Consider the following 519,699-nt stretch of genomic DNA (forward strand, 5'->3'; position numbering starts at 1 on the left):
AACATTCGCATATCTACAAATAACTTGTACAGTATCCGTCCGTTCTCAAAGGAACGTTCAACGGATAGCGTTTGTATCAAACTTCACAACTTTATTTCAATTGTACTCGCTTTCTATTGTCGTTGATATATTGTGTACGTTAGAATGAGGGTAGATCTCTCTTGCTTATCCTCTCTGAATACTCGGTCTACTGTGGGCTTTAGTGGTCATTGTTGGCACAAGTAAACACAATTTATGATGTCACCAATTTTTTATAACACAGGAATCACTTAGCAGAAAGGTAGTTATTTTAGTTAAAAAGTACGCAGCACGGAACACGGGATAGTTATTAACGGGCGGAGACTAACTTCTTAGCATTCGATGGATTCACCGTGTGGGTGCCGAGTCCATCGTGCGGCAGAGGGAGTAACTCAGAGCAGTGCCTAGGACTTGCGACCTAGGTGTAGGTTTAAGGAGCAGCTTTGAGATGCACATCAACGCTCACCTTCACTGCTCTAGTTGTCCGCCCTGCCTAGCCAAATTATAGGTCGTTATGTAGCAATTAATTTGTTTGCGCAAATTAATTATCGAAGAGTAGATTAAGTTTAGCAGGATACAACAAGTGCACCGTGCCAAGCCAGAACCAAGGTTCTGCGACATATATATTTAAAACAAATTTAAATAAAAATCATACGTTCAACAAATTTGAAATGTAAAAGGACAATAAGGACCCAGTTGACAGAAACAACTGTGAAAACACGATGGTCTAATAGATAGTAATACAAATGTTTGCCGTGGTCTGAGTGTTTGTGCGGTCCTTGTGGGTCTCCCCACCGTTTATCGGAGGAACGTTAAGGCGTCGGTCCCGGTTGTTATCATGTACACCTGATAGCGATCGTTACTCATAGTAGGGAATATGTCCGACAACCGCATTGGAGCAGCGTGGTGGATTAAGCTCTGATCCTTCTCCTACATGGGGAAAGAGGCCTATGCCCAGTAGTGGGATATAACAGGCTAAAACGGTCAGCGGTTGAACCTAAACTGACACTTTACGAGTTAAATGTGCACTTAAATTCAGATTAAGTTATCTTTCTCCGTGTAGGATAAAGATTGAAGTTTAATCGACCACGCTGCTTCACTGTGAGTTGGCTTATGCGTCAACTTAAGCTGGTGTTAGGGATGTTTAATTGAACTTGAACTTAATCGGAAGGAATTTAGAGATCTTTCTCGTCTCTTTAGCGATCACATTGATCTATATATAAAATACAATAAATCACACAATTCGCACTATCGTCCGTCTTCCGTAGCGTAACTTCATTGGCGTGTTCTCCTACCATTGTTTATATATTATTGTGTAATTTCAAAATGACTTATAACCTTTATAGAAATAGAAGATGACTTTACGAAACTCAAATCCCGAACAAATCTTTAATCAGAAACATGCACACATACAAACACACACACACACACACACATACACATACAGAGAGAGACAGGGGGAGAGAGATTACCTTCAAATTTTTCAGTATCACAGCGATTAATTAGAATTACCTCGCTTTATTATATAGCGTGACATATCTTAATCAATATAAATTAAAACAAGCCATTAAACTGTTAACGCTATTATTAAATTAACATAAAACACAAACAGCACACAGCTTGTGCGACACAGCTGTTGTTAACACTGAACGGCTTGTTTTATTTGTTAATGCTGTCTATAATTAGCTAATATGAAATAATTCTCTATGTACAGAGAAGTTTTTATTAGCGTAAATACTATTACTAAAACTACTATTTCTCTCCTAAGCTATACTAATATTATTAAGCTCAAAAGTTTGTTTGATTAATTGTTTAAACCAAGTCTAGGAATTATTGGTTCGAAGTATTTGCGTTGGATAGCCCATTTATCAAGGAAGGATATAGGGTCATCATTACAGCCTATACAGTCCACTGCTGGACATAGGCCTCCACAAGTTCACGCCAAAAATAACGTGAACTCATGTATTTTGCCCATAGTCACCACGCTAGGCAGGCGGGTTGGTGACCGCAGTACTGGCTTTGTCGCACCGAAGACGCTGTTGCCCGTCTTCAGCCTGTGTATTTCAAAGCCAGTAGTTGGACGGTTATCCCGCCACCGGTCGGCTTTTTAAGTTCCAAGGTGGTAGCGGAACTGTGTTATTCCTTAGTCGCCTCTTACGACACCCACGGGAAGAGAGGGGGTGGCTATATTCTTTAGAACCGTAGCCACACAGTACAGGATATAGGGTACTTTTTTCTTTTATTAACGCGTGTGAAACCGCTTTGCACAGCTAGTAATGTATATGTAAAAGTTTGTGACAATGTATGAATAGATCGATGGATGGATATTTGTTACTCTTTCATGCGAAAACTATGGAATTGATTGTAATAAAACTTGGTACGTGCATAGCTTACGAGGTCGAAAAATACGCGAATGAATCCGCGTGGTGTGGCTAGTTTAATAATTTAACAACGAGATGACATAACTGTAACAGTAATAAATTAATGTTGTTTTTTTTTTAAAAATAACTGCGGAGTTTCTTGCTGCTGCTTTCCTACAGAATCATTAATAATATTAATAATATACATTACGAAACTGTGGTAGCTTCACTTTTGACCATAGTTGTATTGTATTGGGCTCGGTTTTCCGCATTAAGACGCAAAGGTTGTCCATTATGCGTGATAAGAGGGCTGACTAGTTCAGCCAGCCCAGCTCCTTCCAGAAGCTCAGAAGCCTCCTGGAGCGTTCACAGACTTCTCGGAGCGTCCTTATTTCCTTAAGGAGACCATAGTTAATAATTTAATTTGTAAAATAACGAAGGTGCTTTTGAAATCTATTTTTTAACCGACTGTAAAAAAGGAGGAGGTTACTCAATTCGACCGTATATTTTTTTTATGTATGTTCATGAATAACTTCGTCGTTTATGAACCGATTTTGATAATTATTTTTTTGTTGGAAAGGAGATATCCTAAGTGTGAATCCCAGATAAATCGAGGGACAACGATTTTGATGATTTTTAATTTAATCGAAAGTCGATATTAACGTGTGGTTACATTTAAGTAGTTGAAGTCTTTTTTTTTTTCGTTTGCCAGCAAACACAATTATTCATTTTGTATCCAGGCCTGAGTTGAATATCTTATTATATGAATGTTCTATATTTAGATATAGTCGCTGTCTTGATGTTTACATGTGCATATAGGCCACTCAACAGAACATTTTTTTTAATACTAAAAGCATTGATTGTTTATTGTAGGGATTGAAATACTAAAATTTTGTAGATTCTTAGACATTCAAATATTACTGTTGACAATACAGTACCTAATACCTAGTCTTGTTTATTTGTTACAGATACGTACGCAAATTTTCATAATAGTAAAAGTATTTTAAAGTTAAAAGCGTTAAATAAAATTAATAAATCCATATTTCAGGTAAGGAATAACCCATAGAAACAATAACTTCTTCTTACAATTCATAAAAAAATACAAGTGTTGTATTAAAAACGTGTGTAATTAATCACCGTAAAATCGTTAGGCGTTAATATCAACCAAAATATATTTCGTACAATAACAAGATTTGAATGTATAAGTAATGATTGCCTGTATTTCGTTCCAAAAATGAGACGTTAACCCAACGATGACATGAATACAGCTTTAGGTTATCGTACTACCTACAAAGTATGTTTTAACAACACAGTTCGAATTTATATTTATTTTTAAAATGACTTATTTGTACGATTCTCATACAATTCAATATTTATAAAAATGAATGTATGTACGCACACAATCTAAGTTTAACTGAGGTAGGAACAGCAGGAATTTCCTGCTCAAAATATGGAGCAGCCCGACTGGGGTAGTACCTCGACCTTACAGAAGATCACAGCTAAATAATACTGTTTTCAAGCAATATTGTGTTCCTGTTGGTGAGTAAGGTGACCAGAGCTCCTGGGGGGACTGGGGAGTGTGGGTCGGTAACGGGCTTACGATTCATCTGGTGTTGCAGGTGTCTATAAGGTACGGTAATCGCTTACCATCAGGTGAGCCGTACGCTTGTTTGCCGACCTAGTGACATAAAAAAAAGTCAGTCTGCATCAATTTTGTTTTGTACCCGTTGCTGTTAGAAAAAAGTTTTGCATAAATGAAAATTTCGTTCGCCGGGGAAGGTAGTTATCTATATTCCAACGAAAACCAAGAAAGAAGATTGCCCATTATCTATTCATCATTTCTACGCCAGTAACAGAATGAGGGAGAATCTACTGGTACATACGAGTATGTTTCATGCAGTAGGAGACGGTGAGAGATATCCAGTTTAAAATCTGGAGCACACGACTGGACAAGTGCCTCAATTTTACAGAAGATCATAGCTGAATAATCTTGCTCGTGAGTAGTATTGTGTTCCCTGTAGTAAGTTGGTAGATCTCCTGGGGGGGGGGGGCATAGACGAATGGTACATTTATTGGCCACACTAATATTTCCTTACTATAGCATTTTCTTTTATTTTAATATTCATTAATGTACTGGCCTACACTAGGGACATTAGTTTATCTTACTTATTGTAATATTTAACAAAGCCGAGGACATAATAGGAAGGTAATGTCTACCGAGACATTAGAAATTTTAAGTAACTTAATATGTTAATTATTTTGACTAAGTTAAGGTTGCACATAACACTGGGTATATTACCTAAGTTTGTAGTGTACCCAATGTTAAGGTAAATTTTTTTATTTTATTGTTTGATTTTTTTTGCTACCTTAACTTTCTTTTATTATTGTCGAGTTTGTTTTTAATTTATTTCTATTGTTATTTCTGTAAATGACATTATTTTGACTTTCATTAAGTGTTTATATCACCTTATGACGAAATAAATGTTTTCATTTCATTTCAATGTACGATTTGGCATTGTGTCTCTACTAATCACATATTCAATGTTCATTGTATAATAGTTTTTTTATTTTGCTCAAATTATGTAGTTTACACTATCAAGAAGCCCTGCGACCCGTGCTAGCTTAAAAAGCTGTGTTACAGGCCACAGTGTCTTCCCCAAAAATTAGTTTATTGTTACATAATCTGACTTTGCGTTCAGATAGCGAAATGTTAATTAAAAAAAAAAAAAATTTACGAGCATAAAAGTTATTAATATTTTATTCAATATTTAATAGCAATTTTGGAAGTTGTTCTGATTGTCTAAAAAAAGTGTGTGTATACTTATGCACGCACGTAAGAAGTTATACTTCATTGGCTAGCTAACTTCACGTTGCCAACTTCTTTGTTGACTAGCTAACTTCAGAGTGTCGGTTTGTGACGGTGTGCGCGCGCAACGTAACAATTTACTCTCACCATTTTTCCCTAACGCAAAAAAGAAGTATAACTCCAATAAAAATTACTGTTTTAAAGTTTTCTAACACTCGCGACGCCTGGTCAATATACCAGTAATTTGCTTAAAATCTATATATTAGTCATAAACATTATTTTAAAACATAAACTAAACGGTAAGCTCGTCTGTTTTACTGCTCTCGCAAGCAATCATTACTGAATATTTTACTTTTTCATAATTAATATTTGTTTACACCAATAAATCATTCTTATGACTTCTTTGGATGAAACTTATATTACTTTTAGCAAATACTCATTGGAAATATGGACACGAGATGGACGAGTTTACAACATGACTAAAACGATCCTGTTGTATATTGTTGAACTGATTTATTCATCATGGTGTCTGATTAAGTGGTAGCTGATAAATTTACCGATGTGAGTAATGCTCTGGTTTAATGGTGCGTGTGTCGTGTCGCCTACACACCGTTTACGGTTTCGATTCCCGATCGGAATGGACATTTGTATTTACAAATATTTCTTTCCGTTTTGGATGTATGTCCTTGTGGGTCTCCCTCGTACCTCGGAGAGCACGTTAAGCTCCCGGTTGTTATCATGTACACCTAATAGCGATCGTTACGCATGGTAGGGAGTACATCCGCCAACCCGGAGTGAAGCAACGCGATCGAATAAGCTTCGATCCTTCTCCTACGTGGGAAAACAGGTCTATGCCCAGCAGTGAGACCCACAAGAACAGACATCCAAACCGGAAAGAAATATTCGTACAAATACAAACATCCATCCTGAGCGGGAATCGAACCAGCACACATATGATCCAATGTTTATTGAAAATTTTAAAGAATGTTTCGAATCGTCAAATTATTCCCGTCACGACTGCGCCACGTCTCATCCGCGTGCTGTTGAAATTGCTTACATATCGGTACGGAAATAAAAAGAGTTGTACATTTGTTTGAAATCTTAACCTTTAATCTACGAAAATAGTTTTTGGAAAATTTATTGCGTTTGATAGAGATTTATCGAGGGACGTCATAAGCTATAAATGTCATGACTAACTCGTTGGCGCAGTTTGTAGTGTCCCTGCTATCTGCTCCGCAGGTTACGGGTTCGATTCCCACCTGAGTCTGGGTGTAATATTTTATTTATATATGTATATAATATTTCTATGTATATTTATGAAAAAAAAATTTAGCTACAACAGTCGGCTGTTACCTATAACACAAGCATTAAGTCGCAGTCGACCGTGTGTGTTATAAGATATTTATTTATTTATATTTTTTCTATGAATCCTGAATGTATTGAGCCATGAGTATATTTTTCTAAAGACGTTAGGCTGTAAAACCGCTCGATGTGACCTATATGAGTATAGTTCCCTTTACAGAGAGATATTAAACTCTATAAATCGATTTATCGATGAATGTTACAGACTTAAAAACATTAATTATTTTATTAAAATTTAATTTTAATTTTATAGAAAAGAAAAAAAAATGCCTAACGTATATGAAATGAAATGAATATTAATAAACTGATAATAAAGGTAAAGAGAGAAATATGATGTTAAATAAACGTGATGAAATCGCGACGGGAATGTTGAAATTCAATGAAAGTTCAATGACCTACTCAAATATTCGAATTATAACTGAGGTAGGGTATAGCACGAAATATCTGCCCTCTATCCCGCTCAAAATCTGGATAAGCCTGACTGAGAAAGTACCTCGTCCTTACAAAAGAACACAGACGTACGCTTCTTGCCTATCTAGATGTATAAAAAAAATAGAACCTTACTACGAAGCCATTTGTATGGTCAATCTTACAATACAACTTAAATATAATAAGCACGTTTAAAATTAGCACAAAAGTTAAGAAGAAGTTCATTGACACGTGATTTATTTATACGTATAAAAAATAAACTTTTATTTAAGATTTATATATATTTAATTTAATAATATACAATCACACATACTAGTGGTCAGCTACAATATCGTTCGTATACGAAGGAAAAATTCGCAACTGTCAATAAAGTTGTAAATAGCCCAGGTGGGAATTCGGCCGGTCGGAATCGACTGAGAAGACCACGGTTCAAATCTCCATGTCTAGGTTTTTTTTTTCTAATTGCACTCGTGATTTATATTTAAATAACCAGTTCATTTTTTTTTTATTATTATATCGTTAAAATTGGAAATTATTATTCATATTTTACGCTTCAGCCTGTAATATCCGTGCTGTGTGGCTACGGCACAAAAAAAGAATATAGCCACCCCCTTTCTTCCCGTGGGTGTCGTAAGAGGCGACTAAGGGATAACAAAGTTCCACTACCACCTTGGAACTTAAGAAGCCGACCGATGGCGGGATAACCATCTAACCGCTGGCTTTGAAACAACAGGCCGAAGACGGGCAGCAGCGTCTTAGGTGCGACAAAGCCAGCCCTGCGCTCACCAACCCGCCTTCCCAGCGTGGTGACTATGGGCAACACACATGAGTTCACGCATTTTTGGCGCGAACTTGTGGAGGCCTATGTCCAGCAGTGGACTGCAATAGGCTGGAATGATGGAATGATGTAATATCCCACTACTGGGCATAGGCCTCTTTCCCCATGTAGGAGAAGGATCAGAACTTAATCCACCACGCTGCTCCAATGCGGGTTGGCGGATATATTCCCTACTATAAGTAACGATCGCTATCAGGTGTACATGATAACAACCGGGACCGACGGCTTAACGTGCTCTCCGGGGGACGGTGGAAAGACCCACAAGGACTGCACAAACACCCAGACCACGGCAAACATTTGTATGGCCAATACAAATGTTTGTCATGTGCGGGGATCGAACCCGCAACCGCCAGCGCAACAGGTACAATCCATGGCTGTAACCGTTGCGCCAACGCTTGCGTCATTATTATTCATATTTTATCAATATGTAATTCGTATTTAAATATGATTTCCAAAAAATACGATTTACCCAGGTACTTGTAACAAAAAAGTATATATACGTGTGTGTCAAATACATGGTAGTGTGTGTAATGTTTATTGATTTTAGTGATTTAATATATTTTTGTGCATAAATTTAAAAAAATAATAATAAGTATTCTGCACTCCTTGTCTATATTTTAAACTATGTTTGCGAAATTTCATACTCCTTCGTCCACACAACTATCGTAAAGAGGTTTAAGGTTTTTGCTTCACGTACATAGATATTTAACGTTCATTTAAAGGTAAAATTTACGGCTCATTTATAAATTAAGCTAACTTTTATTACCTCCTCTAATTAACTTAAAGTGAAATATTTAAAACTAATAAAGAAAATCACATTCGTCAAGTTATTTTAAATAAGTTATTCAAAATCCAATTAAAATAGCAATATCTTTGTCTCAAGCAGGTTTCAAAAGCACTTCTAAATATTCATTTTACGAATTATAATCATATTTAGAATAATAAAATAAATAATAGTTAATATAATTCTAAGTCCGTTTCCGTTAATGTAAAGATATCAGAAAGAATATAACTTGAAATATAATGTTGATAAAAATGAACCACTTAGATATATATGTACGCACATAACTTGCGAAAGTATGCACAAAATGAAATGTCCGTCTTTGTGTTCATCTAACAAGGATTTTATAAAAAAATCGGTATATTTAAGAAAAGAAATGTAACCGTACGAAATTAGCTTGTAATATAATAACATCCTCTACATTTTTTTCTATTGTAATCCTATTTATTATAGACTACAATAAATAAAATAAATAAATAAGCCTTTTATTTCTCATTTCCTTAAGCATACATTATCGTTGACAAAGTATATTATCATACAATTTATTTTATTATATTTCATTTAAGCAAATTCACTAAAAATAATCTCTAGAAATTAAATTAAAATCATATTTACAATAAAATTTTTAAAATTTTTAAAATTTATTTTAAAAAGTTACATTCACAATGACGTTCTTATAAAAAATAAATAGATAGACAACAATAATGATTTTTTATTAATAATAACTTACCAGATATAAAATTTGAATTTAAATGCGTCCACCAACACAACATATCACGGTACCCAAACAAGAACTGAACTGGACCACATCTTACACATCACAACTGAATCATCGAGGGAAACGTGGAAGTACAATCACAGAATTAAAATGTTCGTAGCATTCTTTTGAAATTATTCACAATTACCGATAACACTTAAAACTCGCATATATTTTTGTGATATTTATAGAAATTTAATGCACGGCTATTTATAATTTTATAGAAATGTGAATCGCTGGTTGGTGCGGCCGGTAAAAATAAAACGGGCGCGTGGCAGCGCACGAGCAACGAAATGGATCGCCATCCGGATGGAAATACCTAGTGATGGGCAAAGGTTTGCAATATCTAAGAAATTTTGACTAGCTCGTTGGCGCAGTTGGCAGTGAACGTGTATTCTTCTCCGGTGGTTGTGGGTTCGATGTTCGCCTCTAGTCTAGATGTGGTGTATGTATTTGTTTATATAAGTATTATTTTTATGTATTTGTCGAATAAAATACGTAGCTTTATCAGTCGGCTGTTACATATAACACAAGCATTAAGTTGATTAACGTAGGAACAGGCGACCATGTATTGGCGATATTTTATATTGGCGATATTTATATACTTAATTTTTTTTTTATTTAAGAATGTCTTTGTTTGAACATAATGCACTTTTAAAACCTTGTATATTGGGAAACGTTGTAAGTTATAAAATATCACTTTATGACGCGAATCAGTAAAGATTAAAAGGTTAGTACTTATATGTGACATCATTATATAAGCCATCGTCAGTTCACGTGTTCACGACATATAATATATATTTTTTGATTAATTTATAGTGAATAGCTAAGTTCATATTATTTTTTGTATATAACACATTTTTTATTCTATTATTAAAAATCTTATTTCGTAATTTTTTAATTTTACTGATTTATATATATTTTTTTTCAATATGGCCATTTTAGTACGAAATATCGATATGAAGATTTTATCGACAATATCCGATCTCTACTTCTCGAAAGCTTTTAATTTCGCGGCGTGCAATGTGTAGTCTGACAGGATAGTGATGTTACAGATATATTTATATTTATGGAAAACGAAAGTTTTATGTTTTCGTAATTAATTTATATTAACATTAATGATTTGTATTAATTTGTATTACGATGGAAAATAACGGCTTCGATTAAATAATCCGATGTGTTTATACGAAGAAGCTGCATCTGTTGAGTGTGTTTATTGACTCAGTTCCGTGTGTGAATAGGTGTTAACAGAGACGGTTCGTTTAGTTTTTGAAGATTCCTGTTTTATATATAAGTGTGTGATGGATTCACACACGGCAGAAATGAAACTTCTGAAACAGGTTCCAAAAGATTGTTTTTTTTTTTTACCGGGAATATAAAAGTGCCGCATTTTCGTTTCATCTAGTTTCGAATGGCAACGTTTCTAAAAAAGGTTCAATTCAAAAAGAAAGAGAGATCAACTGGCAAAAAAATATATATAAAAAAATAAAATAAAAAAGTATGGAGAACGTTAAACATTTTTGAATATCATATCAAAAATTGACGGCTCCAGCGGGGTCGGAGACGCGGGTTCAAACCCCGCTGAGCCGTCAATTTTTGATATGATATTCAAAAATGTTTAGAATTCCTAATGTGTGGGTAGCACAAAAATAAAATCGTACATATTATGGAGAATGTTTTTACAATAAAACTAACCTTTTGTGGTGCATTGCACACAACAAAGTTAAAACAAATAAATAAATATAATTATGATAACTAAATTTATTTCAGCAACAATTTGATTTAAAAATCATAAAATGAATAATTGTGTTTGCTCGCAAGCGGGAAATAAATCGACTTCAATTACATCGACAAGTAATACAACGTAAGTAGACGAAACAATAGTCAAAGAAAAACATTTTATCAAAGATCTCTCGAAAATTCATCGTCAGATCGCGATCAATCGAATCGAGCGATCGATCGAATTTAAATAGAACCACAAGGCAAGTATCAGCTTTCGATTAAAATGAGAGCCATCAAAATCGGTCCAGCTAGTGAAAAGTTATGCGGTATAATACAATGTAGGTCGAAAAATTGTCAATTAAATACGCATTGTTACATATAACATGACCAGTACTTGTCAAATTTCAATTACATTTTTATGGGACCATGACAAAAACCATTTTTCGATTAAAAAAAAACATCAAAATCGGTTCACCCAATCAAAAGTTCTGAAGAAAGAGAACCGTTTTTGGAACTCGGTTAAAAATAAAGACCTTAAAACAATGTTTAAGATAAATGTACTAAAAACCAAAAAATAATAAAATAGATACAGTCGTGGGAATTATAAACATATGCATAGACTAGACTAAAATAAAACTGTGGGGCACGTCAATTGTCTACAATCGTTGATTAAAATGTTTGTTTTGTAATGTTACACTATAATTAGGCAGTTGTTCAACCGACAACGATGGACGTGTGATAAGTAGGGCTAGAATGTGGAAACAAGCTAGCAAGCTCGATTATAAGCGAGTTTTAGGGTTTCATAGTGGTGAGCGAGTAGTACTTTTATCATATGTTTTGTCGATTAAAGACAAACTACGAGCAGTGAAACGATTCCTCGCCAGCCAGCAGTGTGAATGTCCAACGATAAACTAGTTGAAACATCTCTTTTATTTACATGGAGTGTATAACTATTGGAATTTCCATGAGCAAGAAAATAGTAAGTAATTTCCTCACCGTCTGCGGGCCAACTGCCAATTTTAACGACGAATTAAACGATTCTTCTATCGCACATTAAGTCGATAATTTGTAGACAATTGACGTGCCCCACGGTTTTATTTTAGTCTAGTCTATACATATGTTTATAATTCCCACGACTGTATCTATTTTATTATTTTTTGGTTTTTAGTACATTTATCTTAAACATTGCAATGTATGTTTAACATAAAACCGTTTAACTTAAAAAGTTTTTTTACCTATTTTTATTTTCTAGTTTTTAGTTTTTATTTCGCATTCTGTTTAATTCATTTAGTGCTTCATTATTGCAAGGCCCATCTTAAATATTGAGGTTGTATAGTGCACTGTATTCTTCTTGTCAAGCCCTTTTATTTGATACCCATATTGGTGGGATTGATAAAAAATTGTTATCAGACATTTGGTAGCGGCGGCCAGCTTAGATTTCAATTTTGCATAGTAAATTGTATTCTACTTGTTGAGACCTTTCATTTGATACCCATGTTGATGGGATTGATAAAACCTAAGTTATCCGCCATTTTGTAGAGGCCGCCATCTTGGATTTTAATTTTTTATAGTACATTGATTATACTGGTTGAGCACTTTCATTTGATACCCATATTGATGGGATCGATAAAACCTACGTTATCCGCCATTTTGTAGCGGCCGCCATCTTGTATTTCAATTTTTTTATAGTATATTGTATTCTGCTTGTTGAGCCCTTTTATTTGATACCCATATTGATGGGATTGATAAAACCTACGTTATCCGCCATTTTGTAGCGGCCGCCATCTTGGATTTCAATTTTTTATAGTATATTGTATTCGGCTTGTTGAGCCCTTTCATTTGATACCCATATTGATGGGATTAATAAAACATAAATTATCCGCCATTTTGTAGCGGCGGCCATCTTGAATTTATAATGATAATGAATAAACATAATTGTATTGTCACCAAAATCGAAAGTGTATACAAAATTTCAGATTAATCGGTTGACAGGAAGAGGGTGAAATTTGAATTACTAAATTTGACCCAAGAATAAATAATAAAGAAAAAATAAAACAAACAGGGTGAGCTAAATAAAACCGTTTAAAAATGGAAAGATCCATTCTTTTTATATCTATTTATTTCAGTATTTTTAACCAATTTCTAAAAAGTTGGAATCACTTGATTCGTTTGTAACATTTTTATATGTGTAGCTTTTAGTAACGCTCATTAGGGTTTTGATAATTCTTTCTTTATTCGAAAGCTAATGCTTGTGATGAGGTTTATATAAATTTGGGATCTGATGAGCTGGAGTTATCCCTAATAATCCATATTTAATGGACTTCGATGGAGTTGATAATGTTCACATTTTAGTACTAAACATGCCGATGTAAATTAATATCGGTTTTTCTTACCGTGGCTAAACATAATAATGTTAGCGCAAATATTCAAAATATCATTGAGAAATGTTCAAACTATTTTAACGTTACTTTTCCATTTGTCAAATATTTTATAGAGATTTCGACATCATTGGCAGGTCTGATGTTTATCTGCAGTACTTTTCATTGCTTTGCTCAGAAGCGTGTAAAATATAGCAGTAAAATTTACATTTATTTTCATGTAGAAGATTTGGTTATAGTACACTTCAGTTCTAATATAAATCTAAAAATAAATTATAGTTTATAAAACTAAAAAACCACGCTTTTATAGCTAATCGAACTAAAATGTAGAAAATAATTTTTAATTACAAAGAGTTTATATTACGGTAGTAGAAGATCGAACAATCAATCGTAATTAATTACTTCAAAATAAAATTATAATAAAATTTAAGTTATTAAGAGAATAATTCAATTCAGAGTAAAAAACGTGGGGTGCTTGGTATATCTCTCGTCTCTTTTCCCATATAGGAGAAGGATCCACCACGCTGCTACAATGCGGGTTGGTGGATATATATAGATAATATATAGATATTTTTCATACCCCTAAGTTGTAAGGTTTGGGGGGGATTAAAGGAGGTTAATAATATATATGGCCAAAACAACGTTTGCGGGGTCAGCTAGTATTTATATACTTTTCTTGGAATAGAACTCATTACCCTGGAACAGAAACCACCGAATACTGCAACGATTATACAAAAGTTTGTAATTGAATTACGAACGTGTTAATAATACTCGCGGTCACCAACCCGCCTGCCCAGCGTGGTGACTATGGGCAACACACTTAAGTTCGCGCCATTTTTGGTGCGAACTTGTGGATGCCTATGTCCAGCAGTGGACTGCAATAGGCTGAAATGATGCCGCTGATGATGAATAGTACTCGTGCCATTTATCTGTTGTATATCTATCTGTTTATTTTTATAATGAAGTGCTCTTAAATTATAAATATGAATCTTGTGATCTAATGCTTTACTCCAGGAAATATTTATAACGATTCTGTTACGTCTTGTTTGACGTGGGCTTTTATTTTTTATTATATAATAAATGGATGAATACGAAATTGTAAATATTTATTGCAGACGCCATAAAAATACGTCTGAGATCGATATAAACATATCTTGCGTATGAAAAATCTGTAATTAAAAGATCGATGACCTTCTGGAAAATTTGCAGAAGCATAATTTTTGGAGTTTACTTTTTAATTATCGATTTTTATATAAGGTCCACGATATAAAAAAAATATGAGGCGTAAAATATATTGAATGAATGACCTCGTTACGTGTTTGTATAACTTTGATGGCGTTACGTTTTCTTATAACGCCATCTATCGGAACGCAATAGCGTTAGAGGGTAGATGGCGTTATTTGATTCGTTTATTTAACTTTTGATATGGTATTAATCTTTCTCTTAGACTATTAAGCCTTTTTTCTAGTAAACATTTTTTTTTTCAATATAATTTTTGTACAAGGTTCTAGGTATAAAACGGCGAAAAAAATATCAAAGCAAAAGTTGTTAACTAGTGTTTACTTGTCGGAAGTTGAAAGCTTTTTTTCCCGATGTTATTGTAGATGTCAATTGTAGGCTTCTCTTGTGGAGGCCCCCAAGGACTGTGTCCCTGGACGGCTTTCTCTAAATCCGCCCCTGACAGGAACACAACAACTTGAGATGAATATTACTTAGCTATGTTCTTCTGCAAGGTGAAAGTATCAATCCAAGTCTATCTACTCTATTTTGACCTCAATAAAATTTATAATTTCTCTCTCGCGGAAAACCGAGCTGATTGGCGCAAACTTGGAGAGGCGTATGTCTAGCAGTGGACTGCAATAGACTGAACTGACTGACTCACTGATCGTAATTATCAATTGCACCGAAATTAAAGTTACGAGTAAAAGAAAAAGAGATATTAATATCATAGACAACAATTTTTAAAAATTAAAAAAAAGACTTAAGTTTTATATATTACTAGCTGACCCCGCAAACATTGTTTTGCCATATATTATATTAACCTTCTCAATCCCCCCCCCCCCCCTATAACTTAGGTGAATGAAAAATAGATGTTTGCCGATTCTCAGACCTACCCGATATGCACACAAAATTTCATAATATTTAATTAACCCTCTTAATCCCCCCCCCCCTTATAACTTAGTGGTACGAAAAATAGATGTTGTTCGATTCTCAGAGTTACCCGATATGCGCACAAAATTTTATGAGAATCGGTCAAGCCGTTTCGGAGGAGTTTAACTACAAACACCGCGACACGAGAATTTTATATATTATGATGATATACCTACTTTGATATTATTGGTTGCTTCTAAACTAGTACACATTAAATATATTTCATAAAAGAATGTAACAAATTCTTTTTAGTCACCATACATATAATTAGGAATTCTTTAGCACTCATTCGAATCAAGTCAAATGCTCATTAAAATTTCAACACATCTTTGAGATTCTTACCTTTAGAATTCAACAAAAAAAAATACATTTTGTATGATTAATTATGACTAGATTTTGTATTCATTTACTGTATGAAGTGTGAAATCTTACTTTGTATGAAAATTTGAGCTTTTTTATATATATAAAAAAGAAGTTCTTAATTCGACTGTATTTTACATGCATTATATATACTAGCTGACCCCGCAAACGTTGTTTTGCATTACATATTATTAACCTTCTTAACCCCCCCTCCCTCCTTATAGCTTAGGGGTATGAAAAATAAATGTTAGCCGATTCTCAGACCTACCCGATATGCACACAAAATTTGATAAAAATCAGCCCAACCGTTTCGGAGGTGTATGGTAACTAACATTGTGACATGAGAATTTTATATATAAGATTTTCATTTATCGAAAAGAACATAACTATCATTGCCTACTTTAGAAATACGACCTTGACTATTTGATATATGTGAAAATAATTCAGATTTTTTTTTAAATAACACTAAAAACCCAGACTATCCGTTACATATAACTCCTCGTAACTTTCATCATATTATGAAATGTTTATGAGCGACAAACGCGTCAAATATAAGCAGACTCGACATATCCGACAGAGATATGAAAAATTCAAACTCATTTCTTACCACTATTTAAGATATTGAACACATTTTTATAACGATATAAGTTTCCTGTTTCTTATACTTCATAAACATTTATCAATTAAATTAATTAAACATCAAAGACATCTTTTTTTTTAATTAAATATATAGACTAGCGCTTGACTGCGATCTCACCTGATGGCAAGTGAAGATGCAGCCTAAGGTGGTGCGCGCTTACCTAGAAGATGCCTATTCACTCTAGATTTAAAGATAATAATAATAATAATAATAATAATAATAATAAATTCGTAGCTAGTGTCGAAATATCGAGCTTCGCATAATGAAAATAAAGAACATATTAAATATCCCGTTTTTGAATAATTTTTGCAATAAAAATAACCATGTTAATTTAAAATCTTCAAATAAATCTATTTATAAAAGAAATGTTTTTGATTATGAAATTGCGTTCTGAAAATGACGCGCTCACGTACATATATTTTGACGAACTGTAAGAATATAATTGTTTGAAATGTTTCAAACGTTACTTCAAGGCTTAGCCTCAAACGAGCACTAAACACCTATACTCGTACACGTTTATGACCCTCTTACAGTACTAAAGTATTATGGGTTAACTACAGACAAAAGAAGTAGTTTTGTGTCACAGTACAGTTTATTTGTGTATAGTTTGTATGAGAAGTTTCAAGAGTAATTGTAGTCTTTTGCCGATTATGTCATGGCTCATTCGACGTACATATACGTTTCATAGTACATTGCAGTTTATTCGTCCATACATATATACATACATACCAATAAATAAAATCGGAGCGTCTATTTGTAATATTAAAATAACCGCTTTTTACTAAATGCATATACACGGTACAATATAACATTTTTACAATTTTTATCTATCTGTCTGTGTGTCTGCCGACTTATTCCGGCTAATCTCTGAAACGGCTGGACCGATTTTGATGGAACTTTCGCTAGCAGATAGCTGATGTAATAAGGAGTAACTTAGGCTACTTTTATTGTACAAATTTATTTATTTTATAACTCTACGAACTGAAAAATAACTTATTTTGTCAAATTCCACGCAGATGAAGTCGCGAGCACAGATAGTACCGTCGTCAAGAAAGTGGTGTACCACACTAAGGTCGAATGCCGCATGCAGATTCACAGGTGATAAAGATTGCTTTCGCTTGCAGATCGATCTGACAACTTCTATTGCCGTCTTTATCTGATTATTGATAACGATAATATTTATACCTAATAGTTTAAAATTTCTTGTAAAATAATGACGTATGAATACTTATCAATTAGGTTTACGTCATTATTATATGTCTCTTTCAGTAATATCTTTTAATAACGAACCTTGTTGTAATTTTCGATGACTAGGAAACTAAATTCAAGAAGGTTTTTTTTATGAATTTCTGTTAAATAAATTATATTATAATGTTAATGATTACTTAAATGACCATATGTGACATGGATTTTGTTATTAACTAATTCATATTCATATTTTTTTTATTGACATGATTTATGACAAGTTATAAATTAAAATGAACTATTTATGTTACATTTAACTAATATTTGCACACCGAAAATCGGTAGAATATGTTGGTTAACTATTAAATTTGACAACCTGTATACCATATTCTGGCAAAATAAATAAATTATTATTATTATTATTATTTCTTTTATTCAACATATTTTCTTATGATTACATTTTTAAATATATTTATAAAAAAGACAAATAAAAATATTTAAAAATATAAAAATAGTAGTCCTCCGGTGGCAGGTTGAGGCCCAGGCCACCGGTAGTTAAGGTTCCAGGCTGAGGAACCTCCTCACAATGCGGGCCGTTTCAAGCGACACTGCCTTTTGAATCCGACCCTTGATCCAACAGTCAAGTGAGAGTTTCTTAGGGTGTTGGTCGAAACTCTTCGCTAATAGACCATTAACCGATACAACAATAGGATCAATTATTGTTGAGTCTACATTCCACATGCCGGTAATCTCGTGGGCAAGGTCTAAATATTTACTTAATTTTTCTTTTTCGGCCTTTACGAGATTATCGTCATGTGGAACTGTAATGTCAACAATAATTGCTCGGCGCGCTGATCGGTCTACTAGCACTATATCAGGTTTATTGGCTGCAATAAACCTGTCAGTGACAATAGATCGATCCCAGTAGAGCAATGCACGACCATTCTCAAGAAATGGCGTTGGGTTATACCTATAATAAGGCAACTCATTTTCAACGAGGCCGTATCGAATAGCAAGTTGTTGGTGTATAATCCTGGCTACTTGGTTATGTCTGTGCAAGTACTCACCGTTAGCAAGATGACTACAACCAGAAACAATATATCTAATGGATTCTCCAGGCTTATGGCAAGCTCGGCATATGTCTGGAGTTCCATCTTTCATGATATGTTTCCGGTAGTTATTCGTCTTAATAACTTCGTCCATAATTGCACAGACAAAACCTTCGGTTTCTCCGAAGAGGTTCCCCTGTTGTAACCAGGATATAGAGCTGGGCTGGTCTACATCTGGGTCTGTCAGAACTTTATAGAACCGGCCATGTAATTCCTTGCTCTTCTATACGGCCACGCGGTCAACGGTACGCATTATTATAGGCTTACGCCATTTCTCTTTGCCTAAGGACAGCGGAGTAAAGCCCCTATCAACTGCAACAACGTCCATGTGCATATCGCTCTTCATATTTAAAAAGTACTCTCTGAGATTATACACCTCACGATTGTTGAGATTTTTAGCGTTTAAAAAGCCACGACCCCCACATGTTCGTGGGATGTTTAATCTCATCACAGACGATCGAGGATGGTGTATTCGGTACGCTGTTAACAGTTTACGGACTTGGCGATCAAGGGTATCTAATTCCGTTTGAGTCCATCTCAAAATGCCAAAGGTATAGACGATTAAGGGCATAACCCAACTGTTAAAGGCACGCACCTTGTTACCGCCCGAAAGAAAGCTATTGAGAACTTTCTTCAGCTGGCCAAAGAATCGTTCCTTTACCAGTTGTTTCATGGCTCCGTCATCAATGCCCAATGCCTCTGACATTCCGAGATATTTATAGGTTTCACCTTCGTTGAGAGATCTAAAAGACAAAGAGTTGTTAAGTTTTAAATTTTCATTTTTCAATTTCATTTCATTTTTTTTTTATTATTATTATTATTATTATTATAAATCAAAACTGGCATACCTCTTTCTTGGCCGAACTTACCTACATAAATAGGTATACAAACTTTACGAGTGTCAGTGAACAAGTTGAAACACGTTTGCTGATAAAGTTCTTCTTCTTTTACTTTGGCTCCCTGTACTTACTGATAAAGTGACAAATTAATTAAAATAACCACTCATAAAAACTGTAAAACGACAATCATCATTGAAAATACGATAACATTTCCGCAAGTGTATAGCTCAAGTGTGTGTGTGTATTCACACGGCAGAAGTGAAACTTCTGAAAAGTAGTTACGAAAGATTTTTTTCATTGAGAATGTAACATACTGGGTAATATCTTCTATCTAACTCTTTCGCTGACTTAGGTAATCCTATCATTGTGTTTGTTTCTTTATTTTCACGTATATTCGATTCATCGAGTTTCAAATCACAACAGTTCTAAGGCATAAAGCTTATTTCCTATTTATATACCATATTTAAATCAGAATTTATTAAATTTACTACCAAGAGCTATTATTGTCAAACCTCTGTCGAATAAACACTGAAACATCACATACTGGCAGAAATACTTTAAAAATCTCAAAATATTCTTTTTGGCAGATTAGTCAATATCAAAATTTCCGTCCGTCAAGATACGAAAAACCAAAAAAATCTGGTTAGTAACTCTTTTACAAAAATAAATACATAAATTGAACTAACTATACTCGTATGTAATTGTTTAAACCCGTGCCCATTTTATGATTTTCTTGAAGAATTTTATAGTACGCTTGTACACCTTGTGCTTACATTTTCTCTTAAGATCCTCGAATTTATTCTGTGGCCAATATGTATTGTTGTATATACACGTATTAGTAATAAAAATCTATAAATAAGCCTATAGTAGCACTGTTGGTTTAAATATATATAATGAAATATTCTCTAGAGGAAGTTTATATGGAATTTGACCCAAAAAAAATTGTAAACAATTTTTATGTTTATTTTTAATTTAATAATCATTTTTAACTGAAAATACCGAATGTTCTTGCGCAACGGCATTAGACCAAATCTAATCTCATATCGAAGGTCATATAGATTTTGTCCACAGATTACAGCCATGGTCTGACCATGGGCTTTGTCCAAAAGGTCTTCTACCTGCTTTTTACCATTTTGACGTCACTGTCCCGCGCTCTTGGTTGTACAAGAAAGGTTTATATTGCCTGCAGGAAACCTGCGCCTTGCGGAAAATAGAAATTGGTAAGAATTTACTTAGAAACTATATCTTCATTGTTCTTTAAAATGGGAAACATTATACAAATTTTAACGTAGTTTACCTAACGGAGTAACCGTAATACATTTTTAGTACTCCGTATTTAAATTTAACATTTAATATTTACAGAATAAGAATATTAGTTTGTTTAGAAAGGTTTATAATATTGACTAGAAATTGTTGTCATTAGTTGTTCTTTGTTTTGTATGCATCTACATATCTTACTTATTTTCTTGAAATGTTTTTGCTAGTTTTACATTTGTTTTGTACTTTATTGAAAAGTTAATTGTCATAACATACATAATTTGCCATAGATGATTTTATTGCTAGTATAAGCTTGAAGCAGTTGTTAAATTTGTATCAATAAGTAAATTAATTGATTTGTTAAGTAAAGTTGTTGTTTACCTGGATTATTGAAAATAAAATGTTTGTTAATGCTTAAAAGTTGCTGATCGGTTTTGTTATATTGAATTTAATTGAGATCATAATTTTGAGTTAATATTAGTCTAAAACTTTGTTTTTATTTCTTCTTATATTATTACTTAAGTTGTTTAAGATTTGATATTTAATTTAAATTGGTAATAGTTGTTGTCTTAACACCGTAGTGCGAGTACCGTACCCAGTTTAGTGTTAATTTGTCTTTACCTTCCTTCTACGTCTTCAAATCAAATTTGTGTCACATCTTTTAAAAAATGGAAAATAAAGACAAAAAAGTTGGCCGGTCTTCTTAATGCTGGATCGTTGTGTAGGTACATCTCACGACTGGTTTTGTTATTCGATGTTCATGTTATTGAATTGTGTGATATCCTAAGCTCGCCTTTTAACACATTTCTATCTATATTTCATTTATTTATTCATTATTATCTAGTATTTTACTTTGTGTCATGTATTTATATAATGATCTAACTTAAATGGTTAAATAAACTTTGTTAGCGCCGTAATAGTTTAAAATTTAAAAGAATGGCTTCACGGAAGAACAGCGCTGTATTCAATCAGATGTAGCACAAGCCGAGTGAAACCCTTTTTGGCGAAAAGTATTTTTGATCTAAGTCAATAATTGTTCTTTGCTTTCTTTTCGTAATACTTTTCCCCAAATAAACGCTTTTTCTTTCTTTCTTTTTTGCATTTACTTTTAACTGAGTGTAGTTTTATAGATTGTTATATTTTGAATATCATTTCAGAAACAATATGGCGAAAATGGACTGGTCTTTCCTCTACACATTGGTGTTAGCTCTCTTCTCAATGTTTGGGATGAGCTTCGCCTGCTGTTGCTGCAAGAAAAAAATACCATGTTCTGGACGAGCGCCGTGTCGACGAGGACCCTTCAGAAATTAACTACAATCGAGGAATTTTACCATATACCAATATTAGAAGAAATATCTTTCAATAAACGAATCTAACGTTGCCTATATTTTTATATTTAATACAATATATTGTAGATTTTTAAACAATAAATGAAACCGTTGACGATCTAATATTTTATTTATTTAAAAGCCTTATTTAGCATTTAGAAATATTGCTTTGGGTCAAATTCCACCTTAGCTACGCACGATTTGTAGATCTCGTATTTTTTATTGAATAATAATAAATTACTTTTTAATTGCAGATTTTATTGGTGGAAAGACTCATACAATCTTTCTATTTTGCAGATGAAGGCAGACACAAGGAACGTGATGTAACTTTTGGAGCATTAGCCTTTAAAGTAATGTTAAGCATGATTAGAACGACAATTTTACAGATAGTAAATGTGAGTAAGAATTTGTCATCAAATAGCATTAATTAAACATCAAAACTTCTGCTGTAATTATAAGTTGATGGTTTTGCTATTACTTCGACTGCGGATATTCGATTAAGATGGACGAAACTTGATTTACTAATTATCAGTGATAATAATATATTATCAGTACTTGGCGGTACTTCTTCGTCCTTTTTTTAATATTTTTTATTGAATCGTATTGTTATAATGTATTTGTTCAGTTTCAGCATTTGTAAACTGTGAATGGTCAATAAAAAAGTTTTTTTTTTCTTTCTAGTTAATGGTAGGACATTCAAATTTGATTTAGTTTGAAATTGATTATGACTGGAACTTGAAAATAACTCAAAAAAATTATTTTTATTACTACACTAACTGCCCGGAGAGACTTCGTTCTGTCAAAAGTAAATAATAATTTTTTTAAATAATAAAACCTTCCTTGGGCCTTAAGAAACAAACTAAAAAATTAGCCGAATTGATCGAGTCACTCTCGAGTTATGCGCTTAGCAACATTCATTTTTATCTATATAGGATACTTAGTAAGAAAAATTGGTTTGATAAATCTTTGCTAAGCTTGTTTTTCGTTTTCGAACTTAAACAGAATCAGGCGTATGATGATTTTGCAGCATCTTACTGGGATACTGGTGTTATTAATAGCAATTCTAAACTTCGTGTGTGCTTGTGGAAGAAAGCGAATAACTTGCGGTCCCGATAATCCCCCTTGCAGAAGATAGTACTGGTAATAAACTTCATAAACTTTTCTAAATCTATATAGATATGTACTATAACACCCTATACCTAACAGAACTTAGAAAATATTATAAAGAAGTCAGAAAGATAGATGCCACCGGATGAATTATTAATCATCTGGATACAATTAGTGACAATGGGGTCTTAAGTTAATCAACTAAGGTAAAGCACAACATTAAATATTCTGCTCAAAATGTAGAACAGCCCGACTGGCGAAGTACTAGTAACTTGATCTTACAGAAGATCAAAGCTAAATAGTACTGCTTTCAAGCAGTGTTGTGTTCCTGTGGTGAGTATGGTGACTAGAGCTCTTAGGGAGGGTCGGATGGTATGGTCAGCAACGTGCTTGCGATGCTTCTAGTGTTGCAGATGTCTATAAGCTACGGTAATCGCTTACGCAGCTTTATGCAACTAGTACAATAACGTTTACCGAACTAGTTGCATAAAAAATAATATCTTGGTACGTGAATACGTTCTTTTTGAGTTTAAAGCGATTTTAATTGAAGTCGATTTTTTTCGTTTACTAGCAGGGCTAGAGTAGGGTGGACAAGAGAAACCGGGGCGAGGTGGCGAATGCTAGCGCGATCCCATCTCGTCCCACCCAGGTGGATGACTGCTCACACGTGGTGATTTTTTAGTCACTAGGAATCTGACATAGGGCGCCGGAGGGTATCCATGATGGATTTTCTCCCCAAGAAAAAAAAATGGGTGGACAAAAGGAACATGATCTATTAAACCTATAGACCTCCCCTCCCTCTCGTTGAAAGAACGTAATTATGAGTCGGACACCTTATAAACATATATCGTATTCAATTATATATAAAACTTAGAGTATTTACTTTTTAAAATTAAATGTCCTTTCTACAAAAGAAATTTTTATCAATTCTTAATATAATAATTATAATTACAACGGTATATCATTTATGTAGATGTTTTTCATACATTTTTAATTTAATATATTGTTATCAGCATAATAGTTCTCAATCGTGCTATGGATGAAGCCTTCGTCAAAGAGGTGATAGTGTTGATAGTGACACTGCTGCTCTCGTACCTGGAGACCTGCTACGGTTGTTCGAGACACCAGTACGTTGATTGCAACGAGAACAGTCCCAAGTGCGATAAGAAATCAACATAGGAAGCTAATTTATTGAAAATTTAACGCAATTTATACATTCCGTAAGTTGATAATATGACTATATTAAAAAAGTAGACTTACTTAATATACAGTAGACTTACTTTAACGCCATTTTTTCCGTGACTATTTATTTTCTTTTAAACAAATCTTTTTCTAACAGTAGCTTCAGCCCGTAATATCCAACTTCTAGTCATAGGCCTCTTTCCGCATGTAGAAGGATCAGAGATCAGATCAGATCAGCTCAGAGAAGGATCAGAAATAAAAAAAATAGTCAATACAAATGTTTGTCATGTGCGGGGATCAAACCCGCAACCGCTAGCGCAACAGGTAGATTCAATCCATGGCTGTAACCGTTGCGCCAACGCGGCGTCTAGAGCTAGCGCGTTGTATAGATTCGCGTTAAGAAAATTGTGTTTGCTTTAAAAACGAAAAAAAACCGTCTTCGATTACATCGAACGTAGGTAGGTAAACGAAAAAATTGTCAGTAAAAGTTAGTTTTAATAAAGTTTTATAGTTATAGATAACTCCAAAAGTAGTCTTCTCACCCTCTTTTAACCATCTTGACACCAAATTTTATTTAAAAAAAAAAATTGTGCTAAAGACCACACGCCAAGAAGACACTTCTCTCCACTAAATTTTATATCCCCCTTTCAACTTCCGTTCGCCTCGCCTAATCACACTTTTCATAACGTCGTTTGCATTAACCAGCTTACTGACCAAGTCAAATGTGCGTAAGGAAGTTTTACTTAGAAATGTCTTAGTATTTTTTTTAAAGAATCCCTATATTTACATAATTATATCGATAATGGTTAATGAGACAACACAAATTACGAGACAGCTCAACTTGCGTCATTCGATGCAGTTATTTGTAACAAGATCTTGCACTCGGAGCGTGCATAAGGCGTACATCCGGCGTTCCTTGCCAGTTGAGATGCGACTTCCCAGAACTCGCTGTAAACTTAAGATATCAATTAGTAAATAACTCTGAACGTCTATAATTAACTCCAAATGCGTCATCATTTACATAAATGAGAATATTATTGTTAGGTTAAGTATATTCTGTTGTGTGTACTCCGTCATAATAATTATGTTTTTATTAAATGTATAGGTAACTAAGATAGGGCACAGCAAATATGCTGCTCAAATCTGGGGCCGCATCTAGGGTGCCTTACAGAAGATCATAGCTAAATAATACTTTCAAGTAGTTTCGTGTTCTTGTGGTAAGTAAGGTGACCAAAGCTTGGGGCTAGAATCAGCAACGCGCTTGCGATGCTTTTGGTGTTGCAGACGCCTGTAAGCTACGGTAATCGCTTACCATCAGGTGAGCCAAACGAAGAAAAACCGACTTCAATTATATCGACAATTATCTAATACAACGTAGGTAGACGAAAAAATATTCAAGTAAATACGCATTATCAAAGATTACTCCAAAAGTTGTAATCAGATCTCGATGAAATTTAAATGTGGCCACATGATAAACATCGGCTTTCGATTAAATTAAAAATCATCAAAATCGGTACACACAGTAAAAAGTTATGCGGATTTTCGAGAGTTTACCTCGATTTCTCTGGGATCCTATCATCAGATCCTGGTTTCCTTATAATGGTACCAAACTAGGGATATCCAATTTCTAACAAAAAAATAATTGTCAAAATCCGTTCGTAAACGACGGAGTTATCCCCGAACATACATAAAAAAACAAAATATATACGGTCGAATTGAGTAACCTCCTCCTTTTTTTGAAATCGGTTAAAAATATAAACCAAATTAAAATTAAAACAGAAATACCTAAAGTCAAATAAAACAAATTAATCAAATACTACATTATTTATATCAGATAGATAAATATGAATATTGGGAGAAATTCTAAGACAGATATTTTTATTGATTTATTCAGCTTGTGACGTCCCATTGCTGGACATAGGCCTCCATCTCCATGTAGGAGAAAGATCGTAGCTTAATCTACCAATCCGCTCCACTGCAGTTTGGTACGTTGGAGATAATAATTAATAGGGTAGGAACAGAATAAAGACAGACTTAAAGCTTTTTTTCTTTTCGGAATAAGATAAATGTCTAATTTGTGACGTGAAAATCCAAGCTCGAATATGGCATTGTAAATACGTACATATATGATATAATTTATTACTAATTAATGCTGTGTGGCTACGGCACTAAAGAATTTAGCCACCCCCTCTCTCCCGTGGGTGTCGAAAGAGGCGACTAAGGGATAATAAGGTTCCACAACCATCTTGGAACTTAAGAAGCCGACCGATGGCGGGATAACCATCCAACTGCTGGCTTTGAAATATACAGGCCGAAGACGGGCAGCAGCGTCTTCGGTGCGACAAAGCCAGTACTGCGGTCACCAACCCGCCTGCCCAGCGTGGTCACTATGGCCAAAACACATGAGTTCACGTTATTTTTACGTAAACTTGTGGAGGCTTATGTCCAGCAGTGGACTGTACAGGCTGTAATGTTAATGATATTACTAATTAATAAAAATCATATTAAAATTAGAGTATGATATCATGCTGATATGTGCACATTCCACACACCAATTTAAGAATCAACTTTTTCTGATTTTATCGCAGTTATGAAGTTGTTTTTAAATGCCCGACCTTGCAGATACTTTAAAGCAACCATGGTCAAGGTCCTCCCTGTTCCTTCTCTGTTTCACATATTGTTTTTCGAAAAAACATTAGAAAACAGTTTAAGAATATTATACTGGATGCATATACACGTATGCAACAAAATTACATCGATTGTTTGCAGTGGGATACGTAATTTTAAGCATCATCTCAACTGCCTGTTGCAAATAACACTAATACAAGATTTTAATTCTCGTTCTCTTAGAAAATCTTCTAAAAAGATGCAGTATCTTAACGAGTTCGTGCTGGTTTTCATTCACATCGCCGTGTGTGTGTTCGAGGTAACTCGCGGCTGCAGACGAGACAGGAGGCACTGTAAAGATGGCGGCTGTTACCCTTGTAACCAATTCGGTGGACCGAAAGTGCGCGCTAAGATCGGAATGAAGGTACGTATTAAAGGGTACTAGTGCCTTTGCTGAAAATTAAACCTTACCTAAACCTTAAATAGAATGTCGTGTTAAAAATTGTTTTATAGTAAAAATTATTCGTCTGTTTGCAACATACAAAACCAACGAACAAGTCCTTCGTTGCAGGGTAAAATAGGGGATGTAATATCATCCAAAACTGTTAACTATGTGACATAAGTCAAGTGCTAAACGACCGCAACGAATCCAACCGATAAGTCAGGTCATTTGGCCAAAACCAAAGTTATGTTAAAAGACAAGTCATACCGAAAACGGTATCGGTCGATCAGTCGATAATACCTTTCTCGAATTTGTAAAGAATAATGTCTAACAAAGTCATACAATCGAACTAGTTGATTGTATATTACGAAGTATTTGAAGCATTTATAATTGCTGGCCACATTTTGACAAAGTTGGCCAAACATGAAGGTCAAAAACAAGAGTAGATACTCTTGTTTTTCATTCAAATCGGTTTAGATAGCTAATATATTTAAATCATTCGTTGAGCTGTGAAACGCACGAAAACAGGCGGCAGGTACCTCATTTGACGACCAAGATTCTAAGAGAACGGTCAGAGCTTAATCCACCAAGCTGCTCCGCTGCGGTTTGGTAGATATGTACGTACATAGGAATTACGATCTCTATCAGCTGTATATGATCGCAACCGATACCTACTGCTTTCCGTGCTCTATGTGGCACAGTAGGGTGTCCCACAAGGATAGACACCCAGACCGAAAACAAATATTAGACAAATACCTATGCCGAGCGACCCACAGCCGACGGTGCTTAGATACACACCACATAAACAACGGTGAATTGTTAAAGTCCGTATTTCATTCTAGAAACAATTAAAAAATATGACTCTCCTTTTTTAGCCGTACTATTAATTATGTACCTACTTGAGACCATTATTTTCTTTTTACCTAAAGAATTAAATATTTAGTATGTACCTATCTATTAATAACAATTATTGATTCATTTCAATTATTTCAGTGAAATACTTCAATAAATACATAAGATGCGCGTTAAAAGCATCATATTACTTCTCCTGCTGTTGCTGTCTCTCGTGCTCGGCTGTCGGCGGAAGCGTCGTCAAAAATATTGCATTCCTTGCAAATATAAGGGTCCTATCATTGAAGTCATATATCCAAAGCAAAAAGTAAGATTTTACGAATAATTTTTCATTGAAGTAAGCTTTGAAAAGTTTAGTTAAAGCATTTGTCTATAGGCACGTTAATAAAATATAAAGCGATGTTTCGAAATCTTAAATTTACTTTTTTTGTTGTTACTAAATTACGTAGTTTAGCTTGTTCTTTATTTTTTTACAAGATGCGTATGAAAAGAAAATAAATATCTATGACGAATAGTACTTATTTGTAATTGTCTATTCCCTTAAAACCCGATACATTTTGTAGGCATCTTTTCTAGCAACAGCTGATGTTAATAAAAATTGTTGATATAAAGATCTGCGTAGAAATATACAAATTCTACTCGGAGATTTTAAATTATTGCGGTATTGTACAACACTTTTAACTGATCCCTCATTTAAGAGTTCTTACTTCTACCTTCCATAGAAATAGCATAGACAATTATAGACCACTAACTGACCTAGCAAACTTCGTACCGTCTTATTTTTGTTCTTAAATGTAATAATTACATATATCAAAATAAAATATAGCCTATCTTTCAAGTTGGATCAAACTGCACACGGTGTGCAAATTTGATTATAATCGATTAAGTAGTTTAGGAGTCCATCGCGAACAAACAACGTGACACGTAATTTATATATATTAAGATATAGTTTTATGGACCTATATGTGTACGTTTTTTGCTATTCGTGTATCTTTTTTGCTATTTTCTAGTAGTTTCTTCTAGCGAATTAAATTTATATAATCAACACTTTGTTTCAGAAAAGAATGATAATACAGCAGTGATTTAATATAATGAAAAAAAAAACACGTGAAAGTAACACACTGTTTGAAAATAAATAACTTTGAAATTATTCTTAAAAATTGTATCAAATGTTACGCATAATCTTTTAATAAACTTTTGAAGTATTTTAATTTTTATTTCATTCAATTGACAAGTAATGCCAACATGTTGGCACGACGCAGCGGTCAACACTGGCTCTTAGTCTGTGGTTTCGTTTTCGATCCCCGCTAATGGTCCCGGAGCTAGGTACAAATTTGGTCAATTATTTTCTCCCAATCAAAACTTCGCAAAATTCATTAGGGATTTATATTATATGAATATTCGCGACCGTCAGCTGCGACTCGGTGGGTGGGGCGGGCAGCCTCCCAGGCATGGAAAAAGTTTTTTTTTGTCATTTCCTCCCACTTTAAAATTTGTCGAGTTGAGGCCTATGCCTAGCAGTGGGATATTAGAAGCTGAAGCGTAAAGGAGAAAAACCATAATTAAACCAAGATATTTTATTTACATTCCGTTACAATCGAATCATTTGACTGCACTATATTGAACATAATAACTAACTAACCACTATATACTTATTGCGTAAAATAAACAAACATACAGTGATACAAAAACTTTTAAAACAATATTAATAATAAACATTTTACGTCTACAATGGAAATTTAGTCAAAATAATAGAAAAATATAAGTTTTTTTTTTCATTATCACCTAAATTGGTCTTTACACAGTGTGAAAAAAAAAAATCTAACATTCATAAATTGTTCTTATATAATTTGACACTTGAAATCATATCACTTTATCTAAACTCCGGTGCCTATATTAAAAAACGGTCCGTTTTGCTAACGAACGGTTAAATCTTGTTGTGTAGAAATTTGCAAGGATTGCAAATTTTACATGTCAATATTCTTACAATGTCTTACCACGACCAGTTAGTTGTCTTAAGCATGTGTCTGAAACTATTAGTTAGCAAAACGGATAGTTCTCTGTATATAGAAACCGATTTAAAATATACAATATATTTCAAAACTATTTAATCAAACTATAATTATATCTGTATAATTGATCATTATCTTCAAATCTATACAGGCTGTTAATAAAACTATATTAAAATTTTATGCTGTTTTAGATATGGTATCCTATATAAAAATACTATGTATATCTAAATTTATAAGTTTATAACTAATAATGGCGAACCATTACTTTCGGAAAATATCAAACACGCACAATTTTTTAATCAAATTAAAATAAAAAAAACAACCTTATACTCACATTATGCCAACAGTTTTAAAAATTAAAAAATAAAGTTTCAAAATAATTAATTTATTTTTTGTTACTTATTGTGAACATACAACGCACACACACAGAAATGTATACTAGTTGACCAACGAACTTCATACCACCATCATACCGTTCATTTCTTGAATATTTCAATTTTTTTTTTTATTTCCACTAATTCATACATATTTTATACATCCTATCAACAGCCTGCATAACGCAGTATTACATAATTTTTACATAATCATAATGAATATGAACTCTCACGAGACGGAAGTATTCCTTATTTTAATACTCCGTTTCGATTTGAAGCGGTTTTAGAATGAATGTACATTTCGACCCCCCTTTCTCCAAACAATGCTACACGAATTTATTGTAGGTATACAGAGAATCTTAAAGAGAAATAATGATTACTGCTACATTACTAAAGCAAATTTAATCTTTACAGGTTTTATTAGCTCATAGTAGTAGAAACTATATGTAGACGATTTTGAAGGGTTTTCCCCTAAAATAGACAATACCATAAATTAGTTGGCGTGACCTTTTTTTATATTAGGTTTAAGTAATTTTTTTTTCAAGTACATTGCTGTTTTATTGCTTTGAAATTCATCGACTTTTATATACAAAGATGGACATTAAAATGAGTTCTAATTGAAACTTTATAATTTATTAAACAGAATTTTTGTTAATTTATTATTTACATTCTTAAATTTGCCATTCATGTCACGATGGACGCAACGATCATGATAGTACGCGACGAATTCATTTATTTATGAAGGCATAACTTTAAACCCCTTTTCCTAATAATAAATTCACTCCACAATCTTGTCGTATATAATTTCGTTTCCTATCCTACTTTAACTTCATAAGTTAGATAAGGACAGATATATCGAAGTTCTATTACAAGCTAAATGCTTTGTTAAGTATAAATATTCATTACAATTTTCATTGAACAAATGTATATCATCGTGGATAACGTAAAAAGTGTATATATACAAGAACATCATGTCCGAAATCAACCATATTTTATTGACTATAATTAGAAAAAATAAAACATACTAAATTGGTATGTTTTTTTTTTCTAAATGTCTGAATGATTGAACAACAGTTTTAAGTCGTAAGCTATTAAAGGCAAATAAGTTGAACGAAATTTGGCCAGCAGAACTCTATTTATGGATTTAGTAAGTAACGATTTCAGAAAATTTACTCATAAGAGAGAAAAGAGTGAGAGTCAAATTTTATTTTTTTCGGTTTTTAATTAGATATAAGAGAATTAGTGCTAAGCTTTTGGCTTTGCCAACTAGCTGGCCATTTTGTAACCAGTTCGTCAACCAAACTTACGATCGGTTCATTTCTAGTAAATACTCATTTTTTCATTACCCCCGATGATATATCGCCATGTCTACTACCTTTCCGAGCAAAAGGAGAGTATGGCAGTATCAGGCTCAAAGCCTTATCAATTTTAGGATATTCATTACTCAATATAAACGAGAGCCAAATTTTTTATGTACATTTATTTATATTATAATTACATATATCATTACATCCAACTAAACGTATTTCATTAAATATTCCTTTCATACACAATTGCAGATTATAAAACCGTAGACAGGACAAGACGTATTAAAAATGAGAGGAGAATAATAAACTACTGGAGGTCGTTTCTATTATCTGTGTTCTGTTACGTTGATTTTCTGTAGCTCTGAAGACTGGATTGGCTTCCACTTATAATTGGGATACGTTGAGTATTTTCTGCTTAGCAAGTATTTACTGCCAAACTGTATTTGGATGATTTTGACAGAACGATACCGACAACGGTTCGTTTTAAGGAATAAAACATTTATAATACCGCTAATATAATATAAATAAACCGATCGATGAGTTCCTAATATCCATCGACCTTAGAATAATTTCCGACAGAAGAGACAAAAACCCAGTTTTCTCGACAAATCAACAAAAAACACTTCCAACATTTTTTATAGTCTTAAATCTTCTAAAAGACAATTCCGTTTCGTATCAGCCAATCACAAAGCCGCAGCGTTCTGTAGCAGACGCGTATATAAATCGTTTAATTTCCCGTGTCATTCGTGCTATAGTAGAGAACGTATCTCCTTGTGGATGTGGCAGAGGAAGTCCACGTAAGATGAGCTTCCGTCCACACCCCGGTCCTCTACTAGGAAGTGGCGCAGGACGGTCTCGAGCTTGTCGTGTTGACGCATTACGGTTAACTGGAACAAAATCAGAACATTAGTAGCGTAAGATATGGTCAAATATTACTTTTAACAGTACGTAATAAAGTTCAAATTCGTTTACGCCTTTTTGTTAATATATAGGATTAGGAAATTGTGAATTATGAGACTGGTTTTATAAGTCAAGAAATTTAAAAAGAAACTGTCTTTAAATGTCTTACAAACAAGAAGCATCAAATACACAACGGTAAACGAATATAAAGTTCTATGTGAGTTTTTACAAAGTTATTTATTGATAAGTTATCACAAAATAAAAATATAAAACAATATTAACGACATATATAATGCAATGAAAAGTGTAATTAACACATATTCATAATACATAATTTAAAAAAATCGTAAAAAGCAGTATGCAAGAAAATGCCAAGTTTTCATTATAAAATCCACCACCATGAAATTTATTTGAAGCAACCAAGATAATAAAAAAACTTTGAATCCATAAATATTGTCATTCACATAACGAATAAATATTCCATAAAAAGCTATTTAAACATAATACTTAAATTATAATAAAAAAATCTGCAAGCCAAAGTTATAAAACACTCGACAATTTTACCATACGTTTTGTATCATAACACTATAAAAGGTTATACTGCCTACCTCTGACCACATTGTCCATTTCTCAATAAAAAGAGAAATCAAGTAATAATGATATTTTGAGTATGTAATGTTGCAGTACTAATAAAATTCAGTTTTAAGAAGAAACAATGTCAAAATTGATTCAACTTTTTGTATGAAAATTGTTTAATGTATTTTGCTGATTTATCTTTCTTAATATTTGGGTCGAATTTGGACAAATTTATTATGTAGTCAAGTTAGCAGATTATTATAACGTAAGTTGAAGAATTTGCTTAAAATGTTCACAATAAAATGTTGCCTTATCATTTATATGTATCTAAAGTTCATTCAATTTGAAGTGTTTGTCGATTGATTTTAATTTTTGTTTTATGGAGTGTCATTATTAGTCAAAATAATAACATCGTCAATGACACGAAACGGAGTTAACAAAATGATACCAAAAGTATTCATTTCTCCTACTCGTAAATATTTTCAATTCTTTCCCAATATAATTCGATACAACTCAATCAAAAAATGTGCATCCCAATATAAAGCACACCCATCAAACAGATAACCAAACCCGCTACCCAAACCTACAGCAACTTCTGGACGGTCTTATGCGTGGTCATCAGAAAGTCGACGTATGAGTCAGAGCCATTGACCCCGCGATCCTCCACAAGCAGCCGCTTGAATTCCGCTTCGGTTTGATGTCGCGCCGGAACAACCGTTAACTGGCCGAGACAATCGAGAGTGAGGGAGTTGCATGCACAGCGCAATACATTTGGGTGGGAAGGTAGTTTTCATTGTTTAACGGGTCATTTCTTACACTTTCAAAATACCAATACCTTACTGCATATTTACTTAGGTTAGCTAAGGTAAAAAAAAAAGATTTTCATACTGAAACATACCGCTAAATATATAAAATCGAATTAAGCTAAGAAAACTTGCAAAAAAATTTCATGCCAGGGCAAATACCATGCTTGGATAAACACAAGTACAAGTACGTACACGCAGTCGTGTACGCAGTTTTGCGTGCTGATCGGTAATACACTTTTTTTGTTTATGGGTCGCACACACACCCACCAGCGCCGGCAGCTCGCACACGGCGACGTGTCTGTGTGCGTGTGTGTGCGTGCGTGCAAGTGCGTGTGTGTGTTCTTGTGTGTGTGCGCGTGTGCGTGCGTATTCGTGTGCGTGCGTGTTTGCGTGCGTGTTCGAGTGCGTGAGCGTGTGCGTGTGCGTGAGTGTGTGTGTGTGTGTGTGTGTGTGTGTGTGTGTGTGTGTGTGTGTGTGTGCGTGTGCGTATGTGCGACTCACCCTCATGGCGCAGCGCCGCAGCCGGCGCGTGTCGGCGAGCAGCTCGCGCACCGCCGCGCCGGCGCGCGTGTCCAGCGCCGGCAGCTCGCACACGCGCGCCTCCACGTGCTGCGGCGACGCGGCGCCGAACACGTCGCGCACGAACTGCGCCGGCGCCTGCGCGCCCACCCACACCAGCATGTGCACGCCGTTCTCTGCGGACGGCCGGAGAGTGAGTGCGGTCGTAGGCGGAGAGTTAGCGGCAGAGGTCATTGGCCTCTTGGCTGTGTATACTACGGACGCGGAGCTCGAAGAATTTCGTACAATGACCTTTTTGCTTACTGCCAGTGGTTCTCAACATTTTTATATAAAGTTCGAAGCTTTAAAAACAACAAAAAAAAAAACAAACACCACTCACAACAATCTTAACCCCAAAATTGGAACTAAACACGAGCGCTTCCCGAAACGGAATATTGTTTCATTTCATTACCATTTCAAAACAAACCAAAATACGCGTGCAAAACCACGACCTTATATCTATGAACAAAAAAATTTACAATATGTGAATACGGCGGTATTGTGTGAGCGCAAAGTGGTAGAAGATCCGAACCTAAGTCAGTCTTCACCGAGCTGATAATAGAATGAAACCGAATTTATAATAGATATATTAGATAATACATTAAAAATCGGTTGCCTAAAAAATCCTGGACTATTTTATTTTATTTTACTTTATTTTGGAAACACATGAATTTTTTTGACTATTTTTTTTTTTTTTTAATTGAAAATTGCAACATCAAGATAATAAGAAATTTTTAATCTGTCTTGATAGTATGACACGTATAGATTGGGTACATTCCACTGAGCGACCGCAACGACTTTTCCATCGTTCCACCTAAGGCCCGTGGTCGTCGCAAGCGATCACTTGACATCATAGATGACGTCACTGTTCGCGACCACATCGCGCCCACTTTGCCCACAAAATATAGGTGGGTCAGAGTTGGCGTTCATCAAACCGTGGCGGGAATATTAAAAAAAACATCTGTCATTGTCAAATTATGAATGTTATCTCTCATTCGATTCGGCAAAAGCGCAACAATAAATTCCCGGGAATCCATGTTGAATTTAGTTTTAATCCATGCGAAATATTTACTCACCTGCATGTTTTCACTATGTTACCATATTGCGAGCACACAGCTGACACCTGACAGCGCTTTAATCTGCGTTCCACTTATAAAATCCGTTTACAACGCCCGCGACGTTTTTTACGTTAGTGGAACGGCAATTTTAACGTTCGTGGTCGATGACATTGCGGGCCTTAAGTGGAACGCACACAATGATTTTTTTTTAATTTATTGAGAGCTGGATTCGAGTCTTTCGCTCTAAACTGTACACATTTTTTTCTTTATTATATCTTCTCTATTGACGAACATATAAACTTGAATAATGGTTTAAAAATCTTGGATTGGAGAGGGAATTAGATAATTTCCAAATGTCATTCTATTAATTATGGAGACAAATTTTTTTGATTCACAGCTGATGATGTTATACCCGGGCTTAGTATTGAAGTCTTTTTGAATTTTAGCGTACCATTGTCCTTTATTCTGCTTTGTTATAGTTCAATAATCACTCCAAAGTCTATTAATCCCGTCTTTGATGATTGGAAAGTAATCAGAGAAAGGTGTTTTAACGCACACAATGAGCAGCCGTAAGGTTGCCAATAGTTATAAACAGGTATGTCAATGCCAGTTACCTTCTACATACCTGGAAACCCAGTAGTTCGTCAAGTAAATAATAGGCAACCCAACGGCTGCACATATACATTTCGTACTATCAAGTCATAATTTTTTTCAAAAATAATTAAAAGTAGTTCAGGATTTTTTAGGCAACCCATTTTTAATATATTATCTGATATACTCAATTTGATTGATTACAGCAATGTTTCATTCCATTATCAGCTCGGTGAAGATCGACTTAGGTTCGGTTCTTAGACCAAAGGGGTCGGTGTACGAAATTCTCGTGCTTCTCGTCCGTACAGTTTCTATTCCGGACGGTTGGTTAGTGTACTACGATAGAGGTGTGTAATAATTAAGTCATTGAATGCATGAACGACTGTAGTTTCCATTTTAGAATATTATATGGAAAAGTATTGGGTCAAGGTGGGTCAATCGTCTTGTTGATGGAGGGGTTGGTGGTACAGGTCGTTAACGTTGTGAATATTTGTAGTTTCTATTGTGAATAGTATGTAGTGCGTGTATAGTGCATGCATTATATAATGAGTAAAGTGGTGAATCAGTATAAGGGTGCATGAGGATGGGGATGTCCCAGTCAGTTGTCTGTCAATGAAGGTGTCTGAGGTCATTATTATCGTGAATGTATTTAATTTTTATTATAAAATGTATTCTATTATGAATAATGTGCACGTGGTGCAGCACGCTGTGCGCAGTGAGCAACAAACAGTGTTTAGTATTTGAGTGAACTGCGTAGAAGTGTGTGGTGTGGGAGGTGTCGCGTGGTGGATGGTGCGCTCACCGAGGAGGTAGACGCCCTGGTCGGACATCTTGTCGACGGAGGCGCGCAGCGGTCGCGGCGGCTCGTCGGGCAGGCCGTGCAGCGGCAGCAGGCGCGGGTAGGTGTAGGCCAGCGACAGCGCCACGTCGGCCGTGAGCGCGCGGAACATGGCGCAGGCGCGGTCGTCGCACGACAGGTCCGGGCCGCCGCCCACGGCGTCCGAGCGCAGCACGCAGGCCGTGTACAGCGGCAGCAGCTTCATGGACTCGGGCAGCACCAGCTGGCCGGCGGACGAGGGCGAGGCGCAGTGGCGGCGGTAGGCGGCCAGGCTGCGCGCGCAGCGGCCCGTCAGACCCTCGCGCACGGCGCGCGGGCCCGCCTCGCGCAGCGCCCACACCGCTGCGGACATCGGAACGGTCAGCACGGGCCATACGTCGGCAAACAAGCGTACGGCTCGCCTGATGGTAAGCGATTACCGTAGCGCCATAGACGCCTGCGACACCAGAAGCATCGCAAGCGCGTTGCCGACCCAATCCCCAATCCCCCCAGGAGCTCTGGTCACCTTAATCACCAACATGAACACAATAGTGCTTGAAACAGTATTATTTAGCTGTGATCTTCTGTAAGGTCGAAGTACTTCCCCAGTCGAGCTGCTCCATGTTTTGCTGCTCCATATTTTGAGCAGGGAATTCCTGCTGTGCTCTACCTCAGAAACACATTTACATAGAAAAGAATAAAAAATATATATTACAAACGCTACCACGTATTTGGCATTATATTATAAAAGTATAGTCTTTGACAACAGAACCTTCATAGTGTTCAAACTTATAATTTAAATTAATTATGGTCGAATTTCGACCACTAAGCGACTAGTAAATAACTCTCTATTGGACCAAATACTTTACAGTTTCTTGACCCACCAAACTGCACGACAGTTTATCGGCGCAATTGACATGATTCCGGTTATTTAATTAAGAGCCGATACTCATTATGTGAGCCTATATAAATTTCATGAAAATCTGACGAGTACTGTTTGAGTTATCTCTCGTAATACGTAAATAAGAATTAAGCATCTTATCGACTAATTACGTCCTTGTCGATGTAACTGAAATCGGCTTTATATTCATTTTGCGAGCAAATACAATTTTTTTACAGAAACTTTCGTATAAAAAATAAATCAAGGCAGAATAGATTCTTTTGGTTCGTCAAGTGATGTGTGTGTGAGACAGAAAAAGAAAGAAAAAGAGAAAAAGAGACGATACCCTGCTTGGTGAGGAAGTTGATGATGGTGTCGAGGTCGGCGGAACGGTACATGTCTGTCAGCTGCGGGGCCAGCGCTAGTGCCAGGTTGAGAACCCGCAACCTCCGCTGTCCACTGCGGTGCGTGTAAAGCAACGCCGCCTGTATGTACACGCCGTCCTCGCCTGTCAGCTTATCGTCGTGTTTGATCTCCACGCCTACAGCCTTGTCTGAATCTGAGGACATGAATAGAAAAAAAATGTCTTAAAATTGTTTAGTGAGGTAAGGTACAGCAGGAAATATTCTGCTCAAAATCTGAGCAGTTCTTCTGAAGAAGAACATCAACCTTACATAAGATAAGATAATAGTGCTTTCAAGGTCTGCTGTGTTTTTGATGTGAGTAAGGTGGCCATAACTCCAGGAGATGTTCAGAGGTTCGAAGCTGTTGGTGTTGCAATCTTCTATAGGTGACCGCTCACTATTATAATTAACGAGGTAATCTTCAAAATTAATTAAATCCACTAAATATTCACAATTCAATATCTGACAATTTTTAAATAATCTCTTTAAATAACAAATTCTCTTTAAATTACTAAACATTTTTTTTGAGAATAAAATTTTCAGAAGAAACATCTAGAAATTTTTCGTTTAAAAGATTTAAGAAGACTTGAAAATGATCTCCCAAATCATGAAATAATATACATGAATAGCCATATTTCCCTCACCGATAGCCGCCAGCTCGACGTCCGTGGTGTTGGACATGAAGAAGTGCCCCAGGAAGTCGGTGGCGCGCACGCCGGTGGACGTGCGCACGCGCATGACGGCGTCGTAGGCGGTGGGGCGCGACACCACGCGCCGCACGTCCCACACCAGGCGCGCGCCGTCCGTGTCCGCCTGGCCACATTAGTTCACGGGTTACGTCAGAGGGAAACGTACTGAAGGTGCAGTGTGTAGCACCCAGGTATTGACAGGTCGAAACGAGGTATGTAACAAGGGTTGTACATAAAATAAACAACAATGTACAAATTTTATATTCCACCAAATTGATACATACAGAATGGGGATGACAATACAACGAAAATTGATAACACCGGTAATACTAGTTTATAGGGGTATTTCAAAACCATCAAATAAGTCCTAACGTCAAAATCTAAAAAAGAAGATTTTTTCAAACCAACTAAATAAGAAAATTTTGATATTTGTATTATATATATATATAATTTTGATTCAATTTTTGATATGATATTCATAAATGTTTAGAATTCCTAATGTGTGGGTTACACAAAAATAAAATCGTACATATTAAATAAGAAAAATATAATAAAATTTTATTACAACATGTGTGACATAGGTTCACTGACCTGTTATGAGGCTAGCCAGGTTACTCAATTTTTAAATTCTCGATAATTATGTTCGCCTTGAACACTGATGCACATATTATAATTATCTTCTTATAATGTTATTTATTAATTTTGACATGATGTCGCCATTGGCGGCCATATTTTTTAATTTATTAAAATCTCTAATAATTCTATTTTTTAACTCATCAACTGTATTTACATCTGTTGAGTACAAGTCGATTGTTATAAAACTTCACAGAAAATGCGGAATTAAGCATTGATCTTCCCGTATCCTCTGGCAAGCATTTGTGTGAATAGTGCGGCCATCGGTTGAACAAATACGGGTGTTCGCACATCTCTCCCGGTACTTTTGTATTGCTAAATTAGCATTGCCATGGCATTCTCCGTAAACAAAAATCATGTCAGCGTACTCCGAAGCTGTGTAATTATAACGTGGCATTGTAAATAAAATAAAAACTATTATTACTATTAACACTTAAGCGCCTAACTTCGCACAATTCACTTAATAACTATTAAACTAGGCATTTATTCTACGTTTATGTCCTTGTCACTATAAATAAAGCTTTAAATATCGCACAATTAACTCCAAGAGCCTTTCGAGGTAATCCAATAATTAATTAAAACGAAAAAAACTCGTGCGCATATGAATAAAATTGACAAATCAACGCGTATGAGATCAAGAAACATGAGTACCTAAGTAAACGGAACAGACACCACTGGCCACTTGTCGCGTACGCGGCGAGACTGGGGAAAAACCTATAACCTGTTTTATTTACGCTAGCCTACACGCCAGGGCTGCCAGATGTACGATTTTAATCGTACTCATACGATTTTTTTTTGCATTTTTACTTATGTAGATCGCAAGATTAAGATCGTACGCAAAATGTACGATTTTTATATTCCTATTACCTGGAAGCATTTCATAATTAAAGAAACTTCATCCGGCAAGCATGAATTTCGTTGAATTTCCCAACTACGTAACGCGTGCTTAGATCTTTTAATTGAATGAAGACTCTTTGAAAAATCATATAAAGGCTTTTATTTGTTTACTTTCTAATGAAACTTATAATTTATCTTGTGGTAATAATTGCGACTTGAAAAAAAAAATACATTTTGAAATAAAAAACAATTTAAAAATTATAAAACACTGGCTCAATTTGCTTTAAATTTGTTATGTTTTCCCCATTACAGTGCAATATGTCATGTGAACGAGCATTCAGCGAAGTTAATTTAATCAAAACAAAACATAGAAACAGTTTATCCAATGATACACTTATGAGGCACATTATTAGCCAAACAATTAATAAAAAGTAACGAAAATCATACAAATTTTAAGCCAACAAATTATTTTGTAAAAAAATTTCTGGTAGCCCTGGCACAGCCAGTTGTCCTTCACAATCTCAGGGTCATTGCAACACACGTGCCAATTTGTTTTTTTCAGCTGTTGCAAGATTTAATATTTTAATATAATAACGTGGTATTTTATTATTAACAATTGTTGTTATTGTTATTTGTTGTCTTTATCGCATTTGTTGAATTGCTTGAGCAAAAGTTTCGCGAATATTTCGATCTTGAAATAAATATAGTCAATCTTTGCAATGGCAACGAAATACTTAAACTTAAGATTGTAAATTTGATATGCCATGTGTGCTCCCCGTGATATTACCTACTTGAAAAAACTATGTTAGAGTCAGATTTTACATTTTCAGAATTTAAAATTTAAGCATTAAAGGAAACAATAATTTTTTATAAAACAAAAATTATAAAAAGATGATTATTAAAATCACACTGAATATTAAAACTATTTAACAAATGTTTTTAATATGTCTTAACCTATCACTGACCTACCAAAATAGGTAACAATTTTGCACGTTTTTAATTACGCGTAATATTATGAAGTGATGAATCGATTGTTTGTATCGATTGCGTTCAAAGGGTCGTTAACCTGCGGGTGACAGTTTATTAATATCATACAACACGTAGAAATTTAAAAAAATTAAAAATCATACTTTATGATTAAACTACTGGATGTATTTTATTGATTTTGTGTAGATAGGATGTCAAATTTATCGTTGTATTGTCATCCCCATCCTGCATAAGCTCGGCGTAAAATACTGATAACGCCATCTATTAAGAAAACTCGGAACTAAATTTAAGTTTGAGTTTGTAAATATTTTTATTATGATAAAATTTCTACACGCATAATAATCGCATGTGTCCGTTTTCGAACACTTTTTGGTACATTTTTTTTTTTTTGTATTAGACACACTGAAAGATGATTTAACATGATAGTTAAACATAATGATTGATATTTGAAAACAGTCATGTTATCAACGCCCTTAAGACATTAATATTTATAGAATGAGTAGGAGAGTAGTTTTAACTGAAGTAGGGCACAGCAGGAATTTCCTGCTCAAAATATGGAGCAGCCCGACTGGGGTAGTACCTCGACCTTCCAGAAGATCACAGCAAAATAATACTGTTTTCAAGCAGTATCGTGTTCCTGTTGGTGAGTAAGGTGACCAGAGCTCCTGGGGGGATTGGGGATTGGGTCGGCAACGCGCTTGCTTCTGGTGTTGCAGACGTCTATGGCGCTACGGTAATCGCTTACCATCAGGTGAGCCGTACGCTTGTTTGCCGACCTAGTGAGATAAAACGAGTGTAAGAGACACTCACGGTGAAGTAGGTGTACTTGTGCAGCTGGCCGCCGGTGAGGCGCGGCAGCTGGCCCAGCGTGGCGGCGTCCACGTACGAGTTGTTGCAGGCGAACAGCTGCACGCACACGCCGGCCGCCGAGCACGCCTGGCCCAGCTCGTTGTAGGCCGTGGTCTGCGGTGCTGCGGCCGGCCACAAAAATTAATCCTCTTATTACTTCCCCCTGATTCAATTTTTTTAACCGACTTCCAAAAAAGGAGGAGGTTCTCAATTCGACTGTATTTTTTTTTATGTATGTTACATCAGAACTTTTGACCGTGTGGACCGATTTCGACAATTTTTTTTTTAATCGAAAGGTGGTGTTTGTCAACTGGTCCTATTTAAATTTATTTGAGATCTAACAACTACTTTTCGAATTATATCTAATAATGCGTTTTTACTTGACGCTTTTTTCGTCGACCTACGTTGTATTATACCGAATAACTTTCTACTGGATGTATTTTTTCCGATTTTGATAATTCTTTTTTTGTTGGAAAGAAGATATCCCTAGTTTAGTACCATGATAAGGAAACCAGGATCTGATGATGGGATCCCGGAGAAATCGAGGGAACTTCTTGAAAATCCACAATAACTTTTTACTGGGTGTACCGATTTTAATAATTTTTAATTTAATCGAAAGCTGATGTTTGTCATGTGGTCACATATACATTTTATTGAGATCCGATAACTACTTTTTGAGTAATCTTTGATAACGCGTAGTTACTTGACTATTTTTTCGTCGATCTACGTTGTATTACTCGTCGATGTAATTGAAGTCAGTTTTTTTTTTTCGTTTGCGAGCAAACACAATTATTTAATTTTAACTTTTTTTTTAACGTTCGCGACAGTGGCTCCCAACGTTTTTTTATTTCTGGCACGTGGTGGTCTCTTGGTATGGGAAATGGTCATGTCCATGTTTTTATGTGTTGTGTTTTTTTTTGTGAAGTGTTTTTATTTTTAACCAAAATTGATAGCTGTTTTATTAGATACTTTATTACTTTACAAAATAATATTTAAAGTTCTTTTTATTTAAAATTTGAATATCTTACGAGCATAGTCGCGGTTTTCAAATTGTTTATTAAATTTTTTCAGTCTACCCACTTTTGTTGTGATAAATATTTCTTGTACTTTAATCTCGCAGTAACTTAGTTTCTTGTGTACCCTCATCTAAAATATTTTTGAGTATTTGTATTCTTTGTTATATTTTAAAATTAATTTTAATCGTAATTTTTTTTTCTCTTTTTGCTTCGTTTATTATACAATGACTCACATCATGGAATTCGTATCTTTGCCTAAAGCTGAGCTTGCCTTTAACTGAGGTAGGTTAGGTTAGTTAGGTGCTCAGAGAGCACGTTAACCCGTCAGTCCCGGTTGCTATCACGTACACCTGATAGCGATCGCTACTCATAGTAGGGAATATATCTGCCAAACCGCATTGGAGCAGCGTGGTGGATTAAGCTCTGATCCTTCTCCTACATGGGGAAAGAGGCCTATGCCCAGTAGTGGGATATTATAGGCTGAAGCGATAACATTTGTTTTTCCTTATAAGTGCCTAAACGTTTACTATCTGCTCAATTAATGAGATAAAACCAATAACAAAACCAACCTCAAAGTTTATCGTACTTACTTGATCATAATTCAGCCTGTATTTGTCCACATAGAAGGATCGGAGCTTAATTGGACTTGTCCATCTCTATTTAATCAACTTTTAACATTATTTATGTACTAAACATAAGAACGCAAGATAGTATTCGCTTACCCAATATCTGTTTTTCCTTATCAGTTCCCAAAAGTTTCCTATCTTCTCGATGAATGAGTTTTCCAGGAGCGTTAAACGTTGGTAGAGTTGTATGGAACACGAGTAGTTGCCCCGATGTATCTGCTGCCTTTAACGCTTCTAAGCCAGCCTGAAATTATTAGAAAACATCTTTAAACTATGGCAATAAGACATATCTATTGGGTTGCTAATGAAAACTGTGATAAAGGCTATTGTGACCGATAATGGGATAAGGCTAATTTGCTCTAGGCTATCTTTTGGTTTGTTTTTGTAGCCTTACGAAAGTGTGTATTTGTCTGTTTGTGACAAATAATTTCACTCATAAAAATGTAACTTACTATTCAATTACTTATATATCTATAACTTTTATAAAAATCATCATTAAACACATATTCCAGTATTTATTATGACTATTTTACTTGTTGCTATATAATTTTGTAAAGAGGTAAAAGGAGGGTCCTTCAAATAGAGGGTCGTGATCAAGTTCCACATGAAAAAAAAGTTGCTAGCCCTTTTTGAATTTTATTTTGTCTTAATATATGAGCTAGCCTAGTAAGGTAATGCGTAAACCTCTCTTTCATTGTAAATTATAGCCTAGCTTTACCATTGGACGATTAAAATAAAAGTTTTACATGTTTACGTAATAAGTGTCATTCCTTCAAACTGAGGGTCCCTCGGGGGTCCTTGGGGGGGGGTTCAATGGTGGTTAGTAATTGTCAAAATATATCTATACAAATAAATAAACTTGGAGTGTCTGTTTTTAATATTAAAATAATCGCTTTTTACTAAAGGCATATATATACACGGTACATATACCAAAATAACGTTTTTTTTACAATATTTGTCTTTCTGCCTGTTTGTTCCGCCTAATCTCTGAAACGGCTGGGCCGATTTTGACGGGACGTTCACTGACAGGTAGCTGAGGTAGTAAGGAGTAACTTAGGCTACTTTTATTTTAGAAATTTATTTATTTTTTTAACTTTTTCGTTAATGCCACGCGCCAAATAAAACTTAAAAGACACCAAAAATCCAATCACCTGTACAGCTGGCAGTAGTATCGTCTCTGTTTCTTTATTATTTTCAAACATAGCTGGAATTTGTTGAAGAAGTGTTTGCAACACCGGGCCACTGTCTTCTGGCCTTTCTAGGAAACCTTCTAGAAGGGGCACGAACATGTCTCCTACGTCTCCCACCGACAGCATTTGAGGTTGAGCGAGGGTACCCTGAAATATAAAGTATATTATTTACTTCTAGATAAGAATACCTAATATATAGACATATTAAATAATTATAAACTACCAGATGTTCCAAATTGTATTTTTTTTACTTAGGTCGGCTCAGGCATCAGGTGATACCATACGCCGCATATACCATACGCTTATACCATATGCTATACCAACGCTGCATATACCATACGCTTGTTTGCCAGCCTAGTTATATTAAAAAAAGCAATAGTTATTTAGCCTAACTATTTTGAACTTAATTACTGAAATTTATCTGATTTTCAGTGAATTTTAAATGAATTTTAAGTAAAATTTAAAAATTACCTTGATATTGTAAAAGTGTACAGTAGTGCTGTATGTTATGAATCCGACACGAGTCCAACTCTTTCCAGTCTGCTCGTCCTTGGGCATTGCCTGAAAAACAAATATATTTGTTATATAAGACGTACATAAATATAGGATTTTTACTGAGGGTAGGGCACAGCAGAAAAATCCTTGCCCAAAATCTAGAGCAGCCCGACTGGGGTAGTACCTTCTTTACAGAAGATCACAGCTAAATAATACTGCTTTCAAGCAGTGCTGTGTTCCTTTAGTAATTTATATTAAAATAAGAATTAGGATTCAAAAAAATTGGATTATCATTTTTTTTTAGTCCGTGCTGCTGTACTATTTGTAACTTTTCTTGTACAGACCAATTTTTATCAAGGAAACAAATATAAGATAACTCAAGACGTAACTTAGACAGAGAAATTAATTTATATACTTTTTCATCAAGCGTGAGTTGTGTTGAACGCGTGACGAGAGCGTTACGAAAAGTGTGATCAGGCGTGGAGGACGGCTAAAGAAGCTAAAGAAGTTTTGTGGTCTAACACACTCGTTTTTTATTAATCACCAAAGTTCATTACATTTTACAGTTTAAAAAAAATTTTGATACTTGTTAAATAATAATAATAACAATAAACAATATTTTATAAAGGAAGAAATACCTCAATAATATCCATAATATTATCACAGATAGTCTGCACCAGGCCGTTCTTGATGGCGTTGTATGACACATCAATAATGAATACGATTGCCGGGGGATTGGGGAGGGTGTTATTCTGAAAAACAAAATTATTATTAATAATTGTATTATTATATCAATAATATTAATTATATATTTTCTGTTTGAATGGGTTGAAAATGAAAATAATAGAGGTGGCATTCGTGTAAAGATCTTGTTTTTTTTTAAAACATGTCATTGTTGCTTATGTTTATATGAATGAAACTAGCTGCAAACTAGTGCAAATTTGTTTTTGGTCGTTCCAACTCAGAAACCTTTATTGACATGATCAAAGGCATAGTTTACGATTCTATAAAGGACATACAGACAAACATTCATTTTTATATATAAGAAGAAGAAAATATTTAAGTAAATAATTTTGTATCGTTTGTTTCCAAAACAAATAAATAGTGGTATATATATATATATTTTGTATATTCCTAATTTAGAACGAAACGTATTTAAGAATTCAATTCTTAACTTTCTCAAATATTCAAATTAAGAAACTAACAAAAGACAAGTAAAATAAAATGTTTACATACCCTGCAATACTCCTTCGTAGCGACGATCTCGTACGCGCCGAGCGCCATTTCCGCCGGAACACGACCGTACTGTTGCATGCTGTTGATGTATTGCGTGTACTCCATTGGAACTGAGGGTAGAACGAAAAAAAAAATATAAATTTTATTTATGCTCCCAGCTAAATGGTATTAAAAAAATCATCAAAAACATGTATAAACGGCTAACACTACAAGGCCCCAGGTAGGATTTAGACTGGGATAGGAGTGGGGAGGGGGGGCGAAACACATAAATCCTTTTAAACAAATCATAAGCACCACATTGTATAACATTCTTATATAATGAAAATCAAAGAGAATCGAACATTAAAATATGGAAAATTACAATAAAAATTAATATCTATTAAAGAGCTCCGAGAAGCCTGTGAACGCCCCAGGAGGCTTCCGAGCTTCTGGAAGGAGCTGGGTTGGCTGGATTAGTCAGCTCTCTTTTCACGCATAACGGACGACCTCTGTGTCTAAATGCGGAAAACCGAGCCCACTACAATACAATACAATACAATATGTATTAAATCTGGACAGATGCCAACTGAAACAAATAACTGCGGCACTGACTGGACACGTTCCGTATAACAAACACCTATTTAATATGGGCATTACCGACAGTCCCCTGTGCAGAGCTTGCATGGGAACAGAGGAAACGGCTACGCATGTACTTCTCTACTGTCCAGGTGTAGCGGCTTACCGGGCACAACATCTTGGCACCCTGAAGACACTTCTGGAGATCTTCAAGAAGCCGAAAAGAGTTCTAAAGTTTCTGGAGGAGCTTGGGTGGCAAGAGTGAATCGGGTCACTCCCACACACGCAAAATAGGCGCAAAGTCGTCGAGTTGCGGAAACCAGCCCGTGTTAACCATACCATACCATACCATATCTATTTAAACTTCGTGTTTATAATGACAGTTCTAGCGTTTGACTGGACCAAATCTGTAGGGTAAGCTTTTATAGATATAATAATCTTACCTTCTGTAGTAGCTTTACAGAAAGCACACTTGAAGTGTCTTCCGGCGTCTATAAATTTCATGTTAGGACATATATACGCCTTGCATCGACTACATCTGACCGGGCCCATGGTCGGCGACCCCGTTAGGGCTGCAAAATCTATCAATGGGGGCTCTTGTTCCGTACCCACTGTTTCTGCCATTGGAGATATCTGAAAGCATTTATATTTATTAAAAAAGACGGAAAAAAACGCGGTCTAAATATTGTTTATCTGTGGCAGCATAATAGCAAAATCTATTTTGGCTATGACGTGTACTAGAAATAATAGAATGCACATAAATTATACCAAAAAGATGTATATAAGTTGCTAAAGTTTTCTCCCAAATAAATTTCTGATAGGACTTCAATGATTTATCAGACAGGTTACTCCTATATAATAAAATAAATAGAGACCTTACGGTCCGCTGCGCCACAAACTGATAGCTACAACTTTTGGCTTTGTGAAGTTTGTAAATAGAAATATCCATTAGATTGTGGCGACATCTATCGCGCCACATACGAACTGACGTGCCCTACATCGTGCTATTGAACTTGAGTCGGAGCTAAGCATGTGTATATTTTGGGGCAGAAGCCCACCAGACACAACAGTCGTCTGGTCGGAGATTATATGGTAACTATCTTAAACTTTATTAACGATCAGAGAAATTAATCCTTATACATATAATTAAAAATAGTTTAGTGTAAGCAATCTTGTAAATCATCATCATTACAGCCTAAACAGTCCACTGCTGAACATAGGCCTCCACAAGTTTACGCCAAAAATAACGTGAACTCATGTGTTTTGCCCATAGTCACCACGCTGGGCAGGCGGGTTGGTGACCGCAGTACTGGCTTTGTCGCACCGAAGACGCTGCTGCCCGTCTTCGGTCTGTGTATTTCAAAGCCAGCAGTTGGATGGTTATCCCGCCATCGGTCGGCTTCTTAAGTTCCAAGGTGGTTGTAGAACCTTGTTAGCCCTTAGTCGCCTCTTACGACACCCACGGGAAGAGAGGGGGTGGCTAAATTCTTTAGTGCCGTAGCCACGCAATCTTGTAAATACTTACAACTAAACAGAAGGGCATGGCGGTCTGTTTCAAAAGGTCAGCAGTGACGGGTACACTGTACATTGAGCTTCTGATGTATCTCGGACCTGAAATATTAATATTTTATTCCTATAATAGTAGGCTCTGTCCATATTAATTGTTGATACATTTACAAGAACCCGTCTGGTGTAGTGGCGCACCACTAGAGTGTAGAGAGAGAGTAGTCGCCTAAAACACCGACGGAGTGCGGGTTCGATTCCCGCTCGGGATGGATATTTGTATGAATATTGTATTTGTACACATATTTCTTTCCGGTTTGGATATCTGTTCTTGTGACTCCCCCCACAGTGTCTCGGAGAGCATGCTAAGCCGTCGGTTTCGGTTTTATTATTATTATTAACATTATTATGTCCCAGTTGTTATCATAAATACCTGATAGCGATCATTACTCATAGTTAGAAGCATATCCGCCAACCCGTAGTGGAGCAGCGTGGTGGATTAAGCTGTAATCCTTATCCTACACGGAGAAACAGGCCTATGTCCAGCAGTGCGATGTTACAGGCTGAATGCATTACATACTTAAGAGATAAAGTTTGACGAGCGTTGACATATTTAAACATTGGACATATTTCAACTTGGATTATAACAATGATAAAGACGCGTAACCTTGGTGACGCTTAATTCACAGTGGATTAATTTATTGATTAATTAAAACAGCAAGTTAAGTTTCTCGACGATATGTTAAAGAGTACTCTATATTCGATTTGGTGGTAACTATATGAACTAAATTTAAATATTTAAACAAGCCTTTAAAGCAAAGACAATAAGGTAGTTTTTGATTGTCATCGCATAAGATAAGAATGTTTATAGGATATTAGTACCGTGTTAAGATTTATACAAGATTTAAATAAATTAAGAACTAGCTGACCTGCCGAACTTCGTACCAACATAATTTTCTAGTAAAAAGAATATATAGAGAAAAAGTGTATGTATATACTTTCACTCACGCTTACGTTCCGTTTCCCACATACATAAAAGAAAATAAAATATTGCCTATATTTTAAATTGGAGAGAGTTACATATGTGTACAAATTTTATTAAAATCGGTCCAGTAATTTCGGAGAAAGCCCGGAAAAACATCGTGATGTTTTTTACTATACCTATTTACCTATTATATAAAAATATACGAGATTTTTTATATACATATAGATATATACAAAAAATATTGAATATTTCTTGTTTGATAGTGAACAGTGAATAACCATACTCACTGGCATTGCCCTTATCGTCAACAGTGAAATCCGTTGTAACCAAAGGCGGAACGAGCCCTTTCTCATTTGTAACGAAGATTCCTCCGCGGTTCTGCTGATCGTCTGCCATTACTTGGATCTAAAAATAAAAACACAAATGGGATCATTTATAAATTTCGTCACACGAATTTAACGATTTTTGAACCCCTACCCCTGCCACAGATGGTCAAATTTATGAGTTAAGTCACACATTCTAACAATAAATCCTTATTTATTAAATTAAAACATCACTTTCGACATTATTTTTATTTCCTTTTAAGTAACAATTAGATATTTTATGTTTTCAAATGTGATGTCACAAAATTTTGGACCCATCGTCGTACTAGTCGACTACCCCCTACCTCCCCTCTCCCCCTTAACGTGTGACGTAATTTATGGATGGCCTCTAATACACGTTATAAAATCCGCAACCATAAAAACCAAAAATACTTACAAAGACAACAGGTAACAATTATTCTTACAACTGTTTTTTAGACTTTTGGCAGAAAAATGTAAATGTGAAATTAAAACATGTAGCTGGTCATGTAGAATTTAACTAACTTTGACCTTGAGATACCTTTAAGTAAAAAAATTAAACTCGTCACTTTTGACCTGGCCTGTTTACAATCAGCTATAACAGGAAACTTTTCATACAGAAATGGGCTAAAAAAACTTCTATTTTACTTACTGGGCTAGGCATCTGGTCAGGATCTAGCCGTTTTTGAGGAGGTTGCTGATACTGCTGGTTGTAGCTTGGTTGCTGACCAGGGAAAGGTGGAAAACCTGGCCCCTGTTGGTAGCCTTGGCCTGGTTGAGCCCCGGGTTGTTGTGGTACTGGCGGCATACCTGATAACAAGTTTAAGTATACAATTCTGTGTATAAAATATATCATCCTGTATAAATAGATAAATTCTTTATTTTGGAACAAATCAACACCAGCAATTTATACTAACTCATAAAAGAGAACTTTACAACAGAGGCTTATAAAAGGGAAAAACGTGATACCTTTTATATTAATTAAGAAACTTATTTGAAATTTGGTATCTTTAATAGTTAATTTATTCATTGCAATTTCACAATTTTTATCATTACAAAGAAAAAACACATTTATTCAAGTTGCATGAAGAAAGTCAACTTATCGAAAATTCGAGTTGGCGTAGTATAAATTGTTGGTGTCGATTAATACTTTTATAATTTCTTAACTTTCTTTCTTATGTTATTATTTACTACGACTAACTATTTCTCGCGTCTTTTATTTTTTTATAAATACCAATATAAATAATATACATATTGCACCTAGATTCGGGGCGGGAATGGAACCCATAACCCCCGAAGCATAAAGCAGGATCACTAAAAACTGAGCCAACCTGCTCGTCTACAACATAACACTTACCAGGATATTGGGCGTTAAACCCTGGCTGCGCTCCAGGAGTAGGTTGAAATTGTCTCTGTTGACTCAGTGGAGGTGGCATGTGAGGTAAATTGGGCATGGTCTGATACTGGTTTTGTTGTGATGGTTGGGGTGGCATGCCTGGTTGCGGTGGCATTCCTGGTTGCGGTGGCATTCCTGGTTGCGGTGGCATTCCTGGTTGTGGTGGCATTCCTGATTGCGGTGGCATTCCTGGTTGCGTTAGCATTCCTGGTTGCGGTGGCATTCCTGGTTGTGGTTGCATTCCTGAGTGTGGTGACATTCCTGGTTGCGGTGGCATCCCAGGTTGCGGGGGCATGCCTGATTGGGGTGGCATTCCTGGTTGCTGTGTCATTCCTGGTTGCTGTGTCATTCCTTGTTGAGACGGCATGCCTGATTGGGGTGGCATGCCAGGTCGAGATTGCATACCAGGTTGTGGTGGCATTCCAGGTCGAGATAGCATTCCAGGTTGTGGAGGCAATCCAGAATGTGGTGGTTGACCGGGTTGGCTTATATTTGGTTGTTGCGGAGGCTGTCCAAGTTGACTAGGTATTTGATTCGATTGTAAATGTGTTTGCAGCTGAACACCAGGTTGTGGAGGATGACCAGGCATTACCCCAGCTTGTGAAAAGTTAGGTTGACTCGTAGGAGGACCCTGGCCAGGCATTGGTTGGGGCATTGACATTTGACCTAATTGTGCTTGTCCACCTTGTGGTACACGATTTGGGGGAAAACCAGGACCAGACGAAGATACACCAGGTTGTTGCAATCCAGGTTGAGGAGGACCTCGCATTTGCTGCGGTTGCGGTTGCATTCCTGGCTGACTTGATGGCGGACCTTGAAATCCAGTAGGTGCTCCACCCATTTGTGGAGGTCCACTCCTTGGAACGGAAGATTGAGGTTGAGAATTCTGTGACACTTGGAGTTGAGAATTAGGTGGCATTTGCGAATTTGGTGGCTGACCGAAGTTTTGCGGTTGGGATGTTGGTCCAGGCGTGGAGGAGGGAGGCACATTTTGGTTCATCGAAGGTGGAAGCTGCTGAGGCGCCCCACTCACAGGTGGCCTGCTTTGCGGTGCGGGTTTCATACCAGGAGGCAATTGGCCACTAAAATTAGAGCTTGGTTGGAAGTTTGATGTAGGGGGAAATTGTCCAGGAGGTAACTGAGATGTAGGGATATTGGGCATTCCTTGTGGCCCATTGAGATTTAGACCTTGCATTTTCTGAGACATATCCATTTGGGGCCCGTTAGGTGGCATCTGGCTGTAAATATTGGCATTTTGGACACCATTGAAGTCTTGTGATGTAGGAGGGAAGCCCAGTGGATTACTTGGTGCATTATTGTTCTGCCCTGGCGGCAGGTACTGTGGATTCATCATATTGGATGAAGCCTACCAATCTGAAATTTAAAAAAACGTTTCAATCAGATAATAAAATTTTATTTTATAAGTATTTGTCAAGTTAGGTATTTTATCATTCATTGAAAATAACTTTATTTTGCAACCTACAACATCTACAAAAAATGTGTCTCAAAAATAAAAAATTTAAGACATTTTTTCAAATAATTCACTCATCATTAGTCACTAGAGGCACGAAAGGTTAAAGGTTCACAAGGAAGTTGGAGAGGGTCTATAATGAGATATCACAAATCAAGTTAATTATTGAAAAAATCAATATATTTTGGACAAAAAATACTTTTTTTGATACTAGTTTATGGGGGGAACCCACATACCCAAAAATCACGTTTAATGTTTAAAACCGTATCACATACCACCAAGGTAGGGGTAAATTTTTTAAAAACAACACGTGATTAAGGGACAACCCCTAAATTTACGCTTAAGCCTTAATAGATATTATACTAGATAGGGTGCTTGAATAATTAAACTTGGAAGTTATACATTGTTTCGTCTTTTAACCGATTTACACATTTTAAACATATTAGATAACAGGATTAACCTCGCATAGTCATCATAGAGTAATAAGTCTTCAATTTGTATTATATAAACAATGTTATCATCTTATAGTGTCTTGTATACATTGTGATGAGGAGTCAAAAATATTGTAGTTATCGGGAAAAAGTCTATCGTATACTAGCTGACCTGGCGTACTTCGTTAACGCCTTATTATTTTTTTTCTTAAATATAATAATCACATCAAAATAAAATCGACTGTCCCTACGTACAGTACCGAAACTGAAAATTTTCAATTATTGCATGAAAAAACTACTTTCTATGTATATTTTCAAAGAAAAAAGAGAACATGCTATAAAATACACATAAAATCACATTTTTCACGAGCTTATACTCAATATCAATACTTAACAAATCATTCAGCGTAAAAAATGTAAAGTGCCTTTTTTCAATTTCGATATTATACGTAGGGACAGTCGAAATATACTATCTTTCAAGTTGGATCAAACTGCACACGATGAACAAATTTGATAAAAATCGGTTAAGTAGTTTAGGAGTCCATTGTGGACAAACAACGATGCATTATTTATATATATTAACAAGATGTATAGTAAGAATCATGTAATGACTTACATGTAGAACAGGACATTATTATTAATTATTTAGTGTTTATAGTAATAACAGTGAAAGGGACCTAATTACGCTTTTATACACGTATGCCAAACAGTCCCTTGATCAAATCGAACCGGCGACCGCTAGCATAATATACAGTGCAGTGACGGCTGTGCCAACGCGTCATCAAATCTATTAAATTCTGACATCGTCAGTCAATTAAAACCACAAGGGCAAGGAAGTAGGTCAATAGCCAATCTCAATATAATTTAGAAGACAGTAGAATAATTAGGTATTTCATAGTCGAGCTAGAAAACCAATATATTTTAATTGACAGAATATTTTTCTAATCTACTTCATAAATAGCAGGTTCTAATTTGATTGTATTTTTTTCTTGTGTGTCCATTTCATAGTATTTTACTAGGTTTTTTGTCATTTGTCATGTCCTGATAAAAATGTAGTGAGATTGTAAAAAACATTTTAGTTACCTCTAATAAAGCATATTTGAAGTCGGCATTTTTGATTTCAGAACAAATTCAATTGCTTGCTTACTTGTTTGTATTATATTGTTATGGTAGAATCACATCTTTATAAAGTGTATGTAACAGTGATTTAAATGTTTGACTTTTGTACATACATTTATTGTACTATTGTTTCATAAAATAAAAATAAAAAAATATCTTTTAAAAGCATTTTAGGTGAATCATATACCATAATATGTGATGAGAGTGAGAGGTGATATCATAATGTCATATTTTGAATAACAAAGTTTTTTACATCATTCATATTAAGAGTGTCTTAATGATTATTGTTATATTACTAGGTAGGCAAACACATGATGGTACGCGATTACCGTAGCTTATAGACACCTACAACACCAGTTGCATCGCAAGCGCGTTGCCGACCCTACCCCCCAAATCCCCCAGGAGCTCTGGTCACCTTACTAACCACAGGGACACAAGACTGCTTGAAAGTAGTATTATTTAGCTGTGCTCTTCCTTAAGGTCGAGGTACTTCCCCACTCGGGCTGCTCCAGATTTTAAACAGGATATATCCAACCATGCACTGCCTCAGTTCAATTACAGTAGTTAATATATAATCCATTTCAATATTGTATGTTTTTATTATAGTGTAAAATAAGAATCCCTAATGTGTCTGTAATGAGTCTGTAAATTTTAAAGACAAACAATAATGTAAAGTTCTATGACAGCCTATTAATATATTATAACAATGAGATTGATTGGTTTAATAGCTTCCAGTTGTGCTGTTGAAGCATGTTTAATTTCACCAATGTTTTAAATGTATATAAATATCTTTAGCACAGTTCTGTTTTGCTAAGGTAAGAAACTAAATGCTTGTGTTTAAGTTAACAATTCTTTGAAGTAGATATACAATTTATTTGTAATAAATGTAGATATAAGTAGAATATATATTGATTTGGGGTAGGAATTAAGCCAGAGCACTGAACAGCATCATTGTAAACTGTGTCTGTGTGGAGCAGTTATTACAAATTTGTTATAGAATAACATGGAATTTAAAGGTTTGTGTGATGTAATGGTCGAATTACCTACATCACTTTTCTTTATATGTTTCTAGAGGGGATCAAGATTAAAAAATGATAATCATAAATCGGTATGTAAGGGAAAATAGCATTAGAATCACTAGTTAAGGGTTCATACATCATGATGTTATGAGTTGCTTTGGAGACAATTGGTAAAATAAAATTTCATATGACAGAAGATCTTACACAACACAACAACAACCTTCTTTGTCTCTAATTGGAATTATTTACATAGAATAGATATTCTATGCAAATAATTCCAATTAATACATTATTTGATCTGCATAAGATTATGCAAATTTAATTTCATTTATATAATAGATTTATAAAATTATATGACATATATGCACTGGGTAGTTTAAAACGTATAACTCAGTATGGTTTAGGTTTTCTAAGATAATTTTTAAAACAATATGTAATTAATAATAAAATTACACAATCTACTTATCATCACTAGTCAAAACAAGTTAATTTACCGTTTGTATAACATCCATATTGTCGTATGTGTTAATTATAACATGATAAAGACAAAATAGGTCAAAAACCTCATAACCAACTATTTTATCTAAAAATTAGATTCACGGTTTGACCTCGTCCAACGAGGAAATCTTTCCAATTATAATTAAAACGTAAGAATTACTAAATCGTTAGGATATAATACGTTCATCACTTACAAAATTTAACACAAATCACGAAGTTTAATGATTGAAATACACTTAACTGGAAAGCACTTGGATACACAGATCTCTAAATTCTATAATACACTTATAAGAAATGTCTTTAAAGTGGAAAAAATTAAGCAATTAACACTAAAATTGTGAGATGTTACGAAGAAATCATGTCTTTACTATTTGACAGCTGGTGTGTCATTTCTGATGATTGATTTTGAGGAGATAAACAATGTAGCGACATGTTATTTTAATTTTATATGAAAGAGAATAAGTTAAAGAATATTTACTTACGGCTTCTTTTAAATGTTTTGGCGAAATTCGACAATAAAAAAATATAAACAACACACATCAATCGTTTAGAATCCACGGGCCACGTATTCTGACGGTGTTGTCAGCGTCATATCGCATATGTGGAAGTTTTCAAAATTCATTAGTACTGCATGAATCGGAGTACTTATTTTCTATAAATAAATATTTTTTTAAATATAATAAAATAAAATAACTACAAATTTAAATAAATTAATAATAACAATATTTAATCAAGTATAAATAAATTTCTAAATATTATAAAAACAATTATTAAAATCGTAGTTAATTGAATGTGTTATGATCTTATCTAAGAGGAACGGAGCAGATTTGTGAATCTGGCAATGTATATATCGATGTGTCATATTGGCTCGTGTTTGCTCAACAAATATAGATCTTAAACCAGTTCGAAATGGTTTAATTTAGTTTGATTTTGTAAATAGAATATTTAAAAAAATCTAAGTACCTACCTACGTACTTACATTATAATGTCAAAATAAGAAAAAAATAATTTTTAACTTCGAACTCAAAGTTCATTAGGTTCTTACACTAATCAATGCTCTTCAATTTATTTTAAACTATTTACAATATTTAATACATTATTTTAAATTTGTTAGAACATTATATAATATGTAATAAAGGATATATATAAAAGTAATTATATGCTAATATAAAGATTTTATATTTTTTGACACCGAATATAATTACTAATTCTCAATACTGTTACTATAAAGAGAGAAAAATTGTAAGTTAAAATGTACCAAGCTACGGTGTAACTATACCCTTCGTTGTACGCAAGCGCGGCAAAACTTTTCTATGAGATGGGAACTATATCGATATTAGACTTTATAGAATATAATTATTTCTTTAGGGACTATTGTTGTGTCGAAATGAAAGTCTTCTCAGAAGGTGTCGATCGAATATATTTGCATAAAAAATGGTAATATTTATATAAAATAATTTACAATAAAAAGTAAGTATCACAATAGTTGATTAGTTTTTATGACCAATCACGGATAAGCCTTGCGTCTCTTTCTCGCGCGTGGCTCTCTTTTTCCGCGCGTGCCGCTGTCGATTACTCATGCGCTTCGTCGCGAGTCGGAGGCACGGTAGCGCGGAGCGATATCTATAAATAGATCATACGTTCCCGCGTCTCGCCCTTTTCGGCGGCGATCGGCGCGGCGAACGGATCTCTGACGTGTACTTCACTCGGCGGCGGCGTGATTGTACTTCGTGAAGATCATCATGAAGAATACGTGCGAGTTAGCTTGAAGACTTCTGTGAAGATCTGTGCATGTGATTGCTGGTGCATCCGCTTGCATGGTGTGCTGTGCTATTTTCCAACAGTTCTTTTCAGAGCTAACAATCTTGTTTCACGAACATTAAAACAGTTCTTTTCAGAGCTAACAATCTTGTTTCACGAACATTAAAACAGCTCTTTTCAGAGCTATGTGCTTTCTGTTTCACGTACACGTCAATGTATCTTGGTAAGGTAATGGTTGAGGTTATGAACGGTAAAGGCATCGGTAAGGTTAAATGGTAAAGGTATCGGTATGGTTAAATGGTAAAGGTATCAGGTAAGTTATCTTGAAGCCTCATTGAATTACTATTACTACTTATGTAATAATAGTTCGATGTGGTAGGTAGCCACATTTCTAATTATTTTTTTCCACTTATGTCTCGATGAAACATACCAATGACATTATCACTAAAATATATTACTGTAAAATACAATATTAATAACTGTTAGTACCCAATTTCTTTCACATTATTTTACCGCGTGTAGTTTTAATATAATAAAAGTAATATTGAGTTACCTAAATACAAGTGTAGTATCTCTACATTCGTTTTTGATTGTTTAATAATTTAACCACACCATAAAATAAGTATTTCAAAATGAAACTAACTCTCGCTATGTAAGTAAATTGTTTAAAAGATAACTCGTAATGAAGCGGCATGATGGATTAAGCTTCGACTCTTTTCCTATATGGAAAAAAAGGCCTATACCTAGCAGTGGGTTATTACAGGCTGAATCACTCAAAATCAAAATTCAATACATAAATTTTAAATTCCAAAATGATTCACAATCTACTTATTTATGATTTACAAAAAAAAAAAAAAAAACTATACGATAGATCAGATTTACAGGGTGAACTTAATTATTATATAGCGTTACCATAGTAGTAAAAAGAAAAAGAAAATTTATAAGCGATAGAAATACCAAAAATACTATCGATAAAACTCCTAGTCAAATGAACATCACTATACTGAAAGTCCACCCTCTATCGATTCGCCCCGGCAAAGCCTAATTTTGTATGTTTGCTCGGTAACACTAACGCAACCACATCTTACGTTGTAACACCTTCACTCATAACCGAACCGTAATTTAACAGAAATAAGGTTTACTTTAAGCTGTTCAATTATTTGTCTTGAGCTATTTTATCACAAGAGAGAATTTAATTTCAATACAGCATGTTAAAGAATAATGAGCTTTAATACTAATGATTAGAGCCAATTTTAGTTTGACAAAAGTGTTTCAGCAGTTTAAACTTGTACAAATCTGAAAAGGTGGTCTCAGTGAGGCGTCATGAGTTCAATAAATTGTGTTCTAGTTTCGTTTAAAAACAATACTAAGTGTTTTATTGTTTTGTGACGAAAATACAGTTCTTAAAACAAATCGTAGACTAACAATTAAAATGTTTTTTAGTGGTATGGCGAAGGTGATAGGTAAGATACTTCAATTATAAGACGGAATTGATTTTTCTGAATGATATTAGTAAGTTTTATGGGGTAAGGTCAATTTTAACTAGAGCTGTTTTTAGTTCATTTGTTAATTTGGAAATATGTGCCTACGTTTGTTTGTGTTTTTCAAATAATTTCTTTAATTTTTTTTTACAAGAATTGTCGAATAAATGTCGGTAAAAGAAAAAAAATTAAACAATATTTTTATGAATTAAAACTTAGTGCGCCTAATTTATTATATTCACATTAATGTTCCATTGACCAAAATTTTTGGTTTACAAGAAGACCAACCACACCAACTCAGAATCTTGTGTTTTTTCTTAAACAAAATAATAGGGAAAAAAGCTTGTAAACACTGTTCCACACAAGATTTGCGATTATAAATTTTATATTGGATTTAGGTACATTCCAGTTTCATTTGCGCTGATTTTAGTTCTATCCTACTATTTGCCAAATTTGAAAAAAAAATTGAATTACTATATACTTAAATATTCCTTTTATTGGTTTGATAGATGTTAAATTTAATCAAATTGTAAAAGTAGTTCTAAGAGTCAGCACTTTCGAACATAAAGCGAATTTAAACAACTTCGGTGACTTATTTAAATGAAACAACCCACCTCTTCCCGTGACCATGGTTGCTGTAAAGTATCCGAAACGTCGGGAATCAAAAAAATTAATAAACCGCGATAAAATCCGAAAGAGGTTGTTTCATTTAAATTAGTAAAATTCGCGTAGGCATTAGAAAACAATAACTTCAGTGACCTTAGAATAGTATGGTTGTAAAAATACGAACTTCAAAGCGAGTTTCTGTTGGTATGGACATTAGAGGTTAAGAAAACTGTTATAATTACAGCTGCAAAAATGAAGATCCTTATTATTATGGTGATTTTTGACATGGTCAACGGAGTCCCTCAGAAGCCCAACCTGGACGCTATCCTGAACCGTCGCACTGACGTCTACATCGCCGGTTTCTTCCCCTTCGGGAAGGGGGTGGAAAACTCAAACACTGGTATCTTTAGATAATGCTTTTAACAAGTGTTTTTGTATTCACTTGAAGTAGTAAACAAATTGCAATGAAGTATGCTCGGGTTTTTTTTGACGATTGCTTTTGCGCCTTAGATTGTAGATTCCTTTTTTGAATACTCGTAATGTCCATAATCCTAACAATTATAATCATCATACCATTATTATCGAATTTTAGAAATAGCAGATTTAATAAAAATACAAGAAAAAAAGAAAAGTGTAAACACCACCTACATTGTGCCAAAAATCGTAATGTGAAAATGACAAGGGAATAGAATAATTGAGAACCAATAAAACTTTCGTGAATCATCCTGATTGAGATAAAAGTTAATAAGGAAACCATTACTATTGCCAAACTTTTAGCCTTATTCATAATTCACGCAATAACTCATATTCTCGTTAATATTTTGCTGATGATATAGTTAAATGACAAAACCTTAATACAAAATAAGTAAAATGCTTGAAATTGCAAATTATCGTTGCTACTTTGCACCGTTTTTTGTCTTACCCAACTTGCTAACCTAACTCACTAATGATGAATGATGTTAAAGCTGCTTTAAGTATTTGTTGATTTCAACATCAGTAGAAATGCTATTGTACCCTGTAGGTACCAATTACACTGGCTAAAATATTGATCAGCTAAATCTTAGAGCTAAGTACCAAAGCTATGCTAAAACCGCTGTAGGTCGAGGCGTAATGCCGAGCGTCAAGCTGGCGCTGGACCACGTCAACGAACACGATTCTGTGCTGCGAAACTACCGTCTACACATGTGGTGGAATGATACTGAGGTGAGAATTTATCTGACCAATATCCCAATTAAGGAAATGGTCAATAAATCAACTGTTGATTCAAGAACAAATGCTTGAATCAACAGTTGGTGCTAGAATTTTTTGGTTACATCTTTTTTAGTTTTTCGTATTATTGTAGAACTGCACAACATCATAAATGAAATCAGTAGAAAAAAGTATTAAATTATTCTTTGTAAAAGTTTATCAATGTAAAATAAAAAATTCTTAAACGACTTATTTTATACATAGTTTTGTGGCTACCTACTACATCGAACTATTACTACTTAAGTAATAGTAGTTCGATGTGGTAGGTAACCTACCACAGTTTTCACTTTGTATTTTAAATCTATACTTATTTCGAATGAAATTAGGTCAGATGAATCTTCGTCAGTTTTCAGGATTGATCCACGATTTAGTTCTGTAAAAGTAGATAATTTATGATTACATACAAATGATTCTTAACCCATTATGTATCACTAGTAGCCACTAAATCATAATGTTGAAACAGTGTAATGCGGCAGTGGGAGTTAAGTCATTCTTCGACATGATGCACAGCGGTCCGCACAAGTTGATGCTGTTTGGAGCTGCCTGCACCCATGTTACTGACCCTATAGCTAAAGCTTCTAAACATTGGCATCTTACTCAGGTACTTAAGAAAACCCAAACTTGTACATAATTACATACTTATGTAAATGTATACACTTTGCGTCAGGACAGTAATGGAAGAAAGAGAAGATAACGTGATCATTAAAATGAACTTCTGCACGACTGTACCAAATAAAAAAAAAATCTTTTATTTTTTTGGGTTTGTGGTTTTCAAGGTTGTATAAAAAATCGGTATATTTACGAAAAAAAAAAGTTAGTTTGTACGAAGTTCGTCGGGTCACTACTTTGTTATAAACTTGGCATCATAATGTATCATATTTCATACAGCTTCTGGTACTTTGTTTTTAATATGCCGTAATTAGAGATATATTTCTTTGTAAATACAAATAGTAAAATAAACACTTTGTAAAATTTACAACTTGAAAACAAATGAATGTTTACATGCACTCGTTTTACAGATTAACGTAAAACATTAGATAACTCCAGAGATAAGTCCAACATTTTTTGTATTTAACAGTTGTCGTATGCAGACACACATCCAATGTTCACGAAGGAGGCTTTCCCGAACTTTTTCCGAATAGTCCCTTCAGAGAATGCTTTCAACATGCCTCGAATAAGATTATTGGAACACTTCAACTGGACTAGAGTTGGTACCATTTACCAGAATGAACCGAGATATGCGCTAGTAAGTGATATAATTTTTATCTATTAAAGAACATTTAAAGAATCCTCTTTAGGTGTATTTTAATGTCTGGAGGATTTCAATAGAGTCTTTGTAAAATAATAGCTGTTATTTTAATAAGTATATCTTTTTTTTGAAGTTATACTTCTGTAGGCACGTTAGGAAAAAAATTATGAAACTAAATTTATACGATGCGTGCACGTACCGTCACAAAAAACTGACACCCTGAAAAAAGCTAGTCAACGAAGAAGTCAGCGACTTGAAGTTAACTAACCAATGAAGTATAACTTGTTACGTGCGTACATAAGTATACAAACACTTTTTTTAACGGTGACCCAAACTGAACTAAATCAGCCTGTAAATAATTGGAACATCGATATAGGTAATTTGGACATCGAATCTTCTGTATAGGCGAAGGGTACAAGAAATACAGCATATTGCTCTTTTGTAATCTTCATAACTAAACTACTCTTATTATGTAACTGGTAACAGCCAAGACAAACTTTATAGACTCTTCGAGATACAATCCGCAGAGATGGACGCGTAGTTACCGAAACCGAAAAATATTGCAAAGTCGAAGTCCACTTAAGATAGATCTATATGTATTACGAATCGATATTTTAAGTTGTGTTCAACTTTGTGGATATAATTGTTAATGGAACTTTTGTCAGCAATTCATCAACACAGTCATCAATTTTTTAATACACTTACTAAATATATATAATTACAGGCGCACAACAGGCTCTTAGCAGATCTCGATTCAGCAAACTTCTTAGTGGATGAGTCTCAGAGTTTTGCGACGGAAGTGAAGACGGCGCTTTCTAAACTAAAAGAAAAGGATATAAGAATCATCCTTGGAAACTTCAACGAGACTTGGGCTTTGAACATATTTTGTGAAGCATACAAGTAAGTTTTTTGCGAAAAGTATTTAATTATTGATTTATTTTTCTTTTTTTTTTTTAATTATTATAACTTACCTGAAAAATTTTTTTGTCATATGCCTAGGTAATGCTAAATAATATTGTGTAGGGACACTTAGCAGAATGAATACACTAAATAAAGCATTCATCCCATCCAGACTGGAGATGTACGGTCGAGCATACACGTGGCTACTCCTGGGCACGTACAGTAGTAAATGGTGGACGAGACGTGCACCATGCTCCCGCCGTGAGCTCAGCGCTGCGCTTGATACCGCCATCTTCACAGACCTGCTGCCGCTATCTACTACAGGGGAGACTACTGTGTCTGGGATCGTGAGTTATCCTTGTTTGTGTATGTACTTTACTAGTGTTAAGTCAAAGATATTATCTTAATAGGTAAAGAATAACATTTATGAAAAGTCCGCAAGTTTTAAAATAAAATTGGTCAAGATGATCAAAGTTAAGATATGAAAGTTAATTATTCATTTTTGTTAATATTTGTTATTATTCTTACTCTGCAAAAAAAAAACACGTCAATTTCATATTAATTAAAAACATATAGGGCAGACTAGACTTTAAATTATTATCAAAAAGACATGTTTTTGATAAACAAGTGAATATAAAATTTTGCCGAATTCCTTTAATTTAATTTCATATAATTTTTTTTTTAATTTATTTTATGTATTTAAAAGATCCCCATTAAAATAATAAATCAAAGCAATAACGTTAAAATAACTAGGAAATAGGGTTCAAAATCTCAATAATATATAAAGTAATTAATAGATAAAAACCTTAATTATATAATTTTAAAATTACATACATAAATATTGATTCTTATTTAGAATTTCATCTTGCCGCATTAAACTAGTTAAACGTTTGAAGATCCGTATTTGTGTTTCGTCGTTTATCGTTTTACTTTTTTTTCTGCATAGTGACCGGTCTTACCATCGATGTATTGCGTTTCTACCCTCACTTTTTTGCTTTTTTGATGACATCGTATAATGAACTACTGTATATTACCGACACTCTCGGCTAGAATTATTGTAAGCTTATAGCTATTTAAAAATGTATTATTTTTAATGTATAATTTTCATGTGAATTCTTAATTCTTATGAGAATAAATATCTTTGACCTGAATTATTGACTGTATTAAATATATCTAATGTCAGATGTCAGATGATTATTCGTATTTATTTTTAAATCTCGAAACTCACATAATAAATGATACGCTTACGGAAGGATCAAAGCTTACTCCACCACGCTGCTCCAATGCGGGTTGGCGGATATATTTCCTACTATGAGTAACGATCGCTATCAGGTGTACATGATAACAACCGGAACCGACGGCTTAACGTGCTCTCCGAGGCACGGTGGTTAGACCCACAAGGACTGCACAAACATCCAGACCACGGCAAACACCTATATGGCCAATACAAATGTTTGTCATGTGCGAGGATCAAACCCGCAAACGCCATTGCAACAGGTACGATCCATGCTATCATAAATGATAAAGAACATAAACAATAACAACATCAAAGGTTTGTGGGTTAATTCATCTCTATCTCATTTGTCATCATCATCACATCATCACTTCAGCCTATCTCAGTCACTACTGGACATAGGCCTCCACAAGTTCGCGCTAAAAATGGCGTGAGCTCATGTGCGTTGCCCATATAGTCACCACGCTGGGCAGGCGGGTTGGTGACCGCAGGGCAGGTATTGTCGCGATCTCATTTGTGTAGACATTTAATGTAAAATGAAAAAATTCCGATCAAGATTCAAAGATTATACACGAAATTTTTTGGGAGAGTGAATTATGAATTGCTTATTAACAATTAAATTATGCCTGTCCTTTACAGACGGCTAAAGATTACCAAGTAGAATACGACCGCAGAAGGGGAATAGAATATTCCAGATTTCACGGCTACACATATGATGGTAAGTAAATTTTTCTCTATTGCAAATTATTGTAATAAAAAAAATATCTAAAATTTTAATTTTCCTTTCAGGTATTTGGGCGATGGCGTTGGCAATTCAAACTGTAGCCCATCGAGTAAAATTAAAATATAAAGAGAAAACTGTACAAGATTTTAGGTACAGGGATAAAGAATGGGAACAGTTGTTTTTGGATGCACTGAGTAACGTCACATTTGAAGGAGTGACTGTAAGTTAAAAAGACTTGAAATCTAAATCTAATTTACTGCCAGAGTAGTTGCATAAAAGTTACCTTTATAATTTATTATATTCCATATTGTGTCCACGGTAAACTGAACAAATGTTTAAGTACCGTATTCTTAAATGTATATGCGAATTAACTTAGGACACATTTCAACTATTTTGACAAATTTTGTTCAGGAAAACGACTTACCGATATATCATAAAACCAAATTCGTGTATATTTTAAATTGGGATTATCATTGTTTTGCCTCTGGCCATATTCTTTCTCAAACATTTAATTCACCCAACTGAAGTAGTCTGTAACCGTCCCACTTATGGGACGGCCTCCTCTCCATATAAAGGGTTTAAAGATTAATTCGTCTAGTAAATATTAACATAGCGCATTTATAACTAATTTCCCTACCAGTAGATACGATCACTATCAGGTGTATATGATAAAACACAATTAACCTTAGCTGAATTATAGTACAATTGCCAATTTCAGGGACCAGTTCGTTTCTATGACAACGAGCGCAAAGCGTCGATCCTTTTAAAGCAATTCCAGGGTGAAATAGGTGAAGTTAAAGTTGGAGAATACTGCGCTGAACGAGATCGCCTCGACCTTGGTAGTGGAGAACCTTTCAGGTGGATTGGAAAGTAAGTTTGAAGATTTTAAATACGAACAATAGGAACTTTAAAAGTTGTTTTTTTTTATTAAAAGTAGCATCTTTTTTTTTTAAATAAAACTAAGTTGACAAACAAGCATAGAGCTCATCTAATGGTAAGTGATTCCCATAGCTTATTGACGCCTGCAACACTAAAATCATAGCAAGAGCGTTGCCAACCCTACCCTATTGGGGAATCCCCTTCAGAAACACTGGTCAGGTTACTCACCACAGGAACGCAACACTGCTTGAAAGTAATATTATATGATTTAGCGGTGATTTTCGGTAACGTCGAGGGCCAAGGCGCTACCCCAGTCGGGTGGTTTCAAATTTTGACCAGGATATTTCCTACTGTGCACTTCCTTAGTTCTAATTCTCTTCTGCACTGTAACATGGCAATTTGCACTTATGTCGAAAATCGTAACACCATTTTTTTCAGACACAATATAACATGTCATTATGTTCTTATTTCCAAATTCTTTTTATCTTCATTTTCAATCATAAACACACATGATGATACGCTGTCAAAATTATATTTGTTACATTTTTACAACTTTTATAAATAAATATGAGATGGTACTAAGCCTCAAGTGTTTCTTTTAGGAACCCGCCAAAAGACCGCACTCTACGGCTGGTGGAGCACACGCAGGTGAACATCACGCTGTACGCGGTGCTGGTGTCGTGCTCAGTACTTGGCATCCTACTGGCCACCGCCTTCCTCGCCATGAACATACACTATCGCAACCAGAGGTTTGCAGAAATATTGCCTTATTATCTATCTACCTTAAAAGTCTAGTGAAAACATATACTGAATTCCCAAAACTTCTTTCATTGTTTATATTTTTTTTTTTTTTTTTTTTTTTAGTTATGTGATATATCCACAGGCTTATTATGCCCGTGCTTTTGTTATTCCATATATTGTTATTATTATTTTTTTTTTTAACATGCATCGGTACTTCACCGCAACTTAGAATCCAGAAGCCTTAATAACTAGTCTTAAAATTTCAAATTTCTAAAAGTCGACGCGAGTCCACTGACCAAGACTATTCTACATATTGCTTATTTTATATTCTTATATACTAATTATTTTTATTATATTTACACTTATTTGCTAACTAAAATATATGTACACTTATTTTCTAACTACAATATATGTACACTTATTTGCTACTTACAATGTACACTTAACCTATGTTATTGTTAGTAGTTAGGTACTTTTTTTTTTTTGTGGTTAGGAATCGTTTTGTCCATTTAAATTTAATTTTTTTTTTTTTTTTAATTTTTTTTTTTTTTTTTTTTTATTAATATATTATATGACTAATCCTATCTTATTAAGTAAATATATAAAGCCTTATCATTACAATTACATTATCCTATTCCTATACTATTACATTCAATTTTATTATTTATATTACTTACTTTACACTTTTATCTACGCATAATTTATACTTACAATACAATAATGTCTTCACACCTCTACATTTTTCAACATTTTGAGCACATTCTCAATGACGGCAGCATCTCTATGGTGAATGGCCATCTTGAGACTATGCTCAAGGATTTTCTTGTCCGTCATCTCCGCTGCCCTCGCCACAAAGCGACCAATTGCGTCGTCACGGTCGTCGGTGTAATAGACACAGGTGTTGGTGTGTCTAGTCACCGCGACTACAGCGTGCGAAACGCTGTCGTGGATCTTGAGCCTCCTTGTATTTGTCTGGAGGACGATGACGTCCTCATAGGTCTGGCCCTGCGCCTCATGAATGGTTAAGACGCGCGATCCCTCACCGGACCCGTATCCCTGGTCAGTCAGCAATCTCTTCTCCTCTTGCGTAAATACCAGGTACAGGGTTCGGTCCCTTCCTACAGGAATGCGCGCGCCTGTGAGACTCTCCACTCGCAAAGATCGGATCTTTGTGCTTGAGCTGTACACGGACTTGTAAACCTCACTGATGGCAAAGGCGACATCTTTGGGGTTACGATGCGTGCACGACAACTCGCACGAAATAGTCGTTATAAGGGTTGGTCTACAATACCGCATTTCGAACAGGTTATCCCTGTCGATGTACGGCAGTTGGTTTATGTCTCCGATGAGGACTACCTTCTCAGCTCCCGATAGTCGGGCGGCCATTACTATGGCTCCGAAATGGTTCATGAGGGCTTCGTCCACCGTTAGGCGGTTGATTTTTAAACCCTCACGGAAGCCATTTACCAGAACGGAGGCCATAGTACGTACCCTTTGCTTGACCTTGTTGCCATAGCGGTGCACCAGTTTTTCTTTTAGATCTTTAGCCGCCTCGACTGTGGTCGTAATCACGACTTCCGTGTCCCCATCGAAGTCCCTGACTATTCGGGTTGTCTTGCCGCATCCTGGTACCCCGTTTATCCACTCCAGTGATGGTAGTTCCCAGGTCACGTACGGTAAGCCGGCTTCGGCCCGGTCGCCCGTGATGGTTTTTGCCATCCGTAGCATCCGGTCGCCCAGCATTACTTTCGTGCATCTCGCCACTACCACCACCGGGTCCCCTTCGGGTGTTTCAAAGGTTTGTGACTCCTCGTCATTACCCTCAGACTCGACCGCGCTCACGAAGCCTGCTGTGATGTTATATGCGGCCATATACCTACCCGACATCTTGCCCTTGAGTATTTGTCGGGTATCACTGTTGTATATGGCTGCTTCGGCTTCTTCGAGTTCCACCTCCAGTAATCTTTGGTGATCGTACTGGTAGGCCTGCATGATCTTTTTGCAGGTGGCCAAGCTTACCTCGCGGTTTGCCTTAATAATGGCCAGGAACTCGATTAGGGCATTTTCCGCGTGTTGAAGCGGTGTGGACGCCGGTCGAAGTCTCGGTGGTGATACTTGTCCCATATCGGCCCTAGTTCGAGCGGCCGGTGACGCCGCTGGTTGCCTCGGACTATTGTCTTTGGTGAACCTGCTCAGCGCCTCCGATAGTCGCTCTCCCTGTCCAGCCTTTTTGGGAGAGGGGTGATGGGGAAGCTTACTTTGCTTCGGGGAGATGGTTGCCTGGATAAATGTCGCCAATGACATCGAGCTCGGCTTAGATTTGGGTGCGGCCGTTGCCCTACGTAGTTCCACCTTCTGGGCCTCGACCTTTAGTTGTAGGCGCTCCGAGTCGCTCGGTGCGGCTTCCCCGAGAGCCGGCGATGCAGAGGGTGAAGGTGATTTTGATTTTGATCTTAAGTAACCAAGGTCCTCCCCCCTGTCTTCGTAGACAATGACCTCACTGTTCTTGGAGGCCATTAGGCAACCGTACCTATCTGATACGTCGCCTCTATCATAGCCGACTCTCATCGAATCAACACTGATTCTTCCGGGGATTCCCCCGGGGATCTCGCTCATCCGCTGTAGCCACAAGCTGGACTGCGCGAAGGCGGACGTCTCTCCCCATTCGAAGAGTGCGATCTCTTTGTTTTTTAACCGCAACAAACGATAGGTCGAGTCGCCCTCCTGCTCTTGCGCTAGCGCTGTGATTTTTCATTGTTTATATTGTGCGCCTTTAAAATTTGGTTAAAATCCCTAATCTTTTTTATAAGAAATCAATATAGCTTCAATGATACTACATACATTATGATCAAAGGCTTCTTTTATACTAGGTATATAAAAATGTCATCACCACACCTTAACAATTTGATCATCGTGGGATGCATGTTAACTTATCTCAGCGTGATCTTCCTCGGGCTCGACTCCAGCCTCAGCAGCATCGGTATGTCCACTCACCGTTTCTGTTTGAAGCTTTTATCAATGTTAACTTTCTCGTCATTCATGATTATCTTTGTGTTCTCTCTAACTTTTATCGGATCGAAGGTAACTTTAACAATAATTGCTCTACAAATTTTCATTCAATCAAATTTTTTCGATTGTTTATTAAATAGTAAAGGGGTAAAATTTTCTAATAAATAGTAAAGTAAATAGCACTTTCGATTCGCATGTCGCTGGCACTCCGTCACGCTCACGATCTCATCAGGTTCATTCATTCTTAGGTCTTTCTCAGGAAATACCACGTGGAGGTAATAGCTTGCTACAATCCCAGCTTGAGCTTCGACCCCGGGCAGAACGGAACCCGCTAACCAAATTTTGGGAACTATACCCCTTTCTTATTGACTGATTCTGAGAAAGACCTAGGTGATTTTCTAGGTCGTCGGAGTCGACAGCATGTTTCCAAGTTTTGGTTTATTTTCCTTGTATCCATCGCTTTTGGTGGTATGTGATAATTTCGTGTTTTTCATAGCTTTGCCATCCAGTGTTTGTAAGTACTTTGACGTTATCGCTATTTTAAAATTTATATTGATTTCAAATTGCATCGGCATATTCATCTCTTAATTCACTGCGAAATTGCTTGACGCTAAGAATGTTCAATTCATTTATGCATGTCCAAATGATATAAACCTTTATAAAAATCTGATAAATAAACAAATGCTTTGTTTTATCTAAAATTTGAAATAAAAATTTGATGCAATTTAAGAACTTCACTTCAAGTCTCCTTGTGTGTTTACAGCTGCGTTTCCATACATCTGCACGGCGCGTGCTTGGCTACTGATGGCTGGATTCAGTCTAGCGTTCGGTGCCATGTTCTCCAAAACATGGCGGGTACACTCCATCTTCACGGATGTTAAACTCAACAAGAAGGTTATTTACTTATCTATTAAAATTCTATTTCTTACAATCGTTAAACGTACTGTTAAGTAATGCAACTAAAATTTTATAGTTAGTGATATTATAAATGTGAAAATTTCTGAGAATAGGTCAACTATACTATTAGGTAACTATAATACTATTTTCAGGTAATTAAAGACTACCAGCTTTTCATGGTGGTAGGTGTGTTACTATGCATCGACCTGGCTATCATGACCACTTGGCAGATATCAGACCCTTTCTACAGAGCAACGAAGCAGATGGAAGCTTATGTAAGTGTGTAGAATAAGTACGGTATATAGAATGCTTAGAAAGTAATTACGCAGCGCCATGTGTGCTAAATAATGAGTGATACGGTTTATAATACGGTTACAATATTTGTATTTATTAATATATTAATGTATGTATTATTTCTATGCAAATTTATCAAAAAAAAAAAAAATAGAAAAAATAGAGAAACAGTCGGCTGTTATCAGTAACACAAGCATTAAGTTGCTTACCATAGGAACAGGCGACCGTGTGTGTATGGTATAAGATATTTATTTTATTTTTTATAAAAAAATTATAAAGTCGAAGTATTTTGGTAATTTTTAGTAATTTTTGTAATTGTATTTCAGCCACATCCAACAAGCGAAGATATAGTCATCGTGCAGGAGAATGAGTACTGCCAATCTGAAAGGATGCCCATTTTCATTGGAGCTATTTATGCCTACAAGGGACTTCTATTGGTAGGTCTACATTTGACAAACATTTGAAAAAATTTAATTCAACTTTCATTTGGAATCAATCTTCGACCAACGCGAAATACTGCATAAGTAGAAATTGGATAGCTGAAGAATAGAGTTCAAGATTGCAAAACTGTAGCATATTTAGATTATAGTCAGTTTATATATATATACGTGTGTGTGTGTTTGTGTATTTTAGCATTTATGAAATTAAGTGAAAATCGCGTAGGTATATTAAAACCATTGATATTTTGTTTGAAAGTGCGTCATATTTTTGCATAAGCCTTTATTTATGGCCTGCTTTTGAAATTATAAATATTATTTTAGCCTTCATCCAAAGACTCGGTTAGGTATTGATAAAAAATAAGTAAATATTGTAATTTTACGCCTCAATATTTCTATAAATCCAAATTTTAAATCGAAATCGAAGTCAAATTTTAAATCCAAATTTAATCCAATCCAAATTCAAAACTTTATTTGGAAAATAGGAAACGCTTGGACAATGGAAAATATCTATATATTAGAGTCAACAAGCGTTATGGCCGCTGCTTCGGCCACATGGGTTACACGATTTCAGCTATTCCATTTTCCCTCGTTATTATATTGGCTATTTGCACTGCTTTAATTTTGTTTCATTTATAATTGTTACCCCTACGTATACGTCGTCTTTATTATGTTTTTTATTAAGATTTGCAACAGTTTTTCATCCAACCCTGATTTTTTAAGGTGTTTGGAGCTTTCTTAGCGTGGGAGACAAGACACGTGTCTATACCAGCTCTTAATGACTCGAAACACATCGGTCTTTCTGTGTACAACGTGCTCATCATGTGCATCATGGGAGCTCCTATTGCATTGGTAAGGAGTCCAAAAAATTTTTTCAATTTTTTTTTGGGCTTATCACTGAAATATACTAAAACAGTCTGTAAATGGTGGGTAAGGTTTTCTCGATGTGTTAAGTGTTGGAGCTTAATATACAATACTGCTCCAATGCGGTTTGTCGAATTTATGAACAATTTTCACTATTATGAGTCTACGATAACGACTCGGAACAATGGTTTTACGTATTCTCTGAATGGCGAAGAGTGCAATTTTTTTTATTTGGTAGCTATAAGTGACGCCTCGCTTATTAAATGAAATAAATAAACGTTTCAGGTACTAGCTGATCATAAAGACGCCTTGTTCGTGTTGATAGCGATCTTTATCATCTTTTGCACAACGGCAACATTGTGCTTAGTCTTCGTACCCAAGGTACGTAGAGAATAACAATTTTTTCATATATCAATGTTGGTTATTAGAATCAATAGCTTACCTGTTTTTGTCTGTTTTATTAGGTAAGTTATGGCCACAAAAACTTATTTATACCATCAGTGTTTACTTCTTGGGATGTAGTGTTCGATTAAGCGAGCAATAAAAGTTCTGAATAGTTAAACTTCCGACTGAATTACTGAATATATCTATAGGTTGGCAACGTACCTCAATGCCTCGTGCGTTGCAGATGTCCATCGGCGATGGTAGCCATTTAACATTAGATGGCACCTTCCGCTTGTTTGACCCCTTGTTTTATAAATAAAATTTATAGTAATATTATAAAATTTAAAAGTTTGTTTGTTTTAACGCGCTAATCTTAGGAATAGCTGATGCGAATTTAAAACTTCTTTTGTTTTATTTTTATGCAATTAGATCGGTAAACAAGCACGGCTCACCTGATGGTAAGCGATTACCGCAGCTTTTAGATGCCTACTACACTAGAACGTAACGTCGGCATGTGACTCTAGCCCCAATTCCCCTAGGACCTCTGGTCATCTTACTCACGAAAGGAACACAACCCTTTTTTTTATATATACATTGATAGGTTTGCGTTTGACCACTATTTTACCTGATGATAAGTGAAAATGCGGTCAAAGATGGAGCACGCTTACCTAGAAGTAACCTATTCACTCGCGACTTAAAGATCCCCAGGTTATAATTTCCTGGAAACACAGACGCTGGTAGAGAGTTCCATTCTTTAGCCGTACGGATCAAGAATGTACTAGCGAATCGCTTAGTGCGTATAAGGGGAATGTCAACCATATAAGGGTGGCGTAACGCAGAGCGTCTGGTTGTATGATGATGGAAAGGGGAGAGGGGAATCAGGTTATGGAGTTCCTGCGCACACTCTCCGAAGTGTATCCGATAAAAAACCGACAGGCCGGCCACTGGGAATGGAAATGGGTCTATAATTGACAGGGTCAGCTCGACTGCCTTTTTTGGGCACAGGCTGCACGTTAGCTTGCTTCCAGGCTTTCGGCACCAATCCTGTCGCTAGAGAAAGACGAAACAAGCGTGTCAGGATTGGAGACAACTCAGGTGCACAAGTTTTGAGTACTATGGCAGGTATTCCGTCAGGACCACTAGCTTTATTCACGTTTAGATTACGCAAGGTTTTAAGGACCTCTTTTTGACGAATTTGGACTTCAGACATAGACGAATCAAGACACGAGTATTCCGCAAAGATATTTGCAAACAGGTTTGCCTTCACCTCAGCGGTGTGGGTTAGTGATCCATCGGGTTTTAGCAGTGGAGGTAGTGAGGGGGCGGCAGAAGTTCGATTCGACCGATTTAGCCAGGGACCAAAAGGCTTTACTACCAGGTGGGTATGACGCAAGTCTAGTCCCAATTCTGCCAATGTGGTCAAATCGAGCCTTCTGCAGAGCCTTCTTTCAGGACTTGGCGGCTCTGTTATAGGCTTTCTTCCTCTGACCCACGTCTGTTGTCTTGTGGTTACGAGCGTCGACCCAGGCCAAGTAAGCAGTGTTCTTTTCTTCTTCAGCACGAGAACAGTCAAAATTAAACTAACACTAACACTGTTTAACACTGCGGCAGTATTACTTAGCTGTGATCTTCTAAGGTCGAGCCACTTCCCCAGTCGGGCTGCTCCAGATTTTGAGCAGGATATTTCCTGCTATGCCCTGCCTCAGTCGGATAACCCAATAACCGAGAAAGGATCCAACTTGCATAGCTTATAAGTCAATATAATAAGTCAAGAGAAGTGTATATGAAAGTGTCGCTACGCATTACACCCGTGTGACGTACAGCTAGTGGAGCTGCGACGCAACGGGTCGGGCGGGCCGGGCGGCGCACGCATCCGCGCCACGCTGCGGCCCGCCGCGCCGCACGAGTGCCGCTCGCCCGGGCCCGAGCTCGAGCGCCGCCTCAAGGAGCTGCGCCAGTACAACACGCGCTACCGCCGCACGCTGCAGGCCAAGGAGAACGAGCTGCAGGCGAGTGTACACACTGTATATAGTATATACACTGACACGAGTGCCGCTCGCCCGGGCCCGAGCTCGAGCGCCGCCTCAAGGAGCTGCGCCAGTACAACACGCGCTACCGCCGCACGCTGCAGGCCAAGGAGAACGAGCTGCAGGCGAGTGTACACACTGTATATAGTATATACACTGACACGAGTGCCGCTCGCCCGGGCCCGAGCTCGAGCGCCGCCTCAAGGAGCTGCGCCAGTTCCGCTCGCTCGGGCCCTTATTATTTTTTAATTAAAGACTATGTTCGCTAGGTTACTTTAAACTAAAATGATGGTACGTTCATCATTACAGCCTATACAGTCCACTGCTGGACATAGGCCTCCACAAGTTTACGCCAAAAATAACGTAAACTCATGTGCTTTGCCCATAGTCACCACGCTGGGCAGGCGGGTTGGTGACCGCAGTACTGGCTTTGTTGCACCGAAGACGCTGCTGCCCGTCTTCGACATGTGTATTTCAAAGCCAGCAGTTGGATGGTTATCCCGCCATCGGTCGGCTTCTTAAGTTCCAAGGTGGTTATGGAACCTTGTTATCCCTTAGTCGCCTCTTACGACACCCACGGGAAGAGAGGGGTGGCTAAATCCTTTAGTGTCGTAGCCACACAGCAGCAGATGGTACGTTAAAATGTTTGAAAGAGATTCCGTATACAAAAGGTTTTTCTTTTTTTTTGTATGAATGTATTAGTTTTCCAAAATTAAAAGTAGGTACACTTCATCGCCAAAAATTTTAGCTAACAATTATCTCTACATCGTCATTCTATTTATGACTCTTTTCTGCCCTTTTCCATAACTTAATAATTTCATAAATATTACAAAATTTTCATCTCTTAAATGATTTCCCAGTGATATATGCTTTCAGATGTTACTCAGCAAACTAGGAAGTGATGCCAGTTCAGAATCCTCGATACGAGATTCTAAGTCTCCGGCTACTCTGAGATCAAGATTACCAGTTCCAAGAGAGAATCTCAGTCACCCAGGTAAAATAATAAATAACATATTTGCTATTGGTGTTGCTTTTTTCACATGTTGACAAACTGAAGTAGTCCTTGCTCATGTCAAAGCTGGAAGTAGAAAGAGAAGCAACGGGCAAATGGAAGACATTATTGGTACAGTTTTTAAAAATGACTGAAAAATAATAAGTAGTATATTAATATAAATGTTAAAACAATGTGTTTTTAATGCAAAGTGACAATATTGAATGAATTCATGATAAAATAACCATAGATAAAACTAATTATTCATTTATATCCTCGATTTGTTACAGAAACCAGTGATATAACATCTGTCTGCAGTCTGAGCGCATCAGCTGGAGCAGAAACTGAATACATCAGCATGCAGACACAACCGTCTAATGACAAGCGAGTATTTCCAGAGTGGTTTTTTACTTAAAACCTGTGAATTACTGATGGAACACTGATTTTTTATTATTATTAAAGCTATTTAAGTGAATTTCTACAAAAATACAGTAGTGCCAAACGATATTGAAAAGTAAATGGACACAAAAAATTAAGTACACTACAAATCCTCTAGTTTCCTCTATTATTATTTTTTTGTGTTTTCAGACCAAAACCCTCAGCCCCACCGGAACCGATTAAAGAAGTTCTCAAGGAGCCCAAGAAGGAGCAAACAAAAAATGTATCATTCAAGAACCACTTGGACTACACAAGTCCTCCATCATCTAAAGCTGTACCTGAAAAAGATCAGCTAGCAAAGCTGCCATATGGCTGGTCGACTGAGGTAAGTTATATTCGTAAGCTAAACGCTCCACACTCAAGCACCCCCACGAGGATGCAAATCCATAATTTACCAATACCTAGACCACGACAAATATTTATGTGGACTATACAATCACTTATAATGTATGATAATTAAGTCGATAACGCATCAGACAGTTGCTATGACTCCTGCGCGAACGCATCGTCTTAGATCTTAACTATGTCATTTTATTTCAATAATAATTTTATGTTGCGGAATTTAAATCTAGTCCTAGTTAAATTACATTTATACATACATTCAGCTTTAAAAAATCATGCGATATTGGCTGTCGTCCTAAAGGTTAACTCTCGCCACTTTCCATAGTTTTTGACATCTCTTACGCTTTCGCTTCAGCCTGTAATATCTCACTACTGGGCATAGGCCTCTTTCCCCATGTAGGAGAAGGATCAGAGCTTAATCCACCACGCTGCTCCGATGCGGGTTGGCGGATATATTACCTACTATGAGTAACGATCGCTATCAGGTGTACATGATAACAAACGGAACTAACGGCTTAACGTGCTCTGCGAGGCACGGTGGGGAGACCCACAAAGAATTCACAAACACACAGACCACGGCAAAAACCTGTATAGCCAATACAAATGTTTATCATGTGTGGGGATCGAACCCGCAATCGCCAGCGCAACAGGAACAATCCATGGCTGTGACCGTTTCTTAATTTAATTTAAATCGGTTTTTGCTACAAGACAACAAATCTTTATAAATTATTGTGCGTAAGTTTTAATAGATTACTTTCTTACGAAATTTTAAGGAACCAGAACAAACAAAGGCTAAGACATCTGAACCTATCAAGGCTGAAGCTAAAACGATTCCAGCGTTGAAACCAAGTGATACTCCCACCGCCAAGTCTGTGCCGGCTAAAGTACAAGAGCCTATGTATACTAAAGCTGCCACACCTAAGGTTAATAAGGTTCGAACCTAATATTATATTAAAACTAGCTGACCCGGCAAACGTTGTCTTGCCGCTAAACGCTATTAAGAAATAGGGGTTGGTGGTAGAAGGGTGAAAATTTAGGGTTGTATGTATTTTTAAATGTTGTATCATAAAAATAGAAATTAAAAATTTTGTCTAAAAAATAAAAAAATAAAATTTAGGGGTGGACTACCCCTAACATTTAGGTAGATGAAAAATAGATGTTGGCCGATTCTCATAGATACCGGATAAGCACAAAAAATTTCATCAAAATCAGTTCAGCCGTTTCGGAGGAGTATGGCAACGAAAACTGTGACACGAGAATTTTATATATTAGATATATATTACCACAAACTGTTAGCTTACAATGTATCTATTTGCAACGGTTAAATTGTAAACTGGCAGCAAACTTGCAATTTCAAATTTAAAGTATGAAATATCTTAAACCTAATGCACGATTTTTTTTCAATAACTCGGAACGACTCAATTTTAACTTTTTGTATAAGACAAAACTATGAAACCTTTACTATTAATTTGAACGCATTGATAAGAGTTATTTGCAAATTACAAAGAGCAGCTGTCTTCTCGTCATCACCGATTTCGCTGAATTTTATCACATTATACAGAGTAAAAATGAAAGTCTCCGAAATTATCGGTGAAGACGAGTACCTAAGCGGTTTCTCCTTAAAGATAGATAGATTAGCCCGTAACATAACACTGTTAGTGTTAGGTCTCTTTCTCCATGTAGAATATATTCCCTACTATGAGTAACAATCGCTATCAGGTGTATACGATAACAACTGGAGTTCACAAGGACAGTCAACCAGACCAAAAGATTTTTTTTACAATTACAAACATCCATCACAAACGAGAATTGAACTTAGGGCAATGTTATAAGGTGATTGGAAAATAAATTATTATCTATATACATATAATAAAATTGTAGGAAAGTCAAAACTGTTCATTAAATATTTTTTTAAAAGAATACTTGGGGTGTGATCTACAATTGATACCGAAGCCAAAAATATGGTTTTTAGAATTTTTGTCTGTTTGTCTGTTTATCTGTATGTATGTCCGGGATAAACTCAAAAAGTACTGCATGTATTTACTTCAAATTTGGCACGAATATTATTAAGAAGTCGGGTCAACATATAGGCTACATATTATCACGCTACCTACGGTGAACGACCAGTGAACCTTTATGTCTTCAACGCATTCTGTAACAACGCGTCATCTAACGACGCATATTTGAATGTTGTTGTTATTATGTTAATAACCATGCTATAAGCTAGCTTCACACTATAAATAAAGACATTCTGTAGTATATTTAGTAAAAGCATTGCACCCGTGCGAAGCCGGGGCGGGTCGCTAGTTAGATTAATACGTATGACAGACACCAGAAATGCAAAAGAAAGCAACGCAGGCGCACGAGACGAAGGTGAAGACGGCGCCGCGCACGCACCGCCGCATGTCGAGCGCCGGCGCCGGCGCGCTGCTGGCCGACCTCGCGCTCGCCGCCCCCGCGGAGCCGGCCGGTGAGTGACAGACATGACAGAAACGCATTTATACGTCAAGATTATTTTGCAGGGGAATTTAAACACTGCAGCCTAGACGATAAAGAGTAGTTTACGATACAATCGATACAGAGTCATCTAGCGGCAAACGCGAGAACTAGGTTGAAATGCCGAATTTCCCCTACAAAATGATGTTAAAATTTACGCCCGTTATTGCGAGACGGATTGAACAAAACTCGCCCCAGGCACTCTGGTCACGTATCCTACAAGCGCAGCTCGCAGTTGTGATGCGAAAGCAATACATAAAATCCTGTTGTTGTAAGTTTTGTGACGAGAATAGAAGTATAATTTTTGAAGTAAAACTTCTTTATCTTTTTCAGAGATAAGTCCACCTGTGGTATAAACCTTACTATTATTTTATGTTTCTATATGTATTTTTGAGTGCAATAAAGTATATATAATAATAATAAAATCAGTAAAAGCTGGTAAATGTGTGACGAGAGCGTTACGAAAAGTGCGATCGGGCCAGGCGAACGGAGCAAGAGAAAGGGGTGTACGTTTTCTTTCTCTCATAGCCAGTTACGTTTCGTATATCTAAGATACAGTGCAGGTCTATTGCTAAAGAATTTTTACTGCACTCGTGTGAACTAAAGCACACTGGTTTTTTTTTTAAATAAGGATATTTTGAATAAAACTGTGACTTATTTAATAGTTGGCATAATTACATACATTATATGTATATTTATTTTTTTCAAGGTCAAGAAAAGGAACCAGCAACTCCTCCGAAACCCAAACAAGAACTAGAAGATATATTAGATATTGACCATGATTATTCTTCAACAGAGAGAAAAAAGACGTGTAAGTGTATGATTAAGGATGTACGCGTATTCCATAAGCTTTCGAATATTAATTAGATAGTATTTATTTTATTAACAGTTAGTAACAAATACCCGATACAATCTAGGGACCTTCAAAAAAGAGCATATTTGAAAGGCCGGCCCGTCTGTGGATATTGTTTTCACTTACCACCAAGTGAGTCAACTGTCCGTTTGTCCCCTCTTCTATATATTAAAAAAAAAAAAAAAACAAATTAATCGCAAAGTAAAAAAGAACAGAGTTTCTATTTTCAGGTCAGCGTAAAGATTCGGAGAAGAGAAAAAAAGAGAACTTTATCGTGGTACAAAGCGATTTGTGGGACACGAATACGTTCCAGTATACATGTCAGAAATCACCCCCAAGTAAGATAGTTGATAATAACAACAATACAACATAAGACGAAATTGTATAATTGGTCGTTTTCGCAATAACTTCACTCTCTGTTTTTATATGTCACTGTGTTAACTTGAATAACTTTATTTTCTTTCAACTTTTTCAAGGCTCAGAAATCTAATTTTCCCGATTAATATTACTTATATCCTTATTTTCGAAAAATTTAGGTCATGCTCATTCTCCGATGCAACGAAGTGTTTCAGAGAAGAGCCGGCAGCAATCGTCACCACATCACCACAGGTAAATCTTACTTCCACGTCTAAAATATAAAGGGAAAAGATAAATTACATTAAATTAAATTTACTCGACTATTTTATAAAGTAACGCTTTTATGACTTACAGAGAAACAGACAGTAGAAGTGCCGATAGAAGATCGTCTAATGCTTCAATTAATCACGGTAAGACAAAACAACATTGAGGGAATTTCTCAAAGCGTTACAAAATTTAATATATATATATATACTAGCTGTGCCCGCAGCTTCGCCCGCGTTGAAATCAGTGTGTCACAAAGTTTTCCCGGCACACTTCCAGTTAAACTCTCATTATAATCGGCTTAGCCGTTCCGTAAACCTTCCTCTTGAACCGCATGAAAATCCGTTCAGTAGATTTTGAGGAAATCGATCACATACACTTTTGGGGACTGTTTTATAATACACTAACTGTTGCCCGCGACTACATCCGCGTTGTTATGAAGATATGCATTACTATTAAGATGTTTAACGCATTTTTTTTATTTCAGTCACTTGAAATGCTTATCACACTGAGTAACTTTTTAAAAGGCACAATTTAGTATAATTTAATACTTGTTTTTATAAAACCTCTCTATACACCACATTTTTAGTTTTATTTTCAGGCTGTATATGTTTCATACAAACTATCAACCCCAATTAAACCCCCTTAACGGTGGAATATCGCTAGATCTCTCTACTCTACTACTATTGTCTACTAACTATAATCTACCTCCCTGCCAAATTTCATCGTTATCCATCCTAGATGGATGGACCTTCCAGCTGTTTTTGGGTTCTCGTGATGATTGAGTCAGTGACCTTTCTCTTTTATATATATAGATTACACCTCCTCACCATCTATAGAGCATACACTTTAAATTTTAAGTCTCTTACTTCAAAAACATAGGACTTTCGTACAAACTTCCAACCCCCGTTTTATCCCCTTAGGGGTCGAGTTTCGTAAAATTTGTTCTTAGCGGATGTTTACGCTCTATAAGGAGCCTATCTGCCAAATTTTAAGTTTTTAGGTGTTATAGTTTCGGAGGTTTCGTGGTGAGTGAGTTAACCTACCATCCCCCGTTTTAACCCCAAAAGGGAGTTGATTTCTAAAGATAGATTATTTGGACTCCTTCTCATTATCTATAAGGCATACATTTTAAATTTCAAGTCTCTTACTTCAAAATCATGGGACTTTCATACAAACTTCCAACCCCCGTTTTATCCCCTTAGGGGTTGAATTTCGTAAAATCCGTTCTTAGCGGATGTTTACACTCTATAAGGAGCCTTCCTGCCAAATTTCAAGTTTGTAGATGTTATAGTTTCGGAGATTTCGTGATGAGTGAGTCAACCTACCATCCCCCGATTCAACCCCAAAAGGGAGTTGATTTCTAAAGATATATTATTTGAACACCTTCTCATCATCTATAGAGCATACATTTTAAATTTCAAGTCTCTTACTTCAAAATCATAGGACGTTCATACAAACTTGCAACCCCCATTTCACCCCCTTAGGGGTCGAGTTTCGTAAAATCCGTTCTTAGCGGATGCCTACGTCTTATAAGGAGCCTACCTGCCAAATTTCAAGTTTGTAGGTGTTATAGTTTCGGAGATTTCGTGATGAATGACCTTTCGCGTTTATATATATTATAGATATATATATATATATATATATATATATATATATATATATAAACATTATGTATCCACAGCCTTATAATGCCAGCTGGTGCTTATGTTATTCCAATTTTTATGTTTGTAATAATCGTTACTCGGTACTTACATCAAGATAGCCAATTATTCCAAACTTAGTGTCGATAATGCAGACATGAGTCTACCGGCCAAAATTACGCTAACTTAATTAATTTAATATATTGTTACTGTTTTAGTCGGTACAACAACAAGAGTTGGTACACCAGAAGGATATCGAGATGCAGACACTCTAAGAATGACTGATCGGTTGTCAAAAGTGAGTATATTACAACAACTTTTTGGACTGATTTTAGGCTAAAGTTTAACCATAAAAGACTGTTACGTCTATAATCTAAACCCCATCGAAAAAATTTCCTTCGTATCTTCTACATTTTACGTGATATTGGCGTAAACAACTTGTAGCATATATTTTTAATAGCGCCTGGTTTCGTTCCTGCTGATGTATAATAGCACAGTTATGCATTAGCGTTGCTATTTACTTTCTCTAGGCGACTGATTTAATTTTTTGGAATACCCTCGTATCGTATTACGTCGCGGTTCACCTTAGGGGGTAGTTGTGTCGCGACGCGCGGGGTTTGCTAGGGTATATAAGCCTCGGGGCGAGTGTTTGCGGCCTTTTTTTGCTCTTTTCTTTTTTGGGTTGGATTCTCTCACCGTCTTGGGATCTAGCTGCGATTGGTTGTGGGTGAGTCATTGTAGTTCTTATAGGTTTAAGCTTTGCTTTAGTGTAAGGTGATTTTGTGTGTTTTGAAAAAAAAAAAATTAAGATTCTGTAGGATTTTTTTTACTCTCTCTCTTGTGTCTCGTGTTAGGAGTTGTGGGTGACTCTCTAACCCAACGAACAATTTTTTAACACGTAGCAAACTATACTCCCCACAGGCACAACTGCAACCCATTAAAACTATCATTATTATTACATCCTATACAGTCCACTGCTGGACATAGGCCTCCACAAGTTTACGCCAAAAATAACGTGAACTCATGTGTGTTGCCCATAGTCACCACGCTGGGCAGGCGGGTTGGTGACCGCAGGGATGAATTGTCGCACCGAAGACGCTGCTGCCCGTCTTCGGCCTGTGTATTTCAAAGCCAGCAGTTAGATGGTTATCCCGCCACCTGTCGGCTTTTAAGTTCCAAGGTGGTAGCTACTGTACTGTGTGGCTACGGTACTAAAGAATATAACCACCCCCTCTCCTCCCGTGGGTGTCGTAAGAGGCGACTAAGGAATAACATAGTTCTGCTACCACCTTGGAAAACTATCATTAAATTTTTCTCAACTACAAAAATACTTTTTATATCTTGGGGTTAAGAAAATAATATTTTAATCATTGTTATGGGAGCAGCAATTGATATGTCGTTACATTTTCAGCGTCGAGGTTCTGAATTTCCACAACCTGTGAGTACGCCACCTCATCAAATTCAAACAAAAAGAAGACAATCAGCTGCATTGGTAACTATTACTAAGAAATATGTTTTACATTTAAAAAAAAATCTAACTTTACTTATTACTTTCTTACCATCAGATGAGGACATATCAAGAAGAGAAGCAGGATAGAGCGGAAGCAACACATAAAGTTGAAGAATTACCTAAAAAGGTACAGGAGAAGACTTTTACAGAACAAAAAGACGTTAAAGATCGGAAACCAGATCCAGATATAATTCGAATATCGAAAAAACGGGAATCACCTGTAAAGCGAGTGATACAGGACCCCGATACAATAAGAGTTACGAAGGGTCATGAGTCTCCTTCTAAGAGATTAAGGCAGGAAGCAGAGCCACTAAAAAGGGCAAAAGGTGCGGGAGATTCGCCAAGATTGAGCCAAGCTTCACAATCGAGACCAGATCACTATAAGAGTAGTCCTAACGTCGCTTCAAGACATAAAACTGGTATGTGGCTGTAATTTTCTTAAAATTCATATCAGACTGATGCCACATCTCTTTTTGATTCAAGGATCTCAAAAATTACTTAAATTTTTTATTGAATTTCTCAAGAATCAAAGATGTCGGCTATATTTAAATTTTAGGATAATTGAATATTGGTACACCACCACGCCACGGTTCACTTAAACCGAAAATAAAATCATCATATCAAAATTTCGATCTAGCGGGTACATCGTTCCATAGCTTAATTGGCTAAAGCGCCAAAACGGTCAGTCGGAGACGCGGGTTCGATGCCCGCTTGAGCGGTCAATTTTTGATATGATATTCAAAAATGTTTAGAATTCCTAATGTGTGGGTAACACAAAAATAAAATCGTACATATTGAATATTAGTACTTAATAAAGTACCTGTTGCGCTGGCGGTTGCGGGTTCGATCCCCGCACATGACAAACATTTGTATTGGCCATACAGGTGTTTGCGGTGTTTGTGTTGTTGTGGTGTCTGGGTGTTAAGCCGTCGGTTCCAGTTGTTACACCTGATAGCGATCGTTACTCATAGTAGGTAATATATCCGCCAACCCGCATTGGAGCAGCGTGGTGGATTAAGCTCTGATCCTTCTCCTACATGGGGAAAGAGGCCTATGCCCAGTAGTGAGATATTACAGGTTGAAGCGACCTAATAAAGTTAACATTTGTATTTTCCAGAATCACCAAACAAAAGAGAAGAACGCAAATCGGCAACCTACTCCCGCAGCGACTCTAAACGCCAGGAGTCTGTGGACAGGAAGATGTACACTGCCAGTTCTGAGTCTGAGTTATTTGAATGTGCGATCCTCCCCATATTCCACAAACTCCTCACTGAGAGACACAAGAGCCAACCCCATGGCCTGAACTTAAGTTATGGTGTCAGCTGTCCGAATATATCAATTAAGTGTGATATTGTGGAATACTTATAAATATCAATATAGTGTTCAGTTTTATGATAATTGGGGACTTGGACTACGAAGTTACTACTTGGTAATAACCAAAATACATGATAATCTTTGTGTGAGTGTAAGTATGAAAACTAAGTCCCGAAAACAAGGGTTCAGGTGTTTACGTGTTTGTGGGTGGTTGGTGATTTGTTAAGTGTTTTGATATTTAATGTCTACGACTATCTTTAGTCTAATAACTCAAATTCTGGTTTACGAATTACTAAAAACTATCTTAGTATACATGTTACTATTTACTTAAACGCTAATAGGAACAATTTAACATATGACAAATTACTTTTGCACATTAAGTAAATGCAAGACCTACCTTCGTTGTATAACTCAGTCTACATGATGTACCTCATAGTATTTTTAATTAACAGTTTAAATGTATTAATAATAAGCAGAAGTTAACTTGACAAAGTTATAAAACTACAATTATGTAATGTTAGTATCACAAAGTATCAGTTTTATTTTTAGCTTAAATATCAATTACATTTTTCTTAAAGTTATGATCATCATCCACATTTCAGCCTATTACAGTCTACTGCTGGACATAGGCCTCCACAAGTTCGCGCCAAAAATGGCGTGAACTCATGTGTGTTGCCCATAGTCACCACGATGGGCAGGCGGGTTGGTGACCGCAGGGCTGGATTTGTCGCACCGAAGACGCTGCTGCCCGTCTTCGGGCTGTGTATTTCAAAGCCAGCAGTGAAAGTGTAACACATAAAATACTACTTTTCTATATAAGATCTGACAGCTTTAAACCTTATCTTTATATCTATAACTTAATAAACACAGGCATGACTTCTTTTAAATATATTATTACAAAAGAAAAGTTATTTATGATATTATATGTATATATACACACTGTTTTTTTTATACGCTTCTAATAGATAATAGATAATTTAATTAAACCAAAAACTAGAAAATTACTAACGGGAAAAGGTATCAAATATTTTTCAAATTTTGTTATTTATTTAGCTAATGTCACAGTAGCTTATTAACATTGTTAAGTTTTAAAACAAGATTTTTGTCTAAAATTCTGTTTTAAAATATAAATTCTAAATTAGAAAATCGTAAATATTATTAATTGATATAGGCACTCAAATAATTTTTAAATATAGTATATAATTAGCGATAATATGATTTTTAGTGTTACAAAATTGACTCGATTTCAAATACAATTGCACAAATGTTTTATTATTTATACAGTTATTGTTTTAAATAAAATTCAATATAGTACTTAATATTTATTTAGCAAATTGATGTAAATGATTTAAGTGAACAATGTTGTTATGTAGTAATAGGTACCTACTAACTCATGAATCCCTTTACGAAATCTGTTCGTCTAATCGCACGTATTAAAGACTTAATAGGAAATAATTATTAATTTAAAATAAATTTTAAGGACGGTAATAAATAATAAATGATTTATTTACACATTGTATTTTTTTTAATGCTTATACCATTTAACAAATTTTATTAAATAAAAATATAACTCGTTTCAAAAGTTGTTACGAGTTCAAATCACCTGTCTTATTTATGATTGAATATTTCAACTGCCTAGGAATGTATATAAATGAGTTAAGTGTTGTATATCGAACAGATAAAAAAAATACATAAAAGTTCTAGTATCATAATCATAAAATCATAATCTTACGAATTTCGTTATTGCTTATTGTTTGCTACACTTACACTGCTTTATCGCTGTTTGAATCTGTCATTTAGTATTTTAATTTAGTGTGCAGTTGAGTATGTTCATATTATCAACAAAACGAAAATTATTAAAATGAATTTCGTTACCAAGCGATACGCTTGAATGCTACAAATGACACTGACATTTGACATCACTACGCAAAATTTGACGTTAGAGCTTTGACGTAATTTTCTTTGACATTGTTTGACACAGTATTTTTCGGCCTCGGTTGAGCTTAGGTTGTGTTTCGAGTACTTTGTGTTTATTATTATTTTGTTTAATGCCGTGTTGTGTTTAATTTCTCGTGGTATACATGTGTTGAGGACATACATCATGCCGGTGTTTCATACAAAGATTATCGAGAGTATTTTGGAGCCAGTAGCTCAACAGGTGAGTCATACTAAATTTAGAAGTTTCTCAGCCGATATAACTTAAATTGAACTGAGACGAGATCAACTTTCATTTTCTATGTGTTAAGAATTAATGATCACGTGAGAAAAGGTAGCTTTTGTAGGCAATTCCTTTATAAATACACGTTTAACTCAACGTGTATTTATAAAAGATAAATAAAGGAGAATTCGCAGATAAAACGTGTAGGTGTGATATAAAGTTTAGTGTTTACGTTTGCTTATATTATCGGTTCTGTGAATTATGTCATCGTTATGAGCGAGAAACTCGTAAAAGAACGAAATCACTATATTTGGCATTGACACACTCATAAAGGTGTTCAGTAGGTTCAAATAACACTTGGAAACCCAATAAAACGCTAAATATATCTCTAATGTATTCAAACTCATTATTGGTTGCTACTATTACATACTGTTATCAGTTTTGTTGCATTAATTGGTACAATTAAGTTAACAAAAAAAAAAAAAAAAAAAAAAACTTTTCGTAAATAAAATAAAAAACTCGGAAAAAAATTCTTAACTATTATTTTTGTGATTATAAAAGAGTTCTTTGTTGCAATTGGTCTCCAAACTTTTTATTTGTTTAAAAAATATAAAACATTAATTTATTATATCCAAAGTTAAATCTTATAGGAATTGGATCACTTAAATATTGTTATTATTTTATTAATTGCACACATTAACATTGGTTCTTTTGTAAAAATTTTCCTTTTTTTAATAATATAAATCCACATCTTATAATTGTCAAAAAATAATTCTTAAGATACAAGTACTATGTACATATCTTTATATCGTAGCCAACCTTAGTAATAACATATGAATCATTAACATTGAAAAGTTTTCCTTGTATAAAAGTATATATAAGCAATTTATGATACTTCCAATTTGGCGTACATGTTACAAATTGAATTGTAATCTTGTAATTTTTCATTTAATATGTACACTATACACAATTAGTCGCCTGTCGTATGTCTTTCCTAAGGTCGGCAACTTAATGGCTGTGTTTTAGATATGAGCTGGCTATTATAGTCAAAAGTTTTTCTTTGTAATAAAAAGTTCTTAACTTTTCACACTCAACAGCCCTCATTAGGATTTTCTCCTGTGTCCGGGGTCAAGCAACACATACAATACTCAAACAAATGCCCCGATCACTACAAACATCTATATGGCTAATTCAAATGTAAAAAATCAGGGATCAACCCGCAACCGCAATAGCCGGTGCTGTGACTACTGTGAAACGCAACAGGGCTGTGACTGCTGTAAAAAGTGTTAGTGATGTTTGTAATAAATGAATATATAAGTAAATAAATATATGAGTATGGGAAAAAAATTTTTTTTTTCTACATTCCTTGTGGGAATAGAGCTTTTAATCCCATAAAGCAGAAATCAGGGTAACTGAAAACTATACCCATAATCTAGTCAAATGCAAAGTTTTTTGTGTCTTTCACAAATTAAGTCATCATATAATAGATTAGGTAATAACTTGCAATGTTTTATTACCTATTGTTTATTTTGTGGAACCGTAACATAGCAATATTGTGGAGTTAAGTAATAGACTATTATGAATGAAAGAAAAGCTATTATGATGATAACTTTATGATTATTCAACCTATAACCCGGCCTTCTGCTCTAGCTTTTGTACATTTGACCACCGTCTTGAATCTGGGTGTAATATTTGTTTATATATTGTTGGCTACCTTGGAAACAGATGACGGTGTGTATATGTTCATCATCATCATCATCATTACTTCAGCCTATCGCAGGCCAATATGTTCATCATCATCATCATTACTTCAGCCTATCGCAGGCCACTGCTGGACATAGACCTCCACAATTTCGCGCCAAAAACGGCGTGAACTCATATGTTTTGCTCATAGTCACCACGCTGGGCAGGCGGGTTCGTATGTATATGTTAAAATTAATTTATTATTCCCAATTTTCAATTCTAAACGAAATAAATCATAAGACTTTGAAAGTAGGTAGTTCGCTTTCAGCCTATATCATCCCACTGCTGGGCATAGGCCTCTTTCTCTATATAGGAGATGGTGTGTAGTTATTTCATATCAAATCTAAGATTTCATTAGAATGATCCTTATTATAGTATCTTATCGCATTCTGTAAGACTAAGCAATAATCCTGCCGAACTTTTTATTGGATTGCATTACAAATTATTGATAAATGAGTTGACAAATTAATAGTCATGAGGGTACAATTTACTATTTTTAAGTGACTCGTTAACCAATGTTTTGGTCTATAATTGTTCATAATGTATATAATGATAAAGTGGGATTTTTTAAAATTAAATATAGGCTATAATAATTACAATCACACCGATCCTTTGTGTTTTCTCTCTATGTAACATTGGTGGAGTCAACTGTGCATTACTGGTACAACTGCAAGCCAGTGAAAAAAACAATCAAGCAAATTAAAAATAAGATATATACAAACAAAGTCTGCTAAATCTTTTTAAAAAATTTGCCGAGTATAGGTAGATGTCAAAGACGGATATTACCATAACCAACGCAGACGAAATCGTTGGTTCGTGCTAGGTTTCAAGCTTAAAAAATTCCGTGATGGCAAACCAACCTCAACATTGCGCCTCAACAGAAAAAGTTATCGACTTTAGTATTCTTGATAAGTTTTCAAGACCGGGTCGTTTGAAAATGATAATAATAATAATAATAAACACTTCACACTCAACGGCCCTCAGTAGGATTTTCTCCTGTGTTTGGGGTCCGGAAACACACACAAGCACAACGCCCAGACCACGACAAACATCTATAATTGTAGTAAAGCTAAATCAAAGTGTCTGGTATTCTTTATAATTTTTTAAGTTCCGTGACTATTGGGTTTTGCAACGCTACCGATATATCGGCAATCTCTAAATGATAGTCGCGGTAAGCTTAACAATAGGTGTTCTTTTAATTATTGTGTTTTTGCCAACAATTTGTTACAACGACTCAATTACGGTAATTAGAATCGCAGCCATTGAAAAAACTCCACATCCGCTTGTGAAACTGTCCACGTTATTTATAATGTGCCCTTCATCTGTTGAAAACAGGGTCTGACTTTGAATACAGGTGAAGGCACTTTGTTTTTACAGTAAATAATAAAAATAATATTATTAAATTCTGCTGTATTTATTTCTGCTACTGAGACATTTTAGGCTACCTACGGAAAGGCATCTTACCTTTCAAAGCGAGTTACAAATGCGTAGTTGTTTAAAGAGATATGGATAGTGTTCTGGAAGGGAACTGAGGATCTGGAATATTAGAGATATCAGTTTCCGATGCATTCAATGTACACAATGTCAAAATTTTCCTAATTAGTCAATTTTGTCACTCTTTTACCCAATAAACTGTTTAATACAAAATCTGCTCTTTAAAATAGACCTTTAATAATCTGGTGACATTCTGAAAAAGTTCACCATTTAAGAGATTATTTTATCGTATTAGAAACGGTAAAGAATCAAAGGGAAACAGTTTAATTAAAGTCATGTCTATTATTTTTTTATCTAAATTATTTCTGGACCGATGATCTACTTAAGATTGCCGGTTGTAGCTGGATGAGATTGCGGACGTTTGGCGCGAACTTGGGGAGGCCGTTGTCCAGACTGCAATAGGCTGAAGTGAGCGAGTGAGTCACTGATTTCTAGCATGAAAAAGTTCGTAATATATCATCAATCATATTTATCAAGTAGACAGTAAATATGACTAACTCAAAACTCGTACGAGTTATATCATTAACAATTGGTTAAGTGTTTTTTGGACAAGGAACGAGTATTAACTAACTAGTCATAAACTAGATCCTGTTTAATTGGGAAATTTCCATCCCAATTAGTAAATTAGACGGTCAGTTCCAATATGACTGACGTAATTGGTCTGCTCTTAATAATCTTACGATTGTAACCTCATTTGAATCCTCATGTTTGGAAGAATAGCAATAATAAAAACGTATTTTTTTTCTATTTTAACGTTTCATATTCGGAATAAAATCGATTAATGGTGTTCGATACTTTTTCCATGTGGATCGTATTTAAAAAATCCTATGAAATTTTTGGGTATAATCATATTCTATAATAATCGACATAGGGCACAGAAGAAAATTTCCTGCTCAAAATATGGAGCACCTCGACCTTACAGAAGTTCACAAGATCAAAGCTAAATGATACTGTTTTCAAGCAGTGTTGTGTTCCTCTTAGTGAGTTAGGTGACTAGAGCTACTGGGGGGAATAGGGGATAGGGTCGGCAACGCGCTTGCGATGCTTCTGGTGTTGCAGATGTCCATAAAGTACGGTAATCGCTTACCATCAGGCAAATCGTACACTCGTTTGCCGAGCTAGTTGTATATATATGAAAAAAAAAATCTTCGATCTTTCGTTTTAAACATGACATTGACTACAAATAAAAACTTGTCATCTAAAATTCTTATCATAACAGCGGCACTGGTTCAGGCAAAACAATGCCGTCAGCAACATAATCAAAACAATCCAGACAAAAGCGAATACAAATAATCACCCTGACCTTGCGAATACGCGAAAAATAGTTTAAACAGAGAATTGAATAAATAAATCCAAATCAGCCGATCTATGCAAACATTTGAATCATCTTAAATTTATCTCTTATTCAGCAAAACCAAAAAGAAAATTGGTTGTCTGTAAAGTTGGTTTACGGACGATAGTTTAACGTGACAACGTCGATCGTAACGGGACAATGAGTCATCCTTTTTCTTGCATGCAGCCGGCGCTCATCAATTTATTAGACGTTGTCACGTCAAAAAATAATAATTGTGTTTGCTGGCAAATGAAAAAAACCGACTTCAATTACATCGACTAGTAATACAATGTCGGGAGACGAAAAAATAGTCAAATAAATACGCATTATCAAAGATAAAAATTGTAATCAGATCTCGATGAAATTTATGTTTTGGTATTTATATAATGATTTTATGTAAAGAATAAAGGATATATGTAAAAGTACAAATCTGTATATGGAATAAATAAATATATAAATAAAATTAAAAACAAATCTATGCTAAATTAAATTGAATAGTGGAGGATAATTAAGTTAATAATAAATAAAAATTTAGGAACTGTAAAATTTTATTTTATTAATTATATATTTTTTAATTTTAGAAAAAAAGGTAAATATATATTAAACTAGCTGACCCGGCGAACTTCGTATCGCCTAACACAAACTTTATCGTATGGTATTAAAGTTCAAATTGACTTTTAAGTATTATCACAAATATTTTGTATGGGAGTATAGAAAAGTGTTGTTTTTAGACTTTTTCAGTAAATTTATTTTTTTTTAGAATTTTTCTCTCCGTAAGAACCATCCTCGTATTTCAAGGAATATTTTAAAAAAAGAATTAGCGAAATCGGTCCAACCGTTCTCGAGTTTTGCGCTTAGCAACACATTCAGCGACTCATTTTTATATTATAGATAATCATTTTCAATCATGGTAATAGTTTGTTTTGTGATGACCAAAATATGACACCAGTTTAGCATCAATTTTATACCATAGCAGTGTTGAGAAAAAGTCTTGTTACGCTTTTTTCGATATCGCTCCCATCTCGGTGCGTGTACCGCGCGATAAGGGACTTCGTTCCAAAAGCAGGTGCCACAATTCATAACATTGCTAATTTTAACCGTTGACTCACAACTGGCCGTTTGCTACAAACGTTGGCGCCTAAATTTAAAACTAGAAGCTGTGAACTTCTTTCGTAATATCTTGCGTTATTTTTTGAACGATGGATCGCCCACGGACAGTCAATATTGTTTCATTGTCGTTTCTTTTATTGAACAAATGTTTTAGTCAGAATAATCTTTGGAAACTTTTCCGTAATATTATTTTGTCTGACTTAAAAAGTTATAGTGTAAAATTTATGTAGGTCTTAATGTCTGGTCCAGATTGGTAATGTGTTGTATAGTGTAACAATAGTAAGGTTAATAATGTGATTGTTATTTACAGTTTTAAAAACGATTGTGCTGTAGACCACACGACTGAAGTAAAACTTTTTTATCTCCATCTAACTTATATCTCTTCTCAACTTCTGTTCGCCTCGCCCTGTCACACTTTTCGTAACGCTCTCGTCACGTATTCACCAGCTTACTCCCCAAGACAAGCATGCGTAAAGAAGTTTTACTTCAACAATAATAATATTTTTTTATTGTGCACCAGAAAACATTAAAATAACTTACAAAGGCAAGAAAAAGTACTTAAGGCGACCTTATCCCAGTTTACTATTAGTACAGATTTGGTATTCTACTAACTGACCATCGTATATCTCATTGAAATGGCAGATCAGTGTTTTTTTTAATTTTTAATTCTTTTTTTGTTAGCAAGGGGATCCCGGGGTCGCTGCCATGATAAGGAAACCAGGATCTGAGGATGGCATCTTCGAAAATCTTAGTGGCGACTAGTGCGTTTGTTAAATTTTTGTCGTCCAATTACGTTGTATTATTTGTCGATGTAATTAAAGTCGGTATTTTTCGTTTACTAGCAAACACAGTTATTCATGTAATTTTTCTACTATCACATACGTGTATTAAAAGGAAGCTTTACTATGATTTAGTTTGACAGTTTTAGTATTCCACTAACTCAACCACTTGCCATCGTATGTCTTATCGAAATGTTAAGTGTGTCCTTCATATAAATGTGTAATAGATCATTACTCACATATGCCAGGGAAGTTTATTATATCTCTTTAGTGATGTACAAAAATATACAAACCGTAAATGATTAGTTGGACCGATGATCTACGTAAGATTGCCGGTGTAGGCTGGATGAGGATTGCGGAAAACCGGTATGTCTGGCGCGAACTTAGTGAGTCCTATGTCCAGCAGTGGACTGCAATAGGCTGAACTGATTGATCGACTGACTGAAATGATTATGAATAAGTCAAATAATAATGTCTTCAGTAACGTGGTACCTATAAGCTAAGCAACAGCCTCCGAAATTGCTTACTAGAGATTGAATTTTCACGCAAGCTCCATACAAATCGTGTGTTTGATTTGAAAACGGCCGTATGAGACTTAAGACTCCTCGAGTCCTGAATAATGTCTTTGTACGTACATATGTATGTATGTATGTATGTAAGTATGGCTGTCTGTGTTAAGAGTCTCTCGAATAGGAACAGGGTCAATTATCTGAAATTACCGCAGTAACCGGTCGGATCCACCGGGAACAGACGAGAATAGAACTGCATAACTGTATACAAAATAATTTAAAATAGTCCAGCGCTGACCGTAGATTAAAAAGTCCTACCCGTATTTTTAACTGACTTCTAAAAAAAGAGGTTCTCAATTCGATTTCTTTAAAATGTATTTTATTTTGTTACCTTAGAACTTTTGGCTGGGTGGACCGATTTCGATGATTATCTTTTAATCAAAAGGTGGTGCGTGTTATATGGTCCCATTAAAATTTAATCGAGACCTAACTAGTACTTTCCGAGTTATATCGAATAATGCGTATTTACTTGACTATTAAACCGCGTAACTTTGCATTGGGATAAATAAAACTACTTACAAAGATTTATAAAAATATATTATAATTATCGAACGATATAATAATAATAGCATACTGCAATAATAAAAACAGTCAACATAAATAATATAATTAATAATATATTGTTAATATAAATCATAAAGAAGAATTCAAAATACAAATTCTTGACACCTATCAAAAAATATTATTATAAAAAATTAAAAAACATTAAATGAGGTTTGATATATTATTCTAATATAAAAACTTCTTATTAAAAAGATTTGTATATGTGTGGATACGCCACAGTAAGTTACATCAACATAAACCTGTGTAAAACATGACTTAAAACTCTCACAAGGAACATATGAACTCCAGGGAGACGTGATGAATCATAATTTAACTGAATCATAGTTTACACATAATTCTTTACATCTATCTAAGCATTCTATCTAGTCTGTTAATCCCGTTGCAATGGTGCCAAGAGAAGTTTGCGGCTGTCTGGATCTTTAGATATATTACATGATAGATGTATGTAAATTATTGATAAGTGGTTCAGTAGTGGTATGAAGGTGAATTGTGCGTTCTCAAACAAAAAAAAAGTGTGTGTGTACTTATGTACGCACGTAAGAAGTTATACTTCATTGGCTAGCTAACTTGACGTTGCCAACTTCTTTGCTGACTAGCTAACTTCAGGGTGTCGTTTATTTGTAACATTGTGTGCGCGCATCGTAAAAATTTAACTGAGGTAGGGCACAGCAGGAATTTCCTGCTCAAAATATGGAGCAGCCCGACTGGGGTAGTACCTCGACCTTACAGAAGATCACAGCTAAATAATACTGTTTTCAAGCAGTATTGTGTTCCTGTTGGTGAATAAGGCGACCAGAGCTCCTGGGGGATTGGGGATTGGGTCGGCAACGCGCTTGCGATGCTTCTGGTGTTGCAGACGTCTATAAGCTACGGTAATCGCTTACCATCAGGAGAGCCGTACGCTTGTTTGCCGAACTAGTGACATAAAAAAAAAATTACTCAGATCATTTCCTCCTAACGCGTAAAAAGAAGTATAACTTCAAAAAAACTTCAATTTACATCAACAAATATAAAACAGTCCACATTATTGGGAATCACTGAAAAACTACTCATCAGATTTAGTTCAAATTTATACGGGATCATACGACTATGAAAAAATCATTAAAAATCGATTCACCGAATATTAAAAAGAATAATTAAAAATCGATATATATTATATTTAATAAGTGAAGCAAAAACTTTGTACCCCTTTTTACGAAAATTGTCGGACGGAGGAGTATGAAATTTCGCACATTCATAGTTTATATAGAGAAGGTGGATATGCTATGTGGTTACGGAATAAAAGAATATAATAAAATAGCCTCTTATAGCCTCTCTTTCCGTGGGTGTCGTAAGAGGCGACTAAGGGATAACACAGTTCCACGACTACCTTGTATCTAACTCAAAAAGCCGACCGATGGCGGGATAACCATCCAACTGCTGGCTTTGATATTCACAGGCCGAAGGAAGAAGGAACTAAGAACAGCGTCTTCGGTGCGACAAAGCCAGCCCTGCGGTCACCACCCGTCTGCCCAGCGTGGTGACTATGGACAACACATGAGTTCACGCCATTTTTGGCGCAAACTTGTGGAGGCCTATGTCCAGCAGTGGGCTGAACTGATAGAGAACGAGTGCAGAATTCTAATATATTTTTTAAAATTATGAATAGAAAATACATTAAATCATTTAAATAAAAAAAAAAAAAAAAAAAAAAAAAAAAAAAAACATTACATACACTAATGTATTTGACACACGCGTCAATGAAATTGAGAATAGATTATATACTATAGATTAATATTTTTTTTTGTGTTTACTGAATGTCAAACATAATAACTAATCTATGTATGTTGAAACTTATAATTTTAAATTAATTATGGTCGAATCTCGTCGACTGGGCGACCACTATTAGCTATCAAAGCGTTCTCTTCCAGACAACCTAACCATAAATAGTATTTGAAATTTAACAAAGACATCGTAGGTTTAATTGAAACGTAACCCGCACAATTATGTAATTTCTATTGTTTTCATATCCCATGACGTCTATTGTTTGGTAGTGCACCGGTCCTCAACAGCGTGAAACAATTACAACTCCAAAGAACGTTAAATGTTCCAACATTTAACAAATGAAACGTAAAAATAATGATTTATTTCTTAATACGCTTCCGACTGTAATATTCCACAGCTGGGCATAGGCCTCTTTAACCATGTAGGAGGAGGATCAGAGCTAATCCACCACGCCGCTCCAATGCGGGTTGGCGGATATATTCCCTACTATGAGTAACGATCGCTATCAGGTGTACATGATAACAACCGGCACCGACACCTTAACGTGTTCTCCGAGGCACGGTGGGGAGACCTACAAAAACTGCACAAACACCCAGACCACGGCAACCATCTGTATGGCTAATACAAACTTTGGACCAACGCGGTACTATAATAATTTTATGTATTTTTACAATATCGGGTATAAATTAAGGCACGTGTCAAAGTCAACAGCGAGTCTCGTGCAACACTGTTGGAAGCCATTAATCTGAATGAATGAATGACATTCGGTAAAATTTTCTTTAATTTTAAACATAATATTACTTAATCCTCAAATTTTTGCTTCCAATCTTTCCTATCGAGAGTTAGTTGAGGCGTCTGTGTTTGTGCTGTGTTCGTTTACGGGTTAAATTAAAAAAAAAAAAAAAAATAATAAACAGGCGTGGTTTCGCAGGATACCAGATAGAAACGAAGCTCCTATTAAAAAATGTTAATTTCAAGATCTATTTATTCTAATAATTATTCGGGTATATATTATGATTTTTTATTGAAAAAATTAAACAAAAAAAACCACTTTACTAAATTATTTTAAGACCTTTATTTTATTTACGATGATTTATAAAAATATATAATAATCGACGTGGACACTGACGAAGGGACTGGTCCACAAGTTTAAAGTCGCTCAACGTGCAATGGAACGGGCTATGCTTGGGGTCTCTCTCAAAGACAGGATTAGAAATAAGACTATCCGCGAGAGAACGAAAGTAACCGACATAGCCCACAGAATTAGCAAGTTGAAGTGGCAGTGGGCTGGTCATCTGTGTCGCAGGACCGATGGCCGTTGGAGTAGACGGGTCCTAGAGTGGAGACCACGTCTTGGCAAACGCAGTGTGGGACGTCCTCCGGCCCGTTGGACCGACGATCTGCGTAAAGATTGCCGGTGTAGGCTGGATGAGGATTGCGGAAGACCGGGATGTGTGGCGCGAACTTGGGGAGGCCTATGTCCAGCAGTGGACTGCGATAGGCTGAAGTAAGTGATAATAATCATCGAATGATATAATAATAATAGCAAACTGCAATAATAGTATGCCTTTTTTAACGTTATGGACGTTTTGTGCCGGCTAGGATACCCCTACGCAACGCCCCATAAGGAACTTCGTTCCAAAAAAAGATAATTTTTGAAGAGACTATAACGGTATAGAGGTTACAATCATAGGTTTTTGTTGTATTCTCGCTAATGACAAATGTATGTTTCTATAAACGGTCAGTTTTAGTATTCTAACTCTGAATTTTCTTACTAGTGAAAGAATTTTGACGTAAGCTACATACAAATTGTGCCAAAAGTCTATCGCTAGTGGACAAAACCACAGATAGATCTATAAATTATTGAAAGCAGTCGTTTTTTTATTATCAATATATAACTAAGTCGGCAAATAAGCGTACGGCTCACCTGATGGTAAGCGATTACCGTAGCCTATAGATACCTGCAACACCATAAGCATCGCAAGCGCGTTGCCGACCCAATCCCCAATCCCCCCAGGAGCTCTGGTCTTACTCACCCCAGGAACACAACACTGCTTGAAAGCGGTATTATTTAGCTGTGATCTTCTGTAAGGTCGAGATACTACCCCAGTCGGGCTGCTCCATTATTTGAGCAGGAAATTTCTTGCTGTGCCCTACCATAGTAAAAATTCGTAATTCATTTATTGCATCTTTGTCTAGTCTGAGCGTTTGTGTTTATTTTGTTTAGACTTCAATATATATTACTAGGGGACGATGAAAGTGAGGAATTAATTTTTTAAAGTTCGAGAAACACAGTATTGAAGCAATATTATCTTTCGCAGTAATTAACAAAGTTTCCACTTAATAGTGAGTCTCGACGCTCGACTTTGATCTTTTCTTGAAATATAATTAATAACATGTTACTAATTTTGTACTAAAATACAGTTTAAATATTATTTTTCAAAAGAGTAACTGCGGAGTTTCTTGCCGATTCCTCTCTGCAGAATCTACATTCCGAATCGGTGGTAGCTTTACTTCTACAAATATAATAATTGATATTTAAAGTTTTAATTTGTAAAATGACGATTCGAAAGTGCTCTTGGAGCCTATTTGAATTAAACTGTTTTTGATTTTGATTTAACTTTTAAAACACTTCTAAAATTAAAGAAAGAAATAATGTAGAACTTATAGTTTTTGTTATATTTTTATGTAGAGAGACGCTTTTGTCAATTTTTAAACGAAACTTTTTTAATTAAATTTTATACCCGTAATTTTAACCTTTCCGGACGTTCGAAAACAAATTCAAAACATTTAAAAGTGTTTGAATATGAAACACACGAATTGTGAATGTGCTTATTTACGTTTGAATGTGTTAGATTCAAAAACTCTGCTATCTTTAATCTTCTAATATATAAAATTCTCGTGTCATGGTGTTAAACATTGAACTCCTCCGAAACGGCTCAACTGATTTTAATAAAATTTTGTGGGCATATAGGGTAGGTCTGAGAATCGGCCAAATTCTATTTTTCATCCCGCTAAGTTATAACGGGGGGGGGGGAGGGTGAGGAAGTTACTAACTTATATGGCAAAACAACGCTTGCGGGGTCAGCTAGTAAAAATACAAAAACATGCCAGTTAACTAGTTTACGTACATTCTAGATCATACATTCAGATGATGTATCATCGGATACATGTTCGAAATCGTTTCATCAGTTTGAAGCAGAGATCTGGATTACATTGTCTTACGGTTTTGTGTCTAAATTCGCTTAATCGATGTTAGAAAAACCAAAACAAATTAGCTACCATCAAACCTGATTGAGAGTATTACACCAATTAATTTAAAAAATAAACTTAAAAATTACTTTCTTGATACTATTGTGACTTGATATATTTGGTTGAATTTTCAGTCCCAGCTTGCTTCTAATAGGAGGGTGGGCAAAACTGTGATTATTTTATATATATTTTTTTGGTTCATGATCACATCACAGCACCGTTTCGCAGTCCACTACTGGACATAGGCCTCCACAAGTTCACAACAAAAATGGCGTGAACTCACGTATTTTGCCCATAATTACCACGCTGGGCGGGTTGGTGACCGCAGGGCTGGCTTTGTCGCACCGAAGACGCTGCTGCCCGTCTTCGTCCTGTGTATTTCAAAGCCAGCAGTTGAATTGCATTTTGGTTCATTAGTTATTAGTAAATAGTAATGTCATAAACCTGCGTGGTTTTTTAATGCTATTTATAATAAATAAGTACAGTATTGTTTATTTGATAAATAAATTAAAACAAAAACTGGTTGTTGATATACAAAAACATTTCAAGTAAGTAATATATATATATTGTATTGGAGAACGTAGCGCAGGACACGAAAAAAGAAAAGAAGAGAAATAGAATAGAGTAAGGAAATTGAGTAATATAACTATAGGAGGCGATAGATGAAATGTTGTGATTACCACCGGTTATTTCTTATACATTACTAGTTAGGTTAGCTTATAAGGTGTACAGAGCAGCGACAAAGAATAAGAAAATCGAGAGAGATGTGTTTGCGTTTTTATGTGATTTTAACCTACTTCCAAAAAAGGAGGAGATTCTCAATTCGACTGTATTTTGTAAACGACTGGGTGGAATGATTCGTTTTTTTTTTTTAAATCGAAAAGTGATGCGTGATTTTTTGAATAATCTTTGATAACGCGTATTTACTTACTATTTTTTCGTCAACTCTGTCGATGTAATTGAAGTTGGTTTTTTTTTCGTTTGCGAGCAAACACAATTATATTTAGTCTGAATCGTTTGCCGTTAAAAAAAAATCGGATTATCCTTGTTCTCGCCATTTATTTTTGATTGTATGCTAGTAAGCATCGGAGCTAGATGTGTTTGAGCTGTATTCGATATCCCGTAACTACACATTATCGATCAAAATAAATGAAACAATAACTTCGCTCATTTAGAAAATTAATCGCAGCAGACATCCCATAAATGATATTTATAAATGATCCCATACTAATTTATTTTCTCTCAACGCCATAAAAAGATAGTCTTAAAGTATTAGATATTAAAAACGTGTACGAGATTTATTTTAAATAATTTTCCTCAGCAAAGTTACACATAGCTAAAATTGGTTGCTTAAATCCTTTTCCTTTGCCCTAACACCCTATTGTGTTCGGCTTATGATGCCTTGTATCCTTTGTCGCGGCTTCCGTCATTTCCCTGACGTGACCTGTTTGCTTAAGGCTTTGCTTTAAATAATAGTAGTCTTGATATTCATTTGTAGTACTACTTCTTGATATTTTTTGTTAAGTCCCTATAACTTTGGAAACCTCTGTTGAACACTATTATTTATATGTAAAACGGGATATTCACGATAGAATATCGATAGTTTTAAAATAACAATCGCTGTATGTCCCTTAGAATCAAAAATTTCCTATTGATGGTCGTTAGGAGTTTCTAATATTGTAACACAGCTGGAAATGCTTTAACTGAGGGCCCAGTAGGGAGTATCCTGCTTAAAATCTGGAGCAGCCCGACTGGGGAAGAATCTCGATCTTACAGAAGATCACAGCTAAATAACATTGCTTTCAAATGGTGTTGTGTTTCTGTGATGAGTTAGGTGACCACAGCTCTTGAGGTGAATTAGGGGTGCGGTCGGCAATGCGCCTGCGATGCTTTCGGTGTTGCTGGCGACTACGGTAATCGCTTATCATCAGGTGAGCCGTACGCTTGTTTGTCGACCTAGTTGTATAAAAAAAAATACTCGCCTGTACATTTACATGATATGCCTGATTATCAAGAACTAAAAGTGACCAGCGAAAAATATGGTAAATTGCTCGTTTTACATATAAAAAACTAGCTGACCCGTTAATCCCCCCCCCCTGTAATATAAGGGTATGAAAAATAGATGTCAGATTCTCAGACCTACCCGATATGCACACAAAATTTCATAAATATCGGTCTAGACGTTTCGGAGTCATATGGTAACTAACATTGTGACACGAGAATCTTCTATTAGATGTAGTTAAAATCGGCTTAATAGCTTGTTTCCTTAGAGACGACAATAAAACAAGTCATTCCTCTTTACGATATTACTGTAAATGTCGCAAACGATTGTCGAACGCAAGTCGCCCTTGTCCTTATTTTTTCTCGCCATCTGTTCGTCGGCTCCCACGCGTCGGACCTGTGGAAATAACGCCTGTATCATCGTTGTACTTAGGGCTGGCGACTGTTGTGTAATGTGCTTGGGTAAAATGACACAGTGCAATATTTTCGCTGTAGTTTAAAAAGGTGCTGTTAAATACGTCACACGTTAAAGGGCTAGATGGTCGAGGAAGTGTGACATTGTCTCATATGGGGTGGGGAATTGTCCAAATTTTGTGATATCATATGTAATTATTAAAACATGATATTTTTAATATATTGTTATTAACAATTGACTTAAAAATTTAATATTTAATTGTTTCTAACTGAAATTTTGCTGTCGAATCTGAAGTGCAAAATATGTGACGTCACACTAGGTAGGGAGTCCCATAAATTTGACGTAGCGAGAGGTCTAAAAATTGGGAAATTGTGTAGCGTGATTTATGGATGGCCCCAAAGTAATCATTGCATCCTCTCCTAGCAATGCTTGTGACTTGCTCAGCGTGGAAATTTATGTTTTTGTTAACCTTAATTTTGCTAACCTTAATTAGGTTTAAATTTTATGCGTATATACACTATCTGAGAAATCCCAACCAAACCGCTTCAAGGAGTTAAACGCCTATGTCATGTAAATCACCCGTAAAATCTCATCATCTTCATCATTTCAGCCTATTGCAGTCCACTGCTGGAAATAGGTCTCCACAAGTTCGTGCCAAAAAGACGTGAACTTATGTGTTTTGCCCATAGTCACCACACTAGGCAGGCGGGTTGGTGACCGCAGGGCTGCCTTTGTCGCACCGAAGACGCTGCTGGCCGTTTTCGGTCTGTGTATTTCAAAGCCAGCAGTGGATGGCTATCCCGCCATTGGTCGGCTTTCCAAATTCCAAGGTGGTAGTGAAACTGTGTTGTCCATTAGTCGCCTCTTACGACACCCACGGGAAGAAAGGGGGTGGCTATATTCTTACTGTCGTAACCACACAATCATCTACATCATAATACAATCTATACAAACATTATCGCAAGCTGGCATCGAATCTGCGACTACTATTGCAATAACTAGTTGCCATAGTAACTACGCCAACGCGTCATTATTCCCTTCATTTATTCTCTGGGTTATATGGCGATTGTAATAATTATATTACAATCATAGTATAATGTAATAATATACTTGACATTACCTTGACATTCACTTAATATACGAGTTGCTGTAGTCCTATAACAAAATAAAGAACAATCACGAAAATACTTAGAATAATTAATAATACTAGCAATACCCGTGCGAATAATTCACACTAAATAAGTATAATAATTATCACTATACATAATAACAAAAAAGTATTTATACGTGAGTTGATTTGAAATTGAACAAAAAATTTACTGTTCGTCAATCATGTTGACGTTGTGTCTCAATGTATATCGACATAATTATATAATTTTAATAATTAATTAATTTACAATAAAAAACAATAACAGATTTTTAGTTGTGGGCGTTGGTAGAGCAAGCAATTATCTCTAAAATGATATACAAATATGTGGAGTAATTTTGAGGCTTTTTCTAAAAATGGAGACAAACATCTTAAACCCTAGCATATTAATATAAATGATTCGACAAATTTAATAATTTAAATGAAACAATTGATGAAATGAAACTTATCTGTACACAGCGATGTTCCAATTTATTAATTAATTATTCTTTACTAGCTGTGTCCGTGACTTCGTCCGCATGGAATTTAACAAAACAGTTGTTGTTCAGTTCGTAATGTTATAAAATAAATAAATTTCTAAAATAAAAGTAGACAAAGTTTCTCCTTATTACATCGGCTATCTGCCAGTGTAAGTTCCGTCAAAATCGGTCCAGCCGTTTCAGAGATTAGCCGGAACAAACAGACAGACAAAAATTGTATACATCCATATGCAATTAGTAAAAAGCGGTTATTTTAATATTACAAACAGACACCCCAATTTTATTTATTTTGTATAGATGTAACAGTCAGGCGCTGCATTGCGACTGTCACGCTGGTGGTTGCGGGTTTGCATTTATATTGGCCGTATAAAGTTTGTCGTGGTCTGGGCGTTTGTGCTTGTGTATTGTGTGTGTGTCCTGTCCTGTGTCTAGGGTCCGTAACCCTAGACACAGGAGTGAATACTAGTCCGCTTAGTGTGAGAAAAAATACTTTAATAATATATTATAAGTTTGTATAGACTAACGCTAGAATCGTTGTAGGCCAAGGGCGGTCGTACTGCGACATTTCAGCGAGGTCGGGAAAGCTCTCGGTCCCCAAATCTATAGGGAATTATGAAATTTTTCATTAACTTTATTAAACATTTCTATTGTAGCCTTTTTTACTTTTTTGTTCTAAATGAATATTGAGGAAGATAATATGAGAAACTGTCCAAAGTTAAATTGATTAGGTCATACACAAAACGATCTAATTTATGATTCAAATCAAATCAATAGATTTGAATTGGTTTATAATTATTTAAACAATAAAACCACATTACCATTATTGATTTTGTTTTCGAGTGATTGCTTCAACCCACTGATTCCATTGATTCAACATACAAAATTTTTTAAAACAACATTCTAAGCTATATTTTGTAGGTATATAGCTTTTATTATGAATTTATTAGGTAGGGCACAGCAAGACATATCCTGTTCAAAATCTGGAGCAGCTCGACTGGGGTAGTACCTCGACCTTACAGAAGATCACAGCTAAATAATGCTGCTCTAAAGCAGTGTTGTGTTCCTGTGGTGAGTGAGGTGACCAGATGCTCCTGGGAAGGGCCGGGACTGGTGTCGGCTACACGCTTGAAATGCTCCTGGTGTTGCAGGCGTGTGGTATCTGCTTACAATCAAGCTTACCGTGTGATTATTTGTTTAAGAATAAAAATAAAAAGTCCAGGAATACCAACCCACCACGCTCGTGATACGTAAGTCGTGTGAGCGTGACACAGGCTAGCGTCGTGACCGCAACTTGAATGGCTAATGGGATATAATTGGAAACATTTTATACGTCTACTTTATCTAATATATAAAATTCTCGTGTCGCGGTGTTTGTAGTTAAACTCCTCCGAAACGGCTTGACCGATTCTCATGAAATTTTGTGTGAATATTGGGTATGTCTTAGAATCGAACAACATCTGTCTTTCATACCCCTAAGTTATAAGTGGGGGGGGGGGGTATTAAAAGGTTTATAACGTACGTATATGGTAAAAACGTTTGCGGGGTCAGCTAGTACATATATATTATACGTATTTTATATGCGCCTAACGTAGATGTGTCATCTGAAGATGCCTAGACATCGGAGGTGTGAAATACACATTTTGTGTGTGTATTTCAAGTGTTTCTTTTATATTTAAGATTTAAATTATGTGTACAAATCGAAATTATATAATTTTTATAGTAAAGAAATCTTAAATATTATAAATAAGTATGTAAGTTTGTAAGAATGCGTTAATGAATGGTTTTTTTCACTCATAGAAATAAACTATTGAATTGATCGTAATGAAATATGTTACATAAACGGCTGAAGATACACGCAGATTTTCGCACATATTTTATATATCTAAGACTAGCCTTGTTCCGCTCTTTTGCTTGCGTTAATGTAAGAAAAAAAAGATACTAAAATGTTACCTATATAGCCTGTTGCCTTCCTGGGGAAATGGATCAAAACAAAAATAATTCTTCATTTTGAACCGGTAATTTTTGAGATTAGCGAGTGCAAACAAAAAAACAAACTCATGAGCTTTATATAATACTAGCTGACCCGGCGAACTTCGTATCGCCTAACAGTGACTTTTAAGTATTATCACAAATCTTTTGTATGGGAGTATAGAAAAGTGTTGTTTTTAGACTTTTTCAGGAAATTTAATTTTTTTTTTTAAATTTTTCTCTCCGTAAGAACCATCCTCGTACTTCAAGTAATATTTAAAAAAAAGAATTAGCGAAATCGGTCCAACCGTCCTCGAGTTTTGCGCTTAGCAACACATTCAGCGATTCATTTTTATATTATAGATTACTAGCTGTGTCCCGCAGTTTCACATGCGTAAATGTAAATAAAAATAGCCTATAGCCTTCCTTGTTAAATGGGCTATCCAACACTATAATAATTTTTCATTTCGGACCACTAAAAAATTAAAAAAAAAAAATTAAGTAATGTACTCGTGACTTGAGATAGTGACTTTACATGTTCAACGTGATTCTTTATATTGGCAAAACTTTTTTATTTATTAACCAAAGCTACGCTTGAAATGAAACAAACACTAAATGTTAAGTGAAGGTTACCACGATATATTAGTGAAAACAACATCTAAATCGGATAAGCCGTTTCTGAGATTAGCGTGCACAAACGCACAGACAAACAGACAAAAATTCTAACAAAATTTGTTTTAGGTACGCAAATGCGTTCATAAAGGTACCAATAATATTTATTCTCATGATATCTTCCATATACAGACAGTAATCCGTGACATTTTTATTATATATGTATTGATTCATTCATTCCTTGTTATATTTTGCTACGCGTACATTGCTTTTGATTTTATTTTGTATATAAATAAAAACGAATTTTGCTAAGCGACTCGAGAATCGGCCAATTCGGCTATTTTTTTTTTTTTGTATGTTCCTTAAAACCCACGAAAGGTTTTAATACTTATAAAATTAAAAAAAAAAATACTGTCAACTTTTGACAGAACGAAGTCTGTCCGGACAGCTAGTCATTTAAAAAAAAGTTACTGGGGACTACAAAGATGTCGCTAACCTCGGGAACTACTGGTTGGGATTAAAAACATTAAGTTTGTGTAGGACAGTCCATTTCTCGAGGTAGGCTAGGCTATATAATATTTTAGTACATATTTTCCTTAAATTAACGCAAGTGAAACCGCGGTGCATAACAAGTTCTCAATATTTGTAAATTTCTTACCGCTGCTACCATACCGTGTCCTATGCCCAAATGTTTGAAAGAAATCACTCTTATAAGCGATAAGGTCGGCTTTGTACACTTTTTGGTGTACAGAATGAGGAATAATGACGATATCTGGCTTTCCTTAATAATCACGGTATTAACAGCCACCCTCGTCTTAATCCCCTCTTCCAAGAAATTTCACGTCACCCCATTTGTATGACTTTTGCGCCCTCCGATATTGCAGGAGCTACTCAAACAATGAGTCAGATATGTGTCCAAATTTCGCAGTTTTGCTTAACTTCTTGACTAAAAACTGCAAAATGTAAGTAAAATTTGCAAAAATAGGAATTTATGCCAAATTAAATTATTTGAAATTAAATGAAATAAAAGTAATTTTGTTGTATGTCACAGGTTTGATTCCCGCCTGAGTCCTAGTGTAACATTTATATTTATATACATATTTACTAGCTGAGCATGCGACTTCGTCCGCGTCGAATTTAAAATTAAATATTGTTCAGTTTACTGAGATATAAAATAAATAAATTTCTAAAATAAAAGCCTAAGTTACTCCTTATTACATCAGCTATCTGTTAGTGAAAGTCCCGTCAAAATCGGTCCAATTGTTTCAGAGATTAGCAGGAACAGAAATACCTATAAATATTAGACTACCATTTTTTGACAAAACACATCAGATGTTTCACAGCTAGGAACATTTTGTATTGGAAAATTGAATATTCGTTTTTGATATTTTCCATTTGTTATTATTTATCTCTCACCGTTTAAACCTTGCCTGAACTTCCCCAAACTTTCAAGATCAAAATCAGCCAAATCGGTCCAACCATTCTCGAGTTTTAGCGTGACAAACGAACATCATTGATTTTTTATACTAGACTAGACTAGATGACCCGGTGAACTTCGTATCAGACAGATATTTGTGAAAAATATGGACAAAACAATTCCTGAACGCACCTATAAATATTTGACAACCAAGTGACAATTTTTTTTGACAACTGACATCAGATGTGTCACAGCTAGGAACATTTTGTATTGGAAAATTAAATTGTCGTTTTTAGTATTATCCCTTACCTTTTATTTATGTTTCTCACCGTTTAAACCTTCCCTGAACTTCCACAAATATTTCAAGATTAAAATATGCCAAATCGGCCGAACCATTAAAGACGTTTAGAGAGACAAACGAACAGCAATTGACTTATATATATAGATTTAGTTAGGAAGTATTTCTGCGTAGACATTACACCAGCTTTCCTTTTTTAGTTTTTTCATGATTCTATTCTATTCACTATTTTTTTTTCTACTTTCCTACTTGGTTCCCAATTACATTAATATTATAATTATTATTACTAGTCGTCTATTGGTCGAATTCGACCATAATTAAAACCAATCAACCAATACCAAGACCAATATTCCATAATTTAAAAAAAACCGATATTCCATAATAAAAAAAAAAAAAACAGTATTCTGCACTCCTCTATACATACTATAAGTGTACGATATTTCATACTCATCCGTTCGCGCAATTTTCGTAAAAAGGGGTAAAAAGTTTTTGCTTCACGTGTTTATATAGATATCTTATATATTCGGGGAACAAAAATTTAGCGATACAAAGTTCGCCTAGGACAGAACTAACTAAAGTATATGTGGCATATTGTATAATGACCTGACATTGAGTTATCAAGGGTAGACAACCACGCCTTTTCACTGCGTCTGCCGCACCTCTGCGCTTTCTTTTAGGGTCGGACTTTAGACTACTGCATTGACGTTAACTTCCTAATGGAAGGTGATAGGGAAACGTGCAACTAAATAAACCTATTTCCACTTTTGTTTTGACTTTTATTTTCCTTATAATGGGACAAGCGGAAGACGTACCGTTTTTTGATATTATTGTCGAGAGTGAAGAAAGGAAATTATACTTCTGATATTGAAGTTATATTTCTTTTGACGGTCTAGGGAAAAATGATAAGAGTTAATTTATACAACGCGCGCGCATACCGTCACAAAAAACCGAAACCCTTAAGTTACTCGTAGCTAGTCAACGAAGAAGTTAGCAACGTGAAGTTAGCTAGCCAATGAAGTATAACTTCTTACGAGCGTACATAAGTACACACACACATATACACTTTTTTTTATAATAAACAACAGAGGTAGAATGGGGGCAGACTAGTAGACAGCTCTAGGTGATGTAAAGTGATTACTGGCGCCTACAAGTTTGTGACATCAGAATACAAGTGTTTTCTATATTTGATGATATTAAGTAGTTAAAATAGTTATTCAAACATATAATTTAAATATTTAGAATAAATTTATTTAAACCATATTAGTATCGAGTCCTATGATTGATAATCCAGTTTATTCTCAGAACCAAATTTTTTTTATTCAAAAAACACGCATTTTTCTTGTAAATAATCACCCAAATAAAATGGGTGTCTAACTTCCTCAAAAATGGGTATCTTTTCTGCCTGATCTACCTGAGGTAGGGCACAGCAGGAAATTTCCTGCTCAAAATATGGAGCAGCCCGACTGGGGTAGTACCTCGACCTTACAGAAGACCACAGCTAAATAATACTGCTTTCAAGCAGTGTTGTGTTCCTGTTGGTGAGTAAGGTGACCAGAGCTCCTGGGGGGATTGGGGATAGGGTCGGCAACGCGCTTGCGATGCTTCTGGTGTTGTAGGCGTCTATAGGCTACGGTAGTCACTTACCATCAGGTGAGCCGTACGCTTGTTTGCCGATCTAGTGGTATAAAAAAAAAAATCTTATCTTTTCTACGTACTCATCTGCGAAAAATCAAGAGCTTCTGTACATATTATGCTTCTAGACAAACCGGTTTAGATTAAGCGCTGTTAGTCTATTGTTTGTTTCACAAAGTAGCCTCGAGAGATTGTCACCGCAGATGTCGAGATGGAGAAAGCGTGCTTCAAGTATAATGCCTGGATTAAGCCACTCGAAGTGCGTATTTAGCACATATGATTTATAGGTATAATGTCATCTGGTCTTTTGTAATTGAGTTGTGTGTGTTTCCAGATCTCCGATACAGGGTTGATATTTGTTTGCATGTGCGGTTTATTATTGGTGTTAATTTATATAAGTAAAAATTAATCACCGAAAGTGTAACATGCATATCTTTCGAACGACTGCAACGAATTGGATTTCTTTTCTTTTTTTCGTATGAAAAATCGATATATAAAGGATATCAACGAGATTGATTAAGCTGTGATCCTTCTACATGGAGGTAGAGGCCCATGCCCAGCAGCGGGATGTTATAGACGGAATCAAAAAATACTATTAACGACAAAAATGTCAATACAAAGTTCGTTGGACTATCGAATACGTTATCTTCTATATGTTATCGGTAATATTGTTTAGTCTCTTTTTCTGAAGCTTCTAAAATTAATAACTCAAAGTCAAGAGGTGAAGGTATACTTGTCGATATGTTAACATATCCGCTAGGTAGCGTATCACTCAATAAGTATATATTAATACGTGAAGTAAATACTTTGTACCTCTTTTTTACGAAAATTGCACGGACCGAGGAGTATGAAATTCTGCACACTTATATTTTATATAGAGAAGGAGTGCAGAATGCTATTTTTTTTAAATTATGCATAAAAATACATTAAATCAATAAAAAAAACATTACACACACTGTATTATTTGACACACACACGCATATAAAATCTTATGTTCAATGTTCAAACTTATAGTTTAAATTAATTATGGGTGAATTTCGGCCAGTGGCCGACCACTATTAAGAGTTATTCTTCTTGTAATGTATGTTGTAAAGAACCCAGTTATATCGAAGCATAAAAAATACCTTGACAATGGTCTGACATTTAATTGACATTTGATTATAAACTCCACGCGCTGTTTAGCTTTGGAATTGTCCCTAGATACATACGTTCTGTCCTATAGCTGTACGTACCTTTTCTAAGCAAAGTTATGGGTTCACATTTTTGTGCAGCAACATATTAGCAGAAACTTCTTGAATTCTTGCCAAATCTGTGAAGAATCGATTTAAATTCTAAAAGAATTTGAAATTCGAAGTATTCGAGTAAACAAATTTCTAATTTAAACAGGATGTTGTATTTTATAATGGACTGTTAATTTTTCTACGATCTATTTTGTTATTAGCGGATAATGAGTCTACATTCTTATTTTGTTATTAGCGGACAAAGAATCTGTATTTTTTTAAATTAAATCCTCAGTTACATTAACCTCCTTACTCAATGATATAAAATCTACTAACAATATATTTCTAATTCGTCTCTGATCTGTATTCTTGTGGGTCGTTGATAATGGATACCAGACAGCAATCATTACTAATGGTAGGGAAATTATCCTCCGCAAATGGAGCAGCATTCACACATTTTCTCTATCTTTATTTTTTTATCCAACTAGGTCGGCAAATAAGCGTACGGCTCACCTGGTGGTAAGCGATTACCGTAGCTTATAGACGTCTGCAACACGAGGAGCGTCGCAAGCGCGTTGTAACCCATTCCTAATTCCCCCCCAGGTGCTCTGGTCACCGTACTCACAACATGACCACAACACTGCTTGAAAGCAGTATTATTTAGCTGTGATCTATAAGGTCGTGGTACTAAACCAGTCGGGCTGCTCCATATTTTGAGGAGGAAATTTCCTGCTGTGCCCCACCCCAACGTACTTTAATCTTTTCGAGATTCCTTGTATTATACCTTATGTTCCAACAAATGTTTTATCAGAATAAATAATTTTAATCATCATCATACCATTATAGCCCAATAATGTCCTAAAAAACTTAAAATAAATTCAAACATAATTGAAAAAGATACCAATATCATAAAATAGTCTTAAAAAATGTTTATAACTTCTCCATATGAGATATCGCCTTAAAATTGTTAACATATAAAACGTATGTATGTGTACATATGTGCAAAAACAAGAGGCACATAGCAAACAATACATATACCTAACATACAGAGATACATCGTACGAGCCATCATCACATCACATTACACCGAGCTCTACAGAAGATTATTATCTTGTTACGCTTTGAAAGCGAAAGCTCGCCGTTCGAACACGTACGCCTTTTTACAGACAACACTTACATGCTTGAATTGTATTCCACATTCTACACTGTATTACGTAGAATGATGTAATGTAATAAGTGTTGACTGACTGACTTGGGGAGTAAGCTGGTTAATGCGTGACGAGAGCGTTATGAAATGTGTTATCGGACGAGGCGAACGGAGCAAGAGAGAGAAAAGTGCGAGCACGAGTTTTCCTTCTCTCTCTCATAGTCAGTTACGTTTTTTATATTTAAGACACTTACACTTTACTTCAGTCGTGTGGTCTAAAGCACACTCGTTATTTTTTTTTGTTTTTGTACTTGTAGGAGTGAGGAATTAGAATTAGTTATATGCACCGTCTTTTAGTATTGTTTGAGAAAAGGTAAGGTTTTGGTTCAAAATGATTTATTTATTTTTTACTATTCTGCTGAATCAGTATCTGAAAACTAATGCAGCTAACACATGTTTATTTTCTGATAATTCTTCGATAACGACTATAGTAGACGATAAGACCCCCATTATACTAATCTGCCTAGGGTCCCCTAATAGTTCAATATAAATTCAGTATAAATACGTCCCTAATAATACTATTATATAAATAAGAATATACGCTTCGTAGCATATGACAAACATTTGTATTGGCCATACAGGTGTTTGCCGTGGTCTGGGTGTTGGTGCAGTCCTTGTGGGTCTCCCCACCGTGCCTCGGAGAGCACGTTAAGCCGTCGGTCCCGGTTGTTATCATGTACACCTGATAGCGATCGTTACTCATAGTAGGGAATATATCCGCTAACCCGCATTGGAGCAGCGTGGTGGATTAAGCTCTGATCCTTCTCCTACATGGGGAAAGAGGCCTATGCCCAGTAGTGGGATATTACAGGCTGAAGCGTATTATATAAATAAGAATATGATAAACAGAAAATAATGGATTAAAGAAGTAAAAAATAAACGTCTCACACTCGACGGCCCCCAAAGACAGGACTTACTCTTGTGTCCGGAAACATACAGTACACAAGCATAAACGTCCAGATTACGACAAACATTTCTATGACCTATACAAATATACTAATGCGGTGAGGGTAACCATGAACGCTACCGCATAAGCCAGTTGCTCTGATCACTTGGCTGGAAAATTATCTACTTACTTCTAAAATGTAAGCCAGTACCAAAATAATTTAAATTAAAAATCTCATTTACGTTTAACGAAATTTAGGGCTCAACTAACTTTTTCTTAATTCGGCTCGGCTAAACCGCTTCGGAATAAATTCTTGCTACGCCTCAAGGTCCTCTGTAATCGATTTAATTTTGTACTAGATTACGCCTGTGATTTCATCTGTTTTACCGTTCTTCTAGTACACTTTAATGTGATTGTTTAAAGTAACTTTTAACCTGTAACTGAGGTAGGGCACAGCAGGAAATTTACTGCTTGAAATATGGAGCAGTCCGACTGGGGTAGTACCTCGACCTTACAGAAGACCACAGCTAAATAATACTGCTTTCAAGCAGTTTTGTGTTCCTGCTGGTGATTAAGAGCTCCTGGGGGCAATCGGGGATAGGGTCGGCAACGCGCTTGCAATGCTTCTGGTGTTGCAGATGTCTATAAGCTACGGTAATCACTTATCATTAGGTATGCCGTACGATGGTTTTCCGATTTAGTTATATAAAAAAGATTGAGTTTCCCAGCGGGGATGCTCTTGATTTAAGTATGGTATTTTCTGCCATTTTTACCTCATGTTTTTTGCTAGAGAGAGATGGGGGTATCTCTTTTATACTATTCTCTACTCCAAGTAGTTCAATTTAGTACTCATTACAATTAATCAGGCTGTTAAGAATATTAAATTTTGAAATAATAATAAATTTGAAATACACAAGCGGAAAACGGGCAGCAGCGTCTTCGGTGCGACAAAGCCAGCCCTGCGGTCACCAACCCGTCCGTCCATGACTGGTGACTATGGGCAAAATATACGAGTTCACGCCGTTTTTGGCGTGAACTTGAGGAGGTCTATGTCCAGCAGTGGACTGCGATAGGCTGAAGTGATGATGATGATGATGAAGGATGTTCAGTTCACACAGTAACGAACTTATTATACCCATACATTTTTTTTAAATATAACCAGACCGTTTTATTCCGCTTAGCAACAGACATACACTTGATAAAACAACTAGATCTAATGAATGGTAAATAAACTGACAAACATGGCGCGCTGACGTGAGAGTATGCAAGGCAAAAAACTCGTGAATGAATTAGTTGATCGCCTTTACGGCGTGTTGCGTACGCGCACCTTATATGGTCATCGTTGGCGTTGATATGACACGTGGGATGTGTGTTGAATGTTTATTTTTATTTTTACACTAGATTTGTCTCGATTATAATGCTTTCATTTTTTTTTTGTTTTAATGAAACATGGTATGGTATGGTTGAGTAATGTTTAATTATTTATGATTTTTTGTGTTTTTAATCAATGTATTCCAAAGTGTTATGTACACTTATAAGTGATATGCATATTAGATACATTAGTATTATATATTGTTTAATTTTAATTTTTGAAGTTAAACTTCTTTAGGCGTAATGAGGGTAATTTTTTACGGATGAAACGGCAACGTTTTTGTCGATGGCTCTGGAACGGAAATCTTAAGTATAAATTATAAACGATACTTAAAAATTAGTTTGCCAGAGAAGTTTCACTTCTGACATGTGTACTTTGTACGGACGCACTTTTTTATATGTGTGTTGTAAGTGTGCTTTTTAAATAAATAAATAAAAAAAAGTTCTATTGTTTTAAGCAATCGATCCCAAGTGTATATTTATTATCATATACACCTGAAGGTGATCGTTACTCATAGTAGAGAATATATTCGCCAACCTGCCTTGGAACCCCAATTATCATATACACCTGAAGGTGATCGTTACTCATAGTAGAGAATATATTCGCCAACCTGCCTTGGAACAGCGTGGTGGATTAAGCTCTGATCCTTCTCCCACATGGGCCTATGCCCAGCAGTAGGATATTACAGGCTGAAGCGCGTACAGTGTGTGTATGTTATCCATAGATATTTTTGACCGACTTTAAAATAAAGAGAAGATTCTCAATAATACTTTTTTATGTGTGACTGTAACGTTTAGTAGATTGTAGATTTTTATATTCATTTGATATCTGGTGCTTGTCACGTGGTTCCATTTAAATTTAAACGAGATCAGACGAGTGGTTAATGAGCTATCTCTAATAATACGTATTTAATTGACTTCCACTACGTTAATGACTTTTTTAATGATATGGAATTTTTTTTTCTTGTTTCTTTTTTGTTTTTTTTTTCTTGTCTGCGATTTGTGTGATGTCCCAAATAAACGTCTTTCTTTCTTTCTTTATTTCTTTCTTTCTTTCTTTCTTTCTTTCTTTCTTTCTTTCTTTCTTTCTTTCTTTCTTTCTTTCTTTCTTTAATAACGTTCTCATTTTACGAGTATAACTGTTCGATGTGAATTTAAGTCGACTTTTTTTTTTAAATTGAAAACAAACACGATTATTTTGTAATTTAAAATTAAATTCTCTAGTTGTTAAGTGAACAAAGTCACAGCTCCAAGCTTTAATGGTATGAAATAATTCTTAGCGGTTTCAAAAGCGCTTATCTCGACGTCAACCTGGCGGTCAGCCAACGCCGGTGTTTGTTGTGAAATTGATGGTCGTTTGACAAATACTACAAAAATATAATACCTATAACAATAATTCGAAAGAATAAATAATAATTTTATTTACTAGCAAACGAAAAAAAAACCGACTTCAATTACGATTTTCCAAGATTCCCCTCGATTTGTCTGGGATGCCATCATCAGATTCTGGTTACCTTATCATGGTACCATCCTTGGGATATCCCCCTTGTAAGAAAAAAAAAAAAGAATCACAAAAATCGGTCTATAAACGACGAAGTTATCCACGAACACATACAATAAAATATATGTATATACGATCGAATTGAGAAACCTCCTCCTTTTTTGATGTCGGTTAAAAATAATTATTATATTTGCGGACCCAAAATTATATGAAGGTTGTAATCTCAAACACAGATTAATCAAATACTTATTGTAGAAATAAAAGGTCAACTACGAATATGTCTAGTCTTAAAAGTTATATTGAGGTTGTAATCTCAATTTATTAATTTACACCGTGTCTTCTCCATCATCTATGGTATATAGGCGAAATACCTATCATTAAATTTTATAAGTATCTTTTAAAATAAAACAGCAAAATTATATAAATTATGAAAAAAAAAAATGCTTTTTTAGTAATCTATATAAAGAGTGTTTTTGTTTTCTTTCATTTAAAACAATCGTTTAATACCTACTAATATTATAAATGTGAATGTAAGTTTGTTTGTTACGCTTTCACGCTGAAACTACTTAACCGATCATTAAAACTTTGTACCTACACATATTCTTGGAGGTATTACAAATAATATAAAACACATCTTTGACTCGAGGTTATATCAGAAAACGTAATAACGTTTAGTAGCAGTAAGTAAACATTTATGATGCAATGACTTTGGAATTTGCTCTTGTGGACTAACTGCCTGTCAACTGCCACGATAACTTGAATGCACAATAAATGAACATAAATTATAAGTTTGAATAATTAAGGATCTGTTCTCAGACTATACGTGTATAATTATAAACAAATGAGTATACATATATGTGTGTATGTGTCAAATACGAGTACATAATAGTGTGTATGGTGTTTTTTTTATTGATTTAACGTAATATTTATGCAAAATTTTAAATTATTTACAAAAAAAAATCTCTATATAAGCTATAAGTGTGCGAAATTTCATACTCCACCGTCCGCGCAATTTTCGTAAAAAGGTGTACAATTTTTTTGCTTCACGTATTAATGTATAGATTATTGAAAAAGTGTAACTGAGATGAGAGAAAATATGAATTATTGTTATAGATAAATAAAGCGAAGCCACAGAGTGGTTTTATGTCATCCATAAAAATTAATTTAATTCTTTTTTTACCAAATTAATTTACTACTTTGTACTGTGTGGCTACGGTACTAAAGAATATAGCCACCCCCTCTCTGCCCGTGGGTGACGTAAGAGGCGACTAAGGGATAACAAAGTTCCGCTACCACCTTTGAACTTAAAAAGCCGACCGGTGGCGGTATAACCATCCAACTGCTGGCTTTGAAATACACAGGCGGAAGACCGGCAGCAGCGTCTTCGGTGCGACAAAGCCAGCCCTGCGGTCACCAACTCGCCTGCCCAGCGTGGTGACTATGGGCAAAACACATGAGTTCACGTTATTTTTGGCGTAAACTTGTGGAGGCCTATGTCCAGCAGTGGACTGTATAGGCTGTAATGATGAAATTAATTTAACGCAATCATTGTAAGCACACTTCATTATATTCATTAACGGAAGTCTCAATTGTAATGTATTTTTTATGTGTATTCCATTTCGGACGCGATTTGGATTTTTTTTTTGTCACTTCAGAAAAAAAAATATTTTGCCGCCCTTTCGTGTGCAGCCCGGGGCCATGGCCTCCCCGGCACACCCCACGCTACGCCGCTGAGCGAAGTCAATTTTACAAACGATTTTGAATTTTTAGAAGTTAATTTAAAAAAAAAAACGTCAATTCTCGCTTATATTTAAACGGGACCACGCAACGAGTTGTCAGAATCGGTACACCCAGTAAAAAAATATGAGGTAACACACATGCAAATACATAAAATATAGTCGAATTGAAATCTTCCCGTTTTTAAAGTAAGTAATATTAAAGTAAGTAGTTTAAGTCTGACGACGCTTTGGCGCAGCGGTCACAGTACTGACTGTTGCGCTGGCGGTCGCGGGTTCGATCCCCGCTCACGACAGATATTTGTATTGGCCATATATATCTGGTCTGGGCGTTTGTTCTTGGGTTATTGTGTGTGTTTCCGGACCCCCGACACAGGAGAAAATCCTACTGGGGGCCGTCGAGTGTGAAGAGTTAATTTATAAAAAAGTTGGTTAAAAAAGTTAAAAGCCTCACAAATAAATAATGTTAAAAAGAAAATATAAACAAATAAAATAACAATACTAAAACGTTGAAAGCTCAAGGGAAGGCCTGGTTAATTTTAACGTCAATTTAAAGTAGTCTGCAGCTTGCGGCGTCAAACACGAGGGGTGAGCGCTAAGAGTGTGTCTAGTCTGGATATGGTACGTGTCATCTTAGTCACACGTTTTTTTGTGACTGCTTGATTGCTATTTATCTTATAATCTTATAACATACACACACGGTCGTCTGTTCCTATGTTAAGCAACTTAATGCTTGTGTTACAAGTAACGACTGTTATAACTTTTTTTGTTTGATAAATATACATAGAAATAATACATATATAAATACACATATTACACCCAGACTCAGGCGGGAATCGAACCCACAACCCGTGGCGCAGAAAGCGGGGTCATTACAAACTGCGCCAACGGGCCAGTCAGTCATTTACACGAAAGTTCAGATTTTACCGTTAGTATATTTGTACCAGTTAACTGAGGTAGGGCACAGCAGGAATTTCCTGCTCAAAATATGGAGCAGCCCGACTGGGGTAGTAGTACCTCGACCTTACAGAAGATCACAGCAAAATAATAATGTTTCAAGCAGTATTGTGTTCCTGTTGGTGAGTAAGGTGAGCCGTACGCTTGTTTGCCGACCTAGTGACATAAAAAAAACCATATTCTGCTGATTAACCTTAGTGACATTTTTATATATGAAATAACCAAACGTTTTATAATGTCTTATATCATAAAATCCTATATCCAAAATCCTGTCCACCCAGTCTAAACTTCTGAGGTACAGTATACATTAATAAAATACAGTCGAATTGAGAACCTCCTCCATTTTTTCGAAGTCGGTTAAAAAGCGGATCAAAGTTTCTATGGAATTTCGAGCGAGGGCTTACAAAGACGCGCCGTTTGAAATCCTTCGGCATTTTCGCAGAATTGACTTAGTCCAGTAGGGTTCTAAGGTAGAATAAACTAAACTCTGTGGAAATCATAAAATAATAAAGATAAAATGTGGTGTAGTTTGTGTGTAAATAAAGTAATATTGATATCGTTTTTAATTAATATTAGAGTATCGTAAGCCACCTGCCCAGCGTGGTGACTGTGGACAACACACATGAGTTCACGCCATTTTTGGCGTGAACTTATGGAAGCCTGTGTCCAGTAGTGGACTGCAAAAGGCTGATGTGGTGGTGGAGAGTATCGTAAAATGATAAATTAAATTTTCAAAATAATTCAATGAAGTATTAGTGTTCTAGATACCTATTCGTAAAGAATACCAATGACATTTAATTTAAAATTCATTTCTCCCTATTTTCCTGTATTCATCAAAAAAAAAAGAAGAAAAAAAAAGAAAACAAATTCTGCATATAGAAAAAAAAATTCACGTATTTAAGCCTGTTATATCCCACTGCTGGGCATAATCCTCTTTCCCCGTGTAGGAGAATAATCGGATCTTAATCCACCACGCTGCCCCAGTGCGGGTTAGCGGATAATTTAATGTTTATCACAAAACAATAGACAAAAGACTTTATTGCTCAAATGTAACTTCTGTGAATTGAACTAAAACTTAAAAAATTGAATGTTTGAAGTTAGTTACAGATATTTTGAAAAGTTGAAAACGGAAATGCCAAAATATTTTTGACTCAGTACCTAAGCATTTGAAGCTTGTAATTAAAATGTCAGCTACCGTCTATGGTATTCGCTTGTGACACGCTAACGCCGTAGTCAATCTAATATACTGACACTCAAGGCCTATCAGCTTCAATTTGGCTGTTTATTAAATTTAAAAGAAAAATATTGTTTATGTTGTGATTAAAACAGATTATTTAGTTTGTAAGTTTTATTAATTATAAGAAGTAAGGAACACTGTGACAACTTGACAAGTATAGATAATTTTTCTTAAAGCGAAACAAAGAGTATAAAGAGCACAGACTAAAAATATATATTTAAATAACATGTTAATCAACAATTTTTACACTATGGGTGAAGGCTGCAATTTTAAATTTATTTACATTTCTATTCAAGCTTTTTTGGGTTAATTTCTGTCATGATACGCATCGTTTTAGTAACGTTATCTTGGAATAAGTTTTATTTTTTTTAATACAACTAGATCGGCAAACAAGCGTACGGCTCACCTGATAGTAAGCGATTACCGTAGCTTATAAACGCTTGCAACACCAGAAGCATCACAAGCGTATTACCGATTCAACTCCCGATCCCACCTCAGGAGCTCTGGTCACCTTACTCACCACAGGAACACAACACTGCTTGAAAGCAGTATTATTTAGCTGTGATCTTCTGTAAGGTCGGGGTTCTTCCCCAGTTGGGCTGCTCCATATTTCAAGCAGGAAATATCCTGCTGTGCCCTACGAACAATATTGTGAGTTTTTACTGGAGCTTCTTACATTCTTAGTTTAAGAGGAAAGGGTACCGGGTCTTTCTCCATACAAACGTAGTCGACTGTTTTCTCCCTGGATAATGACACTAGATCAAATATTTTTGTGACATAGAACTCTTTGCTGCCATGACCATGCCCCTATGTTTTGATTTTTTTCATATTCTTATTATCATAGGAATTAGGAGACTTCAAAAACTCGAAATATTGCATAATTTTTTGTACATTTTCAGACACTCATTAAAAAAAATATATGCATATTTTCAAAAAAATGAAAACATAGGGGCATAGCCGAAGTCTTCTTTTATTTTCTAAAAAAAATTTTTTTAAAAATTGCCATGTTTTGAGGAGAAAACAGTCGACTACGAAACACTGTTTTGGTCAAAAATTATATACCTAAAACGGTCTGAGCTGCAGTTGTCCCTTTCTTGCTTTTTGGGGGATAGGTCTGGGGGAGGGAAGGGTCAAAGCAATACGTATATACGCCAGCGAAGTGATGCCTCATAGTCGACAATTATATCGATACACTAGTGATGTTATTTTTAGTCGATATTTTCTAAAATTCGTATTAACAAAATTAAGTAATTTCTCTTTTCATAACTACAATAAAACCGTATTTGTATATGCGGTTTTTATTGTAACACTGTGCAAACCTGGGCTAACGAAGGGTTTCGCTAACAAATAACAATGATAATTATGGTAAATAACTGTGTTGTTTGTTTTTGGTATCAAAAGGGCTCAATACAAGGATTTCAAAAAAGTATATTATGATTATTATTACCGTAATACTAATAAAAAATACAATAAGAAAGTTTAAAAAATTAGGACTGCTCTTTCCCATGCCTATGCCAAGCAAGCTGCGAGCCGCGCTTCTTCCTCGCCTCCTAGGCGAAAAACAACTTCGGGGTTTACTCTTTCCAATATATTTTTTTATCAATTTCGGAATACTTTGTAAAAAGCTATGCATGGTCAAACATAAATAAATATAGGTACGTAGCGACTTTAGAACCTCCTCTGTTTTTTTTCATCGGTAAAAAATTGCTTAGTTGTTTTCTTGACATTACTGAGGAGCAGATTATTAAATTTGGTCGAATCTATGTACCTATGCGATTCGTATTTGGACTTCGCAAATAGAATCATATTTCTGAATTGCGTAAAAAACTCAAGTGGCCCCACTAGCGTAGCATTCCTTGGAACTCCGGGAACCTTGGGACCCTGTATCAAAATTAGTGGGGGGGCAGGCAAATGATGGGTAAAGATTTCTCACAAAAAATGCTTGCATTGAATTAAAATAAATGTTTATTGATTATAAGTTATAACTTCCTCCTAGAATAGACAATAGTGAGTGTAGTCTGCTGTAGCTGTTCCTGTTCCATCGAAATCCTTAGGTAATTTTTTATCAGTTTTAGTTTTGAAAAACATCAAGTTAATACCTCCGGAAAATTGGATGCAAGGCTATTGAATTTTATCACTAATAATTCTATGAGTTCTTTAATGGAATGAATGTTTTGAATTTCGGATTTTAAGCTAATTTAAAGAGCTTGTAGTTCCAAGCTGGAGAGTTATTAGCCTTGACCTGCAGCAATAGATGCGGGGGATCGTTCGCTTCAGCCTGTGAGGCCAATACTATTAGTGAATTCCTATGAATCTTCCGCATCTATATGGGGGATTCACAGGCGCATAACCTGAAGAAGAGATTCAACGCTGCCTCCAGGTCTTACAGGTAGTAAATCGCTAGGGCAAAGTTCAAACACAGCAGAATTGGCGAGAGACTATTGGGCTAAAATTTGGGGGTTTTAAAGCGTCTAGTGTCTACATCTTTTCTCTAAAGGCCATGGGCGACGGTAGCCGTTATAAATCAGATGGCTTCGTCTGCTTGTGTGCCCCATTCTTATATAAAAAAGATTAATTCATTGTTCATAATGATTAACTGAATCCCGAAATAAACGATACAGAATGTTATCAACAATTGGGCGCACGCTTGACTCGGATAAAAGGGGACTGCTTTTCAGACTTCAGTATTTCTGAAGTTAAAACTCTATAGGTATGTATGACAGTTTTTTTATTCTTTTTTCCAGGAAGCACAAGATTAAGTGACATTGTGGATAGCATTTTACTAATTTTTGCTTACACACCTTAGGGGCCCTGTAAATAGGGGGCCCCGTATCATTGATATGGCTGATACGGCAGTAGTTACGCCCTGAGTGGCACCCAATTCCCTACTTCGGGAATACGTATATTCTCAACTTACTTTACTCTATTCTTTTTAATCCTGTTGTACCTGCTTATCTAAAACGACGATTTTTTTTTTATTACGATATGGGCTTACTCTTGACCTCAGTCTAGCTCTAGAGCACAGACGAGGTCGAAGATGGAGCGAGTTCGCCCAGAAGAAGCCTGTTCACTCGCGCTTTAAACATGTTCGGGTTATATGAACTCGGAAATACAGACGCCGGCAGGGAATTCCATTCCTTGGCTGTGCGCATTAAAAAAGATGATTCGAAGCGCTTTGTACGTATGAAAGTTATATCAATCAGGTAGGGATGAAAGCCTGCGGTACGTCTGAAAGTCCGATGGAAGAAAGGAGGTGGGGGTATGAGCTCGTGCAGCTCCAGGGCACACTCTCCAAAGTACAACCTGTAAAAGACCGTTAGACTGGCAACCTTTCTTCGGTGAGCCAGAGTATGAAGAGATTTCACCAAACTGGCATTACCGATAAGCCGCTTGGCTCTGCGTTCCACTGAGTCCAGTGTGGCGAGTTGATATTTAGCTGAGCCATCCCACAAGTGACTACAATATTCCATGCACGATCGGATTTGAGCTTTGTATAGCGTAAGAAGCTGTTTAGGCGTGAAATATCGCTTAACCTTATTTAAGATGCCAAGCTTTCTGGCCGCAGTTTGCGCTTTGGACTCAATGTAATTGCCAAAGTTGAAGTTAGAATTCAACTCTATGCCAAGGAGGTCGAGGGTATCGGACATAGGGACAGGTGTACCACGGAAAGTAGGAGTCAAGTTGAAAGGACTCCGTTTGGTGGAGAATAAACAGGACTGCGTTTTGGCGGCGTTGAACGTGACCAGGTTGCAATCACCCCATTAGGATACTTGCCCCAGTATTGAATTTGTTCGTTCCACCATGGCCTCTCTCTGAGAACGTATTACGTCCCTGCTGTCTTTTGCGCTGGACAAATATCTCTCAACAATCGTACTGTCATCTGCGTATCCAACAATGCCTGGTCGTAGCATGTCGTTAATATGGAGCAGGAAAAGAGTTGCAGAGAGAACAGAACCTTGAGGGACGCCGGCGTTTATATCCATCAGGTCAGAGGAGCAGCCGTCCACGACCACTCTGATCGACCGTTCACTCAGAAAGTCTGAAATCCAGCTACAAAAGTCAGCAGGGATGCCGTAAGCAGGAAGTTTGCTAAGGAGACTTGCGTGCCAAACCCTGTCGAAGGCCTTCGAGATATCTAGTGATACAGCGAGCGCCTCACCATGTTTCTCAATGGCTTCGCCCCAGCAGTGTGTGACATACACCAGAAGATCTCCAGTAGACCGCCCCTGACGAAAGCCGTATTGGTGGTCACTGAGGAGTTCATTGTCCTCTAGGTAGTTCAGCAACTTGCTGTTAAGTACCTTTTCCATGACTTTGCAGAGCATGGAGGTGATGGCGATTGGTCGGTAGTTGCAGGGATTCACTCGGCTACCCTTTTTGGGCACTGGCTGCACATTAGCCAGCTTCCAAGATTTTGGCACCGTTCTAGTTTGAAGAGAGAGGCGGTACAGGCGCGTGAGAACAGGAGACAGCTCAGGTGCACAGGCCTTTAAGACGCGCGCAGGTATACCGTCAGGTCCACTAGTCTTATTCACGTCAAGACGATTTAAGTTTCTTAGTGATTCCAATGAACGCAGTTTTCGTTCTGAAGAAAGCTTACTTCTTGAATTTCCCTCTCACTCCTCTTTCTTTTATACTAAATCTTTCACTGTTCAAGCTTGTCGACTTAGGAATTCTATAGACGTGTAAAATCGGTTTCTATTTTTAACCCACTTCCAAAAAAGGAGGAAACTCTCAATTTAACTGTATTTTTTATGTATGTTACTTCAGAACTTTTGACTGAGTGGACCGATTTCTACAAATTTTTTTTTAATCGAAAGGTGGTGTGTGTCATTTGGTCTCACTTGAGTTTATTTGAGATCTAACAACAACTTTTCGAGTAATATAAATAATACGTTTTTACTTGACTATTTTCGTCGACCTACGTTGTATTATACCGCATAACTTTTTACTAGGTGTACCGATTTTGATGATTTTTAATTTAATCGAAAGCTGATGTTTATCGTGTAGTCATATTTAAATTTCATCGAGATCTGATAACAAATTTTTGAGTAATCTTTAATAACGCGTATTTACTTGACTATATTTTCGTCTACCTTTGTTGTATTACATGTCGATGTAATTGAAGTCGGCTTTTTTTCCTTTGCGTACAAGTCGAACTCGGTCCACCCAGTCAAAAGTTCTGAAGTAACATATATACAAAAAAAAAAAGAAAAATACAGTCGAATTAAGAACCTCCTCCTTTTTTGGAAGTCGGTTAAAAATCAATCTGATACGTATTATTATTTTCTGTTGGTGTTCAATAAAGTGTATTGTTATGTTATGTCATGTTAATCAACCACTCTTTAAAAAAATTCAATCGATTACGTAATTTGCCTAACTAAAAAAACATAAATAAAATAATAATTGAAAAAGTCGCCTTCATGATTTTTGTAAGTGTACAGTACATAATGTTTGAAATTGGTGTAATTTATTTAGCTATCTTTGTGTAATTATTGAATTTTTATCTTGTTCCAGCTTTTTCAATTGACTTTCTAATAGTTGTTCTTCACGCAGGCGGCGTTTCTTGTTTTTTTTTTATTTATAATATTATTTTTAACCATTGTTATATCGCCGCAATTATATGGTAATTAATATATATAACCTATACCCATGTATTAATAACTGCGACAAACATGAGACATTACAAATTATATAGGTACTAAGGCAAACATTTTATACTGTGTATGTACTACATTACATATATATACTATACTTACACTTATACTATGTACTACATGTATACACTATAATTATGTATGTATTTCATTACCCATTCTTACACACACCTCAACCATGTAATTACATACCTAATTCATAAATAAAGTACCTACCTAAGTATTTCGATAATTACCCACAAAAATATAGACATGTATCAAGTCACAAAGAGTATCCAATTCAAAATAATAAAACATAAATAATAAGTAGTTTACGAAATTCAATAATAGTAAGCCGAGTCACAGCAATACGATGCAGAACAAATTCAATAAAACAAGCCAAATTCAGAAAAATAGCACTATGCGCTATATGTACTCGTAGTCAATCACAAACGAAAGATGCGAATACTAAAATATCGTCAACAACAGCTGAATAGCCGGCGCACGCACACTAACAACACGACAGTCACACAGAAAAAACGGGGCGGAGATGGCGCGGGGCGCGGTAGCGGCATGCAGCGCGACAGAAACATTTTATTCAAATACCTATTTTTGAAAAGTCTCTTCGGTACCCTTTCCTCTTAAAATAAATCTTTATTTGAAGATTCTGAACATACATGGTTTCAGAATATGGTTTTACATATTAAACTTTCATCATTTGAAAAATATTAAAAATTCAACATTAAAAGAAAATGAAGATAACAGCTCAACTGAAGGAACCTTGAAATATTATCTGAAAACATGTCTAAAATATTATCAGCTAGTCCATTATATTCCTGAGTGCATAGTTCGAAAGGCTATCAAGTACCCTTGTTGGATATTAAATTAAATATACTTTGAATTGGTGACGGTAGACGGTAGTGGTGCGCGTACCGTGTACGCATTACATTGCTGCGATTGCGGATTCGATTCTCGCGCGGGACGGATATTTCTATTTGTAAAAATATTTCTTTCCGGTCTGAATATCTGTCCATGCGGGTCTCCCCACCGTGCCTCGGAAAGCTGTCGGTCCCAGTTGATATTATATACACTTGATAGCGATCGTAGTAGGGAATATATCCGCCAATCCACAGTGGAGTAACGTGGTGGATCGAGCTCCGACCCTTCTCTCAAATGGAGAAAGGTGCCTATACCCAGCATCGGGATATTACAGGTTTAATTGTAACTGAAAATATAAACCCAAAAGAAAATGTAGAAATACTTAAAAAAAACTAAAGCTCTCATTTTGGAACAATTGTTTCACAAATATGTTTGTAATCAAAACATTGATTTTAATTCAAGTAGGAGTCATTTATTATCTTAGTCAATGACTATATTCGTCTCTTGAGGCGTTCGCCCTTCGCTAGCAAGGTCGACGACCATGATGACTCACTGCATTAACAAGATGCTATTCAGATGATTATGTGGGAACTATCACGTACTTGTGTTCAATTGCAGTAAAAGCTCGTATACACGTCATCAAAGCGGCTTCGTTATATGCACTTTCTTTTATTATTATTACAAGAACAATTATAATGAAACAACTTTTTCGGATTTAATCGCGGTTTTATTGTGTTTTTTTTAGACGCCCGACGTTTTGGATACTTTACGGCAACCATAGTCACGGGAGGACTGTAAGTATCCGAAACTTCGTAAGGTTTATCAAAATCGGTACACCTGTATGAAGTTATGAGGTATAATACACGTAGGTCGACGAAAAAATAGTCAAGGATTATAAATACGCATTATTATATACAAGAAAAGAAAAGTACTAGTCAAATCTCGACTAAATTTTAATGGGACGACATGAGAAGCACCATTTTTTGATTTAAAAAAAAAAGAATAATTAAAATCGGTCCACCCAGTAAATAGTTTCCGATACTTTACAGCAACCATGGTCACGGGAGGACTGAGGAGGGAAACGTCGGGTATTTAATAATTGTGTTTGCTCGTAAACGAAAAAAAAAACCGACTTCAATTACATCGACAAGTAATACAACGTAGGTAGACGAAAAAGTCACTACGATTTTCGAGGTTTTCCCTCGATTTCTCTGGAAATCCATCATCAGGTCCTGGTTTCCTTATCATGGTACCACACTTGGGATATCTCCTTTCCAACAAAAAAAGAATTATCAAAATCGGTTCATAAACGACGAAGTTATCCCCGAACATACATTAAAAAAAAAAAAAAATATATATATATATATATATATATATATATATATATATATATATATATATATATATATATATATATACACGTTTAATGAAACAACTTTTTTCGGATTTTATCGCGGTTTATTATTATCTTTTGATTCCCGACGTTTCGGATACTTTACAGCAACCATGGTCACGGGGGGACTGAGGTGTCAGACGTCCCAACGTTACAAAGTTATTCGAAACTACCCGACATACATCAATATCTTATATAGTCCTATCTACGCAGAATGTGCTAATTGAGTCTTTAATCTGTGGTGGATTATGCTTGGTTTTTGATTTAATTATATTAATAATGGGGTCCCAAGCAGGTGGTAATTGCCAGCCATCTTCTCTATTGAAATTTGGATGTTTTTTAATTTCAATAGCCTCACGGATCATCCTTGATAATTAAAATTGACTTATCGTTTTTGGCGGCTTGAAAAAAGTTTTTATAGAAGTTCGCTTTAAGATGAAGCCAATCTTGTCAGTGACCCCTTTCATAAAAGGTAGCACAGCAGGTACTCGTTCGACGGTGGCTGGTTTCACACGTTCACTGCGATGAGGACGCGGTACCCGAAGCTTGTTGTCTCGCAGTACTTGCTTGACATGTTGAAGTTCGGTCTCCAGGTGTCGCTCATCGCAGATCCCTCGTGCTCTCTGAAACAAAGATTTACCCACGGTAGCTAAAGATAATAATAAACCGCGATAAAATCCGAAAAAAGTTGTTTCATTAAATGAGTAAAATTCGCGTAAACATTAGAAAACAATATATATATACACGGTCGAATTGAGTAACCTCCTCCTTTTTTAAGTCGGTTAAAAACTTAATAAACTGCGATAAAATCCGAAAAATTAGTTTCATTATAATGAGCGAAATTCGCGTAAACATAGAAAACAATAGGTATGTTTCAGGTTTTTAAATTTGCTGCTCATCCACATCAAAGCTCTATAGATACTCGGATTAGGCTCGGTTCCAAAGCTTCTCTTTATATTGTTTTCCTTTGTAAATATTTACATGACATAATAAACAAGATAGTCTTACTTTGTTCTAAAAACAATGCCTTTGTGCTCATAATTGAGATATTTACGATAATTTTATATTCGTAGCTTTAGTATGAATTTATTTTAATATTTGTATGATCCACAACAATACAGTATAGGTCATAGTGCGTTTTGAAAAATTTGTAATAAAACGAGACAAATTAAGGCTTTGATTCTTTTTAAACAAAAATAGTGGTGCTTAGTTTAATTATAAGAAATCGCCCATTTTTTTATATGACAGCTCAATTTACAAAAGGTTCGTTTTTTTATTTAAGAACGCTTCAGCCTATAATATCCCAATGCACCTTTTTCCCCATCTAGGAGAAGGCTCGGAGCTTAATCCACCACGCTGCTTCAATGCGGGTTGGCGGATATATTCCCTACTATGAGTAATGCTCGCTATCAGGTGTATATAATAAGAACCGGGACCGACGGCTTAACGTGCTCTCCGAGGCACGGTGGGGAGACCCACAAGGACTGCACAAACACACAGACCACGGTAAACATCAGCACGACCAATACAAATGTTTGTCATGTGCGAGGATCGAAACCGCAACCGTCAGCGCAACAGCCACGAAGCAGTGCTGTGACCGTTGCGCCAACGCTTCGTCTTCTTTAAGAAATAAATCCTTTTTAAGAAAATAAAGAAAATTATAGACTGGAGTCTTTAGTTAATCTATATTGTCGGCTAGTTACATTATACATTACATGCTATTATATTCTTGCTAATTATGTCAATGCCGCTTTGATTATTTTCGTTATAATACAGTTATGATAAATAATTATTCATCACGATTTGCAATTCAATTAATGTGGTGAAAACCTTATTTTAATATACACCAGATATATGATTAATTCAATCCTAGAACGACTGCGCTAAATTTGGCTGATTCTTTTTTTTTGTCTGCTAATTATTGTTATCATTCATCATCATTTCAGCCTATTGCAGTCCACTGCTAGACATTGGTGCTCCACAAGTTCACGCAAAAAATGGCGTGAACCCGTGTGTTGCCCATAGTCACCACTCTGGGCAGGCGGGTTGGTGACCGCAGGGCTGGCTTTGTCGTATCGAAACGCTGCTACCCGGCTTCGGCCTTTGTATTTCAAAGCCGGCAGTTGGATGGTTATCCCGCCATCGGTCGGCTTTATAAGTTCCAAGGTGGTAGTGGTACTTTGTTATCCCTTAGTCGCCTCTTACGACACCCACGGGAAGAGAGGGGATGGCTATATTCTTTTGATGCCGTAACCACACAGCATTTTATTGTTAGTGCTTGTATAAAAGAAAATAAAAAGTCGGTATAGTCACGAAAAAATGGCGGTTGAAAGCAGTTTAATAAGCGGTATGAATTCGCCCGATCAATTAGTAAAAAATAATTAAAAACTAAAAACTCTCTCAACAGGACGTGTTTTTTGGAGGTTATAACTCGATTATTAAAAAAATGTGATTAGCACAAAAGTCTTCGTGTTGAAACCCGAGTCGAACTTGTTTGGTCCTTTTTTTTTTCTTATAATTTTCAAGGGACGGCTTCCTTTTCGCGGTTTTTTTGTCAGTTTGAGTTTGCTGTTCCTAAAATTTTAAAGAATTCCTATAAATTTTGTTATTTCAAGAGAATTCGACAAGCAGCGACAAAAGCCAAGCTAATTTTACCAAAATTGTGCCAAAATATATACTTATCACAACGATATGACTAGGTTCTAATGAAGAAGATATTTTGTTTTCAAACGTAAAAAATTATATAAATAGCTACTATCTCTCTACCCACTATTTCGTGTCCCTTTGGGGTCTTAAATTTCTTTGTATATATATAGAAGAAAAGAAAGGTATATATAGAAGTGCATTGACAATTATGGTTTTGAAATATATAAATAAATAAAAAATAGTATGTGACCATGCTCTATATAGGTTGGTCTAAAAGTATTATTTAGAATGTGCCTGCACGAATATTCGTCACTAATTCCAAATTACATCTTTGTGCCGTTTGCAGTCGAAACACTTGGACATTGGAGTAGCATTATATTCCTATTCTATTCATTATTGCCTCCACTGGTGACAAGAGGGCTGGTGCATTTTTTGCCCAGAGAATCGGCATAGCGATTCAACGGGGAAATGCTGCCAGCATTCTTGGGACAGTTCCACGCGGACATGATTTATATCAAAACTATCTGTAAATATTTAGTTCTTAAGTTGTGAATTGTAAATATGTATAATGTTTAATAAACTATCGTTACTTTCATAGAATGTGCCTTAAATTAACAATAAGAATAAAAGTTGATTTGGTATTATAACTACTTCTCTGTTTCAGGTTTCTCGACTGGTGATTCTCCATGAAGAAGCAGAAGATGGAAACGCTATGCCAGATTTGGCGCGGCCGGTGCAGGCCGTGTCGCTGGCTGTCAATAACTTAGTTAAGGTATTTCGAAATACATATTTCTACATTGTTGCATTGACTAGCTGACGATACATGCTCTATCTAAAGTTGAGACGGAACAATATTGTTAGGAACTTAATATTTTTATTTTGCTATATTTAAAAGTTTTATTAAATACTATTCCTCCCTCTTAAATGAGACTTTCGTTTTTTCAATGATTACATCGATTATCTTCCCATATTTCCAAACTTTGGCTTAGAAATAAATAACAGATGAGTAATTTAATTTTTGAGTTAGTAAATAATTTTACGTTGTAAGCTGTTTATAGAAACTTTTGGTCATAACGCTCGATCTTCGCGGCTGGACTATAGTACCCGGCCCCTTCCACCGGTGACGCTGTAAAGACCAACAACCGACAACAACAATACTTTCGAAATAAAAAAAAAATGTTCGATCAAAAATTTCACTAAAGTGATATTGTAATTTATCATCATCTAAAATATTAAAATGTAAAATAACCTCTCATACAAGTTTCTGCCAGTGTTTAAGTTAAATCCGTTTTCTAACACTAAACGTGACGTAAATAAAGTAAATAGGATTGATTCAGTCACAGTTGTCTTCAAGATTTACGATACAAAACTCGTTGAAAACACATTTGCGTTAAGAAAAATAAAAATAATAGAAATGTTAGCTATCCTAATAGGACCTAATGTTAAGGAGGTCATCAAGGCTAAAATTTAATGACGCGGCATTACACCCAAACAGGAAAACGATCCGTCTTAAAAACAAAATGTGTCAAAATCCTAAACAGGTGGGACATGAAACGATAGAATCGTCTGATGACGCGGTACTTCGAGCTGATATGCCTGGTGCGTTACGAAGAGTGGAAGGTGCTGCGACTCTGCTTCAGCAGGCTTCGGATATGCTCAGGGTTGATCCTTATTCTGGACCTGCTAGGTAAGTTGGTGTAGTAGTAAGTAGAAATGGTTTGTGATGATACTACCAACTGTGATGATAGTGATACTACCAAACTGCTTAGGAAGGCATGGTAAACATTTATACGTTGGTGTAAATGAAGTCTATAAAATTTAATTTAATATAATCGAAGTCTTGGGCGATGTTATACCTTTTAGTCTTCATAAAAAATGTGTCTTAGTACAAGGAGACACAAAAAAAAGTCTAATTCTGTAGCCCGATTCTATCATATTTTTTTAATTTAGTATAGTATAAAACTTCAAGTAAATAAATTAAAGTTTTTATAGTAACTGATAACTTATTTTGTGGCATTTATCGCGACTTTTACAGGAAAAAACTCATCGAAGGTTCCCGTGGAATTCTTCAAGGAACTTCTGCTCTGTTGCTTTGTTTCGACGAATCTGAAGTTAGAAAAATTGTTAAAGAATGCAAGAAGGTACAAAAAAACTTGGGACTTGTTTTATTATTGTATTTAAATTATAATTCCCATAAAAAGGTCGTCTTTGCTTACCTTAAGTATTTACCTTAAAGTATTTTATTCAACTTAATCTTTTAGCATTGCCACTTTGCCGAACTTATTGCCAATTTTTTTTTTCGCTTAGAAAGAATAAATAAAGGAAATCTTATGTTGTAATTTGAACCCTTTTTGTACAACGATTGTAAAATAACTAAGTAAAATTTAATATTTTCTTTTACAGGTTTTAGATTATCTAGGTGTTGCAGAAGTTATAGATACGATGGAGGATCTGGTCCAGTTCTTAAGAGATATCTCACCCGCTTTATCTAAAGCTGCAAGAGAGGTTAGTAACGATTCTTAGATTCAACTGTTTTAATTTGAAGGAACACTTTAGATAAAAATAAAGGCAATTAATGATGAATAAAAGGTAACAAACGAAAGCTTTACGTGCCGTTCATATATTGAACTAATTGGAACAATATTTAAAGCCACTCTTGCGCTAATGATCGCGAGTTTGCTCCCCGCTAATGACAAATATTGACTATGCATATTTTAATATCTACGATTTTATTTTTGTGTTACCCACACATTAGGAATTCTAAACATTTTTGAATATCATATCGAAAATTGACCGCTCCAGCGGGGTACGAACCCGCGTCTCCGACTGACCGTGTCGGCGCTCTAGCCAATTAAGCTATGGAACGATGTACCCGCTAGATCGAAATTTTTGATATGATGATTTTTATTTTCGGTTTAAGCGAAACGCATATGCATATTTTTTTTATGGTTAGGGAGCTTGTTTTTGGCTTTGGAAACCTAACTTAGGGTTTCATTCTACTGAGGACAGCTTAAAACTTTTAACAATAATAGTATGTTTAAAATAAAGATTAAAAGTCATATCAAATTAAAGAGTTACTTAAAATCGAAATTAAAATCTCCCAGTGTAATAAAGTAGTACTTTAAAATCGTATGTAGGTCGCGTCCAGAGCAGCGGAACTAACACACCCTCCTCACGCGGAAACTTTGACTCGGTGCTTGGAGAGCGTCAAAAAACTAGCTCCAGTGCTCATCTGTTCGATGAAAATATACATACATATATTGTCTGAAGGTGAGTGATTTTGTTTTCAAGTACATTATACATTGAAATACCGTAAAGCAGGAAATATCTTGCTCAGTCTAGCAGCCCGACTGGTGAAGTACCTCAACCTTACAGAAGAATTGCCAACCCGCGGTGGAACAGAATTTTGGATTAAGCAATGCCCAGAAGTGAAAAAAACGACTCTGCTTTAGACCACACGACTGAAGTAAAACTTCTTTGGTAAACGTCTTAGATATACGGATATATGTATATGGTATATAGATGGTAGGGCACAGCAGGAATTTTCTGCTCAAAATATGGAGCAGCCCGACTGGGGTAGTACCTCGATCTTACAGAAGATCACCGCTAAATAATACTCTTTTCAAGCAGTATTGTGTTCCTGTTAGTGAGTAAGGTGACCAGAGCTCCTGGGCGGGGATCGGGGATTTGGTCGGCAACGCGCTTGCGATGCTTCTGGTGTTGCAGGCGTCTATAAGCTACGGTAATCGCTTACCATCAGGTGAGCCGTACGCTTGTTTTCCGACCTAGTGATATATAAAAAAAAAAAAAAAATACGAAACGTAACTGGCTATAAAAGAAAGAGTGAAAGAAAATATGTGCTCGCACCTTTCTCTCTTGCTCCGTTCGCCTCGCCCGATCACATTTTACCTAACGCTCTTGTCACGCATTCACCAGCTTACTCCCCAAGTCAAGCGTGCATATAGAAGTTTTACTTCAAAAACAGAAGATTCGAGCCAATTAATACTGCTGTCGAGTACTGTTGTATTTCTGTGGTTAGTAAGGTAGGTACAGCTCCTGAAGATATGCCGTGTTGACAGTGAGAGTAGGTCCTAGTATTAGTAAGCATCTGGCTGTGGTAACCGATTACGATGAGGTGATAAAATACCGGTTTCAGTAAGTGAACGTTGCATGTGAAGTAATACTGATTTGAAGATAACCAAATGCTTAAATTTGTCTATTCTAATTATTCCTCTGCATAAATTTGAATTTGATTTGGTCCCTGTCTATAGAATAAATTTAAATTTTTCAGGCGGTAAAGGCATTGAAGACGCCGCTGAAAATAGAAATTATTTAGCGCAGCGAATGGCTGATGATATTCACGAAATCATCCGGTAAGACTCGATCATCTACTTTATGTGTCTTTCGTATTAATTGTTAGTAGTTTTGAGTAGAAGTTGGTCTTTTCGTATCAAAAGCTGTAGAAATGTTGGGACAGTACGTGAAGATTTGCCATTATGTTGCCAGGATGTTTTTGACTTTTTGTTTTAATATTGCTCTCTGACATTAATGTTGATTTTATTTTGTATATTTATATTGAATTTAATCTCGAATATTTATTACTGTATACTAAATGGACAATTTTTAATTTGACTTATTTCGATTTTGACGATATTCTTAGTAATTTAGGAACACCTGTAAAAAAGTAGGCAATTATCTAGATACCGATGTTTACTTTATTAATTTTGTATTTGTTGTTGCACTACTTGTTGGTGTTGGCTTATGAATAAATAAATAAATAAATAAATAAATAATAGCTGCTTATCAAAGCGCATTTAAAGTTTTTCTTGAAACATTTAATTTGAAATTGCAAAAAAATGGAAATATAGCTGATTTAAGTTCAGTCAGGGTCAATTTTTGAAAGATTTAGTTCATTTCAGACGTAAAAAGTATTGTTGATGATGTACGTTGGTTTTGTTCGTATTTAGGGTTCTACAGTTAACGTCCTACGTGGAGGATGGAGGCGAGAAGGATAACATCGCGGTACTGAAGGCTCTACAGACAATGATCCACACGAAGGCCGGAGCTGCCCACGAGTTCCTTAATGTGAGCTTCCTAATGATATGCACAATTAAAAATACCTAAGGCACAATCTAACTTTTTTTTTTTTGGTACCTGTAAATTATGCCCGTAAACGTAACAAAATTAGTTAAAAGTAGTTGTGGTTCAAGACTTTAGTCTAGTAAAGGATTATTTAAATGTAAATATTTTGAATCAATTCTGTAAAATGGCACACTCACCATAAGAACCGACTCTGCATGGGAGCAGAATTATTTAGCTGTGATCTTCTATACGCTCGAAATACATCCCCAGTGTGGCTGCTTCAGATTTTGAGCACAATGTTTCCTGCTGTGCCGTCCTTAAACAAAGCTCCCACCGATGTCCAGGACCCCGCCGCTCAACGCAACGGCCCCGGCGAGCGCGCCCTGCGCTCCGTGCTGACGTCAGCGCAGCGCGCCGCCGAGCACCTCGTGCCTGCACTCGCCGACACGCTGCGCCGCACCGCGCGGTCAGTGGCCGCACACACACGCGCACATGCACACGCGCACACACAAAACACGCGCACACACAAACACACGTGCACACACACACACACACGCGCGCACGCACACACACACATACACACACACACACAAGCGCACACACACACGCACGCGCACACATACGCACACACACACATACGCACACACACACATACGCACAAACGCACACACGCGCACACACAACACGCGCACGCACACACACACACACACACACACGCATACGCTCACACACACATACACACACACTCATACGCAATAAGCACTAACACGCACATACACATACGTACAATGACACACTCCGACACACTGCACGGCACTGTGCACACACATACACTTCAGTTTATCGCACTACTAGATATCGGCCTCCCCAAGCCGCTCCAACATCCTGGTTTTATGCTATTATCACCCAGTCTCCGTTACTCATCTCACGTAGTTCGTCGGTCATTCAGCGGCGGTGGCGACGGCGGTCAGCGGGATTGAGGACGTCACACTACGTTTGCTAGCACACAAACCCACAAACTCATAAACACGCGAGCACACATTAAGTTTTACCAAATTATAATATTGGAGCGAAGTTCCTTACGGCAGGCTTGACATTTGGCTGGGGGACCGAACTGAAAAAAATGTGATACTAAAACCGTAAGAAAAATATATAACGGAAGTGACATTTATCAGTCACACGACTGTATAAATGTCATGATGTCATGTCATGATATGACGTTTGTTAAATTAAAATATTACTAGTAAACTTTTTTTAAAATTATTTATATAATTTTATACTGCCGACAAAAATAAATAAAGCCATATGTTTTTTTATTTCACTTAATAGTTTGAATTATTATTATTATTATTTTGTTTGATTTATTTTATTTTACGGTATTTGTTATTTTCTAAAATACTAAAATTCCTAAATATTTTTACGTACTTAATTAAAAACCAATCAACAAAATTAAACAAAAATCAAGAACTAGAAAATATATATAAAATTTAACATTTTTTTGTCAAATTGTGTTGCTTCTATACTATCCGAAAGAACTTCGTTCCTACCTGGTGTCCCATGACACCACATAATTTTTTTGATACCTTATTTTTTGGGTACAGTTCTGGCGGTATCAACGCTGACCAGCTGTGTGATGAACGTCAGTACGGACGCGGTATGGAGCCTAAGGTGATTGAAAATTGTTAATTTAAATATTGTCCTTGAAGGTTTAGAACTGGTGTTAGCACAATTTATGTAAAAATTGCTAACATTTCAGGAGAGCGACATGACTATTCTTTTATATATATGCTGTTATATTGATTTACGTAAATATTTTAACATTCCTACAGGACCGTCTGTTTCTACGGTAAGCGACTAAATAAATGCTTGTGTTATAGGTAACAACCGACTGATGTAGATGTACAATTTTTTCGATAAATACATAAAATGTAATACATATATATAAATAAATACATATGTATATGGAGCAGAAAGCAGGGTCACTGCACATGGCTCCAATGGGCTAGTCTTTCGTTTCATTATAAATATCATCATGATGATGATGATGATGATGAAAAGAATTAACGCTTGAATCGTTGCAGATGAAGGGCGGTCATACTACGCTCTAAACTACAGCGCTTGGTCCCAAAATCTATAGAAACTTATGGATTTTATTCTTTATTTTACATGTATTTATTGGACAATAATGGTCCATAACTAGCTTTTTCGAATTTTCTAACGCCAAAATGGCATATCAGGTGTAACAATTCAACGATGATAATATCTTTAAATATATCCGTACTTTGATAACATTGTTTAATATTTTTAGGCCCAGAACCTTGCTTCTGAACTGCGCAGTCAAATAAACGAAGTCGAGAATGTTGTGAATGAAGGCGTTCGAGCGGCGGAGAAACAGGGCGGCAGGACTATCGCTGCCAAGTAAGAGTTATATGGTTTTTAAGGTAGAGCTCAGCGGGAAATATCCCGCCCAAAATCTGGAGCAGCCCGACTGGGGTTGTACCTCGACCTTACAGAAGATCACAGCTAAATATACCGCTTTCAAACAGTGTTGTGTTCCTGTTGGTGAGTGAGGTGACTAGAGCTCCTGGGAGCTATTGGGGATTGGGTCGGCAACGCGCTTGCAATGCTTCTGATGTTGCTGGCGTCTATAAGCTACGGTGAACTATTACCATCAGGTGTCCCGAACGCTTGTTTATCACCATAGTCGTTTCAAAAAAGGATTAGTTGATATATTCATATACTTTTTGTGCAGGTTGGAAACAGCTCACAAATGGCTGCTTCATCCAGCTGCAGATCCCTCAACTAGGATCGAAGGACAGAAGGCTATCAATAGCATCGTTTCTCAAGGACAAAGAGTGAGTATTTTGGCGTCACTTACCATCAGATATAAAGAATCTTGTAGAAGGCTCCATAGATAAATAGTACTGTTCCAGAATTGTGTTGTGCTTCTGTGGTGAAAAAAGTAGCCTGAGCCCCCGAGGATAGCTTGGTTAGGATACTCGTGTAGCGGGCGTCCATAGACCACGTTAACCACACTCTTGTTTGCCACCATAATGTTATATAAATGCACTTCCAAAACCCAATTTTTTTTTCCTGGGCTTAAAGTAAATAAATCGTTTCAACATTATCATGACCAGATAGCGGACAACCTCCACGGTCGTGAAAAGGCCGAAGTGATGCAGCTGTGCTCCGACGTCCAGAGGCTCGCCGAGGACCTCGCGGATCTGTGTATGAGGGGGCAGGGGGGTACTGAGGAGGCGGCGGCTATCACCAGGTAGGCCTATATACCACATGAGTTTGGTGTGTCAAACTATGATGTGGCCGGGGACTGAGGGCCACCTTTATATTTTGGCCACATCATGAGAAACTCTAAGTACCAGCTGCTTCGACTTATTATCCAGGGCAAGATCCAGGGCAAGCGCAGTGTGGGTCGTAGAAGAACATCTTGGCTAAAAAATCTACGCCAATGGTTTGGGAAAAGCACCCGTTCGTTATTCAGGGCTGCGGTATCAAGGATACAAGTTGCCAAAATGATCGCCGAACTTCGTGAGAAGATGGCACTTTAAGAAGAAGAAGTCAAACTATCTTGTTGTAGTAAACTGTTTTGAAACAGGAATTAAATGTTTCAATATTGTGCAAAAGTGCTTTAGAAATATTTAATTGTGTGAAAATCTGCTATGCTCGGTCGGAGATCCGAAGTTGACACGTCCTCCGTCCAACTGCTTAAGTGTTAGTTGAAAAATATTTCATATTTAATTTAGTCCTCTGTTTCATTTCAAAAACGATGACGTGGTCTGCTAAAATCTGGTGATTGAATGGCGGTTGACGAACATAATATAACCTGGCCAGGAATCGTTCAGCCAACCTGTTCGCAATTTATTTTTTAATAATCTGATGTAGATATAAAATAATTTTTATCCATTGAACAGATGAGTGGAGGTCGTCTTCAGGTCAGATCTCTTACTCGCTACTCTATTATAGGTTGACGCAAAATTATTTTGCTAAAGAAATAATTTTGACGAAGGGTTGCTAATATCTGGATCTGAACATAAGGACAAACAGACAAAAAATTTATTCAAATAGTAGCTGACCCTGCAAACCTTGTTTTGCCATAGATGTTATTAACCCCTTAACCTCGCTCTTTGTAACTTAGGGGTATGAAAAATAGATGTTGGCCGATTTTCAGATCTACCCGATATGCTCACAAAATTACATCAAAATCGGCCCAGCATTCGGAGGAGTATGTTAACTAACATTGTGATACGAGAATTTTATATATAAGATAATATAATGATTCGCTCTGAACAGAAGTCAAACTCAAAGATCTTTTTGTGTTACTGAAAATTTTGTCACAATAACACCATTACGGTATAAAAAAATAACCTTAGACGAAATTCTAATTAGTTACAAGATTAAAATGAAGGTCTGCAAGTTAACCTTTAAGAATTGAGGCCAGCAGATAGTACACTACAAAAATTAATTACCATTTTTAACGACTTCATAAAAGGTGGAAGTCCTCGATTTTGCTGTATTTTTTATGCGTTACTAAATAACCGTTTCCTAAGTATACCGATTTTGATTATCTTTTTTCTATTCGAAATCTGGTGGTTGTCGCGTGGTCCCATTTAAATTTTACTGAAATCTGCCGAGTACTTTTTGAATTATCTTTGATAATGTGTATTGTGAGAGAGGGAGAGGAGAGATTGAGAATAAATACAATTGTATAAAATATTTGTTTTCAGAGAGTTAACCGACAAACTTCACGAATTGAAGCGAAGCATGGAGCGAGCGGTAGTCAATAGAGTTGTTGAAGATTTCATCGATGTAGCGGCGCCTCTGAGGCATTTTACCGATGCTGTTAATGCGCCTGAAGGTAGGCCGATAAAATATATGACAGGCTATATTTGTTTAACTCGAAATTTATGTATTATCTGTGGTAGCTATTGAGCGTAATTAATTTATTAATAGTAATTATTGTTTTGTATACTTAACGATTTGAAAGTGCTTTTAAAGGTTAATATTTTTTCTTTATTTGATTGTTTCGATTGAGGGAAATTTTATTCTGATTTGAAGAAGAATAAAAATTAAAATTTGCAATAATTAGGCCATAAACGTTCAAGGGATTCTGCGAAGACGAGCACGTTTTTTTTTTTAAATGATTTTTATCGATAATTGAGTTTTTGTTGTGAGTAAGGTAACCAGAACTCCTGGGAAGGGTCAGCGATAAGGCCGGCAACGCCCTTGCGATTGCTTTTGATTTTGCAAGCGTCTATAGGCTACGGTGATCGCTTACCATCAGGTGAGCCGCTTGTTTGCCATTCTAGTAGTAAATTAAAAAATATTTATCCAGGTACTCCAGGTCGTGAAGCCAATTTCCAGGAGAAAGCCAATGCTCTATCAGCCTTTAGCCAGAAGGCAGCGGCCGCTGCAAGTATGGTAGCCGCTGGAGTGAGACACAACAAACGTCTGGCAGATCAGCTCATACACAATGCTCAGGAGGTTAGTTTACTTCTAGAAGCTTCTACTGATACTTGATATAACTGAGGGGCACAGCAGGCAATAAATATCCTGCAATAGTATATGGAGCAGTCCGACTGGGGTAGTACCTCGACCTTACTGAAAATCTGAATAATATTTTCAAGCAGTATTGTGTTCCTGTTGGTAAGGTGACCAGAGTTTTTGGGAGGATCGAGGGTAGGCTTGGCAACGCGCTTGCGATTTACTGTAACTGGTTACGAGAGAAGGGAAAAGGATTTGTCACAATTTTAAGTTCGCTAATGAGGCTCAAGAAGGCTTTAAGACGGATTACTGATTTGAAAACACCTACCCTCTATAAGAGGGAGATAATTCGACACGAGCAAGAGATTTAAAGGGTGGTGAATTACTGGTGGGGCGAATCTACCCCCTGTAGGATTCAATATAAGTGGCGAATGTCCCCCTGTAGGATTCAATACAAGCTTGACCCTGTTAATGACGTTTAAAAGGTGTTGCCTTAGGGGGGATTTCTAGAACCTAGAGGTCTTTTTTAGTTATTTGGTATTTTATTTAATATATATGTAGTGTTTTAGTGTTTGCCAAAACTAATTTGTGGAAAATTTTGGAGTTTTAATTTCTATTGTTTTAATTGGAACTGTTTATACTATCTGTATTTTATTTTTATTATCTGTGATTATATGACAAAGTATTGTGACACAAGTATTTATATTTAATTGTTATTTCAGGTTGAAAAGTTGTCGCCGCAACTGATCTGCGCGGGAAAAATTCGTCTTCACTATCCAGAGAGCAAAGTATTGTTATAACTTTATTTGCTTTAAATTATTTTTACATTATTCAAATCCTAAATTATAGCATCGAAAGTGACTCAATCTGTTTCACGCCTAAACCACTGAACGGATTTTGATGAAGTTTGCTACAAACAAATAGTAATTACAAATATTATACCTTAATAGGTACATACAAGAAATGAGACATGTCGTAACAACGTGGAAAATTCATTCCTTATTATAGCATAACATATTGGGATAATATGAAAATTTGTATTTGAATAAAGACGCGGGTAGTACGCATTTAGCCTGTAACATCTCAGTGCTGGGCATAGGCCTTTTCCATGTCTATCCACCGTGCTAGTCCACTACGAGTTGGCGGATATACTCCCTACTATGGTAATTATCGCTATCAGGTGTACATGATAACAACCGGGACCGACGGCTTAACGTGCTCTCCGAGGCACGGTGGGGAGACCCACGGGAACAGACATCCAAACCGGAAAGAAATATTTGTACAAATCGAACCAACGGATAAAGTATAATAATATGATAAGTATCAAGGATACAAGTTGCCAAAATGATCGCCGAACTTCGTGAGAAGATGGCACTTTAAGAAGAAGAAACCTCAAACCATAGATGCTTTAGGCGACTACACGCGCCACTACACCAGAGTGGTTGTTAACGTTTGACGTGGGTAGCCGGGTAGTAATTCGTTCTGAAACGTTGACTCCAGGTAGCAGAGGAACACTTCAATAATGTTCGCGAGCAATACTCGGACGCTGTGCTACGTTGCAGAGATTTGTGCGACCAGGCCGTGGATCCCTTGGACTTCGTGAGGACCGCTGGTGAGATGATGATGGCAATTTGTTGTTGACAGTTCCTTATGACCACATTTAAACCTTGGGGTCACGGGTTAGTTACCCGCTCATGACACACACTTGAATTTTCCATACATATATTTGCCGTGGTGTGTTTCCGTAACTCTCATACAGGAGAAAATCCTACTGAGATTGAGTGTTAAGCGTTGATTTTTGAAGTAAAACTAATTTACGCACGCTTGACTTGGGGTGTAAGCTGGTGAAAGCGCGACGAGAGCGTTACGAAAACTGTGATCGGGCGAGGCGAACGGAAGTTGAGAGGGAGATATAAGTTAGATAGCGCTGAAGAAGTTTTACTTCAGTCGTGTGCTCTAAAAAAGCATACTCGTTTTTATATTTCGCTAATGGAAAATCTTTACACTTTAGGTGAACTGATGCAAAAGCACACGTACCTCTGCGAAGAGGCGATCAGGAACAACGATTCTCAGAAGATGGTCGACAATACATCTGCTATTGCCAGGTAAGGTATTCAATATATAGCTTGTAATAATTTTATGATTTAATTCGTATTATGTCCATTAATTTTAAGTGATAAAAAATATTTATAACTAGTTGCTGTCCGCGACGTCGTCTGCGTGAACGCTATACAGCACCAAAAATACCTACGATTATACCTTTTAAAATAACATTCATTTACCCGTTTCTTCTTGACATTTCATATCTACAGAAAAATCTCATAGATGGCGCTGCTTTAAAATTGTCTTGTCTACTTATATTCATTTGTCAGCAATAGCACTGTCGTACGCAATTAGAAAGGAATTTATAAACAACAGATGCAACGATCGCGCCACCTAGCACATCGTTCGATAGTCATCTACCCTCATTTATTATATTACTCAAGTTATTCTGACGTGTATAAAACGAATAGTGCAACCGCCGCTAAGGCAGTCTTGGCTCTGGCTTGGCACGATACATTTGTTGTATCCTGCTAGTAGCTTAACCTAGACTCATTCGATAATTAATTTGTGCAGACGAATTAATTGTTACATATTATGGCGGATAACTCGAGCAGTGAAGGTGAGCGTTGATACGTATCTCAAAGGAGATCTCCTTAAACCTACACCTGGGTCGCAAGTCCTAGGCACTGCTCTGAGTTACTCCCTATGCCACACGATAGATTGGATCGGATCGCATTACAATTTTGTTATAATCATTTTAAGTACTACCTACATAATATTGTAAAGAGTGCGAGTATAACCTACGCCCTTGCCTTGCAAATATAGAAAAGGAGCCTTCCAATTTAGTCGAAAGACTACACATTTAATTATGTTCATCGGCTTAGTTACTTATATTGCGTGATTTTTATTGTGTGAATCTAGCTAATATAGCATGGTTATTAACATAATAACAACAACATTCAAATATGCGTCGTTAGATTACACGTTGTTACAGAATGCGTTGAGGAAATAAAGGTTCACTGCTCGTTCCCGGTAGGTGATAGCATGATAATATGTAGCCTATATGTTGACCCGACTTCTAAATAATATTCGTGCCAAATTTTAAGTAAATCCATGTGGTACTTTTTAAGTTTATCCCGGCCATACATACAGACAAACAGACAAAAATTCTAAAAACTATATTTTTGGCTTCGGTATCGATTGTAGATCGCATCCCAAGTATTCTTTTTAAAAAATATTCAATGTACAGTATTGACTTTCCTACCATTTTATTATATGTATAGATTATTAATTTATCTGTAGGAGTTAATATAAGCAGACTGAAGAATTAAAGAGCGCTTGATTTTTAAACGAGTTTTTGCATTTACCCGAAATAAAAATAGTGTACTTTGAATTATTTAAATGATTACGCAACCTTCGTGCGATAATGGATGTTAGAAAAATAAAGTGTGCAGAATGGATGTGCGAGGCATAAATACGTGAAGTGGTATGAATGAGTCGATCTAATAAAGTCACCTGGGCTGAATTTCCCTTATTGGTAATACTGTAGGTCGATCGTCGGTTCACCTATAGTACTATCAATCGGACTTGTACATTTCATGTAAGGACGGTAAAAACTAAATCAACATTTCAGCCTATGGTAGTCCACTGCTGGACATAGGCTTCCACAAGCTCTCGTCAAAATAGCGTGAACTCATGTGTGTTGCCCATAGTCACCACGCTGGGCAGGCGGGTGGTTTGTCGCACCGAAGACGCTGCTGCCCGTCCTCGGCCTATGTATTTGAAAGCCGGCAGTTGGATGGTTATCCCGCCATTGGTCGGCTTTTTAAGTTCCAAGGTGGTAGTGGAACTTTGTTATCCCTTAGTCGCCTCTTACGATACCCACGGGAAGAGAGGGTGTGGCTATATTCTTACTGCCGTAACCACACAGCAACCAAAACTAAATAGGTCTTGTAAAAAAATAAAACTAATCAGTATTGTTTTGTTTTGTTTCAAGACGTTGTAGGTTGTAATTGGGTTTTTAGTATTCTGTATTAAATATAATTATTTTAGGCTATTAAATGAAATAAAAAATATTTTAGGCAGCGAAATTTTGATGGAATAAATCTGGAACGATTACGGGAGGATGCAACTAAAATTGACTCGTCTGGTGTTTATAATGCGAGTACAGATAATGAGAAAGCAATATTTTTTAACACATTGGTAGTTTTCCATTTACCGAGCATAATGCGGCTCAGTGACGCACAATGATGAACTGAACTAATGCTTAATTGGAACGTGAATTAGTTTTCAAGTGCACCAGCAGAGTGCGCCAAGTTAGTGTTGAAAATTGAGCATTTGCCGCATAATGCGCTTTAGTGCGATAATTGGAAAACTAGGATTATTAACCCGGTTATATGGTATTCGTGCGCCTATTCGTCCTGTGAAACTAAAACATCTTCCGGCGCCATGGATTACACCTGAGATCAAAAATTACAGAACAAAAAGAATCGTGCTAAGGCAAAGTACACGATAGATTCCAGTGAAGTTAATAAGAAAAAATATAAGGTTCGAAATTGCTGCAATAGACTGTTTAGAGATGGAAAGCGCTATATCTTCAAATCTGTGTCAGTGGAAGATTCTGGTAAAGTCTGGAATTTTTTGTGATCACTTGGAGTTGTTAAATACCGTCAAATTAGTTCCTCGTACAAAAAAAAATCAGCTTTCTACGACGATAACTCATGATTTTCCTACTTTCTTGTTTAGCGAGTTTTCCGAATGTTATGTTAAGAGTAACATTCGTGCAAATAAATCTAATTCGGGTGGATCGGACAGCATTAGTCCATAACATGATTATCCCTCTGATTGATATTCTATGTCCAGTTATCACATTTATTATTAAGTTTTCCATCTTCAGTAATTCTATTTCATCACTGTGGAAAGATGCTGACATTCTTCTACTTAAAAAAGTAATTTGGGCTCTGTTTGATGCATTATGGTTCAATTTTGTACGATGAAGCGGGTGAATATTGATAACACGTGTTGTCTTCACAATAGTTTATTCGAGACTAAATACAAGTTTTTATACACCTTATTCTATGCATTATAAAAGTATCGAACATTCCGCCCACCAAAGCGTATACAACGGTTTACATTAAGAGTCAACATTTTAACTAGTGGACTGTATATAGAATTATAGATGTTCCTAATGAATAACATTACAAATACAAAACTTACATAAATTACATTATTAAATTGTAGTAGCAAAAATACATTAATATAATATAAGTTTTATTGTAGTGACATTTGCATGAACTTAAACTCTAAGATAAATGCTTTTAGATATTTTAAATTTCAAATTATTAAATTAAGTTAGAATTTACCTTTAGTTAAGTTTTAGTCTTTAATTTCTTTAGGAAGAATTATAAGTTTAGATAGAGGTCTCTTTAAAATATTGTTGCCTTTACACTGGACAGATACAACGCGAACTAAATTGTCTGATCCTGGATGCACATCTTTTACACGTCCTAATAACCATTTGGTTGGTGGCAAATCATCTTCCTTGATAATAACAATGTCTCCGATATTTGGTGATTGTATGTCAGTTTGCCATTTATAGCGTTGTTGCATAGTGTTCAAGTATTCTAACCTCCATCGTCGCCAAAAATCTTGGGTCATCTTTTGTATCATCTGCCATCTGCTAAGTAGGTTAATATTTCTTAGTTCATAATTTATATCAGGCACAGCGATTAAGGGTTCTCCAATGAGAAAGTGTCCTGGTGTAAGTGGGTTTAGCGTTTCAACGGTTTCATCAAGTTGACATAATGGACGCGAATTTAGGCATGCTTCTATCTGCGCCAATAGTGTAGCCATCTCTTCATAGGTTAATTTTGTAGATTTGTTTACTCGTACTAAGTGTCTCTTAACTGATTGTATACCTGCTTCCCACAAACCGCCGTAATTTGGCATTCTCGGAGGAATAAAGTGCCACGTCGTCCCATCATTAGCCAACAATTCTGCAATTTCCTCCGTGATGTTGTCTTTGCCCTTTTTGAAAAGTGTTTTAAGATCCTTGGCGGCACCGATAAAGTTAGTACCATTGTCACTCCATAAATGTAGACAAGGTCCTCTCCTAGCAACAAATCTGCGAAATGATGCAATAAAAGCTTGTGCTGTGAGATCAGTTACAGCTTCTAAATGAATAGCACGAGTCGCCATGCAAACAAACAAACAGATATATGCCTTTGTTGCACGGTGACCACGCCCCTTGGATGTTCTTATGTATATAGGGCCAGCATAGTCAACGCCCGTGTTTAGAAAGGCTCGATGCTCATTAACTCTCACGTAAGGAAGTTGACCCATTTTTTGTGTTGAGATTTTTGCTTTGTCGACTATACAAACTTTACACATTCTTATACATTTTTTAACTTCATTTTTTAAATTAATAATCCAGTATTTACTTCGAATATATGCCATCATTAATTGAATACCACCGTGGAGAGTCCTAATGTGTGCCTCCTTGACTAATAATTTAGCAACATGAACCTTTGGCGGTATTATAATTGGATGTCTTGAAGACTCAGCAATGTTTGCATTTTGCAAACGTCCCCCAACTCTTATCATCTCGTTCTTATCCAAGAAAGGAGAAAGTGTTGCAAGGGAACTTCTTTTCTTTACTTTTCCATCTTTATTGATGTCTTCTATCTCTTTTTTGTATGCTTTCTTTTGATAATATTTAATACAACTCTCTAAAATCATTTCCATTTCATTTATCGTTAAGTGTTTCTCAATATTTCTTTTATTCTTTACCTTTAAAAATCTTCTGCAATATGACAATACTCTCTTCATTTTAGATATACTAGAAAATCTCTCCCATATCGGTGTTTCTTCTTCAAGTAAATGTATGTTAAAAATTTTCTTTTCTAGATCAGTTCCAGGAATTTTAACCTTTAACCGTTCGATATATCTGTGATTTAGCCACTGCGGCCCATTCCACCACAGCTTGGTATCTTTTAGTTCACTAGCCTTAACACCTCTTGTAGCAATGTCTGCAGGATTTTCCTCTGACTTAATGTGGTTCCATCTACTATTATCTAAAACTCTTAATATATCAGCCACTCTATTTCCAACAAATGTGCGCCAACGATGAGGTTGCGACTGAAGCCATGACAAAACCACCATCGAATCTGTGTAAGCATAAATTTGTTCAATGGGAATGTTAAGCAAACCAGATATTTCCTCTACGAGCTCAGATAACAATGCCGCTGCACACAGCTCAAGTTTTGGTATAGTGAGTTGTTTTAAAGGAGCTACTCTTGTACGAGATGCAATCAATGTGATTTGGACATTATCTTCTTCGTCAACGACTCTCAGGTAAGTGACTGCAGCGTAAGACGTCACTGAAGCATCTGCAAAGCCATGGATTTGAATTTCCTTAGTGCCAGTGCTTGTGTGGAACCATCGTGGTATTTCTATAGTCTTCAATTCAGGTAAGTCATCTCTGTAATTCTTCCATTCTTCCACTAATTCAACAGGTAGTTCATCATCCCACCCAAGGTTGCTAAGCCAGAGTTTTTGAATTAGAATTTTTGCTACGATTACTAAAGGAGATAGCCAACCAAAGGGGTCGAAGAGACGAGCAACGTCAGAAAGAATGGATCTTTTTGTTATAGGATACGTTAAATCAGGTAAGTTTACTGTTACTTTAAATTTATCATCCTTTCTATCCCATGTCAGACCTAGAATCTTAATAATTTTATCTAGTTTAATTTCAAATGTATCTTTTATATTTTTATCCCCTTGTATAAACTGTAACAGCTCTTCAGAATTACTAGACCATTTTTGCATTTTAAAACCTCCCCTTTTTAGTACTGTTTTAATATCCTTACATAGCTTCTTAGCCTTTTCTATATTATCACTTCCTGACATGTAATCATCAACATAAAATGACCCTTTTATTTCAGGTACAGTATCTGGATATTCTTCTGCTTCGTCATCAGCTACTTGGTTTAAGGTTCTCACTGCGAGGTAAGGAGCTGCTGCCGTGCCGAAGGTAACAGTTGTTAAATCATAACTTTCCAGACTTTCATCCGGATTATCCCGCCATAGTATTCGTTGTAATTTAGTGTGTTTATCCGTCAGTTTAATCATTCGATACATTTTCTCGATATCACTTATCACGCAAACTTTGTGTGTTCGCCACTTTGTAATTAAACTTCTCAGGTCCGGTTGCAGTACAGGTCCCACCATCATGTTATCATTCAAAGAAAAACCTCCAGCCCCTTTCGCCGAAGCATCAAATACCACACGAACCTTTGTTGTGTCTTTCTCTTCCCGTATTACAGCATGATGAGCGAGATAAATGGCGTTTATATCATCTGTTGTTTCAGATTTTTTCATGTGTCCTAATTCCTTGTATTCGTGTATTACTTTCTTATATTCTTCTTTCAACTTAGGGTGTCTCTGAAACTTCCTTTCTAATTGTTTAAATCTATGTACCGCTTGATCTTTAGTGTTACCACACAGCTTTACCGTGTCCTCGATGCTTTGCTTCAGAGGTAAGTATACAATGTAATTTCCAGTATCATCTCTCTTTGTCGTATTCTTGTAATTCTCTTCACATCGTTCCTCTTCCTTTGTTAAAATCTTTCTTTTTTTATATAAATCTGTTTCTACTTCCCAAAATCTCTTTAAAAGATTATTATCTTCCTCAACTTGTCTTAATATATGCAAACTCTTTACATGTTGTGTATTTGAATCACCCAATCGGCCTGATAAAATCCAACCCAACCGTGTACATTGTGCAACTACTTCACCTGGTCCCTTTATCAAACCTACATCTATTATTTTACCAAATACATCAGCACCCAGTAAAATGTCTATCCTACCAGATGAGGCAAAAGTTGGATCGGCTAGTTTAATATTACTAAGTTGAGACCAATTATGATAACTAAGATTTACATTTTTAGGAGGAAGCATACTAGTTAATGATTTTAAAATAAAAGCATTTACCTTTAATGAAAATTGTTCACATCTAGAAATTATTTGTAACTGTGTTGTATGATTAATACTTATTGAGTTGTCACCTACTCCAGAAACAACGCCGCTGATTCTGAATTTTTTCAAACCCAGTAACTCCACCACTCTCGCAGTGACGAACGATGCCTCTGAGCCCTGATCAATGAGCGCCCGGAAGACGTGTGTTTGACCTTCACTTGTGCTGACATCCACCAGTGCCGTTGCCAATAATACCATTTGATCAGGTTGTTTCTCTCCTAAAATGTGTGTCACAGTTACCCTCGTATCTTTAGGTTGTGCTTGATCCTTTTGTTTTGTTCTCTCTGAGTCTCGACCTTCTTCAGATGTTTGTTTTTTGTCTCTGTGCAATAAGGAGTGATGCTTTTTCCCACATACTCTGCATGAAGTCTTGCGTCTACAGTTGAACACAAGATGATTAGGAGCTAAGCAATTGAAGCATAAATTTTTATTTTGAATAAAATTATATCTTTCTTCTACTGATTGACTTGTAAAATCCTTACAGTTAAAAATATAATGTTCTCCTTTACAATAACTACAGGAAGGCTGTTCATTTATTTTACTATGCGAAAATTGTAATGTGTTATGATTATTTTGATTAGATATTGAGTTAATATGAAAATTTTTGTGCTCTTGAGTCTTTTCTCGAGTATTATAAATTATTGTTGGATTAAGTAATTCTAATGTTCGAAATTTTGATTCAAGAAAGCGCTTCAAATCATTCCAAGTAGGTAGGTCATCCTTATTCTCCTTATAAACACTCTCCTCCCAATCTTTAAGTGACTCGACATCTAATTTTTGTCCAATGAGATATATTAGTATAGGATCCCAGTTATCAGTGCAAACTTTCATATTATTAAGGCTATTTATACACTCTGTTGTAGTGTCGAGCAATGATTTTATTTGCTGAGCCGATTGATTAGTTAACTTCTTTTGACTGAATAATCTTTTCATTATTGAATTTAAAATAGCTCTTGCATTACCAAAACGCTTTGATAATAATTCCCAGGCTGGTGTATAATTGTCATCCGTAATAGATATATGCCTTAATAATCTCTCTGCTTCTCCCGATACACTCGTTTTTAAATAATGTAGCTTTTGGACATTGCTTATGTTAGTATTGTGAACAAGTGCCATGAATAAATCTTGAAACGTAGGCCAATCTTCATATCTTCCGGAAAATGTAGGTAATTGTATTCTCGGTAGCTTAGCGAACGACGCTTGGCCGTTTAGTAACGACGTTGACATATTATTTACTTCGGTCGTTCTTTTCGATTCTAAACATAAAAGCTGATCCGTCAAATCACCTTGTAAACAGAGAAACATTTCCTCACATGTATAATATTGTTCATTAAGGAAATATGGCAAAACTCCGCGATGCTCTTGTGGTGTACACTTCAAAAGTTCATTGTGTGTTTGTCTAAACATACTCCAATAATCCTCAATTGTTTTCAATCTTCCTTTAATATAACCTTCTGTTAACCGTTGTTTAGGGCATTTTTTAATATTAATTTGCGCCTTTTGTATCATGTTGGCTATGTCTTCTAATGTAGCCAAATATTGAGATTGTTGTGAAGTAGGTGGAGCCATTTTGAAATTTATTAACTTTAAAGTTATTTACAAACCGCAAACGTAACAAAGATTCACTATTGATTTACGTATAATTTAATAAAAGTTAATTGTTTAGTTTTCTTGCAACAACGTATGAGATGTATATTTTTAAAACAAAAATAATGTTCAACTGTTCTTTTAAATCACACACTTACAACTTCCATTTTAAGTTTTAAGCACTAAACACTAATTATAGTTCAATCATAATAATTAAATCGTCTATAATCAACTTAAAAGGTTGTATTTTTTCCGTAAATTGAACTAATAATCTTGATTATCGTCCACCACAATTTTTTTAGCACTTATTCACCAATATATTGTTATTGAGTTAAACGTATGCAATAACTTCACTAATTTACCGGAAACAAGTTTTTATACGTAGCCTATTGTATTCAACGCTCGAGTCACTTCACCGCTTCACCGGTCCATCCGGCTCGATTATCGACCATATGTTTGATGCATTATGGTTCAATTTTGTACGATGAAGCGGGTGAATATTGATAACACGTGTTGTCTTCACAATAGTTTATTCGAGACTAAATACAAGTTTTTATACACCTTATTCTATGCATTATAAAAGTATCGAACAGGCTCTTTAATTCTTCCGTTCGTCCCATTTCCGAAAGCTCTTAAAAATAAATAAAAGAATAATTTCTTTTTGAAAAATTCTTAACTTTTTTGGGTTGAATAAAAAATTTGAAAAAAGTCTCAAAAATGTTTTTAAAGGGTAGAAAAGAAAGTAAAATTTTGGGTTGGGTTCAAAAGTGGTCGATTTGACATGTAATACCCCATGTATACCATTTCCTCTGCCCAAAACCCAGCCCTGCGGGCAACAACCTGCCTGCCCAGCGTGGTGACTATGGGCAAAACACATGAGTTTGCGCAATTTTTGGCGCGAACTTGTGAAGGCCTATGTCCAGCAGTGGACAGCGATAGGCTAATGTGTGCTTGTGTGTCCTTATCAGACTGGCGAACCGAGTGCTGCTGGTGGGCGGGGCCGAGCGCGACAACACCGAGGACAAGGAGTTCGCGGCGGCGCTGAGCGCGGCGCAGCAGCGCCTGCAGGCGGCCATCGCGCCCGCCGTGCGCGCCGCCAAGCGCGTGGCGCTGGCGGACCGCGCCGCGCCGCCCGCCTGGAGGGCGGCCAACGGGGAGGTGAGGGGGGCTGGCCACAGGGGGGGGCGGCCATCGCGCCCGCCGTGCGCGCCGCCAAGCGCGTGGCGCTGGCGGACCGCGCCGCGCCGCCCGCCTGGAGGGCGGCCAACGGGGAGGTGAGGGGGGCTGGCCACAGGGGGGGGCGGCCATCGCGCCCGCCGTGCGCGCCGCCAAGCGCGTGGCGCTGGCGGACCGCGCCGCGCCGCCCGCCTGGAGGGCGGCCAACGGGGAGGTGAGGGGGGGTGACAGGGGGGGCGGCCATCGCGCCCGCCGTGCGCGCCGCCAAGCGCGTGGCGCTGGCGGACCGCGCCGCGCCGCCCGCCTGGAGGGCGGCCAACGGGGAGGTGAGGGGGGGGTGACAGGGGGGGCGGCCATCGCGCCCGCCGTGCGCGCCGCCAAGCGCGTGGCGCTGGCGGACCGCGCCGCGCCGCCCGCCTGGAGGGCGGCCAACGGGGAGGTGAGGGGGGCTGGCCACAGGGGGGGGCGGCCATCGCGCCCGCCGTGCGCGCCGCCAAGCGCGTGGCGCTGGCGGACCGCGCCGCGCCGCCCGCCTGGAGGGCGGCCAACGGGGAGGTGAGGGGGGCTGGCCACAGGGGGGGGCGGCCATCGCGCCCGCCGTGCGCGCCGCCAAGCGCGTGGCGCTGGCGGACCGCGCCGCGCCGCCCGCCTGGAGGGCGGCCAACGGGGAGGTGAGGGGGGCTGGCCACAGGGGGGGGCGGCCATCGCGCCCGCCGTGCGCGCCGCCAAGCGCGTGGCGCTGGCGGACCGCGCCGCGCCGCCCGCCTGGAGGGCGGCCAACGGGGAGGTGAGGGGGGGTGACAGGGGGGGCGGCCATCGCGCCCGCCGTGCGCGCCGCCAAGCGCGTGGCGCTGGCGGACCGCGCCGCGCCGCCCGCCTGGAGGGCGGCCAACGGGGAGGTGAGGGGGGGTGACAGGGGGGGCGGCCATCGCGCCCGCCGTGCGCGCCGCCAAGCGCGTGGCGCTGGCGGACCGCGCCGCGCCGCCCGCCTGGAGGGCGGCCAACGGGGAGGTGAGGGGGGCTGGCCACAGGGGGGGGCGGCCATCGCGCCCGCCGTGCGCGCCGCCAAGCGCGTGGCGCTGGCGGACCGCGCCGCGCCGCCCGCCTGGAGGGCGGCCAACGGGGAGGTGAGGGGGGGTGACAGGGGGGGCGGCCATCGCGCCCGCCGTGCGCGCCGCCAAGCGCGTGGCGCTGGCGGACCGCGCCGCGCCGCCCGCCTGGAGGGCGGCCAACGGGGAGGTGAGGGGGGGTGACAGGGGGGGCGGCCATCGCGCCCGCCGTGCGCGCCGCCAAGCGCGTGGCGCTGGCGGACCGCGCCGCGCCGCCCGCCTGGAGGGCGGCCAACGGGGAGGTGAGGGGGGCTGGCCACAGGGGGGGGCGGCCATCGCGCCCGCCGTGCGCGCCGCCAAGCGCGTGGCGCTGGCGGACCGCGCCGCGCCGCCCGCCTGGAGGGCGGCCAACGGGGAGGTGAGGGGGGCTGGCCACAGGGGGGGGCGGCCATCGCGCCCGCCGTGCGCGCCGCCAAGCGCGTGGCGCTGGCGGACCGCGCCGCGCCGCCCGCCTGGAGGGCGGCCAACGGGGAGGTGAGGGGGGGTGACAGGGGGGGCGGCCATCGCGCCCGCCGTGCGCGCCGCCAAGCGCGTGGCGCTGGCGGACCGCGCCGCGCCGCCCGCCTGGAGGGCGGCCAACGGGGAGGTGAGGGGGGCTGGCCACAGGGGGGGGCGGCCATCGCGCCCGCCGTGCGCGCCGCCAAGCGCGTGGCGCTGGCGGACCGCGCCGCGCCGCCCGCCTGGAGGGCGGCCAACGGGGAGGTGAGGGGGGGTGACAGGGGGGGCGGCCATCGCGCCCGCCGTGCGCGCCGCCAAGCGCGTGGCGCTGGCGGACCGCGCCGCGCCGCCCGCCTGGAGGGCGGCCAACGGGGAGGTGAGGGGGGGTGACAGGGGGGGCGGCCATCGCGCCCGCCGTGCGCGCCGCCAAGCGCGTGGCGCTGGCGGACCGCGCCGCGCCGCCCGCCTGGAGGGCGGCCAACGGGGAGGTGAGGGGGGCTGGCCACAGGGGGGGGCGGCCATCGCGCCCGCCGTGCGCGCCGCCAAGCGCGTGGCGCTGGCGGACCGCGCCGCGCCGCCCGCCTGGAGGGCGGCCAACGGGGAGGTGAGGGGGGCTGGCCACAGGGGGGGGCGGCCATCGCGCCCGCCGTGCGCGCCGCCAAGCGCGTGGCGCTGGTGGACCGCGCCGCGCCGCCCGCCTGGAGGGCGGCCAACGGGGAGGTGAGGGGGGGGTGACAGGGGGGGCGGCCATCGCGCCCGCCGTGCGCGCCGCCAAGCGCGTGGCGCTGGCGGACCGCGCCGCGCCGCCCGCCTGGAGGGCGGCCAACGGGGAGGTGAGGGGGGCGGGCCACAGGGGGGGGCGGCCATCGCGCCCGCCGGGCGCGCCGCCAGGCGCGTGGCGCTGGCGGACCGCGCCGCGCCGCCCGCCTGGAGGGCGGCCAACGGGGAGGTGAGGGGGGCTGGCCACAGGGGGGGGCGGCCATCGCGCCCGCCGTGCGCGCCGCCAAGCGCGTGGCGCTGGTGGACCGCGCCGCGCCGCCCGCCTGGAGGGCGGCCAACGGGGAGGTGAGGGGGGGGTGACAGGGGGGGCGGCCATCGCGCCCGCCGTGCGCGCCGCCAAGCGCGTGGCGCTGGCGGACCGCGCCGCGCCGCCCGCCTGGAGGGCGGCCAACGGGGAGGTGAGGGGGGGTGACAGGGGGGGCGGCCATCGCGCCCGCCGTGCGCGCCGCCAAGCGCGTGGCGCTGGCGGACCGCGCCGCGCCGCCCGCCTGGAGGGCGGCCAACGGGGAGGTGAGGGGGGGTGACAGGGGGGGCGGCCATCGCGCCCGCCGTGCGCGCCGCCAAGCGCGTGGCGCTGGCGGACCGCGCCGCGCCGCCCGCCTGGAGGGCGGCCAACGGGGAGGTGAGGGGGGCTGGCCACAGGGGGGGGCGGCCATCGCGCCCGCCGTGCGCGCCGCCAAGCGCGTGGCGCTGGCGGACCGCGCCGCGCCGCCCGCCTGGAGGGCGGCCAACGGGGAGGTGAGGGGCTGGTGGCAGGGGGGCGGCCCACGCCGAGGGGAGTGCGGCCCACTGCGAGGGGAGTGCGGCCCACAGGGAGATGAAGTGAAAACCTATAATTAAAGTCACACTATGACTTTACTGTTATTGTTTAAATATGGTGTATACTATGTTGGTGGTCTATAAATAAATACATTAGACACGTGTCACACATATATTAATCATAAATCTATCATTATTTACAAGTGTACTTACAACCCTATCCACAGATAATAAAAGCAGCAAGTGGAGTGGAAGAGGCCCTGTCCCGTCAAAGCGCTCCACCACCGCCCGCCCTACCGGAATCCTTCTCATCACTGCGCGTGTCTTCAACGGGAGCTCCCCCTCGCCCCCCTCCACCAACAATGGGAGCGCCCCCGCGCCCCCCACCACCTGATACGGATGATGAGGGAGAGGATATCTTCAAACGCCAGCCTCACCCCAGTCAACCCATTTTGGTAAGTGACGTAAATTTATCATAAATCTATCAAACAGATTCAGCTGTAACATCCCACTGCTGGCCATAGGCATCTTTCTCCATGTTGGGAAAGGATTGAAGCTTAATCCACCACGCGGCTCCACTACGGATTGGCGGATATCCCTACTATGAGTAAAGATCACTATGAGGTGTATAATATGATAACAACCAGGACCGACAGCTTAACGTGCTCTAATAGGCAATCTTAATCGGTTAAAGTAAATTCTTATACTGATTCTCAGTGTCTTTCTTGAAATATCAAGATTATTTCTACAAGATTTAACTAGTGCTATCATATAATTTCTTATAATCGTTCAAATATTTATAAAAGATACATTGTTGTATTTTAACAGGAATAACAACCTTGAGATAAAATATAATTGGTAAATTAGTTTGGATTTTAAGTAGAAATTTCCACATACAAAAATCGAAGAGTTTTTCGAGTTAACTCTTTAAAAATCGACTATCATATAAGGCCGCCGGTTTGAAAAAAAAAACCAGGAGTAAAATCTATTGAACGAATGACCTCGTTACGCTTCTCGTTACGCCATCTATCGCGTCAGTTTTGAAGCCGTAACGACGTTTTATAATAATGCCATCTCGTCGTAACGTAACATCGATAGATGGCGTTATTTGATTCGTTTATTTACTATTTGATATGGTATTAATCTTTTTCTTAAACTAGTAAGTCTTTTTTGTGCCTAAAAGTCGCAAAGCTGTTAAACTTTCAAACGTATAATAAAATGTCATAAACCGTCCACCAACAGGTGGCAGCCCACAACCTCCACAAGGCGGTGCGCGAGTGGTCCTCGAAGGACAACGAGATCATCGCCGCCGCTAAACGTATGGCGATCCTCATGGCGAGGCTGTCAGACCTCGTACGGTCTGACTCTAAAGGTAAATTCCACTTTAATTATATCGACGCGTTGGCGCTGCGGTCACAGCCCTGTATGTTGCGATATCTTTAACGGGTTCGATCTCTGCACATGACAAACATTTCTACTAGGCGTTTGTGCTCGTACGTTGTGTGTGTGTTTCCGGACCCCCGACACAGGAGCAAAACTTTTATTTTTTTTTCTTCTTAATTACTTCTTGCACTGCTTGTCTCGCTATATGAAACACTCATGACTATGTATGTGTTGACTGGAAGAAATCTCTTTCAGAGATAAGTCCACCTTTGCCATTAACCTTATTATTATGTAATGTTTCTAAACATATTTTTGATGTCAGTAAAAGGTATATAAGTAAATCTTTTAGTTTTTGTAATAGATTATGTAAATTATTAAAAGAAATGATTATAATATTAATACATTCTATAAAAGTCCATAATATTATATCATTTGTATAATTACATATATCGTGTGTTATTTTTTTTTTAAATATAAGTTTTAACATTCGTAGGCTCTGAAGTGCCCTTGCCTTTTTTATTTACATTTTGATTTTCAAAGCGTTGAGGCGTATTAATTTCACCATTGCATGCTTCAAATTACAAACTAAAGCTTATTTTCTCCAATTCGACTGACCGTGAGAGATATATATACCTATATATACATATATATTTATGTAGGTTAATAATTAAGAATTATTTTAAGATTAAGAATTTTTTTTTTTTTCTACATGCTCTATGCATTACTATTTTATAATACATACGTGTGTTATTCAAGTGGCTATACTCATTGTCGTTGTCTGGGGGATTGACGCTGCATGCCGTAATACAAGTTTTCCTATAACGCCCGCAGAGGCCTCCTAAATATAATTACTGTGAAATATGCTTTGTAACTACATTTAAGTACAAATGTCAATCTTTACATTTGGAAAAAATAAATTATTATTATTATTATTATCTAGCTTACTGCGATAGGTACTTTGATCTACTTACGGTCATTTTTTAACCGACTTCAAAAAAGGAGGAGGTCACTTAATTTAACCGCTTGTATATATATGTATGTTTGATGCTAACTTCGTCGTTTATGAACGGATTTTGATAATTCTTTTTTTGTTGGAAAGGAGATATCCCAAGTATGTTACCATGATAAGGAAACCAGGATCTGATGATGGGATCCCAGAGAAATCGAGGGAAACCCTCGAAGATCATAGTGACGACTAGTGCGTTTGTTAATTTTTTTTTCGTCTACTTACGTTGTATTACTTATCGATGTAATTGAAGTAGTTTTGTTTCGTTTGGAAGCAAATTTATTAACAATTATCAATACTCTATCTCTGAATTTGCTTACTAAAGCTAGACTTTAGACGTTAGCTCCATTACAAACTGCGTCAAAACTTATGTACATACTATACACCCCATAGAGCTAAAATATATACAAAACTATATTTTTGTTACATGCTTTTGCTATATATTTGCCTTTGTGTCTATGAATGAATGAAAAACATCTGTCTGTTGAGACAAATTGACGGTAACAGATTTACAAAGATTGTTGAATCACTCTTACCTAAAAATCGGTAAAGTGGAGAAACTAGTGAACGGATAATAATATCCATGTCATCTATGAAGGCGGTTGTGTCTGTGTGTAATTTTAAATATCCAGATTTAAAATTAAAACAAAAAACAAATTGTATATATTTTGTGTTATTTTAAATATTTGACGACCGCTCTGGTATAATGGATACAAATATTTATTTCCGGTCTGGTTGCTAGTCCTTGTGGGTCTCCCCACCGTGCCTCGGAGAGCACGTCAAGCCGACAGTCCCAGTTGTTATCATGTGTACCTGATAGCGATCTTACTCATAGTAGGGAATAAATATATCCGCCAACCTGTATTGGAGCAGCGTGGTGTATTAAGCTACATGGGGAAAGAGGCCTATGCCCAGCAGTGGGATATTGGACTATATTTCTCGTCACAAGTACACACACATACAAACGCTTGTCACGGCTTGAAATATGTATATTAAAGGCTATATATAAATAGGCTTTGTAAATTATGCTATCACTGTTGTCTGTTTATCGCTTCTCGGATAGAGGTCGCTATGAATCTCAGCGGTGAGTTTGTATATAATGTAAATTTAGTGTACATAGTGGATTGTTCATGAAATACGTTCGCTAATAGTGGGGGGGAGGTCACAGCTAAGTAGTACTTTCAAGCAGTGTTGTGGTCCTGTTGGTGAATAAGGTGACCGGAGCTCCTGGGCGGGAATCGAGGGTAGGTCGGCAACACAGCCATGCTTCTGGTGTTGCAGCCGTCTTTAAGCTACGGTAATCGCTTACCATCAGGTGAGCCGTGCGCTTCTTTGCCGACCTAGTGACATAATAAAGGAAAGGCTGCTTGGTGTGCCTTATCATATACAAGATTTATTTTATGTACCTTAAGAGTAAAATTTAAAAAAAAATCAAATCACTAATCTTTATGCTGTTTTAATCACGAAATCATTAATGGGGCCAAGCTTTTGTGATGAAATATTGTTCAGGAACTGTGTCTTAGCGTGACAAAACGGTAAAATTAAACGTGACGTATTTTATGGACGGTCCCTAAGCGTAAATGTATATTTTTTGTTTATTTACAGTATGTAAAAATATTGTATTTAGATGTGTGAGCTTATTAAGTTTGATATTTGTAATTTAGTTGAAGCAATAAGCTTATTTTAAGTTCTGATGTATTATTAGTTTAAATTCTTGATTTTGGCACCGGACTTAATGTACTTTTTTCATTGATTTAATGTATTTTTACGCATAATTTAAAAAAAAAAATTTGCATTCTGCACTCCTTCTCTATATAAACTGTATGTGTGCGATATTTCATAATTCTCCATCCGCGCAATTTTCGTAAAAAGGGGTACAAAGTTTTTGCTTCACGTATTAATATATAGATTATGTATTATTTATAAATCTTTCGTTATGTTGGAGTTGACTTAAGAAATGATATCAGCGCATGATTTGAAAAAAATAAGAGTGAAATAGTGTATTTAACACTGACATGTGACGCTGCGTCTACTAGCGTCTTCGGTGCGACAAAGCCAGCCCTGCGGTCACCAACCCGCCTGCCCAGCGTGGTGACTATGGGCAAAACACATGAGTTCACGCCGTTTTTGACGCGAACTTTATTAGCTGTTTATTACTGCATCGATACAACTAACAAGCGTCGGTATATGATTCGATTCGATTTTAGACTTTGATTTTATTTATAATCTAATTAATTTAATAGGAAATTTTAATTCTTAAGTATTATTCTACCGGATTGTAAGGACTAAGTCCAGTTGCGTGTAGCTTGACACACAAGTTTTTTCTTATACAAAACACATTTGGCATATGTTTGCATGTACACATTCAATACAATGCATGCATGTATATTGATTGCAGGTATCAATAAGAGTACATTTTTTTTGCATAATTATATATATATGTTATATATACTATGTTCAGGTAGTAAACGTGAGCTGATAGCAACAGCTAAGGCGATCGCTGAAGCCTCAGAGGAAGTCACTCGTCTGGCCAAGAAATTGGCTCTCGAATGCACGGATAAGAGGATTCGTACCGTGAGTTACCTTTATAAGAAAATAAACATCAATATTTTCACTTTTGGGGCTCACCTGATGGTAAGCGATTACCGTAGCCTATAGCCGTCTGCAACACCAGAAGCATCGCAAGCGCGTTGCCGACCCAATCCCCAATCCCCCAGGAGCTCTGGTCACCTTACTCACCAACAGGAACACGACACTGCTTGAAAGCAGTATTATTTAGCTGTGGTCTTCTGTAAGGTGGTACCACCCCAGTCGGGATGCTCCAGATTTCGAGCAAGATTTCCTGCTGTACCTTCAGTTGAACACTTGTTTACGCCATAATTAGTGATAAGACTTTACTGATTTCGTTCATCGTTTTTTCAAGTTTTCTAATGCCTCGTAGAAGGTTCTCGCGAATTGAAAATTTGACAAAATTGCGCATGCACTAACATATCCAAACTGAATTACGAAATGTATACACAAGCATAACTTCCGTACCGCTGCTCCGGTTGGGACAATTCTTTTTTTGTGTTTTTTATTATCAGGACAAATCTTGTATAAAAAAATCGATTTGCACAATAGGTATGGCGTTAACTAATTCACCTGATCAGATAGATTTAAATATTTCTATTAGAAGATTTGTATGAAAACTAATCCACATATTTATGAAAAAAAAAAATTACAATACAAAGCAATCGTTCAGAAATATTGCACATACGATCATTTCAATAAGTTTATTATAAAATACCAATATATATAAAGATAGCTAGATATAAGTATAGTATTATAAGGAAATAATAAAAAAAAAAAACAGAAATTGTACCATACATTAGAATAAGAACCGGTCGGTGGACTCACGTCTCTTTTGGAGACATTAAAAACATAGTCTAACTTGAACAGCGATGTTGCTGGGTAACGCCTACCTTGAAATAAAAAAATAAATAAAAAAGAAATTGCATGTTTATATATGTATATAAAGAAAAAAATTCCCAGTACTCATATAATCTTGTATAAATTTTATATAGCCAATATTCAATGTCACAAATTATACTTTTAACAGAATCTGCTCCAAGTGTGCGAGAGGATCCCGACGATCGGAACTCAGCTCAAGATACTGTCAACCGTCAAAGCCACTATGTTAGGAGCTCAGGGTAAGCACATACATTTATATGTTTAACATTTGTTTTTCTATGGGATATACCATAAAACACCATATATTGTTTAATGTTCTCTTTTATATAGGACAGTATTCATTTCTTACTGATATGCTGCAGACAGTTATCTAACAAAAACAGTATTCGGAAGATAAAATTTTATAGTATTATTATTACTAAGTTAATTTTATTGTATGTCTTTCTGTTTCACTATGAACCCCCACTTCTCCCTCTTTCTTTCACTCTTTCTTTTATGTCCCCTCTCGTTCTTAATTTCTATTTCTAAAGTATCGTTTTCTGTCATAATAAATTATGTTTAACGACAATTTAAAGTTAACGAAACTTATATCTTACCCACTAGATGATCTGGCGAACTTTTCAAATATCAAAATAAAATATAGCCTATCTTTCAAGTTGGATCAAACTGCACACGGAGTGCAGATTTGATTAAAATCGATTAACTAATTTAGGAGTCCATCGCGAACAAACCACGTGACGCGTAATTTATATATATTAAGATTATCACATTGAATTATATTTATATCTCTCAGATATTTCTTCTGACCTGTAATAATTTTGAACTGTATTAGTTGATTTAAAACAGCCTTAAAATGCCTTTTTCTTCTATAGATTTGTATCATATATTGTATTTCTTTATTTAATCGTAGTTTTTAATTTTGATTACTTTAAAATATTAAATAAATTTTATTCTCCTAACGCCTTCATATCGCTTTACGCTTAACCAGTCGGCATGCCGGACTACAAAGGTAAGGCTTTGCATATAAAAAATATAAATAAAACTCCCACAAGTTGCTAATTTGAAACAAAAAGTGCCGTTAACAGAATATGTAATGGACTGTGTATGTATTTAAATTGTGCAATAAATTAATTTACAAATTTTATTATTGAAAGAATTATATCGTAAAATCGTTATTATGTACATTTTTTATTTTAAATAGCTACTAAGTTATTATGCATATTATATACAATGTACAAATATATCATAGTAAGTAATTATAATAAATAAATATCATATAACATACACACACGGTCGCCTGTTCCTACGGTAAGCAACTTAATGCTTGTGTTACAGGTAACAGCCGACTGTTATATGTATATGTATTCTGCTTATATGTATTCTGTCAATATAAAATAAACAATAATGTAAGAAGTAAACTATAAAATAATTTGAATTTATATCGGAAGTTTCTGCTTATAAATAAATAATTTGTTTAATTCGTTTGTTTAATAAATATATTTGTTTGAAATTAACAGAACTCAAATTAATTTTTGCCATTCACCTACATAACCTTAGCTTTACCTGGTGTCCTGAAACACAGGCTTCGAGCCTAGCTTAGGCACCAGTCTCCCACAATATTAGTGCTCATGTTATTATGTACCTATCTAATGTCCTGTTAGCAATATTGTGGTGAGAAAATAAATAAATCTTATTATTATTATTATAACCACCACTCATAACGATTTTTTTCTATAATTATAATTTTCTCTTTCATTCCTATCAAAATTTATATATATAGTTAGAAGATATACATATACTATGCTAGAATAAAATATCATTAACCAATTTATTTATTAACAATACCGTTGTGTAAATGTTCTTATAACTTGCAGGTAGCGAAGAGGATCAAGAAGCAACCGAGATGTTGGTTGGAAACGCGCAAAACTTGATGCAAAGTGTAAGCACATTGATTAAATCAGCAGTTGATTGCTATCATTGAATTTAATTAATTATAGTAATTTTTAACTGTCGATGTATATTGTTTCCATGCTCTATCTTTGAATTTACTTACTAAAGATATAATTTTGACGTAAACTCTATACAAATTGTGTCAAAATCAATCGGGAAGGAGGGTTCGGGGGGGGGGGGGGGGTCATCATGCCCAGTCACTACTCAAAAGGGGCATCCAATGGTCCGCAAAACAAAACATTGCTGGACATATTAAATTTTTTTTCGAATGGAGGGTGGCTTAAAAGGTATTGTGCCCCGGGCACGAGTTAAGCTCGCTACGTCATTGTATAGGGTACGCATAATGCTTAACAAAAAAAAAAAAAAATAGGCGATTTAGTATCTGTGGGTGTTCATAAAAAATAAAGTGATTAATAGGCTATAATTATAATTGAAACAGGTAAAGGAGACGGTGAAGGCCGCAGAGGGCGCCTCTATCAAGATTCGTACAGAGCAGGGCGCTTACAGACTTCGTTGGGTGAGGCGCTCGCCCTGGTACCAGATATAAACGGACAGACAGATTATATTTTCATCGTCACTATGAACTTTGGATTCTACGGGGAATTACCGCGATTGATAACATGGAGCTTGTTGAAAAAAATTAACTAATATAATTGATGGTGGTAAGTTCCGTAGGATCCAAAGTATAGACAGGCGTATGTCGTAAACATGACCCCTTATATAAATATATAAGAGCAATCTTTTATTGATATTAATTCTTTATCTTTCAATATCGAAATAGTAAGCAAAAACACTCTTAATATATGTATGTTTTTTCATATACTTTAAAGTAATACGTTTGAAGTAAAAATTCCTTAACTCACGCTTTACTTTGGGAGTAAGCTGGAGAATGTGTGACGAGAGCGTTACGAAAAATGTGGAGATCTAATTCAGATGGAACTAAAGAAGTCAAAATCAAAATTAAAATCAAAATCAAAAATAGCTTTATTCAAATAGGCTCCAAGAGCACTTTCGAATCCTCATTTTACAAATTAAAACTTTAAAAATCAATTATTATAAGTATTTGTAGAAGTAAAGCTACCACCGATTCGGAATGTAGATTCTGCAGAGAAGAATCGGCGAGAAACTCCGCAGTTACTCTTTTGAAAATAATATATAAACTGTGTTTTAGTACAAAATTAGAGACATGTTGTATGAAATACAGCGTCACTAAGTCCACACATCTTTATCAACTAACTAGTTTTACTTCAGTCGTGTGGTCTAATGCACACTCATTTGTCGGAGATTAGTCCTTAAAATAGATTTTCATATAAGGACCCCAGTATGAAAAAAACATGAGAAGTAAAATCTAGTGAACGAATGACCTCGTTACGTTTGTTATAACGCCATCTATCGCGTAAAGTCTAAACGCGTAACGATGTTTTCTAATAACGCCATCTCATTGTAACGTATCATCAATAGATGGCTTTATTTGATTTGTTTATTTACTATTTGATATAGTATTAATCTTTTTCTTAGACTAGTAAGCCTTTTTTGTGCCTATTTAGACAGTCGCTCTGAAGAAGTAAATTCCAGTCGTGCGTCGGTGTTGACAAACGCACTTCTTTTTTAAAATACCGTCCACCATATTTGATTTGAGATTATTGTACTTCTAATCATCATAATTTAGCTTATTACATTTCAAAAGTTATGAAATCTTCGAAATTTTATTTGGATACATATTGTCGACATGTTTATTTTGAGTACAATCATACAACATAATTTCATAATTCACAGCTTAAATACATCTGAAAAATTTATATATGGTGTCTAAATTATTATTTTTAAATTACAAAATAAATTTGCATTTAAAGCAGATAATAGGGTGAAGATGATGACCTTTTTAGTGCACAATATCACCTGTGGGATAAACTTATCATCATCCAAGTGATCAAGGTCAATGGTTCTTAACACATTGGACAAATTAGCGTTTGTCAAAATTAACTCTTAAAAACTAAAAAGAGAAAATAATGTTATTTCGATTGTGTATTTCTGAGCTTATTTTCTAAGACAGATGATACAATTATTAAAAGTAAGAAGTATTCAATGAATTTTTAATTAAAATTCAGAAGATAACTTCCAAATTAATCTGGAATTTAAAACGTTTTTCAACAAAATTTACCAGACGCTTCCACTTAAAATCGGAACGGAAGTCTTTCCAAACTACGTGAAATATTTTTTTATTATCTGTATTTAAAAAAAAAATGTGTATAAGAAATTAGTATACTTTCAAATATAATTGTGGGTGGAATTCTGGAAGAGTAGACTTGACTTATTCTGAAAATTATATCTTATTATTATATCCAGAATTATAAAACATTTTTAAAAGAAACATCACATAGTAATATAAATATAATATACATAATTACGAGAATTTAATTAATTTTAATATGCTAAATATATACTAATATTTTCATAATAATGCTTTAGTCTGAAAACGTGTGCCTGTTCTGAATTCTAGAACTTTACCCGATAATGATTATTTTGTAAATGATTAACACGGTTCAACATTTTAACACTTATAGTGGATGAATCCGTTTTGATATGAGGGTGTGATCATAGAAATAAAGTGCCATTAGTTAGTGCTTTATAGATTAGACTAAGACCTAAATATATATGTATTAAATAATATATATTTATATATGACACTAGTACACAGGCTTGTAATATGTCAAGTCCTTATACAAGGTGTTATTAAAGTGACGTACTTCCATTTAACTGCGATATCGAATTATGATTGATATTATAATCTAAATATGTAACTTACTTGCCTTAAAGCTTTAATTATAATAATAAAGTTAATTGATATATCGTCGTATCAATAACAGAGTCACCTCCGTTTTACTGTGAACTCGGTTTTTATAGCCAATTATCCCGTGTCTTCCCAACATTTTTTTTATTCAAATTTATCGATCTGAAAGTTACGTAGTAATGAGCTGTACTTACTGCAGCTTTAATTTTTTAACCGACTTAAGAAAAAGGAGGAGTTTACTCAATTTGACCGTATATATATTTATGTATGTTAGGGGATAACTTCCGTCGTTTATGAACCGATTTTGATCATTCTTTTTTTTTTGTTGGAATAGAGATACGCAAAGTGTGGTACCATGATAAGGAAACCAGGATCTGATAATGGAATTCCAAAGAAATCGAGGGAAACCGTCGAAAATCGTAGAGACGACTAGTTTGCCTTGGCCCTAAACGGAAGGACGTTAGTTTAATAATACGTGGTATATGTAATACTTTTTTTATATTTTTTTTTTGTTTGTAAATTTGTTTCAAGCTTTCTCTCTCTATTCGAAACCAATTCGTTTTGCTGCGAATAGTTTTCGAATTTACGAACAAAACTTACTGTTATGAATGTAGGAATCGAGTTTGAATCTGTATCCATAAAATGTCAAAAATTACCGCCATTATTTGTAATATTAAAATGTATTATTTACCTATATTAATGTGAGATTTATAATCTGTTCAAGAAAAGTGTGTCGACGCTGTCACTAGCTAGCCCTTTGACGAAATTAAATTATAATAAAATAAAACGCCTGTTTTAATGACAATATGTGCAACTATAATTAGCAAAAGAAAATCGCTCAAATATGTACAGTGCTAAAAGACTCAGTTCACATTTTGTAAAGATATAGAAAACTCAAGTACTATTTCAATATGTGGTACATCACTAATTATACAACTGATTATTATTTCAACAGGTCAATTTGAACGCGTCGTTCTAAATTATTATGATTTTATTTGTCAAGACCTCGTTAAGTGACAGCAACAGACTAAAAATACAATTTATCAAAAATTAATTAAGATCTGAAATTATTTGAGATCTATTGAGTTTTAGCTTTTTTCTATATATATAAAATATTGTCATATATATTTTTTTTTTATACATGCATAATATATAGTATAAAAGTGTATTTTTGTACGGATGAATGGTAAATGAATAAAATTAAGGTAATTTGAATGTTGTGATGTAGTTGAAATATATAGATTTTTAAAATTTAAAATTGTCGTCTCTTTTTTTTTTTTTTGTTAATTTACCGATGTTTATATCGAATAAAGCTTATTATTGACATTATTAAAATATCCTTTTTTATTTATTTTTTGCCTTTATAATTTTAGTGTATGGAATTTGATTTATTTGTAATAAAATTGTTTTTTTTCTTTATTGGTTTTTTTTCTTTAATTAGTAAAATAAGTGGTATAAAATAACTGTAGATCTAATCTTTCTTTATCAAAATCGGTGCGATCATTTTCGTACAAACAATCTGATCCTTCTCTATATGATATTAACTACACTTCTAGAAAGTGTCATCATTAGCCTATACAGTCCACTGCTGGACATAGGCCTCCACAAGTTTACGCCAAAAATAAGGTGAACTCATGTGTGTTGCCCATAGTCACCACGCTGGGCAGGCGGGTTGGTGACCGCAGTACTGGCTTTGTCGCAAGTGTATCAAGATCTAGAAAGTGTATCAAGATAAAATCTACAGTAAGTTTTGCGTTAGACCTAGATTAAAATTATGAAAGAGATTCCGATTTCTAAAATAAACATACCGACAAAAGTCCCAAAAATAATCATCTTGCCTTCTATTGCTTTCAGAGGCTTTTTTTTGTAAATGTTTCTTACGTACAGCCATCAGCTGAGTTACAATTGTAATCATTGTAATCGTTTCCTGTATAGATATTCTTGCTTATTATTATCTATACAAATAACTAAAATTGGAGTGTCTGTTTGTAATATTAAAATAACCGCTTTTACTAAATGTATATGGATGTATACACGGTACATATATCAAAATAATTTTTTTTATCATTTTTGTCTGTTTGTTTGTTCCGGCTAATCTCTGAAACGACTAGACCGATTTTGACGGTACTTTCACTGGCAGATAGCTGAGGTAATAAGGAGTAACTCAGCCTACTTTTATTTAAGAACTTTATTTATTTTTTAACTATGCGAACTGAAAAAAAAAATGTGAAATTCCGCGCGGACGAAGTCGTGGGCACAGCTAGTACACACTCTATATGTATTATATAAACGGACATCTTCAATGATAATTTCTAATACTAGTACTAGTTACATAATATCGATATTTTCCCTACACGGAAAAGAAGGCCTATGCCCAGCTGTGGGATATTTCAGGCTGACTCGTGATACCCAATATATCTACATACTAGCTGACCCGGCGAACTTCGTATCGCCTAACACAAACTTTATCGTATAGTATTAAAGTTCAAATTGACTTTTAAGTATTTTCACAAATCTTTTGTATGGGAGTATAGAAAAGTGTTGTTTTTAGACTTTTTCAGGACATTTAAATTTTTTTTTTTTAGAATTTTTCTCTCCGTAAGAACCATCCTCGTACTTCAAGGAATATTTTAAAAAAAGAATTAGCGAAATCGGTCCAATCGTTCTCGAGTTTTGCGCTTAGCAACACATTCAGCGACTCATTTTTATATTATAGATTTTACTAAAACATATTATATTTAGAAATAATCTTTTATTGCTTTTTATTGTTAGTTTGAGAAATAATTCTATATTTTTTCTTCGTTATGTGTAAAAGCATTGTGTAGGTGAGTGAGAATGTGTGATATAGCGTTACATATGATTGAATAGAATAACATGCAATAGAAGTATGCTTAGGTACAATTTACTATGTAATTATTATAATAAATATATATTCTTATAGAAATATTGTCTTATTTCTGCGACCCTTTCCTTGATGCCAGTAATTTTAATATGATTTATTTTACTAACTTATTATACGTGATTAAAAGGGCTTATTATTAAACGGTTTTATTTAGCTCACCCCGTTTGTTTTATTTTTTATTTATTATTTATTCTTGGGTCAAATTTAGTAATTCAAATTTCACCCTCTTCCTGTCAACCGATTAATCTGAAATTTTGTATACACTTTGGATTTTGGTGACAATACAATTATGTTTATTCATTATCATTATAAATTCAAGATGGCCGCCGCTACAAAATGGCGGATAATTTATGTTTTATTAATCCCATCAATATGGGTATCAAATGAAAGGGCTCAACAAGCAGAATACAATATACTATAAAAAATTGAAATCCAAGATGGCGGCCGCTACAAAATGGCGGATAACGTAGGTTTTATCAATCCCATCAATATGGGTATCAAATGAAAGGGCTCAACAAGCAGAATACAATATACTATAAAAAATTGAAATACAAGATGGCGGCCGCTACAAAATGGCGGATAACGTAGGTTTTATCGATCCCATCAATATGGGTATCAAATGAAAGTGCTCAACCAGTATAATCAATGTACTATATAAAATTAAAATCCAAGATGGCGGCCTCTACAAAATGGCGGAAAACTTAGGTTTTATCAATCCCATCAACATGGGTATCAAATGAAAGGTCTCAACAAGTAGAATACAATTTACTATGCAAAATTGAAATCTAAGCTGGCCGCCGCTACCAAATGTCTGATAACAATTTTTTATCAATCCCACCAATATGGGTATCAAATAAAAGGGCTTGACAAGAAGAATACAGTGCACTATACAACCTCAATATTTAAGATGGGCCTTGCAATAATGAAGCACTAAATGAATTAAACAGAATGCGAAATAAAAACTAAAAACTAGAAAATAAAAATAGGTAAAAAAACTTTTTAAGTTAAACGGTTTTATGTTAAACATACATTGCAATGTTTAAGATAAATGTACTAAAAACCAAAAAATAATAAAATAGATACAGTCGTGGGAATTATAAACATATGCATAGACTAGACTAAAATAAAACCGTGGGGCACGTCAATTGTCTACAAATTATCGACTTAATGTGCGATAGAAGAATCGTTTAATTCGTCGTTAAAATAGGCAGTTGGCCCGCAGACGGTGAGGAAATTACTTACTATTTTCTTGCTCATGGAAATTCCAATAGTTATACACTCCATGTAAATAAAAGAGATGTTTCAACTAGTTTATCGTTGGACATTCACACTGCTGGCTGGCGAGGAATCGTTTCACTGCTCGTAGTTTGTCTTTAATCGACAAAATATATGATAAAAGTACTACTCGCTCACCACTATGAAACCCTAAAACTCGTTTATAATCGAGCTTGCTAGCTTGTTTCCACATTCTAGCCCTACTTATCACACGTCCATCTTTGTCGGTTGAACAACTGCCTAATTATAGTGTAACATTACAAAACAAACATTTTAATCAACGATTGTAGACAATTGACGTGCCCCACGGTTTTATTTTAGTCTAGTCTATGCATATGTTTATAATTCCCACGACTGTATCTATTTTATTATTTTTTGGTTTTTAGTACATTTATCTTAAACATTGCAATGTATGTTTAACATAAAACCGTTTAACTTAAAAAGTTTTTTTACCTATTTTTATTTTATTACATAGCATTGGAGTCACTGATGAACACTAAGTAAATAAGGACCGCCTTGTTGTTTTTAAGAGCAATAACTTATTTAAGCTGTTATCAGCTTTTTTTCCCTTATTTGAATTTAAACTTTGTTTTATTATGATGTTGCTGTCATCTTTGAGTAGAAATTATTTGCATTTATGTTTCTGTTAACTAGTTTTGGGGAAGACGCTGTGGCCTGTAAGACAGCTTTTTTTAAGCTAGCACGGGCCACAGGGCTTCTCAACAATGTCAACTATAAATACCTACTTTGAACAAAATTAAAACTATTTTTATTAAAATTGTCTATATAACAATCTCAATGACTGTAACCTTTCTTCAATCAGCAGTGTTGCAAAATATTTTTAATATAAAGTTTCGCTGATCCAGCGTTGTGTAATAAAATTGTATCACTAGGTAATTAACAAAATGCTAGCCTCAGCTGACAACCGCTCTGGTGTACTTAGTGGACCGTATGTCGTCAGCGCCTACACACCAGCGGTTTGTGAGTTCGATTTCTGATCGAGATGGATATTTGTATTTACTAATATTTCTCTCCGGTTTCGATGCCTGTCCATGTGGCTCTCCCAGTCTCGGAAAGCATATCAAGCTGTCGGTCCCATTTGTTATCATAAGTACCAGATAGCGATCGTTACTCTTAGTAGGATTATATCCGCCAGCCCGCAATCGAGCAGCGTGGTGGTTTAAGCTCTAATTCTTCCGTACATGGAGAGAAGCCTATGCCCAGCAGTGGAATGTTACAGGCTGAATCAACGCACAACTTAGATTACAGCGTACGAAAATAACAAAACACTACACCTAGCTAAGCATAGAACCTTGTTCTTCTTTAAAGTCATCAAAAAAGCAAAACACAAGCAAACTAATTCATTTATTTATTTATTATTCATTTATTTATTTAAATAAATAAATAAATAAATTCATATACCAACTATAACATATAATAACAAATATAACATAACATATACTTACGCCCTTTAACATTTTAACCATTGCAAATAAATATTTTTATAGTTATTAATTTATGTTAGAATCAAATCAAAAGTCAAAACAAAACGTACAATACTTTGCAAATAAATAATTTTATTACATATATAACATCTCGAATACTAAATATACAAATTAATGCATATACTTATAATTCATTAAATTATTTTCAACACAAATCTTGTCCCCTTTTACACAAATCCACTTACGACATTTGAATACATTAACTCGTTAGTAATAAGTTATTTTATTAAGTAAGGATAAACTTAATATAAAATATATTTTATAAAAGAGTAACTGTAGAGTTTCTTGCCGATTCTTCTCCGTAGAATCTACATTCTGAATGAGTGGTAGCTTCTTTTAACTATAATTCATTAACTTAAAGTAAAACCTATAATTTTAATTGTAAAATGACAATTCTATTTCTTCATTCCAATTTTGAAGCATACTTGAATACATAATTTTTTTTTTAACTTTGGAACGAATATGCTGGAACTTATATTATAAAAGACTTCATTTAAATAAAAACAAATGCATATGTACGTATTAAGATAATAAATATTGAAATAATATGCACGAAATTAAAAATACATTTTGAAAGCTGGCAACACCGCATACGAGCGTCGACATCGATTCTTCGACCGGCAGACGACCGGGGAACGACGAATCTGAAGCTCGTAGGCGACGTTGCCACATTGCTCCGATGCTATTCCACGACAAACTCGACATCAAATTAATAAGACTTGTCAGAGATAACCCTGTCTTATACGACCATAACAATGCTAAATATATGGATTTTAACATGAGGGAAGTAACATGGCAGAAGATAGGAGACGAACTCAAAAGATCCGGTGAGTGACTTTCGCCTGTATTTATAATTTACGACGGGAGGTCGACACGTGTTTACTACTAGTACTCGAACGATTTTCGCTTACGATTTTTATGATGGTGATGAGTTTTGCGTGTGAACGTTTGTTTAATAATAAGGAAAGTAATATATAAAACGTTTAAAATACTAAATGTTTATTAATGAATGAACTGTAAAATTGTATTTATGATTTGATTATTGTTCGTGTATTAAATCCATTACAAATATTTTAGATGATTTACAAGGAGCAACGGTTAACTCCCTAAAATGACAGTTATAGGTAATAAATTGATTTTTATGTATTTTGAAACTCTGATTCCATCTTTGTTTTAAAACTAAATAATATTAAAAAAAAAAAAAAAAAAAAAAAACAGACGCTTACACCCAAGAAATGTATAAAAGTAATGTTTTGTTACTAATTTATTTCACACTAGCTGTGTTCGCGACTACGTCCGCGGGGAATTTACACGTTCGACGTGATTCTTTAAATTAGCATAACTTTTATATTTATGAACCGATTGACATGAAAGAAACACAAAATGTTAAGCTAAGCTTACCACAATATCCTCATAATATATATTAGTGAAAACAGAGAGACAATCATTGTTTTGGGTGCTATTTGCGTTGATGAAGGTCCTAATAATATTTTTTCTAGTATATCTTAAATGTACAGACAGCGACCCGTTACAGTTTTATTATATGTATTGATAATAAACTGTTATAATTTTAGCGGCTGACTGTAAGGTGAGATGGATTAACATACGCGATGTATACAGGCGTATTTTGAGAAAAAACTTGGTACCTGGACAGCGACCGAAAATGTATAAATATGAAAATGAAATATCGTTCTTACGACCATTCTATAAAGACGTGATATTACAAAACGAAGAATTTGAATCAGATGAACGGAGCAACGACCACGGGAATGAAGATTGTGGCGATGAAGTCGCCATCAATAGTGATAATTCAGATGAACCTATTAAAAAATCTAAACTGAAGAGTTATTACAAATCCAGTGTGAAGAAAAAGAAGAAGAGGCGAACGTATGAGGAGGTTATCGATCCGATGAGCACACCAACGCCAAACGACCCCCCGATACCATCAGAATTCGATTCCACGGATCCAGTAGACGCGTTTTTATTAAGCATTGGTGCAACATTAAAGACGTTCTCCCCTTATCATTTGAATCTTGCTAAAAGTAAAATATTTTCTGTCGTGCAAGAGCACGATCTACAACAAATAGTTCAAAAACAACAACACAATGAAACAACGCCTCATGATATCAAAATATCGACATCAGAATCGATTTATATGCAATAATTGTTGCAATTAGTTTTGTTTATTGACCATGTCTTGTTATAATTCCGCAGATTTGGTCGATCTTTTGTAGAATCATCAGTTCGCTTAAAGATGTAGGCAATGTGAATATACACAATATTATGATTGAATATGATTCTTTGTACTAATTCGAAAGTTTATCGATCTATGTAAGGCTATATTATGTAGTTTTTAGAGAGACTTGGTTATCTAAAAGATATTAAAACGTATATTTGAAATTATTGTTTAAAAAAAGTTAAGATTAAGTAAAAACTATTTGTGCAATATATGTAAATGAACATTAAATTTAGTTTAGTTTTACAATAAATGTCGAGAAATACATTTATTTATTCTATGTATTAGGTTTAAGTACCTATTGTACAGTAAATAATAGTTTAAATAAGTGACACTTCACAAAGAAAATGTGTTTTGATGTAGATGTTTTTTTTTTTTTTTTTAATATAAATCTATTTATAATTACAAAATCATTTTTAAGACACATAGTTGGAATCTGGTATAAAACACCATTCTTGATGAATAAAAATAATAAGTTAAATTACGTAAAGAAACCAGCATATAACCTGGAAATTAATGAACAATGAAAAAATGAAGCTATATATATAATTCTGCTTCATAAATTTAATGTGTCTTGCAATTAAAACTTATAAATCTGCGTTGTAATAAATAAAAATCCCTAGTTGTAGTAATCCGATCACAAATTTTCTTTAACCTCCTTCTTTTTCAAAAGGATTGTTTATTTATTTTATTTCATTCATAAAAATGTTGTTGGCTGTTGTTAAATCAACACCTTACAAGAATTTTATTCATTGAAATGAAAATGTTAGAATAGCACATTTAGTAAGCTGTCTCAATCAGAAAAATAAACATGCATATTACTGTCTATGACTGTATGTTATATGATCTTTATCTGCTCCAATTTGTCACAAATTATTTTGCTAACAATGTAGGATATTTTTATTTTTATTAATTCATTCGTTTTATGAGCTTTCTGTGTTGACAAACGATGACATACAAGTTATTCAATGCCAGATATAAAGGATAATAATTTTCTAAGAATTATTCATGCATTCACTTTGATTAGTGACTGCCAGTAGAGTCAAATGACTAATTGATTGATTCTACCTGTAACATTCTACTGCTTGGCGTAGACCTCTTCCTCCTTTTCTCTCTCTACTACTACTTGTTTAACTAACTCTTGTTTTGATGCTAATTCACTAATTCTTATTTTGACAGTGTCATGCGAAATGTTAAATCTCAATGTAAGAATCGAGATTAGTTCCAGTGGTAGGGGCAAGTAACTCGATCGTGACGTGTCGACACGACACAATCGATACGAGAAGGCAAAGATAAAACGTATAACGAACGCACGTTTACTTCTATGTAATACGAAGCATTTGTATATTTTCTGCGGAGTGTCTGCGGTTCGTGATTTTTCGTGTAAACTGTCTTAATTTTGTTTTGAGATAGTTTTTAAATATATTATTGTATTTATTTTTACTTGACGAGCACTTTTTGAGTTATATCTATTAATGCGTATTTACTATATTATCTTTTCGTCGACCTACGTTGTATTACTAGTCGTTGAAGTCGTTTTTTATTTGTTTGGAAGCAAACACAATTATTTTCGTCCATACATCTTTTTTTTATATTCTTTCCTTTATGTCCTTTCCCTGCCTCGTCAAAAGTTATGCACGCACGCATATGAAGAAAGAAGAAATATATAAAAAAAGTTCGTTTTTATTTTTTGTCTGAATCGTTTTATATAATTTTTTGTTTTAACTATTCTTAAATTAATTTAAAATAGTTAATAATTTAGCTCTACCGGACTGCCAAAGGAGAGTTTTTGAGAATAATTTTTACTATCAGTGACATCTAGCGTTAGTATTGGCACTTACTGACTCCAGCGTGTTGTACGTTAATATATTTATTCTTGTAATATAATTTGATAGGTTTTCAAAAATAAATATTAGTAGAATTTAATAATTATTAAATAGGATAGTTATGGATACTAAAATAAATAAAAATATATAAAATATTAGATTAAAAGTATAAGGTTTTAATAAGTATAGAAAATTAAATGTATTTCGAATTTTTTTGCGTAGGTTTAGCAAAAGTCGAACAATATACATGCATGATTTTTCGCGTTTGTGTTTTTTTTTTTTCGTATTTCAACTTTGATTTTATTGGCGCAGTTTGCAGTGACCTACTTTCTGCTCTAGATGTTGTATGTTTGGTCCTAAAAATATGAGTAACACAGGATAAATGTCAGTCCGATTTTAGGTCATTTTTGCGGTATGTTCTTTTAAAAAGAATGCCAAAAACAATGACGTAATGGGAAAAGGGATAGAAAACAATATAAACACTTATATTTACAACAAAGTCACAACAGTAAAAACCGACAGTTATGGTAAAAATATTAATATAGAAATATCACAAAAAAAAAATACTCAAAATTTTCTATTAAATGATAATATAAATTGAATATTACTAATTAATGCTTAAGTAGTAGTCATTTTAATTTTGTTAATTTTCACTATCAAGTATCATCCATCATCAATATAACGCTTTACGGAGCTTTATTTAACAAATTTTCCTTAAGAGCCATTTCACAAAAATCGGTAACAATCCGCGAAATTGTAATATTTTGACGTCGTTAATCTCAGTGTTGGATGCAATAATGTAATTTATATTCTTGAAATATAATAGAGCAGCCTTTGTTGTAGTCCATAGTCAGATCAGAATTTTGATTTATATTATGTGTATAAAATTATCAACCTTTTCATCAGCCTCCTCCCTGGGTAAACGGTCGCAATGTATACTTTGAAGTCCTACTTTTCAATAACCTCTACGTTGAAATCATTTTAAAAAAATATCATAATATGTGCAATATAATTTTGTTGTCCACTATCATAGATTTTTATTCCATTTGTGTCTCTATTAAACGATAAAAAAAATTTAAAGTTACGAATATTTTCCAAATAAGTACAATTTTAAAAGCGATATTTCTCTTAGAAAACTAAGAAATTTTAACGAACTATCTTCATCAAAGTAAACTTACATCATTAAGGAATACAAAAAAAAAAATAATTAAAAGATGTAATTATTTTTAATACATTTTATATTAAATAATAAAAAGATAGTATATATTGCCACGCATCAAGCCCGGTAAATCAGTCGAGCGCTAGCGCTCTTAGAGGTAAGGTCCACGCCAAATTCTGCGCAGCCGTCTCTTTCGCTCACACGCGCCAAGCGCCTGTTGTTATAGCGGATAAAACGCATTTGATACTTTCATAATAAAATATAAATAAAATAAACATATTACGAAAATGACTGTAAAATAATATAATGATAATTTCTGTAAACAAATGTATAATTTAATTTTCTTTTCTCACACTATCAATACAAATAGGCATTTCAATCTGTTTGTCTTGTTATTTGTTAATTAATACGTTTGTCGGTGTCGATGTCATTAAATGCTTTTTTATTCATATCGTAAATATTAGATTCATTCGTAAACTGAAAAAACTAAATCAACTTAAAAAAATTGTTTCATAAAATTGATTTTTTTTATTTTATTTTAAATTTATTGACTGTTGTTATATAACATACTTGAAATTTTTAACAAATTAATTATGTAAAAAACATTTTATACCATAGTTATAATTTTTATTATACATCAGAAAATGATCACGATGGTCTTTTGGTTGTCACACTATACGTACTAGCACAAAGATCGCGCGGCTCGTACGACTCGCGCGATGCGACCAAATTTACCTAAACATGCAGAGCGTAAAATTGTGAAATGGCTCTTAAATCACATTTGTTTAAATGAACAAAATTAATGGTGCGCAAGAATATCATAAGTCGTGAGTTCAAAAATACAAAGTAAGTTATATTACGTCGCTGTAATAGCAAATATCGTCAGTATAACACTGACAAACCAAATAAAACATTAAACTATGTAACTATATCCAGTTTTAATACAAAAACTCGGTAGCTTTAAGCTATTGAACCATTTAAAAATTTATGAAAGTGTTAATCTAAATTTCGCGAAAACAGCGACGCTAATACATACAATATTAACCTAAGTGGGTTACTTCAGTCTCATTGAAGCATTTTTGCAAAATCGCTTTTATTTATATCCTTAAGAAAATGATCCACGATTAGAATCTCGTATTGTTTCCTTTAGCTCCAGACTATAATGAAAAAATTAATAATCCAATCTGTCCCAGTGACTTTACATATAACTTAATTTTAATAACTGAAGTTGATTCAAGATTCTTCAGTTACAAGAGAAGTTTTTAATATTTGAAAAGTAGGACATAAGTGACGTAAGTTAGGGCATGTCATGATGTCAGCTACATTGTTACAACTAACTCACGGTTTAAGATATGATAATGATTCAGTAAGTACATATGTAAGATAATACATAGTATATCAATTCATATCTGACAGGTAGCTTAATAAAATCGCGCCCAAATGATTTTATTTAATAAAATAATTATCCATAAAAATAAAAATGAATGTTGCTAAGCGCATAACTCGAGAATGGCTCGACCAATTCGGCATTTTTTTTTGTGTGTTCCTTAAGCCCCAAGGAAGGTTTCAATACAAAAAACATTCTACTATTAACTTTTGGAAGAACGAAGTCTGTCCGGGTAGCTAGTAATGAAATATTTTTTTGTGGACCTACGTTCTATTTTACCTCATAACTTTTTATTTAGTATATCAATTTTACAAATTTAACACACACAGTAGGGCACAGCAGGAATTTCCTGCTCAAAATACGGAGCAGCCTGACTGGGGTAGTACCTCGACCTTACAGAAGATCACAGCAAAATAATACTGTTTTCAAGCAGTATTGTGTTCCTGTTGGTGAGTAAGGTGACCCGAGCTCCTGGGGGGATTGGGGATTGGGTCGGCAACGCGCTTGCGATGCTTCTGGTGTTGCAGGTGTCTATAAGCTACGGCAATCGCTTACCATCAGGTGAGCCGTACGCTTGTTTTCCGACCTAGTGACAAAAAAAAATTCAATAATTCTTTTTTTAATCGAAAACTAGTGCTTGTCATGTTTTGTTTCAATAATTATGATCGATATCTGACGAGTAAATAGAATTATCTTTAATAATGCGTATCTACTTGACAAAGTTTTTCATCCATCTACGTTGTACTACTGGTAGATGTAATTGAAGTAGATTTTTTTCGTTTGTAAGCAAAAAAAAAATACAGTGTTTCATAGTCATTTCTAAAAAATCTAAAATAAATTTAAAAAAGTGTGTCAGCTCCGACACATGACTGGATTACTCCTTTAAATCGACTGTCTACATAGGCACAAAAAAGGCTTACTAGTCTAAGAAAAAGATTAATACCATATCAAATGGTAAATAAACGAAGCAAATAACGCCATCTAGCGCGTTGGCGCTATTAGAAAACGTAATTAACAAAAACGCAACCAGGTCATTCGTTCAGTAGATTTAACTCCTCATTTTTTTCATACCTGGGGGCCTTATATGAAAATCGATTATTAAGGAGTAAACTCAAGTAAACTCCAAATCTCTTTATTCAAGACTTTCGAACCACTTTTGTCGACATTCGGTTTTCTATTAATTCTAATTCTTAATACGTGATGGGCTACGTGTCCAAATTTTTAACTGTGTTAACACTTACTGCAGCCTATATCAGTACAATCAAATGGATAAATAGGTTTTATCAAATTATCATATATCTGTATTAATATTATAAAGCTAAAAAGTTTGTTTATATCGCGCTAATCTCAGGAGGAATTGCTTTGAAATGCAAAATCGTTTTTGTGTTCTTTAGCACATTTATATGCTTAGGCTATAGGCTATTTTTTCTCAAATTAACGCGTATGAAACCGCGGGCCAGAGCTAGTTAAATATATAATTTTTTTTTTAATTTATCTGAACTGTACATAACATTACTAATATATTCTTTTTTTTAATTCAAAAAAAAAAAAAAAATTGGAGGTTTTATAGAATATATTCTTAAAATATATTCTTATATTCTTATCATTATCTTATTCTTATATAGAGAATATATTCGTAAAGGCTTGTAATAATACGTACTAAAACTTAATTAAAATTTTAAATGTCAACATCAAAGCCAACAGCTTTGGATAACGCTATTTGACAGATGACGGTATCCGACAGATAAAAGTTCTTTTTCACCGTCGAATTCAACTTTATTTATAAGATTTTTCTATTCGCACAAATGAAACAAAAACTATCTATTAATGGAGGTGAAATACCTTTGCCCAAATGACGCATTCTACCCCGTACTGTTAAATTCTAATCGTAACTTATTTGCAGGATAAACTTTATCCATAACTGGTGCAACAGGCCATAATTAAAACAAACATAAATATTAATTATTAGATATTATATCCTTTTCCAAGTACACTTTAACATATTGCGGAGTTTCTTGCGGATTCTTCTCCGCATAATCTACATTCCGAATCAGTGGTAGCCATGTGGAAGCTACGAATACAATTAAATAAATAAAAATAGCTGTACCCTACTCGCGCCGCTACACTTTTTATCAATCATTAGAATCGGTACACCCAGTAAAAAGTTATGCGGATTTTCGAGAGTTTCCCTCGATTTCTCTTGGATCCCATCATCAGATCCTGGTTTCCTTATCATGGTATCAAATTAGGGATATCTCCTTTCCAAAAAAAAAAAGAATTATCAAAGTCGGTTTATAATCGACGGAGTTATCCCCGAACATACATAAAAAAATCTATATATACGGTCGAATTGAGCAACCTCCTCCTTTTTTGAAGGCGGTTAAAAACTAGCTGTGTATTGCGGTACGGTCAGCGTAATTTTAGAATTCAGTAGGAATATCGGTGTAAAAAGTAGTCCACGTGTTATTCTAGATCGTCAACTATTTACGTAACTACTAAGTGTTATAACAAAGCGAAGGTATTTTTTTTTTTGAAAAATATTAACAAACATACTTTTATGCATACTTACAAAATTTCGCGTTCATAAGAAAATAACCAATATCCAAAGATGAAAAATAAGTAGAATTAATATTTAAAATTGACATAAAAATTGATAATTGATGAGATAGAATTAAAAATTTAAAAATCGATCCTTAAAAATTGTGACATTTATAAAGTAGGACTAATATAACTTTAATTTGTAAAATGACAATCTACTAATCAAAATCGAAGCAATTTTTATATTAAGATTAAGTAGAGGCTTGTATATTTAATATTATTCAGGTACTTATTTATACAATATGCGGGGCGTGTTTAGTTGGCGAGTGGAGCGGACTGGAGCGCTCAGCGCGGCCGCTTCGTGACCGCGACGTTGCCGTCCCTTGCCGTCGCCTGCTCGTGTTGGGCTGCCAAGTAAATAGTTATTTGTGATTATGGGGAAAATTTTTAATTTATAAAAGTTAAATTAAGTTTAACAGAACGATTTAGTTTTGAAGTGAATCTTTTTTACGCACGCTCCACTTGGGTAGTAAGCTGGTGAATGCTTGACAAGAACGTTACGAAAAGTAGTAGTGTTTTACAGAATATGAACGACGTGTGTCGCATAAACCATTAAATAATATAATTAAAATACATATGCCAAGACGTCAGCTGCTTAATTTTTTTTTTGCTTGATAATATTATTTTCACTTGTAATATATAAGTTTGCACGCATTCTGGACATCATACGACAAACGCCATAGTAATGAAGACAAACTCGAGCCAATATATGTATAATATTTAAATTTCTGTTTGTAAAAAATGGGTGGTATGGATAATTTTCCTTATGTTATTTGTAATTATTCGTATGCTGATGATTTTTAATTATAATAAAGCAAGAGATAATATGAAGATAAAGGCCACAGTGCTACGAAAAGAAAAATCTAAAAATAATATTTACGTTTTGTTACTCGCTAATGACATGAAACTTACAATAATTTTTAATATCGAAAAGTATTTATTTATGAATTAATTATTAATTTATAATTTTTTTATTAATTATTAATTTTAGGAATGTATTTAATAAAATGTATAAATCTACTATTAATCACATCAAATAAGTAAAAACAACAAATTTCAACAGTAACTAATTATAAAAAAAATGTGTAACCAAACAAATTTTAGGGTAAACACAATAACGCGAGCTGGCAATACTTTTCCGAGTCGGAGTCGTCTCAGACCCGTCACGCGAGCACTGCAAAATGTCTTTACCATTCAACAGGGCATTAGATTTAAAATTACTTTCGTTAGTCAAAGAAAATCCAATAATTTATGACTCGAAAAATGCTAAGTATTTAGACTTTGATACAAGAGAGGTTGTGTGGCAGAAAATTGGTGATTCTCTAAATCGACCTGGTAAGTTATAATGAATATTAGAATATTGTTCTTTTATAGTGACTAATATTTTGATTTATGTATTCTGTATACCGGTATTACTTATGTTATAGCGGTTTCGCCGACGTTTATTTGAAAAAATTTACAAATTAATGTAGCTTATAGCCTTCTTCGATAAATGGACTAACCAATACAAAAATAATTTTTAAATTTGAACATTTCGTTCCTGAAATTAACGCATCGAAACAATCAATAATAGGATAAATAAATAAAAAGTAAATTAGGTTGATGTTTTCAATATTGAAATAATTATTGTCCTTGTTTAGTTATTGTTATTTTTAATACATTATTATGTACGTAAAATATTCGAAATAATAATATAACACTAGCTTTGCTCGCGACTTCATCCGCGTGGTATTTAACAAAAAAGTTATTTTTCAGTTCGCAGAGTTATAAAATAAATAAATTTCTAAAATAAAAGTAGCCTAAGTTATTCCTTACCACATCAGCTATCTGCCAGTGAAACTCGCGTCAAAATCGATTCAGCCGTTTCAGAGATTAGCCGGAATAAACAGACAGACAAAAATTTAAAAACATTTCATTTTGGTATATGCATCGTGTATACATCCGTATGCATTTAGTAAAAGCTGTTATTTTAATATTACAAACACGCAATTTATTTGTATAGTTGTATCGATGAGATAGTATTAAAAATGTTGTCTCCACAGCAGTAATGAAGCTATGACATTTTATTGTTGGCGCCACAACGCATAGATTCTTTTTTTTTAAATGTAACTATTATTCGAAACGCATATACTCGTACATATTTCCCACATCTTCCTCTCTTTTCCTCTTCTCTCCTGTACCTTCACCTGAGGGAAGAAAAGAACAACGCATAACGATGCGTCGACAGCGCTCGTGTTGACGTCGTGAACTATCGAGTATCAATGTGTGTTGAAAAAGACGTAAATATTAAAATATTTGTTTGCTCGTAAACGAAAAAAAAAAAACCGACTTCAATTACATCGAAAATTAATACAACCTAAGTAGACGAAATAATAAATAAATAATAGTCAAGCAAATGCGCGTTATCAAAGATTACTCAAAAAGTAGTCATCAGATCTCGATTAAATTTAAATGGAACTACAAGTATAGGCTTTTGATTAAAACAAGAATTGTCAAAATCGGTTTACCCAGTGAGAAGTTATGCGGTACAATACAAGGTAGGTCGACGATAAATAGTCAAGTAAATACGTATCTATACATATAATAAATTGGTAAAAAAGTCAAAACTGTACATTGAATATTTTTTTAAAAGAATACTTGGGTTTGATCTACAATCGACACCGAAGCCAAAAATATAGTTTTTAGAATTTGTGTCTGTTTGTCTGTATGTATGTCCGGGATAAACTCAAAAGGTACTGCATGGATTAACTTCAAATTTGGCACGAATATTATTAAGAAGTCGGGTCAACATATAGGCTACATATTATCACGCTATCACCTACGCGGAACGAGCAGTGAACCTTTATTTCTTCAACGCATTCTGTAACAACGTGTAATCTAACGACGCATATTTGAATGTTGTTGTTATTATGCTAGCTAGCTTCACACTATAAAAATCACGCAATATAAGTAACTAAGCCGATAAACATAATTAAATGAATATAAGTAGACAAGACAATTTTAAAGTAGTCTATGAGATTTTTCTGTAGATATGAAATGTAAAGAAGAAACGGGTAAATGAATGTTATTTTAAAAGGTATAATCGTAGGTATTTTTGGTGCTGTATAGCGTTCACGCAGACGACGTCGCGGGCAGCAGCTAGTTACTAGATATAACTCAAAAAGGATCACATGACACGGACCACCTTTCGTTTAAAACAAAAATCCTCAAAATCGGTCAACCCAGTCAAAAGTTCTGAGGTTAAAATACATTTAAAAAAAAATACAATCGAAGTGAGAACCTTCTCCTTTTTTGTAAGTCGGTTAAAAAGACTCCGCGCGCAAATGACATGCCTCCCGCTTAATTGTGTAATAAACCGATCTAAAAATGAAAAATCAGTCGGTCCCGGTTCTTTCTCCATGTAGGAGGAAGATCCAAGCTTAGTCCACCACGCTGTTCCAATACATGCTGGCGGATATGTTCCCCACTATGCCATGATCACTATCAGATGTATATGATAACAACCGAGACCGACAGCTTAACGTGCTCTCCGAGGCACGGTGGAAAGACCCACAAGAACAGACATCCAGTCTATTCTTATGGGTCTCCCGACCGTGAAACCGGAAAGGAAATTTGTAATTGTATTAATAATAATGTATTATATGTAAATATGTAATAATAATGTATTGTGTAAATACTAATATCCACCCCGAGCATGATTCGAGACCACAAAGCGCCGGTGTTTAGGTGCGTACATGACACACGCATCACTACACCCGAGCGATTGTTACTTAATATACATACGAGTATATCGTCATATAATTATATTAATACGCTAAGGTTAAGATGTTTGCCTCCCTTTTTAGAAAAAAACCCCACAATCACTCCACATAAATTATATATCATTTTATAGATTTATGCTTTGTCTACCGGCATCCATAACTAAAAAAATTATATATGACGCCTTTAATTTTGAAACAACGTCAAAATGATTGGCGGTCGGTAAATTTTTTACTTCGCTCGCTTCAGCCTGTAATATCCCACTGGTGAGCATGGGCCTCTTTTCTCATGTAGGAGAAGGATCCTGCTGCTCCAGTGCGGGTTGGCGGATTAATTTTTTTACTTTTTTAGTGTGAATTACTCGCACGGGTATGCTAGTCTATATATTACGTGAAGCAAAAACTTTGTACCCGTCTTTACGAAAATTGCGCGTACGGATGAGTATAAAATTTCGCACACTTATAGTTTATATAGAGGAGTACAGAATGCTAATACTTTTTTTAAATATACTTAAAAACACATTAAATCAACAAAAAAAAAAAAACATTACAAACATATTTGGCACACACACACACGCACATATATTTTTTTTGTTTATTGTTAAAGTCTGTATTGTATTGTTAACTATTATTATATATAAAAAAGCCTCGATATTCTTATAAACCAACTAGAGAATTCTTGATGACAGTCCAACGTAATTATGTTGGAAGTTTGAAAATGTCTTCAAAATAATTACATACTGTTTTGGAAAAAAGAAAATAAAATATCAATTCTTATAATTAAATAAAACTCTGCCGTCTTTGTGACTATTATATAATTTCAAAATAGTAATGAAAATAAATGTAGTGTAATTTTTTACAGCCCGCTTTAAACTTTTCTTTAAAATGTATACTTTAAAGGTTATTTTGCATATATTAATTTAAATAATTGATGTATAAATTTCAGCGCAAATCTGCAAAACGCGATGGGTGAACATACGTGACATAATGAGACGCAAGATCAAGGACAGACTGAGGAATCCGAACCAAAGGAGTTACAACTACAAGTACGAAGATGAACTGGCATGGCTGCTTCCATATTTCAAAATATCCAACTTGAACAGTACCAATGAAGAATACGCTGCGTTCTTTGATGAAACCAATGACTGTTCGGTCGAAATAGCGGATGCGTTTGAAAACGAAACAGGTGAATATTGCCACGAGGAGAGAGAAATTAAACCGAATATAAGTTTCCGGAAACGTTCGGAAGATTCCGGAACATATGGTAAAGAGTTTCAAGAACTAAATCCAGCGGATCCATTGGACGTCTTCCTGATAACGATAGGTTCGACGCTGAGAAAATTCAGTCCTTATTACTTGAATCAGGCGAAAAGTAAAATTTTCCAGGCTGTTCAGGATTATGAGTTGCAGCAGATGGTTAATAAAGATGACCAGCCAAGTAGTAGTGATTCGAAGAGGTAGGGTATAAAGAGGCTGATTATTTGTCGGTTTGAAAACATTTCAGAAATGTGCCGATTTTGTGAATATTAGGAACAATGCCTTCACCGAGTTAAGAATACGCTAAGCTTTGTGCTAGAATATAAAATCTTAAAATACCTTTTAAAAAGATCACACGGTGTTTTCAGCCAAGCTTCAGCGTGTTTTGACATTCGCATGAATATGGCCAACTAAAAAAAGGATTTATTTTTGTTCCTATAAAAGTTGAAGGTCTGCAATAAATATCGCGGGTATATATGAATATGTGAATTTTTAAAATAATATTTTAAACAGCATTTCACCATACACGTGTATAAATATTATGCAACGCGCAAACAAAATAAGATTTTACATTTTGTCAAACCTAAATCATGGTATCACGTGTATTGTTTTGTATCGACAAGAATTGTTTTATATATTTTAAGTAACAGTTAAGTGAATGTTTTTAATAAATATTTTTGTATAAAGTTATTTTTATTGGTGTTCAATAACCAAAGTATATTCAGTACAATATTAAGAGGTAAGTATTGAAGGTACTAAATTGGTTGTGCGACTTAGCTGCGCAATAAAACAAGATTCTAAACATTTTTGAATATCATATCAAAAATTGACCGCTCCAGCGGGATTCGAACCCGCGTCTCCGACTGACCGCGTAGGCGCTCTAGCCAATTAAGCTATGGAACGATGTACCCACTAGAGCGAAATTTTTGATATGATGAATTTTTGATATGACCCGTTACGCTTAAACCGAAAGTAAAAGCTCTAGCGGGTACATCGTTCCATAGCTTAATTGGCTAGAGCGCCGACACGGTCAGTCGGAGACGCGGGTTCGAATCCCGCTGGAGCGGTCAATTTTTGATATGATATTCAAAAATGTTTAGAATTCCTAATGTGTGGGTAACACAAAAATAAAATCGTACATATTAAAAAAAGATTCATTATACTAATTGGTCAGCAACCAACCGTATGGCCCACCTGATGGTAAACGTTTACCGCAGCCTATAGTCGCCTGCGACACCAGAAGCATTGTAAGCGAATAAACACGAAATGCCTATACCTAGTTTATTGTGAATAAAAATGCCAAATTTAAGATCTATTTATTTTATTGCTTAATAATATAAATCAGATTCATGGTACAAAATATATAGTCTCTTCAAATTTGTGACGTCAGTAATAGGTTCTCTGGACCCATTTGAGTCTGCATCCTCTCTGTGACATGATCTTCACCGAGGCACCCGCGGCAGCTTTCACTACTTCTTGGATCTGTGACATGAAAAATACAGTTAAAAATCTGAAAATACGTCTTAGACTGATTTTAAAGTCGCATTGGTCACACACTGTGGGCGCTGATGGTCGAAATGTGTAAGTTCTAGTAAGCGTTTTCGAATAACGCGGTGCATGTCGCACGCGGATCTCAGCCTTCAGTGATTATTCTAGTGTCGCTTCGATTGATTTTCTGCGTGTGTATTCCGTTTCACCTGTGTAATTTTCGATCCCGTGGAAATATTGGGATAAAAAGTAGCCTATGTGTTGTTCTAGATATCCAGCTATCTACGTACCGAGTTTCATAAAAATTAGTTTAGTTTTTTTTTTGTGTGAAAGAGTAACAAACATACACACATGTACATCTATCCTCCAAAATTTTTCAACGATAATATTAGTAGGATTTCTTAATGGTACCTTTTTGTGTTATTATGCTTATCTAAGAGCTAAAACCGAAGGTACTTGCGCGTATATTTATATATATTATGCCGCCGCGTTGGCGCAACGGTTACAGCCATGGACTGTACCTGTTGCGCTTGGCGGTTGCGGGTTCGATCCCCGCACATGACAAACATTTGTATTGGCCATACAGGTGTTTGCCGTGGTTTGGGTGTTTGTGCATTTCTTGTGGGGTCTCCCCACCGTGCCTCGCAGAGCACGTTAAGCCGTCGGTCCCGGTTGTTATCATGTACACCTGATAGCGATCGTTACTCATAGTAGGGAATATATCCGCCAACCCGCATTGGAACAGCGTGGTGGATTAAGCTCTGATCCTTCTCCTGCATGGGGAAAGAGGCCTAGAGGGATATTAAAGGCTGAAGCGTACCTTACACTAGCAAAAATATATTGAGTAAACCACTTACGCTTTTCATGAGATTTTGCGCATTGCCCACCAGCATGTTCATTGCCTCTTGGTCCTCTGCACTTCCTGTTAAAAATTTGAAGTACCAGTCAGAATTAAATTAAACAGTGCCTTGTCTATAGGATGTACATAACTTAAATGGTTTTAGATGTTTGGTCATTTATGAATCGCATTTGAGATCACAAGACTTGAGCCTACGCGCTACTGGATTTACGTAATTACACAGAAAAAAATAATCGCCCAAGTACAATACCTTGGTGTCCTAAAGAAGAGCTTTTCACAGTTGTCAGCATCTTCAACTGGCCGCTGATTGTCGGGATGCGATCACAGACTTGCAAAAGATTCTGCAAAATTTTGGTTTTGATACACAAATGTCAATAATAAAAAAAAATTACCACCTAGGTAATAAATAAGTACTATAGTCAATACATATTTTATTTTAACCCATTTTTTAACCAAGAAGTCATATCTTCAGTTTTAATAAATTATATCTTTGGGTTCTTATCTTAGAATTGAATGTAATTGCTAGATTTCCTCCGCTATCAATTCCCTTAGTTACTTACGGTTCTGATCCGGATATCAGAGCACTCTAACGCAAGCTTCTTAGCCAGTTCTGCGACCTCCCTCGACGCCGTGACGATCAGGTTTGATGTAAATATGAGTTCACTCTTATTACCTGAAGATTAATTTTTCAACTGGTTTTAAGGCATTCGTGTATTGACAAACGATTTATAATAAATAACTATGTTTGATTAGGATACGTATCAATCCTGTTTGTATAGGGTATCTATACATTACCAAGTGGAACAGATGAATATTTCAAAGCCAATATTAAAGAATAGTTAGTTAGTGGATTTTTCCGTTGTTCTTACAAGTATTCCTACAAGAATCAGGGCTTAATGGGCTATGTACATAATAATAGTAGTTTTAGTAAAGAATACAGATTTATAGAAGGATTAGGTAAGTGATATTTATCTATCTTTCGTCTTTGAAACTGCTCTAGCAAATAAAAGAATATAACCACACTAGCTTTTACCCACGGCTTCGCTTGAATTGATTATTTTAAAATAAAAAGTACCTCTAAGAATATGTGTACAAAGTTTACACATATTATTGGAGAAACAAACTTACATTCTCATTTATAATATTAATTGTTGACGTTTTAAGATAAATATTATTTGACAAGTCTCCACAATTGATTGTATTACATAAATAACAATAGCATTTCTAAATTATTTGAATTGTGTCGTATAATATAATTTACGTATACCACTAATTTAATTTTTCCTAGACACAAATCTACGTAATATTGCCGGTGTAGGTTGAATGAGGATAAAAACCGGTATGTCTGGTACGAATTTGTGGATGCTGAACTGACTGATTGATACAAAATCCATTATTTTCCAATATATTTTTTTGTTCTCCATTGATGTAGGTACTTAAATTACGATTGCGGTAGATTTTAAACGGAGTAAATGTTTACAAGAACTTCAGTCAAACTTATGTTACCTGTAAAGTAGGCTACCTGTGTTCATATAGTCGGACAGCCTGGCCATGAGCACGGCCGTCCGCTTGGCGACGGCGACGATCTCGTTGTCGCGCGCCGCCCAGCCGCGCACCGCGCTGTGCAGGTCGTGCGCCGCGGCCTGCGCGGACAGGGGTTATCGGGCGAGGCGTTCGAGTTGAGAGGGAGATATCAGTTACGAGCAGATAGAAAGAGACAGAGTTACGTTTCGTAAGTTTTACTTCAGTCATGTTGTCTAAACACACTAGTTTTTTTTTATGTCACTAGGTCGGCAAACAAGCGTACGGCTCACCTGATGGTAAGAGATTACCATAGCTTATAGACACCTGAAACACCAGAAGCATCGCAAGCGCGTTGCCGACCCAATCCCAAATCCCCCCAGGAGCTCTGGTCACCTTACTCACCAACAGGTCGAGGTACTACCCCAGTCGGGCTGCTCCATATTTTGAGCAGGAAATTCCTGCTGTGCCCTACCTCAGTTAAAACACTTATGGTACTGTGTTTTACACACAGTACCATATTTCAATATAATAATATTTCAGATTAAGACAATTTAGATCAAATCCTTGACTTGGAGCCCTTTGTTACGTATGGAGAATAATGCAGATAGTTTACAATTTTTCCGCTGTGTGTTATTTCTTGTTCATTCGAAATTTTTTTGTAATATTTTTCGTTGTTAAGAAAAATGTACGATATATTCCTACTTCCCTAACTCTAGTCAAACAGACAGTGATAGAGAAAAAGAGATACTCCCCGATCCAGTTCAATAGGTATTTGAACAATTTAGTCAATGAATGAGCTATGATAGTAGCGCTCTTTGTAAAAACAACATGCTTAGAACGCTTAGAGCATGCAAAAAAAGGTCATCTTAAATATGATGTTTTTTGTTTTACTAGTGCGATATATACTTACAAAGATCGGCTGATCAGGTTCGGGTTGTTTTAAGAAGATATTTTCTCCTCCCAAAGCAGATTCCACTTGCCCTGTTCTTCTCAAAATCTGTAAATACATCACATCTACACTTGAAAATCTGCTTGAAATTCTAAAAAATATTGCCGATAAAACTCTTTGGAAAGATTTTCAGTTTGTCAAAATACAGCGATAACAAAAAATTTAGGTAATCGGAATTGCAATGGCAATTAAAAACTTAAGGGGAAATCTATAAAACGATCATAAGACCTGTCGTAATGTATGGATCAAAATGTTCGGCAACGAAAGTGATGGATGAAAGAATGCACGCAACTGAGATGGGAATGCTGATATAGGTGTGTGGAGTGACGAGGAAAGATCGGATTAGAAATGAGTACATAAGGGGAAGTTTGAAAGTAGCACCCGTGACGGAGAAAATGAGGAGCGATAGGTTAGCGTGTTATAGGCATGTAATGAGGAGGGATGAACGTTATAGTGGTAAAAGAATATAAGGGATGAATGTCGAAGGACAAAGAGCGATGGGCATATCAAAAAAGCGATGGAAGGATTGTGTGAGTGAGTATATGAGAAAGAAAGGAGTAAGCGCTGAAGTGACGAATAATAGAGAGGAACGGAAGAGGAAAACGTGTTGTGCCGACCCTACACAAGTGGGATAAGGGCCGAAAGATGATGAGATGATGAATGGCATCTAAAAACTGTAGCTCAAAAGCTATATAGCCCAATGAACTAAAATTTTAGTATCAGTTGTAAAATTGTATTGAGCGTTTATATTCAATAAAAAAATGTATTTTTGGAAAGTTGATTCATGGTCGTACCAAGGTAAGATTAATACGGCTGTGTCGAGCGTGCGCGAATGGACTGCGCGATAATTGTGCGATTATTGGAGGTTGCTTTAAAAAATTGAAACACGTTTGTTTTCGAGATGAAACTGCATAGAAAACCAATTTGAAATTAATAATTGAAATATTTTTTGAACATAAAATCATAATTATAACTCTCGGTATTATTCAGGCTTATTTCACCAGTGGCATGTAATATTTTATGAGTGAACTAGCTGTACCATGCGCGCATTTTTACGCTTTTTTTTGTCGTACCAACTCAAAACCTTGTTGGGCTCATGCACAACACTTTGCTGAAGATGATGAAATAATAAAATGCATAGTTTACGATTCTATAAAGGGCATACAGACAAACATTCACTTGTATAGATATATATATATAGATTAGTTTAATTGACAGTTTATTTATGTAAAGGTTGTGATTCTCACTTCAGAAGTAATATCTTTCCAGGAGTCAGCTCGTTTTGCTTCCCACTCTTTCTCCTCTACGGTTGATTTGATTTCGGTGAGGGTCTTCTTCAGTTCAGGGTCTTTCTGAACTAGGTCTGAATTTATACCAACATCTACTACTCGTTTGTAGAGCCTGTAAAAAAAAATATTACATTATGAAAACATGTAAATTAGTAATTCAGACAGATACAACACAGATATCCTCTTTTTTCACGGTCCACGCAAAGGCCTTCCCCTAGGTGCGCAGATCGTTATTAATGGCACGGAGGAGCAAGTTCAGACCCAGATGAAACATCTGGGCCTTGCCCTGGAGGGACGATGGAACTTTGGTCCGCACTTGAAAAAGCTCACTTCGAGGCTCGAGAGCGCCAGACTTTGCAGAACCTCTCACCGCCCAGAATAGAATTCTCTTAAAGAGACTGCAGAGGATCACAGCAGTGAGAGCCACACGTGGGTACCGTATGGTGTAATGGACGCCGCCGATACTTCTCGCGACTGATCCGCCCTGGGATCCCTCCTTCGCAGATATTTGCGGAAGTGTACCGGTACCGGTCGAGTCTCTGAGCTTGAGGACAAATTCTGAGTATGGACCAGATACGTAGGATCAGTGCTCAAGCTCAGAGAGCCTTGTACGCTTGATGGACGAAGGATCTGGGGTCTCAATCAAGGATCAGTCGCGTGCTTAGCGACACTGGACGCTATACGTTCTCATCTTCATCGCTGGGTCAAAAGGGGCACAGGTTGTTATCCTTTAGGTTTAGACTGACACAGGTACTTACCAGGCACGGCTGCTTCGGTAAGTACCTGCATCAGGTTACGGGTCAGGAGGCCACCCCTGCCTATCACAAGTGTAGAGAGCGGATGGCACGTCACACTCTCGAGGATTATGCCACTTGGGGTGGTAATGAATTTTTGTATATGTTATTGCCTTCTTTTATAGTGGCAATTAAGAGGCTCAAAGCTTATATTTAATATTTAAAAAACAAACTTACTTTATAATAACTCTAGGAGAACGAGTACTGTACGTAGGATTGTTAGTGGATTCTTCCTTTATACGCTGCATTGTCTCACCTAAAAATGATTTTGAATTAACATAATAATAGTCAGACAGACAATAAAAAAGGTAGATAGGGGTCGTCCATTAGCCACGTGCTGTTTTTATCAAATTGTTTACCCCCTACCGCCCTTGGTGATGTGGTGAGGTTTTAGACTACCCTAACCACCATACCCAAAAATCACGTGTACTTTTTTTCGTAACGTATTCTGAAATTTTCTATTATGATAGACGTGATATCTCATTAGACCCTCCCCCCTCCTAGCGATGTTTCGTGATTATCCTCCAGACCCTCCTCCTTTCGACCTTGATTAATGGACGGCCCCATAGACGAAAACTGTACCTGCAGCTTGTGAGAATTCAATTGGATCGACAGCTTTATCGCAAAGCTCTCGAATCCTCGATAAAGATTCAGCATATTCAGCTAAAAGCTTCTGGTAATGTTCTATGGCGGCCTAAAACAAATTGCATTTATTTAAATCTCGAGCCGTGCACAAACTCAGAAGACACAATAGCACACGTGTACCATACTATAATTTATATTAGTATTTTAAATGGTATATTTTTGAGAATTTAATAAATACCTGGTCTTCTGGATCTTTAATTCTTTGTTGCACAGCTTTAACTAACGATGGCGCTAGTAGTTCGACCTGCAAATTTATTTTAAATTAAGCAAACGTTACTAATTTAACAAATAAGACATCCTTTTTTTATTGTAACAACGTTCTTAAGATAATGACTGACCTGGTCACTGGTTTTCATGAGTTCCTGTCTCGACGCTTTACCAGTGTCTGCTACAAATCTTGCGGTTTTCTTGATACGGCCGAGCTGTGCCTGTAACTCTGCTAGCTTCTTCTCCAGCAGGAACTTGCGTTTCTTCTCATCTAGAAGGAATATTTTAGTTGTTTCTATTGATGTTGCATTTTCGACAAACGTTTTAGTCTTTAATATCCCACTGCTGGGCATAGGCCTCTTTCCCTATGTAAGAGAAAGATCAGAGCTAAATCCATCACGCTGCTCCAATGTGGGTTGTTGGGTATACTCTCTATTATGCGTAACGATCGCTATCAGGTGCGCATGATAACAACCGGAAACGACGGCTTAACGTGCTCTCTGAGGCACGGTGGGAAGACCCACAAGGACTGCACAAACACCCAGACCACGGCAAACACCTGTATGATCAATACAAATGTTTGGCATGTGCGGCGATCGAACCCACAACCGTCAGCGCAACAGTCACAAACCAGTGCTGTATAATAATGTTTTCTATTGTATTTACGTGATCTAATAGAGCATTGTGATAATAGAGTATGTTTTCTATAAATTTAGGACATAAACTTTTAGCAGAGCTGTTTTGATTTCAACAAGTGAACATTCGATATATGATACAATTTGACGCTTTGCACTTAACGGCCCCTGGGAAGATGAAACTCCTGTTTGGGGTACAGAAACACAACGCTATAAAAACGTCTCGAATATGATAACCTGCATAAAATAAATATTGGTAATGTGTAGGGATTAATCGCCTCTAAAACACCTATCATATCCTTTAATTGGGTTGTTAGGAAGAAAAGGCTAAATAGCCATAAGTCTGCCCATTTTACTTTACAGTCTGTAAATGTCTTTAAATGTTTAAAATGTAGTTGTGGCGTACGATAAAGTATAAATAAATAAAACAGAAGCTAGTTGCTGTGATCACTGCGCCAACGTGTTCTTTTTTGTATACTCGAGCTATGCATTGGGACAACTCGATTTTTGTGATATGAAGTATTTTAATTTATTTGTTATGACAAGGATAAAGTTGAATTAATTAGACATATTAATAAAAAAGTAATGTAAAATCAAAATACATAAAATATTGCAATCATTACCCCTGGTGGGACTCGAACCCACAATCCCCGGCTTAGGAGGCCGATGCCTTATCTTGAATATTTTTTTTTAAAGAATACTGGGGTGTGATCTACAATCGATACCGAAGCCAAAAATATAGTTTTTAGAATTTTTGTCTGTTTGTCTGTATGTATGTCCGGGATAAACTCAAAAAGTACTGGATGGATTTACTTCAAATTTGGCACGAATATTATTAAGAAGTCGGGTCAACATATAGGCTACATATTATCACGCTATCATCTACGGGGAACGAGCAGTGAACCTTTATTTCTTCAATGCACTCTGTAACAACGTGTAATCTAACGACGCGTATTTGAATGTTGTTGTTATGTTAATAAACATGCTATAAGCTAGCTTCACACTATAAACAAAGACATTCTGTAATATATTTAGTATCGGCGGGTCGCTAGTTTCAAATAACAACTTGTATATAATGTAAAGCAACTTTATATCCGTTTTATGTTTTTTTTTCTTACAGAACTCTCTTACAGAGAAGTGCGTAAGATTTGGTGTCGGTCTAGAAAACATTCTCAACTAAAAAACAGTGTTGTCATATTGCCGCTAAATCCTACTATACGTTAAATCTGTTTGAGAAATCGACACGTTGCTAATATGGGAATATCACTACAGACAGAATTTTTATTTCGTATACCTTCATTTTAACATACTTGCATTTTCTACTTTTAAATTATTTTTATTACGAATGAGACTAGTATTTGAAGGTTACAACGCTTACAACCTATCAATAGAGACATTTGCTTTTTTCGCAAATAATATTACATCTACAAATAAGTAAAACTAGTCCATTGGCACAGTTTGTAGGGACCTTGCCCTCTGCTCCGGGGGTTGTGGGTTAGATTCCTTCCCCGAGTCTGGGTATAATCTATAATATAAAAATGAGTCGCTGAATGTGTTGCTAAGCGCAAAACTCGAGAACGGTTGGACCGATTTCGCTAATTCTTTTTTTAAAATATTCCTTGAAGTACGAGGATGGTTCTTACGGAGAGAAAAGTTCTAAAAAAAAAAAAAATTTAAATTTCTTGAAAAAGTCTAAAAACAACACTTTTCTATACTCCCATACAAAAGATTTGTGATAATACTTAAATGTCAATTTGAACTTTAATACCATACGATAAAGTTTGTGTTAGGCGATATGAAGTTCGCCGGGTGAGCTAGTATATAATATTTATTTATATATGAATTATTTATATGTATGTTAATCGAAAAAAAATGTAGCTATACCAGTCGGCTGTTACCTATCACACAAGCATTAAGTTGCTTTGTTTACGAACAGAAGACCATATGTGTATGTTGTAGATTTTAAATTTATTTAAAAAACCAAGTCTAAAGTCGAATCTGTGATCGTACCGATATGATTATCACTTGATTGTAAATAATATGACCTAAATTCAACTACAGAGAAGCAATAGTGTTGTAACGTACCATTCTCTTTATGGATGATGTTCTCCAAATCGGCGAGGGGCTCTTCGTCGAGGAAGTCTTCCACCACCCTCGTCACAACTCCTCGCTCCAACATCTTACGGAGCTCCTTCAGCCGTTCCGTTAAAAGACTATTTAAGAAATTTAAGTAAATTAAAAAAAATCATAATATCGTTGGATTGTCTATTAATTTCATAGTGTCAATTGTTTACTAGGCAAAAATTGATATTTATAACCGTCCTCAGAAAAAGTAGGTTCTCATGTCACATAGTATTTAGACTTTGATAATTCTTTTTTATTCGAAAGCTCGTCCTGTTCGTGTTCATCAAATCAGCCTAATACAGTCCACTGCTGGAAATAGGCCTCCACAAGTTCGCATCAAAAATGGCGCGAGCTCATGTGTGTTACCCATAGTCACCACGCTGGGCAGGCGGGTTGGTGACCGCTTTGTCGCACCGAAGACGCTGCTGCCCGTCTTCGGCCTGTGTGATTCAAAGCCAGCAGTTGGATCGTTATCCCGCCATCGGTCAGCTTTTTAAGTTCCGAGGTGGTAGTGGAACTGCGTTATCCCTTAGTCGCCTCTTACGACACTCATGGAAAGAGAGTCTGGTCGTGATCTGACGAGTATTTTTGAGTTATTTCTAATAATGCGTGTTGAATTGAATTCAACACACAATTATACCTTGAGCGTGGCAGTATGGAACTTTAAAGTTTAATATTATTTTTGTGTTTTAAATATATTCAATCTTACCCAGCCTTATCACTGTTGTACTTAACAGAACAATCCTTCAGCAGCTTCTTCGTTTCATCAATGACTTGTTTCATTTCCTCTTTCTCGCTTCCCTGAAGATCTTCACACATCTGTTCAATATTGTATTTTTATTAAAGTTAGTTTATTAAGTTAGTCTACTTCAGCCGCATTATGAGAAATACAAAATACCAGCTACTTCGATTTATTATCCAGGCCAAGATCCAAGGCAAGCGCAGTGTGGGTCGTAGAAGAATATCTTGGCAAAAAAATTTAAGCCAATGGCTTGGGAAAAGCAGCCGTTCGTTAATCAGGGCCGCGGTATCAAGTTTATAAGTTGCCAAAATGATCGCCGGACTTTGTGAGAAGATGGCACTTTAATAGGAAGATTAAAAGTAGATTTAAGATGTACTTAAACTCTAGTCCTGAGACTTTACATCTTCCCTGTTCTAAAATCAAAGTTGTATCAATTCAAAAGTTGTATCTACATTTTTACAATATAAGACTTAAAGATTTTTTTATACATAAAAATGCTATAGTCGATACAAGCGAGAGGTAGTAAATTAACCTATTGTATATACCATTTTCTAAGCTTTATAATCTAGGCACAAGACTGTTTTGTAATTTTCGATATGTGCTGGCAGAACTTCCCCTTTGAATCGATTTTCTGAGATGTTCGATTATTAAGTTACCTGTTCAGCCATGTTCACAACATTTTCTGCACCTTTCACGCCCTCTGCTTTGACGTTGTCTTTGGACGCTGGTCTTCGGAGCCAGGATAAAGCTGATTCCAATCTGGAAATTTTATTATAATTTATTTCCAAAACATAATGTTTTACCTTTTATTAAACACTTTATAAAAAATGTTACTAAAATGAAACATTTGTTTTTTTTTTTATACTGTACTAATTTTGTAAATTAGTTCATCAGGAAAATTTAACGCTATCACTAAGTGACTTAGGAGAACGCTATATTTTAATGGGAGAAAATGGGATAACCCGAAATTGTGTAATCCTGGCAGATGATCATGATCTATTATATCTACAGAACCCTCTATTTGATTTAACGCAATTAGGATTCGAACACCTTATATACTAATCTCATCTGTATTTTTTATATTTATATTATTTTACTTTTGTTTAGGACAGTTCAGTCTGAATATAGCTTAAAAAACTGTCTACATTATTTGTGTACTTATATCGGTTCCTAAACTACTTAAATTCACAGTTCTAAGATCTGGTTAAATAGGCTTCAAGATCAACTACTAACTACTAATAATATATTTAAATGTAAATGAATGTATATTATGAAATTTTATTTGTACTTACTGTGTCTGCATGTAGCTTTTTGCTGGAGCATCTGGTTCCTAAAGAAAAACGTTACGCATGTTAAGATAATTATAAAATGACCTCTGCTTTTAATTGAACATCAATTGAATAAATTTTCTTAATTGAGAAGCGAAAAGAATTATGATCCTTGCCGTTAGAGGGACTTTCAAACCATTACAGCAGAGTATATATAAACCTAAAAATACGGTTTCAAGGTTACAAACTAAATTCCTAGGTTTTACGTAACTTATTTCTTCTCGTTTTTTTTTTTTTTGTAATAAATGTAGTATATAAAAACCAAACTTATACAGATCCAGACTCGGGGTAGGATTTGAACCCACAACCCTCTCCAGAAAGCAGAGTCACTGCCAACTGGTTGCTTCAGGCCAGAAGCGTGGCTGTTTAAGATCATAGGGTTTATAGGAGACTCTTACCTCACTCGTTTGTATCGCTTCAATTAGACCAGCTTCAGCGCCTTTTTCTCTGCAATATAAATATTATACGTGTTAAAGACTAAGGTGTTACTGATGTTGGATATTGGTTTAACAATTTTGGCAAATTGCCCAAAATTTTCATTTCGATATGATTAAGAGTTTTTAATAAGATAACATCATAATCGTTCTGGTGTAGTCGTCTAAACACCGGCAGGCGTAAGTTCAAATCCTGCTCAGAGCAAATACTTTGTCTTCGTTAACTTCCTTATGGGTCTTCCTACCGTGAATCTTAAGGTACGGTAAGATGCTGACATCATCTCTCCTAGTTGTTATCATAGACGCCTGATCGTTACTTATAGCAGTAGAGCAGCGTGGTGAATTAAGCTCAACTCTTCTACGTGATGATAATAAATAATTACCTGATACAATACCAAAGATTCGCAATAATTTACCTGATACAAGTGACCAATGATTCGAACGCCTTGATGACGTCACTGCTACCGAACGTAACCCAAGTCATCACTTCCTCTCGCCACAGGCTCGCCTTCCTTATCATCATCGATGTCTTGTTTAATAGATTCCTGCAAATAAACAATTATTTTTAATCACTTCGCCTATAATTTCATGTAAATTTGATTCTGATCCTCCTAATCAATGTCAGAAAAGAAATTATCCGAAATGTCAACAACAAAACTTCAGACAGTTTGTTCGACTTAATTTCCTGTAAGTAAATTATTAATTTACCTGGTGTTATCGAGAACTTCCTTGGAGCCAGCTAAAGTTTTTGGATCCTTGTCAGTCTTAGGTTCAGGAGTGTTGTCGATTGTGTCATTAATATTATTGACAGCATCTATTACTTTCATTGTTCTTGCTGTAGATTTCTCCTCCTGAAAAATTTGACACAATATTATGTTTCCTGGAAGTCATTTTACTTAAAATTGGTTAATATTTCGTTACATATGTCGCGCTATGTATATGTTGTTAATCATTTTATACATTTAAATCTTGACTTTTTTTATTTAAGGTCCGCTCTCTAACGCCATCTCTTGGAATTCCAAAAGGAAAATTCCAAGTCTTTGTACAACGCCCTCTCTGTTTCCCGTCTCCGTTCAAGGCACAAGTTCTCGAAAAGTTATTTCAAATATATAAATGTAAATAAAATAAATATAGGCTTGAGTTTAAGCAATGATTACCTAATATCAATTTTGAAAGAAAGTTTTAAATACGACATATATCTACAGCTTTGTATGCATAAATGCGATTTTATTGTGATGTGCATATTACAAAGCTAATTACCTCGATTAAAGACTGGCTTAATATATCATTCAGACTCTTCAAAGCTTCGTGCAGTTCTCTCGAATGTTCCATTAGTTTATTTTGGTCTTCTACCCTCATATTCGTACTCGCAATGTTAATAGCTTCTTGCAGTTGCTGCACTTGTTTATTTAGAGTTACTTGGTCTTTTGCCTGAAATTAATGATATCTTTAATTACTATTGTAGTGACTAAGTAGAGATGATTCATCGGATAAAATGAGCAAAACTCAATGAAAAGGTCGTGTGTTTTCTATTCTGATCGTGAATAAATTGCTAATTGAAACACTATTAGCGTGATTGTAACTTTCCTACCATAAATCAACGAGTAAATTTTTGTTTAAAATGATAATGAATGCAATCCGTGTGGCTACGGCAATGAAGAATATAGCCACCCCCTCTCTCCCCGTGGGTGTCGTAAGAGGCGACTACGGGATAACACAGTTGCACTACCACCTTGGAACTGTTAAAGCCGATTGATGGCGGGATAACCGTCCAATTGCTGGCTTCCAAATACACAGGCCGAAGACGGGCAGCAGCGTCTTCGGTGCGACAAAGCCAGCCCTGTGGTCACCAACCCACCTGCCCAGCATGATGATTATGGGCAACACACATGCCTATGTCCAGCAGAAGACAATAATAGACCAACCTCTTTATCACTCCCATTGCAAATAATTTGAATACAAGTATCGTTTATCAAATCCGTCAATTTCTTCACAAAAGGTACGTCCACTAAACCTGATTTTGCTGCGTTTTGATCTTCTTTGGACAACGTTAACTGGAATGATGAAAAATAGGTAAAGATAAAAATTTGTAGACAGAGATTATTAGTGTAAAAATAGCTTATACAGTAAAACCAATATGTTGACGTAATCTAAGTAACAAATGTAGATAGCCAATTGTATAGTTCTCGATTTACATTTACATTTGCATGTTAGACCTTCTAAAGAAAAATGTGGATAACTGTTATATTACTGAAGCAATAAAATTTTTGGTTTTAGTTGCTCACAGAAGTAATAGAAACATGGTATTAAGACAGAGATGGTATAAGATTTATGAGTTGTATTCCATTAAAAAAATGAGGGTATCCTAAATTCAATTCCGAAAATATTTCTTACAGGGTTAAAAGGTAGTTCAGTTTGAGGAGGGCAAAATTGTTTGTGTCAAAAGGTTTTCTTTTTGGTACTTTTGGTAAACACCTTTGTGACGGTAAATGAAAAAAAAAACAAGAACACAAGTAAATGGCAGAAACATGAATCAAGTAATGGTCAAGGCACTAAGTAGAAGTAAAGATAGAAAGAAAGAAAAGAAATGAAAGAAAAGTTACCAAGTAGGCGCTTTGTGTAGCGTATTCTGCAGTGTTCGATATTGCTGACGATACGTAGCGCAGCGCGGTGCCGCATTCCGTTCTCGACATGTTCTGTTCTGATTTAAGTTTGCCTAAAAATATGAACATATATTAAATTTATTTTGTATGTGACAACATGATCATATTTATAAAAATACTTTATGAATTCTCTTCTAAATGCTAAAAACATTTAATTAATTTTAAAATTAATTTCGAAATATTAAATCAATTCAATTACGAATGTCTCCATATAACAAAAAGTAGTTTTAGTATTATAAATAATTTAGAATAAAAAATGGAAAACGATATGAAGAGCGCGGCAATTGAGTGCAATAAACTTTTGTTTTTTTTTGTTTGTTTGGTTTGTTAAAACTTGGCCAAAAACTATTCAAAAGTCAGATATGGAAGTTTCTGAACCTTTGTTATCTATATGTATATATTTATATCACGGCAGAAAATTCCTGATATAATAATCTTTTCATAGTTGTTGAACACAAATAAACTATACTTATGACATCCTGTTGAGTCTGCAGTGCAGCCAGACAGTCAGGATAGCTCAGAGCGCAAGATGGATGATCAGAGGTCAGGAAGCTCTGATGCAACTGCAAGCTACTCATTAGTTCATTGCAGTCACGTTGCATCTTATCAGCTGGTATTGCTACTCGAGCCTACGGAATAAATGGAATCATAAAGTAGACAGAACAAATTTTATAAAGAATTATTTGCACACTAGTGAAGTTCCTTTATTTACCATACTGGATCATACTCATAGGGTAAAGAGGAAAGTTCATGTTTTTGTTGTATTCCATAATTCTATTCTGTTATTTGGAAAATTCTTTCTATTTTTACATGTAACAACATGTTTGCAGTGGTAATAGGAACTGACTGATGCATTAGACGTCTATAGTTCTATTTTTGCTCAGTCTAAGTAAATGGCTGATGCACTAAGATAAATATGGGCCATATGTTGGGCAATACCTGAATGTTTGTGATTGTGCAGAAAACTCAAATTTTATACTACAACTAAACATAAAAATAAACTTACAATATTGTTCAATGAATCATTCAACAAATTGCACGCTTCTAGCAGTCTCCTTCTTGATTCAGGATGAGTTGGTGTCTAAAAGAAGAAATATTTCAGTGTTAAGACATATTCATAAAGAGCTTCTGTCAAGTACACGTGCTTTTATTACAGACATTATATTGCTTGCAATAAAGAACAATAAAACCTTTTTGCTAGAAAAAGTCAAGTATGAATTTTGTTGACAGTCCACGCATAACAATTGTCTCTCTCTATACAAAATAAAAATATTCAGTCAAAGTGCTGTTGTTAACAAGACCAGATATATAAGTTGCTAGCTGATCCCGCAAACTTTGTTTTGTCATATATGTTAATAACCTATTCTCAGACCTACCCGATATGCACACAAAATTTCTTAAAAATCGATCCAGGAGTATTGTTACTAACAGTTACTCTAACCTTAAAGGTGGTAGGTTAATTTCAACCTCAAAACTTCAACCACGATACCTCTGTAACAGCGGGGCTTACACGAAAATAGTTGTCCGGGGGGATGAAAAACCCGCACTCCCTGCCACCCCCTACCCCCCTTTCCCCCCAACCCCATAAATTTCTCGCCGGGATTGTATATCCTTACCGAATTTTATATATAAGATAAGCTTTTTCGATCCCTATGAACTGTTTAATTCTACGGTATCATAGCGTCTGCACTGTCGCCGAAATATCCGAAGATTCAAATGACGATGGCGCTAAGTCCCGTATGTCCTACCTTAGATATAGATTTTGTCGTTTTCATAAGTTGATATGTAGCGACATTAATTTCTTGTGCTGCCTCCTCGATTCTCTTGTTTTGAACTGGATCCTTTAAAACCAAATACATGAACATTATCATTATTATTCAATACAATAGTCGTATTAATGCTTATGAGTTCCGAGAGAGAGTGCGATTTTAAATACGGTTATAATTGCTGTTGTTCGTGACTAATCTCCAAAGTGCGTCACAGAAAATCAGCGTTGCATTTCGGGGGACGTTGCATTAGTCTCCTGAGTTTCTACATAGGCTTAGAGAACTTACAATTTATGTGATGCTCAGCTCCTTTTTAATTGTTTTACAAATCTTTATTTCCATTGAGGCAGGGCACAGCAGGAAATATTGTGCTCAAAATCTGGAGTAGCCTGACTAATTGCTACCTAGCCCGAATACCTCAACCTTACATAAGATCACAGCTAAATAATACTGTTTTCAAGCAGTGTTGTGTTCCTGTGGCGAGTAAGATGACCAGAGCTCCTAGGGAAGGTTAGAGGTTGAGTCGGCAACGCGCTTGCGATGCTTCTGGTGTTGTAGGCGTCCATAGGCTATATATGTAAACGCTTACTATCAGATTGATCATACGTTTGTTTGCCGACCCAGTTGTATAAAATAACAGTATAAAACAATATCGCTTTTCCATGTTTTTAATGGCAGACTAAATTTCTTGTGGTTAATTCGTACGATTTTATTTTTGTGTTACCCACACATTAGGAAATTCTAAACAATTTTTTTTAAATATCATATCAAAAATCAACCGTTTCAGCGGGGATCGAACCTGCATCTCCGACTTACCGTGTCGGTGCTTTAGCCAATTAAGCTATGGAACGATGTACTCGCTAGATCGAAATTTTTGATATGATGATATTATATTCGGTCTAAGCGACCGTCGCGCCTGCCGTGGGATCCCCGCTGGAACAGTTGATTTTTGATATGATATTTAAAAAAAATTGTTTATTGTGGTTGACAGTTTATTTATAAAGTGTAACTTCATACCGGTTGTTTTTTGTAAAATCTGCATATTAATATTTGTTAGATTTATTTTGTTATTTAAGATTTCATTTTAATGGTATAATAATAATAAATATCTACACAATAGACACACGGTCGTCTGTTCTTAAGTAAGCAACTTAATGCTTGTGTTTATAGGTAACAGTCGACTGGTATAGCTACATGTTTTTTTTCGATAAACATACTTATAAATAATACATATATAAATATATAAATAAATATATATATAACACCCTGACTTGGGGTGGGAATCGAACCTACAACCCCAGAGCAGAAAGCAAACACACAACAAACTGCGCCAACGGGCTTCGGCGGGCGGGCAACGGCGGGCGTTTATCAGAAATAATAGTCTTTCTGTTCTATTTTATTCTATTCAATCTTCGTTTTTTTACGTTCTTCATGACAATGTGCGAAATCAAAAAGACAAAAAAAAAATCTTCAAAAAATTATTTATATTCTACCTCATTTTTAAGACCTCTAGCGATGGCAGATAATTGTGCAGCGGTTTCAGAGGTCGTGTGGAGGCTTCTGGCGAGCGACTCCGGTTTGTTCAAACTAAGCACTATTGTTCCGGTCATAGAGTTCAGTTTCTGTATTTGCTGATTCAGTTTGATTTTGAGTTCCCTGAAAAATTTAATATTTTTAAATTATGTTTATATGGAAACGTTTAGAATGATTATTATTAGACAACGGTTCGTTTTGCTGATAACGTTAAATTTCAAATGTTTTTCAAATGTAAAATAATTCTCTACAACGATAAAGAACATTGAATATCATTTAAAACGCCTTTGAAATAGAATCTTTAAGGGAATATGAATAACTTTATAATTATAGATTATATTATATTTAGTAACGCTGAAATTTTATGAAAAAACAGCGTTACTTCAAGTGTTAGGTAAATTCGCTTATGATTAAAACTTTTATAGTACACCTATTAGCATGCGTGCGTTGCTACGCTTTTATATTTTGGTCGTACCAACTCAGAAACCTTTGTGGGCTCATGCACAACGCTTTGCTGAAGATCGTGACACGATCAAATGCATAGCTTACGATTCTATAAAGGACATGGAGACAAACATTCATCTACATAATTATATATACATATAGATTCTACTTACTTCTGTTCTCCTAGTACTTTCGATGTATTTGGTGCAAGCAAAGATTTGATATCAACTTCTTTCAGTATTTCAACTTCCTCACTACTTGCTATTTCTTTGGCACTATGATTGACATCCATATCATTGGCAAAGCTGTCCAGCTCCTAAATTAATAAAAAAAAATATTTTTCTTAACATTGAAAATAATAACAATAAGAAAACTACAAAAATTCTATTGTGTACCCCTGATGGGACTCGAACCCACAATCCCCGGCTTAGGAGGCCGATGCCTTATCCATTAGGCCACAGGGGCTTCTTGTTAAATCTCATATTTTATATTTATGTTCATACATTGTGGAAAATAATCGCTGTTAGCCTCTTTAAATTCAATATCTATTTGACTAATTTCATCGTTCAATTTTTTTTTTATAACTTTAACAGGAATTTTTTAACTTTTTTTTCATTGGAAATGAAGTTGATAAGTTTATATGTAATTAGTGTTAAAAATATTCAAATTTGTCAAGCCGTTTTTTACTTTTATCGGTAATAGTAAACAGTAATTGTTAGTATTATGTAATTCAACGAGTAAACTATTTAATTTATATAATAATTAATGGCGTTCTTCAAATGGCTTCCTGAATATCCTGCCCTGTGAAATTTGGAGCAGCCCGCTTGGGGAAGTACCTCGACCTTACAGAAGATTACAGTTAATCTCTCACTGTCGAGCATGGCTTTCGCGACGCTCGGCAGTGAGAGATCCTGACAGTAAATTATTTAACCTAGTATTTGCCGAGAGACACACCATTGCACAAACAATACTATAAACAACCAAAATACAAACAATACCATATTTATAATTATACCTTTTATAAATACGAATAAAATAAACAGATAAAAGTTACCAGATTTCCAGATCATTGGAATATAATCAAATAAAAATAGGATATTATATTAAAAATAAAAAACTCAAACTTGATGAAAAAATTTAGACCAAAATAAAACTAAGAATAACGTTGATACCGTTCCCATACCTCAAGAACTTTCTCCGTAGTTGTGTAAACTTCTTCATGATTCATGTCCTGCCAGGTCACTACTCGACGGTTCTTCACGGCTATTTGCAGTTTCAGTATGTCTAACAATCTGTCTAGATGTTCTTTCAACCTTAACACGAAAAATAAAGTAACGAATCCAGTCAAATATTATAACAGTTGAACTTTATTTATGAACAGACTTAAAATATAACTCAATAAGCTCAAGGATAATCTTAAAAACATTTGAAATAATAACCCATTGACGGTGAAGTCACAACCAATAAGGGTTCCATTTGTCAAGGGTTCGATACCCGTTTACCACATTACTTTATATCAAAACACGAGAAAATTACAATTAAAAATTAAGAATATACCAAAAATTTAATGACTGAAATTAAAAAGCAAATCAATGATAACACAATACTAGTTAACATTCATTGATTCGATAATTTATTGAAATTCCTTTTAAATATTAAAATAAACATGAAAATAATATATCTATAGTATTAAACTAATATATTATATTTAACTAGCTGCCCGGACAGACTTCGTTCTGTCAAAAGTTAATAGTAAAAATTAAATTAAATAAATTAAATTATTTTTATTTTTTTTATTATTTAAACCTTCCGTCGGAAGGAACCATTCCGAGTCGAGCCATTTTCGAGTTATGCGCATAGCAACATTCATTTTTATTTATAAATATCGAAAAAACTTACTTGTTCTTCCTATCATTGGCACGGTTAAGACTTGTCATTTCAACAGCGTAACGCGCTAAAGCTTTTGGAAGTTTGTTTTCATTTCCAGCTGCGATCACAGTACCTAATGTTGCCTGTGATGCTTCTATGGACCGCTTATTAACTCCTTTTACCTATAAATTATTTGATAAATCAACACTTATTTCTATATTACTATCATTATAACCACTGATACAGAGATTATGCGTATGCCTAAACACAGGAGGTCGAGGATTCGATTACGGTTCGGAGAGTGCTTGTAGGTCTACCGTACACATTCATATCATTGGTAATCACGTCAAGATGTTGGTCTCGGTTGTTCCCTACTATGAGTAACGATCTATCAGGCGATATAATATATCCTCTAACCAATTGTGGAGCAGTGTGGTGGATTAAATTCCAACCCTTCTCCTACCCACCTATATAGGCCTATGGGCCTTTTTCCCATATAGAGCATACCCTGCAATAGGACGCTAAATAAATTTATCATACAATAACTTGATTTAAAATAAATAAATTAGCTTACGTTTTGGAGTTCTGTGCTTTCTTCAGCAGGCTTTATAATCATTTGAATCTTTCTCTCAGTATCCTCAAGATTTCTCAGACTCTCTTCGAGTGTGGCACTTTCGGCGTTCGAAATGCTGCTCTTAGCAGCAAATCTATAAACAGGAATAAAGTAAATTCGAATATCTGGTATAGAATTATTTACTAACCCATAGTGATGGTTGATTACCTTCAACCAACCAACCACGTAGAGGAAGTCCTAGTTGAAGAGAAGGCTTGTGACCATCAGTGGGTCCTTAACGTTTATATTTCATTTAGATTTTGAAAAAAAAAAATACCGCGAAATGTCCTTGAAAAACTTAATCTTTTTTTACTATTTAGACACTAATTATTATCTATTACACATTAATAAAATTGGAGTGTCTGTTTGTAATATTAAAATTGCTTTTTACTAAATGCATATGGATACATGGTACATATACAGCACATATACCAAAATAACATTTTTTACATTTTTGTCTGTCTGTCAGTTTGTTCCGGCTAATCTCTAAAAGAGCTGGACCGATTTTGACGGAAATTTTACAGGCAGACAGCTGATGTAATAAGGAGTAACTTAGGCTACTTTTATTTTAGAAATTTATTTAGTTTAGAACTCTGCGAACTGCATAATAACTTTTTTGTTAAATTCCGTGCGGACGAAGTCGCGGGCACAACTAATATGTATATAAATTGACATACGACGTATTTACGAAAACCGCAACCGATTGGACGATAGTAAACACTCAGCATAGCTCTTTGGAGCAGACGGGTCCTGGAGGGAAGATCGCGTCTTATTAAACGCGGCGTGGGACGTCCTCCAGCCCGTTGAACCGACGATCTACGTAAGATTGGTGGTGTAGGCTGGATGAGGATTGCGGAAAACCGAGATGTTTGGCGGAAACTTGGGCAGGCCTATGTCTAGCAGTGGATTACTACGACTACGACTATAGGCTGAACTGATGATAATGATGATGATGATAGCTCTTTTTAAGTAAAACGCCGCATCGACTACAATTTCATTCTATATGGAGTTACTTTTGAATTTTAAGAAACTTCACATAGCTATGAGAGAATATTCCACTAACCTCAATAAATTACATTTTTCTTCCAACGAAAGAAGTTTATTTAAAAGCTTCTTTCTCGCTGTTTCGTCACCGATGTTGCGCACCATATTATTAATTGCTTGCACATTGTCATCGCAGTCCTGAAAAATGTAACACAGATAAAATAAAAATATTTATTCCATTAAAACGTTTATAATAATAAACAGCTGAAAATTTAGTGACTCCTGCCTTAAGTGACCTACTAAACTAGAAATGATAAAGTTTGTGACGATGGATGCATGCTCTTTACGTAACTAGGTACTATTACTAAACGATCGTAACAAAACTTGGTACGAAAAAAGCTGAAAATCCAGAATAACACATAGGCTATTGTCTGATATTCCCACAGGAACGCAGAAATGTGGGTAAAACCATGAGGAGCAGCTACTTAGAGATTCTAAAAAAAATTTGAAATTTATCTAATATTGGTGACTACCAGTAGCATTCAATTTAATGCCTACGTATCATTTATTTATAAATATATACAGTTTTTGACAAACCTTAGCGAATTGATCGATTCTAAGGACGTCATCAAACATGTTTCCATCTGCTTGAGTATTCTGTGCATCGAGAAGTTCGTTAGCTTTTTCTTTCATCTTCTGACATTTGTCGGTGATGTCCTAAAATTCAAAAATTTTACCATTAACAATCTATTGAATATTGTGTTTATTTTAAGTTATATAAAATTATTTATTACCAATACAGCTTCTTTTTTGGATTTATCTTTGATTTCTTTTGTACTTTTTTGTAAGTCATCCACAGCTGAAGTGACGTCATCGACGAATTCCTTGGTACATGTAAAAGTTAAAACACCTTTAATATTACAACTTATTTGTATATGCGTTAATACTAATACACTAATGTTTAAGATGTTATCTCCCTTTTTATAAAATACCCCACAATTGCTCCACATAAATTACATATCATTTTATAGATATTTGCTTGCTCTACCGGCATCCACAACTAGAAAAATTAAACCATTAAAAATTAAGGTTAGGTATGCTTTAAGAAGAAGGAAGGCTATTTTTTTCCTCAAATCAACGCGGGCCAAACCGCGGGGCCAGTTAGTGTGTTAATAAAATACATAAAGATGATAGAGTTGAAATTCAAGTTCGAAAGATTTTAAATCAGAGTATGAAACTAAATAAAGTTCAAAAAGTAAAGAAGTAGTCTCTTAATGGAAAAAAGTTGTTTCAGTAGATATTTATATAATTTATAATGGGTCTTTTGCGACTATCACTAAATTAGTTAACTCGTCAATGCTAATTCTTAATTTTACGATTATCTGCCAAAACTGAGTAATTTTCATTAAAATATTTTTCACCATTTCTGACTCACCGTCAAATCGACGATATTGCTCGCTTCACCATCCTTCTGTCGAGATTGAATACATAACAATTGAAGATTTAGTATGGCGTTTTCAAGCTGCAATGCTCTTTCTGTTTTCTCTTTAGAACCCTGAAAACGAAATATTTTTTAAGAATCACTTTCATACATTGTTTTCATCATGTTCTGTGTAGTTAACTTTTTCATCACCGCGGACTGGCGAATATATTGCCTACTATGAGTAACGATCGCTATCATGTGTATATGATAACAACCGGGACAGATGGCTAAACGTGCTCTCTGAGGCACGGTTTGGAGACCCACAAAAACAAACAACGAACTGGAAATAAATATTTGAATAAACACAAATATCCACTTTACTGTATTATTTCTTTAATGTGTACGATTTTATTTTTGTGTTACCCACACATTAGGAATTCTAAACATTATTGAATATCATATCAAAAATTGACCGCTCCAGCGGGATTCGAACCCGCGTCTCCGACTGACCGTGTCGGCGCTCTAGCCAATTAAGCTATGGAACAATGTACCCGCCAGAGCGAAATTCTTGATATGATGATTTTTATTTTCGGTTTAAGCGAACCGTGGCGCTGTCTATAGTGAGTTCTTTACAGAGACCCGTAACTATTCAAAGTTTCATATTACAATGAAAATCTTTGACAGGAGACGACACCATGCTATTTTTTTAATATGTACGATTTTATTTTTGTGTTACCCACACATTCAATGAATATCATATCAAAAATTGACCGCTCCAGCGGGATTCGAACCCGTGTCTCCGACTGACCGTGTCGGCGCTCTAGCCAATTAAGCTATGGAACGATGTACCCGCTAGAGCGAAATTCTATTACTACTGTATTATTTCTGTTTTGGTGTACAATAAAGTGTATTGTTATGTTATGTTATGTTTAGGCGCTGGTGATACGGCACACTAACCATTACACCAGAGCGGTCGTCAAATCTTAATAACAATTATATTTGTTTATCTCAGTTTCTTGTGGTTTATCTGGATAACGTTTGATTTGTACTTACAAATGGCGTATCCCGACACCTCGAATTAGTGACGTCTAACATGTTGATGGCATCAGCTAATTTATTAGCGAGTTCTGCAAATCTTTTGCGTTCTGTTTCTGAATAGTGATCACATTCAGCTTTGATCTAGAAAAAACATTTTTTCTATATTACTATTAGTTGATATATAAGATTCAGTAATATTTTACATTTGTTACATATTTTTGTACATTTAACTTTTTTCATGTGTTCGAGAACGCATATTATTTTAAGAAAGTTTAAGTTGTTTGTTAAATAATCTGAGATGATTAGGACACCATGTTTGCCTATACGAGTATGCTGTAAATATCGTTAAATTATTTTAAGGCTAAGTTTGATCAAATATCAATTAAGTATAAAGTGACAATTTTTACTTTTATCGAGGGTCAAATATTAAATATAATAAAAATCACCTTAGCTGACTCCATAATTTTGCTGGCCAGTTGTCGAAGAGGCGTGTCTTCGATGACAATCGGCTTCTCGGGTTTTTCTACATTCTTAGATGTTTTGTAAATATCTTCTAACAGAAGATCAATGTTCTGCATCTTACCGTCCTATAGTGATCAGATAAATATATTTATTAATGTCTTACATTTTGCAGATGACAGTCGTCAGTTTCAGAAATAAAGAATTGGTCTTGCAGAAATGAATAATTAAAGGCCTAATATTAATAATAGTTAAAATTCCTTAATATAATAATTGATAATAATAATTGATAAAATACAATATATAAAATATAAAATATAGACGACGCATTAGCACAACGGTCACCAACCCGCCTGCCCAGCGTGGTGACTATGGGTAACACACATGAGTTCACGCCATTTTCGACGCGAGCTTGTGGAGGCCTATGTCCAGCAGTGGACTGAAATAGGCTGAAGTGATGATGATGATGATGGTGATTAGCACGGCCACAGCACTGATTTGTACACGTAGTACTGGCGTTTGCGGATTCGATTCCCACAAATGGCGTACATTTGTATTCGTCATTCAGATGTTTGTCGTTATCTGATACACTAGTAAATCCTACTGGTGGCCGTTGAGTGGGGGGCGTTTAAAAAAAATATGCAAAGACAGTAGGTAATACAATAAAAAAATGTTTTTATCACAGTTTACAGATTACTACTTACTGTTTTAGGACCCGCTTCCTCTTTAGGCTTAGAAATTGTTCGATGTTGTTGTGTCATATCCACTGTGTCATTTAAATCTAAGAAAAGAAAAAAAAGTGAATATTTTAGATGATGAGATAAATAATTATTGTTATCCGATACCCACTTTTAAAAAGTTCAATATGTACTCGTACATTTCGGCATAATTAAAATTATGGGGTTAAACTGGGTACATTTAATTTCTTAAGTTCTACACTTTTTCTTTGTTGCTTAATAAAATTCTGTTTTTTTTTTTTCAAGAGGCGTGATTTTTTACCCAATCACTGAGTGATATAAAAACTATTTCCTAAGAGTAACAAATAATACGGTATTAAATCAAATCAAAAAATACTTTATGGAAGTAGGCTTAAAAGCGCCTTGGACTCTTTATGTTACAAATTATATAATCCCAAAGAAACAATACAGTAACTTAAAAAAAAAGAACATACCAGAATTATCTTGACAAGTCTTTTTCAGAACTTCAAGCTCATTGTTCAATAGATCCAGATCTCTCGTAAGTTGATCTCCAATTTGCTTATTCTTCGTATCCTGTACCAACGGTCTCCAGACCTTTCCTAAATCTTGAGCCACGTCTGATAAGGTGTCAGCGGAAGATGTCAACGCTAATTGGCAGTTACGGTCACTGATTGATGGTGCTGTTATCTGAAAAAGTTTTGGAGTTATGGAAATTATGCTAAAGATAGAAAAACTTAAGGTTTTTTTTATTAGGATTTCTTTAGACTGGAGTTTTAGCGTTGAAAATCTTATAGTAAGTGTATGAAATTTTTCTTTGTCTTTTTAATACATACACTCATACATACACAGTTTATATATTATTTTTCAAAAGAGTTTCTTACCGATTTTTCTCTGCAGAATCTACATTCCGAATCGGTGGTATCTTTACTTTTACAAAAATAATAATTTATTTTTAAAGTTTTAATTTGTAAAATGATGATTCGAAAGTGCTCTTGGAGCCTATTTGAATAGAGCTGAATAATTTGTAAATAAATATTTTGTTTAGAAATATAAGCGAATTAAGATCAAAATGCAACTGTAACTGCAGAAAAATATGTACATACTAGCTGTGCCCGCGACTTCGTCCGCGTAGAATTTATCAAAAAAATTTATTTTATATTTCGCAGAGTTAAAACATAAATACATTTCAAAAATAAAAGTAGCATAAGTTACTCCTTACTACATCAGCTATCTGCCAGTGAAAGCTCCGTCAAAAGCAATCCAGCTCTTTTAGAGATTAGCCGGAACAAACAGACAGACAAACAGACAAACAAAAATTGTAAAAAAAATGTCATTTTGGTATATGTACCGTGTATACATCCATATGCATTTAGTAAAAAGCGATTATTTTAATATTACAAACATACATTCCAATTTTATTTATTTGTATAGATATAAATTAGCTGGACAAACTCTAAATATGCTTATAGATAGATTACAACATATAACCCTCTTGTTTTCTTTACAACCTATTAACCTGGCAGAAAAAACTCTAAAGTCGTTTTTAAGAATTATCTATTTTTCCTTTTGAAGATTACCTGAGCGGTACACAGCAGCACTTGTGCGGTATCAGCCACTTTAGCACCAGATTCATTGAGATCGTTACCTTCATCCCCGTCAATGTTACACGCAAGGCGAGAAACTCGTGATAGCATCAGTGATGTTCTTTCACAGATCGAACGTGTTAGGTCAAGTATCTAAAAATAAGTGGTTCTTTATTTATTTATTAATATTTTATTGTACAATACATTAAAGAAATGTACAAAAGGCTTAATGCTAAAAGGGTTCTTTCCCAGCCAACCTTAAGACATACAAGAGCAGACGTTTGTAGGTGTGCAAAGTTGAGTAGTAGTAAAATTCACATTAAGAAAAAAAGGAGAAAAAATAAGGTAACGTTAGTGGCAATCGTTATATTATATACAAGAGCAAATACTTTATTTAATATATAATTTATTGTACCCTTTTTTATATTGCTAATCAAACGAGCCTGTAGTCTGCTTGATGATAACCGATTTACTCTGGACCCTTCCCACAGGAACACAATACTACTTGGGAGTAGTGTTTTTGGGTTGTGATCTGTGTGCCTGGGGCAGATTGGCGCTAGAGTCAACATCGGTAACAACCGGTCAACAATGGTCGTGGTATTGCAGGGGTCTGCTACGCTATGTACTTGGATATAAGCTACGGAATCGGTCACCCTACCATTCGGTGTACTCTTGTTTGCCTTTGTACAAAACATTGCCACGAAATGATTTTCTTTGTTTTGAACAAATATCATACCAAAAACCGATCGTTCCAGCGGGGATCGAACCTGCATCTCCGACTTACCGTGTCGGTGCTCTAGCCAATTAATAATTTGAATAGTTACGGGTTCTGTATAGTAACTCACTATAGATGGCGCCGCGGTCGCTTAGAAACGAATGTAAAATCATCATATCAAAAATTTCAACCTGACGGGTACATCGTTCCATAGCTTAATTTAATAATTACCTGATGTGTGGGTAGTAGAAAAAGAAATTAGTACGAAATGGCATTTTAATGGTTTAAAGAAATCATTAAAAAAAAAAAAACACTAAATAATACTTAACCGAAAACAGTTTCTGTTACAATAGTAAAACGAATAACAAAGGCTTACTTTTTTCTCTTTATTTGGATAAGAACGAGGGCTGACAATGAAGCGAAGTTTTCCGGATGATTGCGCGTAATTGGTAGCGGCTTTATTAAGTTCCTGCAGACAAAACACTTAGATATTAAAATTAAGACATCTCAAAAATGTTGACTAAACCTGCATAAGATTAAAATAATTGTGCGAAACGAAAAAAACCGACTACAATGACATCGACTAATAATACAATGTCAGCGAAAAAATGGTAAAGTAAATACGTGTTATTAGAGATAGCTCAAAAATATTACCAGCACCACCTTGCTATAAAAAAAAAAAATCGAAATCGGACGTTACAGTACAAAGTTATGATAGCTTTTTTGAAGGCAGTTAAAAATACTTTTGGCGAGGATTTTATTGTAATTTATAAAAGATTTTATCATTATAGCTTTACTGATTTTTTTTTTTCATTTTCAAGTTTTCTTATTTATAGCATAGCCAGCTAAAGCCAGCTCTGCGGTCACCAACCCGCCTGCCCATCGTGGTGACTATGGGTAATATAATAAAATACATGAGCTACACGCAATTTTTGGCGAGAACTTGGGGAGGCCTTATATTAGGATGCCTATATTAGGATGTCTAGCGGTGGACTGCGATAGGCTGAAGTGAAGTGAAGTGATTTATAGTATACAAGTAATAATACCTCTAAATCATTGTTTTCCACACTAGTACAAATCTCCTGGCTTGCGTTGCATAATCCTTTTGCCTCTTTGAATAGTACTTCGCGTGCATTATCATCCATATTATCATGAATTTCTATCGTTTCTGCAAATAAAATATATAAAAATTAAGGTATACCCCTGATGGGACTCGAACCCACAATCCCCGGCTTAGGAGGCCGATGCCTTATCCATTAGGCCACAGGGGCTGATGGTAAAGTTTTATATTTTGTTGATATATTTGTTCCTAAATTAATGAGATGAATGCTCTATAAGAGCTAACCTTGTTTACTTTTTGACCCCCCCGTTGCGCAAGTTGTAGTGATCACACTTGCCTTCTATGACCTCCGAGGACCTCCTTTCTCCTCCGAGATTTGTGGGTTCGATCTCCGCTTGAATTTAAGTGTAATATATATACATATATTGCACTAGTAATACAACGTCATATATATATATATCTGGGAGGTCCGCAACGCCCTTGCGATGCTTCTGCTGTTGCAGTCTATAAGCTACGGTAGTAGCTTACCATCAGGTGAGCCGTATGCTTGTTTCTTGACTTAGTTGTAAAAAAAAAAACTTGAAAAAAATGGAAATGATTTTTTTAACCCTAGTTGGGTCTGGTCAAGGGTACTTTTTTGAGGCCTGTGTAATGAAGGCCGGCTGTGAGTAAAACTGACAGTAATATGGTTTCCTCTACTCACCTTGAACGATTTCCGGCGTTAAATTCGAAATAATACTTATAGTTTTTTCTGCTGTTTTGTAGTCTGGGTTCATACGATCTGTGGAAAGAGATGAGATTAAAAAAAAAAATTAATAATTCACGCAAAATGTTTTGTCAATGTGACCTTGTAATCCACGGTCTAAAAGGTCCTACGCGGAACCTGAAATATGGTTGTTTGAGTATATTAAGGACCCCTCTTCAAGTGTTGTGTCACTTATATAATTTGACATTACCTTTTATCGTACAGTTTCATTTATTTACGATTATGTATTTATTTATTTGTTCATTTGACGTGGGACATACTAGTATCTAAAATAACTGTTTTTTATTGGACATCACTCCTTGAAAATGATATAAGGCACGCAATATTTAAAAAAAAAAATATGTGGAGTGCAGAGTGACGTAGCCAACTTAAGGGGCTACACGACCTCAGCTCGAATTCAGATTTCACCCGTACTAAATACACATGAGAATTGAGGGCGCTTGGTTGTTCATCGCGCGAATTATATGTATTTTCTCCCCATCAAACATTATCAATAGTTATTTTTTCAAAAACGCAACATATAAAATATTCTTCATACTTATTTCAATTACCATGCTCAATCTCAAGTCCATAACTTCTATATTTACTGAGATATTAAGGTTTTAATACAAAAATAGAGGTAACTTTGCGATTTTTTTGTATCGAGAAAATTTTATGGAATCGTGTTTTCGAAACATATGAAAGATAGTTTATGTCCTGAACTTTACCATACATAAATTTCAAACTTAAATATTCAGTAGTTTGGAAGATATGGACATCCTGCCGAGTGGAAAATAAGCAATTTGAGGTAGCTTACACTCTAACTCGTGCCCGGGGCACAATTACTTCTTAGCCCCATTCGAAAATCTTATAATATGTCCAGCAATTTTTTGTTTTGCGGACCATTTGGCGCCCATTTGTGAGTATCGTCTGGGGCATGATGCCCTCTCTTACCCCCCCTCTACGCCACTGGTAGTAAAATCGTGTTGTTGTGCTATGTGTTACGATTTATAGCGTTTTTAGCAGCAAAATACAAGTAGGTAAGTTAATAAGCTATCATTACTGATGATACGACAACCAAGCGTCTATTTATGTTTCAATTTTATTGTTATTTGATAAAACATTTTAAAAATTTCAATATCACCATTCTTAAAGAGTAAACTACAGCAGTGTGTCGAAGCTGACCCAAACATTTTTCGAAGTAAAACTTTTTTACGCACGCTTGACATGGGGAGTAAGCTGGTGAATGCGTGACGAGAGCGTTACGAAAAGTGTGATCGGGTGAGGCGAACGGAATTTGAGAGGGAGATATAAGTTAGTGAAGATAGAAAGAGAGTGTGAGGGCAACTAAAGAAGTTTTACTTCAGTCTAATAAGGCACACTCGTTTTTTTTCTCACTATCCTGTATGGAATTAATAATGTGCTAACCTGACATGGCTTGCAAGAGTAAAGCGACTGCCTCGTTAAGTTGAGCCAATTTGTCTGAGAGCTGTAGTCGTTTCTGCAGCACTGTTTTATCGCCTTTATCGGTATTCTGGAGATAGTAAATATTACATTTTAAATATGTGTAAAAGTGATCGACCAAGTTAATTTCTTATTTTACCATTTTAGTAATTTTATTAAATTTGTCTCAATAATAGCATTATATTCTATCTATTACTGTAACAAACGCACACACGCACACACTCACACCCGTACACACAAGCAAGCACGCACGCACGCACTCACGCACACACACATAGAGATGTGAGAGAAGTAAGTATGGCCAACCTTATTTTTTGTTGGTAAAGCACGTTGATCGTACATCTTGTCTTCGGAGAATAATTTTTCAGCATCTTTGATTTTCTTCTTTGCGTCTGACAAATCATTGAGGAGATGGGGTTTAGGTTCTTCATCTAGAAAACAAAGTCATGGAAGTAGAGAGAAGAGATATCCCACTGGACACGGTTGTGATTACTTTTTCAAACCCATGTTGTAAATTTATCTTTTTTCTTCATTTACATTATACTCGAGAGGATTGTAAGAAAAATCTTAATAGTTACTACTTTTAAAAGGTTTTTAAGATGCATTAGCATGCAACACAGTATATCAAGAGATTTATTTTAATCTGCCTTGTAAAAAACAGTTTCATTGTAAATTAGTTTTCTATGAGGTAGGTTACAGGAGGAAACATCTTCCTCAAAATCAGAGCAATCGGAGTAGCTTGCCTGGGGAAGTACCTCCACCTTAAAGTCACAGTTAAATACTGCTTTCAAGTAGTATTGTGTTTCTGTGGTGAGTAAGGTAACCAGAGTTCCCGGGGAGGGTTAGGGTCTGCAACGTGTTTGTAATGATCATAGTATTGTAGGCATCCATGGGTTACGCTACCCGTTTACTATAAGACTGACCGTACACTTATTTGCCACCTTAGAGTAAAAATAACTGTGTTTTCAGGCAAATGAAAAAAAACCGACTTCAATTATATTGACAAGTAATACAACGTGGTAGATGAAAAAATACTCAAATAAATACGTATCATCAAAGATTATTCCAAAAGTTGTAATCAGATCTCGATGAAATTTAAATTTGACCACATGATAAACATTGGCTTTCTATTAAATTAAAAATCATTAAAATCGGTACACCCAGTAAAAAGTTATGCAGATTTTTGAGAGTTTCCCTCGATTTCTCTAGGATCCCATCAACAGATCCTGGTTTCCTTATCATGGTACCACACCAGAGATATCTTCTTTCCACCAAAAAAAGAATTATCAAAATCGGTTCATAAACAACGAAGTTATCCCCGAACATACATAAAAAAAAAATACATATATATATACGGTCGAATTGAGTAACGTACTCCTTTTTTGAATTCTGTTAAATAATACGCACTATAGTATATTCACTCTCACCTGGTTCCTGGACGGCTGACTTTAATTTGTCTAGCATTGTTTCTACAATCTTATGGTTCTCTTCAAGTTGGTGTCCAATTTGTCGATATTTCGGAGTTTGTACATGTTGATTCCAAATTGTCTTCAGATCGTCAGTTAGGCCAGAAACCCGGTCTACTGATGATAATAACGCTCGTTGACATTCAACATTGTTGATCGTTGGTGATGTAATCTAGTAACGAGAACAATTTTTAATGAATCGAGCGTTTCATTTCTTGAAAATTTGGGGTCTGTAACCGGGAAAAGAAATTGCCAGGTGTCCGCAAAAAATAAGATCTACTTCAATAGAATAAGGTCTGCAGAAAAATAAACACTGTGAAATGCAGTTACTTAGATAGATAGAATATGCTTTATTGCACACCACTCAGAAAAGATTTACATAAAAACACTTATTTACACATAGAGATAGTAATAGTACTTATATTGTTAATACCAAATACTGATATTATCTTTTATATTATTTTACATATTTTCATCATTATCTTGTTTAAAAATATTTAACAGAAAGTCATATAACATAGTAACAATATAGTTCTAACCACTTAATAACTGTATATCAGATATATTTAGTGTAATAGACCAAGAGCCTGCAAGGTAATTATCTTCCAAAGTCACTATGAGTTAATCTTCTTAGCTTTTATAAAATGATGAATGTTTGATGCTTGCGGGATCTTGACCTATAACGCAATGTTATATTACCTCAGCAGTTTTAAGCATTGTCTGCACAGAATCAACAACTTTAACCCCAACATTGTCGAGATTCTCTCCGACATCTCCATCGATTTCTTCCGCCAGTTGATAAACACTTGACAACAATAAGGAGACTTGTTCAGCAGCTTCTCTGGATAAGCCTAGTATCTGTAAACGATATTATCATTTTATCATACATTTTATTATTACAAAAATCAAGTTTAAAAAGCTGTCTATAAAGGCAAACCCAATACCGAATCGAATCGAAACATGTGAACTTAAAGTACATTATCAGACCATTATGATCGTCAATTTATGTATACTTTAATATCTAAAATAATATAAATAATAATAAAACACCACAATAATAAATATATTCTGACCCTTCTTCTTCTTCTTTTAAAATATATTCTGACCCTTCTACATTCAGAAAAGGCTCATGCTCAGCACTGGGATGTTACAGGATAAATCGTGATCAAATGTAATTTAATGTTACACAATACTTATACTTGATAAAGATTTTAAATATTCACTTTATTAAATGGATTGGGCTAAACTGATTAAAATCTAATAAAGACCCCGAAACCTTATGTACCTTATTTTCCTTCTTCACATTATTGCGTGGATTAATAACGTTGGTCATTTTGTTGACTGAGTTTGCAAGTTCTAATGCTGACTTTTCCACTTCCTGAAAAATCATAAAATATTTAAGTAGACCAATATTTACTATAAGCTGCGTGGCTACGGCAGTAAAGAATATAGCCACCACCTCTCTTCCGTCGTAAGAGGCGACTAAGGGATAACACAGTTCCACTACCACCTTGGAACTTAAAAAGGTGACCGATCGCGGGATAACCATCTAATTGCTGGCTTTGAAATACACAGACCGAAGACGGGCAGCAGCGTCTTCGTTGCGACAAAGCCAGCCCTGCGGTCACCAACCCGCCTGCCCAGCGTTGTGACTATGGGTAAAACACATGAGTTCACGCCGTTTTTTGCGCCAACTTGTGAAGGCCTATGTCGAGCAGTGAACTGCGATAGACTGAAGTGAATATTTACTCATCTCGTAGGCTACTTTTTAGAAGTCTCACTTCTGCCGTTTGTAAATTGGACTCATACACTTTTTTGTATTTACTTATATTTTTATTTTCTTTATTTGAAAAATTAGGCGCTTTCAAAATATATCGGCTGTGTATGCATACGTATAAAATATCAAAAATAGCTTGATTTTTTTTAAATAAAAGCAACGGACCCTTTTTCGTGTTCATTACCTCTTGGTTATCAGCCTTCTCACAAATATCGCTCGTTTTGTCAACAATATTCTTCAGATCATCCATTATCAGCTTCCAAGACTTGTCGTCTACATTACCTTGCAGAGTCTTAGCGTCTGTAAATGAAGGAAACCTGTTAAAATTGCCAAAACTTACATGTATCCTTCTCCTAAATGGAGAAAGAGATCTATGCTTATCAGGGGGATGTTAGAGGCTTAATGCGATGCGACATGTTTACCGTTAATACCTACTTGTTCGACACGGATTAATACCATGTTGACGAAATAAAAGAGTTAGCCGTAAAATATTTACATAACGATATTTTGAGCCCTCGCAGGCTTTTGGTGCCTCTAAAGCCCAACGTTCGGCTTCTCACTCTCTGCTCTATAGGCAAAGTAACTCCTGACGCTTTGTCAAGTCGTGACTTGACTTGTTACGAAAGTCGGTAACAATATGACCTTCCCTTTGCTATCCTTACTTTATTTCTTGTAATCAACAAATCTTATGTGACTACACTGTAGTTGTATTGTTGCAAATTTCACGGGAAGCGTATATTTTTTTAAGAATCAGTGTCTACAATTCTAGACTACAAGCTACATCTTTTAATTATATTATTATTCAGCCTTTAAAACTTGATTTTGAATATAATTAACGCCTATCACTTAGTGGTCCCCAGTAGGAATTTCTCCTACACTGCAGGTCCGAAAAAACACAAAATACACAAGCACAAACGCCCAACCTTGGCCTCCTACGACCAAATAACCGCCACGCTAACGAGTCATCATAGTATATGTATAAAAAAACGTATTTAAAACAGTCAGGAAGGTGATAAGACCATCGAGAGATTCGCTTGCTCATAAAAATATAGATCATTAATAATTATCAATAATTGAAAAAAAAAACACCAGTAAAAAATGAAGTTTTGTAAGAAATACTTGATGAGGTTTCTTGAACTTGTGCTAATTTATCTTCGGTCAATTGAAGAGAGTAATGTAGGTCGGCTTATAAAAGCTTATGTATTATGATTAATTTAAACTTTACATGAAAATTAAAATAATTACCTTTAATTATATCAGTTGTGAGAGCTGATATTGTGTTGATCGCTTCCTCAGCCTTTTCGTAGTTTTTATTTTCACGATCTAGGAATATAATGACTGTTGTTAAGCTATTTCAATAGAATAGTGACTATAAATATTTTAATATATTAATGTAAGTGCTTCATCACTTCAGCCTATGGCAGTCCACTGCTGGACATAGGCCTGCCCAAGTTCGCGCCAGACATCCCGGTTTTCCGCAATCCTCATCCAGCCTACACCGGCAATCTTACGTAGATCGTCGGTCCAACGGGCCGGAGGACGTCCCACACTGCGTTTGCCAAAACGCGGTCTCCACTACAGGACCCGTCTACTCCAACGTGTAAGTGCTTGTGTTATTTTTTACACAAAAACGAAAATAAAATGTGTTAAGCTAGTGTTTGTGTGCTTATTTGTAAAGTTTATTTATCCAATAGATAGATACTGATACTAAGGATAAATTCATTACATTTTGTTGGGGTTTTATAGTTTTATAAAATATATATTTTTATATCAAATAATCGACCAGCCCGTAGTTTGTATTGGCCCTGATATCTGTTACGCGGGTTGCGGGTTCGATTCCCGCCTGAGTCTAGGTTTAATATGTGTATTATTTCTATGTATTATTTCTATGTATATTTATCAAAAAAAAAAAATAGTTATAACAGTCGGCTGTTACCTGTACACAAGCATTAAGTTGCTTAACATGGGAAGTGACGACCGTGTGTGTATGTTACAGGATATTATTTTATTATTTATTATTATTATTTATCAAAACATACCTGAAATAGCTTGAAGCATATTTGCTATAGCAGCATTCAAGTTCGCAAGCTTTTGGGCTAGTAAGCTCTTTGATACCGGATTTTTGTTCTTTTGCTGAAAATATTAAACACTTTTAGTAAAATTTATATCGATAACAAGTAATAATCGATACCACATGGAGTTGTGAGTTAAAATAAAAATTTTAACTCATAATTATACACATTTTATTTTTTGTATGTATATACTTCTTTCTCTTTTTATACTTTAAAATTATTAAAATTAAAAATTTTTTCTTTCCTACCAATTTATTTGAATCTTGACTTGTAACTTTTATTTCTTTGGCAGCATCAGCCATGGCATCTTTGACTCCTTTCAAATTATTGACAAATTGAATCCTGCGCCTCTCCAGGTCTTCTCCTGTTTCTGTTCCAGGAATTCCCACGTCAATTTTATCTAAAAAACACAAAAACTTTGTCTAGATATGTCTATTCTTAATGTTTTTGTGTTTCATTTATATGCAGTAAAAAATTGGTAGTTAGCTCTAGTAAAGCAAATCTTACCGTCCTCAGGTTGACATAATTCTTTCAATTTGTCGAGAGTAGAATTCCATTGCTTAAAACTATGTTTTAATTCTTCTCCGGTCTGACGATGTTCAGGCTTTTCTACTATGGGCCTCCAAATTTGTTCCACTGTTTTCGCAGTATCGCCAAGTTTATATACTGCGTATAATAAAGCTGATTGGCAATGTTTATCTTCAATACTTGGTGCTGTTATCTAAAAGAATTGAGGAAGTCACAGGTAAATATTTAAAATATCCTCCTTTTATACCACACGGGTAATTTGTAACAGACAAAGAAAATTTCTATTATAATATGGTTCAATTATTACCTCAGCAGTCTTCAGCAGTTGCTGTGCAGCATCTACAGCTTTCACTCCAGCATCGTCTAGCTTGCTACCGTCTTCTCCTCCAATCTTCTTTGCGAGCTCATCCACGTGAGCCAAATGCTGAGCAGTTTGATCAGTAGCTGATTTGGATAACTGTTCAACCTGTAAGATATAAAACTGTGTTTAAATGTAAATTGACAAATTTACTTAACGTTCAATTACATAAGAAAGATCAATTTAATTATAATATCACAAATAAAAGTTTTTTTTTTTTAACTTTACGTATTAATTTATTTTGTAAATTTTTGTTTAAACTTTACTATGTAATTTTTTTAAAATTAATTAAAAAAAAATAGAATTAAAAAGTATGAATTTTGCTTTCACAACTATTTTAAATTATCGCATTCAGACTGTAACATCTCACTGATCCACCATGCTGTTCCACTGCAAGTTGACGAATATATTCCTCACTATGAGCTATCGGGTCTGTATGATAAAAACCAGGACTGACAGCTTAACGTGCTCTCCGTGGCACGGTGGGGAGAAAACAATATTTGTACAACTAAAAATGTACATCCCGAGCGGGAATCGAAACCTCAAACTGTCGAAGATTTAGGTGACTACTCGAACCACTACACCAAAGCGTTTCAGCCTGTAACATCTCACTGCTGGGCATAGGCCTCTTTCTCCATGTGAGAGAAGGATAGCTTAATCTAATTCGAAATCACTATAAGTACCTCCGCTTGTTTCTTCATATTGCGACGTGGATTAATTATAAATGTTAGCTTGCCAGATGAAGTAGCTATTTTAGATGCGGCCTCATTTAGCTCCTAAAAATTGAGAAAAATATTTTAAACATTTTTGATATCATATCGAAAATCGACCGTTCCAGCGGAGATCGAACCTGCATCTCCGACTGATCGTGTCGGTGCTCTAGCCAATTAAGCTATAGAACGATGTAGCCGTTAGATCGAAATTCTTGATATGATGATTTTATATTCGGTTTAAGCGAACCGTGGCGCCGACTATAGTGAGTTCTTTACAGAAACCCGTAACCATTCAAAGTTTCATATTACAATGAAATTCTTTGACAGGAGACGACACCATGCTATTTTTAATATGTACGATTTAATTTTTGTGTTACTCACACACATAAAAATATTTTATTCATAATAGTGTTCCATAGCTTACTTAGAATCATATCAGTATCTATAATCGCTTAACTGACCTCAATGTTGCTGTCTTCAGCACTTCCGCAAATTTCTCGTGTCGCTTCAAGTATCTCTTTAAGACTATTAGTTATTTCTTTCCAAGAATTTCCATCAACGTTTCCTTGTAGCGCTTTAGTATCTACAATATAATTCAATTAAATGATTGATGTATTATTGTACTAAGTAGAGTTAAGTCCAAATTGAACAGACATTGTTGAAATAGATTATTTAATATAGTTTATGAGAGAATTACCATTAATGATCCTTGGCGTTAATTGACATATATTCTTGACAGCTGCTCCTGCAGTGTTATAATCAGGAGTATCCGCGTCTGTGAAAAATGTTTCTGTTATTGTACGCTGAACTTTATTTATATAGTACTTATAAATTTAGCTCAAGTATTTTAATTTAGATTTTCACAAATTTTGATAGCTTTTGTGTGTTAGTGCTCTACTATTATGATCATCAAATCTAAAATGTTTAGTAATCTATACTGATTTTATAAAGCTGAAGAGTTTGTTTTAACGCGCTAATCTCAGGAACTACTGGTCCGATTTGAAAAATTCTTTCAGTGTTAGATAGCCCATTTATTGAGGAAGGCTATAGGCTATATATCATCACCGCCAAGACTAATAGGAGCGGAGTCCAATCGGGAGAAGTCGCGGTCAGTAGCTAGTTTAAAAATATGTTTTCTTACCAAAAGTAGCTTGTGCTAGAGATGCAATAGCAGCATTCAATTGTGCCAGCTTTTGGTATAGAAGTCGCCTTGCATCAGAATTTCTACCAGCAGGTTTAGCACTCGGTCCCTGTTTGGTACAAAACATAGTCACATAAGTTTTAGCATTTAAAATAAGAAACAATATTTTAATAATTAATAATTATTTTAAAACGTGTGTTAGTTTACCGTTTTCATCAGCTCTTGTAAATCTTTATCTGCATTCTGCAAATCAGTCTTAGCCGCTGTTGACGCGACGATGAAATTGTGTCGTGCTATCTTTTGTTGTTCTGATTCCTCAGCTGTAAAAACAGTATTTATTTATTAATAAACTAGCTTTAAGGTGGCTTTTGCCAATTTCGTGACAAAAAAGTTATTTAGATATTATGTTCATAAATTGATTAATTGTAGCCTTTAATATCCTACTGCTGGCCTCTTTCTTCATATAGGAGAAGTGAACAATATGGTTAATTAAGATCCGACCTCTTCCTATATTCCAACCGTAATGTAGTAAAGTCTTAGTTTTCAAATATTAAAAACCTTAAATTCAATATAACTAGGATGTTATAATATATTTAAGATAATTATTTCCATCACCGAGCTGGTGACAAATCATCTCACCTCCTTTAGATTGACAAGTTTGTTTCAATTTGTCTAATGTTGAATTCAACTGCTGTAGACAATTATTTAGTTGCACTCCATGTGGTCTATATTCTGGTTTTTCAATTATAGGTTTCCATGTTTGTTCCACTTGTTTTGCTCTATCAGAAAGACGGTCTATCGCAGATAGCAATGTTGACTGACAACGCTCATCTTCAATACTTGGTGCTGTTATCTACAAATGTAATTAAAAAACCATAAAAAGTGCTTAAGAAAAAGAAAAGTTTAATTTGAAATAGTTTGTTAATTTGTTTTATTTTATTGTACAAAGTTTGGTTTGTTATAGTAACTTTTAATTAAACGCTAACCATTCGTCAGTTAATTGTTACCTCAGCAGTTTTCAGCAGTTGTTGAGCGGCGTCTACAGCTTTAACTCCAACATCGTCTAGCTTGCTACCTTCTTCTCCTCCAATCTTCTTTGCGAGCTCATCCACGTGAGCCAAAAGTTGAGCCATTTGACCAACAGCTGATTCGGATAACTGTTTGACCTGTAGAAAAAAAAATGGAAGCGTATATAAGTTATTGATAACAAATCATTATAATTTGTTAAAAGTTTTTATTGTAATAGCTTAAGAAAAGTTTAGCATCATGTTTTTGTGTCAATTTTTCAAAAAGGTAACGGATAGTAATACAATTATTGCTATTATTTTAAAGTAGGTGATTACGGTTCACTTCGTTCATACCTCGTTTTGTTTCTTCACGTTGCGACGAGGGCTAATAATGAAAGTTAATTTGCCAGATGATTTTCCTATTTTAGACGCAGCCTCATTTAGCTCCTGATAAATGAGAAGAAATATTCAAGTTCAAATTGTGTCTTAATATAAAATTTTACCAATTTTCATTTGAACGAATTTACTCACCTCAATGCTACAGTCTTCGTTGCCGCAAATTCCTCGTGTTGCTTCGAGTATCTCTTTGAGGCTTTCAGTTATTTCTTTCCATGCATTTTCATCAACATTTCCTTGTATCTCTTTGGTATCTAAATTATACCAAACAAAATTAAATATACAATCGAGAGAATTGATTAAAAGTAAAATAACAATTATATACATTGCTGCATCGTATCAAATCAAAATTTAATAAATTGAGTTTTGTAATGGATGAATAAGTTACCGTTGATGATCGTTGGTGTCAGTTGACAAATGTTTTTAACAGCGGCTCCTGCAGTCTTGTAATCAGGACTATCTGTGTCTGTAAAAAAAATGTTGATTATTTATTTATATAAAATAAAATTATTGATAGAATTGATATAAGTAATATAAGTTTTAAGTCGGTTTATTGATAATTTTAGAGGTTCACAAGTAAACCAAGATTAACAGAAAATTTTACAAAAAATTTGCAAGTTATTGATTTTGTTTTATGTTTGGCAGCTTAAATATAACAGGTGAAGCTTGTAAGTTTATTGCTTTGGAAATACTCGTATATTTAATGGCAAAAATTAAATTTGTATCAACTGTAAATAGTTTCAGTGCGTTGAGACTTGAGCGCAGGGTTGTGACCGAGTCATTTAATTGTATGTACTAATTATATTTTGTTTCATTACTGGTTTTTTACTTCTCCAATGCTGAATTATAAAAATAGAAAAATGCTGTCTTACCAGAGGTAGCTTGTGCTAATGATGCGATAGCAGCATTCAGCTGCGCCAGCCTTTGGGACAGAAGTCGCTGTGCATCCGGATTTTTACTTGCAATTTTTGTTTTATGTGCCTGTTGAATTTATTCATATTATAATTTTTATTTATCTTGTTTCGTAATATTGAAAGAGTTACTTATTTTTTATTATTATTTTTTTTAATTTGGTTTACCGTATTTATCAGCTCTTGCAAATGTTTATCTGCTTTATTCAAGTCATCCTTTGCCGCTGCTGTTGTGACGACGAAATTATGTCGATGTTTCTGTTGCTCTTCTGGTTCTCCATCTGTAGTATCAAAATTAACATGTTGACTGTTTTGTATAAATTCTTACCGAGATGAAAACCAAACGAAGAACCTGCTTCAGATTTATAGTGAATTTAAGAAGCTGAGATAAAAAGATATTGTTTGACTATATTTATGATGACTGTATTGATGTGTTATATAAGCCAACATTTATCGTATTGAACCAGCTTATTAGCTGACAAGACTCAAGAAATTTTCAAAATATAAAAAAAGAGTAATTTTATGAGGTACAGTATTCGATTGCTAAAACTACTGAATTAACATACGCCAAAATACGTTTTATTACTAATGTCTGCGGTTGTTTAAGTGTCCAGTCACCTTACCTTCTTTAGCTACACAACTTTGTTTTAGTTTGTCCAATGTTGAATTGAGTTGTTTGTGACTATGATTTAATTGTTCTTTGTGTGGGCGATGCTCAGAAATTTCGACTATAGGTTCCCATATTTGTTGCACATTTCTTGCTCTATCAGAAAGACGGTCTATTGCAGATAGTAACGCTGATTGACAACGCGTGTCTTCAATGCTTGGTGCTGTTATCTATAAAATATGAAATGCAATATAATTTCGTTGACTCTGACTGACTGACTTGAAATTGTAATGTTATAAGATTTATTTAAAATGAGGCTACTTATTAGATAAATGAATGCATTAGCCTGTGAGTATTTTTTTACACGACAAGGTCGACAAACAAGCATACGGTTCACTAGATGATATGGTAATCGACCGTAGCTTATAGACGTCTGTAGTATCAAAAGCATCGCAAACAAAAGTAGCTGACCCTACCCCCGACAGTTTCCAACTGCTCTGGTTACCTTAGTCACTACACGAACACAACTCTAGTTGAGAGCAGTAGTATGTAGCTGTGATCTTCTATGAGATTTAGGTGTTTCCCCAGACGGACTGATTCAGACTTTGAGCGTGATATTTAATGCTGTGTCCTACTTCAATAAACTTTGATAATGATAGACGAAGTAATTCCATGCATTGGAGAAGATCGTGAGCTTAAAGTTTTTACCTCAGAAGTTTTCAGCAGTTGCTGTGCAGCATCTACAGCTTTCACTCCAGCGTTATCTAGTTTGCTACCTTCTTCTCCTCCAATCTTCTTCGCGAGCTCATTCACGTGAGTAAGATGTTGAGCGGTTTGATCAACAGCTGATTTAGATAACTCTAGTATCTGAACAAATTAAAAATTAAATTGATATAGTTAAATGTCAACTAAATAACTTTCGTATGGAAATGGGTTAGCTAATTTAACGCGCTTGCTCAGCTAGTATAATATGTACTCACCTCGTTCTTTGTTTTAGCGTTTCGACGAGGACTAATTTTGAAGGTCAATTTGCGAGACGGACTTGCGATTTTCGACGCCACTTTGTTCAGCTCCTAAACATTGAATATTTTTAAATTATAAATATTAAAATGATAAATTATTGCTACGTGACTTTTATAACTTACACCAATATTGCCGTTTTCGGCACTTTCACATATTCCTTTTGTTGCTTCAAGTATCTCCTTCAGGCTTTGAGCTATTTCTTGCCAGGCGTTCTCATCAACATTTCCCCGTAGCCCTTTGGCGTCTTAAAACGAAATTAAATCAATATCAGTAACTGAGTTAAGATTTTGAATTGGTTTTGTTCTTAAAGTTATCTTCTAGAACTACTGCTACTAAGCGATAAGACCGCCTAATTGTGCATCCAAGTTTTAAAGTTTTTTTTGTATGTAATAGGTAATTTTTTTTTCTGTAACGTGCAATAAATAATGTTGTTGTTATTAATATTCAGTGATTACTGGCCCAAATAGGTATTTGATGTTTTAATGTAGAAATAGCAGTACGAGCGGATTTGTAGATGTCATGAAAGCAAAAACTAAATTTTGTTTAGAAAAAAGAAGAAAAAACAAAAGAACAAAGAAATAATAGTTACCGTTGATTATTGTTGGTGTAAGTTGACTGATAGTGTTAACAGCTGTTCCAGCTGTATCGTAATCAGGGTTCTTTGTGTCTGTAAAATAAATAAAATTAGTTACAGTGAAATATAATATATTTGTCAAATCTTTTATTGGCTTCTTAGATGATATACTTTCATTTCTAAACTTTTTGATACATGACAGAGTAACATTTTTTCCATCATAATAAAAATCATGCTTGAATTATTGTGTAACTTTAAATATTCAAGTACAGAAATGACTTTCAAAGTGATCAATCAGTTTTTTAAGTCTCACCAGATGTAGCTTGAATAAGGGAAGCGATAGCAGCATTCAACTGCGCCAATCTTTGAGACAGAAGACGCCGTGCTTCTGGATTTCTACTTGCAGTAGTGCTTGGTTCCTGTTTAGATAATAGAATTGTTATATGTTTTCAGTTTAATAATTAACCCCAGTGCAATGAATTAAGCTTTAATGTTAGAATGCTAATTTCCAAGATTTGGTTACCGTAAATGTTTGTAAAACATCTTGTAATTCTTTCTCTGCATCTCTCAGACCATTTTTAGCTGCTCTCGATGACATAACGAATTTTAATCGTTCTTTGCGTTGTAAATCTGATTCTTCTTCTGCAGGAACATCATTAGATTCCACTGAAACTTTTTTTTGTGAAAAATATCAAATTACAATATACATAACACGAACAACTTTTTTATGTTAATTTATTATTGTCAGTGTCTTTAGTATTGTATTTGCGTTTCGTTTAATTAGTTTGTGAGCTGATTTTTTTAAAGGTATAAAAAATTACCGTTTAAGTGCGAATAGGAATCCTTAAGCTTATCCAATGCCTTTGCAAGATCAAACATGCGATCAGCGAGTTGCTTCGAAAAGCCGTGCCTGCCTGGTTTGTCCACCAACGGCTTGTATGCTAGGGCTAGATTCTTAATTGATGATGAGAGGTTCTCAGCAGCAGCTGTCAAAGCACTCTGACAATGTGGCTCGTGGATCGATTGAGCTGCGAGCTAGATTCATTAAAAAGTTTAAATTAAAAATATTTATATTATTTTGTTTTCACGAATTATCAACTATCGTTATTATCAAATTTATTTAGTTTGCCTGGAAGAAATGGTCATAAGTCTACTCATTGTACTTACACAATCTGTTACCATCTTTAAGTAATTAATACAGAATCTGTGATGTTCGATAAATTATAATGAAATAAAATGTTTAAATTTAGATGTTTCATATTTTCAAGGTTTCTTATTCAATTTTGATATAAGTATTAATACAAAAGAGTAATGATATTACAACAAACCTTAGCGCAAGCTAGGAGTCCTTGTGTAGTATCAGCACATTTCGCTCCCGCAGCATCCACATTCTCTGAACGAGGATCGTTGCATTCTAGATCATTCAATTCATTTGCTTCTTTTAGAAGTAGAGAAACTTTCTCCCCAACAACTTTAGCTAGTGCCATAATCTAAAAGTTAATTATTTTTATTATTTTTATTTTTTTTTATTTTATTTAATTATAATTTAAAATAGAAGGTTTTCAAAAATCTATGTAGAATATACTCGTTATATAATTTGTGAAAGTATAAAAACGGTATTATTACGTTATTATTCGGGTTTGAATCGTCATTGCTCGGCTTTTCGCGATCCGATCGTTGGAAGGTGAAAATGAGTTTATTAGCAACATCGCCGTACGAGTTGCCTTCATCGTACATTTTCTGTGGAAATAATTGTATTATTTTAAATAGCGTTAGTGAATAAATTACATACATGACTTCGTAAAGGTTTAAGGTTTTTAACCAGTGATTCCAGTTCCAGCAGTTAGTTTATGTTTAGAAGAATTGTCTGATAGTAAATAATGAAAAATAATCTAATAAGGAATGAAGAATTGGCCATATTAGTGTCAGTTTATGGTCTGGGTGTTTTTGATAGTTTATTTCTCAACCTCCGACATAGGATTATCATCCTACTAAGGCCAAGAATAACAAGTAACTGAGATTATTAGCATTGATGCATTAGTTACTTACATTAACATCATTGGATCCAGTAAGCATGCACATATTTCTGGCACCATCTAGAAGCTGTATTACTTGATGTCTAAGTTTTTTATTGACGTTTTCATCTCCGGTACATATGAGAGGTTTTGCATCTGTAATTAAATTAAAAGCTGGAAACTTCTGCGCATAAAACATTAAATGTTTCAAGATTGTAGTTGGATTTATTTGGCTAAAGAAACTAGATACATCCTTTTTTGTGTTGAAATATGGAAATATTTTCTGTTTTCAAGCAGTATCGTATTCCTGTTGGTGAGTAAGGTGACCAGAGCTCCTGGGGGGATTGGGTCGGCAACGCGCTTGCGATGCGTCTGGTATTGCACGCGTCTAAAAGCTACGGTAATCGCTTAACATCAAGTGAACCGTACGCTTGTTTGCCGACCTAGTTATATTAAAAAATAATCTTACACATACATAACATTACATAACATTAACAATTTTGAAAAAAAATACCTATAATAATAAAATTATATACCTTTTATGAAATCCGGCATTAGTTCATTGATTGTCTTCATTGAATTCACGGCCATCTCGTAATCAATATTATTCGGATCTGAAATAATAATTTTATTTACAATAAATTCTAGTATTTTACTTTTATTTTAGGCGATATAATAGTTTTATCCTTACCAGCATGAGCATTAAGCAGCAGTGCTATCGCTGCATTCAGTTTTCCTATTCTATCAATTGTTTTACATTCGAGCTTTCTCAGTTCTTCATCACTTAGAGGTGGCTTGTTGTAATCCTAAAACAGCAATTTTTTGTTAATGTTCATTTATTTAATTAACATCCACAGGCTCTAAAATGACCATGCCTTTTATTAAACATCATGAATTATAATTACGCCTATCCTACAGACGGTTTATTTTTTAAGACGATTGACAATCCTGTGACTGCCTGAAACCTGGACGTGGTCCAACGCTGATGGAAATTTTCTGTTACAATATCTTTAACTGTACATTTTATTAATTTTTTTCTACTGTACATTTTCACTTTTTTTCGTATAGCCTAAACAGAATGAGGGTATATTGTTACTTTACGCTTTTTAACATATTTTAAAGTAAACTTATTCAAATATTAAATGTTATTCGTTACATATTAAGTTATAATTTCGCATTGGTAGGTTTATGTTATCAATTGACTAAAGTCGTTCTTACATGCTCAAGAAATGTATCATGCATAATGAGTCTATTAAGTAGTATGTTTATTTAAACAAAATCAAATTTAATAATTGTGTTTGCAGGCAAACGAAAAAAACCGACTTCAATTATATCGACAAGTAAAATACAACGTAGGTAGGCGAAAAAATAGTCAAATAAATACGCATTATCAAAGATTACTCCAAAAGTCCATCAGCTTTCGATTAAATTAAAAATCATCAAAATCGGTACATAAAAAAATATTCGGTCGAAGTGAGTAACCTCCTCCTTTTTGTGAAGTCGGTTAAAAATAAAGGAAGAGCAGGATCATGATATATTACATATATAGAATACACCATTTGAAGGAAAGCAGTTAGGAGTCGAACAATCGGTATCTAATGTATGTAAACATATTGGAAGTACACAGATGCCAAGCTCCTTAGGGACTGTTTGAATATTAATTAGCTTTTGTCAAATATTAGTTGTTTAATTATCATAAATAATATATCTAGCTTTATCGTTATATCTGTTACTAAATTATTTAACTCACCTCATCCACTTCAGCTTTAGCATTTTCAACAGCCTGACAAGCGTTCTCTGTAGCTGTTATGAAGGAAGCGCGACGGAGGGAGGCTTCGGTCTTCTCGTCCAAGATGAAACTGTTTCGGGAACGCTTAAAAAAGTAACTTATAATTTAACTAGGTTGTTTAATATTACTAATAAATAATAAGTGATTTATATATTTTTAAATTAATAAATGCAGATTCTTGTGCGTTTGCCGCGTCTTGGCAAACGCAGTGTGAGACGTCCTCCGGCCCGTTGGACCGACGATCTACGTAAGATTGCCGGTGTAGGCTGGATGAGGATTGTGGAAAACCGGGATGTCTGGCGCGAACTTGGGGAGGCCTCTGTCCAGCAGTGGATTGCCATAGGCTGAAGTGATTCTTTGTATATTAAGTAATGTAGTGAAGATAAGTAAGAGTTAATTCCTCATGATATCAGCAAAATCATCCGGAAATTTTTTGCAATACTGAAAGCTGATTACAAATAAATTGGTTTATTATACGTGAAGATTTGTTAATTTATTACTTAAAACGAGTGAATTTTATGATATGATGTAAATACTAGTATATTTAATGAAATATTATTTTGTATTGTAAAGATTTACTAAGGCTGGGCAGAGCAGGAAAGGTATAGTACCTCGACCTTACAGAAGATCACATCTAAACAATACTGCTTTCAAGCAGTGTTGTGTTGCTATTGGTGAGTAAGGTGACCAGAGCTTCTAGGGGGAGTGGGGGATAGGGTCGGCCACGCGTTTGCGATGTTTCTGGTGTTGCAGGCGTCTATAAGCTACGGTAATCGCTTACCATCAAGGCTACCATCACCACCAGAAAAAAAGTGTGTGTTTATAGATACTATAGCTCACGAGTGCCGTTCTTTTCCTCTGTCTGTAATTCGTTATAGTTTTATTGTGTGTCTTTTGAATGTTTATTATGGTAGTATCCTAATTTATTATAAGTAATAATTTTTACTTACCCTGAGTAAATGGCTGCGTCTTTTAGTCTTCGGATCCAAGGAGAAGAACATCTGAGTGGAGAGATCTGCAATTTTTTTCGCAGAATCTTGGGCCGTCATCAAATTGTCCTGATTACCCTTTGAATAGTACGAAAATTTTCATTTTAAATCATAGGATTCAAATGCATTATTTTCGATTTTTAATAAGAATAATGATTGAAGACAGGAATAAAACTGCATTTGTATATCTTTCTATGCCTAGCATATTGTTTTTGTTTCTTAGAGTTTGATGAAAAATCCTTCAATTAGCATAAAATATTTTTTTTTGAATATATCTCATCTTGACGACGAGCGATTACTAGTTCTTGTGCTATCTTTAGCAATTCAATCCTCGCACATGACAAACATTTGTATCGGCCATATTTATATCTGTCGTGGTCTAGGCGTTTGTGCTCGTATATTGTGTGTGTTTCCGGACCACCGATACAGGAGTAAAGCCTAGTGGGAGCCGTTGAGTGTGAAGACTATTGTAACGTTGTGCTGGAACGTTACTCTAATAAATAAGATCTTGTAGTAAAGGTTAAGTTTTTTTCACTTTATTTTTATCATGCTTCTACTTGTAGCGCCATCTATCGGCATTCTTCAACAATTCGTGACTATTGGTGTTTCATATCGACACCTCCAGCGCATAAGGTCGTATACAGAATATGGCAAGTTTACAGTATGGGCATTTAAAGTTTACTTTTCTCACTACTCGAAAACGAAAAAGAAATTTAAATTTTAATCAAGCTTATAATTAATAGTGCCATAAGTCATCTTTAAACAAACACTATTTATAGGAAATGAATTGTAATTTAATGAAAAAATACGGAAATTACATACTTATGACTTTATGCGTAGGTATGCAAGTGTTATATTATTATGTTACGACGAGTTACAGCGATATGCGTGGAGTAAAGTTTCCTTGCCTTCAAGTTACGCCGGGTTGCTACTTTATGCGTGGTAAGAAATTTACATACCGTCAAGTTGCAAATTGTTACGACGTAATTTTTTGTAGACAAACAATCAAAACTTTGATCACCATAAACGGCAGATGAAAAAATTTGACATACTTATAAAAAAATAAGATTAGTAGCAATAAAAACACATTTTTTTCAAATCAACTTTATTATAATTTAGTTTGTTATTAATAGTTTTTTCCATCCAATAACTTTTTGAAATTATAAAAATCTGTAATACTCATCTTAATCACATTACGAGTATATAAGGCATGTTAATTTTGACCATCTTTCTAAAGCATACCATTACTCTGGCGTATATATGAGTTTATTTTTTGAATTTCGCTCTAGCATGAACAGAATCTGCTTCATTTTGAGTATGTCCTCGCTCTATGAACCTATGATTTATTGTTACACCATATTTTTTTTGCAGCATAAGTATAAAATGAAAACACAATACGATTTCGGAGCACAATTATCTGACCAAAAAATGAATTCCTTAGCGCCATCTTTTACTTTAGACACAACTTGCAACTTCACATGCATGGTGCTTCCCATTAATCTTTCGCCACATGTAACAATGCTTCTTTACTGGCTAGATCGAAAACTGTAAAAATTATGGACCGATAGGTTCCTTCTATAATATAAAAATGAGTCGCTGAATGTGTTGCTAAGCGCAAAACTCGAGAACGGTTGGACCGATTTCGCTAATTCTTTTTTAAAAATCTTCCTAGAAGTACGAGGATGGTCCTTACGGAGAGAAAAATTCTAAAAAAAAAAATAATAAAATTAAAGAATTGACTGTTAGGCGATACGAAGTTCGCCGGGTCAGCTAGTTTATAATAAAATAAACCTACATTTCCATGAGAATAATTCAGAATTTTTTGAAAATCGAAGCATGCTGTAATTATTTTTCCTTTACTTTCTACAGCTAATTTTTGTCTTTTTCCTTAAAATTTCTTGCTAATTTTTTGATATTATATGTTGTTTTTATTTATTTATTTCTTCTTCTGTCATATTATTTTTATTTGTGTTGTAATCATGACTTCGTTACAAATATCCTTCTTCCGTTTGTAAAATGAATAATTTAAATTGTTATTTATACTATCCATATATTGCCGAGGTGTTTTAACTTTTCTTTTTATATTTTCATTAGTACACCACTCATTATATAAAGAAAACATCTTTGTAAACGTGAGTCCGCTATCTAAGTAATGTTTCGTAAACTTTTTGCGCACATAGTATGATTCATCTGGTAGAAATATTTGTACATGCTTTATTACTTCTTGTTTAATCTTTTCGTCTATGATTACAACTCTCGAACCGCCACGATGGTCTGGGGAAATAGATCCAACACCTGAACACCACTTCGACACGGGCGTACTAACTGTTCGCTCTCCTATAGAAAGAGTATTGAGGAACATAGTTTTACACACCAAAACATATTATGATTATCTGAACTAGGTTCTGTTAGTGGGAAGGAATATTTCAAAGTTTTCTTACGTCTAGATTCAGCCTTCGTAGTGGTATGAGTATTACAATTCAAACTTCAATATACTTAGTTATGTCAATAGCTATTTCAATAATCTTGCTATCTAGTATGGTCACCAAACTTCCAAAACGCATAAAGTTGCTGAGAACTGAACTTCCGATGACATTTAAGGCGACATGTTGAGGTACACGGAAGTTTAATCACCTTAACATCTCTACTGACTGTCTTTATGCTGTCTTTTTTGCTTATGTAGGCTTTACCTAAATTCTTAAGACATTTTCGTTTTACATCTTTCCAATCATCTCGTCTCTTGAGTCGTTTTCGACTAGAAGATGGTGTTCCCTCAACAGACGAACAAGGTGAATAAATAAAACTATAGGCGTCACTATGCAGAGGTGTGTCAGCTCTGCTATTGGTGTTTGATAAACAGATATTCGAATCTGGCACCAGGCTGTGATCAGATGGACAAGCATGAGTGACCTCTTCGACTCCAAATGGTTAGCTTAGAAGTGAAGAAATAATGTTTTATCAATTTGAGATTGATTGCTATCTACTACGTACAGTACCTCGGATTCCAAAGCCACATTAATTGTTTCACCATATCCTTCGATAGGCATAAAACTCTTCATGTCTTGATTTGAGCTAGTATTATATAAATTATTTAATGCTAGTCGTACTTCTTGGGAACTTTTTCTAATGTCATCGACCTCAACCATTGACTTGTACAAATTCCAGTTATGCTCGGTTTCCAGTTGAACAGGTGATTCTAAAAAACACCCACTTACATTTCATTAACCACCACAACATATTAGTGGTACAAAATTTTAAATTTATTTATGATTTTAGCAAATAAAAAATGGCATAAAGTCTTATTTAATATTGAGTTCGAAGCATAACGTTGTATAATCTACATACGACTATAAGAACACAGATTTTGTTTTTTAATAACGACGCATATTGTCGTAAGTACTAGTTACGACCGTTAACTTTGGAATAAAAATAACGCATAACGTCGTAACTATAATATTACGACGTTATGCGTGGAACTAGATTAAAATCATAAATTTCAAAAAAAAAAACACATAAATATAATAATAAATCTAATCTAATAAGTTTGTATAGCGATATGATTTCTAACTATTTAATAAAAAACAATCAATTAAAAACAAAACTTACCAGTTTGACTGGATTCATTAGAAGTAATTTTTTTCATTTTCATTAAGTACTAATTTTAAAATTCTTGATGATCATAAGTGGTGGTAATATAATACAATCAACATATCACAACACACTCGTGATAATATCATAACGTAAAACACTTCAAATTTCTTATTACTTGCACATCTTATTATATGCACTGTCAGTGACATACGACGGCGGTAACTGACCTTGATTGGTCTTGCACGAACCAATAGCACAACGCTTATCGTCGTAACGTGAAATGCGACTATATGTGCGGTAACTATCAAAATATACGACCATAAGCGTTTCTAAAACTCGTTAATTAAAAGTAATTTTAAGATTCTGGTTTCAGGAATTTATAAAACTCATATACGTTATTACGATAATGTAAAATATGATTTTTCAATAAAAAAGGCGTTAAGACCTTATGCGTCGGAGGTATCGATATCGGCGCTTGCTCGCGTGTCTTTGCTTCTCTTTTTCTTGGCACTTCGTTGCCGCCGAACCTCGAGACCTAACCTCGACCCTAACTCGGCTTAAATCCCGCTGGGGTAAGTTCTCATGATATCTATTATAATTACATATTGCTGGTGTTCTTAACTTAACGAGAAAATTGTAATTATTTATTATTTTGCTAATTGTGACACTGGTTTCTGAATTGTTCTTTTCCTGACTCGGAACTTTCTTCGTTCCAGGATTTTTATTTTAAGATTTATATCTTTAATTATACTTTGCTACAAATCGAGTCACTGCCCTCGATTAATAACGGGCTGACTGATTACCGGCATTTACACCGGTGGAGATCTCCGCCGGTCATCGGACGAAGACGGAACTGAAGACCATCATCGCCTGGAATTAGTCAGGCCAGTGTCCTTCCATTTTACTTTCTAAGGTACGTTGTCGCGGCGTGGGCCAGCTAAGGAAATAAAGGCTGAAAATCAGGTGCCTAACGCGCCTGATTCCGAACCTACCCCTGTTTTCTGACCGCGTGCTATTAAAATTTATAACTTTAAAATTAGTTTACTATTCTATTTCCACAACCCCTAAATCTACAAAGCGCGGCACTATATTAATCTTTTCATAAATATTTTCATTAAATTTTATTTTTTATATTAAATTGTAACTTAAAATGCAAAATTAATTTAAAAATGCATGGATTTTGGAAATAAATTTCATTTCTATCTCATTACCATATTTTACAATAAATAATTCGAGAAAATACTAGAAAACTTACAAGATCGCTCTTTTTGGTCGACGCCAATATATTTATATAGTTGGATAATTCGTCTAATTCTTCTAGAAGCTTCTTTGATTCATCTTCTTTTAAATTGGCTGCTGTTTCATTAACACCTAGAACATAAAAACATTAGTTTTCTACTAATTAACTGTCTGTATTATTGCTGTTAAAATTCAATTTTTAATGGACTTTAAAAGAGGAGAATTTGCTCAATTTGGTTGTATTTTTTTAATGTGCATAACTTTTTACTGGTTGTACTGATTTTGATGACGCTTTTTGCTGGTGCTTATCATGTTGTCTTATTAAAATACGAGTGAATAAAACTTTGGAATTGAGACGAAATAGATTTTTTTAAATTTAATGTTAAAATACATATTCAGGGAAAACAGGGATATTAAGCACGAATGGGGGAGGAGGGAGCTGTGTCAAGTGGACTGTGATGGGCTGATGTGATGATGAAAATGATGGTGATGGTGATAATGATGATGATGTAAATAGAAATAAAATACCTTTTAATATACTCGGCAAACCATCCTCGAAGCCGTCTATAATCTTACATACTTCTTGAAGGTTTTCCTGAGTGGGATCTGTAAAAAGAGGGATCTTTTAAGTAAAATTGGGTAAAATAGTTATCCGTCAGCCCGCAGTGGATCAGCGTGACGGATTAAGCTCCGATACACATATACTCATACAATTACGTGACGAAAACAAAACAAAATAATTAAATAATAATATAATAAATAATTAAATAATAATTATTTTTAAATTATTATTTTTAATTTATTCATAACAAATACTGGATACTACAATATAGCACATGGCTACATTATGGCACGTGGCACACAAGCGGCAGAAAGCCGCTGGATTCAAAGGACATAGGACTAAATTGAGTGTCGAACATTAGAGAAGGCCTACGTCCAGCAGTGGACTTATAAGAGATGATGGATAGATGGATAGATGGATTTACTATATGTATATCATATTTTATCACCTGAGAGTAGTACAACCGTCCTGACAGCCTCAGAGTTTAGTCGATTGAGTTTCTTGCCGAGATCCTGCGGTGCGTTACCAGACTGGTTCCATTCTTTGCGCTGGAAATAAAAATTAATTTTTTAACTGAACAAATTGGACGTACAATTGGAAAGATTTGGTTAAATTTTTGTGAGTGAACTTATTTTGTATAAACTATCTGAAGACTTTTTGCAAACGTGCGTGATTAAACAGGCGTAAAGGCACAGCATGAAACATCCTGCTCAAAATCTGGAGCAGCCCGACTGGGGAAGTACCTCGACCTTACAGTTTTGTGTTCCTGGAGTAAGTAAGGTGACCAGAGCTCTTGGGGGAGATTGGAGGTAGGGTCAGCAACGCGCTTGCAATACTTGTAGTACTACAGGCAACAGTAAACAGCTAAGGTAATCGCTTACCATCTGGTGAGCTGTATGGTTTTTTGCCGATCTAGTTGTATAAAAAAAACCAAAACTCTTCGAGCTAAGTTAAGTCACCTAAATCAGCTATTTTCGTAACATCTTAGAATCAAATGTTATGATTTGATCTTGTTGTATATAATAAAAACTTAAAACACGAGAAGCTTTTATTTTTATGATAACAGCAATAAAAGGAAATTAATTGACTAATATTACATTTTTGTAGGTTGCTGTAACTTTTGCGTTTAGCTTTCCAAGTTCATTCTACTTGTTAATAATGGATGCTTATGTTTATGCACCTATGTTAGGTAGGCTCATGATAGACGTACCATGGGCCGCTGGGTCCACTCCCCTCTAGTAGTCGTTATCACCTTATGTGCTGTGACTATTGTGGTCCCCTCGCCATACTTGTGGCCTTGAATCAATAAATAAACATCTAAACCTATCGTAATATTCTATTAGCTATTATAAAAACAAATTGGTCATGGCATAACATGTTAATTTGGCAAAGGATGCCAATAGTTGAGATTTTCTTTTTAATAAACGTATAGAAATTATGCACATAATAAATAAACAAAAGGGCGTGTGTGTATAATTAACACAAGAAGAAGTGAAAATTCTGGAAATTCGCAGGAAGATAGGCCATTGCAATTTGTTCTATCAACATTTATAAATGTCTCGTGAAAGATGTCGTAAGCGCCATCTAAAACGCGTCACTTACGAGTTTTCAACACTAATGTATCAGAAGACATTATACAAATGAGTTTAACTTCAAAAATTTTCAAAGAAACTTGTACGGTACCTTGCTCGGCGGATATTATTTGACTCGGTCCCACAAACGTCGTTATTACTGGTTTGGTCGCAACGACGTTTTGCGTGTATGTGCCTCTGAAAAAAAAATAGGCTTAATAAACACACAGCCATAGCCATCTCTGCATAAGATAAGCAAGGTAATGATTGTGTTATTGGTCCAACCAGTCTAAATGAGTTTCTTAACTTCACTGTGTTGTGTTCCTGTGTTGAGGAAGGTGGTCAAAGTTCCTGGGGAGGGTCGAAGATAGGGTCGGCAACATGCTTCCGATGCTTCTGGTATTGTAGTCACTTATAGGCTACGGTATCGGTTTACCATCACCTGATAAATAAATATAACATACACACACACACATACTCGTCTGTTCCTATGGTAAACAACTTAATGTTTGTGTACAGGTAACAGCCGACTGTTACACCTATTTATTTTTAAACAAATATAGAAAGAAATAATACGTATATAAATACAAATATTACAACCCAGACGCAAGCGAGCCCGAACCTGCGGAATACAAAGCATGGCCACTACAAACTGCACTAACGAGGTAGTCAAATCACCACCTGAACCACCTGATAGTACAATCTGAGACTTATACATTCAATTCTCAAGGTATTGCATAGATAATAAGTACATTTTGTCTAATCAGTAGATATGGTTTGGGTCAAAAAGTGGGACAGACTTTTATTTTATAATAGGTTCCTTAAAACGGGATGTTTACCAGGTTTTTTATCTTTATTTTGGGGAGCTGAATCTCCAATTGGGGAGTTGTCTCGTGAACAAGACATTCGTAGATAATGTCAAAATATCGAGCGCTGCAAAATAAAAATAAAAAACATAGTAAATATCCCATTTTTACCAATCACATCAGTATATCCAGCTGCCAGCTGCTGCCATAACATCAAGCATTAGGTTCCGTCAACAAGTTTGATCGCTATCACCGTTAAATTATCAGAAACTTACCTTGAACTCTCAACCATCTCCTCACAGATTACCTCCCCTTCATTATAGTGAACGTTATACGGTGCAGCCTGTCGCTTCCTGATAATGTCGATGTATCCTTGAAGGATGTCACGTATACGGAACGCTTCATTTGTCTTCACTGAATATTCCTTATCGCTGTTGGTTGTATGGAAAATTATAGAAATTAAGAAGAAATAGAATGAAGAATTAGATCATGAAAACTGCAATGTTACAGGGAACTGTTGGTTTAAGATGTTATCGAATAAAACGCGTTTCATAAATCATGTGAAAATCGAAATAAATGTTAATGCAGTAAATTATGTTTGATACAGTATTAATCTAAATAACTTTGCAATAAACGCATTGTGCGTGACCAGTTTTTAAATTATATTTGGTGTAGTAATATTCTCAAAGAATCGTTCTGGTGCCGCGTAAAGACAGAAATTTGTATTTGGTGCAGATTCTTTTTTTCCTTGCTTATGATTATGTTGCGAGTTTCTCCATCGTACCTTGGATAGCACGTAAAGTTGTTGGTTTAAGTTTTATTATTTAAACCGATGTTGGCACCGTAAACATCTAATAGCTATCGTTACTTGCAGGAAAATTATTCAATAAATAGCTGTGAAATACTGTTGTGAATTAAACTTGAACCCCCCTAATGTATGGAAAAAGAGGTCTTTGTCCAGTAGAAGAATGTTATAATTTAAATTAATATATCAAGTTATCCTCAAGAGACCGCACCTGTAGTCTCCAAAGTTCAGGGTGAAGAATTCACTTCCAGCTCGGTATGACTTCACTTGTGTGAGGTGCCACACTTGCAGTATTTCTTTCGTCTCTTCATCTAATCTCAGGATTGATTCCGAGTTGATCCCCAGGAGACGCGGTATCAATTTCTTTTTACCTTTTTGTTTCTCCTAAATATAATATAAATAAAAATAAATGAAATATTGTTGCAGTACAACGTACATAACGTTGTACTTTTTGTGTATTTTGGTACGATTTTCTGATAAGTATATATATTTGTATATTTTATTGTGAAGTGAAATATTGTATTGCTTAAATTGATATTCTTGTTGTAAGTGTTATTATTGTACAATTGTGTTTGCTCGCAAACGAAAATAAAACTGACTTCAATTACATCTACTAGTAACAACGTAAGTAGAAGAAAAAATTGTCAAGTAAATACTACGCGTTATCAAAGATTACTCCAAAAGCTGTAGTCAGATCTCGATGAAATTTAAATTTGGCCACATGATAAACATCAGCTTTCGATTAATTTAAAAATCATCAAAATTGGTACACCCAGTAAAAAGTTATGCGGATTTTCGAGAGTTTGCCTCGATTTCTCTGAGATTCCATCATTAGATCCTGGTTTCCTTAACGTGGTACCACACCGGCGATATCTTCTTTCCAACAAAAAATTATTATCAAAATCGGTTCATAAACGACGAAGTTATCCCCGAACATACATAAATAAATATATATATATATATATATATATACATACATTGTATATAATGTCGAATTGAGTAACCTCCTCCTTTTTTTTGAAGTCGGTTAAAAATTTCTAAATAATAGTTGAAAAAATCAACAAACCTTAACGAGGAAAAATGTAACACCATAAGTTGGCAACTCCCTGGCAGTCTTCGTGTAAAGATGTTTCGCGTCTAAGTGGCTGACGCCATGGTGTTTCCTATGTTCTTTTATGATCTTCTTCTCTATTCCCCATGAGCCTGCGTACTGATCTGGGAGGAATTCTCTTAAGCTGTAAAACGATTAATGTTGGTTAATCATCAACAAACTACAAACTAACCAAAGGTTGTACAAAATAGGGTTTGTTCGTTTGCAAAATAAGTAACAATGACGCCGCGTTGGCGCAATAGTTACAACCATGGATTGTACCTGTTGCGTTGGCAGTTGCGGGTTCGATCCCCGCACATGACAAACATTTTTATTGGCCATACAGGTGTTTGCCGTGGTCTGGGTGTTTGTACAGTCCTTGTGGGCCTCCCCACCGTGCCTCGGAGAGCACGTTAAGCCGTCGGTCCCGGTTGTCATCAAGTACACCTGATAGCGATCGTAACTCATAGTAGGGAATATATCCGCCAACCCGCATTGGAGCAGCTTGGTGGATTAAGCTCTGATCCTTCTCCTAGATGGGGAAAGAAGCCTATGTCCAGTAGTGGGATATTACAGGCTGAAGCGATAGAAGTAACAATGCTTATAGTTATAAAAAGTCTTTCTGTGTGTGTGTGTGTGTGTGTGTGTGTGTGTAATTCACACTCAGAAGTAAAACTTCTGAATAGTCGTAGGAAGGTAGGGTGTTGCTAATTGTTCAATCGACAATGATCACGGTCTCGTAAAAAGGTCGTAAGCGCCATTTAAAACGCGTTCTGAGCAAGTAATGTATTCTATCTCATTCTCTCCTATACATTTATGTGTTTTTCTTCTTTATCGTGACTCATTTTTCGTTTCATCGATTTTCAAATCACAACGATTTTAATGAAGTTTCACTTAAATAATTTTACAAGTAAAAATACACAGGCCTACATACATACATACATATGTAAGGAGTGATTCGTCGGTTATCTGTTCTTAAGGTACAACTTGATACGTGTGTTGACTATATCACGTCCCATACCCAAAGGTTGTTGAGACGAAATCGCTCTTTTATTTTAGCGACTAGCAGCCCGCCCCGACTTTACACGGGTATTTGACATCAAATAAAAGAAAAAATCATAATTAACGATTATAATACCTCCACACAAATAAACCCTTCTATTTGCGTCAGGTTATTAAAAAAAGGGAATTATAAAAAAACTTTGAATATTATTATTTAAATGAACTTTTTTATTTATTTTGGGTTACATTATTGAAATTTTGGCGAAGATCCTTAATTTTTCGAAAATATAATATAGCCTATGTTACCCGGGGATAGCGTAGCTTTCTAACAGTGAAAGAAATTTTCAAATCGGTTTAGTAGTTTCGGAGCCTGCTCAATACAAACAAATATACAATCAAATCTTTCTTCTTTATAACATTAATATAGATAAGTCCGTCTTTGTATATATTTTATCGCATAAATATTTATTTTCATATACTCTGGTGTACAATACAGAATATTAATACTGTTAACCCTGAGGAACGCTGCCAACTTTATCGAGGCGTCAATCAACACACAGTCATGCACATATATATAAGTTAAGATACTTACTTTTCAATAAAACCTGGCTTATGTTTGTCTTCTTGGAAATCACCATATTGTACCTGGCATTGTATCCCAGCGAATTCGACAGCTGAAAACATAATATATCAACATAACAATAGCCGAAGAATTGCTTTTAAATGTCAGAATGTATAGTAGCTTGTGACTGCACAAAGTAAACGTCTTCTATTCTTATGGTATTCGCATTTATAATAAAATTCCACAAAGAAATTAATAGCTGTTGGAGCCAGCACCCTGTGCCGCGGTGGTTAGGGAAAACTGCCGAATGCTGGTTAATAAAATGGACTTTTAATCGTATCCGTATATCGTTGTAAATTACAAAAAAATATTTATAAAACTATGGACGGCTTGGCGATGGCGTCGCGGTTAATAAAATAGTATTGATGACGGCTCGGCGTCGTGGGTAATAATCGAAAATGTGTCGCCGCTGCCCTCGCACCGTCGCGTCGCCAGTGTTCCCCGCCGCGTCCCGTCGCCCGCGCCCCTCGATCTAGGAGCCGGCGGTTTACGCGCGAACATCAGGCTCGCACATAGCTAAAGCGGTATTCGGTGTAGGATTGCATATGCATAAGTGATAAAGTTGTGTGGACTGTAATGCTGTATTTCATGCAAGATATTACTAATTTTGTACTAAAATACAGTTTATATAATTATTTTTAAAGAGTAACTGCGGAGTTTCTTGTCGATTCTTCTCTGCAGAATCTAAATGTCGAATCGATGGTAGCTTCACTTAAAAAAAAACAAAGGGTTAAAGAAGTGAAAACTTGAATATTAACGTTTTGCTTTTTGTTTGCATTTTGTTGATTTTGATTTTATGGTGAGGAAAGAAATCAGAGCATATGGAGTTTTGCTGGTTGGTTTTGATATTTAATGTCTATAACTATAATAATGACGATATCCAATGTCTGAATATTTATTATAAAAACTAGCTGTGCCCGCGACTTCGTCCGCGTGGAATTTAACAAAAAACTTATTTTTCAATTCGCAGAGTTATAAAATAATAAAATTTTTAAAATAAAAGAAGCCTAAGCTACTCTTTATTATATCAGCTATATACCAGCGAAAGTCCCGCGAACATCGGTCTAACCGTTTCAGAGATTCGGAAATAGAGCCGGAACAAACAAACAGACAGACAGACGAACAACAATTGTAAAAAATGTTATTTTGGTATATGTACCGTGTATACATCCATATGCATTTAGCGAAAAGCGGTTATTTCATTATTACAAACAGACACTCCGATTTTATTTAATTGTGTAGATTACAAATCCTGTAAAGACACTCTAATATACCTAAATAATACTAAATGTCTCATGATTTTTCATAAGATCATAAGTTTCCTGTTTAATTAAATATGAAGGAATATTGATTGATGTTATTTGTTACAAATTAAAAATTAAAATATCCTGTCTTTTTTAACCGACTTCAAAAAAAGGAGGAGGTTACTGAATTCGACCGTATATATATATTTTTTAATGTATCCTAAAATCTGGAGCCACCCAACTGGGGCAGAACAAGAAGAAGAAGAAATATACTTTATTGTGCATAAAAATGAAAGTATACAGGTTTCTTAAAAAATAAAAAAGGGAAGTAGTAGTAAGGAAGTCTCCTAAATTATTAAGATTTTTACGACGCTTAAAATTTAAGTATTTATAGTAAATAGTTATTTTTAAAATTGGTTTTAAAGTTTTAGAACATAAATATACAATTATGTGTGATATGAGTGGTAGTGACCACATTCAGATGAGGAAACATTTTGCGTACTATTTACATTAGAATAAAATTTTCCTCATTTTGTTTATAAATATTAATATAATATTATGTTCATTGTATTTATCAAATTATAAGATGATTTGATTTATAATAATAATAATAATTAAAATGTTTGTCAATGTTTTTAGACTTTATTCTGTTTCCTCAGATATCCTCGTAGGCCTAAAGACCTAATTTAAGGATGAAAACATTTACATTTTGCGTTCCAATATAGTTCCTAAAATCGTGAACTAATGTCCACATGACCTAAAATTATTATACAGGATGTAAACCTTTTTTTTAATTTAAAGTGACCTAACAATTTATGACTTCAATTAAATATTATCAACCTCGAACACATCGATACATCTATACTCTATACAAATAAATAAAATTGGAGTGTCTGTTTGTAATATTAAAATAACCGTTTTTTACTAAATGCATATATATGGATGTATACACGGTATATACCAAAAAAACATTTTTTAAAATGTTTGTCTATCTGTCTGTCTGTCTGTCTGTCTGTCAGTTTGTTCCGTCTAATCTCTGAAAAGATTGGACCGATTTTGACGGGACTTTCGCTGGCAGTTAGCTGATGTAGTAAAGAGTAACTAGGCTACTTTTATTTCAAAAATTAAGTTTTTTATGACTCTGCGAATTGAACAATACCTTGTTTGTTAAATTCGACGCGGACGAAATAGTGGGCACAGCTAGTCTTTAATAAATGTTGTTGTTGTGCCCACTTAACTTTTCAACTTTATATTGAGAAATTGCAACATTATTCATTATATCAAAGTTGATATCATCCAAATTATATCCCAAAATCAAAATCAAAATCAAATACAGATTAATTCAAATAGGCTCCAAGAGCACTTTCGAATCGTCATTTTACAAATTAAAACTTTAAAAATCAATTATTATAAGTATTTGTAGAAGTAAAGCTACCACCGATTCGGAATGTAGATTCTGCAGAGAAGAATTGGCAAGAAACTCCGCAGTTACTCTTTTGAAAAATAATATATAAACTGCAAAATTCAGTGAGTGTAATTTCTTCATTCGTTTTAATTGATGGATTTCAATAGTCCCGAAATACGGATAATATTAACGTTACGTTACTGGAAAATACAGTAAAGAGCTAACTAACGATGCTATAGAGTAGTGTTGAAACAGAGCTCGTGAGAAGTTTAATGTGTAAGATTGGCAGCGTGCCTGCGATACTTCTAGTTTTTCAGGCATCCATAAGCCTTTATGAGGTGGGTCTTACGCTTGTTTATATTATACAAAGAAAAAAAAAGTGAGTGTACTTTAGGTCACACGACTGAAGTAAAACTTTTTTAGCTCCATCTAACTTATATCTCCCTTTCGACTTCCGTTCGCCTCACCCGATCACACTTTTCGTAACGCTCGCATCAGCTTACTCCCCAAGTCAAGCGTGCGTAAAAAAGTGCGTATTACTTCAAAAATTGGCACTAAAATCTGCGTCTCACCCTTATCCTCAGTCACAACTTGTCGTCCATCCAAAATGGCGTCTCTTGTTTGAACGTAGAGAAGATTCAGCTGTACAGGGTCCCTGGCGTCCACGTTACGGTCGGAATAGAACAACCGTCTCTTGAAGAGTAAGGTCTCATTGGGATCCACTCGACATTCACGCAAGGTTTTGTGCTGGTCAAGCCACTCCACTGAAATATTTTGATGGATGAACTTGTCAATTTTTTTAGTTTTAATTTTGAACATAAAACATATGATATAACCAAAAACGAACTGGTATTTACTAGGCAATCTAGCAGTACATAGTTTAATATTTCATAAATAATAAGTATGTTGATTGAAATGAAGGCATTGTGAGGTTTTTTTATTTTTTTTTTATTTGTTACATGGTTCTTGGTTAATGTCCGATATTCTTGTTTTTGCAAAGACATTAAAAACCTGAGGGAGATAAAAATAAAAGAATATATCTCGGTTAAAAGATGAATTAATTTTCTGAAAATTACGTACCATTATCATCAGTTTTTAACTTTTTACTGAGTTGTTCAAGGAGTGCGTCTTTTTCCCGCTGAATGGTCTTCTTCTTCAAAGTCAAAGTTCCAGTCATTGGTTTTGATTCATCTGGCGAATCGCATTCTTCGCGACACTAGTGTTGGACAAAATTGAATTTCAATAAAGAATTTGCGACTACAGTTTAAATGTCAAAATACTATAGCTAATCATCATCATTACAGCCTATACAGTCCACTACTGGAAATAGGCCTCCACAACTTTACGCCAAAAAATAACGTGAACTCATGTGTTTCGCGCACAGTCACCACGCTGGGCAGGCGGGTTGGTGACCGCAGGGCTGGACTATAGCTAAGCTTTAATAATATTATTGGCGATATCAAGAGTATGCAGAGCTGTGGTAGGGCAAGGCAGGAAATTTCCCGCTCAAAATATGGAGCAGCCAGACTAAGGTAGTATCTCGACCTTACTGAAGACCACTGCTAAACAATACCAGACCAGAGCTCCTGAGGGCGGGGATTGGGGTTAGGGTCAGTAACGCATTTGCGATGCTTCCGATGTTGCAGACGTCTATAAGCTACGTTAATTGCTTACAATCAGGTGAGTCGTACTGTTATCATTGGAAAAATTAAAATCTTTTTAAAAAAGAATTTATTTATTAACACTAATTAATTTATAATATAATTAATGCAGGACAACTTAGACGTGAGAAATTCGGCAAGTGTTAATGGTTCCGCGATCAGATCCGAACTGAGCTTGAACTTTACTATGGGATAAATCTATGGAGTTAAAGATGCTGATAAAGCACTTACTCATTATTAATCCCTACAGTACAGGGATGTAACAGCCCCCCCGATAAGAGGAAACTTACATTTTTAATGCTAAGTTTCAGGCAATTATCCTGAGTCTTGGAACTGGTATTTCCTCTGTTTCCTGACTAGGTCCGATTGTTGTATCGAGATTTGTAATATCTTTTGATTTAAAGTTAAAACAATTGCCAAATTTCTGGTAAATTTTAAAACATATAAAAATTAGAATTAAAACAATTATACAGTATGTAAGTATAGGATAATGTGAATCGTATTTAACAAGTGGATTAGGCTTATTTAATATTTTATCGATATCTGTCATAAATTGGTCATTTGCGACATTTGTAAGTTTTTCTAAATTCGCTTCAATTAATTTTATTGGTTTCAATTTTGGTTCTTGAGATTTAAATTTCATTTCATCACAGCAAGGGTCATTAATTAAGTTAAAATCTGACGTTACAGGTTTTACAGTTATATTAAAGTTATTTCTACTTGAAAATTCTTTATTTCTGCAGAAGGCTTTACAGCTTGGCGGTAAATTCATTATACCAGTACCTAATAATTTAAAATCTGATATTTGCCCTTGACATTCAACAGTGAGTTTAATAGGATCGGTCTCAACAAATAACCATCTATTACCAGTTAGTTCTTGCCAGATATCGATTTTTCCGTGAATTATTTTAGTTTTACATTGCTGAGGTAATTTATCTAACACATTACATAAAATTTCTGTTTCACAAGTAGGAATATTTTGAACTGAATACGCATTCAATTTGTTACAGATATGAATATCATTAATAATATTAACACAATCTCTTAAATCATTGAGATATATATATGTTGTCTTATCTCTACTTATAGCTATGTAATTACAATTTGGAATCACCATCGCATAGGAATAAGGATGGTTTTTGTCATGTGGAATCGGTACAGGTATAGTTTTATACAAACTGTATTCTATTCTAGTAACTAAGGGTATCTTAATTACAAATACAATTTCCTTATTTACGTATTAGCACGACAGTTGCGCTAAGTTAATCAAAGAATGTATACTATTTAGACTTAAACTTAAAGGTAATTCTAAATTATTATCTAAATTTTTTACATTATGAGATAATTCTTCGTAGAGTTGTGTTGGTGTAATAACAGATGGGTGAATCGAGTGGCTTTTAGTAAACATAATAGAGTCGATGACATTCTCGATTCTAAATGATAGAGTAAATAAACTAGAAGATAACTCATTATAAATTTCATTCATCTTCGATTCTACATATAGTATTGATGTTGTATTGGATAGGCCGTTAACACCAATATTTAAGGATTCAATAGCGCTATTCAAACGGGCTTCATTGATTTTAATAGCTTTTAAGGTTTCGTTATGATTATTTATGGCTGCATTTGTCATCAAAATTTTATCTTTAACAAGAGAAGCAAGTTTTTTATTATTATCATCTAAAGTTTGAATGGCATTATTGTATCTGATTGCGTCATTCTCATCCATTGTTCCTATTATCTGTTTAAATGCGGACCCAATACCAGCAAACCACGCAGATCTTTTATCTCTATCCGAAATCAAATGTGATATAGCACTATAATCTCTTAGAATACTGTCAGGACGCGGCACCAAAGGTAACAAATAATTATGACATTTAGAATTATTGTTATATTCACTCTGTTGACAGAAGAATCTAGCGGTTCCTAAGATGGTTCTTATATTATCGATGTGAGGTTTTATGTAACTAATGTCAATGGGAATTAATACATGAAGGTAATCATCCGTGATTTTAATAGAACCCGCTGAGTCGAAATAGATTCCGGGACTTTCGTTTATCTGTTCTATAATATTTGATGCGACAACGAAGTTAATCACCGTGGTAATTCTGGAATGTGATAGAATCTAGATTTATTATCTATACTACGTCTAAATAACTATATCTACGCTTAAGTAACAATTAGTTTGAAATGAATCAATATAATTCAATAAAAATAAAATGTAAAATATAAAATGTAAAATATAAAATCTTATGATAAAATATGTTTATTCGGAATTAGTTTCCGCTAGTTTGAGCTCATCGTAATGATACTTTACGTGTCGGCGATTTATTAGTAATGTTAATGTGTTGTTTCCGTTTATTCGGACAACTTTAAAGGGACCTTTCCATATGGGTGATAAGGCCTTACGGAGCCGTAAGTGATTTTTCACATACACCATATCGCCTACTTTATACTTAATGGGCTTAGTTCGTTTATCGTAGTATGATTTGGAAATCGATTTTGATTTTAATATATTCCCTAGAGCCTTTTCTCTAGAAAGCTGTAAACGTTGTTGTAGAACACGTACATAACTATTATATGTCGGTTCTAAGGAAGTATCGTAAATAGAAGACGGGATAAAGGGCTTATGGCCAAAAACTAATTCATATGGGGTAAAATTTGTTGTTGAGTGAACTGTTGTGTTATATGTCAGCATTGCAGTGAAAACATACCTTGGCCAATTATCTTGGTGTTCATTTATAAAGGACTTAAGATACTCCTTTAGAGTGGAGTGACTACGTTCAAGAGCACCCTGAGTTTGTGGGTGATAAGGACTAGACCAAAGTTGTTTAATTTTGAGAAAAGTGCACGTTTGTTTAAATAATTCAGCCGTGAAGTTTGTACCCTGGTCTGTTAAGATAGATTTCGGTATGCCGAATTGGCAGATGAAATGGATAAGGCACTCGGCAGATTCCTCAGCCGTGGCGTTTGGTAAGGGATATGCAGCTGAATATTTTGTAAGGTCATCCTGTAGTGTAAGTATAAATTTATATTTAGAAGGTCCGGCCTCCGGGAGAGGGCCAACGAGATCTAGCGCGACACGTTCAAAGGGTTGTGTAGATGTACTTGTAATCTGCATAGGAGCTCGGTTAACTTTACGCAGGGCTTTATTAGTTTGGCATAATTCACATTTGCGGACATAATTTTCGACATCACTGCGCATGTTTCGCCAGTAGTATCGTTCCTGGATTCTATTTAACATTCTATTAGAACCCAGATGACCCGAGATAGGGATATCATGGTTCTCTTTTAATATTTTATTTATCTCAGTCATCGCTGGATATATAATGGAATTTTTGTAAATGTGGATAATTATATTTGTATTGTGGAACAGGTACGTAATTATGTTATATATTTTTGTAAATGTATGTACATCAAAAGGATTGCGAAAATCAGTTATACTAAATTCTGTAATGTTGTTTGCAATAAATTCGGTTTTTAGATTAATTAAGCTTTTAAAGATATCTTCATAAGTGTTCTTTTCATAATGGTATACTTTAACGAATAATAAATAATAATTTGTATTATCTTTCTGAAACGTTACAAATGAGTGTAAGGTTCTTTCTTTAGATAGAAATTCTGTGGATTCCGATAAGTTACCAATAATATCTGCAACGTAATGATTTGATTCGTCGAGGTCAATAGAAGTAGGTATGACTACATGTTTAATTTTTGTTTTTAATAGACTTTCGTTATGTTCTTCAATTTTAGTATCAAATTTTATTAATCTATTATTTAAAGTTTTCATGCATTTAGAGTATGTGTCATCGTTGCCAACGTTACTATCGACAGATGGCGGAGTAGGAATATTAAAATCCTCCGGCAGTTCTAAATCTTCAGGGAGTACAAAGTCATCTGGTAAGTCAAGGTTGTCAGGTAAATCAAGGCTGTCAGGTAAATCAATAGTTTCAGGTAAGTTTTCAAGTCTATTAGAATCAGCTGTAGGATTTTGATCATTTTGTTCTTGTACAGGGTTAACTGGATATCTCGAGAGTGCATCTGCGTTTGAATTCATTTTACCCTTTTTATATTGAATTTCATAGTCGTATTCTTCTAATTTTAGACGCCAACGTACTAACCTCGATCCGGGGTCTTTGCAGTTGAAAAGCCAATTCAGAGGCTTATGGTCTGTGATTACCGTAAACCGACGACCAAACAGATAGGGACGGAAGGTCTTTGTGCCGTAGACGATTGCTAAACATTCTTTTTCGGTAACACTGTAATTACATTCTGCCTTATTTAATGTTCGGGATGCGTAAGCGATGGGTCTATCTTTACCTATATCGCCTTGTGAGAGAACGGCTGAGATGGCATAATTAGATGCATCACAAGTTAAAAGGAACGGTTTTGTAAAATCTGGATATATAAGAATCGGAGCTGTGACTAGTTTTTCTTTGAGTTGTTCAAAAACTAATTGTTGACTATTTGTCCAATTAAAAGGAACATCTTTCTTGAGGAGATTTGTTAATGATTTAGCATATTTTGAAAACTCTGGAATAAAACGACGATAATAAGAAGCTAAGCCAAGAAAAGACTTGATATCTTTAGGACATTGCGGTACAGGGAACTGCATGACAGCTTTAATTTTATCGGGGTTAGGTTTAACTCCCTTGTCACTAATTATGTGACCTAAGTATGCGACTTCTTTGCGAAGGAACTCGCATTTATCGGGTTGTAGTTTGAGGTTAAAGTTTCTTAATCTTTCGAAAATTAGATATAGTTTCTCGATATGGGAAGACAGGTCGTGAGAGTAGACAACGATATCATCTAGGTACACAAAACAATGTATACCCTGTAACCCAGATAGGACAGTGTTCATTGTTCTCTGGAATGTTGCAGGAGCATTTTTAAGACCAAAGGGCATTCGATTAAATTCGAAATGACCTTGTGGTACACTAAATGCTGTTTTGGGTGCATCTTTAGGATTCATATTTATTTGATGAAACCCGGACGCTAAGTCTAGCGTCGAAAAATATTTACTTTGGCCTAATTGATCTAATATTTCACTAATTTGAGGGATAGGATAACTTTCTCCAATCGTTATGTCATTTAGTTTTCTATAATCTATTACAATCCTCCATTTTCTTTGTCCAGATGAATCTAATTTCTTTGGTACAATCCAAATAGGTGATGACCATGGAGATTTTGAAGGTCGGATAATGTTTTGGTTTAACATTTTTGTTATTTGAGACTTTACTTCTTCTTTATGTACTTCCGGGAATCTATATGATTTGACACTAATCGGTTGCGAAGTTGTCGTTTGAATTTCGTGTTGGACGACATCTGTTGAGGTCAGTTCATCGTCTGGTAAATGGAATATATCGGCATATTGATTACAAATTTCTTTTAGATTGTCGATTTCCTCAGTATTTAAGTGTGATGTTTGAAGGAGTTGGAATAATTGTAAACTTCTTTTAATACTATTAGTTCCTATTTGACCTTGTCTTCTGTGTCTCAATTCGGTATAATCAATTGGGGATAATGTGAATAATAGATTCGAATTTATATGTATAGGTTCATCTGATACATTGAGTACTGTTAGGTTAATTCTATTATTGTTTTTTAATTTTACTATACAATTAGATACAAGCAATGAGTCCGAAATGTGTTGGTCAAATATTATCCCTTCTTTCATTTCAGGATTTTTAACAGAACATTCAATTACTGTTTCTGTTCGAGGCATAATATTATAGGAAGGTTCATTAAATGATAATTTAATATTATTATCTTTTATTTCTAGGGACTTTGAGTCATAATTAATACTACAGACATGTTGTATGAAAAAGTCATTGCCTATTATACCGTCATAAGGTAAGTTAATGCTATCAAAGACATGGAATTTATGTATTATTTGAAGATCTTGAGAGAATTGTAGTTCTAAATTAAGGTAACCTAAACTTTTTATAGGACTATCATCTTTTGAGTCTATACCTTTGACCTTGATATCGGTATCGCATAGCTGTATTGGATTGGTTATGCAATCATTTTTTAAGATGCAAAGGGATGCTCCAGAGTCTACGAGAAAGGTAAGTGGATTTTTATTAGTAGATGTTTGGACTACGACGTAAGGTAAATACTTTCTTTTGGTATTAATTTCGTAAATTTGTTCAATTTCAGAATTTTTTTCACAAGGAAGGCCACGAGTTTGGGGCTGACTACCCTGTCCATGGGCCTGTGTAGAAGAAAGACCACGAGTTTGGGGCTGACTACCCTGTCCATGGGCCTGTGTAAAAGAAAGACCACGAGTTTGGGGCTGACTACCCTGTCCATGGGCCTGTGTAGAAGAAAGACCACGAGTTTGGGGCTGACTACCCTGTCCATGGGCCTGTGCAGAAGAAAGACCACGAGTTTGGGGCTGAGTACCCTGTCCATGGGTCTTTTTGAAGGAATGACCGTGAGTTTGGGGCTGGTTACCCTGTCCATTGGTCTTTTGGAAGGAATGACCGTGAGTTTGGGGCTGGTTACCCTGTCCATTGGTCTTTTTGAAGGAATGACCGTGAGTTTGGGGCTGGTTACCCTGTCCATTGGTCTTTTTGAATGAATGACCGTGAGTTTGGGGCTGGTTACCCTGTCCATTGGTCTTTGATTTAGAGTGAGTATCGACTTTAATAGGAAGAGACTGACCCGTGCGATACTTATACGGGGCAGTAATTAGTTTAAATTTTTATCCGTTTCATACTCACCTTGAATTTCGTCATTTTCTGCGTAATTTATGCGGGGACCTGGTTTATAGTCATTCGGTTTTGAAGTTGATTGATAAGGTGTAAATGTTCTAGTAGGTCCATTCGAATATTTTTTATTATTATATTCGCGGAGCCTACAATTATCTAAGGTATGACCGATTTTCCTACAATACCTGCAAAACGGCGCTTCTTTAGAAGGGGAAGGGGCATATTGATTTTTGGCATTATTAATATTATTATTTGATCGGGGTCTGTCATTAAAATAATTTCTTTTGGGGATTGTTTCATCGGATTTTTGTTTGAAATTATTGCGGGAAGAGAATTGTTGGATTTTCTCCTCCGATATGGCACAGTTTATAGCATCATTTAAATTCTTAGGGTCTCTACACCTTACTAGGTTGGAAATGCGGGGATGTAAACCTAGTGTGAAAGTATGAAGGGCAAGGTCCTCCATAGCTGCTAACCTACCCGCTAGCTCCATTTTCTTAGAATTAGAAACCGTGACCTCAGTTAATAATTTCTGCAAACAAGTTTCTACCCTAAGGGAGAACTGGCTAACAGTTTCTAGATTGCCTTGTCTACAGTCTTGTAATTCTGTGAGAAGGTGGGCGTAATGTTTACGCTCACCGAATTGGGTTTTAAGAAATTCTTTTAAAGATGCCCAGGAATCGAAGTCTTTTATAGAACAAGCTGTCTCAGCTTTACCCTCTAATTGACTGAGGATGTATTTTAGAATTAAATCTTCTTGTCGTGGAGATGCCAAGGAGATTGCGCTGTCGCAATTCCTTAAAAAGGCAGTAAGTTTATCTCGGTCACCGGTAAAAGGTTTTATAAATTTTAATATAGTATTTAATGGGATTTCTTCTTCTTCAACTCGAGTCTCTCTCAATTCCTTTTTGGAATCTGATTTCGACATTTTTAACAAAACAAAACAACAAAACAAAAAAAAAAGAATGTAAAAAAAATATCTATATGAAAAATAAAATTAAGAGTAGACGAAACCTGTAAACAGGAGTAGTATAGTATTCTAAGGTATTATAATACAAATGAAATCGATACGCTACGGATGCGATAATAGTTATAAGAAATAATTGATAAGCATGACTGCGTTGAATTATATTGAATTACAATTAGGTTTCAATTTAATAAATATTAACAAATTAAATTATGAAATGCCTTAATACTTCTATAAACATTTAAATTATGACTACACATATAACAGGTTTTTCACTGGAAGTTGTTCACGATAATTTCTGGATAAATAAAATGAAATAGTTCGACTCACAGGAATAGTTTCACACACTTCATCTTTGATTTGACTGGAACCTGGGTTTAACAGCTGGACTCGGTGTCAGGATGCCGTCGGGATGTCACGTTGATTAGGTCGGTGCTGGATACAGAGCTGCGTCAGGCGTGTATGCCTCAACAGCTAGATACCGCTTGCTGCACAATGGACTCTCTTCGTGATTCAGGATACCGGGATTTTTCCGGTTTAGAATGGTCAATGCTATGACCTTGGGTTGAGTTCGGATCGGGAACTTCTGGATTACTGGATTCTGGACTTCTGGATTCTGGACACTCACTTACTCACTTGCACGTTTTTATTTTATTGGGATCCTTATTTATTAGGCACTATGGAATGTTTTCGGGATCCCACCGCTGCCACCAAATGTTATCATTGGAAAAATTAAAATCTTTTTAAAAAAGAATTTATTTATTAACACTAATTAATTTATAATATAATTAATGCAGGACAACTTAGACGTGAGAAATTCGGCAAGTGTTAATGGTTCCGCGATCAGATCCGAACTGAGCTTGAACTTTACTATGGGATAAATCTATGGAGTTAAAGATGCTGATAAAGCACTTACTCATTATTAATCCCTACAGTACAGGGATGTAACAGTACGCTTGTTTGTCGATGTAGTTACATAAAAAAAAATCGCTTTATAGCTTCTGAGTTCATCATTACACCATCATTACAGCCTATACAGTCCACTGCTGGACACAGGCCTCCACAAGTTTACGCCAAAAATAACGTGAACTCATGTGTTTTGCCCATAGTCACCACGCTGGGCAGGCGGGTTGGTGACCGCAGTACTGGCTTTGTCGCACCGAAGACGCTGCTGCCCGTCTTCGGCCTGTGTATTTCAAAGCTAGCAGTTGGATGGTTATCCCGCCATCGATCGGCTTCTTAAGTTCCAAGGTGGTTGTGGAACCTTGTTATCCCTTAGTCGCCTCTTACGACACCCACGGGAAGAGAGGGGTTGGCTAAATTCTTTAGTGCCGTAGCCACACAGCACTTCTGAGTTCATATCTTACTTATAGAATACAGATGGTAAAACTAGATGGTACTGTGTCGTCTGGGTCACTTAACAGCTGAAGCTTATTATTCTATGCAAGATTAGATAAATGATAAAGATGTGTGGTCTTAGTGATGGTCATTTCATGCAAGACATTACGAATTTTGTATTCAATCACAGTTAATTTTTTTTAAAGAAAAACTGCTGTGTTCCTTGCAAATTTTTTCTGCAGAATCTACATTCTGAAACGGTGGAAGTGAAATGAAGTGAAGCCACTCTTAACAATAGTTGAAATTTTAATTTAGAGGATTACGATTCGAAGCCGATCTTAATGAAGCTATTTTTATTTTGATGGGGATCCCACATAGCTGGAATCTGGCCACGTTCTTATTCTAAATGTACATGAGGGATTTAGCGTATTATAATGCAGAATAATCATGAGTTTGTATTGTTTGATGATTCCTCATTAATATTTAAATATTTAAATTGAATTAAACACACAGAAGTTTATTAACTCACAAAGCCGTATTCCTCGTTGTTCGGGATGCCTATTCTGTCGCAAACATGGGTCATCAAGTCTCCAATGCATTTCGATTCATCCACTTGAATCGTCTTAACAGAACCTGTTTAGAAACATTGAATCTTAAAACGGACTATTATAATGTTTAAGGTATTCATCATCATCATCATCATTTCAGCCTATCACAGTCCACTGCTGGACATAGGCCTCCACAAGTTTGCGCCAAAAATGGCGTGGACTCATGTGTATTACCCATAGTCACCACGCTGGGCAGGCGGGTTCTTCGGCCTGTGTATTTCAAAACCAGCAGTTGGATGGCTATCCCGCCGTCAGTCGGCTTTGTAAGTTCCAAGGTGGTAGCGGAACTGCGTTATCCCTTAGTCGCCTCTTATGACACCCACGGGAAAAGATGGGGTGGCTATATTCTTTAGTACCGTAGCCACTCAACAGAAGGTTAAGGTATTATATTTTATAAACATTTTAAATATCATATCAAAAATCGATCCAGCGGATCGAACCCGCATCTCCGACTGACCGTCTCGGTACTCTAGCCAATTAAGCTATGGAACGATGTATGTCATATTCGGTTCTAAGCGACCGCGGGGCAAAAGAGAAGAAGAGAACTGAATTAAAAATGTTTAGATTTCCCTAATGTTTGAGTAACACAAAAATAAATAATCATATTTTAATATGTTTATATAATTTACTATATATTCTTACTTTTTTAGCTAATTGATTTCATTGACAAAATTTCCAGACGAGTCGAGAAAATTAAAGAATTCGAAAAGTCGAATTTCATTAAAATATCTAAAATTTATGAAGTTTTCCGACTTACCATCCAACATACGCAGCCTAAGGTTTCGCATTTTGGGCAAATAGTACAGCGAATCTCCATCCCTGAGCATGTAATACTCCAGTTTTTTGTCACTTTCCAGCCACACGCCAGAGAGCTCATCGTCAGCAGAGGTCAGGAAGAAACCGTAAGCTGTTAGAAAATTAATATTGTTATTTAAAATTAATAAGTAGACACATTATAGAAGTGATATTAATAATTTGATATTAATCTAGTAATACCCGTGTAAATAATTCGCACTAAATAAGTAAATAATTCACCGATCGTCAATCATGTTGACGTTGTTTCAAAATTAAAGCCGTCATAATATGATATATATAATATGATTTACAAAAACAGAAGCAATAACATTTTTTTTAGTTGTGGATGCCAGTAGAACAATCAATTATCTATAAAATGATATATAATTTATGTATAGTAATTGTGAGATTTTTTCTAAAAAGTGAGGCAAACATCTTAACCTTAGCGTATTTAATATATTATGATGATAAAATTTATTATCATTATTTTTTCGCTGAGTACACCTTCATGCTCTTTCTGCTAACTATAATCTTTAGCACAGGGGTCTCACAGGAAGAAAGTATTATAATACATTTGTAAGTGTTACTTAGTTGTAAGCTTAGTTCTAAGTTTTATGTACCTAACAAGTAGATTATTATTATTATTTTTATTATAAAATGTAATTAGTTTATACTTTGTAATTGTACTAACACTAAATTATAAGAAAAATTGTTACTAACACTATATGGGCTAGTTCCGAAATAAATATATTATTATTATTAGTATTATTATTATTAAAAATCCAAGAAAAAATCTATTTCAAAATCTTAATTAAGTAAAAAAAAAAATGCAAATATCTCTCTTTTAATTTAATATAATTATATTTTTTCCATTTAAAGTAAAGGTTATTGACTTAAGAGATCAAGATCTATTTAGTTACATTTTTTGCCTGTAATGGTGCTTAGCCTTTTTTGCTCGTGATGTGATTTTTGCATTATGCTCTACAAATTAGGATAAGACAAATTTATACAGACAAACTTAGATCAGAAAAAAAATTCGTCGAACTGAAATTTAATAATAAGCAAAAAGTTGTTTTCTGACGTTTACGTCCTCCCGTGACCACGGTTGCTGCAAAGTATCCGAAACGTCGGGCATTTAAAAAAAAAACGCATGTCGTGGGACACCAGATAGGAACGAAGTAGTTCCTTCTTATGTAAAAAAATAATTTCAAGTTATATTGAACTTATAAAGAAAATAATTATTCGGGTATACATTTTTTTATGATGATTTTTTTTCATCATTACAGCCTATACAGTCCACTGCTGGACATAGGCCTCCACAAGTTTACGCCAAAAATAACGTGAACTCATGTGTTTTGCCCATAGTCACCACGCTTGGCAGGCGGGTTGGTGACCGCAGTACTGGCTTTGTCGCACCGAAGACTCTGCTGCCCGTCTTCGGCCTGTGTATTTCAAAGCCAGCAGTTGGATGGTTATCCCGCCATCGGTCGGCTTCTTAAGTTCCAAGGTGGTTGTGGAACCTTGTTATCCCTTAGTCGCCTCTTACGACACCCACGGGAAGAGAGGGGGTGGCTAAATTTTTTAGTGCCGTAGCCACACAGCACAGATGATTTTTTTTACAATGATTATATTATTATTTTATTTACAATGATTTATAAAATATATAATAATTATCGAACGATATAATAATAATATCAAACTGCAATAATAATAACAGTCATAACGTAGACTATACATTAGACACTGCCATCATACATAGACTATATATAAAAATTTTACGCTTTATTTACTAGGCTAGGGTACAACGCCCCATAAGTGACTTCGTTCCAAAACTTAATAAACCACGATAAAATCCGAAAAAGTTAAAAATTGATTTACAAACGGTAAAATTGTAATGTAGTCACATAAATGTGTCACTGCGAGTCGATGTCTTAATTGGGAAGTGTTTTGTCAACTATGGTTTCGTGCTTGATATGGGTCATTGTTACGTTCTAAATATGGGTTGTAGTATTTCTTTGAATTTGACACATGCATTGTGCATAACGAACTGTCTGCAATAGAAATTTAAATTTAATTTTTATAACTGACTAACTAAGCATAACATTTTTATTAGCATAATTATGTTTCTTAAAGAAAGTAAAATTCAAGTAAGACTACATGGACAACTACTGTGTATGTGTTAGAAACTATTCTAATACTAGCTGACTCGGCAAACGTTGTCTTGCCACTAAACGCTCTTTAAATATGGGGGTTGGTGGTAGAAGGGTGAAAATTTAGGGTTGTATGTATTTTTAAATGCCAAATCATAATAAAATAAAGAATAAATAATATATCTAAAAATAAAATAAAAAATTTGGGGTCCTTTAATATTTAGACGGATGAAAAATAGATGTTGTTCGATTCTCAGACCTACCCAATATGCACACAAAATTTCATGAGAATCGGTCAAGCCGTTTCGGAGGAGTTTAACTACAAACACCGCGGCACGAGAATTTTATATATTAGATTATAGAGCTGAAGAATCTGTTTGTTTGTTTACTTGAACGCGCTAATCTCACGAACTACTGGTCCGATTTGAATAATTCTTTCAGTGTTTGATAGCCCATTTACCGTGGAAGGCTAAAGGCTATATAATATTTTAGTACCTCTTTTTTTCTTCAATTAATGTGGGTGAAACTTCGGGACATATCTAGTTAAATACAAATCCTGGGTCTGTTTCTCATTAAGAAAGATTAATGCTTGGTATCATCACAGATCAGTAACGATATACATGTAATTTTTTTTGAGAAAAGTTTAAATATATGTAGGTATTTAAGGTAAAAAACTTGAAGAACGTACAAATTATGTAAGACCCTACTCACTATACTATGAAAGAAGAAGAAAGCAAGAAAGAAACACGATAATTATCATTATTCGGGACATCACACAAATTACAGAGAGTTTTTACACTTAAAGATATCATTATTACATTTAAATATAACTAATAATAAAAAATAAGCAAATACAATTAATTAGAAAAAAGTGTGTGTCAGCTCCGACGCAAATAACGCCATCTATCGATCGATCGACGGCGTTATTAGAAAACTTACTCTTAGTAGTTTATCTTTCCGATAGATGGCGTTATGAGAAACGTAACGAGGTCATTCGTTCAGCAGATTTTACTCCTCATTTTTTTTACATACCGGGGGCTTTATATGAAAATCGATTCTTTAGGAGTAGACTTCAAAAATTACAATAACAGTAATATAGTAAAAAAAAAACAACGAATAAACAGTTCCAGGTTATGTTCATCTTGTAAACATGTTCCAAATATTTACAACAGACAAGTTACAACAAGGTAAATACCTCTATTATGATCGATGGTTGAAATTTTGTCTCGAACTATTTGGTGCGCAAACTCCACCTTCATGGAGGTGTCAAACATCAGCGTCTTGGTGACGGCGCCCTCGTCCAACACAATCTTCAGCGAGAGTGGTGCCATACTGGAAGTAAGCATATAATTAGCATATTTATTATGATTTCCAAATTAGTCTATCAATCGAAATCGAAATCGATAAAATCGTGTATCATGCATGCGTGCGTGCGTGCGTGCGTGCGGGTACGTACGTGCGTGCGTGTGTGTGTGTGTGTGTGTGTCTGTGGTTGTGTGTGTGCGCGCGAATATAAAATCAATGTAAAAGAGAATACATTTGTAAATATTAAGTTTTTTACTTGATAATCATATCAAAATAAAAATGTCTTTCTTCAAGTGACCTTCAAAAGCACTTTAGAATTGTCACACATTGACACACACATTGACACGAAGGTATATATTATCCCAGACACATACACAATAACGAGTTTTGTTCGTTTAAAAATGATTTTAAGTACGAGGAGTTAGTGTAATATATTGATAGATATATAAAGAAACTTGTCACCCAAAACCTGAACTATTAAATCCTGTTATAATACAATACCACAAATCTCTAATTTGACTAAATATTTAACGTGAACAAAATCGAACCCGCACGAGCCCAAGGGTTTCTGTGCTTGAATATAAATGAAGGTTAATAGGCTGTATAAAATCAAGATATGACTGAAAAGGTAACTATACATTCTACGAATCCAAAATAGATGTTTATTTAAATTATTTAAGACCAGCATCCCGCCCCGGCTTCGCACGGGTATTTAACAAAAATTTCAAAATATTTTTTTCCCTATTTTTTTTTTTGAAAATGTAATATAGCCTATGTTATCCGTGGACAGTGTAGCTTCAATAGTGAAAGAATTTTTCAAATCGGTTCAGTAGTTTCGGAGCCTATTTAATGCAAAACAAACAAACAATCATATCTTTCCTCTTTATAATATTAATATTGATATCCTTTTTTTGTTTTGAATATTAGATTTTTTTTTATATCATACATACATGGTTCGTACCTGTGTTTTTTGTAAGAGCCAGCTAACATTAAAATAAATACAAATAAATAAATAGCACCTCACACTCAACGGCCATCACTAGAATTTATTTCTGCACATACGCTCAGACCACGGCAAACTTCAGTATGGTACAAATTATGTCATGGGGTATCGAACCCAGCCAGCGTAACACACGCCGGCGCTGTGACCGTTGCACTCATGGTTCGTCAGTATGTTTTAAATCAGCAATCATGGATATATTATACATAAAAGATATAATAAATAAATAAATAAATATCTTATAACATACACAGACGGTCGTCTGTTCCTATGGTAAGCAACTCAATGCTTGTGTTACAGGTAATATAACCGACTGTTATAACTATAATTTTTTTTTTATAACTATACATAGAAATAATACATATAAATATATAAATACAAATATTACACCCAAACTCAGGCGGGAATCGAAACCGCAACCCGCGGCACAGAAAGCAGGGCCACTACAAACTGCGCCAACTGGCTTGTATATATATATTTATAAAAAAAAAATAAAAACTATATAGATATCGGCTGTTACCGACACACAAGCGTTAAGTTGCTTACCTTAGGAACAGACGACCATGTTATGTTATAATAAAATAATTATACACACAGAACCCACTTAAACAATACTAAAGATGAAGCCGAAAGCCGCTTCCTGCGCTAACGGGACGTGCAAAATATATAAAATATAAATATTTTACAAGCAACTAACTTAGTTTTAAAAATAATATTAAATATAAATTTACCTCGTCCGGTGTTATTCACTCAACGGTTGATATATGACTGAAATTGTCCTGTTTGTTCGAAGATCTGTGAATCATCGCGTCGATACAAATATTATCATCCTGAGTTTATTAACATTGATCAAGAATCAACGCACCCGTTTTCATTAATTATCCTTGTTTTATCACTTAACTAGTATTGCACTCTGGTTTTTCCCTTTTTTAGATATTTTAGGAAACATAGGAAACATATTTACAAAACTTTTAATTTATTATTATTTTTTTATTTTATACCACAAATACCTACATTATTAAATAGTTTTACAGTTGTAAAAAATTAGTATAACGGGTGGAGTTAAGGCTAATTAGCCATTTCTTTCAAACGATTTAACAAAAAAATATATTATTTACAAAGAAAATTGACATAAACACACGATCGTCTGTTCCTAAGGTAAGCAACGTAATGCGTGTTATTGGTGTTATAGGTAACAGCCGACTTATATCTGTATGATAAAAGTGAATGGCTAAAGTGTATGTACGTGCATGACTCCCGAACGAAGCAAATTGGATAATTCTTGTTTTGTGCTCGTTATCGGAAAGACAAGGTTGTAGAGAAAAATTGGTAAAACTGTAGATATATCAAGGGCGGATCCAGCGGGAGGGGTCAGGGGGTCATTTTCTCCCCCTGGGCTGAGTCCAGGAATTGTTAATATTTTTATATATTTTTGTCATAATATAGATATTTTTAAGTACAGTACTTACATACATTAATAAAATACCTACTTTTTACCTATATCTATTATTATCAAAATTAAATTATAACTTCTTGTCACTTGACAACAAGAGATTTATGCCCAGCAGTGGGATATTACAGGTTGATACGTATCGATACAACTGCGTCAACGTTCTAGTAAAAAACGTATTTTTTATAGTATTTTTAAATACAAATTAGTTATAACAAGAATGACAAGTTCGTGCATACATGAATCAGTATTAGTCAGCTGATGATGTGTGTTCGCAGATTACGAACAGAAGCTTCATTGTTAGGTTTGAGTCAAATATTTGTTGTTGGATTTAAAGCTGTTAGATTTTGAATCATAATGTAAACAAGTGATACGAAAATGCATTTGAAAATGTGATTTTGTGAAATTTTAATATTAATGAAAATGTCGGTGATACAGAAAAAAATAAAGTATCGAAACAGACTATTTATAATCAACGACGCAAAAAGCGGGGTGTTGTAAAACGCTGTCTGTCGTATCGTGGCTCTCGAGCGAATTAACTAGTTTTGAACGGATTCTCAGCTTGATAAATATCGATTCAACAGTTCGAAAAGTATCAGCTCTTTACCAAAGTGATGAAAGACATTTATGTAAAAAAAGAATTAAAAAAATTAATTATAAGGTAGGTTTTTTATGTTTAAAATAATAGTTATTTGATAAATTAAAACGTCGTATTCAGCCGGTAACATCCCGTTGTTGTTTATAGGCCGCTTTCTCCACGTAGAAGGATTGGAGCCTAATCCACCACGCTGCTCCACTGCGGGTTGGCGGATATGTTCTCTACTATGAGTAACGATAGCCATCAGGTATGATAACAACCAGGACCGACGGCTTAACGTGCTCTCCGCGGTACGGTGGAGAGACCCATAACATCCAAACCGGAAAGAAATATTTGTACAAATACAATATCCATACAAACATCCACCCGCAGCGGGAATCGAACCCGCAAACCGTCGGTGTTTCAGGCGGCCACTCGCACCAATACACCAGAGCGGTTGTTCAAAATATTATTATAATTATCGATGGAAAAAAGCAATACCTTAAAGGTAATACTTAGCACCTTTTGTGTAATCAACATTCCAAGACGATGACGTCATAGCCTTGGTGTTTTAAAACTGTGTTAGTCATGATTTGTATGCAATAATATAATATACCAGATAATATAACTAATATTCCACGATGCGTTGGCGCATTGATCACTCGCTGGTTGCACTGGCGGTCGCGAGTACGATCCCCGTTAAATGACATTGTCAAAATTAAATCCAAATCAATAATTATTTATTTAAAGTAAGCTTCAAATTACTTTTGAATCGTCATTTTGCAATTTAAAGTTAAATTAATTTTATTTACTTAATTATAGCTAAAGTGCAGCTAGATTTGGAATGTACTATTTAAATGAAACTATTGGAAATAGGAAGTAATATGCGATTTTTTAACAATGTTTGAGGAAAAAACAGCGCCATCTATGATTTGATAATGTAAAAAGGAATTCCGTTCCAGTTGACAATTTTATTTGTGGTATGTGGCGCCATCTATATCTCAGCGAAGAAAAAGGGATCCATTATAGTAATTAATCAAACTACCTATTATAGTAAATTAGTACTACGCAAATAAAATTAAACAATTTTAAAGTTAGTATTTCATTCATTTTAATAAAAAAAAAAAATATTTTTGTGTTAGATAGTCAATTTACCGAAGAAGGCTATACTAGTTAATATAGGCTATACTAGTGATTAGCCAATTTGATTATTTTAATTAAATCTTGCCACCGTCCTTTGGAAAGACTACAGGCTAGAACTATGTTTAGCTATGAATGTATATACATAGAATTAAAAAGATTATTTTAAAAAAGGTTTTTAATGTATCATTAATTTACATTTATATGTAACGTTAATTAATATGAATATCCAAAGCGCCTAGTATTTAATTGAAGGCAATGTATTGAGTTTGCATTAACCACTTCTTTAAGGCGTATCCGAAATTTTAAATTGATTAATGAAGGAATGTGGATGTAGGATGTTTAAATTAAAGACACACATAAATAATATAACTTTATTATGTTTTAATACAGTAATCAATTAAAACCTTATTCATTATGACACTTTATAAATAAACTATTAAATAAAACGGAAAATCTAATATAATGTTCGGATTCAAGTCTTTAGGCTGGCAACAAACTTGAGAACTTCTATCCTGGTTTGTTATCAGCCTAATATTACTAATTTTATCTTGCTGAATCCGTTAGAGTAAGACTAAGAGTATTTGGTAGATGCGGAAGAAGGATCACAGATTGATGGAGAGCTTATTTTCGTCGGTGAGCCTGAAAATAAAACGTATAGTCAGTTGTGGTTTACCTTCAAAGTATAATTTAGTGCTTTTGTTAATATTGTATCGCTTAAGCCTGTAATATCCTACTGCTTGCCCTATGGAGGTCTATGCCTCTTTCCCCATGTAGGAGAAGGATCAGAGCTTAATCCACCACGCTGCTCCAATGTAGGTTGGCGGATATATTCCCTGCTATGATTAACGATCGTTATCAGGTGTACATGATGACAAACGGGACCGGCGGCTTAACATGCTCTCCGAGGCACGGTGGCGGAGATCCACAAGAACTGCACAAACACCCAGACCACGGAAAACATCTGCATGGCCAACACAAATGTTTGTCATGTGCAGGATTAAGCCCGCAATCACCAGCGCAACAGTCACAAACCAGTGCTGCAACGCGTCTCTCAAGATCAAAATTAATTTCTAAATTATTATTCAATTGATTTGTTCGTTGGTTTGTCAGTTAGTTGGTATCGGGCAATCTGTAGTGGTAGATTTCCTCCTGATCCTTTTCCTACATGGGGAAAGAGACTTTTTTTTATGTCACTAGGTCGACAAACAAGCGTACAGGTCACCTGATGGTAAGCGATTACCGTACCTTATAGACGCCTGCAACACCAGAAGCATTGCAAGCGCGTTACCGACCCAATCCCCAATCCCCCCAGGAGCTCTGGTCACCTTACTCACCAACAGGAACACAACACTGCTTGAAAACAGTATTATTTAGCTGTGATCTTTTGTAACGTCGAAGTACTACCCCAGTCGGGCTGCCATATTTTGAGCAGGAAATTCCTGCTGTGCCCTACCTGAGTTACCTATGCCTTGCTCTTGGATATTACAGCCTGAACCGTGTTAAAAGTCCATCTAGACCGACTGAAGTCAGTACATCGGAAGCAACCCTCTGGTTTAAGAGCTTAAGTCCAAATTCATCTCTAATAGTCCATCCAGACCAATTGAAGTCAGGGTACATCGGAAGCAACCGTCTAGTTTAAGTCCAAATTCATAAAGCATTGTCCGGTACTCACAGTCTCCCTGCGGTCCCTGTTGACGCAGACGGAGCGCGCGAGGAAGGGGTCGACGTAGGTGCACGTGCACGCCTGCGCGGCGGCGTCCTGCAGCGCGCGGCTCACGATGCCGTCCGCCGCCGTCTTCACGAACTGCTTCTGCTGGGCGGCGCTCAGCGCCTGGAAGTTGCTCGCGGAGAACGTGTAGCCGTCCATCTGGGGAGAGAGAACTTGCTTGGAGACGGTTCAGGAAATAAAACGATATCACACACACACTCACACACACACACACACACACAGAAACATGCATAAATAAACTCTTTTTACCCGACTGCCAAGGAAGGGTTATGTTTTTCGCGCGTATCTTGTATGTATGTATGTATGTTTGTATGTAATACTCTTTACTACCTCATATTTCCAGAACCACTGGACAGATTTACATAATTGAGGTATCGTTAGGTTCGTCTTAGCTGCCCAAGTGTTCTTAGATAGGTGACATTAAAAAAAAATCAAACATGGCAGTTGCGCGAAGCCCTTGTAGTTAATGAAAAAAAAAATATTTTTATCGAATACTACAATATGGGTATCAAATTGAAGTGCACAATACAAGGATTTTACAAAGGTATATCATGATTATTTTTATTCTGTTGTGATTGAATTATGATCGTTGGAGCGCCTATCAGTTTTTAGAAGCAAACTCAATCTTGTAATTTTGTATGCGCTTGACAATTTTTAATTTACCGTCATTTTTTCATTTTATATTTTATATTACTTTGTTCAAGACGGTTCGTTATTAAAAAAGACTTCATCCATACCGGCAGCAATTATTTTAACCCTGTCTTCTACTAATCCTTCAATGATAATGTTAAGTTTTTATTTTATGAGTATGAGAAAAGCGGGACATCCTGACACAGGTACTTACTTAAAAGGATGTCCCAACAACGGTATCATGTATGTAAACGTTTTGTCTAAATAAATATTTTTTTTTATTTTATTTATCATGTACCTGGAGAAAAAGTGGCATGATGTAGGAGCTACATCGTCTGATAAAAGAAGAGTTTAGAGAGTTTGAAATATTAGAAAACATTCTGGGTACCCTTAAGTCAACTGAAGAAAGAGTAATCATTAAGAGAGAGCTCGGAAACAAAAGAAGACTGTAAATGGAATCTTCAAGCAAAAAATTTTGCGTTGTTAATCTCTAGACCACTTCTTTACCTCTATATGGTCATGTTGAATCGGATCTCAAGAAGTTTTGTGTTGTTATTCTCTAGACCACTTCTATTGGTCATATTGAATCGGATCTCAAGAAAGCGTATAGAAATTAGTAATATTACTAGGGCCTAGGTATACCTTACGTAAGTAAAAAGTATTGGTCATCAGTAATCAGCTTTATTTGCTCTTTTTTATTTTGGATCTGGTCTAAAGTTGGCACATAAAATTTTGGTCAGTTGGGTAGTAATAAATACCTCTTGTGAGAAATCAATGCAGCCGTCATCTCCAAATTCTAAGGTTTGTCTGAGTGCTTCGTTGTCCTTCTGCTTCTTGTCGCCGAGCATCAACACACCGGTGCTTGAGAAGCCTGGGAAATTTTATTTAGTTTCATAAAAAAGATTCTAAGTAGAAGTGTTTCGTTTGAATTTTATGACACTTTCATGAAATAGCAATAATAGATATGATCTATTGTTACTAATTGATATTTTTTTTGTAATAAAGGATTGTACTCTAGTGATAGAAGTAAAGCTGAAGTAGAGTTTTTTCTGTGTCAAATAATGGACAAGAAATAGAGAAAGAGCAAAGAGAAGTAGACAGCAATAGATAAAGTTGTAGAACTGTTGTTGTTACAATTTAAATTCTATTTTGAATAGTATTTTTATGCTTATTGAATTTTTTTTTCAATAAGCATAAAAATACTATTCAAAATATAATTGAATTTTTAAACAAAGTTCTTTGGTTATATAGATACATACCAACAATCTGGTTGATTGGTTTTCCTCCACCCAACTTGAGGTCAGGTGTATTGGCTATGAGTGAATGCGTGATACCAAGGTTCTTAAACACTTGACTGAAGACGGCTGAACGGACCGTGCTTATCTGAAATCATGTACACCTGTTAGATCTTTTGTACTCAAAATGACACAAATTTCAAATAAAGTTGAAAAAAATAGGTCAAAAATGTGACTTGAAGCCATGTTAATGCTCTTCTTGTTGGTAACAACTCATTCTGTATATTTTGACAATTTATAAGTAACCACTAGAGCGATAGCTGAATGTAAAGCGCTATGCTTTAGTTTAGTTAATTTAATACATAAACGTGTTTGCAGGCAAACGAAGAAAAACCGACTTCAATTATATTGACAAGTAATACAACGTAGGGAGACGAAAAATAGTCAAGTCAATATGCATTATCAAAGATTACTCCAAAATTTGTAATCAGATCTCGATGAAATTTTACATGTGACCACATGATAAACATCGGACTTCGATTAAATTAAAAATAATCAAAATCGGTACACCCATTAAAAGGTATGCAGAATTTCGAGAGTTGCTTATCATGGTACCAAACTAGGGATATCTCCTTTCTAACAAAAAAAAAAAAAGAATTATCAAAATTGATTCATAAACGACGGAGTTATCCCCGAACATACATTAAAAAAAATACATAAACGGTCGAATTGAGTAACCTCCTCCTTTTTTCGAAGTCGGTTAAAAATATGACTTGAAGTAATGTTAATATTCTTCTTGTTGGTAACGATTCAGTCGGAAGATTTTGACAATTTATAAGTAACCAATACAGCGACAGCTGAATGTAAAGCATAGCAGTTTAGTTAATTTAATACAAAAATTGGAAACCGCATATCCATATTTATTATTTTAAGTCATAAATGTTTCAAATTTGCTCTGTTACTGCAATATGTTATTGTTTTATAGAATTTTTTATATAAATTTATACAATTCACTCACCAAGAAGTTCTGTGGCAGGCAATGGCTTCCAACTGAGCTAATGTAGTGCTTGACAGCACCAGGTCTCAATGGCAGGTCGAGGATCGATTGGTAAGTGAACATCACGTTGTGCAGACCTGAATGAGTAATGGTAAAATGAAGAATATGGAAAATTTTAATGATTTGAGAAATAAATGATTTATTCTTAAAACTAATTAAAAACAGTAACTTGTATGCCTTTAGGATTTTGTTTTCCTGGACTGTCAGTTAAGCTTAAATTATTCTCAAATATTTTACTTCTTTGTTAAAAAAAGTTAGTTTAAATGCTAGATACAATCAATTAGTTTTTTTTTTTAATTTGAAATGAATATGCATCCTAGAACAAATCTCCTAGAGTAAACCTAGAACGTGATCTGACTCTGAGGGTAGTTCTCTATTACATTCAACCTGTAATATCCCACTGCTGGGCAGAGGCCTCTTTCACTATGTAGAAGAAGGATCAGAGCTTAATCCACCATACTAAGCCAATGCGGGCTGGCGGATATATTCTCTACTATGAGCAACGATCGCTCTTAGGTGAACGACGGCTTAACGTGCTCTTTTAGGCATGGTAGAGAGACCCACAAGGACTGCACAAACACCCAGATCACGGCAAACATCTGTATAGCCAATACAAATGTTTGTCGTTTGCGGGGATCGAACTCCCAACAGCCACAAAGCAGTGCTGTGATGTTTCGCCAACGCGTCGTCGTATAAGTTCAACTTACCAAGTTGGATCTTGAGAGTGTTTAATAATTCGACGACGTGTCTTTCATAGGAGTTGACGACGTCACATCCGAAGTCGACGGCTTCAATCGTATTATAGCGGCTGTTATCATTGAACTCCACTTTAGCACTCTTGAGTTTCACTGTTGGATAAAATTTGGTTGAGTATTTGATTATTAAGTATTAGAAAAAGTATAAGGCCCAAGTGAAAACATTTTTAAACGGTTTTATTTAGCTCACCCCGTTTGTTTTATTTTTTATTTATTATTTATTCTTGGGTCAAATTTTGTAATTCAAATTTCACCCTCTTCCTGTCAACCGATTAATCTGAAATTTTGTATACACTTTGGATTTTGGTGACATTACAATTATGTTTATTCATTATCATTATAAATTCAAGATGGCCGCCGCTACAAAATGGCGGATAATTCATGTTTTATTAATCCCATCAATATGGGTATCAAATGAAAGGGCTCAACAAGCAGAATACAATATACTATAAAAAATTGAAATCCAAGATGGCGGCCGCTACAAAATGGCGGATAACGTAGGTTTTATCAATCCCATCAATATGGGTATCAAATGAAAGGGCTCAACAAGCAGAATACAATATACTATAAAAAATTGAAATACAAGATGGCGGCCGCTACAAAATGGCGGATAACGTAGGTTTTATCGATCCCATCAATATGGGTATCAAATGAAAGTGCTCAACCAGTATAATCAATGTACTATATAAAATTAAAATCCAAGATGGCGGCCTCTACAAAATGGCGGATAACTTAGGTTTTATCAATCCCATCAACATGGGTATCAAATGAAAGGTCTCAACAAGTAGAATACAATTTACTATGCAAAATTGAAATCTAAGCTGGCCACCGCTACCAAATGTCTGATAACAATTTTTTTATCAATCCTACCAATATGGGTATCAAATAAAAGGGCTTGACAAGAAGAATACAGTGCACTATACAACCTCAATATTTAAGATGGGCCTTGCAATAATGAAGCACTAAATGAATTAAACAGAATGCGAAATAAAAACTAAAAACTAGAAAATAAAAATTGGTAAAAAAACTTTTTAAGTTAAACGGTTTTATGTTAAACATACATTGCAATGTTTAAGATAAATGTACTAAAAACCAAAAAATAATAAAATAGATACAGTCGTGGGAATTATAAACATATGCATAGACTAGACTAAAATAAAACCGTGGGGCACGTCAATTGTCTACAAATTATCGACTTAATGTGCGATAGAAGAATCGTTTAATTCGTCGTTAAAATAGGCAGTTGGCCCGCAGACGGTGAGGAAATTACTTACTATTTTCTTGCTCATGGAAATTCCAATAGTTATACACTCCACGTAAATAAAAGAGATGTTTCAACTAGTTTATCGTTGGACATTCACACTGCTGACTGGCGAGGAATCGTTTCACTGCTCGTAGTTTGTCTTTAATCGACAAAACATATGATAAAAGTACTACTCGCTCACCACTATGAAACCCTAAAACTCGCTTATAATCGAGCTTGCTAGCTTGTTTCCACATTCTAGCCCTACTTATCACACGTCCATCGTTGTCGGTTGAACAACTGCCTAATTATAATGTAACATTACAAAACAAACATTTTAATCAACGATTGTAGACAATTGACGTGCCCCACGGTTTTATTTTAGTCTAGTCTATGCATATGTTTATAATTCCCACGACTGTATCTATTTTATTATTTTTTGGTTTTTAGTACATTTATCTTAAACATTGCAATGTATGTTTAACATAAAACCGTTTAACTTAAAAAGTTTTTTTACCAATTTTTATTGAAATTATACTTATTTGGCACATTTATGGAAAAAAGTGACAAAAAACTGACACCCCGAAGTTAGCTAGTCAACGAAGAAGTTAGCAACGTGAAGTTAACTAACCAATGAAGTATAACTTCTTACGTGCGTACATAAGTCTACACATACTTTTTAGTTTTATAGGTTCTGAAATCGCAGCGTCCAAAGCTTAAATAACGGTTTAAATATACTTTTGAAGTACGTAACGACTTCAATTATAAGTAACTTTTGATTTTCACTAATTTTTTGATTTTAAAAATTTTGAATAGAAAGAAATACGCATATCAGTACTAAAAAAAGCATGGGTATGTGAAGTTTTATGCAGATGATTAGATACCTAAATTATATTTTAAATGGAAAAAGTTTTATTTTATATATTTGTAAGTTAGTACTTACGGTCTGTGTCGTAAAGGATGGGGTAGGGGAACTTGGAGGTGACTCCGACCAGGTACACCTTCACGTCAGTGATGCGCTTGGCTTTGAAAGCATCGATCAGTTGCGAGACCAGCGGCACTACGATGTCTTTGTAGTTCTTTTCGTTGTCCTGCACAAATATTTTTGGATCAGTTTTGTATTCAGCAACAATTCTCAACAAAACGGTTAGAAATCTTAAATTGATATAGTTGTAAAATGCCGCGTAGTACTTATAAAAAGCAAAAGGAAGGTTATCACACATTAAAAAATTTGTACACTTTCGCTTCGCTTCAGCCTGTAATATCCCACTACTGGGCATAGCCCTCTTTCCCCACGCAGGAGAAGGATCAGAGCTTAATCCACCACGCTGCTCCAATGCGGGCACTTTAATACAATCAAATTACCTCAATTTCTATTTTTAAATAATTAAAAATATTTTAATAAATCATATATAGACGTTCTCAATCTCTTCCTATTTTTAAGAAATCCGTTAAACTACACTTTCTTAAAATGAATGGGATTTAATCCTTTGCTTTAGATTTCCAGTCTTATGATTATCTTCTTCTGTCATTATTAATCTTGTTTAAAAACTTCTTAGTTATCTAGTATGAACTTTTGTGTGTATGTGTGTGTATGTATGTGTGTCTGGGTATGTGTGTGTTTGTATGTATGTAAACAAACTATCTATGTAAGTATGTATGTCTATTTATTGAGTTGCTTCCTATTATTTTTTATAAAATTATACTCTACACCTACACCGTCAATATATCATCTCCTTTGCCCTAAGGTTGCATGGAAGAGATTGCTCTTAAGCAATAAGGCCGCCTTTTGTACATTTTTTTCTACAAATTATTGCTAATGTTGCTTGCTTATTTTATTTGTTTGGTGTACAATAAAGTGTTAAATAAATAATAAATAATAAATAAATATAATGAATCGGTGATGATGGTGTGATGACCACAATTTCATATTTTAAAACGCGCCCATCAAGAAACTCCGGATAGCTTGTATACTCACGGTGGTAAGTTCAACGGAGACGATGATGTCTGCCTGTTTCGCGGGTAGTTTGACTTCGTAGACGTCTCCCAAGTGTTTAGGCGAGTCGCTGTCGGTGCACGTCACGCACTGCGGCGGCAGCACGGCGGGTAAGGCTCCGGTGAGCGCGAGGCCGCCGTACGCGCGCGCGAGGTCGCACGCCACTTCTAGGGCTTCCGCGGAGTCGCCCGAGCAGGCGTGGATGCAGGCTTGTCTGTTGAAGGTTATTCGATTTCAGGGGATTGTAGTTTTAGTTCTAGTTCTTTGAGTTGAATGTTACGTATAAAGGAAAGGCTTTTGTTTTACAAGGCTTTTGGGATACTGTAAGGCAATTTATTTTACGACTCTGGGCAAAAAAATATGAGTTCACGCCATTTTTGGTGCGAACTTGTGGAGGCCTATGTCCAGCAGTGGACTGTGAAAAGGCTATGATGATGATGATGATGATGATGATGATGAAGAATTTATTTTAGGATATTTGGTCGCTATAGATACAATTAATTTATAAATGCTTCACACCGTGTGTGTTTTTTGAAGCATGTGTGTGAAGGAACAACGATAATATAAGAAGTTCATATAAATTTATAGCGATTACTCATAATAGGCAAAATTTTGACGTGAGAACGTCTTATAAATCGATGAGCACCGGCTGCGCGCACGAAAAACTGTCACGTTCCGCAAGAGCCTGAATAAGTGATAGAGGCACGATCAGCCCAAGCGTTCTACTAACACATTTATATCTCTTCTCGCGTGACGTCAGAACTAGCAGTTCGAAATAGTTCAGTGATAATAATTCAATTTAATTCATAAAAGTATGCAATTTTTCATCAATATTTATTTATGGCGTTATCACGTAAAACTATCGTCCTTAAACCGAATTTACAGATAACCAATTTTTTTAGGTTAACCTTCAAAATACAAGCTTAGACAAGTTTTCAGACTTACCTAAATGGTGCCATATCCAAGAACAGTGACAAGGGCCTTAAAGGTGAGCTTCCTCCGAAGACGGTTTCACACGCTGGTGGCAGAGCTTGGTGCATTTGGTGGTTGGAGTGTTCGGGGGCCTGCGCTTGGGCACAGCTGCTGGTCAGGCGGTATGAATTGCCAAACTCACTCTCCGAGGTTGTTATCTGTTGGAAGATGGTAGGTTAAGTTTTTTTTATATAGCTTGGTTTGCAAATAAGCGTATGGCTTACCTGATGGCAAGCGATTACTTAGCTTATAGACGCCAGCAACACTAGAAACATCGTAAGCGCGTTGCCGACGTTATCCCCAATTCCCCCCGGGAGCTCTGGACACCTTACTCACCAACGAAAGGCAGTATTATTTACCTGTGATCTACTGTAAGGTCGAGGTCTATGGGTGGATGGATGTTAAAGGCTGAATTAAATCAGATAAAAAAAAACAACTAAAAAAAATTTATACTTTAACATTAACTAACTTAAGTTCTTCATCGATTCGCTTCACTCCTCGCTTCAGCCTGTAATATCCCACTGTTGGGCATAGGTTTTGTTCAATGTAGGAAAAGGATCAGAGTTTAATCCACCACGCTGCTCCAATGTGGATTGGCGGATATATTCTCTACTATGACAACAATGTTACGATCGCTATCAAGTGTACATGATAACAACCGGGACTGACGGCTTAACGTGCTTTTCGAGGCTCGATGGGGAGATCCACAAGGACTGCTCGAACACCCAGACCACGACAAACATCGGTATGGCCAATACAAATGTTTGTCATGTGCGGGGATTGAACCCGCAACCACCAGCGCAACAGCCACAAACCAGTGCTGTGACCATTGCGCCAACGCGGGGTCGGCTCTTTATCTATTACTATGAATGAATTCATCAATTATTACTACTCCTTTTTTTTCTAAGCCCTTACTCTAAACATAACATACCTTTCCGTTGGGTAGCCTGAAGTCGTCGAACGGTTCGTTGTTTCCATCTCCCAGCAGACCGCGAAGCTTGCCGAGGTAGAAGCCAGATGCTTCTATGTAGCATACCTGATATAAAATAATTTTTGATATAATTCAAGTAACAACATGTTTACTAATATTATAAATTTCCACCTATCACTGCGACCAAAAAGAAGTCAAATTTTTGGTCTTCTTGATATTGTAATAAAACGAGTCTTTCGTAATAAGTGTGATAGATATCTTTAAAATGTGCATAATAGGCTTAAAAGTTCTCCGATGGTAAAATAAGTGATGTATTAATACTAAGTTTAGAACCAAAATGATTGTGTTTGCTCGCAATAAAAAAACCGACTTCGATTACATTGACAATTAAAGTCGATAGATGAAACAATAGTCAAGCAGCTATGGATTATTAGATATAACTCGAAAAGTATGTGTCAAATCTCGATTTAATTGAAATTTTAATTTAAACAGAATTCGTTAAAAAAGATAGTCGAATCGAGAACCTCCTCCGTTTTTAAGTCGTTGATAAACATTAATGTGTTCGGATATGTATTTTTGCTTAAAAAAAATGACGATTATTCTTCAATAGTCCAAATGACATGACGGTAAGCCCTATAGCTTAAAATGTGTAGCTGTAAACGTGAAAATTTAAATATTGATAATATATTTTTTTTTGTAAAACTTTCTGTATTATCTCCATATAAATTTCTTCTGAGCATGTCCAACTTACCTCAAGTTTGGGTGAACAGAAGACCATAAGTCCATATTTGGAACCAAGACCAATACGTCCATTTGCCTGACGGAAAGCGAACACGTCCTCTTCGATGACTGGGAAACCGTGATTAGCGCCATTGAGGGTGACCTGGTTAAGAAGAAGTCAGATAAGTATTACCTTGTTTCTGCTTAGTATTATTTTTTTTATACTTTATTGTACACTACAAATATATTACAAACAAAGCATGAAGATTTACAGACAGTGAAGTACAATGGGCGGACTTATGGCTAATTAGCCATTTCTTCCAGACAACCCGAAAATATGAATGAAAATTAATATGACAAAATGAAATAATTTTAAGATGAACGTAAAATTAAAAGAGCTTTATTCGTTTGAACTAATTTATAAGTCTAAGACATAAACTCAAATATGTGCAGCTAGCTTAAATTTTCTGAAAAGTTTATATAGAATTAGATGACATTTACATTTCGATAATCACAAATTAAAACAAGGTACTAGAAGATTAATTAGTAGAAAGTACCTGTCCGTTGTCCTTGAGCTCGATGGTGATGCCACTCTTGTCCTCCAGAATCAGAGCCTTGGGGCTTCCGGCGGCGAGTTGGATCACGAGAGTGAAGTTCCTGTCGACGTGGTCGTGAGCCAGGACGTAGCGGCACGAGCCCGGGAAGGTCAAGTGGCGACCGTCGAAGGTGAAGATGTGCTGACCGTTTACAACCACCGCGCGCACTGGTATGACGAAATCAGTTAAAGGGTTTTGTATTTTGTGGAAAAAAACTTGGAATAGTTTTTGCAATTGGTAAAAACAGAACCAATAAATAAAAATACTTTTGCGTTTTTTGTTTTTATGGAAGTGGGTTTATTAATCTGTAAATAAAACACCAGAAAAGAAACTTGCGGTGTTGGTTAAGTTAAGAATAGGGCATATAGGGCATATTGCTTTTCCTATCCTCATCCTATTAAGTCATCGAATTGTCTGTATGTGTTCTCATTGTTTATAAGATATTATGTAGTCAACTGAACTTTGCCCTATAGGTTCGTTTTTATTCATCAAATTATTACTGTATACTTAGAAAGACTTACAGAAATTTGAATGAAAAATTTATTAATAATATAAATATTTATGTTATCACAACAGAAAGATCTACTCACATCTAGGGGGGATATCGTTCAGTGGGTTCAAACTGCGTGGTCTGTAGGTCCTAATGAAGGTTAGAGAGTCAGGGAAGTCTCCATTGATAAGCTGCGTGATGAAGCTGAAGGCGACTGATCCCCTGAACGATGGCAAAGAGATAGGAGAGAATCCGGGGAGAGAAGCCTGTTGAATAGAACAATGTTTTTGAAAAACAAATCATACAATAAACTTAAGATTTGTTTCACTTAACTCAATATAATATTTGAATCTTTTACTATAAAATAACTCCCGATGTTATGAGAATTTTGTAACGCTATAGATAAAGATTTAAAGATAATGCTGTTCTACCATTCTATGTCAACCATTCTGTTTTTAAGGAAAAAACTGCTTTTTGGTACAAAAAAAGTCGAATATGTTAGTATAAGGAACAGCATATTGATAAAAATACTAATAAACCAAAAAGCATTATAATATCAGACTGTAGTCGTATGTAAACTTCGCCAGATAACTCAATAAAACTTTGAAGATCGTAGAAATTTTAGGTATTTTTTTGGATTTCCATAGTCTGTACGTATGTTTGTAGCACAGTGTACTAATAAATACAGTCGTCCAGCGTCTTTGATGTTTGACGACAAGCAGAATCGTATCGTATAGATGCACAAAATGGCTAATGCATTGTCTGATATTGCGATATTTCAATGTTTTGTGTAATGTTAGCCTTTTATGTCCTCCACAGCCCACGATTGCCCTCTCTAGACGGCTTCGTTAGACGACTGTGTGGAATGTGGTATACAGTATGAAACTTACGCCTGTGAAGACAGGTGAGGGTAGATCGAAGTCTATGCGTTCACGAACGAACTTAACAAGTGACGTGACGGCTGAAATCAGCTTCTCGAACACCAACTTCAGTTCCGCTTGCTCGTCGAACTTTTGTTGATGGGCTTTCTGTTATAAGCATTTAGTTATTGTTCATTAGTTACTTATTACTATTATACTTATTGCATATTTGTGATACAGTACACTAAAGGAAGACTTTCTACTAGCATTTTTAGCAGACTGTTTAAGAATTTGATATTGTTAAATCAAATACGTCATCATCATCATCATTACAACCTATACAGTCCACTGCTGGACATAGGCCTCCACAAGTTTACGTCAAAAATAACGTGAACTCATGTGTTTTGCCCATAGTCACCACGCTGGGCAGGCGGGTTGGTGACCGCAGGGCTGGCTTTGTCGCACCGAAGACGCTGCTGCCCGTCTTCGGTCTGTGTATTTCAAAGCCAGCAGTTGGATGGTTATCCCGCCATCGGTCGGCTTCTTAAGTTCCAAGATGGTTGTGGACCCTTGTTATCCCTTAGTCGCCTCTTACGACACCCACGGGAAGAGAGGGGGTGGCTAAATTCTTTAGTGCCGTAACCACACAGCACAATCAACAGATCAGATCAAATACGTGTAATTTAATTTTTAAGCCAGATAGTTCTTATTAAGTGTGCTGGAAATATACTTTGATTTTCTTCACATCTGTTTTTTTTTAATTTAAAACAGATGGAATTTTCAAATTCTAATTCGTACATCCAGGTTTAAATGTGTATACCTTTTGCACGTATCTGTTGAGGGCGTCCAAGAAGGCCTTCGATTCTTCAGTAGGAAGGACGTTACGTAGGGAGACAATCGCTTCTTGTACCAATCCATAGAACTGTTCTGGAATTGCCAGCTCTGACCACTATAGAAAAAAAAATATTGAATCAGCTTTTTGATACAGGAGATATATTTTTTCCATATTGAATTTTTTTGTCGTTGCGTATTATGTTATAATTGACAATTTGTTTGTGATTTACATTTTTTACATATTTAGTGGAATGTTTACTTTTTTAAGTCTCGCCCCTAAATATAATTGAATATTGAGATATGAAAAATTAGTAATATTTTTTAAAAGCAGGAATTTCTTTGAATTCACTTGGAGCATTTATCAACAATGTAAAAACATTGTCAATTTTCAGTTCAAGGTTATTAAGAAATACAATTTCATTATTAGGTACCTTCTCCTTAATTAATCCGATGATAGGCAATTCTTTGATCTGTGCCATTACTTCCGAGAAGAACTGTGAGGACTTTACGCGCCATTCCTTGAGCTGAGCCACCACGATACGAGTCAGATCTGTAACAATTTTTTTTTATACAATGATAGGCTTGCGTTTGACCACTATTTCACCTGATGATAAGTGAAAATGCGATCTAAGATGGACCACGATTACCTAGAAGTAACCTATTCACTCGCGAATCAAAGATTGCCAGGTTGTAGTTTTCCGGAAACACAGACGCTGGTAAAGGGTTCCATTCTTTGGCCGTTCGGATCAAGAATGTACTAGTGAATATTCTTAAGTTAAGGTAATGATGTAGAGTTTGTGTTTAACTAGTTTATACTTAACAATGAGTTTGTGATTTACAGTCAAATTCTCAGCAAAGTTTAGACTTCATTACTTAGCCAATTTATCTATTACATAAAGATAAATTCAATAATTAGTGAAGTTGATTGTAACTGATTTTTAATGTTAACATTTAGCTGGTACACTGTGTGTATGTCGTTATTAGTTAATCGTGCTTACAATTTTATTAACATTTAAATAGTTATAAATGATAATAATGTTTCGCTAAATCTTTTTGAATATTCATCAAGTAAATTTGATTATCAAATATTTTTATATTTATTGTTACGTAAAGCTATCAGATATTCAGAATAAAATATATTGACCAGATGCTAACATCCTGAGTTCTATTTTAAGCATATGATAGTTTTATCTTACCTTTGAAGATCTCAGTGAATATATTGGTCAGTTCCTGTAGTTCAGGCTTGTGTTTCTCGAAGAAGTCCATGACGAGGGCTGAGAAATGTGCTGCGATGTCGATAATAACGTCTGTGTATTCCCTCACGACAGCTGCTATGTTATCATAGAGTTGCTTAAGGCTTGGTTCGATCTGTGAATTATATTTGAGTTATTTAAAGGTAATTTCGTAATGTACAGGTAAGTCGAAATAGTTTAGTAGATAGATTAAGAGAATACTCTACAAAAGTTCTAATCTATAGTTTCAAATACTAAATTTACTTGAGAACATCGTCAACAGCTTAGACGTGACGAAAAATCTATTGAAAAATATTATCAGGTCACTAAATTTATGCTTTTTAGAAATAAAAGCTTTTACCCAGCAGAACAATATTAATAAGCTGTTTCAAATGCAATTTAAGACAATGTGGTTAGTACAAAAATTGGAAGACTTTTAAACTACACTGGTTAAGATATATCCAAAATTACTTTTGGATATATCTTAACCAGTGTAGACATAACTATTCAATAACAATATATACCTTCTGTTCGTACATGTCGTGAACTTTGTTTGCCAAGTCTGTGATTGTCTCAGTAATCCTTTCTGCTAAAGGTTTCAACACGTGGATGACATCGTCGATCATCTTAGCAACTGCTTGGGCGACAGTGTGCCTTAAAGACAAAATAAATTCGGTAAGAGTGGTAGATTTACATCACTTTAAATATTTTTCAAACCATCACTAGGGCTTTAGCTACAGCGTTTTCACAATAACAAATATTTTAATCTCTTTGACTCTCAGTAATCGTTGATCCGGATCTCTTGCGTCGGAGGTCCGGAAACATTTTCAAGACAAATGTCTCTGGTCTGGACAAGAACAAAATTCTTTTTTCGATATACAAATATTTGCCATGAGAGGGAATCGAACTTAAAACCGCTACCGCAACAAGCAATGTAAACGTTGCGATATGCCATAGTTTAACAACTCTAGCTTAAATAAAACGAAAAAAAATGATTTATTCATATTTTTACTTGGATAAAAATTGTATTTCTTAACTTTAATGTTCTTTTGGAATTTGATACAATTTTCAGTAATTGACTATTTTATAACTTATAACAATTGACTTACAGAGCTTCAGAGACCTCCTTCAAAGACTTGTCATTAGAAATTTCTTCCAAGAGTTTTTCAATATCATCCTTGTAAGCCTCTGCGAGTTTCTTGTAAGTTGGTTCGACTCGCCTCAGAACTTGTTTGAATTCGTTGCTGCTCTTTGTACCAAGTTCCTTGATACGTGATTGGAGAGTGTCCAGGTCTTTCCTTAAAGCGTTCTGGAAATAAATGAATATTATAATAAGTTTCGCAAAATATATAAGACTCAATTGTAGATTTCTTTGATAATTTGGTATGGCTTTATTCTTAACAATACGTTCATTTTTCTCTGTATAATTCTTCCACATGTCTTATACGACGATTAAGACTCACCAACTAAACTGATTTACTTCTAGAAGTATTAGTAAGCTTTTTAATTTAGTTTGATTTTGTCTACTAGTAAAAACAAATCAGATCCACTGAGTGTTTTATAAGGGTTTTTTAAAAACGATAGATCAACTGTAAATCCACAAAAACTTAAAATATCTTAATTATTCTTACCACGAAATAATGGAAATTGTCCTTGGAAACACCATAGTCGGTCTTAACAAGGTTGTTCTCAACGAAAATTGCCGCTCGACCGATGTTCTTCTTCTGTCCTCCGAGTGAGATGTCTACGGAGACGTCGACGCGTTTCTCGGGGTTCAAGTGACCGATAACTGATAACTTGCGTTCTGACTCATCTGAAACGATTATTGTTTAAAATATTTAGTTTGAAGTTATACCTTTTTATAATGGCAATAAGGAGAAGTCGACGCTTAAAGAAAAAATCAGTAGTTTCATGTCGAAATAAGTCAGTTAAAGAAAACATACACATTTGTTCCCGAATTGTTTTAAATAATGTGGAAATACAAATTAACTCCATTGTAAATATTTTTTTTTTTTGTATTGGCAATTCTTCTATAAAATGTCTCAAGTATTACATGTTAGTTAACACCGATTGTTTTTGTTCGTAGGTTCATAGTATATACTTAAGTAATTATGTTAAATATTTTGATAAAGATCTCCAATTTTCAAAGTTAAGGAGATTACTTTAATGATTTTAATTTCTTAATAATATCAAGCTTACTATTTATGCGATCATAATTACTTAATTCGAATTTAAAAACAGGTTTATTACACAATAGTAGCTGATCCCGCAAACGTTGTTTTGCCATATATTATAAAATATAAACCTTCTCAATCCACTCCCCCCCTTTATAACTTAGGGGTATGAAAAATAGATGTTGTTCGATTCTCAGACCTACCCGAAATGCACACAAAATTTCATGACAATCGGTCAAGCTGTTTCGGAGGAGTTTAACTACAAACACCGCGACACGAGAATTTTATGTATTAGATAAATCAAAATTCACAGAATGTTAACAACAAACACGGCTAACTTTATGTCCATAAAGTCACTTACCACTGTATCCAGTAGTAAACTCGTAGTATTGGTAGTCCTTGATAACAGCGTACACCACGACCGGCTTGCCCTGGAGCAGACTGAACTTGAGGTCTCCTTGCTGTAAGTTGTCCTTCAGTGTTGCTGATCCTTCCAAGTCAATGATCTTCACTAACGGTGTGTCGATCTGTTGGAATAAAAATATTGATTATTGTTATTTGGAATGAAGATGAATATTTCCTTCTTGGTACAAACTGTTGTCTTATTTCTTATGTTTTCATTTGTTAGCCATTTTTGCTATTTTTCTCAAATCTTTCACCTCGTTACTATGTAAAAAATCGGACACCCCATCATCAGTAAAATAAAATAAAATAAAAAACTAATTAATTAGTCTGATAAGCTTTACGCGCGAAAAATATTTTGCAATTAAAAAGTGATTTTTTTTTATAAAATTTTAAAATTTACTTACCACTAAGTTGATGTGAACGGGGTTGACTTCCAAGAAGAATTTAGTTTCACGGTCCTAAAACAAGTATTAGTTATTATAATAAATAGAAGTTATTTGCTCTTGATTTCTTAGTCTAGAATTAATATTTTCAGGCATTTTAAAGTAATATAATGTAACTTACCTGTCCGAGACTAGAGTGTGAGATGACTCCAGATGATTCGATCTTGAGGGTGTTTTCATTGGGCCTCTTCAGAGATCCGTGGAATTTGACAGTCGCTTCCTATTAGAAAAAAAGAATATTAGTACTAAGCCAATTTAGTGTAAAGTTTCTACAAGAAATTTTTCGTCTGAAATAAAACTTTTGTGATCCAAGGACCTTGGATGACGAAAGGATTGGATAGTGTTTGACGAAAAGTTAGACATTAGGAAAAATATTTTCTCTAATGGTGTCAGTCTTTAAATACAACCATCAATAAACTGTTCCTACTGAATTTATAATATTCCCTTCGTACGATTCGAAGAAGTAAATATTGAAGCATCTTATATCTCAATTACCAGCCATTATGGGATTTCTTATCTACATTTTTATGGTATATATTCTTATTCATAACTAACCTTGCCAATTTTCGGGTGACTGAATGCAAACAAAGCTTCGGCCTCTCCTTGCCTCTCGTTTCCAGAAACGTCAAAGTTGAATCTGAATCCGGTCTTCGTCTGAGGACGTTTCTTGTCGGGGTAAAGGTTCAGTTCTCCACGGATGGGGAAGGGCAGAGCTTTACCAGTTGGGTACTGGATGAGAGATTCAGCAGCGAGGACCCTTTGAGGCAGTGTTAGGACGATACCCGCTGGGAGTTCTGGAAAGTTAGACGAATTTGGAAATAAATTTCAGATTTGAAAACGTAACGATATTTGAAAGCACGAAAGTTCGAACAACGTCTGTTTAGTAAACAATTATACAATAATTTTCTAAATCTGCTAGTTATACTTACTTCCGTCTTCCGGTTGGTTGTAAACGTGTAGGTGGACCTTTTCGCTGTCTTTGTTAATGTGCAGGTTGAGTTCGTACTGCGGTAGTTTCTTCTCCGAGAACTCGTTAGCAACCTGTAGACCGAACTCGGTTGCCAGACCCAACTTGCGCAAGTCTACTCCCACGTTGAATTGGTGCTGAAGTATTCCTGGTTCTGGGTTAGGGAATGGGGAAATTGTTTTATTTCGAGTTATTTTATATCAAATTAAATAAAGTAAAGTAATCTAACAACTAAAGTACATGACTACATTATCGAAAAAGAATAAAGCTAGCTAGTAAGTAGCCAAAGGTTAAACTAAATCAAATTTAATATTTAGTCGACACTAAACCTTAAGGAAATGAAAAAAAGCGTCTGTTACATTACCACTTATTGACTAACGGAATATCATTAATTTGTAAGTGAGAACTTTGTAGAATTATTTATCTTCGACTTACTTATAAGAATTCAAATACTTACTGTTGGTGACGAATTTGGAGTAGATTTCCGCGTGAGCGCATTGTTTCTTCTCCTCGCAGTAAACGTACGAGGCTTTGTATTCGAGGTTGGTGATACGCGACTCGGCTACATGGTTGCGTTCTCCGAAAGCGACGTTCATAAATGTCTGAACAATATTAAAAGAATGAATATGGATATAATTCAGGAAGAATACTCAAATTTTTCGAAAGAAATTTGCAGTTAGCGAACCAAAAAAAACCTTTTGACACAATAACAAATTATAAACTTGAAATTTCAAACTAATATGAATTATAATATATTTTGAATACTTTTCTACCCAAAGTAACTAAAATACGTAAACTATTAATTTAATATATTTTAACACAGTCACATTCGTTTATGATTGTATCTATCCCAAGCAAGATGTTTTAAAAATTTTGTACGAAGATCTGTTCTTACCTCAACACCTTGTTCATTACCCTCAGTGAGGATGGTGCGAATGTACTTGAAGTTAGCGGGCTTCTGCTCATCTTTGATTTTCAGCGTTCCAGAACCTTCAATGATCGTTTTTGGTCCCTCTTGTTTGCTGATGAACGATGTGCTGAAAAGACACAAACGTTAGGTAAAGCTAAAACAAATCTACCCGCATGGCTGAATAAATTTTAATCTTTATTCTAAATAGAAAAGGAGTTTTCCAAGCAATAATAATGCTTATTACTAAAAAGATTATCTAATATGGTTTATAAGTATCATAAGGAATATATAAGTCGTTTCTTAAAGATAAATGAAAGCAAATGATAAAAAGAGACTTGGTAATTTTTAAATTTACTCTAATTTTTTAAATTGTAGAACTATAAAGAAGGTCAACCATATTTAATAATAATAGACTTAGGAAATAATTACCTTCCACTTAGCACGTTCTTTCCATCGTTGACAGCGTTGAATTCGAGTCGTTTGCCGCTTCCAGCGTCTTTGCTTGAGATGTCAATTTGGTAATTCTTAAGTCCCATGCTTTCAGCGTTGGTCTGACTCTTAATGTAGAAGTCCTTTTCGAAGTTCACTTCAACATTTGAGTCAAGGTCGAAATTCCTAAAGTTCTCTACTTTCACTTCCATACGACCTTGGGTTGAGCGGAGGGAGAGGCCTTTGAAGAACAGTCTGAAAATATGGTCATAGTTAGTGATGATCTTATTTTAAATTCAAAGGTTCTCTTTTTCAGGAAAAATGGCTTTTGGTCGGCAGAGGGATGCTTACAAGATTGTGACAGGAAATGCCAAAACTTGTTCATTTGTTATAATAGCGTTATTGTATAATTATGAAATGTTTGGTACGTGAAAAGTAATGTATTTCTTGTGGTTCCATTGTAATTTGAATAAACTTAAACTAATTGTCTCATGGATAGGTTAAAGTAGAATAGAGGATGAGGTACCATCATTTCCTTTTCATTTATCACGCTGATAGTTGCCATCGTTAATATAATCAAATTTATTTAAGTCAATAAGCAGCATAATGCAGCTTATAGCTTATGTAAGGTACATTCTAAATATGAAAGTCTTGTGTGATATACCTGGTAGTCTTGGGTGATAAAGGGCTGGTGTACTTAAAGTCGAATACAGGTTGTGAAGCAGACTGTACTATGAGTAGGTCTGAGCGGTACACGCGAGAGTCAGCCGATGCAGAGAGCACCCCGTTGTATGTGTCAGGGGATGGGTTCTAGAGAAATAAAAGAATATGTGGTTTATTTTAAGTGTATATAATTTATGAAGTTTTTTGACCTATTACATCATCATCATCATCATCATCATCATCATCATCATTACAGCCTATACAGTCCACTGCTGGACATAGACCTCCATAAGTTTACGTCAAAAATAGCGTGAACTCATGTGTTTTGCCCATAGTCACCACGCTGGGCAGGCGGGTTGGTAACTGCAGTACTGGTTTTGTCGCACCGAAGACGCCGCTGCCCATCTTCGGCCTGTGTATTTCAAAGCCAGCAGTATACAGACCTATTACATATTTTAAATCCAAAGGTCCACTTTTCGAATTTTTTTCAGACTAAGCTACACTACTGTTATATAAGTTATACTTCTTTTTATGCCATTTTGACAAACAATGTTGTATTACTTAATATGCAGCTTTATTAGATTTTGACAAAATTGAATTTTCAGGACAGACTAAATTTTATATTACCATAATAAACCACATTAGGAATAAATGCAAAAGGCAATGAAAAAATTACACTTTTATATACCTTAGCATTGAATTCAAGTTCGAATTTCTTGATGCGCTCACTGTGAGGACTGTTTGTCACAATCTTGAAGTTCACGTCCTTGTCTGACGAAACTCCTTCCAAAGACATGGTCGTCACTTTGCCTTTACCATATTGAGCCTTCACGTCGAATTGACCCGATGATTTTTCCTCTATTAAATTATAAATAAATATGAATTAATTTTACCAACTTTAGATTTTTCAACATCTATCATGATATATATCAATTTTGAAATATTATTTAATATTTTAAATGGCTATTGGTGTTAATTTTATATCTTGTTACAACTTGACATAATAGGTACATTTAATTTTCTAAAATAATTATATAAAATGTTTTTTGGGGGAATAAAAAATTAGAAGTTTTAATTTAGTTATTTCTAAAAAACATCAACGTTTCTTTAATTACAGTACAAATGTATAAAATACTTACTGGAAATATCAACGGTGTAGCTGGAGTCGACGATGATGGGGTCGACGTGGGGAACAATAACTTTCGCCTTGGTGTTACCCTTTTTGTCATCGTACTTTCCGTTTGATTCGAACTTGTACAGGTCACTGTTGATTTGGAATGATTGGATGACGGTGATCTAGAAAAAAAAATTAGTTTTAGCAATAGTAGTTTTGTATAATTTTTTTTGAAAGGAAATTCAAATCATCTCCCTGATTAATCTATCTATGCACAAAATATGTTTAAATAAAGAGAATTTTATTTTTATTCAAGGAAAGATATTAACATGAGATTAAGAGAGATAGGAGGGGGGACATGTATTACTTAGAATTTCTTGTTTATTTAGTTGTCCTTCATTGACTTCATCACCTTCCTATTATTATCCTATTATCCTTCTATTTTACACTTTAGTAAAATATAGTGAAATATATATAATAATACACTTTAATGAAAAATTTTTGAGGCTCGAAATTGAAATCCAACTAGCATTTTTGGTTATGGTCGTAATTAGCTATTTTGCCTACCTCAGTGGCACCATTTTCCGGCTCCAAATACATGTTAGTGCCCACATATTTGATGTCGTGGGCTTTGTCGAAGGGCAGACGGATAGTCATCGTGTAGTCCTCTAAGAATCTATAAGGGAATTGCAAAAATATTTGTTTAGTAGGAATATTTTATGTCTCATCAGGTCAATTACATAGCTTATACAACCTAAGTATTTTTACATATACTGTCTTTATATATATAAAAAATAATAATCGTTTCATACTCGATGGAGATAACATGAATACTTAGCCCGGAAACAAAAAAAAGCACAATCATCAATAAGCAGACCAGGCTAAGCCTCTGTATGGCCCATTTAAATATTTATCTTCGAAAAGGATCAATCCTCGACTCTTAACGCATCAGCCAGTTCTTGTGACCATTGTGCCGACACGCAAAGTTATTAGATTTTTCATTATGACGTAGTAAGGTTTGTTTTTTTATTTATTTTACTTACTTCTTTTCTCCCTTTTCAGGCCAGTACATCTGTAAATCTCCAACGATTTCCGTGGCGAGGTCATCTCCATAGCTTGCTTTCAATCTGTACTTGTCGTTTGTACGTTTCACGTCGGTGTAAGACGCGCTAGCGTCGATAATAGCTTTCTTTGGCAGCAAGTTACCGCTGATTTCGCTCTGCAATTATTAATATTAGTTGCAACTACTGTATAATATATTGTATAATATTAGTATATAGGAAAATATGGCGTTTTTACTATTGTTCTTTATGGCAATTAAAAAATAATTAAACAAACCTTGAAAATTAAATCAGACTTGTCTCCATTAAGAGTGTTCTTGAAGGTGATAGTGTTAAGGAGATTCTTTCCGTCCTTGAGATGCAGTTCAATCTGACCATCGTAGTCAATGATTGCATTGTTGAAGTCAGTATTGGACAGTTTGGACTTGTAAGTGATCGTAGATGCTGGTCCACCACGCTTAGCAGACTCGGAAAATACAGCCTCAGCGTGACCATTGTATACCTAAAGGAGAATTTTAGATTTAGATATACAATCCTTATTTTATTAGGATGATATAATTATGATGCAAGATTTTCAACTGGACGTATTATTGAAAAAAAAAAAACGAAAATTAATTGACTGTCTAATGTTGTTTTTATTTATCTAAAATAGTAGTCAGAAAAAACAATTCGCAAGCAAGAAGAAGAAGTCAAGAATTTGATTAAATTGTACACAAACGGTTCTATTGGTAAAAGTAAAGTTGAGTGTAAAACGTAAGTAAACTAAGGTTACAAGACTAATATATATTTATCACACAAAGGTCAAAATTAAACATTGTTGAATTTTTGTCGACCATTTTCATTAGAATCTACATTCTAAATTGGTGGTTTCTTCACATTTAATAAGTTATTTAAATGTCAGATACTATGTAAAATAGCGCCTGAAAGAGTGTGCGACGTTGTGTATAACTTACGTTGTTCTTAATAGAAAGTTCTCGATCAACTTTGATGTTTATGCAGCGCCCATCGGGCAACACCAGCTCTGCGCTGTAGTGTCCCTTGCCGGCGTCAGCAACGGCACCGTCCTTGTGTACGTTTAATTCTATTCCTTTACCTGCGTAGTCCAATTTGTTCCTGGAAATTGTTGATTATTACAGTTTTTATTCGTATAAATAAACCCGTAGTGGAGCAGCGAGGTGGATTAGGCTCTCTGTATGTTACACCTGACTTGCTGCTGCTGATTATGATATATAAAAGATATAAAAATAAAAGTTAAAATATAAATATATTTGCTAATATTTAATTGCTAGGAATGAGCTCACGAACGCGCTGTACGATGATGATATGTGAACGTGAACTGATGTATTTTGCTAATGAATCGTGCAACTAACGTAAACTGCTGATCGGGCGATAGGTATGTACGGCTGAACCGTACATGCTCCCGGGCGAGAAGATGAGTGAGGTATGGATGATGTGAGCTAAACTAAAACAAGGATGAAACCGACATAAAATCTTAACGGCTAATTTACAAAATGGACCCGACAATTTTTAGTTAGCGACTACGCCTAAAATTACACTTTAATAAAACAGGCGAAGTGTTTTTATGAACCGATCGATTAGTCTGATTTGGAATGTCTTGACCGAGAACACTGACACTGTAATCACTTTGCTCTGCTTTTTCACTCACACTTGTACACTTTAGATTTTTCGAACACACACAATGTACAGTAGTGTCCTGTTGATCACTGCTCGGAGACGGTCGCGCGGCTCGTGCGCGTCTGCAGGCCGCGCGCACCCACGCGCCGCCCGCAACCGCCAGCCCTGCGGCCGCCAGGCAGTAGATGGCGACGTAGTGATGGACGTCATGATAGCTCAGGCTATTGGATTCATTTTCTAGGCTGTCCGGAGCCGACTTTAGCTGCTTTATGTTGTTTTCGATGTTATCGATATCTTGTCCGAAACCGTCCGATATATTCATCGTGTGGATAGGAATGGATATATTGATGATGCTATTGACGGGTGCGATCTCTGGTGCAAAGATTACCGGCTCGATATTTAACTCATTAGTCATTATTTTATGAGGCGTTATCACTAGCGTATTTCCCCGAATGATGCAGTCGGTACCGAGAATTATAATATTAATTCCCGTCACCTGTTCGACGGTAACCCGATCTCGACATATGAAACGAAAGGTACATTGCCCGCAACAATTAATTAGATATGTGTTTAACTTAGTAAGCTTTTTCCATGTAGTTTGACACGCGCTAGTTATGATTTCACAGCTGTTCGTTTGTTTACTTTTTATACAAAGGTTCTCGTCCGTCTGTCTCTCGTAGACGGGCGTTTGAATTTGGCAAAGATAATTTGATAAAATATTATCGTTCTATTCTATACAGTTCTTAAAGTCATTCTCAGTTACCGGTATGAAGGTATCTTTCTTTAAATTTATTGCTATGTGATCAGATATTGGGAGAAGATTAACCATAGTACGTGATGAGTTAGCGATTTGGTGATAGAGAGGTATGGCATTGTAGATTTCGTAGTCGTCTCTACTTGTAAGAGGTATTTGGATCTCAAAAATGAAATATTGTTTCGTCATTCTAGCTTTGACCTTTAAAATCCTGTATAAGTTGGATAAATTATTTCGGAGGTTATCTAACGGTAATGACAAATCCTTTGTTATCTGGCTGGATATGATACTTAGTTCGTTTTCCATCTGAATAGGTGACAAAAGATGCACATTAAAATGTTGAAGGTTAGTAATGGTATCCAGAAGAGTATCTTGAATATTACGCAAATTTGCCAGGACATTGTTAGCTATGATGCTGGACATGATGAAGTCATTAGTATTTTCTATGTCCGTCTTAATATCATATGACTCCTTTTCTAAGTTGTTAAGGTGTTGATTAAAAGTCTTGTACTGTCTTTCCATTGTGGATTCTATCCTTTTTAAAACGTTATTTTCCGCTTCTATAATCGATGTTTGATTTTTCCACAGCTGTGCTAGATGGTTTTGATTGACTCGAATTAAATTAATGTCTTTTTCATACTGAGACGCAAAACGCTCGTCTAAGACGCCGAACAATGTATTCGCGATGTAACCGACACCATTGACAAGGCCTCGGCGCTTGCGCTTACGATTATCAAAATGCTGACTTAGTAATATGCGGTCGTTGTACTTGAGCTCATTGATTTCGTGGATCAGCTGTTGTAATATTATGTTACAATGTATACTTTTAGTCGAGTTTTTACATAAACTTTGCAAGTGATTAATATAATTGTTAAGTATCCTTGTGCCGTACAGATAAGGTTCCATATCGTAGTATGCCACTAACTTCCATTGATCTTGTATTACGTGCATATTTCCGATTATTTCAAAATAAATATATTTGCTATCGCTCAATCTCGTGATGTTGTAGTTGGCTTGCACTGTTGAAGACATAAATAACATAAAGATCATCAGAATCGATAAAAAATGGCTGTAGAAGGTTTTCTTTGATGTTTTTTGTTTGTTGTTACGTGATGATATTTCGTTTGTAGTTGTAGTTACGATTATTTCGCTGCTTTTATTTGACGGTTCGATGTTGACGGGTAGAATAGACAGCTTTATGACGGGTCTTTTGATAACTGAGCCATTTCTTGTTTTGACGGAGACTACTCGCACCAAGTTGTCGGTACCAGGATGTAATTGGATCACTCGGCCTAGAGCCCACTTACCAGGCGGTAAATTAGCGTCATGTATCAATACTATGTCGTCGATTTTAATGTTTTCTCGCGACTCACGCCATTTGCTTCGAGCTGCTAATTGAACTAAATATTCAGTACGCCACCTTTTCCAAATATCGCTGAATATTTTTTGCGTAAGTTGCCATCTTGTTCTGCCGTCTGTTTCAGTCTCTATAACTGAAAGGATGGGTCCACTGGACAAGAAGTGAGCTGGTGTTAAATAATCAATGTCATCTGGGTCTTCTGACATCGCGCACAGCGGTCTAGAGTTGAGACAGGCTTCGAGCTGCGCTAACAACGTAGAGAATTCCTCATAAGTGAGCTTTTGGTCACCAACCACTCTACGAAGATGATGCTTTAAGCTTTTCACTGCCGCTTCCCACAGTCCGCCGGCACTAGGCCACGAGGGGGCATTAAAATGCCAGTCGATTTTCATTTCGCTGATCTCTGTGAAAAACTCATTTGATAGGGTCGATTTCAAGTCGAAGTGTTCTTTGGCTAAGACTTTATTAGCTCCGATGAAATTGGTCCCATTATCGCTGTATAAATGACGCGGGGTACCTTTTCTTGCTGCTAATCGACGTAGAGCTGCTAAAAACGCCGATGATGATAAATCGGAGACCAATTCAAGGTGTACAGCTTTTGTGACCATACATATGAACACGGCAACGTATCCTTTAGTGGTTTTAATACCTCTTCCCCTATTCGCTTTAATATCTACGAATCCCGTATAGTCAACCCCGGTATGAAAAAATGGACGCGTCGAATTTGTCCTTGCTTCAGGCAGGTCACCCATTAGCTGTTCGTTTTTATCTGGGTTGTGACGCTTGCATATAACACAAAGACGTAAACGATTCTTCACTACTTTGTTTCCGCTTATGATCCAATACTGCTGTCTAAGCCACGACTGAGTAAGGCGGGCACCTCCGTGAAAAGTAGATTTGTGAGCTAGATCGATCAGGAGATTAGTAAGATGACTTCTGTGTGGAATGATGTATGGATGCTTCATATCGTAAGGGATGTTGCTATTTTTGAGTCTGCCTCCAACGCGCAGTAATCCGTTTTGATCTAAATACGGATTTAGGCAGAGAAGCTTACTCTTAGAATTAATTTTTCCTTGTTTAGAAAGATCATTAATTTCTTGCTCAAATTCCGATTTTTGAACGTACATTATAATTTTCTGTTTTGCGTTGCTTAATTCGGTCGATGTTAAATATTGTAATTTAATGCTTTTGTTTGAAAACGCTCGCAATATCCATGCAAGTACGCGCGTCGCTCGCGTAAAACTGCTTTGCTTGTGAATTATTAAATTAATAATATCAATTTCGTTATTGTTACTGCTGTTTGTTTGTAAAGTATTAATTAATTTTACTTTAGTTTCTAAGTCGGTTTGATAAGTTATTTTATTTTCATGGGAATCAGAAAATGATGACAACCACGTAGGTCCGTTCCACCATAAATTGTGCTGCTGTAATTGCTCGACTTTCATGCCACGGCTAGCACAGTCAGCTGGGTTCTCTGTGCTTTTTACATAACGCCAACAGACGGGGGGCATGACGTCAGTGATTTTCTTAACTCTGTTGGCAACGAAAGGCTTCCACCGGTTGGGCCATAATGTTGTGGATGAGATGACGTCATAACTACCACATAAAGCGTCATCCATATAGAAATGCTGTTCTAACGCTTTTGCTGCTGTAGGAAAACGATGACGCTCATCAAGAGCTAGCTGCTTAAGCGTCATCATTGCTAAAAATGGTGCTGATTTAGTGCCATATGTCACTGTGTTAAGCTGATATCTGTTTAAAGGTTGATTTGAATTATCTCGCCAAACTATGCATTGATAACGTTGGTCATCGGGATGCAAAATAATTTGTCTGAACATTTTTTCTAGGTCAGCTGTAAAGGCGTATTTATATCGTCTCCATTTCAAAACCAAAATCAAAAGTTCTTGTTGTAAATTTGGGCCTCTGTATAAAACATCGTTCAGACTTACACCCGATGTCGTTTTACCCGATGCATTAAATACAACTCTAAGCGAAGTAGTAATAGAGTCGGGTCTTTCAATAGCGTGATGCGGCATATAATATAATGGTGTCATATTCGCCTTTGTTATTAAGTGCATGTGACCTAAATTGATATATTCATTAATAAACTGCTTATAATTATAAGCTAAATTTTTATTTTTGTCGAATTTACGCTCAAGCTGATAAAATTGTGCGCAGGCTGTGGGTTCAGATAATCCTAACTTCTCACCAGCGTCAGAGTGAAGTGGAAGGCGTACCACGTACTTTCCATCGGATTGGCGAAAAGTAGTTTCCTTGTATTTTTGTAGACATTGATAATCTTCGAACGACATTTCCTCATTTTCGTTAATATCTTCAATGGACCAAAATTTGTGAATGCTGTCTAAGTCAACCATGATGACGTTACAGTTGTAGGATTTTACACCTCCGCACAAAATCCAGCCTAGCCGCGTCTGTTGCGCAATAGGCATGTTGTCATTTTCTTTGATGATTCCTCCCATAATTATAGAAGAATAAACATCAGCGCCTAGTAATAAATCTATTGTTCTGCTACGATAAAATTCAGGGTCTGCAAGTTGTATGTTTTTAATATATTCCCATGATGGTTTTGAGAATGATTTGTTAGGGAGATTGTTTACAGCGTGGCGCATGATAAATACGTCTAGATTAAGCTGGTAAGAGTCATGACAAGATGATAGGGTGATGTTCATAGTACCTTTGCAATTATTTTCTTTCGCTCCTACTCCTAAGATAACTCCCTTGCAGTGCTTACGAGGTAGTCCCAACCGTTGAGCGCCATTCTCGGTGATAATCGACGTTTGAGATCCCTGATCGATAAGCGCTCGCATGGTATGAAGAGAGCCATCAACAGCTTGGACGTTGATCAGAGCGGTTGCTAATAAAATCTCCTGAGTGTCATCTAGTGACGCAATAGAGTTAGAAACGGTGCTGTTGGACTTTGTATTCGACGTTGCAGTGTTTGCTGATGCGGCAAAGGCTTCATGAACCAAAGTATGATGATTTAATTGGCACTTATGACATCTTTTTCTTGAAAAACATTCATTACCATTATGATTATAAAGGCAATTTTGGCATAACGATAGCTTTTGAATTGTTTGTCGCTTGATATTTGGTTGATACGCTAAAAACGTTTCGCAATATGGAATGGCGTGATCTTTATTGCAAACGGGGCATTTTGTCTTCGCTGTTGACGTTAACCTACTTTTGCTATTAAAATTATTTGATTTAAATAATTGATTTTCATTGCTTACGTATGATTTAAATGTATATGGTTTTTTTAAATTTGAGGGCTGAGAAATATGTTGCGGGTGCGGGATAGATTTTGAGGGATCTTGTTTTCGTTTAGAGGACTCTAGAGCGGTAAATTTGGCTTCTAAAAATTGTAATAAATCTTTTAAAACTGGTAAATCTCTCGGATGCTTGAGTGACTCGATGTAGTCGTTGTGAGTGTCCGCATCTAATTTCTGCGTGAGTATGTATACAATGATAGGGTCCCAGTTCTCTATGCTGACTCCCAAGTTTTTGATAGCATTAAGGCATTCGTTGGTGGTGTCGTGAATCCTTTTAATTGAAATTGCGGACTGTTGCTGCATAATAGGCTGGTTAAAAAGGACACTCATATGAGAATTAAAAATTAGTTTTGTGTTGCTGTAGCGGTTGTTTAAAAGATCCCAACATACTTGATAGTTATCTGTAGTTATGTGTAGATGTTGCACTAGCTTTTCTGCTTCGCCCTTTAATTTACTTTTTAAAAACTGCATTTTTTGACTATTTGATAAGGCTCGATTCGTGTGGATAGTTTCGACAAACAAGTCTTTAAAGGATAACCACTGGTGGTAGCTCCCACTAAACACAGGGATATCCATTTTCGGGGTGGTTTTCTCCCGATACAGATCAGACCACATCTTGCTGTTGATACTTTTTTTAATTTCGTTAAATTTGGATTCATAGCTGCTAAACATCTCTTCATATTCTGGATCGTCTTCGTATAATTCGCTGTCTATCTCCCAGTGCAACGCGTCAATGATGGTCCAGCGTGATTGTACCGACTTCAAAATATCTTCGTATTCCCATTTTTCTGAGACAATGTCGAGATCGATGCTGCTAATTGTACGCTGAAATGCTTTAAAATTGCTTCTTTGCCTTCTCAACATTTCCTCTAATTTGCTGCTATTACCTTGGGTTCGCAAAGTTTCTTTATCGGATGATGTCACCGGACGTGACACGCTGCCAGACGACGGTATAGCTGTAAAGCCTGGCATTTGCAACGGGGTGGCTGGCTTCAGTACGCTTTTTTCTTTAGACTCACTGGGTAAAAATGTGAGTAAATAGCTGCGTGTGTCATTGTAAAAATCGGATGTTTTCTTATAGTAATTACTAGTGAAATATTCGTTTGATTTGTCGCTAGAATCGCAAAGCCTCAAATGATTGTTTTGAAACTCCTGCCAATAACTCTCTAAAGTGCTGAGACGCTTTTTAATATGAGCCGGTGTCTTGCGTTCGGCACCGTCTTTCTTAAAATTGATTCATAGCCTCCATGATCTGGGTTTGGCTAGCTAGAAGGTCTTCCATTTTTATAAAATGATACAAATACTGATACTGCTGATAAAAGAGAGCTGTAGACTCACCAAAGCTGCTGCTGGTTAACTTACGTGGCGGCCCTTACTGCGCTCGTAAAAAAGTCACTCGCGATATAAGTCCCGCTCACGATAAGCTCGAAGGACCAAAAAGATGTATGTTACACCTGACTTGCTGCTGCTGATTATGATATATAAAAGATATAAAAATAAAAGTTAAAATATAAATATATTTGCTAATATTTAATTGCTAGGAATGAGCTCACGAACGCGCTGTACGATGATGATATGTGAACGTGAACTGATGTATTTTGCTAATGAATCGTGCAACTAACGTAAACTGCTGATCGGGCGATAGGTATGTACGGCTGAACCGTACACTCTCCTTATCGAGGCCTTCTCCTATATGGAGAAAGAAATCTATGGCCAACAGTGGGATGTTACAGGCTGAATGCATGCATGCAACGTAAAAGTCTGAGAGTCTTTGTAATTTTTTTGTAGTTATAATCACTGTAGTGATCTGTACTCTGTGAAACCATTAGGTTATTTTTGAATAGTTTTGGTAAAGTTAGAAATAAATTAGAATTTTCAAAGTACATATGAAATGGATTATTATTATTATTATATATATATAATGGATTATTATTATTATTATTATATTTTTCATGATAATAATAATAATTTGTCTAAGAGGGTAAGAGAGGATTTGTCTAAATATGATAGAATATAACATATGACTAATTAAAGTAGAAACAATATTTTTAAGCATTCGTTATTTTGATTACTTATTTATTTTATTAAAATAATTGTAAAAATATAAAATTCAATTACTAGTAATAAGATGCTACATAAACTCATTCGAGTTTTAAATAAAAAAAGACAGTGACTGAATAATAACACTTACAAGGCTAAGTATATTTGGTAAAAATTAATTACCAAATTATTACAAAAATATCGATTAACTTAACTGGAGAGATAATATAAATTAATACTAACTTGCTGTCGAACAGTTTATCACTTTTCTTGGTAACGGTGCTGAAGTGTAGTTTTTCGTTGTTGTCCTTCTCGAAGTTTAGGAAAATGTCGACGTCAGCGTTATATGTCGGTTCCTTTACGACGAATGTTACGTCACCCTTGATAACGCGTTCCGCCTGAAGTTTCGAAACATCGTTAGTTCCATTTTTATGTCAACGTGTATTTATTAGTTTTTCAACCATTCTATAAACATTAAATGGCGTGTAACAAAGCTCTATAAAACAAATTTTTGTAATGTTATTAGATTGGGTGTAAGTCGTCGTTTAAAGGCGCGCGTTTGCCGACCTAGTTGTATAAAAAAAAGTATATACATATTTATGAATCCCTGAAAGTACTGCTAAATTAGAGCTTCTGGGGGGAATTGGGGATAGGGTTGGCAAGGCGCTTGTGATGCTTCTGGTGTTGCAGGCGTCTGTAAGCTACGGTAATCGCTTACTATCAGGTGAGCCGTACACTTGGTTGCTGATCTAGTTCAATATATATATTTAAAAAAAAATCATATATCATTGTAAAGTTTCATGTTGTATATTCCTTATCAATTGACAGATAATTAGAAGTATGTCATTTAAGAGTGTTAGAAATGTATATTAGTTTACTAAGAGATTTTGAACAGATTGTTATTACCTTCTTAAAGTTAATAATGATGTTTCCATTTCCTTTACCGTCGCTATCAGTAACTTGGAACTGTCCATTGGCAGAGATGGCGTCTTTGAGGTTGAACTTTAGCTGTCCGTTGGGGTTGGTTCCAGTGTTGATCTTCAGCAGGTAGTCGAGGATCTGGCCCTTTGAGGTGGAGATTGTGGCGTGGGAGGAGTACAGGTTCGTGGTCTCAACAGCACCAATATCGAATCTGGGGAAATTATTAAATATAAGACTTTATTTATGCATATGGTCATGATCGTTATTGGAATTTAAATATCTTCTGGTGAAATGTCTTTAGTGAAACAAAAATGGGAAACGTTATCTAACGAGACTTTTATGATGATCTAGTTTACAAACATGACATTAATATATGAACAGCAAAGTACTCTTACAAAAATAGAAAGAAAGATCACTGTTTCTACAAAATAGCAGCAATATACCTGATTGTTATTAAAGCAAAAGATAAAGGAATGATAAAGGAAACTTACTTAATATCCTCATCTTTGCCAGTGCCAGAAATCTTCAAGTGACCGACGGCACCAATATTCGTGTCATGTTCCTTCAGCTTGTGCAGGACAACTCCAGAGAGTTCGTATTTACCGACATTCTTAAAGTCAATATAGTTTTCCAAGTTTGACTTATCAGCGGAAACGACGTCTCTTTTGATAAGCGCCTCAATCGATTGCTTATCGACGTCCAAGGACCATTTGATTTTGTAGTCTCCGGGTTTTTTCATGTTTCTACGGGCGTCAAGTTCGAAGTTAGCCTTTTTGTCTAAGTAAACACCTCCAACGTCGATTTCTAATTTTTTGGGATCCGATTCTAATTCCAGTTTCACTTTCAAAGGTAATGCGTGGATTTCGACTGAAATGGTAACAGGCGTATTATTAAGGTATAATTTTTAATTTACATGAGAACATTAGCTTACAAGTTTTTGATTGTTCGACGTATTTTGTATGTTGTTCAAAATAAATTTATTTATTATTAAAGCGTGTGTTAGACATTTAAAGAATAAAAATAAAGTCTTTATATTTATAGACTATATCTATCTACCTAAACTCACTAAGTAACGTTAAAAACTATATCTTCCAACATTTTGAATTTTACATATTATTGGTAAATTCAACATCGCACGAAAACAAATCGACGGTTAACTTACATTTGTTCTTAGTGATGATGTTGAAGTCCTCAGATGATGTGAAGTGTCGTTTATACAATTGGTTTAAAGTGATTCGGTTCTGTGGGTTGCGGCAGTCCCCGCTGTAGTACACATCGATGTCATTGTGCAGTACCTGTACGAAAGACAATTATGTTTTGATGGTTCTTGTTCTTCAATGGTAATCTTATAAGCAATTTTTATTCATTAGAACTCCTTTAACAGTTATGAAACAATTTGTTTCAATTCGAAAGTATTCAAGACTTAAGACTAATTTTGCATTTTAGAAATGTTTATAATAGGACGAATAAGCTACATTAATGAAAAAAAAATGTAGATTAGGAAAATATGAATATTATTGCAAAGATTTATAAACGATGAGGGTAAATAATGGTTACAATATTTACGTTTTCATCATTTTCAATATGTCCAGTAGCCTTAAAGTTGATGTAGGGGTTCAATGTGTTCATGAAATCTGCCTTAAAGTCATTGCCCTTTAGGGAGCCGCTAATCAATACGTTTTGTTGACCCTTCTTAAGCTTAAGGTCAGTTTCGAAAGATCTTGGCTCCTGTTTGAAGTGCCCTTCAATGTTGACTGGCTCGTTTGAGTTGGGAATGTTGAACTGAAAATAGAAGTTTTGATTAAATTTTATTCCTGATCGATCTCTTCGATTTAACTCAAATGTGGGTCTTCCGATCAAATAAAAACAAATAAGTCGGCAAGATTTTAAACAAAAAATAAGGTCTGATTTAATAAAAGAGGTGCAATAAAATTCATTAAAAAAAAAATAAACTTTTCTTACCTTGACACCATCGAGAGTGTATCTAGTAACAGGCCCGTTAACTTCCTTAGTGATTTGCCCGTCGACCTTGATATTTTTCTTTCCATCTCCAGGGAACTGGTACTCCAGGATTGGTCTCCAAACTGATCTTCTGTCATTACCATCGATGTTGACTCCAGCTCGACCGTAGTATGAAATTTGATCCATTTGTGCTTTCACCATCAAGGAGTAGTCGTTTGGTTTGGTGTTAAGTGACACTTGACCGAATAATTTTTTGATTGGTGATTCGAGGCTAGCCTTTATCGTTTTCTCTTCGGAAGTGTTCACAATTTCGCCAAGGAATTGGGCACGGCCGTTTTTGGATCCTAAAATATTTCAAAGGGGATATTAAATAACTTGTTTGATATCTTGATTAGAAAAATATTGCAAATTTCTTTAAAAAATTCTAAAATATATATAAACTATAGGAAAGTGGAACTTCAACAAGTTATGTAATTATTTTGTAGCACACACATCTAACTCTATTTTAGACTTACATACTTCAATATCACAGCTGAATAATTTTGTCTAAATTTGTTGTCAGTTTTTTTTACGTTTATATAAGTTCTATTAAGCTTAATATATGAACGAACCTTGTGCCTCAAAAAGCAATTCGAGGCCACGTCTTCCTCCTTCATTATGAACGAGACCCTTGATGTAATATCCTCGGAGATCGTTTTTCTCCAGTACAAGGTTGACTTTAGATGATCCTGTGAGAGGGTAGCGAGCCAGATACTGTGAGATCGAGCTTTGGGCGTTTTGACCTGTAAGGTTAGATAGTTAGAAAATCAGTTCATGAAATTCGCAATATTACCTATTTATAACGATAAATTTTAGTATAACTTACCAGAGATTGAGAACGGTACCGATACTTGTCCGCAGAGAGTCACACCCAGTGCTCCAGAGAGCTGATCGAAGCAACCAGAGTATTCGTTCTTTTCAGAACCAGTTTTGATGGGTATCTGCTTTTCTAATTGACCCTTTTCAGCAGTAAAGAATACCAAATCATTTGACGCAGTCAGAATTTCTTGTTTATCTATTGGGAGACCCCATTGGAGCTCAAAACCTTGACCATTTCCGATAACCTTTGCGACTACTTGTCCACCGGTTGAAGAGTGCAAGTTGGTCACAACTTTGAGACCAGTCGATAGGCAGTCAGCGTCGACCAGCATAACGAGAGAGATTTCGACATCAGAGCTCGGTACTAGTTTGAAATCAACTTTAGCGTTCTTTGGGCTTCTGATAATCTGGCGGATGTCTGTGCTTGAAGCTATGTCTACACGTGCAGTGGCTGCTCCAATCGCGTCTAGTTTTAGAGGGAGACCAGTGGATGTTGGGTAAGCCAATTCGGCGTCCATGAACAGAATGTGTCCGCGAAGCTCTTGCTGTTATCGAAAGAAAAATATTTAATTATAAATATAATAAAAGGATTGTCATGTTGATGCCTCATTCTGCTCTTTTCAATAATATTATAAAACTAACTCAAAGCGTTATATAGCAAATATGATTATATTTATAATTTTTTGCTGTTTACCTGGAAATTCTTCATCTTGTCGAAACCTTCGTTTACGGATTTCAAGGATTCGTCGAGGAAATGGTTGAGGTCGAAGCCCTTGTCATCTCCGAGGGATAGGAACACCGCATCGGTTCCGAACAGTTTGATGTAGACGTCCAAGTCTAACTCGTTGTTGTAAGGTGCGGATTCAGCTTTTATCTGCAAGATGATTGATTATTTTTAAAATACTCATATTATTGAAAGCATAACTTTGAAAGATATATCGTCATAACGTGTAATAAAAGCGAATCGGTACTGCGTACCGATTTGCTTTTATTAATAATATAATAATAATAACATAATAACATAGAAAATATTATTAGTTTAATAATTAACTTTATATAATGTTAAAATTTATAAAGTATACAATGTTTGACTTTCTTTTAAATATTGATATTTTACTGCCGCTAATATTTGTAGGAATGTGTTATATTATATATGGGAGTCAAAATAGTTAAGTTGCAAAATTTTACCCAACTGTATAACATAACAGTATAAAATTCAAAATAATAATATACTTACTTGTCTATCGAAGTTGTCAATTTCGCTCTTGACAGAGCGACGTCCTCTTACACTAGAGTCGACCTTCTTGTAGGACTCTTCGAATTTATGTTTCAAATTATCATAGATCTCCTGAGGCTTCTGAGTTCGGAGGAAGCTTTTGGGGCCAAGGAAGTGTTCCACAACACGGTCCAGGTTGCCTTGACGTGCGCCGATCTGTGACGTGTTTAATATGGTATAGTTGCGTGAACTTTGCTTGATATTTGTTATTGGTCAAATTGTAAACCGTATTTTTTTAGTGAAACTACTGTCAACTGAAACTTTGTATCGGAAACTGATTTGTTTTTGCTATATATATTTTTATTTTTCACATATTTTATGATTGAAGTTCAAATATTTAATATGTATACTATCTAAAATAAAACGCAGCAGTAAAAAGCAGACATACCATTTGCCTTAATCAAACTCAATTTCTTAGCAATCAGACTAACTTCACCATTTAATGTTTGAAGTTCTCTTTTCCATTTTCTGTTTATTTTTGAAGCAATGAATTTTTGAAGCAAGCATTGAAATATGTTGATACTAAAGAAGAAGAACTGGCAACTGGAATAAGAAGAACTTACCTCAAAAATGTTTACACTGTGTCCGAACAGTTCCGCGGTAAGGTTCAGATTGACGGATCTCGGCAAGAAGGAATCTTGCGAGTAGATGACTGACGTTTCCACGTTTCCTCCAGCACCAAGGGCATCGACGTTGTAGCTCATTTCACGGTAGAAGGAGTATTTCCTGTTAGAGATATGGGATATGAAATAACTTAGATAATCTAAATAGTTTATATTCGTGTAACAATTTAGGAGTCTTAGATTTAAATATTTTTTTAAATGAAACTAACGAGCTTTTTTGTTTGTGATTTTTTGTGTTAAATAGTCTAAATCCTACTATATTATATATTTTTTTATGACACTAGGTCGGCAAACAAGCGTACGGCACACCTGATGGTAAGCGATTACCGTAGCTTATAGACGCCTGCAACACCAGAAGCATCGCAAGCGCGTTGCCGACCCAATCCCCAATCCCCCCAGGAGCTCTGGTCACCTTACTCACCAACAGGAACACAATACTGCTTGAAAACAGTATTATTTAGCTGTGATCTTCTGTAAGGTCGAGGTACTACCTCAGTCGGGCTGCTCCATATTTTGAGCAGGAAATTCCTGCTGTGCCCTACCTCAGTTAAATTATATAATATGTATATAATATATTTGAGTGGAGCAATAATTCTCGAATGATTTCAAAAAATGAGTGTGTTTTAGACCACACGATTGACACAAATCTTCTTTAGTTGCCCGTACAGTATTGTACGACACGTAACTCTCTCTCTTTCTATCTTCATTAACTTATATTTCCCTCTCAACTGCCGTTAACCTCGCCCAATCACACTATTCGTACCGCTCTCGCCACGCATTCACCGGCTTACTCTCCAAGTCAAGCGTGCGTAAGGAAGTTTTACTACAGTAATGATTTTTATTGAAAAATAAAGGAGAAAATGTTATTTAAGTTTATAAGGTTTTTTTCAATTGTTCCTAAAATGAAGAGTAGGAAAATTCCATTAGTCACATGGCTGGTTGACCTGGTACATTACCTGTCATCGATGTTGTATTTGTTGGGGATTCCAATAAGTCCATAATGCTGACGAGCGAGTTGTTTGTCCGGGTTTGCGGAGGCACGGATGTGACGAAGGGAGGTGCTGATGAAACGGCCAACTGTAATGAAAGAGTAAAGTTATTTCATCATTATCATTACAGCCTATACAGTCCACTGCCGGACATAGGCCTCCACAAGTTCACGCCAAAAATGTGTGTTGCCCATAGTCACCACGCTGGGCAGGCGGGTTGGTGACCGCAGGCTGGCTTTGTCGCACCGAAGACGCTGCTGCCCTTCTTCGGCCTGTGCATTTCAAAGCCAGCAGTTGGATGGTTATCCCGCCATCGGTCGGCTTTTAAGTTCCAAGGTGGTAGCGGAACTGTGTTATCCCTTAGTCGCCTCTTACGACACCCACGGGAAGAGAGGGGTGGCTATATTCTTTAGTACTGTAGCCACACAGTACAAGTTATTTATTTAACAATAATAATAAAATAATACCTCATCATGATATAAACTATAATTAAATTCATATAGACTAATATAATTTTAACACATAAAGTGACAATTCTAAGAAGTTCTGAAGCTTCATATCGTGGGTTCAAGCATGGTTACCTTTTTAAGTGTATTTTGTTTCGAATTGTTTTCAAAACGTACGCCCAATGTTAGAGCATTAAGCCTCCAACTAGCAGGAGAGGAGGTTTTATCCGACAGTGTGAATATTTTGTGATTTTGTTATTATGCAAAATTACGGAATTTGGGAATTATCAAGAAGGCAAATAAAGCTATATATAATTGTGACCAACTAAGGATGTCACAACTTATAAATAAATATCCATTTTAATTAATACCTTGGTGTACAGGTTCATTTTCAATTAAGTTTTTGATTTCGTTGGCGGATTTTCCGCAAGGACACTGGATGACGGCGAGGTACGCCTTGATGCGGATCTCGGAGTCCAGTTGATGGTTCTTCATAAGATCTAAACCAGTTCTCTTGATCTATAAGAAGTATAAACTTTACTATATTAAATTGACCTTTTAATATTATTTAACGCCATACATAATTTCATTTCAAACATTTTTTAAAATAATTCCTAGTATTGTGAACGTCGATTCTGAAGATTCTATTACAGGACAAAACAACATTACATACTTAAGAATATTGCTATACATAAAATTTTTACACGATATTAAATAAGCAAACGCAAATTATGTACATAAACATAAAACGTTTGCCAATGCAGATAATCTGTATCAAGAGAACCGCATAAGGTATGCCATATAATTTTTGCATGTTCATCTTAAGAAATTGTAACACTTAGCTGTAGAGTATTTATTAAGATTAAGTTTACTTTATTGTGGAATTAGTTTTAACAATTACTGGTGATTCTAAATAAATAAATAAAAATATGTCTTCGTCAAGAGAAAAGATATTAAGATCATAGTAATGAGTTCGAAAAAATAAAATCCAGAACAAACCTTAGTAGCGCAAGGGTCAGCTTGGAAGGCTTCAAGGGCGGCGACGCGGACGCGAGCTTTCACGTTGTGGTCGTTGGCGCAGTGGACGAGCTTGTCGATCAAACTGTCTTCCAAGTGACGGATGTTACGGATACCCTTCAATACCGCTACAATCTGGGGGAAAAAAGATTAATTAAAAAGTTTTATCTTAAAAAAAGGGCTATAATCGGCTATATATAACAGACGATTATTTTTCTGTAAGTTTTAGTACACTTTGATGATGATCAAGACTTAGTGTCTGAAAAGCTGAAGATACAAGAAGTGAAATTTTTACGTTGCTTATCAATTATGAAATAAAATGTGAATTTTTTACAAAAACTTTAATTAGAGATAGTTGTGACGATAAAAATTTTTTTAACCATTTTTAAAATTTAATCTTGTTGACGAATAGTTATTAACCTAAGATAGTAAGAGTATCTTTTGGTCTTTGATTCGTTTGTTTATTATCAAATTGATTCAAATTTTTTATTATTAAAACTTTATACAAGAAACAATAGTTTTTGGAAGAGTGCTATAAAAATGTTATGTTAGAATATATGTACACATTAAGAGTTTAAAAGAATCACTAGTAAAAACTCTTTTACTTACACTGTCCTCATCAACCTTGTTCTTAGGCTTGCAGTTCTGCAGTTTAGCACCCAACTTCTTGCTGAGAGCAACGATGCCTTCGTTCTTCTCATCATGACAGTTGTGGTCACGGCAGTAAGTACCAGCAAGGGCACCGACTCCGAGGTATACGTTTATTGGTAAGTCAGAAATGTCAAGGAGACCCTGGGGAAGAAAAAATTGATTTGTATATATTCTAATGAGTAGAATTTAACTTACTGGAATTCTTAGAGAACAAAAATAATCTTTGAAAAGCTTAAGGTTTTTGGACTTTACTTTTTAAGAATCAATTTAAATATAAGGCCCCCGTTATGAAAAAAATATAAGGAATAAAAAATCTACTGAACGAATGACCTCGTTGGGCTTTTGTTAACGCCATCTATCAGAACCCAATCCGTTATTTGATCCGTTTATTTATCATTTGATATGGTATTAATCTTTTTCTTAGAATAGCAAGGCTTTTTAGTGCCTATTTAGACAGTCGATCTGAAGGAGTGAATTAAGTTTTGAATTAGTTGAGTTGTGTATGATTTGTTAAATTATTCAAAAGACAATTCTTAAAATGTGGTCGATGATTGATAAACCTTAACCCTTTATTTTTTCATTTCGGTAAAATTATTAAAACATTTTTTTAGATATTTATATTCCAAAAACACAAGATCAAGAACCAAAAAATATTTTTTTATTGACGGTTATATACGTATAGTATCACTAAGTTCGAAACGACGACACGTTCGCGTAGCGGTCACTACTCGTAACTGTTGAGTTAGCGGTTGCGAGTTCCCCGCACATGACAAACATTTGCATTGATCATATAGATTTTTGCCGTGGTCTGGGCGTTTGTGCTTGTATATTGCGTGTTTCTAGACCCCCGACGGTCGTTGAGTGTGAAGCGCTTATTCTTATTATTTATTATTATTATATCCTCCTGCGGTCACCAATCCGCCTGCCCAGCGTGGTGACTATGGGCAAAACGCATGATCATGCCATTTTTGGCGCAAACTTGTGGAGGCCTATGTCCAGCAGTGAACTGTATTAGGCTGAAGTGATTATTATTGTATAGCAACACTTACAGCAGCAGCCTTAATAGCATCGCTTGTGACGTGTCTCGCGTTGCCAAGTGAGAGGAATACAATCTTTTCTTCAATAGGGCTTAGTTGCTTGCTCTTGAGAATCTGTATGGAGGCTTCAATGCTGTAGCCAGTGCCTGCACGGAGAAGGGCATCCAGGAAGACGCGTCTGAAAGGAAAATAGAGGCAAATAAATAATGGGGCATTTTCAATCAAGAAAGAAATTTTTGCACACATTTGATGTTTGGATTAGTGTGGTAAAGTTATTTTAATATTACTGTCAGTTATAATTGAACATTTTGTCTTTATTATACTAATTCTAATATGTTCATCATTTTTGTTTACGTTACGATTCAGCCTGTAACATCCCACTGCTGGGCATAGGCCTCTTTCTCCATGTATAAGAAGGATTTTTGTTGAAATACTGACAAATTATATTAAGTTCTATAATATTATAAATTAACAAACTATTTTTTGGTAGATTGTCAGAGAGGTTACATTTTCACTTATATATATATTTCACTTTACTTTCTTTTCATTTCACATTCTTAAGTAAGTTTGTCTCACTTGTCAATTAAAAAGTTAAAGAATGAAATGTAAACTTACTTTTCTAAGTTGTTGCCCCTGATTTGCCCGAATGCTTTCAGTAAATCTTCCTTGTTAGCGCTGCGGAAAACCTATTGAAAGAATAGCATTTTATAGTAAATTTTTTTTATGAAAATTCATAGAGTAACACTGGCTGGATACTCTGCTTTGTGTGGTTTCCAACGTTAATTTGAGGGAAAAAAAGGCAATAAAATCTTCAGCTCTTTAATTTTAGAATGGGTTTACGACTTTGGAGTCTTGATTTATTTTACTTAGTACGCAAAAATATGTCGTGTAATTTTCATTGAAATTTCAAATTGTTTTTTAAGGCTGTATTTAATAGTCTTCTTAAAGAAGCATAAGAAAGAGAGAGAAAGAAAGAGTATCAAATTAAGAAATTCCAGATATAAATGCTTACCCTAACGAGTTGAGCGAATATACCAGCAGATTTGTAGCCAGCTTTGTTTCCAAGGGATTTGCAAGTCTCTTTGACAGCCTTGAATACGTTTTCGTAGTTGCTGTGTGATGCGTCAGATTCGTGCGGGTTCTCGAAGATGATGGTGCGGCTTTCAGGGCAGTTGCCTTAAGGAAAAATTAAATATTAGTACTATAAATTCGCCTTTTTTGGATTATTTCATTTTTGGTAGCAACTTAAATATTGTAAGCTAAAAGGCATGAAATGAATCTGTTGAGTTATCCTGTTAAAAATGTATATTTCTTTATGTTGTAAATTTCTACCACTTTTAAAGCAACGGTAATTATATAACACTCTATTTTGTTGGGTTAACTTTTATTTCAAATGATCAATTATTTTACTACATATATATCAAATTTACTATCACAAAAATGTCGGAAATTCTGTAATGACAAAAATTACTACAAAACCCTAAAAATTTATATTAGATGATTCAATAGTTAATATTAACTGAGGTAGGGCACAGCAGAAATTTCCTGCTCAAAATATGTAGCAGCCCGACTGGGGTAGTACCTCGACGCGCTTGCAATGCTTCTGGTGTTGCAGCCGTCTATAAGCTACGGTAATCGCTAACCATCAGGTGAGCCGTACGCTTGTTTGCCGACCTAGTTATATAAAAAATAAGCTTGATATAATGTTGTTACCTTCAGGAGCGCCTTGCGAAGTACCAGTAAGAGTAAGTTTGGTATTGACTTCAGCTCTTGCACCGTTCTCTCCGACGGAGAAGGGTTTGTACAAGTACTGTTCGACTGCGGACACTTTTTCTGGTATTCCCTTGTTCACCTTGGACTCAACGTTTAATATAGATTGTAAGATCTGCGTGCTCTTGATTTGCTGAAAATAAAATAGTTTCATTAGATTTATAATACAAAAATTTACTTTTTACACGATTATTTTTATTTTGTATTTTATCTCTTTTATATTATTAGTTACTTTCTTAATCCTTAAATCTCTCCTTCATTCAACACAATTATTCTTATATTGTTTCTGCCCTTTGCTGGATTTTTTACTATTTCTACCATAAGTTAGTTTCAACCTAGATTTAGATTCACTAACTTCCGTTTGCTATTCAGATTTTGTATTAGATAAAATTCCACTAACATTAACTTAGCTGTCATTATTATCTTTGTTTGAAGTTACAATATCATCCAGTTTGTTATGCAGTCTTTTATAGAGTTAATTTTTATGATTGATAGGTCTGTGATCAGTTATACTTACAGAATTAGGGTTATAGATGGCACTGATAAGTTCGTTCTTGGTTTGCTCTCTGTGGGCGCACCTGCTGAGGTCACGGCTTCTGTGTACGAGCACAGCTGATCCTTCTTGAGACGATGACACTTCAGTTGGGCATGATCCAAAGACATCCGTCTAAAGAAAGAATATGATTTTATTTTTATAATAACGACTAATATAAATTAAATTTGCTGTACATTATTGTATTAATATAACATTATTTTACACCACTAAGGTCTTAAAGATCATTACAGTTCACCTAATGATAAGTAGTTACCATAACCTATTGACGTTTACAATATTAGAAGCATCATAAGTGCTTTGCCTACTCTACCCCTGCTATCAACACAGGGTATCCCTGGGAGCTCTGAATACCTTTCTCAATACAAAAAAAACGACACTTAGTAATTGGGTAGTAACTGAGGTAGGTCACAGCAGAAAATTTCCTGCTCAAAATACGAGTATGGAGCAGCCCAAATGGGGAAGTACCTCGACCTTACAGAAAATCACAGCTAAATAATACTGATTTCAAGCTGTTGTGTATTTCTGTTGGTGAGTAAGTTGACCAGAGCTCCTGGGGGGAATTGGGGATAGGGTTACAGGCGTCGCTTACTATCAGGTGAGTTGTACGTTTATTTGCCGACCTAGTTACCTATTGTCTGGCTGCGATCTTCTACAAAGTTGAAATACATCTCCAGCCGGGCTATTTAAAATTTAGAACAAGATTTGCAGTTACTGCTGTGTCCTAAATATGATGACCTCGATGATATTATACTTAATGCTAGTTGAATATTTTTTGGAATCCATGCCTGAGTGGAAGTTTTTTGCTCTGTCTGCAGCATGGAGATGATGGCTCTCTTGATGTTAAGAGAAGCGCGGGTGTCATCTGGTTCAGTGCAGATTTCGGCTCCCACGCGGCCATCTTGAAGACTGAACTTAACGGGCTTCTCGATGCCGTTAGGCGCTGAGTATTTCTGAAACAAACAATTATCGATTTTAATACCGTTTTCAAAAATTTACCACCTCTTTAGATTTCTTTAGCATTGAATTTCTTCTATTTACTTTGTTTTTTAAATTTTATGTAACTAAAAAAATATATATATTTCACATTACAATTAAGTTTTTTTTTTTTTTTTTTTTTTTTTTTTTTAAATTATGTTATATATCCACAGGCTTATTATGCCCGTGCTTTTGTTATTCCTTATATTTTTTTTTTTTAACATGCATCGGTACTTCACCGCAACTTAAGAATCCAGAAGCCTTAATAGCTAGTTTTAAAATTTCTAAAAAGTCGACGCGAGTCCACTGATCAACACTATTCTACATATTGCTTTATTATATTTTTATATAATAATTATTTTTATTATATTTACACTTATATTACAATTATGTTAAAAATGTTTAGTTTTTAGACATACATTCAATCCAACTGTAACATAAAATCTTCGAAAAATCATCAAAAAAATAAAAATCCCTAAAAATAACATCCAAGCGAATTAATCTGTTCGTTGTGGTACAAATGCCGATCTTACCTTTCCATCTGGTCCAGATATTGCTAGAGAGTAGACCTTCAATGACAGTACGCAGTTACCAGCCGAGGTAACGGACACCTGTCCGAAGATCTTGACACTGGTCTCCTGTTTTTCTGTTCCGGTCAGATAAACCGAGACTGATCCTTCGACTCCATATGTGTATTTTTGACCGGGTAAGAAAGTTGGTCCGGATGACGCTGGAGGGTTTAAATTCAGATGAATACGATATAAATATTACAAATATCAATATTAGAAGGAATTAATGGATGTCAACGAAATCGGTCATTGAAAACCCTTATAAAAAATTCTTTGCTTCCAAAAACTCTCGAGGATTGTAGATTTATACGAATTAAACCTTATTTTGGTTAATTAATTAATACTTATTTTGTTTTAGGGAATAAAATCTATTTTTTACTAAGTGACAGACATACTGACATAAATCAATCACATAAGAAATAGAAGAATCAACCAATTTTAACTGTTGAAATATCTTCTTCAAATATATATTTATCTTTTAAGCAACCCTTTTTATCATTTATAATATATTTATGTAATAAGTCTAAAATTAGAAATAACGAGGGCTGCCTCTTATCAATAAGCAATTCTATTAATTTATTATAAACATAAAGAATATCTCTTGTTGGTAGTAAAAGTAATGATTTCCTCATTAACTCACATCCTTGGCAAGACAAGCTGCACTTATCTGTAACAAAGAAAAAATAACTATTATTGAAACGTAAGCAAACATTAATTATATTATAAAAACACAATTAAAAGTTATTTGTATAATTAAATGACTCTGTACACATCTATTATAAAACGATTACAGCGAAATAATCTTTATTTACAAAATGTATTTTAGAATGAAAGAAATGACTTGTTTACTTCAATCATTAAGATATTGTATGACCAAAAAGAAAAATGTTTTAAGTATTTAATTGGAAATCATAAAAAAAAAATTATAAACATTGGTTCAAGATGACGTCGTAAATCGCTTCAGCTTGTAATATCCCACTACTGGGCACAGGCCTCTTTCCCCATGTAGGAGAAGGATCCGAGCTTAATCCACAACGCTGCTCCAATGCAGGTTGGTGGATATATTCCCTACTATGAGTAACGATCGCACGATGGGGAGACCCACAAGGACTGCAAGGACGTCGTAAATAGAAAATAAAAATTTTAAACTAAAGTTGAAATCTAGACTAGCATTAGCGTTTTCGATTGCTAAATTTTCAAATGTTGACTTCACTTGAAATTTCATCACTTCTCATTCTTTGGTTTCATTGATAATGAATGAGGTAACACAAAGTACCAAAATGCGTAAAACGGCACATTTGTAACCAATCTAAATTTACGAAAATACTGTAAAAAGTAACTAACTAACTAACTCAACTGGCTCAGTGACCCGAAGTGAGTCTTGGCCTCCGAAACAAGATTTCTCCACTTTGCACGATCTTGCGCGATTTCCCACCAATTATTGGCTTGGATCTCACTCAAGTCTGCTTCAACCATGTCCCTCCAGCGGTACCTGGGTCGACCCACCGGTCTACGTCCAGTTGGTCGACCCAGATACGCTCTCTTAACTGCTCGATCCTCCCCCATGCGTTCGACATGACCGAGCCACCGCAACCGATGGGATTTGGTAACTCCAATGATGTTTGGCTCTGACACCAGGTTTGCAATTTCAGCATTGGTTTTTATTCGCCAGCTGCCATCTTGCCCTTTAGATGGTCCTAGGATCTTACGGTAAATTTTCCTTTCCGTAACCAGAAGCCTGTTCTCCTCTCTGAGCGTAAGTGTCCAAGCCTCACAACCGTACATTAGGATTGGACGAATGATGGTTTTATAAATTGTGATCTTTGTCTTCCTACTAAGAAGCTTGGACACCAAGACCTTGTGCAGGGCTGCACTGCACCTCAAGGTGTTTTGTATACGGATCTGTATTTCTTCGTCACGTGTATTCGTATCGGTTACAGTGCAGCCAAGATACTTAAATTTCGACACTCCCTTGTATGTGGTACTTCCAACATGGAGGTCTTGTCTTGCTTCGCGAATATTCCTATATCGCTTCATGTGGAAGTACTCGGTCTTGTCATGGTTGATCAAGAGACCAACCTTTTTTGCCTGCTCTTCGAGTGTCATAGCGGCTAAAGCAACATCGTTAATGTGTTCCCCCAACAGGGCCAAATCGTCAGCGTAGCCTATCACCATATGCCTTCCATTCAGGTCAAGCCCCAGATCGAGTGTCATCAATCCTCTAATTACATGCTCTAAGACAATATTGAAGAGCATTGGTGACAGGGCGTCGCCCTGTTTGAGACCGGTAATAACAGGAAATTCGTCGCTCAGCTCGCCACCAACCTTTACACACATCCTGCTCACTCCGGTAGCCGCCACCACTAGGTCCACTAGCTTTTTTGGAATATTAAAATAACTGTAAAAAGTACTCATTTTTATTTATTTTACATTTAATTGTTGCTTGAATTAGTTTTTATTTATTTTTATTTCAGCAAATTAAAATATTCATTCATTTAGTTTTCATTTCGTAACCGTTTCATATCTGCCAACCCGCATTTGAGCGGCGTGGTGGATTAAGCTCTGATCCTTCTCCTACATGGGGAAAGAGGCCTATGCTCAACAATGGGATATTACAGGCTGAAGCGTACTTCATTTTGTAAAACTAGGTCTTATAATTTTGAAGATATTGGAGGTTTTCTAACCGACTCTTTTTCTTTGCGGTCCAGTTTATTATGAGGTATAATCTGTAATATATCTAATGAAGGGAAATTCTAAGTTGTTCTTAATTCTGTATCCTTAATACATAAGAGAGTAACGTGTGAAATCAAGCATCAATACATCGATAAATAGTCCTATAAAAAGGTCTCAAAACAACGAATTCTAGATAATTAATAATACTATAGATATATATATTTTATTAAAAGTAACTTAAACGGACTTTTTTTAAGTAAAAAAATTTTAACTCAAATTTGACAATTTAAGTCATTTAAACATTTAAATAATTTAACGCATCAAACACTAAACAAAACAAAATTATCAAAATGACGTCACATTTCTAAACATTTAATTAATCAGTACATTTTATCTAAAGTAAATATTTACTAGTTCAAAGGTACGATCGGAATATTACATAGTAACGTTCCCGGATTGTTATTATCTGTTGACAGTAAGTGAATAATGAGTTATCAAGCTAATATTTATATTTATATGTATATATAAAGACTTAGATAGGTATGTTTGTGCGTTATACGTGATTAAATTTATAATTCATGTAATAATAAAGTGACTACTAATTGCCCTATGGAAAAAAAAAAACCTCTAAAACATAGTGCAAACCATATTCTCATACCGAGCTATGAGAGACTATGAGATCTATAAGAATCTGGTTTGCATTCGTCCATGGTTTTATGAGGTTTTATGAGACTTTTTTAATAGGTTTACACTGTTGCTTATAGCCTTATTCTATACATTTCTGCATACATAACCACGGTCATAGGTGCGTTCAGCTTAGGCTATACGCAAAAAAAAAACTAAAAAACGAAGAAATTAAAAAAATGTGTGTGTCGGCTCCGACGCACGACTGGAGTATACTCCTTCAGATCGACTGTCTAAATAGGCACAAGAAATGCTTACTAATCTAAGAAAAAGATTAATAACCATATCAAAAGGTAAATGAACGAATCAAATAACGCCACCTATCGAAACTCAATAGGGTTCCGATAGATGGCGTTAACAAAAACGTAACGAGGTCATTCGTTAGTAGATTTTACTCTTTACATTTTTTTTATATCGGGGGCCTTGTATGAAAATCGTTTTTTATGGATTAAACTTCAAAAAATTAAGATATTGTAACAGTGAAATTCTGTCAGCGTCGGACCACGTCCTAGCTTTACTAGGCAGTCACAGGACTGTCGATCTGTAGTCTTAAGAAATACATCGCCTGTAGCATAGGCGTAATTATAATGGTTAATAAAAGGAATGGCCCTTTTATAGCCTGTGGATGTTAATTTTAAAAATACAAGGGGCACTCAACTTATTCGGTCACTAGTAATATCTTTTTTTTATACTTTTTTTTATATTTAAAACTGTTTTTGGTGTTCAAATAGGAATATGAAATAAGTGATTTCTACAATATATGGAATACTGGAGTAGCAGTCACTGCGATCTTTGACTTTTTTTGAAGTTATACTTCTTTTGGGAAAAACGATGAGAGTAAATGTTTACGATACGCGCGCACACCGTCACAATAAACCGACACCCTGAAGTTAGCTAGTCAACGAAGAAGTTAGCAACGTGAAGTTAGTTAGCCAATGAAGTATAACTTCTTACGTGTGTACACACACACACTTTTTTACGTATATTTATTTTCTACTGAAATAGATAAATTAAATTGATTTCAGTGACCAATGAGGTTAATTAATATATGATTAAATTAAATTGGTTATCAAGAATTATTTAATTTATTATTTATGGCAATCATGAAAGTTTAAAAACATATGCCCTATAATTTTTTAGTATCACATCGATTCTGTTATATCCGTAATAACTAGAACATTCCAGAAGAAAGTGCGTAATATCACGTGACATTTGAGTACGACCGTCTGATCGCCCAATTTATTTAAATCGTGGGGGACGTGATCGTCCACATGGCATTATTCGGGCCCCCTCTACAGATCATTGGCTATTATTTTATAAACAGAGATCGTAAACCGTATTAGATTCGTTTCGGTAAACAAATTTGTTTCGCACAAGGTCTTTCAATTACTTAGATTTTGTTTATCTTGCACATAAGTTGCTGATAGGTTTTGTAAGTAGGAAATTTGTTTGTTTATCGCGCTTACATCAGGAACTACTGGACAAGATTAAAATTTTTTATACTGTATAGCCCATTTAACGAGGAAGGCTTATAGCCTTTGAGCCTGGAATAGCCTATAGGTTATTCCTTAAATTAACGCGTGTGAAAGCGCGGGACATAGCTAGTTACTATATATAAATATATAATCATGTCTGTCTGTAGTTTTTTCCCACGTCCGATGCTGTCTCGACAGGCGGAGCATGTCAGTTAATTTGTCAATGATCTAATCTACTAAACGGGAGCATCCGTACACAAACGGTTCAAATCGAAATATAACATTATTTATATATACGTATATTGTAGGTTTATGCCGTGTGTCGGCCGAATAGAATAGCACCACCCTCTTCTCGTGGGGGTCGTAAAAGGCGACCGAGGGATAAACCTGGCCCAAAATCATCAGGGTTCTAGAGAAGGAAAACTTCATTTTAAACCCGGAATCAGTATCCGTCAAGCATTCGTCGCATAGCTCTAAGATGCGAAAGACATCTGCAGCCGAACTGGCTCCACACGTATCGATTCGTCGTTCCTGTGGGTCTAGCCAGTGAGGTCGAGAGGGTGGCGCAGAGCTTAGACAACTCTGCGTTTTCCTGGAGAGTGTCCTAGGCGACACAGTGTCTTTCTGACACTGTCTAAATCGTCTGCACCGGTAGCTTAAATTTAAACAATAATTAAAATTTTAATTTGTAAAATTACGATTTTTAAGTGCTTTTTAAGCTTATTTTATTAAATTTATTTTTTATTTTGTTTTTGAATTTCGAACTAAATTTACCATTTAAATTACCTGTACCTACTCCCAATTCATCGACCTATCATTCGTGTCATTTTTTTGCGTGCCATTTGAAAAATCATGTGTAATATCGGCAAGAAACTCCGCAGTTACTCTTTTGAAAATAATATATAAACTGTGTTTTAGTACAAAATTAATAACATGTTGCATAAAATAAAGCCTCACTAGGTCCTCACATCTTTATCAACTATGTAATCCTGCACCGAATAATAAGCTTTATCTATTAATTTTTTTGAATAAAAACTTTAAATTTATGTTGAGACAATTCCAAAATCGTTTGTGGTATTTTATTATACATGCGAATACCATAACCCAGAAAGGAGACGTTTACTTTTACGTTCGATTTTTAAACTGATATTAGTGAAAATCGAAAACAGAGTAACGATCAACTTGTTTATATTAAGTTGATAGGAACTAAAATATAACTATATCAAATTTAAACATTAATATTATCTCATATTTGCGTATATTTACTGAACTGACAAAGAGGTATTCGTTGATAAGGGTTCAGAGAATAGGTTATGAGTTATCAACACACAAACGGTCATTGTCAAGGCGATATTTTTAATAATATTCATAATAATGAACTTGAATTTCGTTTGAGGTTACAGAATTTTTATTATTTGATATTATATGTTCTGGTGATACAAGATAGAGACAGGTAAGGCAAATGCGTTCTGAATCGGTTGTAGCTTCATTGTATTTAATGGTCAGTTTTAATACTCTATCTATCCATGCCAGAGAACAAATCAGAGATAGATTATTAAAAACGGCTGTAAATCTATATTAATATTATAAAGAGGAATGATTTGATTGTTTGTTTGCATTGAATAGGCTCCGAAACTACTGAACCGATTTGGAAAATTCTTTCACTGTTGGAAAGCTACACTATACGCGGGTGACATGTGCTATTTCATATTTAAAAAAAAATGTTTTTTTTTTTTTAAATCAAATAATATATATACAACTTATTTGACCGAACAAATCTTAGACTGTTAGTATCTCTATATTGAAAAAATATCTTCATTAACTTGTTGAAATATGTTGAAACCAACATTGAAAATATTTGGAAGTCGCGTAAATTGAAATTTAAAGTTATCTGATGTTGGACTGTGATAAAAAAAATAATAAATAGTTTATTACTCGCTAACAAATGATCATTACAAACTGACTTACACTTATAAAATCGACAAAAGTCCAAGATAAATCGTTTTGTGAGTATTTGCCCTCTGTGAGGGGCCTTAGCCGGAACAATCTTATAGTTAGTGTGTTAACCTAGTTCACTACAAGCTCTTTAAAACAATATACATCTTATAACTTTATACATCACAGTTTAATGTCCTATTTCACTCTGACAGAATTTTCGTACATTGTACTAATTTTTTTAAATCTTCTATTTTTAAATTTTTTTTTTAAATGAACTAATAAATAATATTAGTATAGCCTTACCTATAAAAACTCTTTTCAATGTACATATATACTGATATCTTCAAAAAAAAAAAAAAATCAGCTGTAGTTGCTACATAAAAAGTTCCTTCTACGTAAGTTGCTTCAATTATCTACAATCTTAATAAAAACGAAATTCGAAATGATGAAATCCGTACACGAACGAAGGGCACATAGCTCTTAAAATTTGTAAGCTAAAATGGCAATGGCAGGCCGTATTGTTAGGAGAACCGACAATTGATGAGGAAGAAAGGTCATAGAACTTGGCAACTTGGACTGACGACCTGAAGAAGATAGTGGGAACTCTAAAAGCGCTGGATTTAGAGTTCGCAGGAATGGACAGAGTGAGAGTGGCGAACAATAGAGGGGGCCTAGGTCAGCAGTGGACTTATAGAGACTGATGGTTAGATGGATGGATGGAAGTAATTAAAATATCTATTAAATACGGAATCAAATGAAATTCAAAATATTCTGTCTAATAATACTTAGTTATTGATATAATTTTAAATTATAACAAGTAAACTTGTTTTCAGTTAATTTTATATATTAAAATTAAAGCATTTAATTGTTGTAAATGTTTGATTATTTTAATATATACATAATTATGTATATAATACATTGTATTTACAATAATATGATAAATGTGTAATTATTATTGGTAAAGCAGAAGATAGAACGACCTATGACATATGATTCTGTTATCATTATCAAGAGCCTTTATAATAAAACTTAGCTGTTATATAGGTATATTATGTATGTAATAATATATATTTTGTATCTTAATTTAAATTTATTATATTTAAAAAATTTAATTTTTAATCGGATAACCCGATCGGTGAATACATTTTTTTTTCACTATTGATTATAATAGCGTGCCATATTTTTAAAGTAAGACCATTAGAGTCAACAACCCTAAACTAAGCTGAAGTGCTGTGTTGAGGGTCCAGAAACACAACACAAGAGTCAAGACCATGTTCGAAAAGACATAAAAAAATCAAGAAAAGTCGCGAGTCGGCACCCCTGGCATGAACTTTTTTTTCCGCCGGGTTTGAAAGAATCATTTACGCCACGAGACGATCTTATTAACATTATTCACCTTCCTCATATTTCAATCACACACTCAATACTGGTGCCAGGTTTCTATTTTTCCTGAAAAAATTGTCGTGAGATTTGACTGAATCTGCTATCACAATACAAAAAGCAAGTTACTGTAAAATATCACCCAAGTATACCAAAATACATGATTTGTATATTAATCAGGGCTCTAAGCAGGATCTATTTGACCGGGACTGGGGAGGTCACGAATATTTATATATAATTAGACTTAAGACCTTTATATCTATTTACCAGATTATTATTATGTACGTAAAATATATACTGTAGTGATAACCTATTCCAATTATAAATCACAGGTAAGTTAAACCCTATCAACTAATATAACAATCACCCTGGTATAGTGGTGCGAGTGGTCGCCTAAGAACACCGACGGTTTGCAGGTTCAATTCATCGGATAGGTTGGGATGATATTTTTTTGGATTTTTCGGATGTCTGTCTTTGAGTCCTCCCCACCGTGCATCGGAGAGCACGTTAAGCCGTCCCGGTTAATATCATAAATATTTGATATCGATCATTACTCTTGTTAGAGGAACATCCGCCAATCCGCAGTGGAGCGGCGCGGTGGATTAAGCTCACATAGGCACTATTGGGAAAATTACTTTTTTAGTTAATATTTAGTTACTTTGCTTAGAGCTAAAATAGATATCAGGTGTATTTGATAACAGTCGGGATCGACAGCTTTACGTGCTCTCCGGGGCACGGTGAGGAGCTATTATACGACATGCTCTCCAAAGCAATGTCTGCTGTTGTTTTAATTCTCTTTAACTAAATTGAATCCGTCTTAATCACGGAGAAGAGTTTTATCAATCAATCAACGAAATTGAGTTAAGCATAGTTCGTCTTGTACAGGATAATAAATTATCAGATTTTTATTTTTTTTTGGTAAGTGAAATATTTATGTATTAAAAGTATAATCTATATATGAATACGTGAAGCAAAAACTTTGTACTCCTTTTGACGAGAATTACGCGGACGGAGGATTTTCAAGTTTCGTACACTTATAGTTTATATAGACGAGTACAGAATGCTAATATATTTTTTTTTAATTATAAAAACATATTAAAGCAATAAAAAAAAAAAAACATTACACCCTACCATGTATTTGACACACACGCATGTTTATACTCTTTTGTTGATTGACGAAGTCTGTAGTCAAATTGACAAATTTAAAAGAAGGTTTTTTATTTTCATTATTTTTTTTTGCTTCTTTTTTTAATTACAATTTTTAAGTATGGTCGAATTTCGACACATGATTTCACGTTATTTTTGGCGTGAACTTGTGGAGGCCTATGTCCAGCAGTGGACTGTATAGGCTGTAATGATGATGGTGATGATGATGATGAATTTCGATCACTGGGCGACCGCTAGTTATAATAATTAAGATTCGTTTTGTATATACCCATAGATTCCTAACATGTTTTTCTTTGTTTCAGATAACCGGTGCATATTAATTTATGTAAAAATTCTTTGTGCTATTTATTATTTGTAAAAGGACCCCTTTGTAAATGTTAAACATTTTATTCTCTTTCTTTCTTTCCTTTAAGTAAATTTATTTTCATCATATTATTCAGATATAAACGACATATTTGAATTGAGTGAGTTATGGATTTCATAAAGAACATACAGCTTGATAGCTATCATTACTCACAGTAGGGAATATATCCGCCAATCCGCATTGGAGCAGCGTGGTGGATTAAGCTCTGATCCTTCTCCTACAAGGGGAAAGAGGCCTATGTTCAGCAGTGGGATATTACAGGCTGAAGCGTATACAACCAAAATTATATTTGTCAATATTATTGACATTTTTTGTCATAATCAAAGCCTGTGATATCGATTGTGGATATCTATATTTGATAAATAGTTTATCTCCCACATCAGTCGATAGACTTTGTGACCAGGAAAATTTTTTCTCTAAGCTTCTATACACAAATATAATTGTGTTTGTTCGCAAACGAAAGAAAAACCGACTTCAATTACATCGATAACTAATAAAACGTAAGTAGACGAAAGAATAGTCAAGTAAATACAGGTAATTACAGTCATCAGATATCGATTAAATTTTAATGGGACCACAAAACAAGTATCATCCGTATCATCATAATCGGCACAGTAAATAACTATACCGTATAATACATACAATACAATAAAAATAATCGTTAAAATAAAATTTCGTCAATTCTATACAAAATAAATAATTAATATTATGAAATAAATAACTCGCAAATTAGGAAACGTTATAAGCTTAAAAATACCTTAAGTCTAACTGGGAAATCATAAACATTAAATATTAATTCTTAATTCTATTTGTTTACTATTGAATCAATCAAACTATTGGCTAGTCTTTAGAGTGAGACCCGTCGAATTATGCCGATAAACGGTCATATTTTGAAGTTAGATAGGTTAGGGTTATTTTTTATTTTATTCGACGGGTCTTAATCTAAGGACTTACCAAACTATTTTCTTGTCGTAATAAGTACATATTAAATTGTACTCGCTTTTCTTCGAATAATCAACAAAGCAGTTAAGCTAAGCTTAAAAACACATGACATTAACTTTTTAAGACCAGTTGACATGTATAAACAACTAGCTGACCCGGCGAACTTCGTATCGCCTAACAGTCGATTCTTTAATTTTATAATTTTTTTTTTTTAGAATTTTTCTCTCCGTAAGAACCATCCTCGTACTTCAAGGAATATTTTAAAAAAAGAATTAGCGAAATCGGTCCAACCGTTCTCGAGTTTTGCGCTTAGCAACACATTCAGCGACTCATTTTTATATTATAGAAATCCTAAAAAAGTAGTTATATAAAACAATAAATTTACAAAATTCGACGCTCGTAGTCGCGGGCAACGGCTAGTATTCCACGTAGATTTAAGAAAATGTATAGGAAAATTATTGAATAGTAGATGATTAAACAACTTACCATTGGTGAGAGCTGGGGTCCATAAAACTGTGTGTAATAATAAAACACTAAAAATGCTAAAACTTAGCCTAGACTTCCCCATGGTTATGGGGTTTAAAATCACTAATAATGCTATAATTTATCAGTCTGTCGATTACTTATACTAAACAATACTATCTGGACGTCGAGTCACCACCACGTCTGGATGGCAAATGCATTCCTGAGCGTCCCGTACGTGCTTTTATAGATGCAGCGCCATCTATCGACCAATCAGCATTCGAAATTCAAATTATCTATACTAATAATAAAAGCGAAGAATAAGTTATTGCTACGTTTTAAAATACGAGAAATTATTTAAATAATATTAAGTGAACATTATTTAAATTTACACTAGTTATATGAAACTTATGGTGTATAAGTATTTGTAGACATAGGCCTAATTAAGTGTTGTTACTTAATTAGGCCTATCTATTATAGATTTTAAACACGCTATTATATGCTTACTTAAATAGTCATTAAGCGTTAAAATACGTTTCTTTGTTTGTGTCGTTATTATCATGATAGTTATGTTATTGTTTGTGGAAATATTTGATAATATTAAAAACCATACAAACATATTAAAAATGGTACTACGCCATCATCTATAGTCATTTTACCGGTTGTTAAAACTATATGAGGTATAACGGTATCCGACGGATAAAAATTTATCTATCTGATATAACTATTTGTAACCTGAATACAAAAATTGTAACTTATTAAGTTATTAATATGACGTTGCCTGGATTGGAGACCACGTGTTGGCAAACGCAGTGAGGGACGTCCTTAGACTAAAGATTACGCAAGATTACCGGTGAGGGTTGGATGAGGATTGCGGAAAGCTGGGATGTGTTACGCGAACTTGGGGAGGCCTGTGTCTAGCAGTGGACTGAGATAGGCTGAAAAACAATAAAACAGAGAGAGATCTTATTGATTGAGGTATTAAAGCAGGCCCGCTATAACTTTCACATGCTCTGTCCGGATAAGCTTCAGAAACCTATGAAAGAAGCTTTTAAATATATAACTGTTTGATAAAATGTTACTTTACTGGTAGAAAGGAAATTATATGATAAATTTAAAAAATAATATAGTTTTTTTTTTATATTTCATAGAAAAATAATATTGAATGTACTTAATATAATTAAAAAAAAATTCCCAGCGTTTCCCTCCCGGACTTTGACCGACGACCTTCGATAAATATTCCGCATGTTACATTGTGACAGCTCGGCGTTTTCTTTCAGATAACATTTTACGCTTTGCTTTGTAATTTCATTGATTAAGAAAATCTAGTCTTATACATAAAATTCTGTCGCAATGTTAATTACCGCACTCCCCCGAAACGGCTGGACCGATTTTTATGAAATTTTTTGTGCATATCGGGTAGGTCTGAGAATCGGCCAACATCCTATTTTTCATACCCCTAATTTATGTGGGGGGGTTGAGGGGGTTAATAGCATATATGGGAAAACAACTATGTCCGTGTGTTTGTTACTAAACTCCTAAACGGCTGGACCGATTATGTTAGAAAAAAAATGACTGATATTTCTATGGGTTCATGGATGGTTTGAAAACACAATTGGACCCGGTAAGTGGCACCACTATCGGTATGTCAGCAATCAAATTTGATAGCTTTTCCGGGCAGGAGAACGTCCGCCGGGCCCACTAGTAATATTATAATACTGAATAATTTGTTTGTTCGTTATCTCGTTAATCTCAGGAACAGCTTGTTCGAATTGAAAAATTCCATTTCTGTTGGATACTCCGAGAAAGCCTTCCTTCCCTATATGGCTATATCATATTTTAATAAGTATTTTCCTTATATTCAAGCGGGTCAATCCGCGGGTCACAGCTAGTATCATCATTACAGCCTATACAGTCCACTGCTGGACATAGGCCTCCATAAGTTTACGCCAAAAATAACGTGAACTCATGTGTTTTGCCCATAGTCACCACGCTGGGCAGGCGGGTTGGTGACCGCAGTACTGGCTTTGTCGCACCGAAGACGCTGCTGCCCGTCTTCGGCCTGTGTATTTCAAAGCCATTAGTTGGATGGTTATCCCGCCACCGGTCGGCTTTTTAAGTTCCAAGGTGGTAGCGGAACTGTGTTATCCCTTAGTCGCCTCTTACGACACCCACGGGAAGAGAGGGGGTGGCTAAATTCTTTAGTACCGTAGCCACACAGTACGTATACTGTAGCCACACAGCTAGTAATTAATAAATTGTACGATTAAGTGACTAAATATATGCATTGTTTTTGGTTTGAATCCTGATTGAATAAAGACATTTTGAATATCATTTTTAATTAAGTAGGTCTTTGGTGCAGTTTGCAATAATATCTACTTTCTGATCCGGGAGCTGTGGATTCGATTCCTATCCCGAGTCAGGGTGGTGGTACTATTACGTTTATTAATTTAAAAATATGTAGCCTATATCTGTATGTCGACTTCTACCTACAGCGCAGGCATTATATTCTTTGCTTTATATATTTATATCTTTTAAGGATATGAAATAAAAATATTTATTTCACCATAAGGTGATTACGTGACACAACGAATGTCACTAAAAAAATTACACTCACAAAAAAAAAAACAAAAAATTTAAAAGAAAGTTAAGGTACCAAAATATCAATCAATTAATTAAAAAAAATTATATCTTAGCATTAGGTATATTACAAACATAGGTAATGTACCCGGTGTTTTTATCTTGACTTAGTTACAAAGTTTAATTAAAACTAAATACTAATGTCTCGGTAGACATTACGTTCCTATTATATCCTAGGCTATATTAAATATTAAAATAAATAAAATAATGCCCCTAATGCAGGCCGAGAGAAAAAAGCGGGAGGAAAACTTTTGGTACTCTTTTAAAGTTTAAATTTATAAGACAAAGACCAATCAAGTGTCAATCAAATCAATCAAAGTGTGTGCCGAAATCACCGCATGCCATCTGGTCACAATATATGTAAGAGAAAAGTACTTAGCAGATCTTAATCTAATACTATTACATGAGCAATTTTTGTATATAAATATATATAATTATATAATCTAAATCTTGGAAACGGCTCCAACGATTTTCATGAAATTTTGTATGCAGGGGATTTCGAGGACGATAACTCAATATAGATAAGGATTCATTTTTAGAAAATGCCGTTTTATCCCTGTTTTTAGGCAATGAAAAAATGGCTATAATATCGTTAGAATATGAAGGTTAATTTCGCAATTGTCAATAAAGTTGTAACAGCTCAGGTGGGAATCGGGCGGTCGGCAGCGATCGAGAAGACCACGGTTCAAATCCCCATCAGTTTCAGACTCCAAATCGATTTTTTTCCTTTTTTTTAATTGCACTCTTATTTTTTTTTATTTAAATAACCAGTTAATATTTTTTATTATTATATCGGTACAATCGGAAAATATTATTCATATTTTATCAATATATAATTCGTAAAAAATACCGAGCTAAGCTCGGTCACCCAGGTACTTAAATTTAAATGGGATAGGACATGACAAGCACTACCTTTCGATTAAAAAATAAATCATTAAATTCATTACACCCCCCCATAAAAAAATCTGAAGTAACATATATAAAAAATACAGTCGAATTGAGAGCCTCCTTTTTTTTGGAAATCAGAAAATATGACGGAATAAGCAATCTGCGGAAAACGGTGCTTGGTGTGAGATTATTATCATTTTGTGTTAATGAGCTTTTTGTTTTCTTTATTGTTTCTTTCCCCAAGTTTTGTTATTTTGCTCCAAATTATATATTCTTAGTATTGCTGTCATAATTATCATGAAACTTGATTGATAAATTTGTTATTGGCGTGTTGTTTTTAAATTTGATAAAAAAAATTGTTTGTTTAACAATAAAAATTAAGCTTTTTAGTTTTTCATTTGTCATCAGATTACAACACTATTGTATATTTAGCATTTTTGTAGGAAAAATTATTACATTCTTAAGAACACTTTACATTCTTGTCAATTTATGGAACACTTAACAAAAAAAAAAAAAAAATGAAAGATAATGATAGAAAAGATAAAATATTCGAAGTAGTAACTATCGATTCGTAATATGTACGATTTTATTTTTGTGTTACCCACATATTAGGAATTCTAAACATTTTTGAATATCATATCAAAAATTTACCGCTCCAGCGGGATTCGAACCCGCGTCTCCGACTGACCGTGTCGGAGCTCTAGCCAATTAAGCTATGGAACGATGTCACGTCCATCATCGTTCCATAGCTTAATTGGCTAGAGCTCCGACACGGTACGTCGGAGACGCGGGTTCGAATCCCGCTGGAGCGGTCAATTTTTGATATGATATTCAAAAATGTATCGATTCGTATCTCGGAAACGTTATGTTTATTGAGAAACTACACCGAACTTCAGCTTCTGTATTTCATGCGAGTCATAGTGATGATTTATAGCCTACAGACTTCTCAAATGTATTTTTAATATTAACTAAGAAATTGTCGTAATTATTTTTTTTTATTAATAACGTGTTCGTGTCTTGCGAATTGTCAAATACGTGATATTTAAATGAGATTGTTGTGTTTTCTGAAATTTGACGATTTCCAGCTCCATTCGCTTAATTTTTCTGATTCAATAAATTAATAGTAATAGCAGTGAGCTTGTGCTACTGGATGTAGAGACGCATGGCGGGATTGACGCGAGCGACTCGCGTGCACATCGTTCTCTCGGTGACATAAGCGCGGCTTTTGCGTGACCCAAGCGATCAGCGGACCCCGACGGAATATTTATTTATTTATTTTATATTTTATTGTACACCACAAATATATTACAAACAAAGCATAAACATAGTTACAGACAGTGAAGTACAATGGGCGGACTTATGGCTAATTAGCCATTTCTTCCAGACAACCCAATATATAGAATACCGGCATTTGTGATGAAAGATTGTTGGGGTCTGGAATATTCACATTTTCCAGAACGTTGGAAGGTTACATGTGTCATTCCCATACCTAAACGATGTGACGTAACGACAATCGAGTCGTTTAGACCTGTGGCGGTTGATGGGATGAAGGGAACAAACTTTTCAGCTTAATAATATTAGTATAGGTAGTAGGATATTTTCAGTTAGTTTCATTATTAATTACTAAAGTAATTTCTCGTTTCAGCCTGTAATATCCCAGTACTGGGCATAGGCTCTCCATGCACGAGAAGGATCAGAGCTTAATCTACCACGCTGCTCCAATGCGGGTTGGCGGATATATTCCCTACTATGAGTAAAGATCGCTATCAGTTGTGCATGATAACAACCGGGACCGACGGCTTAACGTACTCTCCGAGGCACGGTGGGGAGACCCACAAAGACTGCACAAGCAGCCAGACCACGGCAAACACCTGTATGGCCAATACAAATGTTTCTCATGTGCGGGGATCGACCCGCTACGCAACAGGCATAATCCATGGCTGTAACCGTTGCGCCAACACGGCGTCTACTTGTACTACTAGAGTAATTTAAAACTAGTTAAACTAGTCTTAAACAATGTCCAAGCTGTTACCAAGAACAAAACAAAGAATAGGTAACCCAATGATTAAACTTATCTTTGAAGTTCAGAATCCAAAATATCGTAATTTACCGTTACGTCACTTCAATAGATACTTTCAAAGGAATTCAATAATAATTTCCTCAACAATAAGTTTGATAGTTGCTCGATATATTATACATTTATTAATACAATTGATAATGTTGTTTATTTTAGAAGCGCGTTGAACTCAACTCTTTAAGAGACACTGACTTCGTGAATGACTTATTATTTTACGAACTAAGGCGGTTATGTATCTAATATATAAAATTCTCGTGTCGCGGTGTTTGTAGCTAAACTCCTCCGAAACGGCTTGACCGATTCTCATGAAATTTTGTGTGCATATTGGGTAGGTCTGAGAATCGAAAAACATCTATTTTTCATACCTCTAAGTTATAAAGGGGAGGGAGGGGGAGGAAAAGGGGGTTAATAACATATATGGCAAAACAACGTTTGCGGGGTCAGCTAGTATATATATAATTATATACATTTTCAAAATGATTTCAAATGCTGTGTCTGGTATGTTTCTGTCAATTAATATAAAGCAATACTGCAAAGCAATGTACCTATACATTTTAGTTATTGTAATGGTAGCTCTGATTAAATAAATGATTGAATTATCTAGGTAATCCAAAGCAAGGATATACTTGCTCTAAATCTGAAGCAACCTGACTGGGTAAGCACCACAACAGTATAGAGGACCACAGCTAAATAATACTGCTGTCAAGAGGTGTTCTATTTCTGTGGTGAATAAGGTGACCAGAGCTCCTAGGGAAGGTAAGGCATAGGATCGACAACGCGCTTACGATGCTTATAGTGTTGCAAGCGTCTAAAGGCTATGTTATTCATAAGATGAGGCATCAGGTAGGCCTTACGCTTGGTTACCAAACTAGCCGTATAACAACCGATGCTTATCTTTCAAAAAATATTCACGAACATTTATAATTGCTATTTCAAATTTGTGTAATATATAATTTTTGGACTCTTATTACGATGTTGTATAACTGTTATTCTGCATTTTGAAAGACCATCGGTTCTCAGAGTTATTTTTATGTTGTATATTTATGTTTGTGTTCTTTGTTGTATGTTTATATCAAATGTGAAGTATTCTTACGACGTCGCGTTGGCGCAACGGTTACAGCCATGTATTGTACCTGTTGCGCTGGCGGTTGCGGGTTCGATCCACGCACATGACAAACATTTGTATTGGCCATACAGGTGTTTGCCGTTTTCTGGGTGTTTGTGCAGTCCTTGTGGGTCTCCCCACCGTGCCTCGGAGAGCACGTTAAGCCGTCGGTCCCGGTTGTTATCATGTACACCTGATAGCGATCTGTTAGGAGCCTCAAGGCGAGTCTTTTTAAAAAAAAGGAAACAAAATTTATTATTAAAGCACACGTCTGGCGCAGATGGAAGATGGGAATGAGGCTGACTGTGGCGGATAAGTAACAACACCTGCTAAAGGATAGAAGTACTAAATAGGTAGAATAGGAGTGCTGAATAGGGAATAAGGTTAACTGATCAGGGTTATAACAGATCGTTACTCATAGTAGGGAATATATCCGCCAACCCGCATTGGAGCAGCGTGGTGGATTAAGCTCTGATCCTTCTCCTACATGAGGAAAGAGGCCTCTGCCCAGTAGTGGGATATTACAGGCTGAAGCAAAGTATTCTTAATACGAATAGACGATACGAGTGGAATCTAAAAAGTTTTTATAGAAATTAAAATCAAATGAAATGAAGACATTTATTTCGCCATAAGGTGATTACGTACTGTGTGGCTACGGTACTAAAGAATATAGCCACCCCCACTCTTCCAGTGGGTGTCGTAAGAGGCGACTAAGGGATAACACAGTTCCGCTACCACCTTGGAACTTAAAAGCCGACCGATGGCGGGATAACCATCCAACTGCTGGCTTTGAAATGCACAGGCCGAAGACGGGCAGCAGCGTCTTCGGTGCGACAAAGCCAGTACTGCGGTCACCAACCCGCCTGCCCAGCGTGGTGACTATGGGCAAAACACATGATTCCACGTTTTTTGGCGTGAACTCGTGGAGGCCTATGTCCAGCAGTGGATTGTATAGGCTGTAATGATGAAGGTGATTACACAAATTTAACAAACGTCAAAATTAATATTATTTAGAAAAAAAGCAACAAAAATAAAAGTGGATTGATTTTAATGATTCTTTTTGAATCAAAAGGTGGTGCTTCTCATGTGGTCCCATCGAAATTTAATTGAGATCTGACGGGTAATTTTGAGTTATATATAAAATGCTTATTTACTTGACTATTTTTTCGTTTACCTACGTTGTATTACTTGTCGATGTAGTCGAAGTCGGATTTTTATGAAGTTATACTCCTTAGTTATGGAAAAATGATGAGAGTAAATGTTTACGTTCCGCGCGCACACCGTCACAACAAACCGACACCCTGAAGTTAGCTAGTCAACGAAGAAGTTAGCAACGTGAAGTTAGCTAGCCAATGAAGTATAATTTCTTATCTGCGTTCATAAGTACTCACACGTTTTTTTTTTTCGTTTGCGAGCAAACGTTATTATGTTAATAATACATTGGGGTAATTTTAGGGTCACACTTGTTTGCTATCGTAGTTGTTTGCCATCCTAGTTGTATTAATAAAAAAAAAATTAACCTTTACCCGATGACATCAACAAAACTTCTCTATAATATCGTTGTATCGAATAGTCTAGTATATTTTATCACTTTATTATTTACTAGCCGACACGTACCCACTTCGTTAGGCGTTAATTATTATTATTTTCGTGATGCAATATATAGTCGCTACTGCCCGTCTTCGACCTGTGTATTTCAAAGCCAGCAGTTGGATCGTTATCCCGCCATCGGTCGGTTTTTTAAGTTCCAAGGTGGTAGTGGAACTGTGCTATCCCTTAGTTGCCTCTTACAACAGCCAAGAGAGGGGGCGGCTATGTTCTTTACTGCCGTAGCCACACAGCTTATTTTGATTATTAATAAAAAGATATTAAACTTCCAAATTTTTTTTTCATTCATCATTGCCAACCCTATTCCTTAATCCGATACCTCCTTAATTAGAACGCGTTCTTAAATCCTATTTTATAACATACACACGTGGTTGTCGGTTCCTATGGTAAGCAACTTAATGCATGTGTTATAGGTAACAGCTGATTGTCATAGGTAGGTACTGTAACTACAGTATTACAATGTAACCTATGACAATTATTACATTGTATTAGTACAGTTAGTAAAGAAAGCTTGAACATTTCGGCCACATCATGAGAAGCTCTAAATACCAGCTCATCATCATCATTTCAGCCTATTGCAGTCCACTGATGGACATAGGCCTCCACAAGTTTGAGCCAAAAATCATGTGTTTTGTATATATAGTCACCACGCTGGGAAGGCGGGTTGGTGACCACAGAGCTGGCTTTCTCGCACCGAAGACGTTGCTGTCCGTCTGCGGCCTGTGTGTTTGAAAGCCAGCAGTTGGATGGTTATCCCGCCATCGGTCGGCTTCTTAAGTTCCAAGGTGGTAGTGGAACCTTGTTATCCCTTAGTTGCCTCTTACGACACCCACGGGAAGAGAGGGGGTGGCTAAATTCTTTGGTGCCGTAGCCACACAGCACAAATACCAGCTGCTACGACTTATTATCCAGGGCAAGATCCAAAGCAAGCACAGTGTGGGTCGTAGAAGAACATCTTGGCTAAAAAATCTAAGCCAATGGTTTGGGAAAAGCACCCGTTCGTTATTCAGGGCTGCGGTATCAAAGGTGAACATGATCCAGATGGGCCAAAATGATCGCTGAACTTCGTGAGAAGATGACAGTTTAAGAAGAAGATTAGTAGATTTAACAGTAGTTGTATGAGTAGAGTATAGTACCTATGACAATTATTACATAATTATTACATTGTAAGAGTGAACTTTCCTAATACGGGCATAATATGCTTATTAGGAGTCTTGGTGTCTGTTTATTATACTTTATTATGGAAATTAATATGATTTTATAATCTATTTATTTTATTTATTTATTCTTAATGTACATCGAAATACATATAAAGAAAGATATAATGCAATATATACAAAGGCGATCTTATCGCTAAGGAGTTATTTCTTCCAGATAACATTTGAGCAGAGGACATGATAAAGCAGCAGCGGTTAGCAGTTTGCACATATTAAGGAGGAAAAAAAAATCAGTAAACAACCTTAAACACAAAGTAGCTGACATTAAATAAAAATATTCTTATTGGTAGGTAGATGTAAGCAGCAGTGACCGAAAGTGCGTACTTTGCAGACAAAACATGCATTAAAAATGAATGGATATGGCATGGCACTTCAGAATAACACAATAAATAAATATAACATTTTTTATGTCTTTTTTTACCTCCTCTGTTTTTGTATTTTACAATTTCAAATTACATTTGTTTATCCCGTTCCCTTCCCATTTATTATAGTAATGAAGATTCATAACTCAACTGAAAAAAAAAATTACAATAAAATGAATAAAAATTTAAAAATATTTCCATGACTGACAGAGTATGTAATTTATTTATTCATCCTAAATTCATTAATTACTATATCACATAACGTATGTTTAAAATGAAATCACTTTTGTCTAAAACAATAGCAATAAAAATTAAATTTATAGTTTATATCTGCATGCATAACAATTTCATACAATGACACCTACAACAATACTTAAAATTAAAAAAAAAAAATCTATAAATTGGATTTTAGAACATTCCGTAGGAGTCAAAGTTGATGTCAACTATATCACTGCAAGAGTTTAAAAATTTATAAAGCCGGCTGGCGAATTTGAACCCAATACCGTTTTTCGTAGAGGCGAGCAGAGGGGAGCTATGGAATTGCGAGGGATCCTAGATGGGGCGAGAAATCGGAAGAGACCTAAGCAAACATGCACTATCTCTCATTCCTCTGATTGATTGATAAAGAAATAGCAAATCAATCAAATATCTACGCAGTGCCAAAGAGTCAATATTAAAATATTCCAGCTGAGATTCGTATGATCGTTACTGACTGGTCTTTCGCACAGAATAAGCAAGGTGCCAGATAAAACGTTTCTGAACACGTTCAAGTTTTAAGCAGTGCATGGCATAATGTGGCCTCCAAACCGCACTGCAATATTCTAAAATACCTCTAAAATAACCAAACCATTACAAAACCATTATTGGAAACCATTTACGTTTCTAATAACAAATCCCAAAGTTTTCACTGCTTTACTATACTCGTACAATATGGAGAGATTTATTTGATTATTTACTGTGAACTGTTTTTTTATACAACAAATGTTGGGAATAAGCGTTTGTTCAGTCTGATTGCAATACAAGTACGTTGGCGAATCTACTCCTGACCCTCCCTAGGAATTTTGGCTACCTTGCTCACTGCAGCAACTGCGTAAAAGCAGTATCAGTCAGCAGTATCAGCAGGTTGGTAAACAAACGTACGGCTCACCTGATGGTAAGCGATTACCGTAGCTTATAAACACCTGCAACAAAAGTATTGCAATCGCGTTGCCTACCCTATCCCCAATTCCCTCCAGAAGCTCTGTTCAGCTTACTCACTAACAGGGAATACAACACTGCTTGAAAGCAGTATTATTTAGCTGTGATCTCTTACTACATTGAGGTACTTCAAGTCTATGGCTATTCTAAGTTTTGATTAGATATTTTCTATGGGCCCTACCTCAAAGATTATGAATATTTACGTTAAAATAAGTCTTTTAATGTTCAATTCAAGAGCTTTAACTTCAAATGGTGTAATACAACTTACACATTGGATTGTAGTATTCATGAGATAATCGTTATAAGTCCCTCATTTAAGAACTTCATCATTTTTTTTAATTTTAAAGTAAAACTTCTTCTTTCGTGACGAGAGTGTTACCAAAAGTATGATTGGCTTAGGCGAACGGAGCAAGAGAGAGTTTTGAGCACACATTTTCTTTTTCTCTACTTCTCATAGCCAGTGTCGTATATCTAAAACACAGTGCAGATCTATTGCGCAGAAGTTTTATTGCAGTCGTGTGGTCTAAAACACACTCGTTAATTTTTCATTATTTATTTTAATTTCCTCTTATTATCAAAGTATATATGTTTATATAATATATGATATTATATATGTAGCGCTAAAGGTCGCCAATGTTATCATGAGTAAGATGTAATCTACTGACAAAACAATTGCTGTTACAGGAATTATCTGCATAAGAAAACAGGCGTGCATTATTTCAATTAATTTAATTAATACATACGCATTTATAATGAAACAATGAAACGTATATTTAACTTTAATAGTTTTATATGTATTTATATTTATGTTTTTTTTTTAGTTTTGACGCAGCTTAAAACTTAACGCACGCTTAATTCCAAAAAAATGCATCATATATAAATCAATATAATAAATAGTTGTTTTGTTCGAATGTTTTATTTTAGTGTTTTAATAAATGATTTGAACAGATAATTATTTAATTTTTTTTATAAATTTCTAGATTAAAAAGTATTGAAATCCAAAATTAGTTTTTTCATTATTCTCGGCAAACAAGCGTACGACTCACTTGATGGTAAGAAATTACCGTATTATTATAAACTCCTGCAAACAACAGAAGCATTACAAGCGCTTGAATAAAGCACTTAAAAGTAAACGATCTTATTTCATATTGTTTTCTAATGTTTACGCGAATTTCACTCGTTATAATGAAACTACTTTTTTGGATTTTATCTTGGTTTATTAAGTTTTTCAGATGCCCGACGTTCCGAATATCTACAGCAACCATAATAACGAGAGGTCCTCCCATAGGCGGTAAAATTCTAAAAAGTTTTTTATTATAATGATCTTAATTCATGCTTGAATCCTCTTGGTAATGTACTATATATGTTCTATATATATAGCACATATATATATATATATTACTTATTCACCAACCCGCCTGCCCAGCGTGGTGACTATGGGCAGAACACATAAGTTCACGTTATTTTTGGCGTAAACTTGTGGAGGCCTATGTTCAGCAGTGGACTGTATAGGCTGTAATGATTGATATTACTTATTTTGTGCTATGGTTTTAAATACACCAAAAATGTTAATATAATAATTGTGTTTGCAGGCAAACGAAAAAAACCGACTTCAATTATATCGACAAGTAAAACAACGTACGTAGACGAAAGAATACGCATTATCAAAGATTACTGCAAAAGTTGTAATCAAATCTCGATGAAAATGAAATGTGACCATGATAAACATCGGTTTTCGATTAAATTACAAATTATTAAAATCGGTACACGCAGTAAAAAGTTATGCGTATTTTCAAGTTTCCCTCGATTTCTCTGGGATCCCATCAATCAGATCCTGGTTTCCTTATCATGGCACCACACTAGAGATATGTCCTTTCTAACAAAAAAAGAATTTCCAAAATCGGTTCATAAATGACGAAGTTATCCCTGAACATACATATATATATATATATATATATACATATATACATATATATATATATATATATATATATATACACATATATACATATATATATATATATATATATATATATATATATACGAGTACATATAAACGGTCGAATTGAGTAAACTTCGACCGTATTCGGTTAAATTAAAATGTTAATAATTTTTATCACAATCACGACTGATGCAAAACATTAATTAGGTCTACATTGAACAAAACTTTCTCTATTCCTCCAAAAATTCTACATTATTCTTAAAGGTAAAACCAGCTTGAAAGTCACAGCGAGCGTTGAGAAACTTTTGAGTGCCACAGCAGCTTACATCAGAAAAATTATATTAAAATGTACACGATGGTATGATGCGATGATAATTTTTTTAAATATTAATTACGTAGCTTTTTTTCGATACTTCTCTGATAAATCTATATTCCAAATCATCGTTTCAGTTATAACTGTAATTAATTAATTCATAATTCATTGTGTCGGACGGCCCAAAAGGAGCCGACGACTGGATGTCACGATTGTGGCGCGGCGGTGGACTCTGCCCAGCACACCCTCGAGGTGTGCCCGAGATGGGCGGCACTGCGTCGCGATCTGACGACAGTTCTCGGAGGGGACTTGTCACTGCCTAGCGTCATCACCGCGATGCTCGGCGACGACAAGTCCTGGACGGCGATGGTCTCCTTCTGCGAGATAGTAATGTCCCAGAAGGAGAACGACGAGCGGATGAGAGAGGAGGCCACCGACGAGGCTTCCTTCCGCAGGCGACGAACGGGGTTGCGTAGGAGCCGCTACTTAATGCGCCTCCAGTAACGCCCCTGTGCTCGTGTCGGGCCGGGATGGGAACCCGGTCCTGCTAGATATGGGATTATTCAGAGGTGCGCCGGATAGTCCCCATGGAGGAGAAGTCTGGCCTTTTCGCCGAGGCCAGCCGGTCGCTGGAGGGATCCTGTTGCCTGCAGATCCGGGACCCTCCAATTAAAGCGGCTGAAGGCTCTCGCAGGGGTTTGGTCGGTACTGCACCCCCAAGTGCTGAAGCCCACATACGGTCTAGGATTGCCTACCCAGGCGTCCTGGCTATCACCCGTAAATGGGTTCCCCTGCGATAACCAAAAAAAAATTCATAATTCAGCCCCTAACATCCCAAACCTAAGCTAGGAGAAGGAGTGGAGCTTATTTCACTACACTGCTCCAATGTTCATTGGCGGATATATTCCCTACGATGTAACATTGCGTAACAGTCTCCACTAGTAACGATCAGGGATGACACACATAAGGACAGACATCCAAAGCGAAAGAATTGAAGAATTTGTACGAATACAAATATTCATCCCGAGTGGGAATCGAAGCCTCAACCGACGGTGTTTAGGTGGCAAGACACACGCACAACTATACCAAAGTGGCTGTTAATTATTTATTTTTAATTTGGAAAGTGACGATTAAAAGTGCGTTTGAAGCTTTTTTGAATATTGTAAAAATTACATTATTAATAAAACGCGAATGTAATTCATTTTCTATTAGATATCACTCCACGTGCATGATAACCAACATCCGCCATTATTGATAAATAACTGCAATTTAGTAAATACAATGTTGACTTTGGCCTTTCGGGTCGATGATTATTTCCTAGCGTTTGAGAATATCTTGGAATGTTGTAGAAGATACGGCCTTGAAGTCGGTCAAGTTAGATAAACGGTTTTTCTATTACAAATATTAATATGTAATAATTGTGTTATGATTTCGTAAGGTTATTAATTATTCTTTAGACAACTTACACAATTATTTAAATATTTTATAGTTTAGCCTCATAAAATTTTGGTAGTAGTACTGATTTTGGTTATCCTTTGTGTATTTGATAGCTGACACTTGTCATTTGTCAATTTTTTTTTGAGTTTTGAGGTAACGCTTTACTACTGATATAACATTACACAATTGTCTAACAAAGATTATATTGTCACTTATGGCTACAATTCTACTCTACCGCATCATACTATTTTATGGCTTTTAGTAGTGTCAACTGAACATCTGTTGAATAGCTCGACTGGGGAAGTACCATTTTTACAGAAGATCACAGCTAAATAATACTGCTTTTAATTAGTACTGCTTTTAATTAGTCATAATAGTAATTGCTTTCAAATTACACTTAGAAACTGATTGTTCCTTTTTTGTCACTTGTTACTTGAATATGTTGTGTAAATACGGAAATAAATAAATAAAATAAAATAAAAATCATTGTTGAAAAAATTGCAATGTTTTAAAAATAAATCAAATTAAATTAAAATAAATTAGTATTGTGTTTCTTTGATAAGTAAAGTGACCAGAGCTTCTTGGAAGGACCGGTAAACATTTAAAATCAGGTGGTCATCGGTACGCTTGTTTGAGGACCTAGTTGTATAAACAAAGTCTTCAAAGACTTCAGGAGGGTACTAGGAGGGAAGTATGAGGACATGAACTTAGTAGCGACTGATTTGCCTGAATAGCTGATTTTTAGCATATCTCCTGTCACTTAACGCACAATCCTGTTTGACCTGAAACTGTAGGCACTTATAACTTTTCTTCTAAATAGTGAACTCATATATAGTTTCAATTTAAAGCGTTCCAAATTCAAACTTTTTATGTATGTTTTTGGACTTAAGTACTTATTAGATTTGCCTGTGAGTACTCTACTGCTTTTTAACATAAAAGGGAAGGATAAGAGATTCATTTGCAGTTAGACATACATATACTAGCTCACTCTGCTTTCTACTCCGGTATCGTGGGTTCGTTTCCCACCCCAAGTATGATTATAAAATATCTGTTAGAGACTGCTGCTAACACTAGCATTAAGATTCCTTTCCTTTGAAAAGACCACCGTGTAATTAACTTTTTGTGTCATTGTATGCGTACAAAGGAACTCAAATAATCAAATAAATGCATAGGAAATTCAATGAACCAGATTACGTGTTAAAAATTATTTTCAGAAAGTGGGACGCATAAGTCTCTTTCTGATTTGAAAAATGTTTGTATAGTTCGTGCAGTAATTTGTCGTAGTCTGAGTGTTTTTGCTTGAATTGGTTTCTGGAACTCCAACATAGGTTTCTCAACTCCTGTTTCCTCCTCTCAACAGTTGGTTCAGTCAAGTGCACAACTAATGCGGGACATAGGTCTCCCCAAGTTTGCGTCAGTTATCCCAGTTTTGAGCAATCCTCATCCAGCCTACACCAGAAATCATACGTAGAGCGTCGGTCCGGCCCATTCCATTGCACGTTGAGCATCTTGGAGACGTTGGATGAGTTAGGCCAAATACTTGCCGGCCTAAACGAGTCCTCCTGACGTATCGGTCTCTGTATGAACTTGGACAAAACGAAAGTTATGTTTAACAACCGAGTCATACCGATACCGGTATCGGTCGATGGTACCCTTCTCGAAGTTGTTCAGGATTATATTTACCTAGGCCATACTATCCAACTAGGCCGCAACAACTTCGAGAAGGAGGCCGATAGGAGGATTTGGTTGGGCTGGGCGGCGTTTGGCAGGCTTCGTTGAGTCTTCACATCGAAGATTCCGCAATGCTTGAAGACAAAAGTCTTCGAGCAATGCGTCCTGCCTGTGGTAGCATACGGAGCCGAGACGTGGACACTGACGAAGGGACTGGTACACAAATTTAAAGTCGCTCAACGTGCAATGAAGGCTGTGAGCTATTTTTTTATTCTTAAATTGACGTCTGTGAAACTGGCACACAGGTAGTTTATTTTATAAAGTAAATCACAAAAATTAGCTAAATCGACGTAAACGTTGTATTACGATTATCGAGTGTAATAATATCGTCAATTTGTATATTTTTGCTTTTACGGTCACTTATTTATTGACCATAATAAATATATGATAAACAGTATATAAAGATAGGACTATTTAAATAGTGATGTAGATAAAAAATGTTGTTTTGTTGATGTGAATAAATTATATAATATAATCCATATTTTTTTTTTAATTTAAATTATTTTTGATACGTTTGACGTAAAAGCAGTGGCGTATTTGAAGATTCGGTCCCATCTTCCCATAAATAAAAATGGGCACAGTAGATATTATCCTGGTCAAAATCTGAAGTAGCCCAACTGGGAAAGTACCTCGACCTTACAGCAGATCACAGCTAAATAATGTTGCTCTCAAGCGGTGTCGTGTTCCTGTGGTGAGTAAGGTGACCAGAGCCCCTAGGGAGTCTATAAGCTGCGGTGATCGCTTACCATCAGGTTAGCTGTATTAATTAATTTATTAGATCACCAACATACTGTACACTGTTGCAACATAAAATATAATAATCAGCAGTACTATAGCTAAGTGCCAGCACAGTTAAAGGTGACGACAACACGCAAATGAATAATAGTAAAATTAAGACCGCGTACCTTACAGTGACAAAAACATTCTATTCACATAAGGAGAACAATGTTAAAATAGACCAATATAGAATAGAACCAATACTCAGAATAGTTTTGGGAACGGAATAATAATTCGCGATTACTTAAATGATATATGAATTTTTCACAAAGTTATTCAATTTAAAAATGTCATAAAAATTAACAGTAAGTTGTATGCAGGTTTGCCGATCTAAATGTATAAAAAAGAATGCCGACCAGGTTACAAATACCATGGAATCGATGTCACGATCATTGGCTTTAAATAAAAATTTTATACTTGGTAAAGTATAATAAAGACTGATACACAACAACGCGTAAGCAATTGATCATTGACTGCAAAATTGACTTGGTGGTTCTTACATCGTCAAAATATATCATTTTAAAATTTGAATAATTTCGTATTTTCATTTTTTTATTGAAATAATAATAGTTTTCTATGTAGTCGTATAGTTTATATAAATAAATAAAATTGGAGTGTCTATTTGTAATATTAAAATAATAGTTTTTTTACTAAATGTGGATGCATACACGGTATATATACCAAAATAACATTTTTTACAATTTTTGTCTGTCTGCCTTTTAATTTAGAAATGTATTTATTTCATAACTATGCGAACCGAACAACAGCTTTTTCGTTAAATTACATGCGGACGATGTCGCGGGCATAACTAGTTTAAAATAAAAATTGTACAGAATATTTCATACTGATTTTTATGTTATTATCACAATCCTACCTGTAACATCACTATATATATTTATCAAAAAAAAAAACAGCCTGTATCAGTCGTCTGTTAGCTAAAACAAGCATTAAGTTGCTTCCCTTAGGAACAGACGACCGTGTGTGTATGCTAAGAGATATAAAAAGATATACGAATTTTTTTTCATGTTGGCGAAGGAACTCAGGAGAAGGATTATTACCCTGCACATAAAAAAATGTTTCACTATAATATATTAGAATGAATAATAAAAAACCCCTTTTGCAACATTTAGCTATATTTATTTAATTAAATATAACAGCTTACAAAATATATTACATTTTAATATGATAGAAAATTAGTATAATCTCATAAAAATATTTAATCTTGAATTGCTGATACTCTTAGCGAAACCTGAAACAAAAGATGATAAATTATTATCTGGTAATTAAGATATAACAACCACTCTTTGTGTAGTAGTGCGTGCGCCTACACACCGGTTGCTTGCGGGATCGATACCCGCTCGGGATGAATATTTGTATATATAAATATATCTTTCCAATTTGGATGTCTATCCTTGTCGGTCTCGCCACCATACCTCGGAGAGCACGTTAAGCTGTCGGTCCCGGTTGTTAAGGGGGAGACCCACAAGGACTGCACAACACCCAGACTACATCAAACATCTGTATGGCCAATACAAATGTTTGTCATGTGCGGGGATCGAACTCGCTACCGACAAACGCCAACGCGTTGTCACGGAAATATTCATTATGCTTAATTTAAGTGCACATCTCGTGAATGTAAGCACCATATGCATATAATTAAACATAATTCAGTAGATAAACTTAAGTCAGTTATCCAAATACGGATGATTAAATATAGTACTCATATTGCATATTACAGTTTATTTTTAAAGCTATTGTTTTAATCATTACAAAGTGACACAATTACAGAGATCGTTAATTAATTTGATTGTAGTCATTGGGATGAATATTATAAAATATAAAAAACCGGGATGTTTGGTGCTAATTTTGGGAGGCCTATGTCCAGGAGTGAACTGCGATAGGTTGAAGTGAGTAAAGTGAGACCATACCTATGGAAATTAGTGCTTTTAAAAATAACGGATATAAGAAGAGATGAGATATTCGGCCGCTTGATAGGACACGATGGCTTGACGAAGCGTACGGTCCGTCTAAATGTAAGCGGATACCATATCTTAAGGACGCCAGCACCATTAAAAACATTGCAAGCTCATGGCCGACCTACACTCGACCCTTTCCAGGAGCTCTGGCTACCTTACCCACCACCGGGACAAAACACTACTTGAAAACAGTAATATTTACGTAATTTTTTAAAAGTATGTGATGGTGCGACAAAGCCAGCCCTGCGGTTACCAATCCGCCTGCCCAACGTGGTGACTGTGGGCAAAACACATGAGTTCACGCCATTTTTAGCGCGAACTTGTGGAGGCCTACGTCCAGCAAGTGACTGCGATCGGCTGATTTATGTGTGTATGTGAGGGTAAAAGTGGCATAAAATTGCTTTCCCAGTTACTGTTGTTGCTGCTTAAAATTTGATCAAGATATTTCTTGATGTACCCTCTCTCAATAAATTGCCGAATATTGTGGCATGTTTCATAAAAAATGCAACCTAATAGAGTTCCTCGCAGTTAATTTGAATGAAACCAATTATAATTATAATTTAAATGCTATTAACGTACATAAATACGTATGGATGTTTTGCATAGACGATCATTTACCTTCGTATCTCCAGTAAACTTTGATCTCGAGCGTATGTTTACACGACTCGTGATAGCGTCCGTGACAACTTTGATTATTATATGTAATTTGTAATTTTAATTGTAATCGTTAATAAGAATTATATTACTATTTGAGGATGCGATGCCACGTACGAAGGTAGTGATATACTTTGACCATTTTTTTTTCTAGTTCAGAATGGGTCATCGGTTTTTCTTTTCCATTATTACAACAAAAGGTTTATTAATTTGAAGGATGGTCTCACTTCGGGTGCTATGTGCGTTACGTTATAACATTTTACTAGGTGTACTAATTTTGATTTTTTAATCGAACGCTGGTACTAGTCGTGTGATCTTATTCAAATTTGAGCAAGATTTGACGAGAGACTTTTTGAGTTAGCTTAGTAATCTGTATTCTATTATCTTTTAAATTTGACAAATTAAATACACGAATGTCCTGGAAAAATCTGGACACCGGGATACAGCCAAAAAAAGCGAAACGATTACAGTTAAAACGGGACGTTTGGTCACGTTAGACATACTACGTACAATTAATTATAAAGCGATTTTTTTTCTTTTACTTTTACTGCCAAGCAGAATCTTTATAAATTAAAATGAACTGATAAACGCTTTGCGCTAAACTTAAAAATAGCTTGACCAATTGGATACTTTTTTTACGTTTTTCTAATGATTTTACAAAAAGTGTTTACGGAATCAAAAATTAGGGAAATTGCGCTAAAAGTTAGTAAATTTCAGAAAACGTAATGTTCATCAAGAAAAGTTCACGTATTTGACGCTCTTTAGGTAATTGCGTCGTTTTTATTATTTTTACTATAAAATTATGAAACATCACTCAAAATTCCGAATCTTTGGCTTATAAAAAGCTTTATATGACCATTAAATAATAGTTTTCAAAAAATTCAATTTTACAAATTATTATATGATCGCTCAAAATGCCTTTGAAGTATACTGGGTAAAGACTTTTTTTTTATTTTAAATTTTGTTTTTTGACTACAATCACAAGCATGATTCTTTAAATTGTATTATAGTGTTCTTAATCTGTTGTATGCAAAATATATTAACGGAAGCGTTTACCTTAAAAGTAGGGTAACAGAAATAAGGCAAACCTTGCCATAAATAAAGGTTTTGTAAACTAATTATCACTTGCATTTTAATTTATATTACACTGATAATGTATGAAAAATCAATTAAATACTCTTAAAACTTGACACCAGGTCAAGAGTAATTCTTGTCCCTCACCTATATTACGAATGCACTAATCATTTAAATTATATTAACATTGTATAGTATTATTTCATGCCAACTTTGTCCTGACTACATATTTTGATTACTGCAAAAATACCGAATAACGAAGGGTTATTCTTCATATGCGAGAAGGTTAAGAGGTTGGGGTCTTTTCTACCTCCAGCAAACAGTCGCTAATAGGTAAATATGTAGTTATTTATATTCTAGAGAATCAATAACTGTTACTTTTAAAGGTTGAGAATAAAAATATCTGATGGATAAATATTGGTGGTGAGAGAAATTAAAGAAGAAGAAAAATGTTTGTGCGACTGGAGTTTATTTGTGAAGAACGTTTACCGTAATATTTGGAATATTGATTATGTGTCAGATTGTTTTGTCTGTAAGATACAATTATATGTCAGATATTAATTTTATAAAATAATTTTTAATAAAAAAAACCGACTTCAAACAGGAAACTAAAAAGTGAAAAATAAATTTACAAACAATAACTACTCTAGTATCTACTCGTAAGTTGTATTCAGTTTTCTTTCATAATTTGTTTCATTGACTATTAGGTTGAATACTGTTATTATTCTGTTATTGTTTTGACATATCTAATAATATTTTTTGTACTTGTTTGTTGTGTGTGTGTTGTTTGTATTTGTTATTGTAGCCAGGTTGTTGTAGTATTTACTTGGCACCAACTTCAAAATTATAAAATATTTATTTTATCATTTCTGATTAACTAAATCAAAATACGAATTACTTTGTACTAAGTAAATTTATTTTTCACTTTTTAGTTGCCTGTTTGAAGTCGGTTTTTTTTTTATTAATAATTATTTTATTTTACAATTTTTAGTGATAGGTAGACCTAACAAGGATGCTTTTTCTCTTGTGTCGGGGGTCCGGAAACATACAAAATACACAAGCACAAACACCCAGACAATGACAAACATCTATATGGCCAATACAAATGTCTGTCGTGCGCGGAGATTGAACCCACCAACGCCAGCGCAACAGCCGGTGCTGTGACCGCTGCGCTAACGCGTCGACATACTATGAGTAAAGTTCGCTATCAGGTGTACGTAATAACAACCGGGACTGACAGCCTAGCGTGTTCTCCGAGGCTAGGTTGGGGGAACCACAAGGATTAACAACTAGACCGAAAATGAATATTTGAATAAACATAAATATCCACTCCGAGCTGGAATAGAACCCACGACCGTCGGTGTTTAGGCGCCGCCGACACGGCACATGCACCATTATATCAAAGCGGTCGTCAAACAGCAAAAGGTAACTGCTGTAAATTGTTGAGAAATTCCCTCGAGTGTTTATGGGCTCCATCATCAAACCTGGTCCTGCGACACAGACGATCACACAGCAGGTAATTGCTATAAATCGTGGAAAAGTTCCCACGACTATCTTTCGTCTCCATCATCAGACTTTAATGGCACTTGTAACTCATATAGGTGCAAAGTTCTCATCAATAGAAACAAATTAAGTTCGAACAGCAGGTAATGGCTATAATTCGTTGAAGAGTACCCTCGACTATCTTTCGTCTCCATCATTAGACTGAAATGGCACTTATAACTCATATATATGCAAAGTTCTCATCAATAGAAACGAATTAAGGTCAAACAGCAGGTAATTGCTATAAATCGTTAAAGATTTCCCTCGACTAACTTTTGTCTCCATCATCAGACTGTAATGGCACTTATAACTCATATAGGTGCAAAGTTCTCATCGATAGAAACGAATTAAGTTCAAACAGCAGGTAATTGCTATAAGTCGTTGAAGAGTACCCTCGACTATCTTTCGTCTCCATCATCAGACTGAAATGGCACTTATAACTCATATATATGCAAAGTTCTCATCAATAGAAATGAATTAAGTTCAAACAGCAGGTAATTGCTATAAATCGTTAAAGAGTTCCCTCGACTAACTTTTGTCTCCATCATCAGACTGTAATGGCACTTATAACTCATACAGGTGCAAAGTTCTCATCAATAGAAACGAATTAAGTTCAAACAGCAGGTAATTGCTACAAATTGTTGAAGAGTTCCCTCGACTATCTTTCTTCTCCATCATCAGATCGACTTCAGACCTTTATTAAATAGTAGTGCTTTATAGTACTTAATGAAAACATGATGAAATTTCACTATACTCACTATAGACGGCGCCACGGTTCGCTTAAACCGTAATTTAAAAATTATCATATCGAAAATTTCGCTCGAGCGGGTGTATCGTTCCATAGCTTAATTGGCTAGAGCGCCGACACGGTACGTCGGAGACGCGGGTTCGAACCCCGCTGGAGCGGTCAATTTTTGATATGATATTCAAAAATGATGAAATTTACTAGTCACCCTTACGATTTTTGAAAGTTTCCCGTCGATTTCTCTGGGATTCCATCATCAGATCCTGGTTTCCTTATCATGGTACCAAACTATGAATATCTACTTTCCAACAAAAAAAGAATTATCAAAATCGGTTCATAAACGAAGAAGTTATCTCCGAACATACATAAAAAAAAAAATATATATATATACGGTCGAATTGAGTAACCTCCTCCTTTTTTTGAAGTCGGTTAAAAATATTATGAGCTGCATCCAAAATTGCACTGTTATGAGTATTTGGAAAATTACAATCATTTTCTTTTTCTTTTTGTCTCCTTTACAATGTCTAATGAATTGGTTTATGCCTGTAATATTAGATCTAAGAAAATAAATAAATAAATAATAAATAAATAAATTTTACAAAACAAAGTTTGGGTAAAATTACAAATCGATTGCTAAAATTAATTTAAAATCTTACAAATCAATGATTATCACTGCGAAATTATGAAACAATTCTAGTACAAAAATTGTTCAAAAGACGTCCGAACACTTAGTAGCATGTGTTGTGATTTTACGATCTTCATTTAAAAATCCTACTTGTATTCTTATTTTAAATGTTCGTCGAATTTCATTAAAAAACTTTGAGATAATTACAAACATTGTTTGTAATTTGGTTTAGTAGAATTTTTTGTAATATCACAAAACAGTTCTTTCCTACTTTGAATAACGATCATTACCTGTCTGTGATAAGAATTGGGACCGACATCTTTACTTGTTTCTCAAGGCGTGAAAGAGAAACTCACATGAAGATACATTCAGAACAAAAAATAATATTCGAATACGAATATCTGCCTTGAAAAGGAATAGAACCCGTACTACACCAGAACGGTTGTCAATTTAAAAGGTATTTACAAATATGAGATACATATATAAGGAGTGCATAGCTCCTTACTTTGCACCAGTGGGGTTCAAACAAACAATGTTGTTGATCGAGGCTAATTAATCAAATTACAGTAATTGTTGTTGTGGGTAACCTCATTACGTCGCATAATAAATATTGTTGATTACGATATATTATTATGGCCTATTTGTATGTATTTACATCGAATTAAAAATGTGATGACGTCAGTAAGTGTTTAATGAGTATTTACTATTTAAGCTGTTAATTTTTATTTATATGAGAATTAAAATGAGATTTTAGCTTTTATAAAATAATATAAAAATATTATATTATAAAAACGCTTGAAATTAATATTATTTACTGTCCATACCGTATCAAACTTTTGATGGGCCTAATAATAATAATAATAAAAAAAACTTGTCCTGACACTAATGTAAAATACTAAGGGTCGATCTAACATGATTGATTAATTCAGTCTGTAGCATCCCACTGCTGGGCAAACTATTCTTTCTCCATGTAGGAGAAGAACCGTAATCAACCGCGCTGCTCTCGTGCTGGTTAGTGGATACACTCCTTACTATGAGTAATGATAACTATCAGGTATCTATGATAACAACCGGAACCGACAGCTTAACGTGCTTAAGGCACAGTGGGAATATCTGTATTTGTCTAAATACAAATATCTATCCTGGATTGGGACCAAACCCGCAACCAAATAAAAGAATCGGTATTTAGGCACTAATGGGCAAAATATACGTAATACCACGTTTATTCTCTTGTATTGTTAAGCTTGTCAAAGACGGGGCTAGTTGTAAGAAAAGTATTCTATTGAGGTAGGGCACAGAATCTGGAGCAGCTCAACTGGGGCAATTAACCTTACAGAGGATCACAGCTAAATAATACTGTTTTCGAGTAGTGTTTTGCTCCTGTGGTGAAATTGGTCGCTGAGAGTGGGGTGAGGTCCTCGTGTTGCAGGTGTCGATAAGCTACCGTAACCGTTTGCAACGAGCACTTCACTTTTATTCAGCTTATCGCAGTCCACTACTGGATATATGCTTCTCCAAGTGCGCACCAGACACGGCTTTCCACGATCCTCATCAGCCACCACCAGCATTACATAGATCGTAAATGGCAAATTACGTAGGGCGTCCCACACTGCGTGTTGCATAATTATTGCAGTTACTCACCGTTAACGAATGGCACCTGACGTTTTTCACTGTACCGTTTCAGCTTTCCTGAAAAACGTACAAAAATATCTTTGAGATATTTGGCTTGTGGGTTCTCAAAACAGATAGAGTGTAAAAGTTCACCGATACCTATAGAATAAACATCATTATTTGTGTGGTTACACTAGTGAAGAATATAGCCACCCTCTCTCTTCCCGTGGATGTCGTAAAGGCGACTAAGGGATAGCACTGTTCCACTACCATCTTGGAACTTAAAAAGCCGACAGATGGCGGGATAACCATCCAAATGCTGACTTTGAAATACACGGGCCGAAGACGGACAGCAGCGTCTTCGGTGCGACAAAGCCAGCCTTGCGGTCAGAAACCCGCCACCCAGTGTGGTGACTATGGGCAAAACATATAGGCTAAAGTGATGATGATGAGTGATGATACATTATTGGGGCTAACTCAAAAACTATTTAATTTCTCAATTATTAACATGTATGAAACACATGTAAAATTAGAGAAAAATATTTTATTTTTTTCGCAAACAAAACAAATCTGACTTCAATTACATCGACTAGTAGTAGACGAAAAAATTGTCAAGTAAATTCACGTTATCAAAGATCACTCAAGAAGGAGTAATCAGATATCAATCAAAAAGATGAACCATGATTGACCATTTGATTAAAAGAAGAATAATTAAAATCGGTTTACCCAGTAAAAAGTAATGAGCTAATAATAAAACGACGTTTGACGGAAAAAATTATCAAACAAATACGCATTACTAGATATAGCTAAAAAAGTATTCGTCAGATCTCGATTAATTTAAATGGAACCATAAGTACAACCTTTCGAATAAAAAAAGAATAATCGAAGTCGGTCAACCCAGTAAAAAGTCAGGAGGGTAATACACATAAAAATGACACTGTCGACTTGAAAACCTTCTCTTTTTTGGAAGCCAGTTAAAAAGTATACAAAGACGACAAACACATACATAAGGCGACAATGTTCTTTCCATGATATTTAGTGGTGGAAGGTTCTAGTGCTAGTGTTTAAGAGTTTCAATTTATTCGATTCCGGCGTCTACAACACGCCTTAACGGTTTTACGTTTCCGCGTTAACTTGGTGTATACTTTTGTGTTCAATTTAGTGCTTCAAGTATAAGTCGGCTACGAAATCAATATATCTAATAAAATTTAACGGATCGCTGTCTGCACATGGAAGATATATGAGAAAAAAATATTATTGGGACCTTTATCAACACAAACAGCACCTGAAACAATGATTGTAAGAATTTTTGTCTGTGCGTTTGTGCACGCTAATCTCAGAAACGGCTTATCCGATTTAGATCTGGTTTTCACTAATATATTGTGGTAAGCTTAACTTAATATTTAGTGTTTGTTTTATGTCAATCGGTTCAAAAATAATAACGTCATGCCAATTTGGAAAACCACTATTAACGTATAAATACCCTAACGACGGTATTCTCTCGATGGTCTGAATAATAAAGAATAACGATACATATGTACACAGTTTAAAAATAATTATCCAATTTACTGCAATCGTTACGAAGTTTTGGAATCGATTTTCATTTAAAGCCCCCGGTACAAAAAAAATATGAGGAGTCAAATCTACCTAGCGCATGACCTCGTTACGTTTCTGTTAACGCCATCTATCGGAACCCTATTAGATTATTTGATTCGTTTATTTGCTTTTTTCTTAGACTAGTAAGCCTTTTTGTGCTCGATGTGACCACGAAATATCACAAGAAAGGAGCCGTAATAACATATCACTTTTATTGAAGTTATGCTTCTTTTGTCGTGTTAGGGAAAAATTATGAGAGTGAATTTTTACGATGCGCGCGCACACCGTCACAATAAATCGACACCCTGAAGTTAGCTAGTCCATGAAGAAGAAGTTAGCAACGTGAAGTTAGCTAGCCAATGGAGTATAACTTCTTACGTGCGTACATAAGTACACACACTTTTTTATTCTTTTTATTACGCGATTTCTATATTAACAAAAAATACTCGAAAATCACCAAAAACTTTGGTTTCTGTCTAGGACGACGCTTAATTGTTCATAATTCATTCAAATTGTATGTTTGAAAGATAATATTCTAAAAAATGTATAAAAATATTCTTTGCATAAAAACTATACACTTGATTTTGCGCATGAGGGGGTAGTCTAAAGCCTCACCACATCTGCTAAAGACATCACGTGAATGGACGATATCTTATATATATTACTAATTTTGTATTAAAACACAGTTTTTTTTAAGTAACTGCCGAGCTGCTTCCCGATTCCTTTCTGCAGAATTTACATTCTGAATCGGTAGTAGCTTCACTTTTTTAAAAATAGTAAAAAATTTAATTTGTAAGATGACCAATTCAAGGTATTTTTGAAGTCTTTTTAAATAAAGCTATTTTGATTGATTTTAATTATTAGCACATTTGAGATATCCCTTCTTGCATATTCTTACATACACCCCATTTTACACATATGAATACATAAACACGGCCAAATTTTACTTAGACATATAAAGGACTGAGTTATATCGTTTCCACGCGTTCTTGGCAATCATTTCATAGTTTATTGCTCGCGTTTATAATCTTTCCCATATATATTTTTTATACATTCATCCGTGCCGACACAAGCCAAGAGTTAAAACCGTCGAAAATTCTAGAATTTATCGTTTTGACTCGTTGGGGCGTACGCCTTGTTATGTCTTTGAGACTGAATAATGTTATGTTTAATTAATTGTAGGTTGTTTTTAGTTCAACTTGTAGTTTACCCATTTCAATTGTCGAATTTAATTTTTATAATGTTTATAACACAAAATCATCAAAATCGGTACACCCAGAAAAAAGTTATCCGGTATAATACAACGTAGGTCAACGAAAAATTAGTCAAGTAAATACGCATTATTAGCTCACAAAGTACTTATCAGATATCGATTAAATTTAAATGAGACCACATGACAAGCACCTTTCGATTAAAAAAAATCATCGAAACCGGTCCATCCAGTTAAAAGCTCTGATGTCACATAAATAAATTAAAAAATACACACGTATTGAGAACCCCCTCCTTTTTTGGAAGTCGGTTAAAAATACTTAACCAGGAGTATAAAATCCTGTTGTCTAACAGATCCCAGTCGGGAACGTGTGCATAGGGGATCTAAATTAACACAATAAAAACACAAACGCCCAGACCATGACAAAAATCAGAAGAATCCATTCAAACATGTACCATTTCAGCTTTATTTAAAATCGGTCATTTACTGTGACCACTATCCTTCCTAAAATTAAAACTCGGCGACAATACCATCATCAATCAAACAAAACGAATGCTATAAAATTTTAAAGTAAAATTCTGCGCCGACTTCGTCCACGAATTAATTCGAACAAACATTGAAGTACATATTTATGTTCAATAAATAACAAGAGGCCATTCGCAGACGTGGACTGGGACTGTAAATTTGGCGATAAATTGCACGGATACTGGAGTTGTTCCGTTGCTTGAGAAATATTTCGTGTTGTTCATTCGATTTTTGAATTTTTTTTTAATCTACATATATTTTTTTTCTAAATTGAATTTTTGAACGTTTGAACTTTATTTACTTATTTTTAACTTACTAGAGATATATAGCATGTTGTTAATTCGATTTTTGAATTAATTTTTTTATCTACATATTCTTTTTCTAAATTGAATGTTTCAACGTTCGAACTTTAAATTGTTTATTTTTATGTTACTAGAGAAATATTGCGTGTTTTGTATACGATTTTTGAATTTAGAATTCTTTAATTTAGTTTTTTTTTATCTTAATTGAGGTTGAACATTAGATTAATTTTTTAAAAGATACATTGCCAGGTCGTTACGTTGTTTTTTTATACCTATCCACTTTATTAAACTCGTATAGATAATCTTTCGAAGACTTACACTTTTAGGTGGCTAGCTTTGAACTAATTAATCTATTGTAACAATTCTCTGTCTATTACATTTTTTTATTAATACTAGCCGTAACAGGCTATACAATATCGTGTTATGACTCGCTAGCATCATAACTAAACAAAAGCTCAACACGGACAAAATGGAAAGAAAAAGCTCGTGACGTATTACGCCGCGTTAGCGCAACGGTCACAACACTGGCTGATGGCTGTTATGGGTTCTATTCCAGTGATCCGGACATTTGTGCTTATGTAGTGTGTGTCTTTCTGAACCCCAGACACGAATAAATGCTATGGAGAGCCGTTGAGTACGAGGAAATAAAGGTTATTTAACTTGAAGCCATATTGAAACAAATACAGCTATTAAAAGAAAGATTTTAGAATATCAAAAATATTTTCAAAAACATGCAAGAGACTTCAATTTCATTCTCCATTTAAAAATTAAACATGTTCCAACATGCCAAATTCGACTATTTATATTGTTAAATTCACGTTCTCGTACAATTCTAAAGTAATTCTTTCTCGAATTGAATTCGTTAATGTCATTCATAACTTCCACGGAACGAGGGTTCGTGGAAGTGGCACGTTTCTTTTGTGTGCACCGAATGTAGTTGAAACGTAGTCTATTTAACTACGTGATATAATATTTTACCTGTATTTTTTCAATAGCTGGGTGAGTTCTGGGTAGTTGGTAAGTTATTGTAAATTTACAATTTTGAGTATATATTTTCTGAAGAGATTAGGCCATGGTAAGTAGTGTATGTAGAAGGTTTATCGATTAAAAAGAGCAACAATATACAGAAGGTACTAATGAGGTGATGATATATATTTTATTATACTTAGAAACACAGTTTATAGATATCCCACTGTTAGGCAAATACCTATTCATATTCAAGAATCTACTTGCGAAGGATACGCTTGAGTATTTCTTTATGTGTATATATTTGTAAGCTATTCGATGATGGCTATTTTTTTTATTTCTCCACATTCACATTTTTTTCTAAAATTCTTACACCAAAGAATAAATGGATTAAATTATAAATAAATAAACACAGATATTAAGAGAGGTACAAACTTGTTTGATGTTCTGTCATTTTTAGGATCGATTGAGGTTTTTACCCACTGTACGTATTCTTTATATTATGCGTTATTTCAAATGTAAAATTAAATCATTATCGGTTCCAGCTAATAAATATTTGTCATATTAAGAGTAAATTTCATTTATTTTCCGTATTATTTTTAACGCCTGATAAATTTTTGTTGTAAAATGAGTGAAATAAAATATCAACATTTTTCGGAGAGGCGTCATATTCATTATAAATAAATTAATATTCGTCTCCAATTAAGCATAAGATGAAATCCTAATTCAGGCATTTGAAACTCGTAATACTAAAATACAAACATAAAGACATATGTATGCCCAATACAAAACTTTAGCCAAAATAACAATCACAATCAGCCGAAGCTTCAAACGTATCTTATTCATAGGCATATAAGAACCGCTCTGATCTAGTGGTGGCCTAAAACACGACAGTTTACGGGTTCCATAGAAGGTAATTTAGTTTATCAAAAGAATGTAATAAAATTGCCTTAACTAGCTACCCTACAACTTCGTAGGGCAAAATTTGTAATAAGGTCTCCTTATATTTTTTTTCTTACACGTGAAATTTTTTATAGTTATTACAGGAAATACTGTGTAATGTTTTTCCACAAGGAAAAGTTGAATAATTATTTATTAATAAATCAAGTATTACAATATCTAAACAAATTATTTCGTTTGACAAGACAAGTTTTAATTACATCGACAAGAACAACACAGTACTTTCGTGTAAAGCCAGCGTGAACATCTATCATGCTCCTCTCATGCAAGCCCTTATTTTTGTTTCTTTTTTATTATCTATTATGTTTACATACTTTTTTGTTAAGATACTATCTAACTACAAAATTTTATTATATGTAAAGAAAGACAGAAATTAGAAAGTATTAAAATACTTCCCTTTTTTTGTTTTGTACAAACCATTTAAGTAAATCTCAAATCACTACGAACCGTTACCACTTCCATGACATTCTACTCTATGTGGTTTTTCGATTTTTTTTCTCCGGAATAATCTAAGATATACAGCGCTGTAGCCGTTCGGACGACTCTGGAACCGTTCCAGAAACGTTCCAAAGTTGCATAACCGGTCTTATTTAAGGATTATTACATATACACTAAACACACACAAATGGCCGCTGCAACGTAGCTGAGTGTATTGTCCTGCAATCGCATTCCTTGCACCACTTAATGTAATATTTTTGATTGGCAAGTTAATGGCGTGCTACAGTATAAAAATATTTTAGTGCCTATTGGGTTTATTTTCGGTTACGTTTTTTTTGTAATTTTTCAACCTTTAAATCGAAATTTTACTCTATATAAATGATTAGCCCGAAGACGTAGTGTGCAGTGACCCTGATTTCTGCTTCTGGGTTGTGAGTTTGATTCCGCCCCTAGTCTAGGTGTTATAGATGTATTTATTTTTATTTACGTGTATTATTCGTATGTATTTACGGAAAAAATATGTAGCTATATCAGTCGGCTGTTACCTATAACACAAGCATTAAGTCGCTTACTTTAGGAACAGACGACCGTGTGTGTATGTTATAAGATATTTATTTATAAATCTTTTAGAACTGGTTTTAACATTTGCTGTCCGTTTGGTGGTTACATAATATTGAAAGTAATTTATTATTAATAATGGAGAATATATAACTTCAAAACGACTGCAATTGAATTTAATATTTTTCCTTTTAGATATTCGTTACTATCCGGAGTACGCTATGTTTCAGCCTGTAATATCCCACTGCTGGGCATAGGCCTCTTTACCTATGTAGGAGAAGGATCAGAGAATAATCTACCTCGTTACTCCAATGCGAATTGACGGATATATTTCCTACTATGAGTAATGATCCCTATCAGGTGTACATGGTAACAACCAGGGACCGACGGCTTAACGTGCTTCCTCGGTGGGGAGACCGCGGCAAACATCTGCATGGTCAATTCATAATATGTTTGTGATATGTGCGAGATCGAACCCGCAACCGTCAGCGCAATAGCCACAAACCAGTGCTGTGACCGTTGCGCCAACACGTCATCACTATCCGGAGTAGGTTTATATAATATAACATAGAAAATAGTATATACACATAAAAAAATGGCGCTACGAAATTCGCCAGGTCAACTAATCTATATTTTTATATATACTAGTATTATAAAGCTGAAAACTTTGTTTAAACGCGCCAATCTCAGGAACTAATGGTTCGAATTTAAAAAAAAAAAAAACTTTTTGTGATTGATACCTCATTACCGAGGAATGTTATAGACTTTTTGTCCTAAGATTAACACGTGTATAACCGCGGGGAACAGCTACTATTATTATAAAATTACACTTACATTATATTACGCGCGTACCATATCTCGCTCTCAATAGTGAAACATAGATAACCTGAAAATATACACAATTTGAAATTATTAACCTAATCGAGATGAAAACGTTCATTCTATATTCATCATTACAGCCTATACAGTCCACTGTTGGACATAGGCCTCCACAAGCTTACGCCAAAAATAACGTGAACTCATGTGTTTTGCCCATAGTCACCACGCTGGGCAGGCGGGTTGGTGACCGCAGTACTGGCTTTGTCGCACCGAAGACGCTGCTGCCCGTCTTCGGCCTGTGTATTTCAAAGCCAGCAGTTGGATGGTTATCCCGCCATCGGTCGGCTTCTTAAGTTCCGAGGTGGTAGTGGAACCTTGTTATCCCTTAGTCGCCTCTTACGACACCCACGGGAAGAGAGGGCTTGGCTAAATTCTTTCATCTCATTCTATATTACTTAATTTAATTTGTCATTTAGTTATTCATTAAAGAACTAAGTTGAATCGTAAACTGGAACTACCCACTGCTGGGACACAGGTTTTCTCAATAAAAATCTGGAGATGTGAATTTTATATTACACTATCGGTCTGTGATTATACCTGAGACCGACGGTCTTATATGTTTTTTGAATCACGATTGGGTAACTCAGAAGGAAACGAATGTACACTAATATAAACCTGAAACGTTTGTTTCTTTGTTAAAACGCTCTAATCTCAGGAACTACTCGTTCGAGTTGAAAAATACTTTATGTGTTGGATAGCCCATTTACCGAAGGAGGCTATAGGATATTTTTTTCCTCAAGTAACACACGCGAGTGTGAAACACAAATATTTGATACAAACGGGATTCGAACTTGTGTTTATATTTACCGTACTGAGCAATATTCGATATAAAAACATTTAATTATTAATTGATTCAACACTATCAGACTCTATATAAACTCTCACCAACGCCATCTATGATGTCCTTCATGAACTAAAACTCACTTGACAAATTGTTAAACACGCCATCTATGTTTTTGAACTTTACTTTACATACACGGGCGTTTTAAATAAAAAATAGCAAAAATATGTTTCAATCGTTAAATATTATATATTATTCTTATATAAAAACATATATGCCATACTTACATGTTATAAACACAACATCTATCAAAAACGCCATCTGAAATCAAACTCATCAAGAATTGTTAGTAACACGGAGCAAAAAATTTGCTTATGGTTAGTGACATAGTATAGAAAATATTTTAGAAATACAATCAAAAATACGATATTAAAACTAAGAACATGTCTAATTACACAAAAAAAATGAATCAAGCACGTAGATGCCTCTTCAAAAATGTTATGAGCCTGTAATAAAGATGTTTTGACCTTTACAGTTCAGATTGAAATGTCCCTTAACAAATAGAACGCGTTTGTATAATAATGATAAGTCATTTCGCCTTGTTATGTAACCATAGTTAGTGATGTTCAAATATCTATATAGTGATAAAACAATAGGTACATTAATATTAAATTTTTTTAGACAAAAATTCATCGTTATAATAAAATAAAAGTTTTTTTTATGTATCTTTTTTTTGAAGCAAAACTTTTTTACGCGCGCTTGACTTTGGGGATACTTAGTATTAGGGAGTATGGTGGTATATAGGGAGCTGGTGAATGTGTGACGAGAGCGAACGAAAAGTGTGACAGAGCGAACTGCGAATTAAGACGGAGATGTAAGTTAGTGAAGTTAGAAAGAGAGAGAGTTAGGTTTCGTAAGTTTTATTTCAGTCGTGTGGCCTAGAGCGCACTCGTTTATTTTATTTTGTCTTTAAATATTAAAAAAAAAGTTGATAACAAATTATCGCAAATAAAATTACAAAAATTAATACTAGGAACAAAGAAATGAATAAGACACCCAATGAATTACCAGCCAATAATTCAAAGGGCATCAAAATGTTGAAAAATATAAGACAATCATAAAAAAATTAATCGATCGTACATCAATTTAGCCTGTACGTACCGCTGCTAGGCATATCCCTCTTTCTCCACGTAGGAGGAGTATTAGAGCTTAATTCACCAAACTCCACTCCGATTGACGGGTAAAAATATTATTATTCTAAATATCTTTTTCAATTGACACAGTACTCTAGTATGATAGCTATGCTAGTACCTTTTAAAATAAATTAAAATCGGCTGATATATACTTAACCTGAATCGACACAAGTGCGAAAACCCGTCATTCCTTATTTACTTCGTATCCTGTGACACGGGAACATTAACGCTTTACATACATACTGTAATGTTTATTTTTATTTTTTAATTTTATTGGTTTATTTTGATTATTTTTTTTTTTATTAAATATATATTTTTAATTGAATTGATTTAATTTGACAGTAAATATTAATATTTACTGTCAAATTAAATCAAATCAAAAATAACTTTGTTCAAATTGGCCTCAAAAGCACTTTCGAATCGTCATTTTACAAATTAAAATTTTAAAGCAATTATTTTTTAAAAGTGAAGTTACCGCCAAGAATCCGCAAGAAACTCCGCAGTTACTCTTTTGAACGCAGTTACTATATTTCATATATTCTAAATACGTCAAAAAAAGTCCATATTTTTTACTTTTTGAATATTAAAAAAAAAAAACATTTTTCGCTCATTTAAACATGTTACAAAATATAATATACTAGTGAAACGCCCCGGCTTCGCACGGTATTACGCATGTATTATACATATAAACCTTCCTCTTCAATCACTCTATCTATTAAAAAAAAAAACGCATCAAAATCCGTTGCGTAGTTTTAAAGATTTAAGCATACATAGGGACAGAGAAAGCGACTTTGTTTTATGCTATGTAGTGATTTCACAGAAAACATTTAACGAACAATACTTGATTTATTTTCGTAAAAATTATAGCTACAAACTCAGACATATACCGTTTCAGTACAATGCCATTTTGTAACAAATCAACATTTTATTCTAGACCATGACGAGGCAGAATTCGTAGCGTTTTTCATGACATACGTTTTATGAAGCCTTTTTCAGACAGTCAAAAAACTGACACAAGGTCACTGACCCGTCGTAAGATCGGGAGCTTTACGAGCTTTCGTGTTGGAATTATTGAAATGATATTTAATAATCATTCGTCTGGTTCGAGAATTGTCTTCGCTGTTTGGTTTTCGTTCGAAGCGAAATGAGAGGGTGAAATCGCTTTGATTTTTGTATTAATTTTTCATTTTTATTTTATTTTGAATTTTCTATTACGAAATAATTATTATTGATTGTCTCGTAATGGATTTCGATATGATTTATTTTTGTAAATAATTTTCTTATGTAGATTACAATTAAAAAAATAAATAATGAAATTCAAACTTAATAATTATTATTTAATTGAAAATTATGTTTTGGTTTAAAGTTACAAAATATAAGAATGAAGGAATAAAGCAATTGTACTTAATTAAACTAAATTACATTACTTTAAAATAAAACTCGCACGAATGTATTTAAAACCTCTACAAATACTTACAATGTAACGATGAATTTTTGTCTTTTACGAACTTATGAGGAAAAACGGAAACGGGAAAACGTTGACATAAATTAATATCACACCTTCGGATAAGCACACATTTTATGCATAACACTAAAGAGGAATTCGCGTTGGACTAGTAATTTAGTTAGTTAATAATATATTTATAACAAGCGACATCTGTCTGTTCATATTTTTTTACACGATTAATAATCACCAACATATTATACATTATAACCTTTACCGAAACACGCTGCATCTTATGGTATAAGTATTATTCTGATCGGTTCAGTAGTTTTCGCGGTATAACCGACCAAAAAAAGAGCCTTTCCATTTATTAGCATAGATTGTCAATGCTACGCTAATTTAACAGGAGTTTCAAAAGAAAATTGTCTATAAATGCTATAATAATTTCTATAAAATTAACAGCTCAAGGAAGTCATTACTATTAAAATTATAATATAAAAATATTTGCAAGTGATTTTCTTTTCGTAATTTGTAAAATGACAATACAAAATACTCTTGGAGCCCACTTAAACAAAGTAATTTTAGATTTGTATTTAAAAAATATATATATATAATATTTGCATTTATTTTTATTTAAAAAAAAATAGCTAGAATAGTCATCCATTACCTATAATACAAGCATATTACAATTATTCTACTTGTCCGATCTCTACTACTCTGCGTCGATGCGGCTATAAAGCGTATATAACGCTAAAACCAATGAGCGGAGCAGCGATGAAGAATGTTTCAAAATCAGGTTTTTTTTCTTTTGAGTGCTTCCCCAGTTAGCCAAAAGTAACTATTCCACGCGGACGAAGTCGCGGACAGAAGCAAGTTTATCATAAATTTATTATACCGTACATCTATGTTGACACTAGACCATTTCCTTTGTCTAAGGGTGCCTGGAAAAGATCGTTTTTTAGCGATAAGGCCACCCTTTGTACTTAATGAATATATTGTTAATATTTTTCTTTCTTTGCTATGTAATATTTCTGTTTTAGGTACACAATAAAATTTATTATTATTATTATTATTACTGCTTAGTTTAAGAACAGATGACCGTGTGTATATGTCACTAAGCAAAATATCTCTTTGGGGGTGTCAATCTAGCAATAATAGTATTGAAACGAAGTTCCTTAAGGGGCATTGCGGAGAGGTACCCTAGCCAGCAAAAAATCCGTAACGTTAAATAAAAGCGTAAGATTCTTAGGAGTAGTCGTGTATGATGGCAGTGTCTAATGTATAGTCTACGACTACGTGATAACTGATATTATAATAATCATGATATACCTTTTTAAAATCCTTGTATTGTGCCCTTCAATTTGATACCCATATTGTAGTATTCGAGAAAAAAATTTTTTTTTCATTAAATACAATGGCTTCGCGCAGCCGCCATGTTTGATTTTTTTTTAATGTCACCTATCTAAGAACACTTGGGCAGCTAAGACGAACCTAACGATACCTCAATTATGTAAATCCGTTCAGTGGTTCTGGAAATATGAGGTAGTAAAGAATATTACATACAAATATACATACATACAAGATACGCGCGAAAAACATAACCCTTCCTTGGCAGTCAGGTAATTATATCATTCGTTAATTATATATTTTTATAAATCGTTGTAAATAAGTTAAAGGTGTTAAGATAATTTTGTAACGCAGGTTTTTTGATTTTCATCAATAAAAAATCATAATAAAAAATGTATACCCGAATAGTTCCTTAAACTTTGAATAGAACTTGAAATTAACATTTTATAATAAGGAACTCCATTCCTATCTGGTGTCCCACGACTCCACACGATTTTTTAACTAATTTAGTAGAATCACTCTACTGTCACACAACCTGTGTTTCCCAATCCACTAATTACGTTCGAACTTGTCAAACAAGACTTACTTTGTTACGTAAGTTCCTTAGTGTTGACTATTGTATGTAATAAATTAAGATGCGTCTGTTTACATAGCAACAGGTAATTTATTAGGTAAATTACTAAAGATTTGACTTCAATACTAGATAAGCGAAATAGCCTTAGCATATGAAACTTTTGCATATTTTATAGATTTTTTTCTTATTTTTTTTTTATGCGAATCGAATAAAAATAATAAATAAATAAATATCTAATAACACACACGGTCGTCTGTTCCTACGGTAAGTAATTTGATGCTTGTGTTATAGGTAACAGCCGACTGGTATAGCAACATATTTCTTGATAAATATTCTTAGAATAAATACATATAGAGAGCCAGACTCAGGCGGGAATCAAACTCGTAACCCGCGGAGCAGAAAGCAGGGCCACTACAAACTGTGCCAACGGGCTAGTCAAAAGTCTAATTACGATTGCTTTGCTTATGTTGCAGCGGTTGAAAACAGAAAATAAATTAATTATAAAAATAGTGCTGTACAGTCGAAAAATGAAAATAAATAAAAATTAAAAGTACGAAAATTCTGAATTAAAGTTAAGCGTTCAATGTCTGTACCGTAAGTATACCAGGTTTTGGTTTTCATTTTATGTCTCAAGTAACTAAACACCTTCGAAATCAATTATTCTTTATAGAACTGAATTACTAGTCAAACAAATTACTTTTAATTTATGAGACATTATATCGCTTTTTCTTCTAGTGTGTTCCCTTGCTATTTATTTAAAAAAAATCCCGATGTATTTTAATACATTTTGAAGTGAAACTTTTTAGAATCGCTGTGATTCGAAACTCGATGAAACAAAAAATGCGTCACAATAAAGAAACAGGTAAATGAGAGAATGAGATAGAAAACTTTACTGGTCAAAATGACGCGCTTTGCGTGGCGCTTACGACCTTTTTCGCGAGACTGTAATCATCGTCGATACTACAAATTCCTACGACTTTACAAAAGTTTCACTTCTGCTGTTTCTGTTCTGTGTAATTCACACACACAGACACATACACATGCACGCACGCACACACACACAGGCACTTTTTAAACTAATATTAGGTACTCTTTTTAGACATCTTAAAGTTAAGAAAATGAAGGTCTTACGGTCACCTCTATGAGCTATCGCAATTATTTCTCTCATGCTGTTCTCGTGTTCCGGGGGGCGCTCGTGGTGCGGGTCGGCCGCCCGGGCCAGTATCTGTCTCACAACGTCACGTGGAGGAGCGCCCTGGGGCGTTGGCCTCGCTGAAAGGCCCAGCTGGAAGAAAACGTGTCATTACAATTTGTGAGATTGATTGACGAAATTAATACTATCAGAAAATACAAAAAATGAACGTAATTCTGTCTCTAGCCGTATAGTCAACACAAATCATATGTTTTATTCAGAAATATTTGTGTTCAACATGTCAAAACACACACGCACACATAAGCAAACAATTGAATTCTCAACTTAATGTTTTGGAAGCATTTATCAAATTCGTCACCTGGTTGGTGAAATACTTAAGCCCAAAATGTGTAATCCTATTTTGGTTTTTAGCACTTGTTATACAATATCTTATGTAAGACTAGCTGTGGTTTTCAATCAATACAATCGCGAAGAACGAAAACATAAAACCTGCACGTGTAAGGAAATATTCTGAATCGTACGAGTTATGCGTCTTTTATTGTCCAAACCATCTCGACTAGTTGAAAATTTTCCTCAATAATTGTGTTTTCAAACAAAAAAAGGAGTGTGCTTTAGACCACATGACTGAAGTTAAACTTCTGCACAATAGGCCTGCACTGAGTCTTAGATATGAGAAATGTAACTGGCTATGTGAGAAAGAGAGAAAGCAAAAGTGTGGTCACATCTCTCTATCTTGCTACGTTCGTCTTGCTCGATCACACTTCGTAACGCGCTCGTCACGCCTTTACCAGCTTACTCCCCAAGTAAAGCGTGCGTATAGAAGTTTTACTTCGCAAACCGACTTCAATTTACATTACGAAGTAGTAAAATAAGGAGGTCATTGGCGTAGTTGAAGTGAATCAAATACGCATCAAAAACTACTGGACAGACATTGCTCCAACTTAATTGTCACCACACGACCAGCTTTCGGATTCAAAGAGAATTATCAATAACAGTGCACTTACTATACCCTACATCAGGGATAGACAGGGATCAGGGCCCCGGGCCGCGATACGGCCTGCGATGGCAATGAACAAATTACAGATAGAAGAATTATGATTGATACGCCCCGGGGGCCGGATACGGCCTACGATGGCAATGTGTCACAGAAAGAAAAATTATGTCTTCACTCGATTCCTCTACGGAAGTTTTAAAATAATAATTCAGTATATTTTTTTTTATATTTCAATTTGGCCGGCCTACATATTCTAAATTATTATATTATATAATATGTGACCCCCTGCAAAATTGAGTTTGACAGCCCAGCCTTAGACCCTTGTTTTTTTTAAGTCGCTCGAAAAAACCAAAGCGACTTGAAAAAACAATATTCTTCAACTTTAAGTAAACTGTGTCAGTACGTCTTGGGTTTGTAAGTTTCAGCTATTTATCTTGCAAAATGGAAAGTTTTCATAGTATTATTAAAGTTTCACAGTCGAATAACTTGATTGATACTTTGTAAACATAATTATGTTCGTTTTTTATTTTATCTTTGACTTGGGTTTCGATTTGTTGAGCGTGTCTTGAAGTTTTGAGTTCTTAAAGTTAATAGGAACGTGACTTCTTAGCAACTACTTATGGGTATTTTTTTAAATATAACTAAGTCGGCAAACAAGCGTATAGGTCACCTAATATACGATTGCCGTAGCTTATAGACGTCTGCAACACCAGAAGCATCGCTAGCGCATTGCCGACCCAATTCCACCCAGGAGCTCTAGTCACTTTACTAACCACAGAAACACAACACTGCTTGAAAGCAGTATTATTTAGCTGTGATCTTCTGTAAGGTCGAGGTACTACCCCAGTCGGGCTGCTCCATATTTTGAGCAGGAAATTCCTGCTGTGCCCTACCTCAGTGAAACCACACCACATAGTGAAAACACACACTACCACAGTAGCACTGAACACAGGTGACCAAATCAACGAATGCTACTAAACTGAAAATGAAAATGATCAGACTATAATTTTAAATATCTTGTTGCCCTAAAAGTAAGGTTCTTTTATACAGTTTTTTAAAACTTGATTGACTGTTAAATTACGTAGTGGCAAGTTATTCCAACACTTCGTTTCGTCGCAGCATATTTAAAGTGACCGCGAAATGTGGCTGTACGGTGCATGGGCAAGCTCAGGGCATACTGAGATGACCTTGTGCATTGCGCGGTGTTAACGTCTCGTGTGCTTAATGACTCCAAATAACACTGTGGCTAAGTGTAATCGCCTACAGTTCTCCATTTTTTAAATGGACGCCCGATTCAGGTAATAAGTGACATGATCTCACCGCGGTATATATAGTAGCGTGCACAGGCGTTTTGAACCCTTTGTATGGACACTTTTGTACTTTCTAGTAATCGTGGCCCTATAACGACATCAATGCAGTTTAGTGCTTGAACGATAGGTAGATTTGTATATCGTCAGCATATATGTGATACCTACAATTTCGTATAGATTTAATTATGTTTTCCGAATATGCTGAATAATATGGGTCCAGTTTTCTGATATAGTTGTAGATTGGAATTATCAACTCAAACATTTAGTATCTCTCATCCATGTTTCTTGTACTTTCATTCCTTGTGACCAGAAATATGTAGCCGCATTCAGCTTGTAACATCCCACTGCTGGGCATAGACCTCTTTCTCTGTATAGGAGAAGTGTTGAAGCTTAATTCACCATGCTGCTCCACTGTGGGTTAGCGGATATGTTCCTTACAATTAGTAACGATCGTTATCGAGTATTTATGATAACAACCAGGTCAGACGGCTTAACATGCTGTCCGAGGAACGCTGGGAAGACTGAAAGGGACAGACATCCAAACTAGAAAGAAATATTTGTAGAAATACAAATATCCATCTCGAGCGTGAATCGATCCTGCAAACCGTCGGTGTTTTAGGCCCACTACATCAGAGTGTTTGTTATAATATGTCCTCATACCTTGGTAAGTATCTGTGCCTTGATGTGCTCGAGTCTTTCTGGCTCGATATCGATGATCGGGGCCTCGAAAACAGCGGCGGCGACGCGCGGCCGGCTCGGCGCGAGCGCGAGCGCCGCACACAGCAGGAGGCAGGCGCGCATGGGCGCCTAGCCGAGCGCGCTCAGCCCGCGCCATCGACGCCGCGCCCGAGCGACATCTCTGACCCTGAGAAATTAAATTAAATTTTTAATCTTTGTAGTACACCATTAACAGAAACAATAAAACATAATTGTAAACATTTTTTGAATATCATATCAAAAATTGACCGCTCCAGCGGGGTTCGAACCCGCGTCTCCGACTGACTGTGTCGGCGCTCTAGCCAATTAAGCTATGGAACGATGTACCCGCTAGATCGAAATTTTTGATATGATGATTTTTATATTCGGTTTAAGCGAACGCGGATTCGAACCCCGTTGGAGCGGTCAATTTTTGATATGATATTCAAAAAATGTTTAGAATTCCTAATGTGTGGGTAACACAAAAATAAAATCGTAGATAAAACATAATTGTGTTTGCTGGCAAACGAAAAAAAACCGACTTCAATTACATTGACAAATAATACAACGTAACACGAAAAAACAGTCAAGTAAATATGCGTTATCAAGGATTACTCAAAAAGTAGAAATTCGATCAAATTTTAATGAGACCACATGACGAAACATTAGCTTTCGATCAAAGTAAGAATTATCAAAATCGGTACACCCAGTGAAAAGTTATGTCCTCTACAGTTCGACGAAAAAATCTTCAATGAAATACGCATCATTAGAGATAGCTCAAAAAGCATCCGTCAGATCTCAATCAAATTTAAATGGAACCACACGACAAACAGCTTTGAAGCAAAATACACACAAAAAAAAACTGTTGAATTGAGAACCTCCTCCTTTTTTAAGTCGGTTAAGGTTCGTCTGGGAATAATTTTTCAGTAATTAAAAAATCTATTAAAAACTTTAATCCATACAGATAAAATAATTAAATTAAGCACAGTATTAACGACGCTACTCCGGTTTCGTATAAAACTTTCTAAAGTCACTTTATTTGGGTACATAAAATGGTATCGAGGTCAAACAGCGCGAAACTATCTGAGCGATTAAAAACTTTAGGATTTACTGCATAAAACCGTCCGCTTACGTCAAGAGCATTTATTCTGTTGATTATTGACAGATGAAGTTTTATAGCTGAGCTTGGTTTTAGCGAATATTATTATCAAAAATAATAGAAGAAGAAGACTATTATTATCATAACTTTTTGTGTTTAAGACAAGCTGTGCTCGCGACTTCGATCGCGTGGGATTTAACAAAAAAGTTATTTTTCAGTACACAGAGTTATAAAATATATACGTTTCTAAAATCAAAATAGCCTAAGTTACTCCGTATCACATCAGCTATCTGCCAGCGAAAGTCCCATCAAAATCGGTCCAGCCGTTTCAGATTTTGGCCGACACAAACAGACAGACAGACGGACAAAAATTGTAAAAAATGTTATTTATGGTATATGTACCGTGTATACATCCATATTTAGTAAAAACCGATTATTTTAATAGTACAACCAGACACTCTAAAGTTATATATTTGTATAGATTACACGATTTTTAGGTTTTAGTTCATCTCTAAAAGAAACGTAATGCATCTTATCGTATAACTATTATTCCTATCGGTCCAGTAGTTTTCGACGTATAACCAGAAAGCAGTATTATTTATCTGTGATCTTCTGTAAGGTCAAGGTACTTCCCCAGTCAGGCTGCTCCAGATTTTGAGCAGGATATGCCTTATATAAACTAACAATGCTGTAACTAATATTCATTTAGTTATTTTATGAATATAATGCCTGTGAAATTAAAATTATAACTAACAAAAGAACATAACTAAGATGTGAACAATGCTACAAGATACAGTTCACATTTCATTAGGGTAAAGGTAAAAGGTCTTGTAACTCGAAGCCGGGAATATTTACAATTTAGTTATATTTATAAAACAAACAATCTAACAAAACAAAACAAGAACAATCAATCATCATTATAACCTAAAACATTTAAATAAAGAACAATCCCGAACCCTCCCACCCTCCTAAATGATTCCTAGAACTTCTAAAATAGAATTCAAAACGCTCGATTTACCTTTCGCAATGAAAACGCCGTTTATTACTGTGAAGGCGAAATTAGCCCCTAAAGTACGGTCTAAGTTAAAAACTGTTGAGATTATTTATCAGCAAATAATATTTGTATAAGTATAATTTTGTTTGCTTGCAAACAAAAAAAAACCGATTTCAATGGCATCGACAAGTAATACAACGTATCATCATCATCATCATCATTAGAGCCTATACAGTCCACTGCTGGACTAGGCCTCCACAAGTTTACGCCAAAAATAACGTGAACTCATGTGTTTTACCCTTAACCACGTACGTTGTCTTACCGAAGACGTCTTCGGCCTGTGTATTTCAAAGCCAGCAGCTGGATGGTTATCCCGCCAACGGTCAGCTTTTTAAGTTCCAAGATGGTAGCGGAACTGTGTTATTCCTTAGTCACCTCTTACGACACCCACGGGAAGAGAGGGGGTGGCTATATTCTTTAGTACCGTAGCCACACAGTACAATACAAAGTAGTTAGACGAAAAAACAGTTAAGTGAATATTGGTAGAGATAACACAAAAGTACAAGTCAGATCTCGATTTATTATAAATAAGACCACGCGATAAGGATCTTTTATTTAAAAAATCATCAAAATCAGTTTACCTAGTGAAAACACATAAAAATACAGCCGATTTCAGAACTTCCTCCTTTTTATGAAGTCGGTTTAAAACGTCCTTACACAATGATGCAAAGTAATTGTAATGCGTATTAGCTATACAATTAAATAAAATTAGAGTGTCTGTTTTATAATATTAAATTGACTGATTTTAACTAAATTCATATTTGTATGTATACACGGTGCATATACCAAAATAACATTTTTTATAATTTTTGTCTGTCTGTTTGTTCCGGCTAATATCTGAAACAGCTGGACCGATTTTGACGGGACTTTCACTGGCAGATAGCTGATGTAATAAGGAGTAACTTAGGCTACTTTTAAATTAGAAATTTATTTATTTTATAATATTGCGAACTGAAAAATAACTTTTTTGTTAAATTCCACGCGGACGAAATCTTGGGCATAGCTAGTTCTAAGGTAATTTGATAATTAAACGAATCCATCATTTTTATTGAAATATTTTAATGTCGAAAGTGATGTCGATGTTACCTGATAACTTCACGATTTTCGTAAATTACTTTACTAAGGTACAATGATCGCTTATCGCTAGTAACTTAGGCGATACCATCACCGACAATGGACCGAGGTTATGAATTACGGCCCATACGTTCACCTGTTAAAGGAGTAGCCGTTATAGCCCCTACTTAATGTTTCCGCCAGGTACTGTAACTTTTGTGAATTATTTTCCTTCCTTTTAATATTTTTTATAGATAACTTTATTAAGATTAATTCGTAAATAAATCTGAGGAGGAAATATTATTGAAATTAAACAGTATTTAATAAGTAAAATCAAGTTCAACAAATTTAAAACTAACTTTTTTCAAGCAGGCTTCGAAAGCACTAAATCATCTAACAACTCATTCAAATTGTATTTTTTTTTAAATTATTTAATTATTTATAAAAAATAAATTTTATTGGTTATGAATAAATAGGTACAATTAACACATTTATTGTTAATGTGGTACAAAGAAATGTATTTCAAATCAAAGTGTACTTGTTATCTGAACTAGTTAGATAACTGTATCTCAGAATAAAAGGGAATTCTCCCCTCTAGGAATCTATATTTAATTACAAATTAGACAAACGTGAAGTGTGATACAGGGTAAACGTTTGTTAACGAAATAAAATATTCTTGTTTGTGTGCGTGAATGTGTTTGAGTGAGAGAATATGTGTATGTGAGTCCATCTGTAATCATCAGTCAGTCAGTCAGCTCAGCCTATTGCAGTCCACTGCTGGACATAGGCCTCCCCGAGTTCGCGCCAGACATCCCGGTTTTCCGCAATCCTCATCCAGCCTACACTGGCAACTTACGTAGATCGTCGGTCCAACGGGCCGATGTCTCACACTGCATTTGCCAAGACGCGGTCTCCACTCCGGGACCCGTCTGCTCTAACGGCCATCGGTCCTGCGACACAGATGACCAGCCCACTGCCACTTCATCTTCCTAATTCTGTGGGCTATGTCGGTTACTTTTGTTCTCTCGCGGATAGTCTCATTTCTAATCATATCTTTGAGAGAAACCCCAAGCGTAGCCCGTTCCATTGCACGTTAAGCGACTTTAAGCTTGTGGACCAGTCCATTCGTCAGTGTCCACGTCTCAGCTCCGTATGTTAACACAGGAAGGACGCATTGCTCGGAGACTTTTGTCTTCAAGCATTACGGAATCTTCGATGTGAAAACTCGATGAAGCCTGCCAAACGCCGCCCAGTCCAACCGAATCCTCTTATTGGCCTCCTTCTCGAAGTTGTTGCGGCCTAGTTGGATAGTATGGCTTAGGTAAATATAATCCTGAACAGCTTCGAGAAGGGTACCTTCGACCGATACCGGTCTCGGTATGATTTGGTTGTTAAACATAACTTTCGTTTTGTCCAAGTTTATACAGAGACCGACAGGACTCGTTTAGGCCGGCCAGCGTTTGGCCTAACTCATCCAACGTCTGAGCAAAGATGACAATATCGTCGGCGAAACGAAGGTGAGAGATGAATTCACCGTTGACGTTGATGCCTCGTTCCCCCCAATCCAAGCTCTTAAAGACATCCTCCAAGGCAGCGGGTAATAGAACTTAAATACTTATTTAAACACAACACTTACCTTTGTAAATCACAATCAAATGTAACTTCAATTAACTTTCCTAAAAATCTTCAATATACGAAAATTTGAAATATTAGAAATAGCTATTATAAATATATTATTTTTATTTAAGATCAATCTTTCGCAAAGTTGAAGAGGAGACTGTACGATATCAGAAGAATTTCTCGTTATATACACCGTGCCCACACAATATTGGTCCTGGTAATGAAATTAAAATTAGAACCTTTGTATTACCCTCCATTGTTATAGAAAAGGTTATCTGGAAGTGGCTAAAATATATTTATTAGATAATATCTAATATATTTACTATTGAATAAAATTCGGTGCCTACTGTGATGAGTGACGTAAGTCGAGAGTAGTAGCCTTTTTGTAATTTTAATGTGGATATTACCAGAAAAAATTATTGTAAATTTTTCGGTCTAATTCACGTTCTCCTATTTGCTATTGCATGGATTTTTTTTGCATAGTAATATAGCTCTATTAAAATATTCTTGAAACTAGGTTTTCGTAAAAGTTGTTGTAAAGTTACATAAAATAAAGGTTCCGGTTGTTATCATGTACACCTGATAGCGATCGTTACTCATAGTAGGGAATATATCCGCCAACACGCATTGGAGCAGCGTGGTGGATTAAGCTCTGATCCTTCTCCTACATGGGGAAAGAGGCCTATGCCCAGTAGTGGAATATTACAGGCTGAAGCGTATGTATACTAATATATGTACTCAAGAGGCATCTAGTAAAAGTAATTCCGCTGATTCGTGGGTGTACTCGTTACGTAGATGGCTATCTATTATTATATATAAGCTTACATTTGCTAAAGAAATATCGTCTTACATAAAATCAATTAATGTCTGCAAAAGATCTGAGCAAATAATCTTAAAAATTATATATAAATTTGCGGACTCTCAACACTTGAAACATTATATTCCTTTTTTTTTTAAATTGCTTTAATAATTTAGTGGCGCTAGTTGGATTTGAAATATTTTAAATCAGGCAGGATATTTGTGTTACAACAGATGAAATCTGTGTTGACAGTCTTTAAACGAGGGTAACTGATAAATTTCTGGTTGATGGGTTTTAACAGAATTTGCTTGTACAATCGGTGATAGCTCCACATCAAACAAAATTATTAAAGAACATTTATTTATGTATTCATTATAATAATACATTTAAATTAAATACTATACACTCCTGAAAACTTTATTAAGTTTAAGAGTGTCGCACTCGCCAGACACAAAAATGGTTATGCTTTATATGGTGGTGTATGTGCAGACTGCTCCTTAAATTACCAAAAATTAAACATTAAAGAGAGAAAGAGAAAGAGAGAGAGAGAGAGAGAGAGGGAGAGAAACGATAAATTCAATTAGCGATTAAATCACCGTACTCGACATAACGAATTCTTGATGTAATGTTATTGATTGAATCTTGTGGTTTAATTTTATGTCATACACCGAACTATCTCGACTGATTGTAACGTATATAAATATATAATATGTGATATTTCTTTGGTATATTTTCTCGATTAAACGCCCACAACATATTAGGTTAATTATAGCAAATGAAAGTGAATATTTTCGGATACCTTCTGATATTGGAACTTCTTAATACGTATAAAATTTTTCCCATTCATCCGATATGAATGATTCATTCATATATCATATCATATAAAATTATTTATATATTATCAACAAGGGATATTTCTATTTATACATTGAGATTTTTATGAAAAGTTTTGTAAGCTATATTCGAGTCAGAAACAGAATTGATTTCTTTGAGAAGTGTATTTTTTTTCCTATTTAAAAGTATTATATCTTCATTACTTATTCAACTGAATCTGGCACCTGCGTCTTCGGTGCGACAAAGTCAGCCCTGTGGTCACCAACACGCCTGCCCAGCGTGGTGACTATGGGCAAAACACATGATTTCACGCCATTTTTCGTGAACTTGTGGAGGCCTATATCCAGCCGTGGACTGCGACAGGCTGAGTGTGTGTGTATGTGTATGTGTGTGTTTGTAATGTATCACCCACACTCAAAATGAAATAAAGTTTAGAAGTATATTAATTTAAATAGCTATAAAATTACCAAATATTTCGTTAATTAACCACCTGTCTATCAGCGTCCAATCTACGCTTCACAATTCGATCCGACTCGTCGCAGGCTTCGCGACCCCATTCAAGATATCATCAAAAATATTTATAAAACCTTATTTCGGAATTAACCTTTGATCTCCGCCCACGCTGTTCTAATAAGCTAATATATATTTTATTATTAAATTACCAGATGATCCGGAGAAATTTATTCCGCCATTTTTTTACGTGAATATAAGAACTTATAATGACTTATGATTATGTACACGGTAACTTTATTTTATTTTAGCTTTGAATAAATAAAACACCGATACATAAATAACATCATATAAGAATTTGCTTATGTAGTTATTTATTTATATGGCGCTAGCTGACCCAGCCACGCGTCGCTGTCGCTCAGTAATTATAATTTATAAAAATATATGTAAATTTTATATTCAAACGCGCCATCTATAATCTAGAAATAGGAGTACGGCGCCATCTACCGGATATATATGAAACTTAGATGCCAAAACGCCATCTATTAGGTTTTTATAGAACTAATCGATAAATACACACTAAAGTTGTATAATAAACATAAAATTTGCTATAACAAATATTGAGATCAATAAGTTAGACCAAATTACAGATGCTTACAAAATTTGATATGATTCTAATTAAAAACCAGTGTGCTTTAGACCACACGACTGAAGTAAAACTTCTTTAGAAATAGGCCTCTAAAATAGGCCTGCACTGTGTCTTAGATGTACGAAACGAAACTGGCACCTTTTTCTCTTGCTCCGTTCGCCTCGCTCGATCACACTTTTCGTAACGCTCTCGTCACGCATTCACCAGCTTAACACCCAAGTCAAGCGTGAGTAAAGAAATTTTACTTCAAAAATCCCTACATAATCCGAAAAAAAATCCATAAGATCTTCAGATTAGCACGCTAAGCAAACAAACTTTTTAACATTCTGTTCTGTCATTAGTAGTAGATTATTACTAGCGCAAAAATATTCTGTGTGTTTAACTCCGAAGATAAATCCCATTGTTTTATCATCGTTCTCGGGGCAACCCTCGGAAAACTTTTCGTTTTAACGCTGGGTATCATATTACACGTTAATTACGGAGTTTATGAACTCGCTCTGTTTGCACGTGTTCTTTTCGTAGGGTGGCCATCGAGTGTTACAAATCAGGACAAATCAAGAAAAATAAAACAAGCCATAAATGGAATTTTTACGGATATAATTAATTAAAATTTGAAAAATTTATATTTATTTAAAAATGCACCCATCAGTTTAAAAAATTAATTTAATACCTACTCACAGTATGAAGTCTGTAGAAAACGCAAACGTTGGATTGTCTATTATTTTTTTGGCATGCCACAGGGTGACAGGTATATTGGCTTATTATATATGAATATTTGTTACTTACATCCTCGTGTTTAGTAAATAAGTCTTACATCAAAATGCGCGCTGTTTCATTACTAATACGATGACATAGGGCTGTCTGCTAAAAATCTGGTTTGAATGGCGGCTGGCGAATATAATATGGCCTGGCCAGGAATTTTCCAGGCAACCCTTTCCCGATTTATCCTTGAGGTACTAAAGTAGATATTAAATAATTTTTATCCATCAAGCATAAATGTGAACGATATCTAGTTCGGATCTCAGACTATGTGTAAGTCAGTATTATTGAAAGAAAGTTCTGGAATTGTTCTAGAAAGACTTAGCATCTAGTATTTAATTTATACAAACGGCCTCGAGACTATCATTTGATTTATTAGTTCTGAATTTAGTCCAAAACTTTCATAAAATGGTACTTATTTCGTTATGTGTAATCATCATCATCATCATCATTACAGCCTATACAGTCCACTGCTGGACATAGGCCTCCACAAGTTTACGCCAAAAATAACGTGAACTCATGTGTTTTGCCCATAGTCACCACGCTGGGCAGGCGGGTTGGTGACCGCAGTACTGGTTTTGTTGCACCGAAGACGCTGCTGCCCGTCTTCGGCCTGTGTATTTCAAAGCCAGCAATTGGATGGTTATTCCGCCATCGGTCGGCTTCTTAAGTTCCAAGGTGGTTGTGGAACCTTGTTATCCCTTAGTCGCCTCTTACTCTTATGTGTAATAGTACTGAACATTTACGAAACTTTTCAGAGTTTTTTTTTTAATATGAACATATTAAGAAAATAAAGACATTTTTAAAAGTTTTACAATGGGCGTTAGGCTCTTCTTTTTATACCAGACAGTTCCACTCCACTGAAGGTAGACAGCTTTTACAAAACATTATTTTAAATGTGCCGAATATTAACAGACTAAATTGCTACCAACAAGCAACATTGGGCATGGACTTTCTATACCGTGCTACTCCACAGCAGGTTGGCTTTTGAAAAACTATGGAATGTGACGAATATTGTCATATTACAATATACTATAAATTGTATACTTCGTTATTTATATCTTTTTATATTTGCAAAAGATAAACTAGACTGTGATCGATAAGCAGGACCATTTAAGGAGGTATTTAAATTTTTGGGTCGGCAACACGCTTTCAATGCTTCTGATATTGTATGCATCTACAGGCAATGGTAACCGCTTACTATCAGGTGGGACATACGCTTGATTGTCGCCCTTTTTAACCGACTTCCAAAAAAGGAAGAGGTTCTCAATTCGACTGTATTTTTTTAATTGACTATAAAAAAGGAGGAGATTCTCAATTCGAGTGTTTTTTTATAAGTGTTACCATCTCAGAACTTTTTATTGGGTCGACCGATATCGATGATATTTTTTTTTAATAGAAAGATGGTGGTTGTTTTGTGGTTAGATCCATTAAAAGTTGATCGCGATCTGACGAGTGCAAAATCAAAATCAAAATCAAAAACAGCTTTATACATATAGGCTCCAAGAGCACTTTCGAATCGTCATTTTACAAATTAAAACTTTAAAAATAAATTATTGTATTTGTAAAAGTAAAGCTACCACCAATTTTGAATGTAGATTCTGCAGAGAAGAATCGGCAAGAAACTCCGCAGTTACTCTTTTGAAAAATAATGTATAAACTGTGTTTTAGTACAAAATTAGTAACATGTTGCATGAAATACAGCGTCACTATGTCCACGCATCTTTATCAAATATGTAATCCTCCACCGAGTGATAAGCTTTTAACATTTTAATCTCTCTCTGCTCATATTTACTTGACTATTTTTCTACACACGTATTACTTGATAATGTAATTGAAGTCCGTTTTTTTTTCGTCTGTGAGCCAACAGAATTATTATTTACAAAAGGTATTTTGTGATTTGTACGATTTTATTTTTTCGTTACCCACACATTCATCATTACAGCCTATACAGCCCACTGCTGGACATAGGCCTCCACAAGTTTACGCCAAAAATAACGTGAACTCATGTGTTTTGCCCATAGTCACCACGCTGGGCAGGCGGGTTGGTGACCGCAGTACTGGCTTTGTCGCACCGAAGACGCTGCTGCCCGTCTTCGGCCTGTGTATTTCAAAGACCCACACATTAGGAAATTCATATCAAAATCGAGCGTTCGAGCGGGGGTCGAACCTGCATATCCGACTAACCGTGTCGGTGCTCTAGCCAATTAAGCTATGGAACGATATAACCGCTAGATCGAAATTTTTAATATGATGATTTTATATTTATGTATATATATGTTTTATTGACGCCGCGTTGGCGCAACGGTCACAGGTCCTTGTGGGCCTTGGAGGCCTATGCCCAGTAGTGGGATATTACAGACTGAAGCGTAATCGCCCATTGGTTGCAATTCAACAACAATCAATTTAAATTATAAGTTTGAACATTATCAAGGTTCGGTTGTCAAAACTATACTTCTATAATAATAAACAAAAGAGTATATATGCATGTGTGTCAAATACATGGCAGTGGTGTAATTTTTTTTATTGATTTAATGTATTCTTTGTGCATAATTTCAAAACATAGCATTCTGCACTCCTACTAACTAAACTATACGTGTGCGAAATTTCATAATCCTTCGTCCGCGCAATTTTCGTAAAAAGGGATACAAAGTTTTTGCTTCACGTAACAATATATAGATTATATATATCTCTACACAGTGCTTCGTAAAGATTTCGTATTGCTCCTGACCTTCTCCGAAGGTTATCTGGAAGAGATCGCTTTTTTAACGATAACAACGCTATTGCGACATTTTTTTTTATATAATATTATCTATTAGTTGTTTTTAGTTACAAAAGCTGTTACGTTGCGGTGTTGATGACAATATACCTACTGTACTGCAAGATAATCGTTTTTTCATAAAAAAAAAATATAATACTAGCTTTCGCCCGCAATTTCATCCGTGTGGAATTGTAACATTTCTGTCGTAAATAATTTTTGCGAAAATTTTACTGTTTACGCAGCTCACGCAGCTGAAGCTCTCAAAGCGAAAAAAAACACGATTTTGAAACATTCTTCATTAGTCTTCCGCATATTGATCTTAGCATGATGCTATATAGCCTATAGCCTTTCTCGACAAATGGTCTATTTAACACTGAAAGAATTTTTCAAATCGGACCAGTAGTTCCTGAGATTAGGGCGTTCAAGAAAACAAACAAACAAACAAACGAACAAACTCTTCAGCTTTATAATATTAGTATAGATGTCTTCTCTGGAGTTTAAAGAATAACTAGTCTGGCCATTAATACTGTTACATAAAAACTTATCCTTTTTTCAACTTTTTAAATATTTTGAAATTGGAACACGTATATTATTTTAAAAACTTATTTCGATTTTGCGCCATTTCACGTATTTTTTCGTGTTCATTATCAAATTACAATATGGAATTGGGTGTTAAAGAAAATAGGGTTGCAGTGAATGCTGCCTTGCACAAAGTAGGTATGGAGCCGTCGATCATATTCCAGACACTTCAAAAGCTTGGTATCAGCCGTATGTTCGTATATCGTACAAACAACAGATACAGCATCACTTCGTCTGTCGAAGACCAGAAAAGATCGGGGCGGCCGCGTGTTGTTAGAACTACAAAGGCTGTTAATGCTGTTAAAGCCAGAATTCGTCGAAACCCCATTAAGAAGCAAAAAATCTTATCGCGAGAAATGAAGATTCCCGCTAGGCTCTGTCGCGTATTATAAAACAAGACCTGAAGCTTGGTGCTTATCGCCGATATACAGGACATCCCCTAAATCAATCTTTACAATTAAAGAGAGTGGATCGATCAAAACGCCTTCTGTCACGATACGCAGTTGAAAGGCACAGAAATATTCTCTTTACCGATGTAAAAATTTTCATGATTGAAGAACACTACAATAAGCAAAATGATACAGTGTACGCTGACAGTTCTAAAGAAGCTGCTCAAGTTGTCGGAAAGGTACAACGTGGTCATCATCCTACGTCAGTGATGGTTTGGTGGGGCGTGTTATCAAGGAGTCTCAAAACTATATTTTTTGAAAAAGGGGTGAAAACTTCAGCCAAAGTGTATCAAGATACAGTCTTGGATCATGTTGTGAAATCACTCAGTAATACATTTCTTAAAAATATACCCTGGACTTTCCAGCGGGACTCTCCAACTGGTCACAAGGCACGAACTACCCAAGTCTGGCTTAAAACCAACGTTCTGGACTTTATAAGAGTTGGAGACTGGCCCTCATCTAGGCCAGACCTCAACCCTTTAGACTTCACATTATGGTCGGTTTAAGAGGACATGGCCTGCTCTAAACGACACGGCGACATTGAGTCTCTTGAAAAAATTTTGGAGCAAGCAGTGGCGAAATTTCCCTTGGAAACAGTGCGTAAATCCATAGATTCGTGGCCAAACAGATTAAAGGCCTGTATAGAAGCTAAAGGTAGCCATTTCGAATAGAATATTTTTTTATTTTTTTGGTGAGACGTTAATAAATATGTAGGTATAAATTTTAATAATATTACATTACTTCATTTAAAAAAAATGCATTTTGATTTGTAACAGAAGCTGGACTTATAGCTGGACTAGGTAGAATGACATATCTTATAGTTACTTCGGATTAATTCTATTTAATTATTTTTATTTAAACATTCTTATTTGGTTATCAAAGAATCAATAATATCTATTCACACGCGGCAGAAGTGAAACTTCTGAAAGGTCGTAATCAGGTAGGCCGCTGTGATTTGTATAGACGATGATCACGATCTCGTGGAAAATGTCGTAAGTGTCATGCAAAACGCGTCACGTACTCGTTTTGTGCAGTAATTTATTCTCATTCTCTTCTATACATTTATGTGTTTGTTTACTTATCGTGACGAACTTTTTGTTTCATCGAGTTTCAAATCAAAACGAATTCAAAAAACAATTTTAAAGAAGTTTACCTTAAAATCCTTTTTGGCAGTAAAACTTCTTCACGCACGCTTTACTTGGGGAGTAAGCTAATAGTGCGTGACGAGAGCGTTACGAAGTGTGATCGAACGACACGAACGTAGCAAGATAGAGAGATGTAAGCACACTTTTCCTTTCTCTCTTTCTCACTTAGCCAGTTACGTTTCGTATATCTAAGACACAGTGCAGGTCTATTGTGCAGAAGTTTTACTTCAGTCGTGTGGTCTAAAGGACACTATATAAATGGAGGGACTAGAACTAGGAAATTATATAATTATGTATTGTATAGATATGTGCTCAGATTAAATCGTAGTTTTGTTATCGATTAGTGTAACGTCTTCAGAACCGATAACCTAGAAACATGATTTAAGACTTACTCTTTAATAAAACACTAGTAATAATTCCTCTTTTTTTCTTTTTCAGTACAATATTTTCGTTTTATTTCCTAGCCAATTTCTGACAAAGTTATTTGACGGATAGCGGTATCTAACAGACACAAGTCGGTAAAGCTTTTGGTTCGCGTACGGCTCACCTGATGGTAAGTGACTACCGTTGCCTATACACGCCTGCAACACCAGAATCATCGCATCGTATGTTCACCCAATCCCAAGAAGCTTAGGTCACTACACGGGAACACAACACTGCTTGAAAGCAGTCTTATTTAGCTGTGATCTTCTGTAAGGTCGAGATTCCTGTCCAGTTAGGCTGCTCCCGATTATGAGCAGAATATTTCCTGCTGTCATCATTTCAGCCTATCACAGTCCACTGCTGGACATAGGCCTCCACAAGTTCACGCCAAAAATGGTGTGAACTCATGTGTGTTACCCATAGTCACCACGCTGGGCAGGCGGGTTGGTGACCGCAGGGCTGGCTTTGTCGCACCGAAGACGCTGCTGCCCGTCTTTGGCCTGTGTATTTCAAAGCCAGCAGTTGGATGGTTATCCCGCCATCGGTCGGCTTTTTAAGTTCCAAGGTGGTAGTGGAACTGTGTGTTTCCTGCTGTGCCCCACCTCATTTCATAATCAACGACCCCATCATTATTTTATGTTAATTCTTGAAAGATTACTGTAAAGACATTACACATTACTCGTTGCCTAGTTCCGTCACAAATAAACAAAATAGTCTTACATATAAGTAACGGTGGAACTTAAGTCATTAAACCATTAGAAAAACACCAAGTTACTTAGCCACCAATAGTAAATTATCTTTTACTCAACCGACTTGAAAAATTCTAACACAAATGGGAAGTTTATCCTTTTACTCCTGATAAGAAGTAATGATAATTGTTTTCGGAAGGCCTATTAACATAAATCATTTTCGGTCTAGACTTCTTTGAAGTTTTTCCATATGTGTCTCTGTGTTGGGAATTTTTCTTGAAGATTCTAATATTTTGTCTTTGAAATCGTGTTTTGAAAATATTATTTTGAAATGTAATGTAAACAACTAACTTGATTAGACTTCACTATTTTAAATTAAAATGTTTATACGCAATTTCGCTTCAGCCTGTAATATTCCACTGCTGGGCACAGGCCTCTTTCCCCATATTGGATAAGGATCAGAGCTTAATCCACCACGCTGCAAATCCGAGAGCGTTTAAGCGTTTTTAGTTGAATAAAATAGGTATTTCTTTTCACAATAATTGATTTTGATCGCAAACGAAAAAAAAAACAGACTTTAAATTATATCGATAATTAATACAAATAAGGTAGTAGCAAAAATAATCAGTAAGATTAAAATATATGTTAACTAAATACACATTACGAGTGATTACTCAAAAATTCGCTCATAAGATCGTGACCTAAATGGGACACAACAAGCACTAGATTTTGATTTAAAAACATAATTATAAAAACGGTAAACGCCTTTTTGTACGCCTCTTATTTTCACATACATCCATTTTTAGATTTAAGGGTCCTGGTTAAGAATCAGCATCAATCAATCTTTGCTACAACAAGATTTAAAAGTCATAATAAAGACTGCCCCACTTTTCTGTTTATTTGCTTTCCGTGCGACTTGTGACGTAAGTATAGCGATTACTTGCAAACCGTTCGTTTGTACGACTCAATTGCAAGTCTATTCCTAAATATATTTTTTTGCTGATATTTATTCAATAAAATCACAAAAAAGATTACAAGTTGCAAAACATAGATATTACAGTACCAAAAGGAATTATTAGATAGAAAAAAGTACCAGTCCTTAACCTCAGATTCTAGACAGCCTTGGAAGGCGTCGGTCTGTCTGGGGGGGATGGGGAACGAGTGTTTGGGTGAGCCGTATGATGTATGTAGTTTTATAGTAAATTGTGGGCTGATACTAGTTTCTTAACTATATATGTGGTATTTTTATTTGAGTAATAAAATTATGATGAAAAATCAAATGATATATAAATTAAAATATTTAATTGAAATTGAAATGGGAGTACTTTAACAGCTTTAATTCAATTTTTGAATATTTTCATCACGTAAACATTTTTTTAATTACATTTAATTTAAGTACATAATTGTGTTTGCAGGCAAACAAGCCAGGTTTGAAAGCAGAAAAACCGATTTCAATTATATCGACAAGTAATACAACGTAGGTAGATGAAAAAATAGTCAAATAAATACGCATTATCAAAGATTACTCCAAAAGTTGTAATCAGATCTCGATGAAATTTAAATGTGACCACAAAAATCATCAAAATCGTTACACCCAGTAAAAAGTTATGCGGATTTTCGAGAGTTTCCCTCGATTTCTCTGGGATCCCATCATCAGATCCTGGTTTCCTTATCATGGTACCAAACTAGCGATATCTCCTTTCCAACAAAAAAAGAATTATCAAAATCGGTTCATAAACGACAGAGTTATTCCCGAACATACATAAAAAATATATAATATATACATAACAATATATACGGTCGAATTGAGTAACCTCCTCCTTTTTTTGAAGTCGTTTAAAAAATACAAAATTTTTTGAAAACTTGAAGTTAAACAAGAATTGTAATAAAAAAGAACAAATTCTTATTTTGACTTTTTACTGTGACTAAAAATCATTGATCTATATGAATATATAGATATGAAATGTTTTAAGATATGAGTTATTTTTTTTAATATATATGACAGATTAATATTGTAATTACAAATGTCCCACTAAAATATAAATTATAGAACTAATAGAACGGGGAAATATGACAGTCCTAATGTTGAAAGCTCAACAATATTTTTATCGTTTTCGATATTCGATAAACGACGTTATAATCATGTAAATAAATTTGAAATTCGATGCATTCAATTGTGTAAATTGGTCTCATTGAATATAAAAAGCGACGACCGATGCAGAAGGAAGGTTCTCGAATAGCAAGCAACCAGATGGACTGAAGATCTAAGGAAGACAGCGGGAAGCCGCTGTGATCAGAGGGCGCAGGATCGGACGGAGTGGCGAACATTAGGGGAGGCCTGTGTGTAGCAGTGGACTGTTGAAGGCTGATGGATGGATGAAGGTTGGAAATATAAAAATCTGAATAAGTTATTTGATATTCAATTGGTGGGTAAAATTGGTCGTTACTCTCATTAGGAATAAAATTAAAAAGTATATCGCTGTATGTGTCACTAAGTGCATAACTGAACGGGAACGATATAAGCTTAATTTTTAAAGTCAAACTTCTTCACGCACGCTTGACTTGGGGAGTAAGCTGGGGAATGCGTGACGAGAGCGTTAGGAAAGGTGTAATCGCGCGAGGCTAACGGAAGTTGAGAGGGAGATATAATTTAGTGAAGATAGAAAGAGAAGTTACGTTTCATTAATTTTACTACAGTTGTGTGGTCTAAAGCACACTCGTTTTTTTTCGCAAAGTTTTATTATACTTTGTAAATGACTATTTTATATCAAAATTAAGAGAATATTGTTCTATTTTATGTATTGTCTTTAAGTTTAAGCCATATTGGCAAATCTGAGAAAAATTGAATTTTTAAGTATATCAATCACTATGTATGCTTAGATCTTTAAAACAACGCAACAGATTTTGTTGCGTTTTTTTTAATATATAGAATTTAATATAGAGTTTCAGGAACGCGCTTACGACTAAGCTACGGCAGTCGCTTACCATCAGGTAATGCTTGTGTGCCGACCTATTTGTATATTGTGTATGTGTATTTGTATATGTGTACATTTTTACCACCATTAAAAGCTGTTAAACCAAAAGAAATCGAAGAAGAAATACGTATTACTTAATTAATACATCTGACCCAATTATAGGAAAATACAATTCAAGATATTAATAACAGATGTAGGCCATATTTTGATCCGTATATGCTTTTACGTTTGGCATTCGACGTGGATGCCAATATTATAGCTGCGTTATCGTAAACTGACACATCGACTTTTTTTATTACTCGATTCTATTCCGCTTGACGATCAAGCGTTTACTAGTTTTACTACAAATAATTGGTACAATTCAGATCGAATTAAGATCGTCAATTATTTTATGTCTACCTCGCCGGAGGAATGATTTTAGTGTATTAGTATCTTTATCACATAATATATGATGTTCATGAAATGTTCAAATAATTGCGTTACCGATTTTATGATTCCGATTACAAGCCTTTCAAACTATTTCCCCTGCCTATTAACTACATAATGTGAAGAGATAGAATAATGTGAAGTGATTAGAAGCTATGATTCTTTTACAGTGTTCTTTACTTCTGTTACCTACGCATGGAAAATAACTGCTTTTCTTGCACTTTAAGTGTATCCATAGTTAGCTATGAGTATATTTTAATTTACATCTTTATATTGATTTTTTTCATGTCCTTTTTCATAATATTGTATGGAAGAGATCGCTCTTTAGCGATAAGACCGCCTTTTGTAAACATTTTTTTTTGTTTTTTCTTGCATGTTTCTATGTTACTTGTATTGTGTCTGATATACAATATAGTATATTTCTATTGTTATCCATGTTGATCGTCGACACAAACTATGTCATTGTAAGTTAACAGGTAATATATTTCTGTTTAAGCGCCGCCGACACGGTACACGCACCATTACACCAGGGCCGTCGTCGAAACATTCTTATAGTGTTAAAAAAAATCTTATTTAAATAAATGTCGCTGGTTATAGAGACAGCCTCATTCATTTCGTGTCAAAAATTGACTATTAGTCTGGCTTCGATGAGAACTTCTGAATTTCAACGAGTCTAGACGGAGAAAACTGTCATACTGATGTCGAACAGCCATATAATGGGCACGATCTAATTCAGATTTATGAACGGATAATTCGTTTGCTTAGCAGTCGTTTTCGGATATAAGCATATCTAGTTCAAATAAGTACCACATTTAGTAATTCAAAACATTTAAAAATTATTTATTTATTAATACTTTATTGCACAATACATAAAAGAATTGTACAAAAGGCGGGCTTAATGCTAAAAGCATTCTCTACCAGCCAACCTTAGGACGCTTAGACGCAAAATCAGGTATTAGTAAAATTCAGATAAAGAAGAAAAATGGGACAAGGGAAAGGGAAGGGGGGGGGGCTATATGCTATTGACTGTTGGATCAAGGGTCAGATGTTGACGATAGTGTTAATTGAAGCCTCCATTTTGAGGTGATTCCTCAGTCTGAAATCTTTACTACCTGCCTACACGGATCTCAACCTTTCTATTACCTGGAACACTATTTTACATATCTTTTTATATATAAATACTAGCTGACTCGGCAAACGTTGTCTTGCCGCTAAACGTTATTTAAAAATAGGGGTTGATGGTAGAAGGGTGAAAATTTAGGTGTGTATGAATTTTTCTACGCCAAATCATAATAAAATAAAAAATAAATTATTTCAAAAAAAATAGGGGTGGACTACCCTTAACATTTAGGGGGATGAAAAATAGATGTTGTTTGATTCACAGACCTATCGAGTATGCACACAAAATTTCATGAGAATCGGTCAAGCTGTTTCGGAGGAGTTTAACTACAAACACCGGGACACGAGAATTTTATACATTAGATATAATTATATAAAAACTGGCTGTGCCCACGATTTCGTCCGCGTGGAATAGTGACTTTGGACTGCATTATTTGGATGATTTTATATGATTATCTTTTGGTTTGTTTTGGAATGTAAGCACCGTCGGTTATTTACATGTTCCACGTGATTCTTTAAATTGGCACAACTTTTTAGTTATGAACCAATTGACATTGAATAAAAATTGATTAACTCAAGCTTACCACAATAGAGACACACCACACAGAGATAAGCGTGCACAAATATATTATATTTACATTTTTATTAATTATATATTATATATTTATAAAAAGTAAATATAATAATATCTATATATTAATATGTGAAGCAAATTTTTGTACCCCATTTTACGAAAATTGCGCGGACGGAGGAGTATGAAATTTCGCACACTTATAATTTATATATAGTAGGAGTGCAGAATGCTAATAGTTTTTGAAATTATGCGCAAAAACAACATTAAATCAATAAATAAAAAAAAACCATTACACACTACTATGTAATTGACACACACACGCTTATCTTTTTTGACGATTGTCAAAGTCTGTTGTCAAATTCGAGATTTTTTAAAAAGGTTCTTTATTTTCATAATTTTTTGGTTTTCTTTAACATTTTTTTTTTAAATTATGGTCGAATTTTAACCTCTGTGCGACCACTAGTTATATTAAAACTACGTCAAATTACAACAATAAAATTGTTTCTACTAGTCTGAAGAACAAAAAAATAATGGGGTTATGTACCTACTTCCTATATCGTAATATAATATTTAAAGTCTAGCCCGTCAAGAAGTCTGTTTGACCTAAAAGTCTATTAGGGTAATTCTAGCAATCTTTTTAGTATGGCTAGACAGAGTTGTTGACCTAGTTGAGGGGTCTGTCTGTTGCGTGTAATGAATCATTTAATTAGGATTGGGAGCTTAATACTGGGAAAAGATGACACATTACCCAATATGAACTGCTTAGAGCTTTGTAGAAACTTAATTTTTTTTTGTGATGTATTTTTTTTATATTTAAAAGGAAGAGGTTACTCAATTCGACCGTATATATATTTATGTATGTTTCGGGATAACTTAGTCGTTTAGGAACCGATTTTGAAACCAGGATCTGATGATGGAATCCTAGAAAAATCGAGGAAAAACCTTGAAAATCAACATAACTTTTTACTAAGGGTACCGATTTTGATGATTTTTAATTTAATCGAAAGCAGATGTTTATCATGTGGTCACATTTAAATTTTATCGAGATCTGATTACAACTTTTGGAGTAATCTTTGATAATGCGTATTGACTTGACTATTTTTTCGTCTACTTACGTTGTATTACTTGTCGACGTAATTGAAGTCGGTTTTTTTCGTTTGCCAGCAAACACAATTATTTCCATTAAAGTGGTTATTATGTGTGGATGTGGTTTTCACTAATATGTTGTGGTAAGCTTCACTTAATATTTAGTATGTGTTTCATGTCAATCGGTTCATAAATAAAAAAGTTATGCCAATTTAAAGAATCAAGTTGAACATGTAAATATTCAAAACTCGGACAAAGTTACAGGCACAACTATTATGGAATAATTTTCACTTCACAACACCAGGACATTTACATTGATTACTGCTTCAGCCGGTAATATCCCACTTCTGGGCATAGGCCTCTTTTCCCATGTAGGAGAAGGATCAGAGCTTAATCCACCACGCTGCTCCAATGCGGGTTGGCGGATATATTCTCTATTATGAGTAACGATCGCTATCAGGTGTACGTGATAACAACCGGGACCGATGGCTTAACGTGCTCTCCGAGGCACGGTGGGGAGTCACACAAGGACTGCACAAACACCCAGACCACGGCAAACACCTGTATGGTCAATACAAATGTTTGGCATGTGCGGGGATCGAACCCGCATCCGCCAGCGCAACAGATACAATCCATGGCTGTAACCGTTGCGCCAACGCGGCGTCGTCGCGTTTACATTGATGCGTATTATAATAATATAACAGTACAAATGAAAATTTGTTCCACCGATTCGCATCTTCCCTGTAATACACAACGCGTCGTGTGCATATTGTAGTCTCTATCATTACCTCGATTATGGTTTACGTATAAATAAAAATAACGTAAAAAAGTCGTAAATACAGAGACCGTAAAGTTGACAAAAAAGGGGCGAGTCCGTCCCCGTTTATTATTTATCGATAGCTCAGGGGATGTTGTGGTAAATATCGTTTGTTACAGGATATCGGTGTATTTTTGTATAGATTATTTTGTAATGTCTTTTTTGTTAAAATTATAGAAATATTAATAATAATAATAATAAATACTCTTTATTGTACACCACAAAGAGATATTACAAAAAAGTAATACATGCAAATAAAGATGTACAAAGGCGGTCTTATCGCTAAGAGCGATTTCTTCCAGACAACCTTTGGGCATAGGATATAGCGTAGAAATATTAGTTTGTTTTTGGGATGGTTAATGTAAATTTATAAGAGATACACATTTAAATCTGTAAGGAAACTAATGGAAGAAAACAAATAGAAAATAAGAGTTGACTTAAGTTAGCTCCTGAGTTTTGTTTGCATCGAAGAAGTCAAGTCAACCTGTACTTGACTTGTTTACTACTACATAATAAAAATCTTTTGAGTGAATAATTGAAAAAAAAAATCAGCCATAATCTTTCAATTTTAAATCATTAATTAACCCGCTCTGGTGTAATGGTGCGTCTGTCGTGTCGGCGGAGCCTTAACACCGACGGTCGCGGGTTCGATTCTCACTTGTTTGATAATTTGGTAAAAATCCAATTTTTTTTATATCACTAGTTTGGCAAACAAGCGTACGGCTCACCTGATGGTAAGAGATTACCGTAGCTTATACCGTAGCTAGACGCCTACAATACCAGAAGCATCGAAAGCGCGTTGCCGACCCAATCCCCAATCCCCCCAGGAGCTCTGGTCACCTTACTCACCAACAGGAATACAATACTGCTTGAAAACAGTATTATTTAGCTGTGGTCTTCTGTAAGGTCGAGGTACTACCCCAGTCGGGCTGCTCCATATTTTGAGCAAGAAATTCCTGCTATGCCCTACCCCAGTTAAGTAAATAATATAATATAATAATCCTATTTATTTATTTTATTGTACACCACAACTACATTTTAAACATTAAACACATTTAAAAAAAAAATACAGGCTGTGAAGTACAATGGGAGACTTATGGCTATTTAGCCATTTCTTACAAACAACCCAATTAAAGGTGGGATAAATTTAATATAATCTCGAGACAGAGTAGGTGGTGCAGAAGAACGAAAACTTTATTCATCATACAGATATTTTTCTAACTCGTTTCTGTATGTACGCTATATTTTCAAAACCCGTTGGTAGGGCACAGCAGGAATTTCTTGCTCAAAATATGGAGCAGCCCGACTGGGGAAGTACCTCGACCTTACAGAAGATCACAGCAAAATAATACTGTTTTTAAGCAGTATTGTGTTCCTGTTGGTGAGTAAGGTGACCAGAGCTCCTGGGGGGATTGGGGATTGGGTCGGCAACGCGCTTGCGATGCTTCTGGTGTTGCAGGCGTCTATAAGCTACGGTAATCGCTTACCATCAGGTGAGCCGTACGCTTGTTTGCCGACCTAGTGACATAAAAAAAAAAAAAAAAAAACCCGGCGCGGGATATCCTCAAAGTTAACTACCCTCAGGTGAAACAAATTGTTTATTTATTAAGGAGTCATCAATACGCTTGTAATGCTACCGATATCTTAGACTCCTATCTACAAAACCAGAAAATATGATAAAAAAACGAATGTGCTTTAGACCACAAGACTGAAGTAAAATTTACGAAGCGTAACTTTCTCTATTCCTATCTTCACCAACTTACATCTCCCTCTCAACTCCCGTTCGCCTCACCCGATCACACTTTTCGTAACGCTCCCGTCACGCATTCACCAGCTTACTACCCAAGTTAAGCGTGCGAAAGTAGTTTTATTTAAAAAAAAATTATAAAACTGATATGAAATGATTCTCGTATTACGCAACGAATGGATTATTTAGATTAAATTTAGTTTTACGAAAGTTGATTTATTTGTTTTGATAGTTCATAAAATTTTCGTCACATAAAAACTTTGTTTTACCGATCGTTAAAAGCTGAAAATTATTGTACTTTTATTAATGTTGTGTAATTGAAGTTATGAAATTATGGAGATATTATTCAACGACGTCATAATTATTTTAGTGCTGATTTAGTAATTCGCTGTGTGGCTACGGCAGTATAGAATATAGCCACCTTCTCTCTCCCTGTGGCTGTCGTAAGAGGCAACTAAGGAATAAAAAAGTTCCACTAGCGCCTTAAAATTGGAAAACACGATAGCGGGGTAACATCCAATTGGGCTTTCAAATATAAAGTCCGAAGACGGGCAGCAGCCTCTTCAGTGCGATGCTACTCAGCCTGATGACTATGGGCAAAAGTCTTGAGTGCGTACTAAAAATTTTGGCCCTCAGTTCCTGGCAGCTTCACTGTTCTTTACTTTAGCCGGCAGAGGCTGGATGAGGGTTGCGGAAAACCGGGATGTTTGGCGTGAACTCGGGGAGGCCTATGTACAGTGGACTGCGATAGGCTGATGTGATGATGTGATTCTCCTAATGAAGATTTAATAAGTATATACATAATATATATTGACGCCGCGTTGGCGCAGCGGAACCAGCCATGTCTTGTACCTGTTGCGCTGGCGGTTGCGGGTTCGATCCCCGCACATGACAAACATTTGTATTGGCCATACAGGTGTTTGCCGTGGTCTAGGTGTTTATGCAAGTCCTTGTGGGTCTCCCAATCGTGCCTCGAAGAGCACGTTAAGCCGTCGGTCCCGGTTGTTATCACGTACACCTGATAGCGATCGTTACTCATAGTAGGGAATATATCTATCAACCCGCGTTGGAGCAGCGTGGTGGATTAAGCTCTGATCCTTCTCCTACATGGGGAAAGAGGCCTATGCCCAGTATCCCACTACTTTACAGGCTGTAGTGTAATATTTATTAGGCGTGAATTTGTGTGAACAAGCTGGTACTTGTTATATAGTTCCATTTAAATTTGACCAAGCTTTCATGCTTACTTTATGAGTTATCTCTGATAATGCGTATTACGTTGTATTAGTGATCAGTGTAATTGGAATCGGTTTTATTTTTCATTTGCGAGCAAAAAAATCATTATTTAATTTTAATTGTTGGTTCAATTTCCGCTCTCAATGTCAGTGTGAATATACTTTTATAATTAAATCAGAAGTGCAATAAGTTTCTTTTGCGTGTACATCGATTTTTCCTTAAATTTTCTCTTTTAGAAACTTTTCCAGATACCTTGATTACAAAACGGTAACCACCTAAAACACAGATGTTGAGTTACCGTAGGAACATATATATTAGTTATGTTTTATACTAAGATTCAGCTTGTAATATCTCAATCACTTAATCACGAAATATCTATAACATAAAAATGAGTCGCTGAATGTGTTGCTAAGCGCAAAACTCGAGAACGGTTGGACCGATTTCGCTAATTCTTTTTTAAAAATATTCCTTGAAGTACGAGGATGGTTCTTACGGAGAGAAAAATTAAAAAAAAAAAAAAATTTACTGAAAAAGTCTAAAAACAACACTTCTATACTCCCATACAAAAGATTTGTGATAATACTTAAAAGTCAATTTGAACTTTAATACCATACGATAAAGTTTGTGTTAGGCGATACGAAGTTCGTCGGGTCAGCTAGTTTTCAAATAAAAATAACCCACAAACCAGCGTGTAATTGCCGACACGGCACACACACAACTACACCAGAGCGGAACTTAATGGAACATATAACGCTCCAGCCTGTAATATCCACACACTCTCTGGGCATAACACTCTTTCCCCATATAGGAGAAGGATCAGAGCATGATCAGAGCATAATCCACTACGCTGCTCCAATTCGAGTTGATAGATATATTCCCTGCTATGAGTAACGATCGCTATCAGGTGTACGTGATAACAACCGGGACCGACGATTAGAAGATATGTAGACTATATTTGTTATTATATAACTACATATGTGTTTTTGGGTATCTTTATTACCTCAGACATCGATATGTGACACAAACATGGTCAATAAAATTTTATAACGCAACAATAAAAACGTTTATAAACAATAATGTCTTTATATTGCTATGTTGCTTATGGTGTGTTTTTATTGCGTTTTTGTGCAGTGTGTACAGCGATTTACGTGTAGCTAATATTTATATACAAAATAATGCGTTATAACCATCATCATCATTACAGCCTATACAGTCCACTGCTGGACATAGGCCTCCACAAGTTCACGCCAAAAATGGCGAGAGCTCCTGTGTTTTGCCCATAGTCACCACGCTGGGCAGGCTTTGTCGCACCGAAGACACTACTGCCCGTCTTCGGCCTGTGTATTTCAAAGCCAGCAGTTGGATGGTTATTCCGCCACCAGTCGGCTTTTTAAGTTCCAAGGTAGTAGCGGAACTGTGTTATCCCTTAATCGCCGCTTACGACACCCACGGGAAGAGAGGGGTGGCTATATTCATGACGGAGGCATTAACGAACTTATAATGAGGATCCAATCTGTCCTGTTGTAAAAAAATTGTTTCGTAAATATTTTGTAACAATTCTTAGCAAATGTTAATCCAAAGAAAAAATGTTTAGAGGTACACATTTTTATGTTTATTATATTTTACTAGTTACAGTTTTTATAATGCATAATAAATGCGCAGAAATGAAAAAAAAGTATTAACTTTTTGGTGAATGGTTTTTAAAATACATCAAAGGAAAAAGACGAGTGTGGTTTAGACCACACGACTGAAGCTTAGCTCCTACAGTAATATACGAAACGTAACTTTCTCTCTTTCTATCTTCACTAACTTATGTCTCCCTCTAAAATTCACCTCACTCGATCACAATTTTCGTAACGCTTTCGTCACGCATTCACCAGCTCACACTCATTCTCTCTCTTCACACTCAAGGGTCCCCAGGTAATGTTTTAGTTACAAACAAACACAACAAGCAAACATACAAGCTGTGCTTAGTGCAGATGCCGTTAGAAATAAGTTCACTGTCTTTCATGGCAATAAAGATTATTATTATTATTATTATTAAACACGCAGACAAAATTGCAAACTACTATTAATTGATAAACAACTATCAATCTCTAAATGGCTTGCTAATCTTGAAACTCGAGAACGACAAGGCTAGTTTTTTTTAGCTTTATAGAAAATATTTTTAGACTGAAAAATTAAAAAAAAATCGCGCAGGAAATGAGAAAATTAGGAAACAATCAATAACGATTCTTTAACTTGATATTATTTTTATTATTTAACTTGATTGCGTACTTTATTAGTGTATGATACAATGTGTATTATATTTTTATTCTTCTTTTTATTTATTTATGTATATTCTATAAGTATTAGAATGTAGACATTTGTAGGTAAGTTTATTATACATCTCTATTATACACCAGCTACCCAATTTTAATAATAAGTTTCGTTTTTATGTTTGGGTTGTCTGGAAGAAATGACTAATTAGCCATAAGTCCGCCCATTGTACTTCACTGTCTGTAACTAGCTACTAACTAGCTAGTCAATTCTCGTGTCACAATATTAGTTACCATACTCCTCTGAAATGGCTGGACTAACATCTATTTCTCATAACCCTAAGTTACAGGGGGGGGGGGGATTAAAGGGGGTCAATAATATTATCATCATCGGGGTCAGCTAGTTATTTTATAAATGAACAGCAGGAATTTCCTGCTCAAAATATGGAGCAGCCCGACTGGGGTAGTACCTCGACCTTACAGAAGATCACAGCAAAATAATACTGTTTTCAAGCAGTATTGTGTTCCTGTTGGTGAGTAAGGTGACCAGAGCTCCTGGGGGATTGGGGATTGGGTCGGCAACGCGCTTGCGATGCTTCTGGTGTTGCAGGTGTCTATAGGCTACGGTAATCGCTTACCATCAGGTGAGCCGTACGCTTGTTTGCCGACCTAATGACATAAAAAAAAAAAAAGAAACATTCCATAAACCTTAGCTATCAGTTTAATTAATTGTAAAAACTTTATGATGGACGTACTTAGCGAATGGTCTCGTGCCCCACAAACCCATCGTTCCGTGAAGGATCATTACCCTCGTATGTCTCCACTGTACTGTATATCTGTTCCTATCTCAGCAATCGTAATACTTAAATAATCCAATGATAATAATACACTGCTATACTTATATTGTTTTATATGAGAAATATTATTATATTTTTTATTACTTTGGTGGCGAATAATCTTGCAACATTAGGACCGCCATAAGCGTTACTAACCCATTTCACGTCATCAATAAGAAAGAAATAAAAATATTATCAATATTAATAGAGAATTAGTGCATAAAATTAAAGTTTAAATACTGTATGATAAGTAAAAAACCGACTTCAATTACATCAATAATACGACGAAGGTAGTCGATCAAAAAGTCTATTAAATACACTTACTGGGTACAATTCAAAAAGTCCTCATCAAAATTCAATCAAATTTAAATGGAACCACATAACTAGCAACAAAAAGAAATCAAATGAGTGCACATAGTAAAAAGTTATAAGGTAACATAGATACACAAAACAGTCGGATTGAGATCTTTTTAAAGTCTGTTAAAAATAAAACAATACACGTTAGTAATTCAAACCATTTCGCCTTCACGCTTTTCATATATACTGCATTTGCATAATATAATTTGACTTTGAAATTATGCATGAAGTCGAGTTATCTAAGATTAGTATAGGAATCGTTCCTGAAGTTGAAACTGTTTAACCGACTTAAGAAGTGGAATTGTTTTTATAGTGAACTAGCTTTTACCCGCGGCTTCGCTCACACTAAATTTTTTTAATAAAACACATTTCACATTTATAATATTAGTAGGGATTAATAGAAGTAGTTGAGATAAATCAAAGCAGAAAATCACCATCATCATCACTTCAGCCTATCACAGTCCACTGCTGCACATAGGCCTTTCCAAGTTCGCGCCAGACATTCCGATTTTCGGCAATCCTCATCCAGCCTACACCGGTAATCTTACGTTGATCGTCGGTCCAGCGGGCCGGATTGATCTACATAAATGAAAATGAACATTTTTAACTTATTCTCAACCAAAATACAGAAATAAGAAAACTCATGTGTTTTGCCCATAGTCACCACACTGGACAGGCGGGTTGGTGACCGCAGGGCTGGCTTTGTCGCACCTAAGACGCTGTAAAGCAGGAAATACTTTGCTCAAAATCTGGATCAGCTGGACTGAGGAAGTACCTCGACCTTACAGAAGATCACAGCTAAATAATACCTAATAAATAATGTGCTGTGTGGCTACGGCACTAAAGAATTTAGCCATCCCCTTTCTTCCCGTAGGTGTCGTAAGAGGCGACTAAGGGATAACAAGGTTCCACAACCACCAGGAACTTAAGAAGCCGACCGATGGCGGGATAACCATCCAATTGCTGGCTTTGAAATACACAGGCCGAAGACGGGCAGCAGCGTCTTCGGTGCGACAAAGCCAGTACTGCGGTCACCAACTCGCCTGCCCAGCGTAGTGACTATGGGCAAAACACATGAGTTCACGTTATTTTTGGCGTAAACTTGTGGAGGCCTATGGCCAGCAGTGGACTGTATAGGCTGTAATGATGATGATGAAATAATACCATTTTCAAGCGGTGTTGCGTTCCTGTGATTAGCGAGATAGCCCGAATTTCTCCGAATGCGCTGTATTGACATCGGTTTTAGGGTTGTAAAAACAAATAGTTGGTTTCTTATGGTGGTGCAAACGTCTATAAGCTACGGTAATCGCTTACCATCAGGTGAACCGTACGCTTGTTTGCGGACCTAGTTGGATAAAAAAAAACAATGTAACCTACAAACGCCTGGAACACCAGAAGCCTAGTAAGCACGTAGCTGATACTATACCTGCCCCTTTCCAGTAGCTCTAGCTACCTCAATCGTCGCAAGAAGCCAAGACTTCTTTCGAACAGGATTATTTAGCTGTGATCATCACTAAACTAACAGTTTTACGTTTAGGAAAACGTACTTGTTAAATAATAAATATTCAATATACTCTATTGTTGTGATTTTTATTAATTTAATTGTAATTTACGATAAGCTATTATTTCATTAAAACTTATGATTATTTTTAATTTTACTATTAAATATTGTAAGAATCTGGTAACTAAATTCATTCTCATTTAAACCTATGGGAATCGATTACATTGTGATGGATAATTTGTTGGTAAGCTAGAGGAAGGAACGGAGGATTCATTCTGGTTGCTGGATTTGACGCGAGCACGAGCTCTGTCATTGGTTACTTAATCATATATTGTATATCCAATCAATTTAATGACTTATTCATATACTATAATTAAAGAATCACTCAGTCAGAAAAGGTGTTTAATTTCATCACACTATACTTATAGAATATTTTAGATGTATTCAATTTTTAAAAAGAAGCATATTTTAAATTTCTATATCTTATTGAAATAATTTAAAGTATACTAATCAAAATATATAATAAATATTTAGCGGGCCGCTGTACATTTAAGATAAATATGAAAAAATATTATTGGGACCTTTATCAACGCAAAAAAGCACCCAAAACAATGCTTGTCAGAATTTTTGTCTGTTTGAGATTAGCCGTTCTGAGATTAATAATACTAATCTCAGAAACGACTTATCTGATTTAGATGTGGTTTTTACTATTATATTGTGGCAAGCTAAGCTTAACATTTAGCGTTTGTTTCATGTCAATCGATTCATAAATAAAAAAGTTTTGCCAATTTAAAGAATCACGTTGAAAATGTAAAGTCACTATTCCACGCGGACGAAGTCGCGAGCACAGCTAGTAGATATATATGAAGCAGTACCAAAATTGTACCTTTAACTTTTTTAAATTCAAAAGAAAAAAAAATTGTAAATATTTATTTATTTTATTCATTCATCATCATCATCATCATTTCAGCCTATCACAGTCCACTGCTGGACACAGGCCTCCACAAGTTCACGCCAAAAATAGCGCAAACTCATGTGTTTTGCCCATAGTCACCACACTGGGCAGGCGGGTTGGTGACCGCAGGGATGGCTTATTTTATTAGTAATAATTACGTTTTTTTACTCAAATAAGATTTTCACATACAAACTCAGGTGATACTTACTAACAAATGACAATGAAACTACAAAACCCAAGAAAGTGTTCAGGATCGACTTAGTACCTATTAATCCTTAGAGCTAGTCTAAAGGACCTAACGCATGAGCGAGCTGGTTCTTTTAGGGCTCTAAGCCATACTTAATGGCTGCTTCATTGAAAGGCTTCACTGTAACTCGATCTTTGACCTAGGGAACTAATAAAAAGTCTAAGCTCCACTAAAACCTTACTAATTTTTATCCTTTAAGCACTTCGACTCAAATTACACGAACTTTTCATTAGGAAGGCTATAATAAATGAACTTGGAAAGCAAATAAATAGTTCTTTAACACACATGATCGTCTGTTCCTAAGATAATCAATTTAATTCGTGTGTATACACACCAATAATACGTATGTTATATGCAGACTTAGAGGGGGAATCAAACCCTTATCGCCCGGCGCAGAAAGCGTCATGATCACCATGGTCACACGCCAGCGTGCTAGTCCATAAAATAATTTAATAAAATTTTTAATCTTTATAAGCGAAGGAATAATGTCAAAAAAGGCTGATGTTTATAAAGATCAGTGCAAATGTCAAACGCGTAAATAGAAAAAACGTAGAAAACATAGCCTAACTAAGAAATAATGAAAATAAGAATGGATTCACTTACATGAATGAAAATGAACATTTTTAACTTTTTCACAACCAAAATACATAAAAGACAGACATACAAAAACGGTAATTTTTTTTTCTTTGATATATAAAAGAAGAATTCCTATGGCCACAAGTGAGAAGTAGGTACCCATGGTAATATTTATGTCAAAGAGTCTAAAAACATTACACGATTTTTCAAACATTATATAATAAGGAATGTCCCATTCTATGTACAAATAATCACGTAATACATTCACATTATACGTACAATCGTGGCAAACGATAATCAAGGCAAGACTACGCGTACACCTACGTACATTTAACAGAATAACACTTTAACACAATGCAACAAATACTCGAAATCGGTACACACAAATACACGAACAAATTCGTAATGCAAATCGTTACTATATGTATCGAGACCGACTAGAGAGAGAGGAAGAGAGAGTAACATAGATTAAATACGTTGTATGTTAAAAGCCACTTTGCAAATGCTAAATGCCTTGTTATATCCACATAAAAATATAAATAAAAAATAATATATTAAGCCACAAACCATTCAGTGTTATGCCAAATCGGTCAACAGTTTTAAGTTTTTCGTTAAAAATAAACGAAAACCGTACGTACATTGGCCGGGGAGCTTGCCAATGGGTGGCAGAGCGCAAGTACTATCTTTTTAAAACTACCCTTCCGCTAGGGCTGCCACCGAACTAATATTAACGTATTTTTTATTATTTAAAAACATGTGTTTAGACATTGATGTTATTACCTCGTAACACTGTAATTTTTTTCATTAAAATTTAAATCGTCTTTTTACTTCTCGACGTTACCATTTAAATTATTTATCGCCAGTTAGCAATTTTGGCATCGAATTTTAGAATGTTGCAATCATAAATAACCGTGCCATACCACGAGATGTAACTGTATAAATATGCAAATTGACGTTATGTTTAAAAAATACTATCATCGCGGTTACGATAAGCTGGTCGTAAAAATTTCGAATTACAAATTTTTTTTCTACATACTTTTCTGATCTCGCCAACCCTATCTTATATGACTCTGCCATACAATTAAGCAATATTATTGTGGATTTAATGGATTCGAAAACAAACTATAGCTATAGTAAAGATGGTCATAATTCTGATTATGAATCGAATGGATAAGACTCCATATTTTACTGGCGGTATTGTGGTCGTAAATTATTGTTAAAAATTTTTGCTTTAGGTTATAGGACATAAAATTGTTGATGGCGGTTACTATTGGATATACTAGTTCCTGCTTAAAGTAAGACATGATTATCTGGATTCTGTTTTCTATATTTTCTTTCTCTTATATTCGTATCATCGCTCGATCCTTATCAGGTGTATGATGACATCTGGGACAGACAGTGCAACGTGCTATCCGGGGCACGATGGTGCGACCCACAAGGATAGACATCCGAAATGGGAAGAAATATTTCATCATTTTAGTCAATCACAGTCCATTGCCGGACATAGGCCATACAAGTTCACGCCAAAAATGGTGTGAATTCATTTGTGTTACCCATAGTCACCACGCTTGGCAGGCGGGTTGGTGACCGCAGGGCTGGCTTTGTCGCACCGAAGACGCTGTGCTGCCCGTCTATGGCCTGTGTATTTCATTGCCAGTAGTTGGATGGTTATCCCGCCATCGGTCGGCTTATTACGTCACAAGGTGGTAGTGGAACTGTGTTATCCCTTAGTCGCCTCTTACGACAGCCACGGGAAGAGAGGGGGTGGCTATATTCTTCATAGCCGTAACCACATATCAAGAAATATTTATGCAAATACAAATATCCATCCCGAGTAGAAGTCTAATCCGTAAACCGCTGGCGTTTAGACGCCTTCAAGCAACCACTAAACCACAGCGTTTGATAATTTAAAACTTTACGAACAATATTTAAATTGTCTGCTTTCATCTTCTTAACTAATATATAAAATTATCGAGTCGCTGTGTTTGTAGTTAAACTCCTCCGAAATGGCTTGACCGATTCTCATGAAATTTTGTGTGCATATTGGGTAGGTCAACATCTATTTTTCATCCCCCTAAATGTTAAGGACAGTCCACTCCTAATTTTTTTTGTAAATTTTTATTTATATTCATTATAAATTATTTATTTTATTATGATTTGGCGTTGAAAAATACATACAATCCTAAATTTTTACCCCTAAATTTCAACCCCTATTTTTAAATAGTGTTTAGCGGCAAATCAACGTCTGCCGAGTCAGCTAGTTTATTTATATGTATATTTACTTGACCAAGATTGTGAAACGAAACACGATTTATTATAAAAAACCGAATGTACTTTAGACCACACGACTGAAGTAAAAGTTACGAAACGTAACTCCCTCTATTTCTATCTTCACTAACTTATATCTCCCTCTAATTTTCCGTTCGCGTTGCCCAATCACACTTTTCGTAATGCATTCGTCACGCATTAACGAATTTACTACCCAAGTTGAGCGTATCTACCTAAAGAAGTTTTACTTCCATAATTGTGTTCGCTAGCAAACGAAATAAATCGACTTCAATTACATCGACAAGTAATACAACGTAGGTAGACGGAAACATTAACAAACGCATTAGTCACCACTACGATTTTCGGTTCCCCTCGATTTCTCTGGGATGCCACCATCAGATCCTGGTTTCCTTATCACGATACCACCCTTTCTAACAAAAAAAAAATCAGCAAAATCGGTTCACAAACGACGAAGCTATCCGCGAACATACATAAAAAAAAACATATACAGTCGAACTGAGTAACCTCCTCCTTTCTGAAGTTGGTTAAAAGACATAATTAAATGAATATAATTTTTAAATTCAAACTTATAACTAAGAGCCAAAAAAGTAACAATCCGTCGTACTAAATCACCGCTAACATTTTAATAACCCGTTCGTTCGCATTCGAGAGATTTAGCGGCCATTATACACGTCATGACATATTCACTATTATCTAATCACAATTAAAAATGATATATTTTTTTATTTGTTTGCAATGACCGCTTACTATACATATAAGTATATATAATTTAAGGCTATATGCGGGAGGATATATAGGTCTATAAGAATATTTAACTGAGGTAGGGCACAGCAGGAAATTATCCTGCTCAAATCTGGAGCAGCCCGACTGGGGAAGTACCTCGATCTTACAGAAGATCACAGCAAAATAATACTGCTTTCAAGCAGTGTTGTGTTCCTGTGGTGAGTAAGGTGACCAGAGTTCCTGGAGGGGAGGCAACGCACTTGCGATGCTTCTGGTGTTGGTTTCTATAGTCAGGTGAGCCATAAAAAAATACATAATTATGTAATAAACTAGCTAACTCACCCAATTTCGTATCGCCATCTTTTACAAAAACCCTATCCTTACAAAAACAAACTCTAATAATATAAGTTTGTGGCTAGCTAATCTCACGTAGCTAACTTCTTCTTCATTGAATAGTTAACTTCAGGCTGTCAGTTTGTTTGTGACGGTATGCTTGCATTGTAAAAATTTACGCTCATCATATTTCCCTAATGTGCCAAAAGAATTATAACTTCAAAAATATGCGCGTATAAACAAAATCTAAATATAAATAGCTTAATTCAAACATACTTCAAAATCACATTCAAATCGTCATTCTTACAAATTTAAATTTAAATTATTGTTAAAAATGAAACTACCACCGATTCGGAATGTAGATTCTGCGGAGATGAATCGGCGAGAAACTGCCCAATACTCTTAGTGTACTCTTTAAATAAAATATAATTAAATGTATATTTAAAAAATATGTCTGTATATATATATATATATATATATATATATATGAACTGTGTTTTAAAACAACATTGATAAATTGGTATATTTCAACGATTCTCCCAAAATGAGTTAATATTTTTATTTGTCGTATGGATATTTGTTTTGTTTTTGAGTTTAATATTCTAAAGAAATACGGATATTTTTTTTTCAAATATACACAGGAATGTATTAGGACTAACAAAATCCGATAGCAGCGCCTCATTAATAATAGTACGAAGACTCAATCAAGTTATTGTCGATTTTTTTAAAGATCGTCAACCATATTAAGCGTGAAATAACGAGATCGTCAAATCGTCAAAATAAACTGTTTTCTTAAAATTGAATCATGTTTATAACAAAGCATATATTTGAAAACACAAAGAGTATTTGAAGGCATCTTTTACAGACACTTATTCCAAAATAACATGTCAATAATAAAAGCACACTTCTCAGACTAATACAACACACTTTATACGAGCAAAAAAATCTTAGATAAACAAGTATAGTTTTTTTTTTGTATTCGTTTAATCAGCAGACAGTCGTAAATCCACAATTACGCTGAGACAAGAAAGCCAAGTTCAAAAAGGTGACCGGTTTGACCTCGTCAGAAGATTTTATTCCGTTCCCCAAATCACGAGGTCAATAAAATATATAAAGTTTTATGAAACACTTAAACCCGAATCGCTTGCAATCGTGAGACCTCTTAAGCTAACAACTTCAACCATACTGATTTCCTAAGTCAGTTTCTCATGTATCAGTAAAGATTCAAGAAAAATTACTATATTTATGATTAGGTGTGCTCCACGGTTTCAAACGCGTTTATTTGAGGAAAAAATATCCTTTAGCCTTCGTCGGTAAATTGGCTATCCAACACAAAAAAAAATTTTCGATTCGAATCAGTAGTTCCTTCAGCTTTATAATATTAGTTTAGACTAACATTCGGTGCAGGATTACATAGTTGATAAAGATGTGTGGAAACACGTGTTCGTGCCTTAATTTTGGGCCATCAGTTCCCGGTATCCCCACTATTCCCGGGTAAGATTGCCGGTGTAGGATGGATGAAAAAAAATTGCGTAAAACCGGGATGTCTGAAAAGTTATGAGGTAACAGATGAAAAATACAATCGAATCAAGAACTTTCTACTTTTTTTTAAAATAAATAATTAAAACGTTATAAATCTGAAACGTTTATTTAAACGCGCTAATCTCAGGAACTATTGGTTCGAATTGAAAAATTATTTTTGTATTGGATATTCCATTTACCGAAGAATACCAAAGCATACAATTATGAGATATAAGTACGTTTTTTCATCAAATTAACGCAGGTAAAACAGCAGGATACAGCTAGTATACAATATTAAATCACCAGTGACGTAGCGAGCTTAACTCACGCCCGGGGCACAATAACTTTTTAGCCCCCTCCCATATCAGAAAACCATATCATACATCATTATCATCATCATCATCATTACAGCCTATACAGTCCACTGCTGGACATAGGCCTCCACAAGTTTACGCTAAAAATAACGTGAACTCATGTGTTTTGCCCATAGTCACCACGCTGGGCAGGCGGGTTGGTGACCGCAGTACTGGCTTTGTCGCATCGAAGACGCTGCTGACCGTCTTCGGCCTGTGTATTTCAAAACCACTATTATTTCATATCATATGTCCAGCAATTTTTCGTTTTGCGGAGAATTGGCGCCCCTTGGTGTATAGTATATGAGGCATGCCCCCCCCTCCTCGCTACGCTACTGTAAATCGATACAGTAAATGCAACCATCAAGATAATCTAAAGATTTTTTTCAAATTGAACGTGTCCAAGGCTACGGTGTCTGATATAACATTGGCATTTCGATTATTCGCCCAAGGTCTCTAGTAGCTGCCAGGAGTGAATAAATAATATATCAAGCTCATATCGCATTATGTTATTATATTTGCAGTGCATTTTACTGCAGTGGGGTTATTTACTCAGTTACGTCTTATGTTATAATCGTGTTTGCTCACAAACGAAAAAAAACCGACTTCAATTACAAAAGTAATCAAGTAAATACACGTTATTAAAGATGACTAATAAGTTATTTGTTATTTAAATTCAAAAATATTCATTAAATTTTAAAAAAAATCATCGAAATCGGTCCACCCTGTAAATAGTTATGAGGTATCACATAAAAAATACAGTCGAATTGAGAACGTTCTCCTTTTAAGTCGGTTATAACTAAAAACGCCTTAAAATTTTAGATGTTCGAAGGTGAGGTATGTTGTAGCTTATAAATACCTGCAACACCAGAAGTGCGTTGTCAACCCTACTCCCAATCCCCCCAGGTGCTCTGGTCACCTTACACACCATAGAACACAACACTAATTGAAGGCAGTGTTATTTAGCTGTGATTGTCTGTAAGGTCAAGGTACTTCCCCAGTTGGGCTGCACCAGATTTTAAGCAAAATATGTCCAGCTGAGCCCTACCTCGATCCAAAGTAATTTTAGTTGTTGTAAGTCATCTATATATAACAACTTTTTCGGATTTAAACGCTGTTTATTAAGTTTTTTACATGCCCGACGTTTCTGATACTTTACAGCAACCATAGTCTTTTTTTTTATGTCACTAGGTCGACAAACAAGCGTACGGCTCACCTGATAGTAAGCGATTACCGTAGCTTATAGACGCCTGCAACACCAGAAGCATCGCAAGCGCGTAGCCGACCCAATCCCCAATCCCCCCAGGAGCTCTGGTCACCTTACTCACCAACAGGAACACAATACTGCTTAAAAACAGTATTATTTAGCTGTGGTCTTCTGTAAGGTCGAGGTACTACCCCAGTCGGGCTGCTCCATATTTTGAGCAGGAAATTCCTGCTGTGCCCTACCTCAGTTTAAAGTCACGGGAGGACTCCAATTAGTGTCAGCTAGTTTTTCTCAAAGGAATTCTAGCAAGATCGAATAAATATGTCACATATAAATAAATTGAATAAACATTTAAGCCCTTCCCTTGGATAATCCAATAGAAAATTCAATTGAAAAACCAATATATAGAGATGCAAAGTGAAGTAATTACTCCACTGTACCATAAATAACAAAACATTCCAAGCGTGAGTCGCGTAGAATGCGCCGTCAGTGGTTCCGGAAAATATTTCAAAAAGTTACATTTTTGTTAACTGTGCCTTTTTATGTCATTCTGGATGTAAAAAGTATTATCAATAAATAACTTAGCTATTTTTTGTTATTGAGTTGACGAGTAGTTTCAAATTTTATTGTACGAAAATACTTACGTTTATAAAACAAAAAAAAAGTTTAATTATCTGCCAAATCAAATACGATATTCAAATTTTCATATTGTTATACTTATATAATAATATACTTGGGGTTGCGGGTTCGATCTCCGCACATGACAAATATTTCTATTGGCCATACCGGTGTTTGCCGTGGTTCGGGTGTTTGTGCAGTCCTTGTGGGTCTCCCCACTGTACCTCGGAGAGAACGTTAAACCATCGGTCCCGGTGGTTATCATGTACGCCTGATAGCGATCGTTACTCATAGTAGGGAATATATCTGCCAACCTGCATTGGAGCAGCGTGGTGGATTAAGCTCTGATCCTTCTCCTACATGGGGAAAGATGCCTATGCCCAGTAGTGGGATATTACAGGCTGAAGCGTATACTTATATAATAATTTATTATATAAATAACAAAGATATTTAGATTTAGTTACGCTGTAATTCATCAAAGATAATAATTTTGTATGAAAACAAAGTTTATAATTGATAAAAGTAATTTCTGAATTTTTTACAGATTCTTCTCTACAAGAACTACACGTTGAACCTCTTAATACGGTCACTTTTAACAGGAATTAAAATTTTATTTTATATTATGACGATCCGGATATATCCGGATATATACGGGGGGGGGGGGATAAGAGGCGACTAAGGGATAACACAGTTCCACTACCACCTTGGAACTTAAGAAGCCGACCGATGGCGGGATAACCATCCAACTGCTGGCTTTGAAATACACAGGCCGAAGACAGGCAGCAGCGTCTTCGGTGCGACAAAGCCAGCCCTGCTGTCACCAACCCCAGCGTGGTGACTATGGGCAAAACACGTGAGTTTACGCCATTTTTTGGCGCAAATTTGTGGAGGCCTGTGTCCAGCAGTGGACTGTAGTAGGCTGAGGTGATGACGATTCGGAGGCAATTATGAAGCCTATTTGAATTAATTTATTTTTGATTTGGATCTAAAACCAAAACAACGGCCAATTTATTACATAGACACACAAACACACTCACAGTCCCTAATATATTTATCTAAAACACTTAAAACCAATGTCAAACACTCAATTAAGGATACCCCTACAATACGATACAAAGTTGCAGGTCGTAAACTCAATACCAGAGGGGAACACTTAAATTGAATAAACAACTTTTAAGGACAAGGTTAGTCTTTAACCACTCCAAGGGGACAATAGTTACATTTTATCTTATTGCGTTTTGCTGACAATTAGTAAATTAGGGAAGCAACTTTGTAAGGAATTAACTTAACAGTAAGCAGTCTCAACAGTTAATATACCTATCTTATAGCGATAAGGTTGCCTTATATACACTTAACAAAAACATTTCAGCCTATCGAAGTCCACTGCTGGACATAGACTACTTTTTGTTTAATTTTATTTCTGTTCTGTTGTTTTTTTTTCTTTTATTTTACTACGTAAAAGTGTTTGATTATATGTATGCAAGAAGTAATAAATAAATAAAATAGACCTCCCCAAATTCGCCAAAATATCCCGGTTTTCCGCAAACCTCATCCAGCCTCAACCCGCAATCTTACGTAGATCGTCGGTCCAGCGGCCGTGCCTTATCTACACTTACACACTTTTGTTCTATTTTTTTTGTTTATTCATATCTGTAAATGTAATAAATATGTTACAAGCTTAATCCAATTTTGATATTTTGAAAATCAAAATTGATATTTTGACAAAAATATTTTGAAAACAAAATTGATACTGAATAAAAAAAATTCTTACTTTTGAAATTCTGCATTTAAGAAACATTATAAGCAATATAAGATCTCGTTACGATATATATAAAAAACGACTTCTGCTATCCAGTTAATATAAAATATTAAGTTAACTATTCGTATGGTTTATTTTTGTGTTACCACCACATGAGGAAATTTTAAACAATTTTTAATATCATATAAAAAATTAGCTGTAAAGGACTCACTATAGACGGCGCCACGGTCGCTTAGACCGAATATAAAATCATCATATTAAAAATTTCGATCTAGCGGTTACATCGTTCCATAGCTTAATTGGCTAAAGCACCGACACGGTAAGTCGGAGATGCAGGTTCGATCCCCGCTGGAACGGTCGATTTTTGATATGATATTAAAAATTGTTTAGAATTTCATCAAGTTAACTAATCTCAAGAAAATATTGTTATAATCGAGTGATTTTTCTATATTTTTTAACACTAGTCTGATAAATATGGATGCCTTCACTTTGGCCATTCTAGCACAGTTTCACTACAGCGCAACTCCAGAAGATATATTAATCTAAGGAGTGAAGAATGTATGGAATCCTATAATTTAGGGAAGGTTTAGCGGATGGGCTATTTAAGGAATAAGATAACAATAAAATCTTCCGATATCTCTACCGACTTTTTATCAAAGAATAATAGAATCAAAAACAATGTTCATCTATATCTATACAAATTAATAAAATTCGAGTGTATTTGTGATATTCAAATAACCGCTTTTTAGTATATGCATATGGATGTATTACACGGGACATATACCAAAATAACAATCTTTACAATTTTTGTCCGCCTATCTGTCTATCTCTCTGTCTGTCAGTCTATTTGTTCCGGATAATCTCCGAAACGGCTGGACCGATTTTAACGGGTTTTCACTGACAGATAGTTGATGTAGTAAGGAGTAACTTAGGTGACTTTTATTTTCGTATTTATTTTATAACTCTGCAAACTGAACCATAGCTTTTTGTTAAATTATATGCGGACGAAGTCGCGGGCCCAGCTAGTGGTAAATATAAATTATAAAGAAGAATTCAAAATACAAATTCTCGACATCTATCAAAAAATATTTTTATAAGAAATATAATAACATAAAATGAAGTTTGATTATTATATTATTCTGATATAAAAAGTTTGTATATGTCTGGATCCGTCACAAAGGTCCTATTAATATTAATATATAGGAATATGGAATATATATTGGTATGATTGGAAATTAAATTTGCAACCACAAAAATTCAATACTTTATTAATGAATTCGCAAGTATTATATATGAACAAATATTAAAAAAAAAACTCTTTTCTTCGTTAACAAAAGATCTTAAATATAAAAGATGAAGTCGAACAGTACTAAAGCCAATCTCGGTCCATGTTAGTGCCAAAAACCCGGCGGCCAAGGAAACGACCGTAAAATAATTACGATGATAATAATAACTGACTTAGCGTTCCATTATAATATTAACTGGGACTGGATTGGAAGAAAAAACGGAATTTATCGTTATGTTCGACGTGAACGATTTTTTTTGTTCTAGCTAATTCTGACGTCAAAAGTGATTACTAAAATTAAAATTTTGTACACCAAAAGGATAAATAAGAAAAGCGAGAATGTACAAAAGGCAACCTTATCGCATTGAGCGATTTCCTTCATGATATGTTGTAAAAAAACCTACGATCCGGCAATTAGATATTTCAATAAAGAAAAAAAAGCTACAGGAGGACCGCCTGCGCTACGGACACGTATGAGGCGAACATCGATCACATGATCAGATAAGTTCTAGACATCGAAACTAAGCCCCAAGGATGAGAAAGACCCCAAATCACATGGATGTCTGTAAATAAGAACCTCAAAGAACTCCAAATCAACAAAGAGACGACCCAGGACCGAGTCACCTGGAGGCACATGATTACGAGGGCCGACCCCAAATGAAATGGGAAAAGCATGGCAAAGAAGAAGTAACGAAAACTGATATCGGATTACCATAGACATATCAATTGATACTCGTTGTAGGAAAAATTGTCACTAACCCATAGAGAAGCAGCGTAGTGGATAAAGTTATTCTTCCTCCGAAGAAAGAGGCCTATACCCAGCAGTTAAACTTAAAGGCTATATCAATCGAAAAAAACCGACTTCAATTACATCGACCAGTAACACAACGTACGCGAAAAAGAAGTCAAGTAAATACGCGTTATTATTAATCAAAAAGTAGTCATCAGATCTAGACCATTTAAATGAAACAACTATGCAAGCATTAGCTTTCGATTAAAACAAGAATCATCAAAATCAGTATACACAGTGAAAAGTTATGCGGTATAATACAACGTAGGTCTACAAAAAAAAAAAAAAATAGTCAAGTTCATATAAGTTAATGGATATAACTCGAAAAGTACTTGTCAGATCTCAATTTAATTTAAATGTCATTCACCATCTTTCGATTATAAAAAACAATTGATTGATTGATAAAAACAACAACATGACTACAGTCAAATGTCAATGTCAAATGTTCTGAGCTAACACATTAAAAAAATCAAATTGAGAACCTCGTCCTTTTTTGGAAGTCGGTTAATGAATTTCTTTAATAACTAATATATATTTAATGAATGATTAAATCCTAAAGAAATCGTAAAAAAATGATTTCAATGATGACGGGACCCATCCTATTTTATAATATAACTAGCTGACCTGGCGAACTTCGTATCACCTTATTTTTTTCTGAAATATAATAATAACATAATATATCAAAATAAAATATAGCCTATCTTTTAAGTTGGATCAAACTGCACACGGTGTGCAAATTTGACTAAAATCGGTTAAATAGTTTAGGAGTCCATTGAGGACAAACATTGTGACACGAGATTTATATATCGATACCTCGGGGCTCAAAGGGCGTAAGCACCAAAACTCGATTTTACAGGAGAGCCAAAAAACTAAAAAAAAAAAAATATTTTTGACATAACTTTCTCGATTATTGTCCTAAATAAACCATTCTAGGACCAAAAGTTTTATTTTTTTGTGATGCAGAACTTTGTATAATTATATTTCAAATAAATTTAAAAGTAACAAAAATAGCTTGTCTATACGCCTCGGAAAATCGAATGATTAGGGCGTTTACGCCCGAAAAATCAATGGATATGTGATTAGTGATGGTTGTAACCGTATATAAATGTATAATCTATGGTTGTAACGGTCAATTTTCTCACTATTTCTATCAGTTTGTAGACAGCTGCTTTGTTTTCTTCATTTAGGTAATCGATTTAAGTGCAATTTTTATGAACTTTATTAACTTTTGTATATAATTATGTACTTTATTAACCTTTTTATAGATTTTATTACCTATTTATCGACTCAGATAACTAATTAATTATACAAATACCTAATTATTGATTTTATCTATACTTAATAGCCTAACCTATCTAAAACCTATTCCAAAACTCATTTATTATAAAAAAAAGATAAATAAAATTCACTTGTTATTGAAAATATTGTTTATTAAACAAAGTAAGAAAAAGACTCTTATTTTTATATAATTTCAGTTGTAACGAAACATCTTATTAACGTAAAGCAGAATGAACGATTAAAACTAAATTGTACTGAAATGGCAAGTACTTAGGTATCGCTACTAAATTTTGCGCTAATATCTAATCTTCTGTTTAAAATGTATAGAAAATACAAGGAACTCTTGAGATCAATTATATATTATTTATGAAGTCTTTTGGTAAAAGTTATTAGGTAATCTCAAGTATTCCTACCTACTAAAACAGCAGTCTCATTAAAATTTGACCATCCTTGAATAACGAATGTTTGACAAACATATTTATTATAAACAAATAATCTGTGAGGCTAATAAAACAACTGCTATTATTAAAAATCTATCTTACAATGAGAAAAATAAGTGCATAAACAAAATAAATTTCTTAATAGGATTCAGGGACAATGATAAATTCAATAATTTTTGCGTCACCTGCTTTACATATTATTTAAACAATTTTAGTCAATAATAGACTGTGGAACCATTAACATTACACATACATTTAATAAAATGACCAAAACTTAGGTACCTGCACTTACAAAACTAGAAATATTAAATTTGGTTAAAAATATTATCAAACTATAACGTTTAACTTAAACATTAATGACCCTTAATCAAGAAATCACAATCACAAGCAAAGCTCTCGCAATCACATAATATATAGGTAGGTATGGTTGACCAATTAAGGGATAATTGTTAGACGTATGTGTCATTTTATTTTAGAGTACATCAATGTTTAAGGGTTTATCTGGTAAGTTGATTCTTTAGAAATGGTTATGTTCGGGCTTAAGCACCACGTAAGAATATTCGTATCATCTACGGTGTCGTTTACTCCCATCACGTTTATGATTATTAACAATGATTGCTGTTACGACACAAAAACTGAAAAAATGTGTTTTATTTTCTACAAAAAATAGGGTCGTAAACGTCACTTTTTGGCAAATAGGAAGACTTTAAATATACAGATCGATAGAGGAGAAAAAAATAAGTAGGGCTGCATTAAAAAGTCAATTTCGCCAAAATGGCGGTTACGCCCTTTGAGCCCCGAGGTATCGATATATTAAGAAGATATGTAAAAACAATAATTTCTTAACAAAAGTCGGTTTAAAGACACTTTTGAATCCTCATTTCACAAATTAAAGAAATAGTTTATTGTAAGCGATATTTTTATTTATGCTTTATACTAGCTGTGCCTGCGACTTCGTCCGCGTGGAACTTTACAAAATAATTAATGTTGAGTTCGCAGTTATAAAAAAAAAACTAAAATAAAATTAGCCCAAGTTACTCCTTATTACATCAGCTATCTGCCAGTGAAAGTCCCGTCAAAATCGGTCCAGCCGTTTTTATTAGCCGGAACAAGCAGACAGACAGACAGACTTTAGAAAACTGTTATTTTGGTATATGTACCGTGTAAAGTATGTATTACACACATATTAATTTAGTAAAAAGCGGTTATTTTAATATTACAAACAGACACTTCAATTTTATTTATTTGTAAAGATAACTACTGCCAATATGAAATGCAAAATTTCGCTGAGAATTAAAACTATGACTGAGACTATTAATACGTATATATACTCGCATATAGCTACATATACTCATGATTTTATTGGACTGGCTTTGGACTGACCGCGTATCTGAAACTAAAAATGAAAAACCAAAGACACCTAAAACACTAAATCTCATATAAAGCATTCTCTTACTGCGGTATGCTTATAAATTTTCCACTTAAATGGTCCACTTTAGCCACGAACATTTTGAATTTATTCCGCAGGAGTAACATAAATTCAAGCGAACCTCTGGTATTTCTTACATTATATATATTTTACATTTACGATTCCCTCTCGAAGTGCATTTAGATATTGAGCTTTCTAATTGCAAACATAAGAATTAAATGATTTGATGGCAAGCGCATGGCTCACCAAGTTAAGCGATTACCGTAGCTTATAGATGCCTGCAACCCCAGAAGCAATCACGTTGCTGACCCTACTCCCGACCCTGCTCAGAAGCCTTGGTCTACGTACTCACTACAAGAACACAAAATGACTTGAAAGCAGTATTATTTAGCTGTGATCTTCTGCCAGGTCGAGGTACTTCCCCAGTCGGACTGCTCCAGATTTGAGCAGGAAATTTCCTGCTGTGCCCTACCTCAGTTAAGTTGAAGAGTTTCTTTCGAACCATTCAGGTTTTTCAACAGTGTTTTCTGTATTTCAGTATGAGATGAATTTTAAGCAAATTTAGTGCGTACAGAACTACGTGATAGACCGTCTGGTGGCGGTTTCTCAGGTCTGGTCGGGTATGAGAGAGTTATATAGATCGTATATCTATGTCATATACTCGTATTGATATTATGTTACCTATTTTCATAGCCATTAATGTACCCTATATTTATAAATTCAACTTTATACAAAAAGAAATAATTATATAATAAACTAGCTGACCCGGCGAACTTCGTATCGCCTAACACAAACTTTATCGTATGGTATTAAAGTTCAAATTGACTTTTAAGTATTATCACAAATCTTTTGTATGGGAGTATAGAAGTGTTGTTTTTAGACTTTTTCAGTAATTTTTTTTTTTTTTTTTAATTTTTCTCTCCGTAAGAACCATCCTCGTACTTCAAGGAATATTTAAAAAAAAGAATTAGCGAAATCGGTCCAACCGTTCTCGAGTTTTGCGCTTAGCAACACATTCAGCGACTCATTTTTATATTATAGATTATATAATATTAATAACATCCAACAACCCGCACTGGAGCAGTGTGGTGTATTAAGCTCTGATCTTTCTCCTACATGGGAAAAGAGGCCTATGCCCAGCAGTGGGATATTAAGGCTGAAGTGTAATAAAATAAATGACTAATTAAAGTCATCGAAATTTCGTAAAAATACAAAATAGAAACCTAAGCAACACAACATTCCGATCACGTGAAATTAACGAATCCCGTTCCGGAAGGACGAAGCCATTACAGTGAATGAGAACAAGTGTTGGGGGAAAGGGGTTGGATAGACAGGAAATTGTACACGTTTTAGAGGATAACGCTTAAATAAACTTTAATATAATTATTAAACACATGCAATACACAAACACAACGCCCAGACCACGACTTACATCTATATGGTCGATACACATGTCTGTCGAGAGCGGGAATCAAACCCGCGACTACCAGTGCAACAGCCAGTGCTATTACCGCTGCGCTAACGCATCGTCAATAAATTAAAAATAAATATATCTGTAATAGCTATTGTGACAATGTTATTACGTTTAAGTGATTATTAGTTTGATATAATTATTATTTGTATAATTTTATTTGCTAATAAACGAGAAAAAAAAAACGATTTTATTTAAGTAAAACACCGTAAGTTGATGATAAAATATCGATTAAATACGATTTATTCGACATTACATAAGAACTATTTGTCACGTCATGTCGATCAAATTCAAATGGGAGGCTAGGCTGTATGGATTATAGTCCTTTGCCTTTCCCTATTGGGGATATATTTTAAAACAATAACAACAAAATCAAATGGGAGGAATCATATGACATGTCAATAAAAAAAATGATTTGTTGATTGTTTCTTGTGAAATGATTTAAAATGGACTAAAAGTGGACCGCGAATCAATTTTTCGAATCGAGTTTAATACAGGCAAGTAGAATAGAAATTGATCTGTAATTCATTGGATCTGTATGATAACCGGATTTAAAGAAAGGCATAACTTTACCAACCTTCGTAAGGTCAGGAAATTCATTTACAACACATTTATTGAATATAGTCGCTAAGTGAGGTGCTATGATATCAACAATTACACCAATAATTTAAACGGATATACCCCAGAGGTCAGCGGTGTTCTTAATTTCTAAAGTTTTGAATATTTCAATAACTTCATTAGCGTCTAATGCAAATTAAATCACCTTTGCAAGCATTTACATTTTGTAATTAAAAAAGAATCATCAAAATCGGTATAGCTAGTAAAAATTATGAGGTGACATAAAAAACAAAGTCGAATTGGGGACCTCCTCTTTTTCCGAAGTTAATAGTTAAAAAGTAAAGTAAAGTTCAATAAATTAGGATTTAGGAAAATAAATATTACAGTAACAACTGTAGACTTAAAATCGTATTCAATATCTTACAAACATTATCTAGAATCGAACCTACTCACTAGAGCTGGATTATGCGTACTGAAAACTGCGCCAAGGGCCAATTTTTAGTCGCGGGGATCGAACCCGCAACCGCCAGCGCAACAGCCACAAACCAGTGCTGTGATTGTTGCACCAACGCGCTGTCATTCGTCGTCGTCGTAGATGAGTCAATATAATTGTGTTTGCTCGCAAACTAAAAAAATCGACTTTAATTAATTACATCGACAAGTAACACAACGTAAGTAGATGAAAAAAATTAACAAACGCACTAGTCGTCAAAAAATAATAGTATATACGGTCGAATTGAGTAACCTCCTCCTTTTTGAAGTCGATCAAAAAAATATATACACGGTTGGATTGAGTGTCGGATTAAGTAGCCTCCTCCTTTTTTTAAGTCGGTTAAAAATAAAAATTATCAAATTTGGAGAGGCAGAGCAGTAACTTAATGGTTTTAATACACGAAACTTCGTGACGCCTTTTTTACTATCATTGTATGTAAAAATTTGACCAAGTGCTTGAACCATCACTTCCCAAACTAGAGATATAAAACTCATACATACTTTACCAATACATATGCTTAAGCGTTTTAGAAAAACCATCCATCAAGGGATACAATAGGGCATCGAAAACACCCATAACAACTTTTGAAACGAATTCGCGGGAACAAGCTAGAATAAATAAAATCAACGCCAGCGAATCCATGATGGTAGACTGTGATCCATAAATTGAATGATAAAATTACTACTAGTCGTAAAATAAGGACCTTATGTCTGTATATAATGTGATATTGTATCAAGAATGTATTCTCAGACGCGTCGACTCTATACTGTAATGTTATTATTTATGAAACTATAACGTTGCAGACGTCGTGGTGTCATATTATTATTTTTGGGTATTGGAAACGAGTCTTTGAATTTTTTATTTAAATCAAAACAGCCAGTATCCTACAATAATGATAGAATCACGTAAAAAATGATTGCCCACGTGTAGATAAATTCATTTCGCTTTTAAGAAAAATGAATAAAAGAGTCCTTTAGTGACTATGGTTGCTGTAGAGTATCCGAAACGTTGGACATTTAAAAAACATAATAAGCCGCGATAAAATCAGAAGAATAAATGATTCATCATAATAAAGGATCGATCATACTCCTTACTGTTTTAATTATTTTTTAAAACTAATTAAATAAATTTAATGTGATTTTAAATTTCGTTTCGCATTGAAAAATCAATTTTGTCTGGTATATCTCACATTGGGTTTACTTTTATTTTTTGTATATATATATATATTAAATCTTTCTTCAAATATTAAGTTTATTTTTGAATCAAGTAATAAGATGGTTAACTAAAAAAACAGTTTTGATACACAAAATCACGCTCGTTTTTAATAATTTTATTTTAGAGGTTTAGAAGAAAAAAGTTATAATCAAGTACATATCCATGATATTTGAAGTTCGAAAGGCAAAAAAGTTATGTTAAGTTAAGGCTATCTGTATCAAATATACACTAAAAGATAGATTCCCATTGCTGGGCAAAGGCTTTTCTTCGAAGCTAATTCGCCAGGCTCTACTGTAGATTACATATCTCAAATATTCTAAAAAGTTAGATTTTTTCATAATTTTAGTTAGTTTAAGAATTTCTACGTACATCTATCATTTATAGATTAACTGTTTTTAGTCAGAATTAATGTACGCGACGTTTCGTTCAAGAACTCGGAAACGATTTAGTTAATAATAAATCATCCCCCAATAATAAGCCCAGACAGTTACATAACCGAACAAGTTTCACCATGTGGATGTCATGCCTTACAAAACCGACAACAACCCTCAAATGTAGTGTCAGTAGTTCTATCCAGTCGGGTCAAGAGGGTTGCGGGGTGAAGGGTCGCACGCAAATGATACGCGGGCGACGCCGCATCGATCGCCATGTGCCAGCCGCCCCCTACTCCCCACCCACACCATCGCGTACACGCACACAGCCGATATCATCTAATGTGTTCTGCTAAATGATCCGTTTCAAATATTAAGTCGTCTGTTCAGTTCAAAACTGATAGTCAATATGACTGTCATTACAAGATTTCAAATTTCAAAATGATTTCAAAATGAAAAAAAAAATGCATAATTTCTTAAAGTTCTAAGTTCGAAAATGTCAGAGGAAATATATTCCATAAAAGAAGTAACATAGTCATAATAATGTCAGATTGTATGCAGGTATTATGTTACCGGGAAGCTCGCATTCACCCCAACAGGAAGTTAAGTGAACTCCGGCCCACGTGCTACTAACTATTTACCTCTACACGTGGACATCACGCCCTTCATAACACCACACAATGTCATCAATAGAAATATCATACGATAAATATACACAAAAATGTCATTCCATTTTCTAAAGTCTAGACTGAACGAAGCATCTATCTGTCTACGGAAAAGTATAGCGGCTGGCGGAGCATTGCAGAGGAGCTAACTAAAAATGAGGAAATAAGACAGTAAATTTACAGACTTTCTGGTATAATGTTCCTACTTAATGCACTAGTTCCAAAAGCGACCCTAAAACTAATGTGTTTAAGTCCAAAATGCATCCAACAGAACAGTGAGATATGATACTACGGGCGCGACAGTAGACTCTATGTGGTTCCGTTAAAACGTCTATGGATTTTAAGGTTATTTCTTCAATGTAAATGTCAATCGGATGATATATCGATGGGATGCACTCGAAAATTGCTACTTTATAGTTACAGAAAAATAAAACACTTTTTTTAATATGTAACAATTCGTCTTGCGAAATCGCATGCGGTAATAATAGCATTGACAAATTTTATAGCGCTTAAAAAAAACACTAGAGATTACAACGAAAAAAAAATCTTTCATAATTACATATTAACTTTTTCTAAAACTACTACACGAAACTACTTCTAGATAATCTAAAAAGCATCATCTAGTTGTAAATAAATGTAAAAATGTAGCGTTAGAGTGGTCCAGCGCCGACACCCCGAATCTAGGGCACGTGACAGGCAGACGCACGCTGCAAGATCTCAACTCACATTAGCCACAAACGGGTACAGTCCTAAAGAGTCTTATCCTAGAAGTTATCGTCAACACACAGTCAACAGAAACCGGCGGTTTTTACTTTACGAATACAGACCGATCGCGAATTATGATTCCGCGAAGACTTCATTTGGTAACACTATAGCGACATCGAGGCGTGCGTTCAGCGCTACGGTTGCGGCTCGACTGAGGCGCCGCGAGGCCTCACCCTTCACCCCCCACGGCTGCATCCTTCAAAAGCTCCCTGATAATCGGGAGAAAATACCACACACAGTTGCAATTGGAACTCCGCATAGGATACTTTTTTGCCATGATTCAGTCAGTAATTGCGCGGGCCTTCATTGGCCGGTTCCTTGAACCCGAATGCGTCCATACGACGAGTATGCAATTATTAAGAATTATTTAATAAGAAATGCTTTTTAGGCGTGACCGGGACTTGGTCTTGTATTTAAGCCGGCTATGTCTATGAATATAGATGTTTCATTTTGTTGTAAATTACTGTTCTTTGACGACTAAATGGTTATTGTGTCAGTTACGTCTAGTCTGATTTATAGTGTACGTTTTATGAATAACTTAATAGAGATTTTTTTTTCTATCGAAACTCTGCATAATTTAGCGAAAAAATAATAACTATTATTTAGAGTAGTAAACTATATTTTTATTCAAAGCTTAAATTAGAATTATTTGACCTATTATCACTAATATGGTTAACAAGCAGATGGTCAGCTTGATGGTAAAGGTAAGCTATGGAAGCCAGCAATAACAGGAGCATCAAACTTGCTTTACCGACCACTATTGAATACACGGTGAATTCCTAGGATACTCTCTTACTCATCACAGGAACATGGCACATAGCACAACTCGAGGGCAGTATTATGTAGCTATATTTTGGTACGTGAAGGCACTTCATCAGTTATTGAGCTCCATATTATGAGATGATGATATATATGTATATATATGTAAACACCGAAGACGCTGCTGCCCGTCTTCGGCAGCGTCTTCGGTGCGACGGAGCCGGCCCTGCGGTCACCAACCCGCCTGCCTAGCGTGGTGACTATGGGCAAAACACATGAGTTCATGTTATTTTTGGCGTAAACTTGTGGAGGCCTGTGTCTAGTAGTGGACTGTATAGGCTGTAATGATGATGATGATGATGATAATGATGATGATATGTAAACATAGCCTCGTTATACTTTTAAATATATCGCATTATATACCATATAAAAATAATTGAAAAACATTAACTGTCTAAAATAAAATGTTAATGTGAATTGGCGTGATACTTGCAGGAATTACACAAAATTGTTTATATGTAGTTTCAAATGTCGTACACATATATGCACGAATATATCTTATTTTATGTGTACAAAAATATTACACGATCAAAATAGAATATCCACTGCAGTACAGTCAAGTTATACTGTAAGTCATAAAAATGTTCTGCGCTTCCACTTACATAGGAAGTAATAGCAATTTTTCGTATTTCTTGTAAGTACTGTTACGTAAAAACTATTGCAAACTAACTTTTTAACAAAATCTTTTTCTAAAATATTAAAAAAATACCATTTTTTGTAAAATAATCTCAAATGTTCTCATCACTTCTTCTCTACGTATGTAGAGCTACGGATTCGTAGACCTCGTAGCCGCTACGCTATGTAGCACAACGCTACGAATTATCAGAATAAATGTTGGTTTTATTAAGCGGTAAGTGAATCAATACTGACAGATAATGTTATTCATTTAATTTTTAATAATTATTTACATTCAAAATTAATTAAATTTACAAAATTTAACTGCTTTCACACTATCTGTACCAGTATTCAATGCAATTATATGATTTTTTTTTCAAAATGTAACCAAGAAGTGTCTTGGTAACTATTCTTGTTAAAATTAAATCAGATTAACACATTATTACTATCGTTAAAATTTTTGAAAAAAAAGTACCAAAATATAATTTAATATATAGAATTCTCGTGTCCCGGTGTTTGTAGTTAAACTCCTCCGAAACGGCTTGACCGATTCTCATGAAATTTTGTGTGCTAGGTAGGTCTGAGAATCGAACAACACCTATTTTTCATCCCCCTAAATGTAAAGGGTAGTCCACCCCAATTTTTTTTTATTTTTAAATAAATTATTTATTATTTATTTTTTTATGATACAACATTAAAAAATACATACAACCCTAAATTTTCAACCCTCTACGATTAACCGCTATTTTTAAATAGCGTTTAGTGGCAAGACAACGTTTGCCGAGTCAGCTAGCAATAATGATATTATACACAATATATCTTGAGTCATATTATAAAAATATACGCTTCAGCCTGTAATATCCCACTGCTGAGCATAGACTTCTTTCCCCATGTAGGAGAAGGATCAGAGCTTAATCCACCACGCTGCTCCAATGCGGGTTGGTGGATATGTTGTCTACTGTGAGTAACGATCGCTATCAGGTGTACATGATAATAAACGGGTCCGACGGCTTAACGTGCTCTCCGAGGCACGGTGGGGAGACCCACAAGGACTGCACAAACATCCAGTCCACGGAAAGTATAGCTGTATGGTCAATATAAATATTTGTCATGTGCGGGTATCGAACCCACTGCAGTGACCGTTGCGCCAACGTGGCGTCATTATTATCAAAATATAGATTTCTAATAACTATTGCTTATTTTTAATATATTTCTGTTTTAAACATTGCGGAGATCACTAAATCTTTTTTTGTTTATAGTTGTACCTGTTAGTTGTTACCATCTACAAAGTTAGTTATAGAACAGAACGAAAATAAAAAAATATATATGTTATTTTTGACTAGTTTTTCTGTAAATAAAGCCAAACCAAAATCGTTAATGTTTTTGAACTTACAAAATAAAATCATAAAACTTGTTTTGTACTCTATTTAACCAATGACTGATATAGGTAACAAAACTATCAAAATATATCCTTATATTGTGAAAATTACTGAACCGGTCGGAATAATACTTATATCATGAAATACAACGTGTTTCGGACAAGGTTTTAATATATGGTATGTTGGTATTTACTTTTCGTGTAAAAACATATGGACGAATAGAGGTCGCTAGTGTTAAATAATTCTACTCTCTTGTAAACCTTTTTTTTTCAGTATAATTCAAGAATACTAAGCTCTGAAAAACTGAAGCAAAAGTATCCTGAAGTATAGAATAAGTGTTGGTAGAGGAAGTGTTGAGGGACGTCCTCCGGCTTGCTGGACGAATGACCTAATGTAAGATTATCGATGTGAGACTGAATAAAAATTCGGAATGTCTTGAAACAAGTAACGCTAGCTTGGAGCCCTATGTCCGACAGTGGACTGCGATAGGCTGAAAAAGAAGTAGAAGATAATTGTTTTAGTGGTACATGTAGTCTTGTATTCAATTCCTTTTTAAGCCAAATTAGTATCTGCACGGATATTGGTCTCTCATTTTAGTAAGACCAATGATGGAAAGTGAAACACTGACTCACTCAGACTGACTCAGTTCATCGAGTTGCAGAATGTTTTAAAATTTCCTCACTTTATCCTTAGCTTATAGAAGTATATACGCCAAATTTCGTGAGTCAGGTCAGTTTGCTAGGATGAATGGTTTTGTAGGTACAGATAAGACTTTATTTACTTTATTTATTCACCAGCTGCTGCCCGCGACGTCGTCTGCGTGAACGCTATACAGCACCAAAAATACCTACGATTATACCTTTTAAAATAACATTCATTTACCCGTTTCTTCTTTACATTTCATATCTACAGAAAAATCTCATAGATGCTTTAAAATTGTCTTGTCTACTTATATTCATTTAATTATGTTTATCGGCTTAGTTACTTATATTGCGTGATTTTTATAGTATGAAGCTAGCTTATAGCATGGTTATTAACATAATAATAACATTCAAGTATGCGTCGTTAGATTACACGTTGTTAGAGAATGCGTTGAAGAAATAAAGGTTCACTGCTCGTTCCCCGTAGGTGATAGCGTGATAATTTGTAGCCTATATGTTGACTCGACTTCTTAATAATATTCGTGCCAAATTTAAAGTAAATCCATGCAGTACTTTTTAAGTTTATCCCGGACATACATACAGACAAACAGACAAACAGACAAAAATTCTAAAAACTATATTTTTGGCTTCGGTATCGATTGTAGATCACACCCCAAGTATTCTTTTAAAAAAATATTCAATGTTCAGTTTTGAATTTCCTACCATTTTATTATATGTATAGGATAGTCTAGATTTTAATAAATTTCATACTAAGGTCTTCTTCAGTGAAAGTAAATTTAGCTGGATTTGTTCTAGAATTTGTTTTTTAATTTTTTTACACACTTAAGGAGGTTAATTGTATAAAAATAGAGTATAAAGGCAGTCGTATTAGTGATATTGATTTGTTACGTACAATTTATACTTCAATAAAAGAAACGAGTGTGCTTTAGACCACACGAATGAAGTTAAAATTACGAAACGTAACTCCCTTTCTTTCTATCTCCACTAACTTATATATCCCTCTCAACTTCCGTTCGCGTCGCTCGATCACAGTTTTCGTAACGCTCTCGTCACGTATTCACCAGCTTACTTCTCAAGCGTGTTAAAGAAGTTTTACTTCAAAAGTATTGTCCAATCTCTCTTGTCGGTCCTTCATGTCTAAGGATCGTGGTCAGCATCAGGGTTGCATCAGGAGCGGATGTTTGCCTCCACCGGTCCATGGCGTCTTTTACGACCATGTAAAACTTAGTGGCAGATGAGTTTTTGACTTGGTCTGTCCATCTCGTTGGTGAACGACCGCGCGACCTTTTGTCCTCCGTGTTCCCAATCACAACGTCCAAAATTAATGGATTATTAAAATTCAGAAAGTAATATTTCTTTTCAAAAGCATTTAGCGATAATACAATCTAAAACACCCTTGTTTATTGCATTTAATAATTCACATTTTGTTTCTTGTTCACACATTGTTTTCTTAAAACGTATCAACTTAAATAAAAGTCCAGGTTATGACGGAATCCGTGCGCGCGAAATAAAATATTTATCTGATGTGCTAGTACCTGTTATATGTCACCTAATAAACCGCTGTCTGGATACAGGATTATATCCTCGCAGTCTCAAGGTCGGATTTATAAGACCCATATTCAAAAAGGGCAAGCATAATGATTACAGTAACTACCGACCCATCACTATACTGTCTTGTATCGATAAAATTATTGAAAGATTTCTAGGGGATCAAATAACATCTTTTCTGAGAAACAATCATATCATTAACCACAAACAGTATGGCTTTCAGAAAAACAGAAGCACTACTGACTTGTTAAGGGAATTTACAGATGAAATAAACTTCTATCTTAATGAAAAATATCATGTAATTACTTTATTTATAGACTTTTCAAAAGCCTTTGATATGCTAGATTTCAATACTTTATACAGTAAATTATCACAAAATGGGATTCAAGGCCCTTTACTAAATTTAATAAAAGATTATCATGCGAATCGCTTTACCACCGTTAAAGTTGCCAATTGCTATAGTAATATGTATCCAACCACAAATGGCACAGCACAGGGATCTGTAATTGGGCCAATTGAATATCTCCTCTATGTTAATGAAATATGTAATTTGATAAAACAAGGCTCCATTTATCAATTTGCCGACGACACTTGTTTGATTGCGGCACATAGATCAGTATCTGAAGCTGAAAATATTATGCAAAACAACTATAATCTTATTTGTAAATGGGCCCACGATGTTGGGCTGGTGATTAACGCTCAAAAAACTAAATTTATACATATACATTCTTCCCATAATGTACCTATCACCTCCCCTGCTATCATGGCCCACACTCATGAATGTTTCCATAGTAGTCGTATTAGTTTGAATTGTCAATGTCCACTGTTAGAAAAAGTAAATCAACATACTTATCTCGGCATCGTTATTGATAACAGATTTAGCTGGAAGCCTCACATAGACCTCGTCTGCTCTAAATTAAGATCTCTACTTAGTAGATTGTTTATATTGAAACATAAGCTCCCATATAAAATTTGTAGAACACTGTATCTAGCCCTGGCTCAATCTGTTATCAGTTATGGACTGAGTAGCTACGGTAGGACCTATAAAACACATTTAAATAATATTTATGCTTTACAGTTACGTTTATTAAAAACCATTATCCCAAAATTTAAAAATAAAAGTATCTTGAATGAAGGTGATATTTTTAAATATTGTAATGTCATGGATGTATTTACTTTGGTGAAATTCAATATCCTAAATGAAGTTAATGATCCTTCTTTATTAATCGAAAAATGTAGACCCAATACCCTAAGAAATATCCAAAAGTCAAAAAAATTTGTTGTGCCGAATGCTAGGAATTTTTACGGAGCTAGAATGTTAAACACTATTATACCTGCATTTGTTAATGAACTTCCCGAAGACCTACAAGAGTTATACCTGGACAAACGCAAATATAGAAGATCACTAAAAGAACATTTACTAAAATCTTTAAGCGTTTAATAGTTACAAAAATTTTGGTAATTACCTTAGTTTAAATTTAATGGCCTAACATGGTACGGTACGATAAAGATATTATATGATAATATGATATGCGACGCGGCGGCTTGTCCGGATAAGCTCTTGTGAGTTTTCGTGGCAGGCTTATGTATAAGTTTTAACTATGTGTTTTTTGTGTTTTGAACAAATAAAAAAAAAAAAAAAAAAAAAAAAACAAAAGCAATTATTCTCAATGTTTGTAAAGACACATATACTTTAATCCAGAAAAACTGGTTTAAAAATTTTATCAGATTAATTTCTGAATTCGAAATGACTTGAAATCCATGCGAAAATATTCTTTAGTCAAATGAGGGTAGAGTGCGAATTCGTTTGATGTGTGACGTTATAATTCATTTGAAGCATGTCGTGTTACATTATGTTTTGTGCATCTCCGCTGGAGGCGACACGTACTATTGTATGGACAAGTGTTTATGTAGAAACTGCGTTTAAGAGGGTTTTATTTTTTGTTTAATGAAAAAAAAATAGAATTTAAATTATTAATCTAAGAGAACTTCCTCCTTTTTCGAAAGCTGGCTAAAAAGCAGATTTGAACTTTACACACTGTTTTTACATAACGGTAGGCTTTAGGTAATCGCAGAATCATTTGGATATTAATTTAATTATGTAAAGGGTACCCATGACTTCATTAAATTTTGAAGAATACTTACCCTAAGCGTGCATCATAGCGTGTCCCAGCCAGTAGTAGTCCCAGCGTGGTGACTATGGGCAAAACACATGAGTTCACGCTATTTTTGGCGTGAACTTTTAGAGGCCTATGTCCAGCAGTGGAATGTGTTAGGTTGAAATGATGATGACGATGATGACTTACACTAACGAATTGTCAATTTCTAGCAAAGTATTCATTTGTGTTCTTTCCTTTTCCACGTTCTGGATTAGAATGTGGAAAAGGTACTTATTCGTGTTACCCTTAAAATATACTTCTGATAGTATGTCACTTCAACCTATTGCAGTCCTCTGATGACCTCCCCACGTTTGCACTAAACACCCCGGTTTCCCGCTCCCTCATTCAGTCATCACCATCTTACGTAGATCATCGGTCCAGCCGTAGGGCGTCCAACGCTTCGTTTGCCAGCACGCGGTCTCCACTCCAGGACACGTCTGGCCACTACCACTTCAACTTGCTAATTATGTAAGCTATGTTGGTTCCGATAGTATAATTTTGGGTAATTAAATACAAAATATTTAACTAAAATCACAGAACGTCATATTCTGTAGAATACTCATAATTCTTAAAGAATAATTCTGATGATCTGACAGACCTTGTAAAAATACTCATTCGATTATATAATATATTCTACTCGACCTTATCTTCTAAATTGAATAAAATTATTATCCCACATATATCACACAGATAAAAATGACTATATATCAGTTTCATTGTGTGGATTGTGATTTCCATAGATTCCATACGAAGATTGCATTTTCCTCCTTGAAATAAAATTCCTTCTTGACCCTGACGACGTCTTTATAATACTATTTTCACTCAAACGCGCCAAATGATCAACAAATCATCGGTTAAATTAGCCGAGATCCAAAAACCGAGGTTATAATTCGATTCTATTATTTTATTTATGTTACCTCAGATCTTTTGACTGGGTGGATCGATTTTGATGATTTTTTTTTATCGAAAGGCTATGCCATGTGGTCCCATTTAAATTTGACTGAGATCGAATGACTAGTTGTTGACTAATCTTTGATAACGCGTTTTTGATTAACAATATTTTCATCTACTCACGTTGTATTACTTTTCGATGTAATTGAAGTCGGTTTTTTTTTCGTTTGCGAGCAAACGAAAAAAAAAACTTATCGCTAAATTAATCTTTTGTTATTTTAACTTAGAAATAAAGTACATTTGTGCAATTCACACACGGCAGAAGTGAGACTTATGTGAGAATATAAAATATTGTCTAATGTATTCTGTCTCATTCTTTCCTATACATTTATGTGTGTTGTTTCTTTATCGTGACGCATTTTCGTTCCATCGAATTTACAAGCAGTTTCAGTTTTACTTTAGAAACAAAATGATATTCCTACTTTTAAGACTAGTATTACCTTTTTTAGCGTCGTCAATATTGATAGTAGTCTTAAAATCATCAAACATGAGCCCGTTGCGCGAACGCTTCGCTGAATAAGTAATTAATATTAAGAAAGGGATAACTAATAAGTGAAAAGAGCGTCTCTAAGCTTCTATAAACGTCTAGATCAGTAACTCCAAGAAGATAGAAGAAACGCCTTAAGGAAAACGTAGTGAACACAACTTAAAACTGCATTACAGATGATTTTTTACCTCCTTTAAGTCCTTTAACGATTTTCTTTCGAACTGTTTTTAATAAACACTTCATAAAATATACAAAACCCTAACATATTCCTTTGAAGCTCACTCCGATCTTTTTCTGTCAACAAAAAAATCGTACAAATCAGACATCACACAGCTCGACCTCTTTTTAATTTCAAACACGGTTTTTTTTCGTTTCACTACATAACTTGTACAAATGTACGAATGTTCACATATCGCTCGTTAAATGCGTACAAGTATTACTACCCGACGTTACTCGTTTCCGGAGCGACACGCTCTAAATACACTCGCACGCTCGCAGACACTCGTGGCGTGTAATAAAGTTTTTATGAATTTTAGTTATTTTATGTGTGTTGAGATGGTTTGAACCCTAATGTTATAACTTAATTAGCTTTTGACATACACAGTCGTCTGCTCTGTTGTTGGCAACTTAAGTTGTTTTAATTCAAAGCAGGTATATAATAATTATTCATGCATTTTTTTTAAACATTAGCATCTGTAAAAGTACCAAACACATATTTATTAGGCAATTAAACATAGACTAGATATGGAAAAAATCCCCTGAACTCATAGTTCTGGAGCGGCAAACGTGGTAATTATTAGCTATACCAACGGGTTTCGGTCAATTATCTTAAAATTATTGTTGATTTTCTTGTGTATTTGAAGGTATTTTTAATATTAAAGCTAAGTCCGATGCCACTTCATCGACATACACAGTAAATAGTTCCAAAATAATAATATTTGCTCGCAAACAAAAGAAAAAACGATTTTAATTCCATCGACCAGTAATACAACGTAGACGAAAAAATGTTCAATTTATATACTTTATATACTTTATTGCACTCAAAAATACACATAGAAGAAAATAATAATAAATAAAAAATAAATAAATAGATAAAACAATAGTAAGGTTTATGGCAAAGGTGAACTTATCTCTGAAAGAGATTTCTTCCAGTCAACCCATGGTCATGACTAAGTGTTTTATATAGCAATGCAAACAGTGCAAGAAGTATTTATTAAGAAGAAAAATAAAAAACAACAAAAAAAAATAATAAATAAAAGATAATAAAATTAATACACATTTAAAAAAATTAAACATACTAATACAGATTACATATTAATACAGATAACTCAAAAAGTACTCGTCAAATCCATCAAATTTAAACGGAAACACATGACAATCACCGACTTTAAATTAAAAAAAGAATCGTCAGTAAGTAAGACATATATAGAAAAAAGTTCAGTGAATTGAGAACTTTCGCCCTTTTTGAAGTCGGTTAGAAATGGTAAAAGGCAATTGTAATACCAGAATCCAGTTATATGAATTCAATGTAAACTGTAACAATGTAAACCATACAGATATTAGGTAACGAGTGGATGGAGCACGTGGCTCAAAAACGAAGGTCAGATGCCAATCGTTTGCCTTAAAATTGGAAACTTATCAAATCTATCGTAAAGAAAGTGATGGCTGCCAGAAAAAAAATATGCCAATACATAATGCGATATATTTAAAAGTGTAACGAGGCTGTGGCCATATATTTTTTAAATTCTTATTTCCTTCTTCTTTCATTCTTATAAACAAAATACGAAATAGGGAGTAAAGAGGGTATTGTATAGTGAAAAATATTCGCAATCAAAAGTAATTTAAAGTATGAAATCCTTAAATATACCTAAATATCTTAAAACTTTGGAGCACCCAACTGGGGAAGGCATCAACCGTTCAGAAGATCATAGAAAAATATTTAATATACTAGCTGACCCCGCAAACGTTGTTTTGCCATATATGTTATTAACTTCCTCAATCCCCCCCCCCCCCGTTATAACTTAGAGGGATGACAAATGGATTTTATTCGATTCTCAGACCTACCCAATATGCAAATAAAATTTCATATGAATCGGTCAAGCCGTTTCGGAGGATTTTAACTACAAACACCGCGACACGAGAATAGTATTGTCTTTCTGTGGTGAGTAAGGCAGCCAGAACTCCTGGCGAGGGTTGGGGTTCGTCACACATAAAATGCTCCTGGTATTGCAGGCGTCCATGTGCTAGTAAGTGCTTACCATCAGGCGGGCCGTATTATTATTTGCCACCCTTGAAGAATAAATAAGAATATAATAGAAATAATTGTCATATAAATTCTAAGCCTAAGACTTAAAATATTATTTTATTGACCCAATAAACGTTGTTCAGACTTGTTATACAGGACGGGTAAAACATGTATTGCCTTGTCAACATGAACGGCTGGCTAAACACATGTCTAGACAGATTGACATACAAAGCATAGGCAATATTCATAACATTATTTTTTTGGCTGATATTGATTAATAAGTCTATATTATGGAAAATATATATTTTTTTGTCAAATCTTTGTAATAAATTAAATATTAGGCCCAGTATCCCCGTAAGCGTAGGGGGTAAACATAATTTAAAAGATATTGCGAATGTTTTTAAAAAACATTTCACGGTGACATCACTCTTGGACTCTGTATCGGGTAGCAATATAAACACTGTGTCTGGGAAATCTGTTCAGTTTTTAGCAAAAGATCTGTCTAAAATTATTACTAAAATGACGAGAGGAAGGTCTCCTGGGCACGATGGCCTAAGTATAGAACACTATAAGTATGCCGGCGAGCATCTGCCTCGTATACTTGCGATGCTTTTTAACTGTAGTCTGGGACATACCTATTTACCAGAAGCGTTAATGCGTACAATTGTAGTACCTGTTGTAAAAATAAGACAGGTGACACATCTGACACGAGCAACTACCGGCCTATATCGCTTGCAACTACAGCTGCAAAAATGCTTGACAGTTTGCTTAACGGCTACCTCGGTAGGTATGTGGAACTTGACGATGCTCAATTCGGGTTCAGGCAAGGTGTCTCTACAGAAAGTGCTATTTTTAGTCTTAAGCATACTGTCAAGTATTATACTCAGAGGAAAACGCCGGTGTATGCTTGCTTTTTAGACATATCCAAAGCTTTCGATTTAGTAAATTATGAGCTCCTGTGGGAGAAGCTAAGGGGCACGGGTATGCCGGCGGAATGTACCGAACTCTTGAAATTTTGGTATAAGCACCAAAAAAATCAGGTTAGGTGGGCGGGGGCCGTTTCGGATGAGTATACCCTTACGTGTGGTGTGAGACAGGGTGGACTTAGTTCTCCCACCCTTTTTAATCTCTACATCAATCAGCTGATTGAGGGTCTCAGCAGCGTTCATGTAGGATGTTATATCGATGGGCAATGCGTCAATAATTTAAGCTACGCGGACGACATGGTGCTGCTGAGTCCATCAATCGGTGGGTTAAGAAAATTATTAGAGATTTGCGAGTCGTATGCGAGGGCTCACGGCTTAGTGTACAATGCTAAGAAAAGTAACATCCTCGTGTTTAAGGCTGGTAAACGGTTACCGGGTCATGTACCGACAATTACCTTAAACGGGGCAGCATTAAGCAGAGTCAACAAATTTAAATATTTAGGCCATATAATCACTGCTGATTTGAATGATGATGACGATATTGAGAGAGAGCGTAGGGCGCTGGCGGTGAGAAGCAATATGCTCGCACGCAGGTTCGCACGTGGTACTGCGGGTGTCAAGATTACCCTATTCCGGGCTTTTTGTCAGTCCTTTTACTCGGGTGGTCTGTGGGTGAGCTACACGCGTCGAGCCTACAACGCACTACGTGTTCAGTATAATAATGCCTTCAGAGTGCTGTTGCGGCTACCACGGTTTTGCAGCGCCTCAGGAATGTTTGCGGATGCACGGGTTGATGGATTTCACGCGATTATGCGTAAAAAAGCATCGTCTCTGCTGCGGCGCATGAGGGCCAGCAACAACAGCATCCTGAGGACAATCACGGCTCGCCCTGATTGTTCTATTCAAAAATACTGGATAGAAACAATGACGGGCCAACTAAAATGATTATTTTATTTTATTTTATTATCATCTTACTAACAATAACTAACATAGATTATAAGTAAATATTGTTACTAACACACTAATATACTATGGATGTACACGTCTGAAATAAACGCTTATTATTATTATTATTATTATTATTATTATTTGTCGTCAAATCGTTGCTATGTGGTTACGGCATTAAGAATATAGCCAGCCCCGCTCTTCCCGTGGGTGTTGTAAGAGGCGACTAAGGGATAACACAGATCCACTACCACCTTGGAACTTAAAAAGCCGACCGATAGCGGGATAACCATCCATCTGCTGGCTTTGAAATACACAGGCCGAAGACGGGCAGCAGCGTTTTTGGTACGATAAAGCCAGCCCTGCGGTCACCAACTCGCCTGCCCAGCGTGGTGACTATGGGCAAAACACATGAGTGTACTCCATTTTTGGCACGAACTTGTAGAGGCCTATGTCCAGGCTCAGGTGAAGTGTTGTTAAATCTTTGTACTCTTTGAAACTATTGCTCGAAATCCTTTTGTTGGACCTAAAAGCCTATGCTAGAAGGAGTCGTATGTAAGTGGTATAAAAGCCTACATGTTATGCATCATATTGGGACGTTAAAGCGCGAACTGATACATTGCTATTTGGAAGACAATTTATTCTGGTATTAATAACGATAGTTCTTAAATTTATTTAACAACAACGAAAGCTGACGCCTGCAAGAATTCTATTACCACCAACCATAATATAGCAATACCCCTAGATTTAAAAAAAATGTTTACATGTCTGCATATCTGCTCTGCTTTAGCTGAGGTAGAGCACAGCAGGAAATTTCCTGCTCAAAATATGGAGCAGCCCTACTGGGGAAGTACCTCGACCTTACAGAAAAATACAGCTAAATAATACTGTTTTCAAGCAGTTTTGTGTTCCTGTTGGTAAGTAAGGTGACCAGAGCTCCTGAGGGGCGATTGTGGATTGGGTTGGCACGCGCTTGCGACGCTTTGGTGTTGCAGGCGTCTATAAGCTACGATAATCGCTTACATTCAAGTGAGCTAGTGAGCGGAAACCCGTAACAGTCAGTCGGAGATGCAGGTTCGATCCCCGCTGGAACGGCCGATTTTTGATACGATATTAAAAAATGTTTAGAATTTCCTAATGTGTGGGTAACAAAAATAAAATCGTACAAATTAAAAATAGCATGGTGTCGTCTTCTGTCAAAGATTTTCATTGTAATATGAAACTTTGAATAGTTACGGGTTTCTGTAAAGAATTCACTACAGAAGGCGCCACGGTCGCTTAGACCGAATATAAAATCATCATATCAAAAATTTCGATCAAGCGGGTCAGTCGGAGATGCAGGTTCGATCCCCGCTGGAACGGTCGATTTTTATTTATTTATACTTTATTATATACCACAACTACATTTTAAACAATAAACATATTTAAAAAAAACTACAGACTGTGAAGTACAATGGGCGGACTTATGGCTATTTGGCCATTTCTTCCAGACAACCCAAAATAATATTCAAAAATGTTTAGAATTTCCTAATGTGTGGGTAACACAAAAATAAAATTGTACAAATTAACATTACTTTGATTTATGATTCTTTCATATGTCTGATTTTATTTTATTTCAAATCGTTATCATACATGTGCGTATATCTTATCGTTATTACCACAACTATCGATGAATCTGCAAGTATCCTTCAACACGTAGTTAAACGGAATATCCGTCATCCGATTTTGGCGGATTAAGCCCCAACTTTCTTCTTCTTCTAAGTTAAAGAGACATTTGCTTAGCAACTGAATACGGTAAGATTTTAAATAAATATGTTTATTTTTAAAAAATATTCAAAAACGATCCAGTTTCACCGTATCGGATCACGGTATCGAGTGTCGAGTGTACGTATAGCAAGGGACAATGGTAGCGGTGACCTGGGTTTGCGCAGCAAACGTACGAAAAGGGAGGTAGTCCGGTGTGGACAATTCTAATGCCATCAGGATCTACCCGCAAACTTCAATCTCGTCAACAAGACATTCGTAGCTAATGTAAAAATATCGAGCTCCGTAAAATTAAAATAAAAAACATAGTAAATATCCCATTTTTGAATAATTTTAGCTGACTCAAGTCTGGTACACTAGATAATGTTCAATAACGCGATGTCTGCAGACGAAGACTAATGGCCATCTTTATTTCTTCCCGATATCGAGTAATTAACAATAAATCCTATTTAAAAAACTATTTAAACAATTCTAAAAGGCCAATACGTTAAGCTTAAATCTATGTACATCGTAGTGTATTTGAATTTGTTCCAAAATCCCGTTGTATTTTTTTTTTTTTTGTTCAAACTGTATTCCGATAAATTATTACCAGAGTCGACTAATCTAGCATTTTTATTGCCTTGACATACTTAACTCGCTACGTTCTGTGCTTGTGAAGTTATAAATGATGCAATAAGCAAGTTGTTTGCATTGAAACTCAACTGCAAGCGATGTTTCGAGATTTTTATACGGTTTTTAGGGTAACGTACTGGTGTATACAAAACGGTCTTATAATAACAATATTCTATTTCGAAATACCAACGGAAATTAAACTACACTTTCATTAAAATTAATGATAAAATACGTTAAAAGTGCCTTCCCAGTTACAGGTGAATATAACTACATTAAAACTTACGATGCCATTGAGGTTTGAAACCTTAATAGTTAGGCATTTGTACTATTAAAAAAATATGTAATATTACAGCTTAATTTCAGCCTATTGCAGTCCACTGCTGGACATAGATATCCACAAGTTCGTGCCAAAAATGGCGTGACCTCATGTGTGTTGCCCATAGTCACCACGCTGGGCAGGCGGGTTAACGACCGCAGGGTTGGCTTTGTCGCACCGAAGACGCTGCTGCCCGTCTTCGGCCTGTGTATTCCAAAGCCAGCAGTTGGATGGTTATCCCGCCATCGGACGGACTTTTTAAGTTCCAAGGTGGTAGTGGAACTGTATTATCCCTTATTATTACAGCTTATATTATGATAATAAATTTTATGCTGAAATCTGTACTAATACTGCTGATAGCTGACTCGGCAAACGTTGTCTTGCCGCTAAACACTTTTTAAAAATAGGGGTTGATGGTAGAAGCGAGAAAATTAAGTGTTGTATGTATTTTTTAATGTTGTATCATAAAAAAATTAAAATAAGTTATTTATCTAAAAATTAAAAAAAATTAAAGGTGGACTACCCTTAACATTTAGGGGGATGAAAAATAGATGTTGTTCGATTCTCAGACCTACCCGATATGCACACAAAATTTCATGAGAATCGATCAAGCTGTTTCGGAGGAGTTTAACTACAAACACCGTGACACGAGAATTTTATATATTAGATTATCTTTAGTAAAAATTATAAGAGGAAAGATGTGATTGTTTGTTTGCATTGAATAGTTTCCGAAACTACTGAACCGATTGGAAAAATTCTTTTACTGTTGCAAAGCTGACCCGCGGGTGACATAGGCTATACTATATTTTCCAAAAAGTTAGGGGATTTTTTTTTTTAATTTTTGTTAAATACTCGTGCGATGCTACGGCGGGTTGCTCGTTCATTAATCTAATCTCCGAAACGGCTTGACTGATTCTCATGAAATTTTGTGTGCATATTGGGTAGGTCTGAGAATCGAACAACATCTATTTTTCATTACCCTAAGTTATAGGGGGGGATTGAGGGGGTTGATAAAATATATGGCAAAACAACGTTTGCGGGGTTAGCTAGTTAATATATAATGTGTTTAGATCGATGTTTACAAGTATTTAAATCGTATTGGTTACGAAACCTTTCAAGTACCCGTTCGAATCGCATTTTTGACGTAGCTACGTTTAGTCTATGTCCGGTATTTTTTTAATGTTTTTATTTTTCAGTTAAGGTATAGAGAAAAGATAAATAGTTTTATTTTTTATTTTTTGTAAATTTCAATCATCACATTTAACAGATTAAATTGTCACGATTAAAATTGCGAATGAAAGTTTGATGTGTTTTTCCATTAATTTAATAAAAATATTATAGTGTCTGTATATTATATATTGTTATTTTTTTTTATTGAAAAAAAAAAAACAAAAAAAAAATATCGATCATCGTTTACGAAATTCGGAAAAACTTTTCGATTATTCTATTTTAAGAATGTAAAAAATCTAATAATAATCAAATCACTACGCTTCAGCCTGTAATATCCCACTGTTGGGCATATGCCTCTTTCCACATGTAGGAGAAGGATCAGAGCTTAATCCACCACGCTGCTCCAATGCGGGTTGGCGGATATTTTCTCTACTATGAGTAACGATGGTTATCAGGTGTACATGATAACAACTGGGACCTACGACTTAACGTGCTTTCCGAGGCACGGTGGGGAGACCCACAAGGACTGCACAAACATCCAGACCACCAATACAAACGCCAATACAAATGTTTGTCATGTGTGGGGATCGAACCCGCAACCGCCAACACAATAGTCACAAACCAGTGCACCAACGCGGCGTCAATCAAATCTTTAATGTTATCAATCAATCAATCATTACAGCCTATATAGTCCACTGCTGGACATAGGCCTCCACGAGTTTACGCCAAAAATAACGTGAACTCATGTGTTTTGCCCATAGTCACCACGCTGGGCAGGCGGGTTGGTGACCGCAGTACTGGCTTTGTCGCACCGAAGACGCTGCTGCCCGTCTTCGCCCTATGTATTTCAAAGCCAGCAGTTGGATGGTTATCCCGCCACCGGTCGGCTTTTTTAGTTCCTATGTGGTAGTTGTGGAACTGTGTTATCCCTTAGTCGCCTCTTACGACACCCACGGGAAGAGAGGGGGTGGCTATATTCTTGAGTACCGTAGCCACACAGTACAGTTAATATATACAGTTTAATGTTATAATAAAAATTAATTCTATAGAATCAAAATAAATTAAAAAATATCCAACTACCCTCAGGTGAAGTCATTCTATTATCAAGATATAATTGAGTCACCCGACTTTCACATTAGACCTGTCAGATTCAGCTGACGCTCCCGGATGACCTTGAATATCTTACGAAACCGGGTGAAGAATATCTAGCCTTAAATTAAGCACTGGGTATCCGTAAGTCCAAGCGCCGTCGGGTCTATGCGATATATATGTCAAAACGTCGTAACAACCAAAAAAATATAAAAGAAATCAGACTCTGTGTGTTGGTTATAAGGTTTAGTTTTGTTTATAAGTATTGTCGTCGAAGGGGTGTGTGGCGGGCTCGGTCGGTTCGTCCTCTAAGAAAATGGAGACAATACGATAATAGTATAGCAGTATATGTGTAAAATCAGATGCAATTAATATTAAAGTTATTGGGTATGATTTTGCAATTGTTTTATGAGTAGGTATAAGGGTAATTGATAGTACATATACTTGTAAAATTGATCTGAGAAAGCATATTTTACGTGTGAAGTGTTTAGTATTTTTTTCCAAGTTGTAATAAAAAATATGTAATAACTAATATCTAATAAATAACGTATTTATTTGATACTAGTTATTTGATAATTGTATTAAGTATTGTATAATTAATATTTTTTATTGATTTACTGACCGAAGTAAAAATATAAAGATATTTAAAAAATGTATGTGTATAACAAAAAATATTGAATTAATAGTCTATTATATTTTTATAGCACGTCACCTCCATCGTTTTCCGTGCAAACAGTATAGGAAAAACCCCACAGCTAGCATCGCTTCATCTTAAAATTTACCATTTACCGGAAAGCCTCCCAAATAATATTATGTATAATACAATAATTTAGACGACCATCTCCCGTCCCTCTCCATCTCATAGTCTACATATTTTGCATTCCTTTCTGTCCAGTCTACGCGCCTTGCGGTTTTTTTTATTTTTCACATTTTCTCCATACTACTGATTGACGGAAAACTTAAAAAACTCGTCAATAGATGGCGCTGTTTCTAAAAAAGTCATTAGCGATTCTTGAATACTTTTGAGCGATTTTAGGATTATTGTCATGTGTCATCGCACTTAAGTCTTTTCTGCTTCGGAAGGGTCATGCGTCGTGGTTAGGTAGGTACAACCAGTAACCCAAGATTAGCTTACTAGCAATCAGATGCACTTTTAAACGCTTTAGAACAATGCATTTAGAAAAATATTCTAAGCTGTATATTTTTAAACAATTTGCTTGTACACCATCGCAAGGATAAGATAAACTGAGAGTACTGACACAAATTTGATCAAAATTTTTTAGTTATCGTCAAGTTTTAACCGACTTAAAAAAAGGAGGAGGTTTCTCAATTCAACCGTATGTATATTTTTTATGTGTGTTCGCGGATAACTTCGTCGTTTATGAACCGATTTTGCTGATTCTTTTTTTTTTTTTTTGTTAAAAAGGAGATATCCCAAGGTTCGTATCATGATAAGAAAACCAGGATCTGATGATGGCATCCCAGAGAAGTCGAGGGGAATGTTCGAAAATAGTGCGTTGGTTGACTTTTTTCGTCTACTTACTTTATTTATTTATTTATTTAACAATTTATGTACACTTGGATAGCAAAAGGAAATAGCTCTTATAAACAATGCTGGTACAAAGGCACTACTTATCCCATGATGGAATCTCTTCCAGTAGTCCTGCTACAGGAAACTTATAACAACAGTCACAAAATTAGCGTGTACAATCTAAACATATAGATAATAAAAATATAATATAAATACATAATTATACAATATATAAATACTTACGTTGTACTTGTCGGTGTAATTGAAGTCAGTTTTTTTAATTTGCTAGCAAACACAATTATTAATTTGATAAGAACTTTTACTGGACCTGCTACACACAAAATATGCCGAATGTATTTCATTATCTCATAGTTTTATATGGGTATATTGACGGCTGCTTCTCTAGTATTATGTTTTATAGCCTTCACAGCGGCCAAAAATCATGATGGTGTTAAAAAAATTATAATATTATCAATATTACAATATTATAAGATGTTGCAACACATACATGTAACTAAATCTAAATCTAAAAAAGAAATACGTTGAGTAATGTGGTACACAAATAAACACTATTAAGGGTACAGAAGAAAATGACTGAAAATTTGTAGCAGCCCAAATGAGTAAGTAGTAAGTAAAGTAGTAGTTCAAAAGTAGTTCAACCTTCCGGAAGATCACAATCAAATAATATTGGTCACAAGTAGTGATGTATCATAGGAACGCAAAGTGAGTAGAGTAGGTGCAGACATAGCAGGGAATATCTTGCTGAAAATCTGGAGCAGCCCGACTGGGGAAGTACCTCGACCTTACAGAAGATCACAGATAAATAATACTGTTTTCGAGTTGCGTTCCTCTGGTGAGTAAGGTGATTAGACGAAAGAGGTGAGTATTTCATAAAAAAAGGGAATTTTGAGAATCAAACAGTGAACTAAAGGAGTATTGGTTTTGGCCGTCTCTATGATAAGAAGATTCAGATGAGAAAGTTTCTAGTGTGAAGTGAAAACTAGAATAATATTATATATCATTCTTTAATTATTTTTTTTTTGTAGGTAGTATAAAGATTATTATCAAAGAGATTTTCCATACATAAATTATGTTTATATATTTTATTATATATTTTTGACGTTCAATCTCTAAAGTCTTGTAGTAAAAATGGCTAAACCTTATCGCATAGCACGAAGCCTTAAAAATTAATACGGATTTTCATTTTCATATTCATAATTCTAAAAAATTCTCCTTATTTAAATTATTCTATATTTAAATTATTATTTATTTATAAAACTTCGAAAATACATTTGTATAAACATAAAGTACTAAATAAAATACAAGAGTAAAGAAAAAAAATCACAAAAAGCCAGACACTCGTCACTTAATAACGCCTACAATAATTCACAACAGCTTACAGATTGGGGTTAATTAAGTAAGGCGTAGCTAATAAGTCATTTGCGGGTAATGCATCAGATAACTGGAGCCAGTACTGGTGGCGAGTTATCAGTGTTGCAACTTGCCCATTCATTGGCTACTTGCCAACTGGTCTGGATGTATGTTGAGGAAGATGTGGTAGTTTTAATTTTTAATGTTTTATGACTAGCTGTGCCCGCGACTTTGTCCGCGTGGAATTTAAAAAAGTTAGTGTTCAGTTCGCAGAGTTATAAAATAAATACATAAGTAAAATAAAAGTAACTTAAATTACTCCTTACTACGTCAGCTGTCTGCTACTGAAATTTCAGTCAAAATCGGTTTAGCCGTTTCAGAAATTAGCCGGAACAGACAGACAGGCGAAATTTTTAAAAAATGTTATTATGGTATATGTACCGTGTATCCAAACGCGTTTAGTAAAAAGCGGTTATTTTAATTATTTGTATAGATTATTTATCGTCCACAGCTTCTAAAAGCCCCTCTGAGAGGAAATATTAAAAAATAAAATTGTATAATTGATACACAGTAAAACTTATTTATTAACCGACTCAAAAAGACTAGGTTCTCAATTCGACTGTATTTCTTTATCCGTGAACCGATTTTGATTCTTTTTTTTAATTGAAAGGTACTGCTTGTCATGTGGTTCCTTTTAAATTTGATTGGGATTTGATTTGTGAGTTATCTTTAATATCTTTATCTATCTTATAACATACACACGGTCGTCTGTTCCTATGGTAAGCAACTTAATGCTTGTGTTACAGGTAACAATCGACTGTTATAACTATAATTTTTTTTTATAAATATATATAGAAATAATTCATAAATACAAATATTACACCCAGACTCAGGCGGGAATCGAACCCGCAACCCGCGGCACAGAAAGCAGGGCTACTACAAACAGCGCCAACGGGCTAGTCTATAGTTAATAGTAGTATATTATAGTAGTTTAATATGGCAGAGACTTGACCATGTTCTTGTCTACCTACGTTATATTACTGGTCAATGTAATTGAAGTCGGTTTTTTTTCGTTTGCGAGCAAACACAATTATTTATTTGTAATTACCCACTTGAAAATAACTCATCAGTGTTCGAAATTTAAAATTATTTATTCTCTTTCTTTGTTACGTGTATTACACATTAACAAAAACTTATTATCATATTATTTTTTAAAGTACCGCATCCAAAAACAGCATCAATGTCCAAAGATCGTCTCAAGCCAGTCTCAGAAATTATTATAAGAACAGAGTCGGGCAGAGTCGGACGCAATGTAAATTGTCAAAAATAATGTTTTTAATTTACGGCGGTGACCAGCCTGACTTATGCCCGCTTTTATGATCCGCACCAACTCGGGAGCTGAGATTGTATCGAGATTTTGAGAATGCTTGCGCTCTTCGGTTATTTTTAGAGTTCAATGACCAAAGATTATAAATGAAATAATAATATTAGTATACCATTTTTACTGGTATTTGTAGGATCATAACACCTGGATAGGAGGTGAAAAGTTCAAAGTAGAAATTGAAATTGAAAACTGTTTTTTTTTTTCATTTTCGTCCGTATTTTTTTTTCAATCTCTGATTGGCAATGTATCGCTTTGAGGATTAAGGACTTCAGCACCTTTGGTCGCCTTTAGTTCATTTGTGATTGAAGATCAATTTGAAAATTTATACATCTAATCGTAGTTCATTGACTCATAGTTATATTTTTCTAAAGATTTAGTAACATTTGGTTCATTGTATTTGATCCAAATAATTTGAAACCCAGCCCGCATAGAATCCTTTGGATATACGGCTCATCTTTGTCTGGTGTGTATACTTTATCTTATAAGCTTCAATCTTAATACATTGTAATATACCAAAATAGTGCTTCAGTGGTAGAATGCCACAAACTTTGATCTGAAACACTATAAAATATGAAGATTTTCGAAACTTTAAGAAAAACCCTATATTGAGTCCAAAAGTATGCTCACGTGGAAGCATTTATTCGGAATTCGTCACAAGTTGTTAATGGGGTATTGAAGTCTATAATTTTTTTTTTCACATTTTCAAAGTTTATACTATCAAGAACGTGCCTCTAAAAAGGCCTAGTTCACAGATACATTGCGATTTGTTTCGTCTATTATATTATACTTACAACAGAATTCTCATAACTAAACATTTTACATACAACATTAGACTATTTCTCAACGTATACAAGCAACAGGAGCACACACTCTTGCACGATCACATTCACACAATTATACACAATAACGGAAATTCAAATTATTTTTGAAGTTATAGTTAATTTTATGGATGGCTGGATCGTTTGTACAGATACCCTCCAGCTAAGTAGCTGGACTACCCTAGAGCTACTTGAGTGTTACGCTTTAACCTGTAATATCCCACTACTGGGCATAGGCCTCTTTTCCCATGTAGAAGAAGGATCAGAGCTTAATCCATTACGCTGCTCCCTTGCGGGTTGGCGGATATATTCCCTACTATGAGTAACGATCGCTATCAGTTGTACATGATAACAACCGGACCCAACGACTTAACGTGCTCTCCGAGGCACGGTGGGAGACACCCAGACCACGGCAAACACCTGTATGGCCAATACTAATGTTTGTCATGTGCGGGGATTGAACTCGCAACCGTCAGCGCAACAGGTACAATGGCTGGTATCATGGCTGTAATCGTTGCGCCAACGCGGTGTCACTTGAGTGTAAAGAAGGTAGTAGAAATTCTTTTATTCGCAGTGTATACCTGAGAAATGAGTATCTGTAAGCCTATTGTGGCCAAATACACATATACATACATATACAGCATAAAAGTATTTTAGAAGATTATAGAGAGACTAGCTAACCCCGCAAACGCTGTTTTGCCATATATGTTATTAACCCCCCTTGATCCCCCCTCCCTATAACTTGGAGTATGAAAAATAGATGTCGTTTGATTCTCAGACCTACCCAATGTGCACACAAAATATCATGAGAATCGGTCAAGCCGTTTCGGAGGAGTTTAACTACAAACACCGCGACACGAGAATTTTATATATTAGATTTATTTTAAGAAATTAATAAAAAGAACTAATCAGCAAATTCAACATTAAGTAAAAATCTAAAAACAAAAAAGTTTATGTAAGTTTAATACGTAGCTACATATAATCAATACAAAGGTACATAAGATAGATAATTTTCCTTGAATCAAATTAAAATAATCAAAGATATTAATGTTTATCTAGATATGATTTCCCGAAATGACTGTTACATGCTTTTAACAATGCAGTTAAAAGGAATTCGTTAGATTGTACGTCCAGATTGAAACTGATAGTGTTCACGCGATATTCGGCTGCCATTAGCCAATTATTTTGCAATTTGGTTAAAAGTTTCACCCTTGACTATAAGTATTTATTTGTAGTTGCAACAAATGAAATATAACAAATATATAAATAGTATAGCACCTTAGTAGATAAGGCACGGCAGGAAATTTCCTGCTCAAAATATGGAGCATCCCAACTGGGGTAGTACCTCGAACTTAAAAAGATCACAGCTAAATAATATTGCTTTCAAGCAGTGTTGTGTTCCTGTTGGTGAGTAAGTTAACAAGAGGGCCTGGAGGGAATTGGGGATAGAGTCTGCAACGCGAATGCGATGTTACTGGTATTGCAGACGTCTATAAGCTACGGTAATCGCTTACCATCAGATGAGCCGTACGCTTGTTTCCCGACCAAGTAATATAAAAAAACAAGGATGACTCTATGGTAGATTAATTACATTTATAAAATTTTGAACTTAAAAAAGAAAACAATTCAAATCAAAAAATATTTTTGAAATCGTAACAGAATATTATAAAATTAGATCGTTAAAATAAATAGAACCGCAATTTTATTTTTAATGCAATCAGACAATACAATTTCAGAACACGTTAATGAAACTGCAAGCGGGTTAGTTTATTTTATAACTTCGGATAAAAATATAAAATTTAATTGTTTTATTTAGCGAGGCAAAATCATTTACTCTTGTCTACATTACAAGCGTAATATAAATAGCGCTGTTCTAACAGATAAGTAGCCGTATATTTTTTCTCTACAAAAAAGAAGTCCTCATCATCTTTCATCGCCATCTAAGATGAAGCAATTTTAAGCTCACTTGAAAATGAAAGGAAGTATTTCAGATTTTAGTCATTGACCGCTTCAGCCTGTAATATTCTAATGCTTGGCATAGACCTCTTTCCTCATGGAGAAAAAGGATCAGAGCTTAATCCACCACGCTGCTCCAATGCGGGCTGGCGGATATTCTCTACTATGAGTAACGATTGGCTTCGCGTGCTCTTTAAGGCACGGTGGGGAGACCCACAAGGACTGCACAAACACCCAGACCACAGCAAACATCTGTATGGCCAATACAAATGTTTGTCATGTGCGGGAATTAACCCCGCAACTATGTAGTACTAGTTAGTTGTACTATTAATAATATATAATAGTATCAAATATAGTTCCGGTTTTAAAATCCACTTCATTTACCCAAATAGCCATTTCCAATGCTATCCAGACTTAATAGATTTACTTAGGATCCACAATATCTCGTTTATGCTTAAATTGACTCTGACTCATAGCATATAATAATTACGTGTTACATTGCAGCCACGTATAACATTAATTAAAAGATTACAATCACGTGATCAGAACTTGTTAAAACAAGTGTTAAATGCACTTATTAAATATTGCGTGTTTCGCTTTTAATATGTAAATTTAATTGGACAGTTAACACCCTTGTTGACACGATATTCTGTTGTAGCATATTATTATTTTTTAATCATGGTTTATATAATGGTGTTTTGTCTGGTGTAACTTTATGGGACAATTTATTATAAATGCTTTAACTGATATATGGTACAGCAGGAAATATGCTGCTCAATCTGGAGCAGCCCGACTGGGGAAGTACCCCAATCTTACAGATGATCACAGATAAATATTACTTACTGCTTTCGAGGAGTATCGTGTTCCTGTTGGTGAGTAAGGTGACTAGAATTATTGGGGGAATTAGAGGTTGGGTTGGCAACGCGCTTGCGATGTTTCTAGTGTTGCAGGCGTCTACAAGCTACGGTAATCGCTTACCATCAGGTGAGCCGTACGCTTGTTTGTCGACCTCATTACATGAAAAAAGGCTCCCTGTATTAACAGTTCGTATCCGCTCTTCTTTTAAAGGTTCCCATAATAATGTAAAAGGTAAGATAAACGGACGTCAGAGGGATAATCCATAACTATGTGGTTCGAAGAAGAAACTAAATTAAGACTATCAATTTAAAAAAATGGCAAGTTTCTGTCCTTTGAAGTTTGTTTAATAATTATCATTTGTGCCTTTGTCTGAACCATTCAATTTCCTTCCCACTTTTTTCAATTTTACGTGACATTGGTGAATTTTTTTGTAATCTTTTGCCACTATTGAAAGACATAAAATAAAAAAATACAGTATTCTATAAATTAGTAAATTAAAAACCACTTTCACAAATCGTGCTGCTGCAGTAAATGTTCCATAGCATGTGTGCTCCCGAAAAGTAGCTGTCAGAGAGGAATGGAGTCAAGCGTGTGACTTGGACGTGATGACCACGACTACTCTGACAAGAGCGTAACGAAAGAGATGATGTGAGATGATTCACCAATTGTGGATAACGCTACTTGTCAAATGACGCTATCCAAAAGATAAAAGTTTTGGTATATTATTCATTACCGTCGAATTTTACTATATTTACGACATATTTCTATTTGCAAAGTTAATTTTAGTAATCGAGGACAAATTGGTCATAATGAATTATTTTAACTCCTGTTGTCAAAGTCTATTTGTTACTTATTTGCAGGATAATCTTTATCCGGCTCTAAGGATTGCTTTGACTTAGGGTCAAGGTTAGGGTAGGGTGTACAATAAAACACAATTTATTAAGGTACAATTAATTTATTATCGACTTATTTATAATTATTTTGTTATTGCTTCGTTATTTATTGTTCTTATTTCTATAAATAGAGGATTTTTTAATTTTGGTATACCAGAGTCTGAATGGATTTACACCGCGGTGAATAAGAAAATGGACTTCATAAATTATTATACACTTAATTAGCCAATAACTTTAAAATTTTCTGGTATGTATAATATTTAAAATTATACAGTTAAATATATATCATAAAACTAAACACAAATTGATTTTTAACAACCATTTTTGCAAAACGTAGACCGTCTGTCAAATCTAATTTTTATCAGGTATTGTTTTTAGCAAAAGCAAATATTCCATGTGTATTTCTTCTGGATTATGCACTTTTATAATGGTAAAGTTTTATTAAAATCGGTTACGTTTTATACTTTATTGATCTAATTGTAAAACATTTATTAACATCTGTTGATGCTGCTATGAAGTACTAACAAAAAAAAATTTATTAAGCTTTTTAGTCCTCTCGTGACCATGGTTGCTGTAAAGTATCCGAAACGTTGGGTTTCTAAAAAACCTAATAAACCGCGATAAAATCAGAAAAAGTTGTTTCATTAGAAAACAAATATTTATATATTCATATTATTTATTATTGCTTTGATCACTAGGTTGGTTTCTTTTGAAACCACTCTAGCACGTGTGTGCGTCATTTCAATAATTAATTAATTTAAGTCACATTTTCTCATTCAACAGGAATTCTTCAATTTATTGAAAATGATCTATATCTACGAAAATAGCTTTAAAAAATGAAACATAGATAGGAATCACAAAAGCTTTCAAGGTTATATTTTTTATAATGAAAATTATTTTACTCTTACTCTTTCTTATCTATTGCTGATAGATAAAAGATAACATATTATCAACGTGTCAACAGAGTTGTAGCTAAGGTCTGGAAATTGAGGTATTTAAAAATGTCTATCTTTTCATGAATCGATTTAATAATAATTTGATAAAATATACCATAATTGATTGTAAGGACCAGAAGTATGAATAAAAATAATTTATGCGATGGTCTTGAATACCTATATCCAGCACATCAATAGACTGAACTAACTGACTGACTTGAAGACCTTAGCCACAACCCTGAAAGCAACTTATCCTTATATTAAAATAATACACACATACACTAATCTAAACTATAATTACATCTCGCAACACATCACATAACATCCTTAAAATCTCTTAATAGTTATCTTAATGTGAATTATTCTAATACACAAAAGTCAACAAGAAGAATATAGAAGTTACAATATGAGTTAGCGCTTAAAATATCTATTATTCCAATAACAATATCACATATATAACTAGACAATAAATTAATATTAAATACAATAACAATCAACAATCATCTACATACATTCGATGATAATGGCTTGTTCATATAAAATACACCGCTTAATTTTAATTCGTATGTAGTAATTATGTGCGTTGTGATTGAATATGATCACTTGAATGCGATAAGTCAAGTCTATGGCGCAAAAGTCTCTATAAATGTAACAGAAGATAGAAAAGAACCCTTTGATCACAAAGATGCAGATATTGAGGTCGTAGATGCTAGACAAGGTAACAAGCTGCCAGATATATTGGTAGATATGAATGAAGCAACTTTTGCGCTAAAGACTTTACTCTACTTTATAATAACTTTACCTAACACCGTCCGATAAAACTATAATTATATTGAAATACACACAGACAAATATTTGGAATATACTCTTGTACTTCTCTACATCTGATAGAATCTAAAACACATATAGTTTAAATAGTAGGAGAAATGTTACGTATATAGCTTAAATATAGCGTACACACTTATGTTCATATATTTTTGTGTATTTTCTGATTAGCCTTCTAAAAACGCTCTCTTTAATAATAATTTAGATAAATATTTTTTTCGTTAATTTACAAATAATAAAATATGGCTAGATTTAACTTCATTTCGTTGAATTTATGAATGGTTATGAAATAATGTTTAATTCTCATGATTTTGAATTTTTCGATAAAGATAGTAATGTATACCCTAATGAAGAACGTAATGAAAAATTGGTAGACGATTAAGTACTAGCAGACAGAGATTTAGTTAAATTTGTCCTAGATTTAGCAATCACACATATAGGTCGTACAGATATTGAGACCAGAATTAGAATTATGAAATCTTAAAAGTAGTCAACGTTTAAAATACAATAGGAATACAAGGGATACACACTTACAACAACGGAATACAATTTCTAAAAGGACAAAGACAATGGATCAGGAATACAAACTTGTAAAGTTATCAAAAACATCACTAGCTTTAGAGAAGAGAGTTCGACTAACAAGCCCATAAAACTTTCAAATATTAGATTTAAATCAGAAACGATATTTTCGATGCGACAACAATACACTCTAACACGAACATTCAGGGGTTTTAGATTTGAATATGGCAGTTTTGATTGAGAACTAGAAAAAGTTTTATGTTAATTCAATATTCAAAACTTTAATACATTTAGTAGCAAAATTAATTGCATCTTAAAATTAACATTTCAATCGTCATAGCGTGAGACATTACAACGTTAATAATTCTGAATTATTAGAGGCAATTAAATGTAGTTAGATAGAACATCATATAATACATAACTATAATCATATGATTTTTTTCGTTTTGTATCAAACAAAAATTTCAATGGTCAAAAGTTTGATTATATATCCAACCAAGCAGCAAGGATACATTTTTTTTATTTTAGTTTTACTTTACAATAAGTTTGAACTGTATTAGTAACTGTAATACATTTAAATGATTGAAGCAGAAGGGAAAAGCTGACCTTTAGAACAACCTACCAGATTTCACTAACTCGACGATATTGTCATAGTCCCTGTTATACTTTATACGTTTTCGACGGATCATAGAATTCCGTAGCAAGACTAAACCCTCAAAGGATTCAAAATGAAAAAAAGGACGGCTATTTAGTGTAATATAATAACAGTTGTCAATAAAGATTTAATTCTAAATTTTTAACCATTTTTTTTAATACTGCTGCAGTTGTAGAATTTTAAAATATTGCGGGATATAATATTTCAATACATATATTTAATGATACCGATGTTAACACATCTTCAGAAATATTGATTATTAAGTTACATCAAATTTACATTAATGAAGTAGACAATACTGCAAAAATGAAAATAGAATAACTTATTAAGATATGGAACTTGATTTTTTGAAAAATTTTGATAATCCAAAGGTTTAAGAAGAATTTGAACATAATACAGAAGTATCAGCTAAAATAGATAATATAAATCATTTTTATAATCCTAAGCATGAGACAGCTCACATTTAACGCTAAGCATATAATCTAAGTAAATATATTTTAATATTTAATAATATAACTATTACTAATTTCATTAAACTTAATATTGTCTAAATTACATCGCTTAATATACGCTTAGCGAGATATTATTTGTAAGAAAAATACCGTTGCGTTTCACATTTATTACTATTTTTCGATATGTCAGGCAGTTAATTATCTAGGCCACTGAATGATGATAGGTTTTGACTATTGATATAATTGTATGTAAAATTATTCTTACTTCTATTCAGAAGATAGCTTCTCTGATAAAGATGAAATTATTGTTCATTACTGAGATGGTCTTACATTTACTTGTATCGTAAGATCGTAAGACAGAACTATCATCGAACAAATAGTCGATTTCCTTTAAAATTTTGACAGTTTCTTATTTATAACTTTACATACATTTATCACAATAACCTTTGAAGCAATGGTATCTGATCAAGAGATTTTGATTTGTTCAACTTATAGTCTCCTATCTTTATATTTCGTTAAAAATTAAAAGATTGCAACGAAAAAGTTAAATATTTTTACTCAAATCAACTCGTAAGCTTTATGTCTCACTTGACGATTAAATATTTAAAAAGCTTGAAATGTAACGAAATTTTATAAAGAAATTGAGCAATCCAGCAAAACATTTGTATAAAGAAGCCTTACCGTCTAACAATATAGTAATAGTTTAAGTTGAGAAATTGACGACGTTCGTTATTTTATAAATATCAGATGATTAAAATCAGCAAAGACTTCCTATTAATGTACTTATTCAAAGTAAAGAAAATACGAAAGAATATGAAAAGCACTGCAACAAAACCAATAAATAGTTTTACAGTACACCGCGTATCTAGAACGACATATATTTAGCGGCTAATAATTTAAATATTTTATTCGATTAAAGATCCTATATTTAAACATACTTACTTTTAACTTAGTCTGTTACAAGGTCAGCATTTTGAACTGAAAAATAAATCTGATTATTTAGAAGATAATCTTGATAAAGTTTAAATAAATATAAATGAATTTATATTTGTGAACTGTGTAAACTTTAAATAAGCGACAAATGTTGTGGAAACCGTTGCTGATATTAGTGTAATTGAGACGAAGCTTATACATTTAAAGGCATAACGTTTTAGTACATGTATTAACACTGAGAATTCTAAAAACACATGCAACATCAATACGATAGTACATCGATAAAATTTCAAAACCTTATTTAGAATTGTTTAACTATCAACTTTTTGAGAATTAAGACAAAAGTAACAAGTTTTCGTATCAACAACATCGTAAAATTGAAATTTGATGAAGATCAAAATTTTCATCAACGATTTCATGAAGTTATAACAGAATGCAATGGTAATAGTCTTCAACAGTATTGAGCTTAAGAGGCTTTAGAACTAGCACACGTAAGAGTTATAACAATACACTAAAGATATATTCATATCTTACGCAAAGACCATATAAAATATAGTGCTATAATCCCTAAGTTCAATTCTAAGTGATTATGATATAACAAAATAAATTCAAACGTCAAACAGGGCAACCTATGTAAGCTGCGTTTTATTTTGGTCCTATTTATTGTTTTATGATCTTTATTTTCATAGTGTGCTTCGCTTTGAAACAAATCTACATTACACATTAGACAATAAAAAAATTGCTATAACAATCATTCCATATCACATTCTCGATGATTTTAATTATATATTTATGAAATTTAATTATCTATTCGTAATTATAATTTTTAATTTTTTAATGATATCGACTCTAAGGGAATAAACGATTGATAAATATTTTATACTATATAAAACGTTCGCTTTGTACAAATAATGGAATTAAATTATACAATGATGCCGTTAATTTTTTCTGAGGTGATGATAGTGTTTTGTTAAAATCCTTTTCCAAGATAACAGTAAATAACGATTACAGTAAAATAAAATTTGAATATTTCTCACAGTGTTAATATACGTTAACATATTCTGAACTCAACTGTAGTTAGATAATGTGTACACGTCAAAACTGAGGAATAATCCCAGCACTATATTGAATAAATGTAAGGATTTAGTTTTCTTTGCCGTTATACTTTCGGTTAGAACAGGGTATACTCACATGTAAGAAATTTTCAAATTTCGAGTACCTATCACACCTTGGACCCCAGATTTGTCTCATTGTCAATAGCAATCGTAACGAAAATGTTTAAAAAATAGATTTTTTATTCCTCTGATCTAGGTCTTAGGGCAACAAAGCAATCTTATTCTATGGATAAACGAAAATCCTTTTGAAGGATAACAAGCGATATCAACAAATGTCTTTTATTGAGGTATAATATCATCTAATGCTAGCAACTTATCGACTTTGTGCTATATATTCGTTGCGTTATACCGCACTCGTAGTTTTATGATAACATTATTCATACATGATTATTCTAAAGTTTATCAGAGCGTGTTATGTTCAAATATATGTCAATATTTAATATAAATGAATTGACCAGAAAACAGGACTATGATAAAAATGATGTAAACATATTTGTAGATATTGATATACATCAGATAATCTAAAACAACTGTGAAACAAATGCGTAATCATGTATCGGGTGCGATAATCGAGACATGAACGCAGTTGATAATGCTAATACATAACACGCAATGATATAATTTACCGTAAATTAATGATAGCACGTGAATCCACATAATCTCTTAGTAAGTAGCCATTCCAAGCTAATTATTGTATAACATTTTATTTATCTAAGATATAGGTACAACCAGATATAGACAAAATTGTCAAAAACACACCCGAATAGACGAGAGTCTAATATCTTGAACACTTCTTTTGCATCACCTTAAAGACTTCCACCCGTTTTCGACCGTCAACATTTCCAAAAGTATCGTGAAACTAATTCAGCGAGAGACACAGAAAACGATTGAGCACAAAAGATTGGAAGACTCGAGCGAAAGGAATGGTTATTTTCTGCTGGAATCTAAAATATATCTAAAAAAGCTCCTATCGCAATTATAACCTTATCGAATAACCTAGACAAATTTTTATTTCGATTAAAAAACTAATTTCGTTTGTCGCTGATTTTAAATTGGAACCTGAAAATTTTATGAAGGAAAAAGTGGTTATATAAAATATACTATACTATAAATCAATACTATAGTCTTTAGAAACACTGATATCAATGATGCGGCTTAAAAACTTAATCTAACCGGTTGTACTTCACCCGCACATGCGGGTGGAGTCAGTAGATAAACGCGGGATGCAGCGGTGGTCCTGGTAAGCGTGGAGGCTTGTCCAATGGCGCGCAGCATGCTGGCTCGCAGCATGCTGCACTGTACGGGGCTGGGAGCAGCGCGTATTGAGTTGGTGGAGCGTACAGGGCCGGTGCGGCTGATAAAAATAACAATACTTTTATATAACACTGTTACATATGTAATTAGTTTCTCTTTTACCGATATAAAAATATTTCTTTTTAAAAGGCTTGAAAAGGGGGGAGGTTCTCATGTGGTTTCATTTAAATTAGAGGCTAAGATCTAGATTAGGTAAAACCGAATTTCGGGACCGTGGGGGGATGGGGGAGGGGAGGGTGGGGAACACTACCCCTGGTACCACTATCACACCTCGGAACCCCATGGTTATGGAGATATCGATGGTTAAAGTTTTGAGGTTAGAAGAAGAATTGGTCATTTGTTAGTTAAGTGGCCTCCAATTTATGGGGTGAAATGGGGGTGGGAGGGTAAAGGGTGGTGGGGAGGGTGGGTTTTTTAGCCCCCCGTAGTGTGCGTTTCGCGTAAACTCCGTGGTTTCGAAGATATCGTGTTTGAAGTTTTGGGGTTAACTTTACGTGATTCAGAGATATTACAATACCTTAGAGCTCCGTGTCTGACTCCACCTTAACTCCGGTGCAGCGGGAAGTGCACTCATATGCTCCATTCACCAACTTTCACATTTTATTTTCGAACAAATTTACGTAAAAACGATCTCTATTGCAAGATCAACAAACGATACGAACTGACGCTTAACGACTGACAAATCGACATTTTTAAACAAAATAACGCGTCAGACATAATATTCTAATAAAATTAGTAACATTGCGTGCTAGAATATAGGTTTAGAAATTCGAAAAATACCCAAAACCGAATCGGAGCACCCCACTGTCCACGTGGTCTTGGTCTGTCCTACCCCTAGAGTGTTTTTTTTGTGCCGCGGAGGCGCGGAGGGAGGGCAGCCCTCGCCCGCCGTGCGAAAGCGCGCGAACGAATGCGTAGAGGAGCGGCTGAGGCTGGTCGCCGAAGGCGACCAGCCTCCGCTGCGGAACGGAGCATGAGTGAGCGTGCTTTCGCACGCAAGGGCGGAAGGGCTGCACTTTCCGCAGCGCCGGAGCCAAGCGTTCCTCTAACTTTCGAAATTCTTCTTCTAACCTCAAAACTTTAACCATGGATATCTCCATAACCATGGGGTTCCGAGGTGTGACAGTGGTACCAGGGGTAGCGTTCCCCACCCTCTCCCCCCCCATCCCCCCACGGTCCCGAAATTCGGTTTTACCTAATCTAAAGCTTTACCAAATTAGATCTTACTATAAGTACTTTCCGAGCTTTCTCTAATAATGCGTATTGACTTGACTATTTTTTCGTCTACTTACATTATATTACTTGTCGATGTAATTGAAGTCGGTTCATTTCGTCTTAGAGCATACACAATTATTTTTATACCTTTTTTATTGATAGTTATTTAATAATATATATTTTTTCTTACATTTTTACCAGTACATTGTAAAACAGAATCCATTATAATCATTAATTCATTGACAATGATAAAATTCAAATGGTGATAAAATAATCATACTTAAAAAAAATATATAATTAGTATAAGTAAATTGTTGTACCTAACTTACTGTCAAACGGTAGAGGATACACAGCGTATGGGGGTGGAGGCATCTCGCAGGGTGCACACGCTGGCAGCGGCGCCAGGGGGGGACAGATGAGCTGGTAGCAGAGAGGCGCTTGGAGAGGGGCGGCTTCGGTAGTCAAAACTGGTATTTGACTCATCTGAAAATATAATAATAAGCATTTTTTTATATACTGTAAAAGTGATGATTAAGCGTACGTTCCGTCTGATGGTAAGCTATTACCTTACCCTATAGACGCTTGGGGTTTCTCTCAAAGATAAGATTAGAAATGAGACCATCCGCGAGAGAACAAAGTAACCGACATAGCCCACAGAATTAGCAAATTGAAGTGGCAGTGGGCTGGTCATCTGTGTCGCAGGACCGGTGGCCGTTGGAGTAGACACTCTAGGACCTAGAGTGGAGACCGCGTCTTGGCAAACGCAGTGTGGGACGTCCTCCAGCCCGTTGGACCGACGATCTACGTAAGTTTGCCGGTGTAGGCTGGATGAGGATTGCGGAAGACCGGGATGTCTGGCGCGAACTTGGGGAGGCCTATGTCCAGCAGTGGACTGCGATAGGCTGAAGTGATAGACGCTTGCAAGAACAGGAGCATTGCAACTGCATTGCGGATCCCAACCCTATTTCTTCCCCTAGATCTGGCTCATTACTCACCTCACTAGAACACAACACTACTTGAAAAAAAAGAGTGTTATTTATTTGTTATTTTCTGTCAGGTTGAGGTAATTCCCCGTCAAACTGCCCCAAAGTTAGGGCAAGATAAAGTGCTCTACCTCGATAATACCTAAAATCAATATTCAGAATAATAACTAATTCTGATACGAATATATCCTAACCTTCTTTTTAATTCTAGACCTTTGACTATGAGTAATATATAATATATTCTCATAATAAAAAATAGCAATACGCGTGCGAATAATTCGTACTAAATAAATAAAAAATTTACCAACCGTCAATCATATTGACGTTGTTTCAAAATTAACGCCATCATATATGTAATTTTAATAATGAATTAATTTACAAAAACTAAAGCAATAATAAATTTTTTAGTTATGGATGCCTGTAGAGCATGCAATTATCTATAAAATGATATATAAAATTTATATGAAATAATCGTGAAGTTTTTTCTAAAAAGGGAGGCAAACATCTTAACCATACTCTATAATATATATGATGATACCAATGTTTTTTTTAATAAATAATCTTCATAAAAAATATTTGATGCAAACACTCGTTGTTGACAATGTAATCAATATAGCTTCGAGATCCATCATTCTGATGTCCTCAGCACTGAGTATATGAACATAACAGACAATATAAAACTAATACCATGAGTGCAAAACTTTTGGAGTATCCATGTAATTATATATGTAAGTTATATAAATAGCAATAGTATTAAGTTGTATTTAATGATAGTTTTATCGTTAGAATATAGCAGTTTCTGTTTGTATTACCAAAAACAAATATTAGACATTTAATTTGATGCAGTAAGAAAGTACTAAAAAACAATATTTACAAAAAACATTGTTGGATCAGAGGATTAAATGTAGAAGTACTAAATCGATTTCAATTATTGTTATTATATACGCTATACATTAAGTCACAAACGATAGTAGTGAAAGAATAGGTGTTGTAATAACATCTATCTTACATAGAAATTCTCGTATCACAATGTTAGTTACCATACTTCTCTGAAACGGCTGGACCGATGTTTATGAAATTTTGTGTGCATATCGGGTATATTTTTCACACCCCTAAGTTACAAGGGGTAAGGGAGTTAATAACATATATGGTAAAACAAAGTTTGCCGGGTCAGCGTAGTTATATAATATATTAATAATTTAATAATAAGACACTTTTTTAAAGGGGTGGAGATTCATGTCGATTCTTTTCTACAGAATCTAAATTCCGGATTGCTGGTAGCTTCAATTTAAATTACAATGTAATTAATTAATTAGAATAAATTTAATTTTAGTTTGTAAAATGATGATCCTAAAGAGCTTTTAAAGCCTACATTGATGAATGACTTTCATTTTTAATTTTGTTTTTTTTTGTAAATATCAATGGGCACAAAGTTGTGCTAGTTTTATACAAGAAATAAAAATCACATGTCAAAAATGTTTTAAAATAATACATATTTGTATAAAAAGTAAAATGTCGTTAAAAGATCTGCATGATTAGCTAGAATTTCTAAGAGATCTGAATTTCCATCATTAAAATCCAATCATCTTCTTTATAGAGAAGGCCTACAAAAATCAATAGGGTACTTATAGGACAATACCTGCTTTCTCACAGCTTGAGCGACTCGGAGACGTCCTAGGGGTGAAAACATCACACCTCCGCTCTGGAAGAAAAAAACACAAGTGTTATGTGTTATGCCCAACTAATCTTAGTTTATTCTAACTGCAACACTTTTTGACTTTTTGATTTTATTCTCTTTATTTACTAGTCCGCCTGCCCAGCGTGGTGACTATGAGTGAAAAACCATCAGTTTGCGCCAAGAATTTCGACCCTCAGTTTCTGGCAGCCCCACTATTCTTGGCTACGGCAGCTGTCGCGGTAACGGTGGATCAGAGTGTGCTAGGAATCATTGGGTAACGGATTTAACTGGGATGTCTGGCGTGACGCAAACTCGGTGAAACTTATGTTAAACAGTGGACTGCGCTAGGCTGAAGTGTTGATTTACTAGTATAATAGTAGTTATTTTATTTAAGAGTTGTATAACAGTCGGTGAAGTTTCCTCCATCGTCTTATATCCTCTGCAAAATAAGACACGATAACCTTCTCTTACTTTACACTTACACAAAATACACTTTGCAAAAATCTTTATAAATAGTCTCTCAAAACTTATTTCACATAATAAATTTGAATACTGCGTATTCCGAGTACATGGTAAAATCTGTGGAAAAGGTTAAAGGTTATGTTTAGACTCATAATGAGGCTTTAAATGTCGGCAGAACCATGAATCTTCTATTGAATTTATACTTTACACTAAGACGCGTAGGCTTAACACTGCTGGCTTTTATTGTATATACATTAATATGTATATGAAGTATATATAGTATGTTTAATCTTTTCATACATATGAGTTAAACAAGCAAATAACGTTTCGGAAATTTTGTAAGAAAATATCTGTTGAGTTTATATTAATCCTGTGGCAGTTTCATATCCTACTAATATTATAAACGCAAAAGTTTGTATGTATGATGTATGGATGTTTGTTCCTCTTTCACGCAAAAAACTACCGAATGGATTTTAATGAAAGTTTACAGTCATATAGTTTATACATTAGAATAACACATAGGCTATAATTTTTAAAGATAGTGTGTGAATTGTCCAAAATATAACGATAATCATCAAGTAAATCGGAAAAAATCTGCCATCTTCGAGCAATTCTGGGGTACGCTGCAAAAACTGTAGTGTTAACACGTATATAATGTATAAGAGTAACGTTTCTCTTAATTAGGTCTACAAAAAAGTCCGCAACAGCATATATCTATCTTTTATAAGTAAGCCGTTATCGAAAAAACAGTGAACCGTGAATATAATAAAAATTGATAATATATTTCTAATTATCATTTGATAGTAATAAATTGATTTTTATATCGCAGAACCAATTTCGATGAATTTTGGTATAAAGATAGATATAGAGAAGATACTCGAAGTACTTACTAATTCGGCGCAGAAGTCAAGCTAAGTCGCGGGTACCAGCTAGTATAATATAAAATTAATAATACTTTTAAATATCTTTAAAGATATTTTAAGACCAGTAACCTCCAACCGTTTTTAATAATCTATCTTTGGTTTTGTCTACCAGCGATAGATTTTTGGCGCCATTTTTTGGGAGCTTACGTCAAAATTAAATCTCTAGTAAGCACATTCAGAGATACATTTACACAATATTGAAACAGACCAATAATAACTGAGTTATTGATGGCAGCTAACTGATATTGCCACATTTTGAAATAAATGAACGCATATAAGTTCATTTATACAAAGTCGAGGCTGAAATAAAACTCACAACACATAGAGCATAAAGTGCCCACAAGTCGTGCTAACAGCATATCAAATCGTACTAAAACTACAAAACGAAAGTGATTTTAATATTTGTTTAAATTTTATAGATTTAGATTTTAATTGCATTGATTTTGATACGCCATTAAAGATAAGAACCGATTTTGTAATCACCCTTACCCTACTTGCATGTGGCTCTAATAACCTTAAGTGCTTATCTCGCACGCAATATCCGCTCCCAATGCTGTGTTTGTTGTAGATTAAACATATTACTTTCAAATAAATTTGTTTTGCTGAAATCCTTTATACGTCTTTTGTTATTTTATGTTGAGTAATTATTTTGATTGTTTCCTATTTTGTTATTGCTCAATATAATGTTACATACAAAAAAAGTTGAAAAATTTCGTAAATTATAGATCTTTTTTGAGGAATAGTAAAGTTGACATTGCCTGAATAGGAATGTCCTACGATCAGCACTGAAAAGTGAGAAGTATTAAAAAGTAGATTTTGATCTTCTAGACTTCTAAAATTTTCTAGGAATTCCATCTAGAATCTTCCCAAATTCAAGAATTGCCTTGTTAAGGATATGTATATTAACGGGCAAGTTTAATCAACACTATTTAAATTCAATTTTTCAAAAATTCGTGAGTAAAATCAGGCCTTTTTAAAAATACGAACAGCTGCAGACAAAGGTTGCAACACGCATTTTACTCTACATGCATGTGAACGTCTTTAGAGTTTTCCACTTCACAAAGTCTAAAACCTAGAAGTGCCGCTCTTAACGGCTTTCTTTGTGAAACACTTTCCTTTTCATGCCTTTTGAGAGCAGCCATTGTTTTACTAATCTTCCCTATTTTTAGACTTCTCTGCTTCTCGCGTGTCATTGTTTAGAATTTCTGTTTTCTCTTATATTCATATAAATATTGCGTCTTAATCACCATTATAATATAAATAGCTTAACTAACAAAATTCGTGGCACCACATATATTTTCTATACCTTACGGTATCGAATCAAAAAAACTATTATCTGATATGGTTCCGTCGTTAGGGATTTATGCGAGTAGGCGTAGTTAAGAGTAGCCTTGGTTAGTACATATATTTATACATTTATTTATTTATTTATTTATTATTTGTTTATTCAAGCAGTCTGTTAAATAATTGATAAGAATCATATCTTTGTGACCCGCAAATCCGGTAGACATCCTGTCTTGCAGAGAGTCACACGAGAAAACTTGAAACAATCGTTGTACCTTCTAGAAAGTAATAGGAAACTAAGTAAACAGCCAAATTGATCGAGTACTTCTAATAGTAACACATAATTATGACGATTGTTAGAATAAAGTTCCTTAAGGGGTGTTGTGGAGGGTTACCCTAGCCAGCAAAAAAGCGTCCGTAACGTTAAAAAAAGCGTAAGATTCTTAAGTATAGTCTATGTATGATGGCTATACAGTGTCTAATGTATAGTCTACGTGATTTCTGTTATTATTATTGCAGTTTGCTATTATTATTACATCATTCGATAATTATTATATAATTTCATAAATCATTGTAAATAAAGGTGTTAAGATAATTTTGTAAAGTAGGTTTTTTTTTTCTTTTATCGAAAAAAAAATCGTAACGAAAACGTATACCCAAATAATTATATTATACCTCGAATAGAACTTGAAATTAATATTTTATAATAAAGGAACTTCGTTCCAATCTGGTGTCCCACGACATCACACGATTTTTTTTACTTATGATATTTTACAAATCTTTATAAAATATATATACTCGTTGTACTTATTTCAGGGCGATGGAAATCAAGTGGTCACATAAGGATGACATGAAAGACTAAAAGTTTTAAAGGTCCTTATAACGACGCTCTTTGTCCAACAAATAGACGGAAGGGATCTCAGCCCTTCTGAGGACCAGAGAATATTACTTTTCATCAAACGATTTCTTAGTAATTTTGCTTGAATTGCGATTATAAGAAGATGCGATGGTATAGAAAAAAAATCTTGATGTCAAGAACTCTAAGGATATTTGCTGCTTCAAAACTTTTTTTTAAATTAAATTATGGTGTAGGAACAATGGAATGCTATGATTGTAGATGCTTGTTTGATTTCCGCTTGAATCAATGATTTGTTTATTTAAAAATAGCTGCGTCTGGTCTCAGTTCTTTGTGTTTTTAGGATTACTCATCACCATCTTTAACTGAGGTAGGGCACTGCAGGAATTTCCTGCTCAAAATATGGAGCAGCCCGACTGGGGTTGTACCTCGACCTTACAGAAGATCACAGCTAAATAATACTGTTTTCAAGCAGTATTGTGTTTCTGTTGGTGTATAAGGTGACCAGAGCTCCTGGGGGGATTGGGGATTTGGTCGGCAACGCGCTTGCGATGCTTCTGGTGTTGCAGGCGTCTATAAGCTACGGTAATCTGTTACCATCAGATGAGCCGTACGCCTGTTTGTCGACCTAAAGGTATAAAAAAAAACTTGCTTTAAGAAGAATATCTTATTTCATATTGTCTTTATTTCTTTTTCAATCGCTTTTAGTTTGCATTATTTTACTCATCTGTGTCTGTGTTAGTAAAAATAAAGGTATAAGAATACGTTCTGAGTTTGTCTTGCATTGATTCCGTCTTTAGTGTAATGGCTATTTGACATGGCAAACTTTCTATCGTCAAATCGTTTTGTGAATATATATATTTTTTTTTATTTTCTTTTATATAACTTGGTGTATCGTTTGAAAGTTCATTAAGCGTTTCATTTTATAAATAACAAAATGATTCGTCAAACACTATTTTAACACTGTCTCCCAAGCCCTAACCTAGAATAAAAGAAACATACCCTTTTTTGGAAAACTTGTTACCTTTAAAATTAAACACAGTTTCTTTAAATATAAATTATCATATTTTTTAAAGCCGACTTAGAAAGGTTGAAAATTTTTTTGGAGTATTATTTTAATATAGTTAGCAAATTTGTACAAAGTCCTTGATGTGATTCAACAATATTACCCTAAAGGGATTTGTATCGAGGCCAGACGGCAACTTAGGATGTCTAAACATTTGGATAATGACTCATGCGTCTCGAGCTGAGAGAACTGAAGATCAATACTGGACCGAAATCTCTGTTACTAAGTGGAATATTGGGTCGTAATTGTTAGACTATCCCGTTGGCGTAGTTTATAGATGCGTGATTTCTGCTCCGACGATTGTGGACTCGATTCCCAACTGAGTCAGAGTCTATATATTTTTTTGAATAAACATTTTTGCTATATCAATTGTTTGCGACCTAAACATAAACATTAAGTTGCTTACCTTAGGAACGGACGATCATGAGTGAGATTTTGGTTCTTGATGAGGTTTACCTCCAGACAGTCCGTTCCTAAGGTAAGTAACCTATTAAATGTGTTTTAGGTAATAGCCTAATTCTGATGATATTTATATTCTAAATAAATTATTATGAATCGTTAAATTTCAAAACTGGAACGACTGTACCATTTCGTTTTCTAATACTAGTAATTCTATTGAAATGATTATTTGAATTTCAGGTGCTTAGCTGTTTGCAAGACAAAATAATTTAATTTGGGTTTGCTGGTGTGGGATGAATTTTAATGTGACTACGTTATTTCTAAATGTTATTAAATTTAACATTAAGAACGCAGAACGAAAATCTTTAAGGTAAATCATCATTGAAAGTAAAAATAAAAACATTATAGAGAATATTCTATGAATAGCATAGAAATTGGCATACAATGAGCACTTATTTTGCATATTGCATTGCCAAATATGAGACTCATAGTGGTTGCGGGTTCGATCCCCGCACATTTTTTTTTTTTTTTTTTTTTGTCACTAGGTCGGCAAACAAGCGTACGGCTCACCTGATGGTAAGCGATTACCGTAGCTTATAGACGCCTGCAACACCAGAAGCATCGTAAGCGCGTTGCCGACCCACAATCCCCAATCCCCCCAGGAGCTCTGGTCACCTTACTCACCAACAGGAACACTGCACACAGCTGTGATCTTCTGTAAGGTCGAGGTACTACCCCAGTCGGGCTGCTCCATATTTTGAGCAGGAAATTCCTGCTGTGCCCTACCTCAGTTGACAGACAAACATTTGTATTGGCCATATAGGTGTTTGCCGTGGTCTGGGTGTTTGTGCACTCCTTGTGGGTCTCCCGACCGTGCCTCGGAGAGCACGTTAAGCCGTCGGTCCCGATTGTCATCATGAACACCTGATAGCGATCGTTACTCGTAGTAGGGAATATATCCGCCAACCCGCATTGGACCAGCGTGGTGGATTAAGCTCTGATCCCTTTCCTACATGGGGAAAGAGGCCTATGCCCAGATGGGATATTACAGGCTGAAGCGTATGTGGAGCCCAATCACATGACAACACGCACGGAACGTCTTAAGACTTACTACTGCGATTAATGTTTAAAGTAAAACTTCTTGACGAACGCTTGACTAGGCGGGTAAGCTGGTGAATGCGTGATCAGAGCGTTACGAAAAGTGTGTTCGGGCGAGGCGAACGGAAGTCGAGAGGGAGATATAAGTTAGTGAAATTAGAAAGATTGAGAGTTACGTTTCGTAACTTTGACTTGGTCTAAAGCACACTAGTTTTTTGTTTATTTATCAATAAAGACGTTAACCTGAAATGTTATTTTGTTTGTACTATTAATTAATTATCTATACTAATATAACAAAAGCTGTGTAGAGTGTTTGTTTATTTTTTGAACGCACTATACTCAGGAACTACCGGCTCGAATTGAATTTTTTTTCTGTGTTGGATAGTCCTTACCATGGAAAGTCATATGCTATGTTATACTTTAGTACGTTTTTCTCTTCAAATTAACGCGGAAAAAACCGCGGAACGTGGCGAGTTAATAATATAGGTTTGGATTTAACCCGAGCTATACAAATGATGATTAATTGTAACCTTGAAGCTCAGTGGGTTCAAAGTTAATTAGTTACAGAGTTCAGTTATATGACGTCACGGTATTTGTGTACGTTTCGTGTGGATGAAGGAATTTAATTAAATATTTATGACACTGACAAATTCACGTTAGGTAACGTATGTTTCAATGAGCTTTGCTGTGACGCGCTTATTACATTTCTGTTATGATGCGTGGTTTAAACATATTTTTGTACTCATATGTTACTAAACTTACTAGTTTGGACATTTCCTATTCAGATTCAAATTGGCCCTAAAATTTATTTAGAAAGTTCAAATAAGTGGCATTTGAATTGATTTCTTAATTTTTTTGGACCAAGATATAGTGCATGGAACAGCAGAGAATTAGCAAGTTGTAGTGGCAGTGGCCTGGTCACCTGTGTCGCTGGACCGATGCCGGTTGGAACCCATGTGTTCTGGAGTGGAGACCGTGTCTTGGCAAACGTAGTTTGAGACGTACTCCGGCCCGTTATACTGAAGATCTATGTAAGATTGCCGGTGTAGGCTGGATGAGGATTGCGGAAAATCGGAATGCCTGACGCAAACTTGGCAAGGCCTATGTCCAGTTGTGGACTGCAATAGACTAACTAACTGACTGACTGACTTTGATATAGGGAGCTAAGAACGATCAACGACAAATTTTATTCATTAAGAATGTATTTTTTAATAGCTGCGCCACGCGGTTTTACCTTCGTGAATTCTGATCCCGTGGGAATCTCACAATAAAAAGTTTAACAGTAACATTTTTAAAGTAAAATTTCTGTACGCACGCTTGACTTGGGGAGTGAGCTGGTGAATGCGTGACGAGATTGTTACAAAACGTGTGAACGGCCGAGGCGAACGGAGCAAGAGAGAGAGGTGCGAGCACACATTATATTTCTCTCTTTCTTTCATAGCCAGTTACGTTTCGCAAATGTAAGACACAGTGCAGGTCTATTGAACAGAAGTTTTACTTCAATCGTGTGGTCTAAAGCAAACTCGTTTTTTATTTATAAAAACGGAAACTTGAAAAGTTTCTCTATTTGTAAAATTAATTATCTATAATAATATAACAAAAGCTGTACAGATTTGTTAATTTTCTGAATGCGATAATCTCCTGAGATTGTAGTCCCTGAACTACCGTGTTGGATTGTCCTTACCTTGGAAGGCCATAACCACTTTTTTTTATTCTTTAAATTAACGCGGAGATAACAGTTTTCGACTACGAAGTGTATAAATTGGTTGCTGTATAACATAAATATATTTACAAGCCTTGTTGGAGATTTATTTACCACCCACCTTGAACGTGAGTAGAATTTAATATTGGGTATTTATATTACCTTTTTCAATTACACCATCCCTTATTCATAATGCTGTTATAACAACGATATCAGCTATTAATTAATTACCAAAACATTGTATAGAATTCTTGAATAAACTATTGATTCCTAACATCTGTTAGTTCCCAAACTATTGTGAATACTAACCTAGCCTTTCCGAAACTAACTAGCTAGACACAAGCTCAGTATTTTCAAGATAATGCGACCGCTTTTACCAAGCTTTTATTAGCTTGGGTTGTATGTATGTACGTAATAAAAAGCGTGGGGTGTTTGATATATTAAATGTAACAATTATTCTACTTGCAACTATCTATGTACGGAGAGTTATAAAAACATAGTAAAAAGTTATGGAAATATAGTGAAATTCACCCCACGTTTTTTACTCTGAATTGAATTATTCTATTTATAACTTAAATTTCATTATAATTTTATTTTGAAGTAATTAATTATGATTGATTGTTCGATCTTCTACTACTGTAATATAAACTCTTTGTAATTAAAAATTATTTTCTACATTTTAGTTCGATTAGTTATAAAAGCGTGTTTCTTTAGTTTTTTTAAACTATATTTTCTAGTGTACACGCTTTGCTAATATTTCATGAGATACTGTTCTATACAACGTTGTCATATCGTCTTAGTTATAGACCGATAACAAATCGCGAATTTTGTTACTATGTGCAAAACTCGAGAACAGCTGGACCGATACGGATTTTTTTTAATTTTTCAATACTTCAAAATAAGGAATTGCAAATGAATTCGGAATAAAAAATAAGAAAATTTCACAGACAGAGACATACTAAGATTGTAAAAAATATATAGCATATATATAAAATTCTCGTGTCACAATTGTTACTTACAATACTAATCCGAAACGGCTGGAACGATTTTATTGAAATTTTGTGTACATATCGGGTAGGTCTGAGAATCAGCCAACATCTATTGTTCATACCCCTAAGTTATAAAAGGCGGATTAAGGGAGTTAATAACAAATATGGCAAAACAACGTTTTCGGGGTTAGTATTAATATACTGTTCTAAAACATTTTTTATAATTTATCTGTGGAGTTTCTTGCCGATTCTACTCTGCGGGATCTTCATTACGAATCGGTGGTAACTTCACTTATAACTATAATAAATTTATATATATATATATATATATATATATATATATATATATATATATATATATATATATATATATTTAATTTGTAAATTGACGATTCAAAAGTGTTGTTTAAGCATATTAATTAATTTAATTTTGATATATTTTTAACGACCCCAAAAAATACTAAAAAGCCTTCTTATGTAAATGGACTAGGTATACAGAACAAAAAAAAAATCATTTCGGACCAATAGCTCCTGGTTGTAGCACGTTTAAGCAAACAACAATAACCCTTCAGCTTTATAGTATAAATATATATATATAAAAAATAAAAATAAAAAGTTTTGCAAAAATTGTAGTACTTCGTCGAAAATTCTGCAATTTTGTACAATAAAATAAATATATGGGTCAAGCTGACATAACCTACGTTTTTCGACGTTTAAAAGCAGAATTAAAGACTGAAAGACAGCAAAAAAGTGCTGTTGTTAAATATAACAATATCGACTAGCTTTTGTTTGTACAATACAAATAAATAATAAATCTGCACTTTAGCAGTTATCTCGATGCAAATATCTATGAAGATACGAGCTTCGGGCTGAAGCTTTATTGAGGATATGCGAGCTTTGTGTTGAGTCGATCTTATGTAACTCTTATTTTTGTGTGTATTTATTTTAATTTATGTATTTTCAGACATTTTTATAATGACACCCGCTGTTAAGAGATAGTTTTAATTTTAAAATGTTTTAACTTAGGACTTAATAATCGATTATGGTGGATTTTAATGGTAGCTTTTACACCAGTTATAACGCAGTTAGACGAAATATCTTCACATATAAATACAGTTTGTATATAACAATATTGTAACTTTAAAATATGCAAAAATGAACTTATCACGATTGATATTTATTTATTTATTTATTAAGACTTTATTGTACACCACAACGACATTTTAAGCAATAAACAAATTCAAAAAACATTTACAGACTGTGAAGTACACAAGTAAGTGTGCGGACTTAACTTAATATATGTACGATTTTATTTTTGTGTACCCACACATTAGGAATTCTAAACATTTTTGAATATCATATCAAAAATTGACCGTTCTAGCGGGGATCGAACCTGCGTCTCCGACTGACCGTGTCGGCGCTCTAGCCAATTAAGCTATGGAACGATGTACCCGCTAAATCAAAATTTTTGATATGATGATTTTATTTTCGGTTTAACTTGATATCTTAGAGACAAATTCCAAAAATAGAGGAAATATTACAAATAAACAATAAAGTATGAAAATTAAAATACATTTGAATGGTTCCGTTGGATTATTAAAATAATTATTTTCTCGACCGCTTAATAGTTATTTTTTTTAAACTGTATAAAATTGTTACGTTTGCCAAATTGGCGCATCGTTCCAACGGCTGCAAACGCCCGTCACGTCGTGAAACGTCTGTTAACGTATTTTGTACAAATTAATGCATTTTTATTGCTGCTACGAAATTTTTATTTCACAAATAATATATTTCTACATTGTATTTTAAAAATATCATGTAGGATATTTTTATAAAATATGCATGGATTTTTGCATCAACGAAGACCAAATTGACGATAAATTCCGTATACTATTTGACTATAATGGTTGTATATCTGAGACATTTTGCTAAAGCACAGCGTTATCGAATTTCCTTCATTAAATATTTGTGGCTGAGGCGGTTGCTCAGAATATCTTATTGATTGCGCTTCCAAACAACAGCAGAGTTTACATGCTATGATATAATTATTACATGCTATAATCTTATGATATCATATCATAAAAGTTGGGTTATGATGTATGTGGTAAACAAATTCCATAATCTCCATATCAATCAATGCACCAATTTTTATCTATCTAATATCTATTGTAACATTGTTTTGCCAATGTTTGTTATGCGAATACCAAGGCATAGATAGGAAAGTTTCAACTTTGCACCATTAAAATCTTGTGGTTACAATTACTTCTAAAAACCAATCCTTCTCAAAATCTGTAGCGGCCTGACTTGGAAGGCATATCGACTTTATAGAAGATTTAGAAGTTCTAGGAAACACTTATAAGGGTAGCATTGTTCTTTATTTCAATGTTTTAGGTTATAATGTTGATTGGATGTTCTTGTTTTGTTTTTTTAAATTGTGTATAATATAAATGTAACTAAATTGTAAAGATTCCCGGTTTCGAGTTACAATACATTTTACCTTTACCTTTATGAAATGTGAACTGTACCTTGTAGCATTGTTCAAATCTTAACGGTTTTCTTTTGCTAGTTATGATTGTTATTTCGAAGACATTGTCTTTATTAAATAATTAAATAAATATCAGTTACAGCATTGTGAAAAGAAGAAGCTGAAAGAAGATGTAGTGACAAAAATTGAGAAAGGTATGCTCAGATGGTTTGGTCATGTCGAGAAAATGAGGGAAGAACGATTGACGAAAAAAGTGTATAAGGCAAGTGTGGATGGAAGGGTTGGAAGGGGTAGACCTAGGCGGATGTTCCGAGACCAAATAAGGGACGTCTTGAAAAAAGGCCAGGTCAAGAGTACCCTAAACCGAAGAGCATGTATGAAGAGAATAATGAAAGTGGATGTAAGGATTATAGAAAGTGGAAAGGAGTGGTCTCTGCCTACCCCAACGGGAAAGAGGCGTGATTATATGTATGTATGTATGTATGTTTGTATGTATGTACAGCATTGTTACTTTCAAAAGAACCTTTCAAATAGTTACACACTTAAACTTTCTTATATTGTATCATTCAATTTCTGAATCTAATAAAAAAGAATTGTGTATACTATGTATAGCTGAGGTAGGGCACAGCAAGAAATATCCAGCTCAAAGTCTGGAGCAGCCCGACTGGGGTAGTACCTCGACCTTACAGAAGATCACAGCTAAATAATACTGCTTTCAAGCAGTGTTATGTTCCTGTAGTGGTCACCTTGACCAGAACTCCTGGGGGGATTGTTGTTAGATCGGCAATGCGCTTGTGATGCTTCTGGTGTTGCAGGCGTTTATAGGTTACGGTAATCGCTTACTATCAAGTGAACCGTACGCTTGTTTGCCGACCTAGTTGTATAGAAAATAAAATAAAAAAGTTGTTGACCCAATAATATTTGTACCACCATATCTTTTTTCCATCAATAAATCGATTTCACAAAAAAAATTCATACAAACCATGTGCGACAAAGAACAATATATATATATATATATATATATATATATATATATGATGGACGTTCGTTGGTCTTTTCCTCTGATTGTAATCTGATTGTAATTACGATAGAAATAACGACAGCCAGGGATTTAGAATAGTAGATGAACTTCATTAAATTCCGAAACTCTCATGAGATCGTTCATCAACGTGTCCAATCACAACTTAGATCCACTAATTGTATGATTGGTATTAGGGTGTAATATAAATAAATAAACTGCTTGGCGTCGTGGGACACAAGAGAGGAACGAAGCTCCTTATAAAAAATATTAATTTCAAGTTCTATTTGAGGTAGAAAGGAAATATTTTATTACGATTTTTTATCGATAAAAATAAAAAAAAACTACTTTGAAACATTATATATTTTTTATTTACAATGATTTATATAAACATATAATAATTATCGAATGATATAGTAATAATAGCAAACTGCAATAATAATAACAGTAATCACGTAGACACTGTATAGACATCATACATAGGCTATAGATCCGACCACGGTACCCCTCTGCAACGCCCCATAAGGAACTTCGTTCCAATAAACTTGATTGGTTTTTTTTTTTGGCTCATTACCTTTCTAAATATATATAGTCAAACTATTTGTAACATATTTAATAAAGTATTATGTACAATCACTCATAAGTGAGCTGTAAAGTCCTTGAGGGAATAAAGATCTTTAAATCTAAATAAAATAAATAAATAAATAAATTTATCTCCGTATAAATTGATATGTATTATTTTTCTGTATATTTCTTACCAAAAATATATGACATTAAAAAATTGCCTACCTTAGGAACAGATGACCATGTGTGTATTTCAAGCATATTTATATCCATACTAACTATACAAGTTGTACTGTCTTGCGAACTGTGAAACGCGTGAACTTGCTGTTCTTTTATTACGATGAATAACAAAGAGAAAATAAAGCTACGGAATATTCTTGTAGCAAAAAGGGTCGTTATTTTTCTGTTGGAAGTCGTGCGTGGTCGATGTAGCGATGTCTACTGGCTCTTTGGTTTTGTTGAGATATTTAAGGGTTTATGAACAAAATTATTTAGATATATGATTCCCATAATCGACAGATCTACGTACTTACCGATGCATGGTGAAGAGATCTTCAGGAACAAGACTCAAGATTACGCTTCAGCCTGTAATATTCTACTACTGGGAATAGGCCTCTTTCCCCATGTAGGAGAAGGATCAGACTTAATCCACCACGCCGCTCCAATGCGGGTTGGTGGATATATTGCCTACTATGAGTAACAATTGCTATCAGGTGTACATGATGACAATCGGAACCGACGGCTTAACGTGCTCTCCGAGGCACGGCGGGGAGACCCACAAGGACTGCACAAACACCCAAACCACGGCAAACATCTGTATGGCCAATACAAATGTTTGTAATGTGCGGGGATCGAACCCGCAACCGCCAGCGCAACCGGCACAATCCATGGCTGTGACTATTGCGCCAACGCGGCGTCAAGACTTAAGATAATATACCCAAACTAATTTCTCCTTCGCGCACATGGAGAAAGAGGACAATGTCCAAACGTGAGATGCTAAAGCCCGAATTGTAATATAAACTAATATTTATGCAATAGTTAATATATATTATATATTATATGCAAGTATGTTAATGGAACTTTCGTTGCAGATCCGGGACCCTCCAATTAAAGCGGCTGAAGGCTCCCGCAGGACTACCCAGGCGTCCTGGATATCACCCGTAAATGGGTTCCCATGCGACAACAAAAAAAAAATGGAACTTTCATCATTGCACAATGATCGGTATAATCTATTTTTAACCGACTTCCAAAAAAGGAGGAGGTTCTCAATTCGACTGTATTTTTTTTTTTTTTTTTTTATGTATGTTACATCAGAACTTTTGACTAGGTGGAGCGATTTCGACAAATTTTCTTTTAATCGAAAGGTGGTGTGTGCCAATTGGTCCCATTTAAATTTATTTGAGATCTAACAACTACTTTTCGAGCTATATCTAATAATGCGTTTTTACTTGACGCTTTTTTCGCCGACCTACGTTGTATTATACCGCATAACTTTCTACTGGATGTACCGATTTTGATAATTCTTTTTTTGTTGGAAAGGAAATATCCCTAGTTTGGTATCATGATAAGGAAACCAGGATCTGATGATGGGATCTCAGAGAAATTGATGGAAATTCTTGAAAATCCGCAATAACTTTTTACTGGGTGTACCGATTTTGATAATTCTTTTTTTGTTGGAAAGAAGATATCCTTAGTTTAGTACCATGATAAGGAAACCAGGATCTGATAATGGGATCCCAGAGGAATCGAGGGAAACTCTCAAAAATCCGCAATAACTTTCTACTGGATGTACCGATTTTGATAATTTTTAATTTAACCAAAAGCTGATGTTTATCATGTGGTCACATATAAATTTTATCAAGATCTGATAACTACTTTTTGAGTAATCTTTGATAACGCGCAGTTACTTGAGTATTTTTTCGTCGATCTACGTTGTATTACTCGTCGATGTAATTGAAGTCGGTTTTTTTTTCGTTTGCGAGCAAACACAATTATTGATATTTGTTTTAAAGTTGCTCTAATGCGGGTAGTTCGATATATTCCCTACTTACCCGACAGCTTAACGTGCTCTCAGAGGCACGGCGGGAAGACCCACAAGCACAGACAACCAAACCGAAAATAAATATTTGTATAAATACAAATATCCGTCTCGAACGGGAACCGAACTCACAAGCCATCGGTGTTTTAAACGCCTACTTGTAATACTACACCAGAGCGGTTGTTGTTTTCTTGTTGTTGTATTATTTACTATTAATAAATACGAATTCTCACAAAACCCGTTTCATCCTGTTTTACCAACGTTTAAATACGTTTTTTCGGCCTCATGAGAAAAAGATGTGGGTCTCTGGTGCGTAGTGGTAGTGCCAACAGAATTCTGGCCATGATATCCAGTAGACTGGATTGCATATACATGAAATATTACTGTGCCGTTGCAAATAGAACGGTGCAGCGGCGATTCGTGTGTATTGTAACATTCATTTGTAACATTTATTTTAAAAAAAATTGTAATTAGTACAACTAAAATAGTATCTGAGAAATATTGTTTACTAACCAAAATGAGTCACGTGTTACATAAATAAAGAATATTATTATTATTAATAATACAATTTTGAACGATAACCCTTTTTTGAAATAGAAATAGAAATGATTTATTGTAGTTTTTAAAAACTGAATGAAACTGTTCAGTTAATTGGTATTTGAAACGTATGAACTTAAGAGCAAACGATTTTATCATCGAGAGAGGCTTTTTTTTCATTTCGAGTGGAAATTATGAATTTCAAAAGATCCAGAGCGTTTCATTTTTGTTTTTCGAAAAGGAAAAAAATATAGTATTTTCAATATTTTTCCATTATACTGATTTATGATTGGAGGTCTGATACACTTTTTACTCAGAGTTTTTTTTATTGTTGAAATAAATTTACTATTTTTTTTTTAATATTTTATAATTTGAGTTATGATTATAGTTGTGTGTTTACGGCAATAAAGAATATAGTCACCCCCTTTTTTCTCCGGCGGAAGTGCGTGTCATGTAGTTCTATTTATTTCGAGTAATATGTAATAATGCGTATTTACTTGACTATTTTTAAGTTGACCTACATTGGTATTATACCGCATAACTTTTCACTGGGTTTACCGATGTGATGATTCTTATTTTAATAAAAAACGGACACTTGTTTTGTATCCCATTAAAATTTTATCGAGGTCGGATCACTAATTTTTGAGTAATCTTTGATAACGCGTATTTATTTGACTATTTTGTCGTCTACTTTGTATTACTTGTCGATGTAATTGAAGTCGGTTTTTTTTTCGGTTGAAAGCAAACACAATTATAATTTCTTAAGTTTGAGTTAACCTTTTGCTCATTTTAATTCAAAAGCACGGGTCTTAATAATAAAGAATCCTGTTTGTAAAACATATTTTAATAATAATACTTTAATAATAATTCGTAATTAATCCCTACCTACACAATACTGACCTTTCAGAAGATTAAGGAATAATAACGACAAAGGAAATGGATGTTTTTAAGATGAACGGTAACAAAGGAATAATCACTGCATTTTGCAGAAGTAGAAACGCTATAGAGACCTACAAAGCTCTTTGTAACTTTATTTAAATCGGTAAAAGAGTCTTAATGTAATTAAAGCTACTGCGATTGAAAAAGGTCAGCTAAAAGTGTTTTAAAAGATTGTTAAGGTCATTTTATGAAGAAATTCGATTTTTTTAAAACGAATGTAAAAAACTTGTGTTACATTATAACTTTTTAAAAGGTCTTGGGTATACCGATGTTGATATTTTTATAATATGTTGATTATTTTGACTAAGTTAAGGTTGCACATAACACTGGGTATATTACCTAAGTTTGTAGTGTACACAATGTTAAGATATAAATTTTTATTCTATTGTTTGATTTTTTTGCTGCCTTTTCTTTTATTATTGTCGAGTTTTTTTTTTAAATTTATTTGGATTATTATTTCTGTAAATGACATTATTTTGACTTTCGTTAAGTGTGTATAGCACCTTATGACGAAATAAATGTTTTCATTTTATTTCATCATCATACTGTGTGGCTACGGTACTAAAGAATATGGTCACCCCCTCTCTTCCCGTGGGTGTCGTAAGAGGCGACTGAGGGATAACACGGTTCCGCTACCACCTTGGAACTTAAAAAGCTGACCGATGGCGGGATAACCATCCAACTGCTGGCTTTAAAATACACAGGCCGAAGACGGGCAGCAGCGTCTTCGGTGCGACAAAGCCAGCCCTGCGGTCACCAACCCGCCTGCCCAGCGTGGTGACTATGGGCAAAACACATGAGTTCACGTTATTTTTGGCGTAAACTTGTGGAGGCCTATGTCCAGCAGTGGACTGTATAGGCTGTAATGATGATGATGATTTCATTTCATTGATGCTTCTTTTTTTATTCGAAAGTTGGTATTTGTTGTATGTTTCTATTAAAATTTGATCGGGACCTAATGACCTGATGATGAGTTTTTGAGTTATCGATGATAATGCGTATTGACTATTTTTCGACTGCTTACTTTAATTTTCTTATTTTATTATTGTTTTATTTGTTTGATACTCGTGTCGTTTATACCCATTACAAACAAAACAAAATTCAAAAATAGTAATTTCTGCTCTTTGTACTATATATGCTTGTTTCATACTTTAACTAGGCCGTTGGCGCTATTTGTAGTGGCCCTGCTCTGTTCCAGGGGTGCGGGTTCGATTCCCGTCTGAGTCTTGGTGTGATATGTGTATTTATAAGTACATTTATCAAAACATTTTTAGCTATAACAGTCGGCTGTAACCTGTAACACAAGCATTATGTTGCTTACAATGGAAACGACCGTGTGTGTATGTTATAAGATATTTATTATATTTATAGATATATTATTTTTTAACTTGTTTCACAATGAATGGAAAGCGGTGAAAATAAATATTACATTACAGAGGTTATAATTGTTAAAAAGAGTTTTTTTACAAAGGTTAAGTTAAATAAAAATTAAAGCACTGACTAATACTATGAACTAAAATACTATTTAACAAAAGAATAATATTGCTAGCCAGCGGACCATCTTCAGAAAAAGTCAAATAACGTACTATTTACTAAAGATTAATTTTTGCCAAATAGTCAATTGACTATCTATAAAAGCAGCCGATAATCAACCTTTTTCGTGAACAAAGGAGATTGTAGTTACATCATAATGACACGATGATTTTATTAAATTAATATTACTGGATCACATATTGTTTTCTCATATTGACGCGAATTTCACGAATTACTTGTTTGTTATGTTTTTTAGAAGCCCAAAGTTTCGGATACTTTACAACAATAAAACCCGCGATTAAATCCGAAAAAGTTGTTTCATTGTAATATTACTGGAGTTGGAATTTTTAGGTTGCTATTATGACGTGATTATAGTAAAATTTGACAGTTCGAGATTCGTCTGAAAACTACGTTAGTTCTCTAAAACCATGTTAAATCTATGAAGCACATTGTAATATAACGTTATAGCATCACTTCTCATTGTCTTAGGTTAAATTCCATTGTGAATTTAATTAAAAGTTTTAAAGTTTTGTCGTAGACACAACTAATTGTCAAAGTTACTCATAGACGAAGTAATGAAAATAAATTTTTGCCACAGTGCTAAATATAATGTTTTAATGTATTCGTAATTTTAATGGAACTTGATTGATGTTTTTTTTCGGGGGAAAGTGATCGATGAATACTCCTGAACCTTTTACCACGTCACCGGTGACGTTTTTTATCCCTGTTTTTTTAAATATGTTCCGAATACCCTCTAAAAATATACCACTTTTCAGTAAACCGAAATTATCCCCCAATGGTATATTATTCTCAATTTAATCAATATAGAAATGCTAAAGATTGGATCAGCCCTGAATTTAATTTCAAATGGTACCTCTTTCTCAGTTTAAGTAATATAGAAATACTGAAGACTGACTGAATCAGTCTTAAATAGGAAGTTAATTATTGTCTATTGTATGATTAATCTCATTGCTTTTATTCAACTATATTTTATATTAGGTTATATTAAGACCGAGACCAGACCGAGTCGCATTACTATATGACTTATATTACGATTTTATTTTTGTGTTAGGAATTCTAAACGTTTTTGAATATCATATCAAAAATTGACCACTCCAGCGGGGATCGAACCCGCGTCTCCGACTGACCATGTCGGCGCTCTAGCCAATTAAGCTATGGAACGATGTACCCGCTAGATCGAAACTTTTGATATGATGATTTTATTTTCGGTTTGAGCGAACCGTGGCACCGTCTATAGTGATTTCTTTACAACTTTCTTTATAGCTTAATTGGCTAGAGCGCCGACACGGTCAGTCGGAGACGCAGGTTCGATCCCCGCTGGAACGGTCAATTTTTGATATGATATTCAAAAATATATAGGACTTATCTTTTAATCAAGTCACACTTAGTTACGAACGAATTAATATATATGTAGGGCCAGTTTTAACAGTTTTGGATAACGCTATTTGACGGATGACGATGTCCAACAGATCAATTTTTTTGATGTGTTATACTTTTTCATCATCGATTTTCACTATATTTATAAGATACTAGATGACACGGTGACTTCGAATCACCTACATAATATATTCGTGAAAAATAAGAACAAAACACGCATCAAAGCATCTGAATCATCGAATCGATCATCGAATCAATCATCGAATCACGCATCAACGCATCTGAATCATCATGAACGCATCTGTAAATATTTGACAACCAAGTGACAACTTTGACAAAAGACATCAAATTTCACAGCTAGGAACATTTTGTATTGGAAAATTAAATTGTCCTTTTTAGTGTTCTCCACTACGTATTATTTATGTTTCTAACCGTTTATAGCTTCCCTGAAATTCCACAAATATTATAAGATCAAAATCAGCCAAATTGGTCCAGCCATTCTTGACTTTAAGCAAGACCAACGAACAGCAACTGATTTTTATATTTATAGATTACTTTTTGCAAAAATGAAACTACATTATTAATTGAGGTTAAACAGATTCTAATTCCATATTCTACCTCCTGCTCTTAAAGTCTAATCATAACTTATTTGCAGGATAAACTTTATTCGTAACTGGTGAAACAGGCCCTAAAATCATTAATATACTTCATAGGAAATTTACCCTCTACAATGTTGCTTCAATCAATGTACTAGTATTTCAACTATTGAAATGAACATCTATTTTCCAGAACGAACACAGTAATATCGCTCGCGCTATTTCAATACATTTCAATTTGTTTCTTTTCCTCCTGGGGTATTGGTATTCAAAAATATCGATTTTAAAAACTTTTAGATTAACCTTCAGGGAGAACAATGAATACTTGTAATTGTAATTACTGTCTCTGCCTTACGGTTTCACATTTTTTATTTGGGTAAATAGCCTTTAGCCTCCCTTGGTAAGTAGACTCACTTCAGCCCATTGCTGGACATAGGGCTCATGTCTTTTGCCTATAGTCAACATGCTGGGCAGGTGGGTTGGTGACCAGTAAGTGGACCATCCAACACAAAAAGAGTTTTTCAATTCTAACAATTACTTCCCGATATTAGCGCGTTTAAACAACTGACTGAAAATTCATAACGCTTCAGCCTGTAATATCCCCCTACTGGACATAGGCCTCTTTCCCCATGTTGGGGAAGGATCAGAGCCTAATCCACCATGCCGCTCCAATGAGGGTTGGCGGATATATTCCCTACTATGAGTAACGATCGCTATCATACTGAAAATTATTACAGATTAAAAAAATCTGCTAAGTCTTACTTCTTAGACTTTGCTTTTATTAAAAAAGCGGTGTGGTATTCTTATGTAGTACAGTTTTGTTTAAGTTTCAAGAATTTCTGTAGGCAAACTATATTTTTGCTTAAGGTATTTTTGATTTTCGTCCTTACATATAAAATAGAGCAGCTCATTGTTAATATAATAGGCGACGCAGAAAAAGTTCCGGCTACCAGTTAGTATCAGAAATAATAACTTAACTATAACCAATACAAAAAAAAAATAACGAAATTTCCCAACTCTTGTATGTTATGTGATTATTTTGCCATTGTTAATTTTAATGAACTTTCATCAATGGGGTTTACCTAAAGGATGGCTCTTTTGATCGAACTTAATCTATAGCTTTGTTAAAGTTAAACTATCTGACAGTTTAGATTAATGTGTTGGTAAAAGAGGAAGCATACTGTGCCTGTGTCAAGACGTACCAACATAATGTACTGACTAATGATACAACGCTGTCATACAGGACCTCTGCGCTAGAAACATTTAATTACTTACGTCCTCACAGCGAAATATGCATTCATTTTAGTACCTGTAAAAACGGATCGCATTCAGCTTGTAACATTCCACTGCTGGGCATAAGCCTCTTTCTCTACGTTGGAGAAGGATTGTATGGATTTATATGGATACCATAAAAGTATTTGGTGAATACACTTATATTATTTACGCTTCAGTCTGTGATATCCCACTACTGAGCCTATGCTCATGCCTCTTTCCCGATATAGGAGAAGGATCAGAGCTTAATCTACCACGCTGCTCCAATGCGGGTTGGCGGATATATTCCCTACTATGAGTAACGATCGCTGTCAGGTGTACAACAATCAAGTTGTGATCGCTATCAGGTGTTATATTATTATTTATTAGTAAAAAGAAAAGTTTCGGTGAATTTTGTTTATCGCCAAAAATAACACCGTGTAATTAAAATGATAAAATAAATATTTTAATTACTTTAAGGAAAAATACCTATTCTGTTTGCAAAATGTTTGAAGAAAAATGCCATGTCAAATACAGAAATTCCATACGCAGATTAAGATTACGATAAATAATTCCTTTTGTGTGAACGCTGAATTAAAACCATAAAATTTAAAGCGGGCCTCAAATAAACCACTGTCATGCTCAATTTAATGCAGGTATTAATGTAAAACCAACAAAAGCTCAGAACATGACATTTTAAAAATTACGAAAACAGTCAAACTCGAAACACTTAAAACAACAATAACCACAGTGAATAAAATTGAAGATACTTTTCAAAAATATGTAAAATCTTCAGATCCAAACTATATGAGACAATCGAAAAATGATCACTATGATATAAAACGTAAGAGTTATATTTCAATAGCACGTGGAAAATTCTGCTTATCTCGACATAGTGATAATGATACGGTGATAAAAAGATGTGAAAACAAAGAAATCCTCGATCACAAAATAATAAACAAACTTACAATGAAGCCAGCACGTGTCCTTGGAACTAGAGATAAAATAAAAATGATTTGTTGAAGATGAATTTTATTTATGTGACACTCAAGTTGCTATACCATTTTTGTCGTCACGAGAATCTATAAGAATGGGAAATAGTTAATTTGTACCATAAGCCTCAAAAACGAAGAGATTATGAAACTATTACATTTTTGAAACTTTTTCAACTATTCACTACATAGCAGCTAAGCCTGGCTTTATATTATATTCATCAGCTAGATCTCTTTTATTTACTACCTTATTAAATTATTACCTATTATTCATATTTTATTTATCAAAACTTATTTTAACGAAAAGCTAATTATTTACTGACAAAAACATCTGAATTAAAAAAAATGTGATAAATCCGCTGACATATTTGTTACTTCTCTCCGAATTTCACTAACCAAACATCTGTTCTCTCAAAGTATTTTACTAAGCAGGTATTCATATTTCAATATTAAAAAAAAACTTTTTGTCACTGTCTCGTAATACGCAAATCCATTCATCTCTCAAATCCAAGTAATTTTACAGTTAGATAAATTCTATCTCTCAAATCTTCTGTTTAATCAAAAAAGGTGAGCGTCGAGACATTTTATATATCCCAAGACATAATAATATCTTCAATTTCAACAATTCGGACAAGTGTTAAACAAGATTTGATAGAAAAATTTGTATTTAAATTAAAACTTTAATGTTGATTATATTACATGTACCACTCTGCACATAAAACTAATTATCTTCACTATTTCTTTAGGTCATATTCCTTTGGGAGTTTCTTTTAGATTTTCTGGTAGAAACTGTATTAATTTAAGGTTCTGGTTGTGCAGCTCACGCGATCGCCCTATCTTTAACTTTCGTAATTTATTACATTAAAAAAAAAAAATATTTAATAAAATTGCTCCTAATTTAAAAATACTTCAAAGAAGTACACCTTATCTTCTAGGTGCACCACTTTTCGATGAAGGCAAACCGCCAATTTTGGATAATAAAATTAAAATATTCGTTGAAAACACTAACGAATTGGGTACTCTAAATTCTCATATTGCCTATACTTTATTAAAATATTGTCTATTTGTCCCAAAATTAATGTATATTTTACGCGCAAGCCCAATTTGGAAATTTCCTGGAATTACCGAAAAACTTGATGCCACCTTTAAAAATTCATTAGAAAAAATTCTAAATTTATCTTTTGATGAAAATTCGTGGACCCAAGCTTCTTTACCAATTAGAGATGGTGGCATCGGCGTGAGAAAAATTTCTAGTGTCGCTCTTCCTGCGTTTCTTGCTTCTGTGCATAGTATCAAGGGTTTATGTTCTGACATCTTAAAATCTAATTCAGTCCAAATTACAGATGCTACAGATGCAATAGAAAACTGGAAGTTAATGTGTCCTAATGGCGATATCCCAAAGGACGTTACAAAACAAAAACTTTGGGATATGCCAATTGTTCACAATAATCATATAAGTTTGACGCAAAATCTTACAAGTGACAAAAACCGTGCCAGGCTTTTAGTGTGTCAAATATAGAGTCAGATCACTGGTTACACGCAATGCCGTCAAAAAATCTTGGGACACTTTTAGACAATGAAAGTTTTAAAATTGCTCTCTGTCTCCGGTTGGGAGCTCCACTGTGCTTTGAACACAGATGTCCGTGTGGAAAGGAGGTTGATTCTTTCGGACTACACGGCCTTCCCTGTAACAAGAGTTCAGTAGGTTTTCCCGCCACGGTTCCCTCAACGATACCATAAAAAGAGCTCTTGCCACCATCGACGTTCCTGCTTTTATCGAGCCTACTGGAATTAATCGCAATGATGGCAAGAGACCTGATGGATTGACGTTGATTCCCTGGAAAAGGGGACGGGCGCTTTTGTGGGACGCAACCTGCGTTGACACACTTGCTCCTTCTCATGTCAGGGTAACAGCCTTAAAAGCGGGAGCCGCAGCGGAAAAAAACTGAAACGACTAAACGGCACAAATATTCGTCACTAATTCTAAATTACATCTTTGTGCCGTTTTCAGTCGAGACACTTGGACCTTGGAGTGGCAGTGCTAAAAATTTTTTTAATGAGATAACTCCTCGCCTTATTGCCTCCACTGGTGACAAGAGGGCTGGTGCATTTTTCGCCCTGAGAATCGGCATAGCGATTCAATGGGGAAATACTGCCAGCATTCTTGTCACAATTCCACGCGGACATGATTTATACAAAAACTATCTGTAAATATTTAATTCTTAAGTTGTGAATTGTAAACATGTAAAAAAATAGACTTTCCGATTCGTGGCCTCCATCCGAGAACCTTCTTACTTCACTGACCATGTTCTACGACAGATGTGACCAGCACACTGCCATTTCAGTTGTAATAATTTGAAATTATTATAAAATATGTTCAATAAATGAATTTTGTGTAATGGTTTTTTTTTTCTTGACTTTTTGGCTCGATTTCGATTGTCCAAGAATGGACCGAAATATTTAGAAATGATGTAAACTACGAACCTTTACACGTTTTGGAGTGAAACAAAAGTGACAAAAAAACAATTAGGAAGAAGTGTCAAGACAAATATTTAGCATTACGCCTAAAAACAAATAAACCTTTATTTAGACGCTAAAGTTTTCTTTGCGCTGTGTTCTTTTTTGTCATCATTTTAAGTAGGACTCATCATTTTAGTTTCGCTTTTACATAATAATGGCTGTATATTTTTGTACTCTTTTGCACAAGTCTCCACCAAAGGTGTTTTACTTTGCTTTTATTTATTTATTTTTTTTGATCTTCGTTTGCTATATATTGTTCCTGTTAAAATATTATTTATCTTAACTTGATTATCGAAAATTTTCCAAATATTTTGGAACACATTTACATGTCAATACATTTGAAGGCGTTTAGTGAAATATGCTATAACCGAAAATAGTAAAATTATTATTATATTTCTAATAATGTTTATTTTTCTTATCCTTATCATAAAATATAGCTATTTACTCAACAGTAGGGCTATAAAAGGCTATAATGAGGAAGACTTCATCGACAAAAACAAACATCTTATTCATTCTCAGTCGTCACTTATATTTTTTAGAATATCCGTACCCAATAAATCTTCGCAATTCCGCTGTCTGTCATGTTTGTCAATTCATATTCCTCGAAATTCGTTTAAAATTCGCCAGGACTGTTTCATTTTAGAGGATCATCCGTTCTAATATAATAACAACATTGATGACATTGACCAGTAGGTGCCGTTTGTAGTGGCCCTGATTTCTGCTCCGCGGGTTGCGGGTTTGAGGAAACCCAGGATGTCTGACGCGAACTTAGGGAGGCCTATGTCCAGCAGTAGACTGGAATAGGCTGAATTGACTAATTGATACATTTAGCTATAAATTCGGCTGTTACCTATAACACAAGCATTAAGTTGCTTAACTGAGGAGCAGACGACCGTGTGTGTATGGTATATTTATATTTATTTATTTATTGATTTGATCCTTTTGAATTAAAAAGAACTTAGTTATTTTCAAAAGTAGTTTAGTGATGATTGTTATGTATAAAACGTAGTGGTTATATCCTCTTTGGTTACGTAAATTTTTGGTTCAAAATGAAATATGTAACTGTTGAGTATTTACAATAGATTAAAAATATAATTTTAATTTGAAAGTTTCTTTCCCATAAGAAAACTATTCAATCTAGAAGACTAGATTTTTTTTGGATTATCTCTAAATCTTTTATTGCTAATAATGCGATTTAGTGACGGTGTTCTCAATTTAGGTATTACTAGTCGATGAAATTTAAATCAGGTTAAGATACGCACAATTATTCTACGACTCATCCAGCAGTTTTTGTAAATGCCAATACGAGTTGAACTGTATGAGTCATACAGTTTAAACGAAAATATAATGTTAAGTTAATATCAAGCAAGCAAAACTACACTAGCTTAAAAAAAGTCTTGATACTCAATGCTCAAAAATGTTCGTATTTGAGCAACACAATTAACTGAGTATCGAGTCGACAGCACCCGCCGAATAACAATGTTCAAAGGGAATATTAGGATTTTTGTTCAAGTATTCGTTTAAAGGGTTTTTAACGGTATTTTAATTAATGTTTACAATTTTTTTTATTTGGGTTTTTAATTTAGCCGTTTTACTGTAATTGTTTTTGTATGATTTTAATTTGTCTTCTTAGTACGTTCTTCTTCTTCTTTAGGTTAAAATAGCTTTCAATAGTGCCAAATGAGCACAGATGATTTCGCCAATGTCACGTAAAATGCAGAATACACGATTTCTTAGTATGTTGTTAGTAATGATAACGTTATTATTTTTCTTAATTAATAACAATCATAGATATTCCTTGAAAATCGTAACATGAAAAATGTCAACTTACAGACGCATACAAAAGTCAATCCGTATCTGTCTCTGTCACGCTCGTAAAATCAATCACGTGCGAAAGAGATGGATTAGTTTCCGTAAATTGACACACCCACACTACCGCAACATGTCCCATGTGTTGTTCATGTCAAATTTAATTATTTTACCTGTGCATAGTAATAATGTTTCCATCTTATGATCTAGTTGTGGTCTTATCTCAGTATATTTAAGATAAAACTTCGTACAATCATTAACAAACAACACTTCTCTCGGCGCGAATTGGCCTAGTGATAAGTCTGTGCTGTTTATAACGTTTTTATCTATACCTGATACATAAAAATATATATATATATATTCGATGTAGATAATTCTTACGAGTGCAATTTATCACAGCCTCGGACAATGGTTATTATTATTGATACGGATAATGTTGAGCGATGAAATGATAGTAATAAAATAATGTATACTAATATTATAAAGCTGGAAAGTTAGTTTGTTTAAGCGTAAATTCAAAAATTTATTTTGTGTTGGATAGCCCATTTACCGAAGAAGGCTATAGGATATTTTTTTTAATTAACGCATGAAACCGAGGGACGCAGCTAATATTAAATATAATAGTAATTGTTATATTTTATTTATTCAAAAATTTAAATTTTACCCTACAATTTGAACACACCCGTCATAGATTTTGTACATTTTATTGCTTTAGTTTCATATCTGGTTTGGACAGCTCCATTTCAAGCCATAATCCTACTTTATTACTCATCACTAAATCATAAAATTGTCTGTATTTGCATACGTTACTATAGTTATTACGAACCGGACTTACATACTGATGAAATAGAAATAAACGAAGGCTAAATTATAGGGGATGATGATCTGAGTAAACTTTATTGTGACTTTAATAGCCTATGAGTTTCAGAGCAAAGTAATGAACTCCTGTCATTGGAGATAATTATAAATATATAATACGACATGAGACAAAACTGCGAATCGACGACAAAATTCTTCGAGCAATGCGTCCTGCCTGTGTTAACATACGCAGCCGAGACGTGGACACTGACAAAAGGACTGGTCCACAAGTTTAAAGTCCCTCAACGTACAATGGAACGGGCTATGCTTGGGGTTTCTCTCAAAGATAGGGTTAGAAATGAGACTATCTGCGAGAGAACGAAAGTAACTGACATAGCCCACAGAATTAGCAAGTTGAAGTGACAGTGGGCTGGTCATCTGTGTCGCAGGACCGATGGCCGTTGGACCGACGATCTACGTAAGATTGCCGGTCTAGGCTGGATGAAGATTGCGGAAAACCGGGATGTCTGACGCGAACTTGGGGAGGCCATGTCCATCAGTGGACTGCAATAGGCTGAACTGACTGACTGACTGACTGACACGGTAAAAATCCTGTTAACATATAAAACAAAGAAGCAAAAGTTTTCACTAATCGTTTTATTCCTAAATTTAAAGAGCCATATGAATTTAAAATAAAATGAAAGTTAGGCCTTTGTAAATTTTGTTAATGTTTTTCTTATTTAATTTACAAATTGTGGATACACGATATGACGATTCCAACAAGACAATCAGTTGAGGCTTGCGTCTAAATAAAATTACAGTTTTATTAGCCGCTGGACGATCGAATACGCCGTGGAACATTCTAGTACACAAGAAAGTAATTCTTTTCTAAATTTCGACCTTTAACCTTTCACTTAACTCTATTTATGTAGCCAAGAATTCTAAAAGACGTAAATTACTCAACCGACACATTATGGGGAATTGGAGTCAAACAACAATCAATAACGACGTTTGACATCCGGCCAAGTAAGTTTTAAAGAAAATTCGGTCAAGTGAGTTTTACCTCGTATGAAAAATTGTCATTTTCATTTGGACAAATAAAATGCTTGTGTGATTTTTAGTACATTTAGATTTATAATATAACGACTGGAATCTCCTAGTTACACTTCATTATATTAATTCATTCATTCATTGGCATTAGTCCGTATATTGCAGACGATTTAGATAGTGTCAGACAGACACTGTATCGCCTAGGACACTCTTCAGGAAAACGCAGAGTTGCCTAAGTTCTGCGGCACCCTCTCGACCTGACTGGCTAGGCCCACAGAACGACGAGTCGATACATGTGGAGCCAGTTCGGCTGCAGGAATCTTTCGCATTTTAGAGCTATGGCACGAATGCTTGACCGAGACTCCATTCCGGGTTTCAAATGAAGTTTTCCTTCTCCAGGACCCTGATGATTTTGAGCCAGGTTTATCCCTCGGTCGCCTATTGCGACCCCCACGGGAAGAAAGGGAGTGGTGCTATTCTACTGGGCCGGAACCATACGGCAATATTAAATAAAACACTAATTGAAATAATAATATTTCAATTAGTGTTTTATTTATTTTAAAAAACGCCAATATTCGACCACTAGCCTTTACACAACATCGGAGGTATTATCAGTCAGAAAACTTTACATTCAGCATACAGTTTTAAGGAAGCATACCTCCTCAAATTACAATATAGTAAATTTTAAGTAGAGAAGAAAGGAGGAAAGGTTTTTGCCACTAAACGTACTCACTCACAATTCGCTCAGTGTCAGTTCGGATATAATATGTCATCGTTTTTATATAATACTATCAATAAATTCCTAAATATTCATCCGTTGACACTTCGTAAATGTAGAAATAAGTTATCGAGTTGGCTTAAAACCTTAGATTACGACCAGACAGAAAATCTTCTGAATAAAATAAAATCAGGCTGAACCATGTACACGCACACGCATACGTTCAATTACGCACATACACACACGCACATACAAGCGCGCACGCACGCGCACACGCACACAAACACCCATACACAAACACACACACACGCACACACACGCGTACACACACACACATGTATATTTATGTATGAATATTTAACTACTTCTTTATTTCTTTATTGTATATATATGTATTGTATGAATTAGCGCTAAGTACTGTTTTTCCTTGTATTTAGTTTATAATGGAAGAGCGACTCCATCTGGCTCAGGTGCTTTCTGCGCCTAATTGAGGGAGTCAATCACAATGTGTAAAATAACTCGATGGTACTGAAATAAATATTTTTTTCATTTAAAAAAAAAAAATATAGATGTAGATTCTAATCAAAACTACGCTAAAGATAATAACATATATTTTTTTGTCAAAAAAATTCTTTTTAATTCTTATTTGTAGGATTTCTATTATACGATTATTCCCACAAAAACCTAAATATTTTGTGTAGGTGTTGAACTGACGCTGAATGGTAATAGTATTTAATCGTCTAACGTGAGAAGCTATAGTCCAAATGTATTAATTAGTCAGTTGCCTCGCCGTCACTTTACGTTGATATTATTGCAAAATTAAAAAATACGCGACTCTTCTTTTGCCAATGTATATGATGTAGATTTTTAGGAAAATTTTAATTGACGCTCATCGACAGATGCGTTTGATGCAAAAGCAAAGGCAAATATAATTATTTGGTATAGACTCTGTTGATTGAAAGAGAAAACAAACAGCAAGACAAAGCAAATTTTGCTTTAATTCGAAAAATTCAAATTATCGTTTTGAAGATGATTATAACGAAAAAAAAAAACTATTAAGTAAAATATGTGATGCACTAAGCAAGCCCAAAATTGCAATCATATCAACATCCTAAAGACTTGCGGGAATAGACTTCAAATAAAAACATAAGTGTAAACCTATCTGAAGAGTAATAATAATTGTTTTGGGTAGACAGCGGAAGTAGCAGTTATTCAAGATTTTAACAAGCAACAAAAAGCTTCTAAGAAATGCCCATAAAACTGCTAAGTACCAAACCTGATATCTATTGACAAATCGCCCGCTACTAGTCAACGGTCCATTAGCAAAATATTCGGCATTTTGAATACAAAAATTCACTCATTTTGTTTCAAGAGGATCTGTATAAAACATAGTTATATACGCAAGTTAAATGTCCTGATGGAAATATTATTCACCAAGTTAAACACGTATATAAATTTGTTTTCTTACATTAAACGTTAGTTATACGAAAAAAATACAGTAAACGATTGTCCAAGACCCTTTTCAACATGACATTGACATACAGGTACAATTTTACCTTTAAACGCACTTTTTTAATAAAAAATAAATTATAGCAACGCTTCATTCTTAGGCACTAGTAAAACCTGTGTGTATAATGTATGGATAAAGTAAAGTATATAGCCACCCCGTTTCTTCCTGTGGTTGTCGTAAGAGACGACTAAGGGATTACACAGTTCCACTACCACCTTGAAACTTAAAAAGCCGACCGATGGCGCGATAACCACCTAATTGCTGACTTTGGAATACACAGGCCGAAGACGGGCAGCAGCGTCTTTGGTGCGACAACGCCAGCTAGTACACGCCATTTTTGGCGTGAACTTGTGGAGGCCTATGTCTAGCAGTGGACTGCGATAGGCTGAAGTGAGTGAAGTTAGTAAGAAGAACTTAGTAGTAAATTGCTCGTGACCATGATATCCGCAACGTTTCTGAAACATTGATAGTTTCAAAATGAACATTACGGTAATTAAAAGTGTGAATCCTGTATCGCTAACAAAAATTTAATATCACAAATGCCCAAACCACGACAAACATCTGTATGGCCAACACAAACATTTGTCAGGTTTATACATCCAACTTACAAGCACACTGCGCTGTGACCAGCAGGCCAACGTGTCAAACAGAACCAAATATTCGACGTTAAAATTGACACAAAGAAACTTCAATCAGGAAGAACATCAGCCTTTAGAAGACTTAGTAGCTACACTGTTGGGCATGACGCTATAACCCATTTCGTGGAAAACTTCGAAATATAAATATACGATATATCGTGTACGCATTCCCATATAACAAAAAGTTTGATATTTTAAGTACTTTCCACCAACACAAAGCGTCTGCATCGCAATGCGACGTTTCGTTTCAGGCTTCATTCGGTTCGTTTAAATGCAATTTTAAAATGGATTTCTACTTCACTTTGAACGACAAAGGAGTATTAATCCTGAGAGTGATGTGTACCTGATGCTGTGAAAGTTTGCGAAGAACGAGAGGCAAAAATGAATATCAAATGTAAACTATTTCATTAGAGTGATCTGGCAGTATAATTTATTATCCTATAATAGAGGTGGGGCACAGTAGGAAATTTCTTGTTCAAAATATGGAGCAGGTTGACTGGGGTAGTACCTTACAGAAGATCACAGCTAAATAATACTGCTTTCAAGCAGTGTTGTGTTCCTTTTGGTGAGTAAGGTGACCAGCACTCCTGGGGGGTTATGAGAGAGAGGGCGGCAATGCGCTTGCAAAGTTTCTGGTGTTGCAGACGTCGATAAGCTACGGTAATTGCTTACCATCAGGTGAGCTGTAGGCTTGTTTGCCGACCTAGTTATATATAAAATAAAAATCTTCAATCTCAGGAACTATTTACATGACTAAGAATGTCATTTTTGCTGACAGTCTGCAAGAAATTAAAGAATTAATTTAAAAAAATCAAAATATTAATATAATAATCAATTAATGCGTAGTCCAATTTTAATCAATTGGTTTTTGATCAAATGAAAATATTTGAGAGATTGACCGGCCGATGTTGTTAGGTTTTAGATTCGTTCATTGGGAAAATACAGAAATCATAACGAAGTTAGAACGGTTAATTTTAAACATTTAAGTCATTGGTGGGTATTTTAATATTTATTGTGTTTGTATAAGTCACTTATATTATTTATAGTCATTTATATTATTTATAGTCATTTATATTATTTATAGTCATTTATTGAACATTAACATAGTCGAAATCAGTATGTAACACTTATTTAGCATTACTAGCTGTGCCCGCGACTTCGTGTGAGTGGAAGTTAACAAAGAAGTTACTCCTTGCTACATAAGCTATCTGCTAGTGAAAGTCTCGTCAAAATCGGTCCAGCCGTTTCAGAGTTTGCCGGAACAAACAAACAGACAGACAGACAGACAAAAATTGTAAAAAATGTTGTTTTGGTATATGTACCGTGTAATACAACCATATGCATATACTAAAAAGCGGTTATTTTAATATAAAGCAGACACTCCAATTTTATTTGCTTATTATAATATAATAATAATAATAATTGTTTATTTGCAAGAACATGGTGTTGATGTTGTACAGGATTAACATTAGTGTAGTCCAAACATGTTCTACCTTACGATGTGCAAGTATTAAATATTAATGTGATTATTATACAATATTTTTAACATTAACTGTAGATTATTTATCTTTGAATTATTTATATATTATTAAATTATTTAAAGATTATTTGCTTGTATAGATAATTATAAAACTACTAGTCAGATCCCGCTCTTTACAGCATGTCGAGCACCAGCCCTTAAATTTTATATCACACATTAAAATAACACAGTTGAATTTACAACCTACTCCTTTTTAAAAGTCAGTCAAATAACCCTTTATTACCTTTTTTCCGAAAAAATTTCAAAAGAATTCATTTCTTCCCGCTCAATGATAAATACGTATTCTTTCCTAAAATATAGCTGAAATTGAGATAAAATGAATGAAACTAGTTAGAAGCATTGAATGAATTTCAAAAAGTTGAAATCGTTAAAAGACATTTTCTGAATGGGACACCCTCGCCGAGTCGAGGGCTCTTCAGTTATTTTCAAAGTATTTTTACGTACCGCAATTTTTAGACGGAAAGAGTTTTATTTTTTGACCTTTTTATTATTAACGGACGATTGTGACATATCTTGAAAAAAAAGTAAAAAATTATAATTGTGTTTGCTCGCAAACAAAAAAAAAAAAACACGACTTCAATAACATCGCCAAGTAATACAACGTAAGTAGACGAAAAAAATTAACAAACGCACCAGTCGTCACTACGATTTTAGAGGATTTCCCTTGATTTCTCTGGGATTTCATCATCAGATGCTGGTTTTCTTATCATGGTACCATACTTGGGATATCTCTTTTCCAACAAAAAAGAATTATTAAATCGGTTCATAAACAACGAAATTATCCCCGAACATACATTAAAAAAATATATACGGTCGAATTAAGTAACCTCCTCCTTATTTGAAGTCGGTTAAAAATACAATAAATACAATATATAATCGCTCTCAAAATTTAGATCTTAACGAGGTGAATCACCATTTTCCCTCATTTTTTAAACATTGATAGTGTTAATTAATTTTTTAAGCAACTTCCAAAAAAGGAGGAGGTTCTCAATTCGACTGTATTTTTTTTTTAATGTATGTTACATCAGAACTTTTGACCGCGTGGACCGATTTCGACAATTTTTTTTTTAATTGAAAGGTGGTGTGTGTCAATTGGTCCCATTTAAATTTGTTTGAGATCTAACAACTACTTTTCGAACTATATCTAATAATGCGCTTTTACTCGACGCTTTTTTCGTCGACCTACGTTGTATTTATACCGCATAACTTTCTACTAGATTTACCGATTTTAATCATTCTTTTTTTGTTGGAAAGGAGATATCCCAAGTTTAGTACCTTGATAAGGAAACCTGGATCTGATGATGGAATCCCAGAGAAATCGAGGGAACTTCTTGAAAATCCGCAATAACTTTTTACTGGGTGTACCGATTTTGAAAATTTTTAATTTAATCGAAAGCTGATGTTTGTCATGTGGTCACATATAAATTTTATTGAGATCTGATAACTAATTTTTGAGTAATCTTTGATAACAATTATTGACAAGAAATTTGTGGTGTAGGTAGTATGTATTTATTTAATTAGTCATTTGAGGGTAAAATAAATCGTTTGTAAGCAGTTTCTAAACGGATGAACGTAGTTTCCTTTCAATAAGCTTCCGTAGCTGCTGCTGTGCTGTGTGGCTACGGCACTAAAGAATTTAGCCACCCCCTCTCTTCCCGTGGGTGTCGTAAGAGGCGACTAAGGGATAACAAGGTTCCACAACCACCTTGGAACTTAAGAAGCCGACCGATGGCGGGATAACCATCCAAATGCTGGCTTTGAAATACACAGGCCGAAGACGGGCAGCAGCGTCTTCGGTGCGACAAAGCCTGCTGACAAGTACTGCGGTCACCAACCCGCCTGCCCAGCGTGGTGACTATGAGGACACATGAGTTCACGTTATTTTTGGCGTAAACTTGTGGAGGCCTATGTCCAGCAGTGGACTGTATAGGCTGTAATGATGATGATGATGAAGCTTCCGTAGGATCACCAGGAGTCCAGAGGTTTTCCAGTGTCGAATAAACTTTTAATCTTGCCAATTCCTCATACTCTTACTTTCTTTCTAAATCAGCTAGCTTGGTGTGATGTTAAGAAGAACATTTTCGCTATTAATTCCAACTTCATCAAGTCTGGCACTTTAGTCACAAGATAATCGTTTCTCTCACTGATTTACTTCTAACAATATTAACAACAATCTTTAATTGTTCCATTTCCCCTGGCTCTTTTCCGTCCACGTGGAAAGATGCTGTTATACATATCCCAAAAAAAAAAAAAACAATCTATCATCCAGATCAGAATATATTCCCTTTTCCATTCTTTCTTTTCTGTTCAAAGTACTCGAGTACCTTGTGCATTAACAGCTCTTAACCATTTTCTTTTGAGACACAATCTTCTAAATATCTTGCAATCCAGATTTTATCCAGGTCGTAGTACGACTACTTTACTTGTCGAAATATCTGATGACATACGGTGAAGCATGGATAGTCATGAAATTACAGTATTGACGTTGCTCGATTTTATTAACACTTTCAATACTGTAGACCTTGACATTCTCTGTGATATTATGCGTTCTCTTAGCATGTCTCCTGAGACTACTGATTGGTTTCAAACTTATTTGCAGGGTCACCGATGACGAGTTAAATTGAATGACTCATCAATTGGTCATTGGTCAATGCTGGTGTCCTCAGTGGGTCATACTCGATCCTCTTTTATTTTCTATATTTATTAATTCCATTTCCAATGTTATAATTTCTCTCTACCACCTCTATGCAGACGATCTCCAAATATACTCTCATTCTGTTGTAACTGACTTGCCCCAATGTATTTTACGTATAAATGGTCATTTACTACGTGCAGTAAAGCTTACGTCTTAGTATTAAATCCAACTAAGACTAAAAATATATGAAGTTCTAAGTTACTAAAGTCTCATCTTGAATATACAAATGTCCTCCTCCTTTATTTTTTAATGGAGTTGAGATCCTATATAGTGAAAATGTATAAAATCAACACAAGGTTTCAACTTCACAACGTCACAAGGTTTATACTTCAGTTGGATTAATTCAAATAAGGCCATCCTTTGTACCTCATGATACTTTGTTATATCTATTTTCTCTTGTAATGTTCTGTTTTTAGTGTAAAATACAGTGGAATGAAAATCAACAGCAAAATAAATAAAAATCACTAGCACTCTGATTTGTCACGTCTGTTGTTGATCATTTTAAGTTCCCAATTTCCTACGTATGCACTTGTTATGATGGAGCTTGTCACAACACCGAAACTTAGGTTTAAAGAATATTTATTTTCTCATAGAAAACACACAGTCATTTACATGAGATACTATTAACATATTATGTGGGTAAAAATACAAACATTGTCCAGCAGTTCACAGAATACGTTACGATTTGTTTTACACTGGACTTACAACGAATTTCTATCACCAAACATTTTACATACTAAAATTAGACCATTCCTCAACTTATTGCATACCTTTTTATTTTATTGAAAGTGGTAATACGTCTATCAGTCTTTCACAAAGTCCTCAAAATCTAGCATTATATTATATCGTGTATGAAATAAATTTCACTTAAAGGTAAATTAAAAAATAAATTGTTGTTCTAGAGTTGAATTTTAATTTCGCATAATAAGCCCCGTTTGTGCTTTTATTTATGAACCACAAAAAACGTTGAGGTGGATAAAAATGTACGATATGGTATTAAATTTACACATGCGAAGTGTTAGCAACAGAGCAAACCACGTTCATTTTAGGTTGCTAATGCGCTAGTTATTGTGGATTTGAGTCTCCAGTAAAAAATTATAAGGTAGTATTTTAGTATAAATTAGGTGTCCGGCAAATCCGAATTCCTTCTTAAACGAAATTGAGGGTAGCATTTAGGATACTAAGGAAACCTAAGTACCTGTATCATTATTATTCAAGCATGAGTATTGTAGGAGAAGGATCAGAGCTTAATTCACCACGCTGCTCCAATGCGAGTTGGCGGATATGTTCCCTACTATGAGTAACGATCGCTATCAGGTGTACATGATAACAACCTATATAATATAAGCTCTGATCCTTCTCCTACGTGGAAAGAGGCATATGTCCAGTAGTTGGATATTACAGGCTGAAGCGTATGAGTATTTTATTAAACCAGATTACGTTTCAAAGCTGTTTACAAAAAATCAGTCTATTGGAAGCAATAGTCGATGATGGACGAATGAACATAAACCAATGGTTCTATTTGACTGATTTCTGCATATAGCTTAGAATTAGGATGTGGTATATGTGTTAAATTTAATGATTCTCGGTTATAACCATCTGTATAGTTCTAATTATGAATTTGTTTAAAACTAACTTACCCGGCGACAATCTTGTCATCGCCTTTTTTTTTAAATTGTATATACCTACTTTATTTTATTTTAAACATATAGAAATATGATTTTGACAATCACAAATAACTTAATTGTGGTTGGTCGCATAAAAATGACTTCAATTATATCGACCAGTAATATATCGTATACATAATTGTGGGTAGACAAAAAAATCCAATCTAGTTAATACGCATAATTAAAGATAACTCAAAAAATACTCGTCAGATCTTAATTAAATTTAAATGGGACCACATGGATAACACGATATATCAATTAAAAAAAGAATGATCGAAATCGGTCAACCCAGTAAAAAGTTATGATCTAACAGGCATAAAAAAATTTAGTTGAATTGAGAAAGTCCTCTTTTTGAAGTCAATTAAAAATATATATCTAATGAGTGCAATCGTTTGGAAGTTACGCGCGTACATATTTACATGCCTATCTATATATCTATAATTCTTCTCCAACGTGGAGAAAGAGGCCTATGCCCAGCAGTGGGATGATAGCTGAATGCATATGTAATATAATTATAGATGATTCTTCTATATTTGTATAATAAAATAATAAGTACTGTTTGAAGTGAGTGTAGATAAAAAGTTTGTAATTTTTATTGGTATTTAATACTGAATTGTGTTCTACCACTATTTCAATTATGTCGATATTTAAACATTATTAATCATAATCTATGGGATCGAACCTGCATCTACGACTGAAAGTGGCGGTAGCCAATGTCCATTGGAACGGTCGATTTTTGATATATTTAAAATGCTTAGAATTCCCTAATGTGTGGGTAGGTAACACAAAAATATGTCGATATTTGTAGCGAAACACAAACTTTTTCCACATTTTAACCCCCTTTTTGAGTTAAAAGGAAGACTATGCCTTTCCCAAAGTCTATATTTGCACCAAATTTTATCAGAATTCGTTTAGTGTTTTAGGCGTGAAAGCGTAAAAAACAGACAGTATGGTATAACTGGTTATAAAGTACAACGACTAGATCATAAACATTATTATAACTTGTAACAATGTTGAACAAAGACATTAAGAAAAAAAAATCGTTTTAAAAAATACCTCTTAGGAATTTTTATAATCTGTTTTACGTAATATGGTTAATTGAATTAAGGAACAAAATTATGAAATAATTAACTTTGCATTGTATTCATTTGTTTATTTTATTATTTGCTAAAATTATTTACAAAATTATTTTCGAATATCATTTAAACAATTTTAGTTTTTAATTGAAGCTATGTGTAATTATTACCTATTTACCTTATTTTTTAAAAATATTATTACTATTATATGTATTTTGTATAAGGACATAGTTCCACGCTTCCCTTCCTTTGTCTTCGGAGCTACGGTTTTGACTAGTTATTATTGACATTTATACTAAAATTTACGACTAGAAATATTACTATATGAATTATTTACTAAATTATATATGATATCCATTTCAAAAATTAATTTAATTTAGTTACGTATTTAAAAAATTCATAATCATTTTGTTAATTATTTATTTACGAATTTCTTAATTAATATAATACGAAAATTGTAATAAGTGAATATATATATATAGATTTAATAAATAATTAATATGCCTTCAACATCTGGTCGTGCAACGCGAGTCGAGATAACAATGATAACATGAGATTAGATAGAAGACAATCTGAAACCAACGTGAAATATCTTCGAATGAAGTTCAATGGCAAATTAAAAAACCTAAAATTAATTTACCTGTTTGACAATCAGCCTCGCAACCCGTGGACTCGCGAAGGTTACGAAACCATAGCACTTGGAGACGCCAGCTCTGTCGTAGATAACCCTCGCCGCTGTCACAGTGGCGAACCCTGAGAAGAACTTCCATAGATCCTCATCTGTTGTCGTCAACGAGAACCCACCAACAAAGATTCTATTATGAATGACAGTCCCGAATTTCGGGGCATCTGAGGGAGGTAGGGTGTCATCTGTATCCTCTTCCGGCGAATTGAGCAAAGCCTTTAACTTCTCATGAGGATCAGCACTCTTTCTATTGTTCGCGGTCGCCTCCTCAACCATGTGTGCACAGCTCGCCGATTCACTACGTATATAACGCTTAACGCCTTCCATGACTTAATATGGCCTATGTTTAATTTAGAACATGTTCCCTTGTTTACTACACTAAAAAAAAATTTCTAGCGACAACTAAACGGACACTAATTCACTCGAAAAAACAACGTGTACTGGCTCGTTGTGGTGTATCGATTTTGACGGTAGGATATCTACATAGATAGATTTGAATGCGTTGCGCGGTAACTCGCGGCCGAAATGAGTATTTTTTTAAATCATATTAAAACAACAGAGGTAAGATAAGGTTGTGCGGCTTGAGATTTTAATGATACGCACTAAAAATAGTGTTTGAGCTATTGTAGACCGCTATTTTTACTGGTCGAGGGAAGTAGGTCAACAGATCTCGATTAGATGGGTTCTTATCTAGGTAAGACGCAACCTTGATTTGTTGATAATAGATGGCGTTCGTATTCAAGGTTATCTATTTATTAAACGTCTTAAAGTAATTTTTAGCTTATTTATTTTGACGTTTATTGTTCCAAAATATTTTATAAAAATCGAAAAAATAAATAATCACAAATACTTCTAAATCCACAATAAAAAAGATTTAGTTTTAATCCGATCACTTTTTTATTTAATGTTTAATCAGTTATATTTGTTATTGAATTCACACTAATTTAAAATCTGAAAACAGTATTTTATACTTTTCATTTATTTGCACTAAATTTATATTTTAATTTAAATTATCCTGCTATAAAAAATTTAAAAGCAAAGTAAAGAAAGCAAAACGAAACGGTTTTATTCTGACAGATATACAAAATGTTTCATGATACAGGCACTGTTTTTCCCTTTTATGGGCAAATTTGTTTATAATAATGGTGATATTTATTGTCGATTTAGCTTTAAGAAGTGATTGTCAATATATATTGCTCGATTAGTTGAAAATTTGATTTTTTTCACAATAAAGAAGTAATTTTGGAGTAATCTTAACTAAAAATATGTTTCGTATTATGATAATTATTATGATATTAAAATCGTTTAAGTATATTATTATGTTTATTCAAATAATGACTAATAATATTTTTACTACCCATTTGTAAAGTATTAAAATAAATACAATGAACAATTATAAATTTTGATTTCTAATTTAGCATTTTATTTATGTATTGACAAATATTTTACTCAAATAATATCACTTAAACTATTGAAATTTAAAAATAATACTTTTATGTACGTACATAATAACAATAATTATGTTATTTAAGAAAAAAAATATTTTGATAAATATTAATTAGTTAGAATGTATTTAAATAGGTAATTAATAAACTAATTTAGTTATTGTTAATATTTTAAATTTCTAATTTCGATAGATATAGTTATAGCATTAAGGGTAAATGCAATAGGCTGAACTGATTCAGGGTAAGTTTCTAATGTGCTACTGGCAATATAAGTAATACAACGTCAATCTGACACTCCAACTTTTACTTTATATTTGACGTGTATTTGACAATTCAAAATGAGCATTTCTTTATTTAGTATTTACAAATGTGTGCGAACCGTAGTGCATAAGTGTATTATATAGTAGTGTTTTGTATTGTTTATTGTTGTGAAAACGTTCTTAAAATTGGACTGCTAGCTATTAGCATTGAAAATAGTAGTGTTAAGATCTAGTTTAAAACTTTTCTCGTCTAAATGTATAGTTATTTGAATATAGTGTTTGTATCCAATTGAACAATCATCTTCTAACAAAACAGGTAAATATACATAGTATAACAATAAATGTAACCAGTTATTTACACTTGAGGTAGCTCGAAGTAGTTTCTCGCAAAATATTGCACGACTGCTCAACCAGAACAATATTTTTTTACTTACCCTCCATTATTTACTCTTATTTACGTTCATTCTTAATCTAATTTATTGCTTGAGATAATTAAGTCTTTATTTTGCGATAACCGAATTTTCTTGTATATAAGTGTATTGTCCGGTCTTTGATTGAACTTTATCACTGCATACAAGTTGAAAGGAAACAAATTTACTTAACACTGTGTAATTTATTTTGATAATAATATAACTTTAATCAAGTATGTAATTTATTCTGATAATAATATAAACTTTCTATTTCTTGTTTTCATATTATACTATTTTAACACTGGACGGAAAAGTATAATTTATCTATAATATAAAAATGAGTCGCTGATTGTGTTGCTAAGCGCAAAACTCGAGAACGGTTGGACCGATTTCACTAATTCTTTTTTAAAAATATTCCTTGAAGTACGAGGATGGTTTTTACGGAGAGAAAAATTGTAAAAAAAAAATTAATAAAATTAAAGAATCGACTGTTAGGCGATACGAAGTTCGCCGGGTCAGCTAGTTTTATTATATAAGTAACTTTATTTATTATTTTAAGTACTAAATTTTGATTGCGGTTGGATATAGCATGATATACCCTGCTCAAAATCTTGAGCAGTCTGGGGAAGTACCTCAACCTTACAGAAGATCACAGCTAAATAATACTGCTTTCAAGTTGTGTTGTGATCCTGTGGTGAGAAAGGTACTGAGCTCTTGGGGGGGGGTCGAAGGTAGCGTTGGTAGTGCACTTGCGATGCTTCTGGTGTTGCAGGCGTCAGTAGACTACAGTAAGCTTTTACCATGATGGGCCATAAGCTTGTTTGCTGACTTAGTTCTATGAAAAAATACTTTTACATTTTTTTCACTACCTTAAATGTTACTATCTTAAATGTTATGTTTTATCTCTATTATCAATAAACACATAAGGAGAATATAAGTAGTAATATGATAAAGTAACAGCTTATTTGTAAAGTAATCTTAGGAATAAATCCAATAAAAAAATAAAATAAATAAATAAGTAAAACAATAGATAATTTTAAGAAATATATTTTTTTTTTTTAATATAACAAGATCAGCTAAGTACTTACTTACTAAGTGCTTTAACTGAGGTAGGGCACAGCAGGAATTTCCTGCTCAAAATATGGAGCAGCCCGACTGGGATAGTAGTACCTCGACCTTACAGAAGATCACAGCAAAATAATACTGTTTTCAAGCAGTATTGTGTTCCTGTTGATGAGTAAGGTGACCAGAGCTCCTGGGGGGATTGGGGATTGGTGGTCGGCAACGCGCTTGCGATGCTTCTGGTGTTGCAGGTGTCTATAAGCTACGGTAATCGCTTACCATCAGGTGAGTCGTACACTTGTTTGCCGAACTAGTGACATAAAAAAAAAAGCTAACAAGTGTACAGCTCACCTGATGGTAAGCGATTACCGTAGCTTATAGATGTCTCCAACACCAGAAGCATCGCGAGCATGTTGCCCACCCTATCCCCTGTTCCCCCCGAGAGCTCTGGTCACCTTAATCACCAGCAGGAACAACACTGATATTATTAAATAAGCCAAAATCAACATTAATATAAATAACTAATTTCATAAGTGAAGTTCCGAGCAATCCCTTGAACAAACTGAAAATATTGAAACAAGTTTTCGATATTCATAAATAGAATAAAAATTCCTAGAAATTGATATTTATTGTTCGATTTACATAATATTCTTGTAAGACTTGTTTTAAAGAGTAAAAAGAATGGGTAGTAAGTTTTCTAATTTAAATTGTGTTAAAATATAGTAATACAATGTTAGTTACTATTTTTCTGGTTACAACTATATTTTTATCTTATACTATTAAATGAGCAATTCTTGTATATATATAGGATCTGAATTTCATGAAATTTAGTATGCAGGGAATTTCGGAGACATAAATAAATCTAGCTAGAATTCATTTTTAGAAAATGTCGTTTTATCCCAGTTTTTAGACAATGAAAAAATATCATTAGAATACGAAGGTAAATTTCGCAAATTTCAATAAGGTTGTAATCATCGCTCAGGCGGGAAATCGGCTGGTTGTGATTGACCGAAAAGACCATGGTTCAAACCCTAGATCCATTATTATTTTTTCTTTTTTTTTTCTAATTGCACTAGTTATTTTTTATTCATAAGTAATATATGTAAATTCGAAAAATATTATTTATTTTTTATCATTATTATTTTTTAATTTTTGATTTTTATATATTTTTTTATCATTGTCGTTAAAAAAATATCCATTATTTCAGCCTATTACAGTCCACTGCTGGACATAGGCCTCCACAAGTTCCCGCCAAAAATGAAGTAAACTCATGTGTTTTGCCCATAGTCACCATGCTTGGCAGGCGAGTTGGTGACCGCAGGGCTGACTTTGTCGCACCGAAGACGCTGCTGCCCGTCTTCGACCTGTGTATTTCAAAACCAGCAGTTAGATGGTTATCCCGCCATCAGTCGGCTTTTTAAGTTCCAAGGTGGTAGTGGAACTGTGTTATCCCTTAGTCACCTCTTATGACCCCCACGGGAAGAGAGGGGGTGGCTATATTCTTAATGCTGTAACCACGCAGCAAAAATATTATTTATATTTTATAAATATGTAATTCGTATTTAAATATGATTTCCAAGAAACACGATTTACTAAAAATACCGAGCTAAGCTCGGTCACCCAGGCACTAAAAATTATATTACATCTATATTGAAATAGTTTTACGACCGAGGCTTCACCTGTGTGTCCTGTACGATTTTGATTGTATTTTCCATTAAAATATAGCCTTTTAGCCTTTGTCACTCAGTGATTTTTTTTTTTTTTATGTCATTAGGTCGGCAAACAAGCGTACGGCTCACCTGATGGTAAGCGATTACCGTAGCTTATAGACACCTGCAACACCAGAAGCATCGCAAACGCGTTACCGACCCAATCCCCAATCCCCCCAGGAGCTCTGGTCACCTTACTCACCAACAGGAACACAATACTGCTTGAAAACAGTATTATTTAGCTGTGGTCTTCTGTAAGGTCGAGGTACTACCCCAGTCGGGCTGCTCCATATTTTGAGCAGGAAATTCCTACTTTGCCCTACCTCAGTTTATAACATTCGAATTGTCGGATATTATAACATTCGAAATACAGTGCATGTGTGCATAAGCTACTGTAATCGCTTACCATCAGGTGTGCCGTACGCTTGTTTGCCGACATAGTTGAATAAAAAAAATATATAATTAATTTAAAGAATTACTATTTAAATGTGTATATTTTGATTAAGTGATTTTTAAATTATTTATTTTTATATAATTCTTGTAACTAAGATTTTATATTGGTACGTACCATAGGAGAATTTTTCAAGTTTGTCGTGGCTCAAAATTGCTTCTAACAAACTTGGTTATTACACATTCACATAAACAACAAGATATCTATAATGCTGATGAGTTTGTTTGTTTTCTTGAACGCGCTAATTTCAGGAACTACTGGTCCGATTCGAAAAATTCTCTCAGTGTTAGATAGCCCATTTATTGAGAAAGGCTATAGGCTATATATCGTCACGCTAAGACCAATAGAAGCGGAGTATCAATTAAGAATGTTTAAAAATCCGGAAGGTTTTTTTCTTTTGAGAGCTTCCGCTGCGTGCGCTGCGTAAACAGTTAAAGTTTTGCAAAAATCATGTATGGGAGAATTGTTCAAATTTAAAAGTTTTACGCGTACAAAGTCGCGGGCAGAAGCTAGTGACAATATAAGTATGAAAACATGTTAATCATCTACTCATAAATCCTGTCATCAATTTATGTGTCGGATATTATTAACCGGTGAGGTAAAATTAAGAGATCTTGTATGGTTTCATTAATGTCAAGCTCTACTTAACATAATTACATTTGTATTTCTGACTAATAACTATTAAGTATTAACTGATTGCTTATAATTATTTCTGTTTTTAGGGTTCCGTACCAAAAGAGTAAAAACTGGACCTTATTAATAAGACTTCGCTGTCTGTCTGTCATTCCGTCCGTCCGTCCGTCCGTCCGTCCGTCCGTTTGTGTTACCGCTATAACAACAAATACTAAAAACAAAATAAAATAAATGTTTAAGGGAGGCTCCGATACAAAAAACGCCATTTTTGCTTATTTTTGCTCTATATCAATAAATGGTAACAGATAATAAGCACTTGAAATATTCACAAAATACTTAATTGTATAACATATATTATATGTATACTTTTATAATAAATACTAAAATTAAAATGAAAAAAAATTTTAAGGGACCTATCATACAACAAAAGTGATTTTTGCCGCTTTTTGCGCGATATTAAAATCAATGTACCAAGTGTTGTTTACCTAGTCAATGGTACGGAACCCTTCGTACGCGAGTCCGACTTGCACTTGGCCGATTTTATTGTCTGTAGACCAGTGATAGCGTTTAACCAGACTTGGAGTTCTTTGTTTACTATTAATTAGTATGTAGAAGAGACAAATTAGTAAATTATATTAGATATTTTTAACCGACCGAAAGATGGAGGTTTCTAAATTTGACTGTACATTTTTTAACTGAGGTAGGGCACAGCAGGAATTTCCTGCTCAAAATATGGAGCAGCCCGACTAGGGTAGTACCTCGACCTTACAGAAGACCACAGCTAAATAATACTGTTTTCAAACAGTATTGTGTTCCTGTTGGTGAGTAAGGTGACCAGAGCTCCTGGGGGGGGGGGGGGGGGATTGGGTCGGCAACGCGCTTGCGATGCTTCTGGTGTTGCAGGTGTCTATAAGCTACAGTAATCGCTTACCATCAGGTGCGCCGTACGCTTGTTTGTCGACCTAGTGGTATAAAAAGTGTGTTCGCGGATAACTTCGTCGTTTATGAACCGATTTTACTGATTCTTTTTTTTTTTTGTTAGTAAGTGTATATCCTAAGGGTGGTACCGCGATAAGGAAATCGGGATCTGATCATAGCATCCTAGAGAAATCGAAGGGAATCTTCAAAAATCGTCGTGGCGACTAGTACCACTTACGTTGTACTTGTCGATATAATTGAAGTCGGTTTTTTTTCGTTTGCCTGCTAGCACAATTATTTTATAAATGGTGAATTTAAGATATTTAAAAATGTATTTTATGTGTATATATTTAACACTATTCTTTATTATTTCTATTTTATTTTTAATATTTTGCACACTCTACTACACTTTCTTGTCTGTTACCTGGAAAACAATCACCGCTTTAGCCATAAAGCTGTTCTTTGCAACTGATGAAACTTTTTTAGTCTTATAAGTATGTACTTATGTATTTATTTTAATATATATTTATGTGCGAAATTGTAAATAAACGAAAAAAAAAATGTTATTATTATTTTATGTTTTAAAATAAATATAATTATTTGTTGTCTTTAACTATAATCCTGTACAAATAACTGTAGTATTTATTTGGTTTTAAACTTTCAAGGTCACTAACACTGCTTTATATGTAAATAACTGAGTTTGCTCGGAAACGAAAACAAAACCGACTTCAATAACATAGACAAGTAATACAACATAAGGAACGAAAAAATCGTCAAGTAAATTATCATTATCAAGATTATTCAAAAAAAATAGTCATCAGATCTCCATCAAAATATGTAAATGGGACCACAAGAAAAGCAACAGATTTCGATTAAAATTAGAATAATCAAAATCGATACACCCAGTGAAAAGTTATGCAGTTACAACGTAGGTCGACGACGAAATAGTCAAGCAAATACGCATTCTTAGATATAACTCAAAAATTATTAGTTGGACCTAAATTAAATGTAAATAAACCTGATGACACGCACCACATTTCGGTTAAAAAAAATCATCAAAATCGGGCCACCCAGGCAACAGTTTTGAGGTAACAATATACAACATACTTACATAAACAACACAAATTGAGGTTCTGCTTCTTTTTTTGAGAGTCGGTTAAAAAATGTATATTTATCTTTTTTTTTTTGGTGGTAATTTTAAAGTATTAAATTAAAATTAGTTTCTGGGATATGAAGTAGCGTGTAATAGCTTGTATGTGTGTATCAAGGACTGTAAACAAGACCGTTCCACATCCACACATTGTTTACATTATAATATCCCTAAGGTTATCACATACAACCTCGGCAAAGCATTCCTTTACGCGTTTCTCCGTGAATTATTGCCTGATAACGATTGATAAATTGATGATTCGTCAATTATTTTATTGTCCTTTCTATTTATATGAATATTTGTTGTGAATAATATAGTTAATTTATGTTAGGTTTGTGGAAATTTTGTTATTTAATCATATCATAATATTTTATTATTCTTCAGTCATACTATTGTTGATTTCACTTTTAGAATGTCGACAAGCCTATGGGAAGTGGTACAAGTTTACGGGAGCGCAAAAGGGCTTTTTAAAAGTAATTGTGTTTGCAGGCAAACGAAGAAAAACCGACTTCAGTTATATCGACAAGTAATACAACGTAGGTAGACGAAAAAATAGTCAAGTAAATACGCATTATTAAAGATTACTCCAAAAGTTGTAATCAGATCTCGATGAGATTTAAATGGGACTACATGATAAACATCGGCTTTCGATTAAATTAAAAATCATCAGAATCGGTACAACCAGTAAAAAGTTATACGGATTTTCGAGAGTTTCCCTTGATTTCTCTGGGATCCCAACATCAGATCCTAGTTTCCTTATCATGGTACCAAACTAGGGATATCTCCTTTCCAACAAAAAAAGAATTATCAAAATCGGTTCATAAACGACGGAGTTATCCCCGAACATATATATATATATATATATATGAAGGAGCGCCGAGCGAATTCTCAGGATAGTCCGAACTCTCTTCATCATGGTTATTCTTAGCGGGTGCTCTCTCAGAATCGTCCATCATGGATGTTGTTTACAAAGGTTTTAAAACAAATAATTATACCACCACGAAATATTATCGAACTAATTTTAATTGGCAAAATAATTTAAGAAACTGAATTTGAAAAGATTACAAAGAAACAAACTGATTTGGAGCTGATGGGTTGGCGAGTACATGTCACACGTCCGCTGTCAATCCAAAAAGTGACCAGCGACCGAACTGACACCTGACTGACAATTCCATCCGGTGTTTACCTGCTCCAAAATACAATAATCGTAATAAAGCACATAATTCGTTATTAACGTAAATAATTTCACATGGCAACAGTATTAATCAAATCAAAATTTAATTATTTCCTTTAAAATATATCACGCGCCGTTATATATATATATATATATATATATATATATATATATATATATATATATACGGTCGACTTGAGTAACCTCCCCCTTTTTTTGAAGTCGGTTAAAAATTTAAAATTAATCAAACTAAAACTATTTAATTTAAAATTACAATAGACACTTCCGAACAGAATTACATGCTCTGGTTGAATCTCCGATTTAATTCTAAAAGACTTTCTCAAGGCTAATGACTCCAAAGCATGAGACAATGTGTTCTCGTATTCCGCTGATCAAGCATTTACCTCTATTGTACTCATGCTTTGGGATAAAATAACTATGTTCTTTATATTTCTAAGTTTTTTTTCTTCGACTAAAACCGACTTCAAATATTGATTATGAGTGATAACTCAACAAGTAGTCATCAGATCTTGATCAAAATGGTACTCTTTACGATTCAGCCTCTAACATCCCACTGCTGGGCATAGGCCTCTTTCCTCATGTAGGAGAAGGATCAGAGCTTAATCCACCACGCTGCCCCAATGCTGGTTGGCGGATATATTCCCTACTATGAGTAACGATCGCTATCAGGTGTACATGATAACAAACGGGACCGACGGCTTAACGTGCTCTTCGAGGACTGCACAACCACCCAGACCATGCAAATATCTGTATGGCCAATACAAATGTTTGTTATACGTGGGAATTAAACCCGCCAGCGCAAGTTTTAGTGGTTAATTAGGTTTTTTTTTTGCGTTTGCGAGAAAACATAATTATTATTTTTCTATTTCTTATAAGTATGATTCATTATTTGCGGCAGCGCGTTGTCGCAACGGTTACGGTACTGGCCCTGCATGTTTGATGATTTTGAGACTGATGTCAATAATGATGACGCCAGAGAAAGGTCTTAACTTTCTTCTTCTTCTTTTTTTTCAGATAGGTATAATAACGAATGATAATTATTTTTATTTTGAGATAGAATTTAGTTACGTTGTAATTACTGATCGGTGTAATTGAAGTCGGTTTTATTTCGTTTGCGAGCAAACACAATTATATTTTCACAGTAGGTGCTTCTAAGCTTTGCACTGAAATAAAATAATTTGTAAGATGGGTATTTTGTTAACGAGATGCGTTGGTAATGAGTATTTTAATTATGTGTGTTTAACTCCCGCATACGCCTGCCCAGCGTGATGACTGGGCAAAACATGATGAGTTCACGCCATTTTTGGCGCGAACTTGTGGAGGCCTATGTCCAGTAGTGGACTGCGATAGGCTGAACTGAGTGAGTGACTGAACTCCCGCATATGTATACTGTTTTTTAATGTGTAAATTTTTACTGAGTGTACCGATTTTAATGATTCTTTCTATATTCGAATGCGATGGAATTTTTTTTTTAAGTTATATTCGTTGTTGACGGTCTAATTTCATTCTTGTCGATGTAAGCTGAAGTCGGTTTTTTATTTTATTATTTTATAGCAATCGTAATTATAAATTAATACACCCGACAGGTCAGTTAAAAAATTGTGTTTGCTGGCAAACGAAAAAAAAAACCGACTTCAATTACATACTAAAGCAAAATAATACTGTTTTCAAGCAGTATTGTGTTCCTGTTGGTGAGTAAGGTGACCAGAGCTCCTGGGGGTTTGGGGATTGGGTCGGCAACGCGCTTGCGATGCTTCTGGTGTTGCAGGTGTCTATAAGCTACGGTAATCGCTTACCATCAGGTGAGCCGTACGCTTGTTTGCCGACCTAGTGACATAAAAAAAAAAAAAAAAAAAAAAACAAAACATCGACAAGTAATACAACGTAGGTAGACGAAAAGATTGTCAAGTAAATACGCATTATCAAAGATTACTCCAAAAGTTGTGATCAGATTATTTTAAATTACAAATATGAAATTACAAATATTTTAAAGGTTTTAAATATTTCTTTCTACTCCTATTTCACAATGTACCTCTTATCTTAATAGTGGACGAGACCTTTGCCGAGCATTGGGATATTGTTATTAACTATATATTTGTGTTTAGATGATAAGCCTTACATAATACTAACAAGATTATATAAGTAATGTAAACAATATAGTTATTGTAGTCGACAAAGTTGTACAGTACACTGATGCCTTTCATGCATCTTTAACTGAGGTAGGGCACAGCAGGAATTTCCTGCTCAAAATATGGAGCAGCCCGACTGGGGTAGTACCTCGACCTTACAGAAGATCACAGCAAAATAATACTGTTTCCAAGCAGTATTGTGTTCCTGTTGGTGAGTAAGGTGACCAGAGCTCCTGGGGGGATTGGGGATTGGGTCGGCAACGCGCTTGCGATGCTTCTGGTGTTGCAGGCGTCTATGGCGCTACGGTAATCGCTTACCATCAGGTGAGCCGTACGCTTGTTTGCCGACCTAGTGACATAAAAAAAAAATGTTTGACGTTATACAAGCAAAAAGCGTCACACAAATATATATTTTAACTAGCTGTGCTTGCGACTTCGTCCGCGTGGAATAGTGACTACATGTTCAATATGATTCTATGAATTGGCATAACTTTTTTATTTTTGAACCGATTGACATGCAACAAATACTAAACGTTAAGTTAAGCTTACTAAAATATATTAGTGATAACCGCATCTAAATCGGATAAGCCGTTTCTGAGATTATCGTGCACAAACATATTACATCATAAACATATGATGAATGAGTTTGTTTGAAATAGGTTAGTTATATTTTTGATATAATTCTGGCAAAACTGTCTGTGTTAAAATTATGAAAAAATTGTGTTTTTTTTGCGCGACAAAGGATAATCATATTAGTGTTGGTATGTGAATAATCAATGCTAGTAATTTGGGTATTATAGTTAATAATACTGTTCAAGGCTGATAATGGTATTCACATGAATATTTTCTGAGGACTTGTTTCACAACTTGCCGTTCACGCTATTTGACAGATGACGGCATCCAACGAATAAAAGTCTTATGTACAGGGGTGTCAAACTCAATTTTGCAGAGGGCAATATATTAAATTAAGAATGTGTAGGTGGGCCAGATTCAATTGAAAAAAATGTAGTGTGCGCATTTTAAAATTTCCGTAGAGGAATCTAGTGAAGTCACGGTTCTTCTCTCTGTGTTACATTGCGATCGCGGGTCGTAATGATATAGCCCGGGGGCCGGATACAGCCTGCGGGCCGCATATTTGACATCCCTGGTTTGTGATACACTTATTGCTTTCACCAGCGTATTTTTCTATATATATTGTTAGCATAATCTCGATTATTTTAATACGTTTCGTGAAGTCGTGCAACAGTGTTAATAAAAATAGTTCCCTACCCGCTAATGCGTTTTGTAACGTCATGCAACAACGTCAATAAAAGCAGTCTCTACCCGTTCAGAGGGCTCTTTTGCTTCTCGGCTTTCGGAACGATAGGTCGTTGTTTCATGACGAGTGCGTTGATCATTTTTATATTCAAAGTAACGGTTGTTTGCTTGGTTAATTTAAATTGTAATTCTCGGTCATTATTTTCGATTAAGTTAGTGGTTAAGGTTACTTTTTGTGTTAATTGTTATATTTGTAAAAATGAGTAATAAATAGAAGTTAAGTGTTCGGTTTTCTGTCTTTTTTTTAAATAAATAAGTTTGTTTCTCCTAAAATCAGAAGTGGGATTGCTCCTTACGACACCACTTCATAAGAAAACAGCCGTTAATTTCAAATCGTCATGCCGCGTTTACGATCGTGCGGTTCGTGTTCACATAGTCGATCAGGCAGGACTCCTGGCCGTGAAAATAGGCAGTCCCGCGGTAAATCTATAAGGAACGAACAAACGCGCAATAGGCCGTCACGGGTAAATCGCCGTCGTCATAGATCGCGAAGTGAATCTGACGATGAAAGGTTATCTCAGGTGTGTGCAATCGTCGCGAGTGGGCGCCGTGTCAACTTACTGAACGTTCCCTGCGACCACGCAGGCTGTGTTCGGAGAATCGCGAACGGTAATCACGCAGTAGCAGTGAGTATTCGTTACTTTCGGGTAGATTTCGTTCGCGCAGTGATAGTAGTTCAATTAATCATACGATAAATGCGATTACGACTCGTCTGTCTGCTACCGAGCAATCGACAGTCAACTCATCACGAAATTTGTTGCAAACTTACGTACGAAACTGGTAACGTATCTGTAGTGGAAACGATGCGTCCACGAGAGCCGCAGAGTTATGTATCAAATTTTGATCCAGCTGTACACAATTTTAGAGCGTGGTATAGTGAAGTCGATGTGAAGTAGACGTGTTATAGAGAAGATTTTGAGGGCTTATCGCGAGTCGCTAATTGTTTTAAGGGCGATGCCAAAACTTGATTAAACGAATGGACCAGTAATGATCGTTCGTCGTTCAATTTCTGTCGCGATTTTAGGTCGTGTGGGTAGTTGTTTACGAGATGAAGCGCAGTCGTGGTTAAATGATTGTGTGATGCAGGATAGAACGTGAAGCAGCTTTAAGTCGAGTATCTTTTTAGAAACAGGTAGAATATCTTGGTTGATTAATTTACCAAGGTCAGGTGAGGCCGAGCTTTAGTAAAATTGAGGCACTTATTCAGTCACCGAAGCCTACCAACGCAACACAGGTTAACCAATTTCTAGGTCTTACAGGCTATATCTGTATTGCCAAATTATTAAGAAACGGCGAATCTTTGCTGTAGAGGACCTTGTCTTTGTGATTAAAATCTAGCAAGCACTTACAGTGTGCTTAGCGCACTCCCGCATAATCGGTACGAGTTTAAGTTGCTGGCAGGCTACTATGGTAAGACGATACGAGCAGCTTCTAAACACATGGTTCAGTGGCTCGGCGAGTGGTCGCCGGACACGTGCTTCGTATTCTTCGATAGCGGTTGGTATACACCGCCATGGTAGCAGTACGGGTAAGCAAGCGTGAAGCCTCTGCTATCATTATCATTGCAGCCTATACAGTCCACTGCTGGACATGGGCCTCCACAAGTTTGCGCCAAGCGTGGCGTGAACTCATGTGTTTTGCCCGTGGTCGCCACGCTGGAGAGGCGGGTTCGTGGCTGCGGGGCTGGCTTTGTCACGCCGGGGGCGTTGCTGCCCATCTTCGGCCTGTGTATTTCGGGGCCAGTGATTGGATGGTTGTCCCCGCCACCGGTCAGCTTTTTGGGTTCCATGGTGGTGGCGGAACTGTGTTGTCCCTTGGTCGCCTCTTACGACATCCGCGGGAAGAGAGGGGGTGGCTATGTTCCTTAGTACCGTAGCCACACAGTACTATATTTGCACTGCTATATTTTTCATGAATTAGCAAGCTAACCAATTGCCGTATTTTACAGCAATGTACATGAATAGTGTGGTATGTGAGATGCCTTTACGTGTGGTCACGCGTGTCGGCGTAGTCATGCGTGTGGTGGCTCCGTATATGGGTGCGGCGTGGTGCGGAGCTGTACACGTGTGATGGCACCTGCACGTTGCTGGCACGACGTGATAAAATGACCGTTTTGTTATTTGAGACAAGCGTAATACTGCCTCTGTCTGTTTTCTGTGATGGGTATTGCGTAATACAGCCTCTGCCCAAGGGATATCGCGTAATACTGCCTCTGTCCCTGGATCACCTAGTGGGTATCGCGTAATACTGCCTCTGCCCGTAAGGTAAAGTAAATGTTGTGTGATGGGTATTGCGTAATACAGCCTCTGCCCAAGGGATATCGCGTAATACTGCCTCTGTCCCTGGATCACATCGTGGGTATCGCGTAATACTGCCTCTGCCCGTAAGGTAAAGTAAATGTTGTGTGATGGGTATTGCGTAATACAGCCTCTGCCCAAGGGATATCGCGTAATACTGCCTCTGTCCCTGGATCACATGATGGATATCGCGTAATACTGCCTCTGTCCGTTGATCACCTAGTGGATATCGCGTAATACTGCCTCTGTCCGTTGATCACATCGTGGATATCGCGTAATACTGCCTCTGTCCGTTGATCACATAGTGGGTATCGTGTAATGCTGCCTCTGTCCGTTGATCACATCGTGGATATCGCGTAATACTGCCTCTGTCCCTGGATCACATAGTGGATATCGCGTAATACTGCCTCTGTCCGTTGATCACATAGTGGATATCGCGTAATACTGCCTCTGTCCGTTGATCACATCGTGGATATCGCGTAATACTGCCTCTGTCCGTTGATCACATAGTGGGTATCGTGTAATGCTGCCTCTGTCCGTTGATCACATAGTGGATATCGCGTAATACTGCCTGTGTCCGTTGATCACATAATGGGTATCGTGTAATACTGCCTCTGCCCGAAAGCCATATATGTTTTGTCTGTTCTGTAAGATAAGATATGATGTGAATGTGAGAAATCAAAGGGCCCTTGAAAGACGATGAATGAAAGGCACGCTATACTTTTAACACGTTTCGTTTGCTTTTGTACAATTTTCAACAGACGCAAAGTGGTTTTATGCGTGTAGGCCTTGAGAAGTATGAGAGAATAGACAGCTCTGTGCCAACTGTTGATTAAACTCAATTTTGTTATTTACTTCTCGTGAACAGAGTCTGCTACGATGAATGTGACAATGCTCAGCTTTGGCCTTCGATGGCTCCCGCTACTGCTTCCCCAGGAGTTCTCCCTGGAGACGGCGAGCTCGAGTCCTTATCAGCGTCCACCGACGGCGTTCGTGGTGAAAATGTGCACCGGGGACGGCGCACGGTCAGGAGAGGCCGTGTTAGCATAATCTCGATTATTTTAATACGTTTCGTGAAGTCGTGCAACAGTGTTAATAAAAATAGTTCCCTACCCGCTAATGCGTTTTGTAACGTCATGCAACAACGTCAATAAAAGCAGTCTCTACCCGTTCAGAGGGCTCTTTTGCTTCTCGGCTTTCGGAACGATAGGTCGTTGTTTCATGACGAGTGCGTTGATCATTTTTATATTCAAAGTAACGGTTGTTTGCTTGGTTAATTTAAATTGTAATTCTCGGTCATTATTTTCGATTAAGTTAGTGGTTAAGGTTACTTTTTGTGTTAATTGTTATATTTGTAAAAATGAGTAATAAATAGAAGTTAAGTGTTCGGTTTTCTGTCTTTTTTTTAAATAAATAAGTTTGTTTCTCCTAAAAATATCATTCATATTCATTTCCGCAACTGTGACTCTAAAAGTAATAAATTCTTAACTAAGGTAGGGCACAGGAGAAATATCCCGCTCAAAATCTGGAGCATCCCGAATGGGGAAATACCTCGACCTTACAGAAGATCACAGCTAAATAATACTGCTTCCAGGCAGTGTTATGTTCCTGTGGTGAGTAACGTAACCAGAGCTCCTGGGGAATTGGAGGTCAGGGTCGGCAACGCGCTTGCGATGCTTATGGTGCTGCAGGCGTCTATAGTAATCGTCTATAGCTATGGTAATCGCTGACTGACGACTTTTTGGCGCAACGGTCACAACACTGGTTTGTGGCTGTTGCGCTGGCGGTTGAGGGTTCGATCCCCGCACATGACAAACATTTGTATTGGCCATACAGATGTTTGCCCTGGTCTGGGTGTATGTACAATCCTTGTTGGTCACCCCACCGTGTCTGGAGAATACGTTAAGCTGTCGGTTGTTATCATGTACACCTGATAGCGATCGTTACTCAAAGTGAGGAATATATCCACCAAGCCGTATTGGATCAGCGTTGTGAATTAAGCTCTGATACCTACATGGGGAAAGAGGCCTATGCTCAGCAGTGGGATATTACAGGCTGAAGCGAATCGCTTACCATCAGGTGAGCCGTACGATTGTTTGCCGACCTAAGCTACGGTAATCGCGTACCATCGGTGGGTCGAAAGCTTTTTTGCCGACCTAGTCGTATAAAAAAAGTATTTTCAACGTTGTGTTTACATTGTATCTTCTGTTCACATGATTTGTATCCTGCTGGAGATTACTCAGAATAATGAAGTGAAATTTATATTTATTTGAAGTAATTTCAAATAACGTAATATGCCTTTCAGTATGTAACGAAAATTAATTAGCACTTTAGCGGTTTTGTAGATTTTTATGTGGGAATTTTAAATTACTTTTAATAATGTTCGTTGCGTAATTAGAAAATAGAAAGGCAATAAACACACAGAGGAGATATCTTATTATGTATTACTAAGAGATTAGTGCAAGCTATCTTCTTCTATATATTGATACGTGAAGCAAAAATTTTGTGGCCCTTTTTACGAAAATTGCACCGACGCAGGAGTACGAAATTTCGCACACTTATAGTTTATACCTACAGAGAAGGAGTGCAGAATGAAAATGTTTTTCAAATAAAACATTACCCACACAACCATATATTTGACACACACACGCACATATACTCTTTTGTTTATTATTATAGAAGTATAAGTCTTTGATAACAGTACCTTAATTATGTTCAAACTTATAATTTAACTTAATTATGGTCGAATTTCGACCAATGGGCGACCGCTAACAAATAATGAATAAATATTTAAACAAAAAAAATAAATAAATTAATTAATATTTAAACAAATAAAAAAAAAAAAAAAAACAAAGCAAAGGCATTAACTTAATGACGAGAGATTTAAACTAATGACTAATATTTTAATTATATTCAAATATGTTAATGTGTGTTAGTGTTCAAATTTTGAGTGTATAAACGGGTAGTAAAAGGAATATTTCTTCATTTCCTATCCGCGAGTGGCCGTGATCATAGATTATACACTTATATACTGGTAGCCGTGACCATGGAGTCTGCAATTTCGATATATCGGAAGCTTAAAAAATTTTTTCGCGGTAAGTACAGTCAATTATTAATAAAAGTACCGTCAGTAAAATACGTCACGTGGAACCTTACTACCTTCTTTTTTCAAAAAAGGAAGAGGTTTTTCAATTCGACTGTATATATATTTTTTTTATGTTCGCGGATAATTTCGTCGTTTATGAACCGATTTTGATAGTTATTTTTTTGTTGGAAAGGAGATATCCCAAGGGTGGTACAGTGATAAGGAAACCGGAATCTTATGATGGCATCCCAGAGAAATCGAGGGGAACCTCTGAAAATCGTAGTGACGACTAGTGCGTTTGTTAATTTTTTTTTTCGTCTACTTATACGTTGTATTACTTGTCGATGTAATTGAAGTCGGTTTATCGGATTAACACAATTATTACTACAACTAGTTCGGCTAACAAGCGTACGGCTCACCGGATAGGATATTTCCAAAAAAAATATTGATCAAATTTTCAAAAAAGTAACAAAAAAAAATGTCACTGACTAGCGATCTCTCATTTTGATCTGTTATGTTCTTAAATTGTTCTATTTATATGTATCTGTAAGCTGCGTTAGGTATTTCACAACATGGACCTATTTGAACGTAATCACTAGATGACATCAGTCTTCAACCCGTTGGAAGGGTGTTTGCGAGTGTGTGCGTGAATATTAATTGTGTGTGTCATGTGTTTATCGTCTAGTAATGGATTTTCATTTTTCTTTTTTTTTATGAAAACTGTAGTGCTGTACAAACCTTTTTGATTCTCTTTTGCTACTTGTAATAGTGATTTGGTTTATATTACTTTATTGCGGTCACCAACCCGTCTGGCCCAGCGTAGTGACTATGGGCAAAACACATGAGCTCACGCCGTTTTTGGCGCGAGCTTGTGGAGGCCTATGTCCAGCAGTGGACTACGATAGGCTGATGTGTGTGTGTGTGTGTGCGTGCGTGCGTGCGTGCGTGCGTGCGTATGTGCGTGTGTGTGTGATTGAGGTATGATTTTATTTTTGTATTTTTGAATGTTAGTAAAGGATTAACTAAGACATTATTGGCTATATATTAAACCGACTTCCAAAGAACGATGAGGTTCTCAATTCAAATGTATGTTACTTCTGGAATTTGTACTGGGTGGCTCGATTTCGATGATTCGTTTTTTTAAATCGAAAAGTCATGTAATCTCACTTAAAGTCGAGATCTGACCTTATTACCTGAGTTATATCTATATACTACTACGACTATATTTTCGTCGATCTACGTTATATTATACCTCATAAATTTTTACTGGGTGTACCGATTTTGATTTATCTTATTTTAATTGGAAGCTGATGCTTATCATACAGTATGGTTATCATGCGGTATCATTTAAATTTGATCGAGATCTTATGACTATTTTTTGGTCTTCAATTATCGATAACTCGTATTTACTTGACTATTTTTTCGTCTCACTATATTGTATTACATGTTGATGTAATTGAAATCCGTTTTGTTTTTCGTTTGCGAGCAAATACATTTATAACGGTGGTAAATCGAACCGTTAAAGTTTTGTAATTCAGCGGTAAAGCCGCGGAAATTTAGTTACATGTTTATATACATATGGCAAGGTGTTTTTATGTGTGGGTGTGAATTAGTATGCGTTTTATGTACGACTCTAGTGTGGCGATAAATTTTCATTGAGTGTTTATGTAAATATGGTGCTTTTCACGATGTTTCGTCATTATTTATAAACATTAGAGAAAAAAAATGTAGTTTTAGTTCAGTATTGTGAGATTTGGTTCTAGCGGTTATGGTCTAGTGGATTTTCGTAGTTTCCATAAAATATTTAGATCAAAATCAAAAGTTATAGCTCGAAAATTATGAACCTATAAGGCGTGATTAAGTCTGTTCAAAATCTGGAGCAGCCCGACTGGGGAAGTCCTTCTACCGTACAGTAGATCACAGATAAATAATGCTGCTTTCAAGCTGTTTTGTGTTTAGGTGGCGATAGGGTCGTATTGGGGGTAGCCAACCACCACCAACCCGCCTGCCCAGTGTGGTGATTATGGGCAAAACACATGAGTTCACGCCATTTTGGCGCGAACTTGTGGAAGCCTATGTCCAGCAGTGGATTGTATTAGGCTGAAGTGATGATGAGTAAAGACCACTAGCTGACCCGGCAAACATTGCTTTGCCATATATATTATTTTTTTAAAAACCATAAGTATTCATCGACATATAATATATATACTAAAACCGTTTGACCGCTGCATCTTATAGTATAAGTATTATTCCGATCGGTTCAGTAGTTTTTGCAGTACAGCCAAACAAAAAAACCGTTTTTCTATTTATTAGTATAGATTAACTTAGTTATTGCTGCAATTTTTTCAAGTGACAATTTCATTTATATAATTTATATATTTTTTGACGGCCGTATCAAAAGTGATTTACCGGCATCCACGAGAAACTATTAACTGATAATAATAGGTACTTTGAGCACCAAGTCTAGTTAGTGTCTGGTTAAAAACATTTCTAGAAAATGTATTTTCCTTATGGAAAATGTCATTTTATAAAAATATCAACTAACCCAGCAAACTTCGTGCTGCGATTTTGTTTTCATGAATATATGTATTTGGGTCTCCCCACCGTGTATCGGAGAACATAAGCCGTTGGTCCCGGTTGTTATTATGTACACCTAATAGCGATCGTTACTCATATTAGGGAATATAACATCAACCAACCCGTATTGAAGCAGCGTGGTGGATTAAGCTCTGATCATTCTCGTACATGGGGAAAGAGGCCTATGCCCAGCCGTGGGATATTACAGGCTGAAGCGAACATTTATATTAAGTATTTTTTTTTTTTTTCGTATATACACTTTTCTGACAATGAAGTACTCAATAAAATTGTATTATTCATTGAGGTGCAGTCCGAGAGCTATTCGCGAACATACATTTTGGTGATTAATTTTTATTTATATACACGTCTCAGAGTCTTTTTTACTGGTTTTGGATGCAATTTATCTTGTACATAAGTTACGAATAGACTTTAACAAGAGGACGTAAATTTTCGGGCGTGTTTTACCTCCATTGATAAACTGCAACTTTAAAATTCACATAATAGTAATATCCAATAAATAACGTAGAATTCGATGGTAAAACAGTCATATATCAAAAACTTTTATTTTGTCGGATACCAAAATATACTCTTAGCCCATTTTATCTGATGGGCTGATGATAAAGCCTATCAAGTAACTGATTTGCTTGATACAGGTAATATGCGAGTTTTAAAATATTACCATAATTTATTTAAAAATTTATTTAAAAGGTCGATGAAACGCGGTGAATGTAGGTAACGATAAAATTATTCAAAAGTGATAACTCGTTCAAACATGTGTGTTTCACGTTTTTGCGTTTTTTTTTTTCTTTATTAATATTGTTTGAAAATGAATTTAGATGAGTTTCATTTTATTTATTTTAGTTTTAATTTAATATATGGTGATGTACTGTGTGGCTACGGCACCAAAGAATATAGCCACCCCCTCTCTTCCCGTGGGTGTCGTAAGAGGCGACTAAGGGATATCACAGTTTCACTACCACCTTGGAACTTAAAAAGCCGACCGGTGGCGGGATAACCATTCAACTGCTGGCTTTGAAATACACAGGCCGAAAACGGGCAGCAGCGTCTTCGGTGCGACAAAGCCAGTACTGCGGTCACCAACCCGCCTGCCCAGCGTGGTGACTATGGGCAAAACACATAAGTTCACGTTATTTTTGGCGTAAACTTGTGGAGGCCTATGTCCAGCAGTGGACTGTATAGGCTGTAATGATGATATGGTGATATGTTCTTGTATATTTCTCAGTTACATCTGGCTGCAAATATATGTATATATAATTAAAATTAAACGAGCAGTTCTTGTATATATATATATATATAATCTGAATCTCGGAAACGGCTCGAACGATTCTCATTAAATTTAGTATGCAGGGAATTTCGGGGGAGATAAATAAATCTAGCTAGGATTCATTCTTAGAAAATGACGATTTATCCCAGTTTTAAGACAATGAAAAAATGGCTACAATATCGTTAGAATACGAAGGTAAATTTCGCAATTGTCAATAAAGTTTCTAAAAGCTCGGGTGAGAAATTGCTCAGTTGCGATCGATCGAAACGACCACAGTTCAAATCCTCAAATTTCCAGATCGATGATTATTTATTCTTTTTTTTTCCAATTGCACTCGTAATTTTTTATTTAAATAACCAGTTCTTTTTTATATTATTATGTCGGTAAAATCGAAAATTATTATCCATATTTTATCATTATTATTTTTTATTTTTGATTTTTTATATTTAATAATAAAAAAATATTTTTCATTATTTATAAATATGTAATTCGTACTCCTCATGATTTCCAAAAAAAACACGATTTACTAAAAGTACCGAGCTAAGCTCCGGTTACCCAGGTACTATAAAGTTAAACAAGTTCAGTTCTGAACACTGAAAATATTATATTATAATAATATTTTTATTCAGTATTACTAAATGTAGGTGGAAAAACCAGATAGCCCGTGAACCGTATGGACAAGGGCCGATAAAGGGCAATTTAGTCTACCTAACCGAGACCAGCTTCGAGCAAAATAGATTACGCTATAAACGCATTTCGTTAAGTTCTAAGCCATAGTGTCTGCGACCAGAGAAGTCAACACGGCCACCTGCAAAAAGATACTTCAGACATACCAACAAAGAAGCGACAGACTGCTGGAGGTGCGGCCATACACAATAATGACATGTCCCAAGTTATCAAAGAGAATATGTCGGGGCGATATATGCCCGCATATAGAAGCGTGGTGCGTTTGTGGACGCGATTGACGTTACGGAGTGAAAAGCCGCTCCGCAAAATTTTTTAACATCTGCGGGAGATCCAATTGTGGTGGTTGCCAAGTGCACGAGGGTAATCTATGTATACGTTAGTTGAGATGACCAAATCCATCTCGGGCGATCGTGGCGTCAATGCGGCCCTCGTGGGCTAGCAACTACTAATATTTTTTACGTGGATAAATGGGGTTCCGGGCGATGAGAAGACGGCCTACATCGTCGGGTACTTCATGAAAATGCAGAAATAGTAGTTACAACTACAGTCGAAGACCGGTTTGGCTAATGGCGAGACACACAAGTAACGGAAATACTAAAAACGAAAATTTAATTTTCCAATACTAAATGTTCCTAGCTGTGAAACATCTGATGTCTTTTGGTAAAAAAAAAAATGTATTGTTTATTTAAATCAACAATG

General features: G+C 35.3%; 9 protein-coding genes, 3 long non-coding RNA genes and 2 other non-coding genes across 14 annotated transcripts; 6 read left to right on the forward strand and 8 right to left on the reverse strand.

Moving 5' to 3' along the window:
* Nucleotides 1-24,454: 24,454 nt before the first annotated feature.
* Nucleotides 24,455-29,661, forward strand: LOC123666492. Its single transcript, XR_006745252.1, has 4 exons — nucleotides 24,455-24,647; nucleotides 27,460-27,640; nucleotides 28,652-28,817; nucleotides 29,569-29,661. It is a non-coding gene; the product is annotated as an uncharacterized LOC123666492 (long non-coding RNA).
* Nucleotides 29,662-34,156: 4,495 nt separating this feature from the next.
* Nucleotides 34,157-53,485, reverse strand: LOC123666473 (protein transport protein Sec24C). The gene is made up of 16 exons (XM_045600564.1): nucleotides 52,093-53,485; nucleotides 51,388-51,545; nucleotides 50,682-50,799; nucleotides 49,432-49,517; nucleotides 48,350-48,539; nucleotides 47,352-47,461; nucleotides 46,754-46,867; nucleotides 46,092-46,181; nucleotides 45,582-45,767; nucleotides 44,527-44,674; nucleotides 42,750-42,910; nucleotides 39,438-39,606; nucleotides 38,736-38,948; nucleotides 37,495-37,872; nucleotides 34,987-35,180; nucleotides 34,157-34,400 (listed from the first exon to the last, which is right to left on the reverse strand). The coding sequence occupies exons 1-16, from the start codon at nucleotides 53,483-53,485 to the stop codon at nucleotides 34,263-34,265; spliced, it is 3,846 nt and encodes a 1,281-aa protein (XP_045456520.1). The 3' UTR covers nucleotides 34,157-34,262.
* A 7,284-nt stretch (nucleotides 53,486-60,769) lies between these two features.
* Nucleotides 60,770-85,666, forward strand: LOC123666475 (gamma-aminobutyric acid type B receptor subunit 2). The gene is made up of 32 exons (XM_045600565.1): nucleotides 60,770-60,917; nucleotides 61,617-61,720; nucleotides 62,229-62,366; nucleotides 62,844-63,011; nucleotides 63,739-63,914; nucleotides 64,087-64,261; nucleotides 65,788-65,866; nucleotides 65,938-66,092; nucleotides 66,591-66,742; nucleotides 67,354-67,500; nucleotides 70,363-70,472; nucleotides 70,750-70,776; nucleotides 71,265-71,395; nucleotides 71,551-71,673; nucleotides 72,019-72,129; nucleotides 72,853-72,981; nucleotides 73,279-73,374; nucleotides 75,201-75,386; nucleotides 76,281-76,398; nucleotides 76,686-76,779; nucleotides 76,984-77,158; nucleotides 77,949-78,107; nucleotides 79,504-79,645; nucleotides 80,381-80,482; nucleotides 80,755-80,862; nucleotides 81,061-81,133; nucleotides 81,236-81,292; nucleotides 83,014-83,086; nucleotides 84,200-84,280; nucleotides 84,354-84,458; nucleotides 84,537-84,717; nucleotides 85,416-85,666. The coding sequence occupies exons 1-32, from the start codon at nucleotides 60,770-60,772 to the stop codon at nucleotides 85,664-85,666; spliced, it is 4,074 nt and encodes a 1,357-aa protein (XP_045456521.1).
* Nucleotides 85,667-87,588: 1,922 nt separating this feature from the next.
* Nucleotides 87,589-165,115, forward strand: LOC123666538 (vinculin). The gene is made up of 25 exons (XM_045600648.1): nucleotides 87,589-87,770; nucleotides 131,681-131,788; nucleotides 132,558-132,703; nucleotides 133,052-133,157; nucleotides 133,420-133,521; nucleotides 134,154-134,286; nucleotides 135,308-135,389; nucleotides 135,984-136,101; nucleotides 136,443-136,564; nucleotides 137,700-137,766; nucleotides 138,407-138,516; nucleotides 138,851-138,953; nucleotides 139,236-139,372; nucleotides 140,841-140,971; nucleotides 141,449-141,597; nucleotides 142,320-142,385; nucleotides 143,098-143,209; nucleotides 143,609-143,702; nucleotides 153,231-153,420; nucleotides 156,752-156,979; nucleotides 157,767-157,896; nucleotides 161,375-161,487; nucleotides 162,512-162,602; nucleotides 164,238-164,302; nucleotides 164,753-165,115. Exons 1-25 carry the CDS (start codon nucleotides 87,714-87,716, stop codon nucleotides 164,858-164,860), a joined length of 2,868 nt encoding a protein of 955 aa, XP_045456604.1. The 5' UTR covers nucleotides 87,589-87,713; the 3' UTR covers nucleotides 164,861-165,115.
* Nucleotides 165,116-173,399: 8,284 nt separating this feature from the next.
* On the forward strand, nucleotides 173,400-175,078 carry LOC123666541. The gene is made up of 2 exons (XM_045600651.1): nucleotides 173,400-173,613; nucleotides 174,361-175,078. The coding sequence occupies exons 1-2, from the start codon at nucleotides 173,466-173,468 to the stop codon at nucleotides 174,948-174,950; spliced, it is 738 nt and encodes a 245-aa protein (XP_045456607.1). The 5' UTR covers nucleotides 173,400-173,465; the 3' UTR covers nucleotides 174,951-175,078.
* An 8,067-nt stretch (nucleotides 175,079-183,145) lies between these two features.
* Nucleotides 183,146-187,693, forward strand: LOC123666537. The gene is made up of 2 exons (XM_045600647.1): nucleotides 183,146-183,327; nucleotides 186,697-187,693. The coding sequence occupies exons 1-2, from the start codon at nucleotides 183,174-183,176 to the stop codon at nucleotides 187,209-187,211; spliced, it is 669 nt and encodes a 222-aa protein (XP_045456603.1). The 5' UTR covers nucleotides 183,146-183,173; the 3' UTR covers nucleotides 187,212-187,693.
* Nucleotides 187,694-188,311: 618 nt separating this feature from the next.
* Nucleotides 188,312-267,770, reverse strand: LOC123666476. Its single transcript, XM_045600566.1, has 96 exons — nucleotides 267,654-267,770; nucleotides 265,813-265,949; nucleotides 262,430-262,579; nucleotides 261,594-261,697; nucleotides 251,466-251,601; nucleotides 250,958-251,149; nucleotides 247,707-247,788; nucleotides 246,089-246,257; nucleotides 245,234-245,406; nucleotides 244,493-244,648; nucleotides 243,524-243,609; nucleotides 243,051-243,163; nucleotides 242,289-242,388; nucleotides 241,807-241,884; nucleotides 241,295-241,410; nucleotides 239,556-239,644; nucleotides 239,083-239,203; nucleotides 236,410-236,535; nucleotides 235,421-235,543; nucleotides 234,362-234,476; nucleotides 234,207-234,284; nucleotides 233,705-233,826; nucleotides 233,282-233,395; nucleotides 232,984-233,145; nucleotides 232,477-232,690; nucleotides 232,179-232,327; nucleotides 231,969-232,074; nucleotides 231,563-231,748; nucleotides 231,204-231,325; nucleotides 231,039-231,131; nucleotides 230,767-230,925; nucleotides 230,075-230,288; nucleotides 229,620-229,732; nucleotides 229,413-229,521; nucleotides 228,929-229,006; nucleotides 228,676-228,794; nucleotides 228,499-228,597; nucleotides 228,145-228,303; nucleotides 227,777-227,990; nucleotides 227,345-227,457; nucleotides 227,138-227,246; nucleotides 226,694-226,771; nucleotides 226,458-226,579; nucleotides 225,967-226,059; nucleotides 225,233-225,391; nucleotides 224,905-225,118; nucleotides 224,646-224,797; nucleotides 224,365-224,458; nucleotides 223,571-223,648; nucleotides 222,510-222,625; nucleotides 221,834-221,926; nucleotides 221,248-221,406; nucleotides 220,510-220,720; nucleotides 219,389-219,513; nucleotides 219,047-219,152; nucleotides 217,577-217,654; nucleotides 216,860-216,981; nucleotides 216,190-216,282; nucleotides 215,093-215,251; nucleotides 213,989-214,202; nucleotides 213,522-213,598; nucleotides 212,805-212,945; nucleotides 212,374-212,499; nucleotides 211,333-211,452; nucleotides 210,692-210,781; nucleotides 210,495-210,614; nucleotides 209,977-210,095; nucleotides 208,875-209,007; nucleotides 208,331-208,482; nucleotides 207,615-207,744; nucleotides 206,605-206,747; nucleotides 205,948-206,110; nucleotides 204,437-204,529; nucleotides 203,695-203,769; nucleotides 203,158-203,317; nucleotides 202,629-202,741; nucleotides 201,951-202,079; nucleotides 201,286-201,456; nucleotides 200,734-200,876; nucleotides 200,442-200,570; nucleotides 199,990-200,038; nucleotides 199,556-199,593; nucleotides 198,920-199,022; nucleotides 198,231-198,340; nucleotides 197,483-197,610; nucleotides 194,894-195,033; nucleotides 194,734-194,799; nucleotides 194,493-194,604; nucleotides 194,088-194,166; nucleotides 193,075-193,228; nucleotides 191,789-191,875; nucleotides 190,877-190,997; nucleotides 189,915-190,027; nucleotides 189,605-189,695; nucleotides 189,353-189,417; nucleotides 188,312-188,489 (listed from the first exon to the last, which is right to left on the reverse strand). Exons 2-96 carry the CDS (start codon nucleotides 265,946-265,948, stop codon nucleotides 188,394-188,396), a joined length of 11,742 nt encoding a protein of 3,913 aa, XP_045456522.1. The 5' UTR covers nucleotide 265,949; nucleotides 267,654-267,770; the 3' UTR covers nucleotides 188,312-188,393.
* On the reverse strand, nucleotides 206,824-206,896 carry Trnar-ccu. Its single transcript has one exon. It is a non-coding gene; the product is annotated as a tRNA-Arg (tRNA).
* Nucleotides 217,012-217,084, reverse strand: Trnar-ccu. Its single transcript has one exon. It is a non-coding gene; the product is annotated as a tRNA-Arg (tRNA).
* On the reverse strand, nucleotides 241,216-241,986 carry LOC123666638. The gene is made up of 2 exons (XR_006745297.1): nucleotides 241,807-241,986; nucleotides 241,216-241,410 (listed from the first exon to the last, which is right to left on the reverse strand). It is a non-coding gene; the product is annotated as an uncharacterized LOC123666638 (long non-coding RNA).
* A 2,679-nt stretch (nucleotides 267,771-270,449) lies between the features above and the next one.
* Nucleotides 270,450-317,743, reverse strand: LOC123666477 (apolipophorins). Its single transcript, XM_045600567.1, has 59 exons — nucleotides 317,620-317,743; nucleotides 316,908-316,934; nucleotides 316,232-316,428; nucleotides 315,509-315,673; nucleotides 314,685-314,834; nucleotides 314,111-314,300; nucleotides 313,410-313,573; nucleotides 313,013-313,083; nucleotides 312,410-312,575; nucleotides 311,319-311,501; nucleotides 310,692-310,844; nucleotides 310,064-310,211; nucleotides 309,214-309,334; nucleotides 308,198-308,360; nucleotides 307,596-307,790; nucleotides 307,053-307,232; nucleotides 306,366-306,903; nucleotides 306,112-306,282; nucleotides 305,501-305,844; nucleotides 305,105-305,320; nucleotides 304,701-304,833; nucleotides 304,030-304,405; nucleotides 303,524-303,749; nucleotides 302,861-303,015; nucleotides 294,492-294,651; nucleotides 293,816-294,040; nucleotides 293,521-293,696; nucleotides 293,045-293,153; nucleotides 292,503-292,659; nucleotides 292,052-292,221; nucleotides 291,365-291,510; nucleotides 290,701-290,955; nucleotides 290,257-290,398; nucleotides 289,819-289,963; nucleotides 289,324-289,515; nucleotides 288,950-289,188; nucleotides 288,516-288,614; nucleotides 288,356-288,409; nucleotides 287,908-288,073; nucleotides 287,004-287,185; nucleotides 286,482-286,681; nucleotides 285,897-286,026; nucleotides 285,337-285,508; nucleotides 284,572-284,690; nucleotides 284,127-284,255; nucleotides 283,324-283,474; nucleotides 282,547-282,711; nucleotides 281,918-282,123; nucleotides 281,392-281,523; nucleotides 280,641-280,745; nucleotides 279,683-279,867; nucleotides 278,720-278,951; nucleotides 277,685-277,832; nucleotides 275,451-275,591; nucleotides 274,705-274,820; nucleotides 273,711-273,834; nucleotides 273,210-273,322; nucleotides 271,765-271,959; nucleotides 270,450-270,731 (listed from the first exon to the last, which is right to left on the reverse strand). The coding sequence occupies exons 1-59, from the start codon at nucleotides 317,741-317,743 to the stop codon at nucleotides 270,714-270,716; spliced, it is 9,954 nt and encodes a 3,317-aa protein (XP_045456523.1). The 3' UTR covers nucleotides 270,450-270,713.
* Nucleotides 317,744-345,799: 28,056 nt separating this feature from the next.
* LOC123666588 lies at nucleotides 345,800-360,370 on the reverse strand. The gene is made up of 3 exons (XR_006745283.1): nucleotides 360,263-360,370; nucleotides 352,904-352,951; nucleotides 345,800-345,895 (listed from the first exon to the last, which is right to left on the reverse strand). It is a non-coding gene; the product is annotated as an uncharacterized LOC123666588 (long non-coding RNA).
* Nucleotides 360,371-381,536: 21,166 nt separating this feature from the next.
* Nucleotides 381,537-382,411, forward strand: LOC123666478. The gene is made up of 3 exons (XM_045600569.1): nucleotides 381,537-381,839; nucleotides 381,920-382,084; nucleotides 382,271-382,411. The coding sequence occupies exons 1-3, from the start codon at nucleotides 381,537-381,539 to the stop codon at nucleotides 382,409-382,411; spliced, it is 609 nt and encodes a 202-aa protein (XP_045456525.1).
* Nucleotides 382,412-453,569: 71,158 nt separating this feature from the next.
* Nucleotides 453,570-496,717, reverse strand: LOC123666591 (protein boule). The gene is made up of 4 exons (XM_045600693.1): nucleotides 496,346-496,717; nucleotides 457,516-457,578; nucleotides 455,223-455,376; nucleotides 453,570-453,718 (listed from the first exon to the last, which is right to left on the reverse strand). Exons 1-4 carry the CDS (start codon nucleotides 496,715-496,717, stop codon nucleotides 453,570-453,572), a joined length of 738 nt encoding a protein of 245 aa, XP_045456649.1.
* Nucleotides 496,718-519,699: the final 22,982 nt, after the last annotated feature.

The sequence above is a fragment of the Melitaea cinxia genome, chromosome 26 (genome assembly GCF_905220565.1).
Source record: "Melitaea cinxia chromosome 26, ilMelCinx1.1, whole genome shotgun sequence".
NCBI classification, from domain to species: domain Eukaryota; kingdom Metazoa; phylum Arthropoda; class Insecta; order Lepidoptera; family Nymphalidae; genus Melitaea; species Melitaea cinxia.

Coding starts and splice junctions, on each gene's coding strand:
- LOC123666475 (XM_045600565.1), top strand. CDS start 60,770: ATGAAGATCCTTATTATTATGGTGATTTTTGACATGGTCAACGGAGTC. Junction 66,093..66,590: donor TCACATTTGAAGGAGTGACT/GTAAGTTAAAAA, acceptor TGCCAATTTCAG/GGACCAGTTCGTTTCTATGA. Junction 84,281..84,353: donor GAAGACAATCAGCTGCATTG/GTAACTATTACT, acceptor TCTTACCATCAG/ATGAGGACATATCAAGAAGA.
- LOC123666538 (XM_045600648.1), top strand. CDS start 87,714: ATGCCGGTGTTTCATACAAAGATTATCGAGAGTATTTTGGAGCCAGTA. Junction 138,517..138,850: donor GGCAGGACTATCGCTGCCAA/GTAAGAGTTATA, acceptor CTTTTTGTGCAG/GTTGGAAACAGCTCACAAAT. Junction 153,421..156,751: donor GGAGGGCGGCCAACGGGGAG/GTGAGGGGGGCT, acceptor CCCTATCCACAG/ATAATAAAAGCAGCAAGTGG.
- LOC123666476 (XM_045600566.1), bottom strand. CDS start 265,948: ATGGCACCACTCTCGCTGAAGATTGTGTTGGACGAGGGCGCCGTCACC. Junction 239,204..239,555: donor TTAGAAAAAGTTCCCAAGAA/GTACGACTAGCA, acceptor ACCATCTTCTAG/TCGAAAACGACTCAAGAGAC. Junction 230,926..231,038: donor ACGCTAAAACAAAGAACGAG/GTGAGTACATAT, acceptor TAATTTGTTCAG/ATACTAGAGTTATCTAAATC.
- LOC123666591 (XM_045600693.1), bottom strand. CDS start 496,717: ATGGAAGGCGTTAAGCGTTATATACGTAGTGAATCGGCGAGCTGTGCA. Junction 457,579..496,345: donor CGAGGCTGATTGTCAAACAG/GTAAATTAATTT, acceptor TTTTTCTTCCAG/AGCGGAGGTGTGATGTTTTC. Junction 453,719..455,222: donor GTATCCTCTACCGTTTGACA/GTAAGTTAGGTA, acceptor TATTTTTATCAG/CCGCACCGGCCCTGTACGCT.
- LOC123666473 (XM_045600564.1), bottom strand. CDS start 53,485: ATGATGAATCCACAGTACCTGCCGCCAGGGCAGAACAATAATGCACCA. Junction 49,518..50,681: donor TGACGATAAGGGCAATGCCA/GTGAGTATGGTT, acceptor TTAATATTTCAG/GTCCGAGATACATCAGAAGC. Junction 38,949..39,437: donor CGTCGAGCTGGCGGCTATCG/GTGAGGGAAATA, acceptor TCATGTCCTCAG/ATTCAGACAAGGCTGTAGGC.
- LOC123666478 (XM_045600569.1), top strand. CDS start 381,537: ATGGAATTGGGTGTTAAAGAAAATAGGGTTGCAGTGAATGCTGCCTTG. Junction 381,840..381,919: donor TTCCCGCTAGGCTCTGTCGC/GTATTATAAAAC, acceptor TTACAATTAAAG/AGAGTGGATCGATCAAAACG. Junction 382,085..382,270: donor CTGCTCAAGTTGTCGGAAAG/GTACAACGTGGT, acceptor TGGACTTTCCAG/CGGGACTCTCCAACTGGTCA.
- LOC123666541 (XM_045600651.1), top strand. CDS start 173,466: ATGCTATTCCACGACAAACTCGACATCAAATTAATAAGACTTGTCAGA. Junction 173,614..174,360: donor AGACGAACTCAAAAGATCCG/GTGAGTGACTTT, acceptor TTATAATTTTAG/CGGCTGACTGTAAGGTGAGA.
- LOC123666477 (XM_045600567.1), bottom strand. CDS start 317,743: ATGGTTGAAGCAGACTTGAGTGAGATCCAAGCCAATAATTGGTGGGAA. Junction 289,964..290,256: donor GTAATGAACAAGGTGTTGAG/GTAAGAACAGAT, acceptor AATATTGTTCAG/ACATTTATGAACGTCGCTTT. Junction 273,323..273,710: donor ACCAATCAACCAGATTGTTG/GTATGTATCTAT, acceptor AAAATTTCCCAG/GCTTCTCAAGCACCGGTGTG.
- LOC123666537 (XM_045600647.1), top strand. CDS start 183,174: ATGTCTTTACCATTCAACAGGGCATTAGATTTAAAATTACTTTCGTTA. Junction 183,328..186,696: donor TGATTCTCTAAATCGACCTG/GTAAGTTATAAT, acceptor TATAAATTTCAG/CGCAAATCTGCAAAACGCGA.